Genomic DNA, 493,364 nt, shown 5'->3' on the forward strand with positions numbered 1-493,364 from the left:
GCAGTCCTTAGAAAGGCTGCATTTTAGAGGGATTATATTTCAACACAGAAGTTAACTTCATATGTATATTTCTCATTTTTTGATGCACTCTAAATATTTTTAATTTTTATATTTTTTTAAAGTGTTGTTATTATTTTTAAAAAATCCTCAGGATACTCAGAGGTATATTTCGGAATTTAAAAGTTTTTTCCAACTTTTCCTAGAAGTATGCAATGGTTTTTTTTATGGATCCTAAACTTATACTTTATGGTATTTTAAGTATATTAGGATTTACAGAACCTTAATGACCATTTATTTTGGTTTTCAATTTTTTTATGTAATCAAAATATTCTAAGATTTGTAATTTTTTAAAACTTAATAATCATAAATCATAGAAATTTCGAAAAAAACTTAAATTCATGGTTTTTTAAGGTTTTGCCAGAAGTACTCTTGTAACTTTCTTACTTTTGAGTGATTAAGAAGGCAGTTCTTAATATACCAAAGAAAAAAAACGAAATAAAGGATGTTATAAAGGATTATTTTTAGATTTTCCTTCAGTCATATATACCTTTTCTGCATTTTCAAAGGGTATAACGAGCGACAAGCTTGCCCTGACACATGGTCGACTCTCTATCTCCCCTCTCTGTCTGCCTGTCTATCTGTCTCTTCATCATGTGTGTAAGTGTGTGTGTGTGTGTGGGTGGGTGGCTGACTGTGTGTGTGTGTGTGTGTGTGTGTGGGCAGTGGTTGGCTCATTGGTCATTTGGTTGCAGCTCGGTTGGTGTTAGCGGTTGCTCGTCATCGTCATCATCAAGCTGCTGGTTGTTGTTGCTGCCCGCTGGCGACTGATTGCAAATGTTGTTGCAGTTGTTTTTGCTGCTGCTGTTTGTTAATGCCTGTAGAGCACAAAGCTGCTGCCTTGTGGTCAAGTGAGGCACCTGCCGCAGTTGCCACCCCCCCCCCCCCAAATGCCGCCCATCTGCCACCCACCACCCCGCCAATGTCACTGCAAATTAACATTTTGTAACGCGTTTCGGTTGCTGCCGTGTTTTCATTTCACACTTTGGGTGTGTGTCCATTTGTGTGTGTGACATGCATTTGACACAGGAACTGGACAAGGCAATTGCCCAGGTGCCACCGCCCACCGCCCACTTTCACCCACCACCCACTCTTGCGGCAAATTTGTTGTATTTGCGCCTGATTGCCAAATCAAATATTTGGCCCACACTGCCAAAAATGTCTATCAAGAATTGAGATAATATTATTAAAACTTGAAAAGCTTTGAAAAATGCATTTTACTTTTTGTGTAAAATATAACAAATGTTTTATATATTCCTTAAAAACCTAATTATTATTATTATTAATTATTTTAATTGCTCTTTAATCTATTTTAATTTATTTTATATATTTTTTAATAGCCTAACTTGCATTATATAATTTTTTAAGCCTGCAACAGATAAAAAATAAATGTTCTTTACAAATACTAGTATAAAAATGTTCTTTACCTTGATTTATTTTGGCACACTTAATGTCCCCCAACACAATTCACTACACATTGTTTCCTGTGTACTTTGGGCCAAGGGTCAGGTCAGCCGACGGAAAAGTGTTCGAAGAGCTTGGCTTCCATTTCACACGTAAATAAATAATAGACCTTCGAAAGGAGCGAGGGGCGCCCATTTTTGGATTTCAATTTGGCAAAAATTGTTTAATTCGCACAAACAAATTTGGCCCGAGCTGTGCTCACAACTCGCTGATTGTTGGGTAAATTCAGTTGATTTCTTGTTTGCTCATAGACCCCGAAATAAACCAGAAGCCCTCTTACACACACACACAAAAACACTCCCACAAACGAGCCGGAAAAGAGTAAATTTTTGGGTCAAGCACCCGGTAACCAATGATAACCTATCGAACTAGACGAATATCCTAGTGTAACTGGATCTGTAAGGTTTATATTACTGGTAAAACATAAAGATACAAAACGAGTTCACTTAGCGGCTTAGACAGTTGTACGGCATAATGTAAATTTTTTTGGAGCAGCAGAAACTCCACCGAATAATCCTATATATAGTACCATATAGCGTAATTAAACCAATACGAATATATATATTCATCACATAGTGAAAACCAACTAAATGCTTTGTATGTTTAACGAATTAAGTAGCGAAACCAAGGCGAACACCAAGTGTGTAGTGTAAAAAAAGGACAGCAAATTATTATAGCTAAAAAGGATATATATATAGATATATATATATTACGTAACTTCCCGAAATCAGCTTGCCCCATTGTTGTGTGTTAAAATCCCTCGAATATAGTGCTATATACTGACATGTGTAAAAAGATTTGCAGGCCACAAATTATATATAATTATATACATACATCCGTAAAGCTATATATATATAATATGTGTATATGAGGACAACAAATATACGAGTATATATATAGAACGCACCGTTTTCTGTCTCTGTTTTCTGGGGGCTAATCCCCGACCCGGGTGGAAATTACCTGTAACAGCGCAACAATTACTTATTTCCGAAAGCCTTCGCCTCTCGCTTTCGCCGCTTTCACCGCTTTCATCGCTTTCACCGCTATAAGGACAAAAGCCCAAGGAGTCGCAGGATAATGGGGATGCGGGGGCGTGGCCCATGTTGTCCCGTAAAAAAAACTAATTTCCGCCACGCCCACCGAACAACAATAAAGCTGCGCCGTTGTCGTCCTCATAAGAGGTACAAATTAAAAATGATATTGGCGAAAGGAAAGGACACTTACAGATACTCTGGAAAAATCTTAAAAAAAAGGCATTTTAACGATGAAGTACAGCTATGAGGTAAGTAAGATTTCTTAATTGAAGACAGTTGAGACATTTAATTTTTAAGTTCTTTGTTCCAAAAAATTTCAAGTTTAATTATTATTAATATTAAACACAAAATAATATATTTAATAATCATATTAGAATTGAAAATTCCAGCTGTCATATGGAGAAAGTTATTTTAGTTCAAAAACAATTTAATCTATTGAAAAATGTAAGAAGATACGATCTCTAAACAAGATTGTTTTTGATAATCAGTTCCTATTTAAAGTTTAAAAACATTTAAGTTATCTTTAAAATTTTAAAACTGAGTATCTCCAAGCCAAACTGTATTTAATAATCAGTTGAAACTACAAAACCCCCAGAATCGTATTGCGTAGTCCATAGCCCACAATGATATCCCCAAAAGTATGCAACTGGGCCAGGAAAATCCCAGGACTTCCAGGACTCCCAGGACTGTAATCAAAAACGATGGGCAGGCCAAACAACATTTTATTTAATAGTTTGCTTTGGACAAAGGGCGAGCGGCAGGAAAATAAATAAATATAATAATAATAAGATGATAAAATGGATTTTCGTGTTGGCCGAGTTTATGCGTTATGCTGCTGCCGGACGATAAAAATCTCTTTCATTTCCCATTTGAATTTGCTGGCATATGTTTTTTTTTGCTCTTTGGTGGGGGGACCCATCTTATCAAGGCATAAAAAACGGAAGAGCGACGAGGACGAAATAAATGCCGGATATCCTGGCTCTGTAGCGCAGCTTCCTCTGTTTTTTTTTTTTGGCCCCAGGATGCGACAGCAACAGCCGTGTTAATGGGCGGCGGCAAATTTGTTAAACAAACGCCCCCAAAGTCCTCGAGATCCTAAGTCTAGGCTTTAAGAGATTTGCAGGATTTTTTCCGGGGTTCAATGGCCATTTCGGCGGCCTATCGATTATTTCCCCCGCTCTTCGATTTCTTCCTCTAATTTGCGGCTGCCGTTTTCAATTTCACGGGCAAACACAAAAGCCAAAAAAAGCAGGGGGACTTGTAAACAAAACCATAGGAGTACACTGCTCCTCGCTTGATGATGACGTTCCCAGACATTTCACTTTTCCTCGCCTGCAATCGGATTACACATGCAAAACAAAAAAAAAAAGGGGGGACCAAAGGAAAAGCTACACCCCCATTTTCCCCATCCCACCTCCGGAAAAACAAACACAAGCGAATGCCGTCCAGCTGCATTTTCAATTTCGATACTAAAAAGCGCCACAGAATCAAATCGAAACCTGGCGGCCAGCGGAATATTTTCGGGGCAGCCAAACTAGTGGATGCGCTTGGATCGGATTACCTATGTGCCGGTTAAAAACCCCCAGTCCTTGGGAAAAGGAGAAACAGGTACCCTTATAGATTTTTTATAGTATAAAAGTATAACAACTTTGAATCTTTTGTTATAGTTGGGTGAAATTGAGCGGATATTTTAGTGAGGAAATTAAATACCTATATGGTATAAGGTATGGTATAAATTCCCCAGAAATTTCTGCATTAAAGTAAACCTTGCCAAATAATTGATAATTGATTGACTGGATAAACTTGGCTGAATTTCAATATACTTTCTTGAATAACTCGAATATTTCTATCTAAGAAGATTGAATTTAAGGAAAGATACATTTTAAAATTTATCTAAGATATCTGCATAAATGTTTAACCAATTAACTTTAAGTAGGCGTACAGAAATAAAATAGTAAGGCAAGTATGCAATATTTTAAAATTTGAAAATATCATGGAGAACATTAAAATGCAATAGATTTTTTTTACCTATTTATCTTTTCTCCAAATATTTCTTAAATATTATTCAAGCATCTTAGTATTTCAGATAGTGCCTTTTAGATTGTATCAGCTTTTCCTTACAAATATTTACTAAATACTATTCAAGCATCTTGGTATCCTGTGAAACACAAGCCAAAGGTCTCCACCTTTTCCAAATATTTGAAAATGACTTTCCACCGCAACTGGCAATTAAAAAATAAATTGAAGAACACAAACGAGAAAGTGGCCCTGAGCAACCGAATATAAATGGAAAATGGCTAATAAGTTGACCGCATGTGTGTTCAATTTGCAATGGGCAATTATCAATAACAAGTTTTCGTAGGCCTGATTTTTGGTTTCTCCTGGGTGATTAGTTTGTGGCTCAGCAATTTTCCCCTGGACAGCACTTTCGATTACTGGCGCACTTCCTCCCGGGACCGCAAAGCAAATGGACTCCAGTTGTCGGGTTCGCAGGGCTGTCAAACGCGTGGCCGGCAAATTGGAAATATGAAAACGGCAAACAGGGGGGGGGAGGTGAATTCCGTGGGCGGTGGCAAATCAACAAACCGATCGAACTCAGGTGCTGGAGCCCAGAATCAGAATCCGAATCAGAATCAAAATCCGGAGCCCAATTCCAATCCCAGCCTGGAAGCTCCTGCCTCGGAAGCCGGATGTTAACGGCCAGCAGCTGCAGCTGCAGCAGGAAGTGGCTAGAAAATCAGGGTAACTGAGGGGCTGAGAGGGCCCAGAGCCGACCAAACAAAAGAGGAAATTAAAATATGCAGACCGAAAACCGCGCGTTTTGAATTTTCGCGCGTTTTTTGGGGCCACGCGCGATTTTGCATAAATTCAGTGGAGGGCCGCCCACTTTCTGACGGCACCAGCGGACCGAGAGGGCCATGTATCATCAAAATATGCAAATCTCGGACAGTCGGACTCGGATTTTGGGACTCGGATTCGCATTCCCCCACGCCCACGCCCACGCCCCCCAATCGGTTACGGGTTATGGAGTACGGACTGCCGGCTATAGGTTACGCGTTACGGGTCAGGGGTCAGGGGTCACTGTTTGCTGTTTGCCGCTGCCCCCGGGGAACTACCAGCAGTAAATAATGCCGTCGGTTCTGGTGCAGGCTGCCGGGTTCAGGGTGCACGGTGTCCAAAAGTCATTGCCTGGGGCTGCTGGAATTTATACTTATGCATGTTACTCCGAAACTGAACCAAACCAAACTGAACCTAACCATCCCATCGGTCACGTTCCCTACTAATCAGTGGCGTTGTGTCGGTCGCTAAAAGGGGGACAGGTGCCTTGCCCCCAGCCCCTGCTGCTTCTGGACATCCGCTTAGCGTATTGGCACAAGTGCAGATATTCCCAGTACGCCAAACTGCGAAGGGATCGCCAAATTAACCACTTAAACGTTTGCCTAAAAGGGACCTTTTTTGGGAACATTTTCTTTTTAATTCTTATAAAAAAATACAAATTTTAAATACAAAAATACGAAAAACGTGTTTTAAAAATACATTAATCATTACTTTCAAATAATGTAAAGGCTTTTATGCATTTATTTACTTACAGAAATAATATATATATGACTAGTTGAGTAACCTACCACATTTTTTTAATATTCAATTTACTGCCCTTAAATTTCCGCCATTAAACATAGTGCTCCCTCTCTATATAAGTAATTCCCCCGCCAAACTCTCAATATTTCCAACTTTTGAGGCATTGGTATTAAATTTAACCACAAATACAATTTCCTCACAGCCCGGCCACCTGCACACCCTAGCAAATATATATAGATGCATATATATATATGGATTCCAGATTCCGCCACGATTTATGCACATGTTCGGTGTTCGATGTTCCGATGCTCGGGGTGCAGCACGGGGTCGTTTCGATACAGTGGGCCAGCCAAGGGTTAAGGCGATTCGACCAGGGGCATGTGGCAAAGCGATTTATGCGCTGCCAGATAGAAATCGATTGAACTATGTGGGTGGGTGGGGTGTGGAGTGGTGAGTGTTTAGATTGAATGTAAACTGCACTTATGACAATGAACAAGTGACCCGGTGGCCCCCTTAGCCCCCTTAGCCCCCCTTGGCCCTACCCCACCCCCCCTGACACGCCCACCTGCAACGCTGAGGGGCAAAAGTCGAGCAGGGAAAGGTTCAGGTTCAGATCCTGCGTACCATGGCACAGTGGTCACTCGCAGGCGGAACAGGTGTTCTATAGAAATAAATGGGTCATGTAAGTGGACTGCCATTAAGGGGTCATTCAAAGAATAGCATAAGGCTTTTCTGAATATATTTATTCCGATTTATATTTAAGTATGGTTAACTGTTCTTGCTTAGATCAGAAAATATTGAATAAGTCAATATCAGTGATGTTATAAAATAACCATTTCATTTTAGCCATTATAAGATTTCGGAGATCTAAACTAGGAGACGATCTATTAAATATCTACACTGATAAAAAACATAGAGAACTCATTAATTTCTTATTCAAAACTGCAGTTTTTTATGTAAGAATATTTACTTTAAATATAAATATTTTGTATTAAAGTATATAATAATATATACTTGATAAGGATAGGTGATTTTTTTTGGGTGTATATTTAGGTTACTAAAAAGCGAAACTGACTTTTAAAAACAATTTTCAGTATTAAGCTTATCAATCCCGCTTATAAAATCCCTCCCAAAATAAACGCAATCGAATTTAGAAGTCTGAAAGCCAATTTGAACTGACCTGGAGACACTGTTTCACTTTTGGGGCCACTCCAGCAGTTTACAGGTGAGGGGCCACGCCCCCTTTGGCAGCACCGCCCCCTAACTACCCCCCTCCCCTCCCTCGATTCCATCGGAAAGCAGTCCATGGCTGCAGCAATTTCTATTTCTTTTTATGATTTATGGCGCTGAAATATTAGTTTTGCTTATTTCATATAGAAGAGGGGCCAGTCTAGGGTGGTGCCACGCCCCCCGCCCCCGCCTGCGACTTTAGCCCCCCCTTAACCCCACTGCGTCCCCGGGGGCTCAGGTGGCAAGTGAAGAAGCAGCAGCCACGTCTGAGTTGCATAGCTCATTTTGCGTGTGGCAGGTGAGCGTTTATAATAATCGGGGGAGGCTTGGAAAATTGAGGGGGGGGGAAGGGGTTTGGAAAATACTGCCACATGCTGCCTGCCACCTGGAGAAGTCAGCTCGGCTTGCGGTGCCCCGCTCTCTTCTATAAAATTGTTTCGATCGAGCTGCGTTGCCATCTTGCAATTGATGCAAAAATCCTTTGTATCTGTGTGTGCGGTCACCCCTGCATCGGTGTGTGTATCGGTGTTTGTATCTGTGTGCGCTTGTGCTGAATGTGTTAATAAATTGCCACTTGCAGCTATTTTGCAGCCATGGCAAATTGGCTTTTATGCAATTGGCAATCGCTTCGATGCCACAAAGTATGCAAAGGCCAAAGTCACTTGTCTCCCTCGATTCTCAGCCCGTTCCACTCAATTTTGGTTCAAGTGTTTGCCATAAAATTTGATTATGACCTTTGCTATCCTAAGTCCTGAATCCTGAATCGTGCTCCGCCACCCCTGAAACCCCTGACACACAGGAAACGGAGTGAAGAGGGCATAAACTGGCTAAGTCGCTGCACCGATAGAGATGACAACGTGAAGATAGGACGAATAAATACAAACTAAATTGTCAATTAATTATCTTATAGATAGACAGATAGATAGTTATAGACAGATAGATAGATAGATAGATAGATAGATAGATAGATAGATAATAGATATATAGATACACATATTCATAAATTCGTAGATACGTAGAAACATAGATACATAGATACAAAGATACATAGATACAAAGATACATAGATACAAATATACATAGATACATAGATACATAGATACATAGATACATAGATACATCTTTGTATCTTTGTATCTTTGTATCTTTGTATCTTTGTATCTTTGTATCTTTGTATCTTTGTATCTTTGTATCTTTGTATCTTTGTATCTTTGTATCTTTGTACCTTTGTATCTTTGTATCTTTGTATCTTTGTATCTTTGTATCTTTGTATCTTTGTATCTTTGTATCTTTGTATCTTTGTATCTTTGTATCTTTGTATCTTTGTATCTTTGTATCTTTGTATCTTTGTATCTTTGTATCTTTGTATCTTTGTATCTTTGTATCTTTGTATCTTTGTATCTTTGTATCTTTGTATCTTTGTATCTTTGTATCTTTGTATCTATGTATCTATGTATCTATGTATCTATGTATCTATGTATCTATGTATCTATGTATCTATGTATCTATGTATCTATGTATCTATGTATCTATGTATCTATGTATCTATGTATCTATGTATCTATGTATCTATGTATCTATGTATCTATGTATCTATGTATCTATGTATCTATGTATCTATGTATCTATGTATCTATGTATCTATGTATCTATGTATCTATGTATCTATGTATCTATGTATCTATGTATCTATGTATCTATGTATCTATGTATCTATGTATCTATGTATCTTTGTGTCTATGTATCTATGTATCTATTGATAGAAAAATTTATAGAAAAATAAGTAGAAAGATTATCTTATAGATTGTCACATTTTAAATTTAACCTTTTTAGGATAGTTTCCTCATACCCCAAAAAATGTTGATGAGTTTGGCATGCTTGAAACTTTTTTAAAATATTTACATATATTCATTAAATCAATTGATTATGTGAAAATATTTCACTAGTCACATTTTATTTTTCAAATCTATGGATATATTTTAAGTGTTAAGCATGCCGAAAGCATTTTAAGAACTGATTAAAGTATATTTTTATTCAAATAATTTTTTGAAATAAGATTGAAAGTGACCGTATCTTGACATAGATGATTTGTTTAAGATTAATGTTATTTATTTATTTAATACTTCAAGTTTTTATATGTTTTATTTACAATATTTTTCGTGAGTTTCAGGCCACACAACTGTCATTCCAATTGGTTTCCCTGTTTGCCCCCGAGTTGCATGTCAATTGTCGCTTTGACTTTCCTTTCCGCTTTTCCTGTGGGGAGGCTCATTAAAAACGGCGAAAGTTTAAGGCCTACTAAACACTTTTTCCCCCCCGCAAGTGAAAAGCACGCAAACAGTCGTCGGGGGAGTGGGGGGTATTTTCTTTCACTTTCCTCGCTTTTTCCAAGTGTAGGGGAGTGTAGGGTGTTGTGCGTTCGCCGGCGCAGTTAACATATTCATTTTGTCACACCTCGAAATATGAGCTAAGACAAAGGGAAAGCGGGAAAAGCTGCGTGTCAATAGGTTGATGTGTTTATTTGCCAGGCCAAGCAGCGATAATCGATGCGTGTGACAAACGAGGGCCTGGCACCCAAAAAATTGCATTTTTTTGAAGGGGGGGGGGGCTATCCCTATAGATCTTTACCCTGGAGAAAAGCCTGTCCCTTGAAGAAAAGCCCCAAAAGCCCTTGGGGGGCTAAAATCGAAGTTTGCGTTGAAAATGAAATTTAATTTTATGACTCATTATTTTACACACGCACACCTTGCACAAAGGGGGTTTCGGGGGCCAGAGACACCCACTCACACGCGCGCAGGGCACATAAATATCGTTTGCTTGGAGGGGAGGCCGTTAAATGAGCTCCGTGAGACATTTTGCGTTCCGCCTCGATTGTCAACAACCCGGCCAAAAAAAGAGCCCCCCTTCTAAGAACCCCTCTTAGTCCCCGCCCCTTGTTTCTTTTGGCCCCTTGTTTATTTGGCTTATTTATTTCGTCTTGACTGCCGCCGTTTTATGCACACTTTCACTTTTACTTTCCCCAACAATTGCCTTTGTGTCTCCATGCGTGTGTGTGTGTGTTGGCGACACTTGTGTGCGTCATGCAGGACCTGCTTACCAAGATGGCAGGGGGGTACTTACCCCCTGGAATCAGGAATCAGGAATCTGATTCTGAATCAGAATCAGCGGGGAGTCGTGTCTATTTAAATCGAAGCGAAATCAATTTCGGTATTCGCGTTTTATGCACAAGGCAAACATAAAATGCGCGCATGAGGAGAGCTTAACCTGTCCCCCCTGAACCCACCGCCCCTGGGGTACCACCCCCTCCCCCCCCCCCTCGAAATCCACCCACTTAAAAGGCAAGTGGTGCGGGAACAGCGGGCTGAAGAGGTTTCAGTAGCTGATGCATTCACATTTGAGCACATTGTTGACAATTGAAATGTTCTGTGTGTGCGCTCGTGTTTGAACTGCTTAGCGCCGGCCAGGGGCGTCGTTTTCAGGGGGATTCTATTTTCCCTCTATCCCTTTTAATGCTAAATTTCGAAACATATTTTTTCCATAAGAAGTAACTATAAATAATGATATCGGAGGCTGTTTAAGAGAGAATTTAACTTTGGGAAACATAGAAAGTGATCTTTATTTTAAGATCAAAGTGATAAGGTTACATAATCCCTATAAAAATTCAGAAATGTAAGCTAAGTTTTCCTCCGACAGGTGTGCAAGTGAATGACCTTCTGCCTCTGACCCCACGGCACCCCCAAAAACCCCTTCCCAAAAACAGCCCCCTTAACTTTCTTTATGTGTGTGCTTGCCTGTGCAAAAATAATCGCATTTCCGATTCGCGATTTGTGATTAGCGTGCGATAAACATTAGCCTGCTTCCTTTGTGCGTTTTCTTTATGTTGCCACCGATTTCGCCCTAAACGGATATATCCCAGACTCCCCAAAGTACCCAGTACTCAGCACCCTTGGCCCCCCTTCGCCCCTGTTCAGTGGGGCATAAATATTACACGCTGATTTCAACCGAATTGGAAACTTTTATTTATTTACTTTTCGCATTCTTATTTTCTTCTATTTATTTGGTCGCACTCTGTGCGTTTTGTTCGATTTTTGTTTATGCGGTGATAAAAGTGTTGCACCCTTTTTTTTGGGTCCCTTCGCAACGCAACGATGACGACTTGAATTTTCAATTAAAAAAACTTTGCATGGGGAGTTGCAGGGGGACATTTCTGAATGGTTATTCATAAGCACGCTGCCCGGCCATGAATCAATGCTGAAAGTCCAAAGTCCAGAAGGGGTTTTCTGGGGGTGTCTGGCCAAGTGACAGTCATTGTAGCTGAAATTATTCCACTGAAATGTTATCAGTATTCTCTTGAACCCCGCAAGGGTTAGGGCTTCGGGGTGAGAGCGTGAGTGCTGGCAGTCTTTTCCAGAAGTTTCTACTGTGGGAAAATGCTTTTCGAAAATATATTTCATCAGGTTTTGACACCGCTTTATCAATTAATATATCAATATTTTAATCAAGAGTTTAAGATAATAAGTTGCTAGATTTTATGTGTTATCGTTATGTTCTAATATGATTTTTAGACTCATTTGATTGATCAAGAAATATGTTCATAAAATCATAAGCCTAATCTAATTTGATTGCTCTTTAAATTTCAAAAATAGATATAAATAGTATCCCTTTTTATCATTTTTCCAACTTTTAAAAAGGTAGAAAATGGAATAAAATAGTCTCCAGTATGAATTTTATTATAAAACTAATCTAGATATTTTAAAATTAATTTAATATAATAATTTCTATTAATTTCCCACCTTTTCACCCTGTTAAAGTGTGATTTTCGTGACTCACGATACCATCGCTTGGCTCCTCGAATAGTTTCATGTTGCTGACGGAGGCGGCAACATTATCGCCAGCAACATTATTCATTATCGTTTACCAGCTGCCCCGCCCCTGCCCCCGCCCCTTCCTCCTGCTTTTGGCCATTTCAAGTCGGTGACATTGCAACAGATACTTCTGCTCTGCCTCAAGTTTGGCTTCCTGCCTCCTGAAACCACCACCCTGCCGACCTGCCACGCCCACCCGCATCTCACGTAGTGCCCAATGAAGCCGACCCGCCCACTTTTAAGTCACAACTCTGGACAAAGTTTTGCGTGCGATGAGAAAAAAAATAATAAAAGAGCGAGGACTACAAAACAGTTCACAGGAAAGAAAAGCCATGGCACAGACGCATCTCGGTGGGCAGGAAAACTTCCGTTTCGAGTTGTGGCCTGGAAATTGGCAACTGCAATCAAGTGGAAGGATCCCATGGAACACGGCCGTGGGTTCCGAAAGCCGGCCAATAAATATGAAATTAATCCGGCTGAATATTAGCAGGAAATAGCATTCAAAAATGGATAATCCTTAGGTCGTTTTAAAAGGAAATTATACAAAAAACTGAAGTATAAATAAATAAAGTATTGCAAGAGTATTTTAGTCTGCACAAATATATATTTTTGAAAAAATAAATATTATAATATACAAAAATGAAAATAATATAAATACAAATATATAAATAATTATATTATATTTTATATTTTTTTTTTAAGCAATGTTTTTGACTTCTGAGTGGTATCAAGAAAGCGAATCCTTGCGCATCCTTTGAAATTATTGTTGCTGTTGACCATGCAGCTGCAACATTTCAAATTTCGCATCCTGCGTGCGGACATATCGCCCCGGTTTCCCCCCTTCCCAACCCCATTTTCCCCCCTTCACCAGACAGATTTTCATAGCTGGCACAGTTTGAGCCTTGAATATTTTGCATTTATGCAAAAGGCAGCACTCAAAAAGAAGATTCTAATAGAGCACAGCTTGTTGAAGAAGAAGACGCAGGCGAAGGCGCCATCTGCCACGCCCACTGGGCAAAAAGTTGCAACTTTTGTGCTGCATGCGGTTTTTGTTGTGACAGTTTCGTAGATTTCACTGCGGGCATTTTGGCAAAAAGTTCCGAGAGTTGGATGTGAAAAATATATATATAAATAAATGTTGGGTGAGTTTATTTTGGCTCTCAAATCGCTGGACACATGAATATTCGTTGGCAACCAAAAGCGAAAGTCTTTATGAGTAATACCTTCCCCTTTGCGAAGGAAAACCGCAGCAAAAATAATTACCCATTTTGATACGCACCTGAATAGCTAATATATGGTTATTGTAATGATTCGCTTCTGGGTTTTGCATCCGATCCGGGTTTTCTCCAGAAATCTTCTGGGCTAAGGTGTTGACTGGGGAAAACCGGAATAAGAGATTCACAGTTGGTTATCACTAAGTCATGAATGGTTAATATAATTTATGTGCACAGCAAACTTATCAAACCTGCTTAATAAGCCTCTTTCTCTATTCAAGGAAATAATAAATCAATACATCTTTCAACCTCTGAATAAAAGGCAAAGCATTGAAATAGTGTAAAAATAAATCAAAATAAATCATGTCAAGATGTTTCTTTTCATTAAAATAACCGTATAAACTCAATTAAATGTAAATAAATATATTCTGACAGCTATAATAAATTATAATAAAGTAATAAAATACTGCAGTGCAATCAAAATCATAATCACATATAATCTCGTATGGACGCCGTTCTTGATATACTTTTATTGAGCTTTATTAAATGTAACCTTCTTATCAGGCGCTGTATTGCACTTATTTTTAAAATACTTCACTCTCCCAAAACGATTGCTCGCACTTTCCCAGCTTTATGACCTGATAACTGAAAAAATAGAAACGAAACAAGTGGATTTTTGCGGTGGGGCACACGTAGGTGAATAATTGCGAGTATTTTATATTTTTATTGAGCGACTGGAAGAGCGACTGGAAGGCAGTCTCATTGGCAACGGGTTTTCCCTCCCAGCCGCAATCAATGAGAATCGATCGGCTAATCAATGCAACCGCGGGGATGGAAAAGCCAAGCTCCGAGTTTCAAAGCTTCCGAGGGTCGCGTTTCCGAGGTTGCCAATTGCCGATCGCCAGAGATCAGTAGTTGATTGCCAGCCACTGGGGACGCAGCTTCGCCAACGACTCGAGAATCAATCAGAGTGGAAAACTAGGAGTGAAAAGTTCGGAAAATTGGATAATCTGGAAAAATGCTCTTGCTCATCGCCCTTTCCTTGGCCTTTTTGGGGGCTGAGGCCCAGCAAACTGGCAGTAAGCTGCCCGACTTAACCAACCGTTTTAGAGGTTTCTGAACCCCCTTTCCTTTTTTAGAAGCCATCATGCATTTTGGCAACTGCATTTCGGTGGAATTCGGCAGAGGCACCTGCATCGAGAAAAGGGACTGCGATTTTTACGCCGTGGATAAACTAATGGATGTGGCCAGCAAACAACAGTGCTTCTCCCGCCAGCGACCCGATCTGGTAAGTACATATAAATATATACTACCTATGTGTATATTCTTGATGTTGAGAACAGCAAACACGTTTCCCACCACCAACCAGTTTTCACGCTCCGTGGAGATCTTCTTCACCTGCTTAATGTTGTTTATTAGCATTATGGCCAACTGATCATTTATTGGCCTCACGTTTATTTACGTCTTACTAGGCACACAAACATCTAGCAAGGGGCTTTTCCACAGGCGCCACAAAATCGTGCATTTCTAATATTGTTTTCCGTCTCTTTGTCTATTTACTTCAAGTACATGAATGTGCAATCGTACAGCATTTCAAATTTTCCAAAATAAAATAATTGCTTGCAAAAGTTGCTCAGAAATAATGTTTTTTAGGTGTGAATGCGAATTTATTGTAAATTTTTATTGTTTCGGCCAAAATACTGATTTTTTTGGGTGGAAAAAACGAACCTCAGTTTTTTTTTGCGAAAAACCGATTTTTTTCCTTGACCATTTTTGCTGTAACTTGGTCAAAAAAGGTCCAAAATCTAAAAGGCGCACTGTTATGGACAGCTAACAAGCTAGATAATTAATCGCAAAAGTTTTCAGACTGATTCTGAAAACTAAAAATTTGGGCAAATTTTCATTTTTTTTACAAGGGGTAGTATCATCTAATTTTGTGAAAACGGGTCAAAAATAAAATTTTTTAGGTGTGAATGCGAATTTATTGCAAATTTTGTTACGAGTTCAACAAGGTATGACATTCGATTTTTGGGCCATTACTGTTCTTGTTTCGGCCAAAATACTGATTTTTTTGGGTGGAAAAAAGAATCTCTTTTTTTTGCGAAAACCCGATTTTTTTCTTTGACCATTTTTGCTGTAACTTGGTCAAAAATGATCCAAAATCTAAAAGGCGCACTGTTATGAACAGCTAACAAGCTAGATAATTAATCGCAGTTATTTTCTGGCTGACCCTAACAACTAAAAATGTTCGCAAACTTTCACTATTTTTACAAGGGGTTGTATCATCTATTTTTGTGAAAATTGGTCAAAAATTAAATTTTTTAGGTGTGAATGCAAATTTATTGCGAATTTTATTGTGAGTTCAACAAGGTATGACACTCGATTTTTGGGCCATTACTTTTCTTCTTTCGGCCAAAATACTGATTTTTTTTGGGAGGAAAAAAAGAATCTCATTTTTTTGCGAAAACCCGATTTTTTTCTTTGACCATTTTTGCTGTAACTTGGTCAAAAATGGTCCAAAATGTAAAGGGCGCACTGTTTTGGACAGCTTATAAGCTATATAAATAATCGCCGTTATTTGTTGGCTGATCCTAACAACTAAAAATTTTCCCAAATTTTCACTTTTTTTACAAGGGGTAGGTAGTATCATCTATTTTTGTCAAAATTGGTCAAAAATTCAATTTTTTAGGTGTGAATGTGAATTTATTGAAAATTTTGTTACGAGTTCAACAAGGTATGACATTCGATGTTTGGACCATTACTTTTCTTGTTTCGGTTAAAATACTGATTTTTTTGGGTGGAAAATAAGGATCTTAGTTTTTTTGCGAAAAACCGATTTTTTCTTAGACCATTTTTGCTGTAACTTGGTCAAAAATGGTCCAAAATCTAAAAGGCGCACCGTTATGAACGGCTAACAAGCTAGAAAATTAATCACCGTTTTGGCCACCGTTTTGATATTGTTTTGACCAAAATACTAACTACTTACCGAGAAGAGCTCTCTCCAAATGTACTTTATCTATATTTTAACATCAGCCACTTATCCAAGAACCTTCTGGTACTTTCCCCACCAGGTGTGTTGTCCCCGCGAGACGAACATTATCCCGCCCTTTGCTCCCAGGATCGGCAATATGTCGAGCAATGCCAATGTCCCGGGGGCGAACACCACCAGGAGCGGCAGCTCGACTCCTCTGAAACTGTTGCCCAGGACGACGCCACGCACACCCACGGGGATCGACCAACTGCCCCAGCATCCGTACTGCGGCTCCGCCTTCTCGTTCCGCGTGGTCGGCGGCGAGTACACCGGGCTCTACGAGTTCCCCTGGACCACCCTGCTGGAGTACGAGCTGGCCGATGGGAGCAAGGACTACGCCTGCGGGGCATCCTTCATCGCCCAAAGGTGGCTGGTCACCGCCGCCCACTGCATCCATACGTTCGGCAGGAACCTCACGGCTGCCGTCCTGGGGGAATGGGATCGCGACACGGATCCGGATTGCGTGACTCTGGCCGGGGTGCGGGAGTGTACCCCTCCGCACATCCGGGTGACCATCGACCGCATCCTGCCTCACTCGCAGTACTCGAACCGCACCTACGGCAATGACATAGCCCTGCTGCGACTATCCCGTCCGGTCAACTGGCTGCAGATGCCGTATCTGGAGCCCGTCTGCCTGCCGCCGCTGGGGGGCAGGAATGCCAATCAGCTGGCCGGCTCCGCCGCCGACGTTTCCGGCTGGGGCAGGACAGAGTCCAGCGGCAGCAGCCGGATCAAGCGGAAGGCCATGCTGACCATCCAGGCGCAGGACCAGTGCCAGGAGGCCTTCTCCAAGGACTCCAACATAGTCCTGACCGAGGGTCAAATGTGCGCCGGCGGCGAGATCGGCGTCGATTCCTGCAGCGGCGACTCCGGCGGTCCGCTGACCGTGGAGGCCAACACGGCGCAGGGCGACCGGTACGTCTATCTGGCCGGAGTCGTCTCCATCGGGCGGGATCACTGCGGCAAGACGCTCTTCTCGGGGGTCTACACCCGGGTCAGCAGCTACATGGACTGGATCGAGAGCACCATCCGCGCGAATCGCGTTTAGCTGGCTTCCTGTTCCCCTGTAAAACAAAGTAAAGCTTGTTCCGATCTTCGATGACATTAAAACGATTTCGAAATACATACAATATTTATTATATTTTTTTTTACATACCATGAATATAGATTCTTACTATAAAATATTGGCTTTGTCAATAAGGGCCGCAGAAAAATGTCCCCAAAATGTGTATGGGTAAAAACAAACACTTTTTTAAACAAATTTAAAGTGATATTTCTGTTTTGTATCATTTTGATTATACGTTTTTTGTACAATAATTAGATGTGACTTTTTTTTTAAAGGCCTGTTATGATTTTGTTTTAATAACATTTAATTTAGTTTGGCTAATTATTGCCCCTCTTGCAGACAGTGTCTTATTTCTGATATAAATATGTACAAATAATAGTAGTCTTTTAAAAAAAAAACTCACAAATAATAAATATTTCCAAAGCATTTTAAATCCCCATATAGTTATACAGACAATGTATTTGACTTTTGATAAAATATGGCCTATTTACCCTGAGTGCGTATGAAAAGGCGAAGCACCCGAGGGATTTCCCCCATGGAGGTTTTCTCTCTCTTTTCATTTGTCTGGCTTGTCAGGTCGTCATATCACTGACGTCACTGATTTCCGGCGTGCAATTTACTAAACATGTCCACATATCGCCTGCAATCTTGATTTCTGCCGAGATTAAACTGTTTGCCCATGACACCGAAAGGCTTAAAATGATGATGATGGTGTGCTAGGAGCCGTAATTCTGAGGGCAGCCCTTCTCCTCTTTCTAGAATGCCTATAATTGAAATACTTTACAGCTGATCTGACAAAAAATATGGCTAAGCGTATTGTATTTTTATATATTCAAATTAAAACAGCAATGTGCCAAATCATACCTACTTATCCATGGAAGAGTCCTTAAAACCTATTCTAACCCAAGATATTCTTGTTTTCTAGCACAGCTACTGACTAAGGTAAATATAATTGGTAATCTGCGTTTCTAAGTGAATCATGGGGATGAACGAATTTGTACAGGAAGTAAACCAGTCATCTTCGGAATTCTTTTAATTATGACTGTCACCAGTTTTCTCAGAGGTACACCTTTGACGTAATAAAACTGAATTACAATTCTGTTTACGCAAAGAGAAGTAAACTTTAAACTTGTTCTGTAAGCCCTAGGGATTTTTGTAAATAGCTCTTTATGAGTGGAATATTTTTGTAGCAAGCGCTCGTACAGATTTGATTCTCAATTAAATCATATAAGCATATTTGTCAAATGATTTTTGTTTACAATTTTATTTGCATTTTGAGGTTGTTTATTGAAATCCTAGCTATTTCTTTGAATAACTTTTAGGAATTAGAATATTTGGGATGTATGAACCATATAGCAACATTTGGCAAATGGTTTTTATTCACAAGAACTAGTTATTTCTTAAATTACCTTTTAAGAAATGGAACATTTAGGAAGTATGTCTGCAGACGATCTTGGATGGCACCCAAAATACTAACTTTTTCTCCAGCACTAAGAATACTCCAAAATGTTCCAAAGAGCCTAGCCCATAAGTTTTTCGTACAAACTTTCAGGTAATAATAGGTTTAAGCAAACACTGCGTTTTTATCTTTATCGACATCAGTTTATTACTTATCATTATTACCAGCTACAAAATAAATAGTGTAATGAATACTTCGGCGGTCACATTGTGACGCAACTACGACTAAAATAAGTTAGCTTACGGCTAGGTCAAAAAAAAGTGGTGATGTTATATGTATGAAATGGGGAGATTTTCCGGCCAGCGCTCAGTTGCTGCGGCCAAAGATGACGGCCCGGCGACACCGATCCCGGTGGTCCCTCATCTTGCCCGCGGGACAGGGTTTCGCGATCTTCCGGGAGACGAGGAGCTGGCTGGTGAGTGGTCGAGTGTGGGGATTGTAGAAGATCAGGCGGCGGGCTTCCGTAATCCTGGGACTCTGGGCCAGTATCGAGGCGAGAACCACAAAGGTCAGGATCAGCAGGCGATGGAATTGCATTTTTATGGGTATTTCCAAGGGACTTATTCCGATTCTGGTACTCGTTAGCGATTCTTGCCGCGATTATAATACTTTTCGGTGGGTGTTCGATCCGCTTGGGAGTCGCTTTTATGACTGCGCCTACTCTCCGGGGTTGTGCGCGCCAATATTCAACGTCGATGGCCAAAGACGGCGACCGCCGGCCCGCATATCGATAAGATAAGTCCCCAAAGGCATTCCGCTGGCACGCGATAAGATATTCGTTCTATAGCCGGGCATATACCATATGCATATACAAATACACATACACATATTGACAATGCCTATTGTCGGCGGTCTTGGTTCGTGTGGGTTGCCCCTGGGACTCGGGTTACCATATGGTAGTACTACGATACTACGGCACTCCAATACCATTGGCTGCTATTTTCGATCCTCGCCATGACGAAAGCGCGGGGGAATTTACGAGCGAGTGTAGTAAAATTCCACCGTCATGCGTCGACGCCCCTAAATCGCCAGAAGTCGCGAGGGGAATTAGGGTCTCCGGGCACTTCGTCACCGGGTGGATCCGTCGCTGGTCGCTATCACTGACCAGCCCACCTTATCGGTGACGCCTTATATCCGGTGTGATCTGATAGTCTCACCTCATTTCAGCCTGAAACTATGCAGTGCAAAGGGGCTCTTTTCCATTCCATAAAGATGTAGAATCCCGCGTTGAGGGGTTTCGTATTGTCAAGTGTTGTCTACGTACAGCGGAGACTTAGCGGAAAGTGGAAAGCATAAATCACTCAGGTTATAGAGATTCGAGGCCTACTTCAAGCTGGTAAAAATATAAATTAACTGTGTAAAGACTTTTGGCAAAAGGGGGACTGAATTTTAAACCTAACTAAAATAACTTGGTTAAATTATATCGGTCTCTCGTATATTTCAGCCTGATGGCCACAATCATTGGGAATATTTCATTGGATGACCATTTTTATCAAATTTTAAGGAGTACCAAATAGAAGTGCATTGCGAATATGGTGTGGTATTGCAAAAAGTTTTATACACTGATAGAAAACCTAGTAAGTCCAACGTTCACAAACTTAATACAAATATTTGTTGCTATTTTCTGCATCCATTGCCGTAATTATTTATTTTAAATACGGAAATATTTCACGAAACAAATTTATTTTCTTAATCAACTTCTTAATAAACTTTTATTTTAAAATATGTTAATGACGAAAAATGCCAAACGTTAATATTACCTTCGTGCTTAACATTTTATACCTAGTATCATGCAAATTATAATTGTTTTTCATTTAAAAATAAAAAATGTTATATACAATATAACAATACAATATTTATCTTTACTATTCCATATTTCAGTGTGGGTGTTTAATTTCAGAGAATTTTCCATCAATCCTTATATATTTAAATTTATAACTTTAATTTTAATTTTGTGGTGCTGGTCAAGTCCAAGTTATATATCGCTCCATAATCCGAAACCGTTTGGCCAGTTGGGAAATCGGAATTTCATTCAGTAATTAACTCCGACTCAGCTGACATGTCGATAAGGCGGATGATGAATCTGAATCGAAGCCGAATCACCTGCGGACTGATTAGATGATGAGGTGCCAGCCCCTCCTCCAGCTGACGTAGTGGTACAAAGTTTGGCGGACGTCTGACCAGCGGACCACTCACGAGCGGCCCTGGGCTCCCGATCTGCCCGATATACGTCTCCATATATATAGGAATATATTTCCGATCTCTGCGTGCGTTTTGGCACATTCGAGTGATCGATAGGTGGTTGACGGCTCTGACGCATGTAAAAGTACGTTTATTCGTATTATTTCAGAGGATTTGGAGAGGGGGCTTATTTTGGTTATCGATATGGGGAAACGGCGGACAGGCCCCAGATTTATACATATATACAATTTTATTTGTCAGTTAAAAAAAATATAGAATCATTTTATTACTTCTAAATACATACATTCTTTCCTATTTTGAACTCAATAAGAAATACATTATAATATTTCTATGTTTCTCATAATAGTTTTAGGTAAACTGGAGTAAGAAGAATTTCTGCTTAATAAGAACTTTTTAAATTAATTAAATAAGTGCTATGCTGTTCTAAGCTTATTAATTGTATTGATTTGTAAATTTAGACAATGCATATTAAAGTTATTAATAGGTTTATCAGGCTAAAACAAATTGCTTGGACTGTCATAAATGGTAACAGCAATTTACGGGCAATTAAAATGCGCTACCTGATACAATAATTAGTCGGCCACGATAACAGCGATATAAATTATGGCGAAAAGAGTCACTGGCAACCACCTGTTGCAGGTGAGACCGATTAATGCCCCGATAATTAGCCATCCATGGCTACCCGAGGCATTATAATTGTTAAATAAAATATTTCCGATTCCACTCGAGTAGCTGCTGATATCATAGAAATCCCCTGCGTAAGGCACATTTAAATGATAAGAAAAGGCGGCGAAATGCCTTTTGATGGAGTTCAGCTTCTATTACTCCGCAAAAACAAAAAACACTTCAATTGGAACAGTGGCTTTGTTGATTTATTATTTAAATGTATAGCGAGCGAGGCAGATAAATAGGATAAATAAATAGGGGTTGTGTTGAGAGAGGGCGAGATTCGTTCGATGATGGGATTCACTTCGGATCACTTTCAGCAGCGCACGCCATCTGCAAGGGATACAGAGATATGGGGGTTGTTAGCACTGGGTGACTAGGCGTATACGTAACGCGTATACGTGATGCGGCAGAAAATCACATCTCGTCAGATCAGATCGGATCGAAACACCCACCTGCATTGTAGGCGATGATGCGCCGGCAGTTGCCCCGATGATCGATCATATGGCACTGGGGGCAGGACTTCTGCATGCCGTGGGTGGCCAGGATCTGGCCGCGATGGATGCCATTCGGCTTCAGGAAGATCACGCGACGCGATTCACTGGGCGTTGGGGCACAGAACACGATCACGGCCCAAAGGCAAAGTGAGTACAGAAGCAGCTGGTGCATCGACATCGTTCCGCTCTCGTTAAATGGGGTATATCTCTGTTATAATATATAGGCTTTTATCTCCGAGGGCGCGATAAACAAAAAGTTGGGCTAACCAAGTGGCTTGCTCCAGTGCCGGCAGTTAACTGATTTTATACGAGTTTGGGGTAGCACTTCTTAAGTGCTCTGCCCGCTTGTCTTTTCATTGAGTTGATAAACCGCGAACAGGGTGTCCCCGCTCCCCTTTGGGGCCCGAAGAGCCGTAGACTTCCCCGACTGGTGGCAAACCACCCTGTTTTTTTAGGTTTCAGAGGGTGCCCTGGGGTACCAGGGGAAATCTTATCTTGTCCCCCATGCCATTTGCAATCTGTGTAATTGAGTGCTTCGCTGGCCCAGCAGTGATTTCTATTCCCGCCCGATGCGAAGTCGAGCGGTTGCCGAGCGAGCGGCCTGGGTATCGTACCGGTATCTAAAAACAGGGGGACTCGGACCCCATAATATCATCATCTTTGAACTCATTGCATTTGCACAGGACGTGGCCTAAGTATTTCCCCTATTTTGAGGACGAAAGTCAAAAAGGGTCCTTGAGGATGATAGAATGGGGGCTTTTCCCCCGCTCTTCCTAGAAATTTTTATGATTTTACAAGAACTTCAGTATCACCTATAGAACTCAGAACTATACACTTTAAAGGAAATCAATAAGAGACCAACTAAAATCCAAGTTGATCCCTTGCTTAATTTGAATAAGATATATTTGCCAGGAAAGGACATATATGTTCGATTTTAAAAATGATAAAGAATACTAAAAACAACATTTTTTAAATATTAAGATATACATTCTTTGTGAAAGATAAGAAAGAAAGTGATAGGTCTCTAAAACTAAAATAAAAAATTATTTTTAAGTGAAAGGCTTTTTAAATTGGTTTTATAAGGATTCAGAAATAAGATATAGTACATAAGAAAGCAAGCAAATATTGAGTTAAAAATGAGAGGTTTTTTAGATAGTCGGGTAACATTAAAGCTGAAAAAAATTGTTCTAAAATTATTTAACGATTAATATTGAGTTGATGGTAAACATTATATTTAAAGCGTGGACTATCTTATCTAAATAATTGAAAGCCCCGCCTTCTAGCGAGATTAACACAGAGCCAAACCTATTGAGCAACAAACTTTCCCGAACGAAAGCCCCACTGAAATAGATAACCCTTATTTTTAGACCTGAGTAAGAACGTGGGTTAATTGGCTTGTGCTCCCCGTATTTTCGGCGTTCGGTGAGTTAGCCATAATAACTACCCATCTAGTGATGTGGACTAGATAGTGCACAATTCCGGGAGCGCTCTGAACTTTGACAAAAAGATCCAGGGTGATATTTTCGCTTCGTAACGATCGCCGAGTGAGCCATGCGCAATTCTGTGTAAAATTTTTGGCCAATCATCGGGGCTTTCTGGAAATGCGGATGGTTCGGTGGAGTGGGTGGTTCGTGGTGACCACGCGACAGCCCATTGATTATTCGACGGCAATTACGGAACGAGGCACGTCACAGATCACACATATTTACCCTCCTTATCGCACCGCACACCCGCTGAAATTTCCCGAAAATGTGATTGAATAAGGGTCTTGCCAGAGGAGCAAATAAATATTATAAATATCTTGCTGAGTCAGAAGCGTTCTTCGACCTAGCGTTATCTCCTTGACGCCAGAGTTGTCGGGTCTCGTACCCTATATCTAGTATCTTTTATCTTGTATCTGCGGTATCTCTGCACAAAAACCATGGAGCCCGGTATTTCATCATACTTTTCGAGACTGGCGACACGTGATGTGACGTAGTTTCGATTTCATGACGGGGCGCAAGGGTTAACGTCCACTGGGGTAAATGTATCTGGGGTTTTCCATCGTTCCTTGGGGCTTATGATATATGATATATGTTTATGACAAGGGCATTTATCACGAAAGTTTGGACCAACTACTTTGGCATAGGTAATTTGACTACGTTTTTTGGGAGAAGAAAAATGTATATTCCAATTTTTTTTAATAATAATGTTAATAAAATGTTTTTATGTATGAATATATTTACTAAATAGATAAAAAGTCTTGTCAAATAATTGCAAGGCATATATTTTTTCCACATAAAAGTATCTTTATTAAAAAAACATTTAATTTATAGTTACTAACAATACCTACTACCATTTACTATAAGTTATAGACAAGAAATATACACCTAAAGCTAAGATCGTGTTGCCAAGTAGAAGCGAATAACATTTGATCAAGTTTTCGCTATCTGTCAGTTAGTATTTACAAGATACGTAGACGTTTTGCCTAGGCTTTCACTTTAATCTCCGAGGACGCACAGACTTAAAATAAACACGCAGTTAAAATTAGCTAAGCCCAGTGGGAGATTCCATATTTTTAGACCAGCTAAGAGGGTAAACAAGTTAGGGTGGGTAAAGCAGATGTGATCTGGATCTGGGTAGCACTCACCCTCCTGCAACGCCCATGATGATCGCGCACGAAGCCGTGACGACAGCGATTGCCGCGCGTGTCGAAGAGCATTCCCTTGCCCAGGGCACCGGTGTTGTTCTTGGCCGCCTCCTGGGACTGGGTGCTGTTCAGTTGGTTGAAGTAGATCACCTTTCCCGACTCGCTGCACGAAGAGCCCAGCAGCAGAACCAGGAGCAGAAGTCCGGCGGACAGCAGTACGGATCGCATCTCGATCGCAGAGGTTCCCAATCGCACTGAGCTGTTTTTGCTAACATGCCGCCGCCCAACGATCCAGCTTATCACTTTTAGATTAGCTTGTTTACCCAGAGACACAAGTGTATGCCCAGTTGGGCTGGACACTCCAGAATCTCGGCTCCCATCTATCTAGATCTATTTGGGAGGATGGTTTTTGCATACTTTCAGGCTGCCTCTTAGAATTGGTAAGATTATAAGTATTGCTACCCTATATCAAGTTTTTAAAAAATATTATGACAACTAATGAAATTCAATATATTATCTTTATAATTATTAAAAATACTAAACGTGTCTTGAAACATACCCATTTCAAGTATTAAAAAAAAATGTACACCAACTATAGGTAGCTAACATATAATTATTATAATAATATAAAATACTTAAAGTGTATAATAATATAAAATTCTTAGTGTCCTGGAACATAACAAAGAAAAAGACGGTTACCATATATTTTATATTTAGCCTCTCTTAAAAGGTATTCCCAAGGTAAAAATAAATATTGCAAGAGTGAAAAGGTTGACAGACCTTTTTGGCAAACGTTTTTGAATGGCTTTAGGCGAAGGTTGTCTGAAAATGTTCTGTGCTTTAATGGGACAAATGTCAAGCTATGACAATGTAAGAGCTTGTTCGTAATGGGTTTAATAAAAATATTTTTTGGCACAACCAAGCCCATTTAATAATGTAAAGGTAATCGAAATAATACCTCAATTCATCGAGAACTACCCCTAGATCTTAAGTTTCGTATATTTGTTTTATTTTCAATTGTTTTATCGTCTTACATCACAATGAGGAACTCTAGTTTTGTCTGTTCTCTGGCTTTTTGTGTATTTTTCTAGACCAAATCTCCTCGTCTTGGGTGGCTTTTTCGGGGTCTTGTAGCTTTTCTTCTATCGTGCGGTGGCGCCCGGCGCTGCTCGATACACACAATTATCGGGATCCACTGTGATGAGCTCTGTGGATAGCAGATTAAATAATATTGTTTTATAAAAATAAATTTTCTTTAAATTTAATTTTTTATGTTAAGCGCTTGGTATAGAAAAGTTATAATATCTGAGTTTGATTTTATAGCAAAGAACTTTGAGTAAAATGTGACTAATCCTGAGCTGCAGAAATTTTATTCCTCTACAATGGTAATGGATAAAGAACATATGATATGACAGTAAATAATACTTAAGAGTAATATTATCAGACGTAGGAATTTATGAAAAATCAGTTTCGTAACATCCGGAGATCATCTGAACCCATCAAACTTTGCAGTATATCATGTTTAATAGTTCGTTATTATACTATATTATTCATTATATGGTATTATATAGTTACCCCAACTCACCTTGGGCCGCATCCTTGCCGCAGCTGCGTTGGCTCGGGTTCCTGGGCCTGCCCCTGGACCTGCGTGGCTCCTGATCCAGATCCCGCTCCTCCTCCTCCGAGGTGGAGAGCGTTCTCCCCTGCGGTCTCCGGCGAGTCGCGGCCTGCACGACACTGGCTGGAGCCTGTAGAGCCTTGGGCACCTGCTCCCGCTCCCGCTCCTGATCCATCTCCTGCTCCAGGATGTTCTCGCTGGAGGAGTGCTTTGGGGGACGACGCCGGCGATGCCTCAACCGCTGGGAGCTGAAGCTATCCTCGCGGATGACCAGGGTGCCCGCCTTGCTGGTGCGCAGGAAGTAGCGCGGTGCCTTGACCACCTCCTCCTCCTGGGCGAACTCCGGCGAGGAGTGCCTGCCCTTCGAGAGGCTGAATCTCTCCAGGATGGAGCTCTGCGAGCGGCGGTAGCGTCGCTTCTCCCTGGGCCCCGAGCTCGAGGAGTTCAGCGTGGAGGTGGAGGGCGGCGTGGGATAGACCAGCAGGTCCTCCGACTCCTGGAAGCGAACTCCGCGCAGGGAACTGGAGCGCCGCGAGCTCACCGAAGAGGGCTCCCAGTTGGGCAGTTCGTGGGTGCTGAAGTCGATGCAGCTGCCGTGCGTTTTCCGCCGCCCACTCTCCCGGCTCGAACTGGGCGTGGTCGTGGGTGTGGGCGTGGCCGAGGGCGTGGCCTCGGCTATGCGCAGGCCATGGAAATTGCGCTCCAGACTCAAATTGGAGGTGGCCGAACGCTTGCGGCGCCTCTGGGGCTGCCGGGATGTGTAGGTCTGCTCCTCCTGGCCATCGGCGTCCACCAGGAGGTTGCCCGTGTGATCGTACAGGAGGATCCGGGGCAGGGCTATCTGGCTGCAGCTGCGCGAGGTGCTGAGCTCCCAGTTCCAGTGGCTTGGCTTCTTCAGCTTCAGACTCAGCAGATTGGCCAGGGGATCATCCTCCCCCTCATCCTGCAGAGCCTCGTCCTCCTCTTCAGCTTCCTGGGACATTGCAGCTCATCAGCTGGGCTCACTTCGCAATGGATGTTGTGGGTTCCACCACCTATAGGTCGGATGGGCTTGATCTTTTTTGGGGTCTCCGTTTCCTTCCACCTGTTGGCCGTCCGTTCTGCTCTTGTTCGATCTGCCTTTAACTGCTGCTGCTTCTTCTTCGTTCACGGCTGATCTTCTGGCTCTTCTTCTTCTTTTGGCCTTTGGCCAATTTATTGTTTATCTCAACTATGCCCGTACAGGCGGCACTGGCTAGAAGGTCTTTTGAAAATATCTTTCTAAGATTGTTGTTTTCTTTGTATTTTAGGGCTTATATGGCTTGAATTTTCTTCACAACTTAATTTAAATTTTTTTTTTTATACGTTTTCCTTAGCCTGGCTTTACTGTCCCCTGAATGCTGCCCACGCTTCAATTATTTTTGGCTTCTTTTTTCCGAATCTTCTCTCTTTTATGTTCTGCTATTTTTAGTTGATCTGCTCCCAGAGGCGTCCCCGTTCGCTTTCCCGATTTCCCAATTTTCCCGACTTTCTGGTGACACTTGAGTGGGCCACACTGTGCCACTTCTTAGGGCCTTCACAAAAAATAAAAAAAAAAAGAACAGGCCCAAGAAAACAGCACACAAAACTGAGTTTTATGGGCTGGCAAACAAAAACAAAGCTATATTTTCCGAAGACAGTTTATATTGTGGCGCTGTCTCGCTCGCACTCGGCTGCCGCCCCAGCGCGCCCTCTCGCTCCGACTCGCGTCTGCCGTCTCGCTCTATTCCGTGATCTGCGATCAGCTGCGATCGCGTTGAGTTCCGCCCGCCAACGTGCCTCGTAGCCAACTGTTCGTCTTGGCCGCATCTCGCGGCCCAAAAAAAAGCGGGCTCCCCTGCCCCGCCCCCTGTGCCACCCCACACCCACTCCGCCCCAAAAAGGGGGGGGGAGGGGTTGAAAAAAAATAAGACCCACTGGCAATTTGCATATTTCACGCTCTCACAACGAGCACTTTTCGTGGCAGATCAGCCGAAAGATATCTCAACTTGAATACCCTTGCAGATCGATTCCTAATATTTAAAAACGATTCTACAATATCATTTTAATAATAAAATATTTAAAAAGATTATGTTTTCTATATATATTATTACCTAGGTACTACTTAAAACAATCTTAAGCACTGTATTAAAAGCAAATATCCTTATAATCTCAGTATAATTTTATACGAGTATTACAAATAACCATATAGTATTATTGCTCAGAGATTTAAATGGATTTTTATGAATAGTTACTATGTTAAATGTAAATAAAATGTTATATAATCTAAAGGAATTCCATCTTAAATATTAATAATGAATGCTGAAAAATGTAAATTGATATGGGTTAGGATATAGGATAGGTTCCATAACCGTTGTAAGCCCTGGATAATTAATCACAATTTAAGTGACAATATAGTATTTTTCCCCCAAAACACAAGTATTCCCCCACATTGACACCGCTTATCCGCGTAATCCCCTAAAACATGTCACTAATTAATATTTCGCAAGCATTTCGCCGTAATGCCCCTTCGCAAAGCCCCACTGACCACTGATCAAAGTGATGATGCCCCCGCTCGAAGCGTATGCATATTTTCAGTGTGTTTCTTCACAACATTTTTGTTTATCCATCCCGTGCCACGCCCCGCGGCCGCCCACTTTCCGAACCGAGGAAAATACACAGTTTTCTGTTATGTTATTGGGAAATGACTGAAACATATGTGGCCGCCGTCGCTCGGCTAATTTGCACCGCCCTGCCCCCGAATTCCCCACGCAGCATTTTGCCATTGAAAAATGACAAACAAACAGGGGCAAAAGAAAAACGAGATGGGGGAGAAAGAAACGCAGAGAAAGTAAGGCGAACTGGGAAAATATGTATGGGGAAAATGACTTTTCACATATTTCCCATCTGCCCGTCGAGCATATCGATGGGCGAGGTCCTGACACTGCCGAATGAGTCAGCTGCTGGGGAATTTGTAACCCAAGAGATCCGATCGAGGGCATATCGATTACAAGGGATCCATAAACCTTATATTAACAATATTACTTATAATCGTCAGAAAAAGTTTATATATTGTAACATGTAATGCTGGTTGATTGGTTTACTATATGTCTGCTGTGGTTTGTTTTCACAGCATTGCTTGTTTTTCGATTTCTTCTTTGAGTCCTTGAGATTAGCTCACTTATATTAAAAAACAACCTTTCTTATTTTATGCGCAGTTATTATTTCAATTTAGGAACAGTTGTCAGTAGCCGTTTATTTAATAATCCGTGTGAACTATGTTTTTTATACATTACATACATAACTATAAGTTTCTATGTTGGTTCTAGTTTTGTAAACAGTACAGTAAAACAGTAAACAAAGTCGCATACCCATTTATCAAATCATACTAGCTTTATTATTAAGTGAAAGGTTTAAATATATATTTATTTTTAAAGTTTTGCTAACCACAGTAATATTTTTTACGCAGCTGTTTTTAATAATTTCGTCGAACTTTTCAAATGGCTAAATAACATATTGTTTACAATCTTTTATACTTATTAAAAATGGATATTATTTTTTTTACATGCAGGCTATATCAAAGAATAAACATTTCAATATTTGCTAAACAGTGAGTCCAAAATTTGTTTATTTATTTGTTTTGCGCCTCGGTGATTCCGATATGCCCAATAAAACGGGCAGCAGAATAACCTGCCAATTTTCGCCATCTGCTTCCCCCTCTCCCTCTACAGGGGCGCCCTGGGAAAGGGGGGGCGGTGTATTTAGCCAAGCTCGTGGCAATTATGTTTGCGGCTAATTTGTTACGCGTCCGTGGAGGAAATCTAATTTATGCGGACATTGATGCATCGTCACGAGGCGTGAGCCGCAATTAACCGGAGCAGACCGAAAGTATGCAACACTTGGCGGGGCTCTTGACCGATTCTTCCGCCCCACCAGCCCCTCCCCCAGGGTCCAAGGTCAGAAGGTTATCGAATTTGATAAGCTTCCGCAATGTTTTCATTCCGTTCCGTTCTGCGAGCGAAGCTCACAAAGTAGTTTAACCGCAGACTACGCGATGAGCAGATCCTCGATTCTGATTCTCCTGCTCCTGGGAGTCTCCTGCCTGGAGATTCTTCAGGCCCGCTCTCTTCCGGAGGGCGAGCGCCACCGGTTCGTGCGCAGACGCATCTCCCCCGACGATCCCGACCTGGAGATCATCGAGGTCAAGGAGGTGTACTATGTGAGGCGACCCAAAAAGGTGGTGGTGCCCCTCGATGAGGACGAAATGGACTGGCGGATCCGCTGCGACTTCGAGCCAAAACTTCCGGAGTGTAAGAAGAGACCTCGAAGAGACTTCCACTTCATTCATCAGATTATACCATACACAGGGTCATCTTTAATATATTAAATATGGGTTTACCTCCTTCTAGGCAGGCACTTGATAAAGAAACCTGTGGTGGCTCCCACCACTAAAACCACAACTACAACCACTCAGGCGCCCACCAGCACCACAACCACCACTCGCAGAACCACCACCACTCCAGAACCCTTGAGGGATGAGTCCATGGAGCGTAGGATTCGCTGTGAGTTCGATCCCACGGCGGAGGAATGTGAGTTTATAGTACACCATACATTTATAAACTCAACCTTACCTTATGAATTCTTATGAATTTAAGGTGCACCCTCAACCACTTCTACCACAACGACCACTACGACAACCACCACCACGGAATTACCTATTCTCCCAGAATTCAATGATCCCGAATCTGAGCCAGAATCCAATATTCTTCCGGAACTTAACGATCCCGAAACTGAAACCGAACCAGAACAGGAAGCCGAACCACAAAGTGATACAGATCCCGAAAACGATTCAGAAGGCGCCAAAGAAGAGGTCACCGAAGAACCAACTCCGGAAGATGTTATCCCCTTGGCCGATGACGATGGCGAGAGCGATGATAACGACACTGAGGACCTGGACGATCAAGAGGATGACTTGGAAGATATATACGATGTCAATCCCAACGAGGGAGGAACCCACTCAATCGGGGCTCACGAAATCGGCGATTGGAACTAGAGTCAAAACTGATAGTAGATGACACGGGAAGTTCGATTTAATTTGTTGCTTTAATTGGGTATCAATAAAATGGCAGCTTTGAAACCAATAATGTTTTCCCTATATAAAACATGTTTCGAGGGCTGATCAAGAAGTTCATGTGGCAAAGTAATATTGTGTTTAGTTGTCACTTCCATTGGTTTGTAATAATAGTAATAATAATAATAATAAATGGGAAATACTATATTTATCTTTGGGCTGTGCATAATAATCCCAATACATAACATATGTCCATGAACAAATGGTGGATAAATGAATTATTATGGGGACATCCATGTTAAAGATCTAGTATAAATCAAAATAGCTAGGATAAGGAAAGATAAATATATATTTGTTTTTTTGTTAACCAGCTGGCTACTTTAACCTCCTTTATCACCTATGAGGCCTATCCTATCCCTCGGATTTTCGCAGTTCTTCGAGAATGTCTTATGGCCTCGCCAATTGTTACATAATCACCAGCCCGTGCCATTGTGGGTCAATTCCAGATCAGTGCGTCTGAGTCGAGTGTAAATACCAATTGAACGCATCTCGCCTAGTATAGTATATATACTATATAGTCCATAGTCTATAGTCTATTTATAAGGCATATTTGTCATAGCTTCCGGCTCGGCGAAAAAGTACGTGTTCATTTATGTGGCGAAATGTGAAAAACAAAGTCACAGCGATTGAGAAGAAGGCGGAAAAAGGGATATATTATCCGAGGGATATATATCTTTATCTGTATCTGTATCATTGCGTATCTGTATCTTTGTCGAGCTGTGCTTAAATCAGCGCACAATTGCGATGATTGTTGCCGTTCGCCAATTGAATTAAAGAAAAATGCGAAGCAAGTGACACACAAAGGCGACGGCGATTCGAATAAAATGGGTGGAAATCGAGGCGCCCCAGGTCAGTCTCAGCGAAGTCGGCGTTCAGTCTGGTTTTGTGGATAAGCCAAAGGAACCGAATAACACAGATATACCATATATATACCTTACACATCGCGATGAATAGCTTGCAAGGATCCCTAGTCCTGCTCCTGCTGGCCGGAGCATTCCTGCAGAGCCGGGCGGGACTTTTCGATTGCGAGGATAAGATTCCCGGACTGGGCGATGTGAGCGACAAGATATCGGAGATCACGGGAAGCAGCACCAGTTCGGAGCACGAGGTGCGGGACTTCTTCAAGAACGTGGGCTGCCACATCAAGGAGGGGGCCAAGAAGCTGGGCGAGAAGGCCAAGGACCTCGGCTCGGAGCTCAAGGAGGGCGCCCAGAAGCTGGGCGAGAAGGCCAAGGTCCTGGGCAGCGACCTCAAGGACCGCTTCGACGACTTCCGCGACAAGCTGGCCAAGGACTCCGCCGAGGAGATGAGCAAGGATCGCGGCTTCCTGGCCAACGTGGAGATCATCAACCCGGACATCCTCAAGGGCGAGCAGCAGTGCGGCCACGGCCACATCCTGGATGCCTTGGGCAACTGCAGCAAGTTGAGGAAGTAGTCCTCCGGTCGAGTCCTCCGCCTTGCCCCCTCCTCCCCTAAGCGCTTAAGTTTTTTTATGATTTTTTTTTCGTGTAAATAAAAATGAAAAGTGAAATACACACCACGTTTCTTGGAATATTTAAACGAAGGGATTTGTTCAGTTTTATTACCTCTGTTTGTTATACAATGGAATATTTCTATGGTATTTATTGATACGTATTTTCTTATAATGCTTTTATTGCTCAAATTTATGTGCGTCGCTGTTTAGTTATCTTATTATGCTGTCTCCCTCTTAATGGTGACTTTTTGATGACTCATAGTTGTGCAGCTTTAGAACATATTTGAGATTAAAGCTTTATGCACATATCTTTAAAGTCTCTTTACGATTTAATGAAGAACTGTCATTATTACATGTTCAATATGTAATCTAAATATACTAAGCTAGCTATCTAGTTTTAGCGATACTAAGAAAAATACTTAAAACAAGTAATACTAAAGTCATTTAAGTCATTAAAATTCCTGTTCTAGATTCTTTGAAAGATTTGACAACAGGATCATTTCGACAGCGCTTAAAAATCTAGTTGATGGATTAGTCACCTTTGCAATTACTCCAAGTACCCATGAATCATCCTCCATTCGCGTCTTTTCTCTTCGACACTTTCTGGAGAATTCTTCGTCTCTCCCGGCCATTCCCATTTCTCCAGTCCCTCTTTCTCTTTCTCTGGGCCTCTCTTCTCGCTCGCCTAAAATGCATTTCAGTGGCCCGACGACTTTCTCGCCGAGCTTCGCCTCTCGAAGACCCAAAGCCCAGCCCAAAAGCCACCAGATACCCAAGAACTTGGTCAACTACTGCGGCTGCAAACGGGTTTCAGTCGAGTTTGGGGCCTCCGCGGCGATACACGATATTCGAGATTCGAGATCCACAATCGCGATGACTAATTCCCTGATAATCGCAGTGTTTTTGGCCAGTCTGTGCCTTTGTTTTGGCCAAATGCAGGCAGCCTCGATTGTCTGCGGCTCTGAGGCCAAGTCTGCAGGGGATTCGGGCTCGGATTCGGATGTGGATGCGGTGACCACTCCCAGTCCCAGTGAGGTCAACAAGTTTGTCCACAGTCTGCAGTGCACCCTGGAGAAGGCCAAGCCCTGGATAGCCAACATCGAGAAGGAGGCCAAAATCTTGGAGGAGAAGGCCAGGGATGTGACCAGATCGCTGTTCCAGCGCATAAACATGCTGGTCAATGTTCTGGCCCTTCCGGCCAACTCTGAAAAGGATAAGGAAAAGGATAAGGAGCCTGAGAAGGAGGTCACCACCACCATCACCATCGCTGAGGACCCTTCCTCCACATCGGTACCATCTAGTTCCTCCAAAAATGATCTTAAGGAGGAGCAAACCACCTCTTCTCCGACTCCGGTCAACTTGGACTGGCTGGAGGATCATGCCAATGAGGTGGACTACGAGAAGAATTAGATAAGCCATATACCTACAAATATTTATAATACTTAATAAAGTTTCCAGGTCTTGCAAGGCATGGAGCATTTCCTATTTATGATAAAGAAGCGTTTAACTATTATTACAATATATTATTATGATATTCCCCTTTTTTATATATTATTTTTCTTGTTACTCAGACCTATATAATGCTATATAATGTACTGTATTTAGCATAACTGGAACCCCGAAACTTGTTCAGCGCATCGAGCCAATTGGGTTACGGTTCTTAATGAACCGCTTCCTCCCCCCGGTGACTCACGATTATGATTCTTTCCCGACTTTCTCTTCTGGACATTTCTGGCCACTGGGGCTACTGGCCAAAAATAAACAAACAGCCTGCCGACTGAAGCCCTGCAACTCCGGCCTAACTGGTGAGCCGGTTTTGGTTGCGAATGGGTGTGAATCATGAGCCAAAGGCTCTTTGCCCACCTCGATCTCACATCAATTGCTAATTGCCAGTCGTCGGGAAAGATGCAGCTTCTGGGCACCTGCGCACTCCTGACAATCATCGTCATGGTCGCCCTGTCACTGCCCATCGTCCAGGCGATTGTCTGGTCGGGATTCGGGTGTTCTGCGCGGGATCATCGGGGCTGCTGCTACAACTGGGTGAATCCCAAGCGACCGAGGCCGCCATGTGCCCCCCAAAACAGGAAGAACTAAGACCTAACGAAATACAATTTTTTTTTAAATATTTAAAATCCCAAAGGCACAAAGGAAGTATCAGAACGCACTGCAGATTCATAAAAAAATCCAAGAATCCCACAAGATTAATGAGTTCTATGCCTAAGATTTTTTTCTAGTGAATAAGATGAAATCTTTTCAAGAATAAATAATCCAAAGCTCAGCCAACACACAAATAAAATAATTGTTTTTCTGTGGAACCTTATCAGTATCAAAACTCTATAAAGCTGGTCTGACATTGCGAATAATAGGCTGAAAATAATATTTGATTTAGTGGTAAAATTGGGTGTTTAATGGTTGTATATAAACATTGTTTGGTGAATAGTAGAGCCCTCGTGACTTGGCCAATTGTTGTTGATTATCCCTTAATTTTGTGTGCAATTTGTTCAAGCAATAGGTTCGAGTTTTTTATATATATACGTATTTTGCTATACTTTTTACGGTGTAGCCTTCCTTTTTTAAAGGTTTTTCTGTTTTTTTTTTTACAGCTTATATTGGAACTGGTTTGGATCATAAAAAATATATACAACCGATTTAAACTTTTTTAAGAGTAATACAAATGAAAACAATTAATTTGAAATCGGAGGAATTATATATTCCAATACATGGAACAAAAAATCTTGTTAATCTGATATTAATTAAAGCTTAAGTTATTTAAGTTGATTTATGGATTAAACTTAAAGGAGTACACTTTAACTCAAAAGTAAAAGTACAACTCCTTAATACTTGTTTTTAGGAATGTTAAAAAAGTTAATACAAATTTTGATTAGAATATAATAGTTATTCTTAGATTTTCATAAGAATTTTATTTTTCTATCACTGAATATAAAATCTATTCTGACTTTTATGTTGAGGTCCAATTATAATGGTTATTTTTGAGCCATTTCAAAACAGTTAATAATTGTTAGGCCATTGCGGGAATGAATAGGCCGTAATGAATAGTATTTTGATTTTTTTCTGTCAAATTGGATTTTTCAAACTCAAGTAGAATTTCTCGCTGTGCACTGGAGCTGCTATTACAACAAAGCTAGAGCAGTTCGCATTGAGTGAACGCCGAACGAGCGAGCGCACGAACGCAACTTGATTGGGGTTTATTTCAGCCAGGGGCGTGCAGGGGGAACTGGGCCCCGGGCAGGGGGATGGGGGAGGGGGGCGTAACCGGTTACCGGAGAACCGGAGAATCGGAGATCGGAGACTGAGATTTTTAGATCGTAGACCGCCGATTCGGAGCGGACCGATCAGTCGCGTTGTCAAGCTGAAAGCGTCAAGATGAAATCGCTCGTGGTGTGTTCCCTGATCGGATTGGTGCTCCTGGTGGCCGGTGGCCAGGTGCGCGGCGAGTGCGACGAGGTCAAGGCTCCCGAGGACAGCGACTTCAAGCACTTCTTCAAGAACCTCGGCTGCAAGGTCAACCAGGGTGCCAAGGATGTGGCCGAGGCCGCCAAGCCCTACACGGACAAGATCGGCGAGGGCGCCAAGGAGTTCGGCAGCTCGGTGGCCCAGAAGTACGACGAGCTGAAGCACAAGCTCACCGACGAGGCCTCCACCACGCCCAAGATCCCCGTGACCTATGATGCCCCCACCGAGAAGGTCCTGCTGGCCCCCATCGGTGGACCCAGCTCCCCGGCCCCATGAGGTCAGTTCCGCCTAAAAGTCCTGATCCCAAAAAATATCCCATCCACTAACCATCGTATCTTGCCATTTCAGGTATCTGATGGAGTTCCGGCTGGAGGTCCCCTCTTCGTTGCATAAGTTTCTTTGTTTTTTTTCTTGTGATCTATATAAAAATAAAAGCTAAATCAAGTGATGTTGGAATCGTGACCTGTGTTTTTGCGATTTACTAAATTGCTGATAAGTGGTGGGACTAGCCGGGGATCACAGATCGGTGGTTATCAGTTCGGAGCTAATTAACTCAGGCAGACCAAGGAAAAATGTGTTGGGGGATCTTTGAACCTCAGAAGGCTGATTACAAATTACGTAAATTCAAGGAGCACTATTTAATTTAATCAGTTCATAAAAACAAATATGCAAGTATTTATATTTGGGTTTGTATATAGGGAAATTTCCATTTGAAATAAACTGGGAACATGTGTCTTGATCAGTTCATGTAAACAAAGAATAATATTTGGAAAATATTTATTGGAAATAAATTGAAAAATTGTAGCAGTCACGATATATCTTATTTGATTAACCCCATTTTCGCAACAAAAGACAGTTCAGTGTACTTTTACCTCGAGAACACAAAATTATTGGGAAAACTGGGGAACAATGGCCATCGAGACATTAAAGCAATAAACATTTGGCACGGAGGGCAAACCGCAAGTGATTTACATTTGAATCGTAATTATTCAAATTAAAACCGCATTGTAAACAATTACTTCCGAGAACTCGGAGTGAACTCAAGCGCAGAAACACTCATTCGAGATCATAAAGACAAACATCGTGTGGCGACCGTCTCTCTATCCATTTACAACCTTCCCTCACTCCAGATCCAAATTATATAGTCGAGATGCTGCCGATCAGTCACCATGACGGGCAGTTCGTTTATTTCGCTGGCCTATAATTTATGGGTGGTTTTTAAGAGTTTGCATGGGGATAATATATGTATTCTGAAGTGATCTAGTTTTGAGCCAGCCTGCTCTTTTGTGAAAGGCAAAGATGCGATGGGGTAAAATTTTAATCTCCTACTGGCATATAAATATATAATAATAAAATAATATAATAAATACTATTTAAAGCAGAACAAATATATATTTATAATCATATCTAACCGAAATATTTCTTAAAACGCTCTCAAATCAATTCCAAAATATATTTGATTGAAGGATTTTTTAGTATAAGGCCTTAAGAGATATAGCAATCATTACTAAATGGAAACAGCCATGTCATTATTTTCAATAGTCTTATAACTAAAGTCTGAGCCCTTTAACCCCTCGTAATCTGAGATATTTCCAGGGTATTTCCCCTGCTATATGCACAACACTTTTTATTGCCTTATGACGATTGTCTTGTCATTCGGAGCTTGTTTACATTTCGGTCGGTTTCAACTGCTGTTTGATCGACTTGCCTCGTTTGGCTAATTCATTTATTCACTTATGAGTGCGGATGTCCCAATGTCAAGCCGAAAACAACTGTAGATTTATACGAACCGAATGTCATGACATTTTCAGCATGCCAAGTAGGATTTCCCGATCGATTGATCGAATTACGGCTTGTTTTCTCCGCTAATTGAATGAGTTCGCCGGGTACTTACATGGATCTTATGTAAGTTGGGGGCATTACTCATAAGGTCTGAACTTTGGCACGTCGCCCAGATGCGAAACTTCCGGGCTGGACTCCGGTTTTTAGTGTTTTTCGGCCAGAGCTGTTAGACTAATTGTTCTATTGTGAAAATTACTCATAATTGCACATGCGTCGCAGTGCCAAAACCCGAAACAATTAAGGCAATCAGCATACACAGCCAACTGACTCACATGTCACAATCAACAAATAAAAACTGCCAACGAAAATAAACACTTCACATAAATCAGATTATCACTTTGGGCTTTGAAAGCAGAGCTGAAATTGCAGTCGAATGTGTGTGGAGGGTTGGGGGTTTTGTTTTCAATGGAATGGAGTGCCAGTTGTTTAAGGGAAAATGACCAGAACAATATTTTCATAGCAATTCACGAGCAAAGCGCAATAAATTATTCACTCGGAATTTATTTTCATTCGGGCAGTGTATGTTTATTTTCGAGATTTTTTGCTTTTTGGCCTGCAGATATTTTTAATAACCAACTGGCACATCAAATATTTACAATCGTTTACAAAATTTAATAACTAATAATAGTTTTAAAAATATATTCCATGCCTTTTAAAAACTTTAGCTTAATGCGTTATATCCCAATGGCTTTGATAATCAAATGGCGAAATAAATGTTAAAGTGTAGGGGAATCTGTTTATCTGAGAGATATTTCCCCCGGCATCTGCAGCTGCAACTGCTCGCCACTTTCGATAAGTTTCCGGCTGGCAAACATTCGCCTGGTATTTTTTGGCTTTTCCGTTGTTTTCCCCCGACAGAAGTTTGCAGACAAGGCAGGTTGCTCATACGCACAGTTGCACCACAAGGCAGTTTTAGTGGGGTTTCAGGGGGGTTTTCAGGGGGGCTTCAGGGGAGAACGACAGTCATTACCGCCAAAGTTTTGTCGGCCAACGTACTTTCGAGACAGCCATCTCATGGGCATCGAATTATGACACTTTTAGTGGTTTCTGCTAACTATGCGGCGGCCAAAGGAGGCGAACAGGGCGAGAAGAAAGCAGAAAGGAGAAAGCAGATCCTGCAGAGGGCAGACAGGACCCAAAACTGTCTTTGTATTTTACCAAGTTTTGCCTTTTGGATTTGTTTGCAACTTTACTTCGATTTCAGCCAACACAAACTTACAGCCTTTGTAGGGAAAAGCGGCAGAATTATACAGGGACCTCTTTCTGAATTCATATTCACTGAAAAACTAAGTAATATCCCAAAAAATAAGAAAAAATATATTAAATTATCTTTAGTAACCAACAAAATATTTAAGTTGTATAATATTATTTATTATTTTTATTTATTTGACCTAACAACAACCAAACTCAAACTTAGAACATTCCTTACAACATTAGTTTAATCATATGTATATATATTTACAAAAATAATAAATATAGGTACCCATAGAAACCCAACAAAAATCCAAAGACAGACCTTCAATTTCTGTTTAGTTTTCCCGGTCTTACAACGTTTTCATTTTCATCCTTGTCCTTTCTGTTACTCTCTTCCGCTTCGGTGTTTGTTTTCCGCTTTTTTCGGTGCTCCTTTTTTAACTTAAAAGTTTATCAATAAAATTATGACAGAAAACTTTTTAATTTGACACACAATAGTCGTAGACACGAATCCGTATGCGTTCGGGGACACTTCCCCAGCCGCACTCACATCCGCCCTTTATTCGATACACTATATGTACGTGGTTGCGAGAATGCTAACAAATAAATAAGCAAAAAAACAGGGAAATACAGTCATCAGCCTATCACAGAGATAACTATCGTGGGGCACTGGGAAAGGGGGCGTGGCTCAGCCCTTGAGACTCTTCAGCTTGTTCTTCTTCTCCACCGCCAAACTATTGGCGAACTGTTTATCGGCCTCCGATTTGTACTCAGCCAGATTGTATTTGGTGGCCTAGAAAACAGAAAAATATATTTCAAATCATAAGATAGTTAAAAAGGTTATATTAAAAGCGGTAAAAGGTATTGCATTTCGGTTAACTATGATCCAAATATCATTTTAGGCTTTATTGTAACTTAATTTTTATTTTAAGGCCATATGACACTAGCTTGATTTTCGGCTTATTTCAAAAAGTCATATTAACCATAGCATATGTGTTTTGGTTATTGTATAGGTTCATAAAATATTTTTAAACCATATTTTTTAAAGGTTTTCAAGACCTTTATAAATAAAATCAGTGTCATAAGGCCTTATTAATAGTTTGCATAGCATATGTGAAGGGTAGCTTTTCGAGTATTATAGGTAGCTTTATTTATAATAGTTGGGTTGGATGGATTTACATTGAAAACTTGTTTATATGTTGTTCTGCACATGTTCTCCTCTGGTGCTTTGCGAAGACTAACTAACGAAGTATCTGGTAACACTACCAAAAGAAGAGGTTTGTCCACACTATCGATACATATTGTTCATACATATTGTAATGTTATAAAATATATTACTACTTTAAAATTAGTATAATTATAATTATTCTATAATTATTACTTTAATTGCTGAAAAGTACTTACGTTAAGGGCGGTATCGAACTCGGTCATGGCCAGCTTCTGAAGACCCCGGAAGTTCCTGCCCAGGATGCGACCCAGTTCGTAACGGGAGATCGTGAAGGCCTCCGTGGTGGTGGGCTCCTCGCTGTTACTGCCGCTTTCCTCGCCGCTTATAGACTATGGTAAAAATATGTATAAGCCATACATAGATTATATTCTTCGACAACCCTGCAATACTCACAATTTTCTCAGTCGTCACCCTAGGACGACTGGTGGGTTTCTCGGGACCCGGATCGCTGAACTGTTCATTGACAGTATTGTATATGTCATTCAGGGTGTTACGTGTGTCCGTGTATTGCTAGAAATGGTGTTCAGTATGTAAGAAAACGCAACTGGGTATTACAACTCACGTCCACTATGAGGTTCTTGGTGATGACCATCTTCTGGAAGAAGTCCCAGAAGATACCACGCTTGTGCCTTATGTGGGGTCCATCCCTGGAGCTGGGATCCGCGGCCTGAACCAAGGCCAGGCTTATAAGCAGGATGCCAACAGCCAGCAACTTCCTCTTTTCACCGAACTGCATGCTGCGAAAATAAAAACACATATATTTCATTATGGCCGGGCTCTTTGCGTGATTAATCCATTGCAAATTGCATCGATCAATGGCAGATTCTGTCATCGGCCAGCGGAATAACGATGGCAATAGAAGTGACACGCCCCCGCAGAGGCGGTGCATAAATCATGTTCGGTGACAGCTCTCAAAAAGGAGAACAGCAGCGGCAGAAAGCGAAATTGAAATGGAAATTTGCGAATGGGGAGCTTCGCAAAAACAGGGGTCAATGGTAAAAGGCATTGGGTGTCAGCGAAACGGGTGGAAATAAACACCAAAAAATTCAGTGCTGTACAATATATTTTTTACATATTTTGTAAAAATACTTTCACAGCTTAGGGGCATCTAAAGAGTTTATACCAACAATAGAATTTAAGGCTTTAATAAATCTACATAAATATATTTCTTTATAAAAATAGTTGTATCTAATATTTTATAGTAAATCAACGTTATAGGAATGATTTTAAAATTCAAACGAAAAACGTAGAAGTTCTGTAATGAGTCCCCTGAAGACGTCCCCTCGTTCTCATCACTGAGACAAATTTCCAGCCTAATTGAAATACCTCGCCAACTACAAGGACTGGTAATTGTCCAGTGGAAAATGGGAAACTGCTTTTCTCTTAGCATAATTGCATCAGAAGGCGGAATTTCCACCGCGCCCCCTGAAAGTATGCAGCCGAAATTGTGTGACAATCAAATTTGCAATATTTAGTCAACTTTTCCGCTGCCACGGGGAAAGTCCCTCGCAAATTGTGTAAAATGCACATTTTTTTCACTGTTTGCTTTTAATGCGCGTAATTAGGAAAATTGCCAAAGTAGCTTAATAAATTTTTACATTTTAATTGCATTTCTGCCAGCCGAACGGAATACGCAAAAGTATCCAAAATATTCAAATGCCATTTAATGTCACAATGCGGCTGTGTGTGCTGTGTATTTCTGCGTTATTTAAGCCCCTTTGGGCCCAAAGAGTTAATAGAAAACAGCAATTGGCCGCTGGCAAAGGCCAAAAACTGTCCGCTTAATTGTTTGGCCATAATTTTCAATGCAATGCGAAAATAATTTAAATTATTTCAATGCCACCCCGGCTGAGCAAAAAATCACAAAAAAACAATGATTATATTATATTTGCTACATTTTGCAGCATTTTGTGTCCGATTATGCCGCAATTGAAAATGCAATGACCTCTTTAGCCGGCAAGAGAGGGCAAGTGTAGCATTGATGAAATTATAGTCGGAATAAATTGCACAAAATATGTAAAAATTGTATTGAAATCATTTGAATCAGTTTCGGGCTTTGTGCACTTCCATTTGCAAAATTGAATATAATTAGGGGTATATTTGTTTTCTAAATACAAAGCAACGAGCAGTGGTTCTCTTTCAAAGGCTTTTTTTTTTTCATTTTTTGAGTATTTCTTTCAGTGTGGCTAATTGAGCAGCTGACGGCAGAATTGGCGCATTCGATTGGATTGTTGGCCATTTGCCGAAAACGTTGGCACTTCATTTTCCCCATCACGCGGGAAAATCTGATTGATGGCGGGGGGAGAGGGTATCCATTTCCCGTCGATGGGGATGAGGTCAAGTCAGCTGAGTAGCATATCGAAATTCCCAATCAAAATCTGTAGCACTAAAATTACACCAAAACACAGGCTTATGTGCAGGGGCCAATTTTGATACCCTTTTGATTGACTTGGCCAACCTTAAGGTTGTTCCATTATAATATACATGTGGATATAAGTACCAATTTTCATATCAATCAGATGGGTATTTTGAGAGGTATACGAAAATGATAAGGATAATAATAATATTAGGTAAGTTCGATTAAAAATTCCAAGATTCTCGTTGTTATAATAATTGATTTCAATATAGAAGATAATTGCAGGTAGCTTTTTGATCTCTTTATCTTAAATTTATTTTTTATTCCACGAAGGGTATTCTCATCTCTAGTTTGCTAATATTCCCTGTCATTTTTGGACCTATCCCCTCGCCGTATATCCCATCCCATGGCACATATTCTCCGGTATCGTTCAGCGCAGAAGTCAATTGCCTTTGGCTCCGTAGACAATCGTTTGATGCTTTAATGCTACTCAAGTGCTCAAACTCTTTTGCCAGGCGAATGATGATGCAACAACAACAACAACAACCATAACAACAACAGCAAATTGCCAAAAAAAAAAAAAAACCAGCATAGCCAAGAAGCAGAGCGAAAAAAGTACTTGAAGTGAAAACTTTTGCTTTTTCGAGAGCGTTCTATGCTATCCTATCCCCTCCTTATATATAGACCACCGACCTCCCCGAGCCCCAAAAAAGCACTGCCATAAAAATGCATGGCTCACACACACGGCACACATATGCATATCTTTATTCCCATAGATTGCCTGTTGTAGCGTAAGGCAATCAGCAGAAAAAGCAGAAGGATCTCCTCCTTCCTTTCCCCCAAAAAAAAAGCAGGACAAACCGAACCCAAACGAAACGCAACGGTACATATAACAGACAAACATTTCATTGAGTTGAGTTGAGACTAGTTTTTCGGCTGGATAGTGCACTTGAGCTCTGGCAGCGTCTTTGGGGCCCAAGTTCCCCCACCCAAGAACCACATCCCCACGAAACCGGGCTCCGAAATTTCCATGCATATGAGCGAAGTGATTGCTTAATTGCCAAAATTCATTGCACAGATTGATCATGGGGATGTGTAAAAAAGAAAAAAATACCCACAGAGTGCAGAGTGCAAAGAGTGTGCGAACCTAAGTGAAAGCTGTGAAGTCCCTTTTCAAAGTCCTTATTGCCAATTCCAAGCCGAATGGACAGCACACAGTGGCCATCAAAATTATAGAGTCGGGCGATTGTTATCGAGATATATGAAAAGTAATTACTGTTGAAGGCAAACAATATATTGCTAATCTGTTTCATTTAATTTCAATTGTGGGTAAGCCATTTAATATAATTTTATGCCCATAGCAATTAAAAGCAAAGATATTATTAGTTTCACTTTAAGAATTGCAAGTACAGTAAGTACCAAATAAAATAAACACACACACAATATCTCGAGTGGGATATCTGTAACTGTTGTCTTGGCTTTGGCTTAATTCCACTTGCTTTTTTTGGTTAAGTCCTTAAGCAGTGGTTTAAAATTTTTCAAAGGGGTTTTACAAAATTGATTGATTTAAGAATTAAAGTTGTAGTTCTTAAAAAGAACTTTCACAACCCGAAGAGTTGTTAAAGATTATAGAATTTTCAGCCTGCGATTTTATATCTCTTTAGAAGGAACGAACTTATCGCCTTAACAGAAATAGTAGCTTACTTTTAGACCTTATAAAGGATTTAAGGTCTGTTAAGATATTTTGGGGATATTTGTAGCCCTAAAACTATCCCTGTTGATCTGCCCCTGTTTTTTAGTGCCTTCTTTTTTGGGCAACCCTTTCCTGTGTTTGCCCTGGCAACTTTGTCGCCGCTCCACCGCTTTCTTTTGCTTTCTTCCGCTCACCTGCACTTTCTCCCCTTGCCACCCGATACCTTCCTCCTTCAGCGTGTTGTCATTATCAGCGTCTTGGCCGCACTTGTTGTTGCTGCTGCTTCCGCTGCTCGGAGCATTTTAATTATGCCCTAATGGCGCATAATAGCTGTCCCTGTCCCGCCGCCCATGCACTGTCTCTTTCTGGCCGACTTTCATTACGCCTGGACAAACGGCATTGGCATTTTCAGACGCCCGCTTCCGTTTGGCAACTTTGCCCATTTTTCGACTAGATTTCCGGTTAAGTTTGTTTCCCGCCCCTATTTCCCCCAGTCTTCAGGTAAATTTGCACTGCCCTGTAGCTGGGCAAACCCTTTTTTCAAAGCCCAAACACCCTGTAAGATGGGGGGGTATATACCCCAGATACGAAGGATAAGTAAAATCGTAGATAGAACTATTCCAAGATATTTGATAAACAGCTCAATAGTTTAAAATACGCGAGTTTAGAAAAAAGGTGTCCAAAAGTATGCAATGAAAAATAATCCTTACTTTCGAATATAACATTAACTTACTTACAGGGACACCTCAGATACGAGGGATAAGTAAAGTCGTAGATAAAACTATTCCAAGATATCTTATCAACAGCTCAATAGTTTAAAATATATGAGCTTAGGGAAAGGTGTCCGAAAGTATGCAATGAAAAATAATCCTGACTTTTGGATATAAAATTTTGTGTTGCATACTTACAGGAACTTGTCATACCTCCTATCGCCTACCAAATACCCCTTCTTTTTTGTCCCATGCCTTTTGGCTTTTTCCCCTATTTGGATGATGGCATCGCCACCCCGCTTTCTTTCCGCCTTTCTTCTTCATTTCGCTTACTTTTGTTACCAGTTTTTCGGCAATTCTCGTTGCACTTTTGTGCACGCTTTGATTATTTTATTGCCCATCCCCCAGGCAACCCCCTTTCGCCCACGCCCCTGTTCAAACTTCATTTGAAATTAAAACTTTTTGGGCTGCGGGAGCGAGATGGGGAACGGCAAAATCGCATTCTTGATTATGTTTTCCAACTGGCTCATCAACTGGCCAACAAAACTTTGTAATTATATCAATGAGTGCTGGCCGCAGGGAAAAAGTGGGCGGCGAAGAGGGGGCGTGGCATTTAAATCGGACTTTTCGATGGCTAGCCAAAAATCAATCAATTTTCGTCTCTGCTCTCAAAATATTTTTGCATGGCATTTCAATTAAATTTGATTTGATTTGATGCAATGTGATTCGATTCGATTCGTTTCGATTCTCAGCGCTCTCTCAAGCTATGGTTGGAGTGCACTGAGCGAAAAAGCCAGGACAAAGTGGGGAAGTAAAAATAATAAGTGATAAACAAGTAGCATCATGATAGTTAAAGATTGCTTTTCAGAATCAGACAATAATTGTTAAGTTAGAAACATTAATAAAATCAGTAATTTTTAAAATATATCTGATTTTTATTATTAGAAACTAAAACAATTTATTAAAAATACTTATAAAATTATTCCATAATAGCTTTAGATTCTATAATTAAATTTAAGTAAAGAACTTTATTTATTTTGGGGCTTAAAATGAGTTTGTTTGATTTTCTCTGTGTTGGCAAAACTCTTTGTGTGCCTGTGTTGGTAAACACACTTGAACAAAGCAGCTGCAGAGGAGAAAGCGGAGAAAGGAGACAGGAGAAAGGAAGTGGAGAAAGGGTTTCTCCGCCTGAGACAACGAAAGCAACTCAAACTGACGATGTGCCTGGCATATTGTCCATGTAACTAATGATACACACACACCCACACAGAGGAACTCACATATGCACACAAACACACATACCCGCCAACAAGGACCTAAAGAAAGAGACGGGTATGGAGGGACAGAGCGAGACAGACAGTGCGACAATTGCTGCCTTGGATCTCGCCTCATTTTGCATTTGCATGCTAAGTACCAATTAAACGAGACTTAAGAGCGATTTAAATGTCCTCGATATATTGGCGACGCCGGCAGCGACGCCAGCAGAGACTTACCGTTGTATAAGTGCCTAGGTGTGAGTCAGTCTGTGGGTGTGTGAGTGTGAGCATGTGTGCTCGAGTGGGTGTCCCAGGAAATATTCCCAAGGGGCTACAGTAGACCTCAAAAGTTCAATTGCAAATCCGAAAATGCAACTACTTTTAAGGCCTAATTTTAAATTTTTTTGGTTTCTTTGGGAATTTTCTATATATTAGTTGTCTTTGTAGGAAGTGTAATACGAACATCTGGTTCTGAAACACACATTTCCTAACCTTACATCAAACATTCATACACAGAGAGAATTATTTAAGTACATTGTCATGAATTGAGAACATTCGTTCTTAAAAACCGTGTAAGTACATTTTGGTCTCAAGGTTCTCAATATTAGAACGAAATGGTTAAAAAAGAAAAGTTAAATTGAGTTTATTTATTAACTTTTTGATAAGTGTGCACAACTGACTGGACAAATAGTTTATTTGTTATGATATACAATGTAAATACCGCCAATTGAACTTCAAAATAAAAATATATTAAACTTCAAAAATGTCATTCTATTTTAAAGAACATTTTCAACTCAGATGAGAACTTCAGAATTTTAAATAATAGATCACCATATGTGATATCTTTTAGATCTCAGCTCATAGAGTCCTTAAACTATATTTAAGAACTCTTTGATATATTTTGATCATCATCATAAATGATATATCTTAGAACTCAGCTAATTGAGACAATAAACCATTTTAAAAACTATTTGATACATTTTGGTTGCTCAAAAATTCTGTTACAGCACACACTTTTCCCTTCGGCTGTCGACATACTTTTCCAGCCCACTGTGGCCCATGGTGGCAGCATAAATTATGCGAATCGATGGCATCTTATCAACATTTGTCACTGCTGCACACTGTAGCTCGACTACGCACCCAGTGCCACATTTGTCCACCTGAAAATGCATTTCCCCCTTAACCCTTTCCCCTTTCCCCTTACCACCCTTTTCCCAATTTCCTCCCAGTCTCCGAGGCCCCCATCCAGAATCCCGAATCCAGAATTTTCCGTGCAGCAATTCGATTTCCATTTTGGCAATTTCAGTTTCGGTTTCAGAGTTTCGATTTCTGTTTCTATTTCTGTTTTGGTTTCGTGTGCATTGCTGTGTGCGAGCGAAATTATCGAGTTACATTTCGGCAATTTTTGTTGATTACACATGCGAACCGCACGCATACACGCACCACCCTTAACCCATTACAGCCCCTGCCAACCATCCAATTGAATCAACCCGTTGAGTTTTGAAGTTTGGCCCCGCACTTGGCGTAATGTAATGAAAAATAAATAAATCCTACGTGGTCATAAACCTGAGCAGTCATAAAATGTGCGTTTATTGAAATTAAAACCTGGCCAAGAGGGGTTAAGAGGGGGAAGGGGGGGGGGGGGGGGGGGGGGGGGGGGGGGTGGGGTTAGGTGTCGAGTCGGAAGCGATCATAAAACTAAAACAGAGACACAAACTTGACCGAGGCAAAGTCTTGCATAATAAATGCTAATAAAGCTTTACGATGATGGGTCGCACAAGGGGGTGGTGGGTGGCTAAGGGCGACCCCAGCTGACCCAAGGACACACATATGTTTCCCCAAACCCCCCCCCCCCCTCCCCCCCCCCCCTCTCTCTCTTGGCCTGGGCGCCACGTAAAAGTTAAACAACACGAAATTCCATTAAGCGAATGGATTGCCATTCATAACTGTCCTCGGGAATGTGTGTCTGTCTGTGTGTGGGTGTGGGTGTATGTGTGTTCGTGTAAACAACACCAACTACCAGGGCTACAAAAGTTGGCCGAAAATGAATGGCAACCATTTATTGATATCCAGAAAGGGCGGGCAAATATGTCCCGAAAAAGTATAAACATGGGAAAAGGGTAATTTCATAAGGTTTTCAAAACCGGATATAATATCAAAAGGGGTTAACCAATAAAAAAATAAAAATAAAATCGGTATTGGGCCTTACAATATTTATACTATCTTCTATTAACAATAAATCCTAATATCCGGGTATGATTAATCATAAGGATGGGTTCATATTTAGGTTCCGAAAAAATATACCAGCAAGGAAATGGTATTTTTTAAAGTTTTCATACCGAGAGATTGGGATTAACAATTCTTTTAATATCTTTCATTAATAATAAGTACTAATATACAGGAATTTATATCAAGAAGGAAGAGCAAAGTGGTCCCAAGAAAAGTATCAGCAATGAGGGAAGCAAAATATCTTAAGGTTGTCATTCCTAATCATTATATCTAAAGAAACCTCTATCATTTATATTATTATAATATTCTTTTCCTTTACCACATAGCAATAAACTATACCCATTCTTATAAAGGGTTTATCAATGCAACAATTTTTGTACAATAGGTTTTGGGCTTTATAATAATAATAGTATCTTTCCTTTATAAGAAGTATTATTACCCCAATACATTATCAGTATATGTTTCACTCCCAGAAACTGAATGGAAATGAGTGATAATAGGCCAAAGGCTAAGCTCTGCTCCAGAATCCCACGAAGATAGGCATCTTGATTCCCCTTAATAGAATCCAAACCGAATGGGGCTTCAGAGGAATTCCGGAAAGACCGAGCGAGCAAACCACAGGCCACCACTAAAACACACCGCATCCGCAGCCAAATACATCGAAATGCACACAACACGCCCCGCACACACACACATGCATAACTAAGGAGTCCTCGGAGGCAGGCAAATAAACAAACAAGGATACGGCAGAGGCCCCCCTTGGAACCCCTCGCCCACGCCCCTGGCGCATTGCTTTCATGTGTTTACTTTGGACATCGCATAAAGGTGACCAGACTCTGTGATATGTCATTTATTTTCAACGCTGGCCGCGCCCGCCATTTGTAAACTCAACCGGAAAATTGCTTTTCTCAGCGCGTAGTGTTTCACCGCCCCCTTCCCCGCCCCTGTGGAACCCTTTTTTCCGCCCGTTTCCCGCTGCTAATGGCTGGCTAAAAAAATAAGTAACACACAACGGGGAAAATACAAAATATGGCATTCAAAAATGTTTGCTTTGGTTTTGTTCTGTTTCTGTTTTCAGTTTTCAGTTTCCCCCCCCCGCCAAAAAGAAGGAAAACTGTTTACAGTTGTAATTAAATTCACAATAGCGGGGCCTTCTATTTAATTGTTCGGCATCAACATTATTTTAAGTGGCCAGGGGCGGGGGACAGCGGGGTGCCCAGAAAGTCAGCCAGCCGTAGGGGGCGTATACGTGATCGGCGAGGCGAGCTCATAACTCATAATACGTATACGCCCCATCGTCTTGGCCCGGCTACGTGCCAACTGTCAAAAAGCGGCATCCTGCAGCGCGGCATTCCCATACACATTCCCCAGCTCCGTTTTCCCAGCCCAGCAAGTCAATAAATAAGGCATACATATTGATATGGCCATGTTTTTCCAGGGGAAGCAGCACTTTAAGTTATCCTCCGTGCCGTTTTTAATCCAGCCCTGCGGGAAACGCTCTTAATTTTTCAGTGCAGCTGCATAAACACATTTGTTGGTCTGCCGATTCCATATCGCTCTGCGATATTTTCTCCGCAGCTGCCGGTTTCCCACACTCTAAATGGGCGAAAAATCCCCTTGAATTGAAAACCAAAATTAGACGGGGTTCCAAGTCAAATTATGCACTCAATAAGGATGAGCAACGTCTTGAAGTAGTTGCCTGCGAGAGGGGTAAATCTAAATAAAATCGCTGTCACCGCTTTTTGGGAAATTTATTATTTGATCAATTTAAAGCATTTTGTATCATATTTTTTCCAAAAAATTTCATAAATTAAAGTTTTTAGATTTATATGATAATCGATTCCAAATTTAATTATGAGCTTAACGAGTTATTACATTCCCTATTCATTTTATTCATCTTCTTTTGCGAAAATTGGTCCAAACTTAAAATTTTAAGGTTTGAATGCCAATCGATTGTCAAATTTCTCCATTGCCTAACGATCAGCTGATGAGTTTAATCAGAGCTCACTTGGAGATGACCTCGTGATTGCTTCCTTTTGGCACGGCCTAAGCAAATACATAGGATTTAATTGTTTTTTCGTGCATATCGTGACAGGCTCGTATCAAATTCGTGATAAACTCGTGAAACAGCCATGGTTGCTCATCTCTGATCTGCGTTTGGCTTACAACTAACGGTTCTTTCCCATGGAGATCAATTCCTATTGGTCAGTGGGGGGAGGGGAAATATGTAAGGGGCCGCCATCTTGAAAATTAACAGCTGTTTAAGTTTACTTCTGCCTACCAGCTGCCACTTGCTAAGTTTTCTGTTTGCCTGGTGTCTGAAAACCAAAAATCTAGCATTTTGACTGAAAAAATGTTACGAAGCCTTTCAATTTTTGAAGTAAATTAGCTATTTTCGATTTCAAGCACCAGGCGAACAGGAAAATTTGTAGGCGGCCAACGATTAGTTTTTAAGGCTTGACTAGAGGTGTGCCACTTCAAAATATGTAAGGCATTTTGTTGCCGACTAAGCAATAGCCCACCTCTAGTCGGCTTACACTAAACTAACGGTGTCCTTCCATTAAAAAAATCTTAACGCCCATCAGCCACCTGCTATGGATTATGTTGGCCTGGTGTCAAAAATCAAGAAATTAAATTTCAGACCTCATAAAATGTCAATTTATAGAAATCATAAGATCAAAATATCTTATTTGCTCGTCGAGAAAATGGTCCGATTTCTTGATTTCTTAATTTCAGACACCAGGCGAACATAAACGATTAGTAGGTGGAAAACGATCAGCTGATTAGCTTATTCCAAGCTTACTTAGAGATGCTCTAGTGATTTCTTCCTTTCGGCATGGCCTCAGCAAATACATAGGACTTAACTGTTACTTCGTGACAAGATCGTGACAAGTTCGTGACAGGATCGTGACAAACTAGTGAAAACGGCATGGTTGCTCATCTCTGGTCTGCGTTTGGCTCCCAACTAACGGTTCTTTCCCATGGAGATCAATTCCTATTGGTCAGTGGGTGGAGGGGAAAAATGTAAAGGGCCGCCATCTTGAAAATGAACAGCTGTTTAGGTTCACTTTTGGCTACCAGCTGTCACTTGCTAAGTTTTCTGTTTGCCTGGTGTCTGACTGAAAAAATGTTACGAAGCACTTCATTTTTTTGACGAAAAAAAGTTTATTTTAAGCGGTTTTTCAGTCGTAATTTGATCAAATCGAGGCGCACAACAAAAAGACCAACTGTTTTGAGCAGCTAACAACCAAGGCTATCGATCCCTATCACTTTTAGGGAAATTCATTTTTTGACAAATTTTCGCATTTTTTATAAGGGGTTACATCATCCATTTTTGCGAAAAGTGGCCAAAAATTAAAGTTTTTAGATTTAAATGGCAATCGATTGGGAATTTAATTACGAGCTCAACGAGGTATGACATTCCCTATTCTGGCTCCATTTCGTAATTTGTCGACGAAAAAACTGATCCTTTTTGGGCAAAAATAGGGAGTAGCATTTTTTGGAAGAAAAATACGTTAATTTTAAGCCATTTTTCAAACGTTATTTAGTCAAATCGAAGCGCACAACAAAAAGACCGACTGTTTTGAGCAGCTAACAATCTAGGCTAACAATCCTCATCACTTTTAGGGAAGTTTATTTTTGGACCAATTTTCGCTTTTTTATAAGGGGTTACATCACCCATTTTTGCGAAAAGTGGCCAAAAATTAAAGTTTTTAGATTTAAATGCCAATTGATTATGAATTTAATTACGAGCTCAACGAGGTATAACATTCCATATTCTGACCTCATTTCGCAATTTGCCGATCAAAATTCGTTCTAAATTAATAAAATCATCTTACAATTTCTGAACTGTTCAAATTGTACGATGCATAGGTTACAGATCCAACACCTAAATAAATAAGTAATATTAAAGTAAATAAAATCATCTAACAGTTTCTCAATTGTAAAATTTGAAAGATGCATAACGCAGAAATAGCAACTAAATAATATGGTATATTCAAATGAATAAAAGCTTACAATTTGTCGTCTATGAGTTTAAACAAAAATATACAATAGATCTATTAACATTTCTTCGATAAAAAAAAAATTAATTATATTTCCTAATAGCCGACAGATGTTCAATATGTGCTAAAAGTTTTAGTTGTCAGTATGCACTTTTCCTTGGCTAATCAATTTGTATCTGCCTCCCAGCCGATGACACTCATAAAAAGCGCTTAAACAAGACTATAAGCCATAAAAATAAGCCCTCAAAGGGGAATTGAAAAAAAGCACAGAGAAACAACAATGGCAAATGCTAATCATGAAACAACTATCAAGCAAACCCAACCTTGACTTTCATACCAAAAACCCAAGCGACAAACCCCGATTTCGATTTCGAATCGCCCCTCCCCTCAAGGTCATTCGCGTCTCTTGCCAAACTCCGTTGGTTTCGGATTTTGGATTCTTTCGGCCAACTGCCATGTCGCTTTTGGCCACAATGGGAAACCGGTAAGAAAAGAAGCCAGCGACATTGACAAGTGGTAATTGATGGGCGAGGGCCGAGTTTTTTCCTCGCTTTTTGGCCTTTTGATTAACATTCAATTGGTCAGCAGCGGGCCAATTGAGACTTTTGTGGGCCTTTCGGGGGAGTAGCTGGCGGTTTCTCGAAAGTATGATTAATTCGCACCTCAAGGTGGTGGAATTTCGGTGTATTTGGGAATTTGTTGGGAAATTGTTTGGCCAACAGCTGACTCATATGTAATGGGCTAAAATGCAACAAAGGTAACTTGAACATAATTGTCTCAATGGTTTTGCTTTATTATAAAAGCAATTAAGTTATAACTAGATATGGGATTGTATGAAAAACGGTATTTATATCATTAAAATCCAGCTTTGGTCAGATAAAATAATTCATAAAAAATTAATTGCAGAGTACAACTTATTTTTGACCAAAGTGGGCTTAGAATGGAATGTTATAATTTGATTGTTGCATATAATCCATAGCCAAGTGGTGTTATTAATATACTACTATACAAATTTTTCTTAATATTAGCTTATTTGCCAAGTAATTTTATTGCAATTAGGTATTTTTGTTATTTGTTTTATTTTCGGGAAATTTCTCGCCTCAATTCGCAATCAGACTTTGCATTTTCCCCACTATGCACAGTATCATGTAGCATTTCCTTAAGCTGCGTAACTGGAAAGCCCCTGTTTTCCCCACCCATGTGGGGCCTATCAATTTGCACAAATTGCACACATTTGCCTCGATATGTAAATCTCCCTCGCAGGTTGCACAATCCACTGCAGTTTCGCCGGTGCAGCGAGCAAATTGCTGAAAGATGAGGCAAGTGGGTCACTATTGTTTACACGCCGCTGCGCATGCGTAGCTGCCTTCGGCTTCAAAACCGATTTAAGTTCACCGAAAATGTTTATTTATTCCCCCTTTGGTGCGGAATTTGGTTTTTGTTGATCTTTCGGCTTTGGAGCGGTTTCAAGGCCGCCGAAGATTTCGTGGGACTTGTTGACTTTATCTTGTTATCTGGGCGCGATGTGCGTTGTGCGATGCTCACCTGTCGAACTCCACGAGACCCCAAAAACTGGAGCAAGGGAAACCGGCTTTAAGTGGTTAATGGTTGATAGAGGCAAAGTGTTGCATTTATTGAAAAAATGTAAGTGAATGCAGGTGGCTCTTTTCAAGGCGTTTCATGACTCAATTAAGTTTCATTCCGATTATTACAATTTAAAACAAGTTAGGAAATAATTAGAAATAATAAAAGCAAGAAAATAAATATTTGTTTTTCACATTTGTTTAAATAAATAAATATTTGTTTAGGCTAAATTCTTCATAAAATATTCCCAAGTCATTCCTGATATTTGTCACTGCACGCAAACACATTAAAAAACAGTATAAATTATTTTTCCTTCATTTTGGCGACATACATATTTCATTATTTCACATTTTTTAAGCCCAGTACAGCCCGCACTTTGTTTTCCAATTACCAATTTCCATTACACACATTTTCGCATACTTTTTCATCACACACTCGTTAAAATCCTTGCCCAACACACGCGTTAAAAGCCAGAGGTCAGCAGTGGGTTAATGTTTGCGCCGCTTGCCAAACTCACGCAGCCAAAAAATATTTCCAAAAAATATTTGTAACGTGGAATGCAGCCCAGCGGCAACAGCAACAACAACAAAATAAAAATACAAAAAAATCGAAAAATGGGAAAAACAAACAATGAAACTCACTTTCACGTGGCCCGCTAATCAATCGGCCAATCAATCGAGCACTTCAAAATATATATCTGTAACACTTGAAATCGAAATCGAAACCGAAAACCAAGTGCGTTTGAGCACAAAAAATCGAAGCTGAAGTCGAAAAAAACGAAATTTATTTCGGCCGGCAACTTGTTAACTTGGTTACTTGGTTTTGGCGCACGCGAAAGAGAACTAAACGCGAGCGGCGGCCAAATTGTTTAAACTTTATGCAGCCTCAAAAACTAAAAACTACAGAAAAACATAAAACCGACGGCGCAGTCGACGGCGGCAGAGGCCGTTTCAAAGAGCCAAACGAGGCGGTACAGGCCCAAAACCTGAAACGAACCGAGGCGCCGGCACAGTGAACACAGGCCAGAATATTGGGTTAATTGAAAAAAACCTAAATTAAATTAAACTAGAGTTTTACACTTTTTTAAAATAGTCAAACCAACTAAAATTAAAAAACTCCTTTCTTTGTTTGTGTCCTTTAAGTATAATTAATTTAATATGGCATTCTGAAAATAGTTTTTGTAATTCTAACAACAACCTTTTAAAATACTAAAAAGAGGCACTATATTATTTTTTGTCTTCTAAGAATATTTATTATTTATATTATATTCTAAAGATAATATTTATTTTTGTAACAACTGTTCAAAACATAGAAAAAATGTATTAAATATTTTTTTGTCTTTTGAATATATTAAATCTAGCTAGGTCCTTAAGAATATTGCATTTTAAAATAATATTTATTTTTATAATAATTTTATTAAATAACCAAAAGCAAAATAAATATTTAAGCCAATTTAAACTTAGGCAGCCACATGTATTCATAAAAGATATGAAAAATACATTCAAAGGAATACATACATTTTTTTGGAAAGGATTTAAGCCTTATTTAAATGCCAAAAATGTGTTTTTAAATAATTGTACATTTTTGCTCACTTTTTGGCCAACTGCAACCACTGTGCCAAGTCAGGCTTGAGAAGTGCAGTCGAGTGGACGTCGCCGTCGACGCAGGCAGAGGTATGGGCAGCGGCAGCAGCGGCGGCAGAGGCTGGGCAGCTCGCTGCAAAGTAAACGCTGTAAACGGCACAAGCTGCAAATGCTGCGGATCACAGCAACAACAGCAGCAGCAACAGCAACATGGCCAAGACAACAGAGAGCCAGGTTAAGAGCTCAGCTGACGCGGCTAAATGCTTGGGCATTGCATAATATCTGGGTAATGGCAACCGCACCGTGGGCCTTGACCAGAGATCAAAATCCAGAGTATCAACTCTCAAATCTGCGATAAATGCAGTTTTTCCTCAGAGCCAAGAACCCATTTTGAAGACCCCTTAAAGCCAAACGAAATCACATTTAAAAATGCATTTAACTGGGCGACAAACGCATTCAAACACTCAACAAAACACTTACAAAACGTTCCCGCAATTCACAAAGAAAGAAGCCAGCCAACCGGCAACCTTTTCTTGTTTTTCACCAAATTGTAAGGGACAGGCCATGATTTTTTAGCCGCCTTTGTTGCCTCTGTTGTTTATGCAATAATCGCACTAATTGAAACGTTTTGTCAGGAGCCACGGCAATAGCAACAATGGCGATAACACCATCAAACACACAGACAATTGTTTAATTGCCTTCATTTTTATGATAGTGCAAAAACACAAAAAAGCGAGAAATAGAGGAAACGCTTAAAAAGCGACATATTTTTTGCACTTCGCTTTTTTTTGGATAAAACTAAAACATTTTTTTGATATGTTTATCACAATGGCAGCGGCAGCAGCCAAAACGAGACCAAAAAGCAAGCGGCTGAAATTAAATAAAATAAAAACATTTTCACTCCGGATGCGTTCGCAATGTAAGTTTGGGCAGCGACATTTAAAAACCGGAACCGAAAAGGTACAAATTCACCGAAATTCATTCGAATAAAACTGGCCGAAAGGTAATGCCAGGGGCTCTTGAACATTGAATACCTTTTAAATTAGTTAAAATATTTATAAACAAATTTACAGAGCATTAAAACATCAAAATACACCTGGATAACAGAAAAAACAAACTTGTAATGTATTGCAAATTTGTTTATTTACTTTTCGTCCTTCCATAAATTGTGTACTACCATTTATTTCACTTTTTTGTGTGATTAATTAAGTAAAATACGGACTCAAGTTGAGTTGGATAATTGTAAACGAGAGAGCCAAATTGCACAAAATGGTCTCAATTAAGGCCTGCTGGCTGCTGCCTGTGTGCAAACAAATAAATTTTATTTAATTAAAGTACTGAAAATAAAAGTAACAATCCCACACCCCCAGCGAAGCATTTGCAGATAAACTTTTATGGCATTAAATGCAAAAATGCCGACAGTTGCAGATGCAATTTGCAGAAAACCATGGACGGTTTTAGGAATTTTGTAACGAAAAACTAAGTGCATTTCAAAATGTTTGTTTGTGCTTAAGCAACTTTTATAAAAATCACCAGTAAAGGTGATTTTAAATCGTTAAATTTACGAAGATCGCAAATATGGCTGACATTTTGAGAAATATTTTTATGCGAAATGGCAATTAAATATTTATGCGATTTAAATTTGGCAATTTGCGAGTATCCTTTATCCTTTTCGGAGAATCGCCGCCCATCGTTTTCGGTTTGTTCAGAGCCCAGATCCCTGTGGGCCTTGCATTCTGCAGTTGTGTTTGTGCATTTGTTTTGGGCATAAATGAAATATGCATATCGTAATATGCAGTTGGTAAAATGTCGGTTTTCGGTATTTGTTAAAGTATTTTGTCGGCCATTTCATATTATTGTTTTTCCATCCGATCCACCTGCCACCTCCCCCCCCACCCAACTGTCGCCTCGAGTGTTTATTCCTCAATGTTCCTGCATTTTTAAAATATATGTTTTAATTTTCCAGCAACAGCAACAAGAAATGTGTGCCAAATGCAGGACAAGTTGAACTGCAACTTTTTGTTGCACTCTTTTCGTTAGATTTCGATTTGATTGTCGAACAAAAATGCCCCATTCCTTAGTCTGCACCTTTCTTTTTGTCGCTTTTCATCCATTTGCCACATTTTTGCTAAATACAATTTGGCCAGAGCTGGGAAAATTCCTCAATTTCAAACTTGGCCAATTGCTTTTAATTGGTTGAATTATAAGGTTATTCGATTGCAGGCTGCAGAGATATGTTTTAATAAATGCCAGCATTTGACACTGGCCATCAATAATTCTTATGCAATTTGGCATTCGAAAATGTTTTCAAATTCTTATTTCTATGTGAGATGGGTCCTAATAAATAGTTTAAAAATACTCTCGATTTTCCTGTACTTACTTCTGACTTTTTGAATAGAACTTTAATAATTTAAGATTAATATTTACATATTTTAAAAATATTCATTTAATTTTGTTTATATTTTTAATACTTACATGGGTTTTTATGAATTTTGGCTGAAGAGTAAGCCGCTTTTCCTTCCAGGACTTCCAGTTTTCACCTGTTGATTCCCTATATCTCTCTCTCTCTGTGTCGGTACTCACCACAACCGAACTCAACTCCACCACAGCCCGCAGGACACACGAAGTAGGATCCTTTGGAGTTCGTCTTCAGTTGCTTTGGGCCTTTTGAACCGGCAACATTTGCTGGGGTATCTCCCATGATTTTTCTCCCCAATCTATTGCTTCCATTCGGAAAATGCGAAAAACTACGAGTCCCCATTGGGCTGCCTTCGACCCCACTACATAACAATGAAAATATAATTTTAGTGCCTAGTAAAAATCCATGGCCATGTATAAAACTGTTCGTTACGCTTCGCCTTTCCTTGCCTGCTTCAACTTTTACTTTTCCTTTTCCTTTTCCCAATTTTCCTTTGCGTGCAGTCGAAAAAAGGGGCACATAAAAAAAACGAGAGGAAAAATGTAACCAAAAAGGATTATTATGAAAAAACGCCCGCAAAATCGAAAAAATGGCGGGGAAAACTATGAAAATTTAGCTGAGAATGATATCGGGGCAAGTCAAATTTAATTTCACGCTTTGCTAGTTCGCTCTAACCCGCTCCAAAGTATTAATAAAAACGAAATTCTAATAAACCATGTTAGGGAAATGTTTGGTGGTTAAAAAAAGCAGAGGCAAACAGAGATTTCCATTTTTATGGAGTATAGGATTTCTCAAACAACATTTTTAATGTATTTTCTCGTAAAAATCAAAATTATCTGCAGTAAACAAAGGATTTTAAAAAAATTGAATGTTGCTTTATTTATATATTTTGTTATTATTCAGAATAATATTTTTGAAAAGAGCTAAAATATCAAACATTGTTTCTTTTAAATTAATTAATACCCATAACACTGATCCCATGATGGGCTATTGATTTTCTAATCTTTTATTGTTTCGAACTTTTCGATAAAGAAAATAAATAGTACAAGTTCAAATAGTTTTCCGCCCTTGAGTTCTCCGAAATTCGCCAACGGAATTCGGTGAAAGTTTCGGATGAAAGTGAAAGTAATTTTTATTTATGCGCGGCACAAGGATAAGTGTTTCGGTGGGGGGGGTTGATGGGTGGGGTTGGGAGGCCTCACACAAAATTGCCCAGCATTATGCCAAAGCAAATTGCAGGCACAAAGAGGAAAACTAAAGGAGATGGCTGAGACACACACACACATGTAGCTGTATCTTGGCCATAAACAATGAAATTTGTTGCTCACTTTTATGAGTTCCTTCCCTCAAACACCGGGGAAAGTGGGGTGAAAGTGGGGTGAAAGCAGGGGAAGGGGTGGGCCACGGTGATGGGACAGCATCAACATACTCGCCTGTTGGCTGCCGAGTCCTTTTAGCCAATTTTAGTGTCTAACAATTTTCCGCATTGTCTCCGTTTCTCTCATCCATTTCCCCTGCCCCTGGCCTGCACCACCCACTTTCACCGCCCAGCTGCACCCCTTTCCCGGCCGCATTTCCTTGGCCACTTTCACGCCACTGTCACTGCTAAGCTTAAGTTGTAGCAGTTGTGTTGGCCTTGTTGCCGTTTGGTTAAAAGCATCCTTAGCCCCAGCCGGAAAAACCATATCCACGGGCAGGACAAAGCGAAAATCACATGTATTGGAGTTGGCTGCGTGATGGATGAGCGAACTTTGAAAACTCTGAGTAACGTTGGATTTCTTCTTTGATTTTAAGATACTTATATACTTACACTTAGATTTTTATAAAATTAGACTAGGTAGTGTCTCTACTTTAAGATCTAAGGTCTACATTTAGATTATTTATGAAAGATTATAATAATTTTATGATAGACAGATTTATTATAAAAGATTTCCAGATTATTTTATTATTAGATGTTGGATTTTAAATAAAGCTAGTTTTATTTAACCCGAAGCCCTATGATATATCTATACCTATAAAAAAACCCTTTCTCTTGCTTGTGTCAAATGAATCGAGTTACATTAAGTATATCTTTTAACCAATTTTTTGGCTTACCTTTTTATTTAATTAATATATATAATATTTAAATAAATAATTTTAAAATTGCAGTACAGTAAATATATATTATAATACTTTTATATATATTTGTAGTGTACCTTTCCCATTGATCACGCTTCCATCAACGGCAATCACCTCAGCTGAAGCCCAGATGCACTCACATCCCTAGACCGAGGTCATGCCTCCTTTTAGAGGCGTTGAGCCTGATCTGACCTCTCACCCTGCCACTCCGGTCCTCCGCCACCCCGACCCCGTCCCTTTTTGGCCAGAATTCCATTCCCAGTCGTAATCCGCTGCGTTTAGTTTATTGCTGGCCATTTGTTAAAACAAAAACAAAGAGGGAAACGCCGGGAAACGAGGGGAAAATAGGGTTTATGATGCGCTCCGCTTAAAAGTTATTAACTAAATTGTGTACGCTTGAAATTGAATGCCGGCGGAGGGTCAGGGGACTTTTCCTTTGTCCAGCCGCTCGCGGAAATTTAATCACCTCAAGTGCAGGGAAAAGTCCTGGGAAAAGCGACGGCAAAGGCGGCATTTCCACGGGGGTCAGGTGTGCAAATGGTCAGCGCAAAAGTGCAACTGCAAAGGCAAATGATAATCCAGCAAAGGTTGCAACACAATATTTTAGTGTCACAACAAAGGAGTCCCTAATGAGAAAGGCAAAGATTTAGGAGGAGTAAGCGGATACCAGATTGTACTTAAGATCTATTAAAAGTTTTCCGGAATTGCAGGAAAATGTGGTACAATTTAAATGAATACCTAAAATAAAAGCCTTAATAAATGAAAACACATAAGGTTTATTCTTTTAGTTAAGCTTCCTATTTTTGATGGATTTTAGGCACTTCAACATTCCAATTAAGGCTTCTTAAATAATTTTAAATATTTTTAATTGGAATCAATTAGTTCTTAATGTTGTAATCATAAAACTTCCATTTTACAAAAGTTAATTATTAAAAGCATTAAATATAACTGAACTTTAGGTACTAAAGATTTTCAAAGCCCCTTACCACCCCATTTTAATGGCAATAAATATTATCATAAGTGTTTTGAATGGCTTAGGTAAAAAATAAGTTTCGTAAGCTCCAATAGATCTAAAATATATGGCCTTCTAGTCCTCGTTACCGCCTAATCGATCCTTTGATGGGCAGTGTCAAGTGGCATTCCTTGCATCCTGGCATCCTTTGCAGCGCCTTCTTTTTGGGGCGGCGACAAACAAGACACACGATGGCCCCCTTCTGCAATTACGGGTTCTGGCACTGGGCCGCCCCTGCTCCTGCCCCTGCCCCTGCCCCTCGGAGAACTCGAAACCCCTCTCGTGGGGAGGCCCATAACTTTTGTCAAGCATCGCGGCCATGTTGCAGCATGCCACACAGCGAGGGTTGCACTCAGAAATGTTGCTGATGGTCAGCTGGGGAATGCACAAAGCTAGGAAGAAGCGGCGGTGCAGTTGAGAAACTGGGGGAAATCTACACTGGAAACATTCATTCGCTTAAAACTTGCATATCAAGACAAGCTGGCCGAATCGGAGCATTCTTTTAGGCGGCCCAAGCATTTAATTCAAATGGATTCTATCTGTGTTAATATATTTAACACCTTCAACATGCTGCCTAAAAATATACATATAAATATGTCTTTACGCATGAATGTATTCATTCTAATATTTATATTTATTATTATTTTTTATTATTATTATTATTTATACTAACATTTTAGCAAAGGCCTATCATCTTTGTATTCCGCTTTAAAAATAAATTATTAACTGAATAAGCTTTAAAACTAAACTCGTTTTATTTAAGGTTATTTAATTTCAACAACATTTATTAAAAACTTTGTAAGCTTGTTAATATATTTTAGTATATCTAATATATTTTTATTATTTAAATTTAAAAAACATTCTTACTTTGGGTAAATATTTACCAAGTCGTATATTTTACCATATCTTACAGCCTAAATCTTTTCGATATTTTCTTAAGTTTCTTTTTTTCACAGTTCAATTTTTTTGCAGTGCATTTGCAGCTGACCGACTTGCTGACTTGACCAAGTTTTTTCTGGCTTCTGCTGGCCGCCTTTTTTGCAGTCCCTGTCTGTTTTGGCGGATATGCGCTCTTAGCGAAAATTGCATTTGGCCAAATGAGTGGAGCGACCAGAGAAGAAGAAGAAACAGAGGTGGGGCAGGGGGAAGGGAGCTGGAAGCCCTAAGGAGTCAGGGACCGAAAAGAACCAAAGTCCAAGACGACTCTTAATATTTCATCTTTCATGCTCATTTGCACTTATGCGGGGACCCTCTGTGGGAAATGGTGGGTGGAAAATGTGTTGGGGGGGGGGTCCCTCAGGGGGTGGTATGTGGGTGGTTGGATAACAATGGTAGGGCCACACGGCGTGTAATCAAAAGAAAACGTTGCCGCTAGTCGATGTTCTTTTGGAACACTTAAAAAAATGTTAAATGTTTTTTATGGCAGGTGAAATCGGATGTAAGCACAGATATTCGAGACAGAAATTCAAGAAATGTTAGAAATGTTAGAAACAAAATATTAACTGGAAGAAAAATAAATGTAATATTTATAGTTAATGCTTATAACATACATACAAAATAGGGAATACACTTCTTACAAACTATCCAGCCCATTATAGATATCTGATTATATTTATTCATGCTGTAAAATATTTATTTCTGTAAATATTATTAGCTAAAGAATTCGCAAGGATAAGCTCACCTGTATGCAATGTTATTTTTCGAGCTGTGCAATTCTTTGGCTGCTCCTTCCTGTCTACCATCTACCATCCCTTCCTCCCCCTTTTCGGCGCCTCTGCCTGGTATTTCGCAGGGCTTTCCCATTGACGATGTCTTCAGGAATTGGGGAGTTGGACGTTGAAGGTTGGACGTCGGACGTTTACCGTTGGATGAGGACGGCACCTGCTGCGAGTTATTTACAGCCACTGGAGGGCATTCCTTCTGGCCCCCCCCCCTTTCTCCTACTCCTGCTGGCTTTCTTTTTTTTACTTTCCACAGGAGCAGGAGCAGCTCGTCCTTGTACAGCTATTACACATTGCCGGAAGCATTTGAATGTGTTTATGTGTAAGCGTCTATCGCTCAAGTTGCCTGCTGCCCTCTCTTTCTCCTCGCCCCAGGCCGTCTCTTTCCATCTCTTTCGCTCGCCCTCTAGCCCTCTCTTTCTGTTTCTATTATCCCTGGTCCTGCTCGCCTTTCCTCTCCTTTCCATAACAGCAACTAAAATGTTTCCGTTATTAAGCTAAAGAAACACTTAACTTTGCGCCAGGATCAGCAACGACGTCAGGTGCAATGAATAAAAAAGAAAGAGAGGGCCGAACATGGAAGAGAGAGAGGGACATAGAGTTAAGGACCACGCGAATGCACGAAACTTTTGAGGTGTTTAAAACGTTAATTTGCTTTAGATTTTACAGGATTTTCTTCCCTCTCCCTCGCACCTCTGCGTGTGTGTGTGTGTGAGAAGGTGAGTGAGTGTGTGTATAAGTGATTTTCGCATTAACGCTTGCCACTTTGGCGGTTCGAGTCAACGGAGCACAAAAAACACCACCTTTCCCCTTTTTTCCTCCCATTTTTTTACCTTTGTTTGTTTGCCCAGAAATTAACCACAATGAAAACAAATAAAATTACTCACATATAGTGAGTACAGGCTTAAACTTAAATTGAAGGCAAAAAACTCTTTAAGGATTATGGCAAAAAGTGAAGTAACTGTAGAATTTATTGTTGGCCATTTAGCTTAAGAGATTAGCAAATCTGCATAAGAATGCATTTTTTAATTATTTTAGGGTTTCAAACTTAAAAGGGGAAAGAGTTGATCTGTGATGTGAAATTTGGCAAATGTAATTAGTAAACTTTTAATACAATTGAGAATTTTAAGAGTTTCTATGAAGAAAGTGTGACCATCTTTGGTTTAGAATATAGATAAAATTAGATTATGCACTTCTATTAATAATTTAAAGGTTTAAAGCTTAAAAGGGAAAAGAATATATCTTAAGATGTGAATTTTTGGAAATATAATTGGTAAACTATTGATACAATTAAGAATTTTAAGAGTTTCGATGAAGAAAGTGTGACCATCTTCAGTTTAGAATATAGATAAAATAAAATTTTGCATTCCTATTAAATATTTAAAGGTTTCAAACTTAAAAGGGTAAGGAAATGATCTTATGATGTGAAATTTTTCAAATATAATTGGTAAACTATTGATACAATTGAGAATTTCAAGAGTTTCGATGAAGAAAGTGTGACCATCTTTGGTTTAGAATCTAGATAAAATAAAATTATGCATTCCTATTAATTATTTTAAGGTTTTAAACTTAAAAGGGAGAAGAAATGATCTTAAGATGTGAAATTTGGCAAATATAATTGGGAAACTATTAATACAATTAAGAATTTTAAGAGTTTCGATGACGAAAGTGTGACCATCTTTGGTTTAGAATCTAGATAAAATGATCCCAGTGCTCACACATTCCATTGGCCCTCTTTTTTCATTGAAATCAACTTTCATAATTAAATGGCAAGTCCGAGCTTCCCACTCGCCCTCTCTTTTCCCCAATCGCCCCTTCTCGCTCGCTCCCTCGCCGCGGCGCGCCTCACACACACGTGCATGCATAAAACAATTTAACACTTAACGTGGCCAGGAGCTGGAAATAAAAAGCGCATAACTCATGCGAAGAAGTCGGCGGCGGCAGAGCCCCGGCAGAGGCGACGACGGCGCCATAAATTTCAAAAACAGCTACAAAACAGGAAGCAGCAGGCGGAGCAACAACAATAACAACAGCAACAACCAGGAGCAATGGGAAAAAGCAAGAACAACTCGAGTGGAATGTTCATCGGGATAGCTGCACTCGAAAATACAGAAAACATTTTTAGCTTTCGAAACTACAACATCTACAGCATAATATGATATTATAAAAAAAAAATATTTATCTATAGGCCACAAAATATGAAATGATATATTCGAACAACTTTCAAATTTTAGAAAATATCTCCCTAAGCAAATGGCTTACATTTCTAAATTTTGAAATTATTTTTAGTTTATAAAAATTTTGGGAAAATATTTTGTAATATTTTTATTCAGCTTAGTATAGTTTTCAAAGACAGGAACAATTTCTCTTTTATGATATATTATTTTTTACTTCTTAAAGGCAGTTACAAATATGGTTCGTACTATTAGAAGGAAAATGGTTCTTAACTATGAAAAATATGTTATAATAATATATAAATATAATAACTTAAAATTTAGTTGCAGCTTTTAAAATATTATATGTTTTAAAATACACCCCGATCTATGTTTCCAGTGAAATGTAGAGGTGGGGAATTTAAGGGGCGGGGCCCGGCCGCAATGGACTGCAAAAATATTAACTACCTTTTAGCAAAAAGCGGGCCAAGCTGACGTCAAGTTTTGTAGAAAATTATGTTTTACAATGCGAAAATTGAATTTCAGTTTATTGTTTTCTGCTGCTCGTTCTTGTTCTTCCCTCTTTTTTTTCGCATTTTTGCTTTACGATTAACTGTTAAATGCAGCCGACTTTTCGCCGTTTTGTGGCTGCAAGTCAACGACTTTTCCATGTGTGCTCGCTTTTCTTGTTTTATGCAGTTTACAAGAACATGGGGAAAATCGGCTGGCTGCCAAATTGAACGGAAATATTTACTGCCAGGTTGGTGGTTAAAATGAAAGAAATCGACTCTCGAGCTTAATATTCTTTTAAGAAACTTGCAGGACTTCGATAAAGAGGTTCTAGTTTTAAAGGGGACCAATTTTGTTAAAATATTATATGTACTTGAATATTATAATAAACATTTATGTTAGTTTAATTATAATATTATTGTAATATTATAAATATTTTAATATTATAATGAAGATTTTTAAATGAATGTTAATTTTGTTGAATTATAGATGGGGCTACTTTATCTTTCATACAGAGGTTCTAGTTTTAAAGGGGACCAGAGGGTATTTACCAATTTTGTTAAAATATTATATGTACTTTAATATTATAATAAACATTTATGTTAGTTTACTGATAATATTAAAAATATTTTGATATTATCATGAACATTTATAAATGAATGTTGATTTTGTTGAATTATAGATGGGGCTACTTTACCTTTCATAAGCTCTTGTTCATTAACCCTTAGGCTTACGCTCGCAGTTAAAATGAGAGCATACATTTAGGCCCTCATAGCACTAACAAAACACTAGGAACTAGTTCACGCGCAGCGATCTCTCTCTCGCTCCCTCCGCTGTCGCCCTCTCGCTCTCTCCCGCCGCCGCCAGCTGCTGGTCCAGAGGCGCAGCACGAGGGGGCTCCTTCCGCCCTCCGGCACCATGCGCCCCACCCCGCTCAGCCAGTTCGACTGGCGCCTCTGCACGTACGGCTGCTGGGGGGCGGTGCGGAAGTAGAAGCTCCCCTGCACACGCCTCTGCGAATGGATCCCGAAGCGCGCCTTCCGGTTCGCATCGCAATATCCGGCGGCGAACTCCCGGTAGCTCCCGCACTCGAGGCCCACGAACGGGTACTCGGGATCCATCGACTGGCGGAAGAAGATCGCAGCCGCCGAGTGACTGCAGGAGATGGGATCTGAAAAATATAAAATTGGAAAGAGATATTATATATAATCTTATGCATATCATGTCTTATCTTGGGATATCCTTGTGCTAGATCTGTAAATTACCATAGTAAAATCCATCTCGTTATCAGCTTAAAAGTATTACCAAAGGTGAATTTCAATGGATCTCTTAATATTACAATTCATCTATTATTGGGTGTCCATAGAAGGATAATATTTGGAAGAGTTCTTAAAAATATTACTTTATTATTAATATTATTATTAATATATATTGTCTTAGAATATCTTCGTGATATCTCTATAAATTACTATATTTAAATCAATCTGGTTTTCAGTTAAAAAACAAAATCATTAAAGGGAGATTTCAATAGATCACAACACAATAGGTAAGGTAAAAATCATAAAAAAGTATATATTCCTAAAGAACATGTTTTCAATTAAGGTAAACTAAATTTCTTAAATTCCAGGCGAATATTTGTTTGATTTAATATAATTTATGGTATTTATTTGTTGGATTTAATATAATTTATGGTAATATACCATATTTATAGAATTGAATAAATGTTTCCTAATGAATTATTCAACCTAGCCTGTATATTTGGCATAATTTAAAATAGTTTGCTAGCTAAACTCGAGGTCATGATGGGTTATAATATTTCTGTAAGCTCCTGAGGTTGCATTTCAATGCCATCACATACTTGTATTCTGACAAGCTCATTGTTTTTCTTAACTATGCTATACTGTATTTTTGACCTATGTTATGTTTACTGGTCTAACAATGGGCTTTGGCATAATAGTAGTTAATGACCACTCACTGGTGTTTTGCATATCCCGCAGATTAGCGAACATCTTGCAGTTGGTCTGGGGAGCCCTGCCGCCGTTGGGATAGAAGTCGGCGTGTCCACACTTCAGACTCGTGCCCAGGGATCCGCCGGAGGTGTGGAGCACCTGGACAAACCGGGCATCGCCGGGGTCCAGGCGGTACTTGGGCGCCACCTCGGCGGGCAGCGAGAAGAGGGGTCCGGCGGGGTCCAGCCCTATGATCTGCTCCACCTGACCCTCCAGCACCGCCCCCGCGTAGCCGGCGGCGTGGGCTCCCAAGCTGTAGCCCGCCAAGGTCACGTTGCTGCGATGGAAGTGGGCGGGCCGCAGCTCCTCCAGCGCCATTATGATCCCGGCCACCGTTAGACCCACATCGAATATGGACATGGAAGCGGACTTGTAGTCATTCTGCGACAGATTGCCCCAGTCCACGACACACACATTGTAGTTGGCGTCGAAAAGGGTCCAAGCTGGGTAACAAATATACAAATACTATATGATATAATACGTATATATGATAAATTTTACTAGTCCAATACCTTAACTCTATTCTTAGAGTTCTAAGACTCAGTTCATTGTTAAGAAAGCACAGTAAATACTTATATACTCACTCAGCAATAGTTCTTGCACCCAATCCTTGCTGCCCTGATCATTCCATCCGTGCAAAAATAGAGCCAACTTTTTTTTAGGATCAAGCCGACGAAATCCTCGAAGGTCCCCAAGTTGCAGATTGAAATGCACTTCGTTGCCAAAGTCCTTTGCTGAACTGGAATAAAATTGAAGTTATGATATCCCTCAAGAAACCAGGAACCCCCCCTTAAAATTTCAATAGCCCCATATTGAATAGAATACCATGAGCTATTTTATATCAATACAATATTAAATCAAGGAATACTTTAAGATCTTCTAAAAAGTAATGAGCCACTCACATGGTGCGACACTCGAAGACGATCCCATGGTTCAGGTGGGCTCGCTCCAGGCTGTTCCGGAGCATCGTCTCCTGGAAATAGCGGAAGGCCTTCATCATGGGACTCCAGCGGTGGAGGGCCGCGGTCCTCGGGACATCGCCGAGCAGGCAGAGCAGGCAGCCAAGGAGCAGCAGGTGGGTCACGTGACCGGGCATGCGGTCAATGGGTCATGCACCACCGAGAACCACAGAGAGAACACCACGCACACTGTCTGAGCACCACCAGAAAAAAAAATAGAAGAATGGTCTCGAAGACCCCGCGAATGCGAAAAGGGAAGAATTGGGGGAAGTGATCCGTGATCTGAAGACTGAAGACACGCTCTTTTGGACCGATCGACTTGCCCCGTGGCTGGCTACTGAAGAACCCGACTCGCTTGTAACTACAAAAGACCCGTGAAGACGATGATCATCACACCGCTGATGATCGTGATGCAAAACTACACTGGGAGGAATCAGCTATAAGATCAAAGTTATACAAATTTACTAGATATATCAAAAAACGAATTATAAATTCAAACGTTTAGAGAGTGGAAGAACTTAGGTAAAGAACTTAAGGTACAAAAAACTTAGGAACCTAATATATCAACCTGTCATATACAATGTTATGGTAATAAATATATTTTTTAACATTTTTTTTTTTAAATATTATATTAAAAGTGTAATTCCAAATGGAAAAGTATCTTTAAATACACTGCGAAATCACCCCTCTAGTTGGGATAAAGCAACGTTACATCCAGCATTTGCTTAGACCTAAATCAAAATACTTTCCACAGATTTTTGCCCAGTGTATCGGATGCTGATGACCCTGCTCTCCGTTAGCTCTCAACATCTCCGGCGTTCTTGGCCGCGTGTTTGCACAAGTGAAAGTACAAAAAAGCTTGTAACGACTTTTGACTTCGATTTCGATTTCTTTCGGCTGGGGAATTCGGTTTTGGGTCTTGGTATTCGGTACTCGGCACTCCACTGATCTTGACATAGAAGCCAACGAACGGTAGCAACGAATTTCTGACTTGTCATGGCTGTTGTTTATAGTTTGTAGTTTACTTTGGCAGCTGAGTAAACCGTACCGAACGGAAATCGATAATAAAACCGAAAGACAAGGCGTCGCATTTAGGCCTCATCTGGGATCGAATAGGTTCATTTTAGTGCAGCCATAAACTTCAGAGGAAGTCGAGCTGGGGACACGATTTCTCGATGCAGTGAGAGAAAGGGCTTAACCAGCATTTTTATTACAGAGTTGTTTACAGCAAATACTTGGAATTCCAAGATAAAAGATTTAATGAGTTGAAGACATTTTTTCAGTGTTCATTAAAGGTACTCTTATAAATTTGGAATTTAATTTCTTTTGATTAGTATTATAACAACATTTTAACAAATCTTTAAGAATTTTATTTTCTTGTAAATAATATATAATAATATTATTTGTATATATTTTATTTTTCCAGTGCTTTTTGGGACAGCTCAACTGGCAACTTACAAACTTTGACCCAAAACGCTGTTTTTAATGTCGCGCTCGTAAAATATGTTCGGCTTACAAGAGATAAACCATAAAATAATCCCGCCCGTGCCGCCCCTCGCCCATATTTCTCCCCAGTTTTTTGGCCGAGCTTTCTAACCAATATGTGTTAAACGAAAGCAAAGAGAGAAGAACGCTAATGATGCGCAAGTAAAGTGCCAAACGAATTTAGTCGTCTTCGCCCATTGTTTTTCATATATAGTTTATATTTTGGGAGAGCCGCAAAGCTTAGCCTTTGGATCGTCTTCTATTTCTATCTCTATCTCTATTTCCCGCCTTTCTTCTGGCTTTGTTTTTTGCCCTTTCTGCTTTTGGCAGTCAGTGGATCAATTTGCATATCTATCTGTATCTTCTTTCGGCCGTCCACTTCTGTTTATCTGGCCTCAATGTCAACTTTATGCTCGACAATATCAATCCGGCAGAAAATACTAGAGAAGACGTGCGGACTGGAATGTATCTTAAAGTTTTTGGGGAATGGTTGATAAATGCTTGGATTGGAAGCTCGAGAAAGATCAACGCTAAACTGTATGAGAGAAGAAAAGAACAACGATGATTAGTTTATGGAAAATAGGCTTTCTTTGCCATTTATGTTGAAAAGATTTGCTTGATAATGCATTTTGAAGAATTTTTAGGTTCTTTAGAGTAAGATTTTTTTGGTTGGTATGTAAATAATGCTCATTAATTTTATTGCTACGATATTCACAATATGATTTAGATTTTTCTTAGAAATCATTTGGGGTTAGTTAAGGCAAAGTCTGTTTTTAGCACAAGCCTATACTTTAGTAAGAATACGTAGTAAAAATTGAATGCTTCAGCTTTAGTACTTTAGGCTCTGCATTGATTCTTAGAATTTTAATAAATGTTTAATATACATATAGAGATAAATAGGAACTATATACATTCAATAAGGACCCTTGAATTTAATTTCGAGCCTGGCAAAGTGGGACAATCGCTTATTCCGATTTAATATTCATGAGTGATCAAAAGTTTTTTCCGCCCCCTAAATGGCGCTCCCTTCGCAGAGTTTTCCCAGCCATTTTCTTCGAATTTCCTTTCATGCACTTTGGAGTTCGGCTCCCCTTTGTTTTGGCCATTTTCTTCATATGTCTCTATCATTAAGGCAGAGTGCGGCTTAATTGTTGCCGCAGACAATGGCTGGATTGTTGCCGAGAAGGGGGGGGGGGGGGGGCTGGGGGGCTAGGATGCCCCCCAATAACCCACCCCCCCGGGCCCACAGTGGCGCTGCCTATTAAGCAGCATCATAATAATAATGTGTAACAACAAGAGCAACAACAACAGCTGCTGGCAATAACTTTTGCACATATATGTGTGTCTCGGCTTATGTGTGAGTGTTCGGGGACGCATTCAAAGCAATTTCCACAATTTTCGTATTGTTTACTTAATTAATTCTGCACAAAGATTTTCATTTGCAACTGTGTGCGAGTGTGCGAGTGTGCGGCCCTCGCAGATGTTTTGTGGTTATTACAGCAAACCAACAACACTCGTTCAACATCCCTGATAGCCCCCCCTATCGAGCACTCCCCCACACACAATACCCATTCGGGCAGACAAAACGCGTAATGAGTTTATAACATTTAATGAATCCACAGCCACCGCCGCAGCACAATGCGGCGTATGCGTAATGCGACCAGCTCCCAGTGAGGCGACAGCTTAAAGGCTCCTTAAAGTATGCAACAAGTCGCCGACGGCTGGGGATAATCAGGAGGTATTACCTGGGTTTTAATTAGATTGAATGCACGGCAGACTGGGTCGAAGATTACCCCTAGCTAGCCGGTGTTTAACATGTTTAATTCAATTTAATGTTTGTATACTTATTTATTTTTGCTTAGATATTTTCAACAGCAATACAAATATCAAAACAGTCGTTATCCTTATTTTTCGCAAAAAAAAAAACAGTATTTTCGCCGTCATTGTGCGAAATAAGATCAGAATAAGGAATGTCATACCTCGTTGAGCTCGTAATTAAATTCCCAATCGATTGGCATTTAAATCTAAAAACTTTAATTTTTGGCCACTTTTCGCAAAAATGGATGATGTAACCCCTTATAAAAAATGCGAAAATTGGTAAAAAAATAAATTTCCCGAAAATTGATGGGGATTGTTAACCTAGGTTGTTAGCTGCTCAAAACAGTCGGTCTTTTTGTTATGCGCCTCGGCTTAACTAAATTACGACTGAATAACGGCTTAAAAATAACGTATTTTTGCCAAAAAAATGCTACTCCCTTTTTTGCACAAAATATATCAGTTTTTTCGTCGACAAATTGCAAAATGGAGCCAGAATAAGGGATGTCATACCTCGCTGAGCTCGTAATTGAATTCCCAATCGATTGGCATTTAAATCTAACAACATTAATTTTTGACCACTTTTCGCAAAAATGGATGATGTAACCCCTTATAAAAAATGCGAAAATTCGTCAAAAAATAAATTTTCCTAAAAGTGATGGGGATCGTTAGCCTTGGTTGTTAGCTGCTAATAACATGCGGTCTTTTTGTTGTGTGACTTGATTTGACTAAATTACGTCTGAAAAATGGCTTAAAAATAACGTATTTTTCGTTAACAAAATTCTACTCCCTATTTTTGCCCAAAAAATATCAGGTTTTTCATCGACAAATTGCGAAATAGAGCCAGAATAAGGAATGTCATACCCCGTTGAGCTCGTAATAAAATTCCCAATCGATTGGCATTTAAATCTAAAAACTTTATTTTTTGGCCACTTTTCTCAAAAATAGGTGATGTAACCCCTTATAAAAAATGCAAAAATTGGTCAAAAAATAAATTTCCCTAAAAGTGATAAGGATCTTTAGCCTAGATTGTTAGCTGCTCAAAACAGTCGGTCTTTTTGTTGTGCGCCTCGATTTGACTAAATTACGACTGAAAAACGGTTTAAAAATAACGTATTTTTCGTCAAAAATGAATACTCCCTGTTTTTGCCCAAAAAATATCAGGTTTTTCGTCGACAAATTGCGAAATGGAGCCAGAATAGGGAATGTCATATCTCGTTGAGCTCGTAATTAAATTCCCAATCGATTGGCATTTAAGTCTAAAAACTTTAATTTTTGGCCACTTTTCGCAAAAATGGATGAATTATAAATGGATTATAAAAAATTCGAAAAATGGTCAAAAAATAAATTTCCCAAAATGTGATAGGGATCGTTAGCCTAGATTGTAAGCTGCTCAAAACAGTCGGTCTTTTTGTTGTGCGCCTCGATTTGACTAAATTACGACTAAAATAAACGTATTTTTCGTCAAAATATGCTACTCTCTATTTTTGTCCAAAAAGGTTCAGTTTTTTTTTAAAGAATGTCATACCTCGTTGAGCCCGTAATTAAATTGCCAACCGATTGTCATTTAAATCTAAAAACTTTATTTTTTGAAAATTTAATTTAAAATAAATTTCAAGAAAAGTGATGTGGATCGTTAGCCTAGATGCTCAAAACAATCGGTCCTTTAGCTGTGCGCCTCGGCTTGACCAAATAGCGATTATAAAATAGTTTCTGTTGAAATTAATGAATTTTTAATAAAAAAGAAATACTGCCCCCCGAAAAAATCGTAATCTTAACGGTTTGATTATCTCTCTATCAAACAATCTAAAATGTTATTAATTAATAAAAGGACCAACAACTTGAAGTTCCAAAGACATTTTAAAGAACCCAAGCTCTTGTTTCGAAGGGCCACGCCTTCTTTTCGGCTTTTCAGGCTTAAAATAAAGGGAGTTCGCTGGCAGTGGAGTTCAACTCCTTTGCTGTTCCTGTTTTCCCGGCTTCAATTTTCAGTCTTCTCCTCGGGGCGGTGTGGGTGTGGCAGCAGCATTGACTTTCGATTTGTTGTTGTTATCTTCCACGAAGGGAAACTATTTTACCGCTCAATTGATTTTGCAATTTATTTGCGCGCATTATGCGAAGGAGGCGGTGGGGGGGGGGGGGGGGGTTGGTCTATATAGCCAGCAGGATAGATGTTGATACTCACACGTGTCCTGGGCCTTGAAAACGGAGCGGGGAGCCAAAGGATACTGGTGGCATTTTCAATTCTATTTACTCCCAATAATCATCATCAATGTCAGTTTCGCCAGCACTAAAATGAAAATAAAAACAAGCCAGGCAAACAATTTTTGTTTTCCTTTCGAGTATTCGATACTCGATGCTTGACTAGCTGGCAGGGGCAAAAAAAAAGCAGCAACAACAGCTACACCAAAAAAAACGTCAACAGGATCATTGGCAGAAGCCGACAGCAACAACAATGGGGCCGAGAAAGAGACAGCAGGCGGGATAAAGAAAGAGAGGGGGCATTCGAAACGCATCGAGAGTTGATGTTTATATCGATTGCTGGCAATTTCGTGAATTACGGCAGACAAACACTACTGCCGCGCGAAAGAGAGGGGTATAGATGGCTAGAAAGAGAAGGGGCTAGGTCCTGATAAAAGGGGGAGGGGGGTGGGCACACTTGAGACACGTCGTCAGCGACGTGAGCATGTTGCTGTACTTTTTTTGCCCGCTCCTGTCGTTTTTTACAGTCGCCGTTAAAAACACAACAAGAAAAATATCAAAGTTTTTTTAATATAAAAATCAGATTCTCTATGGTAAATTATAAGACACAGTAATTATAATACATATTATATGAGTCTTCTCGCTTAAAAATGGAATTCTTTTAACCACTGTACATATATATAACCCCATAATTGGAGATATCTTACTATCCATCTGTTGTAAAAAAAAAATACCTTAATAAATATTATTTAATGAGTTCCAAAAAAATGTATTATAATAAATTAATCAGCAAGATTTAACTTTCTCTCAGTGTAATTGTTGTTGGCGCTGTGTTGCCATGTCGCTGGCGTTTGTTGAATTGCTGGAGTGGCGGCGGCTTGGAGGACAAGTAGTGTCGGGGTCACCAATTCAGCAGTCACCAGTGGCAGCACCTACCCCCCCCCCCCCCCCCCCCCCCCCCCCCCTCTCATTTTACCGTTAGCAACAACGACACTGTCACACACACACTCGCACTGAGAAGTCATGAAAGACAAGGTAGCGGGACGGTAATCACAATATGCCAAGGTTCAGGCGACAAAACTAGTCTGTCTATAGGGCAGATACCTTTAAAAACACACTATATATTCACCTATGTTTGTTTATTTGTCAAAAAAACTTTAGCATTTTTTGTGTGCTTTAACACTTATCAATAGGTTGAAAGAGAAAAGTTACCCAATCTGATTTCTGAATTATAAAAACCTTTTTAAGGGATTTTATGGAACTATTAACTAAATTTCAGCATAACTGGCTTAAAACAATTGAATTCGAATCCTTTGCCACCATTTTGCTCGCCTGCTGTCAAATTCCGCTGCTGTGTTGCGATTTTCCACGCCCGCTGCCTTGATACTTGACTCTGCTCTAGTTCCTCTGTGCCCCTGCCCCTGCTTTATCACCCCCTCATTTCATTCTGTCCTGTTCCGCCATGTTCACCCATTCACCTCACACACACACGCAGGCAGACTGGCATGCACTCGGAGACAAAACTAAAACAACGAATTACGTTAAATCAGTTTTGACACTCTAAAAGAGGGTTCTATAAATTGGGTATATATCATATCATATACCATATCACATCATGTTATATCATATCTTATTATATCATATCACATCGTATCATATCGTATCACATCATATCACATCGTATCATATCATATCTTATTATATCATATCACATCGTATCATATCGTATCACATCATATCACATCGTATCATATCATATCATATTATATCATATCATATCATATCATATCATATCATATCATATCATATCATATAATATCATATCATATCATATCATATCATATCATATCATATCATATCATATCATATCATAACATATCGTATCATATTACATCGTATCATATCATATCATATCACATCGTATCATATCGTTTCACATCATATCAAATCGTATCATATCATATCATATTATATCATATCATATCATAACATATCATATCATATCATATCATATCATATCATATCATATCATATCATATCATATCATATCATATCAAATCATATCATATCATATCATATCATATCATATCATATCATATCATATCATATCATATCATATCATATCATATCATATCATATCATATTATATCATATCATATCATACCTTATAAAATCATGTTATATCATATCTTATTATATCATTTCATAAAATCTCATATCATACTATATGTGTTTTTTTTGATAATTTATTTTACTATTATAAAATAGATATTATAAAGTCCAACAGGTTTTCATGTAGATTAGGGTGCTGTTATAATTTACATTTTCTGAATCTATCATACATAAATACCAGGAGATTTTCAAGGATGGTAAAGGATTGCTATTTGAAAAAATTAACCTCACATGTACTAAGTATGTTGTACTTACGTTGATATAAGCCCCTTTCAGTGAAATCCCAATCTTTTTTAACCCCCTATCATTGCATGATCTTATTATACCCGAAAATCCCCTCAAGTTTAATTCAAAGGGTATACAATGGCTGGGCATTTGGGGAGCTCGGTGCTATTGCCACGGCTCCCTGCGCGGGATTGTCTGAATTGCCAGAGGTCCTTTATCCTGCCACCCATTCGTTTTTTACGCTGACGCAGGCGAGTGTTGCATACTTTTCGGCTGGCATTTGTTTTTATGCGCACGTTTCACGTTGCCCGTTATGTGCTTGATTGAAGTTTGTCTCCAGCTGCTTGTTCCCCATCCCCCCCCCCCCCCCCTTTTTTTGTCCCACATATACATATCTCCTTTAAAGCTTGCGAAAATATTGAAGTAGCGCCAAAAATTACGATCGCTTACATCATAAGGAGTATCTTCGGGCACGTGGGTTGGGGAATTCGAAACGGGGATTTCGGGGATTGGTGGCAGCTTAGCGACAAATCCGCTTGTCGGGCGCACAAACACAACACCCAAACACAAGTACAAATAGAAATACACGAAATACAAATACAAATAACAACTACATGGGCAAATAAAAATTAACAACAACGAGTAAGCAGCTCACGCGCTAAGCTCGCATAATTTGCACAAAATAACAAACAAACTCCGGCGCACAAGCACACATAACATGCTTAAAAATAGATTACAATGGTATAAAGTTAACAATGCGAGGCGGCCACGCCCCCTTTTATATAAGCCAAAAGGGGGGGGGGAAAGGGGGTTTATGAGGTTTTGGCAAATAAATTTACTCGCGGGTCGCTGTACAAGTAGAAGTAGCGCTAAAAACGCAAACAAAAATTTGCAGCTTTCTATCGCATAAATAAAGTTTAAAATAAAGTGCGAATGAAGAAGCAGAAAAAGAGGGGGGGGGGTGTGTGGGGTCAAAGGAGCAGGCGAACAACCGCAAAGTTCACACGCAAAGGCGTGCGCCACGCCCCCTTGGCCCACACACACACCCACACACGCCCAAACAAACGTCATTTAAAAGTTATTTGGACGCTAGTTGGTGTTTATGTAAAAGTAGCTCTCGACCTGCCCGAGGCCAAAAAATCCTGGCTAAAATGGAGGGAAAATGCGGTGGGGAAAATGGTGAAAATGAAGCAGAGGGAGGGGGCTGTTGGGGGGGGAAATTACAAGTAAGGGCGGAGAAGTATCAGCGGTTGGAAAAACACAAAAAAAAACACCCAAACCGTCGGAGAAGGCAACTTCTGCTTTGGGGTTTTGTTTAAACAAACCCACACCAACACCTACATATGCACAAAAAGGAGCCAACACCTACACACACACACACCATCACTCATACAGCGGCACGCGAATGAGCACGCACACACAATGAACTAAACGCTACGTGCTGATTACTGCTAACGCAAGGATTTTACCCACACACACACACGCGGGCCCTCTCACACACACACACACCAGTGCAGTTAAAGGACAGCTTCGGAGGCAACAAAGCAATTTGCTGAGAAAAGGGGGGGGGGGAGGGGGCTCAAGGATCAGGGGATACCCTTTGATCAATCAAAAAACAAAATCTTTTGTTCAAGTTTGAGATAAGGTTTTCAGGAACAGGATTTCTTGTCTATAGTTTCCAAGCATTTCATTTTAGTTTCTTAAAAGTCTATGATATTTGTAATATTATATACTAATATTTATTACAATATCTTGTATTCCTTACTATATCCTATTAAATGGGATATTTTATATATTTTATCATTATATATTGTTTTGATGAGACTAACATTTTTCTGACAGTGCTATATTACCAAATTAGATTCTTTAAAGTATACCTAATAGTTCTTATAATACAGGTATTTTTAGGTTAATTATAAATATCCATACATATATTAAAAACAAAAATTCGTGAAAATATATTTTATTAAGAAGGTATTTTTCAACTTTAAGAAAGAAACCCCTTAATAATTGATTTTTCCATTAAGAAGGTAATATTCCACTTTAAGAAAGAAACCCCTTAATAATTAATTTTTTCATTGAACGTGGATTTACCTAAGTTGTAATAATTTTTTTAGCATTTTTAAAAAATGAATTGCAAATCTCAAGTCGTTTTTAAAGCCCACACTACTCCATTTTCGACCTAAACTATTTACAGGGTGTGTGAAAAAGGCGTCGCCAGAAATTACTGCAGGTCCTTATTGTTAGTTTAGTAGTTGTTTGCCAAGCATTTCACACGCGACACACGCAAAACACCCAAACAAACGCAAACAAACAACGCACACACACATACATACAGAGGAGTGCAGGCACACACACACACACACGGACACAGTGTTGGACAGCTCTTAACAAAATATTTAGCATGTGAGTAAATTTTAATACCTGCCAAAGCAACCTTTGGTAAACTTGGAAATTTGAAAAATCAACAGAAAAACAGGTAAACACACCATAAAAAGGGGCAACAAGAAAGAGTTGTGCTGCCCATTTTTGGTAGTCAACAAAGATATTTATTTATAATAAATTGTGGTAAAAAATTGTGCACATAATGCAGGTTTTATTACGCAATGATTTGTTTTGGCAAAACAACACAACTTAAATTACTTTGAAAGTCAACAAATATTCAAAAGGCAGTGTAAGCCAATGCTGTAATTGAAAGGATTTTTTTTATTTTATTTAATACGCCATTTGAGATCCTTTTAATGAGTGCTTTAGCTTGGCAATTATTTGGCCAGCATTGGGAAATAGGAGGAATTAAAGGAAATTAAAGGATTTCCATGTGGGCACCGAAAATCTAAAAGAGTATTCTATGATATATGAAGCTTATGCTGTAAATTAAAAGATTTTCGGCATTTAATAATTTTATTTAATACGCTTGTAACCTTTGGGCGGCTTTGTAAAAGATAAGGATTTTAGCAAAATTAAAGGGGTTTTGGTTCCAGATTAAATTTGACCCGTTTCCGCCCCCCTTTTCGGCCGAAAGTCGCCCGAATGCAAACAGATGTGCAGACGCATTAGGCACTCAGACACTCATGTGAATACCGATTCATGTATCCACACACTCGCCTGTGTTTCTATCAATACGTAATGGCACTCGAAATCACTTAAATTAGCCTTCAGACTGCCGACTCCTCTGCGTGTTTTCCCAAATAATAAGGCTTATAAATCAGGCGGACAAAAGCACAAACACCACACACACAGATACACCCACACTCGCACACGTGGTGTGTTTGCCTTTTGATGTTTTGGCATTTAATTTGTCACATTTTGTCGCCCGGTCGAGGCCAAAAGAGGTGGCACATTAATTGGTAATTTGATACAATTTGCATTGCCTAGTTGCGGAATTATTTTAATTGGGTGTAATTTTACGAACGCATTGATGGCTCAAACCAGAGTTCAGCCTTCAGACTCCAGACTTCAGACTTCAGACTCCGGACCGCAGGCCAAAAGTCTAACGAGCCGTCTGATGTGTGGGCCTTCAGTTTGCTGTATGGTATGGTATCTATGTGGGGTTACGACTAAGTCCTGCAGGATAAGGCCTTTGCCTCGGTGGAGTGGTCAAGAGAACCGTCTGGCTACAGGCCTATCATTTTGTCTCTTGAACCAAGAATCTCAGATAACTACAGCCCTAGTTTTACAGCCACAAAGGGAAATTGGTCTTCGAGCTGCCATCTGGTTTCCTTTCATCTGGAAAATGTCATGGAGACTCTTCTTTGCGCCATTTTATGCGTGAATGTTTTGGGAAACTTCATTCTTTCCCCTTTCATTTAAATGTCACATATGCTGGGTATTTAATTTTAATTTTAGTGAAAGTGGGTTAATAATACACCTTTTCAAGAACAGAGTTAGCTTCAACAAGATAGCATTCAAAGCTTTTATTTTAGGAAAAGATTTTAAAAATGTACTTTAGTGAATTTCAAATTTAATTTAGCCTTATTGATTATTTAATTATTTTTTATTTTGTGAAAATGTTGATATTTATTTAAATATATTTATTTATTGTACTCTGTTGCCAAAAGTTTAAAACTTAAGGTACAGGGAGGAATCGGCCATAGTTGCTAAGACTTTCGGCCGGACTAAATTGATTATTTAAATATATATTTAATGCTTATATTAGTAAAAGGGACTAAGACTTAAAAATTCATCAGCTTTAATATTTTCTTTTTGGTAAAACAGTTGTCCCAAGCATTACATTTTAAAAAAGTCTCCTAAAAATATTAAATTTAAAAAATTACTGAAAGGGAAACCATAATTTAGCTACTGGAGAGTTTAGTTTTTATTTAAAATCACTTCCATGGATTATGTAAGCTTAACAAAATCTTGTTAACTTTGAATATACATTTCTAGCACTATAGGGTTTTCTACATATTTTTAACACCGATAGAGGACTGGTGTGGTCTACTTTTGGGACCCATTGTATTTAGCTCTCTTTTCAGCCCATTTGCTGTCCCTTTCATTTTCAGTTTTGGCCGCTGTTGTTGTTGTTGTTGCGTCGACAAGCGAGCAATTAGCTGCCATTTAGTGTCCCGAGTCCTGAGTCCTGAGTCCTTGCTGCCATGCCATTCAGCGGCAATCGACAGTCGACCCTCACCACTCAATTGACCCTTTCTTGTCACTCTGCAATTGACGCTTTGGGGCGACATTGGCCAACAACAATGCAGGCCTGTTTTCGCAGCAGGCCCACAATTTGCCGCCCACTTGCCACTTGCCACCGCCATTTGCCATTGGCACCCCTCTTCCATTATATCGTCAAGCGCCACTGACAGGCATTTAAAAAAGGACTCTGTGGATTCCTGAAATCCTGTCTTCCGTACTCACTTACAGCACGCTCCGAAAGATGGTATCATATGGGGGTGAAATTGATTTGATTTACCTAATCTGTTATATGAATATAATTCTACATAATATAATATATTGTTATATACTACATTCGAAGATAAAGATCTGATTTTATTTTTAAATTAATATAAAAACCCTTTCTCACATTTCTGTATCTGCAAATGTATCTGTGTATCTTGTCATTTGTATCTGTATCTGCGTATCTGTGACCGAATCTGCATTTGAATGGCAGACATTGCTGCGGCACTGATTGATTGATTGACTGCATGATTTATTGGCTATTTAGTTGCGGCAGCAACAAATTAGCTGCATAAACCAAATTCTAAATGCTGCGTAACCCCCTCTAACCGCTTATGTGTGTGTGTGTCCAAGCCCATGTGCTTGTGCCTGTGTGTGTGTGTGTGTCTTTAGGCACTTAACAAACTTTGCGTAGGCAAACTTTACCCAAATGCGGGAAAGGGGGTTTCCCCGGGCAGGGGGAAAAGGGAGAAGGGAAAGGGGCGGGCCACTCTAAACAAGCAATTGCAACTCATTAAGCGTTGACTCTGCCGCAACGTCAAAGTTTTCAGCAGGTAACCAACACACCGAGGGCAGTTTGATTAGTTTATACATACATATATTCAAAACGCCCACACCTGGAATTTTTAAGTATTTTTTCTGATTTAAAAGGGTTTGCGTTTATTTTACCAAGTCTTTTCTTATGTATTTTAAGTTGCCAAAACATTCTAGCTGCCCTCGTTGAGGTCTAGACAACAAAAACTAACGTTTTGCTGAACAAAACAACAACAGCACTAACAACAAGTTGGCTCTTCCCATTTTTTCCCAGGATTTTTCCCCTTTGCTTTCCCCATTGAAAAAACAAAACAAACTTTCTGCTCTTCTGGTGGGAGCCATCCCTTTTTTCCCTATTTTGCCACAACTCTATGGTCTTTTTCCCCCGATTGTTGTGTAATTTGCACCTATCGATGCTTCGAAGTTTGCCGAATCGAAAACGCTAGAAAAACGAACTTTTTTAATGAAATGCCGAATGATATGGGGGCTCCTCTGCGCTCTGCTGTTCGAGGGGAGCCGATTGGATTGCCCATCTATCTGTCGTTGCACTGGGAGAAAAGTATAATAATATTGACTGAGAGTTTAAGTATCTCAACCAAAATCTGATAAAGACCTTGATTTGTTACAAATTTGTTTTAAAATATATTATTAATTAACATTACGAAAACCTTGTACAATATATTCATTGTTTTAGGAATAAGGACTATAAAAGTTTACACAGAAGGGTATCCCATCTGAATTCAAGAAATTTTTTGAAACTAGCTCAAGCTAATTAGAAAAAGTATACTTTGTAAATTGAAAATTTTAGAAATAATTCAATTGCTGAAAAACTTTTTTACAAACACTTATCTTTTTTTTATCAGTGTGCTCTTCATTCATTTTCCTTCTGTTGGTTCGATTGCTGCCACTCTTTTTCTTTTGCCAATAGACTTCACATTAAATTTCACTAATAAAGCAAACAATGCGTGGTATTCATGGGTGGAGAGGGGGCAGAGGGGGGCTCTAGGTGAACGGCAGATGAGAAATTGTTAGGGGGAGTCACCCCCCCCCCCCCAGAGAAAGGATCTCCTTCTTCTGTCAGTGGCAGTCGCCTGAAATGGCGAGGCAAACGTGCAACACTCATACGTCATGTTGGACGAGGCTGGGACGAGAGTGAGTGAAAGCGAGAGGGGGATGTCTAGATAGAGATGGAAGGCTGCGAGGGAAAAGCTGGAAAAACCGGGGGGGGGGTGGAGGGGGGATTGGTGGCAACTCAACGGAGCAGCTACGAAACACGCACAATGTAATGGCATTTTTATGTTGCATCACGTACTGGTCATAAGTCATGTTTAGAGCACTGACTGCTGCTCCTCCCCCGCCCAACCCCTCACCCATTTTCCGACCCTCATTTTCCACCACCCCCCCCCCCCCCCCCACAAACTCAAATGAACTGTAGCTAAATTGGCCCTGTCCTGCTGAAAATGTCCAACTGTCAGTCAGTCGGCGGCGGGCAGCTTAAACGGATATTACAAGGTGTTGGCCAAACATTGACCGTACATGAGCTTAAAGCAAAATTAACTAACTAACAGAGCGGCAAAATCGGTGGGCGGGGGCTGGGAAAATCAGCCGGGGGGGCTGGGAAATTGGCCCGGTTCTTTGGTCTTAAATGCCGCTTAAGCGGCTTTGCTGACCAACAAAACAAAGCGCGACAGTTTGCGGCGGCTGAAACTGAAGGCCAAAACGGAGTGGTGAAAGGCGTATCGAGTTGTGTTTAAAAAGAGTTGATATCACCTGAGTTTATATAATTATATAATGCACCATAAGTAACTAAAAATAAGCGGAAAGTATCTTTTACTTCTTATTTAATTTTAATTAAACTTATAACCTGGAAAATAGGAGTGGATAATATCTAAAAAGCTAATTAATTATTTAAAAATTATCATCTATGGTTTATGTACACAATATAGGTAATATAAGTAATGAAACATATAATTTCTAAAAGTGTAGTTCTCAAAAATTAATATAACAAATATATAAGGTTTTATGAAATAAGTTTTCAATATTTATTGTATATACTTGACTTTAATCCAATAATTGCATGTCATTTAAGCTTTAAAATATTAGAATTGGCTGAAAATGTAGTTTATTAAATGTAAAAGCACAAATTACCAACTTCTTAGAATTATTTTATGTAAGTAAGACCACTTACAAATATATTCCTAATACTATTTCTATATTTTCAAAGCTTGACTCTTTTTCAAATATTTATCTAAGGCACCTTGGAGCTTCTTAAATATTTTTATTCGATAACTTTAAGTTGGTCTGCGAGATGCCAGTGAGACTTTCATAGTTTTCATGGCCTTATAGTTGGCTCTTCATCAATTTTCCCCGGTTACAGGCATTTCGCCCATCAGCGCGGCACAACCATTAAAGACAGCAGACATTCGGGCCATAACATAATGTTGGCCCCTTTGGAAAACACCCGATTGCCGCCCACCGACCGAGTTTTGATTTATTTGCCCCGGCATTTAGATACAAAAGCCGCGAGGGGAAAATGGTGGTGGAAAAGGGGGGTTGGTAAACAATTTCCCTGACCGTTGATGAGATGGGTGGCTACTCCTTTCCGCCTCCCGGAGGCTGTGGGGGCGTGGCCGGAGTATTCCGAATGCCGAATCGTAAACCACACGGCCCTCTACTTCGACAATTGGCAGCGAGGGCAGCGATAAATAATTTCAATGCTGCGGTCGCTCCTTTCATAATTCCGAGGGCTTTGATCAAACGTCAGGCCTAAGCCTATTGGGCCACGCCCACCCAGAAAGCGCACCGAGCAGACCGCCCACCACTTGAACTTCGAACTCTTGGCCCAGGGGTCGCACCCTCCCTCGCCCTTCGTTCTCGCCACTTTGACTGCGAATACTCTTCTGGCCTTTATGACTTACGCAGACGGCGAATTCCTTGGGCTCTCCGTTGTTCGCCATCTTGGGCTGCGATTTCGATTTATAAGATATTTTTAAGCTAAATTTTGTTACGAGTTCAACAAGGTATGACATTCGATGTTTGGGCCATTACTTTTCTTGTTTCGGCCAAAATACTGATTTTTTTTGGGTGGAAAAATAGGATCTTAGTTTTTTTGCGAAAAACCGATTTATTTTCTTAGACCATTTTTGCTGTAACTTGGTCAAAAATGGTCCGAAATGTAAAGGGCGCACTGTTTTAGACAGCTTATAAGCTATATAATTAATCGCAGTTATCTGTTGGCTGATTCTAATAACTAAACATTTTCGCAAATTTTCACTTTTTTTACAAGGGGTAGTATCATCTATTTTTGTGAAAATTGGTCAAAAATAAAATTTTTTAGGTGTGAATGCGAATTTATTGGAAATTTTATTACGAGTTTAACAAGGTATGACACTTGATTTTTGGGCCATTACTTTTATTGTTTCGGCCAAAATACTTCTTTTTTTCGGGTAGAAAAAAAGGATCTTAGTTTTTTTGCGAAAAACCGATATTTTTCATGGACCATTTTTGCTATAACTTGGTCAAAAATGGTCCAAAATCTAAAAGGCGCACTGTTATGGACAGCCAACAAGCTAGATAATTTATAGCAGTTATTTTCAGACTGATTCTGAAAACTAAAAATTTTGCCAAATTTTCATTTTTTTTAGTATCATCTATTTTTGTGAAAACGGATCAAAAATAAAATTTTTTAGGTGTGAATGCGAGTTGATTGGAAATTTTATCACGAGCTCAAAAAGGTATGACATTCGATTTTTGGGCCATTACTTTTCTTGTTTCGGCCAAAATACTGATCTTTTTTGGGTGGAAAAAATGGATCTCAGTTTTTTTGCGAAAACCCGAAATTTTTCTTTGACCATTTTTGCTGTAACTTGGTCAAAAATGGTGCAAAATGTAAAAGGCGCACTGTTTTGGACAGCTTATAAGCTATATAATTAATCGCAGTTATTTTCTGGCTGATCCTAACAACTAAAAATTTTCGCAAATTTTCATATTTTTTACAAGGGGTAGTATCATCTTTTTTTGAGAAAACTGGTCCAAAAATAAAATTTTTTAGGTGTGAATGCGAATGGATTGGAAATTTTATCACGAGCTTAAAAAGGTATGACATTCCATTTTCGGTCTATTACTTTTATTATTTCGCACAAAATACTGAACTAGAAATAACCCTCGACTTAAAGATTTCCTTTTTCCTGGCATGTTTACTTACTTCGGTCTTCTTTCCCTTTGGGCCAAAACTCTTTGGTCAATTGGACAGCTCTCACTCCACCCCCTCCCCCTACCCCTTCCCTTTTCCTTATCCATTTTCCATTTTCCGGGTAGGTGTGTTTCCCGGGCCTTTGTCTGGGCCAAAAGTCTCGAACTTGAGCTGTGTTCCGTGGCTCGCTGATTAATGAATTTGATAAAAAGAGTTTTCCACATGGCCAAAGAGATTCCCGCACATTTTCCTAATTAACATGAGCTGCTGCTGCCATAATGAATACACATACACTGGCAGATATATACGCATTTTCCGGGGACATTTCCATTATGGCCTCCGATGATTTGTGCGCGCCGATAAGCGCACCTTGCTGAAAGGCCAAGTTATGAGCTTCACCCAGCTATTGATTCGGGATGAAGTCGGTTTTTCTATTTTTAATTAATTAAGTGGTTAGAGGAGCTAGGAGAGCTGGGGGAAAAAGGAGGAACGGCTGAGGAAAATGGCTTGCTCAGCCGGAAATAAAATGGGAAAAGGGCCGGGACACTCTGAGATAGCTGGACAAATGCTGCTACAACTCCCTGGCAACTCCTTCTGATCAAGTGGGCCCCAAGGACTCGTAAACATGGCCAACACACCAAACGTGTCCGGCCAACACACACACACACACACACGTAGAGAAACACACACCACTACCAGCAGACTGTACGTGAGGTGTCGCCCATTTTTGAGTCGAGCCAAAAAACTTTTTCACGCAGCATAATTTTTTCTCGGCCCTCTCGCCTTTTTTTCCCCTCCGGCTATGGCATGTGCGAAATGTAACACTTGTGTGGGAAATTCTGGGAAATGCTGGGAAAGCGGGAAAAGCGTCTGCTGGCCAAGGAACCGCAGGACAAAACGCTCTCCGAGGACACCGCCCGATAAAGCTGACAGTGAATAATTCAGGCGACTCGCAAATGAATGCGGCCGAGGCGAATACATTTCAACTGCACTGTGAGTGCATTCACACTGCCGCTAGAAAGTCCTTGCCGAGCTACTTATGAATGCATTTGCAGATAGGAGTTTAGGCGTACTCCACATGGGTGAAACATTCAAATGTGCTGGAATTTTACCTGATTACCTCAGTTAGCTGGTAGTCAAAGTTCAAAAGTAAATATATTTAAATGTATAAGATTATAGATGATTTTTTCTTACTGAATTCAATCAATTTCTTAAAAGGAATACCAATAAACCACTTTTAGAATGAATAACAATTCAAATAAAACGCTGGATAAGCTTAAAAAATAAATAAACAATTAAAAATATTTTATAACATTTTTATAATTTTTATAAAGCACTAAAATATATTGAATTTACTCACCACATTTATTTATTTAACCGTTGTTTATTTATCAACATTTATTAACATGCATTTAATTATAAAATAAAAGAGGCTTTTGAAAAAAATTCAATTACAAACTTAAGACATTGTTGAAAAAAGTTTAAGAAATTAAGAATTCCATCTTTGTTTATTCGCCATCTCAGTCCTTTTATATTGACAAGTGGCTTGTTACTGTTTTTGTATTTATTTTATTGTTATATTTATACCCGTTACTCGTAGAGTAAAAGGGTATACTAGATTCGTCGGAAAGTATGTAACAGGCAGAAGGAAGCGTTTCCGACCCCATAAAGTATATATATTCTTGATCAGGATCACTAGCCGAGTCGATCTAGCCATGTCCGTCTGTCCGTCTGTCCGTCTGTCCGTCTGTCCGTCTGTCCGTCTGTCCGTCTGTCCGTCTGTCCGTATGAACGCTGAGATCTTGGAAACTATAAGAGCTACAATACTGGGATTAGGCATGCAGATTCCTGAGATTCCTGCGCAGCGCAAGTTTGTTTCAAAAGAGTGCCACGCCCACTCTAACGCCCACAAACCGCCCAAAACTGTGCCTCCTACAGTTTTGATGCTAGAACAAAAATTTTAACTGAAATGTATTGTTCTCATCAATACCTACCGACTGACTTAAAAAAAAGTTTGCCACGCCCACTTTAACGCCCACAAACCGCCCACAAACTTCAAAAAATCGTAAATATGAACGCGGATATCTCGGAAAATATCAAAGATAGAGAAACGAGTTTTCAGATTTAGATTCCGTAGGCTTGAGCGCAGCGCAAGTTTATTACGCGAATATGCCACGCCCACTCCAACGCCCACAAACCGCCCAAGTCTGTGGCGCCCACAATTTTCATGGTAGATAAAAAATTTAAACTGAAATGTATTGGTCTCGTCAATACCTATCGATTGATTAAAAAAAAAGTTTGCCACGCCCACTCTAACGCCCACAAACCGCCCAAGCCTGTGGCGCCCACAATTTTCGTGCTAGATAAAAAATTTTAACTTAAATGTATTGGTCTCGTCAATACCTATCGATTGATTTAAAAAAAACTTTGCCACGCCCACTCAAATGCCCACAACGCTTAAATCTGTCTACCGCCGGTAGGTGGCGCATTTGCTGCTTGCATATCTCCATTTTCCTTTGGTCCCTTTAGCTGAGTAACGGGTATCTGATAGTCGAGGTACTCGACTATAGCGTTCTTCCTTGTTTTTATTTATTGTTATTCTGAAATTCTTATAATTCTTATAGGTCAAACCAAGTTTACTCGTGCACCTATTTATTTATTTATTCGTTCATCCCTTTAGCCACAAATATCTTTGTTTTAATCACTAGTCCCCTCATTCATTAACTTTAAACAGCCGAAAAACAAAGGGGAAAACACTCATAGAAACGTGCCAATTGCGATTGACGTGAATGGCCATTCGGAATGATTGCCCCATGGGTCTGTCGGCAATTTGCATATGCTCAGACACGCACTCACATTCACATTCGTATTCGCATTCGCATTCGCATTCGCATTCACAGTCCAATTGGAGAACGGGGAATGGAGAATGGACTGCCGGTGGGGGAATCCCCAGACCGAATGAATCCCCATTGGACGATGGCCTTAGTCCTGCATTTGCACGTGTCTTGGACATAAAATTCGATGACCCCCACCCCCCCCACTTTCTCGGTGCCTTTCCACTTTTCCGCTTTTCCGGCTGATTCAGCAAACGAAAGTCCGATTCGAGGCGAGCGTCATTTGCAGCAATTGCAGAATGTATCTTTCGGATGCGAATGTATCTTTTGTGCCCGTTTATGCCCCCAGTAATTGTTATGAACTTCATTCCGGATCGTTGGCATGTGTGTGCGTGCCTGGATCTCTGAGGGGGGTTGAGTGTTTTCCAAGGGGGCAGGGGGCGCCTGTGTCCAAATTCAGATAGGCGGCCTTTCGGCAAATTGCTTTGATAATTGTTAACATCTCATGCGCGGCAACTTAAGCTGTCGCCCCCTTTTTGAGGGGTGTACGGGGGCTAGGACTCCCCCCTCATTTTAGGGGGCTGCGGTGGCAATCTGGGCGTGGCACTTTACACGGTAACTTGTTATTTTGTGGTTGACTAATTGCATGTGTGTGCAAAAGGAGTCCCAGCCCAAAATCATACTTCCTGCTAAGAAGGGGTGGAAAATGTCTGGAAAAGGGGTGGAAACTGGGGGGTGGTGTACAAAAGGGGGGGCGGGGGCTATGGTCACTGCAGAACATGGCAACATGAGCAGCAGGATCAGAGTCATACCCCAAACCAGGAGCCACTTGCTCAGTGCCGACACGAGATTTATGCTGCCAGTGATATGACCAAACAGCAGGCAGGATATGCACTGAAAAAAATGGGTAAAATAGTTTAAGTAAAGCAAAAACTCAAAATAAGATGGATGAATTTACCAAATTTATATTACTCACAAAAAAACACCCAAATCAGTGTTTCATCTAGCCTTTAATAGTTTCTAAAAACGATTTTTTACCATTTCTAGAAATTTTTTTTTTCTAAAATGTTTAGCTGCTTGTAATACACGTTATGGATTTTTGTTTCAGTCTTGACATCGTTGACCAGGTTAAAATCATATTTTAATGAACTAAGTACTTTTTTGGAACTTCTTAATGTGGAATTAAAACTTTAAGTAGGTTTTATTCCTGGAAACGTTTCAAAATTTAGAGTTCGAAACCTAGTTCTAGTTTTTAAATGGACTACATTTTTAACAAACAATTTCACCCTTACAACCCAACATTTAACCCCAGTATTTTTGCTTACAAATATAGTTTCCATAAAAACTATATATTTTGTGCCTTGACATATTTTTAAAATGTCTTTAAAAGACACACACAGAATTTCTTAATTTTTTCTCAGTGACTCCTAGTTTTCAGAGGCTTTCCGAAAATCCAATGCGCTTTTCAGCAACCGAGAACTAAATCAACGGCATCCCAGTTCTGGCTCGGATTCGTTGGCAGGGGAGGGGGGGCGGATTGGGGGCTGGGGACAAGGGGGAGTGGCACTTCCTGGTTTGGCCGGTGAGCAGACAGTGCGTATGCGTGATGCTCGGGACTCGGGGCTCTAAAATATACTTTGCCAGCGCCCGGGTTATGGTTTTTGCGGTTGCATTTTGCAATTTTGCAAATGATAAAGTGATCCAGGCGAAGGCAACATGGCAGCACCACCCCACCACCCAACCACCCAACTTTGGTGGGTGTCAGCGGCAATGGTTCAAGTGGTCACAGCATGACCACCGCCCAAAGATGAATGAGCCATTGGCCACAATGCAATGGAAACTGTTGCTACACGACTGCAGTTGAAGCCGTAGCTGTTTTCCAGGGGGCAGTGGGTGGTGCTCTGTTTCCGTTAGACGAGGGGGGGGGGGGGGTGTGCCAGTGGGTGGGTGGGTGTTTGTCCAGCCCAGTGGGTGGCGGAGCGGGCACAAACACCGCACATAAAACAATCAGCCGGCGACCACAGGCTGACACGAAATGCCGGAAGGAGCAGCAAAATGAAGTCACAGCACCAGGAACCAGCCACCAGGAACAGAGTCCGAGTCAGGAAAGGAGCAGCAGGATAATGGAAAGAACGAGAAGGAGGAGGAGAAGGAGGAGGAGAAGGAGGAGGAGCAGCTGGGTGACTCCTCCCATGGACATGGACATGGACAAAGCGGCGGACACAATTCACACATGAGTGCATTCATTTGCCGGCCTTCTAATCAGTTTATTTGCCATTGGGGGAAAGTAATTGGAAGTTGTTGCACTCAATTACAGTTAATGTGCGATGAGCAGGCGATTCACGCACAGCGAGTGCCCACTGTAATGCGATCGAGTGCCGAAAGTGGGCTTAAATAAACAAGGTTACTTTGCCAATCACGATTGATGTCGGAATTTATATGAACATTTAAGGGCTTTTTGAAGGGATCAATGATCATTTTGGGCTATTTACTCTACAATTAATATGATTCAAGAAATTCAAAAATATAGTAATATATATTTTTTTAATTTCATAATCTATATTTATTTCTTATATGTTACAAATTACTTAGTTTAGCTTAAGGTGTAGGCAAAATATTTAATTGAATTTACTAATACCTAAGTAGGGTACATACCTGGAGAGGATCTCGATGCTCTGCATCCTGGAGTCCATTTCCGGCATAATGATATCTCCATTTATCTCCAGTGATAACACACAAACAACTTCCGGTCAACTGAAATATTTTCTGATCATAGCTCCTAGGTCTTGAATTTTAATCTAGAACTAGTTGGGAATTATAAAGGGATAATTTTTAAGTAGACATTATCAATGACGTGGCCTTTTGTAAATTACATTCATTTTAAATTTACATTAGTTTGACGTTATTATAGTATTATCAAACATTAAAAATGTTTTATGTTGATAGTTATTTATTAGATTTAGTTAGATTTTAGTTATTCTGTTTTAAATCGTGGGTGATGCACTGTAATACTTAATAGAAACATGGATATAGTAAAAATCCAACAAATACTACTACCTCAATTGATGTTTATAAAGATCTTAAGCCCAGGATTTTGGCCTGAACATGTGACTGCGCATGAGTTTACAAACAGAAATGAAGTACTGAAAATTTTGTATTCATTTATGTTTTCGCCACTAAATTTTGTTTTACATTTCAGGTCATTAAGCTAATTCAATTATCTTGTAAAAATAAAATGAACGTGTGCAGTGCATTATTACAATCAAATTATACAATATACAAAATGTTAATTAACTGCTAAGCTTTTTTAAGGAATAAATTGTAGTTGAATTGAATTTTGTTCAATTAATTCATGGGAAACGTTTTGAATAAAAATTACTAAAAATAGGGTACACAATCTATCTAAAATCATCACATGGTCTTAATAAACAGAAAACATATATTAAATGTGCTTTAAAGTGAGTTATTTGGCTAATGAGCTTTGATCTTAATTAATTTTAATTAAATTTAAATAATTGTTTACAGAATACATAATTGGAATAGAGCTTCAAATAAATGAACAGTGAAGTCAAAATATTAAATTGGCTTTAAAATGAGTAATTTAGCTCATTGTATTGGATCCCAATTAATTTTAGCTTTCGTTAAATAATTGTTTGGAATTTGAATGTGAATGATTGTCATTTCCCTTTCATGCTAAAATGAGAGGACTCCAATATTAAATGATTTATTTAGTTTTAAGGGTTTTTATCCCCCATAAGCCCCAACAGAAACCAGAGAAAGGCAATTATTTGGTGTCAATGTTATATTAGTTAGCATTTAGCGATTACACAGGAGTGGAGTCCATTACAGCGATAAAAAACAGTGGGAAAGTAGGGGAATAAACATGTGTGTGTGCGGGGAAGGACTCCCTCCTCTCCGAAGGACAAAAGGACCTGGGCCCTACAACTTGCTCTTGACGGAGCGCAGGATGGGGAACTTGTCGTGGCCGGTGCAGCCGCCGCGGAAATCGTCGAAACTGAGGTCAACGACGGCGATGCCGCCGAGTCCCTCGCGCTTCACATACTCGGCCTTGATGGCCGCCGTGTCGGGATCCTCGTAGCCCACCCACACCCCATTCTCGCCGCTGTCGTCGGCGGAGCGGTAGGCGTAGCTGCCGAATCGCTTGGTGGGATCGCCCACCTTGCGCAGCGGTCCGTCGGCGCCCTTCAGGTGCTGGTTGGCCGGGTTGGGCAGCTTGGCGCACACCTCCGGCCAGCTGAGGAGTCCGGCGATCTGGGTCTGGGTGCCGGCCGGTGCCACTCCGTCCGCCTCCGCCACTGGGGGCAGTCCGGTCAGGCCCGAGTCCTTGGTCAGCTTCCAGGCGCGTCCGTATGTGGCCAGGGCCACGTTGATCTTGGCAGCCGGAGCACGGTTGCCCGTCCAGAACTTCACCTGGTAGTTCACATTTAACTCGGGGTTACGCTCGTTCAGCTCGTAGATGGGCGCCGGGAAGTCGGCCACCTCGTTGTTGCGCTCGGGGGTCTGGAAGTCGTAGGTGTGCAGGTTCACGTAGTCCAAGTTGTTGATGATCGCAGGAACATCGAAGAAAACTGATACGGAATGGGGGAATGCAAATGAGATAGTTTTTAATGAGATTGTATAAACAAAAAAAAAAATGGATTTAATTTTGGAAATCAATATACCAAAAAACGGGTGTTCATTGAAATAGGTAAGATTACTTTCTTTTGGTACCTTTGTATAGATCAAAAAATTTTTAAAAAGAATAATACTTTTTAAATCGATTTTATGTGATTAACTGAATTGGTAGTTTTTGGTCTTTGTATAAATAAAAAAATTGTTTAAAAAGAATACATTAACGTGAAAGCATTGGAACATACTTATAGTTAAAAATTATAAATGATCACTAATGTTCACTTCATGAAAATGTATAGAAAGTCACAAATTTAATTAATCATGTTATTAGTAAGCAAATTGAAATTATTATCAGTATTATAAGAGAACTTTGACTATTTTAGGTAGATTTCCTTGTATTTTTCTCATAACATAATTGTAATTATTTAAAAAGAATACATTAATGTGAAAGCATTGGGACCTACTTATAGTTAAATATTATATATGATCACTAGACTTCATTTATAGAAAGTCACAAACTTTAATATTCATGTTATTAGTGAGCGACTTGAAATTATTATTAATATTATAAGAGAACTCTGACTAATTTAGGTAGATTTCTTTGTAATTTTCTCATAACATAATTGTAATTTGAAGAATTGGCACTCACGCGAGGAGTTGACATTGGGCAGGACGCTGAGGCCCAGGATGTAGCCGTCGGGACGGAAGGCGTTCTTAAGTTCGCGCACCAGGGCGGTGAAGGCCTCCTTGTGCTCCTCGGCCTTCTCGTCCACCACATGGTCGCCGCTGAAGATCTTCTTGAATCCCTTCCAGAACTTGCCGATGCTGCCGTGCACCTTCTTCGGCTTGTTCTTGGGGAACTGCCAGCCGAGATCGAGGCCGTCGAAGCCGTAGGTCTTCACCAGCGAGTGGGCACTGTTGATGAACGGAATCCGGGCATTGCTGCTCTCCAGCAGGGTCAAATACTTGTTGTTCTCGGGGTCCACGGTGTCCTTGTCGCCGCCCACGCTGAGCAGGACCTTCAGGGCCGGGAACTTGCGCTTCAGGCCAGTCACCTGGCGGAACAGGCTGCTGCCCAGATCCAGGTCCAGCTTCTCATTGTTGCTGACCAGCTTGTTGCTCGAGGGATTGATGCCGGCATATCCGTAGACCAGGTGGGTGCAGTACTGCAGGGCGGGCTCCAGGTCGGTCAGGATCAGCTTGGAGAGGCCTGAGAAGATGTATTTTAAATTAAGGAAGCTGTACGGAGAAGTTTTACACTCAAAAGCAGTAAAGATAGGACTTGCTTGACGCAAAACATTCACAAAACTTTAAAATATTATTATTCCCCCGCAAAAAAATGAAGGGTGGGCTTCTGATCAGCCAGGATCAGCTTGGACAGGCCCAAAAAAATGTATTTTGCAGTTGCGGAAACTGTACTTAGTGTTTCACATTCAAAAGTTGTAAAAAACAACCTCACTTGACAGGAAACATTCAGGAAACAATGCATTTTTATTGTTTTCCCCAAAAATAAATATACAATATATGTTTTTTGCTCCAAAACGAAGTGCTAAATAAAACCAAGTTTGCATCATCAATTAGCGCCTTGGAGGTGGCACCTCGGGACGTGAGTCATTCGTCGAACACCCGATGCCAATTTCAATTAGCCCAAGTCTGGGGGGTTTTGTGTGGGCTCTCCTCTCCAAATGCAATTTACTCAAATTGGTTGCAAAACACCCCATCCCCTGATCTTGTGACCCGTTGCCAATTATCAGCGCCGCAGAAAAAGTACACGGTTTTATGCTTTTAGCATGTGCCTATGAAAAGTGAAAATCATCTAATTGAATTGAGCCCCAAAAGTGTCTATCTCTCTTATGTGTCTTACTATATATTCATATTCGTATGTATATATAGATTTTCTGCCCGCCGATAACCCCGATTCTTATCAGCCAAATGGAAGTGGAACTGGGACTCACCCTCGCGGACGAAACTGTTGCCGTCGTAGTAACAAAGTAGATGATGAGATCCGGCGGCGGAGATCTGACCAATGGCCAGAGATCCCACCAGAAGGGAGAACAGGGCGTACAGCTTCATAGCTGTAAATAAAAACAAGGGAGAACGCTATAGTCGAGTACCTCGACTATCAGATACCCGTTACTCAGCTTAAGCGACCAAAGGGAAATGGAGATATGCAAGCAGCAAAGCGAGATTTAAATGCGCCACCTACCGGCGGAAGACAGATTTAAGCGTTGTGTGCGTTAGGGTAGGCGTGACAAATTCATTGTTCAATAGAATAAGTTAGCCGCGCACTTTGCTCTCTCTGAGCGCCGGCAGTGCTTTTCTCTTTGCCGCTAAGTTCGGCCGGCAACTATTTACATACACACACATACACGCGTAAAAACATTTCGCACTGTCTGGCTCTGACGTCATAGCTTTTTTTGCTTGGGAGGTTTGTGGGCGTTAGAGTGGGCGTAGAAAAATTTTTTTTTGGGTCAATCGATAGGTATGGACAAGACTAATACATTTCAGTTAAAATTTTCTATCTAACATCAAAACTGTAGGAGCCACAGTTTTGGGCGGTTTGTGGGCGTTAGAGTGGGCGTGGCACTCTACTGAAACAAACTTGCGCTGCGTAAGAAGCTCAGGAATCTGCTCGCCAAATCTCAATAGCCTAGCTCTCATAGTTTCCGAGATCTCAGCGTTCATCCGGACAGACGGACAGACGGACAGACGGACAGACGGACAGACGGACAGACGGACAGACGGACAGACGGACATGGCTAGATCGACTCGGCTAGTGATCCTGATCAAGAATATATATACTTTATGGGGTCGGAAACGCTTCCTTCTGCCTGTTACATACTTTCCGACGAATCTAGTATACCCTTTTACTCTACGAGTAACGGGTATAAAAATGTATATGGGTATATAAGCAAATGAAGCTGTAAATTATGGAAAACTTCCAGAAGAATCTGGTCTTTTCAGGCGTGGTTTTTTGCAAGAAGCCTATAACAAAATATAAATTTTTAAGAGATCTTAAATTTTCTTGAGAGCTGAACAATTTTCTAACAACATTTATGTTTGTTTCCTTCTTAATACTTTAGAAACATGTAATACTTGGTATAGGCACAAAAAATGGGTATATAATCTTAAGTTTTCTTGAAAACTGAAACATTTTTCTATCAAAATTTGTATTATTTTTTCTTAATGCTTTATAAATATATTATGGTTTTAATAGGCACAATAAAAAAATTATTATTTCCAAAGTTCTTTTAGCCCAAAAACTTGGTAATACTTGTTTTTATATTAAAGGTTTGATGTATTAAAAAAAATACCAGGAAACAAAAAGAATATTAAAAATGTATATCAAGAAGTAATAGTTCCAGTTTCAGGCTATCAAAAAGCTTTATCACAGCCACCGAGGAGCACAGATCACAGAAAAAAATACGGAATATGGGACGACTCCACTGACTTGATGTGCTCGCATTAAACGTAAGACTGAAACTGTGGGTTCGACGAGGTGATCCAAACTTTAAGTGAGCTCGCTGAGAATACGAAACTGGGGAAGACGAGAGAGGCCGCTAAAGGTGGTCGGCAGAGGCAGAGGGGGACGGAGAGCGAGGGCAAAGCGAACGCAGCGAGAATAAAACTCGGCTTGGAAGTAAAATCGGAGCAAAAAGGGGGGCCCAAGGGGAGTACGTTGCGATAGAGAACACTGGCAAGCAAAACCAACAAAATTAGAAATGTGTGTGGAAAAATAAAAACAAGCCGAGCAAAGCTGCGAAACGAGGGGCGACTCAAGAATCATATTGTGATCAATGATAATGATCTAGACGACCGCTGAATTTTAAAACATTTCCAGCTGTATGAAAAAAATCTATCGTCGAAGTGTAAATAACCTTCACTTCTTCAAGATGAGCCATTTATTATCTTACAAGTTGCTCTCTAGTTAATCACCTATTGAAGATCACTTGGAATCTGAAGCTTTTTAGCTTTAGCAAGTATATTTACGTAGACCTCAGTACTAGCATTTCAAGTGGATGGTTAGTATTTTTGAATAAATTAATCAGTATGTCTAATAGTTTTAAAATACATGCAACAGAACTTTGACATTAATTTTGTTTATTCCTTTTAAGCTTTAGCAAGACTATTTACGAAACGCTTAGTATTTGTTTAGTATAATAATAATAAATTAATCATATTTCAAAATACATACAACAGAACTTTTGTATCAATTGAGTTCATCCCTTTTTAATCTAGTTTAAGAGCTTCAAATACGTACAAAAGCTATGTCATTTTATTTGTAATTTATTTTATTTACCTCAGACCACAATAAACCAATATTTCGCTGGAATAGCTCGTTATCTCCTTTTGAAATCCGCAATTAAATCGAGCTAAGCCGCAAAAATTTCAGTTGATCTGCTCTCGTTTTTGATTTTCGCTATTAAGTGATTAAGTGTGTGTCATTGTTGTAAGGTATCTGTTTTTGTAATTTGTTTTTTCCTCTGCCAGAGCCTGTTTTAGCCCCCCGCCACGCCCCCCTAGTGATGTCATCGTTACCGGGAATCGCTCGAGCAATTATACAATCAGGCCAACGCGTCGGGCATTATTAAACCCACATATATGTATGGCTATGGGTACATCCATATCCACAAATACAGCCCCATTAAAGCGACAGCGGCTCTGTTTGTTTTTATTTTTACCTTTCGGTGGAGGATAAGTTCCCAAAAAGCGAAATAAATTATTATATCGCGCATATAAATCGCGAAATTGCCAAAGTAAACTCGACTTCGGCCGCCTGGCCTTTGCTCTATTAATTTGTGTAAAAATTGATTTTAATAAATAAACACACACTGCGGCGGTGTTGCCTTCGTTTTCGAGTTTGATTTTCGATTTTGGTCTCGCCGTCGCTCGGTTCTCAAATGTTTACCCATGGCATCGCCAATCGGGCGACTTTATCAATTTATGTCAGCGGCCAGGGAGGTCAAACACACACAGCTAGACGATAGAGACCCGATTCGGCGGGTCTCATATTTAGTTTTAATTTGCTGCCCCATCCCGTCAGATTATTTCGAGGGATTTACCAGCGGATTTTCACCGCTTTTGGTGCTTAAGTTGGGCTCGGCCATTTGGGTTGGGCCTGCTAATGGGTTGAGTGGCTGACTGAATGTCAACGGCGATGATATTGGTTGCTCAATGGGGTTTTTTACACCCATCAAGGGCACTTCAGGGGGGATACACTTCATGTTCCCCGGGGAGTATTCCATTTCACATATTTAATTTACTCAATTTACCTGGCTGGCCCGAGAGTATGCTGCATTTTTGCATCGGAATTTGTCGGAAAATATGAAATCATAAGGGCTGTAATTCAATGATTTAAAACGTACGATGGGGGCATACCCTTGGTATCATGTCATGTCCAATTGAATATCTTTGTAACAAAAATTACGTTGTAGTTGTACGATTTCGCCAAAAGCAAGACAATGCCCAAATAAATCGGACTTTTGCATTGTGTAACTATCCCCAGGCAAAATTGGGCCCACATAGAAACCAATTTATTTGCAGAGGTATATGTATCCCAATGTTTGGCGCACATATTTGAAATTGTAATTAAAACCACCTTAATCAAGTGCTCCATGGCGTGGGGGGCGTGCCCGGTCAAACAAACAATAATTAAGTAACAAAAATACTGCATTCTGCAAATACCGAATTGGCAAAAAAGGGACGACAATGAGCAATGATTTAACAATGAAATGGAATGCGAGGGGCGATTCAATGAATTTTATTTATTTTTATTATTAAACGTGTAATCAGTGGGAAGTAAACAATTAAAAATGTTGATTTCACGCGCTCGCAATTTGAATTTTATTTTTATTTCACGCCCTCTCACTCACTCATTTTGCACTTCTGCGGAAAATGCCTGTGTTTGTGCGTGTGTGTAATTTAAACCAATTAAACACTCACCAAATAAACAAGCAGCAGCAAATTCCCACAGTTTTCCCCGCCGGAGCCAACCCATTTCCCAGCATTTCCCGATTTTCGCAGCCCGCGTTAAGTATGATTTACAAAATGGCTGCGTGCCACAGAAATAAAGCCAACTGAAATGGCGAAAAAAAATGCACCATAAATAAATTTAATACACAAATAAAAGCAGCGAAAACGATAATCAATGACCGGCGATAAATGAAAAATGAAACAAAAATGCCGCGGAAAATTAACAGGAAAAGCCACAAAGGAAACTCGAGCAACAATTGAGAAAAGAAACGCGAAACCCTATGGAACAGAGGCAGTGAAAACCTTTGAATCAATGGGTTTGAAAATAGCGAGAGGAAAAACGATGAAAATAAACCCTGCGACTTGAATGGAATGCCAGACATATATATATCTTTTTTATTTAAACCTAACCGAAAAGGAATTTAAATCCCCGCATTTCAGTTGATAAATGTCGGTTTTTAATGCCCGCGACTTTGGTTAATCATTTTTGCACACAGTCCATTATTTACTAGTAAAACCCTAACATCCCGCCTCTTCCCCTAATTTGAGTAATAAAAATATTACATTTTTAATTCGCTTGCCTTTGTGGGTTTGTCATAAATCGATTAATTAATGTTCTGTCTGTGGCTGTTAATTTTCCGCTTTTTTACAGTTTGCTCTCATTTTTTTTTTGGCTCTAATTAAATGTGCAGCATATTTGAAATGTCCGGCCTGGCATTGAAATTAATCGTTTTCTTCTCACTCTTTTGTTGCATTATTATTTATATTTTCGCAGCAATTTTTCAGCGTTTTATTTTTTATTTGCAAAAGTCGACGGAAATATCGACTTGGAATTACAGTCGTTGTTGTTGCCTTGGCTCTGTCATAAATCCGACGACAAAATAAAAATTGCATAAGGAATAAGAATACGGGGAAAATGGACGGCAAGGAAAACACACAAAAATTGCAAATAAAATTACGTGAAACAGACGCAGACGACGCTGGCGACAGCAGTCAGGAAAATACGTATATAAAAGGATATATATATCCAGGACATCGGGTATATATATAGGTTTATGTATTTTGCATGTCGCCTAACTTATATTTGTTTGTTTCGCCTCTCTTGCCTTATTTTTGTGCGCTTTTTTCGTGACGTTTCGGGGATCATTGCTTGGCTGAAAGGCAGGCGGCCAGGGGTTAAGGCCGGGGGTCAAGGGGTTAAGGGGAGTGGGTGGGCGGCCAGAGTTGAGCCTGGCATAAAGTCAATGATGCACAAAACTACGAGCACCAGCAGTGGCAACAATGAAAACGGGGGAAGTCTCCTTTTTGGGGCACATCGCACTGAGGATGCTGTTTTAAAATATTAAGATTAAATAAGAAGTAAAATATTATTTGATTTGTATCTAAGAGTATGCAGTAAAAATAAAGTAAATGTATTGAAATTGAGAATTAAGAAAATGATGCATACTTTTGGGCGCATTTATAGATTATTTCTAAGCTAGTGATTTTTATTAAACAATAAAAACGGGGAAAATCTCCTTTACAAAATTGAACATTAAATAAAAATATTAAATATTATGTGAACTTTATAAATAGGGCGTTTTAAAATCACTAAAAATATGCAGTGAAAAAAGAAATAAATCCTTCGAAATTAGGAAAATATATATGTTGTTGCCTACTTTTAGACAGCTTCACTTGTGATTTCAAAACACTTGTTTTTTGTTTTCTAAGATTTTAAAATATCCCTGATCGGCATCGTTTAACCTCTTTGGCTAGAGTATCCCCTCAAAGGAAATGGCATCTGCATATGAGCACGACGAACAGAGGCAGTTTCCCCCGAATGTTCTGGGCACGTGCACATTGCGCATACGCCCCATCGCACCGGGGCAAAGGCGGGGAAATTGCTTTATCATATATGTATATGTATAAATATCTGAAAAATATTGTTTAATGCCGGGTCTCAGCTCACAATGGATCGGGAGTGGGATAATGGATTAGCAGGGATGCGGGATGCGGGATGTGGAATCCAGAATCCGAAATCTGGAACCCCCACTGAATGTCAATGCCTGGTCCTTAAGCAGTTTTGATCGATGACTTGGTAGCTGGCTCACGCACTAAACTGATTGACTGACTGCCTGCAGCAGCGATTGACTGACTGACTGACTGAGTGACTGACTGATGGACCGGCGACTGGAGGGCTAACAAATGATGTTGGCATCCCGGCCAAGACAAAGGCTCCTCCTGGCATCCTCGGCCATATCTCAGCTACAGCCACTGAATTATGGTAAGAGCGAAAAACTTTTTGCCCAGATTTCCCTTGCCCTGCAACAAAAAACGAAGAAGAAAAACAAAAAACCGGGGCTGTGGCAGTGGGTCAGTGGATAGCACGCATAGATAAGCAGCGATGTCGAAAGTTTTGATTGAAATTAATAATTTCCAATTGGTATTTTAGGCGGCACTTTCTGCTTATCGCCCCAGTCCCCCTCGCCCAATCTCCGAGTGCCAGAAGTTGTCAATTTGTGCCAAGTCTGTTGCCCGGCAATACATCTCTCCACTTCCTTCTACTCTCTCTACTTTCTCCCCTTTCCCCAGGCCCCTTTTTCCTTTTTCCTGCTCCGGTGACGGCACATTGGTGGAACATGTCGGTGAAATAAGTAAATAAAATATGCACATTAGAAATAATATCCATATCATTTTTGTAACATTATGTGATGGAATATGAATTCATTATTTTTTTAGAAACTTGATTTTAAGGTACAAAATACATATTATGTATCAAATTTAGAATTAAGATGAGTAGATTTCAACCAAATCATTCAAAATTGACAAGAATATATATTCAAACTTAATTCAGTAGTAATATAAATGTAATATATTTTACTTACTTGAAAATATATTGTAAGTGAGTAATTGTTTGCTAGTCTTTTAGGAGATTATGTGTTAAAAAAGATTCTTAAGTTATTGGGAAAGGTTTTATGATTATAATTGTAAAATTCTAGAATTTCCGAAAGTGTTTTCATGTGATAATGTAAAAAAGTCCGAAAGAAGCTGTTCAGACTCCCTCGAATTTCAGTTGAAAAAATCAAAAAATATAATCCCCAAATTAGATTTTGATATATGAACATTTTTTATTATTGCTTTTTTTTCACATATTTTTTATATAATTGTATACTTTGTATGTAAATTATATTATGTATTTCTTATATTTATTTCATTTTGTTCCACCCTCTCAACACTGTGGTGCCACCTCCATTTCCTTTGGACTGTGGACTATCTAAACTAAAGTCTAAATATCCTGGCACGCCTGAATTGCTTTCTTTTCCTCTTTTTGTCGCTGTAGCTGTATCTGAAGCTGTGTAGCTATGAAGTTGTGCCGTTGTCGATGTGCCAGGAGGAGGAAAGCTGGGAAAGCTGCAGTGCCAGTGGATGGATGCAAGTTTCCATTGGTTTTGTCTGCTGCCCCCGCTCATCAGTGGTGCAGAGTTGGGTGGTGCAGCCTCATAGCCATATAGCCATATAGCCGTATAGCCGTATAGCCGGATATCGAGTCAGCAATCCTCGCTCGCAGTCTCGGTTTCAGTTGCCGTTGTTGTTGTTGTTGTTTATCGTGACATATTTGCGGGGCGGAAAAGTGGGAAAAGCAGGGGGAAAAGTAGAGAAAAGCGAGGGGGGACGAAGAAGAAGAGCTGCCTGCGGAAGTATGCTTTTCTTTGGCTTGTTTCCTGTTGCCGGCTGTGAGTTTCAGTTTGCTCCTGTTGCAGTTCCACACACAGATACACACACACACACCAACGAACACCCAGCAAACATCTCCATCTCCATTTCATTTGCTTGCTGCTTAGAGGGGGGAAAATTCGGAGCAAGGGGGGCCACTACTCCACTGTCCGCTGTGGTAGTAGTACTAGGGCAGCATTGAAAATTTCCAATCAAATTCAGTCAGCGTGAAACCAGAAATTTCGCCCCAACTCAGTTCACGCTGCAGTTCTCAAGATCCTTAAGGGGGCGAGGCAGCCACATCGACTTCGCCATCTCCATCGACATCGACAACCGCAGGAGCAAAAGTTTCCCATCCAGCAAACAGCAAAACACTTCAAAAAATGGCGCACTGCATAAATTTCCATTTGAGTTTTCCTCCCCTCGCAGCCAAAAATTCAAAATAAATTCAAAAAAAAGGCTGCAAAATGTTTTGTTGCCTATGAAACAAAATTGGGGGGAGGATATGAAACCAATTATAAGGTGATAAACCAGTGATCGGTTAACGAAGGGTTAAGCCACTGAACTTTTGAACCTGCCTGGGGATTTTCCCTCTCACAGAAAAATAAAATAAAATGCTTGGCACACTCTGCGAAATTCCGACTGTTTGCAACAAATTTAAATGATTTTTAATGGATTGAAAATACATTATTGCATACGTTTAGACACCATTTTCATTCATTTCAACAAATAATATTCCTTATTCATTTTAAGAAAGTAAGTAAAATGTTTAATTGCCTTAAATTAAATGTACTCAATTTGAATCATTTTAAATTAAATAAAACTTAATTGTTGCCTACTTTTAGACGCTTTTTAATAATGATTTTAAGCTTACTTAATTTTAGTGATTTCATTCGTAATTTCTTGTCGATAAAGATTTTTCTAGATTTAATGAGAATTGCAGAATAGTCAATAATTTACCGAGTGGTTGAAGATAAATTGTTGCATACTTTTGAACACCTTGAACGGTGATTTTCAACTTTGTTATGAAAACCGATTTAATTTTCCATTTTAAGACCGTTAATAAAATGTTGAATGACATTTCCCATGTACTTTTGTAGATTCCACGGAAACTGAATGATAAAAACGTCTGATCTCACCCATTTCCACATTGTTTGCCTTGAATTTTCGGCATTCCAGGCCCGGATGCTCCAGCTCCTCCTCATTTTTCGTGCTTACAACTTGCTTTGCCAATTTGCAGCTGCCCTGAGCAGGGTGCTCACCCACTCACCGATGCAGTTTGCCTTTGCGGTTGCACCAATTGCCGTTTGCCGATTAACCCATGGAGCCGGCAACTCCTTTGTTCCTCGATTTTTGCATCTATCAATTCAATTTGCAACCAGGACCCTCCTCATTCCACACGATTGATCGCCCATCTTGAGATTCGCTCATCTAATTTCAGATGCAGGGGCATTTTTGCCGCCCAGCTCAAAGTCAAGCAGCGTTTTCGGTGCGGCCAACTGTGCGTATGCGCAATCAAGTCGCTGGCAGGGCAAAAAGGCGGCAAATGGAGCAGAGGGAACTTAAGCAATGACCATTCATTCTGCTGCACTGACTCGTACAGTGCTCCCTCCTCTCGAAAGATGCATTGCAATTGTTTCTCTATTCTGGTTCCTTTTATTTCCTTTTTTTTATTTTTTCCATTTTTTCCCTGGCAAGGGAAGCTGGCAACGATTTTTCTTCCTCTGCTCCTTTGGCGGAGCCATTACTTTTGCTTTAACTTGCACTTAGCCGCTGACAAAGCAGCTGCAACTGCGACGGGGGGGGGGGGGGTTCCAGGGGCTTGCCAGAAGGGGGTCCATGTGCATCATTACTCTTGGCAGGCGCAGGCGAGCGCATGAGTTGACAACTCCAGTGTATTGGCTGCCATTTCTGGGCAGCGCAAGAAAAGACAAATATTGCACATGTCATTCGACGTGAGCGAGTATGATGAGCTCGATGAGGAGGACCAACAGGACAGGACCAGATGGCCCCTCGGTGATCCTTTCCAAATTTTAAGTTACAAAGTTCGTGTTATTTGAAAAATACCTATATGTAGTTACAAGGTTTGATTGAGAATTTCTTAACAGGCTTTTAATACGAAAAGTTTTTGATCAAGGGGTCACCACTTTGCAAAACCTGATAATTATGTATCTTAACCGATGTACCCGATAATTTCGATTGCCTTTTGGAACTGTGCTTATCAAGTATTCCCAAGAACTAAATTCTTAATGTGTGAGTAATTTTTCAAAAATTTTTAAAGTGCTTGCATTTGAATATACTAACTTATGTATTTTTATTTATCATGAAATAGACACAAAAGGGAAATAAATTAAAAGTGTAATATACCATTTTGAAAATCGAAACTTATTCAGTTCGGGGTAACCTCTTCACAACAGAGTAATAACTTAGGCTCACCAAGCTATTTAAAAGACTTTGGAACAGGCTGCATTCCTTTTATATTTATTAGTTGAAAATATATTTAATAATACGTAATTTCAAAATGGTAAGGTGCACTTAAAAATCATTTAGGAACACCCATTGGAAATGCCTCTTTTTTTCAGGGTATCAAAAACAATCAGGGAGTCTTGAAGAATCTCTACAGAATTTCCATTACGAGCATCTGTTTCTGGGTGAGCATATTTCAAGCTAGATTTACCGATAGTCCCAGTTCCTTGTCCACCCCTCTCTTTCGCTCCTTGTGTTGCCATCTCCCTCTCGCTTTCGGTATGCCCATCTCTTTCACTCACTGCGATTGCCTTCTGAATTGACAACTCCGAGACGACGACTTTGGGCTATGACTTATTCATGTCAACCGCTGACAAACGGCGTCGAGAGCTGCAGATGAAGGGGGTCCTTTGGGGGGGTCCTTCGAGGGGGTCTTTCGGAGGGTCCTCAGATGTTGCAGGGGCAGGGGGTCCTTCAATCAGGTGCAGATGCAGTGGAAGAAGCTGCAGGAATCACTTTTCCCAATGCCATTTGGCGTTGGCATACTAATGAACTGTCACACGCACAAAACCGCCTCAGCCTGTTTTAGAGGTTTTGAGGTGATGTCTCCCTGTCTCCCTTGTCCCCACATCCAGCCGTCTCTTTCCCCCCCGGCTATTGCCGTCTCTTTCGATGGCAGTGCTCTCTCGTCTCAAGTGCCCATATATCTTTCAGGCAGTTGGGCGCTTAAATTACACTAAATCACAGCCAAACAAATTGAATTTTAAGTTGGCCATAGAAAAACCGCAATGCAGCCGCCTTCTGCAAGGAAAATCACTTGAAAGGGGGTGGGGAAATGGTGGTCGGCGGTCGGTGGGCTGTGGGAAAACTGGAATTGGGAAACAGGAAGCGGGAAAAGCGGCAGTCCTTGCCAAAATGACGAAGCAGTCTCGTCTCGTCTCTTTCTCGCTCCCCCAGGTGTCTTTCATCTTCATCTTATTGTATTTTTGAGGCAGAGTCCCTCCACTCACCCGCCCACTGTGCCTGTGCCACCACCCACAACAGACATTAGGCTGACAAACAATGCGGCCATCAGCCCAAACTCCCCCCCTTTTGGCCAGATTGATGTCAGCCAGCCAACACTTGAAATTGCAGTCGGTGGCCAAAGAGCGGCTGGCCAAAAAAAAAGGGGAAAAAAAACAGGAAGCTCGTCGAAGAATCCTGGCGAAAAAGCCAGGAAAAGCAGCACTTGGCTATGCAAAAACAGGAGAGAAAAAAACAGAATCCAGAAAAGAAAGCTGAAATGCAAAGAAGCAAACTCGAACCGGAAGCGGAAGAGGCTCTGATTTTGACGCTGGTTCAGGTGACTAAGTGAAATTATAGAACAAATTATGCAGCTTCGAGGAGCACAGGCGTCAGCAGCCGACAATGGGTTAAGGTTAGGGAAAATCGGGTAATATATCAGGTGTATCCAAGTGGATACAGGTGGGGAAAAATACCGCAGGGAGTTTATAGTTCAATATTCAATTCTCTCAGGTTGCATAAAGCTCAGCTAAATTCGAAATGTATTTAATTCTGAAAATAAGATTTGATAACCATATATATTTTTACATTCTTAAATATCAAAAATTATTTGTAAAAAGATTACCTTAATTTTAAAATATTTTTTAACACTTTTTATTTATCATATATTTTGGAATCTAGACGACTAGAAAAGAATTTAGAAAAATATTTACTGGTTATACAAAGCCTAGCTTAATTCGAGTTTTAAATGGTAATTACATTTTAAAAATTGTAAAATTAAAAACTAAAAATATTTCCCAGAGCTATATATAAAATAAAATATGTGCCAAGCTCCATTGATATAATCAAGAAGGTGAATATAATGTCTTTGGGCTTGACACCCAGCTAGAAGGAATTCTGCGGCTATTCCCTGGCTCCCTTTTGACAGAGCCCCACAACCCCTTTTCCGCCAACCAGGGGCGGCGTTGACTAACGAACACTATCAGTTAAATCTTGAAATTGCACTTGGCAAGCGTTCAACATGCCGCACCTTCTTTTGGCCACTGCACCACCCACTCGACGCCAGGCAAGGCCACCCAACCACCCAACCACCGCCCAGCAGCGTGGTTGACATGCAAACATGCAGCCAAGGACCTTTACCTGGAGCTGAACTCCAGCCAGGACACCACTTAGCCAAGCTGTCCAGGTGCGCAGGGGGGATGGGGATGGGGATGGGCCTTCCTTTTCGGAACGGGGCGGGGCGGCATTCCAAATTGCTTCGCATTACATGCCGTTCAAGGCGCGAAGGATGTCCCAGGATCTTTTGCCCTGCTCTCCACAAATTTTCATTTCATTTTTCGGTTCGTTTTTTAACTGCTCGCCGCAGATGCTATCAATATTTATCTTGCTCTTCTCGGCACACAAAAAAAAAGAGGCAAAAATAAAAAAAAAGCCTCTGTTTTCTTTGGCCATTCCACAATATTTCTCTCCTCGAGATTTCATATCATTTATCAGGCTCGACGACAAATTTGTCATTCTGAATCTGTCAATTTCTGCTTTATTAATATTATACGAGGCCAGCTGGCCACGCCCCCCATTTCGAAAAGGGGCTGGGGGGGATTTTCACTTACAGAGATTTGATGAACCCACCGATGCGCCGCCGACCGCAGAATCCATATATCCATATGTATGCCCATATATCTGGGTACCGCCCACATCCTCATACGGTGGGTGGTGGGCGGTGGGCGGTGGTTCCTGCGGTGGGCGTGCCTGTCAGCCGGTTGACTTGCCGTTGACAGTTGTCTCGGTCTCGTACGAGTGTGTGTGTGTGTGGGCCACAGAGTCACCTGCGGGGGCGGCAACCGGAAGTTGGGGGAGTGGCCGGATATCAGACGAAGAGAAGAATCGCTGGCCCTAAAGAAAGGACGATTTATTGCCTCCTTGCAAATGTTCGCATAATTCAGCAGATGAGTTTTTAGTTGACAGCTCGAGGAGTGGGAGTGGGGGCGGCGATGTCGGGGGCGTGGCAGTGGGGGTGCACAACAAATTCGGGCCCAAAACTAATTGAGTTGGCCGTGGGCTGAAGGACAGTAAGCTCTTCCCGTGGGAAAAGTATTGGGGCTTGCAATTAATATACACCCACTTGTTTAATTTGTTTGGGCATACATTTATTAGGTTGCATACTTGTTGACTTTCCATTTAGCCGTATATTATTTTGTAAAAATTACTTATAAAGTACATTATAAATATTATAGTATATGAATTTAATACATGTATAATAGAAATAAAATCAAAATATATTTTAAATATCATAGAGATATAAAATCCAGTAGTAATAATAAAATATTAAAAACTATTTATCCGAATATAATTTTCTACAAATTATAAGACCCAACATGCTTTTACTTATAAGTAAGTATATTATAAATGTAATTTAAATATAATACGAATTTAATATAAATATAATTATAATATTAATTTAATATAATTTTTAATACAAATTTATTCTAAATATCATTGGATTTAATAAAAATATAAAAATGTTTTAAGCACTCTTCTTTGTTTGGCCTGTGAAAACGTTTAAATATCTTAAGATCTATAACCCTTCCTCTTTTTTTTAACAATTCTTTGAACTTGGACACATTGATTTCAAAATTTTCAAGGTATTTTCTAATAATAAAAAGGGCAAAGTAATCTCGTCATTTTTGGAGTTGAAATCGCAAATACATAACATTTTATTGATCCGACCTGATTGACAATCCCCACTGTATGTGAGCCCCTGTTACCATATCATTCATGTAAATTGCCAAACGATTTCTAATCAAATCGAGCAAAGAGCTGTGAGAAATTTAATGCCATAAACAGACTTTTTGGCACGGCATAATTTAGCCAAGCTGAGTGTGTTCAAGGGCGCATGAAAAGAGTGGAGAAAGTGGTAAGGCAGGGGAAAATCACCTGGCAGGAAAAGAAAAAAAATTGGAAACGTTTACGCCTGTGAATTTTATTGATGGCATAAATAACAAAATAAAAAGGACACCGGAAGGGAGGCCGGAACTGTTAATGGGGCAGGTGGGGAGTGGGCATATGCCACTTTGGGGTCGAAGGACATGGCCCGGGATCCTGTATTATTTCACCCCGACGGCTGGCAGGACATTGCCTAATCTGGCAGCAGCCTTTTCTCCCTCTTCTTTTTCTCGGCCCTATGTTCTGCGCATATCAATTCCTTGTCTTAAATTGACATTTTTCCGGCCTCGTTGGCGCCTCAACTTTGTCTAATAACATAAACATGCCGCACACCCACACACACTCACATTAGGACCGGATGTCCTGCGTCCTTTGCCCACGCCGCCAGTTTCGGTCATAAAGCAATCAAAAAATAATTCAATGAATTTTTATTGCCGAATTATGTTAAAAGTGATTTGAATGCGACAAATGCGAGGGCCATTCGTCGGCAGATAATGATGATGGGAAAAATGGGAAAAATATAAAAAAATGAGGAAAAAGGTAGTATTAAATAATAAGAAATAAATTAATATATATACATTATAGTATATATAAATTCATTAAAGAATAATTTGGAATAAAAAAAGACCATATTTAAAACTTATATTAAGTGAACAATTTAAAGTAATATTTTTACACTCTCCTCATTTATGACAAATATCCTTAAACTTATCCTTTAACGGAAAAATGTAAGAAAAATTTGATGAAAGATATAAAATCATGTAAAAGTAATATTTGATAAATTAATACCATATTTAAAACATTTTTTAAATGCACAGTTCAAGTAATATTTTCTTACCCCCTAATTACTAACACATATCTTTCAACTTACCATTTGTCGGAAAAATATAAAGAAAATAGGATAAAAAAGGTTATAATAACTAATATTAAATAAATAATATATATTAAAGTTAAAGAAGATAAGAGTTCACTAAAGAGTAACATATAATAGCTAAGTTCCTTATTTAAGATCAAAATAAATTCCACAACTTAAACAACATTTTCATATTCCCCTCATTTCTTACTCATATCCTTTAACGCATTCTTTGTCATTTACTTTTCAAACTTTGGCTCTTCATTTCAGCTGCAAAATTTTCCCTAGCCAATTAAATTTTTGGATATGACGGACGGAAAAGAGCTGCCAAGGCAAACACCTCCAGCGAACCCCCTCTCCCCTTTCTCCACTTTCACCACTTTTTGAAAGTGTATCATTAACAAACGCATACAAAAACAACACAAACAACAACAACGTTTGGTATAATAGTTTTCCCTGGAGGGGATGGCAAATATTTTTGGTTTGGCAAAAAGTTGTGCCGCTTGTTGTTTCTTGGTTGTTTTGGCAACAACTTTGCTGTTGACAGTTCTATCTACCCGTCCCTGTCTTATCCGTAGCCCCGTCTCTTTCACCTGGGCTTACATATTTTCCACGAACTAAAGCGAAGCTTGTGCAAATTAATTTAAGCGCCGCATGCAAAGAACTCGCACGCAAAGCAAAGTCTTCTTCGCACCTTGTCACTGCACCTGTCCATGTTTTCCCCCCTCTCACCCCCGCCGGCCTTTCATCGCTTTTCCTGCCCCTGATTTTCCCCCGATTTTTCATCACCTCAGGCTGCTCTGCTGCTCTTCCGGTGAAGTGTGCTGGAATTGAGTGCGTGACACGACAACAATGTGCTCGAGAAGGGAAATCAACTTAAGATCCGATGAGGTGACAATATAAACACTGGGCTTAAGAGATCTAATCTTTTGAGTTAAATAGGGCTTCAAGTCAGCAAGTGTTAAATAACAATGTAAACTATATATTTGATATAAGATAAATAAGCGTCCATTGAAATAAGGCCCAGTGAACTAAAGCCCATTCGGTGTATAATTTAAAAAGGCATGGTATTTATTTTTTAGACTTACAAGACTAAGTCAAATATGCTTTATTGCACTGGGCCTTATTACATAGACCTATTTTTCATATAAAATATATTTTTCACACTGCGTATACGCAATATCTCCACTTCCACATTACGTATACGCAACGTTCGCCGGCTCATCACCGTTGCTGATGACATGGCTTGCCTTTCCCCCCAAAAAATCAGGCAACTCGAAAACTTTTCACATATTTGCTTAGAAAACTGTCTGACATAAATCATATGCAGTCGCACACCTTCCTGCTTCATTTTTTTCTCGTTTCTACTGATTTTACCCGCTGCACTAAATGGGAAAAGTTCAACTTAATTAGCGTTTTCGCTGCAAACTTTGCCAGCCTCTTAATTCTATTTACATTTTTGTGTGCTTTATTTTTCCTTTTGGCCCTGGAAATCAGACAAATAAAATTGTCAACCATCTTAAAGTGTAAATAACGGTAAAGTTATATATGATGATGGCGGGAAAAGTTGAGAGCAGTGGAACAACAACAATTGTATGGCAAACAAAGCAAGTTTTCACATCTGCCGCTTGCTTTTCTTTTTTTTCCCCGGCTATTTTTCTGTGGCGTCTCTTTCGCTTTCTATTTTACTTAAACTTGGCCAACAACTTAACACGGCCAAAATGTGTGCGAGTGTGTGGCTGCTTGTGTGTGTTTGTGGCACTTACGCAGGACAATTGCATTTGGGTAACGGAAGCGAAAATTGCTTCAAATGGCTGCAGATCGGAAGTGGAAGTGGAAATGGCCGCCAGGCAAAATCGCTTCCACAGTTCAGGCAACTTAGAGCTCAGCCATCGAGTGTGGAGTTGCGGAATTGTATGGCTTAAAAGTAGCTAAAGTCTAAAGTCTAGTTAAAAAACTATAAGTATTTTTATATTTACCAACAATGCAATTTGTAAACTAAATAACTCATTTTATGTAGCTTACAAGTATGGCCAATTGCCTTTAGAAATCTGGACATTTTCTATTTTCCAAATAATTGTTCTACGGAACAGATTACTTTTAACAGAATTAACATTCATTGTTTTATTTCACATTTTTATTAAATACATTTTTATTTTAAATAAGATAAACAGGCTAAGCAACAAATATTTGATTTATTAGTTGTAATTATTAATAGGAAGAAACTGCATATTTTTCTTCACGAATTGAATTATATATTTTATTTTTCTGTAAATGTGTAACTACCTGAAGTAAACTATAATTTTTGTGTGATAAATATAAATACTTTTCTTAATGTGGAAATATTTTAGAATTACTTTGCATCAAATATTTATGCAGCCTAATACAATAAAAAATGTTTTTTAAAAATTTTTAATTTTTTTAATAATTAATATAATAAGAAATGTTAATTTTGTTAATAATTAATATAATAAGAAATGTTTATTTTATTAATCATTTAAGTAAATTTTATTGCTATTTAGATACGCTACCCCCAAGTAGAATATAATTTCCTTGTGATTTTTTCTAGCCAAACAGGGATTCATGTTCCCATTTATCCAGCCACGCCTCCACACACTTTCCCGCCCCCTTTCTCGCACACACACCCACAGTCAATAGCAATTGCAATCCAAATCCAAAAGTTCCACGAGCAAAGAACAACTTGCCAAGCGAACTTGGGCTAATGTGCCACACTGTCTGTGTCTGCTGGATGTTGCTGTTGTAGCTGTTGCTGCTGTTGGTGTTGCTGCTGTTGGTGTTGCTGCTGTCGGTGTTGCTGCTGCTGGCCCGGGGCTGTTTGTTGGTAGCTGGTTGGCTGGATGGCTGGATGGCAGCATTATGCAGGCTCGCCCGAGCACAAGACACCAAAAACCAACAATGGCAAGAACAAAATGCAACAAGACGAGCGGAGTGCGGGAAAAATCAAATAAATAAACATTCATGTTGGGGAATGCTGCATGTAGCAGCACGGAGGATGTGGCATGGCAGCCAGGATCCATTGTCCAAGGAGCAGGGAAAGTTTTTCTGCCGCAAGGCTGCCTCAAATGTTTTATAGGTGATAGAAAAATATTTTGCGAACGTGATGAGAATTTATCGTTTGCCATCGCAGGCAGCATCAAATGGACTAGGCAAAAGCCGAGCGACGAGTATCGACAACAAATCAGCAAAGGAGTGCTTCTCGACTCCTTCAGGTCCTTTTGGAAGGCGAAGGACGAGCGGACTGAGGACAAAATATGGCATCCTGGGTCCTGGCAAACGCCAAACGCTTAAATAAACTGACTGTAAATGATATGAGGTTGCCGCCTGGTTGCCTGCCATTTCGAGGGGTAAATAAGTAAATAAGGGCCAGCGGACCAGACTTTGGGCCAAGATCGACTCCTTCTGCCATATTTCCCCCGAAGAGCAAGGCCAACTCTCATTCTCTGCACTGCGAGAAAATATGCTCAGATTTTTAAATGTCTGGAAACTTTATTTAGAATATATTTAGAAATCTACCTGGTATTTTTATTCTTATTTATTTATAAGTCTGGACAAATAAGAGAACAATTTAAAACATGAGAGAAAGAAATAACTGGTAATATTATTAAACTATGGTATAAGAAAACCATAGTTTAATAATATTACCATTAGTGTTGTACATTTCATTAATATTTGTATATATTCTTATATTACATATTTAAATACTTTAACAATTTCTTTTTTTTAATTTTAGTAATTTTTAATACAGTTTTTGAACTAGAGATTGTTGGCCTTATAGTTTTTTTTATAACCCTAAGTAACCTCCATAAAATAAACCCAAAAAATATCATTGGCAATTCCCCTTCTCCCAGTGTACCGCCTTAACCCCTCCTGCCTGCCGCATTAACCCCCCTCTGCCTATATTTCTGAGTGACGTCTGCCTGGGGCCTGAGTTTTCCTTAGGTCACCATTGGCGGGTTAATTAATTTCAATTAAGTTTCTCGCTTCTTTTCCGGGCGAGAACAATGTCAGTAGTTGGTCGGATGAAAATTGGCCAGGAGCAGAAGCCCAAGAAGTGCACAAATTCCGGCTAAGTCCATACCTACAATGCTGCATTATCTTGAACTCAAGTGAGAGACGAAGAAAGGGCAGACCGACATCGAATTGGCAATGGATTTCAGCTGCATTCGCCATCACTCCACCCAGATATGGGATATATATATACAGATTGGTATATAAACTATGGCCATTGTCTCTTTGGCAATTAATTCCAGTTAGCTCGCCTTTTTTCGAGCTTTGAATTAATATTCATTTGTGGAAAACGGAAAACGGAAAAGAATAACGCCCGTATTTGCAGTCGAAGACAAAGCGATTCTGGGCCAAGGACCGACACATTTGAAGAACTTAACAAACCGTAAGAAATGGACATTAAACAGGATGTGGACGGAGAGTTCCTCGGGCGACTCCTCTTGTATCTTTGATTGTATTGCTGCTCGAATGGGTTGCGAAAAGGGGGCGGTTGAAGGTCGCTGGCAGGTCAACGTCTCAGCCAGCAATTCAAATAAAGTCCTCGACAGCAATGAACCTTTACAAATTGAAACGATGATCCTTCTGGGGACAAGACGACACATTTTTGACACTTGCGGTGGGCGGTGGGCGGTGGGTGTGGGTCCTTCGAGGGCGTTTGGGAAGGGGGCGTGGCAGTTGCTCCATGTGAATGTTGTTGACTTTTTGTTATTTGTTCGCTTGTTAACTTTAAACGCTGTAAATGGCTTTGAAAACTGGCAGGACACAGTTCAAGATACGGGACAATGAGTTGGTGAATCTAGAGATGGGCAACGCTTCGATGATTATATATCGGATATAAATAATTTATCGATAACCTTCTGAGAAAAAGCATTTATTTCCTGCCCTAATAACAAAAAACTTAATTTTGTTATAAAAGAACTTAAGTTTAGCGACCTTTTTTTTTATTTTTAAATTGATCCAGATATTTTAAAAACAAAAAAAACCTTGCTTAAGCATTTTGGTAATTTTTAAATTTATCAAAGTTTTGAAAAAACTAAATTTATTTGGAAAACAGGAGCCTAAGTTTCTTAAAATATTATTTTATTTTTAACAAGATGTTACAAGAAGTCTGTTATCCCAAAATATTTAAAAGTTCCAGAAAATGGCGGAAGACCTTATTTTAGAGCAGCATAAATAAGCAGCCCTAACATTTTTTGTAACCTTTAGACTTATCAAGTAAAATACCCTTTGTGATATTAAAAAAAATGTAAGTCCAGTTAAAATATGAAATGTAGAGCAGCCAATTTTTTAATACTAATGCAAAACATTTTGTAATAAAATTAAATTTTCATATTTAATTTTCTGAAAAGAGTTATTAAATGTTTTCTATAATTCTTCATGGCTCACGACCCTCGAGGAGAGGACATCGCCATGCGAGAGCTTCCCAATGTTTGTCCCAACCAACAAATTGGACACAAATAAAAATGCTATTGACACAGTTTGTCAAAATGCCAAACTGTCCTTTGTCCTTTGTCCTGTGTCCCATGTCCTTCTGGGGCTTGGGTTTGTTCAGGGGGCGCTCCCCCTTACCACTTGCCCCATTTGTTTGTGTGGAATGAGTGTGTTGTTTGGCCATCGAAATAAGCTTGATAGAGTTGTTATGGCTGCTGCCATTTGTGCTCATCGCCGTTGATTTGTTTTGGCTCCTCAAGGGGCCTCGTGTCCCAGTTTTCGGGTTAAAAGGGGCCAGCACCAGGAGTCCCGTCCAGTGGAGTGTATTAAATGTTTGCCCAGAAAGCTGGTCCCTCTGACAATGACGAAGTGTTGACAAATGTGTTAAGGGATTTGCGGTCGGTTGGACCATCGATGATTGCCGAGTCTATGGCATTGATATTGATTTCGCTTTAAAACTGCGTCGGTGATCCACAGACTCGATGATTTTATTTACCCAGCCGCATTTACAAGATGCTCATAAAACTGGACTTATGCTTTTGTTTTTACAACTGTATTTGGTATTATTAAAAGCCTTTCGAGGAATTCATTGAATAAAATGGTCTTTTTAGGGGACTTATATTGAATTATTTGTATATATTGTCATTTAATATTTGAGCTGTCTCTTGCTTTTAGGTTATTATTTGTAGCATGATTTTTTATTTATTAACCAGCCATCTTTCCTTTTTAAAAGCATAAGTAAATATAAATACAAAAGGAAACTAAATGTGAATAAGCGAACAAGAAGAGCGGAACATGATATTGTTATAAACATTTGTTCAGTACTTTTAGCTTTGCCTTAAAAAAAATATTTAAAAAATGGAGAGCTAAAAATAAATATATCTGCATATTGTATTTCAAATTTCGCATTAAAAATTTGAATTGCATGATTTTATTTGAAAATATGTAAGTCGAGGTACATACTTTAAACATCTTATTGGTAATTTTAAAGTGCCTTGTAACTAGACAATAAATAAATATTTACTTTAGGCTCTATTATTTGATGGCTTTATATTTGAATTGACAAAAAATTAATACATTTTTCTTATATTTTCTGTCAGTGTACCACCAGGCTTGTTCGAAACTGAAGAACAAGCTCATTTGGAGGTTAAAGTGAGCCCTTAAGCATCCTTTTCTTGGCAGCTCTTCACATGGGGCATTACCTTCTCCGACGGCCATTTTTACCATTTTTACCTGACCATTTTTGGGCATTTCCTCAATTTTCCAGGGCCATTGCCCAAAACTGTATTTAACGCCCAACAAAGGCCGCATTAAGTGTGCTGGCAGCCGCAGGCAGGACGAAGGATAAAGGACCGCAGGAGCAGCTGGAGGATCGGCAGAAAACGGGAACGGGAACGAGTCCGCCTGCATTGAATTGCATTTAATGCATGGCCAACATAATTTTAATGAGTTTTTGCTCTTAATCCGTTTGCAAGATGTTGTCAATGAGCCTGCGGCTCCTGTTCCCCTTTCTCCCCTTTCTCCCCTTTTCCCTGCTCCTTTGGGCCAGGACTTTTTTGTCCTGCCTTCGGTTCTTTTTTCCTGATTTTCCCCTTTTTTTTTTGTGAAATTCTTTCATAATGCGCTGCCAACAGCGGCCTGTCAGCGTATGAGTGTGTTCCATGTTTTCTTTCTATCTGCACTGCAACAATTTCCCTTGTGGCCCCCAGCCATTTTTCCATTTCCCATTTTCCCGCCCACCCGTCTCCACTGTTTGTTATAATTTTCCGCTCTTTGCAGCATTTTAATTTGATTTCAGCCACCAGAAATGACGGCATTTTCCTACTCTATGCCCAGGAATATGCCATGAGTTCTTATGGCAACTTGTAAAATGCTTTGGGAATATCCTTGAAGGGTATTCGCAAATGCATGGTGTTTGTTTGAGTTTTCCTGGGGCGCTTTCTCGTGACACTTTTTCGCTTCTCGTCTGTTGTCCCGCTTTTGGGCATTTGCAATTTTTAATCTCGCCATTGTGCCTGCCCGGTTTCCCCCCCACCTGAAGTGCAGCTTAGAGAAATTAAACCCAAAGTAAGGGCCAGAAGAAGATCTGGGCCGTAATCCGAATGCCGTAATCAAAATGATTGAAATGCCAATTAACCAATAAATGTGCTCCATCCATTGCCCCGCCTTTGTGTTTAGTGGGCGGTGCGGAATGCCCAGGCAGCCGCCTCCGATCCAAATTCGCAATCAAAGCGCATTTTGGGGAAATGCTAAGAATTTGGCCTCAGCATCGGGCCTCCTGGAGGAGCAGTTGCCGTTCTGAGGGATCTCCTCCTTTTTGGCGGCTTGCGGCTGCCCGGGATCGAAGGCAAAGCGATGGGAAATGGCAAGAAGACCTGAGGTTACCCATCAAGACTAAGGGATTTTCTTAGAAAATTAAATTTAAGTCTTTTTCAATCAATAAAAATATAGAAAATATTAGAAAATATAGTAAGTTGAAGCTTAAATGTTTAAACTGCATAAATTATTCATTCAATCTTTGAAAACTCATTCAAACCCTTTAAAAAAAATTTAAAGTCCTTCTAATAAGACGAAATTTGTAGAGTACAAACATACCTTTAACTATATTATTTTTTGATAATAACCCAAAATGCGCTTTAGATATTTCCAGAGCCTCAATACTTTTCTTGTGTAGAGATTTCCTTATAAGAAGACAAAAAGTATTTAAAGAAATTTCAAAGACCGCTGATATTCTAGCGATGGTGAGTTGTAATCAGAGGACGTAAAATACATTTTAAGGCAGCCAAAGGAGTTGGAGAAGTGTTGCATACTTCACCGGGCCGGCGGGAAAATGTAAAATATTTTCAATTAATTCGTCGTCGCTGCCTGCCACAATTTCAATTTCACTCCCAAAATTTGGCAACGCAAAAAAAAATAAAGAAAAATTAGAATATTTTCATTTGAATCTGTCTCGCTTTCATCTCGACCGCCGCCCAACCCTTTTCCAGTGGCTTTCATTTAATTTCGGCCGCCCCTTGTTTGTGCAACACTTGAGCGAGTCGAGGAGCCGAGGAGCCGAGGAGCCGGTGGCCCCCAGCCAAAGGATCCCAAGTATCCCAGGGATCCAATGGCTCCGAAGGATCCCCATCCACATCCGCATCCGCACCCCACCCCATCTCGTTCTGGTGGGGCAAACTAATAACTTTCTCCTTGGCTTTTCCGGTTTTTGTTTATTCATGAGTTTGATTTCTGTGGCCGGCCAAGACTTTCGTAACTTTTTGAGCCGCTCAGGTGAAAGTGGGTTGATTTTTGGTGATGGGGTGGAGATGCCACCCCCATTTTCCAGGGGGTGGCGACAATCAGCAGGGCAAGCCATTGAGGCCTGCAAAACGCATAATTATTTTATTTGTGTGTTCGGTCGCCGTTTAATGTACATTTTTTTTGGCCTTCCCGTTTTGTCGCCCCGGTTTTTGCGTATTCATTTATTGGTATTTGCTAAGGAGTGGGCAAAAAATTAATGGTTACGGCTAACGAATAAGAGAGGTAAAACCTTTGAGGCTGGAAATTGCTAAATATTTATATTTGTATAACCATAGGTAGATAAAAACCCAATATTTTTAGTAATTTATTTTTTAGTAATAGATTAAAAAGTGGTAAGTAATAGGTATTGGAAAACAAGTACTTATTTTATCGTATTCCCCATTACTTGTTACATGAGCTTAGCAAATAATATTTGAATTACACTGGAAATGTATTTGAGTACTTTTTAAAATAGTTCATAGCAAAGGTAAAAAGTTGAAGGTGAAAATTATTAACCATTATCTTATTAAAAAGATACTTTTATTTTATAACTATTCTAGATAACATAAAATGTATGTTCAAATATTTGTGTACTTTTTAAAATAGTTCATAGCAAAAGTGACAAGTTGAAGGTAAAAACTATTAACCATTATCTTATTAAAAAGATATTTTTATTTTTTATATTTTCTAGATAACATAAAATGTATGTAGAAGTTAACTAAATGATAACAAATATCTATCTTTCCTATACCTAATTACTTATATTATCTTATCTTCAGACATCAGATAGAGTAGATTAACGATGGCTATTTGTTATATCCACATTTTTACTTTGACTGCCCCGTATTTCCCGTGTTTAAGGCTCTTAAAACATCGAACGTGCAGCATTTCTGTTATTCCATATGGCCATGATGTCGGGCTGAAAATGTTTGCTGCTTTTTCGGGCTTAGCCGGGGAATCCCCCAAGTGGATATCGAAATGGCTGCGCTGCACTCCGCAAATCCCATCTGCCAGGACATACACATACATATACACGCATGCAGGACAGAGAGGGAGAGCGAGAGGGAGGGAGATAGATGTCCGGCATTAGAGGGAGATGGCGACACAGAGCGGGCATTACACAAAGGCCTTTTGGCCGATAATGGAGCTTATCTTGGCGGGGATAACGCCGGCATAAAGCCGTAGGCAAATACACAATTTGGTGGCCGAAACAAACAAGCACGCATATTTATAAATATATATGTATATGTGTATGTATATGTATATGGAGGTGTGTGCTCGCCTGTGTGTGTGTGTGTGGGAAAATTGTATTATGTGCGGCATAAATTCGCATCGTCTGCCATTTGTGCGAACGACATCGACATCATTGACATTCATTGGATTTGGTGGCCATTCGCACCTGATGCTGACTACCTGTTCAGAACCCCCAACCCCCAACCCCCTTTTGAGACCCCCTGCGCCCCTGTACAAAGTGTTTTATGGTTATTCAAATGCGGCCAGTCGACGCGACCCCATAACCGTAAAATGATTTGCCAGTTGGGACAGGTGAAAGTGGGGATTTTCCAGGGATGGGGGGCTATGACTACAAAGGACCCTCTTTTTCCAGGGGCGTGGCGGGGAAGCCACTCATTATGCGCTGCCGCTTTATGGCGCCCAAATCTGTGCTACGAAAATTGTATTAAAATTTTATTATGTCGCCGACGGAATGAAAGAGATAGCGCACATGTGGGAAGTTATATAAATGCGTATGCAGAAGGCGTTAGGTTAGCCATCACTTAAAGTGGCCAGCCTTAAATTTCCACCATCTATACCTACATATATATGGTATTTCCCCCCCCCCCCTCTGTTTTTGGTTTTCTTTTTTTTTGGGCGCTGTGTTTTTAAAACACTTCCCCTGGACACTCTATTAAAATGTAATTATTCATTGCTAGGCCGTTGGCACTTTGCACCTGACAGACCGCACACCCACACAGCCCCCCCTTCGGAATCGACGCCCCTGTGCTGGGCTTTTTGGCCACCCTCCTTGGCTGCCGTTTCAATTTGGCCTTCTCGGGGGAACCGAGGTTGGCTGGCATTGCTGTTTAGCATAAAGAATCCCTTAAAATAATTACAGTTTTCAAAACTGTTTTAGCCCCCTCTTCCGGGGTGTTTTCCAGCCCCTGTCATCGAGCTTGTTGTGTACAAATTTTTAGTGCCTTGTTCGTCGCGTTGCTTCGGCATTTATTAGCTGTTAAGGGGGAGGAGGGGGGTCAGGGGTCACAAGGTGAACAGCCAACAACAAGTGAAATAAAATGTTAAACAAAGGCAAACAAGAAGCCGGGCCATATTTTAATGCGCCACCCCATCCAGGCCATGCATTAAATTAAATGATGTGAAAATAATGTCGGTGTTTGTGTTTGCGTTGGCGCTTCGCTTTTTCTGGCAAGGCGGCAAATGTGCAAATAATTCGAAATAAAGTGTAACCGAAGGCGAATGGGGGGGGAGGTCCTTTAGGAGGTCCTGGGAAGCCAGACAGACAACCACATTAATTACACACACACACACTGCGATGTGGCCTACACACTCAAATAATTTAACGCACATTACTCAAATGCAAAATAAGCTGTTTGCAGTTTGTACTTCCTCTGCTTTTTTTATATTGTCTCCTGGGAAAAGCTGCTCTCGACTCGGCATTAGCATTAAATTTATTTCGATTCATCTATGTCGCACGGCAAAATGTTTCCTACTTTCGGGTGGCGGTGTAAAAAACCAGAGATAAATTTAAGGAAATGCAACCGAATTAATAGAACTTAAAGGGCAATTTTGTCTTTTAAGATAAATGTACTTAAATAAAAATATACATTTAATTAAACGAAATATACTGAAAATAAATATATTTAAAGCTTAATTGTACAAGCCATTTCAATATTTTAAAAATTGAATATTTAAATATACCTCATAATAATTGCAAACTATATTAAAGTAATATTTACTATCTATTTAATGCTGTGTAAATTGTAAGGGATATAATAATTATTTAAAAAAATGAAAATTTAATTATACCTCATATATTAATTGCAAACTTTATTAAAATAATATTTACTATTTATTCAATGCTCTGTAAATTTTAAGGGATATAATAATTACCCAGGCCTAAAAGAATGCTATAATACGTTTTGGAGAACTGCTTCTTAAAAGTACTTCCCCTACTTAAAAATATTATTAAAAACTAACCAAATACAGCTTTAGTTTCTTATCTAGGCAAGAATATGTGTTAACCGAAACTTAGTCAAGCGCGTATTATTTTTAAATTTACCTACTTGAATATTTATGTAAATTTCGAAACACTGTGCCTTGTTGGCCAAAACAGACCGCAGCATTAGCCAGACGGCAGAAAAAGCAACAAAAACGGTTAGCCGAGCAGGCGAGTAAGCAAATTATCATATCAACGCCGTAAAACAAAACAAAAACACCGAAGTGGGTGTGGGGATGGAAAACCTTTAAAAGATGTGAAAATGATGCGGCCAAAAGTTCGCACGCAGGGAAGAAATTTAAATAAATCTTAAATGAAATTCACGACAAATGGCATGCAAATTTGTCTGGGTTTGGTTTTTGGGGGGAGGAAGAGGCACCAGTCCGGTGGCCCCGAAAAACCGGAGATGGCCATTGGGGTCGTGTCCCTGGCATTGTGGAATTTTTCAGGTGAATGCCTTAGCAGCACGGGGCTAAACAAGCTCCAGGGGGACAAAGGTCACAAAGGGAAGGGGAAAGCGGAAGGAAGGGAGTCTAACAAATCACCTGGCATTAGGCCGAGGCCTACCTGTGGCCCCCGCCCACTTTTCCGACCTTCGCCGGACATTCGTGCCTAATTTCATGAGCTACCAGAGGACAGATGGCCGCATCATTAGAGAAGAGGGGCGGAGGACTAAATCGGTCGAAAGGGGCGGGCCTTCAGACAAAGTAGCGGATTGAAGGAGCAAGGAGCCCATTACTTACACACTCACCGAGATAAAAACATTTGTAAATTTGTAAACGAGTTAATAAGCATCTTGTTAAACACGAAAGATTAGCTCGTGTTTATTTCTATATTTTTTAAATAGCAAGAAAATAATGTACATATTCAAACATTGTAAATTGCACTTTACCATTTATATAAATATTATTTCTTTAGAGAATTTTTATCAACTCAATAATATTAACCTGGGTCTATATTACATAAATATTCACTTGTTGGTACCCAAAACTAAAACCAGCAAAATATATTTATTCAAAAAAAAATATGTTCAACATGGAGTAGTACATGCTGCCCTATTCAGATGACCCACCATCAATTGGTTATGTCCTCCAGCTAGAATTATCCTGTCTGGAGTCGTTGTCTCCCCCGAGGAATTCCATCATTAATATCGGAACAAGCACGGCCACGACGACTCTGACGTTTGGGGAAATAAAATATGGCCAAAAGTGCAGCGTGTCAGGCACTCCTTTCTGTCTTTCGTCCATCCCTCGCTCTGGGCGGTCGGAAAATTGGGTGGAAAATTGGGTGGATAAGCTACAGTCCGGCACTCAACATGCTCGGTGACAACATTGAAAAGCATCTTTAAGATGCAACGGAGGACGTTCTGCTGACCACTTGGCAAACTGTCACTCGGGTCTACGGTCTACCCATATCCCCCAGCCATTTTCCACATTTTCCACAGCCATTTCCCAACCACTGACCAACTGTCTCGGTGTCTCCATGTCGCCATGTTTGCCTGTCCGGTTGGCAGGTTGATTTTTTCCAGGGCGATGCATTTTTTATTGGTTACATCGTTAGACAAGTGAAATATGTGTGTGAGCCAGAGCTATTGTGGGTAAATATCCGTCTGTTCTAAGGCCAAGGTATCCGAATAGCAAGCAAAAACCTTGAGCAGCTTTTCACATGTTTTCCATCTGCATTCTGCACTTTATGGTGCACAGATATGGAAAGAAAATATTTATACTTTCACAGGTGCGTTTTCTGAATATTTATAAAATACAGTTTAGTAAAAATAACGTAATATTTATAGTTCGTTGAATTAAAATTAAATTAAAAAGTAATTAAATTAAAAAATGTATTTATTTATGTTAATGGGCCATTGGAAAATATGACAATATATAACCCTTTATTATTTCTAATCATGAAATAAATATTGCAGATTACTAAATATTTTATAAATTTAAAAGAATACTAAATTATAAAAAATGTTCTATAACAGTGGTTAAAAAATAAATACCTCTTGTTTAATAAGCCTTTAATAAAACATTGCTTATACTCATAAAATAAAATATTCTAGCTTATTGATCCCAGAAATGAACCAAAGTACTCGCAACTAAATGGCATATTCGTAAAACCGGGGCTAAGTTCATTTGCAGTGCTGCTACCGATATAATCCAATCACAGAGTGTCGGAGCTGATTGTTTCCGAAACTAATTACCTTCCGCTGGCCAGCAGCTTTACGACCCGAAAGCTAAGGAGTTGCAACAATCGGGCATAAACTCGGTTTACGACTGCGACAGGATTAAAGTGCGGACCTCCTGGTCCTGGGGCATAATAATAAATTTCATCAAGTCACCAAGTTTCGTAATATGCCACACGTATGTCATTAATCTTCAGTTTTGAGCTAAATTTGATGAATTAGTGGCCAATGGACGGACAAACAAGGCGGAGATGGCCGGTGAATGGGGAGTGGCGGATGGGGAATGGGGATTGGTGGGTGGGAATGGAGGATGCTGACAGGATGGACAGGAGCTGGACTCCAGCTGGACAGCTTAGACAGACGGAGCAGGCATTAAGTTCGCCTGGCAGCTGACGACAGGGAGTGTCCGGGTGTCCGGGCGGATATCAATAAAGCTGGGCCCACCAAAAGCCCATAAGACATCTCCGAGCAAACACATATGCGCTATAGGGTGGCCCTCTTAAGAGGCTGGGTACACAACTTAATATTCATTTGCCCTAATGGTTTGGCCCAAATATAATACGTAGTTAAATATTTTTAAATTTTACAGAGAAGTTTAAAATAAAACTCTTATCTCTAGTACTTAGAAAACTACAATAAAAATGTCTAAAAGTAGTCAACAATATACTTTGTGTTCCAAGTCCGATGGTGGTTTTATTTGCATAATCTTAGGCACATTTTAAAGCCCTAATAATGTCTATGGCATATATAAAGATATATATAGTAAGGTAAAAAGAAAATTTTAAAAATATTTTTAAAATCGCTTGTAAAAGTGTCCAAAAGTAGGCAACAATATATTTAAGATAACAAGGTTTGGTGGATTTTTTACTGCATACTTTTAGGCACTTACAACATTTATATGGCATTATATAAGGAAATAAATATTGAAGGTGCAAAATACTTTATATATAATAGAAACACCACAATAATTCAGCAGTAAATTTTCAACTCACAATTAATTAATCTCAAATGGTGCGAAACCAATACGGTCCACCCTAACACACACGCACACACACTTGACATGTCCCGCCTTTGATTTGGGTTCAGCACTCTCATTCTCATCCTTCCGCCTCAAATGCCCCTTTCCACCTTCGCACAGCAAAAGAAGTTTAACTAAAATAATAAAAGTCAAACTGTGTACAAACAGCTTTGGCCTTAACGACATGTGTGTGTTTGTGTCGGTTTCTCGGTGTGTGTAAGTGTGCGTGTATGCTTGCATGTGTGTGTGCATGCGTCTGGATAAAGTTTCATCAAAGAAAAGTTAGTCCTGGTCTTCGACGGTGTGTCGGTGTGCGTTTCACTGTGCGTGTTGCGTTTAATTGATATGCTAATGAGTGAAGTGAAAGCTCTCGATTTGTTTTCTCACTGGCTTTGTTTGCCTCGGCTTGGTTCCCCTTTATTTGCCAGCAAACAATTAGCCGGGAGAAAGTCGAAGTCGAGCTAAAAGTTGAAGTTGGTACAACAACAAGTTGGTCTGCGAAGAACCAATAAAAAAGATGATCTGATATCACACGGGATTTGTAATCACTTGGCCAAAAATGGTCTGAAATCTTAATGACGCACTGCTATGGACAGCTAACAAGCTAGACAATTTATCGCAGTTATATTCTGGCTGATTCTAAAAACTACAAAATTTTCAAATTTTAATTTTTTTTACAAGGGGGAGTATCATCTATTTTTGTGAAAATTGGTCAAAAATTAAATTTTTTTGAAGTGAATGCGAGTTTATTGGAAATTTTGATACGAGTTTAACAAGGTATGACATTCGATTTTTGGGCCATTACTTTTCTTGTTTCGGCTAAAATACTGTTTTTTTTTGGGTGGAAAAATCGAATCTCAGATTTTTTTTCGAAAAATCGATTTTTTTGTTTGACCATTTTTGCTGTAATTTGGTCAAAAATGGTCCAAAATCTAAAGGGCGCACCGTAATGGACAGCTAACAAGCTAGATATTCAATCGCAGTTGTTTTCTGACTGATTCTGAAAACTAAAAATTTTCGTTAATTTTCACTTTTTTTACATGGGGTAGTATCATCTATTTTTGTGAAAATTGGTCAAAAATAAAATTTTTTAGGTGTGAATTCGAATTTATTGGAAATTTTATTACGAATTCAACAAGGTATGACATTCGATTTTTGGGCTATTACTTTTATTGTTTCGACCAAAATACTGATTTTTTTGGGTGAAAAAAAGGATTTAATTTTTTTGCGAAAAACCGATTTTTTTCTTTGACCATTTTTGCTGTAACTTGGCCAAATATGGTCCAAAATCTAAATGGCGTACTGTTATGAACAGCTAACAAGCTAGATAATAATTCGCAATTATTTTCTGGTTGATCCTAACAACTAAAAATTTTCGCATGTTTTCACTTTTTTTATAAGGGGTTGGGTATCATCTATTTTTGCGGAAAATTGGTCAAAATTAAAATTTTTTAGGTGTGAATGCAAGTTTATTGGAAACTTTGTTACGAGTTCAACAAGGTATGACATTCGATTTTTGGGCCATTACTTTTCTTGTTTCGGCCAAAATACTGTTTTTTTTTGGGTGAAAAAAACGAATCTCAGCTTTTTTTCGAAAATCGATTTTTTTCTTAGACCATTTTTGGTGTAACTTGGTCAAAAATGGTCCAAAATCTAAATGGCGTACTGTTATGAACAGCTAACAAGCTAGATAATAATTCGCAATTATTTTCTGGTTGATCCTAACAACTAAAAATTTTCGCAAGTTTTCACTTTTTTTATAAGGGGTTGGTATCATCAATTTTTGTTAAAATGGGTAAAAAATAAAATTTTGTAGGTGTGAATTCGAATTTATTGGAAATTTTATTACGAATTCAACAAGGTATGACATTCGATTTTTGAGCCATTTCTTTTATTGTTTCGCCCAAAATACTGATATTTTTGGGTGGAAAATAAGTATCTTAGTTTTTTGGAGAAAATCCGATATTTGTCTTAGACCATTTTTGCTGTAACTTGGTCAAGTAATTTGGCTTAACAAGTTAGGACATTTAATTTTTGTCAAAAACTCTGTTTTTAAAATAACTAATAACACTTAAATTTGTTTTAATTTCATTTGCGATTTACTGAAAATTAAATAGATCATTTCATCGGCTGCAACTGATCTTTGAACTGGCATTTATAGCCCTTTCATTGCAAAGTCCTTCGGTTACCCTCTATGTTTGCCACCGCTTAGCAATTTGCTCTGCCATTTTCCGCATTTTCCCTTCGCCGCCATTTTCATAATTAATTCTCATGCAAGTAATTAAAAATGCCAGCGGCTCGCATTGTCGTGGCTAGTTTTTTGTTCGGTTGTTGCTGTGATTGCAATGCAAATAATAGCAGCGGGAAATTAATTACGCGCTCGCATAGTCGACAAATGTAAAAATGCTCACAAAGAAACAACAGCCAGCGAAATCCCTGTGAAATAGAAAATACAATTGTACTTTCCAGCGGTCGCTTGGACAAATGCGCCACGAGTGTGTGCTGGGAAAATCTAAGGTGAGTTTTCACTTCGGACAGTGGAGATTTTCCTGCAGCTGAAACTGTTGAGTAATAACTTAATGTTCACCTAGGAATAAGCCTTGTCTAAAAGGTAACCATGTAAAAATATGTAGCGGCGACTGAAGCAACGGAATTTTTCTTTTATTTAGTTCGGCCAGAAAAATATTTTTTTTAAGGTTTTTGTTGAGCTTAGCTTAGTTTCAAACCATAAATATTGGTAAGCCTGGCTTAGTATTTTTTTTTTAGAGATGACAACTGACCGTGGCGATAGTAATCAGCTGTACTAGGGTAGCGCTGTTATGTTTGGTTTCAAACTACAGATGTTAGTAAGCCCAGCTTAGTTAGTATTTTTTTTGGGGATGCCAACTGTCCTGGGCATCAGCTGTACCAGGGGAGCTCTGGAAAGCTTAATTACCAATATGGCGTGATTACCGGCTGCGATGCATTTCCGCTGGCAGCCTAGAGCAATATTACCCGGTTCCGTTCTATTTCTTTTCAATCGAACAGTCGCGGCGTGCACATGCACTAAAAAATTAAGTTCCCAGTCCCAAACAAGTTCGAAACTTTAACTCGGGTACGCGTGCATCTCGCAAGTATTGCGATTCGATAGTGAAAAAATTTAAATTAAAAAAAAAATCACCCGCCAAAGCGTAGACCGAGTAAGTTTCCCGGCGAATTGGTTTTCTTTCTGTGTCTAACCCCCGCCCCTGTCTCAGGCAGCTGAAGTGGGAAAACTTAGCGTCGTCCCGGCTATACGAGAGGGTTTCGACCAGCAGGCCAACAGCAAGTTATATTATTTTTTTTTGGTCGGATTGGCGAGATTTCTGTCGGCAACGGCCCGAAAAAATCCTAAAACCCCCAAAACGTCTTCGGGGCACAATCGTAAGGTAGATATGCTCGAGAATAGTGTATTTTAATAGGTATTTGCTGTAACCGTTCCCCAATCGTCAGGTTGTGCCCAGTTAGCAGTATGTAAAGTCGACGAGATCAGGAGCATGTAAACCAGGTACCACCAACGAAATCCCACGTGCATGTACCGAGGAGCACCCCCGTAGACGACATGTGTACCTAACCCGGCACCAACGAATACGCATGCGCAGCTAACCTTTTTTTCACATGCGCGCATTTACGAGCAGCTACTTATACACATGGACGTGTAATCTTTTGGCGCACACTTACGCAGCTACACCGCGGGAAATCCCTAGGCCGCACATACACATCAGCAGCAGCCTTACCCCAATGCACAAAGGCGCAAATTTTAACGGGGTTTAACCCTCTGCTATTTTTTTGTATTATCTCTGGCAATCAACCAAATCACTTTCCCCAATGGCGAGCATATTTAACCTGCAACCACAGTGAGCCCCATGAAAAAAAAAAAGATCTATGAAAATTTTAAAATATAATGGAGCGAATCTTAATTAGGTTATTGTAGATACTACCTAAACTTAAATAACAATTTAGCGCCTCTAAAGAATCGGGATAAATTGGCAAGAAAGTTTCCTTTTAAATTGTTTTCAAAATATATTCTTAAGTTTACTTTAACCCTATGGTGCAAAACGCCATAATCTTTTTACAGCACACCTGCGTCGGGAGATCGATCTTTCGTCGGTGGAAAAGTTGCCGTGAGTTTGAAAACTAAATGTTTATTTCCTAGATCCACCTTTATCTTTTGAAAACTAAACCAGACTTTTATTTGAACTGCCAAAAAATAAAAATAAGTGAAACCCGAATCTAATGAAGCATTAAATTAACGTAAATATTATCTTACAAATATTAAGTACCTAAAGAGAATTAACTCGAATTTGATTTTTGTAATTTTATCAAAAAAAATTATTTTTTATTAATCCTAATTAAATTAAACCAAACAAATTAAATTAATAGCTTACCCTGAAACGAATCAAAAATTCTAAACTTTGAAACAACCGCCCTTAGCTTACAAAAACCCCTTATATATGTTCTCATAATTAAGATTATATACTGTTGCTTAAACATTATCATTATTTTTATACCCATTACATTATCATGAATTACTATTACGGAATTACTATTCATTATGTTTTCTTTCCTTGAATTTATTATAAAAATGGAAGCTTAAATTCCAAAATTTACTGAACTCAGCTGATGTTTTCTCGGTCGTAGGGTGCAGAAGGGGTCACCAGAGCCATGCTCTTGCGGCAGGTGATCATAGGTAGGGTGGGCAACATGCGAGCACAACAACACCCGTGTCTTCGCTGCTTTAAGATTTCTCTCTTTCTTTTCTTTTCTTGTGTCTTTAAATTCTAATTTTTCCGAATTTATTTATATTTCTTCCGGTTTAGTTAACTAACTTATAATTTTGTCGCAAGCACGCTCAATTCTTAGTCTGTTAATAATAATGTGTAGACAGTGTCAGGATCAGTATAAAGCAAGAACAACACCCCCAAAGCCGACGAGTTAGTGCCGGACCCTATAGCGTGCCCCGCAAGTACAGATCCTTCGATTCAATACACTTCAGTCGAACGTTACACGCTACAGTTATAATTCCTTATTATTAATAAGAAAAAGTGGCGCTCAACGTGTTGGGGCCTTACTGAGTAATTTTTATTCATTAAGACTCACTTTTAGATAAATTCAATTTCTTTAAAACTTTATATCTTATTTTCTTATAAAAAATTCTTTCTTTATTTTTTTATTTCTTGGAAAACATGCTTTTTGAATATAAGTATTCAAAGCTGTCCGGAATTATAAGCTAGCTAAAGAATTTTCCTAAATCTAGCAGAGATGATGAGGTGGCTATTAGTCTGAGGAAAACAGAAAATCCAAAAAAATCAATTTAGGTCTTCTGTCCCAGCTGAAAATACCAAGTCGTTGAACTAACTATGCTCTGTAAATTAAAGATAGACATTAATTTAACTGTTCGGAAAATACTGGCATCACTTTAAAGCAGTGCCGTATCCACAAATAGTTAGTGGCCATCTTTTTTTTTTATCATTTTTCCTGAAGTATTATATTCCCTTTTCATAGGCTGGAATACATGCGAATATGTTTTGAACAGGTCGCTGTCCGCTGTCCGAAATAAGAAAGTAACTACTTCCCTCCTTTTGTATTTTTTGAAAGAGGTTTTTTATAAAGCCTAAACAATTTTTTTTATTTCTGTAATTTCAATAATTTCAGAGAAACTTAAAAAAAAAGAAAAAAACACCCTCGACTCGTAGGACATCTAGCAAGGAGTTCAGTTAATATCTTTTCCGTATATATATTCTTTTTGAGTTTAAAATTTTGTTTATAGGAACAAGTAATATCGTTTCCGTATATACTTTTTTTTTGGTTTTTTACAATTTCTGTTTATAGAAACATAAACACTCTTAATTGGTTAAAACTTTGGTTGTAGTTGGTTAACGTTGGCGTAAGAATTTTTTTTTTGAAATTGTCCTGAGAATACTTTTTTTTATCGGTGTGCATTATGGGTGTGGACCGATCGCCGAATAAGGGGGCAGAAGGTGGCCCAGCTACAATTTGTCCGTTATGTAAATCCGATATTACCGTCGCCGAAATTTTCGTAACCTCGTGTCAACATGAATTTCATAGGAAGTGCATAGAAGCGCATTTTAGGAAAAGCGCACAATGTCCAGTATGCAAATCAGCTTGTAGGCCTGCAGTCGTTAAGCCACTTGATAGCTCAGGGCTACAAACTCGCAGTCGATCAAAAAGTAAGCAGCCTTTAGAGAGTAGGGATACACCAGCAACGGATGAGGGACCTCCCACATCAGGAGTTAATACAAATTGCAGTAATAATGCGGCGGGCTTCATAACCGCTAACGCTATGACTTTACTCGCTATGGAGCGGAGACTACTCTCTACCCTTTCGGAAAAAGTGACAGAATTGATTGAAAGTTCATTGACAGACAGTATAACAAGAGCTTTGGCGTCACAAATTAGTAGCAATGGTAACATTCAACAACCTGCTGCTCGAAGCATAGAAAGTATGAATAGTCAGTCCGGTTTAACGAATGAACCACTAGAAAATTCCCGGCTTCTTACGGTCTCTCCAGGTTTTCAAAGAAGCACCACGACTGATTTGTTAAACCGACCGGATAAAGTTGTGCATATACTTAATGGATGGAAAATTAAATATTCTGGAGTAGGGGTGTCTGTCGACAATTTTATATACAGAGTAGAGACACTCACAAAGGAAACGTTAGAAGGAAATTTCACGGTACTTTGTAAAAATGCAAGCGTGCTTTTTGAAGGGAAAGCTAACGAGTTTTATTGGCGATATCACAAAGCACACGGTGAAGTTGTCTGGGATGCATTTTGTGCAGCCTTACGTCAACAGTTTAGACCAAGTAGGGATGATGGAGATATAGAGGAACTGATAAGGAACACTAAGCAAAAGCCAAATGAAACTTTCGATTGCTTTTATGAGACTATATCAGGACTAGTTGATCAGCTAGAAGTTCCATGGACGCCGCATAAATTAGTACGGGTCCTTAAGAACAACCTACGTCCCGAAATTAGACATGAACTTTTAAATATCGAGATTAGATCAGTTTCGGAATTAAGAGAGATTTGTCGTCGACGTGAAGACTTTTTGGCCGATATTAAACGATATTCAGGATACGCTCGAGGGTCTCTATTCAAGCGGGAAGTCTCCGAGCTCAATAAAGAACAAGAAAACATGGAAACAGAAATAGAATCCGAAAATGAGGTGGATATTGAGGCTTTTTCTCTGTTATGTTGGAACTGTCGTAAGGAAGGGCACCGATATCAGGACTGTGTATCTGAGAGACGAATCTTTTGTTACGGCTGTGGAACAGCCAACACATACAAACCGAATTGTAGTAAGTGTTCAAAAAACTACAAAACCGGCATGTCGAAGTCGCCATTCAGACAGAAGGCTTCGATCACCGTTCGAAGTCAAGCAACAATGACCGACGAATAGATGACGCAGCCACAGTTGTGTCACTCACCCTCCCTGACGAACAAAAATTATCTGCTAGTCCTTTGCTACACAGCAAAATCCCAGAATTAAAAACCGTGGCTATCACGACCGTTGACCACACACCTGAGTTGGAACAGATTAAATCTCGTAGTTCGAAGCGAATAAAAGAATTTTGGAAGAATGTTAGGGAATGTAAACTCGGGGTAGCGTACCTCAGCTCTCTTTCTGAAAGGCGTAAGGATCCTCGGCCATTCTTGCCAATTCGTCTTCTCAATCGTACTGTTTACGGATTATTAGATTCTGGCGCAGCGATTAGTTGTGTTGGAGGACAGTTAGCTTGTGAAGTATTAGACAAGTACGATTACAAAACGATAACAGCTAATGCAGCTACTGCAGATGGAAGATCTCAACAGATAATAGGACGATTAAAATTGGACGTTGAATATAATAACGTCAAAAATCCATTGACGATTTACATAATACCCTCACTGAAGCAAGATTTGTATTTGGGAATAGATTTCTGGAGGCTGTTCGATCTGCTTCCAAAATGTTTAAATATTTCCGAGCTAGAGTCTACCGATAGTAACGGAAAGGTCGAAACCGATCAACATGATTTGTCCGAGGCTGAGAGAGCCAAACTAATGAATGTAATCAGTTGTTTTCCCTCTTTTACTCAAGAAGGTCTCGGCAAGACCAATTTGATTGTGCATTCGATCGATGTGGGCATGGCTAAGCCAATAAAACAACGTCATTTCCCTGTTTCTCCCGCTGTAGAAAAGGCTATGTACGCCGAGATCGATAGAATGATACAATTGGGGGTGATAGAGGAGTCAGAAAGTGCTTGGTCTTCTCCAATCGTAATGGTAACAAAACCTGGAAAAGTTAGAATTTGTCTAGATTGTCGTAAGGTAAACAGTTTAACCGAAAAGGATGCATACCCGCTTCCCCAAATTAGTGGCATTTTAAGCCGTTTGCCTAAGGCAGAGTACATATCTAGTCTTGATCTTAAGGATGCTTATTGGCAGGTGCCTTTAGATGTTGCATCTCGAGACAAGACGGCGTTCACAGTTCCTGGTAGACCCCTCTACCAATTTAAAGTTATGCCGTTCGGGCTGTGCAATGCCACGAGCACAATGTCGCGGTTGATGGACAAGGTCGTCCCGGCTCTTCTCAGGAACGAGGTGTTCATTTACTTAGACGATTTATTGGTAATTTCTGCTAGTTTTGAAAGGCATCTCGAAGTACTCAGAGAGGTAGCTCTTCACATAAGGCGTGCCGGTTTGACAATCAATATTGGCAAAAGTCATTTCTGCATGCTGCGTGTACGCTATTTAGGCCATATAATAGGTGACGGCGGAATACGCACCGATCCTGAAAAGGTGACTGCCATCACGAATTTTCCGCTACCCAGGACTTTGCGTAGCTTGAGAAGTTTTATGGGTTTGTGTGGGTGGTACCGCAAGTTTGTTCCAAATTTTGCATCACTATCCGCTCCTCTGACTGATTTGATGACCACGAAACGGAGGTTTAGTTTGACTGATGAGGCGATTAAAGCTTTTGAACAGTTAAAACGATGTCTTAGTGAGGCTCCGGTTTTATGTAGCCCCGATTTTTATAAACCATTTGCAATACATTGCGATGCAAGCAAAACCGGTGTAGGTGCCGTTTTAGTACAAGTCTCTGAGGAAGGAGACGAGCGTCCGATTGCGTTTATTTCGAAGAAATTGAACAAGGCTCAGCGTAACTATACGGTCACTGAACAAGAATGCCTAGCAGCGATTGTAGCTCTTAAAAATTTTAGGGCCTATGTGGAAGGACATAAATTTAAAATCATAACCGACCACGCATCTTTGAAATGGTTAATGTCTAATCATGACCTAAATTCTCGCTTAGCTCGATGGGCGTTAGCGTTGCAGAGGTATAGTTTCGATATTGAACATCGTAAGGGATCCCTTAACATAGTTCCCGATTCATTGTCTCGCGTTAACGAGGATACAGTAGCCGCCTTAGACTTGCGTGAAGGGTTGCTCGTTGATCTTAGTTCGAAACATTTTAAGTCCGCTGAGTATGTTGATCTAGTAGAGAAAGTAGCGGCAAACCAAGCTAGTTTTCCCGATCTCAAGACCGACAGCGGTTACGTTTATCGCAAAGCCGAACACTTGACAGGAGAGCAAGTTCACGATGAGTATGCGTGGAAGCTGTGGATACCCAGAGAATTAGTGCCCGAAATCCTTTCGCGAGCGCACGATAGCCCTTTGTCGTCACACTGTGGCATACACAAAACGATTGAGAGAGTGAGGCGATACTATTTCTGGCCTGGCCTTGTGTCGGATATAAAGACTTATATAAATGCCTGTGAAGTGTGTAAAACCACAAAAGCTCCAAATTTCGTACTGCGTCCTCCCTTAGGAAAAGCCCCTGAAAGTCAGCGATTTTTCCAACGTCTTTTTATTGACTTCCTTGGACCTTATCCTAGGTCAAGAAGTGGGAACATTGGTATTTTTATCGTTTTAGATCATTTTTCCAAGTATGTGTTTCTAAAAGCAGTTCGAAAGATTGAAACTAGTGTTGTTATAAAATACCTTGAAGGGGAGTTGTTTATGGCATACGGAGCTCCGGAAACGGTGTTATCCGACAACGGTTCACAATTTCGCTCTCATGCTTTTCAGAAGCTTATGCAACAGTACGGTGTTACTCACACACTGACTGCAGTGCATTCGCCCCAGGCTAACGCGTCTGAGCGCGTAAATCGTTCTGTAATCTCTGCAATTAGGGCTTATTTGCGTCCTGATCAGAAGGACTGGGACGAGTATCTAAGTAGGATATGTTGTGCTTTAAGATCATCGGTTCATGCTAGTATAGGTACCTCTCCATACTACATGGTTTTCGGCCAGCACATGATTACCTCCGGTTCCACTTACTCGTTGTTAAGGAAATTAAACTTATTAGATGATCGATCCTTAAAATTTAATCGGGAAGATTCTTTTGACATTGTTCGTAATAAAGCTTGTCAGCGAATGCAGGAAAAGCACGATGAGAACGAGAAACGGTATAATCTTCGATCTCGAATCGTGTCCTTTGCCGAAGGTCAAGAAGTATTTCGTCGAAATTTCAAACAAAGCTGTTTTCAGACAGGCTATAATGCCAAGTTCGGTCCTTCGTTTGTGAAAGCAAGAGTTCGGAAGAAGCTAGGAAACGCTTATTACGAACTAGAAGACTTACAAGGACGTTTATTAGGCACATATCATGCGAAAGATATCCGCCAGTAACGTGCCTTCAGTCGTTATCAGTCTAGGGCATCATAAACGATATACCCTAGCCTGATTTTTCGGGGGGGCTTTGTAGCGGCGACTGAAGCAACGGAATTTTTCTTTTATTTAGTTCGGCCAGAAAAATATTTTTTTTAAGGTTTTTGTTGAGCTTAGCTTAGTTTCAAACCATAAATATTGGTAAGCCTGGCTTAGTATTTTTTTTTTAGAGATGACAACTGACCGTGGCGATAGTAATCAGCTGTACTAGGGTAGCGCTGTTATGTTTGGTTTCAAACTACAGATGTTAGTAAGCCCAGCTTAGTTAGTATTTTTTTTGGGGATGCCAACTGTCCTGGGCATCAGCTGTACCAGGGGAGCTCTGGAAAGCTTAATTACCAATATGGCGTGATTACCGGCTGCGATGCATTTCCGCTGGCAGCCTAGAGCAATATTACCCGGTTCCGTTCTATTTCTTTTCAATCGAACAGTCGCGGCGTGCACATGCACTAAAAAATTAAGTTCCCAGTCCCAAACAAGTTCGAAACTTTAACTCGGGTACGCGTGCATCTCGCAAGTATTGCGATTCGATAGTGAAAAAATTTAAATTAAAAAAAAAATCACCCGCCAAAGCGTAGACCGAGTAAGTTTCCCGGCGAATTGGTTTTCTTTCTGTGTCTAACCCCCGCCCCTGTCTCAGGCAGCTGAAGTGGGAAAACTTAGCGTCGTCCCGGCTATACGAGAGGGTTTCGACCAGCAGGCCAACAGCAAGTTATATTATTTTTTTTGGTCGGATTGGCGAGATTTCTGTCGGCAACGGCCCGAAAAAATCCTAAAACCCCCAAAACGTCTTCGGGGCACAATCGTAAGGTAGATATGCTCGAGAATAGTGTATTTTAATAGGTATTTGCTGTAACCGTTCCCCAATCGTCAGGTTGTGCCCAGTTAGCAGTATGTAAAGTCGACGAGATCAGGAGCATGTAAACCAGGTACCACCAACGAAATCCCACGTGCATGTACCGAGGAGCACCCCCGTAGACGACATGTGTACCTAACCCGGCACCAACGAATACGCATGCGCAGCTAACCTTTTTTTCACATGCGCGCATTTACGAGCAGCTACTTATACACATGGACGTGTAATCTTTTGGCGCACACTTACGCAGCTACACCGCGGGAAATCCCTAGGCCGCACATACACATCAGCAGCAGCCTTACCCCAATGCACAAAGGCGCAAATTTTAACGGGGTTTAACCCTCTGCTATTTTTTTGTATTATCTCTGGCAATCAACCAAATCACTTTCCCCAATGGCGAGCATATTTAACCTGCAACCACAGTGAGCCCCATGAAAAAAAAAAAGATCTATGAAAATTTTAAAATATAATGGAGCGAATCTTAATTAGGTTATTGTAGATACTACCTAAACTTAAATAACAATTTAGCGCCTCTAAAGAATCGGGATAAATTGGCAAGAAAGTTTCCTTTTAAATTGTTTTCAAAATATATTCTTAAGTTTACTTTAACCCTATGGTGCAAAACGCCATAATCTTTTTACAGCACACCTGCGTCGGGAGATCGATCTTTCGTCGGTGGAAAAGTTGCCGTGAGTTTGAAAACTAAATGTTTATTTCCTAGATCCACCTTTATCTTTTGAAAACTAAACCAGACTTTTATTTGAACTGCCAAAAAATAAAAATAAGTGAAACCCGAATCTAATGAAGCATTAAATTAACGTAAATATTATCTTACAAATATTAAGTACCTAAAGAGAATTAACTCGAATTTGATTTTTGTAATTTTATCAAAAAAAATTATTTTTTATTAATCCTAATTAAATTAAACCAAACAAATTAAATTAATAGCTTACCCTGAAACGAATCAAAAATTCTAAACTTTGAAACAACCGCCCTTAGCTTACAAAAACCCCTTATATATGTTCTCATAATTAAGATTATATACTGTTGCTTAAACATTATCATTATTTTTATACCCATTACATTATCATGAATTACTATTACGGAATTACTATTCATTATGTTTTCTTTCCTTGAATTTATTATAAAAATGGAAGCTTAAATTCCAAAATTTACTGAACTCAGCTGATGTTTTCTCGGTCGTAGGGTGCAGAAGGGGTCACCAGAGCCATGCTCTTGCGGCAGGTGATCATAGGTAGGGTGGGCAACATGCGAGCACAACAACACCCGTGTCTTCGCTGCTTTAAGATTTCTCTCTTTCTTTTCTTTTCTTGTGTCTTTAAATTCTAATTTTTCCGAATTTATTTATATTTCTTCCGGTTTAGTTAACTAACTTATAATTTTGTCGCAAGCACGCTCAATTCTTAGTCTGTTAATAATAATGTGTAGACAGTGTCAGGATCAGTATAAAGCAAGAACAACACCCCCAAAGCCGACGAGTTAGTGCCGGACCCTATAGCGTGCCCCGCAAGTACAGATCCTTCGATTCAATACACTTCAGTCGAACGTTACACGCTACAAATATAAAAAGAACAGTTGGAAATTTATTTAATTTCCTAGAATGTTGCAATATAAAATATGACGATATTGGGATGTTTTTAGGGATTTGAATAAAAAATATATTTTTGTATTCTTAACTTTACAGAAGATATTTTACAGAGATTACCAAGTATTTTCTTCCTGTTATTATTAATTTCTAGAAAACCTTAATCCCTATTTACAACTCCCTTTTTTGGTCCCCCTACCGAATATATTTCAAAGTCATTTCGCCTGTCGGTAGATAATAAACTGGAATTCTTCATTGTCCGCCAACGCTGCGGGCTAAAAAATAGTTCGTAAAAAACGATAAAAAGGGTTGGGAGAAAGTGGCAAGGGGTGAAAGAAAGATGAGAAGGAGAGAAATGGCTGCCATTAACATTTGCCGTTAACATTTCATTTAGCCGGCAAACGTTTTCTTTCTTTCATTTCCTATTTGGCCGCCGCTTATTCTTCTACTTGCCCATTTTCGCTGTTTTTTTTCTTTTTGCCAAACATTTTAATTATGAGCGCACTTTTGACCCCCTTCACCCTTTTTGCCCCTCCTCCTTGTTGTTATTGTAAAACAAACGAAATGAACAAAGTCATATGTGAGCACACACACATATGCACTGACAAACCAACAAATGCGAGGGGGCTTAAAAAAAAAGGAAAAGGGGGCGGTTGGTGGGCGGGGCGATCGCCAAATGAAAAGCGAGCCAAATGGACATGTGGCCCGCGCATTTTGCGGTTGCCTTTTGAAGGGGGGGAGGGGCTAAAAAGGGGGTTAAAGGGGCAAAAGTCACTGGAGAAGGAGCAGTCTAAGCCAAAAGAAAAGGCCAACTGCTGCTGATGATTGCGATGATGATGACGATGACGATGGCGATGGCGATGGCAATGATGGCCATCATGTTGGCCGCATTGTTGGCCAGCGGTGAAACATAGAATATATAGGATATAGCGATGGCAAAGAAAGAAAAAAATTATAAGGCAAACCCTGAATCGATATTAAAAAGTTTCCCCCTGAAGTGAATACTGTTTAATTTTTATTTTATTTTTTATATTGAGAAAGAATAGAGTAATTTGGCCTAAGGGCCCCAGCAACTATGGCCGATTCCTCCCTGTACCCCAAGTTTTTAACTTTCAGCTAGACTGCACAATAAATAAATGTTGTGAAAAAACATATACCAACATATACCCAGCAATTTCCATTTAATAAAATTGATATTAAAATTTTTTTTAATATACTAGAATTTTTTATAAACAAAAAATAAAATGATGTAGTGGGAAATTAATTAATTAGTATTTTTACTCTTAAAAGAAATGATAAATTTTGTTAACTATTTTATTGCCGAAATTAGCTTTTTGGTATTCAATATTTTCCGCCATAAAATCTATATGCCAATAAATATGTACATATAATGCTAAAAGAAAATCCTTGCATTTAACAGCTTAGGATAAGAAAAAAAACGATAAATAAAAATAATACCTATGAACCTAAAATAGATTATAAAATTAATGTATTTTATTAAATAAGGTAATTTTTAAATTCAATATTATCTCTAAAAATAGTAATATCCTTCTCACACACACACTCACAGCTCTCACAGTGCCATCACTAAGACAAGTGCATTGTTTGCCGGCTTGCAAGTGTCTGTGTGTGGAGCTGTGTGTGTGACATGTTAACGACGGCGCTCAAATGACTTTTGTGTGGTTTAAAACCGAACCCAGAGTCGGAGCCCAAGCTCAGTGGTCGGGGATACGGCTACCCTTAACCCACTGAGTCCTTAACCCATGCCGGCACCCCCAGCCACCCACTGTGAGCCATCATCATCGTCATCATTGCCATGGCCTCGCTCTTTTGCCTTGTTCGCTGCAGCATTTTTCAATTTTATGGTTTCCAGATGAAGTGCGTTCGACCGTAAGTAAATGTCGGGGAAACCCCCTTTTTTGTGCCCAGCCCAAAATCACCCAACCCCCCACCGCCCACCGCCCACCACCCCCCGCGTCAGCTGCAGCTGTCATTGTTTAGCTTTTTGCCCTCGCCGAGTGCACAAAAAATGGGAATCCCCCGCTTCCTTTTCGATGTTTTTTCTCGATTTTTTTTTTGGAGCACACGCATAAAGTTGCATTTCTTTTTTGCGGTTCTTTTTTTTTGGCCCAGACTGCTTAGCCATTGGCCTGACCAATTTTTTTCGGCTTTTCCTCCTTTTTTTGCCATTCTGCCGACCGAATCGTTATGAGTTATATATGGCACTTGGATCGAGGGAAATCGGGCGGCGGGGGATATATAGGGGGATATACAGGTGAGCGGGAAGATTGAAACTAACTGAATTGCCCAAGCGGCTGTGAACATTTCGTTTTAATTAAGAGGCCACTCCGGCCAAAGAGAACACAGGAGGAAATAGGCGAAAAAAATTCTAAAAAAAAAGGAAGGGAAAATGGAGGGGAAAAGTCGGGGGTTAGTTCCAGTTGATCCGTCAACTAATTGAAGCCAACTTTCAGGCTTCGCTGGCCAAATGGAAACAGCAGCCAAAAAAAAGAACGGCCAACAGTTGGCATTTATTTATTTATGGACAATATTTAGCTGGAAAACAAATTAAATCGAATTCATTAAATACCTGAACAAACAGTGTTTATGGCAAAAACATATTAATCTCTGGGCACTGAAAAAAATGGGAATTATGCAGAGCAAATGGAATTGTAAGACTAGCAAAATATTTATTATAATAATAATTCTTAGGCAAATTTTTTAAAATGCTAAATAATTCATAATTATAAAATATTCTTATAAGTAGTTATGTAATGCATATTTAAAATACACTAAACTTTTCTCTGACTGCATTTACTTATTTCATATGCTAATCTCTTTCGAGCATTTTTGCTTTTGCCATTGGCATTTATCTAAGCTTTTTTATTTGCCCACTCGTTTTTACGTGGCATGTTGGCTTAGCCACGCCCCCCCACGCTCCACGCCCCCGTGACCCCAACTGACCCCGGCTACCTGACCACACCTGCCGCCATTTGCGGTTCGCTGTAAATGCATTTTTAATGCATTTCATTCCGTTTCTGTGTTTTTCGTCGCTAAAAGCAAATGCACATTTAAATAAAATTTTATAGTTATGTCTATTTAAATATTGCAGCTTGTCGTGGGCTGGCCAGCATAATTCTTAATGTACATAAATCAGTGTCTGTGCCTGGGCTGCTCATAAAAAGTCAGTATTTCGCCATACAATTCCAAGGGCAATAAGAGCCAAGTTTTCTAAGGCGATGTCCAACAAATCTGGTCCATGCATCAGCGCTGACACTTTCTGCTGACTTTTGAATTTCGCAATTGCCTTGGTTGAGTGGCAACAGCAATTGCACAACATAAACCAACTGGAATGGCCAAAACCCAAGGATGCTAGGACATAAAGCTATTAACGAAAAGTTGGTTTTACAATAAAAAAAGTCATTTTTATTTTAATGAATATGTTTAGACGATTAAACCATCATCTATTCTAGGGTTTACCATCTTGAAATAGGCATCCTATTGGTAAAGTTATAGGAATTGTATATAGTTGGAGCCACCTCAATTTTAAAATGCAGAATATAAGCCAATATAAATAGGCATCTTTAAAATTTTTTAACAAAAGATGCTAAATTCTAAAATTTAAATATAGTTTTGATAAAAATATTGCATTTAAATAGAGATTAAAAGAAATTTGTTTAATAAATTCCAAAATTCCCACCCAAAAGGGTTGTTATAAGCACAAATACATTTCCTATTTCTTTTTTAAATTGCTTTGCTCTCAAAAGGAAATCAGCATAGTTGCGAAACCAAGGTGAACGAGATGAAAGCCTTTGGCGAAATTCCCCGGGGCCAACTCCCTTAACCCCCGGGCGCCCCTCAGTGGTCGATGCGCCCTTTTGTCAGCCTTTAACACGTTGACATCTCACGGGGCTGCTGCTCAGTTTGCGTTTTCTCGCTGTCAAGCTGCCTCCTGTTATTTGTTGCAATTTAAGTGACTTGGAATTGCAATTTATCGCCGCCGCTTTGGAGGGGAAAATCAGCCAGCACGCCCATGCTGCCCGCCCCCTTTTTTTTTTTGGGCCGGGAAATAAACAAGCCAGCTGGGGGAAAAAGGAAAAGCGAGGAGAAAGTGTGAGGAGGGTGGGGGAGGAGTCGGGGAGATATGAGAATTTAGTGTAATGTTGTTTTTATTGCAACTTCATGTGCGGAATGCGTAGCAGGGCATTAAAGTGTTGTTGCATACACTTAGGCACCCCCTAAGGGTTAAGGGGCGAGGGGTTAAGGGTGAGTGGATGGGGGTGGCGGAAAAGCCAAGTAAACTTTCCCCGAAGGACGATCAAGTGACGATTTCCGTCTTGCGTTGCAGAATATTGTTTGATTTTCATCTAGTTTTCTTTTATTTAACCGTAGGAAGCTTCTGTGTGAAAACTGTTTTATAAAAGGAAATCACTTTTAAATGTAATTTTAGCTGTCTAAAAGTATGCAACCACATTTTTTAAACTCACATGTTCAATTAATTCATTCTGAAGGACGACTATTCTTTATTCACTGCTTACTTTTAAAATCCCAAAGTGGCATTTCAGAGTGATTTTAAAACCCAGCGATTTCTGGGGCATCCCTAATAATGATTTTAAAATAAGGAAATTGGAACTATAATATAGCTAAAAAACTTCAAGGGCTTACAATATATTTAAAATACTAGTTTATACTAGATTATAGATTAAAATAGTATTTTCTATTAAAGATTTTCAAATAACTTTAATATAAATACCAAATTTTAGATTAAAAAACCCATAGCAACCAAGAAAATAATTGGGATAAAATTTCAGGACTTTTATAATTTTGTATAGATAACAAGTACATTTATCATAAGTATTTCGTTTTCGATTTAAAAATACAATTGAGAACTTCGTAGGGAAAATTCAAATGCTCCCCAAGAAAATAACAAGATAAAAACAGATAAAGTGAGAAAAATCACTTCCATTATGTGCTCCGAAAAGTCCATATGCCTGGGAATTCGCATTTTGATGGCAGGACCTTTGACCATTTTTTCCTTTTGTGCGCCCCGAAAGCGATATTGTAAATTTTTTTATATTTGTCAAGCCAATTGAAAAGTTTGCGGCAACTTTGTGTTGATTTAACACCCCCCGGCACACACTTACACACATAAGACAACAAAGTCACAGGGCTGTCTTGCCATCAATGAAGTGGGAAAAGGAAAACTTTGCTGGCCAGGGCATAAACAAGGAATTGTATGGTAAATGGCCGACCGAGAAAACAAGATGGGAATTATTTGAAGGAAAGAAGTGAAACAATGGGGATGGTGGGTGGTATCTGGCGGATGAGGTGACTCCAAGTGACCACGCAGTGATTTACGCTCATGAAATTGAGTTGTGGGGCAAATTATTTATGAACAAAGCTCACACACAGGAATAACAAACAACGGCAAACGAGGATTGTGATGTCCTGGCTCCCCAGGACAATATGCAGTCGGTGTTTGTGGAATCGGTATCGAAGTCCTTTCCCCGAGGAGCAGGAATGTCCCTTCTGCGGACAGCTTAGAGCAGCGGACTCTGGATTCCAGGACTTCGGGACTCCAGGCCAAACTTTTTGCGCCCCGAAAATAATTTATTAGCGGCAAACGAGCAAAAGTTTTATGAAAATTCAAAAAACACAAGAACACAGGAACACAAACGGAAAAAACACAATCGAAACAAAGGCCAAACAAGTGCAAGTTGAAGTTGAGGTGGAGCAAGTTGATGAAGTAGCTACGGCTCCCTCGGATCGGCCAACATTTCATTGTCAGTTGAGTTTTGCGGAATCGTGCGCTTTGTTTAATATTTTCAGACTCTGTCAAAAAGTTCCCGGGCTCTCGGAGTTCGAGTGAGCAAATTTATTTACTATCATGTCGGCCAATGAGCCGGTTATAACGTGGGTGTATTAACTATCTGGAACAGTTTGTTTATATATTTTTATTTTAGCATTTACATTATTAAGTGAAAAAGTATTAAGTAGGTGTGGCAAAGAGAATTTAGAATTTCTAAAAAATACTTTCATAATTTCTGAATCCTCCAAGAATCTATAAGTATATTAATATAATATTTAGCTCTCATAAAAATAAAAATATATTTCATATAGTTGTTGCATATAATGATTTATTCCAGTGACCTTTATAGTTATAACATTTACTTTAAAAATCATTTTAAATAAATTTTATTCAGAAACAATACTTCCAAACATATTTTCTGATTTCTCTAATTTTCTCTTTTTTAATTCATATCAATTTTTATCTACGTTATTTGAAATCATTTGTATATAACATATTATAGAAGTTTGTTTAGGGTTAGTTATAGCTTTCATACAAATAAAAATGATATTCAAACAGCTGTGTAAAACTGATATTACGCTTGTATATTTTAAATTTCTAAACAATACCTAACCACATCGTTACTGATTTCTCTAAAAATTCATGAATATTTAAATTGAGCCATAAGTCAATTCAAATTTATTCTTGTGCATGCTATTTAATATAACTATTTATACGATTCTGGGTAAGTGAGAAATGTAAAGTCGTTTAATGGGCATGATTAGGGTATTTTCCAATCGCCATGTCCCATGGCCTCCCAAGTTTCTCTTGTTATTTATTGAATTTGGCACACAATTGCACAGGAGCTTATTTGCCCCCGTCTTTATCCCGGATGTCGTCCCCATACCGCCCCCTTTTCCACATTCAATTGCTCTGGCTGAAATTTATGAAATTTATTCCGGCGGGGGAGGACCAAGTTTTCCCATACTCGTAATTCTTAGGCGAAAGTGGAAGGTGGAGGGGGCTAGGTGCCAATGACAGTCGCATTACGCATACGCCCCGTGCTCCCACATTACGCATACGCAGTGCGGGCCGTTCGATATCATTAGCATTGGCAAATGCATATGCTTATTTTTAGAGAAAACAATTTCCGTTGCTTAGCAATGGGCCCTCCCTTTTGTCCCCTTTGTATGCAAATGAGCAGAACGAAAATTTCTCATGATAATATGCCATTAATGAGCGGCATTATTTCCCCACCAATCTCTCTGTTTGTGTATGTGTGTTGCGTATTGTACGCCAATTAATTGAACATCGCTTAATGCGAAATATATATAATAATTGGAATAATTAAAACCCATTCGCAATCAGCCCAGCAGATCAAACGGGAGAAATGCTTGCACAAGCAATTGCCGAACTATTCGGGCAAGTATCTTGCATTACGCAATAATCGTAATAATATGGTAGTCTATGGCGTCTAAGAGGTCTTGGCGATTGAATTTGCCACAATTTGCTTCCCCTACGACTTCCTCAGCGGTCGGATGAGCATGCGGACGTAGCTGAGCGAACCGGTGGGTCCTGGCAGGAAGGTCTTCCACAGGATGCCCTTGAAGTAGCCGATCTCCTGGCCGTACTTTGGCTGAAATGTGCCGAAGAGGTTGCTGGAAGTAGGAAGGTGTTGGGATAGTTCATTAAAAATGCTTATAGATATTTTACAAAAATAAAGTACAGATCCTTTATCTGTTTTTCTGTTTAAGAAAATGCTAAATCTAACATGTATCTATTTAAGAGTGTTGGCAATTAGCTAGTTATGGGGAATTACATCTCATTTCAAAAGAGCTTAGTCGTTGGGAATTACATCTCATTTAAATAGAGCACAATACTAGTCTGACTGGTTTGATAGGCCCATATAGTTAAAATACCTTTATATTGTTTTACCTAAAAATTGTTTTGTATAACTTTTTTATCTGGGCTTTTATATAATTATTTAATCCAGTACATATGTTAACCAATTACCTATAAATATTACATTTATAAATAGTTTTACGCATTATTTTTGTGATATTTCCCTATTTTTGATATTATTTTATGTATATAACGATTTAATTTAGTATAGAGTTAATTGAATTAACAATTAACGACTTTAAAAATGAAGTTTTAAATTAAGCCACGTTATATTTTTAGTACTTTAAAATAAAGTAGCTGTTGAGACGTATATGTAATCATTTTAAAGTGTTTGCAGTTAGTTATTGGGAATTCCATCTCATTTAAATAGAGCTAGTGTACTTGGATAAGCAAGTGTAATATAATTAGTTATATTATTATTTTCACTTACAATGGTTCTATTGTATAACTTCTCTATTAATTATTATTTATTTATTAAATATCATTGCTCGTTTTATGCAGTATAGGATTTATTTTTTAAATATAGTAAAGCAATTTAAATAATGCCGCAACTTTAAGATGTAATCTTTCAATAAAATTGTAAGAAACAAGGTAGAGCCTAAACCAGTAGATATACAGCTTTTAAACTTTTACCACACACTCTTAGTATACTCCCCGTTTTTGGAGTGACCACAAACAGCTCCAACTAAACCCCATTTTGTATGTCCTGAGAGACAGATATCAAAGTAATTCATGCTAGTATCATATAGTTCTTAAATATAAATAAACCATCTTTTTAGTGGGGACTTTTTGACTCACCTCTCGAAGCACTCCCTTCCGTACCACCAGGCTCCTGCGTGGGTCCTGGCGCAGTTCTGGCCATTATCATCGTTATCCTGATCGCGGGTGGTGAACTTCTTGCCCGCATGGTAGCGCAGCGAGTCCCCCGCATCCCCCCTGTAGGTCCCAAGGACATATAGAAGATACTTCTCCGATTCGCTGCCAATACTGAAGTGATCGTAAAGGGCGAAGCGCTCCTCCCGATTCTGGTTTCTCATGATGATGAGCAGCTCGTGGTGCTCGCTGTTCGTCAGACGATGCAGTTTGTCCAGTCCGATGAAGAACTCCGCGTTGAGGGCCCCGAAACCGGACTTGTAGTTCTCCCAATCCCTATTGAAGTCCTCGCTGCCATCGTACCGATAGGCGATCACCATCCAGCCGCCATCCCGCACCTTCTGATCGCAGCTGGCGAAGAAGGGCTCCACATCCGGAGCGATCCGGATCCTCACCTGGCCGTGCTTTTCGTCGTGGCAATTCCTCGGCGTGTCGTCGGTGGGCGTGGCAGGGGAAAGGGGAAAGGTCTGTACACTAGCTGGCAATGGGCGGAGTCTAAGAATGGAGAAAAGGGGGGTTTTTAGTACTTTAGAAATTTAGAAAAAAGTTTTCATTTATATTTTTTTGAAACTCGTCTTTCTAAACAATTATAATAATTTAATGATGAAGGGTTCAATTGACAGGCAAATATTAAGTTGCTTAAAGTCTTTAATTCGTTTCTATTGAAGATTGTATAGCAACTTCTAAGTAATACAAAAAAATAAATCTATTTATTGGCTCTCTCATTTTCATCACAGCTCCAAGAAGTATTAAAACAAATTGATATAACAAAATATTAGGTAACTCTATCTATCTATCTATCTATCTATCTATCTATCTATCTATTACATTAACTTACAATCTTGTTGCGATGGGAACTCCTGTGCCCTGATTTTTATACTCCTCTATCAACCCCTGCAGTTCGTTTAGTTCAGTTTTCAGAGTATCCAGTTCATCCGTCATGGATTGTATGCTAAAAAGTGGATTTCATATGAAACCATATTATTGGGAAACCTTCTATATAGGAAATTTAAAGAACACTTACCGAAGAGCTAGGCCACCCAAGGTGCTTACGGGGCAGCTAGCAGTATCCTGAGTAAAATTAAATTTATGTGAAAATAAATGCAGTATTAATACACAGTAGCACACCCACATTTTCAGCAAGGAGAAAGGGCTCCGCCGAGTTTCTCATTATCACGGAAAATTGTTTTCCTGGCAAATTGCTGGTGGCATTTGTGGTGGTGCTGAGACAGGCCAAAGCCGTGACGAGCGCCTCCAGCGCCATGGCGATGCCTATATGAGCTCCGATTTAGTAATATGATATACTCCGATAAATATATATATTTCGATTCCAGCGACTGCAAAGCAGCTGCAACTGCTCGACTGGGCAACTGACTAAGTAAGCTGGCTCACTAGCACACTGGTTTAGTTATTAGCTGGTGGATGATTGGAGATGCCACAAAAGTCACGACAGGTGAAGCGATCACAGTGATGGGGAGTTCACTGATCCATAAAATATTTTGGTAGTGTTAGCAACCTCAAAAATCAGTACCAAAAACATTAAACTATAGGTTTGCACAGGTACTAAAAATTCCTTTAGGCCTACGCACGCTGCTGATGTATTGTTTACAGCCATTTTTAAAAATTTGCTCTATGAACATGTTACAAAAACCGAACCCTTTTAATAATAAAAATTTTATAGTTAACAAACTTAACTAACTTTAAAACATATGTTTTTTTTTCTCCGTGTAGAGCGACATAATAACCTGTTAAACCATCCAATACATACAAAAAGTACCTCTAAGTAGATAACTCTTTTAGTTGTGCAATATGTAGTGTTGCCAACTGGCGATCACTGGATGAGAAAGCACTGCCCAACACTAGCTGATTCTGCTTAGCATACTCGTTTCTCAATGCAATGCACACAACGTGTAAAGCCAGTCGATCGAGTGACCTTTGGTTTTATTCGCACTCGCATTGCGCCTCAGATCGGTAGTTAGTGCTTAGTTGCTAACTTAGTTAGTTAGTCAGCCAGTTAGCTAGTCGGTGGCCAGTGATCACCAGTGGTAAAATGTCGCAGATGCTCCAGCTGGACGCCTTGGTCATGGCCATGGCCTGTCTGTCCACCACGCAAACGGATCTGGGCGGAGGTCTGATGGTCCCGCCCTCTTTGCAAAATGCGGTGAGTTGCGTCGAAAAATTTCTAAACTTTGAACTGTACTTGTGGAGCAAAAATCGGGCTTGGGGGGGGGAGGTTAAAAACATTGTTCATCATTGAAATATCGTATGATTCTTCTTTCGGTGTTCACATACTGCATGGATCCATACAACCATTTTAATAAATGAGCTCTATAAACAAGAAAAGTGTAAAACTAAAGTGTACAATTAAATATGATCACTTTCAAAGTTTTTTCTTTGGGTGCATCTATGATGCTGATGCATTGTTTATAACTATTTATAAAAGTTTTTAAATTCAAGCGAGTAAAACCTAATGTCAGTAGTAGTAAAATCAAAGTGTACCATGCAAATCAAATTTTTCATAAGTACTAGTACTTACTACGTTTTTTCTCTGGGTGTACCTATGCCGCTGATGCCTCGTTTACAACCTATAAACACGATATACGGCTTCCAGAGCTCCAGCAGCTGTCCAGTTTCGGCCTTAAGTGGCCTGACCACCCGGATGCAGTCGCTGACGAGGGACATAGCCAGTGTGAAGGAGCAGATAGGCAGTCTGCAGGAGCAACTGGTGGATCTGCGGAGGACGGGCAGTCCGCCGGCGGTGGCTCTCGCCGCCTCGCCCCACGCCCTGGGCTCTCGATTGTGGGTACATGCCGCAGGGCCTTGTTGATCGCAAGTAATATTCCCCAGACCTCTCCAACTCGACAGCCTGGACCTTGAGCCGCAACTCCTGGCGGCCGCCGGTGGGGCAGTGGGTGTGCCCGGCACTCCGGAGAACTGCCTGAAACAGCAGAACGGTGTTGTGCGTATCCGACCCCGGGCCAATGTGGAGCCCTTCTTCGTGTTCTGCGACCAGAAGGTAAGGGGTGGCGGCTGGACCATGGTGGTCAACCGGTACGACGGCAGCGAGGACTTCAATCGCAAGTGGGCCGACTATAAGATCGGTTTTGGACCACTCACCACCGAGTTCTTCATCGGCCTGGACAAGCTGCACCAGATAACCAGCAGTGACAACTACGAGCTCTTGGTTCAGCTGCAGAATCGCAAGCAGGACCTGCGAACCGCTGTATACGATCACTTCAGCATCGGCAGCGAGTCGGAGCAGTACAGGCTGAATGTCCTGGGAAAATACCAGGGCGATGCGGAGGATGCACTGCGCCAGCACACGGGCAAGAAATTCAGCACCCAGGATCGGGACAACGATGAGAGCGAGCAAAACTGCGCGGCCTCGCAGTCGGGGGCCTTTTGGTACGGCAGCTCCTGCAATCTCAGGTGGGTTTTCTATGGCGTTTTAGATACCATTTAGGTATATGTACATCAAAATATATTCCCCCCATCTCCTAGCAACCCCTTTGGCCTCTATCAACGCCTTCTCGAGCGAGATGTCGATGGTTTCAAGGGCATTTTGTGGCGTGGCTTCCTCGACGGACCCAAAGGATCTCTGAAAATTGTCCGCATGTTGGTTCGACCCCGCGCTGGTTCATAAATAGTTATATAGTATATTCCATTGGTAACACCAGTTAAACTTTAACAAAAACACCCAACAGGTTACAAAAAAAATATATGAATTTAAGATAAAATAAATTCGATTTAGACTTCGTTGAGCTTGTCAGTCTCCTCGGTGGTTGTGGTGGTGCGCACAGTTGTGGTTGTGGTGGGGTCCTCGGAGCCCTTGACCACCAGCGCATCTCCGAAAACTGGCTTGAAGAAGAGCACGAAGCGGGAGTAGCGACGGGCGGAGTTCTGGGGAGGATGTCAAGGGTTAATGTGCCAGTCATTAAATTGTTGATACTAGAGTATCATAGAATAGTGGGTTATTAAGCACTTTAACTATTTTCCAAAAAAAAACCAAACAAAAAATAAATAAAAAATTGGAAAACCTATTACTGCAACTTTTTAGCAAAAATCTTAGATATAGAACAGGTGGTTATTGAGTGGTAAGTTGGTTATGTTGTGAAAAAACGAAAATAAATATTTTAATATTATAATAGAGTGTTATTGATCACTTAAGCATTGGGAAAAATATTACTACAATTTATTTGACATAAAAATTATACTAAGGTCATTGCCATATTTGCTATATCTCAATAACAAAATTTTGGATAAAAATATTAAAAAGAACTAGTTCCAAATGATCTATTCCTTAAAATATGGTCTACATGTCTCTGTCTCACATGAATATTTCTTATTGAGATAAATATTATTAAGGGTTATAAGCCGTTTTAGACATAAATATTAGTTTACTTAAGTTAAAATGATTTTATTTTACATTCCCTCTTCACCTTCCTGGCAATATAGACCTAAAACCCTGTATAAAAATCTTAGTGAGACCTTGATATGGCCAGCACTTACCAGGATCAGTCGGGACAGCGACTTGGAGATGTTGGTGACCGTCAGCAGGGACTTGTTCAGGAGCTCGGAGGGAAGTTCCAGGGAGGCATCGCTCATGATATCGGCGGCATCGCTTAGGTCTTTGCCCCCCGCCCGACGACGCCTCTTGCTCTGATGAATATAGATATAGATAAACATATGGATAAGTAAAGATGGGCGATGTGAGTGAGCAGAGTTGTCCGAAATCAAAAATCCGAGATCCGAAACCCAAAAACCAAAAAATCCAAAAACCCAAGGCCAAGGCCGCCATTGAAACTAGATGTGGTGTGAGTTGGTTTTTTTTTCTGTTTTCGGTTTTATTCGTTTTGTGTGGTGTCGTGGAATTCTCTCTATAAAATATATATATTTGTTTATGCCGAATATTTACAAACATGAAACTTAACTAGGGTGTAAACAAAAAAAATAAAAACGATTCGAGCGAGGGTTTTTGGGGTTGGGGTTGGAAATTCAACAAAGATTCTGATGGATGTGAGGAGGAGAAGGGAAGGAAAAGAAGATATAGGGGTTCAACGATAAATTACAGCTTCCATTAGTTGGCCTTGGATCGTTGGTACATATGATATGATGTGATCACCCCTAGTAGCCCGCCTCATCGGAATCGGGAGCAGGTGTCGTCACGCCGGCGATACCGTTCACTCCGCCGGAGGATCCCTGCAGGATGGGTCCCGAGAAGCCGAGGAACTTGGACACCACGTTGCCCAGGCCGGCGTTCGCATTTCCGCCGCCCGACGAGGAGCCGCTGAAGGCGGTGATGGTGGTCAGGACACCGGTGGTCAGGTCGTTGGCAATGTTGCCAATCGAACGGATCTTCGGCGACACCACCGCGGTGATGAGGGTCTGGAAGTCCTTGATGGGCACCGGCGACTTGATGTCCCACTGCTTGTTCTTCTCGATGTTCGCGCGGTCCAGCTGCTCGATCACCCGCGTCTTTGTGTCCAGGAAGTTGTCGATTTTCTGTAGGTTTTTACAGAGTTGTCATATATTTTTTTATGAAAAATACTTTATATCACTGAAATACTCACGCCAAACACAAAGCCGAGCACTGCGTTCTTAGCCTCGAATGTGGCATCGGGCAGTTTTCTTTTGTTGCGCTCCTGGACACCTAACACCTCCTGGAAATGGAAATCGAAGTGGAAAATACAGGATCACCCACAAGGGAAGGTTCTTTGGAACCAGGGTTGCCAGGTCTAGCTTTTTTCAGGACAGATCTGTTGTTTTTTTTATATATCGAACCAGAAATACTCTGCCAAACTAATATTTCTCGTTTCTTTATTCCGTTTCTGTACTTTTTATAGTAATTTATAATTTCAAAACAAATAAAAATTGTTTACGTTTTTTCCACGTCTGGCAGCACGGATTGGATTACACTGTAAGAAAATGCTACCAAAATTGGTTCACTTTCTTAAGCCAATAATTCAGCTCCTAAAATGACTTATAATCCTTTTCGACCAAATTATATTTCGTTTTTATTGTAAGCCCTGGATAAATGGCATTTTTACTCCTAACCAAAGTTATATATTCATACTTAAAATTTTGTTAATTTTATATTTTGCTAAGAAAGTGTTATGATAAAAAATACTTTGTTTTTTCATAACGTTTTTTATCAAAACATAGTCATTTCTTCAGGAATTTCTTAAGCCTACTTCAGTGATAATAGGAGCCACGCCTAACAACTAGTATTTTCCCACTTCTTCAACGATCTCTAAGTATATATATTAACTCTTTCTAGTCATGTTTTATCTTGCCTAATTGCCGATCTGGCATTTTTGGACTTGTCTGGCTTTAATCGATTGGATTCTTTGCCTAATTACACCTGACTTCAAGTTTAATTGCTGCCGAAGAGCGGGTAAAAAAGCACTCGACAGCACTGGGGGCCAGTTAGACTTGACCCAATTTTCGGGGCTGGTCAAAGATAAAAAAAAAAATGTTAAAGAGAAATAAAAGCACTCATGCACATACATAAGTAATTATATCACTTGTGGACCTGGGGACCTTCGGTCATTCTAAGCCGATGTCTATCGCCGTATATCTGGAGCTTTCGGACCGCTTCTCGATCGATCGCTGGTCCAAGGCACTTAAAATTCACCTCGTCATTTGACCATATGTATGCAGCGCGATATCGGAGCCAAATCAACTCATTTCCAACCAAAACGCATAATCGAAACCCTCGGCATCGAATTTCGAGCCGAACTAAGGCAGCTGGGATTTAAGTGCATACTCTCCGTACTTGCAATTATACGACCTTTTTATTTCATTTGATGGCTCTCTAATAATGTTGTCAAATAGTTAACTGTGATTTGAATTTTTTAATTGCATTATATTCAAATGAGTCATGATTTATTAAAGCAAAAATATCTAAAAATGAGTTTAAAGGTTTCAGAATTCTATTATATATAAGAAACATTTAAGAGTTCTGTTAATATCTTTTTTCACGTCTTTCTCTAACAACGGCATATTTACAAAAATATTATTAATCATTAATCTTGTTATGACAAAATTGTAACAACACTAAACAAAATGGTATTTAAATCAAAACACCAAGACAGCTTGCAAACGCTTAAAAAAAATTCGCCTTCAACCCACAGATTTTGATTACATCTTATATCTCGAAAATTATGCAATTCATTTGGCGTTTTTGTTTTAATGTTCTGCCATTCTCCCTCTTGAGGGTTTTTGAGACTGTTTAACCAAAAACCGCCTCGAGCAGCCCACATGGTCTATTTTATTTTTTTTTATGATTTTGGGTTTCGAGAAGCTAAAACAACTAGGCGATTTATTAGTTTAACAAAACGCTAAACACATTACGCTCTGCGCCTTTTTCGCCTTTTGTTTTTGTCCGCTGAAGTGACAAACAAAAAGCGTGAGCTATGATTTATATAGAGCAAAATCAGGTCAGCTGTTGAGAGCTGAACGAGCAGTTAAGCGAAGGGATTTACAACAAGTTTAACTACTACTTGAATGGAAAAGTGGAAAAATGTTGGCTGAGATAATGCTTCGTTTTTTGGCTAAGCTGTAGGTGGTTAAAAAGAGATATTTTAGCAGAAACAAAATTTTAATATATACAAAAAAAAAAATTTGTATAGTTTTTTTAAATTTTCTCTTCTTTAAGAAAATGTTTTTTTAAAATTTCTAACATTTTTGAAAGAAACAGATTTTTCTTTGGCCAACAAAATTATTTTGTAACAAATGATATATTTTTTTTTGCTTTTAAAATTTTCTTTCCTTCAAAAAAGGTTTCCATAGATATGCAATTACTATTTTAATGCCCTCTTAATTTGAATTTCCCCAATTTCCCCAGCAATTACCTCGAATTCAATGGTTTCACCGCAAATGGTTGGATCAATAAACACGAAGTCGAAGAAATAAATATATGAGCCAACTTTTGGAGGCGCGGAAATGTTTCACAATCCGTGCGAATAAGAGGAAGCGGGAGAAGAAGAGGTGATGAGCCATGGAGAAGCTCCCCTACAGCCCTCTCTTTCTACCCGCCTATACCCGTCTCTTTCGGGCCAAGGCGTTGGCTTTGGTTTTTAGTCGGTTTTTTGGTTTTCAGTTTTCGGTTTTGGCTTTTGGAATGGTTTTGAAATGTTAACGTAGGTCGTTAACAAGTTTTGTCGCCATCAAGGTCGTCTGGTCTCGAATGGCCAACGAATTTGGAATCGAATTTGGTTTTAGACCATTTTTTGTTGCTCTTTTGGTTTTTTGCGATTTGCATACGAGCGGCTTGGCCAGAAAATTGGCCAGAAGTCGGTTCAATGCACCACAAAATTAGCGGCTTGCACAACGGGCCAAAAAACACAGAGAAAAGCGTTAAAAATGTGCAACAAAAGAGTGAGAGTGCGAGCGGGAAAATGTTACTTTCACGGCAGGAGACAATCAAGTTTTTCCCACTCCCTCTCTTGGATTTTTCGCAGACTTCCTAGTTGGATTTTCGGATTTTTCTCGGGATTTAGGGGTCTTTTCCCATATTTTTTCTTATTTTTTGTCGTATGTTACCTCTGCATTGATGGGATTCAAGTCGGGATCGCTGGTATCCTGGAAATTCGCCTCCAGTTCAGAGTTGCTTTGCTGAGGAGCGGGAAAGCCCAGCGATAACGATAGCAATGCCGATAGCACGGCCATCGATAATAACAAACGGCTCCTGGTGAACTGCATATTTTTATATTCTGCAAGCAAAAATGATATGGGTTTTTATTTTTCTTGATCAAAATGGGGTCTTTGGCAGTGGAAAATTTTCGATTGTTTATGATGTATGAAGAAATGTTCAATTTTTCTGTACCGCAAAATAAGAAAAAACACTTAATAAAGCTCGTTACAGAAAAAAAAGCAGCAAAAGTTTGGTAAACTTTGGGCACAAGTGCGTGTTTTGGTTTATTTTGTTGTCGTCTGGAAGCCGCGCCGCCAGATACGCGATACTAGCACGTTCACTAACTTTAAGCAAATGACTGCGGACGAAAGTTACTTCAATGATTTAGCAGTGGCCAAAAAATCGGTTACACAGCCCACGGCGCATGCGCAGAGCTTTTTGTTTAGCGCCGCTGCGCAGTCCACTCAAAAAAGATCCAGCGTCGATCCACCGAAAAATCCCAGACGAACGCAATCCGGCCAAATTGAATTTTATTGCCGCCCGATTCGTGGATTCGTGGATTCGGTTATTCGGTGATTCGGTGATACTACAGCACTGTTGTTGTTCAATGCAAGACGTCGACTGAGCCGCTGGCAGCGATTCGAGCGGAACGCCGGCGCAAAAAACACGTTTTTGAGCGGTTTTGAGCGCAAATCCGAACGGAAAGCGCTCAATAAAGTGCAAAACCAGCCGCCGGAGATGTTAAGTCACCGGTGTTGTTGCCTTGTTAATGGTGTTTCTGCAATGCGCTTTTAATTTGTACTCTTTGGCTTTCAATTAAGGCACACTCACACTCACACACAGACACTGGGGCACAAGTCGGTCATACGCTGCGCATGCGCAATGTGCATTCTCAAGCACTTTTCGGCTGTGGTTATATAAGGGTCTACTTAAGGTCCTTTAGGAAATCACATTCTCTCAATTTGCATATCCCACTTTAGAGCAAAGGAATGGTATTCAAATGATCATTATTTAAAATGAAGAAATACCTTTCTTTTTATAAGTTTTAAATGTTCTATTAATTTACTACATTACAATATATCTAGCCTTAACGCTAAGAAATCGAATATGAAATATAAAACTGTAATTTTTTGATTTTCAAATGCTCTTTTAATTTATCATATAATATTAATTATTATGAAAGATTTATATTAATTATATTTAATTATTTTTTAATTCCCACACTTTGTTATATTTTTTAATCGATGGAAACCTATATACATTTTACAATACTAAGAAAACCAATTTTTTTTAAATTTTATTGATATGTTTATTAAAAAAACTTTATTTAGGTACCATATTTTTAAATCAATGGAAACCTTTATAAATTGTACCAATTTTACTAATATCAATAAATTAAGCAAGTTATATTTTCAGACCCTACTTTTTTTCGTAAATGAAATGGTGTTGGTTATATTAAAACTCAAATATTATCCTTCGTTTAGAAAAAGAAAGGGTTTTGAAAGCTTAGACATTTTATTCGGTGTAAAAAATAAGAAAGACTTAAAACTCTTTACCGCCCACTTATAAATAAAAAATAAACTCGAAAATAAATCAAATCAAAGCCGCTTTCCTTGACCTAACATTGACTAAGAATTTAGCACCAGCTGGATTTACTAGTAGATCGAACCAACTTAAGTCCAAATGAAATGCCTATGTAAAGTCGCATGTTAATGCGCTTTTTACGATTAATAATCAGCATAAATTATACGTATTTATGGCTAGAAGTAAAATGTCGTCGGCTGGAGAACAAAAAAGAATACGAGCTAAAGAAAATTTAATCAAGTCGCTCGCCTTCGGACGACCGAGGGAGACCGATAAATTGGAGTCAAAGTGCGCGTATCGAATTCAGACGAAACTTAATAACTGGAATTGCATGTCGAGTGCATGGACAGCACTCCAATGCGATCCAATCGTATCTGAACGATCCGAAACGATCCGATCCGATATGATCCAAGCCGATTCGATTTGATCCGAAAAGCTGGCTTTTCTAGCCGCATGTGTAATTAGTCAAGTCTGCGAGCCGAGTTCTGAATTCGTAACAATTAACTAATTAAATCGCCTGCAACTCCAATCCAATCGAATCGAATCGAATCGAAGCACTTGATTAAGTCAATTTTGAGATTTAAATTGGGCTTTAGCAGAATGAGATCATCTGCACTCGGCTTTAGCATGTTTATTATGTTTCCCAGGCGATTGCATGATTTATTGACCAATTTTCGCCCATTTGTTGGGTAAATTGTTTATGTCACGTAATGTTGAAAATTGAGATTTCAGCAATATAAAGAATTTTTTTGAGAAACATATAAGGGGCGAAGAATTTAGTTATTGATCAATATTTGTCATATACCAAGAATTTTTATTCTTAGAAAAAATTTATTAAATATGTAGTAGTTGTTAAAGATATTTTTAATTGAATGCCAGTGATGCAAAAAAATCAAAATGAAGCTGCTACGTGGAGAGTGACCATTTTAATTCAAAGATTCTAAATTACCGAGAATTTGTATTCCTAAGCAAAAAAAATATTTTAAAAATACAATGCTGGGCAAACTTTTTTTAATTTTATTTTTTAAGCTCCATATTTTTAATCCCAGTAATACAAAAAATCAAAATAAAGCTGCCTTATCGAGAGTGACCACTTTAATTCCGAGATCCTTGAGGATATCCCCTGTAATCAACCCATCAGGCACTCAGTTAATTGCAAATGTCACTGCCAATTTCTGGATGCTTGGGAAGCCTTTCTATTTAACCCCTGGCAGCCAGTCGCTTAACCCGTTTTCACGGCAATTTGCTTATCAAAGTGCGGGCTCAACCAACGCCTTGGCCCAAGGTCATCTCGGTCGTTTGCCGGAACGGTACCGAAACATAATCCTTAATTGACATGAAGAGGTGCTGGCGCACCTTGCCATGTTTGAATTTTTATTTCATTTTTTCATATGACGACAGCCGAGCGAGGGGCCCAGATAAAGCAAAATTAATGCGCCCATCCGTTGAAATGACAAATAAAAAATGGAAAAATTTCAGCAACGAAACCGCAAAAACAAACCCAAGCCCAAAACCAAAAGCGCAAAATGCAAAGTACACGCTCGTCTGTCAGCGTTTTTGTGGGTCACAAGGTCGGGAGATGTCTCTTCGGAGGCCTCGTCCTCATCCACATCCTCCACCTGCAGCTCCAACACCATCTTTATCGCCATCTCATCTCAACATCAACATCTTTGTATGCTGTTTTTACAGCTCGCAGAACCTGTGCCAGTGCATGCTCGAGTGCCTCTTACTTTGTGGCCTTAGCTAAATTAACTTTCAATTTTCTTGTCGCCGCACGAAGCCCTTGAAGATGTTTTCGGAAAACTAAAGCCACATTCTGACCCATTTCAGCCAAGAAAATACGAAAACAAGTGCTTCGTTATGTATATAGATATTATCTAAATATCTGGAGAAAGAACTAGATTATGTGGAGATATTATGGCTCATTTATTTCAACTAAAAACCCTCATTTCATTAGGGCCTCAGTGTGGATATTATTTCTTCTAAATTTATTAAAAAAAAAAAAAAAACAAATCTTCTATTTTAGCTTAATGTAATTATATTCTAAAAATGTATTCCAAACTAGGTGAGGTATAAATATTTATTCAAAAAAAGAAAAACCCCTAGAACCTACAAATATTCAAAATAGTTTTCGATTAGAGCCTCAATGAGAATAGTATTTCAACTAAATTTAATTTATATTGAAAATAAACCTACTGTTTAGTTAAAACTAGGTGCGTTGGAAATTGCACAGGAATATCGTAATAAACTTAAAAAAAAATAATAATAATAATAATAATAAACGTAAAATTTTAAAACTACATAGAACATCTTTTCTATTTTTCTTGTTTCGCATTTTAAAAGCATGGTTGTCCCTAAAAGCATATTTAAATAGCTCTTTGATATCTCTAGAAATCGATCACAGATCTTAAAAAGATCCGGCCAGTTGTTCTGCCCAATTTGGCAGCTCAATTAGCAAATTATCCATGAAAATTCAATTACAGCTCGTTGCCACTGAGGCGCCTCAATTAGAACGCCATAATTGCTGGTCAGCAAGTCAATCTGTCAATCCGTCAGTCTGTCCATCAGTGCTACAGCGCGTGTCATAATGTTTATGACAGAAACAGAATCAGAAAAAAAAGACACAGACACGGGCGCACTTTGAATTGGTCTTTGAGCAAAACAAACCAATCTCGCAGAAACATGCCGTTTTGGCCCGGCCAAGACCCCAAAAGCGCCCCAAATCCTTGCCCCCTGAACCCGAGTGACTCCATTTACCACAACCAGATCTTCATTGCATTTCCAGTTTCGCCTTTTCGGTTAAGTTTTCGCAGTTTAAAGCTTAGGCTGCGAAAATGTCAGGGGCCAAAATAGTGGGGCAGACGCATTAAATCCGTACTAACCAGTGGCAACTTGTTCTCTGGAAATAGTAATAGTCGTAGCATATAACATATACCATATGCCATATACCATAATACCCTTCGCCGCCATGTCGGGGCATAATTTGGCATTACCCAACTGGCGGGGGGTTATGCAACGGTTGTCATTATGCATTATGCGCTGGCTTTTTTACTCGGTTTCAGTCTCGGGCCACGGCATTAATGTCACCAGCTCATCGCTGTTCTGGCCACGATGACTCCGCTAAGTGCACGCAGGAAAATACTAAAAAAATAATAAAACATTTAAGAAATCCAAAGAAAAAAATAGAAACAGGCCCCTAGCTTTACGAGTTAACAACTATACGCCGAAACTCGGGAGTTACAGGCGGTCGGCCATAACCATTAACCATTAACAATTCCATTCGGACCCAGAGCGAGGCTCGTTAGCCGGGTAACCAGATAACCAGGTGGAGGAGAGGCCACCAGTCCATTCCGCATCCAATTCCATCTAATGTATTCATCTCCGCCTGCAATGGCCCCTAATGAACTGACGATGGCTTTGCGCAAGTGCTTTACGGCCCCCTCTTTTAGGCCTTTGGCCAAAGGAAAAGTCACATATGACCATAAAACTTCAGCTGATTTACTACAAAACGTTCAAAATGTAGTAACAAGAATTTTTATTTCTGCTAATTGAAAAAGATCATAGGCTAGGATGACACTTCTAAATGCATAATTATAAAAAACTTTATTATAAGGTATGCAACTTTGAAATTTGAGTTTTATTGCTTAGGTTATAGGCTCTGAAATTTAAGTTTTGGGTCACTCATTTGCAAAAACAAAGTAACTAAAAAAGGTTACCAACCAATAAAAAAAAATATCAAAATTATAGAACTAAACAACCAACTTATTGAGGTATGCCAATTTTAATTTGGGATTGGATTGATCCATTTATATGAGCCAGAAAAGATATTTTGGATCTCCTTACGCATTAAGATATTTAAAGTTCTGAAGATATTAAAATATATATATATATATATATATATATATAAAAACCAAATTTAATTTTAGATCTAATAGATTATTAAGCTTTATAGTTCTTTATTTTACATGATATAAAAATATAAATACAAATTTTGGATTTTTTTATTCTCTGGGTAAATATCATAATTATAAAAGCTTTACATTTGAAAGCTAAAATACTAAAATAACCCTGATATATGCCAATTAAAATTTGAGATTGGATTGGTTAAATTATATGAGTCAGAAGATAAATTTTGGGTCACCTTGCATATTATAAACTAAATAACATTTAGGATTTAATTCACTTGAAAGTAACCAAGACAAAAAAAATGTAATGCTGAATCTTAAAGTGGCAATGAGCAAGGAAAACCGAGATCAGCCAGTCATTGGCCCGCAAATGCAGTGTTTTTAATCGAAAAGAGTTAATTTAGTTTACATTAAGACCATGTGTAAGCCAATCCTTCACATCAAGAGCTTTTGTTTCGTGCCCAATAGCCGGGTCGAATTTAATTGGAAAAGGCGTTGCCAGTTGGCCAGTTTTCCAGTTTTCCAGTTGACCAGTTGAACATTCACCGGCGACTCAGAACTGAGGCTCTGAATCAGAATCCGAATCAGAGTCAGAGGAGCGAACTTCGGCCAGGCCAAAATGATCCGAAGATGGCGATTCTGAGTCGGATTCTAGTGTCAGGTGGCGTTTATTTGTTTGCTAGCCATTAATGTAATTACAGTATTAATAAATCTCGCCACTGGCGGCCGGCGAAGGTCGCCTTATAATAATATCATTTTGGATTTGGCTCTTTTGAAAGGCATTTCGAATCTTTGATCACTTTGCTTAATTGCCGTGCAGAACTTAGTGCTGTTAAATGAGCCGTGAATTGGAAATCACTTCTAAGCTAAACGAAAAACGGCAAGAGGCTTATGAAACGGCCAGGCAAATGCAATTCAATGGTATTAAAACAAATATTTTATAATAGGGGAAACACATCTAGACAATAATTAGCCGTTCATAAGCCAAGACCCGCATCAGTTTATATATCATCATAAAAATGTGTGAAAATTCGAATAATACAAGATGTGCGATACGGACTTTAACGCTCATAATTGAAACATAAAGGCACAATCCTAAAAAGGGATAGAAATTTCACGATTTACATAATAAGCGGATCGAAACAAACAAAATAGGGGCATTGTTTCAACGCTTTTCGATACCGGGTTGCCCCAATCGATTTGCATAACCCTCCCGAAGACAACCCCACAATTTGGAGCGACGTCTGGTCAATAAACTTATTGACCGACTTAGATATGACACCTGCACGTATAACTCGCGATTTCTGTTTCTGTTTATATCTCTATAGAGACGCCCCCTCGCCGGTTTGCCTTCGGCGGATTTCCAGATCGACTGCTCCACTTTCATGGCGATTACTTTCGCTTTTTCCCTCGTTTTCGATCTTTTATTTCTTGGCCCAGCTATCATCGCTGGCTTTTGTTATTACCTATGGCATACGATGGCTTTTGGCTTTTGGCTGTCAGCTTTTGGCCCAAAGCTGCTGTATCTTGGGCTGAGGCTTATCTGGCCACAGCCATCGACTCGGCGAACGACCTTGAGACCGTTACCGGTTTCTTTGGGCCAGGCCACTCTTGCATGGCCCAGACCAGTCGGTGTTTCAGCTCTTGGCTTCGGCTTTCAGCCCAGACCCCTCGTTCATCCACAATCAGGGGTCAGCCGAAAATCAGCAGTAGGTTAGCAGGTAGTTAACCCCGAAAATTCAAATAAACTAATGGGTCTCTAGAAAATTCCCTTACAGGTGTTTGAAGACATCAATGTGTTTAAAAGGCGTTTAAAATAACATGATTTATTATAAAATGGGAAACAGGAATTAATTGGAATACTTCAAATAATCAGCTGATTTAAAAATGTATCTAAATATTTATTTTTAAGGAAGTATATGTACTTTTAAGTTTATCAAAAAAATGTAATTTCCGGTTTAAAAATTAGTGAACATCATAAAGTTGTATGTCTAATTTGTTCAACTTACTCTCTAATCAAAAATGTATTAAACATATTTACATAGTCTCATCTCGAAATTCTATCTATAGCTGTTAAAAATAAATAATACATTTTTAATCATTCTATAGCTGTTGAAGAGGAATAACACATTTTTAAATATATTTAAACAAGTCAAATAAATTTTAAAAAACTTGTAAAAATCTCAAAATGTAATAAATCAAAGGGTTTGCCCAAAATGTTTAGCTGAAAATTTCCTTAAGCCTAATATAATACACAATTAATATGATATGTGGAAGACAAAAGCTTCCGTCATAGGAGAACAATAAAACTCTCACTTTTTTTAACACTTGCACATAATATTGGTTAAGTCTCTGGCTTTTGTTAATTGATTTATGCAGCAATTAACGCATTTGAGTCTTCACTTTTGCCTTGTTGACGTCGGCGCTGTTGCCAAATTTCGGTAGCCCGAACGATTAATGGACGGTCGCTAATCAATAGCGCCCCCTGAACCCCCTTTCCACGCCACTGGTCAACCCCAGCTGCCAACTAATGTTTGCTCTACGGGCTGGACCTGACCTATGCCAGCATTTTGAGCTGGGGCTTAGCCCAGTTAGCAAGTTCGTTGCCTAAGTCTTTCGTTTTGACACACATTTCGAGCTGGGATTTTCGCCCGCTTCCCGCTTTTTTTGGTCTTTCAACCGCCTTGCGCATATGTAAACCTGAACTCACCCGAAATATAATAAAATAAAGATGCGGCTTGCCAAACTTAATCGCAATGCGAACTCTTTGAAGCACCCAAATATATAATTGAGTTCATTAACAATTTCAAAATGCAAATAAACCAGCACAAACAGCACAGACACAGCAGAAAAAAAAAAGAAAACACAAAACAATAAACAAAAACTGAGGTTTTTCAAATTAAAAACGCGACAACTAAACGGCCCGCAAAATGTCACTTGGTCTTGTGAAAGATTCACGCATAACTGAAAACTAAAACTGTCCGCTAAAAAACTCAGCCCACTTCGAAAAAAACGGAGAAAGAGAGGGAGAGAGCAGGTGGAAGAGAGAGCGAGAGAGGCGGAGAAAGCACCAGAAGTAAGTAAAAGCATTTTATTGAAACGTGTAATCAGTAGAAAGTGACACAATGCCCGCTTCACTGGCCAAGCAGCCAAGTAGTTGGCCCAGCGGAGAAAGGTGCCGGGAAAGAGTTCGAAAAATGAGAGAAAGACTCTCCAGAGAGCCGGGGAAATGCAAAAACGAGATACAGATACTTATATTATTTGCGGCATTTTTCACCTTTCGAAAACCTATCCACATAACTGAAAGGTTATGTATGTTTTAGGAAAAAAAAGGTTTTCTTATAACAATTGTAAAGTATAACTAAGCAATAAGTATACAATTATGTATTGTGGAAATTGTCTTCTTTTTATAATCCTAATAATAAAGATTTAATAAAAATTTTAAGTTTGTTTTATTAATTATAATAGATATATACTACGAAAATGTAAGGTATATATCAGCTAACAGAAAAGCGCCACCTATTGTTCATTCCCAATATGGCTAGATCGACTCGACCAGCGATCCTGATCAAAAATATATACACCATATTGGGTCGGAAAAATAAAATACTTTTGTAAAATGTTTTATTTATTATATCAAAGATATTAATATCAAAGATTTAAAAGAAATTAAGAATTTGTTCATCCATATTTACAATAAAAATAAAAAAAAATGTTTATCAAAGTTAAGAAGTGTAAATTTACTTTTATTAATAATAATTATATTAGTGAACTCCATAATGTCGTATGTTATGTAAATTGTAACCCAGACCTATGAGTGTTCAACTAACTCTCCAACCGAAAAATCACAAAGGTCCCCCACTCCAAAGTTCATTTCCCTGTGTCACCCCCTCTAAACTTTGGTTTTATGCGATAAGCCCAACCCCCCAACCTCTGGTTAGTTTTAACTTCCGCTTTTTAAGAGCTTTCGCTTTGTTGTTTTGTATTTTCCACCCAGCGATTTGCCCCACCGAATCCTTGGGGGAGTGGCTTGTGATTTGCAATGCCCCCGCCGAATTCCAGTGGATCTCTTGCATCAGCCGCTGTCCAAGTGGTTACGCCATTTGATTTAGAGCCCCCTTTTACGCTTTCTTAGCTGCCCAAGTGACCAACAAGTCTTTCTTTTACACATTTCTCTATTTATTTGTGATTACAAACTAGCAAAAAAAAAAAACACAGGGTATGGGGGGTTAACACAAACGATTAATGTAACGTAACCTTTTGGCTGCTGACTAAGCTGGCTAGAATGGCTCGTGGTCGTAGGGATTCCAAGATCGATGATGGTGATCCGCCGGCTTGGCATGGTGGCCCATGCTGCTGCTGGCTAAGATGTTCTTGGCCGCACTCGAAGCCCCTCCGGCGGCCCCCAGTCCGGCGTTCAGGATCAATCCCAGGGCATTGCTGACCAGATGGGAGGCCACCTGCTTCACAAACCCACCGGAATCGAAGTTACTCGCCGCCGCTGCCGCCCATCCGCCGCCCTCCTTCTTTTTGCGGGGGCGTGGCAGCTCCGAACTTCCGTGCCGCTCCTCGGAGCCCTCCTCCGAATTTGGTCGGAACTTGGCCTCCAGGAAGCTGGTTATCAGGTTCTTGGTGAAGGTTAGCGGCTGCGGCGGGCCCTCCTCCTCGGGATCCTGTGGGAATATTTAAAAAAAATTGTAGTTTTCTACTGAAATATGTTATATTCATGGGTTAGTAACACAGTTAACAGGTTGGGAGTGAAGAGGGTCTAGAAATAAGGTATAAATACTGCGCTGAGGGCGGCCAACACAGTGCCAAGAAAGTTGCCCAAGAACTGGCCATTGTTGATCTGCAAAAATAATATAATCGAAATTAAATAGTTAATATTATTAGAAGTACTGAAAATATTTACAGATATTATAAACTAAGTATATTAAATTAAAGACGATTATTGTAAGCGAAAAAGAATTTAAAAAATTATTAATGTCTTTTTAAAAATGGAATTATTAACACATAATTAAAAACGTTAAAGTTGTATAACATAATTTTTAAAAATTTCATCAACAAAATGTTGTTCAAATAGTTATTGAAATAGGTAAATTATAAAATGTAACATTTCTTTAGCTTATAATAATATCCAAAAAAGGTTTAAAAAAGGTCATTAAAGAACGAAAATGATATAAGATTTTTAAACTTATAAAAGGAATTTTACTGGATAACAAATTTTAAAAGAATACAGTCAAAAAGAAAAGAAGGAGGTTCTTCAACATAATTTAAATTAAATGCATTGAGTAAGAGGATAAATAAATTGGTTTCGTTGACGTGATTAACTTTAAATAATAATATATAAAGAATATTTTACTGAGGGAATTGCTTGGATATCCCTGAATTTATAGCCTTAAACCTGATAATTGAAACGCACCGCTCCGCCGCCTCCAGAAAGTCCATCCAAGGCGGTGCCCACATATTGGCCCAGGACGAGACCAAAGTTCTTGTTGCCACCCAGGAGACCAGAAATCAGCGAGGTTCCCGTTTGGATCAGACCTTGGACATCCAGGCCACCGGGCTGAGGGGATATTAAATAAATTGTATTACCCTAGAGGGAGTTATAGAACTTAATACTCACGCCAAACAAGGTGGAGACCAGGCCGGTGAGGGCACCAATAAGAGCACCCACATCGGAACCGCCTTCACCCTGGAGAAAATCCATTTCAGATACACTTTCCAAAGGAATTTCCCATTTAACCCTTTACTCACACCGCTAAGACTGCCGATGATGCCCACCAGGCCACCACCTCCTCCTCCTCCGCCACCTCCTCCACCTGCTCCAGGATCTTCTTCGCCTGCCTCGTCATCCGCGTCATCCGTGGCCAGCTCCGAGGAGCCTGTGCCCTCCGCCTCCACCTGTTTCTCCGGCTTGGCGGCACTCACTTTCGGTTTGCCTCTGGCCTTGGCTGTAACATTTGGCGACTTCTAGAGGCCGTTAGACAATAGGGTTAGGTGAACCAAGTCAGTGTTGGGTTATAGTCATCGTTATAATCATCAATTGGGTGGTCTGGTTAGTCACAAAGGGTTTGGACAGGGGTTGACCTGCTCACCTTTGCGTTCATTTCCAGGTCATCGAGCTCCGAGGCAATGGGCTCTATTTTGATCCTCCTGGGCGGCGGCTGGTCCAACATATTCTCCTGAAAGTCATCCTGGAAGCGCAAGTCATGAGCCTGGCGTTACAGAAAATCAAGGGGTTTTCTTACTTAAGACATGCACTTTTCAACTTTTGAAACCTTCTTTTCAGTATCTACACCTCTTTATATATATCTTTTTATATATGGCATATTTTCCGAACCCACCTCAGATAGTATGGACTTGATAATCCTCATTTCCTGGGGCATCTGTCGCTGCTCCGCCTCCTCCTGCTCCGCCCGATCTTCCTGCTCCTGCTCCTCCTCCTGCTGCTCCTTTCCCTTTTTAACCTGCCTCTTGTGGACCACCTTCTGCTTGGCCTTGGCCAGCAGCCCATCCTCGCCAGCCTGCTCCAGCAGGTGCTGCAGTGCCTTCTCAATCTTGGCCTCCAGTTCGTTCTTCATCTGCGGCACCTGCCTGATGATGTTCTTCCTCAGCTTTCCCAGTCTCTCGCCCAGTTTTGGCTGGTCCGTAAGATCGGCGGAGAGCTCCTGCTGGTATAGCTCCTCCACCCGTTGCTGCTGGGCCATTTCCCTCAGCTCCAACCGGAACTCATGATCGTCTTTGGCCTGGGACACCACATCCATCACCCTGTTGAGGATCTCCAGGGCTCTCTGGTCCCGGGACAACTGCTGTTCGATGGCATCGATCTTGGACATGACCCGTGCGCTTTCCGTGAGATTCATTTGGTATAACAGCTCCCTGACGGCCCCCACCAGATGCTGTTCCATCTGCTCCTCCGCCTGGCGGGCTCCGTTTAGCAGCCCAATGCCCGTCACCGCCCGCAGCTCCTCCTTGGGCAGGATCCTCTCCAGCCTGCGATAGGCGGTGATGGCCTGCAGATAGTGCGACTGCAGGTCCATTGCGGACCGACCTCCGCCACCCGGCCTACTCTCCACCGATCCCGGACCGATCAGGACTAATCCGGCTAGTCCGAGGAGCAATCGCCGTACTTGCAGGTTCTCCATTGCCGGCCGATCGAAAGAAAACTGCGACCAGGAGGCTTTCTACACTGTCTCATATAACATCTGTGGATCGTTCACGGTTAGTTGGGCGATGGGCGGTGGGCTGTGGGCGTGGCAGGGGATCCTCCCACATGGTAACGCCTCCTTGTTGAAGATTGTGCAATGGGTCAATCGTCTGTGGGGCTGATCAGTGTGGCATATCTTGGTCGGATTGTTGTACGCAAATAAAGCAAAATCTTAACTAGGGGGCGTTTAGGGTTTTATCTGTAAACTAGTTTACTTTCGCAGTTCGAACTGCTCGTCATTACTCAATGATACTTAATTTAAACAGATTTATGCTTAATATATATATTTTTATTTTAATAGGTTCAGTATATTTAACTTCTTGAAAATATTATTATCATTATATCTCACACCAGAATTTCCGTTTTAATAGGCCCCAAATTGTTCAAGAAATTTAAGAGTCCCTGATAACTATAATGTTTTAATACATTAAGGAAGAATTATAAAAAAGAGTCCAATATTCTCCAGTCCCAAATTTTATGAGGCTTAATTGCTGTAAGTACTTCCCCCAAAAATCCACTTTAAAGGCTAATTCCATAATTTCTTTACTTCTCACCTTTTCAGAACTAGAAACCACAATTACCCGCCCCATTAGGCATTAAATAGACTCGGATCAGAGTCATTAGCTAATTCCATAATAGGTACATCTTTTTAGGAGATTGAAATAAAGGCCTTATGTAAAGAAAGAGGTGGAAAAACGAATTGCAGGTGTCGCAGTTATGCGTGACTGTTAATTAGCATTGTCCATTAGATAAATGGGAGAGATTGGCCTGGGAAGATGATCATCATCGCCATCCGGGGGCACTGACTGGGTGGGGATTACGTGAAGGGGCTGCCCCGTTAGCGTAATGGCGAACATGGGTTAAAGCCAGGTAGTCCAAGTCCAAGCCGCAAAACGTCGGCGGTGGCTCGTCACGCTCGTTTAACCTTTCAAGTGCGCAGAGATCGGTGGGGGACCACATACATATAGGGGGTTATATATACAATCATATGTAGCCACTCAGGTCGGATCAGATCGGCATGACATAAGCGTTTAAACGCAATTTCAACTGTTGAAGCGTGCCTCACTTGGGGTTAACTTGGGCAAACAAACAAAAAACTCACATTTACACGGGAAAAACTCCATTTATAGCCTAAAACACTTGTTTACTTAATGCACAGAATTTATTTTATTCTCACTTATTAAAAGAAAAGTCATTGAAATAAATGTAGAACATTAAATATTAAAATTAGAAAGATAAATATTTAATTTATTTAATAAAACTTAAACAAGTTCATACCTGGAAAGGATCTCGATGCATTCTGAAGTCTCGTTCTAGTAGGAAAATAGATTTGCATATCTCCAGTAATCAGCTAAAGGCACCAACACAAACAAACAATCCGTGGGAACTTCCGGTCAACTAAAATATTTTCGGAAGAAAATAAGCTAATGCATTTTTAGCTAGAACAAATTGGGAATTATATGTACCCACTGGGGATAAAAGTTCCTCATCAACATTTTCAATGACGTGGCCCACTGTGAACTAAATTAATTTAATTTTAATGACCTTTTGACACTCGTGAGCTTAAAATGTTAAATTAACTCATTAAGAAGCATCCTTTTAGTACCATTCTAACTGTATTAAAGGGCTTTCTGTATATTTATTTTTCTCTGTGCATAAACGTTTAAGTACATGAATCCTATGGACTCCCGAAAAAATATATAAAACCGCGGCTGTAATTATAAGGCACAATAAAACGAGCCCAAAGCCAAGACAATAATGATATAATTGTTTCACTTTGTGCAAATGTTGTGCCCTTTAATGCTTCGACTGCCCTCAGATTTTGGCTTTTAATTCAGCCATCTAATGGCAGCTTTACGATCTGATATAGCCAGCCACTTGTGGCATTCACGGGGCGATGAGTCAGATTCATTAAGCCGTTGAACCTTAGATGCTCAAGGGTGATGATTTTATAGGGGATTAAGAACAGTCAATTTAAGAGAAGCTCTTAAAATGTTCAAATGGTCTAAGCATATAAATGTTCAAATGGTCTAAGCATATTTTCGGGAATGAAAAAAATGTGTTTAATTTAAATCGGAAACACCCTGGAATGGAATACAAATTATCTTAAATCTGAAATACAAGTTGTGCAGTTTATTTTAATTAATAAAATGTAGTACCCTCAAACTATATTGGGCAGCCTTGAAAAGAGATACAAATAGGTGTTATCGAGATGCCTAAAATATTCTTGTATGTATTTAAATGTTATTTATAAAATGACATGGCCATCTGTTAAAGAGACATATTTAAAAACCACCTAGTCACTCAAAATCCCGTTTTAAAACATGCCAAAACCGTGTTATAAACACTTCAAATATAACATAAGCCGAACATGTTAAAAGTGTTTAAATTCCGATCAATCTTGCGCTTAGCCTTCAAATGGAAATCATTTTCAAATGTCTGAATATATTTGAGGCCCAGTCGGTGGATTGTAAACGGCATTGTTCGGTTCAAAAAAGAAAAAGATTGTTTTCTTTGGCACTTCTGCACTTTTAATTGTCATCGTTATCGCTTAGTTTGGTTTCATTTACGTCTGGCCAAAAGGAAAACCCTTTTGACCGCCGCCACCGGAAGCGGAAATGGCAACCGCCGCACTTTATCGCTAATGAGCCATCGGCACTTGACATTGTGGCCGGAGAATTACGGAGAATAACGATCTCTGGCAATTAGGGTTTATTGACAATTGTCAGAGGCGAGAAGCGAAAAAAGGCACTCCAACCGCCGAAACTTCAAGATAAATTCGAAACTCGATTCGTGTTTGTGTGTATTATTAACACATATCTTTGTGCAATAAATAATAACCTTGCCAAATCGTTTGACTTCGTTTCGCTGCCTGGCAACATTCATATATTCAACACACACAGAAAATACGAAAATACGAAAATCCGAAAGACACGGAGCTGCAGTTTTCGATTCGACTTAAATAGTTATAAACTTTGCACTTTTACGACTCCCAGCAATTTCTGACTTTATTTAATCTTCGAATTGGAGCACTGGCTAGGAAAAAATAAAAATATCTATGAGAAATCGCCGCACTTGGGAATTAACATAATAAATAGCGCCATAAATATTAAAAGCAAACTAGTTGCTGCAATTTATTTCTATTTTTTCTATGCCTCAGCCTCTTAGCGCTCGTTATACAATTGGTTTAGCCTCTAAGCCACAATTCGCTGGAATAGATTGGTCCAAACAATGGGCTCTCCACTCGACGCACTCTTGGCCATCAGAAGTCCTTCGAGCTTTGAGTTTTGGGCTTTGAGTTTCGAGTTAATTTCTGCTAATTGGCGGACTGAAGAAACGGCCAAAGATACACAGAGATATGGCTAATCTGTCATCTTCAAAGCCAAACCAGTTCGACCGATCGTTATTCTTATATGCTAATGCTGGGATTAAATAAAGGCGAGTCTTGAAGCTAACATACAAAATGCAATATATGCATGTTTACTCTTGTCTTCAAATATAACTAATTATATATATATTTTAAAATGCCACAAAAAATAAGTAACGTTTATTCATTAATTCCTAATGCTGCTAAAAGTGAGATACTCACAATTCCATTCACTTAAAATTGATTTAATTAGTATGATAATTATGGAAATTTCTAGAGTTAAATTAAGAGCGTTTGGTGTTTTTTATTGTTCCTAATAAATAGTTTCTATTATTTTTAAGTACAGGAAGCAGAAACTGCAGTATATATATATTGATTACACCGGCAATTCAGAAAAATGCAATCCTCAATTTTACTAAAACACTTCCTGTTGGCAAAATCTCATTAAAATCGTTTTGTAATTGGCCGACTTCCCTCTCAGGATTTCGATTCCAGATTCCAGACTAATGACCCAATTCGCGATGCTCTCCCAATTTACAATCGCCAACTCATGGATTTAATTATTTACAGCTCTGTGCGGCGGTATCTCATTTATTTTTATTATTTTTCGGCCAATCACTTCGATCAAAGCCAGACAGTCTAAATTTAGGCAACAGCTGCCAGAAGGCCTGATTGATATACGCCCAGTCATGGCGTTAAAGAGTGGTAAGTAATATTCTTTGGGGCTTAGGTGACACTGAAAAAAAACTAAGCAAAACAAAACATTGAAAAATAATAAAGTTATCAAAGAGAGATGGAAAAAAACCGAGAGTAAACCTGATTGATATCACGTAATGTTTTCGGCTTTCGGTTTTTTATTTTGGGGAAAAAGTCACCTAGGCAGGGCTGATAAATCATGACACCACCTTTCCTTTGGCAATTTTTTAACACCACCACCGCTGCCACGCCCTCCACCCTCCCCGCCCCTCTGAGTAACCGAAACTTTTTAATTTTAGTTGGTTTTTTCTCGCTGGGCCACCACGTTCGGTTTGCCAATCAACTGAAAATGACGGCCAAAACCAAAAGCCGCCGCAGCCGCAGAGTTGTTAACATGTTAACTTGGCTTAAATGCATTATGATTTTTTTTGCCTTTCATACCAAATACACACACACACACCGCAATTCGCAAAGTGTTTGAGTGGATAATGCGGAATTTTATTGGCTCATTGGCTGCCGAAAGTTCGACATCAGCATCTGCCCCTATAAATATACATACAAATATTATATATGCAGCTATGTGTATAAATTGATAGGTTTTGTGGACATATACCAATTTGACCGTGAGTGTAAAATCCATATTGGCAAAGTGGATGGCTAATTCAGTGGTGGAGAATTTGCAAGGGTTTATATTTATTTAAAAAAATTTGATTAAGCAACATAATAATATCTAATATTATTTGCAAATTATTTATACTTATTAAAATAAAAGGTATAACAGATTACTATTTTTGAACACACTAGAGAGTATTTAAATATTTTATGACTTGTCTTATCGGATGTTTCAATTATCCCAGTGACTTTATTCCTTTTTGAAATGGCTGAAAAATTGTGTTTTATATTTTTTGCATGACAAATTATAATCAGAATTATCTTAAGTGTTTTGAATTACCTTCTCCCATTTAAATTTTAGTTTTTCGATTTTGTAAAAAAAAAAATTCAAAAGAATATAAACGATCTATTTTTTTTATATGTTCCATAATATCTCCACCATTTAATCCATAGAGCATTTAAAATTCAGCACTTGCAGCTACACAATCATAACTCCCGGCAAGACAGCTTCCTTTTCACGACAGAAATCAAGTTGTCGCTTGCATTTGGGGCACTTTGTGTCTCTCTGATTATTTGAACAGTCGGCCAACCACTCGTACTTAATATTAGTAATTGTTTGCAATTAGTCACCAACGGAGGCTGAGAAACTGAGGCAAAAAATCGAGACACTTTGGCAATCGCTAATTTATGCAAGGCTTTTTTGTTTTTTTTTTTTTTGGTTTGGGCACGTCGGACGCGACGATTGATATATACGACTACAATCCAGCTCAAAGTTCGAGCCGTAGATCATCATCCCGTCCAGGGTCTCTGCTAGATTACTCATAAAATCGAAGAATTAAGTCCCTGTAATGGGCCAAAAACGCCGGCAATTAAATCAAAGCCGAGGAAGAAGCTACAATCTACAGACTACAAAAAACTGGAGCCCATGTCGCACTCCGCACAACCTTGTTATTGTCTATGGGCCGTCATTAAAACTGAAACAGAAAACAGAAAACAAACAACAAACATCGAACAATGGCAGTGACTCCGGCGATGTCTTTACATTTAATTGCACCATTGGGCACACGGCAAAGTGAACTGTCAGTAATCTGCACAACAGCCCCTCGAAAACCCAGATACCATATACCCCCACCGGATCCCCATTTCCAGCTCGCTCGATTTAAAGCGATGCCAACGTCGCCAGAATTAAATGAATTGCCGTTCAATGGCAGGGACGATGGGCCCCCGTACACCATATATATAGAGCCGCTTTTCAGGGCCCTCCTTGGCCCCCAAAGAGGGCGAATTAATCGCACAGGGAGAGGTCTTAAAATTTGATATGACAGCTCCGAGTTTGGCTGGGAAATAAAAATGTTCAAGGAATCGCTCAAGTAATTGCAATTAATTTGTCTCATTTGATTTTCGGGGTTTCTATTTTACATCGCAGTCATTCCCAGACTTACTTAAATTAACAAGACAGCCTTTGGAAATTAACTAAAATAATTAAGATTTGTATTTTGTGGATATAAAAATTTGAAAATTGTTCAAAAAAACTTGGTATTTTGTCAATCATTTTGTGAAATAAGGTCAGATTACTGAGTGCCATACCTCGCTGAGCTCGTATTTGAATTTCCAATCGATTGGCATTTAAATATAAAAATTTTAATTTTTGGCCACTTTTCTTAAAAATGGATGATGTAACCCCTTGTAAAAAATGCAAAAATTCGTCAAAAAATAAATTTCCCGAAAAGTGATAGGGATCGACAGAATTGGTTGTTAGCTGCTCAAAACAGTCTGTTTTTTTGTTGTGCGCCTCAATTTGACTAAATTACGTCTGAAAAACGGCTTAAAAAAAGGTATTTTTCGTCCAAAAAATGATACTCCTCATTTTCGGCCAAAAAAGATCAGTTTTTTCGTCGACAATTTGCGAAATGGAGCCAGAATATGGAATGTCATACCTCGTTGAGCTCGTAATAAAATTCCCAATCGATTGGCATTTAAATCAAAAAACTTTAATTTTTGGCCACTTTTCGCAAAAGTGGATGATGTAACCCCTTATAAAAAATGCGAAAATTGGTCCAAAAATAAATTTCCCTAAAAGTGATATGGATCTTTAGCCTAGATTGTTAGCTGCTCAAAACAGTCGGTCTTTTTGTTGTGCGCCTCGATTTGACTAAATTACGTCTATAAAATGGCTTAGAATAAACGTATTTTTCGTCAAAATATAATACTCCCTATTTTTGCACAAAAAAAATCAGTATTTTGGTCGACAAATTGAAAACTGAGGTCAAAATAAGGAATGTCGTACCTCGTTGAGCTCGAAATTAAATTCCCAATCGATTGGCATTTAAATCTGAAAAATTTAATTTTTGAAAATTTTTCGATAAAAAGATGCAAAAATTCGTCAAAAAATAAATTTCCCGAAAAGTGATAGGGATCGATAGCGTTGGTTGTTAGCTGCCCAATAGAAGAAGAGAGGAAGAGCTACGATAGAAAAAACTCACAAGAAAGAAATTTTTTTTACAAACATGTAATTCGATTTTAGGAAACATTTTTTGATTTACCAATTTTACTTTAATTGAAAAAATAATGTAATGCTAATTTTGTGAATTCATTATTTAATGTGTACACGGTAAATGTTTTCTGTGTTCTTCTGTGGACCTTGTCGCACCTTTTGGCGCCTGGGTTCGAAAATGGGCGTGGCACTGGCAAAAACAACAGAAAGAACTAGACAATAGAGGCTGAGGAGCGGCCATTACAGCTAATTTCGATGTCATTTTCGATTTGGCAGCTTTGCTTTTGCAAAAGCGAACGACCCAGGCAACTGAGACTAATTTCATAATTTTCGTATCTACGTTTTTTTTTGGATTTCTTTGTATTTTTAGTTTATGCAAAACGCTGTCGCTGTATGTGTGTCAAAATCTAATTCACCTTAAACTGATTTTGAACGCATGCAACTTTTAGTGAGTTTAGTGAGTCTCACTAGCCGACCGACCGACCGACCGACTGATTTTGGCCCGGCTGCCTTCGCTTTTGCTTTGCCTTAGCTATTTTTGCTGCCGTTGCTTTTGCAATCCGCGAGATACAGTATCTTGTGTTCAGTATCTCAGCTCCAGTTGAGCTCGGTACCAAGCGGCGTATGCGTAATTTGTAGCCTGCCATGCATGTCTGCCTGCACTTCCACACTTCTGCGCCAGTTGGTCGTTAACCCAGGGCACCACTATCCAAAAAAAAAAGCACAAATAAAACCCCCAACCGGTTACCGGTTATCCTTCAGAGCGGCGACAGTCCGCCGCCGAAGGTAACGCGGTTGCCCAGTCAAAAAAAAATAAATAACTACATGCATAAAGCCAAATAAAAGAGCGATGCTCGAACCAATAATCAAATCGAAGCGAATCGAATCGAATCCAATGGAATCGCGTCGAATCGCGTCGCATTGAACACTAGCTTCCGGTTCACACTGCCAGCACAGTGGTCTCTTAACAGAAGTATAATAAATACCTTGTAACAAGATAACTACATTATAAAAACTTGTAGAGGAAGAGCTATAGAAAAATCCCAAATGAAAAAAAATATTCACAAAGTAAATAGGTACAATATTATACAGTTGGAGCTTTTTTTCCATTGGTAAAATACAGAATATATGCAAATTGAAAATAGGGTTCTTTACAATATAAGAAAATGTTTTTCAACTTGAAAAATAAATCAGTCTTAGAAATTTTTTATGTTTTCTATACAATATCTTTTTTAATAAGATTATATGTTATAAAATAAATAGATTGTAGAATATATATATATTTTTGTAACATCTTTTTATTTGTATTCTCTATGAACACAAAAAGAAGATAAAAGGTTGTCAATAATATATGATATTATCTTATCAAAAACCTCTTAGCCAGGCCTCACTGTGGCCTGGGAGCTGTAGAATTCCATTCACTCACGCACTGAAAACTATCAAAAATGTCGTCCACGAAGAGCAACGGCTGCTGTTTCTGCTTCTCGAGAAGGTCAAAGTGAGGCTACATCTTCATCGCCATCTCCATCGACATTATTATTATCACCATAACAACCATAATGATCAATCATTCAAGAACAACTCTTAGCTGTCGCTAACCACAGATCGACGACATTGTCTTGCGGTTGGTCAGTATTTGATTTTCCGTTTATTTTTTCTGTCTTTTTCGAGCTTTTGTGCTCGGCCGAAGGTTTCTGCTTCTGATTATCATTGAGGGGCTTTTGGCCAAAGTGCATGGCCAGCATGACGGGGCGGAAATTCTGTGCGGTCAACCTTTGAGCCCATTTAGACCCTCGAAAATGGGAGAGCCCAAGATGAAGGGTGGAAGAGTTCGTAGAATTTTGGGCGGATAAGCAAGTTCAGTGAACTAGCTTAAACTCTTAAAAAGGGGTTTAAAGTTCTTCCATTTAAGTTCTTAATAGAAATAATAGATTTATGAGCAGATGTTATTTTATACTGAAGAACACAAAAATAAAATGGTATTTGAAATAAAGCAGAAAGCACGCTTAAATATTAGTTTATTTTAATATCCCTATATCATTTTAATATGTCTTTCCTATATAATTATTTTGTATTTACAAAGTTAAATTACTTTATTCTTCTTAGAATAACAACATAACACAATCCATTCCCATAAAATTTTATAGTTTTCGCAACTTCACTAGTTCCAGCAATGTCTTAAGAACTCTTAGTTTTTAAGCAGGTGGAAATAAAAACCTAATATTTTCAGAATTGCGTGGATGTCACGACTTCCATAAACCCCACGACACTGTGGTAATTTTCATAAATCTCCATTATGAGCCCAAAGACAACTGTGGCTTTATTTGTTTTCTGGCCAACTTTCGGAATGCGGAATGGTAATGGTAGTGCAATCAAACGGAATCAAATTGTTCGATTGTGGCGACTCTGGCCGAATGGCCATCGATAAATTGGTATCGCAGGGAAGCGGTCGCTATTAAAATGCATCTTCGAGATGCGCAGCTGCAGGAGGTTGTGTAAGCCCACTAAGCCGAGTGTAAAGTGAAAATGAAAAACGTAAAAATAAAACTGGCTCTAATCCTGGCCACGGCCCACTGACAAACTGAGCCAGCTGATGGAGATTGACAAACTGACAAACTGAGGCTGGCAGTCACGAGGCGGAAACTTTTCGCGTAATAGTGTTGTCGAAAAAGTGGGAAAAATACAAGAAACAAAAAAAAAACACATGCAGGAGAGTATCTGCTCGTAAAAAATTATAAAAAAAAAAATAAAGTAAAAGAAAAAGCAAACGAAACTCTGGTTAAAGCCACTCAAAAAAGCCTGGTCAAGCTCTCGAGCGACTCAAGCTTGACTTTGGCGCTCACTTTCGTTTTCGTTTCGAGCGGATTTCGAGCGGCCCAAGCGGTACGGGGGGGGGCGGTACAGGGGGCGGTACGACGGGCGGACGCCAAGCGGCGCCGCTGCCGACGCTCTGCCGCCGCGCTGCCGGTGTTCGCCGCGCTTTGTCTCGAGCTTTAGTCGCTTGTGTGTGATAAAATCACGTTAGTAATCAATTGCAGGCCCAACAGCCCAGACCACAAAGAGCAGCACTCGCAGTCGCACCACCGATCCACAATCCACGATCCACCGATCCACGATTGCTGTTTCTTTTTCGACCCAGCAGACAAATTTTTTTTTCGGCCGTTTACTTTTTGGCCAAAACGCGTACGTATCTTGAAACAACAATGTGTGATGTGCAACAAAAAATATCCCAAACTGTTATCGTTATCGCGAGTATCTATAAAACAAAACTCGAAAATTACCACAAGAACGGAATGAAAGCCAAACATTAAAACACTTAACTCATATTTTTTTTCTACATTTTTTTTGCTGTGCTTAACAATTTTTAAGAATTTCTGGTTTGTGAACAAAAAACTGGGGGAAACCCAACTGAAAAACACCGAAAGAAAATTCCAGAGTTTGCATAAAAAAACAACAACAACAAAAAACGCGTGTGCTGAACTATTTTCGGTTTTGTCTCATTTCTCATTTGCTGCATTCATTTACCTTGTTTCGATTGCCCAATTAATGCGAGTTGGTTAACACAAAAACGTTTTTGATTGCCAATTTCCAAGTTGCGTTTCGAGAGGTTTCGTGTGCAGTGCTGAAATCGATTCGAAAACAGGGGGGAGGGGGTGCCAAATTGGAGCTATATCTTTGGGGAGAATCGCGCCAAGCCGGTTGGAGATATTTCACATTTTAGTAGTGGCCAAGAAGTCTTAAATAAAATATTTTAAAATATTCTAGAGCTTTAAAAATACTTCTGTACATTTATCAAGAAGCTTATAGTGTTTAGATAACTCAGAGATTCTTTGTAGAACTTCCAACCAGTCATTAACCTATGATACCTTGAAAATATCACCCATACGCACTGTTGCCCTGAAACAAAAGCCCAGCTTAATTGCAAACTTATCCACAGGAAGTGCACTGCTTCAGCTCTTTTTCCGAAAAAACAAAAACACCCAGTCACTTGGCTTAAATTATATTTCGACATCCCTCAGACATCCCACTCAAGCCCTGATTATCGCCGTTGTTTTTGGGGCTTCGCCTTTTAATTACGACATGTCCATGTCGTAGCATGCACTCAATGCCAGATGCGGATTTTTTTTTATGAGTTTTATGATATTTGTGCAATTGCCAGTGAGTCGTAATCATAAAACCCCAAGTTCCGTATGCAAAAAAACCAACAAAAGTCCAAACCCGATTGGTATATGTCAAGTCACGTTGTTGATCATTGATCACTTTTCGGGCAATTGTTAGAAGCAAATGGATCAGAGAGAAAGAGCGGGCTTAAAAGTAAAAGCAAAGGCAAAGGCCCAAAGATGATGACATAACATCTGGGGGCTCTGTTGTTGCCGGTTTTCGCTCTTTCTCTTTTCGCTTCTCTGTTGTGCTCGGGCTTTTGGATTTTGGTTTTTGGATTTTGGCGCTTACGCCCTACTTTAACAGCCAGCAGTCTTCGGGCCAAGTTAAGACGAAAAAAAAAGACGACTGCGAAGACCTGACCATCAGCATTGCATGTTCGCCTCGAGGGGGCAATTCCGATTTTCAGTTCCCCCTTTCTCTGGCTTTTTGTATTGCCAAATTGTTTGACTGATTGCTTGATGGACGGCAAAACAAAACAGCAAAGGCGGCCAAAACAAAACGGCCCAAAATACACTTTCAAGTTCATTTCTTGCATGCCTCAGCTGAAGATGACTTGGCTTTTGGCTCTGGGAGTTTGCCCGAATACGTTAGTATTTTCTTAAAATGGGTAAAGAAAATAACCAGGCTCATTAAAAACAATTTCAAGTAGTAGTAATTACAAAGGGTATATATTTTACAAACATTTCCAAGCTTTTCTTATTAAAAAAAATAATAATAACTTTAAAAAAACTAAAGCGATAGATTTATTTAGATGGTATATCACCGAAAAAAATCCTAAGTAGATGGGTTTGTTTTACTCTTAAATTCTATTCACCCCTGAAAAACTGTTTTTATTAAGATAAGATAAAAAACTTATTTCTAACGTTTTAAAGAACTGGTAAAGTTTGGATATTTTCAAATCCCATACAGCTTGTTAGGTATATAGTAAGTGACCAATTCCGCAATCTAATCCTAAGGTATGCCAGCTATTTAACTTTTCACCGCCAGACCCTTAACCTTTGAGCCCGCAATGTCAACTCACATTCGTGTCAAAGTCTAATAAGCCAATCAGCGATTCTAATTTGCGGTTCCCTTACTAAGTACTTAGTTTCTCCCATTAAATTCGGGATGACTCATAATTTTTTGCATAGTTGTTGACCAAATAAATTATCCCCCGTCTCCCTTTCTTCAATTAGAGCTTTGTTTTCTTTATTTTTTTTGCTTGTTTTAATGCATTTTCTCACATTTTTGTGTGTAATTATGGATCATGCCTGGCTTTTCGCACCTGTCTGCCTCTCTTTTCCCCCGGGGGCCTTATTCAATTTCTTTTCAAACAAAAGCCCAGCTTTGAAAAGCTTTGCCCATAGAAATTGCACAAAAAATTAAAAACAGGCAGGCACACACACACACACACAGTGCTGCTGGCCAAATGTTAAAGTGAAAAAGAAAAAAAAAATATAAGAAAATTACATAATTTTTGTTGTGATTTATAAACTGCTCGCCGTTGCAGCACACCGCTGGCATTACTCATACGCCGAGTTGCCCAAGAAATGTCCAATATTTAAACTTGACCAAAACCGCCGCCTCGGCTGCCAATGGCCATTGGCCATCGCCTATTGACAGTTGTCGTTAGCATCCGCATCGCTGCGAAGACCTTGGGGCCAGAGAATAGCCAGCCAGCCAAACAAAACAGTTGGGGAAAAACGAACAAAACCACAGACTCGAAATCAAACATGACCATTTTTTATTCGATTTTTGTATTTTGGCTTTTATTCCGTTTGATTTTCGGTGTTTACTTACCACGCGATAAGCGAAGGTCACCGCCCGCTGACCTTTGCCTCTGCATTATCATTAATTAGCATGCCCTCTCGTTCCAGCACTCCCGCCCACACACACACGCGCCCACTTCCCGCTCACACACACACACACTAACGCGCGCGCGACAGAGACAGCATGAGGCAGCCCAGTAGACAGCACTTCCTGGCGATCCTCGTCCTCGGCAGCGCCGCCTGCCTGATCAGCGCCGTACCGCTCCCCCAGCCGCAGCCCGCCGGCAACCAGGAGCTGGACGTCCTGCAGATCCCGCTGGCCAACGGCAAGGTGAGTGGATCTATGGATCTATTGGATCTAGGATTGTATCAAAAGATTCCCTATATGAGCAGATTTATGTGGAGCGTTTCGTTCTGTTATAATGCATTTCAAATGGTTAATGGTTTTTTTAAGAAGATCGTAATCCAAATTTTTTAGATTCTAAACTATCCAATAACATTAGTGAGTTTTGATGATCAACTTCATATTAGATCATATCAGAAGACTACCTTAATTCATAATTCGACGATCAATTGGATCTAAAAGATTCCCTATATGAGCAGATTTGTGTGGAGAGTTTCGTTTTGTTATAATGCATTTCAAATGGTTAATGGGTTTTTTAAAAAGATCGTCATCCAAAATCCAAAATCCTATATCTAAATTATGTTAGATTCTAAACTATCCAATAAATTAGTGAGTTTTGATGATCTATTGGATATTACTTCATATCAGAAGACTCCCTTAACTCATATCAATAGATTCCTTATATTAGGAGACTTAAGTGGATTGTCTGCTTTTCAGATAATGCATTTCAAATGGTTGATATAATGTTTTTTTTATTATATCCCATTCTTTCATTAGGTTTCACTTGGAGATCATGTTCCAAGAATATTATAAATAAATAAATCAATATTTTTAGACTCCAAATTATTAATGAAATTAATTTTAGTAACCATTCTTTGATTAGCATAATGAGTAATTGATGATCATCTGCACTTATATATTTATATTAATAGATTCCTTATATTGGGAGACCTTAAATTTAGAAGTGATTAGCTAAAAAGAGGTCTCTGGAAAAAATAACCTAAAGATAAACATGTCTTTTAAGACCATATGTTCTTAGATAAAGGGAAAGGTAATTATTCCAAAACTGTATGAAGGGTCATTTTTTCAGGTTTTTCTGGGACTATTTTCAATTCTTACATAAGGTTTCATTAGGATTCCAATTAATTTAGTGATTTTTAATAACATACTTTGGTTAATTAATTAATTACTTTATAATTTTGGTTAACTGTCTTCAAAAATGTACCCACAATGCAAATATTCTTTTGATCATATTATAGCATTATAAAATCTGTTAAAGTGAAGGTTTATTTGTATTCGATCAACACTAAATTGAAAGGGGCGACTTAGTTAGAGATATAACCAATTTATTGCTTTGCCTCCTAGTAGTATTTAACTTGGGCTACCCCTACTCAATTTACAAGGCATAATTGAAACATACTTAACTTCAAAATAAGAATTGGCATAAAGACGAGACTTATTTTGTGAGCGAGAAACATAAACAAGCCAAGCCACCTTCCTACTTCCTATAACTACTATTTAATCAGTTTTTAGCACCGCAGGAATACAAAAAAAAACGAATATAAAATTCTCCAGAGACCTATCAAATTATATAAAGTAGCTATGGGGAGGGCAAATATTTACTTGGCTGACTGTATCAAGAAAATGATAAAATAGCCCAAAGTCACACAAGCGAGTGTGTAGATCAAATATTAGCCAAAGCTTTCGTAGGCTTTTTCCCATTCAGGGGTGGTTCCAAAACAAATTGAAAGGCTGTTGCACCACCACATCGGTAGTATTGTTATTTAAAACGTGAAATTCGTCTGGGTTAGGGGCTATTAAACGGATAACTTGCTGCAATAAAACAATTTCGGGCCATAAACTTCGGCTTAATTGGCTGGCTAAGTGGCCAAGTTAATGGCCAAAGTGCTGGAACTCTTGGAGCGACTCTCGTTAGCATTCAGTTGGCCCGGAGAGTAGCGCGTGCTGCCGCCTCAGTTGCCCTTTCGACCATATTTGCTTGACAAATTTGCACTTGGACTGGGTTGGTTGGCTTTTTTCGGTAGGGGTAGGAAGCGGCCAAACATGTTGGCCAGTCGGCGAAAACTTCCTTTTACTTTTCGGTTTCAGTTTGGGTTTTTGTTTTATATTTTTATTTTTTTTTTTTGCCAATTCGGGTCTCGGGGTCTCTGGGCCCGTCCAACCTGATCCGAGCTGCGATCTCTTGGAGAGCAGACCAACAGACCAGTTCCAAGGAAGTTGGCACACTTGGTACCTGTTTCCTTAGCTGTATTTCGTTTGGTTTTTTTTTTTTTTTTGGGCCTCAGCTGGGTGTTGGCCCGGCCAAAAAAACCGGACTCTCGGCCCGAGTAGAGTTGAGTAAGCCAACTGCAGCGCTGTTATTTTATTACTTAATTGCCTGGCGAGACAGTTCCCCACAATTCCCATTCGCATTCGATCATCGGCGGGGATCATTGTATCACTGTGCCGGCAATTAGCACCCCGTACAAGCCCCCTTTACCCACGCCCCTGGCTAATTTGTTAGCCAAAACTATTCGGCCAGAGAGCTGGCCAGTTTTTAGCATTGTTTTATGTCATTTTATGGCTTTCACTTTGTGCCACAAATTTGCACAAATCTCCGAAATCTCAAGACAGCTGTGAAGGCTTCGTGAAAAAAGATTAAAAAATCAACGTCGTTACATTTGTCAATCAAAGCTGGCATGCAATTATTTATTTAAATTCGTGTGAGATACTAAAAATAAAGCAGAGAAGTATTTTCCTGGTAAGAAGTAGTTTTGATGACTACCCAATAATCACACTTCTTTATTTTTTTATGATTTATAAATGCTTAAATAAATTTTCTGATATGAAATACACTTACAGTGTTTGAAAGAAGCTCATAAAATTTTAATAACCATTTAAGTGTACAAGGTATTTAAAATAACTTGAACTTGAACTTTATTTGCTACTTAAAATGGACTTGTTTTTTATATTTTTTTTATTTATACTACTCACTTACTTCTTATCATTTTAGCTCTAGGGAAATTAAAGTACTAACTTGTCTAAAATTAAATATTAGTAAATATTAATAAAATAGAAGCTGCAAAGTCTAGTATTTTAAAATACTTTGCCATTGGATTATACAATGTTCTCAAAATGGTTTATGATATGTTGTAAGCCCAAAAATGATTCAATTTAGGGCCAACAAAACTGCAGCTTGCCACAGAGAGTTGGCCAACTTAATGATATCATGCAAACATAATATATATTTTAAATGCCTACACCCACGCCATTTGCAATAACATCTTTGAACATCTGCTGTAAGGCCCGAAAAAAATACAAAAAATAACAAAATTCCAGGCCAAAAGCAAATGTTACACAAAACGGTAAGCATTTGTTGTTGCCCAATTTGGCTCTGCGGTTGAGAGCGAAAACTGGGTCAAAATTTAGCCCACAAAACGCTGATACGTTAATGAAGTCGATTTGTATATATACACTTATAGTTGGGTATGCATATATATATAGTTCACTCGTAGTATGAGCCGATGTTCATCTTGGCGTGTTGACATGCCTTGCGCCATAAATCATTTAACGAGACGATGACAATGGCGATTGAACCAGCCACCAAGAAGCTGGAGGAAAATCGTAGAAAAATATATAAATAAGCAGAGCTGTGGACAATTTTCTTTGCGATGTCAACTGCAATGATATCTCCATTGTTGCCACTTTACTTGTGTTTTTGTTTGCCTGCCTCTTTCTGTCGATTCGATTCGATTCGCTTGCTCGATGGCTTCCCTGGCACCCAGCACGTGGCAGAAATGATATAACAAAACATTTGGGGGAAGCCGAGGGACTGCCAAGTAGCTCCACTCTCTATAGAGTCCATGGCTCTCGGATCCGGCGGACTTGTTTGGGGGTACTTCTTAATGGGGCAGAACTGCTAGTGCTTGCGTTTTTGACTTAATAAACAAGTTTAATGAATAGATTATTGGTTTACATTTAGCAAAATAAGTAAAAAATGATTTTTTTCCTTGGCGCTAAACATTTTTAATCAATTTTTAAAAGGCTACTTAAAATCTTTTTAAGTTTTTTTAATCTTTTTTAACACTTTATAATTTTTTGTACATATGTTACTAATGTCAAAAACTTTTTATCTATGCATAGAAATATTTCCGATAGACACTTTCTTAAAATGGCTTGTTCTATATTTTAGGCATTTATTTATATGGCTATTGATTTTAATATAAACATAAATTTATTAAATGGGTCTTAAAAATCCTTCTTAAATTCTTCTTTTCATATATACTTATCTTAATTATTTTTTTTTATAGTTCCCTTATTTTTTGTAATCTATTAAAATGTTATATAGCCTTTAATGTTGTGCTATTTTTGTTTTGCACCCACCTCGGGTAAACATTGTTTTGATTCCTTGCCAAGTGCAGACGCTCACCTAGTGATAGACTTTCCGCTTACGTAACCAGTGGCTCCCGCTCCACCCCCTTCTTAAAGACCCCTCCCCACTGCGCCACTGAACTGAACAACTTCCTCGCTTCGCGCTCCTGCACACATATCACGCATACGCCGCATTATGCGACAAGAAAAACGTCAATCGCAACTCGCTGTTGTTGCTGCAATTTGTTGGTAGCTGCATTTTTGTTAAGTGGCAAACGAGACGCGCTTGCCTTGTCTGTCAAGTCAGTCAGTTGGCAGCCAAAGACAATTTATTCAGCAGGGAGTCCAAAATGTGAGGTCTCTTTGGGGGGAATTCCCCTCTCAAGCTGAAAAAAAAAGGAAAAAAAATTGCCTTAAGATATGGATGTTGTCTTGGGCGATTAGCCAGTGCCTGAGAATAATTAAAGCCCGGCCATTATCCAATGGTCTTGTGGCTCATTTGATTTATTCATTTTCGAATTCCAGTTTCGCCCATTTTTCAATTTAATTTAATTGTGTCGCGTATTTTTATTAGCCGCCGAACAAGGCCCCATTGGCCTGGCCAACTGACAAGTGGCTAAAAGGCTTTGCCCCCGTCCCCCCCTGGATTAGCAATGGGCGTGGCATGATATATCTGTTTGGATATAGAAGCATATCCACTGCGGTCATGACACGCACTGTCGATGAGGTCGCATTTGCAATTAAATTGGAATTTCAATTTGTTTTCGTGGAATGTTGGGGTTGTAGCGCAGCCTTAATGCTCTATAATCGTATATAAAATATAAAAAAATGTATGATCTCTAACTCATTTTTTTAAATAAACAATATAACATAAATATATATTTAAAACGGATATTTACATGTTTATCTGATACAAACAGTGCCACTTTAATTGATATTCCGTTGGCCATATGCCAGCATTAAAGCTCTTTAAATAGCACTTAAATCACTGAATAAAATACCCACAAATATAAAATAAAATATACCAGTTTGCAATGTTAATTTATGCACAATCTGTGACTTATCGAATCTAGTTTTTTGACTCGGGGCCTTTACACTCGCTTATATATCTTTCTACGAGAGCTTGACTTTGTCAGTAATTTGTGGCATTTTTATTGATTCGAGAGTCGCCTTAACTTGGTTAAGGTCAAGGCAATTTATACATTTATATGCCCGAACATTTTAAAAGCGCTCTTAACAATTTGTTTTCTTTTTGAAGATTTTTTTGGGCTTCGATTCGATTTGATTCGATTCTTTATAAGCGGTGTCTTCCGCCTTGGCATGAGCCGAAACTCAAATTGAAAATGAAATTCCCAACATACTGCAGACTGCTTAAAATTCACAGCATTCGCTTTAATGACGTTTGCCACGAGGCAGCTTCTGGGCTTGAACTCATTTGAAATTCATTAAGATGTCCCATAAAAACGTAACTTTTGCCTTAAGTAGTTTCTGGCCCCTCTTACCCTCCAAAGACTCCATCCCTGGGCAATATCCAAACAATTGTCGCACTAAACTGACACTGACAGACAGCTTAAAATATGATGATGAATATATACTTCGGGGGGAAAAACGGGTAAGGGGGGTAAGGGAGACACAGAGTTGGCAACAGTTTGTTGGCCAAACTAGCAAAAGTTTATTTTATGCTCCTCATCATCATAATCATGGCCATCATAATCATCGTCGCTGCTGCTGACTTCCGCCCGCGTGTAAAAGTCAACTTCCGCACTGACTTTTGAGTCAATTAAACACTGCAACAGCAGCAACATCCACTCCTCAGAGAAATAACTATGTATATATATATATATCTACTATATATCCACGGCCTGGGGATCCCATTTCGAATCTCTTTTGCCTTTAAGTAGCATTCCGAAAGTTAGCTGACTGAAAAACGTGACAGTTTTATGGGAATACCCTGCAAATTCCAAATGCCTAATCTCATTAACTGGCCAAGATGTGCTTTCAACGAGAGGCCGACAAAGGTGGACACATGCGAAAGCCATTAACAATTGGAATAATGGGCAAGGTAAAAAAACAATGCTCGAATATAGACAATTGCCTCATTAACTGTAGGTATTGTCGGTGATGATATATGGGGATATATGTATGGTATTCAGTTGTCAAGGTGGAGTCATTGAATATTTATAGATATTATTAAAACAAATGGTTTTAATACTGAGGGTAAACTATTTGTTAAATGAGAAATAATATATAATTTATTGTTATAGTGGAATAAAAGTAACCCGCCTGAGGTTTTAAAACCGCCTCTTAAAACGTCTAAAAGTATGCAACAATATATTATGAAAAACCTTATTTCTTATTGCCTACTTTTGGTCACCTCGATAAGTGATTTTATAACCATAGATATTTATAATTATTACTAATAATTTATAATTTACATTATGAGTAGCATAAAACTAGCCTGCCTTTTGTCTGAAAACCACTTCTTAAAGTTTCTAAAAGTATGCAACAAAATATTTTTAAAAACCTTCCTTTTATTAGGCTTCTTGATAAGTGATTCTAAAACCGTTTAGCAACAAAAACCTTCAAATTTTATATTCAATTCTTAGATGGAATTCTTTTTTAGTTAATGATATTATTCTATAAATTTCCAATAGTTCATTGCTCGGTGCCCATATCACTTGGTCCGTTTAGAGTATTACAGCAATGACTACATTGTCCGATATTGAAATGGCTACCCAGCACAACCTTTTTATTTTTTGTTCGCTGTAGAGCAGCGGAAGAAACTTTTCCAATTGTTAAAGTGTTGATGCTATATTATTAGATTGTGCTGCTTTTGAGCTGCTTGGAATCCCTTGCACCTGGTGGCACCTTGACAATTGTTGCTACCAAGAAGTTGCCTTTGCTTTTGCTTTTGCTTTTTTGTTGCTTAGTGACTCGTGCTGTTGATTGTCCAAAAGTTAGCTGCCTCCTTGGCCGCTCATTCAGCCATTCATCCACCGCCCACAAAATGCAATTTTAATGCAATTTGAAAATTTATTGTGCAATATTTTCTTAGCTTAGACAGCTTATTGCTGTTGTTGTTGCACAGTTGGCAATTGCCCATTAACGTTAACAACTTTTTGCAAAGTCATTTGGCTTTCTGGGCCTCCTGACTCTTGGTTTTTTTCTATTTTTTGAGTTAGGGGGTCGAAGAGCAGCTGCACCACCTACCCACTAAACTGAACCACTACACCAACCACTTGGCCAAACTCAACCAAAACAAGGGGCCACTCAATGTGTTGCTGTAGGGATAGAAGATCCCTTGTAACCCCAGAAAAATTACAATTTACACTGGAAACTTGATTAAGCAAATGACAGGGGCGCCCCCGAAAAGGGGACGGGGGCAGCCACCAACCAACTCATTGTCTAAAGTGAAAGTTTTGTCAATTTGCGGGCACTTTGGGGCCTTTTGTTTTCTTTCGTTTGGCATCTGCTGAAGCTGCGGCCGCCTCATCTTCTCCGATGTTTCACTGCCAGATTATGCAACAGATGTACGAAATTATATAGGTATTATTGTTTATCTCGAGCGCAGAAAAAGTAATTCGCACTTAAAACCAGTCATTGCCAACCCGAAAGTCAACTGGGTTTCAAATGGCTAAGGTCGCGCAGAAAGGCTTTGATTATAGCGCTATTTTGTCAGTCATTCAATTCTTGGTATTGGTTTTATATATTAAATAAATTTGAAGAATAAATAAACAAGTATTATTTTATGATACAATGTATGTATGTAGGTAGTATTTTAATATATATAATATTATAATAGAAATAGCAAAAATACTGGTCAGAAGAAGACTTCCCAAAATGCTAGCTAATATATAATATAAAGCTAACTATAAAAAGCATATATTTCTCTACAATTATTATTTTTGGCCAGTATTGAAAAACTAAATCAACATCCAAGGTTTTTTACCAGATTTAATTAGTAGTTTTAATCTATCTCACCTTGTTTCATCTACAATTTTTTCCTTTCACCCCCTTTACAGGAAATCGATGTCTTGACATTGGGCGCCAAAGACCAAGAAACATTGATAGCCGATCGCAACAAACGAACGATTGGACTGCTGCGCGAACTGTTCCCCGACATCACCAAGGTAAGAACCCGATCGGATATAGACCTTTATATATTACATGAACCATAAGCTGTCCCCCCCGAAGCCCCTATGCCCCTCTGAAACGTCAGCCAAACCCATTTGTAATGCCAACTATAACAATCCACTCAGACACTTTTAGCCCAGGGTCTTAGGAACCCAGAAAGAAAAAAAAAAAAAAAGAAAAGAAAACCATATACCCCTTGTCTATATGAAAGTGTATTGAATTTGGCGCCACGCGAAATGTTTTCCTCACATAGGAGATCAATGTGCAGATCAATCGTCTAGTGAATAATGTGTTGCAACGCGTGGGGCCCGTGGTTCTGGGCACGATCCTCAATCCGGCCTTCGATCGGGGTCTCCATCCCCGGAAGCCAGCCCAAGAGGACGACGATGGTGCTGGGGATGATGAGGATAAGGAGCAGGGCTCCAAGGACTATGACCAACTGCCCGAGGACCTAACCCAATTCCAGCCCGATGGCGATTTTGCAAAGGAGCGCTGATCAAGAAAAAAATATGACAAACTTAGCCTAAGGCTTTATCCCGAAACAAATATTGGCTTGGTCCCCTCCTCTCTCTCTCCTCTGGAAATATGTACCTCCAAATGTTGCATGTTTTTCTTTAGGCTTAGCAAACGAGCACTCAACCAACCACCACCCAACCAAACCACCTCCTGAACTCAGCATGCCAGCACCACCACCACCACCACCACCACCCAGTAGCAGAGGTTGAACCACCCACAAAGACACATATAGAGACACGAACACAGACACAAATAGACAACAACACCCACAATTAAGTTTTCAGCCTGCAAACAGATAGTATCATCATTCCAACAATTGGCCAAGATCATCAAGAACAGTCAACAATCGACCAAATCAACAACCAATCAGCTACTGCATCTACTGCATCTCATGTGGAAAGCACCACCAAAAAAAAAAAAAAAAAAAAAAAAAACAACCAGAACCACCAAAGAATCTTACTTACCCAGTATAAAAACCACATATTTTCTGTTGACCTTTCGCTGATCTCTCGATCTAGGAAATCGACTCGATAGTCAATCGAATTATAGCCCAGGTGATACGGGTGGCCGGTCCGGGTCTTCTGAATAGCATATTGGCCGGAAATCGCGGTGGTGCGGGTGGTGCAGCAGCCGGTGGCAGTACAACGCCGGCCTCCGATTTCGATGCCGATTTCGATGCGGACTTCGATGATGATGATGACAGTTCGGCGCCGTCTAGCAGTCCGGCAACGAGGAGTGCCAGTGCACCACCGTTGCCACAATTACCCAGCCAAGGGGCCAACGAGGTGGAGGAAAGCACGCGGGTCAAGATCGATCTACCCACATTTGCGCCACAGGCTGCAACTGGATCGAAAGGTGACGAAAGCTTTAACAATCAGGCATCTTCATCCCCAACAACAACAAGAACAACAACCACCACCACCACCAGTCCCAGTAATCCAACAACAACCACGACAACCACTAGCAGCACCACTAGTAGCACCACTAGCACGCCAGTGGAGGAGCTGGTCCAGTTGTTCCCGCGCTTCTTGGAGCCGGCAACAACCGCTCCAACTCCAACATCAACTCCAAATCCAACTCCATCTCCAGCAACAACGATAACGACAACTTTGCCTGCAACAACAACCACCACCACCACCCCAACAACTACCACTTCCAGCACCACTGATTTACCCCCACCAATAACTGAACCCACCACCACCACCAACATTCTGTTCCCCACCAACAACAGCATCGATGAACCACAATTGCTAACCATCATAGCCGATATAAATCGTTTATTAAATTCTACCAATTATTTTATTACAACCAGAGATAATCTAACAACAACAACAACCACAACAACAAAGGCCACAACAATTGACAACAACAACATTACGAAATTATTGCCCGTCTTTGATTGAGCACTTAAAAAAAGAACAGAGTTTAAAAGGCAAATAAGGATTTGAAAGCAACAACCACCATCACAACAACAACTACAACAAGAACCACAACCACCTGAACAACAACAACCACATAAGGATGAAGATGAAGAACAAGAGAGCATCAGCAACATCATTTAGAAAAAGCATTTTCGATTTCGCGTAGAGATTTTTGCTCATTAAAAAACAAATGGAGATGAAAAGCTCCAAAAACTCTCGAATCGGTTCAAAAGTTGTGTGTCAAGTGGTTTCAATATTATTATTTTTGGAAAAAAAAAAGTATAAGAAATTTAGATTCTATAAAAGCTTTATATTGGTTTTCAAATTCTACAAAGTTTTTGGTATTTGAAATTATTTTTTGGAAACCACTTTAAAACCACCTTAAGCCGCTTCGGAACCACGCCCCTCACTCCACCCTCATATATGCCGTAGAAATCACCCTCTGAACCGCTTTGCATATGTATTAAGAAAGCAACCCCATTGTATATTGTTGATATTCCCTACTAGGCCCCAAGTTCCTCCGTCCCTTTGACCAAACCCCAACAAAAAACACCATCCGCATTGTATGTAACCGTAACTGAACCACTGAAGTTAACTAATCTCCCCTACCCTCCACTCAAACCCTCTCAAAACTCTATGCACCTGCACCACCGAATCTAAATTCGTACACGCACCACGTGGTTGTTGTAGCAAATCGACGACCAGGCGAACCGCATTATCTCAAAGCTCTTGAGAACTTTGGGACCCACGGTGCTGCGTACCGCCATCCAGGGCAACAGTGCGAATGCGGCCAGGACCAGTTTCGATGCGGATTTCGATGATGACGACGATGAGAGCTCCAAGAGCAGCAGCAGCTCCACCAGCACCACCTCGTCCTCCAGTAGTGACAGTGGCACCCGGGTGACCATCGAACTGCCCACCTTCGAGCCCGATGATGATGAGAACGAGATCGATGCGGAGAAGAGCAGCAGCAGCACCACCACCACCACTACCAGCACCTCAACCACCGAATCCACCTAAAGTGCGTTTCATTTGCTACAACAACTGTGAGATACAAAAAACAGAGTCAAAATATCACCAAAAATATTACAGGAATCACAGGAAAGGTGTCTAAAAGTATTCTACCATATATTCTGAGTTCTGAATTTTTTCATTGCATACTTTTAGACACTTTAATTAAAGATTTGCTTTTAAATCCAGTGATTTCTTTGGCATCCGCTTAAATTACAGACTATTTCATATTGATATGATAGATCCTACTACCATTAGATATGAAAAAGTCTAGATGCCTCTTTGGTTTTGATGTTGCAGAGCTCTGTCAAGCAGTACTATTGAATTGGCTTTTAAAATTGGTTTCTCTTCCCCTTACAAATTTTTCCGCGCAGCACTACAACAACCACCCAACCACCCTCTACAGAAATTGAAATAAACGTTGAAGGAGTATAATAAAATGAAAGTGAAGTTCTCATTGAATTGGCATTGTTAACCAACACTTGATTGTTTTGAAATTACCTTTAGCACACTGGTTTTCAGCACACATACACAGTCACTAGCCTTCTCTGTCTCTATGTCTCTTGTTTTCCTCTCTCCCTGTCTCTTTCTGTCTCTCCCTCTCTATCTTTTTCCCTCTCTCTCTGCCTTAGTCATCTTCTCCTAAAACAGTTCCCTTCAAACTTTATCCTCCACACTTTTTACTACATTTATAATCTTATATCTATCCTGCTCTCTCATGCGCACTCTCATTCCACTTAGGTTAGTAGGTGTTTTTTACAAAATAAATTTATATATTTTACATTTATATTGTATTAGTTGTATAAGCCATTTTTTAATACATTTCCAAATATACCGATATAATTTGTACTCTCTTGTGACTTTTTGCTCAAGCCAGAAACATCACATTTTTAGAGATTTCAAAGCTTCGTGAATGGTGTCTAAAAGTAGGCAATATACTGTTCACTTTTGTATATATCACATTTAATTTTTCCCTGCCTTCTTTTTGACACTTTTAAGAAGAGTTTGATATACCTAGAGATTTTCGAAAATCGCCAAAATATTCATACACACTTTTGGTGCCCAGACAGACTCGATAAAAACGTGTAAAAATCCCATTCAGCTCATTTTTGTCGCTCTCGAAACGATGGTGAATTGTGGGTTTGGTTGGGGGTCTTTTCTTCCTCACCACAGCACTCGTATGTACACTCACCACACTCACGAGTGCATTTACATCCCGAAACTATCTCTGCTCTCATCCCCAGAATTATTATTCGATACTCAGTGTACTCATTTCCGCACTCATTTTCGCCGTCTTCGTATATTCGCCTGCCGCAGAATAAAGAAACAAAAACAAAAGAGTTGACAGGGATTTACAGAGATTCGTATTGCCACCCTATCCAGAATTAAAGAAAAAATTAAGAACGCTTGAAAAATATACCCAAGGAAGCGTAAGCGATAGTCGATGTCTGATAAAGTGGATTTCTAGACTAAGCGCTCCTCTCTATTTATCTCTCTCTATCTCTTTCTATCTGTGCTGTCTCGCTCCTTTTGTTTTTCTCTTTTGCTTATTTTTGTATCTTTTTCTCTTTATTTTCATGTTCCATTAAAACCCGATTCGATTTGTGCAATGCAATAACTCACCACCAAAACAATCAAATCAAATCAATCAAAAAATACGAACAATGCTCCACCGAAAACTGATAACCGATAACTGATAACCGATAACGATAACTGACAACCGCAAATGTATACACAAATACATCGAACGCATTTGTGCACGTATTCGATAACTGCCCATCAATCAATCGATCGATTTCGACACCACAATCGACAACAAAAATATCGCCAATTATCAACAAAACCACCTAACCACTCTGTCTCCACCTAACCTCACATTCACCCTAACCTCACAAACGATGACATAACCTCACTTGTGTTGAACTCACCACAACCAAACATATTGAAAAAAATGAAAACAAAACAAAACGAAACGAAATACACACGAAACCCACTGTTGAACACACATATTACACGTCGCCGAATCCTACGCTTTGCCTTTCCCTCAAACCCTCGACCTTGGGCTTTTCACCCACCAACCCTTGAACCACCCACTATCCTCTCCCTCCACCCCCCCTCCCCAACACATGCACATAATCAACGCTAAAAAAAAATTCAAAATTTCTAAACCAACACCCACAATAAAAAACAATGCAACAAATGCCCTACCAAAAATATCGAAAAAATATATACATACCTATGACCAAAACCCGAAAAAAAACCAAAAGAATGGAGCCACCGATACCCAGATCGACTTGTCGGCCATCAACAAGCAATTGGAGGAGACGATCCGAGTGGCCCGTCAGGTGAAGGAGGCGGAAGCAGCCGCCGCCGCCGTGGCCGCCCAATCCCTGTCCCCATCCTCCGCATCCGCCTCCTCGCCGATCGCCCAGGCGCCCATTCCCCTGAAATCCAACGAGCCCATCCAGCTGAGCTTCAACAACGAACTGCCCAGTGTCTCGACCTCTGCCGGTGTGAATGAGAAGGCCTTGAGCACCAACGATCTGCAGCTTTCCGAGTCCAAGTCGCCGGCGATCGATGAGCTGACCCTCGACTCCGCGGAGGAGACAGCCGACCTGGACGATCGCAACAAGAGGTAAGTGAGGGGTTCCTCCTTCCCCACATCATTGCAAAACACTTAAATAATTCAAAAACTCTAAACACATAACTAATCTCACACTTTCCTTTCCTTTTTACCCCTACAACAATTCAACAACAAATGGAAATACTTCAACCATTAAAAAATAAAACCCTCTAACTAACCAAATATTCAAAACGAATAAAAAAAAACTTACTAATTCATATCAAACCAAATATTATAAATCTATACTCTATAAAATATAAACAACACATGAATACGCTTCACAACCAACCAATATACATATGATTGTAAACTGATGATTTAAAATTCAACAACGATTCAACAACATTTAAATTCACTCAACCATTATCCAATTGGAATGGAATCTCCCCACCTCAACAACTTACTAATACGAATTATATTCGAAACATATAAATCAAAATTCAACAACGATTCAACAACATTTGAAATTCACTCAACAATCACCCAATTGGAATGGAATGTCCCCACCTCAACAACAAAATTCAACAACCAATCAACAACATACAAATCGAAATTCAACAACAAATCCATATTCAACAACCATATGATTTCGAATGGATAATCACCAATAGCAATCTGTTTAAAAGGTTCCTCAGCTTCGGCGGTGCGGGTCTCGCCGGTGGCTCAAGCGGCGGAGCAGGTGGTTCGCCCAGTGGCAATGCCCTGGGAGCCGGAGGCTCTGGCAACTTTCTGCTGGACGTGGTGAGGGTGAGTACCGCCTTGATATTAATTGACCCATTTAGACGTGTCTAATTTGAATATTTCCTCCTTTCCTCCTTTGGAACACCAGCTCTTCTCGGGCAGCGTTCAGACCCAGCAGGGCGACGAGGCGGCCAACTCGGTGGGCGGTGGAGTCAGTAGCAGTGGAAGTTTGGGCGGCGACGGTGACGCGGATGGCGACAGCACCCGCAACGCCGACGGCTACACCGAGGGCATTCCCGGCCCAGTCACGCGCCTCGTGGTCCTGGCCAACCGCGGTCTGGCCAATCTGGTCCAGGACTTGATACTGGTGAGTGTTCAAATGCAGTTTGGTAAAACTACGGTAGAACTTCCATAAGTCGAACCATTATCTTCATCGAAAAGAGTTCTTTGTGTAGAAAAAATTGTATGAGCATGTGAACTTTGACTTAACAAAACTTGAAGGAACTACGTGGTACTAAGAGAGGAAAAACCAAGAACATTGTGCTTGAATTGAGAACATTCGTTCTTAAAAACCGTGCAAGCACAAATGTTCTTACTTTGAGCTGAATGTTCTTAATTTCAGAACGAAATGGTAGGAACTAAAAAAGTGAAATGAGTTGATTTCGTTCCATTTTCAAGTTGATTTTGGACTTAATTTAAGAACATTTTGAGATTATTGGATTTCTGAGCACAAATTGAATTTGATTTAAGAACCACGTGCTAAATGTATAACATTTCGTTCTTGTTAATTTTAAATACAAACTCAACTTAATTCAATCACAAAGAGAACATATTAAGCTCAAAAAATGTCGTTCTCATTTTAAGAACATTTTCAACTCAGATGAGAACGTCAGAATTCTCTCTGTGTAGGGAAGTTCCACTCTATTTCCAATTCAAAGTTTTACATGTTTTTTAAAAGAAATTTTGTTTTCCATTTAACAAATTTTGTTAAAAGTTTGAAATTGTATGTTTTCTGTTAAGATCCCAATAAAAAAGGGTTTACTTTATAAATATGATTAGGTAATTAACAAGTTCTCATATCCTATCCCCTTCTCTTTCAGCGCGTTGCGGCCACCAGCGAGAAGTTCGTGAACTTCAAGGCCAAGCTGATAACGGCGCTGATCTAAGGTCAAGGGTCAGCACCGGCCACGCCCTGCCCGAATTAGTCAAGTCACCAACCTGTACAGAGTCAAATGCAGCAGATCACCCCTCTATCTCGCTCCCTCCCCCCGGAACGTCTGTCTCTATCTCTCTCTGTCTCTACCGCCCCTCCCCCCAAAAAACCACCTCCTCCACCCCCTCACACCCACACACACACACGCCCACTCACTCACACGGAGACAATTTTGTTGTGCATCATTCGATCAAAGAAAGTTCCCGGCAATTCCAACATTTTTTCTAAATCTTTAGCCAATTTTTTTATAACAAAAACGAAAACAAAAAAAAAATCATAAAATTATAAGCAAAATTGAAAAAAATACCAATCAAAGAATTTTATTTATATATATCAATAAAAAAAAAAACAAAAATTAAAACGAAAGTGTGAAAGCAACATTAATATGCATATGTATAGAAGAAGAAACGCCTGATACAGATATTCCCGCCCTAGTGCTATATCTTTATATCTTCTCCCCACTCCCATTGGCTTTTGTAAATATTTTGCTATTTGCAAACTTTCCTCACCACTTTTCCTGGTCTCTTCCTTAATTTTTACCGCCCCTCCTAACCGTTTTCCTCCTTTTTTGTGTATATTTTGTGTTCTATTAAAAAAATCATGACTGTGGTGTTTTATTTACTATTATTTTTAATTATTTTAAACGAAAACGAAGCGAAGGAGATGAAAGGATGATGAAAGGATGATGAAGGACCCGTCAAGTTTCTATTAGGAGAAATGTTTTTTTTACTTGCTGTTGTTGGTCAAAGAGCCCCAAAACACCCATACACACACAGACACGCACACTCACTGAAGCATACTCAACATACATACATATATAAAGCGATTCGATATGCCCATTATATTATATAGATCCGTTCTTGTTCGACTTCCCTGTGTCCCCTGGATTTGTTTTGTAACCCCCCCGTAATCCTAAGCGAATTGTGTTTTTCTCACTATGATTTTTTTCTAGCCTAGCTAAGTGAAACTTTCGAAAAATGTGTATAAAATAAAAGTGAAATCATTTTAAAAACGATCTGCTTGGTGTTTTATGTTGTACAGGTGGGTTTGAACTCTAGACAGGTTAAAAAAGGGGAAAAATATCTGCCATATCTACATAAACGAAATATTTAATACAAAACAGATTATGTTGTTTAAAATTACTTTGAGCCATGTTTAATTTAAAGAACATTTATTATATTAAAATTTAAAATATTTAAAATTAATAAAAAAAACTGAACGGATTTAAATCAAAGCGAAAATACTTTAATAGGCTATAAGTATAATTGGAAACTGAAATATTTCGGTCTAAAAAACATTTTTTTCTAAATAATTGTGACTAATTCACTTTGTAAACTGCTTAATATGGAAAATTACTCATAGGCAAGCCAATCGCATTTTATATTCGCACAATTCAGCTACTACAAAATATTCCAAAATTAATAACCATTGTGAGAAATGTTTTCGGGCAATTAAAGAGCATTTGCAAATATTTGCACAATTTCGCAGTGAGCTGGTTGGCTGCTCGCCCTCTCGGATCTGGTTTATAAATATCTGGATTATCCATCCCGGCACATTGCGTTGCTTGAGTGGCTGAATGAATGACTGAGTGACTGACTGACTGACTGAATGAATGACTGACTGACTGAGTGGAACGCATGCGTGGCATGTGTGCGGTCCAGAAAAACCAAAAATAAAAGAGCGCTGAGGGAAGGTCAGGGTCTAAAGTGCCACTTCCGCTTTCCACATTTCCACACAAAAACAAAAACAAAAACAAACAAATCGCCGATGGACAAATGGAGATGGATATGTGCTACTTATCCTTGGATCGCCGGCCACTTGATGCACAATTAGTGGCGCACAAGTGCGGGCATTGAGCATTCCCCGCTTGTTTTGACAAGTGCACACATTTAGCGGAGGAAACGCTCTCGTTATTGTTTCCCATCTTCACGCACAATTTGTCGTCACTAGCCGATGACTTAATTCATTTAGCAGAACAGAACAGAACAGTACGAACATAAATATGTGGTGGATGGGGTGGTGTATATTCCTTATAGAGAAGTGTATGTAGTCGGGGAATCCACCGGAGAATCCGCTCAGTTGCTCGCCAATCGCCAGTCGCCGCGGTCATCGGATGGCGGTCTCATCCTCGTACTTGATGGCGGTATTCGCCCAGGACAGCAATAGCAGTGGCAGTGCCACCGGGAGCGGATGCAGTGGCGCAGCCGCCGACTCCGAGGACTCACAGATGGGCCTGGAAACCCTGGGGAACCAGGGTAGCCACGGCAATCACGGGAGTCACAGGCGGCGGCCGCCGCGCCAGAAGATCAACGCTAGGGAGCGCTACAGGACATTCAAGTAAGTCCTAAGAAGTAATTGTGGCTAGGGAATGGAATCAATCATTTAAAAACATTTTATAAGGAGTCAAAAAACTATTCAAGTTAGAGACTACAGCTTAATGTTTGTTTAAAGTTGTACTAAAATATATATTCATCAACAAAAGATATAATTTTTAAACAAAAACAGCATTGAATTGCAGGGGAAAGCGCAACAATTAGGCAAGTTAATAATTAAATATAATTAATTAATTAAATAAATAATGAACTGCATTTTAATGCGCTCAAAACAAAACTGATAAAAAAAAGTGGTAAATTAATACCATAGTCATATTAAGATTTACCTTGATTTACATCCATTGCGATTTTTATTAATTTTAATTGAAATTAACAATTTTTAGTTATTTTATATATTTATAGAGACTTCAATTTTAATATAAAATTTTTTTATTAAATTAAAAAAGCCTAAAGTAAATGGTTCTAACCTTAAGTCTAATATTTTCTACATGATAATAACAAATAATATCAAATTTGACTATGCAATTCAATATGTTTTGTATTCATTTTAAGGTTTTTGTGTTTCATTCAATATATTTAATATGCCGATATATATTTGTACCACTCAATTTTTGAATCAGTGAGCTTGCAGACCTAAAGTGTTTTGCATATTACCATTTGATAATCTTATCTATTTATGATAGCCCACTTATTTTATTATATTTTATTTTTATTAATTTCGCAACCCAGTGTAAATTCCGCCTACGAAGCCTTGAGAAACTTAATACCCACAGAACCCATGAACCGCAAGCTGTCAAAAATCGAGATCATTCGCCTGGCTAGCAGCTATATAACGCATCTCAGTAGCACCCTAGAAACAGGTACGTTTAAAACATTAATTCATAACAATAATAAGTTTATCTTAATATTTGAATTAATTTCGAAAGGAACCGAATGCCAGCCATGTTTGCTACACAAATACGAGAACGAGGGAATCGCCAGGCGAATCAGCATTTGCACCTTCTGCCTAAAAACCAAATGAAATTGTTGATATCCTGACTATTTATTCATAATTGTACACTTTTTTGTCGTATCTACTGCATTTAAAGTCTTTATTGAAAACCAACTTTGAATTGTGCGCCCAACATCAGCGCCATCTATGGAAATTTTCTGCAACAAGATGTAAGCTGCTTGCAAAAACTGAACTGCTTTCCTACAGTTTTAGTACACCTGTGTCATTTCGATCTCTTAATATTTATTAAAATTTAAATAGTGTAAGCAAAATTAATTTTAAAAAACCTGAAAAAGAAACGTACAACTCTTTGGTTCGTTACTTTAAAAGGGGAAGTGACAAAATAAAATACTTTTCGAATTGCCGCCAAAGTGTCGCCCTCTGCTCGGCTGTTTTACGCAACTCAACAATAACCTGTCATCTCTGTTAAAAATGTCTAAGCGTAATGCAATGCGAACTAAAACAAATGCAATGCGTACAAAGAAGAAGGTATCAAATAAAATAAACATTGAAATAAACATTTTACAGAATGCGTACCTAATATGCTATAATAAAAACAACTAGGTTATTGAATTAACGTACAAAATAACGACATTAAAAACTTAAAATGATACCGCCTAAAATCAAAAACTAGCTATAAACTAGCTGGTTAAGCCACTCCGCTCAGAATAGCTTCTGGATATTTATACCAAAGCAAGAAACGGTCACACTATTTGCGCCAAAAAATTTGGAAGCATAACTGAAAATCGTAAATAGATATTACTAGTTATACTTATCAAAGAAATAAAGCCCCCGCGATGGCCACAAAACGTGTGCTAACGCCCAGTAAGGCGGAAAATGCCACCGCCGACGTGCCGCCCGCCAATCCTCTGAAGAAATTTAAGGAGCAACTGGATTTCGGGGCTGATGATCTGGAGAACATCGATTGGGGCGACGATGATGACTTCGATTTGGCGGTGGCCGGGGCTGTGGACTCCATAAGCAACCACCGACTGGATCTCAGCCAATGGCAGCGGTGCGAGGTGGCGCGGGTGGAGCAGCTGCCCAAGAAACAGGGGCTGGAAATCCACGTGAAGAGGATTTCTGGCGGGGATCCGGAGACGGCTGTTTGCCAACTGCACGCACCCTGGAGTCACATGGCCCTGGGTGTCGGGGATACTGTCTCCCTGCTGGGCAGGTGGGATCCATCTGCCGGTTGCCATGTGATCGACAAGGAGCAGGGCTACTGCGTCTCCCATCCGGATTTTCTAATTTCCGGCACCACAGTCACCGGTTCCCTCTTCTGCAAGCGCAAATCCGTTCTACAGGAGCGTTTCCGGGGCCTGGACTCTGGCAGCTCCATAGTGGGTACTCATCCTGATCATCCGCAGAACCCACCTAATCCCAAGTACATTCCCCTTTTCAGATGGTCATTGGCACTCTGGTGCATGAGTTGCTGCAAAAGGTTCTCCGCCAGAAGCTCTCCCAGAAGAAAGACATCCAATCCGCCCTCCAGGAGATGCTGGCCAGCTCTTCCTTGGCCCATCTACTCTATGCCAGCAATCTCAGCCAGGCGGAAATGGAGTCACAGCTGCAGAAATTCATCGATCCCATTGTCAGCTTTGTGGCCCAATATGTAAAGGGTGAAACACCGGATGTTCTGCTGCCAGAAGTCTATCGCGGTCGCATCCATGAGATCCGCGACATAGAGGAGAACCTCTGGGTGCCGCAGTTGGGGCTAAAAGGAAAGGTGGATGTCTCCGTGAAGGTAAGGAACCATCTGCGCAAGGAGGAAATCATACCGCTGGAGCTGAAGACTGGCCGAGCCAGCTTCTCCATGGAGCACAAGGGGCAGCTGCTGCTCTACCAACTGATGCACTCTGCCCAGGGCAGGGACACCCAGTCGGGACTGCTCCTCTACCTCAAGGAGGGCCTTTTGCGCGAGGTCCCCAGCGGGAGGAACGAACAGCGAGATCTCGTAATGCTCCGGAATGAGTTGGCCCACTGGCTGACACGGGAAGTAGTCATCCCAGCTGAAAAGGAGGATCCCTTGGAGCCACTGCAGCTACCCGAACCCGTTTACCATCACAGCGCCTGCGGCAACTGCGCCTACAACACCATCTGCTCCAGCTTTGCCCAGAGGGACTCCAGTTTGGAACTCAGCGACTCGCATCCCCTCAAGAAACTTATGCCACAGCTTCTGGGGCACCTCAAGGAGCCGGATCACGCCTATGTGCAGCACTGGTGCGGCCTCCTGGCTCTTGAGGAGCAGCACAATCGTCTGTCTTCGCACTCGCGATCCTTTTGGACAGAGGATCCTGTAAAAAGGCAACAGCAGGGCAGAGCCGTGTGCCAGCTAAGGCTAGTGAAGGGTCAAAAGGTTATTTTTGAAGAGGGACGCTATCGTCAGAGCTTGGAGCTCGATGAAGAAGCCGATGCCAGCCGAGATCTCAGTCTCAGTGGGGTATTTTTAGTCCCAATCCCCCAAAAAACTATTCTAATCTTGAATCTGTCTTGCAGTTCGACGTGGGTGAATATGTGGTGATCAGTTCCAGTTCGCGCCTAGCCATTGCCTCTGGTTTTATTGTATCCCTGGAGGCTCGTCGCCTGGATCTCCGCCTGGAGCGCGATCTTAGCCAGCTGTATGGTCAGGAATCATTCATTATGGACAAGCACGAGTCACAGAGCTTTGCCACCTTCAATTTTACCAATCTTGGCCTGCTGCTCTCCGATGGTGAGCGCTTCCAGGAGCTGAGAGACATTATAGTGGCCAAGAAGCAACCGGAGCAGCATAAGGTTCTGCCCAAGATCATACTCACCAAAGGAGCTCCCATGCTGCTGCAATTGAACAAAGTACAAAAGACCGCAGCTCTGCGCGCTTTGACCACCAGCAGTCATCTTTTGATCAAGGGTCTGCCGGGCACTGGGAAAACGCAGACTTTGGTTTCCCTGGTCAGGCTGCTTCATCTCCTCGGCAAGAGTGTCCTCATCACGGCCCAAACGCACTCGGCCGTGGACAATCTCCTTCTGCGTTTGCTACCCTTCGATTTGCCCATGATGAGATTGGGTTCCAGCTCTAGAATTCACAGCCAGCTGGAGGAGATAAGCGAGGATAGGCTTACAAAGGACTGCAAAACGGTAGAGGAACTAGAGAAGGCTCTGGAGAAGCCCTCCATTGTCGGAGTGACCTGTCTGGGCGCTGGACATCCGCTCTTTCAGCGTCGCCAGTTCGACTATTGCATTGTAGACGAAGCCACGCAGGTGTTGCAGCCCACTGTGCTGCGTCCATTGGTGCACTGCAGCAAGTTCGTCCTCGTGGGAGATCCAGAGCAGCTGCCGCCGATTGTCCGGTCAAAGGAAGCCCGCCAGCGGGGAGCGGATGAGACTTTATTCCAGAGATTGGACTCTGATCAGGCAACCGCTGTGCTGAGCCTGCAGTACCGCATGAACAAGACCATCACCCGGCTGGCCAATGAGCTCACCTATGGCGGAGACCTGAAGTGCGCCTCCGAGGAGGTTTCCGTCGCCAGATTCCAGGTGGAATTGTCCAACCAAGCTCCCCGTTGGGTGCAGCGTGCCTTGCTAACTCATTTGGAGCAGGCCGTCACCCTGATAAATACTGGCAATTGCTTCGAACGCTGTCAGGAATTCGTGCAGGCATCCCAGCGACTGGGGGAGACCTGCTCCTCCATTGAGCAAAGCTTTGGCGAAGACAAAGAGGAGAACAGAAAGCATACGGCCAAAAGGAGAATATCAAAATACACAAACTACTGTGAAGCGGGCGTGGTGATGCATATGCTGAGGCAACTATTGAAATCCGGCTTCGAGGCCTCCAGGATTGGAGTGATTGCTCCGTATCGGGCGCAGGTGGAGCTGCTCAAGAAGCTAGCCTCCAAACTGGACCCCAATCTGGAGTGCAACACTGTGGATCAGTTCCAGGGCAGGGATAAGAACCTGATCATATACAGCTGTTCCAAAACAGGCGGCGAATCCGCTGACATGGAGCGCTCGCGGGAGGCAGAGATCCTGGAGGATCAGCGCCGCCTCACAGTGGCCATTACCCGTGCCAAGAACAAGCTCATCCTGCTGGGGGATATCCAGTGCCTCGAGCAGTATGGTCCCTTCCGGCGACTCTTCCAGCACATCCCTGACAGATGTCGCCTAAAGTTGGAGGAGGGGCGCATGGAGTTCGCCTGGCAGCGGATCCAAGAGGACCTCGCCTCTCTGCTGGAGAACTAGGTAATTGTTATGCCTTTGTTGTTTGTATGTTACCATACTTGGGAAATATCATTATTATTTTTTTTTGATTGTTCCATTGGCTGGCTAAACAAATTCTTCTAAATGGTATTCTATAACTAAGCATTTACACTTATACTAAATATATAATACACTTTTTGCCATGTTAAAGTAAATTTATTTATAGTTTGTTATTGGGTTTTTCCGAAACAAAAGTACAAAGAATCTTAAAACAAGAATGCTTTGATTTCTTTCCTTTCCTTTAAAATATAATTGAAAAATTAACTATGGTGGACAAAACGCACTTTTTTTAGCGTTAAAAAAATATAATTTACTTTTTTATGCCTCTTTGATATTATGTATTCACTAACCTGCTTATTTTTGAGAGTATTTAGTAAGGAAAAACCTTTTATTATTTTTAATTTAGCTAAAGGAATGTTGTTTCCTTTTTCAAAGTTCTAAAATATTTGTTCTTGGCTTACAAAAAATATTTTTGGGTGTTTGAAACCCCTTTGAAATTATGAATTTAATAACCTGGTTTCTTTTGAGGGTCCTTAGTGAGGAAAAGCCTTTTATAGTTTGAATGTTAGTCATGTAATGAATAAAGTTGTTGAAACTAATTTCACTGGCTCACAAGATTTCTCAACAAATTCCCTTAAAATATTGTGATTAAATTGCATTATCAGGGTTTTGTTTTGTCCAAGATTTGAGGTAATCCTTTAATCCGAGAGAAAGCTTAATAAACTATTTTCCGTGATGGGACCCTACATGTTCTTGCGACTCCCACCCACTCCACTAAGTAAACGGTCCGTGTGTGTTCCTCCCACCACCTACTTATCTGAATTCCAGTACTCCCGCTTTCAAAACGGAAGTTGGGCACCCCGAGGTCTGAGCTGCTTCTCTGCGTGCCCTGAATATATGGGTACATAAATATGTACATGTACATAAGTATATGGAGACCATATGGAGACCCGGTAAAGGGCTACTTGCAGCGGATGCATTTAACAGCCAGGAGGCGAACGTGAGTCATCCTGGAGATGATTATCGTATCATTATCGTCATCGTCATCGTCAGCCACGCGAGTGTGTTATGCTCGCCCGGGCAAATAGCAGTTACCAAATGCGAGATTGATTGCCCTCAAAGCAAGAAAGGCAAGAGCAGAAATAAAAACGAAACCAAATGAAATGAAATTTAATGAAATGAGAAGACAGCCCTAAAAATAGGTAAAAAAAAATGAAAGGCTGGAATGGAGAGTCGAATACCATAATACTCTTTATGCACTACTTGAATGTTAACCTTAAAGTCACCTAGGTATTATTAAAACTGAATGGCAATTGTATATCCTGAGATTATTATAATTTGGTGTTAGGATTATCAAATATTATAATTCTGTCTTGCTTTTACCCAGAGTAATTTTGGCTCTATCTCGACCTCTTCTCCCTTTTTTTGATTTTAGATACTTTTCAAAAAGGATAAGTAATACCTAATAAATTTACTATTAGTATCAATTTATCTCTATATTTTTGTTAATAATGGAAAAATAATGATCAATAAATCTAAAACCGATAATGATAAAAATGTATATGCAAAATAAATAAGTAATGTACCCCTAACTTACCATCTCACCAGGAAAGTGAGTGGCTTAGTTAGTTTTGGGTCACCTATAAGCCAGTCATTAGATACTTGTAAATATTACTGCACAGACCCCTGATACAAGTTCGAATACCCCTAGAAAGAGCCAAAAACACCAAATAACTATTGGATGGCAGAAAGCGGACACAGTCACATATAAGATATACGAGTTGGGAGTGGAGTGGACTGTTCGGAGAAAGAGGAAGAAAGACCCAGAGCAATAACAGTAACAGTCGGGGGAAAAACAACAACAGTAATGGGCATAAGCAAATCGCTTGATAAAATATTTGAAATTCATTTCGCGCCGCCGCTTGGCAGCCGTTGGCATTTCGATGACAGCATTTAATGCTTATTATGTAAACTCTTTTTTCTGAAGAGGGGGAATTGGGAATGTGGGTCCAAAACAAAGGTCAGCCACAAAATTATTGGACACTGAATTGATTTTGAGTTCCGGCCAAACCCAAATCGTGGTTTCAAAAAAAAAAGGAGAAGAAAAAACCCAGAAACACACACACTATTTCCAACCACTTGTGTGCGCAACATATTAAGCCCATTAACCATCTTCGACCAGCAACAACCTCACCTGTTGCAATACATTGAGCACTCCAATCCCATCCCCAGATGATCCACAAAAGCTCGGGGCATTATAGCATCTATAAGGGGGCTTAAAAACCATGGAAAGATGCGGGCTGGCAAACAGCGAGGGGGTATTTACTTTCGCACAGATTGCCAGGGAAAATTGCACGAACGCAGTTTAATAAATTAAACAGACATTGTTTTGCTTTAAATTTGTATTGAACTTAATGAAAATATCTTTCGGGAATTTGATCTTTCTAGCATTTGATTATGTAATTGAACGTTAGCAAGAACTATTTGCATTAAAGTTGTCGATTTAAACTTAAAAAAAGGGATTCCAAAAATAAATAGGTATTATTTTAGAATTAATGGAACTAATTTAAATCTATTAATTTCAATTTTAGTTGATTTGGACCAATCTATATTTATTAAGATTAATTTAGAAAAAAAAGTGTTTATATATATAATTAATCTTTATTGATAGGTACAATTTAAAATTAATAAGGTTCATTTAAACCTAGAAATGTTTTAATAAAGGAATGCCTAGTTATTAAATTCAAATATAGATTTATTATCAATATGCAACAGTAATCAAGCTATTTTAGGTTTATGTTAAATTAACTTATTAAGTATTTTAACTTATTTACTAAACATATTTAGTAAACTATATTCCAACGCCTTATACTTATTTAGAACACATTAGTACAAAGAAACAGGTTTATTTAATTGTTAACCAAGTTTTTAAAATATATTAAAAAAAACCGTAGGCATTTTAGGGTATTACCCTCAAGCTAAGCGCCTTTGAGGCATAAAACAACATAAAAACCTCTTCGCGTCCACTACTGATACTGTTCAACTTGTTTATATTAGTATTACTACTGTGGAAATCCCTTTTATCATCAACCACAGCCAGAATGCCTTGCACAATACCCATTTACCCCGATAATGGTTAACAATTAGTGACCGATTTCACTGCCATTTAGCGCTAAACCCGCAAAAGTGTGTCCATAATTGATAATTTTCTGGTCTGGAGGCATAATTAAAGCAGCGCCATTAGTTTGTAGCGCTTTTTGTTTGTTTTGCGGGCAATTTTAGGGCAAGAACTGAGTTCGCTTGAGTGTTTTCTGCTGTTTCTCTGCTGTTGGCAGTTAACTTGGCCAAAAGTGCCCATGTTAACTGGTTTAACAGACGGCTTTTGCGGCTGCGCAGCAACTGGTTGTTGGGCTGGTGTTGCTGTTGCCGCTTGGCCTCTGTTATGTCGCATGTTGCTGGTTGCTGGTTGCTGGTTGCTGCTGTTGGCCACGCTTTTTGGCCACCAAACGGATTCAGTGCAGCGGCGACTCTCGAACGGTATTGTTGGCTTAGCGGTTATTCGGCATTTGGAAAAATTACTCTGTTTTTTTCTTTTTTTTGGCCTGCCTTAACTTCGTGGCTGGAACTTTTCTTGCATTTTCACCATTTTTTTTTGTTTAACTTGGCCCGCCTGGTTTTTTTCTTTTTTTCTTGTTGATTTTGCGTGCCTCGAGTGAATGTGGAAAATTTTGCAGATAGTTTTTCTGCGATTCGATATGTGTGTGCGATTTAGTTATTCAGTTATTGGGCCAAAAAGAGCGCCGCCGCGCCTGGCCGAAAGTGAAAAACTGAATGCGCAGACGTGTGTAACACAGTTTTTACTTTCGGCCTGGTTTTTACATATTTTTTTCCCCCTTTTTTTGGCATCTCAGTTGGTGTTGTTGTTGCTGCTGGGAGGCAGTGGAGCATTTAGCCAAGATCTGTGCAGATTGCATAAAATACAGACACAGCAGCAACAGCAGCAGCAGCAGCAACAACAACTGCAACCGCATTTAGCCCAGTTTACTGAGCAAATATTTTCCAAAAGCTAACGACAAAAAATCTCACACTAAATCTTAGCGCTATTTTTTCCTCCTCGTCGTTGTCGTCGCGTTTAACTGAAATAATAATAACAACAACAACAACAACGGGAGCAGCAGCAGCAGCAACAGCAGCAACAGCAACAGCAGCAACATCTAGCCCAAAGGAGCCTTGTATTGCCACCTCGACCAGCAAAAAGCCGCCAAAATGCTTCCGGTAAGTGGTTGCAGCAACTAAAATGTATGAAAAAAAATTGAAAAAAAAAATCCGCGAAACAACTCTCGGCCATATTAACTGCAAAGCTGAGAAATCATTTTTATTTCGCTACTTTTTGCCGCTTTTGTTGCCCGCATTTTGTACGCAATTAGCGCAAATCTGGCCAAAAGCCGTAAATATTTAGTCCAGTTCGGCATATCGGCACTGGATTTCCTGGCCCCCAAAAAAGGGGAGCTGTGGTGATTTTTCTCTCGCTTTTTTCTTCGATTTGCACAACCTTGGCAGGATCCGAAAGTTGTTATCCTTGCCCAGGGCCAAAGAAACGGATTATATATGAGAAATATCAGGAAAGATCGACAAACTGGTTCCTCTTCGTTCTAGTCGAAACTGAATAATTCATCGAGGCCGCGTTTTCGATTTCGTTTGCCCGGTTTGACTTGATATTAAAATGTGTATCTTAGATGATTGCATAATTAATGTGTGACACATCGTGCTGGGCGCGAAGAATTCTTCTGGGCTTAGATATCAGTAAAAAAAGTAAAAGTTTTTTTTGACAGTTGAAGAAGTTGTGCTAATTTTGCTGGAATATTTCTAAAACCTTTTGACATTTAAAATCAACAAAATCTAGACCAGATGCCAATATTTTAAAGTGTCTTTAACAGCCTATCTTCTTTGCACATATTTACATATGAATTCCAAAATCAAATATTTTATAGCCTTACGATTGAGCCATTTCCACATTTTAATTTAATTTACACTTGTCTAAGCTTCATTTTTGATTTAAAATTTTCTGCTTAGCCTTCCGAGAAATAAAACGCTTGATTAGTTATCATTCAGGTGGGGAATTCACAAAAAAAAAGTGAGAGGATTGAGAGATGCACGCCCACATAAATTGGTCTAAAAATCTCTTTTACGATCTCTAGGCATTACATAACTGCAACTTTTACCCGATTAACACCTCTGAAGACGTCGAAGACGTCAACGATTGCAATTCCCATGCTAATCGAATCGATCGAGTGCAAAACTTTCAAACACGAATCCGTAATCGCCGAGAGATGTGTACATTGCACGCATATTAAAGATATTTTAAAGATACATCCCCGACTTTTACTATTTAACTAGCCTAGGGGCCCGAATCGAATCGAAATATAATCGAAATGAGGCTGTACACATCCGCTTGGACCTTCGATGAGGCATATTTCTGGCCCGAACCCATGATATTTCTCTGTGGCTCATGCAAATTTTCAGCTGCGCATGCGCAGAAAACTCGTTTAGGAATTGTTTTTATTTTTTTTAATGGCCCGTTTTGTGTTATTTTTGTCAATTTTCGGCTTGAACTTATTTTTGGCCACGTTTTTTTCTGAATTTTGTGGGGGCGAAACACGTTTGGCGACAAGTGCTGGAAAGACTAGCCAAAATGATGAGTCGCATCTCATCACAACTTCAATCCGTTTGACGTCAGTCTGCAAATATGCGTGAGAAGAGGAAATCGGCTGCGGCTTTTGTCTACCAAAAACAGGCGGAAATCGTTGGCCCAGCCCCAGAAAATAAGCCAGCGAAAATTGCCATTTGCAAATTCATGCAACTAGAGAGCAATAAAAGCAACGTCAAAACTGCATCTGCAACATTGTAAGTTGCAACGCCAACGCAGCCGCACCCATAAGACAATGACAGTGAACTGAAGATCCAAGACGAGTCGAGCCAATCCAACCAGATACAATCCAATCCGAAGCGATCCCAAGACGATCTCCATCTGCTTTATGCACATATTTAGTGAGCCGCCTATTCAGTGTCTGATTTTCAATTCAATGCCCTTTCCAACGGTTGCCTTGATTGCCACAAATTCCTGACAAAAACTATGCATTTGTAGTGCTTAAGCGCCAACAACCAATTTTTAATCAACAACGATATGCATTATTTTTTATGAAAATATATAGTTTTTTTTAATTTTTATTATACTATATTACTATTATATTTATAAAAATATATAGTTTTATAAAATTTTTATTTTTCTATAATTTTATTTCCATGACGTAAATATTCTAAGAATTAAACAAATTGTACTTAAATATTTCTGTTTCTAAAAAAGGGAAAAAATATAGTCTTTCTATTTTATAAGTAGAATTTTAAGCAAATGCAAAAACATATTACAGTACATTAATTTTTTTTGTATTAATTTTACTGATAAAATGACTTGCTTTTTCTAAATATACAAACTAAATAATACCATTTTACTTATCCCTTGGCATATTATTAATATACTAAAATAAATATCTACTTGTTTTCAAGCCAAAGTAAAATATAGTCTTTATATTTTAATCGTAAAGTTATAGGCAAGCACAAAAAGTTGATTAACTTAAACCAACATTTTATTGAGTTCTGTATGATTTATGGGTTTTCACGAAATTTTATAGGGGTTGAAAAGATTTATCGTTTTGTCATGCATCCAAACTTATAAATAACTAAAACTCATTATTTTTTGCATTGCAATAAGTTATAAAAAAAGAGTCAGAGTCATTAAATAATGAAGAGCTTCGAGTCTACTACTCAAAGATGTAATACATAAATATTGAAGCTCCCTGCACCCCGAAGATGCTGATCTCAAATCGAGGGGAATAATCTGACCCCGGAGGTGGCACATCCGCCTCGGAGTCGTGGAAAGGTTTTCAGATTGGCAAATCGGAATTCGCAGCCGGCTAAAAGTGAAACCCGATGAGCGAGGAGAGGTAAAAAGTGAATGTATACACGGGGTATACATATTGAAATTGGCGACCTGCGGGGGGTGATGCGTTTTGGCATTTTATTCAAAAAGCATTATAGAAGAGTGTCATTAAGTTACCGGTTTTTGGGCTATTAAACCACATTGGCCTGAAATTCCAGCGTTCCCAGTGCAATCGCTTTTGGTAATTGTATCTGTCAGATGCACAGATACACGTGCATCGGGATCTGCCTTCAGTTTCATTGCAAAATTTGCCTCTTTTTTTTTTTTGTTTGGGTTTTCTGCTCGTTACGTATACGCCACCGGCACCAGGGGGTTAAGGCGGTGCTGGGCGGAGGAAGGGGGGGGGGCGGGTTAAGAGCAGAGACATGCTCCAGAGACCGCCGGGATGATTCAATTCCATGACAACGACAGCGACAACAACGCTAACCAGCCATGTCTGCGAATCGCGGGCCAGTCGGGGGTTAAGGCGGGGGTCTACTTCGGCTTTGATTTGGGAACATGCAAATCATTAACACACCGACAGCCCAAGGGGGTGGGAAGGGTGGTCGGTGCTCGGTGCTCGGTGCTCTCTTTGATATCGGAGTCCAGATATCAAACTGAATTCGGTTGCACTTTCGCTGTTTGGCAATCGCTCTTTAAGCCCCGCTTTTAATTTGTGTTATGCCATAACAAATTTTAAAAAAAAATTGTACTTAATGGGAAAATATTTAATTTAAATTTCAGAAAATATGTTTTTACAATTTTCTATTCAATTCCTTTTACCACTTTAAATTGGTAACTCTATTAAACATTTTCAGACCTTTAAATCCCTTGCAAATGGTATTTTAAAATGCTTCATTCCAATTTTTTTAAGCAATCCATTTACATTAAATGCAATAAAAAAATAAACAACTCATTTTTATTTTTATTAAAATATTTAAGACGTGGCAGCCCCTAAAATCTATAATTGAATCCTTTATAACTTTTGTATACCATTCTTATAAGCAGCTTAAATTCCATACATTTTACCATAATGAAAAATTATACAATTACATTTTTATTTTGTTCCATCATTTTTCGTTTATTTTCCTTGGCTTTCAAAATATTTGCGACTTGAAACAAAGGAAAATAAAGAGTTATAAAGCCCAGCTCTTGGCCAATTAAAAAATATATGTACTCAATGGCCGACACTTTCCATCAAAAATCAGATTCCCACCCTTGGAGCCCAGCCTCTGGGGTCTTTTGGCACCACTTGAGACGTAACTGTTAATTCAACTGACAGATATAAGCACATATAGCAAAAGGTATCTATATTTATAAGTATATATGAGTGCAAGACAGACTCATGGATCGGTTATGCGGCCTGAAGGTCAACGTGTTTCGCGGCGGAGAAAAAGCAAGAGTTATAAATTAATTTATTAAGCCAGAGCGCCGAGCTGGCCAAGTTCCACTCTCCATTGGCCGCACTTAAACCCGTTTGCCTGGCCAGCAATAACAAAGCACTTGCTCAAATTCCTGAGTCTTGACCAACGGTCTAACTGACCCCCAATTGGTATTTAAAAGAATGTGACTGCATTTGCCACACGAAACACAAATGGCCGAAACGAAACGGAACGGCTAAGAAAATAAATCACAATGAGGAATGGTGGGTGAACAATGGCCACTTTAATTGCCACAAGGATGGCGTCTAAATAAATAGAGAATTGGTGACAGAAAATGGGAAATTAAAAAAATGGTTACAAAAAATAAATAAATATAACAATGATATTATTATTGTTATAACTATTTTTGAAGAATTGAGTAAAAATGTTAGTGTGCAATAACGCCCAGTGAAATAAAGCCCAGTAAAATAATACCCATTCTGTCTATTATTTTACTATATGTAATATTTATTTTTTTTGGAAACAAAATTTGACAAAGTGGGCGTTATTTCACTGGGCGTTAGTTCAATGGGTGTTAATTCACTGGGAGTAATTTTAATGGGCGTTATTTCACTGGGCGTTATTGCTCACTCTTTTAAGTCTTGGGTTACTCCCTTCAAATAATTAATTGGAAAGCCTTTCTAACTTCTTTCACAACTGCTTTGTTTCTATAGATACCCTCTTTTTTCCACTCTCACTTTCTTTAATTTGTATTAATTTTCGTTTGCTGATTTAAACAATAACCACAATATCAGAATAATCAAAATTTGTTACAATCATAACAAAAAGTTCAAAGTCATGCTTCGATCTAATTAAGTCGAGCCCGGCTAATCGGATGTAACATTGGCATTATCTCTATGGGCACCCAAATCTCTTTCTTAACCCCCTGACGCCCCTCTTAGCCCATTGGGTGCCACTTCACGAGCCCGAGCCGCTGAAACTCATCCCAAATTAGCCAGTGCCCAGTTTTTGACCTCAGCCACTCTCAATCTTGTCTTGGGATTTTCATCTGCAACTCAACTTGAACCTGAATGTGCATCACGATTATGTTTTTTTCTCTGTTATTTTGTTTTCTTCTCGGGTTTTCATGTTTTTTTTCACGGGTTTCGGTGTTTTTGGTTGGCTTGTTGCCGGATGCGCCAGTCAGTTTGTTTCTGTATTTTTTTTTTTGACTTAATAATTTCCACTGGACGAAATTGAAAGTGAGCAAAACCACAGAAGACGAAAATACGGTTTAAATTTAATACGAAAAAAGGCATAAATAAATTGTATACTAAAGCCGTGTTTAAAAGGGCATAAAAGTTACGCAAGATCACCGCTCTTCGATTGAGCTTCTTCCGTTTGGTTTGCTCAAGTTAAAGTTTGGTTTCTTTTATTTGCTGTTCATTGTGTTGAGATGACATAATTGGTTCAAATGGGCAAACGAAAAAAAGAAATGCTCGTGGCTCTTTAACAACTGTTTAATTTGGCCACCGGCAACAAACTATAAAAAATACTAGCAAGTGGTGGTGCAGAAAAAAGTAATAAAAGAGATGAGTTGGTGTATAACACCTACCGTTAGCCCCTGCTAATTTCGCCTGGCTTGCCAATTATCGCTTAGGCCGATGATAATTGCAAAGTAAATGCGGTCCGCCCTACGAAAGCGGGGTTTTTTTCGGGGGGCCGGAGGGGTATTATATGGCATTATATGGTGTAGGGGCTCTGGCATAAGTCCAACTTTCGATTTCACTTTGGAGTGGCGGTCAGTTCGCAACTTACGCACCTGAATCACGCACTAAAAAATGTCACTGGCTTGCCAATTTGCAAGTCTATTGACTTGCAAAAAATGGTTAAGTAATACATTATAACATGTATAAACACAAGCTATTAATTCGATTATTAGATCATTGGATAATCATTTAGAACAGACTTATAGATGTAAGCTTAAATTTCATGATTAATAAATATTTCATATTTTAAACTTTAATAAAAATACGAATAAACATGTAAAATTCCATTATACAAAAATAATAGTCACACCAAAGCAATATTTAAAAATATAACACTCACTCCACCTCATTTATTTGATTTCATTTTCGAATCCCTGCTCTATTCGCTAATTAAAAATATCTTCTTTTTTCCGAAAAACTTTGCTTCGTTAGCCTTTTCTTTTCCACTTCTTTAACATATGATCTTTAAAAATCGCAAATTAAATTAACAAATAATTAATTGATTTCTTGTCTGCATTATATATTTATTAGCTCTTTTGGCACTGCCGATTTCTTTTCAAAAGCTTTCACTACTGTTTTTTTTTTGTTTTTTTGACATAGCTGTATGTTGACAAATCGCAAAAAGTTTGCTTGCCGATATGATAAATGACAGTGGCAAAAACATTTCACTCAAGAAGACGAAGAAACCAAGAAAAGCAAGAAAATAAATCGCTGGAGAAAAAATACATGTGTTGCACTTGCAGTTTTCTGGTTTTCATGCCATGCAAATGCGCTCTTTAATCCTCCGCCGACTTTTCATGGTCAACTCGGGTGTGCGGTCCGAATGTCAATTAAGGTGACCAGACATTAATTATGGTCTTAGCCTGACAGCTGGCCACACTGGCAGGGAAAGTTTATGGCCAAAATAAATGATTGAGCGGGAGTTGTGGGGAATTTGTGTGGGAAACTTGGGATGTTTACTTGAATATGTACTGGTATCCCCAGTTCGATCATGTGATACATTAAAATATAAAAAAGATCGATATGAAAACATGACAACAATTGACTATCTTATATTTCAATTTATGTCTCAATGGTACCGTTTTTTTAATGCAATTTTTTTTGGGCCTCATCGCTGTTTAACCGCTTTGACTTTCGCCAAACATCTGGCCAAAAGTGGCATCCCCCCTTTCTCTTCAACCTGGCCAATCTTAATCGTCTGGTAATTTGCGTTAATGGGGAAAATTGCACCATTAACGGCGACAAATGCAAAGTGATAAGCGACCAGTGGGCGAAAAACGGGGAATACTTTATGGCCAGATCCGATGTCTTGTTAGTTTTGACCAAGTTGACGAAGCACCTTGAAAATGAAACCGACTCCGAATAAAAGATAATGAAGTGCGGAATGGAAATTAAAAATCTCCAACTGACATTTCACGTTTTATTTGCCTCGATTTGATTGCCACTTCATAATTTGCCATGAGTCAGGCCAATCTAAATGGATTAGTTTCAGTTTCTGCGAGTGAATCATCATCGTCAGTGTCCCGGAAGCTGGACACTCAATGGAATCGATTCCATTGGCCGGCATCCCGACTGCTTAGACCATTCAGGCCTTAAATTGAATTTTCACGCTGCAGCGAGCGCAAAAAAGGATAATATTTTGATTCGACAGCAGAGTAGAGCTTAAGTCCGCTAAAATGCGGCGAAATTGGAAATGTTGGGTGGGGATTGGAGCGTCAACAATACCCTCACTTAGATGGTTTGGATTTTATAAATTAAAATGGGAAAACTTAACCCTCTATAAGAACGCACATTAAAAATCAAATAAAAATAATAATACATCTTAAATATCATTATATAAAAATCAACCAATTACCTTAAAAAAATCCAAAAATTAAATCACAGCCTGTTATTTTAAAGGTTATAATCCCCATGCAAATTTTGGGGTGACCCAAAAATAAAAAAATTCTTAAAATAAATACATAATACATAACAAAAACGTTAAAAAGTTCTCTTATGATACCATACCCAATTATGCTACAGCTTACAATCCTTACGCGAAAAGTGAACCCCGTAATTTTGGGGTGGCCCCAAAAAACCAAGCACCCAAAAGCCACCAAAAATTTGATGAAATTCTCATTAAAAGGCAGTCGCAAAATATTTGGCGTGTAATTGGATTTAATGTACTGCCCATTGTTGGGCTCGTGACGTGACGAAAACAATACCGAATCGCGATGATGATGATGATGATGATGATGATAGTGATGTTGATGAGGATGGGGCTAGAGATGGCCAAGAGCTGGTACATCAAGGCAAAATGCAGACAATGGAACCGAAATCGAGTGAACTTGAATTTTGCAGTTGGCCAGGGGGAAAATGCATGAAGTAAAATGCAAATTTTGACATCGATGGATGAGCATTGACATTGATCGCGGGAAGATGTGTGAGTTGGATCCAAAGATGGCATGAAATCGCATCGTTTGGCGTGGGGGATTTCTATTTCTAGTTTATTGGCGTGTACCCGGCCTTGACAGGCACTGTCTTCATTATTGCAGTGGGCCAGTTTCACAATCTATCGATTGATATGGTCGGTTTATATGGCTCAATTGTGTGAGAGAGCGGGAAAACCGCTTTTCAGATGTGATTTTCTTTTTTGTTTTTTTTTTTTTTCGACCACCGTTTGCTGACCCATAATGCATTGATCCAGCGGCCAAATAAAGATGGACATAATCTCCACTTGGGGTGAGATGCAGCATCCGGCGACACATCAACTTTCGCTTTTCCCATCGGTTTTTGGTTTTCGGTGTTTGGTGGCCTCCTGTCACGCCAAAAGGCGATTAAGAAAGCCTCCAAGGAGCAAAAAGCAGAGCACTACGAGGTCTATGGAGATCGGGGGCTTGGGGGTCTAAGTAACCAGCTAACTGGTTCCCTAAGCGAAGTCAATGACTGGGTGACTTCTGCTCCGTAATTGGCAACTCTTGGTCAACGCAAAGTGCGTTGTGTTCGCTGTCTTTATTTTCTTTTTGGCCCGGTCGGGTGGCTTTTCACTTGGCCAAGCGATTCGATTCCGTCGAGGAAAGTTCAAACAAGATTGGCCGATGGTGAGGGGGTGTCATGACCGATGGGTCTATTGGAGATACCAAGCAGGGGGTTGATTAAGATAGGAATTGATTGGTAATAGACTTTAACTTCTTTTACTCCTGTAGTCTAGTTTATATTATATTAATTTGGTAATTAGCTGTATTATGACATTAATTTTATATTTTGTAATTTTTAAATGGTCTTAATAAACTAGTTAATGATTTTAAAAATTTTAAGTAATGGAAGATGGTACTTACTTCAAAAGCAAGCACCCACCTTTTTTTGTAATTTGCCTTTATTTATGAATATAAAATCCCGATTATCAACGATTTTTTAAAATATTTTGTTAGATATATCCCAAAAATAATGAATTTGATTTTTGATTAGGATGTAGAATTGTTTGTTTTCTTATTTATAAGAATTAGTTGATGATTTTTATACTCTCTAATTTAAGATCAAACACATTTCCTGATTGATGAATGTAAGTCTCACAAATATCAAAGAGTTGTTTTAATATTTCTTTGGACCTTTCCAATTGCTTGGCCAATTGTGCCCTTTTGTCTGCCTTCTAAGCCCGATTATTGTGTTCTGCCTCTGGCCATGATTCAGTTTGGGTCGTGGCCCGGTCTGTTTGGTTGCCTAATTGAAAATGCCTTGATGCTGGAGACTGGGAAAAATCTTTCGCACGCTAATCACGATGTTGGCCAACAATGCTCAACTTTCGCACGGCATAAATCCCTGCTAAATGCATGAGGTAAATGCATCAGCTTATCGGCAAAAGATCTGTGGCATTGTGGTTTTGGATTGTGGTCTGTTTTTTTGGCACACCCACTCCAGAAGGTGTTTTTTTTAAGCTCTCGGGACAAGTGGACTGGCCTGTTCGAAATGTCAAACTTTTGTTTACAAAACTCTTCAGCGAGGCACACCCACTACCCCACTTCGCCACTTCTCACTCCTCTTCCCTGCTGCCTGGTGCTAAAATTCAAACAAAAACGGGGCGTATACGCAATGTCTTTGGCCAGACATTGATCTCTGGGCCGTGTTGCCTTTGTTTTATTTTTTATTTTTGTATATATCTTTCTTTTTTTTTTGGGGCGTTGACATTGCGACGCTCTTTGGTACCTGGAACGTGACATGATGTGCGGCACATTCTACGTGCTACGGAAATTTCCAGTCAATTTCCAGGCGGCAGCGGTACTGCAGCGGACCCTCTTTGAATTTTAAGTTGCATTTAAGAGGCAAACTGAACCGAGCCGAACTTTACCTCACCGTATGCCACACAACAACATTTCAGCCAAGTCATGCTTCTCGGCTGTGTGAATGTGTAAATGTAGATCTGGATGGCAGCTGCAGAGCTCGGGGATTATGAATAGCCAGAGCATTATCTGCGGAATTTTCGTTTGAGCCATGAGTGATGGCCAGCAGACCCGCAATTTACTCAAATATCCACACATGATTCACGGGTGTTCGAAAAAGGGGAAAAATAGGGAGCTGCACATAAATTTTCCAGGCAAAAGCAAAATAGGTTTCCTAACACACTTAATAGACATGACTCACTTTCGGAGGAATTTCTCATATATTTTTGGTATCCAATAATGTACGAAGTGAGTAAAAACCATAAGCACACCAAAAACCATAGTAAAAGTAACTATAAAAATCACACCACAATGAAACAAATTTTTAAACTGTTTTAGGTTAATTAAGTGCCTTTTTATGGTATTCAAAAGCCTTGTTAAGTAGCCAAAACTAAGCGTGATAAATGTTCATGAAATGTAATTACATTGAATAGTTACAATAAAATGTATAATAAAGAGCGGTTAATAGTTAATTTCATACTAATAACCATTATTTCATATTACTTTGCTCAACAATTTATGTTCCTGGTTTTTAAATAAAAGGAGTTATTAATTCGAAAAAAGTGGTTCTTAGTTATATTATTAATGATAAACCGTTTTATTAAATGCATAAATTCTTGCACTAAGATCATAATATGAGAATGACTCATTGCTATGATATTAATCATCAATAAAAAGGTTTAAATAGAAAACCAATGATACCAATACCTCTATTCAATTGCATAAATCCTTGAATTTTAAATTGAGCGACTCTCTTAACTTGGGTATAGATAACTTGGCCAAAAGAATCTCTTTGTTGACCCACTTGATGTATGTCCGTCGGTCTGTGAAGCAGGCGATTTCTAATGGTCGACAGCTCAAGTCTCAAGTAATTGCTTCTCATGATCTCAAAGTTCTTGAAAACCGACCTGCTCCAAAATGGCACAAAAAATCGAGAGCAACTCGCTGCGATTTATGAGGCAGTTTTGCTAGACTCGATTCAAGGTTAAATCCAGATTTTATGCAAAGCCAGCTGAGAAATTGTAAATATGTGCGCAATATTTGTGCATTTTTTGCGGGCTTTTTATTTTTTTATTTTTTTTTGGTTTTTTGTCGTAATGCGATGCCTTACGTAAGCAACGGGCTCTCCAGCTGCAGTTGCAGTACACACAGATATGTATATGTGTGCCACACACACACACTCACTCACACACTGGTGGTGTTGCAACTTGTTGTCGCAGCAGCAACATCAGCTAGCTGCAGCAGCAACTTGTCCATAAATTGTACCGCCGCTGGGGCTGTAAATCCGGCCAAAACGATTCTCAATTTTGGCCCGCTGTGGAAGCTGCTGCTGCTCAGGCGCCCTGCAGCAACATCAACGGTGTTGCAGCAGCAACAGCAACAGCAACAGCGACAGCAGCAACACACTGGACCAGGCCACATTTAGCCTGATTTTAATTGCCAACCGCTAGTTGCAATTAAAAGAAAATAAGGCTGGACAAAGCTGAAACTAAACTGAAAACAAATCTGGCATTTGCCTTTAAGTACAGACATGAGTGTTGCCGTTGTTGCCGCTGTTGCTGCTGCTCACTTTGCGTAAAATCGACAAATTTGTCAAGCCAATCAATGCGAAATGCGAATGCGAATGCGAATGCTCATGCGCATTGTACAATCCAAATTGTTGTCATTTCATTTTCATTCAAGTTGTTCAGCTCCGAACTTTTTCTCCATTTATTTATCTATCCATCTATCTTTTTTCTGCTTTTTTCGGCATGCAATTTTATGTAAGCAGCTGCTGCAGTCGCTGCCATAAAGCAATGTTAAGCAATGCGTAAGCCATAGAAACCGACCAAAGCGGCCAACCACCATGTAAATGATGGCTATATATAAATGTAAATTGCCACAGCGTTCCATAAACATATCTTGTTTACCTATGCTGGTCCAATGACCCAATCAAGTGTCCACACACATCGTTTTATAAGTATTTCGCGTCGGTTTGCCTGGCACTGGGTAAATATGCCATTACCCCTCCGCCAGAATTGTCTTGAGTGCTTTCGGCTCTTTCAGCTTTTGGCAAAATGGGACAACAGCCCGCCATCAACAGCTCATCGAGAAGCAAGCCGGATATGGATACGGCTGCGATTTACGGCTAAGGGGGAAAGCTTCAGATCGCTAAACAGCTAAAAAGCCAAGCAACACATACATTTCTGCCTTTTAGCCGGGGCAATTTTGAGGAAGTCTTGGCTGAGAACTGGGCTAAGAACTTGGAAGGGTAGCTATGCATATTCAATAGCCAATGAACAATGAATTATATACCCAACGCTATTAGCTTTTAGCTGGCAACTCGCGACTTCTATTTTTAAACGTATATTTTAAGAATTAAGAATTGTTTAAAAAAACCGAAAAAAGATTATGCTAATTGATATATAACTATGATTTTTTTGAAACCTTTCTTAATCAATGGCTGGAAATCGTAATTTAAGAAAACGATTTTCTATAAAACGCGAAAATAATTATCAACTATTATAATATTAAAAAAATATATATATAAACTTTTTTTTAAAAACATTTGCCTTCCCAAAAAGTATAAATTCATGTTTATCTATTTCTCAGAAATGGATTTATTTCATTTATGTATTGATTTGACATTTTGATATATTTGTCTATCGTTTTATTTATGCTTGACAAAACAAGTGAAACTAGTTAAGGTAAAATCGATGTTTTGTGACTTGTGAACACAAAATGTGGCCTTCAAAAATGATGTTCTTCTCAGACAAGCAAAAGATCTAGCAAATCAAATGTGGTTTTTAAGTTTTTTCATGACTACCCTTTATTTAAAGATAATTGTTTTTGGCGAAAAGAAAGTTCCCCTCCGGCGCGTAACTGCAATTAGCCAACTTTATTGTTCATCTCTCGACACATATTGTATGTATTATACAGCATATAGCCTGCTAATTAGTTATGAGCCTCTTCAATCCAACCTGTTCGGATCTCATCGTTGGCAGATGTTTTTTTTGTTTCTTTTGGATGCTGATGAAGCTGATGATGCTGGTGTCGTGGCTTGATCAATTTTTATTTCCAGACACTTTGTTCGCTATGTGTAAAAATTCACTTCGATGAATGAACGATTACGCAGTGTGTGTGTGAGTCCAGAAAAAAAAGAGTTTATGAAAAAAGAAAAAAAAACCGGCATGGCTCACACACACGCATACGCAATCAAAGTCGAGTTTTTGGTACGGATCGCTTATGTAACCTGGTGTTGTTTCTCTTTCGGTTGCTGACCAAAATCCAAAAAGATTTGGGCCCATTGTGGCTGCGGCTGTTGTAACACTTTGGCATTTTAATATGAAAATCCGTTTACGATATTTATGCGAGAGTGTGACTCACACTGGGCCGCTCCACAGATCCACAAATATGTAGATTCATTAGGTATATGGGATGTATAGTATTGCTTCCTAGTCAGCCGCCCCTCTTATGGCACAAAAATGAAAAACGGGGCGTGGCATTTGCATCTGATTAGCCGGGCGATTTGCATATGAAATTCATCTCGTCACATCATACGAGATGCGATTATGTAAGACGCGATTTGATGGGCGACCTTCATGGGAACCACTTCTTCGAGTTCGTGTCTTTGGTCTTTTGTTTCGCCCAGATTCATGCGAACCTCTCCGATCTCCAATCTCGAATCTTGAATATCCGATCTCCCCCGATCCCCCCTTTGGTTCACCACCAACTATCCAATCCATCGATGTCACTGTGTCAATGCTGATGGCCCCTGGCGATCCGCGGTCTCCGATCTCCGATCTCGATATGCTAATTGGACTGCCCGCCGATGGCTTCCGCCTCGTGCTGGCCCAAGTCTTTGGTCTCGAACCGATATAATTGTCGTCTTAATTGTCAAAATTCCTAATGTTCTTTTTCCTCCATTGCAGTTCCGGCGTGGAGCGGCCTGGCAAACGCTCTTCCTGCTCTGCGCTCTCGCCTATTGCATAAACGGTAAGTGATTATACAACTTAATATAAATCTATATAATAGAACTATAAAAAAAGTATAGAATGTATGTTAAACAGTGTTAACTTTTCAAAAAAGAGTTAGTATATGCCATAAAGGTGTCCCAGCCTGAATACAATCAAATGTCATTTCTCAAAATGGAACACTATACTATATAATATTTTATATTTCGGAATACTTATTTCCATGTTATTAGTTATTTTAAGATATTTTCACATTCAAAATTTTTCTTATTTAATTATATCAAACTTTGAAATTGAATAAATTATATGCTATATTAAATTTTTTCAACAAATAAATTAACTTAACATCGGGAAACTATCTTTATAGATATATTATATAATATTCTTAGGCAAATATAAAATATATTAAAATGCTACATATCTGGAATAAATATATAAATAAAACCATTTATAGATGCACCTTGTTTTAAAGATAATAAGATTCAAAACCTACCGCATTTTTTTTTTTAATAATTGATTATGCTGCTCAGACCGTCACAAAACCATTTCGTGTAAATTACGATTACCTCAGAAACAGAAGCCAAGTCCATACCTTTGTTAACCTTTTTGGCCTTTTGATATATTTCCTAATTAATGCAAATCCCCGACCAATTTGAATTATGCTCCATGACCCGTCACTAAACCGTTTTCCATTCCACACCAATTGAAATGCCATCGAAAACAGAAGCCAGCAGCGAGGGTCGCGTGGTCTGCTACTACACAAACTGGAGTGTCTATCGGCCGGGCACCGCCAAGTTCAATCCGCAGAACATCAATCCATACCTGTGTACCCACTTGGTGTACGCATTCGGTGGATTCACCAAGGACAACCAGATGAAGCCCTTTGACAAGTACCAGGACATTGAGCAGGGTGAGTGTTGGGCAGTGCAGACACGCCCCCGTCCTTCCGGCAAGTTAATTTGACTCGGCTTTAATTTCCTGACCGTCTGACGATGATAGGATGCTGTCAACCCCCTAGCTAACGAGTTACCTCCCTCCATTCCGCTCCATCCAGGTGGCTATGCCAAGTTCACTGGACTCAAAACGTACAACAAACAGCTGAAGACCATGATTGCCATTGGCGGCTGGAACGAGGCCAGTTCCAGATTCTCACCATTGGTGGCCAGCAACGAGCGTCGCCAGCAGTTCATCAAGAACATCCTGAAGTTCCTGCGACAGAACCATTTCGATGGCATCGATCTAGACTGGGAGTATCCGGCGCATCGTGAGGGTGGCAAGTCCCGAGATCGAGACAACTATGCCCAGTTTGTCCAGGAGCTGAGGGCCGAGTTCGAAAGAGAGGCGGAGAAAACCGGACGCACTCGCCTCCTCCTGACCATGGCCGTGCCCGCTGGCATCGAGTACATCGACAAGGGTTACGATGTGCCCAAACTGAACAAGTATCTGGATTGGTTCAATGTACTGACCTACGATTTCCACTCATCCCACGAGCCATCGGTCAACCACCATGCACCGCTCTACTCGCTGGAGGAGGACTCCGAGTACAACTACGATGCCGAGTTGAATATTGTGAGTTGGAATCGAAATAAACCATTAATTCGCTATAATACTCATTCATAACTACAGGACTACTCCATCAAATACTACCTGAAAGCGGGTGCAGATCGGGACAAGCTGGTTCTGGGCATACCCACCTACGGGCGATCCTACACCTTGATCAACGAGGAGAGCACCGAACTTGGAGCACCTTCGGAGGGTCCAGGAGAGCAGGGTGATGCCACCCGCGAAAAGGGATACTTGGCATACTATGAGGTAGGTTTACCCAGATGATAAATGTAATTGGAAACCCCTAACCCACTGTAATCTCCTCCAGATCTGTCAGACCCTGAAAGACGATCCCGAGTGGACTGTGGTGCAGCCGAATGCCAATGTTATGGGTCCCTATGCCTACAGACGGAACCAGTGGGTGGGCTACGATGACGAGGCCATCGTGCGCAAGAAGGCCGAGTATGTGGTGGCGCAGGGACTGGGTGGAATCATGTTCTGGGCCATCGACAACGACGATTTCCGCGGCACCTGCAACGGAAAGCCATATCCCCTCATCGAGGCTGCCAAGGAGGCCATGGTGGAGGCCCTGGGGTAAGGAAGAATATTTATTTTAAGCCCGTACATTACTTTAATCCTCTCAAATCCCCTCCAGACTGGGCATCAACGAGGTGGCCAAGCCAAGTGGTCCGCAGAAACCCTCAAGATCCCGCAGTCGCGATAATGCCAGCACCAGGAATCGTCTAAATGGCAAGACCGAAGCTCCAGCCAGCTCCAGGAGGCCAAGTGCCACCAGGAGGCCAGCTGTGAGCTCCACCACCCAAGCACCCCCACCGAGCACCACCTTTAAACTGACTGAAGCCGAGGGATCCTCTCTTTACATTGGAGGCAGGGCTTCTACCACGCCACCACCACCAACGACTCCGGATCCGGGCTCGGACTTCAAGTGCGAGGAGGAGGGCTTCTTCCAGCATCCCAGGGATTGCAAGAAGTACTACTGGTGTCTGGATAGCGGACCATCGGGTCTGGGAATCGTTGCTCACATGTTCACTTGTCCATCGGGACTCTATTTTAATCCGGCCGCCGATTCATGTGACTTTGCCCGCAATGTGCCCTGCAAAACCAAGAAGTAAGTACATTTTGCATTACTTTTTAAGGACAACTAACACTAAACCCTTTTTATTGTCTCCCTTAGATCCACCACAGTGGCACCAGTAACCTCCACAACCCCGACAACCACCACAGTGCGTTCAAATCGAGTGACAGCTGCTCCCACGGCTCGTCCCGTTTATCCACGAACCACCACCAGCACCACCACAAGCACCACGACCACCACCACGTCAAGGCCAGCCACATTTGATGAAGATCTCGAGTACGAAGAGGACACCGATGAGCTATCGCCTAGCAAGTCCACCGATGCTGAGGAGGATCCACAGGTGATCAAGGAGCTGATCGACCTGATTCGCAAAGTGGGTGGTGTCGAGCAGCTGGAGAAGCATCTGTTGCGCAACAAGGATGGATCGATTACTCTGAAGGAGAATTCAGCCAGTGGTGCAGCCACCACACCCTCTACCATTAGCAAATCCCTGTACGATCGTGTGCTGAGTCGACCTGGAACTTTGAGTTCCTTCACCCGCAATCGTTTCAAGATCAGCGAAGCCACGGAGACGAGCACGGAGCCCACTGTCTCGAGTAGTGGTTCTCCGAGTGGTTCGTCAAGTGGCACCTCCAATAGCTACTCCAAATACTCCTCAGTTCTGAGGGGCAACAGTCGCCAGGGTCCACAAAACGAAGGCATTGAAAAGTTGGCCGAGTTTGATGGCTTCTTGAAGGAACGCAAACAGTATGTAACTATTAATCGACATCGGTCTGCGAGTCAGGGAGATGAGGAGGAGCATGCAGATCAGCAGGAGGAGGAGGAGAACCTGGCCGTGGTCGAGACAACCACCCGCCGTCCATTGAGCTCAGTCACACCTTCCTACACAAGCCTCCGACGAACAAGACCCACCACAGTGGCTCCTCCAGCAGAGGAGTCCCACGAAGAGGCGGCAGAGCAACAAACACAGACTCAGGTCAAATCTTATGCCACCTTAAGTCGCAACCGTGGACGCACCACGGCACCACCAGAGGTCACGGAATCGGCACCCAGTTCGACAACCAATCGGTGAGTGGGTGAAATGTGTTCATGGGGTTTTTAATTACATATCCATGGTTGTTTTGATAAAAAAAAAATTCTCCTTTTACCAGTTACAAGTACTTTGAGCGTACGCGACCCACCAAGAGTGCGACTGCCGAGGATGCCGAAGATCCCACGGAGGACGAAGAAGAAGAGTACGATGAGGAGCAAAAGGAAATTGTTACGGTACAGAGCAAACAAACCACAAACACACGTAAATATGCGAGCATCGGCCGCAGAACAACCACCACCACAACAGCAACACCAGAAACTACAACAACAACCGCCGGCACTGAGACTGCCAAGGCCAGCACCACCACCAACAACAACTACAACAACAACAACCACTACAACAGCAGCAATAACAACAACAATGTGAAACTGAATAACCTAATACCAACAGAAGAGAACAACACAGCAACACCCAGCACCACCGCCCAATCCGAAACCACCTCCACCACTACTAACGAAACCACTGAACCAAATGAAAGCACCTCAACCACCACCACATCCATAACTAATAACCTGCATATCACCACCACTACACCCACACCAATTGTAGCCTCCACTGTCCCCACAACAACCACCTCTAATGGCATAAACTCAGACTCCCTGCTAGCCACCGAGCTGAGCGAAACCTCACCCACCCAACTTCCTCCCAATCCCGACATAGAGACAACTACACCGACAACAACCACCTCAACCACAACGACAACGGAATCCGAACTGGCCAGCACAACAACCACACCGAAAACAACAACCACCACCACGGGCAACAACGAACTGAATGACGTAAACAACGTGGACGAGGACAGCGAGGTAACAAAACCCAAGACCCAATACAAGTATGCGACCACCAACCGTCGACGTATAACCACAACAACAACAACAACCACCACCAACAACAACAACAACAATGCAGAAGCAGCGAGCGATGCTAGTCCAGTAAACGGTTTGAGTAGTTTAAATAGCATTAGAACCAACCCGGGCAGAAGGCAACCCCAACCAGAACAGACCCAAACAACAACCACCGAACCAAACCTTTCTAGTCCCCGACCCTTTGGTTATCCCCGACGTCGCACACGACCCACAGCCAGCACTACCACTACCACAATTTCCCAAACCGATAATAACGATAACAATACCGATAATAACGATAACGAAACCGATGCAGTTGCGCAAGTAGTGAAGAAGACACGACTATCTGCAGGGGATAGGCCCAAGGTGAGTGCCAGTCTTCCAACAGCAACAGCAATCTCCAACTCACGAACAAAAACCTCCTCACTGCACCACCAAGAGTCCCAAGTAGAAGTAGATGGTAACGGTGGCAATGATAGCTTAAGGCATGAAGTAGTTAGCTCTAGTTTAAGTCAGTCCCAAAACCACATCGATACCGATGCCCCACCCAGCACCACTCAGCAGCATGTCAAGTACACGTGGCGCGGGGTGCGACGCCCGACATCGCAGCGCCCAGTGGTTCCCAATTCTTTAGCGGGCGACGACAAGGACTCCCGACGCTTTGCCGGCAAGCAGTTGAACAACGAAGCAAATGTGAATGAGGATCTCCAACCGACCACCAAGTTCCGCAGTCGTCGCCTAAATTCCGCCGAAGACGAGTCTGAGGTGGCCCTCGAGGTGGCCACTCAAAAGACTTCTCATGGCTCCCGCAGTTACCAGAGCATTCAACGCTCCGCTACCAAGGCCACCACAGATGACTCTCAAATCCACTACAAAGCCATCACTCGCGACTCCGAAGGTGGGGCCCATCTCACCGCAGGGCGCAGTTCCAGTTTCGTAAGGAATCTCGGTGATGCGGTCAAACCCACTCAGCCACACCAACCAATAAGCAGAGGAGGACAGATCGTCGAGAGCACCACCGAAGATGAAAATGTTGCTGCTGAAATAATCGATGATGAAAAGCGGGGAGAGACCAAGGCGCCCGCTGGAAGTGTAAATTCGGATGATAGTAACACGGCTACCGAACAGGAGTCTCCCGAAATTGTCACAGAAGCAGCACCACCACAACTGGAGATTACCACACTGCCCGCAGAAGCTTCAGATGTGAGCAGATCTTCTGAAGCAATTGTTAGCACCGCTGAAGAAATTATCAGCAGCACCACAGAAACGAGCTCCGTCGATACAGTGATTAAAGAAGCTATAAACACAGAAACCATTAAGCAGGCAATTTCCAAGAGCAACAACGAAGAATCATCGACTGAAATCAGCTCTTCTGAAGCTCCAGTTAGCAGCACAACTGCACAATCTGAAGACTTCATCAGCAGCACCACTGACTTAAATTCGGAAGCTATTGAAAAGGAAGAAGCTTCTAGTATCAACGATAACTCCAGTGAGTCACCTGAAAGTAGTACAGAATTACCAGAGAGCAGTAGCAGCACTATCACCACAGTGGTTCCCCAAGAAGAAACTACTACAACTACTGAAAAACCTACTCGACGTGCTTTCAACCGCTCTAGCTCAACCACACCTGAAGCTGCGCCAAAAGAGGAATCCACTTCCACCGCAAGCCCTAGACGCCGTGTTATCGTGCGGACCAGAACCAGCACCACGGAACCAGAAGGCGAAGTCCAGACCACCACTGAAGGATTAAGACGACGCGGTTTTTACAGAACCAGCACTACCGAAGCATTTAGCAGCTTGTCTGATTTAGAAAGTGAAGTCCAAACAACCACACAAGGTCCAAAACGACGCGGCTTCTACAGAGTCAGCACCACAGAGGCATCTAGCAGCACTGCTGATGCAGAAAGCGAAGTCCAGACAACCACCGAAGGTCCAACGCGTCGTTCTTTCTTCAGAACTAGCACCACTGCGGCAACTAGCAGCACCACCGAAGGACCCAGTAACCCCACTGAACCAGAAAGTGAAGTCGAGACAACCACCGAAGGTCCAACGCGTCGTTCCTACTTCAGAACTAGCACCACTGAGGCTCCTAGCAGCACCACTGATGCCCGAAGCACCACTTCTACCGCAGAAGTCGATAGCAGTTCCATTGGCGATGAGGTTGAAGCAGATGCAACCACCACTCGACGTTCGCTTTTCCACAAGCAGACGCCGAGCACCACAGAAGCCATAACCACAACAACTACAGAAGAAACCGACGTGAGCAGCTCCACCAGACGTAGCTTCTTCCGCACTAGCAGCACCACAGATGGCACCACAACAACAACCACCACGGAGGGGGCTAAGGAGGCTGAAAACGAGAGTGAGGCAACCACTGCCCTGCCGCGACGACGAGTTATAGTCAGAGGCAGTTTTAGGCCACGCAAAGAGGGAGACCTCTCCTCTCTTCTAGCGGTAGATGCCAACAAAAGAGCTAGAAACAACCACAGCACCACGAGCACAGAAACACCTGGTGGTCATTCGGCTTCTTCCAAGGAAGAAACATCGGAGCAACAAGAACCGCAAAGTGTGGAGAGGCCTAGCAGTGGTCGCACTTCGTTGAATGCCGTTCGCAACCGCACAACCACAAAAACGGAGAGCTTAGGCAATGGAATCACTCGCACTCGCACCACCTATGTGCGCACTCTGGACGCAGGGCAAAAGGTTGTGAAGCGCATCCACACCAAAACCGTGGAGGAGAAACCCGCGGAGTATGAGTACATTGTCGAGGAAAAAACCCACCCACCTCCGCCCAGCACCACCCCACGCACTGTGACCCGCAATCGAGGATCCGTCCGCTTTGAGAGCAATGATCTTTCTTCCCTGCTCGCCCTGGACTTTGCCTCCCGTAGCAACCGCAAAAAGCAAGCCCAAACCGAGACGACGGTGACCAAAACGAGAAGACGCCTTCTTAAAAAGCCCAAGGAAACCATCGAGCACGAAGAGGTTGAAGAATTCGAGTACGAAGCGGATCACGAAGCTGGTAACGATGTGGAGGAGACACCACGTGCAAGCACCACAGCCAGGACTATAATCCGAAGAACCAGACCGACTAGAGGTAGTACGACGACTACCACAACAACCACTGAAATACCAAACGAAATCGAAGCCAGTACTCGCAGGGCTAGCTTCGCCTTTAAGCGACCCTCGAAAGCCAGCACAACAACAGAAGAACCTTCAACTACCTCCACGGAACCATCCCCTCCACCAGAATCCACCACAAGAAGAGTTCTCGCCTACAGAAGACCTGTGAGCACAACAACCACTGCGGCTCCAGTTGAAGAGTCCACGGAGGAAGCAACCCTTGCCTCTGTAGAAGCCACGACTAAAAGAGTTCTTTCGTTCAGAAGACCCGTGACCACAACAACCACTGCAGCTTCAGTAGAAGACGAGTCTACAGAGGAAGCAACTTCTGCCTCTGTAGAAGCCACCACCAGAAGAATTCTTGCGTTCAAAAGACCCGTGAGCACAACCACTACTGCCGTTTCAAAAGAAGATGAGTCTACAGAGGAGGCCACCTCTACTTCCACGGAAGGCACCACCAGAAGAGTTCTCGCCCACAGAAGACCAGTGAGCACAACGACAACTACACCAGTTCCCGTTGAAGATGACGCTACAGAAGATCAGTTGACGGCGGCCAAGCAACAGCTTGTAAATCGCCTCAAAACCAGCACCACTACGACAACAACCACCACAGAAGCGACCTCAACCACCACCGAAGAAGATTTAAGCGATCTTAAAGTGCAGCTTAGCAACGCCATAAACCGTTTGCAGACAGAAAATAAATTGGAAAGCCAAACTATCACCAAGGGAAGTGAAACGTCCGAGGATGAGGGCGATGATAAGCTTTCCTTACCGATTTACCATAGAAGAAAGTACTATCAGTACGTGAAGGATTCGCCGATTACGTACATAGACAAGTCCTCCGCACCACCAGACATTGACAGTGTAACTGTGAACATTAAACAGCAAATCCATGATGTTTTCAATGTGAGTGAAAATGAAACCCCAAGCAATTCCCTAGGCGATGAGGGAGAAAGCGATGACCATCGCCTGGCGATGGAACAGGCCAAGGAAATCAATGCCGAACTCGGTCATTTTTTATTGAAAACCCCCGGGTCAAATTAGGTCACCCGGGGGCAAAGTTGGTCGGATCAGGAGAGGAAACCCTTGATGATGATGAGATAACTGCTGTAATCGATGAGGATGAAGATGATGATGACGGTAAAGAAGGAAGAACAAAGTCCCAGAGACAGGGCAAGACCTTTAAAACGATACCACTAACTCCAGACTCAAGTAACGAGACCTCCAAGATTGTGAGCTTTTCTCTTCTAGAAGAAAAAGAAAGAAGCGAAGATGACGCCAGGGCTTTACGCACCTACACCAGACTAAACCGCACCCGCTTGACCCTGTCCACCAGATTGCAGGAAAAGACCCCAAATGAACCACAAGATACAACAACCAGAAGAAGCTACAGTGTTCCACAGCGCTTCCGTGTTCGCTCAACGACACCAACACCATCAACTACGGAAAATAGCGAGGAGGACGATGAAGAAATTAAAGTGAAATCTAAAGAAGAATCCCTAGTGGCCAGTGCAACTACTGAAGTACCATCCAATAGCTTCAAAAAGTTCCCGACTAGAAGAGCTTTCACACCCAGAAGACCCGTGAATGCAGTGGTGGATTCCGATTCTTCTAATACTGGTAAGTTTTTCAAGTATTTCTAAACATTTTCAAAAGTCAAAATTTTTTTAATTTCTTTTGAAACTGTTTTGTGAAAGATATTCTTCAAAATTAATTTTAACTGGTTGCATTTGTTTCAGACAACGACAACGAGAAAGAGTTAAAGGTGAAATCAACGACAAGGCGCACCTATGCCGGCTTCAACAGATTGAGAGGCAGGGGAACTACCACCACAACAACCGAGGAAGCCACTGATTCAACTACCAAGGCAGCACCCACAACCGCGAGAAGCACAAGGCAACCATATGTGGGCATTAATCGCAGAATTACGACAACGACATCCGCAACCACAACAACCACTGAAAAGCCAGAAGAAAACGAATTGGAACAAAGTGAAAATGATGATGAAAATGAAGAGTCAACCACTATAAGTTCTCAGAATGAGGTAAACGATGCTATTGAGGAAAATAAGGTTGAAATTAAAGAAACTGAAGAAGTTGAGAAGAAAGCTCCCGAAGAGGCAGGCGACAGCACTGAAGAGCCCGAATTGGAAGCCCATATAGATGATAATGATGAAATTAAAAAAACTGAAGAAGTTGAGAAGAAAGCTCCCGAAGAGGCAGGCGACAGCACTGAAGAGCCCGAATTGGAAGCCCATATAGACGATGATAATGAAATCCCTCTGCTAGAAAGCGGAGCTTCTACAGAATCCACTACGACTACGACTACGACAACAACAACAACAACCACCAGTTCTCCGACAAGCTCTACCACACGTCGCCAGTTGGTAATTCGTCGCCGTTTTAATGGCACCATAACAACAACCACCACGGCCTCCCCAGTGGATGATGAAAATCTAGAGAACGAGATCGATCAACATGATACGGAGAGTTCAACACCAAAAGCGGTAACTACAACTCCAACAAGGCGGCAACTTTTGATACGCCGACGCTTCAATGCGACCGTCACACCACCAACAACAACGACAACCGCAAATCCCAGTGCCGACAATGAAATAGATCAGGGCGAGCCAGCTACGGCGGCAACAACAACCACACGACGACCGCTTCTGTCACGTCGTCGATTTAATGCGACTTCCATCAGAACAACCACGACGGGATCAACGAACGGCGTTGAGATAAGCACACGTCGTCCGTATGCGGCCTTGAACCGCTCACGTAATCGCTTTACAACACCGCGAGCAACAACCACCGACGGTGGGGAAAATGACGGCGATGACGGTGATGATGACGATGGCGATGAGGATGAAGAGCAAGTGTCGCAGGTGTCACCGCCACGTGCTGTCTTCCTTCAAACAAACCGCCATCGAGCACTTCAACGCACACCCGAAGAAGAAGAGGAGGAGGAGACTGCAGCTGTGGTGCCAGCACGTAAACCACCCAGCTTTGCAGCTCGTCGCACCACCGCAGCACCACCGAGACTTAGCTCCAGCACAAGACGCAATCTAGTGGCACTCAATAGAAATCTGTACCACAAAGCGGAGGGATATGATGATCAGGATGAAGAAGAGGAAGAGCCCGAAGAGGAGTACGATGAAAACGAGGATGGGGAGAATGAACAAGAAGAATCCGTAGATCCTCAAGTCACAAGCACCACCGCACGTTCGCGACTAAGTCAACTGCTTGCCAATAGGCAAAGACAACCGCTCAGGACAATCACCCAAAAACCGACAGAGACAGATAGCAACACCCTTACGAAAACTGACTCGGACAGTGAAAATGAAAAGGAAGAAAACGATGATGATAATGACGATAGCTCCGCCGAGGTATCGAACAGTAACCACACACTAAACCACGGCAATACTCTGGGGGGAGGCACCACTAACTTTAACAATCTTACTAACCGTAGCACCGCACTGAATGTAGCTAGTCAACGTAGTAACAGCACCGTAGCCAATTATATTAATCGTTTCAAGTCAAACAGTTACACAACCAACAACAAACCAGTCACAGTCACAGCTAATCTTAAGCCAGTTAGTCCAGATAATGATAACGATGATGATGAAGATGATAATGATAATGATAACGATGATGATAATGATGCTAGTCTAGAGAATGAGGGGAAGGAGAAATCGAGTGGGGCTGGTTTGAATGCCTTGGGTAATGATGTTAATTCCACACGACGCTTTCAGAATCGTTATCAATTGAGCCGCACCAGAGGCAGCACCACCAACACCACCCCAACAACCACAACAACACAACAACCCCAAACAACAACCACCGCCAGAAGATTGGCCTTTGGGGGCCGTCAGCGTGCCCAGGTAACTAAACTAACCCTAGTCGATGAGCAGACTGATGAGACCGAGACTAAGGGGGATGCCCACAAAGATGAAGAAGAGGAGAAGGAGGAAGAAGACTCCAATGCAACCACAGCAACAACCACCACCACCAGCAGACCAACACCAAAGCGCATACGTGTGCTTAAATTCCGTAGACCCTTGAATAGCAATAGCAATAGTACCACTGTAGATAGCTCCACTAATAGCGCCACTGACACTAACCCAGACACCACCACAGCCACACCAACAACATTAAGCCAAAGCACCACCAGCAACAACAACAACACCATCACAAGCACCACTGGCAACAAGCGTTTCCGCAAGATTGTCCGCAAATTGAGGCCAGTGGAGTCAAGTACCGAGTCTAGTGTGGATAATTCCGAAGAACCAACCCGTAAACCTTTCGTTCCCAGCCACACCAGATTCGCTGATCAGGATAATGATCTAGTGAATCTCCGCCAGCGGATCAAGGAGCAGCAAGCACGAGGTGAGCCCCAGGATGGAGTAATCAGCAATCGATTCAAGACATTGGGTCAAAAGGACGATCAGGATGTGTCGGATTTGCAGAAGTTGAGAGACAAAGTGAAGGCAGAGCAGGCACGGGGAGAGGGAGAACAGGGCGTGATTAACGACCGTCTGAAGAAGCTGCTGGCCGAGAAGGGCACAACCAGCACCACTAGCACTCGCCAAAGAGAAGAATCTTCCGCAGATGACGAGTCTTCATCAGTTTCCTCGGCAAGACCGTTCTTTAAACGAAAACTGGTTGCCCGTAGACCCTATACGCCACCCTCGGCCAGCGGCGGTGGCACCACCAAGGCCCCACTGGCATTCAGCACCACCCGACCCACGGTGAAATTTGTGCGCAAGAAGAACGGCCGATTTGATCCCTTCAACTCGAGTGTACGCAATCGCGGCGAGGGCTTTGTGAGAAGCGATCCCCGAGGCTCCAGATTGCCGGGAGCCGATCGCTTTAAATCCCAGGGAAACAATGAGGACGATGAGGTGGTGGAAGAACGCCATGAGCAACCGCTGAAGAATCAGTTTGGCACCACTTTGCGCAGACCTTTTGTACCCAAGACGCGACCAGTTTTGGATAGAACCAAGCCACAGCAGGAAGATGAGGCAGAAGACAGCGAGGAGGAGGACGAGGAGGAGGATTCCGAGGAGGAAGGCGATGAAGAGGAGGATGATGGCGAAGACGAGGAGGAGAAGAAGAAGGCAGCGGTTGCGGAGGAAAATCCACAAGACGATAATGGCCAAGACAAGCCCAAGTTCAATTCTCCTTACAAACCCAAGGATAACCGAGTATTGCCTGGCAGCCGTCCCACATTCGGAGCCACCGGAAGTGGATCACCACCCACAGCATCCGGAAATGTACCCTTTAATCCCCGCAATCGTCCATCCAGCTCGGCCAATGCGAATAGCACACCGGCTAACCGCTTTGGCACCACAAAGCGACCCCGAGTCGTCAACCGACCACCGGGAGTGGCCTCACCGAACTTGACCTTGAAACCGGTGGCCAGCGATTATGAGCGCACCACACCGCTGACACCACTGAAACCGGCGCCATTTATACCCAGCAACAACAGGAGTTACGAGCGGAAGTACACGGGTCCATCCACGGAGGCCGCAGAGACGGCCAGCGAGAATTCGCTGATCGAAGAACTGAATATTGATGCACTGAATGCGAGGAACAAGAAGATCTTTGACAAGCACAGCAAGAAGCATCCTGCCCTGAAGCCCAAGGTGGTCAAGGTGGAATCCGAAACGGAAACGGAAACGGGAGCAGAGGTGGAAACCGGAACGGAGGTGGCGGTGGAGGAAGAAACCACTGAGGAGCAGCAGCAGCTGGAGCAGGGCTTTGTGACCACCACACCCAGTACACCACCATCACCACCACCACCAGCACCACCCAGCACACAGTCAGACACAGCCACCACCACAGACACGCCACCAGAAACTGAAACCGAAACTGATACAGAAACTGTAACCGAAACTGAAACAGCGACCAATGCTAATGAAGCCACTTCCATCAATTCACAGGATCAATCCCTCTCGAGCACCACTCAAGCACCACCGCCGGCCACCACCTTGCTGCATGTGTTCACCCTGCTCGAGGGCGAGGGCCCCGAAGAGGAGCCGACGACGAGAAGGCCGACCCAGGCCCGTCTCCATCCCACCATACAGACGGAGGTGGTGCCCAAGCACAAGTTGATTGAGATCAATCGCATTGTCGAGATTAATTCGAAGCAGGCCAAGGCTGCCCAGAGGAAATCGAAGGCCAATCAGGACTTTGGCACACTGCGCGTGGAGTCCCTGCCCCACGTGGAGCAGCTGGGCGAGATCAGTGTGGTCAAGTATGTCCACCTGGTGGATGGCAGTGATATTCAGATCAACGATGGGCACAGCACAGTGGCGGACTATACGCCCACCGAACCCACCCTTTCGGCGTCTCAGAGTCCCGCCTCGGCGCCGGTGAGGAATTCTCTGCCGGAAACCGAAGGAGGCACCGACACCGATCGCAATGGCAAGTCTTTGGTACCCGAAGTCCTAACTGGCGCCTTGGAGACCTCGACCATCTCGCTGGAGGGACTCTTCGATTCAGCCCGCAAGGGCAAGCAACTGAGCAGCAATAGCATTATCGGCGAAACGGAGACGGAGGAGAGCACCACCATTAGCAGTAGCAGTGCCTCGGCAACCGAAACCAGGGAGACCACCACACCGGCACCCACTTACGTAAGACCCATTGTACCCCTCCTACGACCCGAGTCCAATGAGTCCTCGCCCCTGGTCATTTCGATAGCCAATCTCGATCAGGTGATACTCAGCAAGGTGCAAAAGTCGCTGGCCGGGGGCAGCAAAACCACTGTGTCGCCCGATGCCGCCAGCGACTCGAATTCGGCCTTCTCTGTGCGCCAGCCGCTGGTGGTGCAGGCTCCCATCAGCAGTGGTGCTCCAGAAACCAACACACTTACACCTAACACCCAAGATCAAGCCGTCAATGGTGCTATTAGCGCGACCATTGAATCAATTATACAAACAACAACCACTAGGCCAGTAGACGATCAGGTGGCTGAAGAAACCACAATCTTCGGCATTGACTCGGCCACAGAGCCACAGATTAATACACAAACTACACTTGCCATGCCAATTGGTGCTGTTATTATGGGTCAGCACGGTCTAAGCACACAAACAACAACAACAACCACTTCAGACAATGACAACCAACAAAATAATACTCAAACAACAAGCACAATTAGCAGTGGAACAACAACCACCGTTGACAACAACCATCAAGAAAATACTCAAACAACGAGCACAACAACCAGTGAGATTAGCAGTGGCGCTATTAGTTCCGAAGCTATAGTTGGCAACAACCACCACCTGAGCACACAAACAACAACCACAATTGGTGAGGCTATTGGTGGCAACAACCACCACCAGAACCAACAAACAGTCACCCAAAATAGTCCAGAAAATACGCAAACAACAACCGCAATGGGCGCAATTGGTGGGGCTATTGGTGGCAACATCAATCTGAGCACACAAACAACAACCACCAATAATAGCGCCAACAGCACCACAACTGTGGGCAGCAAAGTTAGCGAGGCAGTTAGCTTTAGTTCCGAGACGCATGTGGTGCATCGCAAAAAGATGGGGCGCAAGGGGCGTGGCCGTCGCCTGCGCAACAGAACGACGTCGACAACAACAACAACCACAGAGTCGCCAAACACTGTGGAGGCGTCACTTGACGACACCACCACAGTGTTGCCGGAATAGGTCACAAAAACAAAAATAAGAAACATACAAAAATCCAGAGAAAATCAGCGTAGTTAGTTATTTCTAGTCTTAGCCCTTATCCAGAGAAGAGCATTTTCTGCGAGCTTAACCCTTTTGTTGCCAAAACCTTAGATAATTGGCTGCGTTGCTTTGGCTTAACAACAACCACGGCATAAATCAAATTAAGTAAACAACCATTTCGGCTGCTTAAATACTCTTTCCAAATTTTCCAGTGCTGCTGCTTTTAATTTGAATACTTCTACCTATAATTATATACTTTTTTTTTGCTATGTAAATTATTTAAACAATTCGTATTCTTCGAGCTGCCATACCTAAACAACAACCACAACAACGCCCACACACATACATCCACTCACACACATTCGTTCACACATGCAGATGCGAAAAGTCTTTCCTTGGTTCAAAAATAGTATTTCTAGAAATACATATAGAATTCTAGACAAACAACGACCCTCAGTGGATACAATCTTGATCAACTTGAAGTAACTCTTAATGGCTTTTACCAGGCGCAGTTCTCTCTTAATTCTCTATCTTTTCTAATAATTTTTTTCACTCTTTCCCTCTCTACCCGAAATACTTTAAGTCTAGCTTTAGTTGTAAAATATTTATGCACAACAATAAAATAATGAACAAAAAGAAACAAACTATACATATTATTATTGCCACAACAGAACACGAAAAACTCTCCCACCTTAACCCCCTGAAACTTGAAATGTGTAAAATAGTACATATAGGAAAACGAATTGGGATAGTCTTGTACAGAAATCGATAAACTTTTATTTTATAAACATATATTTTCTTCTTTTCAGTACATTCGTTAGGCTTATATTTAAAGAATTGGTTTGGTAAAAATTAAAAAAAATGTAGTTATCAAAGGGTAGTAGTTAGGACTTATAAATACTAAAAATGTAAATAGAAATTTTGTTAATATTATTGATAGACACCTTAAGATCGTTAAAGTACAATTAAAACTATATCTAAGGGTTTTCCATGTAGTTCCCAGCCAATTTATAGACAATTTTCTTAGGTCGTGAAAATATTTCTATAATTGTATACGAGCTACAATAAATACTCGTAAATATTTTTCTTAAATTTCAAAGGTTACACAAAATGATTGTTCAATGGAAAAAATTCTTCTGCACGTCTTGGGCAATTATAAATGCATTTATTTCCCACTCCATTTGCTTTTCGATGCTCTTTTAAATGTCACTTGTAGAATTGCTTGCTATTTGCTTAGTCATTAGTCTGGGCTTCTTTTCCATGTTTTCCGATATTTTTGCCTTTGTTAAATGTCAGCCTGGCTTTTTTTTTTTAGTTTTTTGTATGGAGTGGTTATTGCCACATGCCTATTCATAAGTACACATGCACTGTGTGTCTGTATATAAGCCTGTCTGGATAATCGGTTTCAACTTTCGATGAGTCCGCAAGATGTGCAAAGTCAGCGGGAAAAACAGCGAAAAAAAGGCAATAAACAAAAAATAAAAAAATTGAAACGAGCTTAGCTAAAACAATTTGCAAATTGCTGAGAGAGAGGGTCTTCGCAGACGAGACATGTTTCATAATAGCCTAGCTGGCTAGTCTCCTCTGAACGATAATTGCCAAAAGTCAAATCACGCGCCGCATAACAAACACGACCAACTGACAGGCGACACCAAAAATCAGGTTGACAAAAAGTCGTTAACGGTTGAACACAGCTTTTTTTTTTTTGAAGTGGGCTCGGGCTCGGAGATTTTTCCTTTCAAAGCGCCCATGAAGAAAAATCCCATTCGAAAATAATAAAAAGCCAAAGCCAAAGCCGCACAAAGCAAACAATAAAAAGAAGGCATTAAAGAAGATCAAAGGTGTTGCACTCGGGGTAACAGGCTTTGTCATCATCAGTTTGTTGAAGAGTACGTGTGTACGTACAAAAAGCAAATAATGGGGAGTGTTTACACAGAAAAAGAGGTTACCAAAACGGCCGCAATGATATCATATAGGAGTGGAAACGCGATGCCACTTAAAAGAAAATATAAACATTACAATTTTTTATTTACTTTTGAAGCTAGAAAAATCATAAAAAATTTAAAATGTAATTAAAAGATTTTTACAAAGCTCAAAGCAGGTTGTTTTGTAATTTAATGAAATATTACCAATTTCAAAAGGCAGTTTCAATTTTTTTAAAACTTTGTTTTGCTACTTTTTTAATTTAGATAAATAGATTTAGATTTTAATTGTTCTTTGAAATATTTAAAAATTATCAAGGGGCGTCTTCCATTCTTTTTACTTTTTTTTGCAACTACCAATGAATGGTCACCCTTCTCTTTTCTTTCATTTGGCCTTGAAACCCTTTTCTCGGCCGCTGCTTTCCCTGGCGCGTTCGTGTCTTAAGTCTTTTGTTTGGCCACTTTCACAATAATCCCATTGAGAAGCCAGAAAATCCGGCAGACGACGCCCTGTGCGCATCATTAGTCTTCGAGCTGACCAACTGGCTTGCACAATATTTAATTAAAAGCCCAACCAGTTTGCAGTGACCAAAAAACCAAAAAGACAAGCAAACTGCGCATCTGCCAAAGTGGAAAAAATCAAGTGGGAATGTTGGGGATTCAGATTACGCAATCACATTGGCATGCAGTCGAATCGGCTTGCCAAATACCAAAAATCCAAATACCAGGCAGAAATACAGGCTTCGATCTGCGAATCGAAGAAGAGGCCCATCGCCGTTATGCAAACACTTCATCTGATGCGTATTTTTCCGGCCCATTCATTGTCTTGAAGATGTGTGCGACATTGACACCAAAAGTCTTCTCGCCAGCAACTCTCTCTCGGCATTTTTAATACAGTACAGGGTTAAATTACAAACGATTTTTTTCAAAACCATATACCATTATTTTTTCAATATTTACTTTTAAAAATTAAGCTAAAGAATGTGAGGAAGAAAGTTGTAATCAACCAAATTGGAGTTTTTAATATTAAAGTTCTAGTAAGGTTATCAAAGTTGTTACCTGAAAATAGTTTCTACTGCAAACTGAGCTTAAGAATCTTAGAAAAGCGTTAGCTATAGAAGCTCAATTTAGTATAATTACAATAAATTCCAATATAAGTTGGCCTGTTTTGCTGGTTTCAATGTCAACAACATTGGTGGACATAGCAAAACTAGCACAAAATAATAGCCGAGCAAATAACTTGTTATGCCTGTGTGTTTTTATTCATTTTGCACTCGAACGTCCTTCAATTAAAATGCCTGACTGCATTTTTGCGGTTGTTGCTCCACTTAGCGGTCAACTTGATCTTGTAGAGATGGCGAGAGAAAGTACCTATAGAAGGGTTTCCTTTACTTTCCTTTCCTTTCGTTTTCCAATTATCAATTTCCAATACCCAACCCACAGAGAAACACAACACAAAAACCCTACTAATTTATTTTTAGGCTTATGGTAGATTTCTTTTATGGCTTTTTAAACTAATTCTGTAATTTATTAATATGATTTATTATTGTTTATAGTCCAGCATGTAGCGCGCTTTTGAATTGTTGTTGACTGCACACCGCCAGGAAAACGCACGAAAAAAAAAAACCAAATAAGAAAGCAAACACCACACAGCGAGTTGCAAAAATGATCATAAATCGAAAAAATTCACTTTATGCTAAATTGAGTGTGTGTTTTATATAATTTCATGTTCCGCAAAAATTCGGACTATCAACTACCGACTACCGACTGGCAGCTGCGACAACCAGCGACTGGCAGCGTTTCGCGGCGACCGGTGTTGAGTGTCCGCCGGCGGATTATCAACTCACCAACGTCGGCGGCGGTGGAAACCACCACGCAGCAGCCAGCAGAACCACCAACGACCTCCAAATACAACCGACTGCGCAGCAGACCCTCGGCAGCAGCATCAGCAGCAGCAGCAACAACAACCGCAGCAGCAGCAGCAGCAACAACATCCTACCCAGCAGCAACATCTGCTGCTGGCGGCAGAACCAGCAGCAACATCTACCTGAACAAGCTGAAAGCCAAGAGCGGAGCAGCAGCAGCCGCATCCGGCGAGGCAGCAACACTGACGCCAGCAACTAGCAACATCAGCAGCAGCAGCAGCAGCAGCAACATCAACAGCAGCAACATCAGCAGCAATGACATCACACAAAAGCAACACAAGTTTCAGCCCGCCAGCTTCGCGCTGCGTCGCCAATTTCAAACGCGTCGACTGACAACCTTCGCTCCGGCGGCCAACGGCGACGAGAGTGGTAAGTACACTGGGAAAAAAAAAATGCAGCATTGCAAAATATCTAAAATTAATTTATAATTTAAACGGATACGATAGGGTACCATCTTAAACGCGATTTTTAATTTATAGTTGAACGAAAACAAGATCTTAAAACATCAATAACTACTACCTACACTTGAAAATTGCTACACTCTACCTAAGATAAATAATTTTTATTTTTTTAAATATCAAAAAAGCAACTTTTTTTAAAAGTTTGTATATTGTAAACAGTAAACTATTTCTCGCTGTGCACATATTGCTTACAATTTTCTCTCTTTTTATATTCCTTAAGGGTTTTTATGTGCTTTTATTTTCAAATTATTTAAGTAAAGCAAAAATGAGAAAGACATAAGAAAGCATATTCTATTCACGGGAAATTTAATTTAAACTACAAATTAAAGTTTTTGTAAGCCATTGACAATCCCACAATAAAGATGAAAAATCCGTAAAAAATAACTAACTGACAACCACAATTTAAAAAAAATTATGTCATACCTTGCCTTTCTTAATGGTCACTTTAGATAATGAAATATATTATTTTTCCCCCAGCCACCGACGTGCCAAGAACCCAGAACCCACTTTTTAAGCGTCGTCTTACCTTGATATCCACCACACCGCCATCCGCTCGCACCACCAACTCACCAAATTCTGGCCTGGAAACCACCACCACTCTGTATTTGAGCGACGACGATGAGGATCAGGTGGCCAAGTCGAGCATTCACACCAGCCGCTTCAACCAGATCCCGGAGCAAGTGCGTCCGCGAGAGGAATTCGAACTGGCGCTGCCCCCTGCTGCCCCGCAACCACTGAAGAGCACCACCACCACGGCCAGCACCACCGCCAATGCACCACTGCCGGTTGTTAACCAGGGCATACGTAAGACTCTTTATATGGGAGTGTACTTCCGGACTTCTAAGATACATAAGTAAAAAGAACGTTGGGGATAGGAATCACCACGAAAATTGGTCCAAAAATAATTTTTCCGAAAAGCCTAGATTGTCAGCTGCTCAAACAGTCGGTCTTTTTGTTGTGCGCCTCGATTTGACTAAATTACGACTGAAAAACGGCTTAAAAAAACGTATTTTTCGTCCAAAAAATGCTACTCCCTATTTTTGCCCAAAAAAGATCAGTTTTTACGTCGACAAATTGTTAAATGGACCCATAATAAGGAATGTCATACCTCGTTGAGCTCGTAATTAAATTCCCAATCGATTGGCATTTAAACCTAAAAACTTAAATTTTTGGCCACTTTTCGCAAAAATAGGTGATGTAACCCCTTATATAAAATGCGAAAATTCGTCAAAAATAAATTTCCCAAAAAGTGATAGGGATCGATAGCCTTGGTTGTTAGCTGCTCAAAACAGTCGGTCTTTTTGTTGTGCGCCTCGATTTGACTAAATTACGACTGAAAAACGGCTTAAAAAAACGTATTTTTCGTCCAAAAAATGCTACTCCCTATTTTTGCCCAAAAAAGATCCGTTTTTTCGTCAACAAATTGCGAAATGGAGGCAGAATAAGGAATGTCATACCTCGTTGAGCTCGTAATTAAATTCCCAACCGATTGACATTTAAATCAAAAAACTTTATTTTTTGGCCACTTTTCGCAAAAATGGATGAAAAAATGTAAAAATTCGTCAAAAAATAAATTTTGCGAAAAGTGATAGGGATCGTTAACCTAGATTGTAAGCTGCTCAAAACAGTCGGTCTTTTTGTTGTGCGCCTCGATTCGACTAAACTACGTCTGAAAAACGGCTTAAAAAACGTATTTTTCGTCAAAAAATGCTACTTCCTATTTTTGCCCAAAAAAGATCAGTTTTTTCGTCGACAAATTGCGAAATGGAGCCAGAATAAGGAATGTTATACCACGTTGAGCTCGTAATTAAATTCCCAATCGATTGGCATTTAAATCTAAAAACTTTAATTTTTGGCATTTTTTGCAAAAATGGATGATGTAACCCCTTATAAAAAATGCGAAAATTGGTTAAAAAATAAATTTCGCGAAAAGTGATGGGGATCGTTAGCAATGGTTGTAAGCTGCTCAAAACAGTCGGTCTTTTTGTTGTACGCCTCAATTTGACTAAATTACGACTGAAAAACGGCTTAAAATAAACGTAGTTTTCGTCCAAAAAATGATACTCCCTTTTTTTTCCTATCAAAAAACTTTAATTGGTGGCCACTTTTCGCAAAATCGTTAGGGATCGTTAGCCTAGGTATTATTTGTTAAAAATCCAAAACCTTATCTTAGCCCGAGTAAAAAAATAAAACATCTGTCGCTCTGTAACTAATCGCATTTAATTGTTTTGCAGGACGTCAGTTGATACCACGCCCGCGTCGGCCGCAATCGACGACGGCCACGCCCCTGACCACGCCCACCTTGGGCTCATCCACGCCGGCTGGACACTCGGCTCCTCCACTTTCCCGCCGCCAGCAGAGTCGTCGTCGTCCGCACAAGTACATCGAGGTCTACAGCCGCCCGCCGGCCAAGAGCGCCGTGCTCACGGCCACCTCGAGTAGTCAGCTCCTGGAGGAGGGATTCCCGGGCCAAAGCCAGGTGGCCCAGAGACGACGCAGCGGAAGCATTTCGCCGGCCAAGGGCGACCCCAAGGTCATCGTACACGGGCGGGGCATCATCGAGTGCCGGGCGCAGGGCAACTTCCCACATCCCCTGAACTGCAGGAAGTTCATATCCTGCGCCCGGTTCGAGGAGACCGGCGGCATTGTGGGATGGGAGTACACCTGTCCCAAGGGACTCACCTACGACGGCGTCGGCGGGATGTGCACCTGGTCGCCCTCGGATCAGCCCTGCCGGGACTAGACTGATAAAACACAGCCCCTAAGCCCCCCCTAAGCCTGTAAATCCGAAATCATGTACCCCTTCGCATCCCCTTCGATCAAAAAACCAAACCCATTCCCCCCTTTTAGACACCATTGTTGTATATGTTCTTTCCCAATTTGTGATTAGTTCTGCTGAGGTTGAAAACAAGAGAGATGGAAGTTGAAATTCTACGTTAATTATTCTTATTTAAGCTTAGTGATATCTCAACCCAATTTTTTTTGCGCCTGCCAACTCAGTAGTAAGCAAGAAATATTGTCTGTAGTTCATCGTCCCATATATATAGCGCCATATATGTGTGGTTGTGCGTGTGTACGCTATATACCATAATGGATAATATGCTTTCTTTATCAAATAAACATATCATGTAATCCAAAAGCAAGGCTGATTTATTGGGGTGGGTATGGGAATTTGCTTATGGCACTCTTTCAAAATAAATATAAATTATATAGTGCAAAGTTGTATACGTTTTTTGTCTGACTTATATGCCACCTATGTATATAGTTCTAGTATGAATTTACTCACGCGTATTTAAAAATCTTCCAAATTAAAAATCAACTTTTTAAGGGGTTTTATATTAAGAACCTACCTGACTTTACTTAAAAATTGATTATATCTCCTTTAAATATTTAAATAACATTTTTAATTCCTGATGAATCATAAAATCTATGAAATTTCCCGCTGAACATTATTTTTATATTTTACATATGCAAAGATATTTTATTGACAGTTGACAAAGTTACAGTTGAATGGGGAAAAGAATTTAACTGGGTTATCTTCAAGAAATCGAATAGTACTCTTTTGAATATTTATAAATTGCAGTTTTTTTATTGTGCATCTAAAAACGAAGCGTAACTAAACATGGTGGATGCAATTCGCAGAAGGATCCGCTGGATGAGGATGGGCTGGAGTGGTTCGCTCGCATGAGGGGTGTGCGATCTGGTTGTCATCTATGGATCACTGGACGATGATCTACTGACGGCGGGAACCCTGGCTCGACGAGGAGGAGGGGGACTGGCGCCAGGCCTGGTGGACCTGGTGGAAGCCAGTCTGCTTCTGGGCAGGAGTGCTGCGACCGAAGGGGCTCTTGGAGTTCACCTGGAGCATGTAGTCGCCCTGCAGATCGAAGTCGGTGGCGATGCCCATGTAGCCGCGCTTGCCATAGCCCTTGTTCTGCTTGTACTCCTGGTAGGAGCTGGCGGCCACGGAGGGGAAGTTCCTCTCGTTGCCGGGACGCACTGACTCGGCGAAGTAGCGGGTGGCGCGCATGGCGGCCTCCACCACATTGTCGGCGCCGGGCACTCCGGTCGAGGGTCCGTTGGGGAAGAAGTCAACGTTGGCCAGCCGCTGGGTGGTGCCCATGCCGTAGGCGGAGGTATGGATGGCATCGACGAAGTCGGCATCGCCGCGGGCCAGTCCGGTCAGCCTCTGCTCCGGCTTGCCGTAGATCTTGGAGGGGTCCAGAGCGGTGATGCGGCGCAACTTGTGTCCCGTCTGGCGGGTGTACTGGCGTCCAGCCACTCCGGCCACATGGGCAGCGGGTCCGGTGCCGATCAAATGGATGATCTCCTGGGGCACGTTCACGGTGTTGGTCAGCTCGACCAGGCGGTTGCCGATGATCTCGCCCAGTCGCTCGATGTTCAGGGTGACATACTGCTCAAAGTCCTCGATGGCATCGCCCAGCTGGATCACGATGAGGTCACCGGTCTTGGTGTCCTCCTGGTCGTCGTTCTGCCTCCTGCGCTGCTGCTGCTCCTCGCTGGAGCCCTTCTGGCGCTGATCCTCGCTGGAGTAGTCGGTGGTCGGGTAGGGCTGGAGGTTGTAGCGCTGCTGGTAGGCCTTCACCAGCTTCCTGGTGGCCTTCTCCACCTGGCCGTTGGTCTCGGGCAGGCCCTGGATGAAGATGGTGACCTCGTCGTTGCCGAAATTCTGCTGGCGCTTCACCTTGTCCACAAGGGTGTTAAGGTTGAACTCGATCCTCTGGCCGCGCTCGCCAACAATGTAGCCCTTGATCTGGCTGGGTTCGGGGGTGTACTCGGGCCTGAAGACATGGTTGAACTGGGACAGGTGGTCTGGGGTAAAAGAAGGGGTTGTTATATGACGAGTTCCGATAGATTCAGGGGATCCTCGAACTCACAGAGCTTGTCCAACAGCGTGGCGCCCTCTTCCAGGCTCATCTCCTGCAGCTTCTTGAGGGTCACCTGCTTCAGCGAGGGCAGATCCTCGATTTCCCGCGGGTTCACCCAGTTGCTGGGCTGCTCCACGCTGTCCAGGGAGTTGGAACGGCGGCCGGAACGGTTGCCCGTCTGGGGATTGCCCATGGCCACTGCCAGGAGGCAGGCCAGGACGCAAAGGCTGCGCAGAGGATTCATTGTGGCTTTGGGGCTCTCAACTATTTCAGACACCGTACCAAGTTGTACTGCATGCCAAGTGCCGCTATGCCATGGGTTTTTATACCCCCTGGGATAGCTAGTACATAGCTACTATATGTGCTGACTATTTAGAATGCACGCGCCGGAAGCAATTGATTTCAGCAACCGATTTCTAGATCAGCACAAATACTGATTGGCAGCGTCAGTGATTTTGACACACTTGTGAGCGTTTTTCGCCGGGAGAACTTATTTTATTGGGAAACTTATTTATCCAGCACTTACATAATATAAACAAAAGGGGGTCTGCGCAAAGGGGGGTTTCACAGAGGGCACGTCTTGAACTCATGACGGGGTCAAGCTTTGGCTTTTGTTTATTAAAACACTTGGCCATTTATGGGACTTGTGGATGAAGAGATTTTTCTCTAATTTATAATGTAGATTTTATTTTTTTTATTTTTATTAGCTTAAACAATGTGTAACTAATTAAAGAAAATGACTTGCTGAAATGCATATGATTATTGAAAAGTTCAAAGTATTATAACCCATCTACATTTATTTAATTTACGTTATTCTGTCACTAAAATATGAATTTTAAAAATAAATATTTATTTGTAAAATTAAATAATAATATTTAAAGAACGAAAAGTCTTATTCTGCCCTGTCAACAATTTATTATTTATTTATTGAATTATTAATATGCTTTGTTTGCATATCAAGTTTATCCAAGCTCGAATTTCAATGACTTAGTTAAAAAGAAATCATAATATTGACAGTTCTCAAATAAATGGAACATAAATAAATTTCAGAATTTATTATGATTGTAATTTAAAATAAATTTAGAATAAGGCAAGAAAATAAAAGGGAAAAATGCTGAATTTCTAATTAACTAAAAGCTTAAATAATAAGCACTTTAGCAAGCAAATAAATTAAATAAATATATATATATATATAATAATAATAAAATAAAGTATAAAAAAGATCTCTGACATAATAAACAGCGTGTGCTTCTGTAATACATTTCTAAAGTCCATTATAAAATCTTTAACTATATGTATGTATATGTACACTTGGCCTGGAAACTAAAACATTTTAATCGTATCAACGGCGAAAATCTGGAATCAATGAACTCCCATTGGCCTTGAATTGGAAATGGAAAATTAAAGGGCACAAATTTAGCAAAACGAAAGTGAAAAAAAATATATATCACAACAAAATGGGGGAAACCAAGATAATGGGTATGAAAATTCATGGTTTTATGCTAATATTTGATTGATATTTAACGCACTTTTAACCAAACCCGGAGGCAAACTACAATGTTGCAATCAGCGGAGCCTACAAAGTGATTACAAATTGAAATTATCAGGCGGCAGCAGGTGCTGCTAAGTCATCAGTGGGGTCAGCTATAGGTATAAAACACAGGGCTACTTTGTATGCATAATGTAGACTTATTTCAGCTAGCCATATAGCATATACCCATGCGATTCCCAGGCCCCAGAAACCCTTACTCAGCAGAAGTGCCCGATTAAGCCTGACCCAGCGGAAAGAGTGTATGAAAATTGGAAAATGCCCCAGTGGAGATTGGGCTATATAAGCGGCCATCGGTGGATTGGAAAAGTCAGTTCAACTCACTCAGTGTTGAAGTCGCATCCCCAGGACCGAGTCCCGAATCCGAATCCTAGCCCGAACCATGAATCCCATGAGAGTACTGAGCCTGCTGGCTTGCCTGGCGGTCGCCGTCTTGGCCAAGCCCAATGGCCGCATGGACAACTCCGTCAACCAGGCCCTGAAGCCCTCGCAGTGGCTCTCCGGATCCCAACTGGAGGCCATTCCGGCCGTCGACGATCTCACCATTGAGCGTCTGGAGAACATGAACCTGGAGCGCGGCGCCGAGCTGCTGCAGCAAGTTTGTGAGTGTTGCCCTAATTTTTATAAATATATTCATTAGATTTCTAAACGGTTGAGAGCTCTTTTAAGCACTTTATGAAAAAATACCCAGCAAATTGAAAAAAACACTACGATTCTGAGGATAGGGCACAAACCAACCATCTTCCAACACTTTTTCAAATGTTTCTTACAAAAACTACTTCATTCGAAAGCCCTAGCATTCTGAAAATATTAAAAATATTATTAATCGTAATGCCTAAATAATTTAATACCTTGCAGACCACCTGTCGCAGATCCACCACAACGTGGAGCCCAGCTACGTGCCCAGCGGCATCCAGGCCTATGTGCCCCAGCCGAATGGCGAGAAGACCGTTGCCCCCCTGAACGAGATGATCCAGCGCCTGAAGCAGAGGCAGAACTTTGGCCAGGACGAGGTGACCATCATCGTGACCGGACTGCCCCAGACCACCGAGACCGTAAAGAAGGCGACCAGGAAGCTGGTCCAGGCCTACATCCAGCGCTACAATCTGCAGCAGCAGCGTCAGCAGGGCAAGCAGGGCAGCCAGGACTACCAGGATCAGAGCGGCGAGCAGAAGAAGGCCCAGAGGACCAGCAGCGAGGAGGACTCCAGTGAGGAGGTTAAGAACGCCCCCACCCAGAGCGGCAACATCATCGTGATCGATTTGGGTTCCAAGTTGAACAACTACCAGCGTTATGCCATGCTCGATATCGAGAAGACCGGCGCCAAGATCGGCAAGTGGATCGTCCAGATGGTTAACGAGTTGGACATGCCCTTCGATACCATCCATCTGATTGGCCAGAATGTCGGTGCCCATGTGGCCGGCGCTGCTGCCCAGGAGTTCACCCGCCTTACCGGACACAAGCTGCCCCGCGTCACTGGTCTGGACCCCTCCAAGATTGTGGCCAAGAACAAGAACACCCTCACGGGACTGGCCCGCGGTGATGCCGAATTCGTCGATGCCATCCACACCTCCGTCTACGGCATGGGCACCCCCATCCGTTCCGGCGACGTTGACTTCTATCCCAATGGACCCGCCGCCGGAGTGCCCGGTGCCAGCAATGTGATAGAGGCCGCCATGCGCGCCACCCGCTACTTCGCCGAGTCAGTGCGTCCCGGCAACGAGAGGAGCTTCCCCGCCGTCCCAGCCAACTCCCTGCAGCAGTACAAGCAAAACGATGGCTTCGGCAAGCGGGCCTACATGGGCATCGACACCGCCCACGATCTGGAGGGCGACTACATCCTCCAGGTGAACCCCAAGAGCCCCTTCGGCCGCAACGCTCCCGCCCAGAAGCAGAGCAGCTACCACGGTGTCCACCAGGCGTGGAACACCAACCAGGACAGCAAGGACTACCAGTAGGGAGTTCGAGCTCTGGAATGGCAACAACCAACCAACCCAACAACCAACCAACCACACACACTGTAGTCCCTAAGTTGAACCCAAATTGGCCCTTTCTTGAGATTACTCAACTATGTAACGAGCAGATCGCGAAATTCAGCAAATAAACGCTTGATAAAGAGCTTAAAAATAACCATGGAGTTTCTAGTTATTTTGGGCAGAGGGGGGTCTAAGGATCCCAAAAATTTTGAGCCCAATGGCTTATAAATACAACTCTTTACCCTAGTAACTTCGGAGCTTTTATCTTTAATATTTTCAAGATATTAATTAATATTTCCCATTTTAGTATACGCCCACAAACAAAATATTATAGGAACATCCTAAAACGTTTTTGAATAGGTCTATATAAAGTATTTCTGTAGTTTTTGGGATTAAATAGACCAAAGATCTTTAAAACAAAGAAACCAAAACCTTTAAAAATGTAACTCATTAACTTAGTAATTTCGGGGCCTATAACAGGTAAAACTTGAATCTATCCAACATTTTTTTAGTATAAACAAAATTATTGAACAAGGAAGAATAATAACAGCCACAAACAAAATAATAAAAGATCCTCAACATATATTGCAGGGTATCATATGAAAACATTCTGGAACCTAAAGCTAACTTAAAAAATATGGTTTAACATTTAGAAATTTAAAAACTTAAATAAGTCTTTAATTTTCAAACATTTTTGGGGGAAAGGGTTTACCAAAAATCAGCTTCTAATGGGATATCCTATGATATAATATAATATAGTTCCAAAGACAAAGATCAGCAATTGTTTTTGTAAACTTAGATTTACTTTATTGTTGTCTGTGTTTTTTTGTGGTGTTGAGGTCTAAGCTTCTCCACCGATGGCTTAGCCTTAAATTAGAAAATAATTTCTTTAGAGTGATTAGGGAGCGGTTTCGCTGACGGGAGGCTGGCGCAATAACAATATACCTCAACCTGAAGCAATAACAATTAGAAATACAGCCAAGACCTTAGGATCAGGGGCTTAGGCGAGAGACTTTTGTTTTATTTATTTCGTGTTTTTCTTGAGTTTCGTGTCTTCTTTTTAGTTCACGGTTTAGTTAAGTGCACATTCCGAATTGTTAGAAATATTATTTCTATATATACTTGTTTGCAGCTCTAGCAGATCAATGCAAAAAATGTTTCGAACCAAAACAGGCGGGCCAAGTTGGGCCCCAAAAAATTGGTATAAGCGCAGGCCAAAGTGTCTTAAACATTAACTACAGTCTTTCTTAAGATACCCACACTCGCTATCTCTATGTACATCCCTCACATGTGTGTACATTCTTCTCTATATATATATATTTTGCATCGGTATATACACATTATTCGCTTGTTTAAAATTAGTTTTGATTTATCTTTTATAACAATTTCATTGTTTCAATTTTGTTTTCTGTGAGTGGAAGCAGTTTTTCTTTATTTATCTCGTTTTGAATATTTGGTTTCCCAGCTACTTTAACTACGTTCATAAATATTCCTATATCATATCATATTCAAGTTAATTAGCTTTGAGGCCGAACTAAAGCACAAGGCATTTTGCCGTTTATTTAAAATGTTTATCAAACGTTTTTCATCGGTTTTCAATATATTTATATATCTATATATAGATCGTTTGGTGCGCTCTACAGTGCAAAATATTTGCTCAATTATAAAATTGTTTCACAGTTTGTTAAATCTTAAAAACATAATCAAAAGCAAGACAAGTTTGGAACAATATAGTCGGGGGTCTGGACTATTGGAGATCTGTTACCATAGACTATGTACACAAGAAATGTGTTTTATTTTGAATTGGTTTTTAAGACCATTTGTAAATATACTTAAGGAAACGTAAGATCTAGTGTTTTTATTAAACATTTACAGACAAACGGACAATTTCTGGGTAAATGTATTTTATTTAGCACTTGGTATCAGATCTCTATCATGGGTTTTATTTTTATGGCTCTAAGCTATATCGTTTATATCTGGATCCGTGTTATCCAGTCGCTGTAACTCAGATAGCGTGTTGAACTAGGCAAAATCCAATGCGGGTATGATGCATCTACGGGCTTCAGCAAATACATGAGGGCTAATAACTGGATTGGTGTTTCGTGTGCTTTATGGTAAATCCTTACAATGTCCGTTCAATTGAATTTGTATCACAGCAATATATTTGTTTTGTTTTATATTTATAATACGTGTATATATATATACTATATAGTTGTGATCCGGGGGAGAAGCATAACGATGAGCAATAAATCATAGGGATGGTATTTCGCTCTATAGTGCGTTTTGTTTAGATATTTCATTTTTCAAGCTTAGACAGGAGAAACCGAAATGAAAACGAAAGTTTCGATCGATAAGCTCTATGCGTCAGTGGATCTGGATCTGGATCTGGATCGCAACTATCCAATTATCAAACCGCAATGCAACAACCTAGGTGACCAGTGTTTGTACTGAAATACGTCTCAAATGCGCTTGATGGTGGGTCCGGTGAAGAAGACGGAAACTTTGCGCTTGAACCGCTCCATGGTGGGCTCGTGCTCCTCCTCGTAGTCGTCGTCATCGTTCTCGTCCTGCCGCCGGTGGTGGTGCTGCTGGTGGAGATACTGGTGGTGGTGGGGCTGGTGGTGCCTCTGCGGCGGCAAATGCAGGCGTGGCGGCGGAGGCGTTCGATGGTGCTGGCCAAAGATGATGGTGCGCGGAAAGGGCATGGCCACATCGTCCTCGTCCCCCTCATCCGGATCATCCTGCCCATCTGCACCACCAGCACCACCCCCACCACCCTGCTGACCCTGACCGCCGCCATCCGACTCGCTGAAACCGGGATTAAGTATTATGTTCGGTATAAGCTCAATGCTGTCCCAACCGTCTTGCAGTTCTTTAGGCCAAAGGGGGGTTTAAAAAACAGGTAAAAATTAATTAAACATAATATTATATCATTACAATCGCATTATATCGATCATATTGAAAGAGAGGAAGAGATAGAGAGAACCAGAGGAAGAGAGAGAGAAGAAACACACATTTATTAGGCATATTTTAGATAATTGTTCTGTACGTTACCTTTTTTCTAGGGTTTTATTATTGTTTGTGTGTGGGTAAGTGAGTGTGTGTGTTTTGGGGTGTTTCTTTGTTTTTTTCTGAGTGTAAGTGTGCAACAGCTTAACACAAATATTTACAGGCGGCGCTTCAGCCAAGTGACACTCGAAAAATGCGGCACTCTAGCCCCCAAGCGTCGCACGGGGCGTATGCGTAATGCAAGCAGCAACTTTGTCTCGCTAAATAAATGTATCTACAGCTGTGTACAAAATAATAGGTATCTATAATTCACCATTTTAAATGCTATTTTTAAATCTGCTTTTTTGTCCTAGCAATAAATATTATTATTATTTTGAGCACAGTTGCATATGCGTGTATATAGTATATGTTTTCTATCTTGTGTGTCTTTCAGTGTGTGTTTGTGTGCATTTTCTATTGAAATCCAAGCTCAAGTGTTCTCAAAACAAAACTAAATCAAATCTCAACGGAACATTTCATACAATCCACTCTTTTGGGTTTTCAAAAACATTTAATTGTCGTGCTTTTATGGGTTTTATCGTTGCAAATGCAAGTAACACAATAATATTCGGTAAAGTACATACACGGTTACAACATTGATAAAGCATTTGTCTTTGGTCTAGGCATTTTACAATATTTATTTAGCAATATCATTTGGTTTTGCTTGCTGCAGCTAAAGCTTAAAATTGGCTGAGACCTCTAGACGGTTTTTGCTTTGATTTCGTTTCCATTGATTGATTGATTTGTGGCTACAAGTGCAGGCTATCACAGTTTAAGTGCTTAAAGCTTTTACTCTTTTTTTGGTCTAGGACTGGATTGGTTTCTTTAATTGTTTTGTCAAAGCGGAAATTACACTTTATATTACTTAAGGCTAGGCTCTACAAAGGGGATTTTTGGTTGAATAAATGTGGGAGTGGGTCCTGCGGCTCAAAATATTTTTAAGATTAAAATGAAAAGTGAAATTTTACACTTAATGTAAGCAACATGGATTTTTATATATATTGTATAATTATAGCTGCCTTGTTCTACGAATATTTGATTCTCCTAAAGAAAATTATTTAATGCCTACAACACTTAATTTCTAAAAAAAACCTACATTACTCTAAACATTATTGTAATTATTAGATGAAAAATGATTAAAACCGCCTTATAATAGGTGTCTATTAAAAAATTAAAGACAAATTAGCTAGTGAATATGTCTTGAATCAATATTTGATTCATCTGAACTGAGCTTTTCACAACAAATACATTTTCGTATGCATTTTATACGCAAAATTATATTTACAGGTCACAGGAGCCGCACTAAGGCTATGTACACATATTATTTGGTATTTATTATATGGGGACTTAAACATATATTGGTTTATATAAATAACATCCAACGACAAAGCAAACAATTCGCGTCCGGCTGGCGAACATAAAATATAAATGCGGTTAAACAACACAATATGGGATATATTAAATATATTAACAATAGCAGCGGCAACAACAACAGCAATGTGGCAATAACGACAACAACAACAACGACACCAATTAACATCAATATATAATATAGCCATAACCAAACTGAACAATGCAAGGTAAAAACAAGGAAGAACGCTATAGTCGAGTACCTCGACTATCAGATACCCGTTACTCAGCTAAAGGGACCAAAGGGAAATGGAGATATGCAAGCAGCAAAGCGAGATTTAAATGCGCCACCTACCGGCGGAAGACAGATTTAAGCATTGTGGGCGTTAGGGTAGCCGTGGCAAATTTTTTTTTGGATCAATCGATAGGCATTGACGAGACCAATACATTTCAGTTAAAATTTTTAATCTAGCATAAAAATTGTGGGCGCCACAGGCTTGGGCGGTTTGTGGGCGTTAGAGTGGGCGTGGCATATTCGCATAACAAACTTGCGCTGCGTACAAGGCTACGGAATCTAAATCTGAAATCCCAATACTCTATCTTTGATAGTTTCCGAGATATCCGCGTTCATATTTACGATTTTTTGAAGTTTGTAGGCGGTTTGTGGGCGTTAAAGTGGGCGTGGCAAACTTTTTTTTGGGTCAATCGATAGGTATTGATGAGAACAATTCATTTCAGTTTAAATTTTTACTCTAGCATCAAAACTGTAGAAGCCACAGTTTTGGGCGGTTTGTGGGCGTTAGAGTGGGCGTGGCACTCTACTGAAACAAACTTGCGCTGCGTAAGAAGCTCAGGAATCTGCTCGCCAAATCTCAATAGCCTAGCTCTCATAGTTTCCAAGATCTCAGCGTTCATCCGGACAGACGGACAGACGGACAGACGGACAGACGGACAGACGGACAGACGGACAGACGGACATGGCTAGATCGACTCGGCTAGTGATCCTGATCAAGAATATATATACTTTATGGGGTCGGAAACGCTTCCTTCTGCCTGTTACATACTTTCCGACGAATCTAGTATACCCTTTTACTCTACGAGTAACGGGTATAATAATCAGTGAGTTCAAATAAAAAGCCAAATGTAAAAAGAAAAACACTTTTAAATAAAAAGAAAAACGGGTGAGCTTTGTTGCTGGTTATCTCAGGGATTGTTTGCTGTTTTCTATATTTTGTTCAAAACTTGGGGATATTTTGGAGTTGGAGTTGGAGTTTTTTTTGGAGCTAAAGCTGGAGTTGATCGACTTATTCTGTACCCATTTGCGCCGACTGATAGCACTCCTTGGAGAGCACAATGCAGAGTCCGATCGCTAATATCACAAGGGTTCCGAGCACTATGCTGACGGCCACTATCCAAATGCGTGGATCGAAATTGTCTAGGTCGGGTTTTATAAGGCGTATGAGATCTGGATCGGGTGTGACAGAGACAGAGACACGCACACACACAAGAGAGAGAGAGAGAGAGGGGAGAGAAGAGTAGATAGATGGACAACGAAAATTACCAAAAATACAAATCGAATATACTAAACAATGAGCTATACGTTTACACTTAGTTTAAAGTTAGTCGATAATGCTGGCTACCAATCAAGTTACTAAAGTAGTGACCACGTTTGCGATTGCAATGAGTTCGTAGGGTTTTTCAAAACCCTATTAAAATACAATGTTTTATAATATATCATATTTAAATATAATATTTTATAATATATTGTACAATATTTTATTATATATTATATCATTTCGATTGCAATCCCATCTCATGGTCCTTAATATAAAGAGGTTGACATCAATTGGAAATTAGGAATGATAAACTACCGTTTAAAATTACAGTTTACACATTTAAAGTAGAATATCAAAGTTATACGGAAATAGTAGTCATAGTCAACATAATCTAGACCTGGTTTGGACCTAGCCTAGCCTAACCTAATAGAGCCTAAGATCTCTATGGTTCGAATGGATAGTAGTGGTGGTGGTGGTGGACTTACCCTCCTCCTTGGTCTCCGGCAGCGTGGTCACGTTGGTGGTGACCACCTCGCCGCTGCCCAGCTCGTTGTTGGCCCATATCCGAAACTCATAGGTGGTGTTGGGTGCCAGGCGATAGACCTCCATTTGGCGCTATACGAAATGCGTGTGAGGGATACAATAAGGGATTAATAAAATTCAAAGTAAAATACAAGCTTAAGATCCTCAGTTGTTTCATATAATATTTAATAAATCGCAATATGCTAGGAAATTAATGATATTACTAGGTTTTTTCCGATGTATTCTAGTTTATTTACAAGGTAATACTCACCACATTGAAGGCTATGTTGATGGGATCCATCCTGCTCCAGGCGTGCTCGAAACTGGCATTGGCCGGCGGCGTTTTGTAGGACACATTGCGGTACTCCGCCGTGAAGCTGCGCACCGGATAGCCCCCGGACTGGGTCTTGTTGAAGCGCCAGATGAGGAAGCCCAGTATGGTGGAGGCCTTGAAGTACAGCTGCGAAACCGGACCCGGAACGGTGCGAACGGTGAGCTTGGTCCGCTGCTGGGCCTGGTACTCCACTTCCTCCTCCACCGCCTCCACCACTTGCGGTTCCTGCTGGGAGTCCTTCTGGGATTCGGTCTCGCCTTGGGATTCCTTACTGGTACCATTCCCCTCATCATCCACCACTGGATGCGTTTCCTGCTCCTGCTGACTTTGCGGTGAGGTAGTTGCTGATATTGCTGTTGTTGTCGATGGGCGTGGCACTGAGGCGAAGCATACGTAAATTCCCGCATCCGTAGTGCTCACATTGCGCAGCACCAAAACACGACCAGTCTTTGGGGAAAATGATATAGGGTATTGGATAGAGCATGCTCTTCAGAGCGATATCGCCAGCAGCTCACCTGGATTATCGTGCTGTTGTTGCCGTGCTCTTTCACCCACATAATATTTCCCTGGGCTATGCAGGGTATGCTCACGTTGCCGCCCTTGTCCGTCGCGTATTCGTTGTACTTGATCGTAGAGCTGAGTACCGTGAGCACTGCAAATAGATTGAAATAATGATATACAAGATATGTAAGTTGGTATCAATACAGCGAAGCTTTAATATAATAGATCGGGGTCCCCCCATTTCCAGTATATCATAACTTGTCAAAAAACATTCTCATTGTTAAGTGTTAACCCTTTCCCAACTTAGCTCATCGAGTTTTAGTTTTGGGTCACCTTTTTTAAATGATTTAAGCAATCGGGGTCACCAAGTACATACGCTCATCCCCCTGAGAAACCAACCCCGTTAAACACGCTCGATAAGATCTCCTAGCACCTCCTCTTTGATTAATTGAAAGATATCTTCATAGCTAGTAATAAAATTACAAAAGGGAACCCTGGATTCCTCAGTTGGTGACCCAATGTCGTTGTGTCTGGAACGCTGTATAACTGGTTATTTCCAGCTTTTTGGCCTGGTTTGCGGCTGGAGCGGCACTCGTTTGGGCCGCCTTTTGGGCAGTACCTTCCTGGTGATAATACTAATTGAACTGGCCAATGAAATAGTGAATTATTTAAAGGGTGCTCTTCCGAATGGCGAGCCCCTCTCCTCGTACTTTGTGAAAACCATCCAGTCCGTAAATGTGGCCTACAAAATGGTTCATACATGGATTGTCCTAACGGCCCTGTTTGAGTGTCAGCGGGTTCGACGTCTGCTGGAGCAACTGCCTCTGGTCAGGGACACTTCCTTTATATACAGACATTTTATACTGGAGCTAGTGGTTTTAGGGTGTGGCCTGACACTAATCTTAATTGAGTACAATGTGGGTGGCCTGTATCTGGAGAGTCTGAAATATGCCTTTAGCCTTCAGGCAGTTCGGGCTCGCTATCTGCAAATGATGCTAATGGTCCACCGTTTGGATGGCCAGCTGGAGCAACTGCATCGCCGAGTGGTAACCAGGGCAACAGATTACAAAACCCTCAGATACGAATATGCCCATCTGGCAAAATTGTCGCGTTCCCTGTCGCGTCTCTATGGCCTCTCGTTGCTCCAACTGAATATCCTTTGCCTGGGTGACTGCATAATCATGTGTAATGTGTACTTCATGGTGGAATATCTGAAGGCATTGCCTGCCACCTGGTTTGTCTTCGCCCAGACCATGTACGTAGTGCTGCCCACTCTAGTCAAGATTTCGACCATGTGCGCTGCGTGCCAACGATGTGTTGCAAAGGTGAGGGCTTATAATGGAATCAAAAAGGATTAAAGTCCATGAAAAAAGTGTCTAAAAGTACAGACAGACAGCTTTACTTAATGTATATTGCCACAGAAATCAAAAATATTTTAAGTGTGCTCAAAATATATAGCTGCATACTTTTAGACAACTTTATAAGTAATTTGGTGTAGCTAAAATAAGTTTTGAAGATTTTCCTAACATTTCGTACAGTCCAAACACTTGCAGGAGCAACTCAACGATCGACCAGGACAGACAACTTCGGATAGAAGTCAAATCGAGGGATTCGCCCTTCAAATCATGCAGGATCCCATACAGTTCGATGTCTGTGGAATCTATCACCTCAATCTGCAGACTTTAGCAGGGGTAAATGTATACATGTAGACAAATATTATTACCCATATTATCCGTTACCCATTTCAATATAGATGTTCTTCTTCATTCTGGAGGCCCTGGTTATATTCCTGCAATTCGTGTCCCTCGTACGGCCGTAGGCCATGTTCTAATAAATCATGGGGGCTGGGGTGATATATCGGGTCAGAGGTCAGCGGTGGGAACATGCAATATGATTTGCTTGCCAAAAGGAGAAAGGCAAACAGAAAAAGCAGGGGGGGCGAAAAAAAGCTCCTCAATTTAACAACGTTGTTGTATTTCTGCATGCAGAAAACTCTGAAAATGTTGCTGCGACACGCGAAGGTCATACACACACTGCTTACATATTTATGACGCTGCCTGTTTCCGCTTCTTCTTCTTCTCATTCTCGTTCGACAGGAAACAACAAAAAAAAAAAAAGCACAAGGCAGCAGGAACAACAATAAACACCAAAAGCAACGTCATTCCATTCCTCATATTTTATTTCTGGCTTTCAAAAGTCACCTAGAAACACGGCTTGAGGAGGGGTTAAAGATGGGGTTCCAGCAGTAAGTGGGGTTCAAAGGTGCCAATATTAAACGAAAAGAATTCATAAAAGGTTCTTAAGGAAGAAGAATAATATACACAGGATTTCATAAGCCAACCTCGATCCATATTAAGCAATCGATTTGGCCTCTATATTCCTTCACTCTCTCTTTAATATATGTATTTATTTAAGTTAACATCGTCAAGCTTTAACTTTCCAAATTATATTCCCATGTTCCGAGTTTCTTGAGTGGCTCACTTAACATGGATTAAACTTGTATAGCTATAATATATCTTCCGTTCCTTGTAAGCCAGAAATCTGAAAACTTTCAGGCTACATGAACTTAATAAGATTGCCTTTTTAAAGTTGGCCATTTCTTGTGGGTAATTCGGAGCACAAGGCAAACAAACATTTACCAAAAACACATTTCCTCATACACATATGAAAAGCCAAAAAACCAGATATGAAACAATATTAAGGTTCAACCTTGTCCAAGTTGGGGCAAATGTAAGACAGTCAGTCATCCATAATGTTGATAAAGTTTCGCACAAGCCAAAATGGCCATAATAAGTTTGCACCGGGGGGTTCTATATGTTTGGGTTTTGGGATGTGGGTGGGTGCTGAAAAACAAAAGCCACCCCATGTGGGGTTATGTAAGGCGCAAGCTGCTTGCCGAAAAGTATGCACCACCCCTTGGAAAATCCGCCCACAGCACCATCATCCCTTGCTGACGTCAGTTAATTGATTTCAACACGAATCCAATTGAGACGCCTAAATTTACACGCAGAGAAACAGATATAGCAATAATACTAGTGGAAATCAAAAAACATACCGGGACAACCCTTTATAAAGAAATATGTGAAGTTCAACAAAAATTCTTAAATGTTCGCAGATACGCATTTGCATACTACCTTTGATTCGGTATATGTATAAAGTGGCCATTCCATCAAAATTAGTATAAGTATAAAACAACTTAGAAACTACACCTACGTTACCTTTATATAACAATACGTTCTTCAAAAAGTTAACCAAAAAATGTCAGTAAATGTTCGCATGCCCCATCAATCTTCGTAACGTACAACCTTTGTTTTAAATTTGGCACAGTGCAAGGTCACTCAATCAGGCTGTCGTTCAATCATTCACTTTGTCGATGGGCAAACCATCAATTGTCGAGCGATTTAATTAGGTCGCCCCAGGGCTCTTTGGCCGTGACGCGATTTGGCCAGTTGCCTATTTTTAGACGCGACTTACATTGATTTTGCCATAAACGCGGACCACCCAAGCGGTGGAAAGCGACCACAAAAACCACATTGGAAAAACCCAAGCAGAAACCAACCAGCGATAAACGTAACCCAATCCAGCCATCAAGAAACAAAATCCGAGAGACAACGGCAAAACAAGCATAGCAGTCGGGGCAAATAAATCCGGGGACAGACGGGCGGGCGACACCTTTTGTTTATTAACCGTATGCGGAACCCCTAGTTACCAACTATTTACCCCGACGACTGATTGGCTGGTGCGGAGGAATTTCCCCGGAAAGAGCGGAAAATGAGGGGGGTTGGGTGTTAAAAAGCAGAAGGCAACAGAAAATGCAACTGAAATGTAATAAAATAAAAATGTTTGCCAATTGGTTTAACACGGTGAGAAGTGAAGGACTTGTGATGGTTTTTCCCAACCCCTTTCGTTTTCGTTTTCTTTTTCTTTTCCTTTTTTTATTGTTCCCCCATTTATTTTTATTCCCACGATGGCCAACCCAAAGCAACCACAACACCACTTCAGCGCGCTTTTCATGGAACTGCGCTTTTCTGTAATTAATTATTTAGGCACTCGCCCCGATTTGTGCCAAACTAGGGGAACGCCTGAGTACAGTAATGGATCCTTAAGGCGAATTTTCACAAGGAGATTTAATTTCAGGTTCTTGTGTGTAATTCAAACTTGTTTTTTGAGCTAACAACAAGTTATGTAATTAAAATGAATACAAGCTGGAGTTTTAAAAAGAGTTACGGATAATTTAAATTCTTCCGAAAGTGTAAAGTTATATATGTATCTTTAAAAACTTCCCTTCAACGAGAAATTTAATCTTGAATGCCTTAAGTTTGTGGAGTTTCCCCTGTATTTTCCCCCAACTCGCAGCACGTTCCTGTTTGCCTGCTGCTGCCATTTTGCATAATTTGCGGTCCCGACTATATCCTTTATCCACCCTACACGTGCTATATCCTCGGATGTGCCCCTCAGTTCGGCGATTGAAGCAACAAGCGGCGAAATAAAGTTTTGCTGATGGCACCCAGCTGGGAGATCGAATGCGATGGGATGGCCAATGGAAGGGTTCAAAGGTCGCCGGCGGGGGCAAACTTTTCAAGCACCCACTTGGGTATCTGAGCAAAAGTCGGGGTCCACTTGAAATGTATCCTCGTCCAGGTATGTCAGTCGGCTTCTGGTTTTAAATTGAAAAAAAATTGCCTACTTCAAAGCCCGGGAGAACCCTTCAGGCTGACAGGCATCAAACGAAGGAAATTATTTCTTTAAACCGGATCTCATTTATTTGCACATCAAATTTTCTACCTCAATTAACAGTGCTTTTAAAACGTATTTAAATATTTACATTTGTATCTCTTCCATTGCTGGTTTACAGCTTTAAAAATTAAAGTATTCATACAATATTTTCTGTGATAATGTAGAGGTATTTAATGGTTCACATGACATTGAATAATAATTTAAAATAAATGCAAATTAAGGCCAATATAATTTGGTATTATTTCAGGCTTAAATTTAAGCTTCATATTTTTTCCCAAATTGGCAAACACTCTAAATATTCCCTCTTGTCCGCAAAAAATAGTTACATATTATCGTTGTTAATTTCGTTGCTCATCAACTTATTCGATTTGCATAATCATTAATATTGCTCGCATTTCTGTGTGTAAATAATTTAATTATGGAACAGCAAACAAGGGTTCGTGACTGCTGAATAATGGAACAGATGCCATTTCGATGGATTTCACTTCGGTTAATGAAGAGAAGAGCCCGCATTCCTGTCCTGGAAAACGCTATCCTGGGAACCCCGGCAACTTGGCTCTGTCAGTTTTGAGTGGAATTGAGTGCTGCAATATTTATGACTCCCCCAGCGAGTGTCGATTGCATTTCGTGTCACCGGCAAATGCCCAAAAACCCTCCTCAGGACCCCTCAACACATGCGGCAAACAAACAACAACATTATGTGTGGGAATACATTTAGCCATACGGAGAGAAAATATCACCAAAAACAGTATACAATATTTTTACAAAACATATCATAATAGTCTATAATTTTTTTACTAAGTCGAATTTCGTTGATTAAACTATGATTTATAAGTTCCAAATCATGTTAAATGTTTTATAACCATTCGAATAAGATTCAATCGTTAAACACATGCAATATATTGGTATTTAAGTTTGTTTTTCGACGCTATTTTATTTAAGTAGCTTACGATGGCCGTATATCTTGTTTTCTGTGTACTTATACGACAGCCCTGACATTTTTATGGAGCTAAATAATGCATTTGGCTTAGAACGACCACAGAATGTCCATCGATTCCCCAGAAGCGACAACAAATGGGGGAAAAAAAGGGTAAAGGAGAAATGGACAAAATGCAGTTTAAGCCACAAGACCATTAAATTGGAATTTCATAAAGCTTTCAGGCATAAGTGCGCACAACAGGGGTTAAGCATAGGGGCTCCGGGGTTAAGATAGGGGCACAAATGTCAGATGCAGCTGTTGCCCTCAAAAGCAGACTATGCGATTATTCTGCTGGCACAACAAAATAATAAAATATATGGCCCAACAAAACACCAAAGAAAACAAAACAAATGAAAGGGGGAAACTTGCTGGGCGAATAAAGGCACACAATCGATAAAAGGGAATTTATTTGAAAATAAAATTAGCACATAAATTATTACGAACTTGAAATCAATTGTAGAGGTGTCTAAAAGTATGCAGTAAGAAATAAAGTCTTTATTGCCGTTTTACAAAAATGTTGCATGCTTTTAGACATCTTTTACAAAATTGCAAATACCATTATTTCCTGCACAAAATACCAATAAGCCTTTGCCAATAAGTTTCTGCTAAGGAACTGAGGTTGGTGAAATTGCATGCTAGAAACCACCGAACCGAGATGCATTTCTAAAGTCTTTACATTCCAATGAATGCCTTGAAAAAGTGTGCATTCAAAAATAAAAACATTTCCTTGGTGCACGTGGCATTCTTCAACGGTCAAAGTGAAATGCAATCTCCCATGGCCAAAATGCCACGAATACGGCCCAATCAAACGACAGAAACAACTGAAAGGCAGACACTTGACTGGGGGACAGGGGAGAGCCCAAACCGAAAACCGAACAAAAGAGTCAAAAGAGTCTTGTTTTCCCCCCCCCCATTTTACTTTTATTTCCAGCTCGTTTTATATGCATATTCTCTTGACCAAGAGCCGGGGAAAAGTCTAGGAGAAAAAAAGAAGGCGGAAAATGCTGAAGACTTTCTCCGCAATTCCCCGAGTCACTTTATTATTATTATTGCCCACGGGCAGAAATGCTGCAGAGCAGCAGCAAACAAAATAAAATGCCAGAATTAATTAAAATTCATAATTAGTTGCATTTTGCATGCCAACGGGCCACGAGGTCACGACAAGAGCTAATCCAGCCTCTGGCTCAACTTGGGCTTTCCACACAGCACAGTGGTTGAAAAGCGGGCGAAAATGGAGTTTAAGGGTCTAAGGATAATACAAGTTGTATTTTTATTTTATAAAATTTTAGCGAGGCCTCAGAAATCAAAATATATGAATGCCATTATTCAAATAGTACCTTATATGGTGTATTGCCTTTTTGCATGATATACAATCTACTTATAAGGGACTTAAAATACACAATTCATAAAATCAAATCAGTATGATATTTTTATTTTAATCCTAAAGGATTTTTAATTGAGTATAATATTCTATTTTAATCAAAACAAATCCTTTTTATAATTTGATTTAATTATTGTGATTAATGATAAGAGTAAAATAAAATAATCATCAAATGTTCTTTAAAAATAAAAATATTTAAATGTAGCAATATTTGTGAACTTTTTCTTGGATACATAACCACATGTCAAGAGTGATATTCAGATGCTAACATTTTTCTGATTTTTTAAAATATATTCCTTTCCTATAAAGAGTTCGAACCACGGTGACCATCCTATGGCAATTCTCATTTCGCACTTTATTTGCTTTGCAGGAGAAACCAGATGGCAGATGAAGGGTGAAATGGGGACTAGCGGGGGGCAGGGAACAGGACTTTCTCCGTAATGATGTCCCCGCCCATTGACGACCCCGCCCACTTGTTGAACCCGTTCTTCTTGTTGTTGTTGTCTGGTATTTCTGGTTCCATTCGGTTGGCATAATTGCAAAATGCATTTTTCTATTGCCTATTTGGAAGGGTTTTATGTGTGTGGATGTTTTGTGTGCTGTGTGAGCAATTAAAATCGGGTGCAAACAAAAATAATCAAATATGTCTGCCCCTCCTAATGGCTTTTTGAATCAACTAACCAGGCGGAAAATCAATGCAAATTTAAATTCACACACGTCCCAATAGGTAAACAAGTGTGGGTGCCCCTTTGGTTGTGGGTGTGTGGCACTCGTCCATTTTTTTTGGTATTGACATTGAAAACCTGCCCCCAACAAACCACAGCCATTGTCTTTTAATACCCTTTGCCAAAAAGGAAAAGGGATATTGAAAAAGCTAATAAAAATATTATTCTTTAATTTAAGGCTCAGGAATATTAGATATATTCTTCCATTGACAACAGAACTAAGGTATTATTTTTATGGAAAATATTTTAAAGTATTGTAAGAACTTGTTAAGAACTTGACCTCTAACAATTTAAGGAGGCTCAAAATCACTTATAACGGTGTTTAAAAGTATGCAATGTTATATTTCACACCCGCAATTCCAATGGAAAGTTGCCAAAAGTAGACCTTATATTTTTCAAAGCATACTTTTGGACACCCTTGCAAAATATTTCAAGCCTTGAGATTTCTGTGGCGTACCCTAAAAACTTCTCCACTTTTAGGTACTGCGAAGTTCATTCATGAATATAAAGTTATATTTAGTTCCCAGATATATTGAAAAACCTTTGGATAGGGCATTCAGAACTTCGTGGATGTGCCAAAGTCTAGACCCCTCTTCTAATTGCACCTTGTGGCACGGGTGGCAAGAGCCTAAAAATAGTGTCAGAGCCCTTGTTGCATGTGTTTTCATTTTCTCTGTGGTGTCGAAGTGCTGAAACCGCAGTGTTGGGTCAACAAAAGTGGGAACTCAATTTTGATTGGAGGGTAAATTCTTGGCGACGCGTCCTTGACTGCGCTTCTATCTACCCGATCTTCCCGTCGGCTCTTTAATTTGCCAAAAACTTTTTCTTTCCAATTTGCCAGCCACACTTTGTCCCTCAATTAAGTCCAGTAAAAATCAATTTGTCCAAAATGAACAGCTGCAAAAGTTTTATCTTGGCAAACAGCTCTGCTGTGTGTTACCGCCTTTTGTTTTAATTAAAAGCAAATATTTTTAGCGACGACGGCTATTACCAAATAATGAGTTTGGCCAAGTCAACTGCCTCTCTACCCACTGCTTTTTCTGTTCTTTTTGAAGGAGGAGGCGAACTCCTGGCTGAGGTTTCGCTGTTGCAGCAACAATTCAAGGACTTATACGCAATTTGCATGCAAATCAAGTTGGTCAGGCCGCTTTGGTGGCTCTTTAAATGGGTTGGGATTTATGTGGGGGCCCCTGGAGGTCGGATTGTTAGATTCAGATTGAGCCCAGGCTTAGGGCTCTCTGACTGAGATATATTATCTTGTGCGACTGTGGGCGGCTTAATCTGGGCACAGATTCATGGCATATCAACGGGAAATTAAACAACTGCGGAAATGACCAAAGAGAATCCGAGTGAAAAGTGTCCTGAACTACAGAATGGAAATAATAGAGTTGCTCAAACATTGGGTGCACAGAATTCTATATGCTTCGTCCTAAGATTTATATAGAAAATCTTTCAAATCACCAGGGTCTTGAAATCGCTCAAAAAGGGCCTAAGAATATGCATCAAAAGGAATAATGCGAAAAATCAAAAGGATATGCTGTCGTCCGTATTTTCACTGCATACTTTTAGGCATATTTTTAAGAGATTTAAAAAATACGATGGTTTAAAAAAATAAATATTGCTTGCATTTTTAATTTTAACCATAATAAAATGACGTTCTTTTTTCATTCAAGTAGGACACACCACCCTCTCATTCCCTTCGTCCTAAGATTTATATAGAAAATCTTTCAAATCACTAGGGTCTTGAATTCACTCAAAATTAGCCTAAGAGTATGCAACAAAATGAATAATACGAAAAATCAAAATGATATGCGGTCGTCCGTATTTTCACTGCATATTTTAGGCGTATTTTAAAGAGCTTTTAAGAAATTCAATGGTTTTTGTAGCAACCTAAAAAAATAAATATTACAAAAACCCATTTCATACATTTTGAATTTTAACCATAATAAAATGACGTTCTTTTTTTCATTCAAGTGGTCACTTATAAAATTATCAGACTAAAAGCATTGTTGCACATTCAAGTAGGACACAGCACCCTCTCATTTAACTTGGCAAATGGACCTCCTATTTTAACCGAATCAGCAACAATGCTTAATCATAATTTCACATGCTTTTTAGAGGTCCCCGGAAGCCCATCAAAATACCCCACATAAAGCAGAAAACTCGACCAAAATTTGTGGCACCCTCTGGTGACATCCCAACTGGACACGCATTAATCCCAATCGGGCAATCGGACCCCAGAAATGGGGGAGTTATGTAAAGTGTCAAGTGCTTACCTTGGGTGAAAAATAATAGATTAAACGATGACAACGCTAGCACGGAGCTGGAAGTGGACGACATGCTTCCATAGCACGCTTTAAGCACGCTTTACATAAGCCGTCGTGGGTGTTCCGTCGCCTCTGCCTCCTCCTCGCTTTATCGCCCCCTCCCTTTTGGCCAAAGCCGGCTGCAAAGCAATCAACAAAGGCACAGGCACAGAGAGAGAAAAAATAATAAAAACAAAAAGCAGACGGCGACGACGCGCCAAAAAAAAAAAAAAAAGAAAAGTTCCTTTGCTGATTTCTACTTTCTCCTATTTTATCCTTTCACATTTACAGTTACTCCTATCGCGTGCGTCTGCTTTGTTGTTATTTTCTTTCTTTATTTTCGGCTCTCTCTCTCTCTCCTCCAACTTTCTCCTCTCCGTTGGCTCTTCCTCTTCCGCGACTCCTTTTGACGTAACTTCAAAATGCGGCTGCTGATTTTTCGGGGATTTTTAGCACTACTGGGGGGGGGGGGGTTTTCGAAAAATGGTATTCTATGCAACTATTACTTCGATGTATTCAACTTGAAAAAAAAGAAATGCTAGTGTTTATTTAATTAAACTGCAGTCGGTGTTTGGAGAGAGTTGTTGTCGACGGGACACTGGGTTCGCTAGCCGTCCGCCGTTCATGTACCGATGCGTTCGAGTTGCGTTGCTCGACTGAAACTGAAACTGAAGCGCTTTTAAATCGGCTTCGTGCCAGGGACTCGGAAAATCGCCCGCCAGAGCTTAGCCTTCGGCTAAATACCCGCCAGATCTGGCCGTTTTTGGAGAGGAAAATGGTAGCTAGAACTAGTATTCGGGGTGCCAATAAAACATCTGGAGGTTTGAAGTAAAATCTCCACAGGGTTCCAATAAAAAATCTAGAGGTTTGAAGTCAAATCTCCACAGGGTTAAAATGAAACCTTATTAAAAGTAACCAAAAAGTATGCTACATTTCATTCAATGCAAAGGACATACATTTTCGGAGATTTTGACTCACTGGAATCTCTAGAGATTTTATAACACTTGTGAGGGTGTCAAAAATGATGCTATGATATTTTAACATGTATTTCAAATATCTACCGATACAAATCACTGGCGATTTGAAATCACTTTTGAATCTCATTTAGGGTCTCTAAAAGTATAAAGTAAATAAAAACCGTCGTCTTTCTAAATGAATTCATAAAGCTTCTGGGCTTAAAATTTATTGTTGCATACTTTTAGACACCTTAACTAGAATTTAAAAGCGATTTTAAAACTCTAGTGTTTTGTGCATAGATATTACTTGAACCAACCATATTGTGGTTTTCATAATATATTATAATAGCGATTACACGATCCAATACACTAAATAATAAAACATTTTTGTAAAACTAACTTAAAAGGCAGTTAGGAAATAACTATTGAACCACTTGTAAAAATAATACTTTGAAAAATAATAACTTTTAACTTGGTAGTAAAAACATTTATTAAAACCCTTATACATAGTTCTTAAAAACTTTAATTCCGTAAAAGAATATTAATAAAAAACCATTTTTTTAATCATCGTAATTACTCGCATTTTATTTAAGATTCACTATATATATGCACTTTTTCTTCACTTTTTTTCCATACATTCCTTGGCTATCTTTCAGACTTCGACCAGCACTGACTGTCAATGGGCTCGGGTGCTTGGAGTGGATGCGAGCCATTGGTGACTGCTGGTGGCGCTCCAACTCCCCCTGATCCTGCGCCTCGTCCACCGTCATCCACCCCCCTGATCCCGCCCAGTCCCGCCTCCAAGTGCGCCGCATGTTGTGCAACTCTGCCCGGAGCTGTCATCTGTAATTCACCTTGGCAAGCTTGCGAGGTGCACACACACAGTATCCGAAAGCCAAGCCCATCCCCATTCCGCCCCCGGCCACGCCCCCCGGTCGAACAGCTGTCAATGGTTGTTTACAGAGCAACAGAGACAGCTGTCACGCGGTAAACAGAGAAGGCAGTCAGGGTTCAATGAACCCGCTAAACTGGCAAATGAAATCAAAATAATGTAAATTCACGTATATCAATTATATATTTCGTCAAACTAAAAAAAAAATTGGATGCATCATTCGGTTTTAAAGGCGAATTGGTTTAATTTACAATTAAAATACACCCATTTTTAATATATTTTGCTAGGATCTGAATCGCGATCGGATGTTCGTGTGGGCAACGAAATTGAATATTCGTTTTGTAAATGCAGCGCGCCTAAAATGACTGATGGTTGCGAAATTATACTGATAGCGTCTGAATGATAGATGATTAATCGTAATTCGGGGTCTTTGAGCCTTTTGTTATCGCACGGTGCTACCCGTACATGTGGAAATGGTCTGTGTTTTTTGGTTGGTGGAAATGCTGCGTGTTTTTTTTTTTGTATCTGTTGCATGTTTGTAATTGTCTTTCTAGCGACGCTTGATGCGCTCGATATATTTGGTTTTGTTCAGGGCCCGACTGCCCGCATTGGGGTCCATCATGCGGTTCCAGTCGGTCTGGCCCACCACAAAGCCGATGGCTCGCATCTTCTCCTGCGAGCGCTTCTCCTCGATGTCCGCCCAACGGACCTGAAAGATGTCGTAGGGATTTCGGTAAAGGATTTTATGTTAAAAAAATAACAAGCCTCAGAAACGTTTCTTTCGTTAAAAAATTCTTCTACAATGACTAAAATATTTGGTATAGTATTTTAAGCTATAATAACCGATTAGATCAACAAAAAGATTGCAATAAAATTATAAAAAAGTATTCCTGCACATATATCCTGGTAATAAAACTTTGCTTTGCATAATAGAACAACAACAATTAATATAATATACAATGTATAAATTCTTCTTAAAATATTAAAACATATTATTACAGTATGTTATTTCTTTACGATATAGTAAATCTATAATATAAGAAAGTTATATGTAAAAATCTTTATCCAAACTCTCCAAATAAGTGAATTTTTATAAGCATAAAAACGAAGTATTAAGTTATAACAACAAAGATTGCAATAAAACATTTAAAAAAATTTATAAAATAACATAACAAGCTATAATTTTGTATTGAAGTAATATTATAAACAGAAAACTTCAATATTATTAGTATCGTTTAATTATCTAAACCTTCTGTAAGCAAAAGAGATAGCAATATAGCTAGCTATCTTTTTCTCTTCCAGGTGAAAAGTTCTTCAACACTACCTTGTCTGATACTAACCCTCGATTACAAAGAAACGTTTCCCCCCAACCCTCGATTACAAAGAAACGTTTCCCCCAACAGCTAATTAAATTCTACTCACGCGCTTCTTGCCATTCGCCGAGGTCCTGGGTGGTTCCCAATCCTCCAGCTGGAGATAGTCGGCCATGCTGGCGGTCCGGCGGTTCTGCATCAGACGCTTGGTGCCATCCAAGCGGGCTGAAATGGTGGATTCAGTTAGTTGAAGGTAAAAACCAAAGCCAAGACGATAGGGACTCACCCAGATTCTCCTCGGTGGTGTCACATTCCCATTTGCTTTTCAGGAAGCCGCACTGGAGCACGCGAAACGCAGAACGCACGATTGGGATCCGGATTAAGTGGAGAGTGCAATGGTAGAATTTCAGGAAAATTTAGAGGAATATTTACCGATACCCAGGCCCATAAGGCCACCAATCTCCTGCTGTTTCTACGTTTCTAGCGACTGACTGGACTAATTCAGGGAGTATAATGTGACTAAATAAAGATAAAACGTATAATAAATACTTTCAACTAAATTTTACTGAAATTTAAGTGGGGGACACCGAACACTTTATCAATATGTTTAAGACAAATACTTGTTCCTTTAAAATAAAAGCATTATCATTAAATCATATTAGTCAATGTAAAAGAGTAAACTAATAAGTCAAAGTGCTACAATACATTTCTAATACAAACAAAACAAATAACAAATTGAATGTTTATGTGAAACAAGGCTCCTTTTATAAGGATAAGGTATAGAAACATATTAGAAACAAATACTATGTTAGTATCATGGGAATAACACACGTTTATAAGTACACCTTTCAGGATACAAAGTATACATAAGTTTAACATGACAACATTATAAGAATTATATATGCTACAACATTTGTATTTCAAATTGGATGCCGAGTATCCATTCTACATTCAAACACTAATTGCACTAATTGAATTCAATCGTAAACCCATTAAACCCCATCCGTCATGTGTCTCAAAATGAATCCAATCAGTCGATGCAATCACGGTTTACACTTACGTCGTTGGAGGCGTCGCCGCTGTTGCTGTCGTCGGTCTCCTCGACAGCCGCATCCTCGGATGCCGCGGATGCTCCCGCAGTCTCCCCATCGTCGGCGCAGGCATTATCGTCCTGAAAGTGAGACGAAGCCGCCATAAATCAACAAAACGTTCGCTTCAACCAGCTTGCAGAGTTGCCTTTACTTAAAGCTTAATGTAGTTTGTTCGTTATTGTTTCTTAGACTAGGTTGACTAGAGGTGCACATATTGCATGTCATAAAATGTTTATATATAGTAGGTATATATAGAGATTCGAATCCAGTGAAGAACTTAGTCTAGAATTGCGATATCATATCGTTTGCATTGCGTTTTCTGTTTGTTGTTTTCGAAAGAACTTGGCCCGGCCAGGTCTGATTTTGAAGGTATTTTCGTCCCTATCGATCGCTTAAAGAGCAATCATGACTGGAGTCGGAGACTCCGGACTGGCCAACGACCCACTGGCCAGTACAGGAGCTCCGCCAGCGCCTCCACCAGCTCCTGTGCTGCGCGGCGACATGGCCGCTTAGTGCATAGTTACCGTAGCCATGTCCTCCACATCCTCCATCTCGACCACGTTCTCAAGCAGCGTGCTCACGTCCAGCTTGATGTACTGCAGCGGTGTGTTGCACCAGTTGTCCAGCACCACCTGGATCTCGTTCTCGGTGCGCTGGTGCGAGTTCCTGCCCAGGCATGTCTCCAGATCGCAGTGTAGGTCCACGATGTAGGGCTATAGAACGAGAAGTAAACACATATCCTTGCAAGTGATATATCGATTTCTTGACCCACCACAAAATTCGAGTCTTTGGCGTGACAATAAAATTCATTCAGCGTGCGCAGCGAGTTGTTGTTGCAGTCCACTATTATAAAATCATAAAGATTATCACTGAGCGTCTTTTTGAACGATTTGATTAGATATTGCATGTAGGTCTCCTCCATGGCGTCATCGTACTCGTACAGTATCTCCTTTTTGGGTATCTGTAATCGATTAACAATTTGAATATATTTTTTATGACTAAATGTTTGATTCACTCACCTTCTTGCCAGTCTTGGGACACTTCTCCTCGTAGTCGTTCTCGATGATGAAGTAGTCATCTATGCTGAGGATGCGCGGATTGGCACCGCCCATCTCCAGCTCCTTTTCCTTGATGAGACGCGCCACATGCGATTTGCCGCAGCCAGGTGGACCACGCAGAATGATGCAGATGCGCTTGGGACGGGTCTGGCGACCGGGATTCAAGAGCACCTCGTCCACGGAGATGGTGTTGCGATTCTCGTTGGTCGGCACGCACATCTCCAGGTGGGGAGCCGTCACCGGAGTGGGAATGTTGTCATTGGCATTGGCTGCCGAGGGGAAAAGTGACATGGTTGGCGGCGGCGGAGCCGATCTTTCCATTCCGCCGCCAAATGACTGGCCGGGAAGGATATTAAAGGGGCTTTGATTGAACTGCTCCTGGACATTTCCCTGATTCCATCTGCCGATCGGTGGCGGCGGTGGCAGTTCCTCGTTGTTATCCTCGCCATCCAGTGGGGTTAAATTGCTAGGGGAAAAAGAACAAAATAATTAGTTGAGTTATCTTGAAAAAGCTCAAAGCTGAGTGCAAACCGATGCAGCGGTTAGCTACTTACTCTTCTCCATCGGAAATATCCTCAAGATCATTGCCTTCATTTGCTGGAAACTCATCGCCTTGATCCTGGAACTCATCCTGGGCCTGCTGCTGTTCTTGCTGCGGCTGCTGCTGCTGCTAGTGGGAGAATCGTTGGCAGGATTAGAGACCAAGATGAGGGCTTTCACTCGGCTGACCACTTACCTCATCCTGTCCGGGATTCGGGGAGCTGCATTCGTCAAACGAATTTGATTGCAACTGCGGATTTTGCTGGAACTGCAATCGCTCCTCCTTCTTTTGTCTGTTTCTTTTTTTATTCTTTCGCTTGCTATTGGAAGCTCCTGGGCCTCCTCCTCCGGGTCCTCCGGGTCCTCCCGTCATCCCCCTATTAGGGCCGCAACCTGTCATTCCTTGATTTGGACCTCCTCCCATTCCCATGCCCATTCCTCCTGGTATTCCCATGCGATTCGGTCCCGAAAACGAGGAGTGGCCATACTCAAAGGTCTTCACGGCTCTGAATTCCGGAATTCTATCGGCAGAAGATGGGCCGGAAGGCCTCTCGATGGGGTTTCCATCGCCCGACTTGTGGCCATAATCGATCACCTTGGCGGCTGGTTGGTTGTTGGAATAGTCGAACACCTTCATCGGTCGATAGATGGGCTCGTTTTGGTTGGGGAATGGTTGCTGCTGTTGCTCCGGCCTTTGGATTTTGTATTGAATTTTTGTTTTGTGGGTGGAGGTGGCGGGTGGAACACACCATGGGCGATTTTAGTATACAATTTTTTTTTGTTACGTTTGTTGGTTTTCGTTTTTGAAAGCATTTTTTGCAGTTGTTTTATTTGTTTTATATATATTTTCGATTTTGTATTTTATAGTTTTTAATTTTGTTTAAAGGTTTTCAATGTTTAAAAACCAAAAGAAAAACACTTGAACTTTTACTTGGGTTGAAATTTACTAAAATAGTTTTTGTTTTTTTTTTTTTGTGAGTTAAGAAAGGGGGCGTGGCAGGGGACTGAGGGGCGGGTGCACAATCTACGTGTCCCACTGCCCAAAAATTGCAGACGAGCATAAATAGAGATATACATATGTATATATTTTGGCCCTAAACTTAGACTAGCAATGCAGTTTTCTTTATGTGTAAATAGCTTCTCTGGGCAAAGCATAAATATCTTTTCAAATTTAGCACAATGCCCATTCGAAACGTAATTTATTCGAAAGATTTTATCATAATGTAAGAAGCCAGAAGAGTCGGACAAAGTATAAATAGGATATTGTTAATATTGCTTACTAAATTGGGAGTGCATTTTAAAGGCTTACAACACCTATAATTTGTATACATTTTAAAATTATAAATTGATTTTATAATGACATCGGACCACAATAGTTATATTATTAAAAAAAAAAAACAATAAAATAGAAAAATTATTATTTTGTTTTTTGAAATCAATGATAAACTTCAAAGGAAATTTTTATTTCAATATTAATCGGACAAAAAATATGGTTAATCGATTTAAAGTCATATATCGGACAAGTAATTTTACTTTTGATATTAATCGGACATATGTAGCTTAACTAAATAATTTAAAATGCTTAAGCAATCGATATCTTAATTTTATTACGACAGTTCCCTAAAATCGAAGCAACATAAACGGACAAAGCCAGAAACAGACGAATTATAATTTATTTTTTAATCAAAACCTTAATTAGTGCATTTCTCAAGTTAAAGATCTTATTGGTCATTTAAAAAAAAACCAATAGTAGATACCAGAAAAAAAACTGTTTATCTTTTTCAGTATATTTGAAACATATCTTGATACATAATCTCGAAGATGTCTTATAAATGATTAATTATAATATTTAAAACTAACCAGAACCAGTATTTAGCGATCGGAAATATTAAGAATAGAATGGAAATTAACAAAAGATTAATGCACAGACGGACTAAATCCAAAACTTACTATGGTTTCTTTTTTTTAACATAGTTTGTTTTCCCCCAAAAACATTACTCTTCGTTTTATCTTCCTTTATTGATATTAATTCCATGGTATATATTTAACATATACGACTCATATAACTTCGCGCTATAAAAGTATTATATTTTCCACCAAAACAAGACTTAATCTTTGCTTTCATAATCAGGGAAAATTAACTGGGAAAATTACTTAATCGCGTCAAATTGAAATGGTATAAAACTCAAGAAAAGTTATGAGGTCAAGAATTGGGCTATTTTTGTGTGTTATAGCGGGTAAAAATAAGTAAAAATCGTATGATATTTCGAGCAGCAAAATTATTCCCAGCATATGTTGTTTTTTCGACTTCGTTTTTGTTCTCTGTGGATCTGGCAGACGTGTGTATCCTTAATTTCTAAATATAGGTATTTTCTGGCTTCTGGACCCTGCGATCTGATGACAGATTATGGATACATTTTTTTTTCAGAGGGGGCTATCGTCTGCCCATTCGATATAGAAAGCCCCGCACAAAAATCTGTCTCCTAATCAGATTCAAGAGTTCAGAGCTCAGTTCTTGCTCTGCTGCTGTTGATGCCGGAGGTTTTTACCGCCCCCTTTTCTTGCTGCTCAGACAATGGTTCGGATCAGACACACAGATCGGTGGGTGTACGTTTAAACAAATATATACATATATCATATATGTATCGGGGGCATCGCCAACCATCAATACCAGCGGTTTTTTTGTTGGTTTTTTTTTTTGTTTGGTAACATTTTTTAAATTATACGTTTTTTTCAGTATGTATCAGTATTGCATAGAAGTAGAAGAGAAGAAGAAAAAACGGGGTTGGAATCGAAATTCCAGCATTAACGATAACTAGAAAAGGCCTGCGCAAGTTAACTACATAAAATTGGATGAATCAATACAGATAGAGCAATAGAAAGAGGACAAAAGTGGGAAAGGGGGATTGAGCGGAATGAAATCGGAAGATTTCAATCGAAGAACTTGAACTTAAAACGGAATTTCACGGATATCATAAGAAATACTTTTTTTATAGCCATAGAAGGCAACCTGATTCGAAAGTATATTACATTTTCGAACTCCATCTGTAGTAAAGTCGGACAGACATACGTTTATTTCTATAAAACGCTTGGGTTCCCTTATCACATGGGTATATTATAGATATAATCTCTTATAAAATGAACTGCAAATGCATATAGGTCCTGTCATTCACCAAAACAAAATGGGAGCCTTTCAGATAAATGTTTGTAATCATGCAGCCCTAATTAAATTTCACGCTATTATTATATAGTTGAACTGATTTGCAGATTATACGATCCACAAAACTTGAAAAGATAATGCTGCCATATCTTCTTCAGACAATCAGACAATTGATATTGGATTCCAAAAAGAGTATAAAGGGGGAAAGACTCTTCCCCCTTTCCCCCATTTTTGTCAAGATATAACGTTCCATATATAGGTATTACATATACGTATTGAAAAATCGATTTGATCAAGGTTAAGAACTTAGAAACGGACTAAGGACACATACCCGTCATTCCAGTTCTTCCGATTGTTCTGTCCTCCTTGATTTCCGCCGAAGCTGTTGCGGTTCGGGAAATTCCTGGGGCCTCTTGGTGGTCCTGCGCCAAGATCATCGTCGGCGAAACCGGGACCTGGTCCACCGCCCTGCCGGCGGAAGGGGTTATCACTGTTTTGTCCACCGTTGTTGAATCCCCGCGCATTGGGTCCTTGTGGCCCGCCTGGTCCGAAGTTGGGTCCTGGACCGCCGAACGGTGGGCCACCGAAGTCGTCGCGCCGGGGACCACCGTATGGACCATTGGGTCCACGAGGTCCGAAGTTACGTGGGCCTGGACCTGGTCCGAAATTCGGGCCAAAGTTCGGCCCGAAGTTGGGGCCATTGTGTCTGAACTTGGGACCGAACGGTGGTCCTCCGGGGCCATTGGGCCCATAAGGAGGTCCCCCGGGGCCAAAGTTAGGCCCGAAGTTGGGACCACGTGGTCCTGGACCGTTGGGACCGAAGTTCCTGCCTGGTGGCCCAAAGCCGGGACCGGGTCCATTGCCTTCAAAGTCAATGAAGTTGCTACCCGCGACTTGGTTCGGTCCAAAGTTGTCGAAATGCTGCATATCGTTTGGAGCAGGACCAGGCCCAGAATTTGGACGAGAACGAGGATTGGGACCACCGGCACCCGGACCTACACCCTGAGCCTGCCCGGGTCCACTGTTGTCCGGTTTGTCACTGCCACTGGGGCTCATCGAATCGCGGGAATCCTGCGACTTGTTATCGTTGCCACCATTTTTCTTGCGCTGCCACTCGGCAAAGGACAGGGGACGACCATCCGATCCCGTTTCCTGATTCGGATCCTGCTCATGCTGCTGCTGCTGCTGCTCCTGGCGATCGCGCTGCTCGCGCTCCTGGACATTGGCCACCGCCTGGGTAAGATTGTTGAAGAAGTTCGGGTCTTTAAGCACGTTGCTAAGCGATTCGTTGCTCTTGTTGGCGGTCGAGGGGCCCGACTGGTTAGCTGGGGCGGCAGGCGCTGCTGCTGGCTCGGAATCCCCGAGCCCCACATCGAAGACCGAGGCTGAGTTCTTGCCACCGCCATCGGCCACCAAATCCAGACCCGGTATGCCATCGCTCTTCTTGAAGATGCTGCCCATGGGCGTGTCGGCTGCCGGCGGTTCAATCTCATCCTCGTCGTCGTCGTCGTCCAGGGAAATCGTGAATATGGGCTCCTCCTCCTTGACCTGCTTGGCGGGTACTGGAGCAGGAACAGGTGTTTGGCGCCGCTTGCCGAGATTAGTGGAGATCGGAGGAGGCTGCTTCGGTGGAGCCACCGGCGGGGCAGGAACTACTGGAGGAGTTGGAGCTGGAGCATCGGGTGGCGGCAGGGAGGCCGGATGAACAGGACCGATGGGTGGAGCTACTGGGGGAGCTGGCACTACTGGTTTCTGGACAACAATCGGATTTAAAATTGGAGCCGGTGGAGCCGTTGGTCCCGAGGGCTTGGCTTGATTGCCCTTGCTCTCCTCTGGGCCTGGCTGTTTGTCCTGGATGGCTTTCTGGGCGGTTTGGTATTTGTTCTGCATTCCTGGTGGCGGACCATGGTTGCCCCTGAATCCAGGAACTCCGGAGTTTTCGAAGGCGCGATTCTCATTCGCAAAATGACCCGAATGTCCCGGTTGTCTGTTGCCCTGTCCGAAGGGGGGTCCTCTATCCTGATCACCGAAATTGGGTCCAGGCCCAGGGCCAGGGCCAAGTCCCGGTGCGGGTGGTCCCTGGTCACCGAAATTGCCTTGGACACCGCCGAATGCATCATCGTTCGAATCCTGCTCCTCGGGCTTGGATGCTCCGGCGACTGTAGCTTCTTTCGGTATGTCTGTTAACGAGCCAGATCCTGTTAAGCCACCCATTTGCTGCTGGCGACGTCGGCGCATTTGCTCCCTTCGTTCGGCAATGCGACGACGCTGCTTCTCGAACTCCTCCTCGTAGCGGCGGTACTCATCGCGATCCGGATGATTGGCATTGGCCCGCTTCCAGTCCTCGAACTGCTGCTCCCACTGGTCGAACAGGCGATCGAAGCTGGCCTCGTCTAGGTCGGGAGCCTGCTGTTGGTTGCGATTCTGCTGCTGATTCTGGTTTGGATTTTGAAGTTGAGACTGATGTTGGTAAGACGTATTCTGCTGGTTGAAGCTGTTACGCTGGTTGAAATTGCCACGATTTTGGTTGAACCCTCCTGAACCAGAATCGCCACTGCCTCCTCCTCCTCCTCCTCCTCCGCCGCCCCTCTCATCAGAATATCCCTGATTTTGGGTTTGGTTGCGATTGTTGTCCCAACGATTGCTTTGGCGGCGATTGTTGTTATTGAAGCTATTAGTATTGCTATTGCCAAAATTGTCCGGCCCAGATCCTCCTGATCCACGGCCACCAAAGCTGTCCTGGCCTCCGCCTCCGCCTCTGCCGGCAAAGTTGCCTGTTCCGCCGCTTCCATAGTTGCTTCCTCCTCCGCTGCCAAAGTTGCCTCCTCCTCCTCCACCTTGATCCTGGTTATTGTAACTATTGCCATAGTTTCCCTGGTAGTTGCCTGTTCGCTGGCCGAAGTTGTTATTGTTGCCAGACGGCTGATCCTGGTCATAATCGGACTGCGAGTTCTTGATAAATGGATTCTGGTTTTGGTCGCCATCTCCTTCTCCATCTCCTCGTTCGTCTGGTGCCCCCCAGCTCTTTCGATTGTTCTGGAACTGGTTCTGCTTGTTGTTATTCCGCATCGATGGTCCGTCCATGTCGGAATTATTATTCTGCCAGCGATTCTGGCGGGGATTCTGATTATCCTGCTGCTGGTCGTTCAAACTAGGCGGAGGTCCGCTCATCCAGCGATTCTGGTTCTGATCGCTTTGTGGGGGACCGCTCATCCAGCGGTTCTGTTGCTGATCCCCGCCAGACTGCGTTTGGTTTGATGACCCATCCCAGCGGCGATTGTTGCTGTCATTGCTATTGCTGTTGCCCTGTGACGGTCCATTCCAGCGATTGTTCATATCATTCTGTGGCGGCGGACCATCCCAGTGACCTTGTTGCCCGGAATTATCAGACTGCGGTCCACTGGTTTCCCAGGAAGGACGGCTATTGTTGCTGCCGCCTCCTCCACCGCGTTGGTTGTTAATTCCCCACTGGTTGTCCATGTTATTCTGCTGCTGCTGCTGAGTTGGCTGTCTCTGCATCGAGGGCGGCGGCTGCTGAAGATTGGGATAGCCGCCCTGGTTGTCTGGTCCGCCACTATTGTAGTTCATCTGGTTCATTTGCCCGCCATATCTATTGGGCGGCGGCTGCTGCATGGACTGTCCACTCGACCACATGCCTTGGTTGTCATTGCTTTGATTTTGATTGTAGCCGGCTTTTTGGGGTGGCGGCGGCGGCGGCTGGTTGTACAACTGCGGCTGGGCCATGATCTTACCGGGCAGCGGTGGTGCGCCCAGCACGGCATTCGGCGTGGTGGAAGCAGCCGGCGTGGCCTGATAATAGTTCTGGGCCACAGGGTAGGCCTGTGGACCTGGTGGGGCTACCACTGCGGGAGCGGGAGCTGGCGAGGGAGCAGCTACCACGGGTGCTGGGACGCCTTGGATACCTGTAGTCGTGGCCACAGCGGCAGCAGCGGCCATTTCACGCTTGTACTGGGGAAGGGGGAATTAGTTAGGATTAGGTTGTTTACCAGGTGCAGGGAGGATTGCCAGATGATGGGACTCACCTGCTCGCCATACTGGGCATGCCATTTGGCGTACTCCGCCTGGTAGGTCTGCCACTGGTGCCAGTGGTGCTGCAGGGCGTACTGCTGCTCTGGGGTCATGGCCGCGTACTGGGCGGCCGTATACTGCTCGTAGGGGTTGCCGGCACCCGCGCCCCCCGCCGCCGCCTGTCCGCTGCTATAAGGGTTGAAGGCTGCGCCCGCAGCGGCGGCTGCGGAGGGGTTGGTGCTGTCGTTCTGGGCAACTGCTCCAGATCCTCCTACCCCTGCCGACGACTGCTGGCCAGGGGGTGCTCCTCCCGAGGAGGCACCGTCCGCTGGGGGCGGAGGTGGTGGGGCGTCGGGCAGTGGCGGCGGCACCGACGGCTGCGGAGGGGGTGCGCCCATCGGAGCCACTGCGGCGGTGGCCGTCTGCCAATGGCCCCACATTCTGCAGTTTCCTCTTCGCTGCTCTTGTCGCGCTCTTGCCGGATCACTCGGCCGATCCGCTGCACTGCGTTTTCACTAAGTCCGGCGAAAAAGGTCGTTCACTTTCTTTTAATTCGAGCGCTTCACGAAATTTGCCTGCTAACTGGACGAAAAAAGGAATTCACTTCGCCATTTTTGGCTTGAAAACTAGAGGTGGCACTTGCCGCTGTCAAGGCTCATCGATGTCCAGGCAATCTTCATCGACTATCGAATCGATTGAAATCAGGGATTTCTATTTGGGACTTCAATTTTGAAAGGCCTATTGGGTTTTTATGTATTTTCTTTGCCTATTTTGTCGGTTCTTGGAGAAAAACACAAGTAACAATTTAATGTTTACAGAGGTAGTATTTTAAAAACACAACTTTCAAATAACTGTTCTTTCTAGGCCTTGATTTTAGAAAGAAAAACATTTTTTTAAGTACATCTATGGTTGTTTAACTCTTAATTTGATTTTCAAGCACTTTCCTATTATTTCAAGTGAGTAAAGCCCTTCGCGCAATTTTCTTATCTAATCATTAATTTGCTAATGAGCGCATTTAATTTTTTGAGCAAATATATGATTACGTGTTTCAAATTGGCACCCAGAAGAACAATTAAATAAAATGTCACTTAAAAAAGAATTAATCAATGTTTTGACAGCTGTTGGAAATCCACTTTTGGTCTCCTTCTAAAAAACTAGTATAATCCTGTGTTCAATTGGCTAATAGGAAATGGACTTCATGATAGTTCGATAGTTTTTTTTTTGTATCATTTACAATATTTGTAGGATACCTTCCACAAGATCAATTGGACACGTATTTTAACAACATTCAAATTCCAATTTGTCAATTGCGTGGCGAAATATGTTTTACCAAACATCGATTCATCGCGTAACAACGATATAACCGATATAAATAGGAAGAATATCAGGAAATATCGCCATCACTAAGAAACTTCCGACACGTGCTGAATTGAATTGTTTTTCTTTGCCTGCCTTGTTTTTCATGTGAAAATTACCCCGGAAAATGGCCGAGACGAGCGGAAAGATCAAGTTCCTGGTGGCGGACACCACCGCCTTTATCAACGCCGTGCCCCTGAATGTAAGTCATCCCTGGATGCCATAGAGAACCCCCCTAAATCCCAAATCCAATCCCCTCCAGGAATACGCGGAGCAGGTGCTCACCGTGCCGGATGTGGTGGCCGAGGTGCGCAACAAGCGCCAGATCCGTCGCCTCTGCGTCCTGCCCTTCGACCTCCAGGTGCGCGAGCCGCGTCCCGAGAGCATCAAACACTGCGTGGAGTTCGCCAAGCGAACGGGCGACTATGCGAGTCTCTCGGGGATCGATCTGAAGGTCATCTCGCTCACCTACGAACTGGAGGCGGACACCGTGGGCACCGACCACCTGCGCACGGAGCCCGTGATGGCCCAAACCATTGCCTCCAAGGAGAAACCCGAGGAAATGCAGGATGCCAGCAACAAGAGGATGGTTGGCTGGTACATGCCTGAGGGTGAAGAGGAGGACTCCGAGGAGGATGGGGATTCCCAGGAGGAGGAGGAGGATGAGGAGGCGGGTGGCTCAGAGGAGGAGCAGGAAGGCGAGGACAGTGTAAAAGCCGCCATCGAAGCTCAACTAGCTGGCAAGGAAGCCCTGCCCAGCCATCCAATCGCAGCCGAGGAGGATCTCGCCCAGGATCCCAGTCAGGAGGAGCTGGACAAGCTGTTCGAGCAGCTCAAGTGCGAATATGATGCTGAAACGGAGCAAGAGCGGTCGGAACTGCTGGTTTTGCAGCCGGCAGAAGAGGAGGAAGCAGAGGAATCCGAGCCACAGCCAGCCCCAAGCCAAAATCTCGAAGAGGAAGTGGGCGACGATGGCTGGATCACGCACTCGAACATCAAGAAGGCCAAGAAAGCCCTAGAGGGCAAGGTGGAGACCGATGAGGTGCCGCCGGTGGCCTGCATGACCACCGATTACGCCCTGCAGAATGTGCTCAAGCAGCTCAATCTCCATCTGGCCGCCCTGAATGGCCGGATCATCAAGCAGCTGCGCACCTACATACTGCGATGCTATGCCTGCTACAGAACCACCAGCATCATGACCAAGGTATTCTGCCCCAACTGTGGCAACAAGACACTCAAACGCGTGGCCGTCAGTCTGGACGAGAACGGCCGCCAGGTGATACACATCAATACGCGCCGGCCGCTGACCAACAAGTACAAGAACCAGAGCCTGCCGCGCTTCCAGGGCGGCAAGCACTCGAGGAACCCCATCCTGTTCGAGGACCAGCCCATGCCACGCCAGATGCCGTCGCGCGTGGCCAAGACCAAGACGAACGCCCTGGACCAGGACTACATGGCCGGATTCTCGCCCTTCGTGCTGCGCGACGTGGACTCCAAGTCGGCCATGCTGCGCTCCAAGGGCAACCTCAAGGAGTGGGCCAGGAACAACAACTTCGAGGAGGATCGCCGGCGCAAGAACTACAATCGCCTGTACAAGTAGATAAACCCTCTTAATTGTAGACTTTATATAATATGTAATATATAAAATAAAACACAAGGGAAGAACCTAAATCTTTAGATGAAAAATGTACAATATTACATTTTAGAAGGCACAGACAAGCTTTTTAAATATTTATAAACATTTTTTTATGGAAATATATCGTTTTTTAAGTACAATATTGAACTCTTCTCGATTATAACAAGAAAACATATGTTTCAGTTTTTAAGGTATATATTTTATTTATCTCTTTTTCCCTTCCACCTTTTATAGGCACTTTTTTAACCAACTATTCATCTCAGATGCACAAAAATCGGCTTGTAAATGTAGATTTAGATTGTATTATTTATGGCAATCGAGTATATGTATAAATCACAGCTTGACGCAGAGTTCGTTGCCCGGATACGGAGGCAAATTCAGATCGTACTTGCACTGCAGGGCCGGCGGTACGAATCTGCCGCCCAAGTAGTGATGTTCTCCGCGGAACTGGCGGGCACAAAGTTTCGGGGCCGTGAGGGAAATGAGCAGAGCCGGCTCCAGATCGCATTCAGTCACCTTTCCCTTCTCCACATCCCAGCCGCTGGGAATGTCCACGCTGCAATGAGGGTAGATCATTAGTTATGGATTAAGCAGATTAGAACACATTATATTTTGGCACCTCTGGAACTTTTAAGATGTACTTATGCGGAATTTAAATGAAAAAAATATCCCTGTCTGAAGAACATATAACTGAATGGTATTAAATCTATAGTAGGTAAAAGCAACAAGAATTGGAGATGACTTTGAGGTAAATACAAGGATTATTTACATTATTCATTATTCCAAATGAATTTAATAGTAAAGAGAGTGATGTTCTGTTAGGGATTCTCCCAGAAATAGAAACAGACAGACGGAAAATAACTATTTTATGAATAATTTTAGGATTTCCAAACATGAAATAGTAACAAAATAGTATAGAAACCATTGCACCTGATAATAAGTATATAACCCGGTTTTAAGCACATCTATGTATAACCCCTGATCTTCAGATGAACCTTGAAGCCTAGCAATCTATGTATATCCCCCTGAAATTACTAAAGCTTATGATCTTTCGATGGATATAGAACCCATTGCACCTGATAATACGTATATAGCACATATTTTAAGAACATCTATAACCCCTGATCTTCAGATGAACCTTGAACCCTGGCAATCTATGTATATGCCCTGATCTTCAGAAATTACTAAGGCTTTTGATCTTTTGATGGATATAGAACCCTTGCATCCAGATAATCGGTATAAAACCGGCTTCAGATGAGCCTTGAACCCCGCACCTGGCAATCGGCAGCTTGGTCTGCTGCATCAGCTCCACAACGGCGACGAAATCCGCCCGGACCGGCGGCTTGAAGCTGAAGCCGAAGAGGGCGTCCAGGATGAGGTCGAAGTCGCGGGCGGCCTCCTCCACCGAGGGACACTCCGCCACGCTGGGGATCTCCATGCGGCGGCACTGGTGGCTGAGGTTCTCGAAGAGCGCCTTCGCCGTGGGCTTGGGGTAGTAGATGGTGGGTGTGTAGCCCATTAGGGCGAGGTGCCGGGCGGCCACCAGGCCATCGCCTCCATTGTTTCCCGGACCGCAGCAGACGAGGATGCGCGGATGCTTCTCCGCCGGAAAGCACTTGGTCACCGCGTGGGCGCAGCTCAGTCCGGCCAGCTCCATCAGTTGGTCCACGCTGAACTTGTACTCGTTGAAGAGTTCCTGGTCCACGTCGATGGCCTCCTTTTGGTTCAGATACTTCAAGCCACCCATCACTTTGCCGGCGTAGAATCGCTTGGTTTCCGCAGGTGCCCTTGGTTTCTGCCTGTTTTCGGGTACTAGGAGTGGGTGAATGGTGCGGGAAATGCCCCTTAGGGAAGCTCCAAGTCGCCGATAGAGCAGGCTCATAGATACCAACTGCAATGCGTGGCCACTTCCCTAGGGAAATTAGTTCTAAAAATCGGTTTTATCTCAGAAAAAGTACAAATTTTTAAGTCCCGAACAGCTGTTTGGGTGACGTTGCCAGATGTCCGACAGTGAGGTGTCCTAGCTAAGCTAGCCTTGACATCATCCCAACATTTTAGTGAGACCGTATTCGAAATAGCGTCGGAATAGTTTGTATATCGTAAGTCGAAACCTTACCGTCGAGCCGTTTATTTTACCTACCGATGTATCGATAGGCACGGTAATTTCATTGATAACGATAGGCAACAACTCAAATATTCAAAATATGTTGAACAGCTCTGAAAAAAATGGAAAAAAAAGGCGCAAAAATTAATAATTAAAAAATAAGCGGGGAAATATGTAAAGAACCAATATGTCGTGATTTTCGTCATTTTAAGAACATTTCAGTTATCATTTCAAAAAAAAAAATTCACTAAACTATGAAATAAAACGATATGCTAGTCTTTTTGAATGCCATGTAGAGATGTATTTAACGTTTATTCATTATAAACGAAGAACAGCGAACGGATTGTTCTGAAACCGTCAAAATTGTTATTAATTTTTTTGGAACCCGACTGGATTCATTCATATCCGTCGCGTTAACTGTGTGTAAAAGCTTTTCTTGGGTTTTGCCCTTCAAAGTCTCCATTTCACCGATTCCGCTCCATTCTATTCTGCTAAATCTGTCCTCACTTCAAGATCGAAGCAATGTAATTGCGTTGCCCTTCATACCTGATTTACTTGGTGGCAAAATTAATTGCCCTGTCTTGCTAAATAGTAATAATCTGTCCGTACCTAGTAGAACTCTAAGAACTATTAAACCTTTTTTATACCTATGCACAGAACGAATTATGCTCTAAATGAGCCCATTTGCAGGGCCTTGCATATATTTAACAGTTTGCTACATAGCATGCGTTTAAACCCAAGATCGTCTAGTAATAAAAAAGGCCTTGTTCATGTATTTCTCTAGTTTTAGTTATTAGTTAGGACCTAATTAAGGATTTGAAATCTGTTACCGAAATAAGTAAAAAAATAAAGAAGTGCAAGCACATTTGCCCAATTCGAACACAATTTTGTCGGTCCTTAAACATTTCCATATTGGTTTATATTGTGGCACTTTTACGCTGCGACAACGATTTGAATTTGGAAAATATATTGGAAAATGTGGACATGGACAACGAACTGAAAAATTAAGAAGCTAGAAATGAGCCCGATCATGTTAAATGAGTTCTTCGACATTGCACACCTACGTATCATTGTACGCACTTGCATCTCTGGGAGCACGAGTTGAGTTTTATGCCTGCACTTAGAGGCCTGAAGATACCGAAGTCAATTTTAAAGCAACCACTTTCGCCATATAGTCCACAGACGGGTTTAATTTTCAAGTACTCTTCATGCCAAGCACCTAAAATTTTAATCGGACTTGTAAGCGACAAAATTAATTTCATGTATTACTATTTCATACAGTACCATACACAAGTGGGAAACAAAAGTCTATCATTAATGATCGCCCGTATGTACATACACGGAGTAAAGAGCTCTTAAAAGAGCTTCGGAATAGTGAGTAACCTACAGGATTTCAGGGGACTCCGATGAGTTGGGACGTTGTTCTTATGATGTGATTGCAGACGCACACCGAAATCATCATCTCTCAATTTAATGTTAGAAAGAGCACTTTGAGGTTATTAATCTTTTCAAGGAAGGCTTCTTGCAGCCGTTATTTGCAACGAACGACACTAGTTTGTAGTCACAAATTAAATGAAATTACATTATATTACATATGGTTGTGACGGTCGTGTACGATTTACCATACAATTTTGTTTTAAATTCAGCAAAAACTCAATTCTGAAATTTAATTTAAAAAAAAAGATTACAAACGTAAGTTGGTAAAACGGTAAGAATCCAATGGAAAATTTGTTTCATAGCAACAACTTTGACCAATTCTTTTTTACTAAAGTGTTTTGTTTTAGTAAAAAAAGTTGCCAGGTCTTGCCAAGAGGGGCATAAGTTGGACATATTAAACAAATCGAAGAAATATCTTCTTCCACGACGAGATGATTTGCTGAGTTCCGAGCGGTTGGATGGTCCTATACCATCTGACTTGCGAAAGTTGCACTGCAAATGCAACTCTTTTTCAATTAAATCCCGAAACGCCAAGTAAAGATGCCATCTTAACTCGGAAAAAATACTGAAATACTAAAACTACTGAAATAAAAATGTGGTCCCACTCTCCGCGAAATCCATTTGAATATGGAAATTTTCGGTGGTGCAGGACCCTTCCGACAGCTCGGAACTCAGCATTTGGTTCTAGTCTTGAAAAAACATAGCTATGTTTTCTTAAGGAAATGAGCAACGTGCAGCTTATGTTCTTCTTGGCAAGACCTGGCACTTGTTGCACCTAAACGTACATTATTTAACTAAAGAAAGCCTTTGTAGGCGCATCCAAATACCAAAATGGTGGCTTACAAAATGGATGTAGTCAAGAACCGCATGCAAGGAAGGCTTTATAAATAATTGAAAAGGTCCAAATGGTTCGAACTTGTGAATATTCTCGTGGCGTCACTGTCGGCCCACAATAGTCCCTATCCAATTTTTACTACGCTTGCATGAAAATCTCATCCTAGATTAATTGTCTAAAAGCAAATGAATAATTTCATTTAGATTTGCGTTGTTTTGCATTTTTTTCGGAGCAACTGAAATTTTACGTCATCTCCCTTCTGATAGGACTTGCTTATGCCGATCAGTTGTTCGCTTCAGCGATTCTCTATGTGAACATGTATGTTATATGTAAATCTGTCTTATGTGTATATTTGAATCCGAGTAATCAAGCACTTAATCCTTTTTTTAAAAAGCCAAGCAATGATGAAAAAATTGATTATAAAGTTTTTAGGTTGGGACACACATGAAGGACACTTTCATAAGAAATTATGAGAACACATCCTCCATATCTGATGTGTACTCCACAGTTTTTAAAAGTTTCGAGAACCCTGCCAGAATATTTGTAAAGCTCTATTGACAAACGCGGATAGCAATGGATAGTTCCGTAAAATGTCAGATAATCCAGGAGCTTGATTGCAGAAAATTGATGACAATCGGATTGTCAACATAATTGATGATCTCAGGATTTGCAGGGATTATAATATCGCGTGTAGCAGCCAAACAGTCAGCCGATGACATAATTTAGGCCATAAATATATTATAAATCAATATGTGTTTTTTGCAACCCAAAAATGCCGGCAGGAATATCCCGGGCCATCCAGCCCTGAAAGACTTTCCGGAACCAGCTGGATGGCCGGTCAATGGTCTTCTGGGGATCTCGCGGGCATACAATAAATTAGTTCAAGGACCACTGGTAGATTTCGTGTGTTGACACTCGGCCACACAGAAGCTGCTCGACCCATGGGAAGAAAACATTTAAGGACTTCAGGGGTTTTTTTTAAGCAAAAACGTTTAATAAAATTCTTCGTACAAACAGACGATTTCTAAATTTTAATACAAATGGAGGTTTCTAGAAAATAATCGGTTAGACCGAGCTAAAATTACAACTCTCTGCTTAACAAGTCATCGTTCTCGACAAATGTATATAAAATATGTAAGCATTTTTTATTTAATCAATTGAAAATTCAGATTAAGTCTAAATATTTTTTTATTAAGCAAAAATTTTAAATGTAGTTTAATAAAATTCTTCGTCCAAACAGACGATTTTTGAATATAAATAAAAATGGAGGAGGTTTCTAGAAAAAAAAACGGTTAGACCAAACGAGCCGAAATTACAACTCTTGCTTAAGACATCGGTCTCGCCAAATGTATATAAAAAATGTAAGCATTTTTTAATTAACTAATTGAAAATTCAGATTAAATCTAAATATTCCAGTCGGCAATCCGAAGTACTAGTTAAGACAGATAATATAAAATGCATGAAGCTGTGAGAATAAGAAAAGCAGACTGATTTCATTGGAGGTGGAGAAACATCGATAGCTTTTAATTGAAAAATCCTAAAATACTGCGTAGTGGAAATTGGGCTTTAGTATTTTTTTAAGCAGCGATGTGCGATTTTTCGATCACGCAGTACGGTCGTTTTTTTGATCGATTTCAGTATTTTTGTGTATGAGCGTGAGCAAACGTAAGCGAACGTAAGTAAACGTAAGCAACCGTAAGTATCAGTAAAAAAGCGAGATAAAAGATTTCTGATCTTGCTCTCCGAAAAGAGAGAGCGTGAGCGAGAGAGCAGCCGCCGGGAAAGATATGGAAAACATCGATGTTGGCGTGCCAAACATCGATTACCGACGCTTTGAAAACATCGATCACATGTGACATCGATGTTTCCATCGATGTTTCCCCATCTCTGTTAGTTTGATCGTCGATCGCCGCGGTTGTGTCCGCTCCGCTTCGCTCCGTTTTCGTTGTTGTTTCGTTGTTATCCGTCGGTTTATTTTAGCGGAGTTTGTTTTCGGTTTTCAGTGTGTTCTGTTTTCGCTTTTTTTTCTGTGCCGCGAGTTGCACGCACGCGCAGCAACAACAAAATAAAGTCCCAGGGTGCAAGTTGCAGCGTTTTCGGCGTTGACGTCGACGCAGCGCAGGCGCAACAGCGGCAGAGCAACGGTAAATGTCGACAAGCTTGTGCAAGTTGCGCGCGTTTGCAGGTGTTTGTTTTTGTTAGTCCGTGTTTTTGCGCAAACAAACAAACAGTAAATAATCCTAAAGAAGTTCTAATAAACAATTACAATATTTATAAACCATTATTAAAAGCAAACAATTATTAAATTTAAGTTATTAAAATAGTATGTGAATAAACATATGTAGAAATCACAATTGCCACTATATTTTAACCTATTAACAAGGCAATATTTAAGCTATAAATTGAAAAATAATTAAAAAAAACATACAATTCAACAAATAACACATTCTGTAATATATTGTTTCAAAAAGTGAATAACAATAAATATCACAAATTGACAAAAGAAAACCAGTTATTAAAAACCAAAAACCACAACAAATATGCAATTGCAAATATTGTGAAATTGTTATGAAAAATACACCCAACAATTTTTGTTTATAATTTTTTTCGGTTGTTTCTGAGTGTTTTTTTTTGGTTTTTTATTTCAAGAATCAAATGGAATTGGATCTCGCCTCGCGCAATTAATTGGAATTACGTTCAACTGGAAGTGAGGTAAGTTTTTTGTTTCGTGTTTGATTATGTTGCGACACGTTCGCTGAGAACTTTCACTGGTTTTTTGTACATGCCTAAACAAAATCGGAAAATACATGAATTCGTGGAGGGGGGGGGACTAAAAATATGAACCAACAATTACGATTACTATTTTGGATAGCATTTCGTTTATTTTCGATTTGGTTCGGTTTTGGGTTTCTTTTTTCTCAATTTGGCTTGAACCATTTGAAAATTTCCGGATTATTGTTTCTATGTTGTTACCTGCCACCCACCCGCACTAAGATTATCCATTTGTCACCCATACACTTGGAGAAATTCGGCTTTATAACGCTTTCAGGGAATATGCAACATTTTCTCAAAGAAATTTTAGTCTTACCAACTTCTCTCTTTTCGCAAAGTTTACTTACCCATTTACGAATACTTGTTATTGTTTAATTGAAATAAAAATAGAAAAATTAGTAACTTTATTGCAAAAGTTTCTTCATGTTTATCATTAATAGGCAATATTATGTATTATATTATAATGTAATAGGTAATATTTTCGATTGATAAGTGTTTATATAGCCTTTTGTATTACCTTTGTCCCAGTGACTTACATATATCGTTTTAAAAATTATGGAAATTGCTCATAAATGCCTGGGAATTTCGATGCGTTTCTTTCCATTTCCTTCCCCTTTTTCCGCTGCCGATGCAAATTTTTCGGGTCGTTGCAGCAGGTTTATTGCCTCTTCCCATCCCCTCGCCCTGTTTCCACCCCTCCCCCTTCCTTCCTGCCTCAAAAGCGAACAGGTAACGAAAAGGTGAGAGGTAAGAGGTGAAATAAGGGACACCAGGTAAACGCGATCGCAGAGCAAAAGCAAAAAGCGGGGAAAAGCAGCAGCTGCTCAGCCAAACTACATTTTACCTTTACCTTTTGTTTGGCTCGCTTTTTCCCTCCAATGCTTCTTCTTGCCGGCTTCCTGTGGAAACAGTGGGCCGAAACTCCTCAGTTTACTGTAAAAATTCCCTAAATAACTAATATGTTTAGTTTCATTTATATTTATAAATAAATATATTTTATTTTATATGATTATATTAAATATTAAATGTATAAATTGAATCTGAAAATAACATAATGAGCTGATTATCATATTAGTATAACAAGTAAAATATAAAAATTTTATTTTGTTTTAAGAAAAACTATTTGTTATAATTAGGATTCTAGTAATGTTAACATATATAATATCACTAGAATTATACATTAAAATCATAATTAATTGTAAACTTTTCCCAATTTAATCGAAAAGTGGCAAATTATATGGCTGCAAAACAGAATATTTATGATTACTAACTTGTTAGTATATGTTCCACATTAAGCTTGTTGGTTTTACATACTAGCAATACAATATCAACTATATTTTTGATTATCATATTAGAATAACAAGTAACATATACATATTTATTTTGCTATAAGTAAAAGCTATTTGTTATGATTAGGATTTCAGAGATATTATATAGGTATACCATTATAATCATAACTAATTCTAAACTTGACCCAATTTAATCGAAAAGTTCTAAATTATATTGCTGGAAAATATAATATTTATGATTACTAACTTGTTCCACTTAAGCTTGATTATTAATTTTTTTGTTCTACTTACCAGTAATATAATATCAACTATATTTTTGACCCACTGTGCCATTTTGGTGGTGCTGATTACCTGGTTCGCGCTTCTTCTTTTTCTACCGTCGTGATTTGCTGGTTGCTTTATTGTTGTTTATTTTTTCTCTTATATTTTTCCACTTCTTTCGCAGTTTGCATTTATTGCTAAAATGTGTCTCGACAGGCGGTTTTTCTTTTTTCATTTATATATACCTATTTTTTGTTGCATTTATTGTGTCTGCTTTTTCAGTGCATTTTGTAAGGCTTCTCTTCTCTTTGGCTAAAACAAGAAGAAGCTGAACAGGCAGGGAAGAAGAAGAATTAAGCTGCAGTTGGCCTTCAAACAAACTTTGACTTCAACTTTGTCGTAAGTCGAAAATGCATTTCAATGTGTCGAGTTTTCTGGTTTTAAGTTGTTTTTTTTGGCCAAAGCTAATTGAAAAGCTTCTCAAGTGCACTGGAAAAAATAATAATAATAAAATAGTAGCCTTAATATTTTAAGAAACCTAAATTAGTATAAAAAGCTAAGTTCAATCTCCTTAAGATACTTTTTCATTTTTTTTTTAAATATAATCTGAAAATGGTATTTTCATTTATTATTTTTTTTTAATTTACTTGCAAAAATGTGTATATTTGCAATATCTTAAAATATTCATATAATATCCTTGTTTTGCCACATTCAGGAAAAGAGAAAGAGACGGCTATTTGGCGAAAGAAAGAGACGGCAGCAGGCTTATCGCATTCACATGAGCTGGAAAAATGGAAATGGAAACAGAAAGTGGAGTTGATAAGCGAAAATGGGTGACAAGTTGAATGGTGAAAGAGAAAGGAGGGGCCAGAAGAAAGAAAGGTCAAAGCTTAGTCATATTCTCTTTCAACGGGCAGTCATAAATATTCAGAGCTTGATGTCTAGATTTTTGTTCTATTCTTGAAGCACCCTATAAAGAATCACTTCATTCAATCATTAATTAGTATTTATTTATAGTAATATCTGAAAGTCCGTATGATGATGGGTATCAGATGGTCGACTATATGTTCGAAGTGCTCTTTGCCTCTGCTGTTGAACCTTTGACCTTGATTGCATATCGGAATCGGAGTTGTTGCCGCCGAGTGAGTGATTCAATCGTTTGTGTTCGACAATCGCGATCGCGCCTGGCGCCTATCAAAGTTTTTCTACCCCATGTAATGCCATTTGCTGGTTTCTTTTTGTGCCACGATTGTGTTTCCAGAGGCCAACAGATATTGATAAGTTTCTATTTCAATAGAAGCAATCGAAGGAAACAGCGAAGTCTGAATGCAGGAAAGTACTGATTTGCCAGGTTTTTCGGCCGCAGATCGGGGGCAATCCCCATGGTATTTGGTCGGCTTATCTTTTATTGTTTTGAAACGCAGCTTAGTGGCAGGTAGACAGTCCAGACCCCAGAACAAGCATTTAAAGGTAGAAATATAAAACACAAAAATACAAAACACGAAAATGTTGGCTCGGACAAGCAAACTGCCAACAGTTTTCAGCAAATTCATCGGGGAGTGCTACAAACCGGCCAGAAAATGCAAAAAAAAAGCATAACAAAATATAATAAAAACATGGCAATGCAACGAGTTTCTCGTGACTTTAACAGTAACGAAGTTTGCCCACTCTTAATTTTAAATTAAATAAAATCCAAAAGGTAATGTTTTTATTATACTAAAGAATAAATTGTTACATTTCTAAAAATAAGCTAATTAGGGCATGCTTCTATTTGACAAGTACTAACTTTCCTATCTGAAATTATATTTATTTTTACACTTTCCAAATATAATAAACTATAAGTAGAATAAACTCAACATATTTTAAATAAATGTATGTTCAATGAATAGATCTATTGCACAATAGTTTATGAATACTTTATAAAGAGCTATGCCAAAATTTCCAATTATTTAAAAAAGAACCAAGCTATTAATGTATATATAACAGATTCAACTCGAAATATTTATAACAAATTTCCATTTAATGAGTAGACCTGTTACACAATAGTTTATGAATATTTTATAAAGAGCTCTGCCAAAATTCCCAACTATTTAAACAACAACTAAGCCGTAAATGGATATTTAGTCCTTAACCTAAAATAAAGGGGATACTACTGTATTTAGAGAATGGGGAAACCCTGGCCCAGAGAAAAGTAGAGATAGAAAATGTACAAAACTAAAAGCCGGATGGATTAAATTGGGATTTATGCCCAAACGCACTCGTGGCATATGTAATGCACCCCTCTTCCGTTTTTGTTTTGGGATCCTAAGCCCCTAGTCCCCCACATTTTTGTTGTGTGCTTGTATCACTTCACCTGTTCCCTCTTTATTTTTCCTGCTGTCGAGGGCGGGCAGATAAAAATGTTGAAACAATAACCAAGGTAATTCCCAGGAGGCATTGCCTGGATGCCAGGATATAACTGCCACCTCCTGTCCCGTTTTCATTTTTTCTGGCCGAGATTTGGAGCATTTGCAAGTATTTTTCGTGGGCGATTTTGTTTTTCCATTTTTCTGTTTTTTGGCTATCTTGTTTTTTTTTTCCGAGTCATCCCAAGCAAAGTGTTGTACATTTTCAACTAGCGCCCATATGAAAATTTCACTTCCTGGTGTTTTCAAGGAGAAGAGCGGAAAAAAGGAAAATGGAAAAGCCGGGAAGCCCGGAATGGTTGCATATGCACTTTTTATGTAAGTCAGCAAATTGACTCTGCTTTCCGCACATTTTGCTGCAATGTGAGTGGGTTAGAATTTGGGCTGGGGGAAAATGGCGAAAGATGTTGGATAAGATTTGTCGACTAGAACAAAAGGAGAAGAATGTGGGGAAAGAGTGGAATGTTTAAGAAGGTTGTCTTCAAGTCTTTGGGTTAAATTGAAAGATTCCTTAAGTTTAGAGGGATTTCTAAAGTATAAGTTTTAATAGGAAACGGTTTTAAAAGCTTTTAAAGAATTAAAGAAATGACAACCGCATTTAATACTATTAAAAATCATTTAATACAGACCCATTAAACAACAGTTTAATGATTAAGTGCTGTACAATTAAGAGATGCACTGAAAAAACTGGTGATATATTTTAATATCCGCATTTCAGAGATTCCCACAATGTTCTTAAATTATATAGCCTAACCTCAGCTTGGTTAAGCCCCGATTAATCGGAATAATAAATTATTATTTCCCTGTCGTGTGAAAAGCTGGCGGATAAACAAACCAGTAGATTTTCCCGCCTCTTTTTTTCAATATCGACTCTCTGTGTGTGTGTTATGAATTACTTTGACCACTTGCAATAATGAGATGAAAAACAATTTGTGTTGTTGTTGTGGTTGTGGATTGTGGATCGGCGATTTTTTTTCTGCAGCTACCAAATTGGAATTCCAATTAAATGGGTCTTGGATGGGGAAAATTGCATTAAAATCCCGCGACATGATTCAATCAAACTGGGGGAAAATGAATTGTTGCGGGCAACCAGAAACAACAAAGTCAACAACAATAACGGATAATATTATGATATAAAATGATATATGGCAAAATGAAACCCGTATGTGGGGTAAAAGTTGTATAACGCGAGAGGAAACCAGAGGTTTGCGTTTTGGGTTAGAAAGTAGGAAGTGCCCCTGGGAAAAGCTTTGAAATCGGCACTTCAGATGGCCTTGTCAGCCCCTCTTAACCCCACCAATTAACCCAATCAATTGCTATTTGGCCCACACACGCACCAAGTAAATGCTCAGGCAATCATCGGTTGCATTTTGTAGCCCACAAATTAACATGTTTTGCACTGCCAACGCGGCTAAATGGGTTGTGGGTCTCCAGGTTATACCTGTTTTACAAAGGAGTGGGCCCAAAAAAGGGGGGCTTATTCAGTTGCAAAATGTGAATGAAGTTGTAAGAAGAGAAGCCTTAATTAATCAATCTCCAGACCCCATTTAAAGTGCCTTTAAATCGTTTTTTTTAAATAGCTAAATATTTTAAATCGTATCTTACAAACTATCTAAACTTAATGAGCTTAGTAATTTCTCTATTTAATGTATAGTGTACGTTTTATTTTCCCCATTTATTTCCGCAATTTTGTTATGCTAATTTAATTTAAATTTCATGCGAGACGTGATGAATGCTGTTAGCAGTGATTAAAGGCTTATCAGAAATCAAAATTATTTAAACGAATGCCGAGCTAGCAATTAGGGTTTTCAATTTTATTCACTTTGTAAATATGTATGATTTCAATCTTTTAGATAAACCCAACGTTTGTGTTTGATTTTACATTAAATTAATTATTTATATCAGTTTGATTTTTAAATATACATTTTTACTTTCGTTTTAAAGTTGTAAACGTCCCAATCTTAAAACTACTAGAGATTGGAGCTATGCAATCAATATTCAGCCACCTTGCCTTTGAATTCTTGCAAAAAATATTTGCTGCACTTGTTAAATACCTTAATAAATTTCCTGAGAATATTCTGTGAAAATATGAAATACCTGGAATGTCGCGAAAGCCGTTGGCTCTTTTCACGGCTTCGTTGGGATTTTTATAAAATTTAAACTATTATTCACGGCTACGAGTGACAATATTTCGAGGAACAGAGAATGCAGTCCGTCGGAAAAGGATTCCAGTCGAAACAGAAACATAAGGACTTTATTTTTGGATTTATGCATTTTCTTTTTAAACACACATTGTGGCAAACAAACAGAATGTTTGTTAAAGTGAAATGAAACATAACCGCAAAGAGAGGAGGCCAGACATGAACCCCTTTTCCGCAAAACCCGGTCTCCAAACTCATAACATCCAGCTGTAATTGAAGTTGAAACAGTTGAGCCAGTAAATTGTGTGCTATATAACATGACAACAGCCACAACAACATCGGAAAAAATGAGGGAAATGTGCAATTGCATGAGATGCCAGCCGCAGGGGAAAATGAATAAGGAGATATCTCCGGCAGAGGGAAAAGTGGTCAATGCACACAGAGAAAAATGTTAAAGGCCCAAGAAAATCTTTAAAATATAAAGATTAAAATCTAATGAAAAAAAAGCTACAGAAAATGGGTAACATTAAGTTTCAGGGGAATTTTATATATTTATTTTCAATTAATTTTAATATATACCAAAGTGAATTGAATTCATTAAAAAGTTGGCTTATCTATGACCATTAATTTTTCGCATTTGGATTACCACAAAACGATTTACTAAAATCAAATGAATAATAGGTTAGTGGAGGTGTTCAAGGGTTTTTAATAAATTAATTTTTTTTTATAAATATGTTAAACAATTTAATAAATATTTATAGATTTTCTTATAAACAACAAGCTTATAAAATCTATAATCATCAATTGTATTTTCACAACTTTAAGCTTTTTCGTATCCTATAACATTAATAGGTGATGAAAACATAAATTTTTCGCTGTGCAAATGGGACATGTGCATTGTTTCATATAACTACTCGACTTCATAGCTGCTTTTGTCTCGTGTCAAAGGCAGAGAAAAGGATACGGGGGATCAAGGGGACTCGAAATCCCTTTCCCAGCAAAAATGGGGAAAGATCCTACATTTCCCTTTCTCTGCGGCGAGATGTCCAACAGCCGATGGCAAATGTCAATCTGCAGACAAGTGTAGGTCAATGCAAATTATGAGAATCGAGTGCAATGGCTACAAAAGCGAAAGCCAAGACAGCTGACAGACAGATAGACAGCTGGGGGTGGGGTCAAAGTTCAGGGAAGGGGTGACAAACACGACACATTTTCAGGAGGTCGCCACTTAGTCGGATGAGCCAAGGAGCAAAGTATTAAATTAAATGTCAGGCGGATAATATTGACTATCGACCAAACGGAAATTCCTCCAATAAAAGCCAATAAAGGGGGGGGATAATGTGACATAAAGTGGTATGACCTCTATTTATATAAAGCTATCCTCTCAAAACTAAGAATAAAATCCATTTAAATGAGAGGTATTCAAAAGGTATTATATATAATAAATATATAGAACTATTAAAAAAAATATTTACAAATTAAACAAATAAATAACAAATTCAAAAGTAACATAAATTAATAAAAAAGACTTGTGCTTGACCCATAATTCCATAAAGCAATCAGTAAACCACTGTATCTGGCCGAAATCCTACTGAAAAGATAGCAGAGCAAACCCCACAAGCTGGCGAAGATTTACTGCCCCAGTGGTGACCCTCGGTGACACAAATCTTCCATTTGGAAATTGCCCAACCAGGCATCCCAACCACCTCCGCCTAGTTATTTATTTAATTTAACATTTTTCAATGTTGCAATTGTTTGTCGTCTTTTTCTGGTTTTTTGGGAGATTTGACAATGCAAACGATGCGATAAGCGTGAAAGAAAAATCCAAAATAAAAACAATACGAGAGATACAAAAGCCACAAGCCGAAACTGAAACCGGAACCAAAACCGAAAAACCGAGAAATAAACCAGAGAAAAAAAGCAGCGCACCAAAAACGGAGTACCGAAAAATGTTTGCTTCAATTCCATTTATCATTTACGCATGATAAGCCCGATAAGCATTCCCTTTGGGCCACCCACTCACCCCTCCCATAAACCGCCACTCCCCTTTTTATGCCACCGCCCCCTTTCCCGGTGAAAAGCTGGCGGCAAAATGTATCTTGCAAATGTATCTTCGCATTTGTATCTGAATCTACTTATTGTCATCCGAAAGGGAATTCGAAATGCGTGAAGTGGCAAATCGCTGGACCTCAACTGGAAATATCGAATTTGTTTTTGCGGAAAAGTTGCTTGGCCACCAAAAAAGTTTTTGCGGAAATGTGGTCTTTGTTTCATGTTTCTTGTTTTTCCATCTGGCATGAAAAGTTTTCTCCTGTCTATTTCGGTGAAAGAACAACTGAAACTAATATAGTATTATCTACATAGCCTTAGCTATTATTTCATCGAAATTTGATTGATTATCGCTGAAATCTATGTTAAATTATCTTAATATATTGGTATTGATTGCCTATTGACTGGATATAATTGGTAATGTTTTAGATCTCCAACTTAAATGAGTTCAAAGATATCGAAATTATCGCTGTGCCTATCGAATTTTATCAATTGCTGTTTGATCCAAATTTAATTATAACTAAAATGATGTTTAAATATATAAATGTATTTCTGACTTAATTGATTTTAATTCGTAATTAAATTTGTTAATCATTACGATCAGAAATCTGTATCTAAATTGATTTCTTAGATATCGAAATTATCGCTGTGCCTATCGATTTTTATCAAATGTGCAATCCATCTTAGTTTTACACTTGGTCATAATTTGTATAATTGGTTTGGCGTCAATTGAAACATATTTACGAAGAACTTAGATGAAAACTCAATTTTGTATCTGATTGCTTACTTAATCGCTTACATTGATTGTGTCTGGTTGCCCATCATTAATCTTATCAACTTATTGTTTTATGGTGCATTTCATAAGTGCTTAATAATAATGGCTAGTGGATTGGTTTTTTATGCAGATTTGAGTTAATTTTGCAACTACTTCGTTTCCACACAATTTCCATTTGAGTTTTAAAACATTTTCCATCTGCATTTTCTCCTTTTTTCCATCCACATTTCGCTCTGCTGCAATCGTCGAAGCGAAATCACCTTGATTTTGTGGGTTAGTTTGGTTTGGCTTGGTTGAGATGATATGGAGCCTGGGTTCACTTTCGTTTTAAACCATCGCCCCCACCCAAGTTAACCCCTTTTTGGCCCTCGGGGCTACAAAAGAGATTACGTTTTGGCCCTACGAATTGGGCTTGCTATTGTTTTTGTTCCTCTATCTGTCTCGCTTCAGGTGTTTATTTTGCAATGTACCCGAGACTGAATATATATTTAACATACTAGATGTATATGTATATAACTGGAACCATGTTTATGTGTCTGCCTTTGTAGCTGCTCGTTCGTTGCTCGTTACGCTTCAGTTTGGAAAATCACGCTTTATTGCATTTCAAAACCGATTGGCTATGGCCCATGACCAGTTACTGGAAAGGGGTTCCAAACGAAACGAAAAATTCCCACACATCGCAAAAAAAGAAATATAATCATCTGTGATAGATTAACTGAAACTTTTGCAAATCATCTCTGTTTCTTTCAATAAAAATTAATTTTGATTAGAATTAAAAACAAAACAATAGAAGTACTATAAATATTACTTAAATGGCTTTTGTTGATCAATTTAAAAATTATCTAGAACGTTGTTTATAAACAGAATAATAAAAAAAATGTTGGATAAACAAATTTTGCCTGTTATTATAGCTACATATAACTAAAAAAGTAGTGGCTATTTATTTAATTATTGAGGTTTTCTGTTCTGTTTTTCTTAGTAGGTGCAAAAAATGCAAAAAACAACACAAACTTCCAACTGAGTTCGCGAACAGCAAAAATAAACTATCAAAATCAATTTGCTCGCCAAATGCGTAAAAATCATCAACTTTTAATAATTACTTCAAAAGACATCGAGTTTTGTTTTCCATGCTCTTTATTTTTTTTTGCTAAACAATTAAAAGTCCATTTGGCAAGGGGCGCAGCCAGGGGAATCCCCCTGCCACGTGACTCACAAATGGAGGCAGAAAAACTGAAGCTAAAAATAATTATAAGAAATTCAGCAAAAATGACTAAACGATGAAGTTTCTTGCCCTATCTCCCCTGTCTCTACTTCTACTTTTTTATTTACTTTTTGTATTATTTGGTTGGCTTGGGCATGGTTGTATTTGTGTGCGTGTGAGGGGTTCATGAACCTGTCGAGTGTTTATCAATTATTATTATGGGAGATTTGTTGGCTTGTTTGTGTCGGCGGGTCTTTTGGACCTCACAGTGGAGCCTGGTTTGAGTGGAACAAGCTATTATCTAAGAGGTTTTCAAAAATCATCGAAAATATCGATACGAAGCTATCGATCATTTTCACATACAATCGATAATTTAATTGTTTTTATTCCTATAGATAGTTATGGCTTGTTTTTCACGTTTTCTTAGCTAGTTAAACATAAATATACATTAGGTTTTATAAGAGAAAAGGGTTTTGAAGGGGAATTTCAAAAATTATTTTTAAAGTTTTTATAAGGGTCCATCAGTACACCTGGTACACTGAACTATCGAAAATCATCTCTCTTTATGCTCCAACTTTTTTAAAGTAACGAAAGAAATTGCACATAAAGTACGGCGGGGAAACAGAGCAAGAAGTTGGCAATGGAAGAATGAAAATGGAAAACCGAAAAAGGGAGCAAAAAACATAAAACTCGATTTGCGCACCAAATTGACTGTAAAATGTGCAATCTGCAAGTTAATAATCGCCAGACGAATGTGCCTGCAATTTGAGCAGGACAACAACAACAATTGCATTAAAAACTGTACAAATAACACGAAAAGCCACATTCAACATGGGCCAATTAAAACAACAATAGCCGTACTAGACGTATACGTAATATTACACGAAAGAAAAATAAACACACACACACACGAAAAATGTGAGGAGAAAACATAACTAAACACGCCGAAACATAAACAACAATATCAGCAACATGGTACGACAACAGTCAAAACACCAACAAAATTGCAACAAAATTTTTAAACAACAACTATAGCAACAATTTCCACAATAACAACAGCAACAAAGCATCAGTCAAGCGGCAAATGCGAAAAAAGCACTTGAAAATGCTTTTTTCCAAGCCAAAGACATTTGCTGTTGCCGACAAGATGACTTTTGGGAGTGTACCTAGTACAGTGCGCGACATGAATAACATTTATAAAGTTGTGGAAATATAAAAAGAAAATCAACCTATTTGCTTTATTAAGAACTTTAATATAAACACTATAAGATTTTATTATCATGCAAAATCTGAGAAACTGAAATTTTTTTTGTCAATTTAAAATATCGAAATTAAAATTCTTTTTTTTTTTTTCAATTTTTAAGATCTTAATAAAGTTTCTAAAATTCTTACAGTCATGTCGAGCAGCTTACCATTTTAAGGCCCAACAAGAAAACGAATCTGAAGTGGCGGTAGTTGGAAAAGAAGAAGCAATAAAACATCATAAAGTCCCCGAGACAAGAGCGCGAACCCGTTCCCAACAATCATTCCAACAATGCGGGGCTCAATTACAAAAAAAAGGAAGAAAAACAATATAATTTCTGCTTGTATTGTTGCAAAAGCAAAGTAGAAAAAGACTAACTTTGAGTTGGAACCTCGCAAGTGATTCATAATTTGTAAATGCTGATGAAAGGATAGAAAAAGTTCCAAAGCTGGAAATAAAAAAATTATTAAAATTTAAACACATTACAAAAAATTGTATAAATAGGACTAGCCTAAAATGCGGGTGCTTCAAAAATATCTTTATACCTGCAAATTTTATTCAATATATTATTAAGAGAATGTAGTCCCAAATCTATAATCCCTTCCAATTTACTCCCTTATTTTTTATTTTTGGGCGTATGGCCATTACCATTGATTAATGCTCAGGGAAAGAGAAGGGTAAACTGGAGAAAAGGAAGAGACAGTCTAGGGAAAGTAACGCTTGTAATTATTTTTCCATTGATTGAGGTTCGTTTCTTTCCCTCCTTTGGTTGTTCCCTCTTCTCTTCGTTTTTTTTTTTATTGTCGCTGGCCAATTTATGGTAGTTAAGCTTCTCCTTGGTCCTGTTCCTAGTGCCTCCTTCGCCACTTTGTCGGCTGCTTCTGCCTGCAAATGATGCTGTAATTTATTTGCCTTTGTCATTGCACTTGGCCCGGGTCTTATACATATAGTATATACCCACCATCGCCATCCTTGGCTCTTTTCACCCTCCTGGCTTCTATCTTTTTGGCCACTTGTGGCAGTTTGGTTGGCGGATCCTCGGCGATGCCTGCGAATGGCTGCTCATAAATTTCTGCTGCTTGCATTTGCGTATGTTGCCCATCGTCGGCGCAGCTGCTGCTTCTTCAACTGTCAATACACTGGGAAAAATGTCATAAGCAAGTTTTCCAAGTTGGGAAATATTTTAATAATAATTTAAAGAAAAGAACGCATTTTAAGTATGTATTTTAGTAAAAAATTGTAGGTGGTAGATGACATTATTAAGGTTAATAGAGATGGCAAGACTTCGATAAAAGCCGACGATCGGTTATCGATTATAAAGTGTTAATAAAAATTAATTTATAATCGAAGCATTTTAAAAAGTATCTAAATTACTTATTCAAAATATGGAAAATTTAAACAAAATTTGCTGCAAAAAAAAGAAAGTTTAAACACATTGTTAAGGTTACTAGAAATGGCAAGACTTCGATAAAGCTAGCTATTAGTTATCGATTAAAAACGTTCGATATAAATTGATTTACGATCGAAATATATTTTAAATAGTATTTTAATAAACAAACATATTTTCTCCCTGTTCATTGCCTACAAACCCTCCTTTCGACCGCCTCTGTCTTGTAATTTATGTGTGGATTTTTATGGTTTGTTAGTTTTTGCAGCCATAATCCAACCTATCCACTCTAGAATCTGCCACTCCCCCAACTCGCCGCCCCTCCTCCCCGCCGCTGTCTTATTGAACACTTGCAACATCATGTTTACCTCACTACGGTTAACCGCCAGCCGAAAGCGCCCCCTCCATCCACGCCCCTGCATTCCCTTAGATTTATTTGTTTGTTGTTTTCCTTCCTCTTCTGGCTTGGTTCCGTTTCGGGTTTGGATTCTTTCATTATGATTTACTCCATGCATTTTGTTGGTTCATTTGTTGCTAACCTTTTTATATGCAAATTGGTTTAAGGAAAAAACTTGTGGCTTAAATAAGGATTCGGGATTTAAGGGAGTCAAAGTTGGTGTAGGTCGGAATTCAATTTGGTGAAAAAAATTATTAAAACGTTTAACTAATTTAATGTATTTCTTCTTTGCAGTTGACTTTAAAGTTGGAAAGAGGAAAACGTTTTAAATTTGTTGGGTAAGTTTGAGTTCTTTAAATTTTAAATAAATTTCCTAGACTTATTTTCCGTAATCAAGGGAAGTTTGCACTTCATCAACTTTGTGATGGTTCGTTCGTTCCTTTCTTCTGCCAAAATCCATTTTCGTTTCGTTTATAAAGAACAAATATTTATTTTCCTTATGAATTTTCGCCGCACTCCCTTTTTGTTACATGCAAATCGAGTTGAAGATATACTGGCCATATTCCATTTAATATGCCATTGCATTTTGTCGCCTTGCGTCGTTTTTCTTGGGATATTTTGTGTTGATTTCTGGCTTGCCGCCAAATCATTCCTTCAGTTTGTTTACCTTTCGATGCAACTTCTTTGCTGGCTCCCCTTTTTGTATATATTTTTTTGATTCATTTCTTTTTCTTTTTTGCATTTAATTGTGTTGATTTTCGCGCTTGTTATAAGGGGAGAATTCTTCCCTTTCTTTTTTTTTTGCCCACATTACGTTGAAGAATACTTTTTGTGCATTTTTTTTTTTATTTTGTATGTGTCACACGTGACCAAAATTAGCCTCGAACTTTGGGGCGGGGGTCTCACTGTAATTGACTTTAATGTTTTGGCCACGGTGAGAGTGTAGCAAATCGGGAACTTTCATCTTTTGCCGCAAATGTTGTCATGAAAATACAAAGTTTTTCGGGGAAAATGTTATGTCTTCCAATGCTCTTGTGGGTTTTTAATGAACGAATTATAGGTTGGCTAAACTTTTGGCATTAAAAATTAACTTGCTAAAATTGCGTGACCATCGAATCGAACGAGTAGCAAACACAACAACTTGTCATCGATTCATTACGATCCAAACCGAAAAAGAAAAAACAGAAAAAAAAACAATTTCGTGACTGGCACTTGCTACTTCGACTGCCAGTTACTTATTAACTTTTATGGACCATATATAAAGAGCAATTTTCCCCATTTTCAACAAGACGCCAGCGGCTTGAACTGGAAGAGGGGGTTTTGGGGGGCTGGGGGCTGAGAAGGAAAACCAGTTAAGAATGGATGGTGGTTTACGAAAAAAAAAATGGCCCAAACCTATACTGGAACTTAAAGCAAAACTAAACCGAGGCACAAACTCCACAAAACACAGACGAGTTGCATTTCTTTGGCCATAGCAATTTACCAAATATGTACCTTTCACTTTGAAAATCGTAAAATGTCACAAACTGTTCAATAAAAACACAAATGACAATAAAAAATCCGATAAACAAGCGGAGGAAAATGGCAGCCGAATGCCCGAGCCTGGGACCCTCGGTGCAAACTCAAACTCAAACTGAAACTCAAACCCAAACTCGAATTCGAACTCAAACTCAGGCATCGACAACAATGCAAGCCATTGCATAAATTATGGTAAATTTATGCGAAAATTACAGCAACAACTGCGGCAGCAAGCGGACAAGCTCAGCAACGGGAATCGAAGATTTAAGGTCTCTGAAAATATATGACTTTAAACAAAATACCCCGTTTATATATATTTTGTAAGAGCTAAAGGTTAAAAATAATATTTATAAAATCAAATGTATTATTAACTATGAACCTGTCATCAAAAAAGATCAGTTTTTATTAAAATTGAAAATAGAATACTTAGGAATATTTTGTATATATTTTCAAACGTGGTTTTACTGATATATATATATAAATTTTTTTTAAAAATTCGAAATATTTTTACGTTATTTTGGAACATTTAAAAATTATTTTACAACATTTTAAAAATATTTAATGCGATTTAAAGGAGATAACTGAAATATAACTGAATATTGTAGGGTGCCAGAGAATAAACAAAAAATGAACAGCTAATTAAACCGGAAAGATTGAGAATAAAACATTGATTTGCTTTTGTTAAAAATTCAATTTTATCTTACCACACTTATTTTTTTTTTGGCTGTTGCAATCAAAAGTGGAACTCAAAATAGAGATCGAAAAAAAACATCAATGAAAAGACGATGGAAATTTACATTGATAACGAAGTGTGGTGCGGTTTAAAAATTGTATTTTATGATCCAAAACGAACGTGATCCCCAATATGCAACGAACTCAACAAAGGGGTCAACAAGTTGTCAACTTTTTATGATTATTTTCTGCTTGTTATTTTCATTTTGGTTTTGTGGCCTTTGTTTGGTGTGTGTTAACCTTTTCTATTTGCATTTCCAAGTCGCTTTTCTTTATTTCTTTAAATTTTATGCCTTTTTTTTATAAGCTCGCCAACGAAGCGTGTGAAAAAGCCAAGAAAAGCCAGAAAGCAGTGGAAAAACAGCGGATTGGACGAAGAAGAGGAGACTTTAAGCCAGCTAATGAGAAATAAAAGAAGAAGTGGCCCCAGTCTTTGTCTTAGTTGATTTTTATGGGGAAAATGGTGAAATAGGCAAGAGGTTTCTTGTATTTGGTTAATGGCTGAGACTAAATGAATTGGCCATGTTAAAGGCTGCTAACTAGTTTGGGAAAAACAAAGAAAAATGTCGCAAGTGCCCCCGAGGGAATTTGAATTAGGGGAATTTATCTTAAAGTTACGAAACGTGGACTTTAAACACTACATTTATTTTATTTTTTGGATAATAGCTTATCATAAATTAAAATTAAAAACAAGGTGTATTCACATCCTTCTACTTCAACTTACTATTCAATTACTATTATTATTTTTACTTTACTTTACTACTTTAATGGGTTTTCTACTTTTCCCCCATGTTTTTTCATAAAGCCTTAAAGCTTAGCTCCGCCTTTTGTTGACCGTTAATGAAATTTCAATAAAAATATCATGAAAACAATATTGTTGGTTTCTCTTTTTGCATCTCGGTAATTTTCCTTAATTATTATTTGTTTAATTGCGCTCATTGTTGTTCGTTTTATATGCAGACATACTATATATACTCGTTATATATATATTTTTTTATTTTTCCACTGTTTTTTGCCCGGCTTTGTTTGCGTTTTGGCTTAGCTTGCGTTTGCTTTTCTGATTATTTTAATTTTCGTTTCTCAGCTATATTTTTTCTTCTTATTTTCTTTGCTTTGTTTTAATGGCTTTCCCACATTCTTGTAATTAAAATCCGTTTAACGGTGTTTTGCATATGCCTCGCTTCAAAGGAAAGCCCACGAATTTGCAGCATTTCTTCAAGAGTTTTTCCTTGGGAGAGAACAAACAACAAAGTTAGAAATTACCTCTGGCACAGTGGAAACAATTTATGTGTGTCTCGAGTAGTTAATACAGTGAACTCCCATGATGTCGAGAGCAATTAAGTGTGCAATCCCCCCTCCATAAACCATATACCCATATAGTTTTATACGTTGTTTGCGCATATATCTTTGTGCATGTGCCTTTACATTTTTATACCCATTACTCGTAGAGTAAAGGGGTATACTAGATTCGTTGGAAAGTATGTAACAGGTAGAATATAGCGTTGCCGACCCTATACAGTATATATATTCTTGATCTGGATCATTTGCGCATTCGAACGAATAAAGTCCGTCTGTCCGTCCGTATGAACGCAATGCAGGAATGCAGATTCTTGAGGTTCCTGCGCTGCGCAAGTTTCAGCAGGGTGGCACAACCACTTAAACGCCCACATCGCTAAAACCTGCCTAGCTCCCAATATTTTGTAAATGGGATTTAGTTCTAATTTTTAATCCCCATTTACATTCCAAAAATCGTTTAAATCATACCATTCATTAAAAAGTTATTATTAAATAAAGTGTTCCATTTCGGAAACAGCCGATTTGCTGCAGGCATATCTCCATCTCCCTCGCTCTCCCTTTGGCTGAGTAATGGGTATCTGATAGTCGAGGCCGTGGACAATAGAGTTTTTCTTGTTTGTTTGCCACAAGAAACGTGCCAACGCAATGTGAAATGCAAAAAAAAAAACACGCAACAGCAATGAACATTGGAAGTACAGCAGTAATCATTTGAAGTCAGCTTCTGCTGCTTCTCTCTCAATTAACTTTGCATGCATTTAATTGCTTAGACAACGAATTTAATTTGATTTAAAGAAACCGAGTGCATTATATAAGTGTTACATACATATATGTGTGGCATATGCACATGGCTCATAAGAATTGAAAGGTGAAAATGGCCAATTTAGCTTTGTAAACCAGAATTCCATGAAATATACCAGTTAATTGGTGCACAAATACAAAGTTCTAAGAGCTCTCCACTAAGAAGAATTTCAGGATTAGGAGTTTAATTCTTAACTTACATATTTGGCATAACTACACTGATAAAAAGGAGTAGTAAATCCAAAGATTTCATATGCCATTTAAATGTTTTTCGATATGTGTTTCACCTTTTGCGGAAATTTAAAGTTTTAAAAGCTTGATTTCAATGTTATAACATTGCATTCTATTCAAATATTTAATACATAACATGTAAATAGCACCTGAAATTCATTAATTTATTATGATTTCTCAGAAGCAACCATTCCCGATATTAAATTCTGTCTTTTCCTGCCCAAATTCCCTTTTCGGGAGCATAAGCCTCTTGGCAAACATTTCACTTTAATTTTGTCGCCACTTAAATTTGATTTATTTGCTCCTGTCTTTCGGTGTTTTTGCCCGCCCACCCATTCGCCATTTTCCCAGTTTCCACTGGGTTTTCTTTTTTTTTTTTTGGGCCTGATTTGACATTTAAATGCTACAACGATTCGTCTGCTGTTTGTCTGTCTGTCCGACTGTTTGTCTGCTAACTTGGCTTTCATTTCCGTGTGACCCAAATTCGAGAGACGACAAATTGCCAAGAGAGATTTTCATTTGGCTTCTGTTTGGCGCCTCAATTGCCATTCACCCACGGCAATTAAACGGTTTTCAAGTTAACCTTTCGCCGACAGCCCACAATATAATATTAATTATAGTTTTTGATGCTCGCGCTTGAATGGGTTTTCAATTAAGGAAAGCGCCTGACAATTAATTAATTAATTAAGTCCCTGGGCGTATTCGTTTGTGTAAAATGTAGCTTGGTTTTCATTGGCTCTCGCTTTTCGTGAAAAACATAGGGTTAACTTGTCTTCAATGTAAAATTAAATGTGTGTTGGGTATTTGGATGCCAATTTTGATAATATTTTAAGAACTCTATAACTTAGTTGTTTATGTATTGGGTAAAATTTTAACTAAAAAAGAAGATGTTGAATAACTGAGGGTTAACTTCGTGTATAGATTATAATAATTGTTATTTGGGTATTTTAAACACAATACTCTTATTGTGTTGATTTTAAATTTGGATTAAATAATTAAGTAATTTATGCATTTAGTAAAATTTGAACTAAAACAGTTCTTCCCTTTCGGGGAAAACTTAGGGTTATCTTGTCTTTAGCTAAAAATCAATTTCAGCTGATTTAAAAAAAAATAAAAAATGTCAATTTTAAAGCACAGCATATTCAAGTTCTTTATTTATCGGATGACCCTTGAACAAAAAATAATTTCTTAGAAAACTATAAACAAAGGTAAATATTGTTTGTCTTCATCTTCCAGGTAAATAAATATAGAACAGCCTCGGATTAATTTGTAAAGTACGGCCATTGCGCAGCCTATTCATCAGCCTTTGCCTCCATTCGCAAACCGATTCATTATCAGGGTTTACGCCCAATTGACTTTCGATAAACTTGCGAGGGTAAAGTTAGCCCCCTATTTTCTTTTCATTTTTTACCTTCTGAGAACTAGCCCTCATATTTCCTCTTTTTCCCCAATCCCCCCCCTTTTTTGAATGCATCATGAATCTACCGCCGTTCTTGTTGTTGATGTTGTTTGTTAGCCTGTTTTGTTTGTTTTACCTTTTTATGGCCTGACGCCAGGAGTCAGCTTCCTCTGGGTTTTCTTCTTTATTTATTTATGTTTGCTGTGTTTTTTTTGGTTGTTTTTTATTTGTGTGTCGCCAAGTTCAAGCCATTAAATTCATAAGATGGTGCCAACCCGCAACATATTTTTAATGACATTTTTGGGGGAGATATTAATGTTTCTAAATATATACATGTTCTCTGGGTGTTTCTTATTTAATTATTTTGTATATACCTATTTGTTGGTTTACCCATTTTCTGTACAATGATTTTTTTTGTATCTGCAGTATCTTTTGATTGATTAACGAAGTTATTTGCTTAAAGGGCTTTGGATTATTGGTTTTCAATTGATGCTTTTCCTTCCAGCCAGTTTGTTTTTATTTCTTCACTTGTTTACCTTACAGGGCAATCGCTTTTTTTTGTATCACTTTTGAGAGATCTTACCGATTTTAGTCCAAGGCTGCGCCTTGTCCACGATCGAAAAGGGCTGCATTATAAGTCAAGTTTCGCCCAGCGGCTCCACCTCCAACTCTCCACGTAAAGTTATCTCAAGGTGAACCAACCGCATAAGGTAAATATAAGTACAAAAATCCCCATTAAAGGGCATAAAACGCCAAGGTTGGCTTGTCGAGTTTTTCGGTTTTTGACTTTTGCTGCTGCTGCGAGTGCAATTGCAAATTAAAAATTGTTTTTCCATAATTATTTCCCCGTTTTTTCTTATTTTGTACTGCCCCAGTTGATTGGCTTGTGTGCGAAAAAGGTTGTCCACGATTGTGTCAACTTGTCGCCGTCGCTTTTCGGACACTGAGGCAAACAAAAGATATATAAATACATATATTGGTATATAAACAAAAAACGAAGCCAAAAACGAGACCAGAAAAATGTTTCCCGGTTATGCAATCCCGATTGTCTGCGGGCCAAAAAATGAAATGGTTTTTTGTCTCAGCGCAGGCGATTCTTAATTGCCTGCTGTAATTGCTTTCGAAAACTTGTTTGGACTGTCTTTAAAAATATCAACTTCTCGGGCTTCACAAATGATTTATTTTTGGTTCTATAAAAATATTGAAATATATTACATTTCTTAAAAATATTTTGATAATATATTGGGGTAAAAAAAGTGTAGCATTTATTTATTTATTAATTTACAAACTGTTTGCTTAAAGTTATTAAAACACCTACATTTGGTATTACATTGTTGTTTTTCTTGCTTGTACATTTAAAGCTTATGTTTTTCTTTTTCACATTTCAAATTACCAGTATATTTTATAGCTTTAATCATGTATTATTGTGCGCAAAACCTATTAATTATCAAATAAATGTTATATTGAAAATGTAAAATAGCTAAAATATGATATTTCATTTCTATAATATTTTATAGTCAATTTAGAATAAATGGTATATAATTTTTAAACTTTTCCAAACAGTTAGATTCCTAATTTTTCTACTGACTGGCTTCGAAATGCAAAGTATCATGTATATTTCCATATAGATAGGGAGAAATCTTTTCCACTTGCGGGGGTGCTGTCCGAAATAAATGAAAGATATAGCTCCTCGAGACAAACTCGATCGGCCGCGGCTCAACTTAACTCCTTTTGGGCCATGTCTCTGCCCCCACGAAATGTCACTTGCCACAGGGCTCTCTCCTCGCCATTTGCTATTCGCTATTTGCCATTTGGCTTCGGAGTGGAGTGGAGTTGAGCTCCATGTGTCATTTTTATCGCTTCACTCTATGGTAAACCCTGAAACCCCGAATCCCCGGAACCCCGGAACCCGAGTGCCCCAACTTTGCACCCCTCCTCGAATCCTGAAAGTGCTCCGAGAGGCGCTGCATAAAATTGCCAACTACACAATCGCAGTCTGGCTTGGTTTTTATGACTCAGAAGTGCTTTACGCTGTGATTGAGTAGACAGCCGACCGCAGAGGCGGACGGCGAAGGGGGATCGTATCGGGGGTCTCTATATAGGCACCTACATATATAGAGATGGTGTGCCGGGAGAATAAAGAGGAGCCATGAAAATGTGGAAATCGAAATTGTGAAAGTTAAGTAAATGACGGCAACTTGTCGCTGGGTCTATAAGGAATATAAGTAGTCCTCGGTTCCACGAATCCCCACCAAACACCCACCCACCCATCGGGGAAATCGGATATATATATGGTCGTGATTCAGTGGCAATCAAGGAGTAACCAATGAATATGCAATGGCCACTGTTTTTATCGAAGAAGTGAGGCGATAAAATAGTAATATAGAAAACATTATGGCATTCCCAATGCAAGTGGGACTCTTAGATATTGTTCGATTTTAATTTTAGTCTTAGATATTATTTCATAATAACATAGCTTTGTTTTAAAGTGGACAATAATATATATTTAATATTTTAATTTTCTTTTGAATTGGTTTGTCATGATTACCTTTTATTTTCATCGTTTAATGATAATTTTTAGAGTATTGCAGGTATTTTGTTTCTTAAATCACAATATTTAGACTGCTTTTTTTTGCATTTGGCATCTTCATCGTTTAACTATAATGATTTTTAGAACATTTCAGTTAGAATAAAGCTTTAACTCCACGTTTAAAAGTGTTATTAAGCCCTGTGCATACTTAGGGCCCTTTTCCCAAAGATTTATACCTTCGTGTTGGGTTATCTGATCTGGGAACCCTTGTATCTTCGGTTACCTCACAGTAATTTGCAGAAATTTGTTGCTGCCTTAACCGAGATACATATATATATATATATATATATATACGTATATCTGCGGGGATATGGCCCGGTCATGATGGCCACTTGCCACTTGGCCACTGGCCGTTCTGGGCTGCACTTACCTGGCTTACCTGGCCAAATTCCCAGTCATTTGGGTTCACTCCGATCCCCCTTTGAACCCCCCTTCCACGGGTTGCAGTTTGTGTTGGCCATTTCGGTTGCCGTTTTCGGTTGTTATGGCCACTTGCAACACACACAAACACACCACCGATGCACGAGCAACATCATCACGTAGAAAGGTAGACGAACAACTTGGTAGAAAAAAAAAAAGAGGCAACAAGCCAACGAAACGAAAGAAAAATATCTGAAAAATTGATTAAAGTTCTTGCAACGCGCAAGCGGCATCAATTACCTGTTGCGGTTGGCTCTGAGGTTTGGCAACGGCAGCAGCAGCAGCAGCAGCAGCAGCAGCAATACAAACAGCAGCAACATCAGCGACGGCAGCAACACGAAACAACACAGCAGCAACAGCAGCAACATCAACCAAAATCAGGTGAAGGAGAGATGAGGCTGCGGCTGCAGAAAATGAGGCACAACCGAGGCAAAGTTAAATATGATTACAGCGCTTGGCTTTTAGTTTGAAGCATTTTTCAATATATGCGATGATAAAAAAATAAAAAACGAGGAAAAAATTCGTTGTGGCTGCTTGTTGCTGCTGCTGTTGTTGCTTGTGTTGCAGTTGTTGCCGGTTGGCATAATCAAGCTAAATTTGTTGTTGCCGCCGTTTCGTGAGCTGGCTTCGTGCCGCATCACTACACGGCAAAAAAAACTGCTTAACAAGGTAATGGTATATTTTAATAAATGTAAATATTATATTTGAGGTTCTAAGGATAAACCATTAAATTGTTCTATTATTGTTGTATCTTAGTAAAAAGCTGTTTCATCTATTAAAAAAAAATCAAAAATATATATTGAGAGGCTTTGAAATAAAGACTTATTATAAAATTTAAACTAAAATATTTGTTGAGAGGTTTAAAAATAAAGACAATTTATAAAATTTATTCAGATATTTAATGTTGTTTGCGATTATAAAATTGAATGTAGATAGATATTTATAAATAAATGGGTAATGGTATAGATATAAAATGGTATAGTTATAAAAAGGTATTGTTATAAGATATATATTTTTAATTGCCTGGTAAATCAATGAGAATAAATGTCAGTACAGTGTTTTTAACCCTAACTGATAAGTCAGATTAGATGGAAAATATTTCTCAGGTCAATATACCTTTCGGTGTATAAGAGAATTTCCAGTTTTGAACTTGGGCAAGGCTTTTCTTTTGGCTCTCCCCCTCCCCCTCCCTGCTTAATTTTCTGCTGTCTCTGTCTCGGTATTTTTTCTTTTTTTTTTTTTTTTTTTTTGATTGATGATATTACATTTTCAACTCATGTGTGCGCCCTTCTCTTTCCCACCCTCTAAGGCCGTCTCTTTCGCGCTCTTTGGCTGCGAAGAAAGCGCTTAATTGCTTTTGAATGCTTTCCGTGAGTTGCATTTGCCGCCGCCAGCAAAACAAAACAAAAAATCAGAAAAAAATATAAGGAAAAATAAAAGAAAAGACAGCTGGTGGTTGGGGACCAGCTTGTTTATGTAAAAAATGTAAAATCATTAAGGCAAGCACAGCAGCAACTTGGGTTCTTTGGAGCTCGGTTCTTTGGACATTGTCTATGGGTCCACAGTTTGACAAGCACTGCGGGTACATGCCAAGCAACCCGAGAGCCAACAACAAAGGGAATCTTTAAAGCTCGGCAGCCCAGCCACTCGAGATGGAAACACTTGAGCCGGGGCTCCTCCTCCCCCTCAATTGTGTAGAGATGCCAGCTAGAAAATCGAAAATTCAACCGCAAAGTGGAAGACTCGAGAAGAAACAACCGAAGAAGCCAAGCCAAGTCTTCTTGGGGCTCGATGAAAAGGTCGAAACTGTTGGCTTATGAAGTGGTTATGGTTGGATCTTAATAGAAAACAAAAACATGGTATTACGAAAATGTTTGTTATTATGGAAAAAAATATATAAAGATGGGAAAGATAGAATAAGAAGATAATAATACATTTTAATTTTTTTATAAAGATCTATTAGGTTTTTAATAAGATTGCAAAACTAGTTCTCAGAGTATTTTTAATTCTATAAGTAAAGATTACCTGTAAGACTGTAAGATAATTGGTTATTATTTGGATTTAGGTGATTTCAGACTATTATTAAAAATGATGTAAAAGAAATAATGAATACATAAAAAATAATTAAATTAATAAACAATATAAAAATGTACTATTGTTGTATACAGAATTTTAATATTTTTCATTTTTAAAAAAAACCTAAAATGTATTAAAATAATTCAAAACTAAGTGCATTACCATTTTTCAGAGTATTTTCCATTTAGTATGTAAAGATTATCTGTAAGCCTTCTGTGCATGGGTTATTACTTGGATTTTGCAGATTTCAGGCTGTTTTTTTTTTTGGCTAAACAATAAAGGAAAATTCCCTTTACATTTTGCAACATTTTCAAAGTTGAAGTAGCTGGTTAGGCTCGGGAAAAATAAGAGAGAAAAAAGCGAGGCAGAAAGAAGACCATTTGCTGCATCATTAATGGAGCCAGTCTGGAGGGGGGTCCATCAGCCCCCCCCCATCCCGACCTCCATTCAGCCCCTTTGATCATTGGGTAAATATCAACAAGAGTCCGTCCATGTCTGCGACTAAAAGATTTTTTCAATTCCTGGAATTTAATCAAGGTGCATCTGCAAGCCGGGTAAAAAACCAAAGAGAGGGGTCTACAAAAAAAAGAAGACCGCTGGCGGTTGTTGGTGTTGTTGTTTCGGTTGTTGTTGTTGTAGATGTGTCTGCCCAAATAGTTAAAGGGCAAAATAAATAAACGTAGTCGTTGTCGGTCGACAAATGTGACGACAACGCCGACGAAGAAGAAACTCTTGCCTCTATAATGATGTGCCGATAATGAAAGAGCAAGTTAATGTCTGCTGTGTGAAATCATTTTGTAGATGCGCGTGATGCGATAATATCTTCTACACCCTTTTGCTTTTGCTTTTCTCATTTTTTTTTTATTTTTACTGTTTCTACCCAGCCATGAAGCTGTTTTGTATCTGCAAGATACTTGTACTTTTGCTGCAGTGACATTTAATTGTGGAAACACACAGAGCACCTGCAAAAAAAAAATCTAGAAAAATATGGAAGCGTTTCACACGCTCAGAAAATCAAATGGAAAAGAATCCATAACAATAGTAATATAGAGTAAGCAAAAAAGCAGCTGCTGGCCAAGAATCAAATCAATTTGCTGGGGTACAAAGAAAAACACACATATGTATATAAAGTGAAGATCCGGAACAACAGCTGGTTGCGCTCCTCTATTGTTTTTTGTATCCAATAGATATACGTGTGTATAGGGTTCTGCTCGAAATGTATCTCATAATTTGTAGGGGTTTCTTGAAGCGTTTACCTGCTCTCAAAACTGCTCAATTGTTCTCGAAGGGATGCGGGGCTTGGAAACCGGTTTGGTTCCCAGATTTATTTGTTCAAATTTTACACCTGCAGAGATACCAAATACAAAGATACAATAGAAGTCACAGATTAAGATACATGCATGTTCGACCTGCAATTACCACAAAATAGTTTTCATCCATTATGCAGGGCCACCCAAAAAGTAGATTAAAAATTTCCAGCCCTTAGATATATTATTACAAAATAATTTAGCTGAAATCATATTTGAATTTCTCGATTGCCATTCGAAAGGGTGCCATTTTTGCGCATTGCCCTCATTAAATATTCATTGCTCATTCAGATTCTGTGTATACTCGGGGACTATAATAACAATGAATACAAATTAAAGACCATCGGCAGACGCATTATGATGAGTGCATAATGTTGGCAGATTCAGTTGCATTCACCAGATTACCAAGTGAACGGAAAGCGGCTTAATAATGATATGACGAGCGGAAAATTTAAAGCTGAAGAGGGGAGGACATAAAATAAACCAAGGAGAAAATACACATGTTCAGTGGGATAAGTAGGGAATTTCGATGGATAAAGCTTATGAACTTTAAATCTTTGGTTAGTGTGATAAAAAATATTGCTGACTTAATTTGGCTAAGTTATGGCATTTTTACAGCTTTTGAATTCTTTAGAAATTTTTTTTAAATGTTAGAGAAAAGCCTATCAATAAATTCAGATTAAGTTGTACTCTTATTTTCAAATATTTTGACCTTTATTATTTATTATTTAATTTCTTCGAATACTTTCATTTAATTTGAAATGCCAGTCAAAAAAATAAAATAAAACTATGTTGCAATCTTTTTTTATGTAAATATTTTTACTGTTTCATTTATTCTTTAATATTTTCGAGTATTTCCATTTAGTTGGTTTATCTATTTTTACCCAGTTTTTTCCTCTGCCAGTGATTTGTTGCCTATTCTTGTGCGCGTTGCTAATTTACGAGGCTAATTTGCTGCGGGAACTTATTCATTGCACTGCACTTGACTGACTAAGACTTGCCTTTTATCCCCTTTTACCCCTTTTACCCCCCTTTGTTTTGTTGGCCATTTCCTGTCACGTCTCTGCCACATGAGACAGCAACAAAAAACAAAGGAAAAAGGGCCAACAGAAACAGCAGCTCAAACTGGTCAAAGAATTTGCAAGGAAAGTTTCGTTGGCTGGAAAAAGGGAAAAAGGTGAGAGAGAGGGAAAAGTAAGCCAATTGCCAGGGTCAGGGCCTAAAGAAGAAGCAGAAAAGTAAGATGAGCGGTAGCCAGGGTTCCCACTTTATCTTTTAGTTTCCCTGCAGCTGCATAAAGCGGAAAGTTTATCGAATTATGTGCAACAAAGTGACGAAGGAGATGGTCGGGTCCACAGGGACATGGGCAGCCAATCACCTAGGTGATTATCCAGTTGAGGCATCTGGCAGGCGATATCTCATTTAGCTCCTCAAGATAGCTAATCGAACATTGGCCAATAAAAAACAAATGCAGCTTAAGCTATTAAGTTCTAGGTTTAAGTTGAGATATTCCTTTTGGTATAAATATAGGTGTTGATAAAGATATTTATATAGATGTTGATATAGATATAAATATAGATATTGACAATGGTACAGATATTGATATATATATTCATATAGATATTCAAATAGATATTGATATTGATATAGATAACTATATGAATATATATATTATAAACATATATTCATATAGATATTCAAAGAGATATTGATATTGATATAGATATTGATATAGATATTGATATAGATATCTAAATGAATATCTATATTCAAATAGATATTGATATTGATATTGATATTGATATAGTTATTGATATTGAGATATTCAAATAGATATTGATATTAATATAGATATTGATATTGATATAGATATATAAATGAATATCTATATCAATATCAATATCTATATTAATATCAATATCTATTTGAATATCTTTATGAATATGTATAATATATATAATATATATAATATATATAATATATATAATATATATAATATATATAATATATATTGTGATACAGATATCTATTTAGTATTCATTTAGCTATAGATAATCACACATATATTGATATAGATTACCAAATAATAAGATTATACCATATAATAAGAATATTATAAGACTCTACTTACACAAAACGTTACTTAGCAGGAAAACTTGCAATCCTGGACTTTCCCCAGCCAAGGAACCAATTTTCTCTGGCTAATGCAATTATTGGCAGACGCACAAGTGAGCAGGACTTAAAGAGGAGGAAAATGAGGTGGTGTTTTCTGGAGAGCCTGGCTTATTTGCCAGAAGAGATCATGGCAAATGGGTTGGCTGTGCGACCCGTTAAAAAGTCAGCTTTCAATGGCACTTTTTCGTTGTCTGTCTCCTTTTCGTCATCCTGCAGATACTCCTCTTAATTTTCCCCCCACTACTGCCCTTTTTTATCCTTGACATCTTTTTGTCTCATTAACATTTGCGCCACACAATCAACTGCAGTCGACGAGACTGGACAGCGTTTTTTTACCCGTTCTTGTGTCTGTTGTTTTTTGTATCTTTCGCCGTTGTTGCATCTTCTGCATGACACGCTCTTTCTTCTCCCCCTTTCTCCTGCCACTTTCTCCATGGTAATTCTTCTCCAGCTTGGCTGGAAATTGTTCAAAGTGCACAGTGCTGCAAAAGTTATTATTGATGGAAGTGGCTGAAATCTATATTATACCTTCAGTAGCTTCGTATATATTAAATAATTTTTCTTAACGATTTTTTAGCCTACAATAATGTAACCTTGAAAATGTTAATTTTACATTTTTATACTATAAATCATAAAAGCAAGCCAAGGTAAAAAAATGTTTTTCCTTACACCAAAGTTAATTATTATATTTTTATTAGCCAGTGTTCCTCTTGCGGGGTTAGGTCCTCTTCAGTTCCTCTGATTTTTACCATAGCGAATGACACTTTTTTTTACCCGAACAAATAGCTAACTGTTGTTCCTTTTCGCCATTTCTTTTAAATTCAATTGTAACTGAAATGTAATCATTGAAATATTAAAATTTGTTTGTTCTGCTTTCCTAATAAATTTTATAAACTTTGTTTAATTATTTAGATTTTGAATAGGGATATTGTAGCTATATTTAATTACCGAAATTACTAGATTTTAAAAAGATTTACAAAAATATGTACAATAAATAAATATGGGAATATTTAAAAAGCGATTTTCCCCCCATTTTTATTAGGGAGTATGTATTATTCGACTGCTTAACAGGTGTTAATTTTTTATTATCCCTGTTCTCTAATGCAATTTCAATTTAGTCTTTGTTTTGTTCCGTGTTCTGTGCTCTGTTTTTTATTATTATTCTTGCTGTATGTTTGTCATGGTTGATGTTGCTGCTGCTCGTTGCAATGTTGCTGCTGTTGTAGCATTTGTTTGACAAGCACCACGTACAACATGCTCGTTTGCCGAGGGTTCTGGGGGGCATATGAGTTGGCTACAAAATTAAAAATGATATGGAATCAGAACGGAGAACGGAGGAGGTGGCTGTGGAAATTGGCAAGCAAAAGACGCACTCGACCATGTTAACCAAGGGCCGAGAACCCGGGAAACAACTCAGTAAAGATACAAAAAAGTCAACTTTATGACATGAATACATTGAGTTCGAGGCGGGAAATGGAAGTAAGCAAATACAAATGGAAACAATTAGGGGGATTGGGTGTATGAAAAAATGAGATGGGGGTCCTCAGAAGAGATTTACGAAAGAATATACCAGGATTTAAGGCAACAGGTTGTTTTTCCACGCACCAAACTCATTGGTAATGCATTTGAGTTAATTAAATATGAACAATTAAACTATACGCAATCTATATAACTTTTGATGCACCTTTTGGTCAACCCCAATAAAGTTTGGTCGCCTCTTTCCATTTAAGCTCTTAACTTTTCGCAACGATCGTGAAAAATGTACATATTCTTTTTGATATTTTTTTTATAGTTTTTTTTTTATAGTTTTTCCTTTGGTCTACCGTTTTTCTGACGTTCGTTAGTTGATGTCCGACCCTCTGTGGAAAAGTCGCACTCTGCTTTGTCATTTATGCAGTCAGCAATATGACAAAATGCTCCATGCGGCGACCGCAGTCGAGGTAAAATAAAAATAGAAGGAGTACCTGAGAAAAAAGCTGGAAAATAACAGCGGTTGAATCATTTTAACTTTATTTTTTGCTACCCTCGCTATATTGTGCATTCTTCAGCCATTTTCTTTGATAGCTTTTTGTCCGCCTCTTTGTTTTTTTTTTTTTATGACATTTTATTATGACGTCAATGGGGGAAGCGTTTAATTGACAGTTGCTGTGTGGGTCCTTCTTTTCCTCCTGCGGTTGCTTCCTCTTTCCACTGCTTCCGCTCCTGGTTTTCCCATTTTTATTATGATTTTTTAAAACTTTCATTTCTAACTTTATGCAAATGTCTTAAACAGAAGGCAAAATGCAGTGGGGCTTAAAAAAACAAGGGCTTTGCGCACTTTTAATAAATGGAATTGACAGTTTTATTGCTGTTCAATATGTGGAAAGTAATGTGGCTGACGCTGCACTTTGGTCGTTGGTGACGTTGTTGTTTCCGGTTGGAGTGTCAAAGTTGCAGCTTCTGCTTTTGATATATGTGAGAAGTGAGATTTTGGTTTAAGTTGAAGTGTTATATGGTTAATACTTTAGTTTTTTCCACTTTTGTGTAGGTGTTTTGCATGTTGGTGAAGTTCTCGTTGTTGAAATTTTTGAAATGTTGATATATTGCCTTCTGGATTCCATAACTTCAGTTATTGAATCCCGATTTAGAAGTGGTTCAAATTCTCTTACATTCTATCTAAAAACTTGTCTGTTCATAAGGGGAACCCAAAACTGCACTTCTATAATCCATAACTTGAGTAATCTGAATGGGAACCCAAAACTGAACTTCTAGATTCCATAACTTGACCTCTAGGATCCGGATTTTTAAGTGGGATACCTCTCTGAGTTTATGGTTGAATTCTCTAATATTCTACATCAAAATCTCTCTTTTAAGCGAGGGTCAAAATTTTAGCCCATTTTCATGTTCGATTTTTCAATAAATCCACTGGGTTTCACAATGGCAACCAAAAACTGCTCTTCTGCAATCCATAACTTGGGTAATATAATACCGATTTTCAAGTGGGATACCTCTATGAGTTTGTGGTTGAATTCTCTAACATTCTACATTAAAATCTTTTTTTAAACGAAGGTCAAAATTGTAACCCATTTTCATGTTAGATTTTTCAGTATTTCCCACTGGGTTTCATAAAGGGAACCCAAAACTGCACTTCTGCAATCCATAACTTGGGTAATATAATACCGATTTTCAAGTGGGATACCTCTATGAGTTTGTGGTTAAATACTCTAATATTCTACAATAAAATCTTACGTATAATCGAGGGTCAAAATTGTAACCCATTTTCATGTTGGATTTTTCCGTATTGATAGAATCTTTAAATAGTGCTTTCAAGGGAAAGTAATGTTGATATTTCTCATGTAGCTGAAGTTATTGCTTCTACCTCTTTCCAGATGTTTTTAAAAGTTGGTGAAGATGTTGAAATTGATATAGTGCTTACAAAGTGCTTTCTGATGAAAGATTCTATGTGATATTTCATGTGAAACTTCAGTTATTGTTTTATTTCTGTCATTAAATGGCTATTCCAATAAGTTTCATGTTTCTCGTTTTGTTTGACCATTTCTGTTGGCGAAGAGTTCTTGCTGCCTTAGTTCCTGTTGCGACTGATGTTTGTGGTTCCTGTTGCTGTATTTATGCCAACTTAAGTTGCTCAAGCTCCTCCTTTTTTGCTTCCGCTGTGGCTGCAACAATTGCATCAACTGCTGTTACTCTGGCGACTGTAGTAGCAATTGCGGCTGACATATCCCATTACAGTTTCCGTTACTGGTTGCTCAAAGGAGGTAATGTTTTTAACGACAGCTGCACAAAACATGCAAAGCAGTCTAAGAAAATGCTATATGATTTTTACTGCCAATAAATGAGACTCTTTGGCAAATATATATATATTAAATGTTCCTTCTCTTTTTTATCCAACAGCAACGCAAACTGGTGGAAAATTGTGGCAAACTCTTGTGTGTGTTTCGTCCGTCGTCCAACCAACTGTCATTGTCTTTTGGCATTGGGCAACATTTTAATTGAAAAAGTTTTGACAACTCGCAAGCAGGAGGAGGAGTAGAGATGACTGTGAAATTGGCCAAGCTGTTTGGGGGTGGTGGTGGCCTCGAGGTCCTGGACTCCAACCAGGAGCAACATCAGGAGCAGCAGCAGCAGCAGCAGCAGCAACCACTGGCTGCCACAATGCAGCAACACCAGCAGCAACAGCACTTGCAACAACCACCACCTCTGCCGCCCCCAAATGCGAATATGAAGAGCCTCAAGTATTACGAGCACCTGCAGGCCACCTATCTGATGGATCAGGATCACGATCACGATCAGGATCAGGATCAGGATCAGGATGACTACGAGGACACCTGCATGCAGCGCAACCATCCGTACAACAATTCCCAGAGACCGCTTCTGGGCGATCGTCGTCCCCAGCTGACGGTGATGAGTGTTGGTAAAAAGGGTACCAAATCGGGGGGTATACCCCAGCAGCAGAATCTACCATTGCCACCACCATTGCCACCCCTAAGGACCTACATCTCACCCTATGTGCAGCAACAGAAGCGGGACAGTGCCAAGGGATTGCATGGCTTCAACGATTTTGATGCCCTGTCCCAGCAGTACAATCAGCACCTGCAGAGTCCTCACATTGGGTATCCCTATGGCAGTCCACCCTCGCCGACGGCTCAATCAAGTGATTTCTGCTTCGATCGGCAGACGGGATTGGTAATGATGCCTGGTAACACCAATACCAACGCCGCAGGAGGGGGTCACCACCAGGTCATCTCGAGCAGTTCGAGCAACTGCAGCAGCTCGCACACCACATCCACCTCCTCGCCCACCCGATATTATCCCGATAATTCGGGCCATACCAGTCTTTATCCCTCCCGTTTCGAGGATGATTTTTGCATGCGTCGTCCTGCTCCGGAAAGCACTTCGTCACCCATTGTCGCTGGAGGCGGCGGAGGCGGCGGAGGAGGACGTGGCAGTGGACCCTTCATCTTTGGCATCGCACCGGAGGATCAGGTCACGGACTATGGCAGCAATCCACTGCCCCCAACGCCCCCGCAGCTGAAACAACAACAATCTGTGATTAGCCGTAGTCCTTTGGTGAGTTGACATTTCTCATCCCAATAGATTGAACTGTTTTATTACACATGCTTTTATTTAAAGTAGGTCTTGCATAAAGATAACATTTTTTTCTTAGAATTATTATAATGTGTCCAAAGGCAGTTATTATGGATCTTCCGATTCCATTCCATTCACAACTAAATATAATCATCAACTAAGACTCAGAATTACTCCACAAAATGCTCTTTCTCGATTTGAGAGAATTATCAAAGAGGGAAAATCTACGAAATACCATTTCTCAATATATATTTAACATTATTCAATGGTAAAGATAATACTTAGTATGCTAACCATGTGAATATCAAATTGATACTCAATTGTTTTTTGCGGCTTTCATATAGAACTGCCAAAAAGAGACTGACAATTTCTTGAAGGAGTTAAAGATAATGTCAGCCTGAAATCTGGATTTTATATTGATTAACCTATGTAAGGAGCTTAAAAATACCAAACTGATAATACATTTCCTAACTTCAATCATATAGGACTGCCAGAAAGAAGACGTATAGTTACTCTACGAAAATAAATATTTTTTGTTCAACATATTACCTTCCCTCATATATAACTCCCAAAAACCACTATATATTAAAGACTCCAAGGTTGTCATGTTAGGACAAGATAATAATAGAGTCGCCTCTAGCAGAAGCAACATATTTACCAACTGCAAAGGTCTGTAGAAAAGCTGGAAAAACCTTTGGCTTTGTTGATTTTCGTGTATTTTTTCTCACACAAAGTGGGTTGTTTGGGATGTGTTATGAGAAGTTCACAGCATGCAAACCGTTTGGAAGGGGCCCTAAACTTAAACAATCGATTGTTGTTCTCTTCTTCGCAATTTTTTGTTTAAGTATTCCCTGTATTTTTTCTGCACTCTCTGTTTTTGGTGGCTTAAGAGTTTACCGTTGTTGCTGCTGGCGTGGGTGTTGCTGGTGTGCTGATGTTGCTGTTGCTGTTGCAGGAGCAACACAAGTTGCTGCTGCTGCTGCTGCTGCTGCCGTTCAAATTGCAACTGCTTTCTGCTTTCAGCACTTCGCATTGGGCCGTCTGTCTATTTTGATAATGGCCAAGAAGAAGATGCTATTCGCACACCTGGCGGTCTTGAAAGATGGTCAGCGGGGGGCGTTAAGGGACAGAAGGGCACTGGGTAAGGGTTAAACAGACGGCGGGAAAACAATCCTCTCACTATATAGGTACAACACCCATGCGAAGACAAAGCCCGTCAATGTCTGAGCCTCTGTCGGGTTGAGCTTTTCATTTCAGCATCCAGCATTTCAGCATTTCAGCTGCAGGAAATGCAGGACCTTTCAGGGCCTTTCAGGACCCTTCCGATTTTCCCACCCATTTCCCGACGTTGTGCAACCATCTTGGCCCATTAAAGCCAAGCAAATTAAAATGTTGCACAAATAAAATGTAAGAACCTCTTCACGTCGCACTCTCTTCATTTTCCCACGCTGGCAGGAAGAACTGAGAAGGAATCCCTTGGATTAAAACACATTTCGTAAATTAATAATGAAATTAATTCATGAACAGCAAGTGTGAGCGAAAGTAGCGAAGGAGTGCCCAAAAATCTCTCAATTAAAGGATGAAAGGGGATCGTAAAAGAAATGAGGGAAAACTACAAGATGACGACAAGCTGGAAGGATCAACGAAGTACAGATTATAAAGACAGTTCTTAACTTGCACGGGTATACTGAGAAATTGAGGAAATATAATTCAATGAAAAACTTCATTTGGTTATAAATAAAAATGGAAAGAGTAATCTGAAAGGAATTCTAGAGGAAAAAAAGTACAAATCTTATAAAATATAAGTGAGAAATATATTTAATTTAATAAATACATTTGCTTTAAAATTTAATTTGCAAGTAATAACAATCATAGAAATAAATGCAAGAGAAACAAAAGTACAAATCTTGAACATAATAATAAATAAGAATGCAAGCAGTAATCTGTAAATATGGATCGGGAATATATAACATTTTAATAATTTTAATAAAAAATGCGAATAATAATCTGCAAAATAAATGCAAGGCAAAAAATTCTAATAGAATTTAAATACTCCCAATGAAAATTGGTTTGACTATAATACGACAAATTTGGTCGAATGCGCCTAGGCCCAGTTAAAAAACAAATTACGCTAATGAATGTTTTAACCCTGATGTGAATGCACTTTACACCACTCCAAAAACTTCCAGCCAGCTTACTTTTCACCGTTTTTCCACACTTTTCCCCGCATTTTCCCGCCCATCGAGAACCGCAAAAGTCGCCAAATGGTGGAAAATGGAGGCCGAGGGGGGTTACCACAAAAGTAGAAACTGAAACGGAGGAAAAAGCAAATTTCGTAATTACACTTAAGTTGGTTAATTGTCGGACAGATATTCCGCTTCTTCTGCTGCAACTTTTTCGCTTTTCCGCCGCTTGCGAAAATCATTTTTATGGCTGTACTAATTATACAAATTTAATGGGATTTATTTTACTTTAAATTGGCATTTAAATAAAATTAATGAATATATTATGGCGCAGCTGTAATATCATTGCTTGTTGGATTTTTTTTAAAGGTTATAATACTCTTCGTTTTACCAAATAGTATTTTTTTTTGCTTTTAAAACCTCTAGAATTGTTTTTATTTTTTGGTGCGATAGGCACTCGACGTCGACACTTGGATAAACTTTACTAGGATCCCAGTGAGACAGAGGGAAACAGAACGAGTCGGAGAAATGGGCGGAGAAAGGGGCTGAAATTGTTGGAGAAAGCTGGGTGCATGTTGGATACAGATACATGCAATCTCTGCGTTAATTACGCTACTTTCCCAGATTGCCAGAATGCGCAGATAAATAAAGAGGATTAGCATAAAATCCATATATGTATTTATAGAGATAGAAATAGAGGTTAAGATACTGGGGCAACTTGACTAGAAACTATCTTAGATCGCCAAAAATAACCAATAAATATCTCGTTTATAGTTGGCAAACTAAATATAACACGAACTCAAGTAACGATTGTGATATTTCTAAGGACACTCTGGAGGTTTTTCGGTCAGTTCCACTTTATATACTGTGTGTTCTTTATAAGGCATACAAGGTTGCGGTCTAAAAACGAGCAAAATCGAACAACTTTGTTGCTTTTCTATAAGCATTAAATCCAATTGAATTGCGAAAAGTCGTCTTCGATTACACGGCCACAGACCAGACCATATATGCATATATAAAAATATATATAGACCATATATCGTAAAAAAAATCACAAAGTCAGAGAAAGGGGAGTGGGACAATGAGAATCATTTTGTTTTGGCATTGCAAGCTCAATGGGCATTTGATAAGTAGCGCAATATCGATTACACTGCCCAACAAAGCAACAAAAGATGGATGATTCAGTGATCTTATGAGTCACAATGGAAGGGAAATACAATTCAAAGGATGAATAATAAAATCTTCCAAGACAATAACAGTTAGTAACCAACAACTAATTAAATATTTAATTAGTTATTTGTCTTTTTTAAATGTTTTTAAGTTGAAAAAGCCTTAAATACCTGCAGCTCAGTGTCCACTGTTGCTGATTTACCAGTTTTATTCAGCTTGTTACGGTTGCTGTTCTGATTCTTGTTGTTAAGACTGTCTTGCTTATGGTCTTTCTGTTCTTTCTTTGTTTTGGTCTAACATTGCTTTGAAAATTATGCCACTTAAGATCAATTTACCTTTCAGCTTAAAACAAAAAGCAAAGCAAAGCACTGGCTGAAAACAAAAATCCAAGTAAAATTCGTTGTCGACCGCAGCTGCAAATGTTGTCGTCTGTTGCAACTTGGATAATTGAAATCACTGTTGCTAATGCACTGAGCAAAACATTCGCGTCAAATGAATGCAATTGCAAGGCATTAAAAATACGAGGCCTAAAAATTTAAATTGATTTTTAGATCGTTTAATTTTTTTTGGGTTTTTTGTAAAGTTTTTTATTCTAACTCCGCGATTTATAGAAAGCATTATAAAATTTTTTTTTTTATTTTGGAAATTCAAATATAGTTTAAATAAGTTATTTTTAATTAGGCTAGTAATAAAATGATACAATTGGCTTTATATTTTTGGGAAATATACCAAGTTAATTGAATTCCATATATTTTTTTTTAATCTGGCTATTATATAGTATACATTTTTAAACCTCCAGCTATTTTGTTTTCAAGTTCTTGATTGTTTTTTTACCATTTTTTTTCTGTGTGCAGTGGTTGTTACTACCAAAGTTGTTGCCACATAGTTAAGTTGTTTTGGCCCGCGTCGTCGCACTGTCTGACAAAGTTAAAGCTGCGAATCGGTGGTGCAGATGGGGGTGTTTTAAGCGGGAAGGGGGTGGTGTGGTGGTCATGGTGGTGCTGCTGGTGGCGGAGGTGGTGGACAGGTAAAATGCAACCTGGCGCGACCAACTGGCTGGCCAAAAGCCGAGGGGCTCTCTGACCAACCGAGCCGGTTTCAGCGACCATGAGACCACACACACAAATGCATGGGGCAAACATAAACACACTGGGACACTTGGACACTCGGACACTTGGACACTTGGACACTTGGACACTTGGACACCACTTAATGCCCCATCTGGACCAGGTCCGCAACACCACCGATAGCACCACCCCCTCGAACCCACCGCCTGTTGCATTATTTGATTAAAGCGTATGCCCCGAAAGTCCCCACATCGAGTTTACTTTTAGTTTTATGGCCCGTCTTTGGCTGGGAAAGTTGAAGGTGGTGTCTCTGGGGAACTTGAGTTTCCGGATTGATACGATTCCGCTCTGGAGCTCCAGCTCCATTTGGGCAATCTTAATGCCGAGCTTTGTCCCCGGGAGTGGGCTTAATTAACCTGATGGGCTGGCATAAATGCAGTTGCATCTGCATATGCATATCTATGTATGTATCTGCCCCACGCTGGGAGGATCGGGGCATACGGATATGTACATATATCCAACTCTTGGGTGCTGCGGCGAGACATCTGCCACACGAGTGGGTTGGCTGTGGCATTCGGTTGCCGGTTAAGTGCGAAATTGGGGTCGTCATCTTCAGAGTTGCACAGCGAAAGAGATGGGTAGACGGGTTGGTATACACTTATGGATCCGTATGTGCGGACAGTGGGAGCTGGCATTAGAATGAGATACTTGTGTAAGCAAACTTCGATCAGAAGGCAAAAGATATAAAAAAGTTCCATTCTTAAATATTTAAATTCTACCGATATTTAAAAAATGCATCTATATGTTCAAGATCTTTTTAAAAAAATTAAATAAAATCTAAAATTGTTGAAGCTAAATTCTTGGACAAAGATATAAAAGAAGTTTTTTTATACTGTTTTAAAAAAATCTAGTATTTAATAAAACAATTTTTAATGTTTCACAAAACCTTTGTTATTTCTTAAAGAATTTAACTAAATATTCATTTTACTCCCTATTGATAATAAAAATATTTAAGCTATATGTTATAGATTTTTCTAAAATGAATTTAATAACCTTTACAATTGTTTTCGATTATTTCTTAGTTAAAAAAATATTTCAAATATTTTTCCCGACCTTTGTTAGCTGAATATATAAAAAAAAAAAACTAAAATTAAGTAATATAAATGAAACTAATATAAAAGCAATGAAAGATATTTTAATACTTGGGATCCACAAAACAATTATATAATTTATTTATTCGATTTATTTTTGTTTCCAAATCAGTTTTAGTCCCTTTTTATCCAAGCTGCTAATGTGGCAACCTCGGGTGTTCTTTTCGATGGGTTCGAGTGAGAAGGCGATAGCCCCACTACATCGCTGTCATCGCAGTCGTTGCATGTGTAATTTGCTGAATTTTTAATTATGACACAGAGCGCAGCACGAAACAGACATCCAGACGGAAAGACAGACATTCAGAGATACGGATCCAAATCCGAAAGGTAGAAAGAGCAGGGAAAGGTGGAAGGGGGGGGGGGGGGGGGGGGGAGAGATGTGTGTTTGTGGATTGCAGGTTAATCTGCCGTGTTGCATGTTGCATTTGCCAGTTGGCAACTTATCTAACTGTCAAGCGGGTCTCTCAAAGTCGCTTTAAGCCCCATGTCGTTCCTCTTGCTACCAGATGCCAAATCAATGTGCCGTGGCAGCATATGGGTTAAGGTAGCAACTGCAGCAGAAGCAGCAGCAGCAGGGAGGGTTAAGGCTTACAGATATTGCCGGATTAGTTGCGATTTGGCATTCATTACTGCAGCAATCGGAGCACAGAAAGCCCCCAGCAAATCTTCAAATTCGAGGGCTTAGTTATTATTGCAATATGTTTCAGTACCTTACGGGAACGAGCATATAAGAGCTGAATAAGTACCTGAGTCCACTTGAATTTCCCATAAAAAAAAGCTAGTGATTGCTAAAGATTTTCAGTTCTAAGGATTGAATGTTTATACGTCCTTTTTTCTGTTAGAGTAAAGTTCTTTAAATTGGTTTAAAGTTGTTCATTTGGTGCATTAATTTTTATTGCTTTATACCGATGAAATAAATCTAGTAAATCGAAAAATTGTAACGAACACACTCTATGAGCGTTGTCCACCCTAACACCTCTGTCTACGCTTTGACCGGCCTGCTCAGGGAGATGGGTGTGGGTTTGTGTTAAGATGAAACAAGAGTGTCACAGAACTAACAATAGTAGACAGAGAGACGGTAACGATAAGGATTTTTAACCCATCGGCTAAGATTCGGACGAGAGACTGTACCTATCGAAGACGGTGGCCCAGATGTTATTGGCCACCTTCTATACCCACCCTACCTGTGAAGTCTCATTAGACTCCACCCTTTAAACAACCGCTGCGCTACATCCTCTAAGGTGCCCTCAAAAGATCACAAATTAATTCATCTTAAATTTCATTTAATGCGGCAAAAACGATAATATGGTTCATTGTTCTTAATACTACAAATCCTAACACTAAAACCTTAACTCTAAGCGTTCTTTACGCCGAAACGACTCTCTATAAGATCGTGTGTCAGTACAAGATTATCAAATAGAAAAAGAAATGGATATTTTGTTTACGTTAAATTATTACGAAACTGATTACATGTTTTATCGATATGCGGCAAACTTATTCAAAAATTACAGAAAAGCACTTAGGCGGATTACGTTAAGTTATATAAAAGCAAACGATTCTTATTTAATATTTATCGATACGCGAATGAAGGAAATTTACATGTATATACTAGTACCAAAAGTGTGCGGGCTCAGACAAGAATGAATATATATGTAGGAATGTAAATGATTTACGGCTATGCCGTACTTACGAACTCTCCAACGAAGTCAGCAGGCCTGATGACGATCGATGTGCGCTGTAGAATAGGTTAATTTAGGTGTATATATGTCATACTATGTCATAAGCACACACGCAATTAATATGGCTAAATAGGAATCGTAAATTAAATTAGAAACTTGTCGTACAAATAATTAGAATAAGAAAATTAAACTACAATCGCTTTAGCGATACAAAAACAAGTTGGCAGTCCCGGCCAAAATTAACTGGAAGCCAGAATTGGAACTCAAATTCCAATTGGGATGCGGCATCCGCTTCCGCGGTCTTGCCCGAATTACGCCGAATCGGCGCCGGTGCGTTTTTCGCCCGAACTGCAACGTGATCCGACTTGTAGATCGAGGTGCGGGCTTGGTAAGGTCAAAGCCTCACGCGGGTTGACGACGGCGATCCTTACAGCCGCTTATGGTTTGCCGATAATGGAATTTATCTAGGTGTGGCAAAGGTAAAAGATTCCTTTCACGCGGTGTGCGGTATGAGAATCTCAAATGGCGATTCTGGCCTGGCGCTGAAGAAACGTAGAGTTCCGCTAATGAACCGCTGCACGCGGCACCTGCACCTTGCTGTGCGCAGAGGGAGGACTGTAAATCTTCCGTCAATTTCGAGAATTTGCACGTGGGTCTGGTCACTGCTGTTTTCCGGGAATTTCAATTAGATTCTTTCCATATATCGTCCCCAATTCTCTTACCACCAATATTGGGAGTGATAACCGGTCGTACTGGTCAGAATTCTAAGAATTTCACACGCGGATGTATGGATGCGGACGGGTTTGATAATTGTAACACTTTATGCAGGGAACGAACCGATCTCGGGAGAAGCTTGCGACAAAGAGGAGGAAATCATGGCGTCTAGAGTGGACGTAGGATGTACAAAATCCCCAAAATCCATAAAAATGGTATTTTTGGTATTTGGACGAGGATCAGATCCTTGCTACTGAAGGGTTGCATCTGGGCTATTTATGTTAATTACCATGGGTAATGTCTTAACTAGGAATGCCAACTTAGCCGAAAATACTGACTCCCACAACCACAGTTTTGATTTTTAGTCCCTGTGACTAACAATAAAAACTGAAAAAGGAGTCAGGAGGGGTCACCAGATGTCCTTGGCATGGAATTTACCAAGCTCTTTGCCGTTCATATCTTCCAGAACATAAAATGATTGACCAAGTTTCTCCTTAACTCGCGCTTTTGTTCTGACTGGGGCTAGCTTTGCGTTGAAATGATTGGCAGCGTTGCTCAGCGCAAAGTTCCGTTTTGTCACCTCTTGACCTACTTCGAACGATCTAGGCCTCGTACGTAGGTTATATGTGCGCTGGAAGTCGATTACCCTTTTCAGCTTTGATTTCTGTGCGTTGGATAAACAGATGTGTGAGGGGTCGTCCTCGGGTTTGTATTCAATTTCGTTAACAGAAAACGAAAGTTGGATGGAAATGCCAAAGGTTTCCCAAAAATCCATGCCGCATATCACGCTGTGTTGAATAGAGGGTACTATTAAGAATTCAAATTTTGAATCTATAGAGTTGTACGTCAAGGGAATGGAGATTGTGCCAGCCACGGATTGTGTTTGGCCGTCTGCAGTACGGACTACGCTTTTGAATTTGTTATACAGCTTGTTAGATATTATTTGTTGGGCAAGCTTTCCACCAATGACACTTTTGTTGGCTCCACTGTCTAAGAGAGCTGAATATTCGAGGCCGAATATCTGCACCGTTGTGAAAGGCCGGATGTCATTCTTTTTGTGGATTATTGATGAGATAATGCAACGGTTAAAAGCTCGTTTGCGCATCCAAAATTTACGTATACGCAAGGTAGAACGACGTTTGCAAGCAAAGATAGAATTGACACTAACAGGTTTAAGCCTTCGTTTAAGATACTCTTGCAAGCGCAGGTGATACGGATTGAACGCTTTAGTAGTCGGTACATCAGGTTTAGGAGTAGACAAATCAGGTAAATTATCCGTTGCCGCAGCATCCGGAGTACTAAGAATATCCAAGGCTAACTGCGGACATTCATTTTGCGAATGTCCTGCTTGGAGTTTTCCGATACCGATTTACATTTTGCACAGTTTGGTTTATATACATCGGGTATGCCGCAACCGTAACAGAAAATACGGCGAGGTTTTAGACAATCATGGTACCTGTGACCTGTTCCATCACAGTTCCAACATATGAATTTGTCTGCAGGCTTAATTGCGCAGACTTCGCCCTCGACATCGGCTTCATCTTCGGACTGATCTTCAGAATCGTATTCGTGAAGAATTGTGTTGACAAACCGTTTGGTTACATTAGGGCGTTGAATTGGCTTCGATCGAGTGCTACGATAAAATTCTTCGTGGCGGTGACACGCCTTACGCAAAGCTTCCAAAGAAGGGATGTCAACATGCAGTAACTCAAGTTTCAAGTCTGGCTTAAGATTGTGGCGCACTTCGCTGGCTAGCTCACTATCATGCATGGGCTCTCGGAGGGAATTAGCTATGATAAGCATTGCGTCAAGAAAGTCATCAAAACTTTCGTTTGAACCCTGCTTACGACGACGCATGGCACGTTTTATTTCGCGGTCTGATCTCTGATCTGAGTATCTCTCCTTTAAGCGTCTGCATAGTACATGCCAGTTCATGTCATCTACCGACCTATGAACACGCCAGTAAAAAGATAGAGCAGGACCTGCAAATAGCAAATTTGCAAACTGCGACAACAAATCGAAATTTCCGTTTAGGCTTTGTGTAGTGAGACAGTTTACACGGTATATAAAATCCTCAACTGCGATGTCGTCAGCTGACCCACTAAATTTGATTCGCCAGTTGGAAATCACATTTGAAATTCTGTCAGGGCGATCCAGAGAAAGATCGCTGCGATCGCTTCGCACATCCGGAGAGTTCCTAACTCGCTGACTGTTTTGACCCTGATTGTTCTGGAAATCGACTTGTCCTGAATTGTTACGGAATTCGTGATGCGTATTGTTATCCGCAAACGTAGACCTATTCAATTGGCTAAACATCTGAGTCATTTTTTCTGTGATTGTATCTGTCATGGTTACTTGAAATGTTCTCTGGTTGTCTAACATGCTTTTTTGAAATGCTCGCATTTGATTCGCAAGACTTTGCTGATCTGGGTCTTCTGTTACATCTGAGTCATTAGTTTGCCTATTGTCTTGATGGGGATTCAAGTTGCCATTCTGAGAGACGATTATATTGTTCTGATTATCGGCGTTACGAGACCTAGATCTGGTCATCATTCGATTTTGCATACCGGAATTCGGATTAGATACCGTCTGGGACTGAGAACATGGTTGAGAGCATGTTGGACAAGTGTTGTTATCCTGCAGCCAGTTTTGTAGACAAGCCTTATGAAAGCAATGTTTACAAGCAGTTTCAATTAAATCCAATTCGAAAACTACTGCGTTGCAGAGGGTGCACGTCACTGAGTCATCATCATCTAGAGAAACTAGGTTCTCGTTGCTGTGCCTAACCGACATTTTTAAACGATTTCAAGCCTAACTAAACAACTAACTAAACTCGAAAACTTAAAAAGAGAAATGGAAGATATACGATATGCGATAGAAATATACGATATGCGATAGAAATGTACGATATGCGATAGAAGAATACGATAATCATTCAACAATGACAAGACGAGAAAGATCCTTGAGAAATACGGAATGCGGTAGTATCATAAAAATAAGAGGGGCTTATCCTGAGGAGTAATGTAGCAGCAGGTTGATTTTTGTTCGATAGGTACTAATTATTAACTGTAAATGTTTGCGGAATTAATTATATAAAAATTGTATTTTGAGGTCTAACCAATCAAAAGAGGGACTAGCCGAATTTTCCAGCTAGAACAAATCTCGATTTTAATTGGATAGAAGATGTGGTTTGAAAACTGAAAACCTGGTAAAGAACCGACCTTAAATCAGAACTAAAATTCCGAAGTATCAAGTAATCAAAATGGAATGCTTTTAACTATAATGTCCGAGTATGACCGAACTGATAGAAAAACATGTAACAAAAGTATAACATTTCTGCTGGTATGGCTCCGAATCTATCCAGAGTACCATCAAATCCAAGTCAAAAATGAAATACTAACTGAAACTACAATTTTACAAAAATGGATGGATTGAAATATTTTCGGGAAGCTCGGCTGTCAAACGACAGATGCCTGATCAGGCATCGGGCTTGCTCCATTGTTGGGCGCCATTTAATTCTGTAACGAACACACTCTATGAGCGTTGTCCACCCTAACACCTCTGTCTACGCTTTGACCGGCCTGCTCAGGGAGATGGGTGTGGGTTTGTGTTAAGATGAAACAAGAGTGTCACAGAACTAACAATAGTAGACAGAGAGACGGTAACGATAAGGATTTTTAACCCATCGGCTAAGATTCGGACGAGAGACTGTACCTATCGAAGACGGTGGCCCAGATGTTATTGGCCACCTTCTATACCCACCCTACCTGTGAAGTCTCATTAGACTCCACCCTTTAAACAACCGCTGCGCTACATCCTCTAAGGTGCCCTCAAAAGATCACAAATTAATTCATCTTAAATTTCATTTAATGCGGCAAAAACGATAATATGGTTCATTGTTCTTAATACTACAAATCCTAACACTAAAACCTTAACTCTAAGCGTTCTTTACGCCGAAACGACTCTCTATAAGATCGTGTGTCAGTACAAGATTATCAAATAGAAAAAGAAATGGATATTTTGTTTACGTTAAATTATTACGAAACTGATTACATGTTTTATCGATATGCGGCAAACTTATTCAAAAATTACAGAAAAGCACTTAGGCGGATTACGTTAAGTTATATAAAAGCAAACGATTCTTATTTAATATTTATCGATACGCGAATGAAGGAAATTTACATGTATATACTAGTACCAAAAGTGTGCGGGCTCAGACAAGAATGAATATATATGTAGGAATGTAAATGATTTACGGCTATGCCGTACTTACGAACTCTCCAACGAAGTCAGCAGGCCTGATGACGATCGATGTGCGCTGTAGAATAGGTTAATTTAGGTGTATATATGTCATACTATGTCATAAGCACACACGCAATTAATATGGCTAAATAGGAATCGTAAATTAAATTAGAAACTTGTCGTACAAATAATTAGAATAAGAAAATTAAACTACAATCGCTTTAGCGATACAAAAACAAGTTGGCAGTCCCGGCCAAAATTAACTGGAAGCCAGAATTGGAACTCAAATTCCAATTGGGATGCGGCATCCGCTTCCGCGGTCTTGCCCGAATTACGCCGAATCGGCGCCGGTGCGTTTTTCGCCCGAACTGCAACGTGATCCGACTTGTAGATCGAGGTGCGGGCTTGGTAAGGTCAAAGCCTCACGCGGGTTGACGACGGCGATCCTTACAGCCGCTTATGGTTTGCCGATAATGGAATTTATCTAGGTGTGGCAAAGGTAAAAGATTCCTTTCACGCGGTGTGCGGTATGAGAATCTCAAATGGCGATTCTGGCCTGGCGCTGAAGAAACGTAGAGTTCCGCTAATGAACCGCTGCACGCGGCACCTGCACCTTGCTGTGCGCAGAGGGAGGACTGTAAATCTTCCGTCAATTTCGAGAATTTGCACGTGGGTCTGGTCACTGCTGTTTTCCGGGAATTTCAATTAGATTCTTTCCATATATCGTCCCCAATTCTCTTACCACCAATATTGGGAGTGATAACCGGTCGTACTGGTCAGAATTCTAAGAATTCGGGTTTGATAATTGTAACACTTTATGCAGGGAACGAACCGATCTCGGGAGAAGCTTGCGACAAAGAGGAGGAAATCATGGCGTCTAGAGTGGACGTAGGATGTACAAAATCCCCAAAATCCATAAAAATGGTATTTTTGGTATTTGGACGAGGATCAGATCCTTGCTACTGAAGGGTTGCATCTGGGCTATTTATGTTAATTACCATGGGTAATGTCTTAACTAGGAATGCCAACTTAGCCGAAAATACTGACTCCCACAAAATGTTACATTAATTTAAGCATTTTCGGTTAAGATTTTCTTCCAATGCGTTTTTATTTATTAATTTTAGATATTACAATTTTTAAATTAACAAATGAAGTTAGTTTAAGAAACTTAAACCCAGGTTTTAATATGAAATTTAATACGATCTTTGAATTTAGATAACTATCTATCTATCTATCAGATATCTATTAAACTGAATATGCCATTTTTCATCAGTATTTTATTTTAAAACCTTTTATTTAAATCGGCAATACTAAAAATACGTGTTTCAATTGAAAGTCCAAGGCTTAAAGCTTGCCTTTCTAGTTTAATATATTCCACCATTTGAATATCAATAAATATGCATTTTTCTCTATTAGCTGCTATTCATTTGTATTATTTTGTTAGTGAGGCGCTTTCGATCCATTTCCGATTCGGAAATTTAAAACCGAATATTTAAATTCAGGACGCCGACTATTTGGAAATAAAATATTTATAAATGTACGTCCATGCGTTTTCCATATTTTTCATATTTTCTCTATACTATTTTATACATATTTTATATTGTATTTTATTTTTTGCTTATTTAAATTTTTTATTTTAGACAATTTTCCTTTGCCACTTTGCCATTGAAGTATGTCTGTTTGGCATTGACAATTCGATGCGGTTGCCGCATGCGGCTTTTATTGTTTTGTATTAGTGTTGCAGTTGCAGTTTGCAGTTGCAGTTGCGATTCGTGAATGCATTTCGGCCATTGATTGAAATTGACCAATTCGCTGCGGTGGCGCTAATGCAACAACAGCAACCACAGCAGACTAATATTTTTTGGTTTTCTTTTTTTGCTGCAAGGGAATTGGGCGGAGAAAAGCTTTTCCAATTTGTTGACAGTGACAACAAAGAAAGTGACATCAATGTTGCCGCCGCCACTGTCATTCCAATGCAATTGTCGCCTGCTGGCTGTATTTCGCCATTTTTTTTTTCTTTTCCCAGCCTTTGGGCCCGTTTTTAAGCCGCCAAAATCAACAAACAAAAGGGGTGCACCTGAACAATAAACCCAAATAAAACACACACCATCGAAAAAGCTGCAACAAGTAAAAGGCGGTTGGCCAGTTGTAACATGAATTTTCCACGTATATATATATTTTGCATTTATTAATTGCCAACGTCCGCAAAGCCAATTAACTTGGCCAAGGACCATTTTCATTTTCGCTGCATACTCTCGGGCAGCTGGGGAAAAAGGGAAACCCAGCGACGGAAAACCAGATAAATGCAAAGAGGTTTCACCTGCAGTAAAAAGGTGGAAAAGCCCGGCAACGGGGCGTATGAGTAATGCGGCCACAGGAGTGGCAAAAAAAAACTAGATTACAAGTGATTTACATGGCAGCCTTTCATAATTTTTCATGTCATTGGGACAAAAAAAAAAACTGCTTTAGCTTTTAGACTTTAAAAACGTACTCTAAAAACACAAATTAAATTACTGAAAATCACACGTTTATTATGTTTTTGTTTGCTTTGCTTTTGCTTTTTAAGTAATTAATATTTAACTACATGCATTACACACAATTTGCTAAGTATTTAAGTATCACTTTACGATCAACATCTGTAGACACCAATTTTATTTGATTTTTTCATACTGCGATATGGTTTTATGTCTCAAAAAAAAAAATGATATGGGAAATTGCCAGAGTTTTTTCATGTTTTTATCACACTTTATGGTAAAATTTGGTTTTTACGTTTGTGGAAATTTGTAAGTAGTTAAATTATGCCCAAAATAAAATGGAGGAAAAATACAGAATAACTACCAAGCCTATAAAAAGCAGTATTTTAATATTTAAAATGATTTTCTGTTAATTAAATTCCCTTTGACTTTGTTTTTCCTCACATCAATCTGTGAAACATTGCGTAATAATAAAATTATCACCACTCCCTCCTTCAATTTTCCGCCCTCTCTGACTTTTCGCAGCCAGGAGTTTTTGGCCAGAAATAGAAACTAATTTCATGTCCATTTTGGCGTAGAGCAATTTTGCTCATTGGCATTGTTGCTCTGCTGTTTAGTTTCGGTTTTTGCGGTTGTGCTTTTAGTAGTAACCGCCGCCACGCCCCTCGGCTCTGAGTTGCCGCCCCCATTTTGAGGCAATAAGTGGCATGCCATTAAATAGACCGCAATTTTATTAGTTGCTGCTGCTGCTGTTGCATCAAAACAAAGGCAAAAAAAAAAAAAAAAACGAGGTTACCAATAAAATTGCCAGGCAAAAACAAGCACACAGTACGTTTCATAAGAGTATGTCGGAGCATAAAAGCTGGAAAATTAGAACTTTAAAATCACGAACAGCGCAAACTTTAGGCATTTCACTTGTAGTTTACGAGTTAAATATTGCCAAATACCGCAAAACTGTAAATTATACCATCTGTCAAGAGGCTGACGAAATGGCCAATATTTTCAAGTGTGCCAAAGTAAAAATACCCAAAAATTGAGGCCAGCAAAAATTAAAATTTTATGTCGATACAGGGCAAAGTTTGGATTTAATTTCACTTTTTTCAATATTTATATTTTTGCTACAACTCAATTGAGTTTGACAATAATTTGGAATTTACACACATGCATGGTGAACAAATTCCAATATTTTCATGCCCAACCATAATCCATAAATAATAATTTCATCAATTTCAATTGAAATTTCTTGTGCCAGCAGCCAGTTTTTTCCCTCCCATTTTGTCCATACATTTTCATTATAATATTTAACAAAAATTATTGTCGATTTTTTCCTTAAAAGTTTGGTCCCCTGAGAGAGTTTTGAGGTGGGGTTTTTTTAGAAAAGGGGGACTTAAGGAGATTTATTCAATTTCCTGTGCTAGAGTTTATGGTACTCTCAGGCCATCCCTTTCTAATCTTTTTTGTCAAAACATGTAAATTACAATTCATGCGGCGGCTTGTCAACAGTTTGCTTACTTTTTCGAACATTTTTGTTGAGGGCTGTTAGGAAAAAAATATACGACAGTTTTTTTTTTGCTTTATTTCCCTGCTTAAAATATATTTCAGATGCTTTCATTTCGCATGCATAGGAAACTTTGACCCATTTTTCAAGTTTACTGCTTTACTGTCCTCCATTCACACCCCAAAAAAGTGGCCTTGTCCTTGTATTTTAAGCATGATTTACATGCTGGCCAAAACAAAAACTTTTAATGGCCAAGGAAGGCAGGATGACAGCACGAATGCCGGCCGAAAGGTTACAAGTTGGCCAGCAGATTCTATTGTCTCTTTCTTTGTTTCAGTAAGTTTATTGATTGTTTGCTTTAATGTTAATGGAGTTGAATATTGTCCTCTAAGATAGGCACAACCGTTCGAAAAAAAGAAAAACATTTAATAAGCATTCTTAACTTAACTTGTTTAAAAAATATACAAACTTTTATTTTAAATGTTTCAATTTTAAAACTCTCTGAAATAATATTATTTTTCATTTTATATTTATTGATTGTTGTTTGCTTTGTAATGCATATATTAATTTAGATTTGTTTTTTGCCCTTTAAAATAGGCTTCACTGTTTGGAAAAAAAATTTAAAAAGCATTTTTAACTAAATTTGTTCTTCAAATATGTATAAAAATTATTATTTTAAGATCCTTGGTTTTAAAACTTTCTATGTAAAATATTTTTTCTTTTTTATGGTAACACTTTTAGATTTTTATTGGTTGGTTTTGCTTGGTTAATTTTGTGTTGCAGTAACTTTTTGAATAAAGCCAGAAGTCACTTCCCCTTTCCGTGAAAAAAAAACACCCATCTTGGCTAAAAGGAGTTCTCTTTTTCTCCACTCTTGATTTATTTAATCCTTTTTCTTATTGTGGCTGCATTTGCCTGCTCTCCAAAGTTATTTCTTGTCTCTGCAGGAGTTTCCGTAAAACCCACGAAAACTATGTACATGTATATATGCCAATAGCAGTCAGGATAAAAAAGTTTTTCGGTTAAAGAAAAAATTATTATTTACATTGCCACAACCCGCGGCGAGGCAGCCAATATTTTTTCAACAATTATTTGGCTCAACTTGAGGTCCCCATGGGATTTCAAGGGACACAAAAAATGCCGTGAAAGTCAAGGGTTAAAGCGACAAACTTTTACAGGAAAAGGGAGGAAAATATATGGCGGAACCATTTGGAAATAAAATTATAAGTACATAAGTATTTTCCGCAACGAGGAGCGATGGCGAATGAAATTATTAAAAAGTTGCATATTTACGATGACCAAAAGACCAGGAGTGAAGTTTTTCACCAGCCCCGGGGAGTGGGTTTTGACATGACCGGACCTTAAAAGAGGGTTTTCGGGGTGGGGGCTTTATTTAGTTTAAGACGCACATGGCAAAGTTTCCTTCTTTTGGCTGCGAGCAAAGTTGCTGTCAAGAGGAGAAACTTGGCTTTGACTTTCGGTTTTATGTACCAAAATGGGCAAAAAATAAAGGAATTATTTTTAGTCAGCTTAAGGAGGAAGTTGAGTGAAAGAGAGCCGGAGACAGACGTTTTAATTTAATTTGAAAGGGGGGCTATGTAGTTTATATATATATATATTTTTTTTTATATTTATCCTGATTGAGAGCTGTGCATAATGCGCCGGAAAAGTTTGATCAAAGAGAGAAATTATGGCCATAATGCCCGGGAAAATGAATAGAAAGCCGTCATTTGTAATTTGTTCCCTAAAGGTTAATTGCCAGATTGACCGATTGTACTGCGATTCTTTTCAATTCCGCCAAAAAGGTCAAACCTTTTTGGCCTTAATGCCATACATATCGATTGTGTGTATTTTTATTTTGAGCTCTCGACTTGCTTTTCCCTGAATTTTCCATCCACCCCTTCCCCAGAACTTAAAGTTTCACTTTCGTGTGCTTGTATGCGATATTATCGCCTAACAAGCGGAAAATGGCAGGCGAAAAGGATGGAAAAGTCTGGAGGGGAAAATGGCAAAGGTTTGGGAAAAGCTTCAGCTTCTCAAGTTGACAACGACAAAACGCAGAGCAATTTAGATATTGATTTAGATAGCGGCTGGCAAATATGTTTTCCCATTTGAACGGGAACAATATTGGGACAACAGGAAGGGCTTTCTATTTCCCGGCTTTTCCTGCCCTTTTGTAATGGCCAGTTGTACAATGATGGACAGGCAACAATTTCGAGAAGCAAGTGCTTCTACATTAGCAGCTAATAAATAAAGACATTAATAAAATGAACTGATTTAAAGCCTTAAAAGATTTAAAAGCAAATCCATTTTGCTCTGCATTTATTAAATCCATTTTTTATGCCACTTCACTTAAATATAATTTATTGTGCTCGTTGGCTATCATCAAAGTTAAATAGAATTAAATTGGGGAAAATATGTAGTGCGGAAAAAGTTTTCCAGGCTTTATAAGGTATATTAGTTGGGTGATTATATATATTATATATAATAAAATTAAATAGGGGCTACAAAAAATAACAATTTTTGTTGCTTTAAGGTCATAATATATTTAATATGCTATTTTTTTTAAAGTCTTAACATTTATACTCATAGGTATCTTCAAGTCTACTTCCTGTTTAAGGTTCCTCTTTAGTCCATTATTAATTCAAGTGCCGATTTTGTTGGCCATAAAACGATTTGATTTAATCAACAGCAAAAAACAAATAGAAATAATTCCAAACTGTTGCTCATAAATTAAATTGTTAAATTGTTTCTAAAAAAAAAATCGCTTACACTGTATTTGCCCTTTCTCTGTTCACTGAATAAATCAATAAACAGAATTATTTATTCACTCGACTAGTGCAATGATTGTTGGCCAGAAAAAAAAAGCTGAATGGTAAATTGAGAGGCAATGAAGGGAAAATTCAGAAAAAGTCTGCCAAGGAGGGAAATCGAGAGATTATCAGTAGGCAATTTTATATAAAATTATATAAAAATCTTTAATAAATATTTAAAGGGTTGTTCAAACTTCGTACTAGTACTTTATGCTCCAAATGCTAGGAAAATTCAAGTAATGTTCAGAATGTATAATGTGAGTCGGTGGCGTATACGCAATGTTACCTCACTGTGCCGCAAATCGAGAAAGTGTCTTCAATTCCAATGTTTGCAACATTGCCAGCTATTTTTATTCGTCTGTCAGTCATTCCATTTTCCTTTCTGTCTTCCTGTTTTTCCCCCCACTTTCTCCACCTTTCCCCCAAAGAGCAGCTGCTGTCTTCTTGACTAATTTATATGTGCATATTAAATTAGTCGGGCGAGGCAAAAGTGTCGCGCTAGGCATTAGTTGGCACCCTCAACCCCCCAAAAACCCCCTCTCAGCTACCAACCAACCCTCGCAAAATGGCTAACACCTATGTGGCCCACACACTCATACGCACACACACACAGCTGCCTCAATCTGTTGGCTTCCATTATTTAATTGCCACTCTTGACAAATTTCGAAGGAACACCAGGCGTATGCGCAATGCGGCTCGGAAATAATCAAATTTTGATGGAAATCTAAATGCATCCGAGTGAAATGTTACAGCCTTCATTTGAACATATATAGTTTTTCACAGATTTTATCAATCTTAAATTTGTCTCTCTCTGTGCTTGAATTTTAATTTGAATTTCCTCTGTATTTTTGTAGCAACAATCGCTGAGCGACACAAGTGCCGCCAGCAGTGGCAAGGGCTCCAAATTCTTACTGCGTAAGCGTAAATCAAAGAAGACAACCGCAGCATCCACAACAACAACAACAACTGCAGGAGCAACAGCTGACACCGAAACAACGGGAAAAAAGGGTGGCAAAAAGGGTAAGTGGTTGCCAATTTAGGGCCGCTCAAGCTGAACCCAAAAGAAAAAAGAAATGGTGAAAGTTTCTCCGAGGAAGTTCACTTGCCTTCCAGATTTATTGTGATAGCTGTCTGCAGAAGGAAATCGGTTGTTCTATTAAAGAAAACAGGATTTTGCAATTAAATATAACATGTGTTTTTAAAGTTCAAGGGTTCCTTTGTGGGGAAAAAAGGTTCATTTACAAACATAAATCATATAAGCAGATCTTAACTCAAGAATTCAATAAAGAGTGTTGACAATTTAATACAAAATATTTAAAATTTAATAAGAAATACTTATATATAGCTTTCTGCAGAAGGAAATCGGTTGTTCTATTAAAGAAAACAGGATTTTGCAATTAAATATAACATGTGTTTTTAAAGTTCAAGGGTTCCTTTATGGGGAAAAAAGGTTCATTTACAAATCATAAATCATATAAGCAGATCTTAACTCAAGAATTCAATGAAGAGTGTTGACAATTTAAAACAAAATATTTAAAATTTAATAATAAATACTTATATATAGCCTTCTGCAGAAGGAAATCGGTTGTTCTATTAAAGAAAACAGGATTTTGCAATTAAATATAACATATGTTCTTAAAGTTCGAGGGTTCTTTAATAGGAAAAAAAGTTCGATTACAAATTATAAATCATATAAGCAGATCTTAACTCAAGAATTCCACTATGAGTGTTGACAATTTAATACAATATATTTAAAATTTAATAAGAAATACTTATACATAGCTTTGTGCAGAAGGAAATCTGTTGTGCTATTCAAGAAAACAGGATTTTGCAATTAAGTATAACATATGTTTTTAAAGTTCGAGGCTTCTCTTTTAGGAAAAAAGGTTTCATTACAAATTATAAATCATATAAGCAGATCTTAACTCAAGAATTCCAAAATTTAATAAGAAATACTTAAAATTGAATAACTAAACTGTGATTGCAGGAAAAAAAGATAAGAATACAAATTTTAAGGAGTATGCTAAAATTTATTTTGAATTCGGTAGTAAAAACTATTTTTGATTGCATACTTTTAGGCAACCTTAAATTGACACCCTCAAAAGAATGATTTATGATATTTGTATTAAAGCATAAAATTAATATTAAATATATATAATAGTAATAAAAATATATATAATATAATAATAATATATAATGATATATATATTAAATTGACTAATACAAAAATTAAAATTATTTCTTAGCAAAGTAATAACAAAATCCGACAGAGAAATAAATTATTGCCAGTGGTATTAAAGAAGTAATTTAAATTAGTCAGAATTCTGAAAAGATGTAATAAATATACCTTTAGTTGTAGAACAAATTAAACTACTTAAGTTTCTACATAAACGGAGTAGAATACTTGGTAAAAATGTGGATGCCCTAGCTTTATCCCCTTGAGCTATCCGCTGATTCCTGAACTTCAACGAAGGGCTCTATTAACTCAGATGAATCACTTCCTTTGCAGCTGTCAGCAGCCCCCCGCAGCCCTCGATCAAGTGCGTCCTGGTGGGCGATGGAGCCGTGGGCAAGACGAATCTGATCCTGTCGTATCTGGAGAACCGCTTCAACCCGGAGCACATTCCCACGGCCTCAGACATTTATAATGGTGAGTTGGTAGTTGGAGTCCCGCTGACGGCGCCCTTCAACAGGTCTCCTCAATCGGAGGGCCTCCGTTTCTTATGCCACCCAATCCAAAGTTTTTCTTTTTAATTTTTTCTTTATTGCCCGACCTTTGCGGCCTTTCGTTTCGATTAAGGGAGAGCCCAGAATGCGGGCTCGGCGCACGTATATGAATTTTTCATTTTGTTGAAAACCAATTTGTGAAATCTTTACCGAGTTTTCCGCTTGCCGTGTGAAGGATGCAGGATGTGGGATGTGCCAAATGTGGGCGGATGTGTTGAATCTGCGCTTTTTCGGGGGGAGGCGGGGGATTACAGTTTTACCCACGACTTTGTGCTATTCACGAATTCTAATGAACGGAAAATTGAAAATTGAAAATTGAAAATTTGCGGTTATTCAACAGAAGCACAGAATGTGCAAAACTTGACTTTGTTTATCCCACTTGCCATGTGCAATTGATTGAATTATGCTTAGACCTTAGTATCCCCCTCTTTAACCCTTAGTGCCTGGCACTCGAGACTGCCGACAGCACCAAGTTTAACCCCTCACCGGGCGCCTGGGGCTGATTTTAATAAAATTTTGCATGAATTTGCACTTCTCTGCACGCTTGCTTACTCGGTTAGGGGCCAAAAATTGTGTTGCCTGTCAGTCAGTCAGTAGGTTTGGGCCAAAAAGGGAGAGTCTAGGTCCTGGCCAAATTCGCCCTGCAGATAATCGTCGAATAATTCAACAGATTCAACTAGGTGTGTGCAGTGGTACAGTGTGGTTGCAGGCCAATAGTCGGACTTTATTTGGTATTTTGGCAGGGTTTTTCAATTTTTATCTAGTGGTTTTGTCCAAATACATACAAAATACTTTAATTAAACTCTGTGATTTTTATTTTAAACAGCAGTTAATAGTTAATATTAATTATATAATATTATCTATAATTTAATAAGGTCTACTAAATAATGTAAAATAATACTGCAGTAGGCCTTTGTTTCTTGTAATTAAAAAATAGTTATAGTAAAGTCATTGATTTTTGGTTTAAAAAAAGTTATTTAAAATCTATTTTTGTGTTAGATATTTGTAAATTGATAACTATTTAAAAAATACAATTTTGTAATTAAACAACATATGTTGTGCTGTAAATTCGAATACACACATTTTATTTTAATCAAATTCGGATATCAGCATAAAAGCAAAAAAGGTACTAAATTATTAGTAATGCCATTAAATTTATTAGTCTAATTTTTTGCAAATTTATCCAAATTGTAATTGGATTCTCATAGCTTTCTTTTATTTTGGTTTATGATTTTGACGATATTCCACGATAGCCAACAATTGTTTCTCTACATCAGGAAATATATCCCAGTCTCGTCCTGCTAATTGAATCCCTTTTTTGAGTTTGGAGGGAAATGCTAGGATTGCAGCTTTATGTTTGTGTGTTTAGGAGGCGGGGTAGAAATGTATTTGAAACATTTCGTTCGGCCTGAAATGCCAGGGATGTCAACTGTTATTTTTGTTTATTTTTTTCTTTATCCAGAGTTGCCTACACCAGCTGCTTTTATCCTTTTGTCCCGTTGTCGTTTGTGAGGAATGAAATTACGCATACGCCGCGTGTCCCCCGTGTTTTTAGCCTGGCTTTTAGCAACAATTGGCCGGGTCGGTGAATACCAGGCATAGTTGGCTCTCAACTTTTCGTGGAATTTTCCTTCCCCTTCCCGCCAGCATTTTCCTCCATTTTCCTCCGTTTTCCTCTGAATGTGCACTTGAGCTGCGCTGCCATCTTTATTTTCCCATTTTTTTTTGTTCTTCTTGCATATTTTGCTAGAGGCCAAGACTTTAGCATAGTTTGGCCATTAGACATAAGTTTTGGGAACTAATTAAGGCCGGAGCTTGGCTAATTGACTTGCTCTAAGTGCGTCAAATTGTTGAATTTATTTCTGCCAAGCAGTCCTGATCGTTAATTGCCCGATATATACCTCAATCTGTGACTCAATTAGGTGTCAATTGAAGGTTGAGTTAGCAGAAAAAGGGGGGGCGGAAAATGGGACTTGAGCCGAGCTGAGCTGAGCTGACTTCTTGGCTCACAATTACACAATTGCTCACTTGCACATGTGTGGGTTGTTTTTGGGGCTTTTCCCTCAACCGCTAACGATGTTCGTCCTTTGTCCCGACCATTTTGCCCATTGTCTGGCCTTCCTTTTAACCCAAACTCCCTAAGAAGAGTATTCACTTCACTCCAGCTCACTTCACTTCAGTTCGGTTCACTGTTTTTGTTCTTCATCGCGTAAAGCGATTTTCAGCTGAGCTGGCAAACAATTTCCCTTTTGTGAAAAGCGAAAAGCGAAGAGGAAAATGGCATTGAATGCACGTCCTGTGTATTCCGGCATTGATTTCCACTTTTACACTTTTTGGCAGCCAAGAAAGCGGCCAAGAAATGCGGAGCAACTAATAAAGCAACAATGAGTAGGTTCAAGGAAATTGTACAATGAAATGGGGAAAAGTGATTGGTTTTTGTATTTTTGGCAGCCGAAAGTAGGGATTTTTATAAAAGGTTATTCAGGGAAAAGGGTTATGAAGAAATGTTGTAAAATGTATTTAATACAAAATTTAATAGATGGATTTGTTTTATATAAATAATATTTTCTCTTAATCGAAAGGAATTCTTTCAAATAGTTTTATCATATTATTTTAAGAAATATTTCAGATATATTTTTTTTTAATGATTTTTTGATCAAATTGGTATCATAAAAATCCAGAAAACTAGCTAAGGCATTTTCCGCTCAAAGGAGTGAAGCCCAGGGACCAGAAAATTCAGGGAATGAAATGAGGTGCACGTTTTTTGTTAAGCTCCATTAAACCAAAAGAGGCGGAGGTTTTAGGCCACAGATGATGGAGTCACATCAACGTCAGGCTTTCAGGTTTCGGTTTTCGTTGCCCTCAAATGCATTCATGAATTTCATACGCTGCACAAATTAAATTTATTTTACATGAGCCGTGGGTCTGGCGACCTTCGCTGCACCTGAAAACCTGCAACCTGCAACCTGCTACGTGCCACATGCGGCAGGCTGATTAAAAATCCCCGAGCAGGGCAGCCGGCCAACTTTATTTACGCAGGCCAAACAGTCGGAGGAGGCTGCATTGAATGAAAGGTTGCCATGATTAACTTTTAGATAGGACATGGACACACAGTCGTCGGGTATGCTATATGGGGGGTTATGGGGGGTTCCGGGCGAACGCGAGGTCAAATCTGCTTGGCGGGGCGTGCAAAAACAAGCCAAGCCAAAATTAAGCCCCAGACCACTGAAAAAAATTTTTAAACTAATTTTAGGATGAATGTCTGGAAAAAAAATTAAATAGATTCAAAAGATATAATCAAACTATTCAATGACTCAATTTTTTCCTTAAAACAAATTATTTTTTAACAGTTCTAAGACACTTTTCAAAAAATGTGTTCTAAGCATACTCCTATAATACAGTAAGAATATGTGCTAAAAATTGTAATGCTTCAGCTTCAAGGGTATACTTTTCATGCCAATTTTATATAGGTATTTTTTAATATATTTTAATTTTTAATTTGTTTACATATTCAAATATTTTGATACATTTTGTTTAATGTTAAGAATTTTTTTTTGCCATTATTTATTTTAAACCCAATTTAAAACTTCAATTTCAACAAGAATTTGTTATTAGAAAAATTGTTTGTTATAAGAACAGGTTGTCTTAAATACATTAATCAAGGCTTTCCCTAAAACTCTTCATATTTAGTATTAAATGTAAATATTTTTTTTGTATTTAATGTTCCCCAGTGTAAACTCTATAAACAGTGCACCCCCCTCGTCACTCTCCTGAGCATCATTCAAATCATTTTCGCTTGCGTTTAAATATGAATGTTCTTTGCTCACATGGGAGGTGGCGGAAAAGTGGGTGGGCGGGAAAATTGCAGGAGGAGCAGGAGTTTCTGTGCACAGCGCTTTACTAATTCACTTGCTAGCGTTTCATTGTTGATGCACCACGCCCACCCATTTTCATTTTCCCGACGCTTTCCCGGCCCTCGAGTTCGAGTTGTGGGCAGAATGGCATCAATGCAATGTTGGATGTAATTAAACAGATGTTATCACTGTGTGCTGAAATAAACAAATATGCACTAAAACTAGGGGAATTCTAGTTAAAAGATTAGTAAAAATTGGTTGTTCAACTTATTTTCTCTGTAAATAAATTATTCCAGTTTTTCCGTTTGTGGCTGCGTAAAAATTGTAAGCCGCAAATTAGTTAACCACAATGCATTTAATGAGCTTTATGATTTTTATATGAAAATTATATTTTTAATGCCACAATTGGAAAGTGATTTATTTCACAGCATAATTTTAAGATACATCTTAAAAATAATTTTTTTAAAAAATGTATAAATTGTATAATTGAAAAGTGTATTATTGACAGCATAATTTTAGGATATAACTTTAAAATATTTTAAGAAATTTTAAATTAACTTATAAGTTATTTTAAAGTGTCACACATTTTTCAGGAATAACTTTTAGTCAGTATACAAATAATTTTGTTTAGAACTTCCTTATTTCCCTGAGGATTTAATTCAATTAGAGCTTCATTTATAACCAAGATTAGAGCTTACTTGCAGCTAAGAAATAAAAATAGAGAATCGAATGAATTGCGAAATTTCAGGCATCTCCAATTTTACAGCTTGTCTGTGTGTTGGTTTTTTCCGCATCTGTGTGGGTCAAAGTGCCACCTGCGATGTATCTGTGTGAGTGTCCACTATTGTAGAATGTGTGTGTGTGTGTGTGTTGGTGGGTGTTCGAGTGTACCATGTGCTATTCCAAAAATTTGCACTTGCGTGGAGGAGACAACAAAAGGATTGGCAAAGAATTTTAAATTAAATTAAATTCCGACAGGAAAATGCAATCACAAAGTGCGAATCAGAAGAGGGCTCCTCAGAGTGAGTGTAATTTGCATATTTTGCAATTAAATTGCACCGAAATCAGGCCAAAGTGGGCTCACACAAATCAATTGATTGATTCATTTGCGAATAAAAAGGTGGGAAAACCATAGAAAATGGGATGCCATTGAAGTCAATGCTGATGATCTTGGCAAATAGTGTTGAATTCGTTTTACATTAGTTGAAAATCCAGTCAATTGAAACGGATGTTTGGGAAGTGTTTTTGAAAAAATTAAAAAAGGTGCGATTGCATTATATTTTTATTATATTGAATATTATTTTGAGAAAACAACTTACAATATTAAATCTATTTATGCCACTATTTAAAATCCATGCAAGTATTTACATAGCCATTATATTTTTTTAATTGCTTTAACAAACTTCTCTAAAAGCTTTTCTGGAGAATATTATTTATAATTTTTGTTGTATTTGTCATGCAAGTATTTAGATAGCCATTATATATTTTGAATTGCTTAAATAAGCTTTTCTAAAAGATTTTCTGGAGAATATTATTTATAATATTTTATGCAAGTTTTCTAATATTAAGAAAAGCTATTTTTTTGTGTTTTTGGCAATGAAATAAACATTAGGGGCGTATTTTTTCGAACATTTTAAGTAAGTATTTATTTTTTTTATCTTTTCCTGAGCTAAAGCAAACTTTTATATTTCCTATTCTTTTTTATTAATGGGTAATAGGTAACTCTAAACTTACCATTATATTTACTTATGGATTTTATAACTTAATATTTTCCATTATATTTATTTATGTGTTTTATAACTCTTAGTTGTCCAATGTAAATATTTTTGGATATTATACCTCTCAGTTTTCCATTATATTTATTACTGGATCCTAAAACTCAATATTTTCGATTTTATTTATTTTCGCAGCCGATGTGAATGTGAACGAGAGTCCGGTGCACCTGACCATTTGTGATACCGCCGGCCAGGACACCCTGGACCCGCTGAGGGAGCTCTGCTATCCGGACAGCGACGTCTTCCTGCTCTGCTTCTCGGTGGTGAAGCCGGAAACGTTTCGGGCCATCAAGGCCAAGTGGGCGCCCAAGTTTGCTAAGACCAAGGCGGCCCTGATTTTGGTTGGCACCCAGGCCGATCTTCGCACCAGCCCGAATGTCCTCAACAAACTGCAGGTGAGTCGAGTCGAGTCGAGTTCTCTGAGTTCTCTGAGCCTGGTTTATTAATGCCTTCTGCTGGCTCGATTCAAATATTTATGAAATTCTTATTTATTTTGATTTCATCTCATCTGGCCCCCGAAGCTAACTTGATTTCTTTTTCCGCTTCCCGCTTTTGCAGACAAATGGCGAGAAGGCAATTTCATATGCAGACGCCTGGGATTTGGCAACAACAATTGGCGCAAAATACATTGAGACTTCGTCAGCCACACAGGTGAGTTGGTTTATTTAGTTAGTTAGGCCACTGTTAGTTAGGGGCGGGAAAATGCTACAAAATTATACAAATAAAATGGGATGGAGAGGGAGTACCTCAAATTAATTAAAGCCAAAAGGCAGACAAGTACTTGCTCTGGGCTGTGTCGTGTACAAAACTTGGAGAAAATATAATGCTCACTTGGGGAGAATATACCCTCTAGAAACCATATGATAAGCTAAGCAAAATCTGCTATAAAATTCGTTATATGTCTTTAATAAAAAAATATTTGAATCAATTTTGGTTGATTCCTAAATAGTTTTAAATAACAAGAAAACATTTATTTTTAATAATATTAAATATTTTTCCCACTTTTCCATTGGTTAAAAATTCACAAGAAACTTTTGGTATTGACTTAACCATAATTAAGCTTATGAATAACACGAATATTAAAGAATATCTCCAAAAAAATTACCAACTAGAAAAGAGTCTACCTGAAGTTTTTTTTACTAAATAATAACTTATATTTAAATAAATCCAAATACTATAAATTAAATTAAGTAATACAAATTGTAAGGGATAACTCTGAAAAAATGGACTAAAAAGAAGGTCATCGTATTTTCTGAATTTAGATTTATTCAAATGAATCTAGGGACGACATTTTAAATTAAATAATACACCTTTTAAAGGATATTAAATTTGAATAACACGAAAAAAGTCCTAGTACTTTCTGAATTTGCATAGTAAGCAATAACTTATACTTAAATAAATCCAAGGACTTAAATGAAATGTAAACTTATCAAGGAGCCTAGCCCAGAGAGCATACAGGATAATCCGGCGAAAGAAGCCTGCTGGAAAAATAAAAAGAAGACGCCTGGCTGAATTCCGCGGTCGAAAGGAGGCGTCCTCCTGCGGGAGGCTGAAATCTCGTCGCCGTGGTCCTCGTTGCTTTTTATCCTTTTGAGTCGCCTTGTCACATTGCACCAGGACACTCACACACACACACCCACACACCCACACACTCGCACACGTACAATAATCATAATTGTGCGGTTAAGAGGGAATGGCCGGGGAATCCCCTCCTGTTTGCCCCAACACTTCCGACTGAATGCCGTCGCTCCTGTCAGCCGTGCATTGCACTCTGCGTGGATTTCCCCGAAGGTAACCGCTCCTGCCACGCCCCCTTTTCCGGGGTGTCCACAAAAGGAGGCGACAACGAAGATGAAGCGATTGCAACAAATTATAAAGCACTTGGCACACCAACCAGATGAGGATGACGATAATAATAATGATGGCCATGATGACGACGACGATGATGATGATGATGATGATGTGGATGTCGACGGTGATGGTGACAATTTGTTGAGCAAGTGCTTCGCTAGTTGCTGGAAAATAAGACACCCACCGTATACAGTATACATATATAACACCGCCATTAAGTTGTATTGCCGCCGGTGGGAAAAGCTACATAAAATGTTTGGGGGAAAAACGTGAGGGAAATGTGCCAACTCTGATTTTTAGGAGCTCAGAAACAGGCAAGAAACAACTCAAAAATAAATATTTAAATATTTACTAATAGGAAATATTAGTTGTTTGAAAGAACTTGTAAAATAAAACATGTAAAACAAGAAAATTTAATCTATTTTTAAAATATTTATATTGAAGGCTACAAGAATATTTAAATATTAAATGATAAGAAATCTTAATTATTTGAAGAAATTGTACAAAGAAAAGCAATAGATCTATTAAGCAAAACAAATTTTCAAGACCACAACAATTTTTAATGATAATAAAAACAAATTATTAAGCTATAAGCTATTAATTAAAAATAAATATTTGCAAAGCTTCAAAAACATTTAAATATTTTTTTTGAAAGCATTTGTAAAATAAATACAGTTGATCTATTAATCAGAAACTCAAATATTAAATTACCTGTTGATCTACGACTTAATTTTGTTATAAAAATATAATGTTTACAATTAAATAACAACCATAGTAATAACCAAGTGTAATAAAACAATAATTAGCAACCAAGTATGTCACAAAAACAGTGACTACAAATACTTGTGAGCTTAATGACTACCGAATTAATCCACAAACAGCTTATTAATTATGTGTAAAATATTTAATTCGGCACATATCAGCAGTACAATGGTTAGTAATTAGTGCGGCAGACTCTTTGTGGGGGCTTTATTGATTTAATTAGGCTGTGATTAATAACCGTATTATTTCGTTCGCAGGACAAAGTCAAGGATGTGTTCGACGCAGCCATTTGGGAGGGCCTCGTGCCCACCACCCTGCCGCCCACGCCCTCCTTCTGGAGGAAGCTCTTCTGCCTGGCCTGAAGCCCGAACTCGAAAACCCAACTCAACTCAGCACACGATATATTATTTTCGTTTTTTTTTGGATACCTATATATACCCATTATTTATATTGAACAATATATTTTTTTTTTTTAGAGATTTTCGTTTAGCAGTGCTTGCACACAGACTGATCTACACATAAACTAAAATAATATAGACATATGATATATAATGCCTAATTGCTTACGTTTTCATGATAGATTTTATCCTCTTACTCGTGGTTTTTTCTCATTGCTTCTATTATTGTTTAATTATTTAGTCTTAAACTATTTAGACCTTATTATCGCCCAGATCCACAACTATGTTACATCATTCCATCCATTTTTAAGCATTACGTTTTAAGCAAATATTTCAAATATTGTATATCGAAGGCAGCAAAAAATATAGTAGTGAAACAAATCCAACAGACGGCGTACTTCAAATGGAATTTCCCGGGGAAAGCTCTTTGCAGGGTTTCCAAACATTTTTTTTGACAGCCTAATGCCATAAGTGCTGGCAAAAATAATAATAAATACCGGGGGCATAACGACGATGGATTCGAGAGCAGAATCAACAAAAACAACATTAGCGATTCTGGACTCCGCCAAGTAAACACACACACATGCACACCTATAAAGACTCCGTCACGCACACACATGCAACGGCGCATCTCAAGGAAAACTTGATGGGGGAAAAACCAAAGGAAAAACTTGTCAAGTTTGCATACCCCACCGTGGCTGCTATTTCAAAATATTCTAAGCTGGCCTGGAAAAAATGAAGCAAAAGAAAATATTGTCAAATGTGGAATAACATGAGCCAAGAAATTGTGAGTAAAAAGTAGCATTTTAAATATTAAACAAAATTTATTATTCATTACAAAAGCAAATATCAAAATTTATGATCGCTTCTAAATTAAAAACCTTTAAAATGTAAAATTCTAGGAAACTTTTAACATTTTTTGTAAACTTTTAACTTTAAAACAATTCTTTAAAAATATTCTTTATAATTTGTGGTTTCAATTTATAAACATTTTTAATGAAAGTGTCAAATTATGATTGCCTGGCCTTTTCCAAATAATTTTGGCTTTAACTCAATTTATATTTTCTATTTACACAACGTTTTACTTAAAGATTTTATTTAGCATTGCTTAACTAGCAAACAGTTTATGTGTTAACTAAATTTATATTTTCTATCTATCATAGCAATATGATATACTTTTTTTTTGTAAAGCTGTTATTGTATAAAAGGTCAGAGATCTATCATTGTTTAAAAGCAAGCAGTAAACCCATTGAAGTTTCTTAAAATTTAAAAATCCAAAACATGACATTCTAAAGGCTAGTTTCTCAGACGCTTCCTTGGCATATTTTTTAAATCCTTACTACATCAAGTTATTTGCTGAAGATGATGTCTTGATTGTGCAGACATTTAACTTCAAGCTGGGCAAAATAGCGGGGGCCAAAAAGCGCAATATTCATGGCTATGGTAGCTGTGGGGTGTGGGGTCAACAAGGGGTTAAACAGGCCAAGTAAAAGCGGCAGTAATAACATAACTGAACCCAACCAGCTGACGGGCAAGTGCAGTGTAAACATTTTCACATTGTCTGGCCAAATCTGGCGAGCAAACAGTTAATGTGTCGACAGCAGCAACATGCCGTTAGTCCCCGCAGCAACATGCAGCATCCATATCTCCGCCGGCAATATGCAACATGCAACAGTTCAGTTTTTGCATAGACAACCATCAAATCAAAGATTCGGCATTGCAGAGGCAGTGCCAGATACAGATACAACAAAAAATCATAATAAATCAATGGCAGGACGGAGAGAATTTGGCCATGTCATGTTGGCCAAATTTATGGCTACTTACAAGCCCAAGCAATAAATACACAATTTATTAGACAAATATTTTGGGGTGGCAAGAAATTACGTATACGCATGGCCCTGCTAATGATGCATATCTCCAGTTGTTCTTCCTGTCCAGATGTCACTTCATTTTGAGGGCATACCATGAAATATTGAGCAGATCACAAGGTCTTTTGGGCCATGTCAATCGATTTGGGGGCCGAATTCCGTTCCACATACGACGCTTAGTCGAAATTCAATTCAGGTTCCCCATAATGAAAAATGTGTCTGTGAAACTGTTGAATGGTTTTACCCCCTTTTTCCGATTTTCGTCTTACTTTTTTCGGTGCTTTGTTTGGTACGTGCCAATAAAGAGGCGACTGGAGTCGAGGCACGCGGCTATTTATGTGGGTCATTCACGCGCACGGGATGTGGATGTGTGGTCCGCATCCGTAGTCCTTGTGGTGTGTGTGTAATTTACTTAGGAATAGATACAGATACGGATACATGTGGCACAGATACGCGGCTGGCAGACACGCCACTTGAACCCGGTGGCAAGGCGATACCCTGTAAGGAAACGTAGTACCTCGGACTCTTGCCAATTCTAATAAAGATTGCAGTGTGGATTATTAGCACATTAAACCATACACCGTTAGAGCTACGCCACGAAGAAATCAAACTACGATTGGTCTACCTATGGGTTCTAGAAGTTCGGGTTAGGGTCACCATTTTTTAAAAAAATTATAAATTAAAAAATTGTAATGCCATTTCTTAGTGTGTTAAGTTTAACGTTTTTAGGGCTACGCTTCAAAGAAATCGGAATACGATTGGTCTACTTAAGGGTTCTAGAAGTTCGGGTTAGGGTCACCATTTTTTTTTTAAATTAAAAAGTAAAAATTTTAATGCCATTTGTTAGTGTATTAGATTTAACTTTTTTAGGGCTAGGCTACAAAGAAATCGGAATACGATTGGTCTACTTATGGGTTCTAGAAGTTCGGGTAAGGGTCACCTTTTTTAAAAAAAATTATAAAGTAAAAACTTTTAATGCCATTTGTTAGTGTGTTAAATGTAACGTTTTCAGGGCTAGGTTACAAAGAAATCGGAATACTATTGGTCAATTTATAGGCTCTAGAAGCCCAGGTTTGGGTCACCTTTCTTTGAAATAGTCCTAGAAAATAAAATAAGTCAATGCAAACTGTCAGTAAGTTAAATTAAACGAGCTACGTCAAAAATAAATCGGAACACTAATGGTTAGCTTATAAGCTATAGAAGTCCAGGTCTGTGTCATCTTTTCTAAATTATTTGTCACATCATGAACAAATAAAACTGCACTGTTAAAGGCACGCCACCTAATAATCGGAAATCTATTAATCAAGTTAAAAGATATTGAAATCATGTTTTGGGTCAGCTTTCTACTGATCATCACAGAGTTTACCAAAAATAATTTGCTTTACTTCATTACAAAATCCTTACAAATCGATCAATATTTATTGGTATGCAACGGGTATTTTCCGGCAGTCACTAATCCGGAATGCTGGCTTTCTTCGGTGTTTTCTAGCCACCATTGTTGCCCCTCGGCGAGTTGAGAGCTCTGGCGATGAGGCTAAAACTTATAATCATGGCATCATCAACAAAATTATCGTTTTGCCACAGACAGCACACAAACACACATGTGGGGAAATGGAGGTCCTGCACAGATACACTCGCCATTTGAGAGCATAAAAGCGAAACGTGCTCGAAATGTGAATTACTCGCGCTCCAAAACCCCCCCACCCCTACACACACACACACACACACACACACGCACGCACACTGTTGCACTTGAAGTGCCTGAGTGTGCGAGTTGATTTTGCTCTTTGGCTCCATTTTGGGTCATAACTTTAACTATTTTACACGAGAACCCAAAGAACATTTACTCGACTTTTTCGTTTGTTTTCCCCCCATTGTTTTTCTTGCCTTTATTTAGTCGCTTTAGTGCCTGCTTTCTTTTGGGGTGAAGAAATGGTCGGTTGAGGATAGAGGTTTTGTGGATCTGGCACCTTCAATATCTTTTCTTTTTCTTTCTTTTTTGGCAAATTAACAAGCTGAAGGGTGTGGGAAAAAGGCGTCAGCAGCAGTTTCAGGTTCCCTTTTAAACATTGATTTCCTGGCGCCTAGGTACATGGTGTATGTGTACACGGGGAGAAAACTATGGTGTTTGTTGTACGTTAGTTTGTTCAGCGGTTTTTAGGCTATAGCCAAAAAAAAGTTATTTTCTTCCCAATAAATGTGACTAGTAATTTTCCATAAAATATTATTTTTTATTTCAATATTTTACCATTCCTTGGATCAAAATCTTTTATAACCTACACAGAGAAAATTCTGATGTTCTCATCTGAGTTAAAATTGTTCTTAGAAATAGAACAACATTTTTGAAGTTGAAAATATTTTTATTTTTCTCGAATCAAGTTGAATTTGCGGTGTTTACATTGTATATCTCAACAAATACACTATGAGTCCAGTCAGGAGTGTATACTTATCAAAAACTTGTTAAATAAACTCAGTTTAACTTTTCTCTTCTCACCATTTTGTTCTAATATTGAGAACATTGATATCTCAATTCAAGAACAATGTACTTGGATAATTCTCTCTGTGTACCATAAACAAAAAAACATTTTCTAAGGCTAACTTGGATATTTGATATACCATTTGCACTTATTTCTATAATATTTTTATAAACTTAAGTAACATAACATGAGCACTAGAAACATACTTGATATTCCATTTTTAGATATTTCTTTTAAATCTTTTATAACCTAAAAATAACAGTTTCTGAGGATATTTGGGAATAATTTGTATTTAAGATAACATAAAAACTATTAAGATATTTGACATACCACTATCACATATTCACATAAAAACTTTTACAACCATTAGGTAACATTTTCTAAGACTATATAGCTTTCTTAAGAACCAGGAACATATTTAAAAATTTTAAAAAATCCATATCTAGTAAAAACTAGTAATAATTCCAGGTGCACTTATATACATATACATGTGTAATTGAAGCATCGAAGAAATCGCAATTCGCACGAACGCATTTCCTCGCAAAGGCAAACAACAAATAGAGATATATAAAAAAAGTGAAAGAGGCGGATGATATGGGGGCGTGGTGAAAGGGTGGTGAAAGGGAGGTGAAAGCGGGGCGGGAAAGAGGAGACATGACTACTGCTCTACCATTCAGCAGCTGTGAGCGGTGAAAACCTTTTTGGCGCTAATTGCAATTACACGAAATATTATTTGCACACATTTCCAGCCAAAGACGCAATCAGTGCGAAAGAGATGGGGCGAGTGGAGTGTCGGAGGGAGCTGGCTATATGCATGCATATATTTCCTTAAAGAAAAAGCCAACAGTTTAATCAGTTGAATGAATACGAAGTCCCAATCGCAGTTTTACTAATGATACAGTATACAGTTTAAATAATAGGATATTTAAAAAATGTTTTGTAATTAGCATACAATTTAGAAATGGTTTATAATGGCAACTTAGTTATTAACTATATTTAAAGCTAAACAAAAATTCTATAAATACTTTAATAAATAGTACAAAATAGGAGGAATATTTGTTTAAAGGAATATCTGTTTAAAGGAACCTTAACCCATTTCATTCATGTTGCCCCATTTTTTGCACCCTTGACTGACCTTCAGAATGCATAAATACATAAATAGGCAAAAAGGACAACAAGGGCAGAATCCATAATGGAATGCGAACCCATCACGGGATTGTTGGCCCGTCTCATCCATTTATTTGCTTATCCCAGTCAGCACCTGATGCCCACTCGACTCCCCCTCAAACGCCGCCACTGTCAATTCCAATTGCAGTTGCCATTCACAATTGTCTGGCATGTCGGCCGATAAGCCCACTCCATGACACTCCGCCCCTTAACTCCTTTGCCCCTTAACCCCTTAGCCCCTTTTTGCCTAAAAACCCCCCGCCAGTGTGCAATAAATCAAACATCAAAGCGATGAGCCAACTTGAAATGGACTGCAAATTTATGCAGCGACAGCTCTCAACGTCCGATCCCAAAGCCCGATCCCCATTTCAATGGCAGATGGCGGAACAACAGGAGTGAACAAATCAAAGGACCATACACCCTGGAAATTAAAAAACACAATTTGGAGAGGTCAAAATCATTTTTTTAACAAATAGGGAGTTTAAATATCAAAGATTTGACAGAACTTTAAAGGAAAGGTTATTTAAACATTAGCAATTGGAGGGAAAATCGTGGTTTGCTAGGTAGAACAATAGTAAGGTCAACAAAATATTTTAAGCAGATATAAAAATAATAATAAAATCCATAGGAAATATGTCAAAACCATACGTTAAATTTATATATATTTATCACTTATATTTATCATTTTGTTTTCATATTGTACTTTATTCACCCAACATTTTTCAAGATGAATTTCACCTAATCGAGAGATGTCAGCTATATCCACATGCAAATGAGATTTTTCATTATAATTTCACCTCTGCCTGTTTAGTTTATTTGCGCCTGCATACGATTTACATGCATGCGATAAAGTTGATTAAATGCAAAGTGGTAAACGGAATTTCATTCCCATTTTCCTGCAACCCCACACAGCCCACGTTGGAAAATATTAAAAAACTTGAAGGAAAACAAAAAACAAACTGGGGGTTCCGCAAACACAAACACAGTGAAGGAAAGTGAAGGGGTGAAAGGACAACACCAGGAGATTTTAGGGCTTACTCATAACTTGGTGTGTGGAAAATAATATTTGGGTTTAATATTTTTTATTAAATTTAATACTATGTTAAAAAAGTTGGGTAAATTTCGAAAACACTTTGGTTACAATGGAGAGCTTTAAAAAAAGATAATATTTATATACCAATGTGTAATTATATTTAAATTTTTATAAAGAGAAAAGACTGATAAACGGACTTAAAATATTTTTTAGTTTAATATATGTTATTTATAAGTTAAAATGTAGGTATGCTAAATATTCTAATATCTTGGTTTTTTCCACAGTGCAAACGGTCAGCTGCACATATTGAAAAAGTTATGAACAGGAAATGAAACGGAAGCTGACAATATTCTCCAACGACGTCGACGACGATGGTGACTGGACCTTTCCATTCCAGCTTTCTATTGGTGACTGGTCGACATGGCTGGCAGTTGCTTAATTGGCCCGGAATGTTTGCTTATCAACAACTGTTTTTCGCCGGGCTTTAAAGACCTGCCTTTCGGAAAATAAAAGCCACCAAAGGGCCAAGTTAGCCAGTTAGAAGGGTTTGCCATGTCCGAGGAGAAGCACCGCATGTTGTACCAGGGTCAGGATGCCAGTCAGGAGAATCCCCAGAAGCAGCGACCCATGTCCTTGTCGCCCTCGGAACCGCCCACCTACGATGATGCCATGAATGAGGCGATGCCATCTGATTTGGCCAAGTTTGGCTACTCCGCCGATCGCCGGAGAACCTTCTTTGCGGAGCCACAGCATCTGAGGAATGGCATGGAATCGCTGGAGGAGATGCCTCACGTGGCGGATGCGGATGGGGATGGTCCGTCGATGCAGGAGGGATTGCCATCGCCTCCTGTGCGAGGTAAGCGGGGATTTTGGGTTAATATATTATAATGTTTTGTATTAATATTTATATTTTGCAGATTTTTTCGTTTTGACCCCTCAACCCAAATTGGGTAAACAGGCAATGGAGATTGTGTGTCCAGCTTGTGGTCAACGGGGAGTCACGCGCTTGAAGAGATCGCCCAATGGCACCACCCACATTTGGGCCCTCTGGCTGTGCGCTTTTGGGTGAGTAAAGTATTTAAAGTTGTTTAGAATTGGTTGCTCCTGAATTAAATTGTTAACATACTTCCTAGTGAACAGAGAATAACAAAATTTATACTTAAACCATATCTTAAATAAGCCCAAGGTTTGTATGGTGCTAACAGCTTGCACATGTTTATTTTGATGCATTACATACATTCAGAGAAATCAATATATAAAAGAATATGAGGCTTATTTAAAAATGTCCTTAATATTTACTGTCGAAATAAAAATAACTTTTTATTCTTCTAAATTACGTAATGTGTGAAACTATAACATATATTATATTATATTCATTTATTTAGAGTATATTTAAAATGGGCTATTCATAAACTGCCATAACTAAACATTTCATTAAATTTTTTTGCCAAGATGAAGATAACTATAACATCTCTTTAAACATTTATATAAACTATTTAGATCTATTGTGATAATAATATGTCCATATGTATTATATAAAACTAAAACATTAAATGTGACTGACAATTGTTTTAAATACTTTTATGAACCTTTGAAGTCTTATATTCAAACCAAACTAAATTCCTAATATATGTATGTATTAAAAACTCGCTATAAATCCACAACCGATTTAAATTCTTTAAGGTATCTACCTACCTACCCAACTTAACTATCTTTTTTTCCCCTTTTCAGCTGGTGCTGCTGCGCCTGCTTGTGTCCGTATTTATGGAACGGCTGCCGGACGACGAATCATTACTGCTCCGCCTGCGAGATCTTCCTGGGCGCACATTATCCTGCCGGCTGCTGCTGCTGCCGGCTGTAGTCCGGAAATATCCTGCAGGATCGCAGCCGGAATCCGGCCGCTAATTGTGAAAGTTTTCCGTGTGTGAATAAAGCTGAGTGGGCGGCACGCCTCTGACCACAAGGACTCCTCGGGGCTTATTCGCTTGTAATGAGTAACAGAGCCGAGCGTGGCCGGAAATTGTGCGCCGTCAAATCGAATTGCCTACCTAAGCCCATGGTCCGTCGTCCGTCGTCCTGCGTCCTTCGTTTTCAATCTCCCCAATACCCAATCCCCCGCCAACGTCCACGCCCATCAACCCCCCGCCCAAATGATGCATAACTGGCCTAAACAAATTGCCTCATCATCACTACGGCTCGCACATCCTGGCACCCAGAGCGGATTGTTGTTGATGCTGCTCGTTATTGATACCCTGCAAAAAAAGGGGAGTATCCGGTTTCTTTTGGCAGGCTTTTATAGCCTTAGGGTTTAACCATATCAAGACTATTTTTGAAAAAGCATAAGTTTAACTTACCTAAAAGAATTATAAATTTAAAAGAATTATAAATTGGTTATATATTTTTACTAGATCTCTCTATCAATATAAAATCTCTTAGAAAGGCGTCTAAAAGTATGCAATTCTTGTTTTTATTTTTGACAAAACAGTAACTTAGTTATACCATAGATGTTGGCTAAAAAGATATATTCAATTTTGTTAAATTTTTATTCATTTTAAGACGTGAATAAAAATCTGCAGGGCTGAGAAGTCTTATAAAAAGGTGTCTAAAAGTAGGCAGTATAAAAAATAACGTGGGCCTCTGATTTCTAAAAATAGTATTGCATACTTTTACGCACTTTTCCAAGCCAAATTAAAATGTTTTTGGCCCTTCAAAAGGGTATCCTCAAATTTAATTCATCTCCACTTGTTTGGTTCTCAGTTGCGCTTTTTGTTTTCGAGGTTTCTGCCTATTTCGGCGCTTTGCGGGGGCTTTGTTCAATTTTTGGACTGCAATTGGCCAGCGGTGGCAGCGAATTCAATTAGCGCCCCGTGGGATGTGCGATTTGGAGCGCCCAGCCTGCACTGCAACCTTCGACTGGGCCAGAAACTGGAAGGCTGCATTGGGATGGACTGGCCAGAACTGCGGGGCCGTGAACAAAAGGCCCAACTCGACAATTAGTCGGGCCAGAGTGCCGCAACAACAATTATGGCCATAAGAGCATTATGGCCAAGTGCATTATGATGTGATAACTGCGCCTCGATCACATCAAGTATACGCCGCCTTGTCCACGCACGAGTTTATTGCTGCTGCTGTCGTAATAACAATGATAATCATAACAATAAAAATAAATATAATAATATGTAATGGGAAAACAATGAAAATGAGCTGCCAACGGCAGTCCGTACCAATAAGATTACAATTTTAATTAGATTAACTTGCGGCTGGCTGTGCTGCTGTTTTTACGCCTGCCGCAAATATCTAATCTGAGCATCTGAAAAACTATGTTAATTTGAATAAAATAGATTTTTCTTCAAGACAAAATGCTTTTACTTTGGTTTTCTGGAAATTAGCTGGTCAAAACAGTAGGTATTTTTGTTGTGCGCCTCGACTTGACTGAATTACGACCATTTGCCCAAAAATTATCAGTTTTTTCGTCGACAAATAGCGAAATGGAGCCAGAATAGGGAATGTCATACCTCGTTGAGCTCGTAATTAAAATCCCAATCGATTGGCATTCAAAACTGGAAACTTTAATTTTTGACCGATTTTCGCAAAAATAGACGATGTTACCCCTTATAAAAAAATGCCAAATTTAGTCAAAAAAAAAATTTCCCAAAAAGTGATGGGGATCTGTTGCTTAGGTCGTTAGCTGCTCGAAACAGTCCATCTCTCAGTTGTGCGCCTAGTTTTGACCAAGTTACGATTGAAAAACCACAAAAAATAGGGGTATTTTTGCCTAAAATCCTAATACCTATTTTCGACCCAAAAAAAAACTAGGTATTTTGGCAATAATTTGGCCAAATAAGGTCGCAATATGGAATGCCATACCTCGTTGAGCTCGTAATTCAATTTCCAATCGATTGGCATCTAAATCTAAAAACATTAATTTTTGGCCACTTTTCGCAAAAATGGATGATGTATCCCCTTATAAAAAATGAAAAAAATCGTCAAAAAATAAATTTTCCGAAAAGTGATAGGGATCGATAGCCTTGGTTGTTAGCTGCTCAAAACAGTCAATCTTTTTGTTGGGCGTCCCGTTTTGACCAAGTTACAATTGAAAAACCGCACAAAATAGTGGTATTTTCGCAAGTGGTATTTTCAGTCAAAATGGTTCTCAGACACCAGGCAAACAGAAATCATAGCAAGCGGCAGCTGGTACTTTTAGCAAGTGAACTTAAGTAACTGTTCATTTTCAAGATGGCGTCCCTTTACATATTTCCCCACCCCCAACTGACCAATAGGAATTGATCTCCATGGGAAAGGACCGTTAGTTGGGAGCCAAACGCAGACCAGAGATGAGCAACCATTGCCGTTTCACGAGTCTGTCACGATCCTGTCACTATATTGTCACGATATCCACAAAGTAACAGTTAATTCCTATGTATTTGCTCAGGCCGTGCCAAAAGGAAGAAATCACTAGGGCATCTCTAAGTAAGCTTGGAATTAGCTAATCAGCTGATCGTTTTACACCTACTAATCGCTTATGTTCGCCTGGTGTCTGAAATTAAGAATTCAAGAAATCTGACCATTTTCTCGACGAGCAAATAAGGTATTTTGGTTTTATGATTTCTATGAATTGACATTTTATGAGGTCTGAAAATTAATTTCTTGATTTTTGACACCAGGCCACCATAGTCCATAGCAGGTGACTGCTGGGCGTTAAGATTTTTTTAATGGAAGGACACCGTTAGTTTAGTATAAGCCGACTAGAGGTGGGCTAACGCTTGGTGGGCAACAAAAGGCCCTACATATTTTGAGGCTGCACACCTCTAGTCAAGCCTTAAAAACTAATCGTTGGCCGCCTACGAATTTTCCTGTTCGTCTGGTGTTTGAAATCGAAAAATAGCTAATTTACTTCAAAAATTGAAAGGCTTCGTAACATTTTTTCAGTCAAAATGCTGGATTTATGGTTTTCAGACACCAGGCAAACAGAAAACTTAGCAAGTGACAACTGGTAGGCAGAAGTAAACTTAAACAGCTGTTTATTTTCAAGATGGCGGCCCTTTACATATTTCCCCTCCCCACACTGACCAATAGGAGTAGATCTCCATGGGAAAGAACCGTTAGTTGTAAGCCAAACGCAGACTAGAGATGGGCAACCATGGCTGTTTCACGAGTTTTTCACGAATTTGTCACGAGCTTGTCACGATATGCACGAAATAACAATTAAATCCTATGTATTTGCTTGGGGCGTGCAAAAAGGAAGCACTCACGAGGTCATCTCCAAGTGAGCTCTGATTAATCTGATCAGCTGATCGTTTTTACTTCTGCTAAACGCTGTTCGCCTGGTGTCCGAAATTGGGAAATCGAGAAATTTGACAATCGATTGGCATTCAAATCTGAATAATTTAAGATTTGATCAATTTTCGCAAAAAAAGGTGAACCTTTACGAAAAATGCAAAAATATGTTAAAATATAAATAATATAAATCGTTAGCCTAGGTTGTTAGCTGCTCAAGATAGTCGGTCTTTCAGCTGTGCGTCCCGTTTTGACCAAGTTACTATAGAAAAACCGCAAAAAAATACAGGTAATTTGGTCTAAAATCCAACCACCTATTTTTTCGGCCCAAAAAAAAAAAGTATTTTGGCAATAATTTTGGGAAATACGGTCGAAATTTGGAATGTCATACCTCGTTGAGCTCGTAATTAATTTTTGACCGATTTTCGCAAAAATAGACGATGTTACCCCTTATAAAAAATGCAAAAATTCGTCAAAAAATAAATTTTCATAAAATTGATGGGGATCGTAAGCCTAGGTTGTTAGCTGCTCGAAACAGTCCGTCTCTCAGTTGTGCGCCAAGTTTTGACCAAGTTACAATTGAATAACCACAAGAAATAGGGGTATTTTTGTCTAAAAAAAAAACTACCTATTTTAGACCCAAAAAAAACCTGGTATTTTGGCAATCATTTGGCCAAATAAGGTCGCAATAAGGAATGCCATACCTCGTTGAGCTAGTAATTAAATTCCCAATCGATTAGCATCTAAATCTAAAAACTTTAAATTTTGGCCACTTTTCGCAAAAATGGATGATGTAACCCCTTATAAAAAATTCAAAATTTGGTCAAAAAAAAGTTTTCCCAAAAAGTAATGGGGATCGGTTGCTTAGGTTGTTAGCTGCCCGAAACAGTCGTTCTTTCAGCTGTGCCACTTGGTTAGACCGAACTACGACTGAAAAACGGCGAGAAACAAGGGTATTTTTGGCAAAATGAGTTCCCCGAAAAGTGCCTCTTTCGCTCACATATCATTATAGTTTCATGTTCTCGCAATCGAGTAATGCATTTTCCGAATAAAACAATTCCGATTCCCGGTAGCTCAGCTGGCTTACAAATATTTAATGCTACCGCTTTTCAGTGAACAGTTTCCACAGAGTGATTTGATTATCTGCAGCTGCAAATTGCTGTTGGTTATCAATATCCCATCGCCGGGGAGGCTATACCTTTGTATGTCTATATGCCTGCTGCCATTCTGTAGTAATGCTGCCTGCACTGCCAGGCTGGAAAATGTCTGAATTTATTTTTTGAACCTCCATTCCGTTTCAGATATTCAGGGATATTTGCGGGTCCTCGATGAGTCGTTAACGCAAATACAGATACAGATGCAGATATAGTTGCAGTTGCAGTTGCAACTCCCGGAAGGGGCGAGCGCTAATCAAATTACCACACAGCCGCGCAAATCAACTGCAAAATGTTTTAATTAAGAGGCAAAGAAAAGGCTGGGATGAGTTTGGTGTGGCAAATGGCGAACGCGAATGCGAATGGCAAATTGCGAAATTGCAATTGCAATTGCAATTGCGATGCAAATCGACGCACAGGAACCGACAGCAACAGTTAAGCCCAGCAGCAACATCAGTGTCCGTAATCGGTGGCCAAACGACAGCAGCAGCAGCAGCAGCAGCAACATGCAGCGGCAGTTACAATAATGGCCAACTGCTCTTGATCCGCGGGGCCACAGGCCACAGGTCACGGCTGCAACAGTTGCCGCTGCGACCAGCAACTTGCAACTAGCGACTAGCAACAACAAAGCCAGCGGCGACAAGTGCAGCGACTGCAGTCATTTTTGGCGAGTCGCAGCTTGAAATGCTCTCAAAACGCTTTTGGCAGGCTAAATTATCTGCAATTATAAGAAAAATATGCAATGAATTAGAGTTATAATTATTTGAAATTATTGGAAAAAATATAATCAAGAACTAACTTAAGAATCAAGAACAAAAACTATCGAATGTTGGTTGTGAACATCCTTGTGATCAATGTTACCAAATTAATAATTGTTGTTTAACCAATTAAATAGTTATTGTCACAACAACAAATTACACAAGTTACACAGAGAAAACTATCTAAGAACATTGTTCTTGAATTGAGAACATTCGTTCTTAAAAACCGTGTAAGTACATTTTGGTGTCAATATAAGAACGAAATGGTGAGAAGAGAAAAGTTAAATTGAATTTATTTAACAACTTTTGATAAGTACACACTAAGGACAGAACTAATAGTTTATTTGTACATACAATGTACTTGAATACCGCCAATTTATCTTGATTCGAGCAAAATAAAAACATTTTCAACTTAAAAATGTCGTTCTATTTTTAAGAACATTTTCAAATCAGATGAGAACGTCAGAATTTTGTCTGTGTACTTTTTTTATAGTTGATTTACCATTAAATAGTAACCCCAGCAGCTAGAGAATGCGTTCTATTATTTTCAATGTTAGTAAACTATTTTGTATAGTTACATAACCATACGTATTGGTCATCTTTTTATATTACTATTTAAAGAAATTCCATAATCTGATTAAAATGAAACTTAAATATACCTTCCTAAAATTCTTCCATGTGTAAAAACTTTGTTACCCAACTAATCCCATAACTGGCTAACTAGTTCATCAACAACTTGTGACTCAACTAAATTTGAGTTGCAACAATCAAACAGCAATCTATAAAATCAACGTGTTGTATGGAACAACGGCAACACCATTTGATCGTCGCAGAGCAACAGTTGTGGTGGAACAATAAAAACGATTTTGGATTCCTGCGATTCCTTCGATTTGCCCCTGCCCAATGCCCAATGCCCACTGCCCATCGACCATTATCCATTATCCATTATCCCGTTCCGTTGCGCCGGGAAGTCTCCTATCCCAGAACCTCCTCCATAGCCTCCTCAACCCCGAAAAAACCAAAACACTCGCGTCACGTAGCCAAGCAAATGAACTGCAACTGACTTCTGGCTCTGCCGAAACCCTTTCCCCCGCATTTTCAGATTTCTGTTTTCGAGATTCTCGTAAGGGCGCAGGCGTCGGGCGATGGGGCAGGAGGACTCGTAATGCGACTCGGATTTCGCCGATTCCGAGTCCATTCACCAAAACAGAAGTTCGGCTCCTGGCGGCGTGTGCGGCATGTTGCAAGTTGGCAACTGGCGACTGACAAGGCTATATGAGTGTATGGCCGGGCATTTGTTGGCTCAATTGCGCCTCGCACGTTGGCCAGGCAGCAGGTCCTCTCAGCGGCTCCTGAAGAATTCGCGTGAGCGTCGCAAACCTTCGAATCCTTCGTGGCCGGCTTGCGAATCGTAGTACTCTACGCGTAATATCGTTATAAGAAACTGAGCCACACAGAGCCGGTTGGACTGTGTGTGGTTTTATTTTTTTTTTGGCAGTGTATTTTTTGGAATCTTTGGCATTGTGGGGTAGGAGAACCCACATCTAAGTCTGCGTCCTGTACAGTTGCAAATTCCCCGGCGAGCCGCGTGTCATTTCCGCTTCCGTGTGCGTGCAATTAGTGGGCGGCATGGCGGCACCGAGCCGCCGATACCGCAAATGCTCCAAGACAATGTCGCTGGTGGCACTGCTTTTGGGTCTCTCGGTGGCCCTGGCAGCCGGAAATGACGCCATTTCCGCACCACCGAAAGCGGGAAAGGATCTGCAGCAGCGGCGGCAGCCGGACATCGAAGATGATGGCGGAGCGCGACCAGAAAAGGACTTTGATTTCGCCGCCTATGTGAATGGTAAGTGTTTGGGTTTTTAAATAAGTTTTTATCTTTCCTTTTTTTTTTTTGGGGGGGGGGGGGGTTGTTGGTCTTTCCCAACTGACCACTAAAAATCGCCAGACAACGACTCAATCACTTTCGCTTCCTGTCGCTTCACTCACAAAATGGAAATTAGCCTACCACTCTCCACAGAGACGTTTGCAGCCAGAAAAGCAATTTGAGTGCTCTAAGTGGTCACAAAACAATTGAGGGTTTTGGCCGCTCCAATTTCAAGCTTTTAGCCGCAAGTATATTTAATTTGATTGGATTGGTTTGCAAAACTTTGCAATAAGTGTGTGGGGAAATCAGCACGAAAGTCTGTGCAGAATGCGTAATTGAATCGAACACTTTGTGTTCTTAAGTAGCGTGAAAATGTAGTTATTATTGTTGTGTGCAATCAACAAAACTAGTGAAGGTTACTGAATAATATAAAATGCAAAAAGTTATATGCGGTCAATTATTTGTAATTCAAAAATTAATTAGCTCAAAATAATAAAAACGACTGCCATTTGAATTAGCAAAATAATCATATTTATATATTGGTCTAACACCAACACTAATTGTTAACTTTCATTCCTCATCATCCCTAAAAATTAAAAATTAAATAAAATAAAATAAATTAAATAAATTAAATTAAAAAGAAATCACAACATTATTTGAAGGTCTAATTACATTTTGGGTGCACTAAAATATAGCAAGCCCTTTGATTTCCGAACAAACTGTATTCGTTTATTGTTTCAATAAATAATTAACTCACAATTCGGTTCATAGAACTATCCCATTACCTTGCACAAACAAATCGAAATCTTGTTGCCTACTTTAATAACAAACAAATTCCAGAACTATTTCTTGTTAAGCATAACTTAATAACCAATGAATTTCACTTGAAGCTCTCCTCTCTATTTAATCAGAGATTTTCGAAATAGTTTCCATGCCGAAAATTGGCAAGCGTACAAATGCTAAATCGTCAGTGATAACAGAAGCAATTTAGGGAATTTCATATTAAACATATATGTATGAATGCCACTATCAAGTTGTCAAATGCGAATGGATATGGAGGCATATATATTACAATTGGCACATGTACAGAGTGCATATACATATAGCTCAGATAAATCCAATGATATGTCGTCCAAAATGTTTGGTTTGCTTTGCGAAAATTGCAATTTAAATGTAGTTAACTGCGTGTGTGTGTGGTTGTGTGCTTTGCCACTTAACAGCTACACAAAAGTCACACAAACAAACATTTTTGGGGGGGAAAATTAAAACGAATATGGGGAAAAAAGGCCCACTCTGACCGCACTGACAAACATTTCGAAACGTAAAATTTATTTATAACACTTGTAACTGCAAAATGTAATTTTGTGGAAATCACACAGATTTGTGTGTGTGCGTGTGTGTTTGCCGAACACAAACAAATGGAGCGGCCACACTGCGTATGAGTAATCCTAGTGGCAAGCAATTGCATTACTCATACGCAGTGTGGCTCGCCGACAAGTGCCCCCAAAATGTATGCTACGCATTTTTGCCTGTCAATATGCTTAGCCATTCGCCCAGCTGATGCGATTTCTCATTCCTCGACCATTGAAATGCAATTAAATTCGCCCAAGCACATGATCGTAATGCAATAATCCCAATGTGTCTGTCTCATTTTTGTGGCTATGGATACGGGTTGTATCGGTATCCGTAACCGTAACCGAATCCCATGACTTGTTGCATTGAGATGCAGCCACTTCATCATCCCGATGAGATCGAAGCCACTCGAAGCCATGCGTTTACACTTTAAATAGCCGGCGGGCCAAAGGTAACACTTTGCACCCTTTGCTTTTGTCGTGCTTTTGCTGTGCTTTTGCTGTTGCTTTTGCTACTTTGCTGCATCCGTTTGGCCATAAATTATGGCCCGATAGAAGTGTGTGTGTGGGTGTGCCACGTGGCTTATGGCAGGTGTGCGGGTGTGTGGCCTGCATATGTGGGCGTTGCAGGTGTGGCTTTGTTTTTGGTACCCTGGATGTACACAGTTCAAGGGTCAATTCGGTGTGCTTGACCAAAACTATGAAATAGACTTTGTAATAAAATATGATTTTATTAAATGTTTAAACAAATATCATGATAAGCGTTCAAAATGTATTGTCTCTTTCCATCCATCGGTTTTCCTACCAAAAATCAGATCTTTTTGAGACCGCAGCAAAATATATTTAATTTCTAGTAACCCATTTTGCAACCCATTTCGACCTTCTCGTAAAAGTTTCCCCCACAAAATACTCAGTATCTGCACTCTCGACTCTCTCGTTTTCAATCTAGATACTTTTTGCGTTTATTTTTGGCTGAGTGCTAACATTTCGCTGATTTTACAACCGCGACAGGCAGCGTTGACAGTCGCAAAAAGGGCAAAAACCCATAAAGCGGTGGGCTTGCAAAGTTCGAAGAGTTGAATTGTGGAAGCCACCCTCGTTTGTTGGCCATGGCCAGCATCGCCGTCCATATGGTCCATATTTTAACCTGGCCATAAGCCGTTTGTTTCCCGTTTGTTTGTCTCTTTGTTAGCCTCTTTGTTTGTTTGTTTGTTTGTTGTCGCCTTTCTGTTGGTATTTTATCGCCTCATTCTCATGCTTTAAGGGAAATATTTCAAAAGCTGGGTAATTTAACTGGTTTTAGTTTTTATTCCTACTTTCTATAATTATTAACATTTGAATTATTTCATCCGCACCTGCTGGTATCCTGTTTTTCCTTAGATTTTAGATATTTTTTTTACTTACAGGTGCTAATGAAAATACTAAATATATTAAATACAATTTGTATCACTAATATACTGAATATTTAAAATACCAATAAAGCAGAGACTATTCAAGGCATTTTTCAAACTAACAAAAACCACAAACTTCTGTGCTGAGTTTATAGTTTATATAGTTTATAGAAAAATTCATAAATGCTAAGTACTTTAATGTTGGTAAAATTCTTATTTATTAGACTCAAATAAATTCCACTCTTATGAAAGTTTTCTCTCGTAGTAACTTTTATTGTTGGCACAATTTACTACCATTGAATTCATGGCAACTACTGCATTTTGCTAATCTATGCTTTTTTTGGAGCTGCCTTTTCTGCAGCTTTTTTTTTAGCATCACTGGCAGCCGCCAGTTTGTCTGCTGTTTTTCCAACGTTATTTTTGCCGGGCCTTTGTTGTTGCTTTGCTGTCCATAAGCAGATAATCAAAAGTAAATAAAGGCATTTTTCATTGTGTGATTCGCAGACGGCGGAGGGAAATTCTCCGCCAGAGGAGACAGATTAAGTAAATACTCGCACATTTTTGCGCATAGGATTATATTTTCAAGTGCCTCGGGGGGTCAGAGGAGAAACTAAATAGAGCTCCGCTCGGCCTTTTTGGTATTTTATGAATTATTTCGTAGCTCATTAACGAAAACACGTTTAAGTACTTAAATAATCAACGGCTCTTTTGGAAGCCGCACGAAAAACTTCTGTCAGTCACTCAATCTCACCATCTCTTAATTCTCATTCTCATGTGTGTGTTATCAAGGATAGGTAATTATTTCAACGATTATTGGGATTTGTTTTGAAAGGTTCTCTCGGAGAAGAGCATTTAATTAACTCTGAAGACACTTTGATTGAACCAATTAGTGGCCTAATCACATTAAACAGGGGAACGCAAACTGCCTAAAATACCCCAGAGTATTTGATTGTAAATGGGAAGAGGCACATCGGCATTTGTTAGTTAATCAGCTGGGATTAATTAATTCAAAGACAATACCCAATGTTTTGTATTTCCTTTTAAAATTTGGAGGAGAATTGCACTCTCGAAATTCATGTCTAAGTGGAAAAAAAACTTATGTTAAAAGCTTAAGTCAAAATATTGAGAAGCGCAGAGAAGAGCTCCGCAAACGTGGACCATCAAATAATGAGAAGCGCATAGGGAGGTGAAAATAAGAAATATACGCAATGAATATTACAATGCCTTTAAACAAAGGATATAATAGCTCCTATTCAGTTTTAAAAAGCCAGTACATTTTTTAAAAGGTATTTTACGTTTTTGGTTTTTACTGCCTTTTCCATATTTATTTTGAGAACGCACTAAGAAACTTTATATCTGCTGTTTTCTGGGGAGAACCCTTTTGATGCACTTGTGTTGCCTGCACTTTGCGGAAGTTTTTACAGCGTATAATGAAACTTTAATGTCTTAATACACAGCATTAACTGCCTTTCCTGAAACTATTACACTATATTCCCAAATCCTGCCTTTATAGATAGTATTAAGTTAATAGAGCACCGTTTTTAGTTGACTAAATAATGTTACGATTTGTTTGCCACGAATTAATATTAATTTATAATTATTTTTTACGGTTTGCTTTCTGTAGGATTCCGTTTGTCGTAAATTGTTGATTCACAGTTGGTTTGCATTCAGCACAGGGAAAATACTAAATTAATTTAATTAGTCATTTCCCGATTGTGTCTGTTTCTGTGGGCAGCCATATGGAAATGTAAGTGCGCATTAATATTATTAACATTTTGGTGAATCCGATTCTAGGGCTTTTTGCGGCCAGCTTAATCGGCCATAAGACGCACGAAACCCGAAACTTTACGCTTTAATGGTCCCACACAGAGCGACTTGATTATGCAAAAGACGCTTTATGTGCTTATGACTACCTGAGACTCAGGCGCAATCTGCCATACGCTAATCGAGTGCAAAGTGCTCCCTTGTCTAGTCGCCCAATTAATAATCGTCCTAACCCAATGCACTTGTCGTCCGACAATTGTCCTTACTCACTCACTCAGCAAAATTAGCCCAAAATGCATTTAAGGCCATATACCGACCAGCTATGCACTCGCAAAAATATTTTCTTAGACTTTGAGAATTTAAATGTATCAGAAAACCAAAGGAATAATAATTTATTTGGGATATGTCCTCACAGCATAGCTAAACATTTTGAGAAGCGCAGAGAACGGTGCGAACAGACTAAATTAATGGGTAATCGTATTATCTCAAGAAAAATCATTGTTGAATCTCAGTACCGATATTTACGAAATGTACAAGTGCTATAATAAAACCCATTAGCCCACTTATTTCTCGCAGTACACCCATGCCTAACAAATTATAGGCCAATTGGGCACGCCCACTTTGGGTCCGATGTCGCTCTGCATTCGGCTGGGGATTTATTTTTATATGCTGGTCGTTAGGGATAATACACCATCCGTTTTAGCCGGCGCTTTTATCGCTCGCATCCTCATCCTCCTTTCGCATCCTTCGTCCTCCGGCTGCATGCGTTAAGAGCCTGACTTTGTCCGGGAATTGCTCGAAATGTCGTAGACGTCGTCAACGTCTTTGGCCCAACGTTGTCGTAGTTTTAGCTGCTGCACTGCACCGAACCGAACCGAGATAATGCCACAGAGCAGGAGATCCGGAGATGGGGTGGGGGACCTCCTTAAGTGCTGGCAATGCCCGGAACAATTTGGCACCACATTGCGTATGATTAATATAAATTGTTTGGACTTCATTGTCGCCCCGCTTTCATCCTCTGCCTCTCCGGCATTTTCTTTCCCATTGACACTCTATGACGATGACGGAGAATGGAAGGATGGAAAGGTCCTGAATTTGCGAGCACTGTTTTTAAATAGTAACCCCTGGCATTTATGGTTACAATTTCAATCCATTAAAAAATGATTTACAAATATTTCAAATTGATGAAGATAATATCAACAATTTAGGGAATTTGCGTTTAAGAAAGAATGTATATTTAAATATTGTGCTGAGAAATTTACTTGCGCAGTAGCACAATGATTTCTTGTAATCTTTTGAAAGTCGTTTAAAGATAGTTAATAATGATATATTAGAAAGCCAACGTCTAACTTGTATGGCAACACCTTAGATATTTCAAAGTGCTTTAGTTTTTCTTTAGCCAGCGATTTGATTTATCGACCGATCCGCCTTCTCAGACATGCATTTTCTCTGGTAGTTGGCTGTCTATCCATAAGCTTACAGCGTGTATATTTAGCTTTTTGGCTAAAGAGGTGGCACTGTTGTTGTTCCGGTTCCGGTTGTTGTTGCTGCCCGTGCTGCTGCCGCTGCCGTTGCTGTTGCAGCTGCCACATGCCATGGCCCAAAGTGTCACATTACTGAAAGTGCGACAGCTACGGCGAATGCCAGAGCACTCTTCCCCCTGCCCCTCCGTTCGCTGCCTCCGAATCTCCTCCTTCCTGTGATTGGGGTGCTGCTGTTGCCGCAGGAGAAGCGGCAACAACATCAGCCACACGCACCCAGCTCAACTTTGCTATCATTTGTGGTTTTGCATGTGCCGCATGCAGCATCCCCAAGTGCATCCCCCTTTTTCCCCGCACCGGAACCTTCCTTACGAACAAAAAACAGTCCGCTTCAGAAAAGAAAAGTACTATGACGGGGGAAAAAAAAAATAATTCCTTAAAAATCGCGTACACGCTTCAAAAATTCAACGGCCTGCCTATGAGAAACGAAAAACTGCAAGAGGAAAAGCCACAGGCGAGGACGAAAGAAAAGCTGGGGGAGAAAAGCACGGAAGGGGCAGGATTTGGGGGCCAGTGGTCTGGACGCAGACGATTGTTGCAGCAGCTTGTTTAAATTTTATGTCCTGGCTTTTCATACTTGTTAAGCCGCCCACCGCTCAGCGAAGGGGTGTGCCAGGTGCTCTTTACCATTTTTTACCTGATGCACGACGACAGGCGAGAGATGTTGCCGCTGGCACACACACACCCACACACACGACCATACAGGTGGGGCACAGGTGGCAACATGGTGGGTCATAAAAAAACAGCATCCGAAAATTGTTCGCTCCAACGCACAGATTCAAGTGTAATTTTTGCCACCTCTCGGAGTACTTTTTCGTGGAAATTGCACTCCCGAAAGTCATGGCAAAGTGGCCGTGGAAACTTGTTAAAAGCATAAGTCAAAATATTGAGAAGCGCGAAGGAGAGCTCTGCCAAGGTGGTACATAAAATAATGAGAAGCGCAGAGAGAGGTGCGAAGAGAAAATAATGGCAACGCCATTACACATTTCCTATTCATCAGCATTAAAGTTCTTAATAAAAAAGTACTCATGTGTTCTTTTCGTTTGTTCACACTAAGTGACTAAACTAAATGCCAAACTCCTCCGAACTTAAAGATCCTCCAGAAGTGCTTTACTTGACTCATATACTTATCTACCCAACCGTTTCGCTCTCCACAAGGCGCCCAATGAAGTGATAAACTGGTAACATTTAGTCCTTTTGTCTTTTCCCCACTTTGCCGCTGCTTTCTTTCGCCTGTTGTGTTTTACGACTGAAGCAGAAAAAGCAAAACAAACAGACCGAAGGAGTGGGGCAAAAAACTTTCAAGCGCAACGGAGGGCGAAACTCCGGCTCAAAAATCAAATGACAATAAACAAAAAACCAAGGGCCGGGGCTCAGCCATAAAATAAATTAACCTTGAAGTTCAATGCGCAACTCAATTTGCTGCCTTTGGGCCAAGGAGTCGCCCTCGAAAATTGCTGCTCACTGCTGGCCAAAGGGAAATGCAAAGAGTTCATAAAACACCAGTCAACCCTTTAATTTGCAGCCACAAGTCTATATGGCTCTTCATGATCTGTTTTAAAATTGAGCCATTTGGATTGAGCTATTAACTTTCTGTAACAATTTGAGTTTATTATATTTGAGTTAATAAGGGTTGTCCTGACTACTATTTTAGTAATCATAAGCATATTTACAAGAAGTTGCGCATGGGTTTGAAAACCTAAGAAGCGCAGAGAAAGGCTTAAAAGTCTGAGGACTATTACAAAATGAGAATTGCAGAGAGGGGCCTTAAGTTAAATAACTTACAAATTCAGAATATAAATGGAATACAATATTTTCTAATACTGATTTTCCTCATTCTTCTAAAACTTAATTTTCAGACTGCTAGAAAATATGAATAGCGGGCCAGGGCAAAGGTCAAAGTCTCAGTTCGATAATTACCCGTCATAATGGAGGTAACGAATCGCTTCGACCGCATGCATTATTGAAAGGCAGCTTGCCGTAGACGAAGACAAAGCCCGACCACAAAGCAAATTTGAACAAATTCCACCTTACGACCCCTGCCAATACATTGTTCCACATGGATCCTGTTTTTTGGGGTGAAGGGTTAGCGGGAGCTCAGGGGTTAGCGGATGGGGCTCTAACCGCGGGATCGATTTCGAAACGCACAAAGTCCATTTATGTAAATGGTTATCCCCGATTGCCGACTGGCTACCGCACACAGTCAAGGCTCACCTTTGAACTTTGGCCACATCAAATTAAATAAAAGGTTACCAGCTTGCTTGGTGATCAGGTGGGGTAAAGTTTAGTACACCATGTGATAGAAGTTCAGAAATTGCTACCGAGGACCTTGACATTGAAAAATGTCATAAACAAAATATTTAGAAATGTATTACTAAATACATATGAAAAAAATTTGATTCATGTTTATTTTGAAACACCTTAATTTTCTTTAATTTTTTAAAAATTAATCATAGTTTGCTTAAAAATGTGAATTTAATTTGTATTGACTCCCATCTTAAATATACAGTATGTCAAAGTAAAAGGCTAATCTCCTTGAATTTACTGGGCTTAAGATTTACGCCACAAACGCACCGCTGAGTGTCCTTTGAAATATGGTAATGACCACAACCAAGGACATCAATCGACGTTGGCGCATTTGTTTTGCTCCCTACCGTTTTGCCCTATTAATATTTCACGTTTCATATTCGCATTCGTTCTACCCCACGACCCGCGTTTCCCTACTACCCACCTCTGGGGGCTCATTTACCTGACTGAATACTGGTTACTGGTTACACCGACTGGTTCCGGATGTCTGGCCGTGTCAGCGGAGTTGAAAAAGGGTTTTTTTACGTGTTTGGGCTCGCACTTCCCATTGGCATCTTCCGCCGATTTCCTGTTTTTCGGTTTGCCCACCCGACCTCCCGTTTTCCCCCGTGAATTTTCAGTATCAGTTGCGGTCGGTCGATGGGCGTGTATTTTAATTGTGTTGACTTTGTAAATGATCCATTCATAATGCTACTCGAAGGCATTGCCGTCGTCATCGTCGTCATCATTTCCATGGTCATTCAGCATGTTCTTAATGGCCGCATTTAAGCCAGGTCCGAACAGCAACAAAGGTTGCAAAAAAAAATTATTGGGAGATTTACAACCATGCAGTACCCAGTATTCATTGTAGTTATAAATGGTGATATAACTTTGCCAAATTTAAATATTTTTGGTTGCAAATCTAGAACTTTTGAGACTAAGATAAACATATTACATATATGAAAGAACAAAAACCTAGAAAACATATTTAAAACTCATATAAACTTTTTTTTTAATAAGACTAGGCAAAGATAGTCGGAAAATTGTTACTATTGATATGACGCTTTTAAAAGTTATCATTGCGAATGAGCATATAATGCAATACACCCCTTTCTTCGGAATTACAGGGTGTACGAAAAAAAAACCAAGCCAGAGCAAATGAAACGAAACGAAAATCGATAATGAATTAATTTCCAGGCACCGAAGGCAAATGGCGCAGACAAATTTATGACTGTGGGCTGGGACCGGCATTCCAATGATGTTATAGTAGCCCCCTTTCCCGCCGCCTCTGACCGGCAGCATTTAACATTTACTCAATGGTCAGTCTGTATTTCCCCGGCCCTTAACTTCAGTAAGCTTCTGTTCGACTGTTATGGCCACTGAGAGCATTTAAAGTTAAGCCTTTCCATCTGTAACATTACACTACAAGCAATTTAATTATGAAATAATATATAATATAAAAATAAATAAATAATATAAAATAAATATAATTAACAATATACAAATTCTAACTTCATTAATTCCTGAATTTTTTAATAATCTACACTATATATTCGTTTGCTAATAACTCATGCAATTGGTTGTCTTAATATAAAACCATTTTTCACTTTACTAGTTACCCAAATGACAGACAATATAACTTTTCCTGTGCATGCTGACAAATTTGGCCATTTTCCAGTTCGAAGTAGACAAAAGCCTTGACGAAATGTCCCAAATTAAATACACATAAAATCCTTTCCTAATTGTAATCACTTTGTCTGTGATTTTTGTCATAATTGCAGTCAAATCTCAAAAACTCAATCTTGAGCAAAGTTTTCGTTTAACTTTTTGGGCGTAGCTTAGCAGGCTTTCGATTCGAATGTGTGTCAACGTTTGCCCCAAGTTCTGTATTCCTCGTTTAATTCCTCCTATTTGTTTAGGCTCTATGGGGAAAGGTGAGAGAGGAATCAGGGGGAATGGAATGGGTGCTATTTGCTTTTAAGTGGGCAAATTGCTTATGTAGGGCATCTACACCTGAGCCAACATAGCTGTCGCAGACCAACCAATTAGTGTCAATCAAAAGTTTTTAATGCCCTGCTTTGGGCCTAGAAATTGCTATGATGACTATATAAAACGTTAAGGATTCCTCGAAAAACATGACATGGACAGTAATTGTTTATTAATTATAGGTGTGGAACATAAAAACTTTTATACAGAATTCGACACCTGTAACTTGTGCAAAGCTTGAAACTATATCATGAACAAAAATTCACCCTTATATACAAATTAAATTAAAAACTACATAATTTTTTATCCGAATCCTTCAGTAATTATAGTTATAGACATATACAGATAAATATAGGAGCTTAGCCAGGGATGATAATGTTTCGATAAATGTGTTTCGATAAATTTTTGATAATATCGTTAAAGCGATTTTAACGATAAAAGCTGTTTTTTGTTTTCATAATGGTCTTGATATTTTTGTCGGCCCATTTGTACAGCCCTTTACTAAACTAATCATTATTTTAGGAGCAACATACCGAATATCTAATTGAAATGCTTGTGCATGAGGGCCATCAGTTATGCCCCAGTGGTTATAAAAAGTCCCTTTTCGAGGGCCTCTGCAAGTCAGGCATGTCAGTTAGCCAAGTTAGTCAGCCATCAGTCGGCGAGATGGCAATCGAGTCGCATTAAAAACTAATCGCTGGCCATGCATGCGGCTCAAATGATTAAGCGTTCAATTTGCCAGCACTCGACATGCAATTAAAGTTGGTTCAGGATTTGGATCTAGTTGTGTGTGTGTGTTTTGTGCACTTTCCTTTTGGCTTTCTTTTTGGCCCGATTATAAGTGTGTGTGTGTGTGTTTGCCAACCTGTTCGTGTTGCACGTGTTTGTACATGCAATGCAACTGTAATTATGCGCACGACTGACATACATTATCCGCCCAGCCACCCAGAAACGGGGTATATTTATAGCCTACTTAAAGGTAACTAACTAAGACACGGCACGAGCTAAAGTCAAGTGACTATCTTTCAAAGCGCGCAAAATGGGATCACCACCAAGCCATATGCAAACGAGGTGTTTCTGTTTCCTTAGAGAATGAATAACCGAAGGGAGCCACGAAAAGCTGAGGCTTCATAAATCTTTGGAATAAGATAACCCCAAAAGAAAGGCCCCGTGTCAGTCATAAATCTTCGGAGTTAACAAAAGCCAAAGGTACAAAGAAAGTGGGTTGATCTTGGCCAGAGATTTAGTTCTAGCTTTTCTAAATATTTGGCTGTTCCTGATTCCCTTCTACAGCAAGTATTTGCATTGTTTTTATTTTATTTTAAAACTTCAAATCGTACTGCTATACTATATCAAATTACTTTTTAATTACATTTTGTTGCTGTACAGCATTAAATCAACCTTTTAATTAGATTGTTTTGCAGTACTATTTTAAATCATTTCTTAATTAAATGAAAATCTGGAATAGCACCAGCTTAAATTGATTATAATAATGGGAAATGAAATGAATTTTGCCATAAACCAAAATGGTTTTTTTGAACTTAAGAAGTAAAACAAAACTGGTTTAAAATATTAGAAGGAAAATATTGATGGTGCGTGCCCAAGCATATTATAATTATTAAACAATCTATAGTACGACAAAATATATTATCAAAACATTTGAAAAGTTTAATTAATTTTAACAAACACTTAAATAGTTTTCAGAACGTTTAATCTTAACCAAAAATAGTTACAAGTATTAGAAACGAAATGTTTCTCCAGCATTTGTTTAAGAAAGTTTCGAATTCCTTAATCCTTGCCAACTCTAAAGTATTTCCCCATTTACCAGAAAATGTTTGGGGGCATTAAGAATCCCACTCCCCCCTTTTTTTTTTTGCTCCACTTGCGATCCTCATTCCGTGGGCTGAAAACTTTGGCCGTTCCTCATTGTACAATTTGCTCTTCGGCTCTTGTTTGACATGCAAATGCTGCAGTTTAGTACATAAAGTTTTACCGAAACATATATAGGGTACATAGTCGCCATGGTACATGTCCGATGGACGGATGGGTGTGTTTGTGTTTGTACGAGAAATGAGAAATGAGAGCATCGCTTGGCACGCGAATTGTGTGGCAACAATTTGTTGTTTAATTTTTGTGTACCAACTGCAAATTGAAGGCCCACTACCAGTACCAGTACCAGTACCAGTCTATAGCCCTCTAAGCCCATTAGTACCCCTCGAAAACCGTGCTTAAAACCCAACGCTTGGACGTTGGCAATTTGCTGCATACAAATCGCGACTGGCAACGCTGTTGCTGTGAATATTGTTGTTGTTGCTGCTGCTGCCGCTGATGATGGCAGCCAAAAGAACTTAAAGTAGGTTACTTACTACCACGCACACACATAGGCATCTTTAAGTGCACTGCAAGAAATATTTAAATATAATCAGGGTGTTAAATTAAACCATCTTATCTTAGTTGCCGTAAACGAGCTCGTGAATAATATTAAAATATTATTATTAATATATATTATATTATGTGTATGTTTACTTTTATAAATGAATAATGTGTTTCTTTTAGCTGAAATATTATCTTTGTTAATCTTTATTAATATTATAATATTGTTATTAATATATATTATATTATGTGTATGTTTACTTTTATAAATGTATTATGTGTTTCTTTTAGCTAAAATATTATCTTTATTTATTTTTAATACATGGCAATTCAAATCCCTATGATTTTATATAAAAATGTTGTACTTCTCTAAGTTTAAAAATTTTATTTCTAATTTTTCATGTCTTCATTTTAATTCTTTGCTTGTTTTATTAATTAATGATAATTATTACAACTTTGTACGTGTTTTAAAATGTGGCTGATTTCTTGATGTGCAACCGACAAGTAGCTTTTCTGCATACTTAAGGCAGCGGACCTCTGCCACGCCCACCGCCCCCGCCTCCGCACCTGCCACGCCCCCTTGCCCACCACTTTTGGGCGCTGTAATTGAGGCAACTTTGCAGAAAGGCAAAAGTTGCCGCATGTACGAATAGTTTGCTGCATAATGACAGGCGCGCTGGCATGCATATTTATGCCTTAAAAAACCCCTCCTTTTCGCAGTCATACATTTTCTAAGGCGCGGAAAGTCACGCTCTATTGGCCCCAACCAATGTGGCTCAAATAAACGAGTTGGGAGCGCTTTTATTTGGCCAAAAAAAAGGGTTAAACCGGAAAAAGGACCCCTGAAAAGATCTCCCGTTGCGCCGAAAGTGATTATTTATTTAGAAAATATTTCAATGGAGTTTGTTTGATTTCAAATGAAACCGCAATGAGAAGAGCAGCTGCCAAAAGTTACTTCCGGTTCTTCCCACTCTATCTCTGTCTTTTTTACACCTCTTTTGGCCAAGTCAACCGCCAACTGTGGCCAGCAATAAAAATTTAACAGACAATTCGCTTTTATTGCATTTCACACACAGCCAACGAGGAAGCGAGATGGAGCAACACGGCGGGAAAGAGAGGGGAACAGATGGTTGAGTGAACCCACAGAAAAGTTAACGTTTGTAGTTTAGTTGGCTTTAAGTTGGCTAAACTAATTTGTTTTACTTGTTTCTGGTTTTAATTTATACCTGGCTTCCTTAAAAAATTTGCTCCTAACGGAAAAGGTTTTTAAAATATGTTTTAGGCAGTTTTGTTGCTCTGTTTTAATGTGTTATAATACGCATGTTTATAAATTACTTTATTAAAAAATAAATATACGTTTTTATTTTATACTGAATGTGGTTTTAATTAAATTGCACTTTTTTTTATAAGATAATATTTATTTTTATTACAGTAGGTATTTATTTTTTCAACACAAATACATAAATGAACATAATTCCTACATTACTTCCTTTAAAATTTATTTGTTTAATTCAAAAATTGTTTATTCATTTAGGGAAGTTTTTTATTCATTTTTTGTTATGCTAGACATAGTAACAGTAGGCTATATTAAAAAAAAACATCACTTGTCAATTTTTTTCCACACAATAAATTTAAAAAAAATAATTTTTGCACTGCTTTAGTAACATTTGAACTTTTTAGTTAGTTAATTAATTTATTCAAAAATAAATAGGACTTTTTATGGAATATTAAATGTGTATATATTTTTTTGTAAAGCTTAACATTTTTTCCGCGAATAGTATATATATGTATTTGTTTTTTTACAACCCAAGTCCCAAAACCACATTCCAATTTTTGGGTGACATGATCGTTGGACATGGGCAAACCTAAAACCGCAATCAATAATGTTGCACACACTACGAAATAAAAAAAAAATGTTAAAAACGGACTTCCGCCCACAAAAGGTTATAAAAAGTGTGCTGCATACTTTTAGGCGAACAGAAGTCATAAAGTCAAGAGGGGGTTTGTTTTTTATTATTTTTTATTTCTAAGAGGGGGTGGGGGTTGGGGAAAGGGGGCGCCAGCTTGAGGTGTTTGCCAATGCACTTGTGGGGGCTAAATGAATTAAAAAATCGAATGGAATGGCGTTGCAGGCGTGCCAGTGGAAGTGAAGCAATGAAAATTATCCTGGAAAATTGCGCCAAACGAAAGGAAACTTTAAATGCCACTGGGGGCGGGGGTGGTGGTCTCGTAGTGGGCGTAGTGGGCGGGGCAGACTACAACAGCTGCATACAAATGCCCCATGTGTGTGTGTGTGTCGAGTGGCAACGGCAAAGAAAAAAATTAATTTAAATTTTTATGATGCCATAAAAATAATGCATGGCATGTCTGGGCCCCCAGCCAAATGGAGAGACATCAAAAGGGGGGTGTGGTGGGCAGGGGGCGGACCAGGGGGCGTGGCAAGGCTGAGGCGAAGTGAAGTGGAAGCTGGCACACACACCGTCCATGGCAAAAAGCAAAGGCAACAGCAACGGCAACGTCAACGGCGCCACGTTGCCCCAATTAGCTGCACACTGTGCCCCAGCGTGTGGCATTGCACCACCCACAGTCGTGGCCCCCACCACCCTGCACCACCCACAACAGCCCCCCCCACCCCACACCCACTCACACACACTCTCAGCCGACTGGCACCCTAAGCAGCATGTCATTAGTGCCGCCTTCAAAACAAAGCAAAAAAAAAACAGAAGAAAAAACACGCGGAAATACGATGAACAAAATAAAGCGTCTCCGGCGCACAGAGAGCATTCAAAATTCCCGGCAACTTGGTCATGTCCTGGCAATATATATGCTATATAAGAGCACATAATATATATACCCACTCGAGATCTGGTAGTCTGTTAGGCAATATATCTCAAGCAGTGACTGCCAAGGTTCACGGGGGATTCACAGGTGGTCTATAAACAAATAGCAGTGAGAAAAAATAACTCTTGTTCGTTAAAAAAAAAAAGTTAAGGCTTTAAAACTAAGAGTTAAAATTCGAATACAAAAAAAATTATAAAATTAGGAATAGTTATTTAAGAGTTATTTTGGATAAGTCCCAAATATCTTCAACTCGTAGTAAGAAAAGGCAGTCTCATTAAGAACAAAAAATGTTTAACTAATTTAGACATTGTTTTAAAATTTAAATAGTAAGAAAAGGCAGTCTATTTTATAGAACTAATCATTTTTAACTTATTTAAAAGGACTTAATATTATTTTGAAATGCTGTCTAAAAATGTAACCACTTTAATAACGAGTCCCATTAAAAAATTTAAACATATTTGACTGATTTGTAAGAATTGCAGTCTCATAATATTATTATGTCTATGGCTTTAAGTTAGATTAATCCATTTTATTGAGTCGGAAGTCAATTAGAAATGCATCAGCCACATTCTTGTACATATTTCAACCCGCTGGTCAGTCGCCAGCCACACAGTGCGTATACGCAATAATCCTTGATAAGCCTTGAGCCAGCAAACAACCGAGCAAACACAAAAAACTTAGCTCCTCATTTGCACTACATGCCGCAACAGGATAGATTGCCACGCCCCCCGCCAGCCACCCACGAAAGCGTCGGGGCGTAACAATGAATACAAATGAGTCATTTATGGCCAACAAAAGGAGCTCGGAAATACACGATGCTCTGTGGCCAAAAAAAAAGAGGAGAAAAAACAACAGAAAAATGTCAAGGCAAGGACACATCAAGCCGAATTTTTTATGCCACGAGGTGAACAATGGTTCTTAAGTATTAAATATATGACTGGGAAAAGCAATTAAAGTTGAAAAAATATGGCAGAGTTATTATTATATTTTGTATTTTGCTGCAATACATTTTTATAATTTATTTAAATGGAAACAACTTGATCATTTGTTTATAATCTAATAGATCTTTTGTTTTTCTACAATGTTATTATAATAAATGATAATCTTATTTGATTTAAGTATTCTAAATTTCATAAATTATTTTATGATGCTATTGCACTAAATAAAATAATACCTACAATATTCATTAAATTTTTTCGCTTTTATTACTATAAATAAAAGTGCATTCTAAAGTCAAATTTCAATTAAATAACATTTTTATAGGATTTTTGCACATTAAATGAAGTTAAAAAAAATTGTTCAATTAATAAAAATTTTGTAAATTATTTTACAATGTTTATTACTCGTACAATAAATAAAATTGCATTCCAAAAATCAAATACAAAAATGAACAGTTGCTTATTTATGCGAACGTTTAATAACCCTTTGATTTCTTATATTTGACTGGCCTTTATAGCCCCCACAGTTTTGATGTGTACCTTGTAATTGCTTTTCGAAAATTGCTTAAAAATTGCTGAATTTCCAGCAGTTTGCTTGGGGCACCGGGCTGTGATTTATTTGACACACTGCACATGGCACACGGAAATGTTCTTTGATCGTTTCCGGTCATTTCTCATGGTCGAAATTCGGGTCAATTTGTAATCCTTGCCCTCTGATCCCCCCCCCCTGTCATCCGTCTTCTTCTTTCCTCCGGTTCTCTGCGTCTGGCGGAGACATTAAGTTAAAAATCCGGACTAGAACGAAAGGACTGGCCATCTACAGTCTCCCAGTTTTGTTTACGTTTCGTTTGAAATTTATTGTTATGAGCGGGTTGGAGACGGGGGTCAGGAATCACCGATGTCCTTTGGCTTTAAGCCGAGGACCTGGCATAATTGGATGGGCGTGAACTTCGAGTGGAACTTCGATGGCAATTAAAATCGAAATTTTCAACACGCCATGCGGGGTCAATTAAGTCTCCCCCCCCCCACCAATTGATTTACTTATCGATTGCCCCACCTGGCTGCCCAGCCAACCCCTTTAACCCCTCCAATTCAATATGATTTACTGCCACATCCCGACTATAATACTGACTTTAATTGACTCTCAAGTCGGTGGGCGGGTCAGGAGGATCTCCGAGGAGTCTCCCGAAAGTGCACTCCATAATTTAAAGTCATTTCATGCAATGAATAACTGGGTTCGCCATGGGGTATTGCCAATTTGGCACCCAAAATGAGTGGGATATTATTTTTGGTTTATAAGTAGGTACTTCAAAATAACTATACATACATTTTGATAATATATTAAAAAAACACTTAATTTGTCGGAATTTTTATTATAACATTCCAAAAAATTCAGTGTTTTTTTTTTGCTCCTATCTTAAAACTATTATTTAAATAAACTTTAATAATTTATTTTAAACATTTGTGGTTAAAACAGCTCTTTAACAATAACAGCTCTTTTCAACAATAAAATAATACAAATTATATATGAAAATATTTAAAATATCAATATAAAAGTTCTAACAAATAAAATGCTTGCTCTTATTTCAAAAATGCTATATAGTCTTTAATATATCTTTATTTTATTTATAGACTAACAGGTAAAATACTTTTTCTTAAATTTTTGTAGGGCATTTTCGGTGTCACTATTTTTTTTTTTGAGACACTTCCGGTCTTCTTTTCTTGCTGCTTTTCATTTTCATGTTTCACTTCCGTTTCGCTGGCAACAATTTAATATTTGAAAAAGCGGAGGACGTCGCGAAAAGAAGAAGCAGCAGTTCTAGTTCTGCAGGGGAAGAAGGAGCCAAGGCAGCTCAATGCAATTAATCAAAATGCTGGCCGCGAGTCCTTCGCCCCTGCCCCGCCCCTTTTCCACGCCCCTGCCGCCTTTCTCACCCACAGAATAAACCCAATTTCTCTGTACTTCTGCTGCTTTTGACTCTTTGCCGGGACACTTAAAAAATGCAGATCAAAATGGTTAGTTTGGATTTTAAAACAATTACAAGTGAATAACAGAATTTTTATTAATTACATTCTAAGTATTTAAAAAACATTTTAAAATAATATTTTTTATTAAATGCATTAAATTAAACAATACATTACTTATTGAATTTTGGGCCTGTTTAAAATTTAAATCAATTAACTAATCATTTATCTTAACTAATAAAAAAGTTTATGTATTTATAAAATGGCATACTTTTAGGCGCCTTTAAAAATTCAGATCAGAATGGGTAGCTTAGATTTGAAAACAATTACAAGTGAATAACAGAATTGTTATTAATTATATTCTAAGTATTTTAATAAAATCATTACAATAATGTTTAATATTAAATGCGTTAAATTATTTTGGGTCTGTTTAAAACTTAAATCAATTCACTAATCATTTATATTAAATAATAAGAAAGTTTTTGTATTAATAAAATGGCATACTATTAGGCGCCTTAAAAAATGCAGATTAGAATGGGTAGTTTAAATTTTAAAACAATTACAAGTGAATAACAGAATTTTTATTAATTATATTCTAAGAGTTTTAATAAAAATATTACAATAATGTTTGATATTAAATGCATTAAATTTTTTTGGGTCTGTTTAAACTTTAAATCAATTCACTTATCATTTTTTTAAATAATAAGAAGTTTTTTGTTTATAAAATGGCATACTTGTAGGCGCCTTTTGAGATTTCCAACCTACCAACATGTCCGTGTTTTTTTCTCACCGTGTAGTGCACTTTAACTGCAAGCCATGAATGTATGTGTGTGTTAAAAAGATGGGTGACACAGGGGCGTGCCAAAAAGGGGTGCACTACTAGTACTAGGGTGTGCAATGCAAAAACGCAATTCGTAGGAACTTGGCTGAGACAGGAAACAAAACTAATTATCGTTATAGCAAAATTTTTGTTTTCCCACTGTTGTAAGTCCAACCCCTCTCTTAAACCCTCACTCTTTAAATGTGGGCGCGAAAAGGGGCCGGAAATGGGGGCGGGGCCTTGACAAAAACAATGTGGAGCCGCCCATATTTATAATTACTGTTTGCACACTTAACGAAGACGCCAAGAAGAAAAAGAACATGTTAAACAAGAAGAAAGTGAAGAAGAAGCGCTACAACATGAAGAAAAGCTCTACAACATGAAGATTAAGAAGAAAAAAAAAGACGCAACAGTGACTCAAATGGGTGGCAAAAATTTTGAAACTTCATTTTCAAAATTATGTTCATTAATCATGAAAATCAACCGAAAATTTTGGCAATCCCCAGGGGTATGGGGGTAAAAAATTGAGAGGGGGTTTTGTATCCCATAGAGTAGACGTATGTGGGTTTTGCCTGTTGGCGTGTCGCATAATACTTTGTTAAGCCTCAACACGCAAATCAGCCAGCAAAATTGTCACACAGGAAAAACCAGAGGAGGAGGCGGAAAAACGATGGGAAAGTGAAAAACTCGGGATATGGGGGGCAATGAGCAAAGGTGAAAGCTTGGGCTTCGATATGGCGACAGGTCAAAGGTCCTTAAATACAGTCCGTTGCGGCTTCATAAGGCTTTAAGTCAGTTATAACTATCTATTATTTACGCCTTTTAATATTGCCTTAATAATATATCTAAGGTGTATAAAAATATTGAAAATATTCAATCATAAAACTGTAAATGTTTAATTTTTTGTGCCTTATATAAGAATATTAAACATACATATTTCTAAAAATTAAATGTCAAAGAATGCATTTAGTTTTGAAGAATTCTACAGTACTTGAAAGTTTTATTAGTTTGCAACCATGAGTATTTTTGATTAATCCCTCTTATACATTTTTTCCCACAACAATTTTAATTAATAACAGCCTGTCATTACTTTAAATAATTGAATAGCTCGACAAATTAATAAATTCCGCAGCAAGTATCGAATGCCAGGGGTCAAGAGCAAGGATAATATATATATATATTCCCAGGGAATGTAATTGCCAACAATTACGTGTGTAATTACAATACTTTGCCGTACTGTTCAGAACACCACATTGGTATATAGGTAACCCAATTAGGCCCTCGACCATTCCTTTTTGACCTTGCACGCACAACCAAAGAGTTCGTGACATTGAGCTAGAAAAAAACCGGGGGGAAAATAAAAAACCAAGAAAGTTAATTGGACTTGATTTACGAGCAATGGATTAATGGAAACCCAACCAGAAGATAGTGGAGCCCACTTTAATTTTCATATTTGCTAGTCTGACCCCAAGTTGGCCTTTATATAGCAGGGGCATTATCTGACCATTAGCCATTATCTCGGTATCTTTAAGTTCGACCTTGGAACGCAGCTGTTGCCCGACTCACACGCACAACAAATAAAACGCAAATTGTATAGACAAACCCCAAGGAAAAGCGACCAAGGGATCGATGTTTTATATACCCTATATGATGAGGCAATTTGCCACGTTGAATGATGCATGGATTTTTTAATTGGAATTTAATATGAGCCGGTAGTTACGGGTCCTATTGGATTTTTAATGTGCTCATAGTGCAGGCTAAAAAACTTAAATTAACTTTAAATCAACTATGTATTTTATATTATAATGTCTTTGTTTTTAAAAGTTTGAAATATTTTTATTTAAAATTGATGTTTTATAAGACCTATTTGTAAAGGCAATTAACCAGTTTAAATATATCATGTTTTTAATTAGAATTTAATATATTTTATGATAATAACGGATAATTTGTTCCCCATAACCCCACTTTTTTCTATAGAACTGACCTAACCTAAAATAATTTTGCAATAAACGGTGTATTTTTCTGAACTTTTTCTTCGAAATCCTTATTAAGTCCAAAACGAATACTTTAAAGACCAATCCCTTTCAAGGACCTGTGAAAATGGAACCCTTACCTTGTTGTCGGTCCTTTTTGGCGCCTAATCCTCCTCATCTCTCTGAATTCCTCTTATTTCCCTCTTATGTGTGTGTTTTTCGTATTTGTTTGGCTCTTTTTGGGGCTTTCAGCTTTCAGTTCTCAGCGGTCGCACGTAGCGAATTCCATTTACGTGTCCTTGAATTTTACCTTATATTATTTGCTGCTGCTTTACGCAACCCAGTGAAATTGAGGGAAACTGTAATGGAAATAAAAGTCGAAGTAGAAAAATTAATAATCAATGTGGCAGACTCCAAAAATGATGGAATCGCAACGCGACGAATCGAATAAATATAAAGCTGGCTGAAAGAAAGAAGCAATTTTGGGCGGCCATATCCTTGACGACAGGTGCCGTCTGTCAATGCCCGGGTTTTGGCCACAAATCGAGGGCAGCTTAGGGGCTCATAACCGTGGGAGATTTATATTTAATTAAATCGATATGCTACTCACTGGGATCTGATGACAACAGCTTGTAGAATGCGAAAAACCGCTGACAGCCCGGTGATTTATTTATGTTTTCTCTGTCTGTCTATCTGTCTGTCGTCTGTCTGCTGTCTGTCTGTCTGCAAATATTAATTATATTCCCACTAACAAAGCTGGCATACAAAAAAAAGCGCTTAGCCCAAGAAAATTGAACTCGCCAACCAGCTGCAAGGTGTTTTCGAGCTGTCAAAAAAGTTGAACCATTCAAGAGGTGTTAAAACGATTGAAAACTTTCTAAGTGTAGAAGTAACATTTTAAAAACTTGACAAGGCTGCCAGGATATTAGGCTTAGAAGTTAGGGACTTTAATTTCATAAGTAAACTCTTAAGGTTATTCATTTTTTTGCAAGTACTACATGATAAAAGGTTATAAATTTGGATTTTCAAGCTAAACACCTTTAATTATTTTTCCTTTCTGACCAACCAGTGTTGCAAAATGGTATAAAAAACTGCCTATGGCAGGTTGCAAAACGGGAAAATGCCGCGACTTTTCCATCAGACGATAGTGTGTGCACCTTAATTGCGCCACAAATACGTGGCATGCCTCCGCCAAGGATTGCCCAAATCTCCTTTGCCCTTGCGGTCGTGTCACGCTTTCCTTCATGAGGACACACCACACTCCATCCTCCTTTTTGGCGGGTTTGCTTTTGGCCATAAGTCTCAGAGACAAGCCACGCCAAAAACCGAAACTGAAACTGAGAAATGAAAAACCCAACTGCGTTTGACGGTGGCAGCGTTAGGGCTCACCAAATCTGTCTATAAATTGAACTAAAGGGGTCTAAAAATGTATATTTTTTTAATAAATAGTTAAATGTTTACTACTGCTATTTTTAAGTCACTTTTACAAATTCATAGAACTATTAGTGATAAATAGCATAGCACAATTGTACACAAAGAGAGTTCTGACGATCTAATCTGAGTTCAAAATGTTCCTAAAAAGAGAACGAAATTTTGTGAATTCATTGTGCTTAAGTCAAGATGAATTGAAGGTATTTATGTACATTGTATACCTCAACAACTAAACTGTTAGTCCAGTCAGTAGTGTATACTCATTGAAAAGTTGTTAAAAAAACTCAATTTAACTCTTCTCTTCTCACAATTTCGTTCTAATATTGAGATAATTGATACCAAAATGTACTTACACGGTTTTTAGGAACAAATGTTCTCAAATCAAGAACAATGTTCTTGAATAAAATGGTCTTAAGCCTCTAAAGATTTGTGTTTACCCATTTCCATCTTTAAAATTCCAAAAAATATCGTTGTTGGTCAGGTTTCCTATATACTTAAGAAACATTTTGTGATAAGACTTGCAAGGTACAACCCGAAACACCCTACTTTGAGGGTGATGTATAGCTCTGGTTAGTTAGGACCTCCGCCGAAACTTGGAAACGTTTTGTAAGCGCTCGTGTTGTCAACTCAACTGACAGCAGTCGGCATTTTCCCAACATTTTCCCCTCGCCGATTCCGGGGTTTTCCCGGAGTCCGTATGTTTTGTGTTTCTGGCAGAGTTGGCGGAGTTTGTCATTCGCATGGCGACAGAGCTCCTCCGAACAAATGGACCAACGGCCCTGCGTGTATCTGTGTCTCGTTTATGATTGCATTATGGCGAAAAACAGCTGAAGCCGATGTAACAGAGTCCAACTCGCTTTCCCCCCCTTTTCGCAGGAACACAACAGGAACATCAACAGCTACAGCTGCGTAAATTTGCATAATTCCACAATAAGCTGCAAGCGGGTCTTTGGTTTTTTGGTCTGAGTGAAAAGTTTAGAGACGAAACTGTTTCGTCAGACTAGAAAGTTTCATCGGCTTGTAAATGATGTTTTCCTGCTCCTGCAACAACGAGAGTGGGGGAGGGGGTTTTGCATGTTGTGAGGGATTTATCAGTTCGGATCACTCTCGTCTCCCTGCCACAGACTTTGATTTTCATTCTGACGGCTGAAGCTGCAGATGGAGCTAGAACGTAATCCATCAAGAGTTGGACAGTTTTGGGGGCAGAGTCTCGGTCACAACCAGTGACTGATCACGGGTCACGGTGGACGCTTAAGAGTGATTAGCGGAGATTTAGACCAGGCCATAGCCACTAAACTAATTAATTAAATTGGTTTTACAGAACTAGCTTCTGATTTCAAAACCATTTAAAATATGCCTAAGAGTATGCAGTAAGATGTAGCTCTAAAACTTTTTGATCCCTAGATATATTTCAAATTTATATTTTTATATTATCTAAGTTGAAAAGACTTTTAGAAGAGTATATAATTAAAAATCTGCATAATATTTACTTTCAGCAAACATTTTTATAATCTATAAAATAGAATTTTGTCAATATATTATATTTTCATTAGCTTTAAAATATATTTAAATTAAATAAATTGTATTTCCTCAATAGAATTTACAATTTGAAAATGATATTATTAAATATTTAATTTTAATTGATACCACATTTCCCGAACACAAGCAGCAAAACATAATTTGTTTACTGTAACTAAAATCCCGTCGTAATTAATTTTCTATGAAACCACAAACTTCTCATCTCCTCTGCCTTCACAAAGCACAAAGCCCCACTCTGGCCATCCCCCCTTCATGGCGGACAAAATCATCTGCACTCCGCCACAATGAAATTTTAATCTCACCCCCCTTTTGCCATTTGTAAGGAAGTGACATGGGCGGCGGCCAGATAATAGAGGGGGCTGGAACAAAATCCCCGAGGGTTTTGCAACGTCGATTACAGCCCCAAAGGCACAAAAAAGGCGAGGCAAAAGGACTTGTCGCAGGACATGTGTTCCAACCAGCCTACGATTGTTGGCCAAAGTGTTACTGTTATGGCTGCCGAGAAAGTCACATGGCTAAGACAGCAAAAACGTGGTAATCTTGGTATTAAACTTGCAAGCCGGGCTAAAGAAAGCCGGAATAGCACACGTTTTTGCGGTGATAGCTGTCAGGTACTTGGAAAAATTCACTCTAAGATATTGGAAAATCACTCAAATAAAATAATACCTATCTATTAGATATATTTCTCTATTGGACTTATATTATTCTCAACTCACGCAACTCAGCAAAAATTATAAATGTAAGCATGGTACTTGCAAAAAAAAAAACCTTCTCTAAAACATTAGAAAAATCCCTCTAATAAAATAATCGTTAGATATTAGATCTAGAAGAACTAATTATAGTAGAGATAATTTTTAATCACAAAAATACCTTTTGGTTTTCTAATTTACGTAGAATTTCCAGAAAACTCAACTTACGCAACTCGGCAAAAATTTGCCAACAATCACTGTTGTTTGACTTCAGTTAACTCCCAAAAACCGAAGAATTCTTGAGTCAATGCCAATTAAATCGATGACAACATGACAATGGAATTGTGTGTGTTGGCCATGGCCAACGTTTTTGCTTAACCACATTCATTGGTTTTGGCCCTCGGGGAACATCCTCTGCACACAGACAAAAATAATGATGTTTTAAAGAAATTGTCTTTTAAATCTATTTAAATTAGAGTATTATAATAAATGTATTGAAAGTAATAAATATGAAGCTTTAAAGTGCTTTGAAGCTTAGCTCAAGTTTATTAACTGGTTAACATTTTTAAATAAGTTTTAATAAGCTAAAAGGTTCAATAAGTTAAAAAAATGATGTTTGAGGTATGGTTTTGAAAATTTTTATTTAATTAATAAATTGATTGGGCCATTTTCCACTCTTCAAACCCATTAATGGCTGTTATTATTATGGAACAATATTTTCTTATCACAGATAAATCGTTAATGAACTGTACTAGTAAATTGGAAATATTTTCCCCCCGTGCAATTTGCTCTTTACCCAGAGTTCCAATGTTTCACAGTCTTTGTTTGCATTTGTTCCCTTGGCTTGGCTGTGTTGGATTTTATGAGCCGGAGTTCAGGATGGCCAAGATGATAAGGAGGAGGAGGTGGAGGTGGAGGTGGAGTTAGGGGATCTGGGGGAGGTGGACCCAGAGCTGGAGCCTCGACCGGAGTTCAATTAATTGCTCGTCTCGGCCACGCAGCTGCCATGTAGAGGCCTTGTAAACAGACCACTTGGGCCGGTGTTTGTGCCTGTGTTTGTGTTTGTCCATGTTTGCCCATGTCTGCGTTTGTTTCCCTGTCTGTGCTCCGCTGAGGAGCAGTGGCCGTGTTGTTTGCCCCGCGTCTTGGTCAAAGGACCAAAGGATCAACCACCAGAACCCCCTCCATTTGGCGCTCTGGAATGTGCGTGGTTTTGTGTGCCAAAACGCTTAACACTCCACTGAGCACGAGGCTCCTAAAAGTTGATGAACGGTCTGGAAAGGCGGGTGGAATCAGGGGGGCGGAAGTAGAGGGCGGAATAAGGGGGCGGGGCCAACTTGAGCTGCCCAGTGAAGCGCTATAAAACCGTAATCGGTTTAATGGACATCTCACATGGCCACTTGCCATGCAACTGCAGCCATGAGCTCATAAAGTTGGCCAAGTTGGAAGACATGGTCTTTTTTAAATAAACGTATTTTTATTCAACTGAAATTTATTTAGAAGTTTTCAACTTTTGTGGAAACCCAAAACTACTTTTGAAATCCGAACTTAATGATAAGAAATACAAATTTGTGATTGATTTTTCAATCCTTCATGACTAAATAAATGCGAAAAAGTGTATTTTTGCCAAAATTACTAATCCTGAACCCCTATGAAAAATGAAAAACCAAAAGTCAAAAAATGAACTTCCCTTAAAGTAATGGAGATCGAAAATGACGTCTTTTGCTGCTCCAGGTTACGATTAAAAAAGCGCAAAAATAGGGGTACTTTTGTCTGAAATCCTACTACCTATTTTTTGGCCCAAAAATCAAAGTATTTTGGCAATCATTTTGCGAAATATAGTCGGAATATGGAATGTCATACCTCGTTGAACTCGTAATTAAATTCCCAATCGACTAACATTAAAAACTGGAAACTTTATTTTTGATCAATTTTTGCAAAAAAAAAGATGATGTTACCCCTTATAAAAAATGCGATATTTGGTCAAAAAATTAATTTCTCAAAAAGTGATGGGGATCGTTAGCCAAGGTTGTTAGCTGCTCGAAACAGCCCGTCTCTCAGTTGTGCGCCTAGTTTTGACCAAGTTACGATTGAAAAACCACAAAAAAATAGGGGTATTTTTGTCAAAAATCCTACTACCTATTTTCGACCCAAAAAAAACTAGGTATTTTGGCAATCATTTGGCCAAATAAGGTCGCAATAAGGAATGCCATACCTCGTTGGGCTCGTAATCCAATTTCCAATCGATTGGCATTTAAATCTAAAAACTTTAATTTTTGGCCACTTTTCGCAAAAATATATGATGTAACCCCTTATAAAAAATGCGAAAATTGGTTAAAAAATAAATTTCGCGAAAAGTGATGGGGATCGTTAGCAATGGTTGTAAGCTGCTCAAAACAGTCGGTCTTTTTGTTGTGCGCCCCGAGTTGACTAAATTACGACATAAAAACGGCTTAAAAATAACTTATTTTTCGTCCAAAAAATTATGGTCCTTATTTTTGCGCAAAAAAAATCAGTATTTTGGTCGACAAATTGCGAAATGAGGTCAGAATAAGGAATGTGATACCTCGGTGAGCTCGTTTTTACCAAGTTACGAATTAAAAACCGTCAAAAAATTGAGGTATTTTTGTAAAAAAAAATAAAAAAATTGTAAAAATAAATCTCAACTATTTCTACACACCACACATACTCCTCAAAAAAAACAGAGATTATCTAATACACTTCAGGGGATTCTTATTCCTGCCACGCCCACTTGAGCATGGGGCCTTTGATTAATTTAGGCTTTAATTTATTTAATTATAAGCCAAAGGGATTGGGAATTCTCTCACCTGTTGCCCCAAAAAGTCTGGCCAAAGGGAAGAATTTGAAAATTTGCGAATTTGCTTATTGGCCGAAAGGAAAATGGGGGCTATAAGCTGGGGGAAAATTGTTGTTGAGCTCAAATGAAGTGAAATGAGAGAAATCGGCTTAGCTTAAGTCACCACACATTGCTCTTCAGCCCTCTTTTTGCACCACCCAATTTCCCTTTTTCCCATCGTGTCCATCTGTGTGGCAAATTACTTTCAATGGCATTAAACGCTTTCACAATCCCTGGGAAAACCCAACCCCACTACTCGTATTTTAGCAACCCCGCCCCTGGCCCATAAAAAACAACAACAAAAGAAACAAGGACAACAGGAAGGCAAATCAGAGGCATAAAAAACACGATGAAACAACAGGTTGGCTTGCATACACAACAAAAAAAGTATACAGACTCATAAATACCTACATATATTAAGGCATTTTCCGTACTAAAACGAGGTGGGATTGTATAATATTGAATCAGGATTTGCAGTTGCAGATAGCTTAACAAATGTGTAAACTATTTAATAAGTTTATATATACTTTAAGTGCATTTTACGAGACTAACAATAAATATTCAATGAAAACTAACAATTTTTAGGTGGGTTTATATAATATTTAATCAGGATTTACAATTTATATTTTATTTTTTTAAATATATTTGATGTATTTTAATGTTTAACATACATCAATTTTAATTATTAAAGTTCAAGTAACACAATTTAGGCCTCAAACATGTTTTTCTTAATCCATAAATGTCTTTTTATTTTTTTGGATCTCCCCGATCCACCTTCGTTTTTCCTCCAAATTTCACACTTTACTACCCACCCATTTGTGTTCTGCTTATGTCTGTTGCTTTGGTCGAATTTTCCGGGTTTTTTCTTTGCTTTTCTCTTTGTTTTTCTTCCTTATTTTGGCATAACGAGGTGGTTTTATGGATTCCTTGCAAAAGGATATAAAACATATCGCATATCATAAATTTGGCCACATATCATATTTATATATTATTGGCAGTTGTGCCGCAGAGTAAGTTATTCTATAGGAAAAACCAAGACATGCTATAAGAAATATATTTTTTAAGAAGTCGGTTATATGTATATTTTCTATTTTTTGGGCAATCTAAATTCAACTATTTAAATGGTTGCAAGTAAAAAAGGCTTATTTTATTCTGATTACTCTCCTAGTAAACACTCCAAAGCTTTAATTTTATGCCCTTACAAAGAGCTATTTAAGTTGATTAACAATTATAATTTTAGCATTTTTATTTGAATTATTATATTACTAAGGTCATACCGCATTTTTAAGGGTACTTCTGAAGTTTTTTATTCCTAAATGATGTACATTTTTAATTTTTTAATATTGCAGTGTAACTAAACTCCCAATTACTTAGGAATTTCGTTGTGACTTTTAGTATTTCAGCCGCTGGCTTAATTTTCTATAATATTTTGCTTACACAGGGGACAGAAAATACGACAATGGAACAGAAAGGATATACCGAAATGCATAAAAAGCCATAGAGAGACAATAAGTAGAACGAAAATGGCTTTGTCGGTTTATTAAGCATATTTCGTAGGAATTTTTAATGCGCAAATCCGACTTTTCCTCTTTGGTCCCCCGCATTTTCAGCCTCTTTTGGTCTCGAAATTTTGACAAAAAAAAAGTTGACATTTTCGGTGCTTTTCCGTGCTCAATTTTTTTGTTGCCACACACACATATCTATTTGCATTTTCCCTTTTTTCCTTTTTTGTTGGTTCCTCTTTTTTTATATATACACACATATATTTATCACATTTTGAAACAACTTTTTGTTGTTGGCCTTTTTGGGAATATGTTGCAATTTTAGCATCATAAAAATGCAAATGGGTTTGGGCTGTTGTCAGGTCGAAAAAGGCAGGGAGATATTAAGCCGATTTAAATGGGAAGCTTTGAACATTTTGCACTTTCCAAGGCACATCAATATATATATGTGTGTGTGTGGAACATTAGCTCGGCTTATGTTTAAATATGCCATGACATCGATGAATAGTTAAGGGGGTGGTTGATGGGCTAAGGTTTATGGGTTATGGGTTATGGGCTAAGGGTTGGCGGGTTGTTTTCCTGTGCCCACTTAGAGACGGGGATTACAAAGCACTGGCGAGGCTGATGCACAGGCGGTGCAAATGTTTGCCAGGCAATGGAAGTGCCTTGTAAGCCACACAAATCCTATTTGGAAATTGAATTGCATATTCATACATCGATAGTTGTAGCACTTTGTAAGCCTGCCACGCTGGGCTTCTTCCCCCAAAGCATACCTCAACTTTGCATTGTTTCACTGGCATTTTTCGTGCCTCAGAAGAAGAATTTAAATAAACATTTTATAAAAACATATCCAATTTAATAAATATAGTTTCCTTTAGAACTAAATATATCCATTTCCATTTAAGGGTATTATTATTATTTAATTTATATCTCAAGTAAATCTACCTAAATCATGTTTGTAATTTAATATTTTGCTTTAATTTCAAGCCTTAACTTCTTTTTAGAGCAATTAGAGATTGCCATTAAAATATTGCTCACACGCCGTGTTACCCAAGCCAAAAGACTTGCATTTTATTCATGCCAACAATCAATTTAAATTACAATTTTACTACTCACTCATTGAAATTGTACAGAAGAATTAAAGTATTTTCACATAATAAAATGACAAAGTGTCCTTTGAGAAATAAATCTAGATTTTAATGTATGGAGATATTGTTATTTGATATATTTCTTACTATTTCCGAACAAAAAGTAACTAATTGATGTGTGTAATTTAATATTTTGCTTTAATTTAAAGCCGCAACTTCTTTTTAGAGCACACCAGTTCGACCAATTAGAGTTTGCCATTTAAATATTACCCATACCCCTTGTTGCACAAGCCAAAAGACTTGCATTTTATTCATGCCAACAATCAATTTAAATTTATGTATGCAATTTAATATTTTGCTTTAACTTAAAGCCCTAACTTAGTTTCGACCAATTAGAGCTTTGCCTTTAAAATATTACCCATACGCCGTGTTGCAGAAGCCACAAGACTTGCATTTCATTACGTACTGCAAGTCAAACTCAATGGCATAACAGCTTCCTTGGACGTGAGTGAATGCAAGTTGTCGGAATTAGTCTTCTGACTTTCTGCATCCCTTTTCTTTTCCCTTTTTGCGAAAATTGCTCAGTACATTACGCATACGTCACGTTGCACGACTACCCGCTCAGAGCTCATCGCAGATTACGTTTAGTTTGTTTGTTATTTTATTGACAAAACATCACGACCAGGACCGAATGTCGATGACATATATTACGCATACGCCGCGTGGAGCGATGGTGGGTTGGAGGCCAAAGCCAAGTGCAAGGGAGCTAACAGCCAACAAACCCATGGGTGCTTTTCAAGGGCAGATGTCAAGTGATCCAGATTGTTGGCGGCTAACTTTTGCATTTCGCCCAAAACAATTTCAACAATTTTTGGCATTCCATTTAAGTTCGAGTGGGTGGTGCCCTTTTTTTTTGCTTGTTGTCGCATCAACAACGAGAATAACAAGAACAACAATGGGTTTGTCCCGCACATTGTTACGGTTGCGGACATTTTAATTAGACTTTAGTGGCTTTTGTGGCCGCCATTGTTGTCTTGCTGCCAACTATGCACTAAATAAATTTAAATGCCAAACACACTCAGACCCACACGCACACAGGCCCAGACAAGGGGCACCAGCACTCAAGTTCGCACACATATATGGGACATAGGATACCAGAGGACTCAAAGGATCCTGGCTTCGCGCGCCACCACAATAAATGTACTCTGTAGTAAACAGATTTTATTAAATGTAATGTCGAGATAATATGGCAAGTCTCATAAAAAATGCAAAGCTTTCTGAGCTTGGGAAAAAGTAGTTTACGTAGGTGGCTTAATAAATAGTTTTCGTTGAGTATAATAATATAATATATCCCCTATCTTGAGTCGAGGCACGGAAATAATCAGAGTTTTAAAATCACTTATAAGAATGCCCAAAAGTATGCGATGAAAAATATATATTATAGATACCTTAAAAACTGATTTACCTCATTGTAACAGAAAAAGTGCAGGGAGCTACCCTACAAGTAAATGATATTTAATAAAACCATTATGCGAAAATAGTATTCTCGCCCTAAAATCTTTTGTCAGTTAATTAGCATTGAAATAATCCAATTAAATTAAATTTTCCTTTGACCAAAACTTGCATTCGCCATCATTTATTCATGCCAAAAACGTACAAAACGATAAATGCCCCTAGATATATGTTAAAGCCATAATAGTTGGGATTATTCAACCATTTCTAATCTGAGGGCACCAGCAAAATTCCATGCGAACCGTTATCTAACACAGCGTTCGTTTATTTGGTTGGCTTTTCAGATGCAGATTTTCCCTGTTTATTTTTGGTTTTTGGTTTAGTTCGGTTTACAGGCGTTTCTTTTTTTGCTGCCCCCCTTTTCTAATAATCTCATTTTTGTGGTTCCTAAAAAATACCCTCAGGGTGGCTTTGACCACCCAAAAGTAGGCAATGTTTTACGCCTTTCGATGGAAAGGGGCTTTAAGTAAAATGGGGAAATGCTTACAGGCGATGGCCAACAAATTGCTCAGGTTAATGGACAAATAGATCGTTGGATAATTATGCAAAAAGTTGTAAGCGCCAGAACCAGAGGTGCAAAAGAGGGCAGGGGCTAAAAATCAACAGGCCATAATGGGTTAATTAAGGCAGGGCGATGGGAAAACGAGGGGCGAATACCCGCTGTGCTGCACTGCATGAAACAGAATCATCTGTCCGGTCTGTCTATTAATTAGCCCAAAGTGGATAGAGGAAATAGCCAGAGGGAGGGGGGGGGCGGGTTTGGGAAAATAGAAAAGGGAAAACGGCTGGAAGGGGTTAAGCAAAGCAGACTGTGGGCCTGCTAAAATATGCAACATGCTCATTACAAGCATAATAATTAAACTCCGGAGTGCCACAAAATTCAAATATGCACTGGCAAAGGGAAGGGGTGGCAAAAGAAGGGGTTCGAGAAGGGGTTTGAGAAGGGGTTCGAGAAGGGGTTGTAAGGGGGCATTTCTAGGGGTCACTTTGTTTACGCGATTTTGTATGACATTCATACACGTACATGCAATATATGTGCGTGAGTGTTTGGCATGGATTTGCGTTGTTTGCCTCGAAAGCTATGAGGAAAAACAAGCGTTCCACAAGCAAAGTCAGTGCAGAACGTGCCCCATTCATTCCCCCGGACCCCCCCCCCCCCTCTTTCGCCACCACTGGTATCTACCATTTCCCCCTGCCCTCTAACCCCCCGTTGGGTCTGCGTGCAAATTAATGCGACATTTATTCATTATGCCATGAAACAGTCATAGAAGGAGAGAGCAGGGCAGCCAGGGGGGTGCAAGGATAACCAGGGGCGGAGGGGGCCCCACTAGTGAAGCGAGGCCTGGAAGGACAGATGAAGCAGCCAACCACTCGACAGCCGGGCAACAAAGGCGATGACACACCGAAACACTGTGGGGTCAAGTGGAACACAAATAATGAACCCGTTAAGTTTCTTAGATAAATTCATTTGGATCTCAGCAACATATGGAAAACATTAAAATAAAGAATACATCTTTAGAGTTTTGAAATCATACATTCATTTTTTGTAGCCCACTAAAATGTACTACACAAATAACTAAGATATAAAACGACTTATAAAGCTCTCGAAAAGTTTGCTAAAATAATAATCGAAATAATCGAAAAATAATCGAAATATATTTTCTCATATAATAAGTCCCCTTTTTAGGGGATTTCAATGATCTAAATTTATTAAAATTCCAAAAATGATTTTGTTTAATTTATTTACTTAATTTGATATAAAATTACTTATAAGTCTCCCGAAAAGTTTGCTAAAATATATTTTAGATCGAAATATATAAACTAAAATATATTTTAGATCGAAATTTATTTTCTCATATACTAAGTCCCCTTTTTAGGGGATTTTAGTGATCTAAATTTGTTAAAACTGTTAAAATTCCAAAAATGATTTTGCTTAATTTATTTCCTTAATTTGATATAAAATTACTTATAAAGCTCTCAAAAAATTTGCTAAAATATATTATAGATCGAAATATTTTTGCTCATATTTTAAGTCCCCTTTTTGGGAGAATTCAGTGATCTAAATATGCTAAGATTGGAGTTTTTAAATCTCCAAAAATGACTTTGTGTAATTTATTTGCTTAATTTGATTTTTTCTCATTTCTAAATGGTTTGTTTCCCTTTTCCTCCCACTGTGCGATGACGATAACCTCAATGCGGCGCCCACTTGAGCGCCTCTGCCTACCAACTCCGCAGTCCGTAGTCCCCATTCCGTAGTCCCCATTTCCCCAATCTTTGCGCCCCGTCTACCCCTCCACAAATGTGTCGCCGCAGAGCGTCGAGGGACATAAAAAGCATTTGCGTGATTTTATTTCGCATTTTTTGCTCTTCACTCACTTCGGCTCAACTTTGCTTTCACCGGCGGCGTTTCTTTCACTGTTTTCCATGGCCGGAGAGAGTAGGCTCGTCTCCGGAGATTGGCTGTGTGAGTGTTTGCCGAGCTTGTGTTAATTTAATCACAGTAAAAAGAATTTAATTAGTCGCACAAACACGACCCAAAAACCAGAGCGGCAATAATAAAGGGCGTGCTGAATAAAATTTCCATAATTCGAGAGGCCTAGAAGAGGCAACATCTGGCCTGGTCAAATTATTAACTTGGCTAAAATCCCCCGGCAGGTGTGGACAATGGGCAAATAAAGAAAACAGGAAACCAAGGAGATGCAGTCCTTCAAACACTGGGAAGCTATTAATCATACCTCAATTAATTGTTAGAATTTTATTGGATGCTAAATGCTATTGTTTAATTCGAGAAGTTACGTTTCATTTATTTTTAAATAATCTAAAATAGAAAGCAAATTATAAAATCGGAATGTAATGATGTACTATAATACTTTCGTCTGTGTCTTGCAACCCCAAAAAAAGGCAAATTTCACTGGCAATTTGCGCTGTCTTTTATCGCTCGTTTGGAGTCCCGCACACACGCACAACATAATGCCATTTTTATTTTAATCCTGCATACGAGGGTTCCCGGTCCCATCACCTCATCACTCCTCACGTCCTTTCTTGAGTTTCCCCAAATGGCAATTCAGTCAATGACAGAGCATAAAAGATACACCCCATGGGTGGAGAAAAAAAAAAAGAATTCTTGTCTATTCAACTATGAGTAAAAACCTATTTTGCCCAGGTCATGCATGCGGCCTCACACGGATATATCTACATATATCTGCATATATATCCGCTCGCAGGACGACCCCAAGTGGAAGTCAATTCAAGCAGCTTACTTTTATTTAAGTAAACGGCAAAAGAACACACATCCAGGGCTATACATATATGTATATATCTTTCTTTTTTTTGGAATGTACTTGAGATGCTGTGGCTGCTGACCTTTTCTATGTTATTTTATTGTGGGGATTGTGGCATCTTTGCTGTCTACCCACCTGAATGACGCCCCCCTAACTCATCTCGCCTCTCGCTTTCGCCTTGCAGATTTCAATTTGCAAGAAGAGGCCTCCATTCCGGAGGACATATTTGACCAGCACGACGGCGACATTGGGGATGAGGACGCCGACTCGGCCCACATTCAATATGCTCCATCTGCTGCAGCTGCCATCGGCGAGGAGGAAGATGCCGCCGCCGCCGAAGATGACGAGGATGTGGGGCTGATGGAGGAGGACGAGGATGCATCCGAGGCAGCTGATATCGTGAGTAGACACACATGACAATGCACTTGAAAAAATATGAACATATGGCGCCTGAACCTTGAAATCTTAAAATGAAATATATTTCTGGTTAAATCGTTTGATAAGTTTTAAAATGAATCATTTAAAACCTTTGAACACCGTATTAAATGATTTAAAGTAACAAAAAGATGTATTCATCAAAAGCATTGGGTCCCTGTTTGGGCGCCATTCTAAACTTAGTACCAAAGTAACTACACTTCTTAACTGATGAAATCATGAAAACTTAAAATGAAATATATTTCTGGTTAAATCGTTTGACAAGTTTTAAAATTAATCATTTAAAACCTTTGAACATCGTATTAAACGATTTAAAGTAACAAAAGATGTATTCATCAAAGGCATTGGGTCCCTGTTTGGGCGCCATTCAAAACTTAGTACCAAAAGTACTACACTTTCTAACAAAAAATATAGCTGGTGAAATCATGAAAACTTAAAATGAAATATATTTCTTGTTAAAGCGTTTGATAAGTTTTTAAATTAATCATTTAAAACCTTTGAACATCGTATAAAACGATTTAAAGTAACAAAAGATGTATTCATCAAAGGCATTGGGTCCCTGTTTGGGCGCCATTCAAAACTTAGTACCAAAACTACTACACTTCTTAACAAAAAATTTAACTGGTGAAATCATGAAAACTTAAAATGAAATATATTTCTGGTTAAATCGTTTGATAAGTATTTAAACTAATCATTTAAAACCTTTGAACATCGTATTAAACGATTTAAAGTAACAAAAGATGTAGTCATCAAAAGCATTGGGTCCCTGTTTGGGCGCCATTCACAACTTAGTACCAAAACTACTATACTTCTTACCAAAAAATATAACTGGTGAAATCATTTAACTAGGTTTAAAATAAAGGGGTTCAAAGCTTTATACCTCTCAATAAGATTAATTAACAAAAACTGCCGGTCAGATCAAAACCTATGTGCACCTTTTGTATGTTACTATATGAATAATAATATAATTTAAATGTTCTTCTTATAAAGTCCGTTTCGGGTGTTCAAATATTCAACGAATTCAAGTTTAAATGCCGCATTTTTCTCATTTTATGACATTTTTTTAGTGTACACAGACAAACATAAGCACACGCAGATGCTTTTTAGAGTGCCCCGAGCCTACAGTCAAGTCCATTCCGAATGAGGTCAGTTCTATTGAACCAAGTGGGGTGATAGAGGACCGGTGGTCGGGGGCATGGCTTTAAGGGGTGTCCATTGAAATGTCGCACAATGCGAGCGGCCAAGTCAAATTACTTTTTCAGCCAAAGAAGGTGAGGGATGATGGCCCACACAGCTTAGCCCAATAGTCAATCCCTGCATTGAAATTCACTTGAGCAAAAAATGGGACCAAAGTCGAGAAGAGCAAGAGCCAAGTACTTGAAAGCATTTTTGAAACCAAAATTTTAGCCAGAAAAATAATTGCCATAAAAGATGCATAGGAACAAAAGGAGGCTCTGGTGAATACATTAAAAGCTTAAGATCACAAAAGGTGTGAGGATTAAATTGAATATAGAAATACACAAGTAAAATAATAACAGAAGCTATGACCAATTTTGTTAACAATGTAAAACATTTTTAATAATGAAGACTGACGACAAAACCTGTAAAACCAGAAACGTGGCATTGTAAGAATTCGAAAACACCGTTTAGCACTTTAGAATGCACTTACTAGATCTTACAACCATTGCATTGACAATTTCTTGGAATTGCAATTCCCCCATTTAATCAACGATTTGCAGACACTTGAGTTGAGTGTGGAAAGCAGCTGAGGGCTCGAAATGAAACTTTCATTTTATTGTCTACGTGCACATGTGCACCCACGACTTGCTTTTCCCGCCCAAAAAAAAATTCCACCCAGAAATTCTTAGGAGAGTTCCCAAGGAAAAGGTTTCTTTGAGTTTATTTCGTTTTTGTTTTCCATTTTTTTTAAGTACCTATTCTTTATTTGTGCACTGCAACGTTAGGCTTTGGGTTTTAAGTGATTCAATGTGGGTTTAAGGGTTACCCCAATTTTTTGCACCATCAGAAATAATTATCTTTAATCAGAAAAGTATCGTAGTTACTTATAAGTGTGTTGAAATGGGATGTCTTCAAAAAAAAGGGATGTCTTTAGGATATTAAAAATATTGTATAGCATATCATTTAGATAATCAGACAATGATTGTTACCAAGCTAATTTTTTCCCATATACAATACTAACCCGGTTTTCCGCTCTGTGCATTGCTACTACTTGCAGGTACTTGAATCTCAAAGGCCCACTTCAAGGAATTTCAGTGTTTACCTGGACGCTGAGAAATACCAAAATAACAAAAACCAGAAGCGTTCCAAGGAGAAGAAGAACAATATAAGCCACTACAACTACAAATTGAAAAACAATAAAGAGAACCGAAGGCTACCGAAGGAAGCTACTGCCGCTGCTGCTGCTTCTGGAAAATCGGAAAAGATGGAAACGCTTGTTCTCGGTGGCGGCGGGAAATCCAAATTCACTTCCGGCGAGGAGGACGACAACGCGAACTTTGGCAGGCAAAGTTTTTCGCATAAAAAATTAAAGAACATGCACGAACAGCAACAAAGTCAACAGGAAAAGGAGAGAAAGCGGGGCGATGATGGTGATTTACTAGGGGAATACCCGCCATCCCAGCTGTTTGATGCTATTGAAATATTAAATGAACGAAAATTTAATAAGCCATCGGTGGAATCAATGGACAAGTTACCGAAGAAGGAGCAGGAAAAGTCCAGACAGGTGGATGAGGCCATTGGTGATATCGAGGACAATTTGGATAATGATGAAGCATTGCCCAACGAAAACGAGAACGAAAACGAAAACGACGAGGTCGATGAAGAAGGCGACGACGAGGACATTAAGTCGGCCATTGACAATGATGAATTGGCCAAAAAATACCCAGTAGCCACATCAGCAACCACCAAGGTCCCAATCCCCACCACTTTGGCCACAACAGAAACCACTAGTAGCAGCAGCAGCAGCACCACCACAACAACAACACCATCAACATCAACCACTCCGACAACAGCAACACCAAGAACATTGCCAACAATTGGCCGCAAACTGAAGAGAAATTTCCTTGGTCCATCCCAGCCGGAAACCAGATACTATGGCAGCTATGATATCGGAAGGATTCGGGCATCGGCGGTCCAAGAAGAGGATGACAATGATGATGAGGAAGAGGAGGAGAATGAGCAGCAGGATGTGGGCGAGTTGCACTACTATGACACCAACAGCAATCCCAGAAAGTTGGTCACTTTCGATCCGGAAAAAAACGAGGAGAATTACTTGGCCACTGAGAAGAAGCAACAGCAACAGCAGCAGCTGCAACATGTTGTTGCACCGCAGCAACATGCAACACGTTACGTGGACGATGACTATGCCGAACAGCAGCCGCCGGCGGAAAAGTCCAAGCCGGAAAATCCCTGGGAGAAATCCGCTGAAAAGCTGGAGGAGGAACAGGACCAGGAGCAACTGGAGGACGGCAAACTGGAATCTGATTCGGAATCTGCATTGCAGCGATATCATGAGGGTAAGTCGTTGGCATATAAAACTGTGAAACAAGCAACTAAAAATGAAATAAATACAAACTGGATGCTAAGTTGAAAGGAACAGTGTAGTGGGCTTTGAAAATTTTGGAAAGTATTCTTAGGAGCTTATAAATAGATATTTTTAACTTACAAGTCAATATTAAACATTTTAAAACCACTTAACTAGGTTTCTTTTTTAAGACGAGATAAGGGTTTATATTAAAGGTGCCACAGAATGCAGGTGCCTTTTAAAATTACTTATAAAAGCGTATACAAGTTTGCAATAAAAAATTATGTAAATTAAAAACTTTTAAAATTATTATTTAAAACTATAAAAAAACGTTAAGTTTTTTTTCAAGTCAAGTGAAGGTTGAATATCATACATCATACACACAGATTTTACATGGGATTCGAAGGTATTTACAAAGGTGTTCAAAAGTATGCAACAAAATATTTTAAGTCCGAGATTATGTGGGTCATTCCCGAAAAATTGCATTTTTTTGTTTTCCCTGCATTTTTGATATCACAACACGAGAGATTTGTGTAGAACCCCCCTTTCATTTTGAATTTATTTTTTTATGTAGGAAAATCAACATACTTTGTACTTTGAGGCTTTAACATACTCAATTTTGCAGTTGAGCATTTGAAGTACTGTACCTCATTTCAATTTCCTTTGATTGCCGAACTGGGAAAAATGCCTTTGTCAATAGGAATTTCGGAATGCTCTGAAACATCCGCTTTTGACCCACTGTAGCGCACATTCCACTCGCTCGTTCGGTTTCGCTTGGCAGTTTTCGGTTTTCGGACCCCAGTTAGAGATCCCATCAAAGTCAGCTATGTGGATGTGTGTGCCGTAAATTGAAAATATGTAAAGGAAATCCCCAAAGCATTCTACACTCCACAGTCGAAACCCCTCAGACAGAGGGATATATGTATGTTCTGACAAACACATCTGGCAAGGGGTAATGAAAAGTCTGCAACTGACTTTAACTCAAATGCAAATTGTACTTTAAGAGCGATAAATTTAAAATTCTATATTCCCCTAATTAGTTTGGCCAAAGTGAAGTGTATGCAAATTTTCTCTCAATTTTTTCCAAGGCAAGAAATCAAACGAAAAAAGTTTAGCTTTCTTTGGGGAATATGCTCACACCTCTTCCCACTGCCATTTCCTGGCATTAAACAATAAAGCTCACAAAATAGCAAATATATATATATATATTATATACCATATTCCGAAACGGAAGCAACAAAATCTGTCCAGAGGATTGGCCAAGAAATGAAGTTCTGCGGGGGCGGCGATGGCAGACGTGCCTTGACTAGAAGAAGGAAATGCCCGGGTCGATTCGAGAGTTTCGCCATAAATTCGTTGGTTATTTCTTGGGAGTTCTGACGCCTCCCTCGCTGGCACAAATCAAGTTGAAATGAATTTGTGTGTGGTTTCTCGAGGGGAAGAGGGGTTTAGAGGTTGTGGAGCGGTGGTCCTGGGGATTTTGTGTGGTTTGTAAGGATTTCAGGACCAACATTGAGCTGGGTCAAACGAGAAAGAAGGAAAAGATTAGCAAGAAACGCTCCACATACCCTAGAATAATATATTTATACTCACAGAGTGACTTTTTAGGATTTTTTATACATAATTTGATAGTTAAGCCACCAACCTTTAGACAAGTTATGAGCGAAATAGCGGCATTTGCGGTTACCTTCTTGAAATAAAACCGAACTAGTGGGCTAAAAATTTGACCAATAATACATCATGATGCACATTTAAAGGTAAATAATCTGCCAATATTTAGAGGTATGAAAATCTTTGTAATCAGAACCCGAATAAACTAGCTATTGGCAAACGAAAAACATTTTTGAGTCACCTTTATGGTATTTTTCTGTTTGCCAAACTTGGTGATATTCATACTACCCTCTTCGCATTTTCCTAGGGCATTGGACAAGAGAAGCTCTTGTTGTCCGTTGGCCTAATAGAAATCTATTACTTCCGAGCCCTAAAAAGCGTGCCGAGACTAACAACGATTTTTATTCTCGTTTTTTTCCCTTCTTTTTTTTTTGCGTCACAGCCACGCCCTCTGTCACCGCCTCCCCCTCGTCGGCCTTTGAGCGCTTTAAGGCGCTGCGAAGGAGTCGCCAGAGGACGGGGCACAAGAGCCACAAGAAGCGGTACAAGGACTACCTGAAGAGGCATCCGAAGATGGAAGCGACCGAGCCGCCGCCGGTGGAAATCAATAACCCAGCACCCACCATCTCAGCCAGACACCTTCAAAAGTTGCAGAAGGAGCGGGAACGATCCACGCACTCGGCACCGATCTTTGCCCTGGGATTGCGACCCCAGCGACCTTTGCCCGCCACTGGCAAGCCCTTCTACGAGGGTCAGGTCAACTACTACGACAACCAGCCCCCGTTGGATGTGGATCTCAAGCACCACACGGAAATGGAGCGCCTGATTGCCCACGATAATGGCAATTGGTATCGTCGCATCAGTCCGGTTCTGAGGAATGGCATCAAGAGTGACCCGCCGCTGAAGGAGCACCACCACAGGGATGGTCACCTGGGTCAACTGGGTCACCTGGGTCACCAGCAGCAGCAGCAGCAGCATCCGCATCAGCAGCACCACCACCACCACCATCATCATCATCATCACCAGAGTCACAATCACCATCACCACAAGTCCACACATCTGAGACCTCGACCCAGCAATCCCTATCAGAGGAAGGCTCCTGCGATGGGCAGTCCACCAGTAGTGGCAGCAGCAGCAGTACCACCACCACCGCCACCACCACCCACTCCACCATTGCCACCGCCGAAACCCCAGCTGGGCCATCAGATCACCGAGCTGGAGCATCTCGAGCGTTACTACGCCAAGTGGCCCCATCTAGCCAGGGTGCAGTTCCAGGTCTACGATGAGCACTACCGCGAATCGCATCCCGAACTGTATGCCGACTACGAGGACGACTACGAGAGTGCCGCCGAGCTGGAGGAGGCCCAGCAGGAGCGCGGCGAGGAGGCCAACCTGCCGCCCTACATCAAGAAGTACAACAGGCGAAACAAGCAACTGCTCAATCTTCTCGAGGGCACCCTGCCCACACCCACCATGAATCCCGGCCAGAATTCTCTGGGCAGCACCGAAAGTATACGGCTGGATGATGAGTATCTCAAGGAGAAGAGGCGTCGCTACCATCAGCATCAGCGTTTCGAGGATTTGTTTGCCCAGCAAAGGAGTCGTTTTAGTAGTACGGCTGCCCCGCCAAAAGCGGAGGTTACCCCGGCCCAAAAGGATCCATATCCAGATCCAGTTCCAGTGACTTCGACATCGCCACCGCCCAGCAATCAGTTGCCCGAGGAAGATGCCCCTGTGGCCTCTGGCGAGATGGCTTCCGGCGATCCTGCACCCGAAACCCTCGACTTTTGGCAACGCGAAATGGCCAGGAAGGTGGGCGGTTCAGCCGCATCCGCATCCACATCAACCACGCCGAAGCCAGCGCTCTACAAGCTACCATCCTATCCAGCCATCGCGGGCAGCTTTCTGGGCACACCGCGCAGTCGCAGCCGGAGTGCACAGTTTGTGGCCAATGTGGCTGGAAGGGGTCAAAGTAGTTGGCCCCGTTTGGAGACGGGTAATTCCACGGAGAAGCCAGCCGGCGGGGGAAGCACCGCCGAAGGGGGCGGAGGTGGATCAGGTGGATCGGGAGGATCAGGAGGAGGAACCTCCGGAGCTGGAGGTGGTCGGGGAGATCCCTCGCCCCTCAACTCCTTTGTCTACCATCGCGTGATCGATGGCATCGGCCTGGGCGGAGGAGCAAGTGCATCCGGCCTGGGCAGCAGTAGAGGCAAGCAGTCCCGTCTGCCATTCGTGGCCATCACGGATCGACGGCTGGAGAAATCGCTGGCGGAGCGACACAAAGACTTTGAGCAGAATCACTTTCCGATGCCTTAAGCCGCGAATTTGTGCAGCAGTGGAAAAGCTGGAAAAGCTGAAAATGGAGAAGTAGCAGAAGAGCAAGGGTAAAGGAAAATTAACGATGAGTTGGTAGCAACGGGTGGCAAGGGGATTTGTCGGGAATATATATTTAAAAAAAAAAATTGAAGAACTAACAAAAGTCCATGTGAAACCAAGTCAAAGAGCTTCTTAAATAATGCTCTTGAAAATTTTTACAAACTTAGTTTGAAACATTTTCCAAAAAAAATAAAGATTGGATTAAAATCCTATTACAAAAGTGTTTTAAGCATTTTACACTTAAAAATATATACATGGTCAATTTGGAAAATAAAACCTGTTAAATTGACAATAGAATACTGAAACAATAATAATCCAACGTATTTTTGATTGCATCTTAAGGGAAAAAAAAATTATTAAAATTTGTCTATACTTTAAAAATTGAGTTGTCAACTTTCGACTGATATTATAAAAGGTATGAAGAAAAACTTTCCTAAATTTTTTTTTTTTTTTTTTTATGAAACCTTTTAGACAATTTTCGAGCCACAATAAACCGATGCCAGCCAGATTCTTACCCCTTTTCAACAGATATATTTGTAAAATTCCCATTCCCCTTTCCAGACATGTTACCAACTCAAAATCTAAACATAATTCTAGTACTATATTATAGTCGCCGCTTTCGGATGTATTATTTTTGGTCTTTTATGTTCTTCAAGGGACGAAAAAGGAAGCGAATCTAAGGATATAGAGATAATTGTCGAAAACGATTTTTTTTGTGTGGTGAATATATAAAAAACATTCAACGATAAACGTTAGAAAAAGTAAATGATAAAATAAAGAAAAAAAGCAAAAAAAAAAAAAAAAAATGAAAATGTAAAACTAAAGTTAAGCGAAAGTATTTTTTTTGTGTATAAATAGCGAAAAACACCTGTAGACACACACACAAACACATACATATATACGAGAACACACACACAGTCACTCAAAGAGCTGTTAGGAATCAAAAAGTGATAACCGAAAAAAATATGTTGATTTTGCGCCTTGGTTTCGATTGGATTTCATTTAGTTTTAGAAGGCATTGCTTCTGAGTGTAAAGTAGCTGAATATTAGAAGAAATTGTTAAAAAAAAAGAGCCTCTCCAATAGTGCCGCCAGCAAAAAAAAAGGTTAACCAGGCAGAAAAGACAGAAAATATGTTTAATTTTAAAATTTTTTATTATTCTACCTATTATTATTATATTTTTTGCTGGACCCCAAGCTATATTTAAGTATTTTTTTTTTACAAAATTAAAGGAAAAATCTTTTGGAATAAAGAAAAAAAATGGCAGCACTATTCTCCACGCACAAACACATGAAAGCTTTCCTCGTCGCCCTTGCACGCAAAATCCATCGAAATAGGTTTCAAAATTAAACGAAAAACAATGAAAACAAAGTTAAGGAAAAACGAAATTGAGCAGAAGACGACGGAGAACAATGTTGCACAAAACTTAAAAATTATTCAATTAGCCAGAACAAAGCAAAGAATAAGTTTTAGTGGTTAAAGAAAAGCAAACGAACAGAAACCAATGTTTAAAAAAAAAACAACATATCAAGACGAAAGAAAGACAATTATAGATGTTAAAATGTTTGCTTCGGACTGGAAGTTAGGAAAATTGAATATTGGGAAATTTAAGTTTATAATTTAGATTTTATTTCGTTAAACCAAAGTGTTTAAGCATTATATTTTGGAAAATTAAAGAATATTTTTAGAGGCACTTTCTGGTGAATTAAAAAATTACTAACCTTAAACCATAGACATTTCAAAACTTTTATTTTAAATTGTACAACATTTTCAAAATTTCCCACAATTTTAAGGTTTTGACAGTCTGAAGCGAATATTACACACACAAAGTTGATTCATACAGACAACATTAAAAAGGGCAATGAAAGTGCAACACGGAGAGGATGAAAAACTCTGGAAAATTCCCTCAAAAATAAGTCGAAAACTTAAGAAATGAAAAATACTTTGTGTAGAAAAATAAAAGAAAGCAGAACAAAAACAAAAAAAATGCATTCCCGCAGCTTAAGCCGAATTACGAGTTTATACACACGCACACTGACACAAAGTATGTGAGCGGAAATGAAAATTTCATAAGCAAGACGGATAAAGCGGAAGTGAAAGAGAAGGGGAGCGAATGCAATGCGGTGTAATTAACATATCAAAAGCGAAACGTGAAGGGGATAAAATGGCAAAAGCGCCAGGCAATTAAAACTAAGCGCAGTGGCAAAAATATTTCTCAAACTGGATTCATAAAAAGTAATTTCTTCATCTTTTTTTTTGATTTGATTTGATAAAAAAGCTTCTTAGTGGCCTAACTTTAAAATTTAAAATGTAAACTCTTTAAGTTGAAGTGAAAACGAGATCAGAAATGTTCGCTGTTTGTTTGTTGTACAATTTAATTGGAATTTGAGTTGAAATAAAAAAAAAACAGGAAACAGGCAGTCGAAATGGAAAGACCTTCAAAGGTATCAGCGTATTAAAAAAAAAAAAATGAAAGACACAACACGGAAAACAACCCAACACATACATGTATACACATCTCATTATGTGGTAACATTTTAATGGAATGAAATTCAATAAAGCAACAATTTATTATTTACGCATAATCATCGACTCACTTCTTGTCCTTGGCATGGGAACTCAAAGGCCGCCATTGGCAGCCGTTTAAATGCAAATTAAATATTCAGAAATTAACGCGCTTTCCCCTGGAAATGCCATGGGGGTCAACCTTTTCAACTTGAACTTGGAAATACTTATGGAACACCGATGGATCTAATTAGGTGTGATGAGAACTATCAAGTGGTCGTACGGCATTTGCATACTATATTATTAAAATTGCAGTTTACCATCGGTTTGAAATCACCTATTAAAGGTGTCGGAAAGTATGCCACAAAAATGTAGTCTTTCGAAATTAATCCATTTTTTGAAATGGGGAAAATCGTGGAGGCTTCAGCCATATTTAAAGCAGCTCAATTTTAGTGTAAAATATTAGAGAATTTAACTACAAATTCATAAGGGTACCCCACTTTAAATAGGGATCCAATAACCCGAGTTATGGAACCTAGAAGTTCAGTTTGATGTTCCCATTATGAAATCCAGTGGAAATACTAAAAAAATCGAACATGAAAATGGGTAAAATGTTGACCCTCGTTTTAAATAAAGATTTTAATGTAGAATACTAGATATTTCAACCACAAACTCATAGAGGTATCCCACTTAAAAATCGTTATAATAAAACGCAAGTTATGGATTGTAGAAGTGCACTTTTGGGTTCACTTTATGAAACCCAGTGGAAATACTGAAAAATCGAACATGAAAATGAGTTAACATTTTGACCCTCGTTTGAAAGGAAGATTTTAATGTAGAATATTAAAGAGTTGAACCACAAGCTCATAGAGGTATCCCACTTGAAAATCTGTATCCTATAACGCAAGTTATGGATTGCAGAAGTGCAGTTTTTGGTTCCCTTTATGAAACCCAGTAAAAATACTGAAAAATCGAACATGGAAATGGGTTAAAATCTTAATGTAGAATACTAGAGATTACAACCAAAAACTCATAGATGTATTCCACTTGAAAATCGGTATCAGATTACCCAAGTTATGGATTGTAGAAGTGCTGTTTTGGGTTCCCTTTATGAAACCCCATGGAAATACTGAAAAAATACCCAGAGCAATGATATATCACATATATCCCACTAAAGACCCTATGCGGCCGATCGGTGGAGTAAGGGAAAAGGCAGCTCGTTTATCAATCGCAACGGGCGTGCATTTAATTACTTAAACGCTTATCGAATAATGGCCACGCACAAATCACCGGCAAACTGAGGCATAAAGCCCCAGACGAGAAAGAGACGGGGATAGGGCGATACGAGAGAGACGGGTGTACGGCGATAAGAGGGAGATGGCTGCTGTAGTGATGCATTTGTCACTGCAGCTTTTCAATTACCCAAAACGTTTTATTTCACCTGTTTTTCACCATTTTCTCGCTCACGTGCCAGGGGTGAAAATCTGTCACTTGATTTGCATAAAATGTAGTAGTCCGCCCTCTATTGCGCTTTATTTGTGTATGTTTTTTTCCACTGTTTCTTTATTTTTATTTACCCCAACGTTGCTGCACATTTGCCAAATATTTCCAATTTAATTTGCGAATCTCTCTTTTAACTTTCGAGGCAGTTTCAGTTTCGCCAAGTTTCCACCCGAAATAAAGTTAAATCAAATGTTGGATACGCCAGCGATCGAGTGCTGGAGAGTGCCAGACAGGCAGACACTTCGACTTCCCCGCTGGTTACAGGGTATCTTGGCGAGAATTTGAATAGACACGTAGCCGGAGACCAGACAGCCAAATGGAGACATTGCAACAGAAGCGTGGGGAGTCGAGCTGCCAAAACCGCTGGCTCAAACAAAGTCGCGCAGCAACAGCATCACACTGAGAAAAAAGCTGAACTAGTTTAAGGTATATTTAAAAATAAATTAATGATGGATTTTGGAAATGTAGACTTTGAAAGTCCTATGTAAATGACCTATTTGTTAGTATTTCTTTTGGGCGCCATTAGAAAAGATTTTAACCTCAGAACTTTATTGCACTCTTTCATTAAATTTTATACAGCATACTTTTAGACACCTTTTAAAGGTGGTAATAAAAATATTTTCTCACAAAAATAAAAAAGAACATACAATAAATAAAACTAATAGGTAAAATAAGTAATACCAAAAAACTACGTTACCTTTTCTACAGCATACTTTTAGACACCTTTTAAAGGTGGTAATAAAAATATTTGAATAGGTAAAATTAGAAATACCGAAAAGCTACGTTACATTTTATACAGCATACTTTTAGACACCTTTAAAAGGTGGTAATAAAAATATTTGAATAGGTAAAATAGGAAATACCGAAAAACTACGTTACATTTTATACAGCATACTTTTAGACACCTTTTCTAAGTGGTATATACCCTCTTATTATTTTTTGTTACCCCGATTAATTAAATTTTTAAAGCCATAGAAGTATTTATTATTTAAATATTAGGCAATACCTACCCAAAACGGAGTGAAAGCTATTTTAAAGGAATTGTTTCTGCGAATATTTTTCCAGTACATCAAACTCGTAAAGGTGGTGGCTCAAGTTGAAGGCAAACTGCTTGTGGCGCTCTTTTGAAAGCGTCGAAGAAGAGACAAGGATCAGGAGGAGGAGGTCGGGGGGCAGAGGTTGGGACATTTTCCTAGTCGTGCCAAGTGCAGCAGGATTGCTTGTACCTACGTGTGTGGCCCCGTCTGTCCGCCGGTTTTTCTGTCTGCATGTCTTTGTCGCTGCTTTAGTTCAACTCTATGTCTGTCTGCGTATGTTTGCGGTGCACTGCAAGAAATTTCAATAGCCAAACTATTTTAAGTAATGGTGAGCGCCACACAAATCACTACGGTTTGGAAATCCTTTTTAAATTTCAATTTAGGTGTGTAAATGTATGCAATGAATTAAGAACAGTTGTCTATTCGAAGCCTAAAGTATAATGTTGCATACTTTTTGACACCTTAAATTCATTTACAAGTGACTTTGAAACCCTATTATTTAATATATATACTTGAGAAAAGAAAAAATTAGGTTTCTGTATTAGAGCAAATTCGAAACCTTTAACGACTCATCACTAATACAAATGTTAAACATTCCTATAAATGAAGTCCAAATGTATGCTATAAAAAAATATATTTCTCTTTCGGGCTTCAAAACATGTATATATATTATAGATTATAGAGCCCTAGTTCTTTTAACGAAATTGCTTGTGATTTTGTTCTGTGTGTTCTTGTTGTTTTGGCCCAGCCATAGTTTTCCACAGCTTTCCTTAACTTTTCTTTCTCTATTTTTTATTTGCCTGCATTTTCCATGTGCGACAAAGTCACACACAAACGAAGATGGAGAAAATCACGTAAACAGATTTTTGTTGTCTCAGCAACCATTGGCATTCCTCGACTTTCCCCCTTTTCCCGCACACATTTCCGCATTTTCCCATTTGGTTTTCCTCAGCCAGGCATTTTCAATAATTAAACATTTGCGTGCGAAATGGCCGCGTAAAGTTTCTTCTACTGTGAAATCCAGAGCTCCGCACTTTTCCCCCAATTTCCGCCGCAAGTTTTCCCAGGCTCCTTTGTTGCTGTCGCCTAAAAACCCCTGGAGATTCGTGGGTTCGCTGTCTCGCAATCATAATTATAATAATTATAAAAACAATAATTAAAGCACATAAGTACTGCGTTGCCGGTATTTTGGGTGTACGGTTGGAGAGGAAAAGGAAAATATTTAATTGAAATTTTAATAGAACCTTAAGCCGGGCACGTAGGCAAAAACTGGGGATAACTGCCATTGCCTTTGTTTGTTTTCCTTTTCTTTTCTTTTCTTTTCTTTTTTTTGGTCCTGTTTTCCTTTGCCTTTTCTTTTGGGCCGGTGAGCAGAGTCTGCATTTTTGACAAGTTAATTAGGTTGTTTGTTGGCTGGTCCCTTTGCCCCCTCGCCCCTCGCCCTTTGCCCGCTTTTCCACCGGATTTCTCTAGTTCCGAGGTATATTTTAATGTACTTGTGATAAAGTCCTTTTAATTGCTGGCAGACAACACCTTATTTCAGCTCAGCCCGGCTTACCTGAACTCATCTTTTTCAGGACTCGACGGGACTCCTTTGGTCAGCTCACCCACACACCCTTACGCAGGCACCCACACAAGCACACCACACACACACACACACACACACATAGCCTGCAGGCAAACAGTCAAGTTGTCAAAGTGGCAACAAAATTAAGCATACGCCATGTGGCCCCGCCCGAAGCCCTCGCAAGAGATATGGCGAGGAAAAAGGAAAATGAGCAATCCGGCAGTGCGGTAAATATACAAACATAACTAGAACTGGGAATTTCACCACAGAAAAATGGTCTTCAGATGAAAATTCTCGCAGTGAAGCAAACATTTTACCCAAATGTATAGGGAGTATCGTTTTAAATGGGTAAATTTAAGAATAAAGTTATCTATCTTGTATGTTCATCAAACTAAAACGTATCTTAGAATATTTTTATTGGAAACCATAATACAAATTGAAGTCCCTATATTATAAAATAATTTTAAAGTATATTATAAATACGATCGCAAGACACTATTTTATATTTTTTGTGTTTAATTCTTAAAAATGGTTTTGTGTTTATAATAAACTGTATTTTTGGATTGCCTTGAACTTGTCTGATATGTTTTTATAACCTTGCAGAGGGTATTATTTTTTAATTACCTTTTTTAATTCGGAATGAGTTTTAATATTTTATATATTTAATAATATATTTATAATATTATATATTTATAATATTTAACTCTACATTGCTTCTCTATACATCTGTTTTTTCTTCCTTTTTTCCACTAAAAATATCGTAACAATTTCAAATGAATTTAAATATTTGAAAGGACTCATATTTTTAAAGCAGAGCCAAGTTAATGAACCGCAACACTTCCGTTTTCCATATTCAAAATTAAATTCCCGTCATTGTCAACAGTGTTCGTTCGAGGACATCTGTTACTATTTCCCCGGCCCTTTTTTCCCTGCTGCGGTTTCAATTCTCCGCCAGTGGTGTCCATGTGGTCCTCTCGGCAGATTCGCTTCAAAAAAAAAAGAAGAAAATAAACCGAAAAAGGCAACAGACTTTCACGCTGTATGAACGACCTCAAACAAGACTTTCGGGGCATTTTTTTTTTAGGAGGAAGGGGCATTTGTAAAACCAGCAAGACTGACTCCGCCGCATTTGATTTCTTTTTAATTCCAGGGCGTCTTTCTGGCGATAGCCGCCCCCGCGTGCTTTATATTTTTGTTATTTAAGAGCCAGACGAAATTTGCACAGCGCTTTGATAATTAAATGTAATTGCTTCACAGCCGGCAGGTTTATTTTTTTTTTTTTTTTGGAATTAATGTCGGGTACTTTAAGCGATGCCCTGTTGATTTGTCAATTCTCTTATCTTTTTTTTGGGGGAGCTCAAAATTAGACCTATTTTTATGACACATAATCATTATTAATGTTCACTTTGAAGAGCTTACTCCAACCGCCCACTTGCAACCATCAACTAATCCGAAACCACAACATTTTGTCACGCTTACATTTTTAATTACCCTGCGAAGGCATTTTAATTAAAATGTTTCTACTCGCTGAAAAGCTGTTCCGAGTGGGGTTTGCAGTTAATCCATTTTAATATCCGCAATCCGGTTGCTAATTAATCAACTTAAATCTATGGCCCAACTTGATCTACAGTTGGCCTGCTGCTTTTCAACCCACTGGGCAGATCGACTATCCAATCCCCTAAAGGGATGGCTAATTTGTTAATGTATCAGAGTGGAGAAAAAAAAATGGTAAGCTCTTCTGCTAAAATCTACTAGCCATCGAGTGAAGTGGCAAGTAAAGTTGTGAGCAGAAATCAGTACGGAAATTGATAGAGATTTAAAATTGATGCCATTTTAAACTCTACACTTTGAAAAACAAATGAAAATCTTTTTATAAAATGAAGCACCAAAACTAAAAATAATACATAGTACTCTATAAAAAAATTAAAGGAATACAAATGACTTTAGACTGAAATTACCTTGGAAAATAGTTTTGACAGCAATTAAAATAGAATAAAATCACTTCTAAATAAATAACACATTTAAATATATTATATTTCAAAATATGTAAATGGAAAATGCAAAAAAAATGTTTAAATGGCTAAATTAATTATTAAAGCCTTTCCAGAAATTTGAAATATGTTAAACCCATTAAGTTAACATTAACTGGTTGGCATTTTCCCTGACCTCTCAGCATTTTTCCGCTCCTGATTTTACTCTGGTTAACGAACAAGTTCCGTTCGACTTCGAGTTGGGGGATATTATAAATTTCTCATAAAGCGAATTCAAAGCGAAAAAAGAGTTGAAGCCGAAACGAGGGCAGGGGGGAAAATGGGGAAAATCAGAGGGGTGTAAGTAGAGAAAAGCGATGCTGGGACAGCCAAAGGCACACCGAGTTCTCGTCAGCGCTTTTCCAACTTTTCGCCAGGGGAGCCAACACAAAGAGCGAAAGAGAAAGGTGGAGAAAAGTGTTGAAAATCGGCGGGAGGGGGAGTGGGGAGGGGTTGGAGAAAAGGGGGTAACTTTGCCAATTTTTCACGCCTTTACCAATGTAAATGACAGATTTTTATGCACGTTTTATGCTCTCGATGCGTACACGATTTCATTTTCAACACTTTTCGCATCACTGCTTTCTCCACTTTCTCCTGCCCATCCAATCATCATCCTCCGGGTGTCAAGTAGTTCCCAGGATGAGCACGAGGATAAGACCAGGACGAAATCACCAGAAATTATATTTTGATCATATTGAGTATCGTCACACAGGAAACTTTTCGAAGTCCTTTTTAAAATATAGAAAATATTTTTAGTTTACTTAAAAAATTTATAATTTTTAAACATATAATAGTATTACCCATTTGATTTTTATATAATTTTGTAAATCCAATTTTATCTCAATTTTTACAGCCCATTTGCATCTTAATTCAAGCAATTGATTTCTCGAAAACATCATTTCTTCTTAAAGAAATATAAGAAAGTGCGTTTCGGTGGGCAGGGTTTCGGGGTAATCCCCTGAGAATTATGGGAACACCTCCATGCTTTCCATTAAAGCAAAGGAGCCGAAAAAAAAAAATGAGAACAAGGCAGGTAATAATAATACACGAAAGTTCCATTTGCCCCTGTCATCATCACTTTTGCGGCAGTCTCAGTGGCACCTGGTTGCCACCCCAACCTCTGACCCCTGAACCCAACACCTACAACCACCTTTTTCCTTTTTTTTTTTTTGGTGTGCGTTCTTTGGTGCTCAACTTCAAGTGTTCGCCGTCGAATTGAACTTGAATTCGATGTCTTTCTCGGAAAACCAGGACCCCCCGGGCACAATGCAAATATCAGTGCTTCCCACCTTTCCACGAAAAGCATTAAAAATGCACCCAGCCGAGATTCGTTGAGTGGAGGTGGTGTTGGGTGGGCTTTGAGCCAACATGCTGGTGATTTGTTGGCCCATAATAAATCAGGGGCATAAACGGCTTATGGCCGAACATGACTACAACCAATCTCATGAGGTCACCGGGAAAAATATATTTCCACAGGCCCTTATTTGAAAATTAAATAATTTTAAATAATTGATCCATAAAGTATATGAATTATTTGGTTTACTTACCAGTTTTTCTTTGCATCTCTTTAGTTTTTAAGTTGGAAAAATAATACCCGCACATTTTTAGTTAATCTGAAAATAATCAATTTAAATTGTACTGATAAATGGTCAGGTAAAAATTTTAAATTGTATAAAAGTCGATATCAGAAAGTCAACAATCACAATATTTCAAAATTGTTGATCCATACAATTTTATTTTTTATTAAAAAATGATAGCCGTATATATTTTAGTTTATCTGAAATTGAACATATTAAAGTTTGTTCGAAACTTAGAGTAAAAAATATAACTTTCTTTGATAAAGGATAAAAGGTAGATACAAAAAGCAGACCATCTTTATGCGAAGTGTATAAAGAATAAAAAAATAGTCTTAAATCGGCACCCAGATTGAAGCGTTGAAAATGAACTGTGAACAATTTATGTGATTGTTTTGCCCGTCACTCCCATTAAAAATCCATATATACTATATTCGGCATTGCCAATAATGCGCCGTAAGGCACGGAAGTTTACGCTCAATTTAGTTGGCAAAAAAAACCTATATATCTAGGGGCATATATCCATGCACATTTATATTGGCTTTCAGTTGCAGCAGTCAGGCAAATAAAATTCAAACATAACAAAAATATTTATTTAGTTTCGAACTGGGTGTGAAGGGGGCACATCCATCCGAGGTGGGCATATCCATCACTCGTCCAATATTTGCGTTCAGCATTTCGAATTCAAAATGCCCGAAAAAAACAATATTGGGAAAAGATGCATATCGGAAATGGAAATTATTGTGACGGCGAAAAACGCGCAATAAAACAGATATATAAATATATACATGTAAAATCCGAAAGAGAAATAATAATTTTGTGTTTGAGATCAAGTGGAATATTTTTTATTGAAAATATATTAAAGGTAAGTCTACAAATCTTCAGTGATTATAAGCCTTTTTATTTTGTTATAAAAGTTTTTTGATATTTAATGGCTCAGATGATAAAAGTGAGTAAAGTAATAAGGTACTTCTTTTTGTTCCTTCTTGTTTAGTGTTCCTTTCCCAATATTCCTGCCCAGTTTTATTCCTAATTTAAGTTTTATTCCCAACAAATCTCCAGTGATTCTAAGCCTTTTTTAGTTAGTTATAAAAGCTTTTTGATTTTTAATGGCTCAGATGATAAAAGTGAGTAAAGTACTAAGGTACTTCTTTTTGTTCCTTCTTGTTTAGTGTTCCTTTCCCACTATTCCTGCCCAGTTTTATTCCTAACTTAATTTTAAGAGCGTACCATAACAAGTTTCGATGTCACAGACCTCAACTGGTATTCCTCTTTAATTTAGTTTTTAGCACCCGGGCATATAAAGAATTTTTACGATGCATGGCAATGTTTCATATCCTCAGGGGAATCCCCTCCCCAATGTTTGCAATTGAATTACCCTGGAATTCACCCCCTCCCCTCGCTTTCATTCCCGTTTCGTTTCATTCCGGTTCCGTTCCGTTTCGCTTCAGACGAGACAAATTGCTCACGCCTCGCATCATTTCACTTCCGAGCCGTTGATGGATTTGTCACTTTATGACACTCGGAATGGGGTATTCCGATTTGGGAGGTGGTTTTCGGGGGCTTTCGAGGGGGTCTGGCTTTTTCGGGCATATTGCCAGCCAACGTCGCAATGCGCTTTTTCACACACTCACTTACATACATATGAACTTGCGTAAATGTCCGCAAAGGGCAACAAGAATTTCTGGGAGCATCCTAAGCGGCGACCCTTAAGCGAAAAATGCACTCTTCGATCTGACATCGTAATGAGATCGAATAGTTGCGGTAACAACGCGAAGATTGACGGGAAAGCACAGGAATCTCAATAAAAAGCTATCCATGTGTATATTTTTAATGAAATTTATCGAGGTTACCATATCTCTTGTTTTTAAAAAAAATCTAAAAAATATACGTCAATAGTTATTAAATTAAGACGTCAAGCTCAAAAATACCAAAATCACACCATACTTTTAGACAACTGTAAAGGGGATTTCAAAATGGTTTTTAAGTCTATAAATATTTTTTAAGAATGTAAGCTAATTTAAGAGAATAAGATGTTAGATTGGCGCTAAAAAAAAGGTATAAGGTAAAGGAAACCTTTTCAAAGTATAAAATATTTAAAATATCTAAATAACTATCTTCAAGTTTGAAATCACTTTAAAATGTGTCTGAAAGTATGCAACAATAGTTAGTAAAACCAAAAGTAATATTGATAAATGCCAAAGAACACAACTTTTATATATTGTGTACAAATGTCCTAGTAATTTTAAAGGCATAACATATTTTCCAAGATATTAAGCTAATTTCAGCTAAGGGTATCAAGTCATAGAAACTTTCTTAGTTTAGTACTTAAAGATCAAAAAAATATCAAAATTAAAGAGCTGGCACTCCGCTGAAGCCTTTTAAACAATTAAACAATTGCGCTTTTCCATTTGCGACTGCCAGGCCCGTTTGGAGTGAAATATGCTCCAGTTCAGTAAGCTGTTGGACGGATCCAAGTGGCGTTTCCCCCTTAAAACCCAATTCAGAGCACTCGCCCCGTCGATTTTCGACCGCCAAGCCACGAATCGCTGAGGAATGCGAGAAGTGCCGGCGGAAACAAATGGGCCAGAGTCAGTTCACAAAGTCGGTGGGACCAAAAAGCGCATCACAAGTGGCCGGGGGTGGTGTAAGCCCCTTCAAAAAAGGGGGTTTTTCGGGCATATCAACGATGATTGAGCCACTGTGGGCTGTCTCATTCAGCGAGTGTGTGTGTTGTGTGTTGTGGGCTGGAGAGCCCGTTGAATGATGGGGACAGTGCATATGACAGAAGCGACTGACTGCCACCCATGGCAACCTGAAATGGGGAATGTGGGGATCTGGGGGCCGGGGGACCCCCGGGGGAGACACACGCTGTCAACTAACTGCACCAAAACTGAACGCTCGGCGAACACTGACGCGCCCATTAGACTTCTGAAGTGATGACAGGACAAGGTCCCAGCTAACTTCTGACTTGCATTTCGACCTGCCCCACTCTTCGACTTACTTTCCCAATAAACACTGCAAGAAATCGGAATAAATCGTATGCAATGCATAGTTTTATTTATATGCAAACGTATCCTAAATATCTGAAATATATCTAAATAATCTAACATTTAAAAAAAATGTTGAATTTTTCTTTGTTAAACAAATTAGTACACAGAAAAGTAATTACAAAATATCAAACTACACATTTTGTGGGTAATAAAGTAGTTATTATTATAATAAAAATAACTTTTCGGCCTTGAAAGTTAGATAAGACCTATATAGCACTTAATAATTCATCTAAAATTATGCTGTGAAAAATAAAAGCAGAGTTTTAAAATATAATAGCATACTTTTAAATACCTATGAGAGTGATTTCAAAAGAACCGTGACTTTGCTAATGTAGAGATAAATAAAATGAAATTCCCTTCATAGAGAAAATTCTGACGTTCTCATCTGAGTTGAAAATGTTCTTAAAAATAGAACGACATTTTTAAGTTGAAAATGTTTTTATTTTGCTCGAATCAAGTTGAATTGACGGTATTTAAGTACATTGTATGTACAAATAAACTATTAGTTCAGTCCTTAGTGTATACTTATCCAAAAGTTGTTAAATAAACTCAATTTATCTTTTCTCTTCTCGCCATTTCGTTCTTATATTGATACCAAAATGTACATACACGGTTTTTAAGAACGAATGTTCACAATTCAAGAAGAATGTTCTCAATTCAAGAACAATGTTCTCAATTCAAGAACAATGTTCTCAATTCAAAAACAATATTCTCAATTCAAGAACAATGTTCTCAATTAAGAACAATGTTCTTAGATAGTTTTCTCTGTGTTCTTTCTTCTAAAATAAAACAATAAAGAGCTCTTACAAATTTAACCGAAAGTATGAAGTGAAAAACAAGGAAGAACGCTATAGTCGAGTACCTCGACTATCAAATACCCGTTACTCAGCTAAAAGGACCAAAGGAAAATGGAGATATGCAGCAAAGCGAGGTTGAAATGCGCCACCTACCGGCGGTAGACAGATTTAAGCGTTGTGGGCGTTAGAGTGGGCGTGGCAAAGTTTTTTTTGGATCAATCGATAGGTATTGATCAGAACAATACATTTCAGTTAAAATTTTTATTCTAGCATGAAAACTGTAGGAGCCTCAGTTTTGGGCGGTTTGTGGGCGTTGGAGTGGGCGTGGCACTCTGCTGAAACAAACTTGCGCTGCGTAAGAAGCTCAGGAATCTGCACGCCTAATCTCAATAGCCTAGCTCTTATAGTTTCCAAGATCTCAGCGTTCATCCGGACGGACAGACAGACGGACAGACGGACATGGCTAGATCGACTCGGCTAGTGATCCTGATCAAGAATATATATACTTTATGGGGTCGGAAACGCTTCCTTCTGCCTGTTACATACTTTCCGACGAATCTAGTATACCCTTTTACTCTACGAGTAACGGGTATAATAAATAAATTCGTAGTACTTTTAGACACATTTAAGGGGATTTTAAAATACCAATATTTAATATGAAATTTCCTATCCAGCACCTAATTTCTTTCACTGCATAGCCCGCTCTACTATTCCTTCTAGCTAACCATTCACTCTGTTAGTCAGTCAGCCGGTTCATGTGTGTTGCGTTGACATGGTGCTGAAAAAAATGATTGGCCTGCTGTTGGATACTGGATGCTGGATGCTGGATGCCTGCTGTGCTGCACTCCACTCCACGGATTGAGTGTGTATCTGGGCCTGGGCCTCCGTGGCAGCCATGTGCATCTGTGAGGGATCTGGGCATTTAAGCCCTTTATGTGTCGCTTTCAATATTAATTAAATGCTTACAAACCCAAAAAGGGGACACGCCAAACGAAGCAAACGAGACCAGGAAATGTTTTTCTCTCTCTGAGTTTTGAAAGCCCCCTCCCCCAACCCCCTACCTACACCACTTCTGCATTTTCCTGCAGTTTTCCCAAGCCCCCTTTTCCCCTGTGGGAGTCTACTTTTTCGGACTTGGCCAGTGCGATTCCTTGTTGTTGCATCATTCATTAGTTGTTGTCTGGCCGAAAAAGTTCTTGGAAGCCAACTCCGGTCTGCAGCTTGGCATTCTCCCTGCTTTCCTCTTTTTTTTGGTACCCCCATTTCCCATGGGGTCATGTAAATCAGCAGTAATGACTGTGAGCCACATTTCCATTGTTACTCTGTTAAAATTATGATGCGGCTTTAAGAGAGTAAACAAAGTATTAACTTTCTCAAAGGATTATACATTTAACAGATGAGCTGTTGGCTAAATGAAATGTTTAAGCAGTAGTTGCTCTTAGCTTGGACAATATTAGCTATACTCTACTAAGTCCCTAATTTCTATAGAGATTCCACTATTACTATTGCATTTTAAATGTTATGCAGTTCTTTTCATTATATAGAGAATTTAGTTTTGAAAGCCTACTGCTTTTTGCTGTAAATGCAAGTTAGGAAGTACACAAGTACCTAATTTTCTTTTTGGAGTACTTAATTTCAATATTTCCTAGCTAAAATAGTTCATAAATTAAAAATTCATTACTATTTTTATTCCCATGGAAACTCCAAGTAATTACCCAGAGGCGTCAACTGATGAACCCATTCCGTTTTAATATTCAATTTCAATTTCACTTTGGGTCCTGCAATCAAGACATCAGAATTTCATACTTTCGCCCACTCAATCGAAAAATGGAAAATAATGAAACTGCTGACAGGAGCACAAATGGTTCACGAAAAATATCAAACACAAGACCCTCGGCTCAACCTCAAAGGAGGAATACCAAAAAAAAAAAAAAGGGCTTTCCCATTCAACACCTCCAGTGATGTTTGTGTGGGTGAATTGAATTCAGATCCCTAAAAAAAAGGACAAGACAATGGGTCTCCCCATTTTATCCGCCTTTCGAGTTTGGTTGGGCGTGTGACAGATACAGCCATTTCAACTTTACAATCTCTTCAAATTAAATTGACCCACGTCAGAATTGGTGGGGGGGGAAAAAGGAGGTCTAGCACGGAGAAGGGTTCCTCCCGTCTAGGCTGTCCTGTTACATATCCGTTTTTTCCCTTCCGAGTAGGACCAAATTTTACATTTTTATACCTTTAATTGCAGCAATAATCTTGTAACAGTTAAGTCTTCAAAAATTTTCTAAAAATATAGCCTAATTGCTCTAAAAAATAGACATTGTAGGCTATCCTGATATCTGGAAAAGTTAAACAAATAATTTTAAAAATAGAGCCTAAGCGCACCCCAAAAAAAACATAGTAGGCTATCCTAATATCTGGAAAAGTTACACATCTAGATGGCTTTGCCTATTAGCTGTCATTTTTTTTTTTGGTCTCAAAAGTTGTAATTATACGTGCAGGCTGAACAATTTTCATTTGCCTTCGACACAGGCAACGAACTGGTCGTATTTCTAGCACAAGTTTTAAAAAAAAAAATCCAAATTAAAAAGTGAAAAAAAGTGAGTAAGAAAAAAAAGTGAAAAATAATATAATAAAATATCAGTTCAATAAAAAATCCAATCGCGCGCGTGTCGTTTCAGGTACAGTGCCGTCAAAATGTCGGCACTGCGCTTGATTCCTCGGAATCTAAGCCAGTTGACGACGCCGACGAGGATGACGAGGATGATGGGGCGTCGCTTTGCCAGCGGCGGTGACGGTATTCGCCTTTTGATCGGGGATCGCGAGGTGGTTGGCTACGGGATCAACGGACGACCCCTGTACTTCGACAGCCCGGATTGTCCATTTCCGGCGATTCGATTTCGCGAAGTCACACCGGAGCTGTGTGCCGTGCGTGAAAAGGAGCTGGGCGACTGGAAGAAGCTGTCACTGGATGACAAGAAGTTGCTGTATCGCCACAGCTTCTGCCAAACCTACGCAGAGTTCCAGCACTTTTCGCCGGAGTGGAAGCTCTGCCTGGGCGTAGCCCTGTGGCTGGTGGCCATTGGAGTGGGCACAACGATCATCCTGAAGACCAAGATGTACGGGGAGCTGCCGGAGACGTTCGACGATGAGCACCAGTCGGCGCAACTGCGCCGCATCATTCAGCTGCAGATGAACCCCATAACTGGAATTTCATCCAAGTGGTGCTATCACGAGAACAAGTGGAAGTAAGCACTCGACGACACGCACGCACACAATTGGTCGCCGTTCATTATGTACAGAAATCAAACGAATATCACACGGATGACACTAATCACACAACCTACATCAAACAGCATAATCGATTGCCAATCAATCGTTCCATATTGCCAAATCATAGCTATAATTAACACTGGTCTTACACGAACATGGAAGTACATTGATAGTTCGCCAAACGCTAAAAACAAAGGTTCGCACACGCCTTTTACCATGATTGTTTGCCAAACGCTATACACTATGCGCATAAACTTCTAATATAGTTCGCCAAACGCTAAAAACAAAGGTTCGCACACGCCTTTTACCACGATTGTTTGCCAAACGCTATAAACTTATCAAATCAAAAAAAACAAAGAAAAGTACACATGCCGTTCTACAACTCGGCTTGCATGACAAAATGCACGACACACAATTGGCAAGTAACACATTTTCCTTCGTTATCGTAAACCATTTAAATAGGATAATGCAGAAATTGAAATTGAATCGTTTTCCAACACTGTCAACACGGAACTGATCATAAAACCTTACACTACACTCATAAAATAACAAATCAATGTAAAACATTCCACTGATAAATGCACAAACTTATTGTAACACCAACATGTGATGGGAACATTAAAAAAATGTACAAACTAACAATCTAGTTTTCTTTATATAAATGCATCCCAACCATCAATAACACAGGTTAGTTGAGCTAAAAATGCGCTTTATTGCAATCTTGAATTGAGATTTTAATACATCTTTATCGGCTGCATGCGGCTTTATGTCGCTGACTGTACTTTGATGTGTTTTAATGTTTGTTCTTTGTTGTTTTTAATGTAAAGGTGGTCTCGTTTTAGTATGTATGTATGCAAGTATGTATAGTGGCATGTATGTATGTAAATACTAACATCAGTTGATTTCTTTTGTTTCTTGTTTGAATTCCGCTTTTCAAAATTTGTGTTTCGTTCATGGTGCATCACATGCATGGAGTACAGTAGTCAATGCCTAAATGGTCGAACAAAGCTCAAAGCTTCGACAAAACTAGGTTTTAAGTTGGAAAGATAAGATATATGTGTGTGTATATATAAATATTTATAGATCGAGTTTTTAAGTACGGCCAATTGCTTAAGAGGATGAAACTAAGGACAAATAAGTATTCAGCAATTTCAATGTTACTCGCTTTTCGAAAAGGATTTGATTTCTTCGTTTTTGCTTTTGTTTATTGAACTCTGTTGTATTCCGTTTTCTTGTTTCTCTTTATCATTATCTTCCTTTTTATTTTTAGTTTATGTTAATGCTACCACAAAATATATTCCTCAGATACATTTATATAACTACTTAGAGAACATCATTTAACTTGAATAGTTCTTGGCAGTTATTTTTTGCATATACATATTTCTTATTCCGTCTTGCTTTAAAAATATGCCCGCTCTCTTTTCTTTTTCCATCGTTTCATATATATATATATGCATTTCCTAGCTTTTCTTCAGCTTTCCTTCGATTTGATTAATGTACGATATTTTGCGACATAAATACGCATTTCTCTCAAATACATAAATATACATTTACATATATATATATATAGATCTTCATATTCTTTCTAAAGTTAGGCATTTCATATGCTTGTATTTTATATAATTTCTTTCATTTCCCACCCCCTTTTTCCCCCGTGCATCGGTGCCTCATTCCCGAGGACCAAGTGGCATCCAAAGGACACATCACCTGGACGCCACCTGGCGGCGGGGATGCGCACCAAGCCGCCTTTGTTTTTTTTTTGTTGTTCTTTTCGCTTTCACATCGACAAAAATGTTGTTTAAGTTTATCTCGCTGTTTTTCGTGTGTGTTTCTGTTTGTTTCAAGCTAAATTGCATTAAATAATTATTTTTAATTATTTTATTAAATATAACTACTACGTTGAAAATGTGTGTCTGTGTGTGAGAGTGAGTTGTATCAGTTTGTTTTCCTGGTTTTTGATTTCGCATGTGTTTCAAATGGTTCCTGCTGCTGTTTCTGTTTATTATTTTTTTTTATTGGTTGCTAAACATTTCTCTTGTTTATTGGCAGTGCAAGTTCTGTTTTGCGTGTGGCTTTCACCAGTTTTACATTTTTGAAATCATCGAATTAAGGCAAACTCTGCACAGAAAGTACACATAATTGAATCAACTTGCAACGCAAAGGGTGAAAGGAAAACAAAGTGGTGTTGTATATGGGTAATGGTAATCGAAATGAAAGTGTGGAAATCCTAGATGGCGGCCAGCGCAGAGATCCTTCCCAAGCCCAATCAAGCTTTCTACATAATGGGTGTATCGATCGTATGTGTGTGTGGTGTATCTGATTGTTTGGTTTGTTGTGTTTTGTTCTATAAGATACGACGAGTTATGCACTATATAATAGCATATATATATTGTGGTACCCTAAAACTCGATCCCCCTTTTCGGTTTTCCTTTCCTTTTCTTTTGTTTCACATTTTTTCCAGACTTTAGCCATTTTGTAAACACTCTATGTCTGCCATTTGCCGCAGGTGTATTTTGATTTGTGTGGTGAACTCGCTGCTTTTCCCGCTGCCGTCGCCGTCGCCGCTGCTGCTGCTGCTGATGCTGCTGCTGTTCCTGTTTTCCTGATCCTGTTACGGGTGTGCTCCGGATATTTCTACATTAGCCCATCAGTCGCCGACAGCCCTTCAGTCCCAGCCGTTCTCCTTGATCATGTGGGCCAGCTCGATGATGAACTTGCCCTCCTTGTACTTCTGGCTGGACTCGTAGGCGTGCTCGTACTTCCAGCCCAGCGGCGTCTTGCAGCACTCGCAGTAGATGTCCGCCACCGCATGGAGGCCGGTGAGGAGCACCCGCTCCTCCGTCTGGCCGCAGGCCACGTTCACCACCGAGTTGAACAGATAGGCCGGCCCCTGGCTGCCCTGGAACGACTTCGAGATGAGCTCGTCGTGGGAGGCGAGGTGGGCGCGGCAGTGAACACATGAGTAGGTCCGATTCGTGGACGGTAGGTAGGCCTGAAACGTCTTCACCATCGTGACACGTTGATTTCCCGATCTCCTGATCTGGCCTCTATATACGAAAGTTATAGACTGCTAGCTCCTGTGCGGTTGTCTGTCCTCAAAGTGGTCCTCTTTCTATAATTAGGAATTTGTCTATCAGTCTTGAGTTCACAGTAAAACAGTCTCTTTAACTCGAATGTACATATGCAAGGGTTAAGGATTAGCCAGAATTTCACATGTCCATTTTGGGTCACAATTAAAAAAGCAACTTATGTAATTTTGAATAATTTTTTTTTCTGCTGATTAAAGCCTTATGACACTTGATCGATTTTTTAATAAATACCTGTATTCATTTAAAAAAGTCATGGCAACCTAAACATGATTCAAGATAATTAATAAAATATTGTTAAGCTATGGAACCCTTTTTTTTAGGTTGACATGACTTTTTAAAAAAATAAATGGTCATACTGAATTAAAAAAAAAAAATAGATCTATATTTTTGGTTTATATGCGTTTAAACAGAAATACCAAAGGATGACATGATACATTTAGAAATAAATCCATTCAGTTAAAAATCAAACTAGTATCATAAGGCCTTTAACAGCGTAAAATAGAAACCAGATTCGGATTTAGATTTGGCGGGTGTTTAGATTCTTTTTTGGGGGTGTCACAGAAATTTCCGAAGGTTTGAAAACAAACAGAAAAATCCATCGATGTTACAGAATCTATAGAACTTTGTATGTGTTTCGGATTGAATTTGCTGCGGTTACTTTTAAATTGTCTGGTTGATTTTGGTACGGTTTCTGTTGGGGAAAATTGGTTGGAATAGATTTCTAAGACACCCCATATATAGATTTCTGGTTTGTTTTTGAGTGTTTTCGAGTTGCTAACATGTTTCTTCCGTGACCCTACCTTGACCAGGACCACAACGATATCTTCCCGTCTCCGTCGATCTGGGGCGTTGTTAACTGTGCACTTTGGCTTTCTCAGGGGCGGCGATGGAGGCGGAGGCGAAGGGGGCGTGGCCAGCGGCAGCAACAGCAGCGGGAAAAACTGCCGCGACTGCAGTCATTGAACGATTATTGCTGCAATTACAGTCACTTGCCTCGTGTGATTCTCCTCCCTTCTCCAGCGATTCTCAATCCGTATATCTGATTTCAATTCCGATTTCGATTTCGATTCCAATTCCGATTCCCGGCTATATCAGATTTCCAGGCAAAGAAAACTGCAAGTGGGGAAAAAAAGGCGAAATTAATAATGCATGTGTTTGTTATGTCTGGTTATGCAAAGAGCAGAATTCGAGCCAAGGAAACACAGCAAAAACAGAGGCAGTGGGCTGCGGGCTATAGGCTATATGGTCTATAGCCAGTAGATATGGCCGGGGCCTTTCCATTATTGATTTCCATTTGCAATCTCCTTGCCTCCGGCGTTGGTAATTCCAGTGGGCAACCCACACACACACACGTCGAAGCACAGACACAGCCCATGGATAATTGCCGCCCCCGAAACCAAACAAAGCGCAACAAAAATAAGCTAGCAAAATATAGACCAGTTTTGCCAGATCACAAGGTACCCCGTATACAAAAGGTTCCATTTCTCTTCCAACGAAAAATCGCAAATATAGTATCTCAGTAGAAATACATAAAACATATGAGTATACCAAAACCAAGACCAATATTATCAAAACCTTTGGAACCATCACATATTTCTCATTATTGACAAGTATCCCAGTAGTAATACTTAAAACATGAGCTTAGCATAGATAAAATCAATATTATAAAAAATAATAACAAATCGAGCTATAACACTATATGAAAACATTTGGAACCACCACAAAATACTCATTTTTAATAAGTAACGAACCTTTGGAACCATCACATATTTCTTATTATTGACAAGTATCACAGTAGGTAATACCTAAAACATAAGCATAGCAAAAATAAGATCAATATTATAGTAAGAGAAAATAAGTCGAGCTATAACACTGTATGAAAAAATTGAAAACACCACAAAATACAAATTTTTGATAAGTAACGATACACCTTTAAATAACTCCGTATCATCAGAAATAAAAACAATATAAAAGTAAGCACAAGAAGTCTCGCTTTGCCAAGGTACATAAAAGTCTCTAGTTTACAGATCTTACAAAGTAATCTCCCAAAGACAACATACCCTTGGATTTCGAAGTGCATATTGAACTGCACCGACGATGTGGACCTGATAAGCCAGTGGAGAACCCTCTTCCGAAGAAAATACTCTTCCTATTAGCGCCTTCGGGTGCTAAATGATAAATGGGCGTAGCACCGCTTTGCGGTAAACAACGAACCCAGAAATAGGTGAGTAATCCCCGATTTGGAGCCCAGGTAGGGCCCCCAGTTAAATGGGACAGATCTCGGGGCAGCCATGAATGGATGCGCATGAATAATGCCAATTCGCATCTATTATTCATGCCAGATGTGCGCCCGTCGGTTCTTTGTTCCTCCAAACAACTCCTGCCGAAGTCGTTAATTGTTATTCACTGACCGCGCCGATGTTTACCGATTGATAAGCGGAATATATATGTAGAAACATAGGGGTTTTGGTATGAGGAAGTCGGACGCAGACAATGACCGATTAAACATATATGTATGTAGATACTGGTAGAAGCTCCATTCAAGTGGGCAATAAATATAGTGGAGTACTGCAAATTATTCAGGCTCTTGGTGACACTACGAATGGTTAAGTATTATAACCAGAATTGCCATGGGTTTAGATGGGGTTGTTTGTTCCATTTTTGGTATTAATGTAGTTCAATTTAGTTACGAATGGATAAGTATTATAACCAGATTGCTATGGGTTTAGATAGGGTTCCTTGTTCCATTTTTGGTATTAATATAGATTTTTAAATTTCATTTTTAATACTTTATTGACCCTTGCTAACAAGTATTATATCCAGAATTGCCATGGGTTTAGATGGGTTTCCTTGTTCCATTTTTGGTATTGTAATAGATAATTTCCTACTTAGTACTTTACTGACCCTTGCTAACAAGAACTAAGAGAAACAACAATATTACACAATTAAATGTTGCTCAATTGTTTTTGAATTTTCTTAAATTTAATACAAGAATTTAATACAATCCAATAACTAAAGTATAAACAAATTTGTACTTAAAGCCATAAAAAATTCACAACAGAAAAATATTTGTTTAGATTGCGTTCAAGAAATACACTAGTTGACTTGTTTTTTACCCAGCGCTGATGTCCTGTTTTTTTCACTTGTTTACAAAATTAGAGCAAATTAGTCTGCGAGCGAAAAGGTAATGTATAATTAGTCCCCGCCCCGCCCCGCCCCGCTGCTGCACGCCCCCTGCTGCACTCCCTGCTTTATCCGCCCCCTGCTGCGCACACTCCTTTATCACCACGCCGCCTTCTGCTCAATCTCCGAATGCAAATTGGCTGCCGCTGTCGACGCCGGCTGCGACTGCGACGCCGCGTCGCTGCCTGCGCCGTTGACTTGAACAAAGAAAATGCAAAAGGAGCGAGGAGAGAGGAGAACGGGCAGAACAAAGAGCAGGCGAAGGAGAGGAGAGGAAGAGAGGGAGAGCGCAAAAGGGAAATGCACTCGGAACGCAGACAACAAAGAAATCGAAATCCAAATTGCGCCCTTCTGTTCAATTAGTTAATTAATTAGCACTTTTGCCGGGCAACTAAACTCACTTGAAGCCATTATCGCAAAGTAACAAGTTCACTGAACCACAGAAAAATAAAGAAAATAAATTAAAATTACCAATCTCACTTACTTTTCGCGATTTATTCGGCTTCGCAATTATTCTGGCCCAAACGGATTTCTATTAATTTTTTCCACCTTAACTTGGCTATTTTGTTTACTTTTTTTTGCCTTTGCTTTGCACAACAAAGCGGACGGGCGAAAAGCAAAGCGCGCAGCGCGAAATGCGGATGGCAAATGACGCTGCTGCTCTTGGTACAAAACAAAAACTCGGAGGCAGGGCAGCGCTGTCGACGCCGGCAGCGACGCCGACTGCAGCGCAGCAGGTGGCGTTCGCCGATAAAGGACAAAATAAGAAAACAAGAAAGAAAACAAATATGAAATGCAAAGTAAAAAAAGTAAAAAGTAAAAAGCTCAAGAAAACAACAATTGAAGCAACGCATAATGCGTGCTCAATGAACAAACAAATTACGTGCAATTTACAGTTGCAATCAGAAGCAAGAACAAGGCGAAGACAAGGAGGGAGGGGGAGGGGAAATGCAAGGTGAGTGCAAAATGCAATTGCCGTTAGAAATGGAAATGTTAACCGTATTCTTGTTATGGCACTCGCCGTCTCCCTCTATCATCCACTCCCCCTGTTGCCATCCCTCTCCAATCCTGGCTTTAAATGTGGTTTTTGCTATTTTCTTACTTCTTACAACTTAATGTGCGTGGCACAGTGGAGGGCAAGCAAATAGAAACTTAAAAAAAAAAACCTAAATATATACATTATCTAGTTAAAAAGCCGGAAACCTGAATATAAAAAATCTTGTTAACATTTCTGATTTCAAAATGTATTTCTAACAAGTGGCACCACCTCGCTGACCGCCATTGTGCGTGGCAAAAGTGGTGGCAAAGACAACAGCAACAAGCGGCAGCCGTGTAACGGTATCGCGATTGTGTGTCAACGCCGGCAGCGACGCCGACTGCAGCAGCGGCAGCGGCGTCGCGTGTTGAAATGAAAGCAACAACACGGCTAACGGTACTGCGCTTGCAACAGATGAAAACCAACCACAAGAAAAACAAATAAACAAAGAAGTAGAAAAAACAGCTAAAATAATCAGCTGTTTTGCTGTCTTCTTTCTATGTTGACAAATACGCATTAATTGCCACAATTATAAGTGCCCGCAATCTCTGAACTTCATTTGCGACCGATTATTGTTTATTGTTTGCTGTTTGTTCTTCGTCTGCGGCTTCTTCTTCTTCTTCTGCTTAACCGAAAAGTCAACTTTTGCGTCGTTGTCGGTTTTGCTCTTTGTTTTTGTTTTCATTTGGACAGAATGAGGGGTATTTTATGGGTCCCAAGGTTTTGTGAATGACATGTAACAAGTAATCGAACTTAAGATCAGAAATATTTTTAATATCATATAATTCAGAAAAGGTGGTTTATTTGTACAAAATTTCAAACCTCTTCTTTTAATATTTACTCATTTTTTGGATTTTTTATTAATTGGTAAAACCTTATATAAATTAAAACATTTTTTCTTTTTAGAATTAATCTTTTTAATTATAATTTTTCCAAATCACAGAACAGGGTATCCTCTTCTAGACACACAAAAAAAAAAAGGAGCAGAAGGTGAAGACAAAAAAACAAGAAGAACAAGAGGAGCAACGACCCAACATTAACATTGTTGTTGTTTTTTGCCGCTGCTTCATTTGGCTATTGCCATCTCGTTCGCACCGCTGCTGGGGGTCAATACCCCACTGTCAAAGAATTTAGTGATGAAATTAACATGGGGCATGTCCTAGACTGTCATCAAAGACAAATTTAACGAACTATTTCATGGACTATTCATCAATTTGCTGTCCAACTGTCATGACCTATTCATCAACTTTTTTTTATTGACTATTCATAGGTTTTTCACCACCTTTTAATCATTCATGCATTTTTCATCGAACTTCCTCAAAATATACAACGCTCTTTCATTACTGTTTCATCTTTCCTTCATTACCATTGTTTTTCTAATTCATTTAAATACAGAAAGTTTTAAAAAATCTAAATTTCCTTAGTCGTATCCAATATCCAGTCCTGTCCGCATTGACAGATCTTTGTCCGCTCAATATTTTTAAAGGAATATTATTTTGACATAACATAATAAAACATAATTTTGACTTAGCTGAGTTGTAAGTAAGGCGTACTACCTGTTTTAAATACTCGTTTCTTATTTAATTTTTTTTTTTAATTGATAATTTGCCATTTAATTTATTCAACTAAATCTATTGGTTCCAAAGATATGATATGATATATGATAATTATAAATATTACCAACAAAAACTCAATTGGTGCCACTGTGCGTCGGCTTGGCAGATGGCACGTTGATGACATTGGCCCATTGATGACTTGTGGGAACCGCAGGGTAGCTTTCGATTCGGATCGGTTTTATATAAATATATAAAACATATAGACCGATTGCGGTTTTCTTATCAGAAAATAACATGAAATTTATTGCGTTGCAGAGCGCAAAAGAAAGAAAGGGAGACAGGGACAGCGAAAGAGGGAGAGGGAGAGAGGTAAACAAAAATACACAAACACATACACATGCGCGCTACAGCTGCTCGCTCGCATGTGCGTGTATGTGTTGCAACAAACAAAAAGCTAAAAATCCTTCTTCTTCTTCGCTCCCTTTTTCCACAACAAAGTCAGCTGTGTGTGTGAGGACTGAACTTTAAAACAAGCTTTTCTTCTGTTGTTTTTTCTAGCGAGTTTTTCTAACCGAAAGGCGCAATTTACACACACACAGCCAAGCAAAATAGAAGAAATAACAAATCAAAATAGAGATTATAAACAGAAAAACAGCTATCCTATACACACACACACACACACACACAAAAACGAGGGGAAAAACTGTTGTTTTCGCAACTGCATTTGCCTGCAGGTGTGACAGAGAGGGAACGAGTGGGTGAATGTTGCAAGCACTTACGTCCTGTTTTTTGTTTGTTTGTTTGTTTGCTTGTCGCCTTTCGCTGTCGTTCGCCACAAGCACAGCACAGCACACATACGCTCGCCACACACACACGCACAGACACAGAGACGGGCAAAATATGGCACTCTCTTCTCTTTCACTTGTATAATAATGCAAAAATCTGCATTGTTTCGTTTGGAATTTGTTGTTGTTGTGTGTCGAGTGTGACCAGGTAGTAAGTACTAAAAATATGCAACGGTATTTCTTTCTGGTGCAGGTGGTATATGTTCTGGTATATATTTTTGCATAACGATATATTCTCGCTTTTCAACACTGTTCTTCTGGTTGTTCTTTACCAGCCCTGGTTTACTTTATCGATGTTCTTAGATGTTTGAAATAAACTTTTGTTACAAAACGAAGGATTTTTTTTAGCGATTTACATTATTTTTTTGAATATGAAATTGATTGTGAGAGTGACTTTCTTATAAGCCTCGCTTGATTTCTACAGGACTCACGTCTGGTGTTATTATATCGATATTAAGCACACAATTGGGGTGTTATTATTTATTTAGCCTTAGAAAAATAAGAGTCCGAATGTATTTACGGAAATGATCCCCTAAAAGAGGGTTCTTAAAATAAGCACCTAACTTCTTTGGATCCCTTGCCAGTATAAATTAAATATGTTATAAAAAATAGATGTTAAATGTTAGAAAGATGACTTTATTATATAAACTCAAAATTTGTATTTGCAATCCATGCAGCAATACAAATAAATAAAATAAAATAAAAAACCAGCGCTGGTACCGATATTTCGATAACATCGGCAGCATCGATGACAAGAGCCACCTCTAGCCAGCCCTGGTTTACATTCGTAACGAAGAAGCAAACACTGTTTTTTTGCAGAACTCATTGAAGTTTTCTCGTGTTTTTCGCCATTTAACCGAACTAGCAAAAGGTGAATTAAGCATAAAAATTGAGCTTTAACTGTGGGTTGAGCGCCACAGGGATTTGCCAAGGCAAAACATTGAGAGTAGAGCTGGGAAAAGGCAGAACACCAGCCACCGGCCTAACCTACAAAGTTACATAATTTGCTCTTATTTTTGTTGTTAAATGTGGTAGCTTGGCTATAATCTATGTAATCTCGCTTATTTGCAGTCCAGAATGTCCTTCGTGAAGAACGCCCGTCTGTTGGCCGCCCGCGGCGCCCGTTTGGCCCAAAACAGGAGCTACTCGGACGAGATGAAGCTCACCTTCGCCGCCGCCAACAAGACCTTCTACGATGCCGCCGTGGTGCGCCAAATCGATGTGCCCTCCTTCTCCGGCTCCTTCGGCATCCTGGCCAAGCACGTGCCCACTTTGGGTGAGTGGCCAGTCCCGGGTTGGGGTCACAACTTGGTTATATCACCTGGTAATCCCTCTGTTCTCCGCCCTTTCAGCCGTCCTCAAGCCCGGCGTCGTCCAGGTGGTGGAGAACGATGGCAAACTGATCAAGTTCTTCGTCTCCAGCGGCTCCGTCACCGTCAACGAGGACTCCTCCGTCCAGGTGCTGGCCGAGGAAGCCCACAATGTCGAGGACATCGATGCCAACGAGGCGCGCCAGCTGCTCTCGAAATACCAGTCAGAGCTGAGCTCCGCTGGCGACGATAAGGTGGGCATCTGGTCGAGAAGTTATATAAACCATTGGCTAGAAGATCGGCCAGTCTAGGGAGTATCATATGTCTATTTGGTAGTAACTTTCGGGGATCGTTTCTGATCCTAGCACCTTAGTTTGTCCGTAGAATCTTAAGTAGTAACCTCTTAAAGATCATCAGGTTTAGTAACTAGAACAACAATTATTATTTATTCATTTGCCTACAACTTTGGCGCACAATTTGTGATCTAAATACCTGGGTTATATATATAGTTGAAACTTGATTATTAATCACTTAACGATCACCCAGTCCAAAAACTATAACAAGCTTTGTGGCACCTTTTCTGATTTAAATACCTTTTTTGGCCTTACGTATAATATAATCCTTAAAAGTAACCTCTTGGACATAACCCAGTTTAAAAACCTATTACTATAAATATTAGTTTTTATTTGCCTGCAACTTTTTCGTACAAAATGTGAGCTAAGCATCCTTATTAGAACTTATGCACACTGAAGATAAGTACCATGAAAATAACCAAGTCTTTAATCTATGATCATTATGATTTGAATAAGCAAATAACTAATTATTGATATACTATAACTTACAAATCAAAGACAAGACTTCATTCTTTAGGCTTTTAAAATTTAGATTCTTACCTAAGACGTACTTATAAATATTATTTACCTTAAACATTCGTAGCATCAAAAGATGCCCCTTTTTTATGATCTTTGTTTATATAAGGTTCAAGTTTGGGAAACTATAACTGGTACAACTTCTGTGAAATTTTAGATGTTCTAAGCATTCCTTTAATATAAGCCATATATGAATGAAAATTGTAATTTTCCAGTTAAAGATTTAAAATATTTTTGATAAGATTAGAAAAGGCAAAAAGCTAAAAAGAGTTGATACTTAAAAGTAGAATAAAATAATTATTAAGATTATAGTTAAGTGTTTAAAATATATTTAACAATTTAGAAAGTCGCTGAAGATGTTTCCACACAATTTGACAGTTGTTAAAGAGCATAACGATACATTTCGTATATATTCTTAGAAGCCAATTTAATAATATTGTGCTTTACTGCTTTAAAATGATTTCTGACTAATGTTCTATACCAATCCTTGTTTTGCAGGCCAAGGCCCAGGCTGCCATCGCCGTGGAGGTCGCCGAAGCGTTAGTCAAGGCTGCCGAATAGACGTAATCACCACACTACCGCCACCAATAAACCACAATCGATGCTTTGTGTCTGAAATTAATAAAACATAACGATCACCTTAAAAAGAAAGAGCGTTATGAAACAATAAAAAGCGAATCATAATATCGTATTAATGACCCGTGATCCACCACGCAAACATTTTTTCTTTTTTTTTTTGTTGTGTGTTTATGGTTTATAATATTTGTGATCCGCCAAAGAGAAATGTGCAATACTTCTCGCCAAGGGACTGTCGATATGATAATGTTTTGGCGACCTTTAACTCAAACATGAGTGATTTGCATTTTGGATGGAATGTGCGAAAGGAAAGAGACAAGTATAATTTTTTTTCTCTTGCCAACCTATGCAAATCGCACAGGTTTTCTTGGAAATATATTTTAAAATTTAGGATATTGTACTAAAAGCATAGCTTATAATGGCAAACATTTCTATTTCAGATTTTAAGTGATGATTTATGCTATAAAATCAAACAAAATGCGAAATGTATTATATAATTCTTCTGGTAAAAGGTATTGCATACCAAAAGGGCGTTCTCAGGACTTCTAAAACCAAAACTCTATAAATTAGGTACATTTATCTAAAATTATCTAATTGAATCTAGAGCTTAAGTATTTCTAAAAAGTATTAAAAATAAAATAATGCCCTAAACTAGTTTATAACAAAATAGTTCCAGTTCCTGAAACTAACATTATTACAAGTAATAGCCCTTGAAGGTTTTAAGTAGCACTTCCCAGTCAAAAACTTTTAAATAATTAAGAAAAAGATTTCTTTTTTTGGAATTGTCTATGTATTTTCTAACAAAAAAATGTGGTAAAAAAAATGTCTTAAATTAACTCATGGCGTTGTGTAGGAATGGTAATATGCTCTCTATGTAGTTAGCAGGAAGGTCCTCCAAGTGGATGGTGACTTTTGGTGAGCCTAGTACGCTGGTGGGCCGTAGGTCTGGGCGGGGGCGTGGCCGATGGGCAGGGACTGCTCCTCGGGAGCGAAAAGAGGTGCTGGAGCAGGATGGGGGACACTAAGGACGGGAGCTGGAGCTGGCGCTGGAGCGGCATAAACTGGAGCTGGAACAGGTGCGGCATAAACTGGAGCTGGAACAGGTGCGGCATAAACTGGAGCTGGAACAGGTGCGGCATAAACTGGAGCAGGAGCTGGAGCTGAGTACACTGGAGCTGGCGCTGGAGCGGCATAAACTGGAGCAGCAGCTGGAGCTGAGTACACTGGAGCAGGAACTGGAGCTGAGTACACTGGAGCGGGCAGATCGATGGGCGTAGGGGCAGGACCATAGGCTGGACCGGCAGCGGAATGCTCATGGATCACACGCACTACCTTGGTGGCACCACCCGAGGAGTAGCCTCCGGAAGAGTAGCCTCCGGAAGAGTAGCCACCCGAAGAGTAGCCTCCCGATGAGACACCGCTGTCGTGGCTCTCGTGGACGACCTTGATGACCTGAGATACGGCACCGCCGCCCGATGAGGAGCCGCCACCGATGAAGGAGGGTCCAGCCACGTGTCCGGAGTGCACATTCACCACCTTGACAATTTGGGGAGCACTCTCGACCAGCGGGGCGGATTCCTGCAGGATCTTGATGACCTTCACGGGGGCGGGTGGGGGTGCGTGTTCGTAGCTACCGCCGCTGCTGCCGCCAGAGATGACCTTCACCTTGTAGACCTGAGGAGCAGCTTCGTAGGAGTAGCCGCCGCCATAAGAGGCGCCGGAGGAGTAGCCGACGCCGCCGGAGCCGCCGCCGCCCTGCTGGTGGATCACCTTAACCACCTGGACGGGGCCACTAGGTCCATGGCCTCCGTGCCCATGGCCACCACCTCCGTAGCCACCACCTCCGTAGCCACCGCCTCCTCCTCCATTGCCGCCCAGGCTGATGCCCGCCTTCAGGCTAGGTCCACCGCCGCCGCCACCACCACCACCGCCTCCTCCAAGGAGACCCAGGAAGCCAGCGTTGGCCACAGCGAACAGAGCACACATGCAAACGAAGACCTGGAAGGAGGAGTGGGTAAGTCAATATTAGTAAAAATTAGTAATACAAAGTATTCAAAAAAAGATATCATAGCATAATTGCATAGAAATCTTACTATAGCAATAAGATTCCTTTATAAATTTACTTCTTATATCATTTCCATTCTATTTATAACATATTGTTTAAAAACTGAAACTTTATAATCTGAAAGTTCTTTTATTTTTCTTTTAGAACATATATTTTTAGTATTATGTTAAACCATCTCATATTTAACGTTTTGTTTTGAAAGTTTTCGTATTTCTTTGTTCTAACAATCCTTTAATAATAAAACTTTAGGTTCTTAAGCACACTTTTGTAAAAAAATAATGATATTGCATTCGTTTTTGAGTAACACTTTTTTCTCTTTGATCTTTTCTTTATGGTTTTCGGTTCTTAGCACTTGTTTATATCAGTTTGATAAACCAAAAAAAAGTATATGTTTTTGCAGGCACACAGGATATGTTGAGCAGCTCACCTTCATGCTGACTACTAATCCACTTGATGCGATGATACCAATTCCAAAAAAAACGCCTTGAGAGCCGATGAGCAGCGACTGATGTCCGATCGATCGGAGACCAAGTCTTTTATACGATGTAAGCCATCTTTGGCGAACAAAAGGCGTTTCATTAACATTTCCAAACCACCCATCAACATCATCATCAGCATCACTATAATCATCATAATCATCGAGATGGGCTTTCGTTTTCATTTTAATTTTCACCCGATACTGGGGCGCACCCAAGTTCTTCTATTGCCATTTCGGTTTCTATCCAGTTAGCCGTAACAGTTGTCATCGCCATCGTGGGGATCTGGTTTTAGTTTCGTCAAAGTCTTACGCTGCATTTCCTACATTCCGAATGGGGCTCCCACAATTAGCATGAAAATGAGACGATACGATAGTGATAAGCCCGAATGCGGCTTTCATATTTCGGTTCGTTTTTGGGATTTTATGTTTTAGGTTTAGGTTTTCGTTTTCATTTATGTATTTTTTGTGTCATTTGCATACACGGGCTGTGCAGAGAGGTTGCTTCATAAGGCGGCCGGCAGTCTGTCATAAACCAAAGCGAAAACCGAACCCAACCCATCCGGCGATTTCAAGGTGAATCGTAATCTGTTGTCAACCGACCCATCATTGATGAGGTCTATACTCCATATATGGTAGTACATTTGTATATATAAAACAGGCCGATTATGCAAGACGTGTAAAACGCATTATGTTGGCCCAATAAGCTTAAAACGTTGTAAATTGGCCAACGGGGCGGATCTGTCGCTTTCAGTAAACCCACTAAGTATTACCTAAATACAACGATAAATGATATAATCATGGATTTTATAACATTGCCTCTTGAAAACATATTTATAAAGTTATGGGTGGTATAAGAATCATGTATCAATTATCAGAACTTTTATTTTCATTATATATTTTTTTGATAAACAAATGCAAACTAAAGATATAAGATTATAAATGTAATATTTATAAAGATATATTTCATATATATATAAGTAATCATTTAATCGTCAAAATATTTAAGAATCTAGTTAAAAATATGGTATATTAGTATATTAAAAATGGTATACTGGTATTTTAGTGTATCTAGCTGCATCATATAGTCCATAAACGCACCCATGTTATATCAATTAACACTGTACCCTGTAACCAGCTAAGTTTTCAGTGGGCAGAGCGGTTTGCCTAAAGCAAGTGTGGGAAAACTAGGGCTCGAAACGGAAACATCTAAAGGTTGCCAAACCTGCACTCCACCACTAATCGTGATTATGATCTTGTCTTGGTTTATTATGCTTGTTAATTGATCCATGCATGGAATGCAGCAGTTGGGGAATTCATACATATATTAGTGGGTCTTTAAATTCGAAACGAGTTTATCTCAAGTTTTCGGTGCAGTTTTAGTTTTATATTTAGAGTTTGGCACTCATATTTGGGGGATAGCTTGGTGCCATTGCTTTAAAACTAAATTTGTTACTTACTTTTACCTTTAAGACCCATAATCTTGGTAACCCACGCCAAATTGATAACTTACTCGATTTATTACGAGTGTAATTTTCATTTAGCTTAAGATTTATGATCTGGCACTTGGGAATTCATCACCCTTATCCTATAGCTCTTCGGAACTTATAACCTTTAAAAGTAAATCATCGATTTATTTAGTTGTTACTTTTATTCAGGGTTTATTTTGCATATAAGGAAAGGTCTTTAACATGGATATCCATCTACTTCTGCTTCAGCCAGCCGCCGTAGGATTGGACCAGAGGAGCATCGTAGACGGAGGCGTGTCCAACGCGAACCACGGAGGGCACCACCGGAACGGAGTCGATCACGGACACATGACGCACCACTGGAACACTGTGAACCACGGGCACGGAACGCACCACCGGGTAACTGCGAACCACCGGAACACTGCGGAGCACGTTCACGGATCGCACCACGGGCACGGAGGCTACCGGGGAGTAGATCACACTGCTCTGGGCGAGGGCCACGCAGGCGGCGATTAGGAAACTGGCGATGAAGAACTGCAAAGGGGATATATCATTTTGTAATTGAGATCTAACCAAAGAGAACTAAATGTTTGAAAGTATAGCTTAATAGAAATAACCAAATTTGTAGATCTAACGATAATAAACCGGAAAACGGGTATATTATATTATATTATCCTAAATAGGAATAACCAAATTTAGGGACCTCACGAATAAAAACTGTTAAATTTAAAAAAAATATCTTATATTATCCTTAATAATAAAAACCAAATTTATAGACCTAAGCTAAAAATGAACGTTGTTAAAAATGTACTTTCTTAAGGACATATTGGATCTATTATATCTCTATTGCCATTTTGAAGCACTTTCATTGTCTGGTCTTGAATATAAAAATTCAAATCTAAGTGGTTTTTGCATTTAAAAACATTTTTATCACCCAGACATTTTTATCGTTATAAAAACACTTAAAATTGGAGCACATTTTGCATTACTTAAATATTGCATCATGCTTTTTTAAAACATTTAGAGTCACACAAAAAAAAGAAAAAATAATTCCGATATTTCTATGTTCTTTCACTATAGATTCACAGTTTTCTTTGCCACATTTCAGTTTAACATTGGGTATCCTCAATTTGTGTATCCTTTTCAGCTCCACTCACCTTCATTTTTATAAGGTTGGTTCTTTTTCTGTTAGTCGAGCTTGAAGGCTGGATGATTTGTGCTGATCTGTTGGGGGTTACGGAGGTCTTTTATACCCGTACTGCCTAGAATCTTGAAAGTGGAGCAATAAAACTGGCCGAAAAGAACATCATATACGGATGCAAATTCCGTTTAATTGTCTTGATATGGGTGCCATTATCATTGATATCCACCAGACTTAACGCATGATCGAACAATGCGAGTCGGAGTCATAACTTATTTGAGACGCCTTTCAAATCGCCAGAACAATGAGAACTTGTTCCCTGCGACAGGTGATGATCATCTCGCCAGGCGAATTTCCGCACCTTTGATTAATTCTTGTGCAAATTGATTGCTTCATAAATGTAGTGGGTTTATTTTATCATAGGTGCGTGTGTTTCTATTTTGGCTAAACTTTATTTACGAGCCAAAAATCATAATAGGGCGTTATGATTTTTGGTTTACCGAAAATTATGCAAATTTATTCAAGACCGTGCAAGGCTTCACCACCAAAAAATATATTGTTTGCTTTTGCTATTTGTTTTTGGAATTTTGTCATTCTTTTACCAATGCTAATATTTATTTATGTATGTAAATTGTATCTAGGCCTAATGTTTGTATGAAAATCCCCTATTTTCTTATAAGCTACTGTTTAATATTTACATTTTCCCAATAAGATCTTATTTTTATCAATGGATTTACACTTTGTATTTGTTCTTAAAATAGAATGCCACCTGATATTGTTTTTCTTTTTTCTTATTTCGCATAGAAGGAATAAGTTTTTAAATATTATTTTCCTTTACAGTATTTATTTGACGAATAACAGATGATGTATTCTATTTTTAATTTTAACATTTTATAATAAATTTTATTAATCTGTTTTTTTTTTTAGCAAATTAGGCAGCCGTATTGTTTTTGTTATTTTCATTTCCTGTTTTTTTGAGTCATTGAGTGATTGTACTTATATTTTAAATACGGCTTTACGTTTATTTTAAAATCTCTGAATTTCTTGAAGGCTACTGTGTAACATCTATATTTTCCCAGTAAAACTTTGTTTTCATCAAAGGATAGGATAATACATTTAAACTTATTACAAAAAATGTGGTATTCTTTTAAAAAATACCTAAAAAATATTTTAAAATAAGAAATAAAATCGAAATTTACATTTTTAAGTGATCTTACATTTGACATTCCAGTGACTCACTTGTTGACATCGATATCTCGGCCTATCGAACGTGTCGATGAGTTTACTGCGAGTGCCTCATATAAATATGTTTATTTTCTATTTCTAAGTACTGGGGATCGCTGATCATAATATTATTTTTAATATAATTCCATTAATTAATAAATTGCAGCACCAATACTAGTTATTTGTATTTATTTAGCAGTTAGACACTTAGTTTTATAATTTCCCATCGGATTGAGGAATACCCCTACTGCCCACCCGCAACCAAGCCCACGAACAGCTGTTTACATCGTGCCGTCTCCCTCGCACGCTTTTCGCTGTGCTGTGAATTTCTTCTTTTTTTTGTGTGTGCTAAACAAATTGTTCAAACGTATTGCAGAAATAAGGGCCTTAATGGCGGTGTAATCGAATCACAGTAGTAAACAAAAGTGGGCGGGCAGTGCAACATAAACATAAACATTGGGGATACCATATTTGCAACATGAGAGCGACCAATCGCAATCGCAGAGGCAACAACAACATGGCGCACCTGCAACAAAAGTCTTCATGTTGACGTCAACAAAGTGAAATCCGATCGAAAGAAAAGTGATAAACAAGGGGGAGAGAAGGAGAGAGTGAAGAGCACGGATAGCTGGGTGAAGAGAAAACGTCTAGGAGGAGGAGGAGGTGACCCCCGGAAGTCAGGATGTACTCCGAGTGGGCCTCGCTGTCCGCCCAAATCTCGGCCAACAGCTGCGGCGCCCAGTGCTTCAGCGTCCTCAACAAATTCCCCGCCTCCGCCGGACGCGAGGTGGTCGTCTCCGTGGTCAAGCAGCTGGGCACCAACCTCGGGATCACCCAGAACGCAGAGCCCAGCCACCTGGTCAAGGACGAGGAGGTGGGTGATCGTATAGTTGCCTCCAAAGGCGGGATAATTCATATTCTGTACTACTTTTTAACTAAAAACTAGATATACCCTCGTTACAATGACAATATCACTTGACAATATCATTTGGGGACAGATCACACTATAATACCATCTTCAAAATATCATTAAACAAGTATCTCATATTATATATCATCTAGATAGCATAATATTCATATCCTGTATTACTTTTTAACTAAAAACTAGACATACCATTGTTACAATATCATTTGGGAACAGATCACATTATATACCATCTTCAAAATATCATTTAACAAGTATATCATATTATATATCATCTAGAAAGCATAGTATTCCTCATTTGTATGTTTTCCTAAGTTAACATTGGGTATTCGATCTTTAGAATATCATTTAAGTGACAGATCATATTATATAGAAAATAAATTAGAGAGTGGGGTCCAGAAATGACGATGAAAAGGTCTCCATGTACCAGATATACCTAATATATTCCGCACCTTGTATCTTCACTAGGTATTCTATCTTAATAATATTAGGGAGAGATTATATTATACCATCAAAATATGATTAAATGGACAGATCATATAATACATCATTTAGATATAGCATAATATTCCTCTTGTATGCTTTACTTACTTAGGAATTAGGTATTTCATCTTTAAAAGGTCGTTTCAGAGATAGATCAATAAATAATATCATAATATCAAATAAATTGAAGAATTTAAAGTTGAAATGGTCTCTGTAGAGCTGATATTCCAGCGTATTAATAACTTAAACGCCCAAAAAGCTTCCATCAAATGCATTTAATTGTGCAAATAATTGCTAATGCGAGGGCAATTAATATTAACTCAATCTGAAAGCGAAATAAAATGGTTGTTTGTTTGTTTAATATGGAAGAGGCTATTTATAGATAACTTAGAAAGACCTCTGGGGAATGCTAATGAAATTTCCTCCTAATAAGAGTTTTCTTAAGGAAAAACTTTGAAAATATGTAGTTAGAAGTACTAAGCCCAAAGACATCGGTATTAAAATTCCCACTCCACTCCAGGTAAAATGGTGCATGGACGTGATTTGCTTTGGACTCTCCCTGCCGCTGCAGGAGCACGAGACGATCAAGGATTGCGTGAACGTGTACTGCGAGTGGCTGACCGCCCTGCATCCGCAGCCCAGGATCAGTGTGCCCAAGCCGATCTGCGAGGATGCCAATCTCTATGCCCGCCAGATCATCAACCACTTCCACAATCTGTTTGTGCCGCGTCAGGGCGAAAGTGAGTACACCTTGACCAAGGACCCTATGATCTATATGCTGCCCCTTGCCTCCTTATTAATACCCCTCTAAATTTCAAGTCTTGCCATTTCTATACCAAACCACGCTTGGTAGGTTGCTCGAATTGTTGTTACTCGGGGAAAAATATTGCCTAATTTGAGGAAATATGATTGTTAAATAAGATTACTTTCTATAAAGATATTAAGCAATGTTTTTCCCAAGACTATAAGGAACCCTTGAAACCTTACAACCCAAAAGTAAATGCTCTCCTTGATGACTTACAGGTGCCGACACCATTAAGCGGCAGGCAGTGCTCTGCCATCGGGTGCTGCGTACCCTCCAGCAGACTGCCCAGATATCGCAGCTGATGGACCGACAGACCTGGGACACGCTGCTCCTCTTCCTGCTGGCCATCAACGAGATCCTGCTGGCCCCGCCCACCGTCAAGGATGACGTGGGCGACCAGCTGTGCGAGCGTGTGCTCTCCGTGCTCTTCGAGGTCTGGCTGCTGGCCTGCGTGCGCAGCTTCCCATCGCCCTCGATGTGGAAGACCCTGCAGGAATCGTGCGCCATGTGGCGACACCGCGTGGCCCTCGTGGACCAGTGGAACAGGGTAAATCTGGCCCTGACCGCTCGCCTGCTGGAGTTCAGCTATGGCCCTGCGTTTCCCCAGCTCAAAAATGGTGAGTTTGACTTGGTATCACCAAAGAATACCCAATAATCCTTCAAAACCCTTCCAGCCGACGAGGATGGCCAGCTGATACCCATTGGCATGTCCAACGATTGTGTGGCCCAGACCTGGTACCGCTTCCTGCGGATGATTGGCAATCCCACGGCCCTGTGTTCACCGCACATCATCAGCAAATCATCGCACTTTGTGCAGTGGGCCCTGACCCACGAAAAGGGCGCCGAGACGCATCAACATCCCTGCTTGCAGCAGCTGCCGCAGATCTTCCTCAATGCCATGAAGGGCATATCCAGCCAGGTGGACGCGTTCCTGGGTAAGATTCTGGCAGAAAGGGATGTGCTATTCCCCTGGAAACCCGGTACTTCTGAAGCTGTTTTTTGGTTTAGTGTGCTAGACTATTCATGTACCCCTAAATAGCACTATAGAGAGTTCCTTTTAGTCCCAAAAACACAGCGAGTACCGGGTTTCACATAGTCGGCCAATCCGACTTGGCCTCTCTATCACCTCTAGCTTTAGTTTTGTGGTAGGCTAGCTCAGTACTTCTTCATCTTCTCTTTGTTCGTTATCGTTTATCTCTGGCTTTGCTAACCCCCAACAAATTGTATCTAAACCGAAAATGCTAAAATGCCTAAAAACCAGGCGTTTATCAGCCGCCGCCGCAGCAAACGGAGGGTGTGGTCACGAATCTGCTGGAAATCCGGCACTCGCTCAACGAGGCCACCTCCAGCACCCTGCAGCAGTTCATCCACTCGAGCAGTGCCACGAATATAGCTAATCACGGCCAGCAGAATCAGGCGAACCATCATCATCATCACCTACACTATCCGCATTTGCATTTGCATGGTGCCGGTAGCTTTCTGCGGGACAACTTCATGAGCAACTCGGCCAGTTCCGCCCTGAACGCCATCATGGGTCACCATGGCAGCCATCATCAGCATCACCAGCACCAGCAGCAGCAGCAGCCGCAGCTCCAGATCAGCGCCTCGCCCACCAGCAGCCTGTCGGCGGCAGGAAGCTCCGCCGTGGGTAGCACAAGTGCCGGAGGCAGTCACTCCGCCGGAGTCGTGGGCAGCATCTCCTTCGGCACCGCCGAGTCGGCCAGCATGGGCATCAACGCCTCTGCCACGCCCACGCCGCCGCTGCAGCGACGCCTGGCCAAGAGCTTCAGCGTGGCCCCGACCATCACACAGCAGAAGGGTGCGACTCTCCACGGAGAATCTCTATTTGGAAACCACCGAATGTTGTACTCTTTGTTGTCACACCGAATAATGTAGTGAAATTGACCTGGCAGATGGCTTGGGGTTATCCTAGGGATATTAACATACCCATGCGGTTGAAAACTAGCTTTGAAATTGAGATTTTCTGTCCTGTTCTTATTTAATAGGGATGTATGTACATTTTAGTAAAATTATGGTATTATACTTTTTAAGTTCTTGAGAAAATACCTAGAAAAACGTTAAAGCTTTGAACCCTTTCTAAAAGAAACTTACTGACTGAAATGTTATTACAAAGTTCTTGAGAAAAAAAATATATTAAAAATATATTATTAATATATAAAAACAAGGGAGAACGCTATAGTCGAGTACCTCGACTATCAGATACCCGTTACTCAGCTTAAGCGACCAAAGAGAAATGGAGATATGCAAGCAGCAAAGCGAGATTTAAATGCGCCACCTACCGGCGGAAGACAGATTTAAGCGTTGTGTGCGTTAGGGTAGGCGTGACAAATTCATTGTTCAATAGAATAAGTTAGCCGCGCACTTTGCTCTCTCTGAGCGCCGGCAGTGCTTTTCTCTTTGCCGCTAAGTTCGGCCGGCAACTATTTACATACACACACATACACGCGTAAAAACATTTCGCACTGTCTGGCTCTGACGTCATAGCTTTTTTTCTTGGGAGGTTTGTGGGCGTTAGAGTGGGCGTAGAAATTTTTTTTTTGGGTCAATCGATAGGTATGGACAAGACTAATACATTTCAGTTAAAATTTTCTATCTAACATCAAAACTGTAGGAGCCACAGTTTTGGGCGGTTTGTGGGCGTTAGAGTGGGCGTGGCACTCTACTGAAACAAACTTGCGCTGCGTAAGAAGCTCAGGAATCTGCTCGCCAAATCTCAATAGCCTAGCTCTCATAGTTTCCGAGATCTCAGCGTTCATCCGGACAGACGGACAGACGGACAGACGGACAGACGGACAGACGGACAGACGGACAGACGGACATGGCTAGATCGACTCGGCTAGTGATCCTGATCAAGAATATATATACTTTATGGGGTCGGAAACGCTTCCTTCTGCCTGTTACATACTTTCCGACGAATCTAGTATACCCTTTTACTCTACGAGTAACGGGTATAAATATATTACAGAATATGTATCTCTTGAGAACTGTTTTAGATACTTTAAGGGTCCGTTTTCCCATCCGCAAGTTAAACTTAAAGTAGGTTATAAACCTATTTAAGAAATATTCCTTAAGAGTTGTTCAAAGTTAGGACTTTTAAGAAAGCACAGATTGAGATACTTGGATCCTTCAAGTTTTCCCATCCGTATGTTAAAGCAAAAGAAGGTTTTCTAATTTTGAGTTTACAGTCTACTTTTGGTTTCAAATGCGAAGATCAAGCAATTTTTATGTATAAATTTGAAACTCCAAACAGGCTTATCTTTTTGTGATCTGTGGTTCTAAAGACTTACCCACAAATGTACGTTGTAAACTAATGTTTTTGCTATGGTATATCAGGAAACCCAGTGGAACAGCCCATCTGCCAAGGGAATCTGAGCTTCGGTGCACCGGAGACAACCTTTTGTTACTGTTTTCTTTGCCATGGCGTGCTTCTGAATTGACTTGACTTGGTTTGTTTTTGCTTGCCTAGATGTTGTTTGCCTTGATCCATCGCCACATTTCTCTCAGCCAAGTTCGCACTCACGAGTTTTGCATTTTAGCCTTTTTCCGTTTCTTTTGTTTGATTTTCTTTGGCATTTACTTGGCTTTTTTTTGTATAATTTGTTCCGTAGCATGAGTGGAATAATCTCGGTGTAATTGCCCGGCGCGGATGAGTCGGGCCGAGTAACTGTTGCCACTTTCCACCGCCGGATTATGCATTGTAATTTATCAACGAACGCCCACAATTATGTATATAGCATGCTCCCTTTGTATCTGTATCTCGCGCTCCGCATATCTGTATCTAATTTCTCTAACAATTTCTCACACTTGCTCTGCTCTGCTCCACCACTCACCCAACGCCCCCAAATCCCCACCACCGGCCACCATCTCCACATCGCAGGCTTGAGCAAGACCTCGCTTATTGGCCTCACCGGCGGCGGAGCACGCAACGCGATCAGCAGCAGCAGCGGCACCACCACCTCCAGCACCACCAGCGGTGCCCCCGCCTCCTCGACGGTAGCCATCGGTGGTTCTGGCGGCGGAGCGGCAAACGCCGCCGGCCCGGGAATCCCCGGCAGCACGGGTGCGGGCACGGGGGGCGGATCCGCTCCAACTCCGGCGCCCACAACACCCACGTCCACGTCGGGTCCGCCGTCGGCGAGCAGCAGCATCAACTGTAAGTCCACTGGGGAATCATGGTATCTGATCTTGGCTCGAAAAAAGTGTTTTCTACTTTGAGTAATTGTTCTAAAATATTTTAAAAAATACCTAAACAGAAAATGTTAGAAAGGGCTTTAGGTGTTATATTTTTTAACCAGGTTGCGTAATCTTTCTAAGTGATATACACAATTTAATTTAATTTCTAGAGTATCTCTTTAAAGTCAAACAACTTTTTTTATACTTAATAATATTAAAAGATCATACCTCACAAAATAAGTAGTCCGACATTGAGCAAAACAAATCAACCTTTAATTAATTATTACTAATTGAAACTTGAGAAAATAATTATTAAATTGAGATTTATTTTTCTCTTAATCATCGCTGAACTTTATAATTATTAATCTGTGATCTACTTTGTTTAATCTAATTAAACATTTAAACATTTTTCTCTTAATCATCGCTGAACTTTATAATTATTAATCTGTGATCTATTTTCTTTAATCTAGTTAAACATCATTTTTAGATTTTCAAATATATTTATTTTATCTAACTTTTTTTAAATCTTTGTATTACTGGTTTTAAGTCATATAAGTCATAAAGATATTTTAAAAAACGAAAGAACTTATTTTTTGACCCTTTTATACATAGCTATAATTTTAATATTCTTTCAAAACACTTTTGAGCCAAGATCAAGCTGGTTTTGTTAGTCCAAAGTTAGACAATTAAAGCCATCTTCGGATGGTTATATTCCAACTAATTGGATCTATTGTCTTGTGTGTGCTGTGTGTGAACCGTTTGTGAGCTTCTCCCGCGCCGCCTAACAATCTAACAGATGTTTTAACCGCCCCCCATTGCCGTGGTTGCCTCTCTGTCTAACACCATCTGCCCTCTCTCTCTCGCTCTCGCCGCGATCGCAGCTCTGCCGCTGACTTCGATGGGAGCGGGCGTCGAGCTGGCCGTGGCCAGGCCCAAGTGCAACAGCATTCTCCACGTATTCCACGAGTGGCTCTTCGAGGCGGCGCACATCGGCGGCGACACTTGGCGGCAGAACCGCAAGAGTAAGTTCCGGAATATGTTTTTTTAAAAAAGATTTTATTGCTAGAAAGTCCATAAATTAATTTTTAACCAGTTAAAAATCTGAGTTCTTAAAGATACATATTTGAACTATGGTTTAAAAGCTTGATTTGGAAGATATTTTAACTAGTTATAAGTTACAGAAAATGGTATTGGTTAAAGCAGTTAAAGTTAATATTAAAATATTTAAAAAGATTAATTTATAAAGGAGTTAAACTTAATATTAAAATATTTAAAAAGATTAATTTATAAAGGAGTTAAACTTAATATTAAAATATTTAAAAAGATTATTTTATAAAAAATGTTAACTGTCCAAACATTAAAGCAAATGTATTGATCTAAATAAATTTAATTTGTAAATTAACATTTGGCATTTTTTGTAAAGCAGCTTGATTTGGAAAGATGTTTTAACTAGTTAAATGAACATTTTTAAAGTCACATTTTTGGAAAGATATTTTTTTAGTAGTTAAAAATTACAAAAAATTTTATTGTCAGAAAATCTATACAGTAATATTTAACTATTCATAAGACAAATTTTGAAAATTAGGTAATATTAAAAATTAGGACATCTTAAAAAAAAATTCAGCTCTTTAAAAATAAATAAATTAATATAAATATAAATATTAACTTATTTAAATATGTTTGCTTATTATTATTATTATTTATATATTGTTTACAGTAATATATCTACAATTATAAATATATTACAATTATAACATGTTCCTCTTCTTTTTTTCACCCCCCAAAACCAGAGCAAGCATGCGAGGCCAGTAAGCGGCCGTCGTCGATGATCATGGAGCACCGCAAGGGATCGATTTCGCTGTCCCAGCCGAACTCCCTGAACGATCCGCAGTCGCTGCCGCCCACGCTGACCATCGACAAGTACGAGTCCGGCCGGGCGGAGGCCATTGGGACGCTGTGCAAGATCTTCTGCGCCAAGAAGACGGGCGAGGAGATCCTGCCCGTCTACCTGGCTCGCTTCTACATGGCCCTGCAGCAGTGCCTGAAGATTACGGAGTCGCGGGAATGCGACGAGACGCTGGCCAGCATACTGCTGCACTCGAGCGATCTCTTTCGCCTGGACCTGGACGGGATCAATGTGCTGCTGCCGGGCTTCATTGCCGCTTTGGAGATCGTGCTGCCCGACAAGGACCTCAAGCTGAAGACCCAATCGATGGTCTTCAATCGCACCGAGCTGCGCCGCTCGGCCATCAACATTCTGCTGTCCATCATGGTGCTGCCACTGCACTACCAGACGCTGCCCATCCGGGATCTCACCAGCGAGACAAGCGAAAAGTGAGTGGGATTGAGCTGGTTGCATTCGTTACACAGAAGCTAATGCTTTGGATTCTTCTACTTTCCCCAGAATGTTCACCTTCATTCAGCTGAAGTCGCGGCTGATGAACATCCTGATGAATGCCCTGCAGGTGGAGACGGATGCCCAAAACACGCACATGCTCCTGGGCGGCCTGCTGCTCTGCGTCCAGGATGCCGTCACCTTCGAGGAGACGGAACTGGGCGGCGGCGGCGGCGGTAATCCCGCCAGTATCTCGCACAACTCCAGTGGCTTGCAGCACCACGAGGCCAATCTGCTGAGTTCCGGTTAGTTTCTGCAGCGCCAAGGGCATCCCTCTCTCTCTCACTTGATCTCATTCCATTTTGATTTGTTTTTTTTAATGGATTTTGTTGATTTTTTTAATTGCCCTTGTTTTTATTCGCATTTCCATTTGGCGTTTTTGTGTTTTTTGTGGGCCCATGATGATCAGCGTGCTCGGAGCGTTCCGCCTCGCTGGTCAGCGCTGGCACGGCCAGCTTGGGCGGCCAGACGACGGCCACCATGGGAGCGGGATCGGGCTCCATCCGCGACACCGCCTCCGCCCACGACTACCCCAGCCTGACCATTTCCGATGACATGTCATTCGAGTTCGGCCAGGAGCTGGAGGGGGTGACCACCTATGGTAATCTTTGTGTTCTTTATTTTTTAATATTTTAATATTTGATTTTGGTATGTACCTATTTTAAGAGTTCAATTACTTGCATTCTTTGTAAGTTGGCTTTGATCTATAATTAAGATTTATATACTTTTTTTTTAAAGGCATATTTTTATCATGCAATTTTTAAGAATATTTCGTAAATTATGAATCATTTATTTTTGGTATTCCTTTTTTTATTTATATCATTTTTATATGTACCTATTATTAAACTCTTTAGTAAGTCTGCTTTGATCAATAATTAAGTTTAGCTTCCTTATACATTTTTGCTTGATATTTCTAAAAATATTTGATTTTTTATTTATGAAGTTTTTAAGAATACTTGATTTTTTGTATCATGATAAGAATTATAATTTTATACTATAAAACGAACCTTTTATAATGAGCTCTTGTCTAAAGGAAAACCCATATTTTTTAACTGAAATGTAAACCAAACTAAATTTTGATCATTAGTCATTCAACTTTGCGTCATGATATTCACTTTAATAACTATTTTCCAGACAATGCCCATGCCCTGTTTGTGCGCGCCACGTACTTGGTGTGTCATCGCCTGATCTCGTCGTGGAAGACGGATCTGAATGTTTCGCTGGCCGCCTTGGAGTTGCTATCCGGTTTGGCCAGGTTGCATATCCGGGAAACAGGTAGAGTGTGCTCCTCCTGAATTTACATGTGATTTTGGTGTACATATGCTCCTGCAAAGGCATTTTCAGGGATTTTGAGATACGAAAATGTCCATATTAACTCATTATATATTTGTCATTAGCACAAAATTCTTTAAACAAGGAGGGCACAAAATTTACAAACGATTTATGATCCAATATCTCATTTAACCCATTTCGCCATAGCTCTAAAAGTCTTAAATTATAAATGATATATCGGAAAAGATCTGTTTTAGGGGTTCTCCAAGATTCCAAAACCTTTGCAAGGGCATTTTCGGCTTCGGTCTTATCGAGGCAGCACTTTCTTTCCCAATTTATAATGTCGTTTGTTTTCTGTCCACCTCTGTTTGTTTATTTTCGAACTGTTGCCATGTGCGTATTCTTTAAATGTTAAACCCCCCGGTGTACAAATATCCACCTTCAACCCACGAACCTTAACCCTTAACCCTTAACCCCTAACTGTTTGCTTTACTGTGCAGCCAGGAAATTTACAAATGGTAATTGATTGACGAAGCCAACTAACCTAACTAACGCCACTTTCTTCTGTCTTTCTTTCTTTCTTTTTTTTGATGCGTTTCTTTTTCTAACCGCCATCGAACCCGCACCACCACCACTGCACCACATCCCGAAAAAAACCAAACCCCAATATAATATGACCTCCATCATCCGCCACCTCATCGCCATCCATCAAAACCACGATGATTGCAATTTGTTTTCATATATATATTATGCATATATGTATATTTGATTTGCATCTCCAACCGATAACGAATGTATATAACCCACCCAAAACCAACCACCAACCACTCATTCAAACCGCCCACGTAGACACCTTAGTGAAAATATACGAAGCTAGTCAGAATCTAACGATAATCTCCTCAGACGCTCTAGAGTGCAAGCGGGCCGTGAAGTGGATCTGCGACTACATCTGCTATCAGTGCTCCCGTCCGCCGCCGGCGCACAGCAAGGATCTGCACAGCACCATTGTGGCGGCCTTCCAGTGCACCGCCGCCTGGCTGATGCAGCATCCCTATCTGCTGCAGGACAAGGATTGCCTCCAAACGGTGCTCGAGGTGGTGGAGCTGGGCATTTCGGGTACGAAGAGCCAGAGCAAGGGCACCGATATACCCAAATTCAAGGACGAAAAGGAGCTGAAACCCGCCTCGATGCGGGTGCGAGATGCGGCCGAGAATCTGCTGACCATAATTCTGGAGCAAGTGGGCTACTTCCCCAGCGAATGCGGTCCAGAGTCGATATCCTCGCTGCTGGACGAGCTGGCCCTCATGAAGCACTGCAACTCCATGGTGCCGGCGGCGGCGGCCAGCAGTGAGCAGGCCATTGCCAAGTTCAAGTACTTTGTCACCGAGAACTCCACCATACTGGCGCTGCTCGAGGAGCCGCTGGGTAATGACCAGGATCCGCAGCCCACAGTGACCTGTAAGCCACCAACCGGCTTCATCTCCTTCACCTTACTAATGGGTATCCTTCTTTTTTTTTGTAGTACTCATCCGTGGCCCCTTTGGCCGACATGCCTGGACCATGCAGTTGCGCCACCTGCCACGCAGCAAATCCGGCATTAAGTACCACGCCGTCAACCCCGGACGACCCATACCCATGAACGATGTGACCCAGCGGCCGGAATGCGAGCAGAAGAACTTCCCAGACGGCGTGGACAAGGTGCAGCCCTGCGTGGCGGACTACTCCATACCCACCATCGAGCAAATGCGCGAGCAATACGGCACGGCAAGCATTCGAGAGCTGGAGTCAATGCTGGAGAACCAGAGCATCCATGAGAAACTGGCCTGGGCGGAGGCGGACACCAGTGCGGACAGTTTGTCGCATGCCCAGGAATGTGTGCCGCCGGCGGTGTGCCACGAGTTCCATGCGGCCCGCCTCTTTCTCTCGCACTTTGGATTCCTGGGATTCGAGACGCGCAATCCTCACAATCCGGCCGAGGCGCTGGGCAATCCGCCACAGCGACCGCTCATCGTGCTGGACACCAAGTCCACGGCCTTTGCCGCCGACCTGGATCGTCTGGACAAGCTGAGTGCGAGGACCCACGATACCGTCTATGTGTTCTACGTGAAGGTGACTTAGCAAGTCTGGAAAAATATAAATCAATGTATTTAACCAATGTAACCAATCTTTGCAGAGTGGTCAAACGAGTGCCCAGCAGATTATCGGCAACATGGCCGAGGAGCAGTCGGCCAACCACGATCCGCACTTTGCCAGCATGCTGCAGACACTGGGCTGGCCGGTCCAGGTGTCGGAGCACTCCGGCTGGACGGGCTTTGCCCACAACTCGTGGTCCCTCAAGGGAACGCCGGAGGAGCAGCAGCAGCAGCTGAAGTCCACTGCCAACGAACTACTGAACTACAATGGCTCGCAGCGGGTGCTCTACTGGGCGGATGTGTGCTCGGAAATCGCCTTCGTGGTGCCAACGACATGGAATCTGCGCTACAATAGCGACACTAGCGATGGCGGGAGCATCTCGAGCACGGATCAAATGATTGGTCCCAGCAATGTGTGGGCACGCGGCGAGACAGCCGGCGAAGGGGCGGCTGGGCTGGCCAAATCGAAGTCAAGGAATCTCAGCCTGGAGCTCGACACGAGCCGGCGGGACGCCAAGGAGCCAGTGCCGCCAACGCGGCGGAAGGGAAATGTGACCAAGCCCACACTGTTGGCCCAGGCGCCGGCCAAGATCTTTCTGGTGTGGCTGGAGAGCTACGAGGACTACCTGAACTTTCCGCTGGAGGATGTGCTGGCCTACACGCGCACCGGCGAGGAGCTGCACACGCTGCAGCTGCCCCGTGCGGCCGACTGCCACGTGATCTTCGTGCACTCGCTGCTCTCCGGTCTGCTGAGGGTGAAGCTGCAGGGTCCGCCGGGCAGGATGAGCTTCGCCACGCCCCTGGTCGATGGCATGGTGCTGAGCCGGCGGGTCGTCGGCAATCTGGTGCGCCAAACGGCACTGAACATATCACGTCGCCGGCGTCTGGACAATGACAAGTAGGGCATATCTCTAATCTACTTATATATACCTAAAACCTATCTAAACTACCTGTGTATCGTTTTAGTTACCAACCGCCGCATGTGCGACGACGACTCAAGGTGCAGGACATTGTCCAGAAGTACAAAATGGATCTGAGCGAGGCCGAGCTGCTGGGCCACCTCTTCCAGCGTGCAATTTAGCCTACGGCCTTCGAAAGTATTATCGTGGTCCCCTGTCTCTGTCTGTATTAACGTGTGCTTAACTAAAACCCCACAAACTGATTCGTAATCGGTGTCCACTGAGTGTTACCCGAGGGATAATCGTATGCTAATTATTATTTTTGCTAATAAATCTAATTATACTTTGTAAAAGTATTTGTAATATTATATGCCTGGTTTTTTGTGCACTCGGCTCAAGCTGTGAAGTGGAAACAATGGGTAAGGGTCTGGGTCGATGTGTATTCACATAATTGGCAGCCACATCCGAAATCAATTTGGCCCACAGCAAGTGGCCAGAAATTGGGGATGATAGCGTGAGGAGAAGGTGAAAGTGAACAGTCGTGAGAGCTTTTCGATTTTAATATTGTTTCTTAGAGTTTTTAATTTTGTATAAGGTTATCAGATATCCAGTAATTTGAGATTCAGCAGTTCAACCCCAAATCCGATTCACAGATCTTAAAATAAGTACCTTTTTTCGATATATTTTAAACAAATATAGAAAAAAATATAAATATATAGAACATTTTTTGAAATTTATAAATATTTACAAATTCTTAAGGCGAATTTAAAAAACATATAAAAAAATATATATATAGTAAACTAATGTGCTTAAAATACATTCTAAAAAGGTTTAAAAAAAAGAGTATTATAACATAATACAATAACTTTTTTTATAAAATTAAATATATTATCTCTTCTAAGGATATTTATTTCAAATAGAGTAAATTTAATAGTTAAGATACATTTTTTTACAATTCAAAACACAAAAGTTAATGACTCCTAATTTGTAAAATTCAAAGCAAATACTTTTTTGAGTGTATAAAATAGAATTTGTATAGCGAATTTAAAAAACATATAAAAAAATATATATAGTAAACTAGTGTGCTTAAAATACATACTAAAAAGGTTTAAAAAAAGAGTATTATAACATAATACAATAACTTTTTTTATAAAATTAAATATATTATCTTTTCTAAGGATAATTATTTCAAATAGAGTAAATTTAATAGTTAAGATACATTTTTTTACAATTCAAAACACAAAAGTTAATGACTCCTAATTTCTAAAATTCAAAGCAAATACTTTTTTGAGTGTATAAAATAGAATTTGTATAGTAATTAAGTAAAGTCAAACAATTTAAATGGAGTCATAAAAATTTAATGATCTTAAACAAATAGACATTGAGTTAATTGTTTTTAAATAAACCGTACTTTAACTAATTGAAGAGCTCTTAAATTAAATGTTTTATAACTGAAATATATATTATATTTGTATATATATGTAACTTTAATGTGATCTTATCTCAAATACTCGTGAGTGAATGATATTGTTTCACGCATCCATCTCTTTTGATTTGCAGCATCTTGGTAATTTCACCTTTGACTCGGGAGTCGGAACTGAAAATTGGGTCCGGTGATTGGAATTCGGAGATCGGAGATCGGAGATCAGCCATTTGGACACATATGGGGCCAGCATTTCGCAACGCCTCCGAGGGGCGATCAATTCGAAACCAAACTGTTGCCGGCCGAGGGCCATCTCGTCATCCAATCCACAATGAAAGTGGTGATGTAATCGCATAACACGTTACAAATTTGTGGCTCGTTTTGCATATGTTTGGGCCATTTATTTATTAACAAATAATACAAGTTAATGATGAAGTGGCCGATGCTCTTGGCTTTTCTTGTCATTTTCTCAGCCTTGAAAAAGAAATTGGGTAAGCACCATGATGGACTTTGTCGATTTTTAATTCATTTATTTCCCAAGTCAGTTGTAAATTATTTATATTATTTAATAATATTGGTTAACAAACAGTTTACCTGTCTGGAAATAAATATATTTAATGGTTTCAAAAGAAAAATAAATGGTTTGCTATGATTGAGCTTTCGTTTGGAAATAATTATGGGAAAATACTGCTGAGGGCAACACAAACTTGAACTTGAGTTTGGTTCATTAATTAATTTTAGTTACTTATGAATGGTATTTTATCTTTGGAATTTTATAATTTTTTTTCAAATAAAACACTTAAAATTGGTTCAAATTGTTTATTAACAAATAATTTAGGTTAACAATGATGGATGTTTTGTTTATCTGATTTTTCGATAATGACTGTGAAGAATAAGCCTAGGAAAAAAAATACATAACAATAGAATAGAGGATAGCGAAAAAAAAAATTCATTTGGTCTAACTAACTAGGCGGGCAGTGGATGCAGTGCATCTACCAGGCGGAGGGTGGACCACCGCTACTCCAGCCGCCGGCAGAAGAGCCTCCACTGCCGGAACTCCAGCCACCGGATGGGGCACCACCGCCTCCTCCCGAACTCCAGCCTAACTTGGCACCACCAGCACCACCCTGGGACTGCTGCTCCTGGACACGCATCACCTTCAGGGTGCCGCGCTGCACCACATGGCCGCTCTTGAAGTAATCACCCTGTGCCTGGTCAGCCTTCAGGATGATGGCCTTGCCCTTGGAGCCGTAGGTGTTGATCAGCTGGCTGTTGATGGCAGCCACATCGGAGGAACCACCACCGCCGAAGCCACCGCCGCCAAAGGAGTCCTCTTGCAGCACTAGCTGCAGGATCTGCGGCAGAATGGCGTTGAACTGCTGGGCATCGAAGGATGCGGCTCCACCATAGCCATGTCCCGAGGCATACGATTGGCCATAAGAGTGTCCATGGGCGTAGGAGTAGCCACTGGAGCCGCCCGAGGAGGCATGATAGGCAGTGGTAGAAGGAGCAGGGGCAGGAATCGAAATGGGAATGGGAACGATAGCAGGAGCTGGAGCCGGGGCCTGTTCGATGATCTTGAAGATCTGGGCCTGCTGGCCGCCATGAGAGCCATGCTCCTGGCCATACGAGTGACCACTGGCATAGCCATGACCATGACCATGACCATGACCATGACTATGACCCGAGGACACAATGCCTCCGGCTGATCCTCCAGCGTTGCTGTAGCCCTGACCCTCCTGCAGAATGACCTTGATGATCTGCGAGGAGCCACCGTGTCCATGGCCATGTCCACCGCCGCCGCCCTGGGCATAGCCATGTCCCTGGGCATATCCATAGCCATGACCACCGTCATGACCTCCATGACCTCCTCCTCCTCCTCCATGGCCTCCTCCCGAACTGGGCGTGGCTATCACATTATAGGTGATCTTGCTCCCGCCTCCTCCAGCTCCTCCTCCACCACCGCCGCCTCCCAAAAAGGACAGAAAGGTGGCATTGCAGGCGCAGATGGTGGCCAACAGGCAGATGAAGACCTAGTTTTCAAGGTAATCCGTTTAGCACATATCCAGCTGGTAATCCACATACGGTGGGTTGATTCCCCCCAACTCACCTTCATTTCGGCGTTGATGATCTTGGTTTTGAATTGAGTTGAAAAGGTGGAACCAAAGACGACACCTGTGCGTCGAACTGTTCCCGGCTAGCGAATGATGCCACTCTCCAGTCGACCCAACGTTTTTATACAAGAGTTCCGCCGGAGATCCGCCAAGCACAACCGTTAGACGCGGCTGTGGCCCGTGACGTCAGCGGCGGAGAGCCATCGATGTGGAGTCATCATCACCTGCCGAAAACCATGCTGCTCTTGTAACTCACCTGAGATATCAATGGGACGGTACAGGGTGTTCGGTATGGATGGGTTTCTTGTTGAAGAAAATTTACATTCATTATAAAAAAAAGGAGTTTCAAGAGATAAGAAATCTGTGTACTTAAGTCCCATCTTTAGTTAACAAATAAGATCAAACCTTTGATTTCTTAAATGGGATAGGTAACCTAATTTATCTCTATTACCTCATACTAAAAAAAATGATCTAAGTGATATATAATAATATATATAATATAATATATAATAATGCTATGACATTCAAAAATCGGATTAGCAAAGTTTAAAATAAAAGTTCTAGAAGGGCAGCTAAAGTTATACTTTCTATACAGCTATAACGTATTTGAAACATCATTTATCATGATAGCATCTATAGATCAGCTTTCTATAAAGTACATACCTACATTTTAAGCTGAATCATCGTAATTTGAAAGATAATAACCCACAGTAATGATAAAAAAAGCACCCTGTTTGCCATCTATTTCTTCAACTGCCCAAATCACAAGCAACGAAAACAAAAACAAATCAGTAACAGTAACAGTAACATATTAACAATAGCAATAACCAACTCAGCGGATAACACTATTTAACCAGTTAAAGCTTAAGCAGATGCGCTTCCCGGGACGAGGTGCGTCGTAGGTCAAGTCACCGCAACAAACTGACCGGCTTTTTGCATACGATTATCGATTTGAACGGTTCGCTGCTTACACTGAAAATAAAATATAATATAATATAAATTTTAATATAAGCCCCTCCGAAACGATCATAACAATCAGTTCATATGGATTATTGTGATCAACAATGAGATAAAAATTAATATTTCTATCAAGATTAAATCTGTTAAATTTTTGAGACTGATGATACATACTTCATCAGTTATACAAATTTAATTACGGGAATTTTTATTAGTGTTATTAAGATGGATTTCGTCAGGTATTGAGTGGATAGCTTTTTAAATAAATGGATGAGAATTTATTTGAGTTCAAAAGGATTATTTAAAAATTCAAATCAGTAAAGAGAAAAAATAATATTAAAATTTTTATCATTGTATTATCATATATAGTGTTATTTTTATAGAAAAAATTTCTATATATTTTTTAATATTCATTTATATGCATAATGATTTTATGAATTTTTTTAGCTTTGACTTTCGCAGATACTTAAGTTTATGTTGTCCAAAAATGAAGCAGACCACTAAATGGAATGCGCACACCTTTTCTCCCAGTGTAACTGCTTGTATTGCAACAGAAATTTTGGGCTGGGAAGGGCCAGCGGTAGTGTTCGTGGATTGGCATCTCGGAATCCCAGGCAGCCGGATTATTATATCATGCAACATCGTTTTCAAATTTGTTAATTTTCTGTGCATTTTTGTATAAATTATTTAATGCGGGCTGTTGCGCATGCGCAGCCCACAAATACATGGGCCATCTCTTTTCCCCTCGATCTCTCGGTTTTCTGATGACCCGTTACCAGCACGTTTTTCGGTTATAGTTTCAGTTTCGCTTAAATAGGTAAAGAGGAAACAAATATCTAAATTACAGTCCCACTTCTGAAGATCAAACGAAATTAATGGATAAGCCTAATTGATGCTTACAAACATTTTTGGGTCGTTAAAAGTGCAAGATTGTAATGGTACAGAAAATAAACTATAAATATTTTATAGGGCCCTAAATATTTATTGCCAATAACCTGAATACACAACATTTAATCTATTTAATGAAGGCAATGCCTTAAACATTTGGGATTACAATATTGATAGTGATATAATATTATAGAGTGGTTTTGGAAGATAAATAGGCTGTATTATCAGATCCATTTCAGTTATAGTTCTAAATTTCCTAAATTAACATAAATGATTGTCTGAGTTAGTGAAGTTTCACTGTGCATTTTGAGGCGATTGGACTTTTATCACCTCGCCGTTGTTGTTTCTACAGTGGGGTGTCAAAGCATCTTGTGTTGGGGCAGGCCGGGTTCCCAGGTCCGGTGATCTCTGAATGGTAATCGGAATCGGAATCACCATAATGCGCCTGATTTGAGGTGGTGTGTGCAAATAGTGGCCAACTGATCAATGGACAGAGCCGCGTGGCCCGGAATCGGCTTATGCAACTCAAAAATGTGGCTTAATATATGTCACATCTATTTAAATGTGTCGAATGAAATGTTTTTTGACCAAAATGCCCCAGGCTATAGATTTTCACATGCCAACGCGCTGTGATGACAGAGCAAGGGAGAATTAGTAATTTGGATTTACCATTATTTATCTTATGGTTAAAAGAATATTACATAAAACAAAGAAAGTTTTTCATATTTTATTATTATTATTGGTTTTTAAAGATAGGTATGGGAGCATACTTCATTAATTGCAACTTAGTAAGTAACTAAATCAAACATTAAATTTTATAATGCACATTAAAAGGTAATTAAAACCCTGTATGTTAGAGGTATGTCACTTTGAAATAGGGATCATATTGGTCAAGTTATGGGCTCTGGAAGAAAAGTTTTGGGTCACCATTTGGCAAGCCATCCGAAACTTAAAAAAAGCTAACACAAAATTTGGTCAAAGCACTGACTTTCGTTAAAATTTATATGTTGGTTATCAAGATACATCCCCGATACTTTAAAATCGGAACCCGATTGGTAAAGTAAAGGAGTCTAGAGGTCCGTTTTTGGGTCACCTTGGTGCCTTATCTCGAAAATGTGTACTATATAGGGAAATTAGGGTATCGCCCAACTTTTAAGATGGACACAAGAAAGAAAAAATACTAATATAGGTATATATTTCTCCCCATAGATCGCCCCACCAAGAAAATGTAATAAAAAACACGCGTTTCTTTGGTTGAAAGATAAGAGTTTGTATTTTTATATAATTTTTCAGTATTTTAGCTGTGTTGCTCTTTGCTGTTCATTGTTGTTCTTGTTGTTGTTCGTTATTGTTATAACTTATTTTAATTAGCTTTTCGAAATATTAGTATTAAATGTGGCTTTTAAAAGTGAAATGTAAACAAATTGCCCTCATCGTTGCTGATTCGCATTGGATTTTGAACGCACGTTAATCAAGAGGTTCGTCTGTTATATATTACTTGGTTTTCTAGTAACTTAGCGAAATAATACGAGCGTTATTGCAGTATTGCTTGTTAATGTACTCTGTATATATTCTTATCTAGGGCTATATGCAAGCGTCTGAATCTGGATTGGGTCTTCCGATCGATTTCTAAGCAACCCTAGGCGACAACCCTGCAATTAATTATCGAAAATCTAAAGTAAAGCTGATTTCGTGTGTGTGTGTGGGTGTGCAGTAACGGTTATTGTGTGTGTTTGTGTGTGTGAACGCTTGGCGTGGACTTAATTTGAAATCAAGTGTTTGTGTAAGCGAGCTCTTCTCTCAGTGTAACGTTTGTGTTTCGAGTTTCGAGTGTTTCTGGTTCTTAATGATCCTCCAAAATGTTTCATCTATGCGAAGTTAACTTACGAAGTTCTCGCGCGTGTATAATATAATTATTTAGTTGTTTAAGTTAATATTAATATTTATTATTGCCAGTTTCGATAAGAAAATAATTTTAAGATATTTTATTATATATACGCTTCCGCTATACCGCTCCTCGTTTAGTTATTGCAATTGTTATAAATATTTCTGGTTTGGTGTAAAGTAAAATTTGTTATCTAGATTTAATCGCTACGTTTCTCTGCTTCTTAATACTTTCCGTTACGTTTTTGCTTTTGCTTTTCTTTGCTGCATTTGCTTTCGTTATCCTTTATTTTTTCTCAGTGTAGGTGTGTCTCTGTGTGTGTGTAGATCTGTTTGTGTGTGTGTGTGTTTAACATTAACGGCATGAGTTTGTGTGAGTGTATTGTTGGTTACTTTCAGGCTTAGGCATATAAATTGCTGATTCTCATTCGATTTTACTAGCTACGTGTTAATAATAATCGTAATCATAATAATCGTGATAATAATTGCGATAACAACAGACTAAAATTAATCTCATAATGCAGCTGTGTGTAGGTGCTTTTTCTATGTACATCAATTGGTTAGTTGAACTTTTTTCAGCATTATTTTGAATTATTGCTTTCCGGTTCACACGTTACGGCTGTTTTTTGTTTGTTATAGGGGGCGTGGCCACAATTGATGATTGGATCTATAGACAGGCGCTGCTTTTTATTGATTAACCGTTTAGCCGGGCTTTATATTTAAATTCTTTTCTAAAAAAAAATATATTTTAAAATCCACAGAAATACCAATGTTAATATTTCTTGACAAGTATGTACTTCCTATTAACCGTTATGAAAAATTGACATTTAATTTTCAAAGCCTAAATCATAGGAAAATACAAGTTTTAAGAATTATTTAATTTTAGTTAGGTTACCAATAATATTTCTAAATAAAGTAGTATGAGATTATGCTTCATTTAAGTGAGCTTAACATATAATAATATTTTAAAATAATATAACTTGCTTTTTTGTAGATATGTATTCGATTTTTTCAGCAATTTTTCAATTAAACAGGGTTCTTGATTCATATCACAACCTTTAAATAACAAACTTTAAGCTTCACAATGCTTGGAAATTTAAAATATCTAAAATATAAAAAAATAATAAGAATACGTAAAGAAAATATATAAAGACATATACGATTTTTGAAGTACTTTCGAAACCAGGCTTTTGGCTCTCAACTTAAGCAGCGCCCGATCGCCATAATTTAATTCTTCATTTGGTTAGCCGTTTGTTGAGGACGGATTAACTACTTACTAAAAAATGCAATTACTCTCATACATATAAGTACTCCCTATATATGTATGTATATATATATACTGCGAGTGATCTGAAGGAGCCAAACCAATATATATCTTATTTCTCTGCTCGGGACGATTTCTCAAGCAACAGTGCGGGGAATAAGTATGCGAATGGTTGCGTGTATATAATGTATTCCGATCTGGAACTGAAGTTTGAGGAAACCGGCCCCCGACTGGGTTATATCCGATCCGATCTGATCTGATCTGATCAGATCCTGTACTATTATTAGTTATTAAGGCAATCGCATTTGGTTAATTAATTGTAGAGTAGAGTATATAATGCCATTCGATTTGAAAATTGCTATTTAAGGAGCTGTTTTCCAACAGTTTCTCACATTACTTAGGTGTTTTTCTCTTCTTTTTTTTCTGGGGGGCGGTGTGTGTGTGTGTGTGTCTATCTGCGAGATCTCTCGAATGAACTTAGCCTTTAATTACATTAGGTTAGACATAATAATTAATTGTTTACTTTGTTTACGTTTACTTTATATGAAATCACAGTCCGTATGTGAGAAAGACTTTATATATGTGTACTCGATAATGATGATAAAATACATGGTATTCGGGAGGGGGTTCGGTTCGGGAACTCCCCTATATGTATAACCTACATATTGCTATATTGGTGTTTTTGTTTTTTGTTTTTTGTTTTTTTGGTTGCTTATATGAAATATGGGATGTGGGATATATGGGCCATCGGGACAATGGACTACAATTAATTAATAACAATTTGTTGCTGCTTTGTTTTATTTCATCGCTTTCGTTTTCTTCACATATGTGTGTGTGTGTATATCTATATATAGACTGCATATATTTAAAATATAAACTATTTGTTGTTGTTGTTGTTGTTGTTGCTGTTATGAAAGGCATTTGCTTTGTTTTTCGTTTGTTGATTTAAAAAAATTTCGCTTGAATTGTTATTATTTAACTACATAATGCTAGTAATGTCTATATAATAAGATTTGATTTGAATTGTTTCTTTGTTTTTCATTTGAGTATTTTTTTTCACTTCTATCTTCTTTTATTTAGCTAAAATTTAATTATCCGACGAATTTCCCATTGCGTTATCCGTTTTTTCGTAATCTTTAATCGCTAAGCGCTCCCCTCCAGCGCCTCCATCGTAATCGTTAACAATCGTTTAACACTCGTTAAGTCTTCTACTAATCAATTAATCAAAAAAGACGTCTTCCTTGCTTTGCCCATACAGTTTTTTGGGTATCCTTTTCGCTTGATATGAACTCTCACAGTAAGATGATATAATGGATCGATCTTGAATCATTTTCTCTTTTGTTTTGGGGCCAGAACGCAGGTTAGTTTTAGAGCTTTTGCCAGGCGATAGTTAACGATAGTACACGATAGTTAGGTTCTAATATTGTCATAAAAGTTGGGGGTTCTTTAAATATAGGTATATATATTAAATTGCTGGGGGGAGAGAGAGATACAGAGTTTAAGAGAGATGAAATGTTATGTTTCTGTTCATTACTTGTTATCTACTAACTTTAGTTCTTTTTGAGGCGCAATTATAGTAACCATATTATAATCATAATGATAATAGATCCACAAAAAAGTCGTTCCTTAATAGCTGCTCTATATTTTGGTATTTTTTTTGGTTTGGTTTTCCGTTTTAACTAGATAAAAATTCATAAGCGCCATTTTGTCAGCCTATTTCTGATTCAGATTTGATCAACAGTTTTTTTTTTGCCATATTTCGCCACTTGGGGTTTCCTATTTTTTCCTTAGAAGGCCATGCTGGTTCTTCTGCCCCCCAGACCACCGCCTCCTCCGCCGGGTCCGCCCCTGGTCAGCCCACTGTGGGAGACACTCCTGCCCATACGGGCCTCACTGCCCTTCCGTTCCCTGGCCTTTCTGAGCAAATCCGATGTGCTGGGCCTTCGGCTGTCCTGGGCAGAGGCTGCTCCTCCCCCTCCTGATCCTCCTGATCCCCCTGCTCCCCCTCCCCGCCTGCAATTGACTATATCCGAAGTAGAGGATCTCCTGATGGTTCCCCCTTCGCTGGAGGGCAACTGGAGGCTGGCAACTCCTGACGCACCTGCTCCACTGTAGGGCGATAGAAAGCTGGGGGAGTGTCCGTGGTGGATAACCGATCCTCTGGGCTCCTCGGGATCCACACTCTCCACCCGCAAATAGGGCATCCTGCGCTGCGTCACATCCACCGCTGGAATCGAGGTGTTCGGCTGACTTGGCGGAGTTCCTGTGCCCGAGTTACTCCGCAATCCGCTGTACAGGGACTTCAAGTGATAGTCCAGGCTCTTGAAGTTCAGCAGGGATCGGCGTTTCTGGGGCTCATCATTGGAGGGCAGAGCCTGGTCCGGACTGCCGGTGTTATTGTTTTGGTTATTATTATTCAGGGTGTCGAACTGGAGGTCAGCTGCGATGGGAATCGCTACCGAATCGCTGGTCAGCAAAGCTTGCTGTTGAAGTTGCACATATTGCTGCTGCTGCTGGAGATGTTGCTGCTGCTGCTGCTGGAGATGTTGCTGCTGCTGCTGCTCCTGCTTGCTTATTGTTGTCGTCATGGTATTGCTACTTAGGCTAGTTTTACTGCTAATCACTTTCAAAAATTTATTATCGTTATCTAAGGACTCCTTTCGTCACTGGATGAGGCAGAATCCCTGCTTGGCAGCATCCTTGGCAGCGTCCACCTCCTCGATGAAGGCCTCATCCTCGTGCTTCGGCGAGTCTGCGCCGCAGGGTCCGCCGCCGCTCAGGCTGAGCGGCCCCTGCGGGCACGCTGATTGTCACCGGAGCGCCAGGGTCGAGATCATCGGCGGCCGCACCGGTTTGTTCTCGAGGATCCGCTCCAGCTCCAGCATGACGCTCGAGGAGAGCCGTGGCAGCAGCTGCAACGGGAGGTCAGGGGTTAGGCAAACTGGGTTTTCAAAAGTGCAAAATATTGTGGCATAAAATGACTGAAGACCCTATAAATTAAGATACAAAACCAGTCACCAAACATATTTTACAAAAGAGTGGTCCAAAAATCACTTTCCCCCTGCAAAAATCATATTTAAAATTGTTTTTCTTGTCACCTTATTATTTTGCTTGTAATAACTGCTAAATTAAGAACAGCAAAAATCAAATGATTGCAAAGCAAACGCTAGATCACTCGCCAAACCTATTTTCTCAATGGGGTGGACTAAAAATACTTCCTTTAATAATTACTCATACGACACGTATGCCAACAAAATAATTGTTTTTAATTTTTCTGCTGTCAACTTAATGATTTCATTGCATTAAGTGCTAAATTAGAAAAGCAAAAAACAAACGATTGATTTAAATAAAGGTGATATTAAAATGAAGATTGGATCAGGGGCGTCATACGGTACGTATGAGTGATAAACTTTAAAACTCCTTATATTGTCAAAAAAATTATTTTGGTTTGAATTGTGTTTTGAAATCACTTGTAATTATAATAGTAGGTGTCTAAAAGCATACAGAAAACAAAGTATAGTCTTCTTTATGAATGAATTAATTGCACTTTTGAGTTCAAAATATATTGTTGCATACTTTTGGACAACAGAAATTACATTTAAAATTGATTCAAAACCATAGTGATTTGTGTGACACACCCGTATATTTTATTCATTCTTTATTCCTAGCATCAACTAAGAAAAGTATATCTTAAATTGCAAAGCTAATTTTAATGTTGAATGGTTTATTTTCTGGACAATGCAATGCAGTAATAATAAAGTATTATTATTATTTTTTAATATATTTACCTGCAACGACTGCAGGCTCTGGTGGAGCTGCTCCGCCGAGGTGGCGCCCAGCAGCAGACACTGGACAGGCTCGTGCTTCAGCGACCAGGCGATCGACAGCTGGGTGGGGCTGCAGCCCAGCTTCTCGGCGAGGGCGGCAAGGTCACGGAGGCGGTCGCAGTGGCGGCGCCCCTCCTCAATCCGGTCCTTGCCCCAACTGCCCTGCGGCGACAGAGCGGCCTGCAAATAATATATAATAATATATTAGACCAGAAAAAAGGTATACTGATGAATCTGTATTCATGAAAATGTTTTCCCTTTAAGGACATAATAGTACCCATTATCTTATAAATTCAATGGCTTGTTGCTTGATTCCTTTAAATACAATAAATAATGTTGGTATTATAATAGTCCAAAAATCATGTTAAATTTATCAATAACTATTATTTTGAGATCAGACATGGAAAGGTATATTATAACTCCTGTATTTTGGTATCATATTTCTATTGACAGTTAAAAAGTCTTATTAATGGTACTATTATATTATATACTGATGAATCTGTATTCATGAAAATGTTTTTCCTTTATAGATACAATGGCTTGTTGCTTGATTCCTTTAAATACAATAAATAATGTTGGTATTATAATAGTCCAAAAATCATATTTAATTTATCAATATATTATTATTTTGAGATCAGATATATAAAGGTATATTATAACTCCTGTATTTGGTATCATATTTCGATTGACAGTTAAAAAGTCCTATTAATGGTACTATTATATTATATAATGATGAATCTGTATTCTAGAAAATATTTTCCCCTTATAGATTCAATGGCTTGTTACTTTATTCCTTTAAATACAATAAATAATGTTGGTATTATAATAGTCCAAAAACCATATTCAATTTATCAATACATTATTATTTTGAGATCAGACATATAAAGGTGTATTATAACTCCTGCATTTTGGTATCATATTTCGATTGACAGATAAAAAGTCCTTTTAGTGGTACTTTTATATTATTCCATGTCTTATAAATTCGATTCCTTTAAATACAACAAATAACGATTGCATATTGATATCATATTGATGGTCAAAATACCGTATGAGAAGTACCACTCTAATCTTATAAATCCTATTTAAAACTCACATTGCGATTGATCTCGTCCTCGGTCCACGAGAAGCTCTTCGTCTTGAAGGATCCCTTGGGCAGGAAGAGCTTGTCGCCGTTCTGGGTGTCGCTCAGGGCCATCGAGAGGGGGCCCCAGGCCATGAGGCCCACGCCGATCTTGTTGTACATCTCCGGCAGGTAGAGCTCGCACTTCTCGCGGCAGAACATGTGGTACTCGGACTGCTCCACGATGGGCGTGATGCAGTTGAACTGGCGGCAGTTGGTGTAGGCCTCCATGATCTCCACCTGGCTCCACCGGGCGGTGCCCCAGTACATTGCCCAGCCCTGTTGTATTACGTAGCTCATGGCGCGCACCACTTCTGGCAGGGAAATGAAACAGAGTTTACAAAATATGCAAAACAAGTTCGATTCCTAATGAAATACTTTGCTATAAAAGCTTTCCAATAGTACATACTCCAAGGATTTGGTAAAAAATAATATCAAGTATAGTAGAATATGTATATTATATATACATACATATATATATTATTTTTAAGCCGTTTTTCAGACTTAATTTAGTCAAACCGAGGCGCACAACAAAAAGACCTACTGTTTTTAGCAACTAACAATCTAGGCTAACGATTCTCATCACTTTTAGGGAAATTTATTTTTTGACGAATTTTTGTATTTTTTATAAGGGGTTACATCATACATTTTTGCAAAAAGTGGCCAAAAATTAAAGTTTTTAGATTTAAATGCCAATCGATTGGGAATTTAATTACGAGCTCAACGAGGTATAACATTCCTTATTCTGGCTCCATTTCGCAATTTGTCGACGAAAAAACTGATATTTTTTGACCAAAAATAGGGAGTAGCATTTTTGGCGAAAATACGTTTATTTTAAGCCGTTTTTCAAACGTAATTTAGTCAAATCGAGGCGCACAACAAAAAGACCGACTGTTTTGATCAGCTTACAATCTCGGCTAACGTTCCTTATCACATTTAGGGAAATTTATTTTTGGACCAATTTTCGCATTTTTTGTAAGGGGTTCTTTTTTTTCCAAAAATGTTCAAAAAATAAATTTTTCATATTTAAATGTCAATCGGTTGGGAATATAATTACGAGCTCAACGAGGTATCACATTCGTAATTCTGACCTCCTATCGCAATTTGCAATCAAAATACTGATTTTTTTTCGTTCAAAAATAGGGAGTATTATTTTTTGACGAAAAATACGTTATTTTTAAGCCGTTTTTGAGTCGTAATTTAGTCAAATCGAGGCGCACAACAAAAAGACCGACTGTTTTGAGCAGCTTACAATCTAGACTAAAGATCCTCATCACTTTTAGGGAAATTTATTTTTGGACCAATTTTCGCATTTTTGATAAGGGGTTACATCACCTATTTTTGCGAAAAGTGGCCAAAAATTAAAGTTTTTAGATTTAAATGCCAATCGATTGGGAATTAAATTACGAGCTTATCGAGGTATAACATTCCGTATTCTGGCTCCATTTCGCAATTTGTCAACGAAAAACTGATGTTTTTTTTGGCAAAATACGTTATTTTTAAGCCGTTTTTAAGTCGTAATTTAGTCAAATTGAATATTTTACCTAATCATGGTTAAATATTCAGATATATACTTAAACTGTACACTTTTTGGCAGGCAATTTAATTTCATCTGCTTATGAGTTCTAAAATCTTACCCTCCATGGGACACATGGGATCCGCCTTGTGAATGATGACGATATCGATGTACTGCAGCTGCAATCGCTGCAAACTGGCCCTAACACACTCGATGATGTGTTTCCGGGAAAGACCCCGTTCCTCGGACCTGAGAAAAATACAACAAATCATCAATATTAGTAATATGTTTTTAATACAAATATAAACAAATTTTCTGGGCAATATATTTATTAAAATGGCAAAAACATTAATTGCCTGAGTGGTTATTTTTCCCGTTTTTATATATATACCAATAATTTTATTTTAAAAAAATTTAGAAATTTTGAAGCATTTTATTTTTGAGTTAAGGATCTAAAAAATTATGTTTTACTTAAGGCTTCATAATAAGCAAATTTGTATACTTTTTAATTACTACAATAAGTTGGTAACAATTAAAATACTACCTGTGATTTTAAGAGATTTAAAAATACGTAAGCTTTGCAAGATAAAATTAACTTATTATTTGAGAAACCCTAAAATGTTGTGATAAATGTCTTAAATTAGATATTTAAAATTATAAACAAACAATTTTAAGGGATTTTGGAACACAATAGCTTCGAAAAACTTAAATAATAACATTTTTGTGAAAGTCTACACAATTATTTTCAAAACTGGGCTTGGTATCATTTAAGATTAGTAAAATTTATTAGGTAAAACATTTTGTGGGGATTAGTTTAAGGAAATGTTTTAAGCCTAGGAGATTTAAAATTTCTAAGGCCTTGCAATAGATTTGAGAGAAAATCGATACGAAGGCACTTTCATATAAGAACTGTTCTCCTAAAGTCCATAAGAATGACACTTAGGAACCGGAACTCACTTGGTGCTCCAGTAGACCTTCGTGGTGATGACGTAGGCGGTCCGCTTCCAGCCCGCCCGCTGCAGGATCTTGCCGATCTCGGTCTCCGAGTGGGCCTCCGAGATGTCGAACAGGTTGATGCCGCTCTCGATGGCCAGCTTGAGGATGGCCTCCGCCTGCTCATCGCTGACGCCCGGCGAGAAGACCGGCCAGGTGCCCAGGCCCACGTTGGAGATCCGTAGGCCGCTCTTGCCGAGATTCTTGTACCGCAGCCCCGGCGTCGGCGTGGAGCCGTGCCGCAGCGGCAGCGCCGGATTGGAGCCCAGGCTGATGGAGCGGCCTGCGCGGAGCGGAATGCCCAGGTACACGGTCATCGCGGCGGGGTTGCCAGGATCCAAATAGTCGAGTGGTCGAGTGGTCGAGTGTTCGGGCGCCAGCATGGAAGTGAAACGTTTCGATTTGGGGGAAAATGTGCGTTTCGTTTAGTGAGAAACCTTTTTTCATTCTCTGTTTTTTTTTTTTTTTTTTTTTTTGGTGGTTAAAGGGCTTTCAAAGTGCCGGGAACGTGCAAAAACCAACAGCAACGCAACAGCAACAAGAATATGCTAACAACACAAACGCAATGCCACCATAAAAGGCAGGCTAAATCAGGGTGACGAAGTGCCAATACTCTACACAAGAACCATAGACTAATTTTGGAAGTGTGTGAAAAATGTATTACCTAACATCAATAAAAAAAAAAAAATAAAAAAAAAATGTTCCGTTGAGCTGAAGGCCTACGCTGCTAGAGCTCCTATTTCTTAGTTAGCCTATAGTTTTAACTTTAAGCTAGCTTTATATAAATACAAAAATGTTCCTTTTATGGTCATGTAATGGAAAAAAAAAAATTCTCTTCTACGCCAAAAAAACTGTAGTCTATGTATAAAACTGTCGCCTATAAATAAAAAATAATCTCTTAAAATAATAATAATTTAAGCTTTAGTATTAAAAGTTGTTAAGGCGTTAATTTTTAATGTAGTTTATTTATTTGGGAGTTTATTATTCCTTGTTTTAAATTTTTAGAAATTTAAGTTATGACCTAGAAAATATTAAATCTCGCCTAAAGGGACTTTAAAAATCTGGTTATTCTTTTCTCTTAAAAAAAGGTGTTTATACCATAATGCTTTCTTCAATTAGCTAATTGAAACCGCCTCGGAGGAGAGTATATAAAAAGAACAAAGAGCGCCGCGTGCAATAAACATGAATAAACAAAAGTGACATTTTTCCGTTGGCTTTTCCTGTCCCCGGTTTTTCCCGGTTTTTCCTCTTCCTCCATGAAAAGTGCGTGCGTCCGGTGCGTGTTTTTTTGTTTTTGTCATTTTATTATTATTTTTTGTACTTCCTTGGCAGGTGGTTCGAGTGGGTGGAGTTGTTTTCCCTTACAAAATGAATAAAATAAATTACAGCCCGAATTGCATGTTTTGGCCCTCGTTCGAGGGCCACTACGCCCTCGCCTTAATTCGCTAAACAAAACCCACAATTACCGACAGCTGAACTACGTACATTGATTGTGGAGTGTGCCATGTTTTAGGGTTCTCTTTGTACAATTTACACATATATATAGGTAGAGGTATGTATTTCATTTACTTGAGCTATTTTGAAGCAAGCGATACTTGCTTGTATGTGGTAGCATGCAGAGGCAGGCAATCGAAAACAATCGAAAAAGTCAAAGTCGAGCGCAATCGACAGTAAACAACATAAATGATAAGCCTATATGATAGTGAGAAATTTGATACCGAAATCAAGATGACCGCCCGTACCACTGAACTCCTCCATACAGTCGAGTGACGCAATGGGAGCCCGGCACCTGCAATGAAAAATTGGGGATATATTGGATTAGGGGATATCGTGAACCGATCGTCAAAACCTATTAAAAACCTTAGTTCAACCATTCATTAAATGTTTTAATTTTCTTTTATTACAACAGGTTACGATAGAACTGTCTTTAGTTTAAAAATGTTATTAAATATACAACGTTCATATGTGAGTACTCCATCTCGAAAATATGGTCTTTATATTACGTATACGCTGCATCAGTGCATTTTTAAAGACTACTCAAGAAATGGCCAATTTTTCTGTATGAACCAAAATAACTACGCTCCAAATTTTTTTTTTATAATTAAAGTTTTTCCCATCTTTCAAGATGGTTGTATACTTTTAGACACCTATTTCAAGGGATTTTAAAATCGCTTTCGAGTACCAGTACTTTTGAACCTCGAATCCCTTGACTTATAGACCTGTAAATGGTGACCGGATTTTACGTATAGGGTTTTCAAAATATAACTAGTTAATGGAGATGCTAAGGAAGCTATACAGGTGTCTAAAAGTGTGCTAGGAAGTCATAATACTTTGTCTTTCAAAATGGTTGCATACTTTTGGGCACATTCAAAAGGGCATTCGAAAACCCTCTAGAAAAAAAACAAACTTGATTTATGACTTTGGAACCTCGAAATCTCGAAACCTTTGACCTTTATACCTGTAAATGGTGACCGGGTTTTACATGTAGGGTTTTCAAAAGATCATTGGTTAATGAAGATGCTAAGGAAGCTAAACAGGTGTCTAAATGTGTGCTAGGAAGTTATAATACTTTGTATACTTTATACTTTGTATACCTGTAAATGGTTACCGGGCTTTACATATAGGGTTTTCAAAAGATCATTACTTAATGGAGATTCTAAGAAAGCCTTTCAAAATGGTTGCATACTTTGGGGCACATTCAAAAGGGCTTTCGAAACCCCTCTCGAAAAAACGAACCTCGAAACCTTTGACCTTTATACCTGTAAATGGTGACCGGGTTCGATTCGTCGCTAGTATTGTCCACGTTGTTGTTGTTGTTATTGTTGTCGTTGGTCGAGGGCATGACGCCGACGGCGCCGTTACCGATCATCAGCTGCTGTGTCGTGGGTCCCGTTACGAAGTTGAGGTTGGCGGGCAGCGCCATCAGCAGCGGTGGCTGCGGCTGCGCTGGCGGCTGCGCTGGCAGCGACGCCGGCAGAGGCAGCGACGGTACGGCAGCAGAATCGCTGCCTGCCACAGTGGGCATTTCAATGGAAGTGACCGCTGCGTCACCTCTGCCGGCGACCTCTGCCGCAACGCCACTCTGGTCGTGGCCCAAGAGCAGCGGCGTACTCTCCTGCTGCAGCGTATGTGAATGCGCTGCCGCGACGGCCGGCGACTGCGACTGCGCCGTCGACTGCGCCGCACTGCCGTCGCCATTTAAATTGCACAATGCCATCGACATTGTTTTTGCTCTTTTGTTTATACTTCACTTTTTTTTTTAACAAACTATTATTTATTTAGCCACTGATTGCTTTGCTTTCTATTTTGTTTATATTTATTTTAATACACTATTGGACGCCATTGTTTATTCTATTTATTTAGCTAGTGTGCTGTGTAGGATTTTATTCATTTATGTGTTTTTAGGCATTCGATTTCTATTTTAATTGTTGATTGATTATGTTCTATTTGCTTGTTTGCCTCTTTTGCAATTGAAATTGAATTTTCATTGACTCTAATAAAATGTCTTCTATTTATTCAATTATTTTTCAGCTATTTTAATTTTTTTTAACAATAAAAGTTTCTAGTTTAAGAATTAACTGGCTGTTTGTTTTATTAGTTTCTAGTTCTAATAGGTTTTTTTGGTTTGATATTTTATTATTTATTCTGTCTTTTATTTCCTTGGGTTTCCTAAAACTTTTACTTTGTTGGCTTTTAATTTCATTAAAATTCCATTGTTCATTCAGCGTTTATTGATTTATTTACATTGAAAAGTTGTCTTTATTTCGAAGTATTTCATTTTGTTTTCGTTTTGAATTCTACTTCAAGTTCTGATGTTCACTTTTTGCATTTGTTGTAGATTTTCTTTTAATATATTACTATTAAGACTGGACTACAAATCACAAGGGATTTTATTTCTAAATAGCATACTTTTAAGGCAAAGTCCAGTCCGATAAATGTTTATTTTCTTGTCGCTGCTGAAGATGATAATATGAAAAACTTATTCTTATCGCCTAAATCTGTTTGCCAAAAAATACAAAAAACTTGATCGAAACTTTTGCCAAAAGTTTTGTCACAATGATTAAGAAGCCGAAACAAGGCAAAAATAAACAACATTTTCTTGGGAGAAAGAGAGAAAGAAGCTTTTCACCACACTCAAAAAAAAGGCGGGCGAGAGAGCTGAGAATGGGTATAAATCGGTCGTAAACTTTACGTCCACTTGGCTGATAAATGGAACCACCTGCCAACTTATTAGCACGATCTTATCTTCCTGATCATCTTAATTTGTATATTCAAAGTGGTGTCTCTAAAAATATAGTTTCAAACTATGAAAACCTATAAGTTATAAGTTAAAATATAAATTCTCAGAAATATTAATGATAAATATTAAATAAAAAAATAATATTTTTTTTAACTTATATTTAATATCTTATAAAAAAAACCAATCTTGAACATTAATCAAATATTTCACATTTCGAGAGATAACATTTGCCTTTACGCAGAAATATCGCAGCACATAAATAGAAAATTTGATGGCTGTTAATTTTAGCCCGTCGACGGTTCGTTTAATCCGCCTCGTGCGAAAAGACAGATACGAATGTATCTATATCCGTAAATGTATTGACGCGGCTCTTTTGATTTCCCACTATCGAAGGTTAATTATAGATTAACCTTGACAATGATTCAGAATCGGTCAGACAGCTTTTCCGTCTTCATTAGCGGGATCAATTCGGAAAATGCATTATTTTCCTCTGGGAAAATGCAAGAGGGAGAAGGGCAAAAGGCGAACTGAGAGAGAGAGTGAGAGAGAGGGAGACAGCTTTTCACCACGACCGGTGTATTTGACACCACAACAAGAACAAGAAACAAGACCAAGTAAAAGTACAAAACCAAGAACAAGGCACAATTTGCACTCGCCTTTCCCCAGCATTTCCTTTCCTTTTCGCAAACTAACTTTTGACGTTTATGCAACGGTTTACACAATAAAACTGACACCTCCACAGGTAGCTTAATTCAGGGCACCAGGGACAGGGGCTTGATTACACTGTCCTACAGGGCTTGAACTTTGGGAAATGCCATTAATATTTATGAGCTCAAGATAATAGTAATGGTAAAGAAAATATATTTTTATAGGAAAGAGATTTTAGTTTCAAGGGAGATGCTTAATATGGCATTATCAGACATTTTTATGTATTTTACTTTATTGAAAATGACTAAAAGCATAAATCCAAACAGTTATTAATTATATTTATAATTTATTTTATTATAATTTTAGATATTTTTATTGCAGTTAAAATAGCTTTAGGTTTTCTTTAGGTTTCAATGGTTATTAGAAAAATTTAATATTTTTTATTAGAACTGTATATAACGGTTTAAATTCCATAAAACTACTGACAAAAATATTAAAAATAAAATATTTTTTTTTATGTTTTTGTTAACAAGTAATAGGAATAGTCCTTACTAAGAACTAGAAATCTATAAAGTTCTTTTAGTTTTATTTTTATATGTTTTAAGAGCTAGTTAAAAGTGTTATTTTGTTGGTTTCATTTGTACCATTTCTTTAACGAAAAATATTTAATTTTTTACCCTTTCCCAGGTTTTATTCTCCAAGTATATATGTATATTACTTCTATTGCTGTACGGCCTACTTCCCAGGGATCAATGACCAACTTGAAGCTACATCTCGTTGAAAAGTTTCGAGAGGCAGCTGCAAAGTTTTGCATTTCTAGGCCACAATGACAGTTGACTGAGCACATGCGAAAATAAATACAGATATCTGTGTACACAAATATCTGGATCATTGGGTAGATGGCAAGAGGTGTCAGTTACCGAGGGGCTGCAGAGGTGGCTAATCTGCAAATTAAACTTTTAGTCAGGTTTCGCACACATCCTCGTTATCCTTGTTATCCTTGCTTAGCCAGATTACCCCCCAAAAGTGGGCGGCAAGTGCCAAAGATTATCGGGCCAGGTCACGAGCACTCTGACCTGATGAACTAAGTGGGGCTTACTCATCGAGAAAACGGGTATCAAACATCAATTGATTATGTTGATTAATTGATTTACCATGGGTGATTTAAGCGAGAATTAAATGAACTATTATTAAGCTGAGAAAATGGGTTCTTAAAAATCTAGTCAGTGATTGTGATGTCAGATCCATGGGATTATGAGGCTAGTTAATACCAACCAATTAATTAAATTTAATTTTTCCAAATAATTCAAGCATCAGAATATAATATAAAATATTCGACTAATCTAGCAAATATAGAACAAATCAAAGATTTTTTATTTCAAACTCAAGAAATTATTAACCAAGTTATTTGAAAATTCTAACAAAATAAGACCAGATAATTTATAACCCATAAAAAGGAAAAAAACTATAAAGTTAAGAAATAGTGTCTTTTCACACGAGCCTTTTGAGTATCAATCATAAATCAAAGTAAATCGTCCAATTCGCTTTAGAAAATAGATAAAATGTTAAATGTTAAAAATAACTAATAGCAAATTCATTAGCAAACCAAAACACACAAAACTTTCGTGTATCAATTATAAATAACAGAGAATCGAGAAATTCGACATTATTACTTTGTTCAGCGACTTCGATCTTGGAATAAATGAATACCTATGTAACTTTGACATTGAAATTGAAATGCATTTTTAATGCCTGAAATCGGCGTGTCGTGCAATCAGTTTGAGCGGGGGATTTTGGTTTTTCCGGCCGAATGGAAACAAGGGAAATGCATTTATTGCCATTTCATCAGCTTGCCATTTGGCCATCACACGTGTGTCAAATCAGTTAGCCCACCCTTTCTAGTTTTTCCCGATATTTCCCCTTAACCCTTTTGGTTTGATTTCCGCTGACACTTGGCTGTCTGCACTTAAAATCGCATCATTGCCGATTATCTTTTGCCGCTTTCCCTGGCATTTTGTGTTGCGGCGACCTTGACTCGTGCACGAATTGGAAAATGTGTTTTCCCATTTTCCTTACTTTCTCTTTTTTTTTTTTTTGTTATAGTTTCAGGCGAAGGCCAGGCGTCTGTAAGCTGTTTACAAGCTTATGGCAGCCACAAAAGACAACTGGTTTACAGTGTCAGCCTCTGGTTCCTAATTATGTGAGCCACTGAAAGGGGGGGTGGGAAAAGCGAGGGGGAAAACCCACCCCCTTGGGGGAAAAGGCATGAGGAAAAATCCAATTTGAGCCACTTGCCTGCTACTTTCTAGCTGCAACATCATCCACAGCAACCTTGAATGCAACTGCAACTGCAACTGCATGTGTGAGTGAGTGTGAGTGGGCTTTTCCTCGCTTTTCCTCGCTTTTCCCGGCTTAACTGTGTATGCGTGTCCGTGTATCTTTGTATCTGTATCTATGTATCTGTGCGAGGCTCAAAGGACCTGCTGCCATAGGCTGGCAACAACAAATTGCTTTGGTATTCCGCCTTTTTGGCACACAGCACGTAGCCAAAAGTGCAAATAATAAAATAAATACATAATATACACACATGTGCATATAACTTATGCATGTGTGTGTGTGTGTGTGTGTGTGTGCTTTCTTTTTTCCCATTTTTTGCTGTTTTTGTTGTATATTTTTGTAGTGTTTTCTTGTTTTTTTGAACAACCGCAGCATGGCGTGACACCAACACCGGTCGATATGCCGCATTCCTCTCCGGCTCGCTCTCCATTTTCCCCCATTTCCCCCACACTTTCTTCGCTCCCTCTCTTTTTCGGCTTTCCCCGGTGACCCCAGAGACAGAGATAGAGATAGAGAGAGAGAGGGGTGAGAGCGGGATGGAGAACCGTGACCCACTGACGCGTTGACCGGCCTACGAATATGCGGATATATATGGTTATATATGGTTATGGTTATGGATTCCGGGGCCCAGAGAGTCTCGGCATTTTTGGGTTAAAGTGCATAAAGCATTCGCTAATCGATTAGGCGAAGGATGGCTGACTTTCCGGAAACAGGAAGCCGGAAGCAGGATACGGGATACCGAACAACGGATATAGGCCTGCCACAACTCATGTTCGCCAACAATGGGTTCAACTTGAGCGGCAGTGACACTCAAGAATCAGCTCTAAAATTCTAATTAAATTGAATTTAATTAAATGTGTTTTTTAAGCCATCAAACAAAATATTAAATACCCTAGTAATCCTTAAAGGTGCCAAGGCTTCAAAGTTTTTCTTTTAATTATCAAACAAGAACAGAGAACAACAAAGTATAGGCACTATTTATTCAAATAAACACTGGCTAGCAAGATCTTTATATTTATTATAATAAATGTATTTAAATATTTATTTAAAGGATTTTTATAAAGCTTTATTTTAGGCACTATTAATTCAAATAAACTCTGGGTAGCTTTATCTTAATCTCAAGTTGTTTAATTAAAAACAAATGGTTTGGGCTGCGACCTAAACACCTTCAATTCAATTAATAAATGCCTCAATCAATTTGAAACCTTACCCCAACTCATGAACATATATGTATATATATCTTCCCCAATGGATTTCCTAAATCCCAGCCCACACTGGCTTATGCAATTGCCCATTTTCCATTCTCCACATACCATATCCCATATCCCATATCAGCGGGCAGATCGGGTGACACGTGGCATGTCATATTGGAATTACATTTCTCACACGAATCCAAAGTCAAAGTCCCGCTTGGGGATTCCCCTTCCTTCGCCAAAATCTTGGCTGCATTATATTCCCATCAGGGCCAGGGGGGCGGAGTCGAGTCGCGTTCGGTTGATTTGAATCAACAAGGTTAGACCCAAACCCAGGGGCAAGGCAAGGATACAGCCCATAAACACCACAGTTCTAATTCTGCAATTCGAAACACCTACTTATTATAATTTTCCAAATTTAAAAACTTTTAAGCATTATCTTAACCGAATGCTATATCTTACGATTCTATCTTATAGATCTTTGATGTTAAAGATTTTCCTTGACTGAAGTCAATTAGATATTCCTGAAAACCTCAAATAAATTTGCTTTTACTTCTTAGCAGAAGTGCTACCCCTAAGAACTACGCTAAGAAACTCTACAATAAATATTGTCAGTATTTTATTTCATTATTCGTTTTAATTTTTTTCATAGTAAACTGTTTCAACTAATTCAGAAAACCCTTTTAAATCATTTTTAATTAAAATATAACTAAAAAAAATATTAGAGATCTACTTTTAAAATATAAAACAGCCCCAACTATAATAAAAAAATATATATTCGGTTTTAACATATTGAATCTTTAAAAAATGTTACAAAAATAGTTAAGATGTTTAAAAACTATTAAAATATTAGACTGAGAGTGTAAAGTCTATAGAAGTTCTACTGTAAATGTTTTCAGATTTTGTTGTGGTAGGGCGGTCTTATCGATAGAACCCCGAGCCACCGCACTCACACTGCCGCAAAAAATCAGGAGCAGTGGCGTGACTGGATAATTACTTACTAAACACAATTTTTTCCTGTTGCTGTTTGTGCCACCGAATCGAATGCAATTCACACGACATTAAAGTCCGGCACGCGGAACTATTGAACCATTTTTTGTGTGATTGTGTTTAATTCGGTCTATGATTTCTTTCTCCAGAATTTCTGTGCGCTTTCCCCGCTGCTGCTCGTGTTTTTTTTTTCCGCCTGCGAGAGTGTGAGTGAGTTTTTCCTCAAAGAAAGGCAGCCAGAAAATTAGAGCGTTGACACACATACATACATATATATGTATGAATGTATGTGGCACCATCGCAATCGGCCGAAAACACACTTGGGAAATGGGAAATGGGAAATGCTTTGGCACAGATGTTGGCCTGCCTTTTGTTTATAACGGTATCCTCTGCAGGGCCTCTGTGTCTGTGTGTGTGTTGGCCAAGTGGAGGGAACTAACCCAAATCTGCCTACAATGCAGATATGCCCTCGAAATATCCACTAGATAACTGAATATATAACGTGTACTCACTGGCCAAGGGTTTATAATTTTTGTGTTCTTTTTTGGTTATTAAATGCAGGGAATAAATCATGGCATAAGCAGACACTTTGAGTCACTTAAAAAAAAAGATGTTAATTTTTGACAGCAAAGTACTCTTTGTAAGAAAATATCCAGCCCTTAATCAACAACTATTTATAGGTACTGCCTTTGAAACTTTAAATTTTAAGCTATTATTTTTTAATTTTCTTCAAATAAGTCTTTCAAAAGCACTTTTTAATATAGAAATGCACAAAATAACCGTGCATAGTAAGTAATTTGGCTGTTTTGTTCACACAAAAACAAGATAAACTAAGTTCTATGAATTATTTAGCTTACGCGCACAAAACACTTTGTTTTAACAACAGGAATCCAGAAAGTGCACTTCAAGTTTGACAGTTAAAAATGAGTGCTTCTTAACCGGAAGTTGGGTCCACGTTGCGTATGCGTTATGTGTGCATCAACAATATGGCTGCCGTATGTAACGGCAATGTTTACACAGGCCAGCACATGTAACGGTACTGCTAACGGCGAACGCAACAAAATAGTTGATACGACCTTCTTACCACCCACTCCCCCCCCCCCCCCCCCCCCCCCCCCCCCCTCCTTGCCACCCCCCTTCCTTGCAACCACCTCCTTTGACAGCCAAGATTTATAAGCATATTTATGTGCCGCAGCACATTCGCATTGCGAATACGTATTTTTGTATTTTTTGGCACTAAACAAATAAGCTAAACAACAACAATAAAAAAAAATGTAAGAAAAACAGAAGGCAATTTTCGCACAGTTGGATATTATTTTCTTTGTTTTTTTTTTTTAATGCCTCTTTGTTTTGTTTTCTCGCTTTACAATTATTTATAAATTGTTATTAAATAATCTCGCCCAAAAAGTCGCCGCCAACGGAACGCGCGCGACGCGAACCGAAGCGTCTGACACGCGAAACACGTAACACCGCAATGAAGACCAGAAGTTCCATCGCTCACTCGCTCATTCGCTCAGTTGTTCATTCGCCCATTCGCTCACTTGCTCACTTGCTCACTTTCTCAATCGCCGAGCAGCATGCACGGACTTTTTTCGGCCTCGCTGCCGAAATCGGAAAATGCAAACTGGCAAAACAGGCGAAAGAGCCAGCCGAAAGCCAAATGGCAAAACAGTGGCAATCTTTTCAGTCAGTGTTGGGTAAGTGGGCTATTTTTTAGGATCATATAACTTTGGGATCTCGAAAATATTTTAAATCGAATTAGAGGCTTTCAAAATATTGTCTAAATTTGTATGCATCTTATATGGTTCCTTACTTGCTTACAAAAAATATTTAAAATATGGCAGGCAGGCGAAAATGCAAAGCAAACTTTTTAGTCAGTGTTGGGAAGTGGGCTATTTTTTAGAATCATATAACTTTGGGATCTCAAAAATATTTCAAATCGAATTAGAGACTTTCAAATTATTGTCTACAATTTTATGCATCTCATATAGTTCCTTACTTGCTTACAAAGCTTACAAAAAATATTTAAAATATTGTAGGCAGGCGAAAATTCAAAGCAAACTTTTCAGTCAGTGTTGGGTAAGTGGGCTATTTTTTAGGATCATACATTTTTGGGATCTCGAAAATATTTAAAATCGAATAAGAGACTTTTAAATTATTGTCTACAATTTTATGCATCTTATATAGTTCCTTACTTGCTTACAAAAAATATTTAAAATATGGCAGGCAGGCGAAAATGCAAAGCAAACTTTTTAGTCAGTGCTGGGAAGTGGGCTATTTTTTAGAATCATATAGCTTTGGGATCTCAAAAATATTTCAAATCGAATTAGAGACTTTCAAATTATTGTCTACAACTTTATGCATCTCATATAGTTCCTTAACTCCTTACAAAAAATATTTATAATATGGCAGGCAGGCGAAAACGAAAAGAAAACTTTTTAGCCAGTGTTGGTTAAGTTTGTTATTTCTTAAAGCATTTGGTTTTAAGAGATCTGGTTCTTAAGAACATTAAAAATAGATTTTAAGGACTTTCGAATTATTGTTTGAAATATTATGCATCTTAAATAGTTATTACTTTTTTACAAAAAATATTATAATCTTCTTAAATTGAAAATGCAAAGAATACTTTACAGCTAGTGTTGGTCTTGAAATACTATACTAAAAAAAATAAAATAAAGTTGGAATGATCTCCATTTTGAAATATACACTTGCAAATATTTGCAAATCATATATTGTTAAAGTTCCAAAAAAAGTTATATCTCTCGTATTGAAATACAATTAGATTATAACCTTTACAGGTAAAGTATATCAACAAATAAATATATTATAATCAAATAGTTGGCGAGTTTTGCCCAGGAAAAGCTGGCAGCTCAGATGGCAGAGGAAAATCGGCGAAAGAGACGGAGAGAAAAGTGCCTCGTAGGCGAAAGAGTGAAACGAAAATTACGGGGAGGTGGGCGAATGGGTGGGTGGTGAAGGACGTAGGGCGGTGGGTGGTGGGCGGGCGACAGTTACGACAAATGCACGTGTTATTTGCAAACCAGAGGAAACAGCAGAGAAACAACAAAACGAAAATAAAACATGAGCGTATCGCAAAGCTTGGAGGTCGAACATTGAATACCCTACAAAGATCTATAAGTTAAATATTATATTCAAATTGTTGATTGTTATTACTATATGTTTATTTGATATTGAGAAAGGTTTTTAAGACCTACGAACATTTATGAGATTATTTTAAATCAAATATACCCAAGAGAAATGTAAGAGTATCTGTATCTTTAAGTCTGTTTTATTAAAAGGCCATGTTTTTATTAATTATTAGGGCGATTCATTGCTTGTTTTTTAATTTTTAAAGACGTTTGGGAAGAGAGAAAGGGGCAAAAGCGAGAGAGAGAGAGAGAGAGAGAGAGACAGAGAGAGAGGGAGAGCCAGCGCGCGCAATTTGCGAGCAT

General features: G+C 39.5%; 37 protein-coding genes across 82 annotated transcripts; 19 read left to right on the top strand and 18 right to left on the bottom strand.

Annotated features, from left to right (window-relative positions):
- Window positions 1-14,346: 14,346 nt before the first annotated feature.
- Window positions 14,347-17,791, top strand: LOC119557657 (serine protease easter). The gene is made up of 3 exons (XM_037870511.1): window positions 14,347-14,522; window positions 14,583-14,731; window positions 16,515-17,791. The coding sequence occupies exons 1-3, from the start codon at window positions 14,462-14,464 to the stop codon at window positions 17,520-17,522; spliced, it is 1,218 nt and encodes a 405-aa protein (XP_037726439.1). The 5' UTR covers window positions 14,347-14,461; the 3' UTR covers window positions 17,523-17,791.
- Window positions 17,792-19,198: 1,407 nt separating this feature from the next.
- LOC119557043 lies at window positions 19,199-22,747 on the bottom strand. 2 transcript variants are annotated; one of them, XM_037869589.1, is made up of 2 exons: window positions 22,323-22,747; window positions 19,199-19,529 (listed from the first exon to the last, which is right to left on the bottom strand). In XM_037869589.1, exons 1-2 carry the CDS (start codon window positions 22,540-22,542, stop codon window positions 19,306-19,308), a joined length of 444 nt encoding a protein of 147 aa, XP_037725517.1. In that variant the 5' UTR covers window positions 22,543-22,747; the 3' UTR covers window positions 19,199-19,305. The 2 variants fall into 2 exon arrangements, with proteins under 2 accessions (XP_037725517.1, XP_037725516.1); XM_037869588.1 differs by lacking the exon at window positions 19,199-19,529 and adding an exon at window positions 21,813-22,200 and having other exon boundaries at window positions 22,323-22,742.
- Window positions 22,748-24,631: 1,884 nt separating this feature from the next.
- LOC119556902 lies at window positions 24,632-25,257 on the bottom strand. Its single transcript, XM_037869388.1, has 2 exons — window positions 24,994-25,257; window positions 24,632-24,930 (listed from the first exon to the last, which is right to left on the bottom strand). Exons 1-2 carry the CDS (start codon window positions 25,219-25,221, stop codon window positions 24,922-24,924), a joined length of 237 nt encoding a protein of 78 aa, XP_037725316.1. The 5' UTR covers window positions 25,222-25,257; the 3' UTR covers window positions 24,632-24,921.
- Window positions 25,258-25,978: 721 nt separating this feature from the next.
- LOC119557702 lies at window positions 25,979-28,412 on the bottom strand. Its single transcript, XM_037870576.1, has 2 exons — window positions 26,579-28,412; window positions 25,979-26,200 (listed from the first exon to the last, which is right to left on the bottom strand). The coding sequence occupies exons 1-2, from the start codon at window positions 27,591-27,593 to the stop codon at window positions 26,136-26,138; spliced, it is 1,080 nt and encodes a 359-aa protein (XP_037726504.1). The 5' UTR covers window positions 27,594-28,412; the 3' UTR covers window positions 25,979-26,135.
- A 2,233-nt stretch (window positions 28,413-30,645) lies between these two features.
- Window positions 30,646-31,765, top strand: LOC119556551 (coiled-coil domain-containing protein 80). The gene is made up of 3 exons (XM_037868835.1): window positions 30,646-30,918; window positions 31,018-31,197; window positions 31,264-31,765. Exons 1-3 carry the CDS (start codon window positions 30,663-30,665, stop codon window positions 31,659-31,661), a joined length of 834 nt encoding a protein of 277 aa, XP_037724763.1. The 5' UTR covers window positions 30,646-30,662; the 3' UTR covers window positions 31,662-31,765.
- An 817-nt stretch (window positions 31,766-32,582) lies between these two features.
- On the top strand, window positions 32,583-33,299 carry LOC119556642. Its single transcript, XM_037868971.1, has one exon. It carries the CDS (start codon window positions 32,686-32,688, stop codon window positions 33,172-33,174), a length of 489 nt encoding a protein of 162 aa, XP_037724899.1. The 5' UTR covers window positions 32,583-32,685; the 3' UTR covers window positions 33,175-33,299.
- Window positions 33,300-33,974: 675 nt separating this feature from the next.
- Window positions 33,975-34,760, top strand: LOC119556691. Its single transcript, XM_037869086.1, has one exon. The coding sequence runs from the start codon at window positions 34,087-34,089 to the stop codon at window positions 34,621-34,623; it is 537 nt and encodes a 178-aa protein (XP_037725014.1). The 5' UTR covers window positions 33,975-34,086; the 3' UTR covers window positions 34,624-34,760.
- A 1,801-nt stretch (window positions 34,761-36,561) lies between these two features.
- LOC119556571 lies at window positions 36,562-37,149 on the top strand. The gene is made up of 2 exons (XM_037868869.1): window positions 36,562-36,964; window positions 37,036-37,149. The coding sequence occupies exon 1, from the start codon at window positions 36,598-36,600 to the stop codon at window positions 36,961-36,963; it is 366 nt and encodes a 121-aa protein (XP_037724797.1). The 5' UTR covers window positions 36,562-36,597; the 3' UTR covers window position 36,964; window positions 37,036-37,149.
- A 2,814-nt stretch (window positions 37,150-39,963) lies between these two features.
- On the bottom strand, window positions 39,964-55,617 carry LOC119557259. The gene is made up of 5 exons (XM_037869944.1): window positions 55,425-55,617; window positions 41,514-41,688; window positions 41,345-41,461; window positions 41,128-41,280; window positions 39,964-40,516 (listed from the first exon to the last, which is right to left on the bottom strand). Exons 2-5 carry the CDS (start codon window positions 41,685-41,687, stop codon window positions 40,412-40,414), a joined length of 549 nt encoding a protein of 182 aa, XP_037725872.1. The 5' UTR covers window position 41,688; window positions 55,425-55,617; the 3' UTR covers window positions 39,964-40,411.
- Window positions 55,618-67,099: 11,482 nt separating this feature from the next.
- LOC119557652 (endothelial lipase) lies at window positions 67,100-69,404 on the bottom strand. Its single transcript, XM_037870506.1, has 4 exons — window positions 69,211-69,404; window positions 68,893-69,047; window positions 68,275-68,751; window positions 67,100-67,470 (listed from the first exon to the last, which is right to left on the bottom strand). Exons 1-4 carry the CDS (start codon window positions 69,402-69,404, stop codon window positions 67,100-67,102), a joined length of 1,197 nt encoding a protein of 398 aa, XP_037726434.1.
- A 24,002-nt stretch (window positions 69,405-93,406) lies between these two features.
- Window positions 93,407-97,756, bottom strand: LOC119556997 (chitinase-like protein Idgf4). Of its 2 annotated transcripts, none has more exons than XM_037869527.1 (4): window positions 97,706-97,756; window positions 96,210-96,329; window positions 94,904-95,464; window positions 93,407-94,211 (listed from the first exon to the last, which is right to left on the bottom strand). In XM_037869527.1, exons 2-4 carry the CDS (start codon window positions 96,325-96,327, stop codon window positions 93,562-93,564), a joined length of 1,329 nt encoding a protein of 442 aa, XP_037725455.1. In that variant the 5' UTR covers window positions 96,328-96,329; window positions 97,706-97,756; the 3' UTR covers window positions 93,407-93,561. The 2 variants fall into 2 exon arrangements, with proteins under 2 accessions (XP_037725455.1, XP_037725456.1); XM_037869528.1 differs by lacking the exon at window positions 97,706-97,756 and adding an exon at window positions 97,569-97,678.
- A 48,054-nt stretch (window positions 97,757-145,810) lies between these two features.
- Window positions 145,811-149,505, bottom strand: LOC119557501 (ryncolin-2). The gene is made up of 5 exons (XM_037870273.1): window positions 149,259-149,505; window positions 149,151-149,197; window positions 148,965-149,078; window positions 148,052-148,621; window positions 145,811-147,009 (listed from the first exon to the last, which is right to left on the bottom strand). Exons 1-5 carry the CDS (start codon window positions 149,388-149,390, stop codon window positions 146,868-146,870), a joined length of 1,005 nt encoding a protein of 334 aa, XP_037726201.1. The 5' UTR covers window positions 149,391-149,505; the 3' UTR covers window positions 145,811-146,867.
- Window positions 149,506-150,068: 563 nt separating this feature from the next.
- LOC119557704 (microfibril-associated glycoprotein 4) lies at window positions 150,069-151,887 on the top strand. 2 transcript variants are annotated; one of them, XM_037870578.1, is made up of 4 exons: window positions 150,069-150,287; window positions 150,738-150,925; window positions 150,974-151,555; window positions 151,628-151,887. In XM_037870578.1, exons 1-4 carry the CDS (start codon window positions 150,177-150,179, stop codon window positions 151,767-151,769), a joined length of 1,023 nt encoding a protein of 340 aa, XP_037726506.1. In that variant the 5' UTR covers window positions 150,069-150,176; the 3' UTR covers window positions 151,770-151,887. The 2 variants fall into 2 exon arrangements, with proteins under 2 accessions (XP_037726506.1, XP_037726507.1); XM_037870579.1 differs by having other exon boundaries at window positions 150,071-150,287; window positions 150,992-151,555.
- LOC119557706 lies at window positions 151,843-157,611 on the bottom strand. Of its 5 annotated transcripts, none has more exons than XM_037870586.1 (4): window positions 156,954-157,361; window positions 156,671-156,840; window positions 152,636-152,785; window positions 151,843-152,026 (listed from the first exon to the last, which is right to left on the bottom strand). In XM_037870586.1, the coding sequence occupies exons 2-4, from the start codon at window positions 156,827-156,829 to the stop codon at window positions 151,874-151,876; spliced, it is 462 nt and encodes a 153-aa protein (XP_037726514.1). In that variant the 5' UTR covers window positions 156,830-156,840; window positions 156,954-157,361; the 3' UTR covers window positions 151,843-151,873. The 5 variants fall into 5 exon arrangements, with proteins under 5 accessions (XP_037726514.1, XP_037726513.1, XP_037726510.1 ...); XM_037870585.1 differs by lacking the exons at window positions 151,843-152,026; window positions 152,636-152,785; window positions 156,954-157,361 and adding exons at window positions 152,951-153,628; window positions 153,697-153,786; window positions 157,593-157,611; XM_037870582.1 differs by lacking the exons at window positions 151,843-152,026; window positions 152,636-152,785 and adding exons at window positions 152,951-153,628; window positions 153,697-153,786 and having other exon boundaries at window positions 157,137-157,361.
- Window positions 157,612-166,530: 8,919 nt separating this feature from the next.
- LOC119557611 (homeotic protein female sterile) lies at window positions 166,531-169,398 on the bottom strand. Of its 2 annotated transcripts, XM_037870418.1 has the most exons (7): window positions 168,598-169,398; window positions 168,349-168,468; window positions 168,008-168,220; window positions 167,877-167,945; window positions 167,673-167,816; window positions 167,040-167,099; window positions 166,531-166,923 (listed from the first exon to the last, which is right to left on the bottom strand). In XM_037870418.1, exons 1-7 carry the CDS (start codon window positions 169,396-169,398, stop codon window positions 166,531-166,533), a joined length of 1,800 nt encoding a protein of 599 aa, XP_037726346.1. The 2 variants fall into 2 exon arrangements, with proteins under 2 accessions (XP_037726346.1, XP_037726347.1); XM_037870419.1 differs by lacking the exon at window positions 167,040-167,099.
- A 10,269-nt stretch (window positions 169,399-179,667) lies between these two features.
- LOC119556292 (platelet glycoprotein Ib alpha chain) lies at window positions 179,668-199,647 on the top strand. Of its 4 annotated transcripts, XM_037868350.1 has the most exons (7): window positions 179,668-179,812; window positions 182,650-182,872; window positions 191,059-191,166; window positions 196,386-196,753; window positions 197,368-197,488; window positions 197,571-197,789; window positions 198,523-199,647. In XM_037868350.1, the coding sequence occupies exons 2-7, from the start codon at window positions 182,726-182,728 to the stop codon at window positions 198,586-198,588; spliced, it is 1,029 nt and encodes a 342-aa protein (XP_037724278.1). In that variant the 5' UTR covers window positions 179,668-179,812; window positions 182,650-182,725; the 3' UTR covers window positions 198,589-199,647. The 4 variants fall into 4 exon arrangements, with proteins under 4 accessions (XP_037724278.1, XP_037724279.1, XP_037724277.1 ...); XM_037868351.1 differs by lacking the exons at window positions 196,386-196,753; window positions 197,368-197,488; window positions 197,571-197,789; window positions 198,523-199,647 and adding exons at window positions 192,205-192,541; window positions 192,999-193,946; XM_037868349.1 differs by lacking the exons at window positions 196,386-196,753; window positions 197,368-197,488; window positions 197,571-197,789; window positions 198,523-199,647 and adding an exon at window positions 192,205-193,946.
- A 1,074-nt stretch (window positions 199,648-200,721) lies between these two features.
- Window positions 200,722-202,275, top strand: LOC119557289 (transcription factor 15). The gene is made up of 3 exons (XM_037869980.1): window positions 200,722-200,972; window positions 201,698-201,828; window positions 201,895-202,275. Exons 1-3 carry the CDS (start codon window positions 200,749-200,751, stop codon window positions 201,987-201,989), a joined length of 450 nt encoding a protein of 149 aa, XP_037725908.1. The 5' UTR covers window positions 200,722-200,748; the 3' UTR covers window positions 201,990-202,275.
- Window positions 202,276-202,666: 391 nt separating this feature from the next.
- LOC119557621 (DNA replication ATP-dependent helicase/nuclease DNA2) lies at window positions 202,667-206,520 on the top strand. The gene is made up of 3 exons (XM_037870446.1): window positions 202,667-203,302; window positions 203,365-204,402; window positions 204,459-206,520. The coding sequence occupies exons 1-3, from the start codon at window positions 202,757-202,759 to the stop codon at window positions 206,175-206,177; spliced, it is 3,303 nt and encodes a 1,100-aa protein (XP_037726374.1). The 5' UTR covers window positions 202,667-202,756; the 3' UTR covers window positions 206,178-206,520.
- Window positions 206,521-209,716: 3,196 nt separating this feature from the next.
- On the top strand, window positions 209,717-247,479 carry LOC119557619 (serine-rich adhesin for platelets). 11 transcript variants are annotated; one of them, XM_037870438.1, is made up of 16 exons: window positions 209,717-209,732; window positions 210,294-210,470; window positions 224,628-224,691; window positions 225,394-225,579; window positions 225,724-226,238; window positions 226,296-226,481; window positions 226,543-226,808; window positions 226,870-227,343; window positions 227,410-228,378; window positions 228,462-231,033; window positions 231,127-233,411; window positions 233,525-233,991; window positions 234,111-239,005; window positions 243,767-244,286; window positions 244,856-245,182; window positions 246,613-247,479. In XM_037870438.1, the coding sequence occupies exons 2-16, from the start codon at window positions 210,462-210,464 to the stop codon at window positions 247,119-247,121; spliced, it is 14,244 nt and encodes a 4,747-aa protein (XP_037726366.1). In that variant the 5' UTR covers window positions 209,717-209,732; window positions 210,294-210,461; the 3' UTR covers window positions 247,122-247,479. The 11 variants fall into 11 exon arrangements, with proteins under 11 accessions (XP_037726366.1, XP_037726360.1, XP_037726355.1 ...); XM_037870432.1 differs by lacking the exons at window positions 231,127-233,411; window positions 233,525-233,991 and having other exon boundaries at window positions 228,462-229,614; window positions 236,123-236,251; window positions 238,313-239,005; window positions 246,613-247,465; XM_037870427.1 differs by lacking the exons at window positions 231,127-233,411; window positions 233,525-233,991 and having other exon boundaries at window positions 228,462-229,614; window positions 236,123-239,005; window positions 246,613-247,467.
- Window positions 247,480-247,938: 459 nt separating this feature from the next.
- LOC119557623 (vitellogenin-2) lies at window positions 247,939-249,571 on the bottom strand. Its single transcript, XM_037870450.1, has 2 exons — window positions 249,277-249,571; window positions 247,939-249,211 (listed from the first exon to the last, which is right to left on the bottom strand). The coding sequence occupies exons 1-2, from the start codon at window positions 249,509-249,511 to the stop codon at window positions 248,112-248,114; spliced, it is 1,335 nt and encodes a 444-aa protein (XP_037726378.1). The 5' UTR covers window positions 249,512-249,571; the 3' UTR covers window positions 247,939-248,111.
- A 1,557-nt stretch (window positions 249,572-251,128) lies between these two features.
- Window positions 251,129-252,943, top strand: LOC119557624 (vitellogenin-1). Its single transcript, XM_037870452.1, has 2 exons — window positions 251,129-251,418; window positions 251,675-252,943. Exons 1-2 carry the CDS (start codon window positions 251,199-251,201, stop codon window positions 252,772-252,774), a joined length of 1,320 nt encoding a protein of 439 aa, XP_037726380.1. The 5' UTR covers window positions 251,129-251,198; the 3' UTR covers window positions 252,775-252,943.
- Window positions 252,944-253,573: 630 nt separating this feature from the next.
- On the bottom strand, window positions 253,574-270,875 carry LOC119557622. Of its 3 annotated transcripts, XM_037870447.1 has the most exons (6): window positions 270,202-270,875; window positions 260,118-260,254; window positions 259,540-260,049; window positions 259,232-259,361; window positions 258,506-258,655; window positions 253,574-255,664 (listed from the first exon to the last, which is right to left on the bottom strand). In XM_037870447.1, exons 1-6 carry the CDS (start codon window positions 270,263-270,265, stop codon window positions 255,252-255,254), a joined length of 1,404 nt encoding a protein of 467 aa, XP_037726375.1. In that variant the 5' UTR covers window positions 270,266-270,875; the 3' UTR covers window positions 253,574-255,251. The 3 variants fall into 3 exon arrangements, with proteins under 3 accessions (XP_037726375.1, XP_037726377.1, XP_037726376.1); XM_037870449.1 differs by lacking the exon at window positions 258,506-258,655 and having other exon boundaries at window positions 253,574-255,600; XM_037870448.1 differs by lacking the exon at window positions 258,506-258,655.
- LOC119557625 (putative gustatory receptor 9a) lies at window positions 260,622-261,983 on the top strand. Its single transcript, XM_037870453.1, has 3 exons — window positions 260,622-261,428; window positions 261,642-261,794; window positions 261,857-261,983. The coding sequence occupies exons 1-3, from the start codon at window positions 260,622-260,624 to the stop codon at window positions 261,920-261,922; spliced, it is 1,026 nt and encodes a 341-aa protein (XP_037726381.1). The 3' UTR covers window positions 261,923-261,983.
- Window positions 270,876-272,243: 1,368 nt separating the features above from the next.
- LOC119557620 (collagen alpha-1(I) chain) lies at window positions 272,244-283,902 on the bottom strand. Of its 6 annotated transcripts, none has more exons than XM_037870440.1 (11): window positions 283,285-283,902; window positions 279,573-283,210; window positions 276,278-276,773; window positions 276,096-276,208; window positions 275,503-276,007; window positions 275,256-275,444; window positions 275,008-275,196; window positions 274,453-274,563; window positions 273,679-273,730; window positions 273,502-273,617; window positions 272,244-272,788 (listed from the first exon to the last, which is right to left on the bottom strand). In XM_037870440.1, exons 1-11 carry the CDS (start codon window positions 283,708-283,710, stop codon window positions 272,630-272,632), a joined length of 5,994 nt encoding a protein of 1,997 aa, XP_037726368.1. In that variant the 5' UTR covers window positions 283,711-283,902; the 3' UTR covers window positions 272,244-272,629. The 6 variants fall into 6 exon arrangements, with proteins under 6 accessions (XP_037726368.1, XP_037726367.1, XP_037726372.1 ...); XM_037870439.1 differs by having other exon boundaries at window positions 276,096-276,211; XM_037870441.1 differs by lacking the exons at window positions 272,244-272,788; window positions 273,502-273,617; window positions 273,679-273,730 and adding an exon at window positions 273,879-273,911 and having other exon boundaries at window positions 276,096-276,211.
- A 770-nt stretch (window positions 283,903-284,672) lies between these two features.
- LOC119557374 (RNA-binding protein NOB1) lies at window positions 284,673-286,338 on the top strand. Its single transcript, XM_037870118.1, has 2 exons — window positions 284,673-284,828; window positions 284,889-286,338. Exons 1-2 carry the CDS (start codon window positions 284,754-284,756, stop codon window positions 286,224-286,226), a joined length of 1,413 nt encoding a protein of 470 aa, XP_037726046.1. The 5' UTR covers window positions 284,673-284,753; the 3' UTR covers window positions 286,227-286,338.
- A 215-nt stretch (window positions 286,339-286,553) lies between these two features.
- Window positions 286,554-288,278, bottom strand: LOC119557375 (NAD(P)H-hydrate epimerase). Its single transcript, XM_037870119.1, has 2 exons — window positions 287,537-288,278; window positions 286,554-286,818 (listed from the first exon to the last, which is right to left on the bottom strand). The coding sequence occupies exons 1-2, from the start codon at window positions 288,142-288,144 to the stop codon at window positions 286,596-286,598; spliced, it is 831 nt and encodes a 276-aa protein (XP_037726047.1). The 5' UTR covers window positions 288,145-288,278; the 3' UTR covers window positions 286,554-286,595.
- Window positions 288,279-292,544: 4,266 nt separating this feature from the next.
- On the top strand, window positions 292,545-356,911 carry LOC119557636. The gene is made up of 9 exons (XM_037870470.1): window positions 292,545-292,782; window positions 293,288-293,350; window positions 306,853-306,896; window positions 324,992-326,167; window positions 346,031-346,196; window positions 347,686-347,826; window positions 353,668-353,927; window positions 354,091-354,183; window positions 356,403-356,911. Exons 4-9 carry the CDS (start codon window positions 325,133-325,135, stop codon window positions 356,505-356,507), a joined length of 1,800 nt encoding a protein of 599 aa, XP_037726398.1. The 5' UTR covers window positions 292,545-292,782; window positions 293,288-293,350; window positions 306,853-306,896; window positions 324,992-325,132; the 3' UTR covers window positions 356,508-356,911.
- Window positions 356,912-363,621: 6,710 nt separating this feature from the next.
- On the top strand, window positions 363,622-366,209 carry LOC119557003 (lipopolysaccharide-induced tumor necrosis factor-alpha factor homolog). Its single transcript, XM_037869534.1, has 3 exons — window positions 363,622-363,944; window positions 364,006-364,153; window positions 364,820-366,209. The coding sequence occupies exons 1-3, from the start codon at window positions 363,641-363,643 to the stop codon at window positions 364,947-364,949; spliced, it is 582 nt and encodes a 193-aa protein (XP_037725462.1). The 5' UTR covers window positions 363,622-363,640; the 3' UTR covers window positions 364,950-366,209.
- Window positions 366,210-371,596: 5,387 nt separating this feature from the next.
- Window positions 371,597-417,817, top strand: LOC119555879. Its single transcript, XM_037867534.1, has 4 exons — window positions 371,597-372,123; window positions 407,458-407,672; window positions 409,945-411,244; window positions 413,306-417,817. The coding sequence occupies exons 1-4, from the start codon at window positions 371,907-371,909 to the stop codon at window positions 415,177-415,179; spliced, it is 3,606 nt and encodes a 1,201-aa protein (XP_037723462.1). The 5' UTR covers window positions 371,597-371,906; the 3' UTR covers window positions 415,180-417,817.
- Window positions 417,818-431,778: 13,961 nt separating this feature from the next.
- LOC119555880 lies at window positions 431,779-432,928 on the top strand. Its single transcript, XM_037867535.1, has 2 exons — window positions 431,779-431,902; window positions 431,984-432,928. The coding sequence occupies exon 2, from the start codon at window positions 432,000-432,002 to the stop codon at window positions 432,552-432,554; it is 555 nt and encodes a 184-aa protein (XP_037723463.1). The 5' UTR covers window positions 431,779-431,902; window positions 431,984-431,999; the 3' UTR covers window positions 432,555-432,928.
- Window positions 432,929-433,267: 339 nt separating this feature from the next.
- LOC119555881 (protein yippee-like CG15309) lies at window positions 433,268-442,420 on the bottom strand. Of its 3 annotated transcripts, none has more exons than XM_037867537.1 (3): window positions 442,219-442,420; window positions 436,465-436,777; window positions 433,268-435,687 (listed from the first exon to the last, which is right to left on the bottom strand). In XM_037867537.1, exon 3 carries the CDS (start codon window positions 435,583-435,585, stop codon window positions 435,241-435,243), a length of 345 nt encoding a protein of 114 aa, XP_037723465.1. In that variant the 5' UTR covers window positions 435,586-435,687; window positions 436,465-436,777; window positions 442,219-442,420; the 3' UTR covers window positions 433,268-435,240. The 3 variants fall into 3 exon arrangements, with proteins under 3 accessions (XP_037723465.1, XP_037723466.1, XP_037723467.1); XM_037867538.1 differs by lacking the exon at window positions 442,219-442,420 and adding an exon at window positions 439,332-439,487; XM_037867539.1 differs by lacking the exons at window positions 436,465-436,777; window positions 442,219-442,420 and adding an exon at window positions 435,755-435,866.
- Window positions 442,421-443,015: 595 nt separating this feature from the next.
- Window positions 443,016-445,168, top strand: LOC119556723 (ATP synthase subunit delta, mitochondrial). The gene is made up of 4 exons (XM_037869121.1): window positions 443,016-443,155; window positions 443,356-443,560; window positions 443,637-443,848; window positions 444,962-445,168. Exons 2-4 carry the CDS (start codon window positions 443,362-443,364, stop codon window positions 445,022-445,024), a joined length of 474 nt encoding a protein of 157 aa, XP_037725049.1. The 5' UTR covers window positions 443,016-443,155; window positions 443,356-443,361; the 3' UTR covers window positions 445,025-445,168.
- Window positions 445,169-445,806: 638 nt separating this feature from the next.
- LOC119556722 (glycine-rich cell wall structural protein 1.0) lies at window positions 445,807-447,640 on the bottom strand. The gene is made up of 2 exons (XM_037869120.1): window positions 447,532-447,640; window positions 445,807-447,037 (listed from the first exon to the last, which is right to left on the bottom strand). The coding sequence occupies exons 1-2, from the start codon at window positions 447,535-447,537 to the stop codon at window positions 445,961-445,963; spliced, it is 1,083 nt and encodes a 360-aa protein (XP_037725048.1). The 5' UTR covers window positions 447,538-447,640; the 3' UTR covers window positions 445,807-445,960.
- Window positions 447,641-449,282: 1,642 nt separating this feature from the next.
- Window positions 449,283-450,211, bottom strand: LOC119555963. The gene is made up of 2 exons (XM_037867684.1): window positions 450,206-450,211; window positions 449,283-449,582 (listed from the first exon to the last, which is right to left on the bottom strand). Exons 1-2 carry the CDS (start codon window positions 450,209-450,211, stop codon window positions 449,283-449,285), a joined length of 306 nt encoding a protein of 101 aa, XP_037723612.1.
- A 1,495-nt stretch (window positions 450,212-451,706) lies between these two features.
- Window positions 451,707-464,886, top strand: LOC119556177 (ral GTPase-activating protein subunit beta). Of its 16 annotated transcripts, none has more exons than XM_037868099.1 (17): window positions 451,707-452,287; window positions 453,342-453,561; window positions 453,641-453,670; window positions 453,845-454,243; window positions 454,301-454,561; window positions 454,888-455,445; window positions 457,525-457,800; window positions 458,702-458,842; window positions 459,611-460,154; window positions 460,225-460,460; window positions 460,625-460,816; window positions 461,350-461,490; window positions 461,988-462,005; window positions 462,337-462,945; window positions 463,010-463,596; window positions 463,661-464,517; window positions 464,586-464,886. In XM_037868099.1, exons 1-17 carry the CDS (start codon window positions 452,096-452,098, stop codon window positions 464,698-464,700), a joined length of 5,376 nt encoding a protein of 1,791 aa, XP_037724027.1. In that variant the 5' UTR covers window positions 451,707-452,095; the 3' UTR covers window positions 464,701-464,886. The 16 variants fall into 16 exon arrangements, with proteins under 16 accessions (XP_037724027.1, XP_037724031.1, XP_037724029.1 ...); XM_037868103.1 differs by having other exon boundaries at window positions 462,391-462,945; XM_037868101.1 differs by lacking the exon at window positions 461,988-462,005.
- A 1,939-nt stretch (window positions 464,887-466,825) lies between these two features.
- LOC119557123 (keratin, type I cytoskeletal 9) lies at window positions 466,826-468,266 on the bottom strand. The gene is made up of 2 exons (XM_037869707.1): window positions 468,052-468,266; window positions 466,826-467,974 (listed from the first exon to the last, which is right to left on the bottom strand). Exons 1-2 carry the CDS (start codon window positions 468,055-468,057, stop codon window positions 466,934-466,936), a joined length of 1,047 nt encoding a protein of 348 aa, XP_037725635.1. The 5' UTR covers window positions 468,058-468,266; the 3' UTR covers window positions 466,826-466,933.
- A 5,562-nt stretch (window positions 468,267-473,828) lies between these two features.
- On the bottom strand, window positions 473,829-484,733 carry LOC119558378. Its single transcript, XM_037871895.1, is given in 7 exon segments — window positions 473,829-475,960; window positions 476,837-477,055; window positions 477,969-478,306; window positions 479,633-479,760; window positions 480,469-480,787; window positions 482,247-482,293; window positions 483,264-484,733. Coding segments are annotated over 7 exon segments (2,640 nt in total). The 5' UTR covers window positions 483,728-484,733; the 3' UTR covers window positions 473,829-474,835.
- Between the last annotated feature and the right edge of the window lie 8,631 nt (window positions 484,734-493,364).

The sequence above is a fragment of the Drosophila subpulchrella genome, chromosome X, assembly GCF_014743375.2.
Source record: "Drosophila subpulchrella strain 33 F10 #4 breed RU33 chromosome X, RU_Dsub_v1.1 Primary Assembly, whole genome shotgun sequence".
In the NCBI taxonomy this organism is placed as follows: Eukaryota; Metazoa; Arthropoda; class Insecta; order Diptera; family Drosophilidae; genus Drosophila; species Drosophila subpulchrella.

Coding starts and splice junctions, on each gene's coding strand:
- LOC119557657 (XM_037870511.1), top strand. CDS start 14,462: ATGCTCTTGCTCATCGCCCTTTCCTTGGCCTTTTTGGGGGCTGAGGCC. Junction 14,523..14,582: donor TGAGGCCCAGCAAACTGGCA/GTAAGCTGCCCG, acceptor TTCCTTTTTTAG/AAGCCATCATGCATTTTGGC. Junction 14,732..16,514: donor CCCGCCAGCGACCCGATCTG/GTAAGTACATAT, acceptor TTTCCCCACCAG/GTGTGTTGTCCCCGCGAGAC.
- LOC119557043 (XM_037869589.1), bottom strand. CDS start 22,542: ATGTCGATGCACCAGCTGCTTCTGTACTCACTTTGCCTTTGGGCCGTG. Junction 19,530..22,322: donor CATCATCGCCTACAATGCAG/GTGGGTGTTTCG, acceptor TAAAAATGCAAT/TCCATCGCCTGCTGATCCTG.
- LOC119556902 (XM_037869388.1), bottom strand. CDS start 25,221: ATGCGATCCGTACTGCTGTCCGCCGGACTTCTGCTCCTGGTTCTGCTG.
- LOC119557702 (XM_037870576.1), bottom strand. CDS start 27,593: ATGTCCCAGGAAGCTGAAGAGGAGGACGAGGCTCTGCAGGATGAGGGG. Junction 26,201..26,578: donor CGGCAAGGATGCGGCCCAAG/GTGAGTTGGGGT, acceptor TGCTATCCACAG/AGCTCATCACAGTGGATCCC.
- LOC119556551 (XM_037868835.1), top strand. CDS start 30,663: ATGAGCAGATCCTCGATTCTGATTCTCCTGCTCCTGGGAGTCTCCTGC. Junction 30,919..31,017: donor CGAGCCAAAACTTCCGGAGT/GTAAGAAGAGAC, acceptor ACCTCCTTCTAG/GCAGGCACTTGATAAAGAAA. Junction 31,198..31,263: donor CGATCCCACGGCGGAGGAAT/GTGAGTTTATAG, acceptor TATGAATTTAAG/GTGCACCCTCAACCACTTCT.
- LOC119556642 (XM_037868971.1), top strand. CDS start 32,686: ATGAATAGCTTGCAAGGATCCCTAGTCCTGCTCCTGCTGGCCGGAGCA.
- LOC119556691 (XM_037869086.1), top strand. CDS start 34,087: ATGACTAATTCCCTGATAATCGCAGTGTTTTTGGCCAGTCTGTGCCTT.
- LOC119556571 (XM_037868869.1), top strand. CDS start 36,598: ATGAAATCGCTCGTGGTGTGTTCCCTGATCGGATTGGTGCTCCTGGTG.
- LOC119557259 (XM_037869944.1), bottom strand. CDS start 41,687: ATGCAGTTCGGTGAAAAGAGGAAGTTGCTGGCTGTTGGCATCCTGCTT. Junction 41,462..41,513: donor CCAAGAACCTCATAGTGGAC/GTGAGTTGTAAT, acceptor CACCATTTCTAG/CAATACACGGACACACGTAA. Junction 40,517..41,127: donor AGTTCGATACCGCCCTTAAC/GTAAGTACTTTT, acceptor TCTGTTTTCTAG/GCCACCAAATACAATCTGGC.
- LOC119557652 (XM_037870506.1), bottom strand. CDS start 69,404: ATGCCCGGTCACGTGACCCACCTGCTGCTCCTTGGCTGCCTGCTCTGC. Junction 69,048..69,210: donor GTCTTCGAGTGTCGCACCAT/GTGAGTGGCTCA, acceptor ATTTTATTCCAG/TTCAGCAAAGGACTTTGGCA. Junction 68,752..68,892: donor GGTGCAAGAACTATTGCTGA/GTGAGTATATAA, acceptor TTTGTTACCCAG/CTTGGACCCTTTTCGACGCC.
- LOC119556997 (XM_037869527.1), bottom strand. CDS start 96,327: ATGAAGCTGTACGCCCTGTTCTCCCTTCTGGTGGGATCTCTGGCCATT. Junction 95,465..96,209: donor CAACAGTTTCGTCCGCGAGG/GTGAGTCCCAGT, acceptor ACATCTTCTCAG/GCCTCTCCAAGCTGATCCTG. Junction 94,212..94,903: donor GCCCAATGTCAACTCCTCGC/GTGAGTGCCAAT, acceptor ATTCCGTATCAG/TTTTCTTCGATGTTCCTGCG.
- LOC119557501 (XM_037870273.1), bottom strand. CDS start 149,390: ATGGCGCTGGAGGCGCTCGTCACGGCTTTGGCCTGTCTCAGCACCACC. Junction 149,198..149,258: donor CCTTTCTCCTTGCTGAAAAT/GTGGGTGTGCTA, acceptor AATTTTACTCAG/GATACTGCTAGCTGCCCCGT. Junction 148,622..148,964: donor GTTCCCATCGCAACAAGATT/GTAAGTTAATGT, acceptor CTCCATTCTTAG/ACTCCGCCCATTGCCAGCTA.
- LOC119557704 (XM_037870578.1), top strand. CDS start 150,177: ATGTCGCAGATGCTCCAGCTGGACGCCTTGGTCATGGCCATGGCCTGT. Junction 150,288..150,737: donor CGCCCTCTTTGCAAAATGCG/GTGAGTTGCGTC, acceptor TACGGCTTCCAG/AGCTCCAGCAGCTGTCCAGT. Junction 150,926..150,973: donor CACGCCCTGGGCTCTCGATT/GTGGGTACATGC, acceptor AATATTCCCCAG/ACCTCTCCAACTCGACAGCC.
- LOC119557706 (XM_037870585.1), bottom strand. CDS start 156,829: ATGCAGTTCACCAGGAGCCGTTTGTTATTATCGATGGCCGTGCTATCG. Junction 153,787..156,670: donor TGAATCCCATCAATGCAGAG/GTAACATACGAC, acceptor TTCCATTTCCAG/GAGGTGTTAGGTGTCCAGGA. Junction 153,629..153,696: donor TGCTCGGCTTTGTGTTTGGC/GTGAGTATTTCA, acceptor AAAAACCTACAG/AAAATCGACAACTTCCTGGA.
- LOC119557611 (XM_037870418.1), bottom strand. CDS start 169,398: ATGGAGAACCTGCAAGTACGGCGATTGCTCCTCGGACTAGCCGGATTA. Junction 168,221..168,348: donor ACCTGGAAATGAACGCAAAG/GTGAGCAGGTCA, acceptor GGCCTCTAGAAG/TCGCCAAATGTTACAGCCAA. Junction 167,100..167,672: donor TTTCTGGAGGCGGCGGAGCG/GTGCGTTTCAAT, acceptor TTATTTTTGCAG/ATCAACAATGGCCAGTTCTT.
- LOC119556292 (XM_037868349.1), top strand. CDS start 182,726: ATGAGGCAGCCCAGTAGACAGCACTTCCTGGCGATCCTCGTCCTCGGC. Junction 182,873..191,058: donor TCCCGCTGGCCAACGGCAAG/GTGAGTGGATCT, acceptor CCCCCTTTACAG/GAAATCGATGTCTTGACATT. Junction 191,167..192,204: donor TGTTCCCCGACATCACCAAG/GTAAGAACCCGA, acceptor CTCTCGATCTAG/GAAATCGACTCGATAGTCAA.
- LOC119557289 (XM_037869980.1), top strand. CDS start 200,749: ATGGCGGTCTCATCCTCGTACTTGATGGCGGTATTCGCCCAGGACAGC. Junction 200,973..201,697: donor GAGCGCTACAGGACATTCAA/GTAAGTCCTAAG, acceptor TTCGCAACCCAG/TGTAAATTCCGCCTACGAAG. Junction 201,829..201,894: donor CAGTAGCACCCTAGAAACAG/GTACGTTTAAAA, acceptor TAATTTCGAAAG/GAACCGAATGCCAGCCATGT.
- LOC119557621 (XM_037870446.1), top strand. CDS start 202,757: ATGGCCACAAAACGTGTGCTAACGCCCAGTAAGGCGGAAAATGCCACC. Junction 203,303..203,364: donor TGGACTCTGGCAGCTCCATA/GTGGGTACTCAT, acceptor TCCCCTTTTCAG/ATGGTCATTGGCACTCTGGT. Junction 204,403..204,458: donor GAGATCTCAGTCTCAGTGGG/GTATTTTTAGTC, acceptor TCTGTCTTGCAG/TTCGACGTGGGTGAATATGT.
- LOC119557619 (XM_037870438.1), top strand. Junction 233,412..233,524: donor TTGAAAACCCCCGGGTCAAA/TTAGGTCACCCG, acceptor TAAAGAAGGAAG/AACAAAGTCCCAGAGACAGG. Junction 239,006..243,766: donor CCACACCGGCACCCACTTAC/GTAAGACCCATT, acceptor ACCGACTGGCAG/CTGCGACAACCAGCGACTGG.
- LOC119557623 (XM_037870450.1), bottom strand. CDS start 249,511: ATGAATCCTCTGCGCAGCCTTTGCGTCCTGGCCTGCCTCCTGGCAGTG. Junction 249,212..249,276: donor CACGCTGTTGGACAAGCTCT/GTGAGTTCGAGG, acceptor CTTTTACCCCAG/ACCACCTGTCCCAGTTCAAC.
- LOC119557624 (XM_037870452.1), top strand. CDS start 251,199: ATGAATCCCATGAGAGTACTGAGCCTGCTGGCTTGCCTGGCGGTCGCC. Junction 251,419..251,674: donor CGAGCTGCTGCAGCAAGTTT/GTGAGTGTTGCC, acceptor AATACCTTGCAG/ACCACCTGTCGCAGATCCAC.
- LOC119557625 (XM_037870453.1), top strand. CDS start 260,622: ATGTCGTTGTGTCTGGAACGCTGTATAACTGGTTATTTCCAGCTTTTT. Junction 261,429..261,641: donor GCCAACGATGTGTTGCAAAG/GTGAGGGCTTAT, acceptor CATTTCGTACAG/TCCAAACACTTGCAGGAGCA. Junction 261,795..261,856: donor ATCTGCAGACTTTAGCAGGG/GTAAATGTATAC, acceptor ATTTCAATATAG/ATGTTCTTCTTCATTCTGGA.
- LOC119557622 (XM_037870447.1), bottom strand. CDS start 270,265: ATGTCGTCCACTTCCAGCTCCGTGCTAGCGTTGTCATCGTTTAATCTA. Junction 259,362..259,539: donor TCAACATAGCCTTCAATGTG/GTGAGTATTACC, acceptor CATTTCGTATAG/CGCCAAATGGAGGTCTATCG. Junction 255,665..258,505: donor CTATCAGTCGGCGCAAATGG/GTACAGAATAAG, acceptor TTTGGCCTAAAG/AACTGCAAGACGGTTGGGAC.
- LOC119557620 (XM_037870439.1), bottom strand. CDS start 283,710: ATGTGGGGCCATTGGCAGACGGCCACCGCCGCAGTGGCTCCGATGGGC. Junction 273,618..273,678: donor CACCACCGAGGAGAATCTGG/GTGAGTCCCTAT, acceptor CCACCATTTCAG/CCCGCTTGGATGGCACCAAG. Junction 272,789..273,501: donor CGGCGAATGGCAAGAAGCGC/GTGAGTAGAATT, acceptor GACATCTTTCAG/GTCCGTTGGGCGGACATCGA.
- LOC119557374 (XM_037870118.1), top strand. CDS start 284,754: ATGGCCGAGACGAGCGGAAAGATCAAGTTCCTGGTGGCGGACACCACC. Junction 284,829..284,888: donor TCAACGCCGTGCCCCTGAAT/GTAAGTCATCCC, acceptor AATCCCCTCCAG/GAATACGCGGAGCAGGTGCT.
- LOC119557375 (XM_037870119.1), bottom strand. CDS start 288,144: ATGAGCCTGCTCTATCGGCGACTTGGAGCTTCCCTAAGGGGCATTTCC. Junction 286,819..287,536: donor ACCAAGCTGCCGATTGCCAG/GTGCGGGGTTCA, acceptor CCCTCATTGCAG/CGTGGACATTCCCAGCGGCT.
- LOC119557636 (XM_037870470.1), top strand. CDS start 325,133: ATGACTGTGAAATTGGCCAAGCTGTTTGGGGGTGGTGGTGGCCTCGAG. Junction 326,168..346,030: donor TGATTAGCCGTAGTCCTTTG/GTGAGTTGACAT, acceptor GTATTTTTGTAG/CAACAATCGCTGAGCGACAC. Junction 346,197..347,685: donor AAAAAAGGGTGGCAAAAAGG/GTAAGTGGTTGC, acceptor CTTCCTTTGCAG/CTGTCAGCAGCCCCCCGCAG.
- LOC119557003 (XM_037869534.1), top strand. CDS start 363,641: ATGTCCGAGGAGAAGCACCGCATGTTGTACCAGGGTCAGGATGCCAGT. Junction 363,945..364,005: donor GCCATCGCCTCCTGTGCGAG/GTAAGCGGGGAT, acceptor TATATTTTGCAG/ATTTTTTCGTTTTGACCCCT. Junction 364,154..364,819: donor CTCTGGCTGTGCGCTTTTGG/GTGAGTAAAGTA, acceptor TCCCCTTTTCAG/CTGGTGCTGCTGCGCCTGCT.
- LOC119555879 (XM_037867534.1), top strand. CDS start 371,907: ATGGCGGCACCGAGCCGCCGATACCGCAAATGCTCCAAGACAATGTCG. Junction 372,124..407,457: donor TTTCGCCGCCTATGTGAATG/GTAAGTGTTTGG, acceptor TTCGCCTTGCAG/ATTTCAATTTGCAAGAAGAG. Junction 407,673..409,944: donor CATCCGAGGCAGCTGATATC/GTGAGTAGACAC, acceptor TACTACTTGCAG/GTACTTGAATCTCAAAGGCC.
- LOC119555880 (XM_037867535.1), top strand. CDS start 432,000: ATGTCGGCACTGCGCTTGATTCCTCGGAATCTAAGCCAGTTGACGACG.
- LOC119555881 (XM_037867537.1), bottom strand. CDS start 435,585: ATGGTGAAGACGTTTCAGGCCTACCTACCGTCCACGAATCGGACCTAC.
- LOC119556723 (XM_037869121.1), top strand. CDS start 443,362: ATGTCCTTCGTGAAGAACGCCCGTCTGTTGGCCGCCCGCGGCGCCCGT. Junction 443,561..443,636: donor CAAGCACGTGCCCACTTTGG/GTGAGTGGCCAG, acceptor CCGCCCTTTCAG/CCGTCCTCAAGCCCGGCGTC. Junction 443,849..444,961: donor GCTCCGCTGGCGACGATAAG/GTGGGCATCTGG, acceptor CTTGTTTTGCAG/GCCAAGGCCCAGGCTGCCAT.
- LOC119556177 (XM_037868099.1), top strand. CDS start 452,096: ATGTACTCCGAGTGGGCCTCGCTGTCCGCCCAAATCTCGGCCAACAGC. Junction 453,671..453,844: donor TCTATACCAAACCACGCTTG/GTAGGTTGCTCG, acceptor GATGACTTACAG/GTGCCGACACCATTAAGCGG. Junction 457,801..458,701: donor GGCGAGCAGCAGCATCAACT/GTAAGTCCACTG, acceptor CCGCGATCGCAG/CTCTGCCGCTGACTTCGATG.